General features: G+C 39.7%; 24 protein-coding genes across 36 annotated transcripts in view; 11 read left to right on the top strand and 13 right to left on the bottom strand.

Moving 5' to 3' along the window:
- The window catches only part of LOC135480994 (diaminopimelate epimerase-like), a 3752-nt gene extending 1928 nt beyond the window's left edge, over window positions 1–1824 (top strand). The window contains exon 2 of the mRNA XM_064760925.1: window positions 1749–1824. Within this exon, the coding sequence (XP_064616995.1) occupies window positions 1749–1824 (76 nt within the window). The remainder of the gene's footprint in view (window positions 1–1748) is intronic.
- Window positions 1825–6550: 4726 nt separating this feature from the next.
- Window positions 6551–14405, top strand: LOC135480729 (whey acidic protein-like). The gene is made up of 5 exons (XM_064760646.1): window positions 6551–7025; window positions 7472–7513; window positions 8547–8649; window positions 9238–9408; window positions 13712–14405. The coding sequence occupies exons 1-5, from the start codon at window positions 6990–6992 to the stop codon at window positions 14029–14031; spliced, it is 672 nt and encodes a 223-aa protein (XP_064616716.1). The 5' UTR covers window positions 6551–6989; the 3' UTR covers window positions 14032–14405.
- A 6432-nt stretch (window positions 14406–20837) lies between these two features.
- LOC135480993 (dopamine beta-hydroxylase-like) lies at window positions 20838–34890 on the bottom strand. Its single transcript, XM_064760923.1, has 13 exons — window positions 34818–34890; window positions 31760–32007; window positions 29530–29673; window positions 27652–27825; window positions 27043–27126; window positions 26514–26693; window positions 25604–25706; window positions 24983–25149; window positions 24222–24404; window positions 22978–23037; window positions 22566–22693; window positions 21799–21952; window positions 20838–20933 (listed from the first exon to the last, which is right to left on the bottom strand). The coding sequence occupies exons 1-13, from the start codon at window positions 34888–34890 to the stop codon at window positions 20865–20867; spliced, it is 1767 nt and encodes a 588-aa protein (XP_064616993.1). The 3' UTR covers window positions 20838–20864.
- Window positions 34891–39220: 4330 nt separating this feature from the next.
- Window positions 39221–50050, bottom strand: LOC135480764 (neurotrypsin-like). The gene is made up of 7 exons (XM_064760688.1): window positions 49869–50050; window positions 49153–49312; window positions 48248–48432; window positions 46133–46286; window positions 44097–44276; window positions 43308–43607; window positions 39221–39858 (listed from the first exon to the last, which is right to left on the bottom strand). The coding sequence occupies exons 1-5, from the start codon at window positions 49909–49911 to the stop codon at window positions 44129–44131; spliced, it is 690 nt and encodes a 229-aa protein (XP_064616758.1). The 5' UTR covers window positions 49912–50050; the 3' UTR covers window positions 39221–39858; window positions 43308–43607; window positions 44097–44128.
- A 9678-nt stretch (window positions 50051–59728) lies between these two features.
- LOC135480122 (antileukoproteinase-like) lies at window positions 59729–61587 on the bottom strand. The gene is made up of 3 exons (XM_064759886.1): window positions 61494–61587; window positions 60967–61066; window positions 59729–60152 (listed from the first exon to the last, which is right to left on the bottom strand). The coding sequence occupies exons 1-3, from the start codon at window positions 61533–61535 to the stop codon at window positions 59782–59784; spliced, it is 513 nt and encodes a 170-aa protein (XP_064615956.1). The 5' UTR covers window positions 61536–61587; the 3' UTR covers window positions 59729–59781.
- Window positions 61588–72906: 11319 nt separating this feature from the next.
- LOC135480517 (sodium- and chloride-dependent GABA transporter 1-like) lies at window positions 72907–89382 on the bottom strand. 3 transcript variants are annotated; one of them, XM_064760363.1, is made up of 14 exons: window positions 89219–89382; window positions 88624–88789; window positions 84262–84393; window positions 82634–82883; window positions 81727–81859; window positions 80682–80816; window positions 79930–80033; window positions 78646–78770; window positions 77330–77442; window positions 76936–77067; window positions 76219–76318; window positions 75540–75649; window positions 74464–74631; window positions 72907–73153 (listed from the first exon to the last, which is right to left on the bottom strand). In XM_064760363.1, the coding sequence occupies exons 2-14, from the start codon at window positions 88763–88765 to the stop codon at window positions 73025–73027; spliced, it is 1773 nt and encodes a 590-aa protein (XP_064616433.1). In that variant the 5' UTR covers window positions 88766–88789; window positions 89219–89382; the 3' UTR covers window positions 72907–73024. The 3 variants fall into 3 exon arrangements, with proteins under 3 accessions (XP_064616433.1, XP_064616435.1, XP_064616434.1); XM_064760365.1 differs by lacking the exons at window positions 82634–82883; window positions 89219–89382 and having other exon boundaries at window positions 72907–73151; window positions 88624–88776; XM_064760364.1 differs by lacking the exons at window positions 84262–84393; window positions 88624–88789; window positions 89219–89382 and having other exon boundaries at window positions 72907–73151; window positions 82634–83774.
- Window positions 89383–99994: 10612 nt separating this feature from the next.
- Window positions 99995–104024, top strand: LOC135480992 (whey acidic protein-like). The gene is made up of 4 exons (XM_064760922.1): window positions 99995–100027; window positions 101686–101736; window positions 102995–103094; window positions 103528–104024. The coding sequence occupies exons 1-4, from the start codon at window positions 99995–99997 to the stop codon at window positions 104022–104024; spliced, it is 681 nt and encodes a 226-aa protein (XP_064616992.1).
- An 82365-nt stretch (window positions 104025–186389) lies between these two features.
- Window positions 186390–187313, bottom strand: LOC135480991 (uncharacterized protein K02A2.6-like). Its single transcript, XM_064760921.1, has one exon. The coding sequence runs from the start codon at window positions 187311–187313 to the stop codon at window positions 186390–186392; it is 924 nt and encodes a 307-aa protein (XP_064616991.1).
- A 5126-nt stretch (window positions 187314–192439) lies between these two features.
- Window positions 192440–193477, top strand: LOC135480989 (uncharacterized). Its single transcript, XM_064760920.1, has one exon. The coding sequence runs from the start codon at window positions 192440–192442 to the stop codon at window positions 193475–193477; it is 1038 nt and encodes a 345-aa protein (XP_064616990.1).
- An 8848-nt stretch (window positions 193478–202325) lies between these two features.
- LOC135480568 (nuclear pore complex protein DDB_G0274915-like) lies at window positions 202326–214022 on the bottom strand. Of its 2 annotated transcripts, none has more exons than XM_064760434.1 (7): window positions 213808–214022; window positions 208201–210535; window positions 207141–207438; window positions 206456–206547; window positions 205850–205939; window positions 204817–205032; window positions 202326–203393 (listed from the first exon to the last, which is right to left on the bottom strand). In XM_064760434.1, exons 2-7 carry the CDS (start codon window positions 210511–210513, stop codon window positions 203346–203348), a joined length of 3057 nt encoding a protein of 1018 aa, XP_064616504.1. In that variant the 5' UTR covers window positions 210514–210535; window positions 213808–214022; the 3' UTR covers window positions 202326–203345. The 2 variants fall into 2 exon arrangements, with proteins under 2 accessions (XP_064616504.1, XP_064616503.1); XM_064760433.1 differs by lacking the exon at window positions 213808–214022 and adding an exon at window positions 211508–211555.
- A 1115-nt stretch (window positions 214023–215137) lies between these two features.
- Window positions 215138–235477, top strand: LOC135480988 (procollagen galactosyltransferase 1-like). Its single transcript, XM_064760919.1, has 14 exons — window positions 215138–215385; window positions 220884–220996; window positions 221885–222000; window positions 222689–222753; window positions 224029–224104; window positions 224752–224956; window positions 225716–225835; window positions 226549–226625; window positions 228793–228899; window positions 230420–230494; window positions 230996–231053; window positions 231785–231912; window positions 233140–233343; window positions 234888–235477. Exons 1-14 carry the CDS (start codon window positions 215138–215140, stop codon window positions 235138–235140), a joined length of 1845 nt encoding a protein of 614 aa, XP_064616989.1. The 3' UTR covers window positions 235141–235477.
- A 6059-nt stretch (window positions 235478–241536) lies between these two features.
- On the top strand, window positions 241537–259214 carry LOC135480987 (sodium/glucose cotransporter 4-like). The gene is made up of 16 exons (XM_064760918.1): window positions 241537–242255; window positions 243736–243838; window positions 244774–244845; window positions 246147–246251; window positions 247131–247190; window positions 247858–247962; window positions 249598–249703; window positions 251083–251163; window positions 251369–251577; window positions 252485–252620; window positions 253512–253619; window positions 253988–254138; window positions 256015–256183; window positions 256619–256831; window positions 257075–257174; window positions 258997–259214. The coding sequence occupies exons 2-16, from the start codon at window positions 243737–243739 to the stop codon at window positions 259212–259214; spliced, it is 1935 nt and encodes a 644-aa protein (XP_064616988.1). The 5' UTR covers window positions 241537–242255; window position 243736.
- A 5365-nt stretch (window positions 259215–264579) lies between these two features.
- Window positions 264580–279769, bottom strand: LOC135480531 (iron-sulfur cluster transfer protein NUBPL-like). Its single transcript, XM_064760385.1, has 10 exons — window positions 279688–279769; window positions 279130–279286; window positions 278348–278382; window positions 276315–276405; window positions 274960–274999; window positions 269721–269811; window positions 269234–269327; window positions 267438–267644; window positions 266849–266931; window positions 264580–265214 (listed from the first exon to the last, which is right to left on the bottom strand). The coding sequence occupies exons 2-10, from the start codon at window positions 279245–279247 to the stop codon at window positions 265152–265154; spliced, it is 822 nt and encodes a 273-aa protein (XP_064616455.1). The 5' UTR covers window positions 279248–279286; window positions 279688–279769; the 3' UTR covers window positions 264580–265151.
- A 63-nt stretch (window positions 279770–279832) lies between these two features.
- Window positions 279833–314393, top strand: LOC135480986 (roquin-1-like). The gene is given in 22 exon segments (XM_064760917.1): window positions 279833–279951; window positions 281837–282254; window positions 282815–283045; window positions 284156–284331; window positions 290094–290142; window positions 290145–290293; window positions 291089–291221; window positions 291985–292052; window positions 292055–292215; window positions 293288–293488; window positions 294792–295024; window positions 297543–297705; window positions 298436–298536; window positions 298813–298895; window positions 299391–299700; window positions 301151–301275; window positions 308238–308380; window positions 309043–309199; window positions 310238–310452; window positions 310984–311161; window positions 312393–312566; window positions 313668–314393. Coding segments are annotated over 21 exon segments (3501 nt in total). The 5' UTR covers window positions 279833–279951; window positions 281837–281908; the 3' UTR covers window positions 313773–314393.
- A 5542-nt stretch (window positions 314394–319935) lies between these two features.
- On the bottom strand, window positions 319936–349451 carry LOC135481101 (far upstream element-binding protein 1-like). Of its 5 annotated transcripts, none has more exons than XM_064761037.1 (20): window positions 349346–349451; window positions 347197–347275; window positions 344793–344837; window positions 342032–342068; window positions 340176–340366; window positions 338826–338897; window positions 337536–337593; window positions 336443–336611; window positions 335927–336025; window positions 335566–335634; window positions 333715–333786; window positions 333262–333364; window positions 332579–332679; window positions 331941–332154; window positions 331518–331687; window positions 330849–330937; window positions 330370–330479; window positions 329657–329851; window positions 324514–324701; window positions 319936–323206 (listed from the first exon to the last, which is right to left on the bottom strand). In XM_064761037.1, exons 1-19 carry the CDS (start codon window positions 349433–349435, stop codon window positions 324556–324558), a joined length of 2109 nt encoding a protein of 702 aa, XP_064617107.1. In that variant the 5' UTR covers window positions 349436–349451; the 3' UTR covers window positions 319936–323206; window positions 324514–324555. The 5 variants fall into 5 exon arrangements, with proteins under 5 accessions (XP_064617107.1, XP_064617104.1, XP_064617106.1 ...); XM_064761034.1 differs by lacking the exon at window positions 344793–344837 and adding an exon at window positions 344699–344770; XM_064761036.1 differs by lacking the exon at window positions 344793–344837 and adding an exon at window positions 344699–344770 and having other exon boundaries at window positions 333715–333765.
- Window positions 349452–349601: 150 nt separating this feature from the next.
- LOC135480472 (taurochenodeoxycholic 6 alpha-hydroxylase-like) lies at window positions 349602–383511 on the top strand. 2 transcript variants are annotated; one of them, XM_064760311.1, is made up of 11 exons: window positions 349602–349729; window positions 357832–357911; window positions 359642–359785; window positions 360648–360754; window positions 361520–361641; window positions 362978–363090; window positions 363415–363551; window positions 365182–365306; window positions 366030–366190; window positions 368174–368287; window positions 381788–383511. In XM_064760311.1, the coding sequence occupies exons 1-11, from the start codon at window positions 349694–349696 to the stop codon at window positions 382062–382064; spliced, it is 1416 nt and encodes a 471-aa protein (XP_064616381.1). In that variant the 5' UTR covers window positions 349602–349693; the 3' UTR covers window positions 382065–383511. The 2 variants fall into 2 exon arrangements, with proteins under 2 accessions (XP_064616381.1, XP_064616380.1); XM_064760310.1 differs by lacking the exon at window positions 349602–349729 and adding an exon at window positions 352581–352746.
- A 14087-nt stretch (window positions 383512–397598) lies between these two features.
- LOC135480985 (cholesterol 7-desaturase nvd-like) lies at window positions 397599–407937 on the bottom strand. Its single transcript, XM_064760916.1, has 6 exons — window positions 407472–407937; window positions 402129–402317; window positions 401597–401775; window positions 400151–400396; window positions 398839–399012; window positions 397599–398312 (listed from the first exon to the last, which is right to left on the bottom strand). Exons 1-6 carry the CDS (start codon window positions 407935–407937, stop codon window positions 398145–398147), a joined length of 1422 nt encoding a protein of 473 aa, XP_064616986.1. The 3' UTR covers window positions 397599–398144.
- Window positions 407938–409224: 1287 nt separating this feature from the next.
- On the top strand, window positions 409225–417319 carry LOC135480777 (uncharacterized protein C1orf131-like). The gene is made up of 6 exons (XM_064760701.1): window positions 409225–409313; window positions 410930–411037; window positions 412123–412559; window positions 413978–414157; window positions 415029–415109; window positions 416926–417319. Exons 2-6 carry the CDS (start codon window positions 410959–410961, stop codon window positions 416962–416964), a joined length of 816 nt encoding a protein of 271 aa, XP_064616771.1. The 5' UTR covers window positions 409225–409313; window positions 410930–410958; the 3' UTR covers window positions 416965–417319.
- Window positions 417320–419252: 1933 nt separating this feature from the next.
- Window positions 419253–427364, bottom strand: LOC135480757 (protein CutA homolog). Of its 2 annotated transcripts, none has more exons than XM_064760679.1 (7): window positions 427264–427364; window positions 425920–426074; window positions 424220–424279; window positions 423272–423317; window positions 420983–421032; window positions 419584–419626; window positions 419253–419371 (listed from the first exon to the last, which is right to left on the bottom strand). In XM_064760679.1, exons 1-7 carry the CDS (start codon window positions 427339–427341, stop codon window positions 419303–419305), a joined length of 501 nt encoding a protein of 166 aa, XP_064616749.1. In that variant the 5' UTR covers window positions 427342–427364; the 3' UTR covers window positions 419253–419302. The 2 variants fall into 2 exon arrangements, with proteins under 2 accessions (XP_064616749.1, XP_064616750.1); XM_064760680.1 differs by having other exon boundaries at window positions 427284–427359.
- A 2854-nt stretch (window positions 427365–430218) lies between these two features.
- Window positions 430219–444651, bottom strand: LOC135480324 (phosphatidylinositol polyphosphate 5-phosphatase type IV-like). Its single transcript, XM_064760144.1, is given in 13 exon segments — window positions 430219–432745; window positions 434049–434095; window positions 434728–434864; window positions 435065–435136; window positions 435138–435181; window positions 436376–436546; window positions 439478–439585; window positions 439992–440034; window positions 440036–440105; window positions 440659–440787; window positions 441091–441188; window positions 442093–442216; window positions 443342–444651. Coding segments are annotated over 13 exon segments (2373 nt in total). The 5' UTR covers window positions 444601–444651; the 3' UTR covers window positions 430219–432674.
- Window positions 444652–446684: 2033 nt separating this feature from the next.
- LOC135480984 (uncharacterized) lies at window positions 446685–459417 on the top strand. The gene is made up of 3 exons (XM_064760915.1): window positions 446685–447832; window positions 452106–452199; window positions 458048–459417. Exons 1-3 carry the CDS (start codon window positions 446685–446687, stop codon window positions 458381–458383), a joined length of 1578 nt encoding a protein of 525 aa, XP_064616985.1. The 3' UTR covers window positions 458384–459417.
- A 6318-nt stretch (window positions 459418–465735) lies between these two features.
- On the bottom strand, window positions 465736–484998 carry LOC135480153 (F-box only protein 38-like). 2 transcript variants are annotated; one of them, XM_064759920.1, is made up of 14 exons: window positions 484836–484998; window positions 482371–483319; window positions 481580–481715; window positions 481018–481148; window positions 479805–479978; window positions 478330–478483; window positions 474123–477336; window positions 472828–472930; window positions 471965–472131; window positions 470776–470930; window positions 468213–468316; window positions 467035–467163; window positions 466117–466299; window positions 465736–465945 (listed from the first exon to the last, which is right to left on the bottom strand). In XM_064759920.1, the coding sequence occupies exons 2-13, from the start codon at window positions 483236–483238 to the stop codon at window positions 466121–466123; spliced, it is 5514 nt and encodes a 1837-aa protein (XP_064615990.1). In that variant the 5' UTR covers window positions 483239–483319; window positions 484836–484998; the 3' UTR covers window positions 465736–465945; window positions 466117–466120. The 2 variants fall into 2 exon arrangements, with proteins under 2 accessions (XP_064615990.1, XP_064615989.1); XM_064759919.1 differs by having other exon boundaries at window positions 465736–466299.
- A 46780-nt stretch (window positions 484999–531778) lies between these two features.
- Window positions 531779–547186, top strand: LOC135480695 (uncharacterized). Its single transcript, XM_064760596.1, has 17 exons — window positions 531779–531863; window positions 533404–533702; window positions 533972–534126; window positions 534468–534699; window positions 535329–535434; window positions 536304–536400; window positions 537394–537489; window positions 538144–538194; window positions 539385–539469; window positions 539706–539765; window positions 541207–541383; window positions 542151–542289; window positions 543071–543179; window positions 544930–545002; window positions 545649–545795; window positions 546294–546436; window positions 546859–547186. Exons 1-17 carry the CDS (start codon window positions 531791–531793, stop codon window positions 547091–547093), a joined length of 2277 nt encoding a protein of 758 aa, XP_064616666.1. The 5' UTR covers window positions 531779–531790; the 3' UTR covers window positions 547094–547186.
- Window positions 547187–551103: 3917 nt separating this feature from the next.
- LOC135480225 (inter-alpha-trypsin inhibitor heavy chain H4-like) lies at window positions 551104–575574 on the bottom strand. Of its 3 annotated transcripts, XM_064760000.1 has the most exons (13): window positions 575441–575574; window positions 572140–572306; window positions 570590–570703; window positions 569413–569660; window positions 568423–568589; window positions 565092–565380; window positions 563316–564094; window positions 562261–562351; window positions 560665–560718; window positions 559900–559926; window positions 558341–558478; window positions 552199–552390; window positions 551105–551481 (listed from the first exon to the last, which is right to left on the bottom strand). In XM_064760000.1, exons 1-13 carry the CDS (start codon window positions 575504–575506, stop codon window positions 551357–551359), a joined length of 2457 nt encoding a protein of 818 aa, XP_064616070.1. In that variant the 5' UTR covers window positions 575507–575574; the 3' UTR covers window positions 551105–551356. The 3 variants fall into 3 exon arrangements, with proteins under 3 accessions (XP_064616071.1, XP_064616070.1, XP_064616072.1); XM_064760001.1 differs by lacking the exon at window positions 559900–559926 and having other exon boundaries at window positions 551104–551481; XM_064760002.1 differs by lacking the exons at window positions 559900–559926; window positions 560665–560718.
- Window positions 575575–576716: the final 1142 nt, after the last annotated feature.

The raw sequence follows: 576716 nt of genomic DNA, 5'->3' as shown, positions 1-576716 counted from the left end.
GGACTATTAATGCGTTTTCTGTTTAAACTTTAGACGCTTAACTAATCATGCTCAAAATAACACTTGTCTTGAAACCAGAACGGACTTAAAATGCAGAAACTGAGGGAATTTTACACCTGAAAATACAGCCGTGACCTCGAAGACGAATCTAGGTGTAACATATATTCACGAATCCGTTATAATTTCGCACTTTAGGCACTCTCTGTTTTCTTTGATAGTTTGTATTGTATATTGTTTTGGGAATTGGCCTAGCGATTACTGACGTATAACGTCCATTTTGGTTGGTATACGAATGTGTGTTCCAATGCCAAGATTCATCGACCATACTGGGCTTTCCAGGTCAGTAATCAGAAGATCATTTTCCGAAATAACGACCAGCACCAACGACCATGACAGACCAGAGATAGTAATTAAAGCAAGAAATTAGGAAGATTTTATGTACATGTAGTTTCTTATTTTAGTATTTTATAAGTAGACAAAGGTCTCTTTTACACCTTTTTATTCTCAAAACACAAGAAACCCGTTATGCCGCAGAGATTGTCGGAGTTACTACTAGCCCAGTTTGATGGATTACCGCATTTAATCAGGCAAGTAAACACAGAGGAAGCCAGCATGAGCTGGACTTGAACTCATAGCGACCGTATTATACACCAATGAGGTTTGTGAGAATGGCACTTGTTTCCACCTCGTTTGGCGCCTCGTACTGGAAGGATAGGTCTTGGGGAAACCGTTACGACATTGAGACCAGTGACGTTTAATAGCTTCCAAGTAACATCGCTGCATTTTTGCCAGATTCATTTTAAACCATGGTGGTATAGGGTTGCATGGTGCATGTTGCTACCATTTACGCATCTAAATGAACAATTTAAATAAAACCGTACCTAAGGTAAACTGACAAGAGGCTACATCTCACCATCTCACTATCACACCGTCGCCATTGTTCTGATTTTTATGCTGTACGTCTTTCATATTCAAACACCTCACTGACTCATTTTTTGTATTTATTTGACTGGTGATTTACAACGTACCAGTACTCAAGAGTTTTTCACTTATACGTCCAGCATTTATGGTGGGTGGAAAATGGATAGAGCCCTGGGGAAAGTCCACGACCATCCGAAGGTTGCTGAAAGGCCTTCCAGTGTACGACTGGAGAGGAAGCCAGCATGAGCTGAACTTAAACTCACAGCGATCAAATTGTTGACAGGCCTCTGGGTCTTTTAACTACACGCCAACCACTGGGCAGGTGCTCTCTTCCACATCCCCCCACCCCACCCCACCTAAAATCCACCCTCCCAACTCTTCGTTGCTAGCACCGTGTAAGTTGCTGCATTTACAATGAGCAGTCAGAATAAACCCTTGACCGAGGTAAATCGATAAGAGGTGTATTCCACTGTTTACTTGTGACCATTAGCCAACTATCACACTGTCGTCGCTGGTTTTACTCTCTATGCTGTACGTCTTTAATTCTATCGGTTTGATGTGACTGGGTGTGTGTGTCATGTCTGGTGTCTTCGGCATACATACATACATACATATAATGGAAAAGCTCATATTCAGCCTATGGCTAAGCAGTTCAATGGAGGAGAGTGCGATTACAAATGTAAGTTATAGAAAATGGCGTGACTCTTCAAAGGGAACTCCATTTGTGAGACAAAGATGATCGTGTAAGATATCAGGATACCGGTCCCTACAGAAAGTAGGGTCATTTCTATTATAAGATGCCTGAAGATGTTTTTCTTTGGTTCCAGGTGTGTTTCTCACTTCAAACACTTGCGACCGGCTCGGATAGCACAGTTGGTAGAGCGTCGGCTTCGGGACCAGTAGATCCAGGATCAATCCTTGATGGAGTCAGACCTAAGGCTTTAAAAGAGGAAGTTGTAACTTCCCCGCTTGGCGTTCAGCATGAAGGGGATAGTGCAACGACTGGTTGACCCGTATCAGTATAATTGCTCGGGCGGGGCGGCTTGCTTGCCTTCGGTAAGCCAGCATGAGCTGGACTTGTGTTACCATTTGTCAGCTATCACACTGTCTTCACGTGTTATATGTAAGGAATATAGCATTTGCTGCTTTGGTTTAGTCAGCATTGGTAGACAGGGCTTATGTGTTTATAGAAAATTATGATTGGTCGTTGGTTTATCAATTCCCTGAAAATCATTTAATTGGAATTTCATATTAACTCTTTATACAATGTCGAATTTAATCTTATCTTAAAGATGATGTTCTTAACTGTTACACATGTGACCTTAGTCAACTCATCTCTCTTTATTCGTTTATGTATGCAACACAAAGAAAATTTTGATTGGTCGTCGGTTTATCAAAGCACTGAAAAGGCTAGCGTACTGTATAGGACAATGCCATATATATTGTGAGTCCCCTTTCATGCAAAACATCTCTTTAAAATTAGACAAAGAGAACTTTCAACACTGCCCAATACCAATGGTTCAAAACCCGAATTATCTTCTAACAAACTGCATTTATTTATTATTTTTGAATTTCTGTTTACCTCATTCGGTTTAAGCAATGGTTCTGCGGGGTATACAACTTACCAGTGTTTAAGCATTTGCGTGAACGGTTAAAACAAAACCCTAAATGAGTTAAATTGCCAAGAGGCCGTATTTCACAGGTAATACGTGTTACCATTTACCAACTACCACACTGTCGTCACCGTATTGGTTTTACCCGCTGTGACGTGGTCTCATACATTATAGAAAACGCCTCAGGAGACTGGCTGCCTTGCAGATTGTCTCCCTTTGCAGACTATAGTTACAGGGATATTAGGTTGATCACTGTACATGCGGTAGCTGTTTACAACTTTATAGCGATGTAATGGCAGTAAGGAGCTGTCAATGGCCGCTCGTTGCCGTGCCGTCGTCTTTCGTTGCTACACAGTTGTCACAAGACACTTTGTGCCTGGTCGAATACGCATAGTGAATCACAACGTTATCATACAACGTTACAGCACAATGTCACCGCACAACGTCACCGCACAACCTCACCGCACAACGTTACCACACAACATTACCGTTACTGAAAACTATTTACTAAATGCTTTCATTTATTTTTTATTTTTGGATTTTTTGAAGACTGTTGAAAGGCATTCAGGTATTTGAATTCTATGGTGGGATTACTATGAGCCATACTGACTGACCGTATCTAGGACCTCTGACGTCACATCACCTTTTTTTGGATGTTAATCACCAGGCGGAAGGAATTTTTTTAGAACATTATTTCAGCAGTCCTTTAATCATGGGTAAAAAGGGTAACTGGAACAGTGTCGGGATTAGAGTTGGAAAAACTGCCTGTGACATCAGAGTTCTTAAACTTGGATAGTATTGTCCATAAAGCGCAAACGTTTGAACGCCTTTAATTCTCGCAACGTTACCACGTAGTACAATGCAACGGCTGTGCAGTACTACAGTATTTAGAACTCTGTGGTGCTGTGCCATTCTGCCAAGTGTACCACACGGTATAGTGCCATGTGATGAAAGTTTTGCTGGATGGCTCTTAAGCAATGAGAAAAATAACTTCTCCCGGTCGGGTTACGGTCATCAAGCGCAGAAACTCTCCGAATGTAAGTGAAAATAAGTTCCTAAATAATGTTGTACTGGACTCTTAAACTGAATTTTAAACTCCTACATTCTGTTTTGGGGATATGTTATCTTGGATGAGCCACATGACATGTGTAGGTTGTTACTATTTATGCATTTACATGAACAATTAGAATAAAATAAAAAGGCCGTTTTTCACCGGTTACGTGTGACCATTCACCATTTGTCACACTGCTGTCTGATTTTACTATCTATGCTGTGCGTCTTTAATTATACTGTAGACCCTAGTGGGATAACTGGGAACATCGGATTTGAATGGTTCTAGTCCACTGAAGTCAAATAAATGGCTACCAGCATCTAATATTTTTTCCCTGATTCTGCCTAAACCTGCAAGATGATACTAATTAAGCACGTACATGGACAGTCAATAAAGAAATGTAAATATTAATAGACGCCTGGATGTGTAAACTGACATAAGGCCAGATTTTATAGCGTATGTGTTATCATGTGTCAATTGTCAATGCATATACTATGGAAGGACAAGCTTTGGAAAACCCGTCAGTTACTTGCCAAGAATTCACCATTCATTTTTAAAATCAGCATTTTAATAGAACTTTGTCACTCAAAAACCATGAGGGCAAATGAGGAACCTCCTGTATTGTCAGCGGATTTTTTCTCGTATATTGTCATTGAATCACTTCCCTATACTCCCTGAATGTCAGGTAATCGGGTACGGATATAACAAAAAGGGTTATCTAACATACATTTTTGAAGAACATTTCTGAAATTGTCTTTTCCCGCATCTACTTCACATCCTGACAAATTCGGTGTTTTTCGTAAAACAAAGGCTTTTTGATGTAGCAACAGCATGGGCGAAGCTATTTCTTGTTTCCGTCTTGTTTGCGTTTTTGAAGCCCTCACGTTGTGTTGTGCACAACTTTACAGTAATGGACGGCTGAGCGTGACCTACTCACCAATTGTTGTCAGCGTCGTTTTGTTAGTTCGCGCGTAGGACATAATCAGGTGTTGTCAGCGGCTGTTTTCACAAGTGGGCGTTGCTCACGCGACGAGTGAGTAACCATGGTTGCATGGAAATTGACAGTGGGTCAGTGTCGCGATGGATATGTCACAGCGTCTAAAGATCACGGAAACTCGTAGTGTGAGCGATGGTCTTAATTAAACTATAATACAAAAAGCTCTCTTGTATTGTGCATCATTTTCTGTGAAATATGAAAGAAAACAAGGTAAATTTAAACATTGTTAGTTAACTGGAAAAGGTGAATAGGGGATATATTACTCCCACCCTCCAAAAACGGTGGAGGTGTTTAATCAATGTTTTAAACTACAGTGGCGCTAAATTTACAGGGGCGCAATGTAGACCTACATAGCATGCAAACACTGTAACCAATATGATAACACTATTAACATGAATTAACAGGCATTGCCAAAGGTCGGTGGTTTATTCCGTGAACTCTCATAAAACTGATCGCCTTTGTAGAAGTACAAATTTACTTATAAAAATTAAACACTCAAAAATTTATCTGTTATATTTAACAGAAAGTCTCCTGTCTGAGTGATGCTGGAATGTATTCTGTTATTATAACACGATATTATGTCATATTCAACATAGTACCCTGTTAGAATCTAACAGAATCGTGATGTTGAATTAACAGAATATGTTTGCAAAATCTAGCACAATAATCTACTGCGATAACAGAATACATTCTAGCATCACAAGGATGACAGACTTTCTGTTAAATTTAAAAGATTTATTTTTGAATAAATAAATAAATAAATAAATAAATAAATAAATAAATAAATAAATAAACAGGCACTAAAGAACTCTCCTATAAGTATGAATCCTAATATTTGCAGTTTTCGTGAAATTACGATGGACCGGTAAGTGTTGAAATGTGTGACTGAAATACATCTTTAGAAGAAAAATATCTAAAATCCTAACTCTGCTTCATAGCTATGTTTAATTCCGCCCTACCCAGGCCTAGGTGTGTTATATGCATCACGTTGAAAAAATTCGATACGTTTACTTGGACTAAATTTAAACGAAAAAAAAAAGAATTTATTAAAATTACTCTTCTTTTGCATCCCTTGCATCATTCTGGCATAAATGAAAACTTTTGACCATTTCTCTGTAATAATTTCTTTCGTACTGTCTTATTTTTACTTCTTTGGTGGTTTGCGTTGATCGTGTTTAATATATATATATATATATATATATATATATATATATATATATATATATATATATATATATATATATATATATATATATATATATATATATATATATATATATATATTTGCGTTGATCGTGTTTAATATATATATATATATATTAAACACGATCAACGCAAATATATATATAACAGCACAGAGGGTAAAACAAGAACAGTAGTGTGAAGAACGACAGTGTAAAACAAGAACGACAGTGTAAAACAAGAACGACAGTGCGATCGCTGGCAAATGGTCTCACCCATGAAACCCAGCCTCTTGTCAGTTTACCTCAGTTAACGTTTTATTCTGACTGTTCATGTAAATGCTTAAAAGGTAGCAACGTGGACGCCTTTTAGAACCATGCGTTAATCAGAATTAGGTTAAAATGCAGTGATGTTAATTGCAATATGTTAGACGTAACCTGGTCTAGAGTATCCTCCACTAAGAAAGACGGGGCCTCCGTGTCCCAGGTGGTTGGCACGCCATCACGGCGCAAAGACACACTGTGAGTTCAAGTCCAGCTCATGCTGGCTTCCTCTCCGGAATTCAGCAGCCTGCGGATGGTCGGCGGTTTCCTGAGGCGTCTGTCCGGTTTCCTCCCACCATAATGCTGTCCACTGTCGTGTAAGTGAAATATTCTTGAGTTCAGCGTAAAATGCAATCAAATAAATAAGTAAATAAATAAATAAATAAATAAATAAATAAAGAGAGGTGTTCAGGTCCATACGTCAAGTATTATTGGTATAAATAGCAAGTCATGTGTATCATGTGGCTGTATCTATATCATTGCGTTTTTGTTTTTTGCATAGTTCAGAATGGTTTTCACGTTGTTTGAAAATATGTGTTGCAAATATGTGAAGTTAAACACATCCTTCACACGAATTCCAAGAACTTCGTGCAGTTGGATAAATGTCACAGAATCTCAAATGGCTTTCATTGGCTCAAAATCAGGTCCACGTTGGGTGCTTTACATGCCTTCACCAAGCTTCCGGGGTGGAGGGAAATTAAAATGACGGAGGAACGTGACCGACTTGTCCGACTGGTACGAAATGCGGATGAGCGAAAATACCACGCATGCGCCTTTATTTGCACGACACTTAATAAATATCTCATCAGAGTAACGGTGGTAGGCTTTGTGGAAAACAACAGATTAGGGCACAAATCACTCGCTGTGGGCTGTGAAAACAGTACCGGTAGTTCCACTTCACCATGTTTTCCTTGGTTATTCCACTGTTGAGTTTGCTGGTAAGTTTCTATAGTCAATATTCAGATATACGTGTATTTCAACCCCCCCAAAAAAACTATTCGTTTCCACTGAAGAGGTCTAGTTCCACAGTGTTCTGTGTGTATGTACACTCAAAAAAAAAAATCTGGTAAATTTTTACAAGTGTCTGTTATGTTATTAAAGTCTATTATCTGAGTGATGTTGGGATGTATTCTGTTATTATAATTTAATACTGTGTAATATATAACATGTCATGCTCTTAGTCTAATACAAACTTTGTCTTCAATGAATAGAATATATGTGTTATATTTAAGAGATTAGTCTACTGTAATACCACGTATACATTCTAGCATCGCTCCTCGTGTTTCATACACAATAAAAATGACAAGCTAAAATAGCCTTGCAGTAGGTGATAGTGAAATCCGAATGTTGAAATCATCATGCAACATATCTGCTTATTCCCAAGGTCACGTGGTTTGGAGTTGTGAAAGCCCAGTATGGATGTGCGGTAAGTTTGGCATGTTTAAGGTTCTATAATCTATGGGAATATGCAATCGATTTTAGACCGCTGAATTTCGGCCTTTTATATCCACTGTTGTTTATTACACGGCCATAAAACGGTAACTGTATGACACCAAACAGTTCTGCACAATGCAGGATTTAGCTTAGAAAGGTAAAAAAAAAAAAATAAAAAAAAAATAAGCCAAACGGAAAAAAACAAACTCTGGACAGTATATACTCTGCCCCTCCATGGTCAGAATACCATAAGGCAGCTGTTGTATACTGTCGTTGTGAGCCACACCGTACCCTGCAGTTGCCCGGCTGTGCCACAAGCATCAACATATGTGTGGTACTGTGCAGTGACCTTCATGCTCAGAATACCGTAAGGCAGCTGTTGTATACCGTGCGGTTGTGAGCCACACCGTACCCTGCAGCTGCCCGGCTGTGCCACAAGTATCAACATGTGTGTGGTACTGTGCCTGTGGTGACCTTCATGCTCAGTATACCGTACGATAACGTGTACATCCCCGTATGGTGAAAATTTTGCTGTGTACAAGACGAAATACTGTTTAATACAAAACTTCCAGGACAAAAAACAATGTACAAAAAATTAGTTGATAGATCAGGAATCCAGTACGTTAAATCAGTATGTAACAAGTGCACACTCCTTACATCGCATGTGCCGCTCTGTACGCTCGCTGCAACGCACGTAGGCTTGTTTAGGCTTAACCTCACCACTTTTGTCCTCGCGCGGAACTACTTAATCAACACTCAACTATAAAATTGTTTCACGTACTGGTTATAGACTCATGCTGTGCAAACAGTTAGACAGAAAGAATGCATGTGTGGAAAGTGTTATTAGAAAGAAAGATTATGACAGAGCTTTTGGGGTTTTCTTACATCATTTCCTGCCTCATCGTGACCCCAGTGAACCCGGAGTTGTTCAAGATTTCTGTACAAATTTTGCTAGTGGCGGCAGTGATGTAAAGCGAACGTAGAGAGTAAGGAGTTCAATTCAAGTGATTTATTTTTCTCTGCAGGCAACTTTGTGTGTACAAGGACATTATTGTAAAGAAATCCCGACGCGGTGCTATCGTCCTCCGTGCCCTACACAGGCCGTGTGCGTACCCATTACGTCATCAAGTAAGAGAATTCTCTAATGCTATTGTGTTTCAGCTTTTATCTGCCTCAGTACTAATACCAGTGGCTTGGCAGATAAGCTCAGTAAGCTGGAACAGATTTTGCCAGTAGAATTTGTCATTTTCAAATTCAATTTTAATCAAGCCATCTGGAACTATCACTCATACTGCAATCGAATTTAAAGGATTACGGAGAATATATATATATATATATATATATATATATATATATATATATATATATATATATATATATATATATATATATATATATATAACAACACATATAAGTACAAAAAGCTACATCCAAAGGAATATCTTTGAGTGCGGGTTGCTTGCCTGACGTAAAATTAGTTGTGATTATTTTTATTAATATTTTCCTGATGATTGTTCAATTAAATTGAAGTAATTTCAAAAAATGAGCCCAAAACGTTCACCGTCATCAACGAAGTTAAAAGCAAACTTCGCAAAAGCAAAGCAAAGTCTAACTTTGTACTACGCTGACATTCCAAGGGGCTGGACGCGTGTTTACTTTTAGCGATAAATGACATTATCAGTCAACAATTGTTAATTACTCTGTATATGTCAACAGCCCGGGCACCACAAGTAAACAAACCGGGCAGGTGTCCTGGGTACCAAACCGGAATACAAGCCCGCCATTTCCCGTCATGCCCCGCGAGATGCTCGTCCGACAGCTCGTGTCCCGGAAGTCAGAAGTGCTGCTTCTACGGTTGTGGCATGCGCTGTGTGTCAGTGCAGACAAGTAAGTATATGTTGATTTATAGTTTCGAACGTCCGGGTAGGTCGCAAGGAGCAGGAGGTGAAAAATAACACCGAGCTAAATGAGCGAGATTTTTGAAGATTTATAAAATGTGCAGAGCCCAGGCGAAACACACGACCACAAATTGTTTTCCATAAACAGTTTCTTACTTAAAAACAATTTTTGTGGCAAATTCAAGGCTAAGCTCAGCTGGGTTAAATAATCTTTGTAATCCTTTTGAGAGTGTTGATGACTGGTTCAGCTGAGCAACTATGACATCTGAGTGAAAGTATGAATACGCTTATATGCATAGGCTCGAAGTGTTGGTCGATTGATTAATTATTTGATTGACTGATTGATTAATGGACTGGCTGACACACTTCTTTACACACACGTAAATTTTACATACGTTAACGGAATAAGCGGGAATATCTATGGTACTAGCTTGTGAGGAAGCAACTTGCACGCAGAATAACTGTTTTTGCTGCTATTCAACTTAGTGCTTTTTGCCGCTGGATCGTCATCATTACTGTTTCAGCAATACTTCACTATAGAAGATAGGTAATCCATGGTGTAACGATTATGTAGCGATACTGTTGCAATATTTTTGTTCGAACGGAATAAAAGTATGAAGCGAGGCATCGAATATGTCCTTTGGACTTTAACGGAGACGAGTTTAGTGTTTACAAACGTAGTCCAGGGTAGCTTAGGTCCATTTTATTTATTTTGTTGAAGAAAGTATCGAAAATGAGTTGACTAGCAATATACGCAAACTATACCTTTGATCAAAGGCCATGTAATTTCATCGCTATATTGCATTAACAAACTTTACCCTGTTGCACACAAATTTAATTTTGTCACTGTGTTATCACTCATGAAACTATGTAGGCCCGTGATCTTTGGTTTTTAGCCCCCGTGGAAAAGCCCGGCACGTGCCCTGGTTACCAAACACGCCATTTCCCGACATGCCCTGCGCAATGCTCCTCCGATAGCTCGTGCCCCGGAAGTCAGAAATGCTGTTTTTCAGGTTGTGGCATGCGCTGCGTAACGATACAATCTAGTAAGTGAGATTAGATGAAGATATAAAATACCTTTATCTGATATACTCCTCAAATTTGACAGGAGAAATAAAGTAAGGGACTTTGTCAAATGGGTAAATATACACGCCTTCAACTTGTATAAACTATGGCTGTTACTATTATGCCATACAATATGTATATGGCTATACAATTGGGAATGGGAAGTAATCATTTAGAAAATGTATATATATATATATATATATATATATATATATATATATATATATATATATATATATATATATATATATATATATATATATATGCGGTCGCTGTGAGTTCAAGTCCAGCTCATGTTGGCTTCCTACGTGGGAAGGTCTTTCAACAACCTGCCCGGTTTCCACCCCCATAATGCTGGCCACCGTCGTATAAGTGAAATATTCTTGAGTACGGCGTAAAACACCAATCAAATAATTAAATCAAATAAATACATCAAATATATATATATATATATATATATATATATATATATATATATATATATATATATATATATATATATATATATATATATATTAAGCAAATCGATTAATCTTTTGAAACAGCAGTTGTCAATCGTTAGAAGCCTTTCAAAAGTCATCTTAGGCCTAAATATGAACACTGCTTACACTCTAATTCCCGCTAAATGTATGACACCTTATTACAGACTATTGCTAATACCTGGAGTAAGTCCTAAAACTGGCCTCGGGCTAGTAAAGGTCGTGATGCTTCGTTTGTAGCCCCGACAATAAAACCTGGGACGTGTCCAGGTACCGGAATACAAGCCCGCCATTTCCCTACGTGCACTGCGCAGTGTTCCTCCGACAGCTCGTGTCCCGGAAGTCAGAAATGTTGCTTTTCCGGTTGTGGCATGCGCTGTGTATCATTGCAGTCAAGTAAGTAGGCCTAAGGGTCAAGCCACTATCGATTCTTTGGCAAACGGATATGTATAAACTTCACATACTGGTAGGAGTCTAGGCATTTTTACTCTGTTTAAGGTCTATAAAAATCTCAACAACTGTTTAGAAGAGAAACAGAGAGAAATAAAACATTGGTTTTTTTTTTAATTTCCCTCATCTGGGGATAAACCAAGTAATTTGAGAAAATTGGTTTTCCACAGTTCTTGCTGGCTGACAGTTTGTGAAAAATTAATATTCCAAAGTATTTGCCGGTTGTTTGTATTCTCCTGGTCAGCTGGGATAGATAACGGTAATTTGTATTTAAGGATAATGCAGTCCTCTTCAGTAAAAATTCCGCATAAAATATTTCGCACAACAACAAAAAATCAGAACTTTTTTGCAAAATGCTAATTTTTCTCCAATTTTCAACAAACTGTTTATTTAAGTTTATTAGTCGAACTAAGATCAATCCCACCAATTTCCAATATTCATTTTAGACTTGTCTGAGTGATTATCTAGGGATAAAATTTTGGAAATTTTAATATTCTTGTATTGATATCTTTAAAACTAGTGAAGATCTAAAAAGGCTTGTGGCACTGTTATTCAGCTACATGTGTTAAATATCAAAGCCTCATGCTGAAAAATGAGCCAGAAATAAGAGTAGGCTACTCCACTATGCGACTGTCTCCAAAACAGAAAGGGAAAAAAGGGCTTCGCGAGAAGCTCCAGCTACGAGAAAAATCGTTATTGATTCGTATGTAAATCAATTTTAATCAAGTCAAACTGTGAATGGATCAACCTACTTTTGTCAAAAAATCCTAGAAAACTGTTAACAGGTGACAATAAACATTTGCCAGGAACATGCAAAGCATGTATTCGCCTAAGTGGGTTACTCCCCTTTATAAGGGGGGACATAAGAAAACACGACTGCATTGGTTCATAACTATTGTCGAGTTTAAGATATTTACTCCCACCATACGATTGTAATATCCGAAGATTACATCTGTGTGTCCTTATGAATATGGTGAATAAAGGTAATACTAATACTAATTTGGAACTGGTTTCAATTTTTAGGTGAGAGGGAAAATAAGAAACTTGAGAATCAAAATCTGAAATAAGAAAGTGGTTCTAGTGTCTTTACTTACTGAATGTTTTAGGTTTTCACAAACTGCTACTTATTAATGATGCTTGCTGTACGTATACATAGTGTCCAGCTCAATAGCCGTTACACTGGATGATATGATTAACAACACCGAAGTCTCTTATCTACCTGTATCAGCTGTGTACATGGTAGATTTTATTGTTTGACTGCAATTTGTTGCGATAAGCACATTCTTTGGTTTGACTCGCCTTCAAACCTACTTATGTATGTGTATATGTATGTATATATGTATGTATGTATGTATGTATGTATGTATGTATGTATGTATGTATGTATGTATGTATGTATGTATGTATGTATGTATGTATGTATGTAAGGATAAAGTGTACAGTAAAACGCTCTTTGTGCGTGGTAAAATTATATTCTATAGAAGAAACATGACAAACTGAACTTGTTGCTTTAGCTTACTAATTTCACCGTATCATGATGATTTTTCAGAGCTTTTTTAATTTCAACATATCTTGCGACAGCTATATATACAGGCAGGTAGTTTAAGCCATGGTGATCAGTCCTATTTATAAATTACATAAAATATAAGAAAGTTCGAACTTGCCCAAGGGATTATCCACTCGGGGAGATTATCTCCCTATTTTTTGTCTGTTAAGTTCAGATTTAAATTTATGAATGAAGTACTGTTCTTTTACTCCTCTGGTTTGAGGGTTATTCACCGATAATTTAGAGAAGTGCATTGTGTGGAACTTGCACCCTCTGTGTAGGTTACCGGAACATGATGCGATATATTTGGTTACAAGTAAAATCTGTAAACTTGGCGTGTTAATTTGTTCCCTAAGTACCCTACATCGATTCCTCAATGAATACCTTGTATGTATGTATATATGAATGTGCCGAGCATAAGCACTTCGCATTATACTACAATATAGGTGTCTGATAAACGTACGGATGTAAGACATTATTAATTTGATTTAATATATGTTTTTCCTAAATTCTTCCCAAGAGGACACCAGCATTATTGTACTGTTCATGTATTTATTTGTTGCTTACATTGTAGTTATTTTGAAAAACATTACATATTGAAATATATTTGTCATATACGATGATTTTGTTTTAATGAATGTCGACTGTGGGGCTTCCGCTGAGAGAGTCAATGTGCTTTGAGCAAATCCGGAAAATGAACCCCGTAATCAGAACGACCAATCAAAACTTACACTTTTCATTTTTGCCTACAGCTCAGCCAACCAAACCCGGTTCCTGTCCACGAGCCCCTTACGGCGTGGTGACCCCGTGCGTTGTCGGATGCACTTCTGACCAATCTTGCTCCGGTAGCCTGAAATGCTGCTCGTGGGGGTGCAGCCGACGGTGCATGTCCCCCTCGGGTACAGTTACAAGCAAACCAGGGTATTGTCCGCGGCTATATATCACTGGGTTTTGCATCCGTTACGAAGACAACTGTCAGTCCGACACCCAGTGTCCAAGGTCGATGAAATGTTGTCGTAGTCTTTGTGGGAGAGCATGCTCTTTACCAACAAGGTTCCCAGCCATCGGTTAAAGTAGGACACCGGGAAGTGACACGTACACAATGTTTCTAAAACTGGATACGACTCCTTTTTCTTAGAAAACATCTGGCGCGAAGGTGTTCGTCAGATTCAAGCAATAGCAAATGTCACTTTTTATCTAAGGAATTCTCCTAAAACTGTTGCGAAAGTCCACTGTCATGCACTACATTATCATTTTCAGTTTAGTTCAAATTTGAATATAGTTAATACTTCTAAGAAAATCAATTATCTGTGTACGTTACATTTTAGCAAAAATTTCAAGTTACCAAAAGTCAGTTCCAGTTTCATTTTTTTTTTTGAAGACTGTCAACATCTTAATTCATCAAAGATTGAACATTGTTAAATAAAAGCTTTCATTAACCCAGAAAGAGACAGTTGCCATTTCGGAGGTACTGTCTTACTGGGCTGAAACAAAAACTAAACTTTGCGGTTTTTTTTAAACACACGAAGGATGTCTTCAGGACAGCATGGGGCAAAAAGATTTTCAATGATAACCCAATGGTAACAAAGAACAAACTGAATTGTACATTGTACAGGGAAATTTTTAGGCTTCCCTGCTGTAACTTGCTTGTGGAACCTTAGAGAAAATAAGCGGGCGACGGCGCTTGTGTCGCCGTTTTCACACTCTTTTAATTTTTCGCTGAAAGACAACCTGTCTTCCACCAATATGGTGATCACATGATGGAAAGTTGGTCAGTAACTTGCCAAAGGTCAGTGGTTTACACCGGGCTCTCCGGATTCCTCCATCCAAAAAACTTACCTCAAAACAACAATAAACTAAAGAAATGAATTCCATCATTCAAATAAAAAAAAACTAAAGCTAAAGTTTAGATTGTTTCATTATACAAAGAATAGCGTTGTATGAATGGGATAATTCGTGGAAAATGACAGTCTTTTACAATAATGCAATAAGCGTTAACTAGTATCTAGCATTATTGTATCCTGACCATTGGGGTTTCCGTGGCCTATTGCGCCAGCATGGCGTAGCGACCCAGGTGCCTCTCACCAATGCGGTCGCTGTGAGTTCAAGCCCAGGTCATGCTGTCTTTCTCTTTGGTCGTACGTCGAAAGATCTTCCAATGGCTTGCGGATTGTCGAGGATTTCCCGCGGGATCTGCCCGGTTTCCTCCCACCATAAAGCTTGTCGTCATTGTATAAGTGAAATATTTAATATTTGACAGATGTTAGCTTAATGTCACTAAACATCCGGCAAAAGTGGAAATGATAAAAAAAAACTGATTTCCGTACAAACTGCCAAATATGTATTTGACACATCCTAACTGCGCCGTTTGAAACCGACAGGTCAGCATGGGCTTTATAAAGGATTTGAAGTTCCCTCTCTGACCATTGCACTGTGGATGTGGTTCTCGTTTTTTCAATGTCCATAAGATTGCATATTTCAAGGAATATAGTTGACTCAGACTTCGACTTTTTATCAGAATGATCAGCTCTTCAATATCTTGTAAATATCTTGTAAAACACTAATTAACAACAACTCGCGCACAAGTCTTTGCCCCCTGTTTACAAAGGGGCCACGCTTCTGGTCACTCTGTGCAGGCGTCTTTGGCGACTAGGATGTAGAGGCTGCCTTTTTCCACTGTTGTGAGGGATAAGCTATGTCTGCGGTTGGAGATATGCCTTGGTTTGCCGTGTGGGACATTTGTCTTGGTTTGCCGTGTGGGACATTTGCTCTTCTGATATTTGACACAAAATCGGCAAAACCTCGTGGCTGCTGCTTAAAACAACAATCCTCAAAAATCGGAGACTGACTTTTGGTCTGTTCCACGCATTCCTAGAACAACACCAGCATATCCGGTATGAAGTTTCTCAAGCACTGGCTCTATCATCGACGAGGCATAACCACTCGATCATTGGCCTTCACTGATGGAGCAGTACACTTGTGATTTAAGCATCCGTCGAGAATTACCAGGAACTCGTAAACTGCCTCGTAAAGGAGCACGCTGCAGCGACCTAAGTCTTTCGCGGATGATTTTCCTTGATTTCTCTGACTTACTTTCAAAACGAGTGCTTTGTCACGGTAGTCCTGCTGAGGTTTAACAATGTCTGACATCTTCTGACTGATAGCAACTACGTCTTGCGGTGGCTTTAAGTTTGATACACAAGACCCGTTGTTCCTTTAGGTTGATATGATGGATATGCGCCATGCTGCACCACTATACGAGGTCTCCTGGATAACACATCGGCGTACCCGTGGATCTGCTCGGATCGATATTCGGATATATAGTTCTAATATATATTATATATGTTCTGGAACTATTGATGGAAAATGTGCATAGAAAAGAGGGGGGATATTAAGAAATGTAAAATAAGCCTCCAATATTAAATTTGTTCCCATATTTTGGCATACCTTTCTTTATTTTCCCTTAAAAGCATACTCTTCGTTTAATAGTACCTTTTCATGTATTCTTTAAGGTAACTTTGTGCAAACTTGCCCTGGCGTATGCATAACAATTGGCTGAACAGCCTTCATTCTGGACCACACAGGCAACAACAGCGAAATCTCGTATCTTCCTGTATCATCAGTGTACACGGTTGCTTTTATCATTCGATTGCAAATTGTTGTGACGCACATTCTGTGGTTTGACTCGCCTTCCAAAACCTACTTATGTATGTGTGTGCGCGTGCGTGCTAGTGCCTGTGTATGTATATAAATTTTATATATGTTTGTATATATATGCACTGGGGAACCACGTTTTGCTAGATATGGATGTAAGGCATCGTTAGTCTGAGTATTATTTTTGTGTGTTTTTCCCACATTATTTCAAAAGGAACTCAGCATTACTGTACTGTTTATTGATTTGTTACTCACATAGTTATTTGGAAACACATGTATGCTTTCGCATATACGATGATTTTGTTTTAATGAATGTCGACTGTGGGGCTTCAATACCCCACTCGGGTACAACTACTACCCTGAAATACTGCTCGTGGGGGTGCCACCGACTTTGCTTGTCCCCCTCGGTTACAACTACTAGCAAACCAGGGAATTTATTGATGGACAATGCCCCTTTTTACGAGAAACCTGTCAGTTCGATATCCACTGTCCGGAGTCGAAAAAATATTGTCCACTATTTGTGGTAAAACATGCCTTTATCCAACGATGTATCGGTTAAAGCAAGACACTCGGAAGTAATACAAATTCAATTTTTTGGAGCAAAATTCTCTGCGAACGTGTTCCTCAGATTCAAGCAACAGAAAATATCAGTCGAAGAACTTCTTATCCATAGGACTATCAAACGAATATAAGGACATTTGTTATCAGTTTCAGTTTAGTTCACATTTGAAGAACTCTTTAATCTGTATACGATAAGTTTTACCAAACAATTTCACTTTAGGTCAGTTGAAGCTTCATTGAGGCAATCAAGAACTTCATTTAAGAATATTCACTTATTTCACTTATACGACGGCGGCCAGCATTATGGTGGGAGGAAACTCAAAGAGAAAACATTAATAAAGAATATGGACTTGAGATATCCATAGCAGCGGCTTCCATTAACCATGTATCCCCTCGACATTTAAATGGTATTGACTTACTAAGCTAAAGAAAAGCTAGACTTCATGTTTTTCAAAAATTCACGAATTATGTCATAATGGGAAATGACGTCATACCAGGAACATACTTGGAACATACGAGATTTGCTTACTCAGTTCATGTTCTTACCCCAATAAAGTTGTTTTGACAGCTATCATCGTTGACGTCACCACAGCCGACTACCTAATGTCCGGACTGCCTGCTGGGGCCTTAGGGAATCTAATTTAAAACCATTTTTTCGCCCCCAGGAGAAAGTTGAAACGTGTTTATACATTTCTGTATGTTAGACCGTATCATCGTTCTGGCTCTGCCCGGTTTCCTCCCACCCTAATGCTGACCGCCGTCGTATAAACGAAATATTTTTGAGTACGGCGTTAAACACCAATCAAATAAATACATAAATAAATCCTAAAAGCCTTGGTCTCCCTGGATCTGGGGGATTCAAGGGTATTGGTTCATGTTAAATCCTAAAGCCTAGGCCTCGCCGGATCTCGAGGATCCTGGTGTATCGGTTCCTGTTAAATCCTAAAGCCTAGGATCTCGCTGGACCTCGAGGATTCTGGGGTATCTGTCCACATTAAACCCTAAAGCCGTGGCCTCGCTGGGTCTCGAGGATTCTGGGGTATTGGTTCATACTGAATCCTAAAGCCTAGGCTTCGCCGGATCTCGTGGATTCTTGGATATTGGTTCATGTTAAATCCTAAAGTCTCGGCCCGGCTTCATCTCGAGGATTCTGGGGGTATTGGTCCATGTTAAATCCTAAAGCCTTTGCCTCGCTGGATCCCGGGGGTTCTAGGGTATTGGTCCATGTTAAATCGTAAAGCCTTGGCCTCGCTGCATTTCAAGGATTCTGGGGATATTGGTCCATGTTAAATCCTAAAGCCTTTGCCTCGCTGGATCCTGGGGATTCTAGGGTATTGGTCCATGTTAAATCGTAAAGCCTTGGCCTGGCTGGATCTCGAGGATTCTGAGGTATTGGTTCATGTTAAATCGTAAAGCCTTGGCCTCGCTGGATCTTGAGGATTCTGGGGGTACTGATCACTATCCGAAGTGATAGGACTGACACGCATGAATGTATACTTGGGGTTTATCGTCATACTTAACATTTTTTCAGTAATATGACGACGAGGAGTGATTAGGTGTGTGTACATATCATGTGTCTTCTTGTGACAGGACGACATCATGTGGCCAAATTTGCTGTCACCGCTGAAGTATCATGCTGAAGACACCAGACATGACACCCTACCGAGTCACATTATACTGACGCGGGGTCAACCAGATCTAACCTTGGTCTAACCTCTCAGTGGTGGGCGCCAAGGGAGACAGCGGCAAGTACCATTTTGAAAGTCTTTGGTATGACTCGACCCGACTTTGGTCCTGATACTGACACGTGAACGCGAGTCTATCTGATAGCTTGCAAGTCTCGCTTATAACCTCGATTTCACCTGACATGAATTGACCGGGATTCTCAACTGTAGGGCCTGTCTTTTACCCCATCCGTAAAGGATGTCCTTGGTGCTGTTTTGTGGCGAAGACTCTCCATTCGCTCATGGTGTACAGCTACTATATGTGTTAAAAGGAAAGATGACATAAATAATAATTTAACATTTCTTATTTCGAAGAGCGATGGTAGCAAACGGCCACAGCCATTTCGGTTTGATGTAGTTACTCTTACGAGGCCATGGGATACGCCATGTTAGAAAAACCGGAAACACCATGTCGCGTCCCTGCGTTCTTGGGTTATTGACATAACCTGGGACTAAAAATTAAAAACATGGCGGCACCATTAACTTTTTACGCGATTTTGTTTACATTGAACTGGGATATCTCGGTTAAGCTAGAAGCATCACAAAAATAGAACGGTATGTTTTTAAACTTCCCGTGGGATACTTTATCGATACACATACATATATTTGGTTAAGTGTTTTATTTTCTTTGAAATGAGAAACGTACGAGTTGTGGGTTCAAACCCGGCCTTGGACAGCGATATTGTGGATAGTCCATCTCTTAGTTCAGTGGTTTATGCCAGCCTATCCACCCCACATATGGTACCAAAGTTCAGTGGTTTATGCCAGGCAATCCACCCCACATATGGTACCAAAGTTCAGGTGGTTTATGCCACGCTACCCACCCTACATATGGTACCAAAGTTCAGTGGTTTATGCCAGGCTATCCACCCCACAAATGGTACCAAAGTTCAGTGGTTTATGCCAGGCTATCCACCCCACATATGGTACCAAAGTTCAGTGGTTTACGCCAGGCCATCCACCCAACATGAAACCAACCACCACAGTACAAGTGAAAAATTCTTGAATACGTCGTTAAACAGCAATCAAAGAATTAATTAATTAATAATTAATTGTTATTATCATTGTTGACCACGTCATGGCTCAAACGACGCACTTAAAACTAAGATGGAGTCATTGGACTAAAACATTTAACACGCATCTGCAAAAAAGAAGCAACTGAATCGTTGCACTTTATTTATTTTAAAGTTATTTTGCATTAGTTTCGCCTGTGTCAACAGTCTTTCAGCAATCAATTAAAGGATAGATATTTTGAGTGATCTCCAATCTGTAAAATATACATATATCTATACGCTTCCTATCATAAGTTAAACAAATATAGGTGTACGACAAGCCGAAAAACTTCGTGTGAGGCTTTTGACAATAATTTGACAATATTTCCTTTCAAAGAATGGAAGATAAGTGTCAAAATCTTCATAGAGAGAATAAATTAGCACTTCGTTTCAATGTAGTAAAATAGAATAACCTCGATGCCATATTTCTTATCTCTCTTGAACAAAATATATAGGAACAGATGTTCCACTCACACTGCACTTTGATGCACTTTGTGTCCTCTTCGATTGTTATATTACTGCTACATTGTATACATTACACATTGTTTACTGACCTCTCCCACCCTTCTCTAGCCTACACGATCCAAATTTGTCAAAGTGGAATTTGTTGGAGTTTAAGAATGATCTTTGGATTTAAGTTCATCCCGCATTAGAAAACAATCGTGCCAAAATTTAAACTGGACCAACTTTTGGTCATTTACTTATCTAAGTATTTCGCCGATTCAGCTAACTACTGGTCAGTTCCATAGGCCTACATGAGATGGAAGAAATGCAAAGCCCAAATGACAAAATTAAAGTGGTATGCGTAACGCAGATCAGTCCATTCTCGGGAACGTGGTCTCAATGGGTGAAGACGTCACGAAGTGGGAATAACTCGCAGCACGTTTGAGGGCATCAGTGTAATCGCATCGCATCTAACACTTTTCTTCAGGGACCCAAAATGGTTCGGTGATTTTTGTCGGGGGTATACCTTCCCACTCCCCCTGGGAAAAGAAAAGCAACAAAACATTTTTTTTAATCACCTGTGTTTTTGTCTAATTATTTATTATTTATAATTTCTATATATAGCATTACAGAAGTTCCATTCTTTTAGTCTTTTCTTGTGGGCGCATCTCTTTTATAGCCTTTTAAATTACAAGTCTATGAGTCCATTCCGGACGCTCGACATTAATTAGTTAGATAATTCATTCATGATTTAATGAATTTTATTTGGTGCTGCAAGCCGTCCCCAATGCATTTCCGACGTAGTGCCGCGGTAGATCCAGCGAGAACCACATGTTAGTGGTAGTTCTCTGTTACTCTGTGCGTTCAAGAAATAATCTGTTAAAATTAACAGACGGTCTGCTATCTGAGTGCTAGAATACATTCTACCTAGACAAGGGATCAACATATTGCAGTAGATTATTATGTTAAATATAGACGAACAGAATATTATATATGCTGAATATGACACAATACTGTGTTGTAACAACAAAATACATTCTAGCATCACTCTGATATCACGCAGACTTTCTGTTAAAAATAACAGATTATTTTTTTGAGTGTACATCTCTGTAGGAAAGTCTCACATTGGAACTACTTTCAACAAACATGAATGCACTTACAATTCAACAATGTTAACAAAACGTTTAGAACACTCTCTCTTTAAAATCGTTGAAATTGCTCCAGCCCACAGTTTCACAGGCCATGTGCCTTTATTTTTCAGATACTTGCTTTTTGTTGAATAACGTCAGAATAAAGACATTTGACCTATTCTGATACAGGCGCCGAAATGTGGCTCTAAACGTTAGCGAAGCGGAAAACCAGTATGGTTTTGGCAACTGATTGTCCGCTCGTACGCATGCTTACTGGAAATCTCCTGCCAGACGACATGTTGCACTGCATGGAGAGAGGAGCGGAAGCGTAGAGAGAGTTTAACAAGTGCACGTTCAGTGGGGTCCATTTGATGGATTGATAGTTCTCACGGTCACCGTGACCTGGAGACGTCCTCTCCTCACTCCACCTGGCGGCAAAGGGAAACAACCATTATAAATCAGAGTAAGTGGCGCATGGCAACATACATTGTAAATGAAATCAGATAATTAAGAATATAGTACGATATACATAGATTAATTATTTCATTAGACAATAAAATCTCTCTGCGGGGTAAGTCCTTCATGCCTTAATTGTTTGATTTCCATACCGATATGGCTTAACCTATTTTATAGTATAAAACGACCTGTCTGACAGAGGACTTTCGTACATCAATGAAACCTGTTGATCGCTTCTCTTTGTATGATTCCGTCCTATTTTCGTACCTTATATACTTTCTTAGTTCTTTGGTAATTTGTGTTAAACGTCGTTTTGTGAATTGGTCTTGTGATTTTTGACGAGGAACATTCCTTTTTGGTTGACGGCTGGTATACCAATGTCTGTTTCGATTGCATAGACTAGCACTGTTTAACTGATCTCGACTAAAACCCACCTACTTGTTTATTTCCCATATGCAAATAACAAATCCGGATGCCAGAATTTGATCAAATGAGATAATCCCCGCGAATGCTCTTTATAAACATAGAAATAAAATTCTTTTCTAGATTTGAATTCTGACTTTACAAGATATTTTGTCCACTCACTTGTTAAGAAATCGGAAGAAACTGTGTAGAGCGTTGGTTGTGATGGAGCTTTTACAGACTTCGAGTTCTACAGCCGGGTAATAATGCACGTAATTTACACACATTTCGTCCGTAATTGCAAATCCACCCTGCAACAAAAATACCGTAGAGAGTTCAAATCCAGCTTCCGCTGTTGTGGTCTTACATAAGGGTGAGTGGCGTAGCTTCTCCTTGGCTTTGTTTGTTTTCATCCACTCAAAAATCTACTGGTAATCCTACAGTGAAATTATTTATATTTGGTAAAACAACGATTAATTCTTGGTTTTCAGTACAGATATATTTCCAGTAAAACTCAAGACGTGTAATTCACGTGTAATACTTGGTCGAATTAAAGAATGTATTAAATATGTGTAAGTTAAAGACTCAGTCTTACTATTGTAGCATTCTGTCTGTCAATGGTGTTGTCAACACAACTCGTGATGAGAGCGTCTCCCTGGAAGACAAGAAAACATAAGAATAGAGATGATTTCTTGACTGCGTAATTCCTCTGTGATTTAAATGTACTTTATTTGTTATTTATTAGATTCTTGTTTTACGATTTACTCAAGAATATTTCACTCATACGACGGCGGCCAGCCTTTTGGTCGGAGGAAACCGGGCAGAGCCCGGGAAAAACCCACGACCGTCCACAGGTTGATGACAGACCTTCCCACGTACGCCTTTGTGATTTACAAACATAGTAATGCGCTATTTGCTCACCAAAATAAAACAATAATAAATTTCTTATTTGAATAATCATTCAAACTTTGTGGAAGAAAAGTGTTGGTATTACCATGTAATACACTTTTGGCTGATTTTAATGGTCCTTCCGGACTTCAATGGCAGAATTACCTCCGATTTCTTATTTAATACCTTTAGTCAAGCTTCGTAGTTTACCGTTAAATCGTCAAGTACAACAAGAGCTCAAATCAATGACGTCATGAAATTTTTATGTTACGTCTTATGATCCCATGACCTGCACTCGTACATTTTACTACTCCACTACGAAAATAAACTTCATTCATTCAGACTATTAGAATTTTTAATAGATTCAAGTTTGACCAATGTTGGGAAGAAATTAAAGGCAAAGAACACACTTGCATGAAGTACATGTTAGATGAAATACCGTTATACCGGAAATAGTTTGGTGTATTATTTTAGAATATTTTTCAACCTAGTAAAACACATTTAAGACTGTGGATTTTACTGTGGCCTTTTCTGACCATATTGGGAGAAGTAATGTCAACTTTTCTTCATCTTTTTGTCACTTGACACTCATATAGATTGCTATATTTCATAATTCAATATGTATCTTCATTTAGAGCTATTCAACAAATGCACCTTAAAAGGAACGATTTCAAATCATAAATATTGCTGTGACGTCACTGATACTCTCTGGTTCCCAACAGAGCATAACAGAATCCTATGTTTTAATTGAATTTTAGTCCTCCAGAACAATTCTAAAAAAATAAATCAAACTATTTTCCTGGACAGTGTTTCATGGTATTTCATCTGATAAATACTTCATTTCAGTGTTTTCTTTGCCTTTTAGTTGAAGGTCTTCACAATTGCCCTTTTAGGATTTTCTATAACCCCAACTTCAACTTTAAAAAACCGCAATGTATAACGACTCTTTACCGGAAGTACACGAACGGGTTTTGGTAATAATCGGATTTCTTGGAAATGCGGACTGTAATGATTATCCCGGTTCAGCTCCGGCAATTCCTGGCCATGTCGGACATGTTTGGTGTATGCCTTCTTTCCGGTCAAGTGAGTGTGAAGCTGAGAAGCAAATATGTTGATCCCTTGTCTAGGTAGTCCCTGGAAATTCACATTGAAAAAAAAATAGCCCAAGGAAACAAATATTGAATCAATATATTGTTAACATTTATTTAAAAAAATTTAAACAATTTAAATTCCCCAGCCGTGGAGATTCAAAGTCCCTACGGAACAACTTAGTAGACACTAGCAAAACCGTGTTCGAGTCCCAATTATAGTCAATACAATACAAAAGTATACATGCAACAGTATAGTATTCAATATAAAATATATACATCACAGAAAAGAAAATCACAGCAGCAAGGAGGGTGTGATAAATGGTAAACTGTCACATGTAACCGGTGAAATACGGCCTCTTCTCGATTTACCTTAAGGTTATATTCTATCTGTTAAGGTAAATGCTTACATATTGGCAAGTCAAATGCTAGACTCGCACTTGGGCTTAAACAAGACCAAGTACAAAATTGCAGCAGTGTTAACGGGAGTTAATTGCACATCCATGGTCTAATGTTATTCAAAATATTGTGTTGTCATCACATTTAACAAAGTATCACATGAAAGCAACGCAAATCCCTCCATCTGAGTAAAAAAATTAATATACATCCGGGATAGGTACATACCACTCGAGTGCAGTCCGACACGCAGTATCCAGTGAGATGGAAGTGAGGCTGATCAGGTGGAATCGCCATTTTGTTGGTGTACTCTAATCCTAGCTCCATTATACCCGCGTCATACTTCCGGAGTGATGACGTCACGTAAAAACGAATACCTGATTGGTCAATCACGCCTATTTTAAAAGAAATACGATATATTTTTTAAAAAGCCCATCGATGCCACTTGTTGGCGTTTAACATAATCGGTCAAGGCGACACCAAGGTGTATGGCTCCATCTGTTCCGTCGTATCAGCGAAATAAAAAGCACGGTGTAAAGCGGTTTAATGATATAAATGGACTAACTTCAATAACAGAATGGAGATGAAAACACAAAATGTCTGTGACATCAAAAGATTTCCGTATCGGACGTTCCCAATGCTTATTACTAGGCTGGAAAATTTTTTTAAAAAATAAATAGAACTATTTTTATGGACAATCGTTTATGGTCTTTCATTTGAAATCACGTTAGTGTTTTTTTTTGCCTGTTAGCTTTTAAGATCCGTGCTGTGGCTGTTCTAAAATTTTCAGTAAAAGGTGATGTCATCATCAGATCTTTTGTTCATCGTTAGCACGCAGTGTTCGCTTACCAGTCTTCAAGCCAGGGTTATTGTAGTGCACTTCCAGGAGAACATACCGGGAGTAATTCTCTCCACCAATGGGCGATCCCGCTTCATCCGGGTATGGTAAGGCCTGAGAATGATGTTACAAGTAATATGATTGGGTTAGGCGGTATCATTAATATTCAATACATATGTAATTCCTTCGAACTCCCTATATTATTGGCTTTGCTGGCCTAATGGTTAGATTTATTTATTTATTTATTTGATTGGTGTTTTACGCCGTACTCAAGAATATTTCACTTATACGACGGCGGCCAGCATTGTGGTGGGTGGAAACCGGGCAGAGCCCTGGGGAAACCCACAACCATCCGCAGGTTGCTGGCAGACCTTCGAGCGTACGGCCAGAGACCTAGTGGTTAGAGCGTCGGCAGACCTGGGACGGGGCCGGTTCACATCAAAGACTGCTTTGCTTTGCGGTCAGCACTGAGATGAGTAAGGAAACAAGACTGGCTAGCACAACATTACTATAATGTGACTTGGCAAGGTGTCATGTCGGGTGTTTTGGCACGACGTAAAAACCAAAGCATACATACGTATTGTTGTCATAGGTCGGTATCTAGGCTATGTTGGCACTTCCACTGAATGTTAATATTCTATCGACCTTACTCTCTAGGAACTGGTGGTAATGAAAGAAGAAGTAACTGTGCTTGTATCGAAAATTTTTGTGTATAATTTAAAGCAACAGTACCGTTACAATTCCACACAGATGCATATAACTAGCGATATAAATGATATTTAACTATAAGATGATGGCCATTATGTCAGTTGGTTATCAACGATTGTTCAGTCAGGAAAAGTTTGAAAGTACACGTGTAGCCATATTGTCAGTATGTTCTGGTCGGGGGGCCTGCTGGATGGTTCCACAACAACTGTTTACCTTGGCACCCATTGCCCAAGCCCCGATGACTTTTCGACAGCTCTCCAGCCGCGGAGGTTTGCCTTCACCAAGTCCAGGTCCGTTAAAATTCGGGATCCTTGTTTTGGCACCAACCTCACAGTGAAACACCTCCATGTGATGAACCAGGTTTTCGTTCCCTTTTTGGATGATTCCTTCAAACTGGAACAAAAAGTGGACTGGCTCAGTCACCCATGAAACAAGTTTTAACTATCCCGTTTATTGGTGACACACAGGATAACTTGTATGAATAATATGTGGAAATATAATAAGCTAAATAAAGATAGATGGAATTTGCAGAAACATTTTGCAGAGATGACAGTAAAGCATGAATTAAAGTGGAAAGTGCAGACCCAAAAATGGCATATCCAGGCCCTCAATTAAATGTTAAGAAAACAGCAAAACACTTCGTCCTTTAAAAATACGGAGAAGACATTAACAAAATGTTTCATATCATTTCTACGAAAAATGGAGAGCAAAGGAATCAGAGAATAAAGACAAAGCCTCAAACCTGAATGATGTGATGCTTCTTTCTAAGGGGAGGTAACTTTGTCCTGTACCACCAGTAGGTTGTCTCTTTGCCTGGTACTCGTACCTGTTGAGTCCAGCAGATAATTCTTTGTTTTTATCGTTATCGTTAACAATCCCCTGTTGTTCTTGAAGCATTTATCTTTATTATAAAATATCACACAACAATTCTTACAATTGCTGATATATGCTACCGATAGTAGTTGGAAGGTACCTTTGTGGTAATGGTTGTTTATAACATCGACATGAAGGTCAATGATAAATCCACCAAAATGTGTTTTAACGTAAGAAAAGAAGTGTATAGCCAGAAATGATATGAATGGGAAAACACAAACATGTAGCCGGTGTATATTTGATGCTTGATCGTAAAAAATGTTGATTTTCGGGTTTCGTTCAATATATTTATTTATTTATTTGATTGGCGTTTTACTCCGTACTCAACAATATTTGACTTATACGACGGTGGCCAGCTTTGTGGTGGGAGGAAACCGGCGATCGCCCGCAGCTTGCTGCAAGACCTTCCCATTTACGGCCGTTCATGCAATATAAGAAACAGCCTTGTATTTTGTCAGAGACTATTTTAACCACCAACCTTTGGCGCCAGTATATCAAATGTCCACGTGTCACGTGGCAACAAAGGGGTCGGTATATCAGGTTTCAGAAGCTGCACGCGTTGAAGTCCCGGATGCAGTGACGTCACATTGACACCGGAAACGGATTTAGGATTTCCACGGCCGACGAAATAGATGATATGGGTGGTTCCATTCTGAGAAAGATCAAATATCTGACGATTTAAATTCCTAAACGCAGTACTGGAATATTTTTTGCCATGTTTTATTTCCTTCATTGACTGATGTTTAATGTCATAGTGCAGAAACGACATTAATACATATTGGTGGAGGAAAACCGGAATGCCAAGTGTAAACTACCGCCCTTTGTCAGGCACCTAGCAAACTTTTTAATTAAAAGATGCATTCTGACTAGCGAGATTGAATATAGAGCCTGGAAACCTCATTTGTCATTGACGAAGTAGTCGAACAATGCATTAGGTGAATGATTCAAAGACATGTACTAACCGATTTTCAAAAGGAAATGATATCGGTACCTACACATATGCATCATCCTATACAATTAGAGTTTTAGACTGCCTGAAGATGAATCCTGTACAAGGTGTTCGTCAATCACAGGAGTGTCGTTGTACCAAAAAAGACGGCTATGGGCAGAAAGCACAGCCGTAAGAATAACGATAGCAACGGCGATGACAATATGTCCTCATGAATCGATGATCGCATCATGAATTGGTCATGTATGGGCCTTCCTGGAGACGAATGTTCCACTAATGGCACAGCAATAAGGAAGACCTGTTCTCATCAATTTATCACGCTTCTCCTTTAATGAAAACACTGGAGGCCATTTGTCGAGAAAAACAAACGTGATATTGCACAGCGAGCACGCATGAGCGAGCATATGTTTCCGGATCCGTTTCCAGGCCGGATATTGCCCTAGCAGAAGCCGAGACGCCTGGCAAACAGTGGAACACTTGGCATGGCGAGCGTTATTGACTTTGTTCTCCGGGAATTCAAGTGTCTTGGATACGCCGGTTCTCTATAGATTTTAATATCTGACTAAAAACTGTACAACATTTTTACGAAAAAATCTTCTATTTTGGAAAACCTCTTTTGAGAAAAATGCTCCGAATGTGGGTAAATTTATCTGCCTTAGCAATAAAATTAAATTAACTCTTCGACACATGCAAGAAAAAGCTACGAAAACATATTTTCAGCTGTGACAAAGGGCTCTCTAGAAATCGGCCTGAACGTTTGCTTGTCTCTTTGTCGGTCTGTTCTTCGGTTTGCCAACTATCACACTGTTGTCGCTGCTCCAGTCTTACGATCTAGGCTGTAATCTTTTATATTGTATTCCTGCATAAACCAGGATTCACCTGATAGGGTGGCCCCTTTGTATTGTTTTAATGTGTTTAAATGTTATAACACTACTACATTCTGAGTAATTCTAGAGCACTGACGTCTAATGTACTGTATTTAACATCACTGCATATTTTGATTTTTTTTTTACATAATTCTGCTTCACCCATAGTGCTAGGAGGCGTGTACTATTTAACCATTTACACGAACAGTTAGAATAAAGCCCTGACTTTGGTAAATTGACAATAGGCCATACAGCAGATATTCCGAATTTGTGGATATTTTTCAAAAAATGATACTTACATAACTGCGATCTAAGTTATTGGTGGAGGAAACAGGTTGTACTCGATGAAAACCACCGCCCTGATATACCTCCTGGTGCAAAGCCGAATCGAAAGTTTAAACTGAGCATGTGACGACATTGATCAAGAACTCAGAAACTTCTGGTGGGTGCCAATAGTCTCCCTCTACAGGTAGTTTAATTTATACTTATTTCATTTATTTATTTCCCTTGTGCTTTTTTAATTAACAAAGTGGAATCTTACATCAAAGACGTATCCCCCGTCACAAGTCTCGAACTTCCGGCTAAACACGAGCTCTGTCTCGTGACCACGTGACCATGCGTCGGTCAGGTGATAGTCCTGCTTCCTGTCGATGTGTAAACGTCCTGTGCTGTCTGTATAAGCATCCTGAAAAAAGCCCACATATGTTTTCCGCCGAACAAACGATTGACAACGAAACTGTTATAAATGTGACAAACGTAATTGTTAACAAGACGGTATATTCTCAATCGTGATTATGAAATGACCATCAAAAATGATCAATTTTTTTACCCCCCCCCCCCCCCCCCCACCTTTTTCCGTCAAGAACAGAGAAAAAAATATGTGTAATTATATTATTTACTGGTTTCTTCCATTTTGACCCATTAGGAAATCCTCGCATTTAGGACACAATTATTCTGCAAGAACCTTGGTTCCATATAAATGTAATGTAATTTACGCCACAGATCTAGGCGTCAAAATAGACCTTCCAGGTCAAAAATCGCAAGGACAGTTCCTAAAAACAACGTTCAACACAAAAAACAGTACAACTGGAGGCAAAGACTTTATTTTCAATGTCGTAACAAAATCACTGTTCAAACCACAATATTGTAGAGCAATAAGGACGAAGTCCGACGGTAAGTAGATTTTTGGAATTTTTAAACTAAGCTGTTACTGTACTGAACTAGATATTTTCTATATTTCGCGGAGCGGCGTGTTGGTAACTTGCCGCATATATTATGCTGTTTGTACATTATGCAGGTTGTACATTATGTTGTTTGTACATCATACTGTTTGTACATCATGCTGTTTGTACATCATGCTGTTTGTACATTATGCTGTTTGTACATTATGCTGTTTGTGCATCATGCTGTTTGTACATTATGCTGTTTGTACATTATGTTGTTTGTGCATCATGCTGTTTGTACATTATGCAGTTTGTACATTATGTTGTTTGTACATCATACTGTTTGTACATCTTGCTGTTTGTACTTCATGCTGTTTGTACATTATGCTGTTTGTACATTATGCTGTTTGTGCATCATGCTGTTTGTACATTATGCTGTTTGTACATCTTGCTGTTTGTACATTTGCCATCAGAGTTGTTATAGACCTCATCCAGCTAGGATTATTCACGTTTCATGCATTTTCTTAACTGTAATCCATTCTTAGCCCATTTACCAACTGGTAACTGTAATCCATTCTTAGCCCATTTACCAACTGGTAACTGTAATCCATTCTTAGCCCATTTACCGACTGGTAACTCTAATCCATTCTTGGCCCATTTACGAACTAGTAACTGTAATCCATTTTACGATATGGTCAGTCATTATTCTGGAGAGTTTTATTTATTGTAAAATGAACCTCCTGTCTAGAAGTTTGGTTTTAAGACATATACTCCTATCTGTTAGTCATCAGTTTGATTACGCACAAACGATCCATGCGGTATAAATCCGTTTAAAAGAGTTTTATGTTACTGCATGTTAAATGTAATGACAACACGTCATTTTGAGTAATTCTAGATCGGAGACATCCAATAAACTGCATTTAACATCGCTGCATTTTGTTCTAATTCTGTTTAAGACATTGTGCTACATGTTGTGATGTTTAATTTGCTAATATGTAAGCATTTACATGAAGATGTTTTAAAAAAAAACTTCTTAAATATGGAAATAAAATATATTCGCGACTGCTGATAGTAAGATATATAAAGCGGATTGACCATTTTGATGACCCTGGTCCATGCAAACTACACATGATTCTTACACGTTCATCGTAGAATCCAAACAGAAGTGACCCTTTCAGAAAACATCTTGAATACACTTTCTCGTGACTTGTTTTTCCCGAAATGTCTCTGCTATCTAGGCAACAACGCCATCTACACGTAGCAATGTGATTTCAAGGATAGTTACAAAAGGTTAAATACAAATCGTTCATTTTCTGCTCATGAACTTCAGCAAATGAAAAAAGGTTGTATACGATTCAATATTCGGTTTTAAGTAGCCATGTTTCCTTACTCTAACTTCTGAATGTACTGAGCTCCAAGCGAGGCCGAAACAAGTATCATTTTCAAAGTCTTTGGTATGACCCGACCTGGGTTGATCCCTGGTCTCCCGACATTGTGGCGGACTCTCTAACCATATCATTTCTTGAATTTTATATTTTGTGAACCCAGAGTATTTAATTTTCAATCTTGTGGAGGGGGTAACTTGCTGAGTTTACTTCACAAACTCACCTGGAAGAAATGTGTTCCTCTTGAATTCGTCCACACGACAAGAACATCAGCGTTTGTGGACTCTCCATAATCCGAGAATCCCATCCCAAACCACTGGTCTGTGCCAACACGAACTGTTAGGTGGAAATTCACAGTTTCCCGGGGGTAATCCACGTCCCAGGCCAGGTGAAAGCGATGGGTATGGTCCAGATAAGTGCCGTACCTAAGTCCTCGGGACCTGGCTAATGCCGTCTTGTACAGCTGACAGACTGACAGACAGACGGACCACAAGATAACAGTTCCGTAACTCACCATGGCATCCGTGTGTTAGAATTGCTGATAAAGTAGGCTATACCCCGATCTTGATTTGCAACAATTTTGGTAATACAGGTAGCAGATTATTTTCTTATCCCACACCTATGAATGAATCTGTCTACTATGAAGATTAAATAACCGTTACCGTTGAAGAACTGCTATGCTTCTCTGAGTTCAAAACTGTGCTGGTTGTGCACCGCAATAAGAAAAAATAACCGACAGCTTTTGTCATCACGAAAGGCGAACTCTTCCGTAACCTTAATATCACAGCATTATTGTGAATCATAACTCTGAAACTATTTGTTCGGGAACAGAGATATTTAACCTGTGTTGACAGCAAGCAATTGCCAAACCTTCAACGCAAGTCAAAATTTGAATTCTGCGAGGAAAGATCACAGAAAGGGTCCTTTCTTCATGTCATTACAGCATTCTTGAATTCCGAATTCAATTACCTCGCAGTGTTCCTTAATGACCAATTGTTACCAATTAGGCGTAAAGAGGCAATTAAAACCAGGTTCGCAGGACTAATGAAAATGAAGCCCTTTGCTCTCTCTCTGGCGTCTCTCCGCTACCTTGTGGTTAGCACATTCGCGGTGAAAGCCCACAATTAAGACAAAAGCCTTAAGTGCCATATTTCAACGTCTTTACGTCAGTGACACGATGCTCAGAGAACGCTTCCAGCTTCGTAACTTCATAAGGGCCGTTCAAATATTTGTCAATAGTCCGAGTGGGTGGTGGAAAAATCGATCGTTGCCCCCTGGCCTTATGTGAAGACAGAGACGGGCTGTCAGAGAAGCGGACCAATCGTCGACATCGCTGCAAACGGAGCTCTACAATGCCTGCTCTCTTTGGTTCAGACAAGTGACGGTTTCGGCGAATGTAAAATAAAAGACAGCATATGTGGAGCATGCATGGCCCCTCGCATTGTTTTAATGTGATTGTATTTTGATTAATCATTGAGCCCAATGACGTCTACAAAATTCGAACTGCAAACGATCACTTCACTATTTTTACTTAAGGAGGCTTGTACGTTGCTACCTTTTAAGCATTTACATGAACACTTAAAACAAAAACTTGACTGAGGTAAATTGACAAGAGGCCGTATTTCACCCGGAATACATGTAACTATTTGCCAATTATCACACATAAGTCACTGTTCTGAGTTTACTTTCTATGCTGTTGTCTCTCCTGTATAAAGAAAACATGAGGCAAAAGAAAAGCATTTCATTTTTATTCTCGAAAATCATAAACGGAATAAAGGTATTAGATGCCTGTGTTGACATCATTACTGAGCTTAAACCAGTTAATAAGGGTCTGATTTTGTACAGCACTGGCATTTTCCAACTGTCCTGCAGGCTTAAAAACTACTCTTTGCATCTGTTCTTAACTTAAGGTATGGGTAGTCTTAAACTTTCACATGTAAATGTACACTGATAATTCCACGGCAAGTATTTTGTTACAGATTTAGTGAGAAAGAAGAGAAGTCGGGTATATATACGCTACTTTCGATAGGTTTTGATTTGCAAATATTTTCAACAACCATGACTGTTTGTATGAATTCGTCTTCATAGTTTCATATATATCTTAGTTCGTTGTTGGTTTGTGTTGTTCGTATGTTGGTTTTTGGTTAGCAGGTGGTATACGAATGTCTGATTTAACGCCAAGATTTAACCTCACTTTTAAACTTCAGCGAAGTCAGAAAATTTCGTGGCTGGTATTTTTACAATTTCGGACGTATATCACAATGTTGCCCAAGTTTTCGATACACTAGATCCTTTATTTGCTGTTTGTTTTTTTCGTTTAAAACCTTCAGTCACCTCTGATTGTTGCACGTGGAAATGAAGTTATACTGAGACCTAATCATCAGCATGAAATGGATGATAAAGTATAAGGAAAATAATGGGAATGTAACATTTGACCTTTGACAACTTTGGTGTCAAACAAGGCTGATTTGTGCTGATTTGTGTACAAATATGTACAGTGACATTGGTGCATTGATCAAATATAAGCGTCAAGTCCGACATTCATATACCATTCGTAGTTCGTAAAGAGCGTTCCAAGTCGATAATCGCAAGATCCATTTCCACAACAACGTTTAACCCTAACTCCCAAAGACAAAGGTATGTAAGAAATTATACAAATAAGAAATAAAGCCGGTAACACACAAGAGAGAAGCAGTCATCAGTTTTCAATGATGCCGGGCAGACAATGAATATACACTTCCAGAAAATAGGCATCGACTCCATTTTGCTGCAAATTTTCCCCCTCGTTTAACGCCACTCTCAACCACCCATGTATATCACGATGGTGTCTCCCTTTAGCACGGCGGAGTCGTCGCGGACATAATTCAAGTGCTGCCTCACTGGACTGCCATGCCACAAACACCAGACAGGACGGTCCATGTATTCACATTGATTTAGAAGTGTTCCCCGTCATATTTGTCTCGTACTAACACGAGGTGTTAAAAAGATTACCGAAGTATGACTCAAGACTTAAGCTCAGATCTATTACTAACGAGTTTACTTGAGTAGACTTCAGTGCGACGTGAAACAACCATCAAATCTGTCGTAAGTGAAACAGATCTGCACAAATACAAAATTCACGAATTAACTGTTCCAAATGTTGGTAGTGGTATAAAGTTTGTTTAACGGCTTTATTATTTATTTAATTGGTGTTTTACACCATACCCGAATATATTTCACAGAAACAACGGCGGTCGAAACCCACGACCATACGCAAGTTGTTGACAGACCTCCCCACTTACGACAGTACAGGCAGCCAGCATGAGCTGGATCTGAATTCACAACCACTGCAATGACGAGAAGCTCCTGGATCATTGCGCCGCACTAGCACGCTTGGCCACGGAGGCCCCGTTTAGCGGCTTTAAGCCTTGTTTCCACAACATACAAATATCAACCAAGCATGTGAATAAAAAATGTAAAACGTGAATATTATGACCTAATAGGTTGCATATACAGTGCTGTCGGATCCTAACCGAATATACTATCCCCTAAACGTGGCTGGGTCATGCGCTGACGGTACGACCATCATACAGGGACTCTGATCCACTCCCTATGGGCCATCCTGACATCCTGAAGATCGTACGCTCATGGCGGGCCCTTCATGGTACCACCATGGGCGTATTATCCTGATCAGAATTGGCCAGTATTCATACTGTGTTTGTTACGAATTTATTTACGGCAAATCCGTAAAAGAGAAGTATGTTTTCCTGCTCTTCCCGCAAAATTTGTCGGGGACTATTGTGCACGCATACACCGAGCATATGTAATACAATGTACATTTTAATTTATTTATTTATTTGATTGGTGTTTTACGCCGTACTCAAGAATATTTCAATAATACGACGGCTGCCAGCATTATGGTGGGAGGAAACCGGGCAAAGCCCGGGGGAAACCCACGACCATCCGCAGGTGGCTGAAGGCCTTCCCACTTACGGCCGGAGAGGAAGCCAGCAATGACTGGACTTGAACTGGTGCAATGTAGATTTTAAACTTACACGCTTGTACAGATTGGGAACACTCAGTAGCTGTAGTAAATAACCTACAGACACCTAAACAGTTACATTGTTGTAGACTTTTCACATTGAATCGCCCCAAGAACATACATATGTAGCAGTTAAGGTGACGTCATAAAATCATGCTCGGATTGACCGATGTAACATGGTGGCGCCATCATAAACGAATCCTGATCGGATTGTACGCCGATCATACGAATACAACAGAACATGATCCGGCCACTGTGAGCCCACCATACGCCGACCGCGGAGCCATGATGGGCGGAAGGTATTCGGCTGGAATGCGACTGTACTGTAAATGACTAACCTCGTAGTCTTTATCATACAGCTGTAAGATTGGTTCACTCTAAGTAAACTTTGCCCCGTATTTATTTATTTGATTGGTGTTTCATGCCGTGCTCAAGAGTATTTCACTTATACGACGGCGGCCAACATTGTGATGGGAGGAAATCGGGCATGGCCCAAGGCCATCCGCAGATTGCCGCCAGACTTTCTCACGTACGACTGAAAATGAAGCCGGCATAAGCTGTACATCAGCTTACAATGACCGCATTGGTGAGAGGTTCCTGGGTCAATGTGCTGCGCTACCATTGAAGACAATCGTCCGTTGAAGATAATTCATGTCTGTCAAAAGGTTTGAATATAAGCGTCAAGTCCGACATTCCCATACCATTCGTAGTCCGTAGAGGGCGTTCCAAGTCAATAATCGCAAGATTCATTTCCACAACAACGTTTAACACTAACTCCCAAAGACAAAGGTATGTAAGAAATTATACAAATAAGAAATAAAGCCGGTAACAAAGAAGAGAGAAGCGGTCATCAGTTTTCAATGATGGCGGGCAGACAATGAATATTCCAGGCATGAATTCCTTATCAAAGTTCAAATTCGTAGTCCGTGAATGCCAAGCATGTTTTCACGGAGCCTAATATTCACTCTACTGTTTAAGAAAATCTGTATGTTGAAAAAGAAATGTTTGTAACGTCAGCATTGCTTAACTTTCATACGCAACATTTCGAACACACTACACCTCAATTCGACGGTTGTGATGCAAACCGAAGGACATTTTCTAATTGCTGTTAAAATCACTGCACTTTTTGTATACGTAATTCTGCTTAAGCCATGGTGCTCGAGGATGTGTAGGATAGGTAGTTTTTAAACATTTTCCTCAACCGTTAGAAAGAAACTCTGAGATAAATTGACAAGAGGTTGTATTTCACCGGTTACTTTGTGACTATTTCTCAACTATTTCACTCTTGTCGCTGTGCTGGTTTTACTCTCTGTATATGCTGTAGTTGTGTACACATGCAGAGAGATACCTTCTCTTATAGTTAGATACGGCGCTGGCGAAATTATGAATGAGATGATCAGGAGAGTTTTACATGTACAGTGTCATCGTGTACCACTTAACGTGAATGTGACATTGCCAGCACAATAAGAGCTGTAGGAACGTTGATTCCTCACTATCAATGTAATCAGAGACGAACAGAGTATGATTTGTTCCCCCTTTTATCGCATATTGTTTTCCTGTTTCCTGCAAGTTAATGCCCTAGTGAGGTGGAGTCAAAAGAAAGCTGACAACGAACATGATACGGTTTGATTTCCGATCGGAAATCACAACCACAAGTCCTGAGTTGGCCAGGAACAAATTTGCGGCAGTCATTTTAGTTGGTGCTGTTAGACCGCGTCCTCACGTTGAGGGGTCGACCTGAAAATCGTATACGTCTCATACTGCACGGACATCTGGAGCCCGACCATACACTGCAAGCCTAGCCTCAAACATGGTACCAACGACCCGACCAATAAATGACTAGTCAAGTCCGTCTATTTCTATTAACTGGACATTGATTTAGTCCAGGCTACGTTCAAAAGGGCGTCAAATTGACGGACAAATCACCAGCGGCCATCTGAAGACATTCCAGCCGTGGAAACCGATGGCGTATTACGTGCGCGTCTGTTCTAACATCTCATTCTGTTCAATACCAGATAATTCTGGGACGGATTGAATAGATGTTTATTCTATTTCCGCACTATCTTTCAACTCATTTCAATGAAAAAGGGATGGACGCGTTTTCTGCAAGGTCCGCGGTCGTCTTGACAATATGCGGAGAATGTTATTAAGCTGGGCACGAAATGCCTATTTCATTGCGAAGACCGTTTAATTTGTCTGCATGGATCACTATTTGTGTGTCACGTTACACCGAATGAAGAATTAAACCCCGCTTCATTCGGCTGAAAGTTCAGACTGTAAAGAGAAGAATAAAATGGCCAACTTCCAATACTATACCTTTACCTAGATCACATGAACTTAATATACAATTAACTGCTGACATTGATCATATTGAAACCCATACACTCCTATACACGCAGTGTAGACGCACTGGTGACTGGGAGTTAGAACGTCCAAGTCATGCATATAAGAATACACGAATCAATAATTATTGCTTTAGCACCATAACCCGCAGTATTTCAGCCATATTGCTTGGAAACCAGATAAGATTGAAAGAATGATTATGACTTCACGTCACATCGGCAGTACTTCATCCAAAACTTTTGAGCGCCATATAAGAATTAATATATTGTTAGGGTTTTTACACCATATCGGCGGTATTTTAAAAGACGGAGACACCACATAAAAATGACTGAATGAATATTTCTTTAAGTCGCATCGGCATTATTTCGACCATATTTTTTCAATAACACATAAGAATGAACGAATGGTTATGGCTTTACACCACGTCGATAGTGTGTCAAATCGTGGGGACACCACTTAAAACTGAATGAAATTGTTATGACTTTACACCACTTTGATAGTGTGTCAAATCGTGGGGACACCACTTAAGACTGAATGAAATGGTTATGGCTTTACACCACTTCGATAGTGTGTCAAATCGTGGGGACACCACTTAAGACTGAATGAAATTGTTATGGCTTTACACCACGTCGATAGTGTGTCAAATCGTGGGGACACCACTTAAGACTGAATGAAATTGTTATGGCTTTACACCACTTCGATAGTGTGTCAAATCGTGGGGACACCACTTAAGACTGAATGGAATGGTTATGGCTTTACACCACTTTGATAGTGTGTCAAATCGTGAGTTACACCACTTAAGACTGAATGAAATGGTTATGGCTTTACACCACTTCGATAGTGTGTCATATCGTGGGGGACACCACTTAACAATGAAATAATGGTTATAGTTTTACAGTAACACCGTGGCGACATCACATGAGAATGATTCATGGCTCAGCGACACACCGACGATATTTCAGCAATATCCAGCCAACGCCTCTTGAGAGATAGAACAGAGTTCAAGATCGACAAGTTTGCCACTTCCTTTGCTTGCCTCTCAGCACAATTCCCACAGTTCAAGTACCGGTAGGTTCAGCATGAGTTGAGCTTGTCGCCTGATTTCTTCAGCATGACGCACCAGTCAGACAGCACTATAAGTACATGTGTGACAGAAGTGGCACTAGCCCTTGTACCTTTCCCATATTCGATGAATTTTTCTTCACACAGCCCTTGACAACCGCTAAGTAAGTAAAATAATCTTGAGTGGGTCAAAGGATATCAATCAAAGATAATTAAAAAATTGATGCTATTTAACATCCTAAAAAATCCGAAGTGATGTGAGGTCGAAACAGTTGATTTCACTGACAGTTCAACCCCGATATAATGACTCTTGAATCCTGTCATTAAATAATGGAAGCAATATTGAGGGTCTAGTGTATGACAAAACAAAAACAAAAAACACATAAGTATGTAAATCCTTTCAAATACACTTGCTGAAAATAAAATCAGGCGGATTTGCAGAAGAGCCAATGGTTAAACATTTCAATAGTTCGATCGTTTTTTGACATAGCTAGAGCCGAGAAAATTCTTAAACATAGATATCAGGGAATGAGGCGACACAAGTTTAGACGACATAATTCCAATGTGAGCTTCTTTCGGAAGTTGCGTGCCAATGATCAGCAGTTTTGAGTCAAATGCTGTCTCATTGGTCAGTGGATTCTTGGCTAGACACGTGATCATGTTACCAGTCATAGATTCGTGCGCTAGGATGTACCAGCGGTTGTATGTCCTGTAGTACCTTCCGTCTTCCACAGTTCGGCTGTAGGTCCGTCCCACCCCGTCAAGTCGCTGAGATCCGTTTAGCCACATGATCTCTGACGGCGGGTTGGTGATGTTTGTCTCACAGTGTAATACAAATGCTGACCCAGGTTTTGGTTCTACTTCGAGTGGGGCAATACGAACATCGGTCGGCCCAACTGAAACAATGAACAATACAGCGGTTTTATGGACAAGCGTATAATGTGTACAATGTCAAGAATGTGTACAATGTCAAGAATGTGTTCAATGTCACGAATGTGTACAATGTCAAGAATGTGTACAATGTGAAGAATATATATCAAGAATACGCACGATGTCAAGTCAATGGTCAGTTGGACTTAAAAGCAATGTTACAAAGGGAGGCATGTCTTGTAACGCCTATCTTCATTTAATCAATCTAGCGATGTCCAGTATCATCTTCCTGGGTTTACTGAGCCATATTAACCTTTCTAAGCCCTGCACTTTGCTTTATAAATATGTATGATTCAACGTCCAATCAGGTTCCATTTTACAATTGTCGACGGGCACCTTAGTTACTAACAGGAGATCAAAACAATATGGGATTAGAAAGTGATCGTATTGAAAACTATGCGGTGTAAATGGAATAAATTTATTTCACAGTAGACGTAGAAGAAGAACTAGCACAAAAAATAACTCCCTACACTTGTTAAATGTTATCCAGAGGACGGTCATGTTGAGGCAAAATAGAAATTAGTGGCGAAACAACAACAACAACATAGGCTATGTACATTGGTTGCCTGACCTCTGTCGCTATCACCGTTTGTTTCATTAAAACACAACACCGTTCACAGCACTGCTTATTGCTGTTGTACAAGGTTGTGTCAAGAAATGACTCTGATGAAACAAAGAAATACACACTTATGATGAAAGATCAGTGATTCTCTGAAAATGCCCTTGCGAAAGTATGCAGGCAGCAATGCCATTGGCTCTTGAAAGAATAGGCTTTCATATGCACGACTTAAAAGAAAGACTGATAACAAAGCCAATCTATAGCTCAGTATCAGTCTTAAAGTGGAAGACAGCACCTGACTAATGTTTATGTCTACTGAAAGACTACAATATAAAGTATCGTAAACCGGCATTAAATATTTTTTAACCCAGTAAAAGTTTAGTGAAACTTCTTGATACAGCTTCAGCGCGTCTCCATTAGCGAGAGCAAGGTGACCTCACGTTTACCGTAGCTCTGTAACGTGGAAGGTATTTCCCGCACAATAGACTAAGCAGTAGCCTATTTCAGATAAAAATGGTTGACTTCGGCGATGAAGGCTGATCTAGGCATTCGACTGTCGCTTCAGTTTTGTGGGGTGAAAGATGAAAGCAGTGTTGACCTAGTTATCGCGAAGGCCAGGGGAAGCACCTCGGTTTGAACAAGGCGTTTCAATAATTTTACTGTATTTTATATAAAAAAAAAAAAAAAAAAAACAGAAAAAAAAATTCTCTTGTAAGAAGAGACAGGCGAAAGAGTGAAATTTAAATTCTTCAGTTGTAATAAATTTAGACAAAAAATATATCAATATATCAAATATATTTAATTAAATAAGAATTGTCCGGTGAGATGCCGTCGCCTCATCAGTCTCATAAACATTCGATATCCCCAATGAATTTTACATTGACTTTGATATTTGTTATTTAGAAACTGGTTACCAAAGGCTAAAATTGAAGGACAAAAATGTATTTGGGAAGATGATGAATGCGGTTTAGGTCGAGATGGTATGCTACTGTATGATATAATTTGTGATACCGTCCTTGAATATCACACGCTTGGATTTAACGTCTGTTGGTCCGTAAATGATGCAGACCTGCCCCACAGCACTTTGGCCCTTCGGCTAAACATAACTAAATTGTTGTAAAAGATCTCAAAATGGCGTTTTGTGCAGTAGTTCTGTGTTATCATATGTCACTCCATGGAGTGAATAAGTAAATGCAACGTCACAACTTAGACCGCGCAACCTGATAGCAACGTGTCTGATTGGATAAAAGTCTCAAGATGGCTGCCTCGACTCACACCAGCAATTTGTGCGGTATTGTCATTTTATTCTACATCTTATTCGGTCAAATCCCAAAAAAATAATAAAGTATGATACTTTTGAGAAAGCTTGAGTATCCTACTTTGGACTGAATTACGTTTTAGCCAGGTGCTGTTTTGTCATTTAATTGCTGGTAGGAATATGTGTAAACGTGGAACAGTTTACTTCAGTAACAGTAACCTGCTATCATTATTCAAGACCACTTTTATGGTATTCTGGACTTCCATACATATTTACATACCAAACTGTAATGAGTTGTGCTCCTTGGAAAATAGAGTGGATGCGTTTTATGACGTTGATTGAGTCGCCACACAACATAGAGGAAATAACAATACTTCGAAGTGAGACATGTTGTACAAGCCATGAACAGAAGCCTTCGGTACACTGTAAAGCATTTGTCTCTGTGGCTTTGGAATTTCTCGTGATATGCCACAGAGGTGTCAAAGAAAAGGTGTACAGAAATCTTGAACAGCATCAAGGTCTTTAGGGTGGCAGTGATGAGACAGGAGGTGATGTCACAAAACGAAAACGGTGTCCTTGTCTGGATTGCGATTAATTCTTAATAAATGCGCATTCGTTTTATCTAAACTAAACCTAAAACCTAAATCCTGAAGCTATTTAATTAAAAATTATTGATTATAGTTCAGCACAGGGGCATGAGTGGTCATGTGACCAAATCTAAACGAGTTCACGTGAGTGGACACAGGCTCCAAACGGTCAAACTTGTCAAGTGGTGGCAGTGATAAAAAGCGAGCGTAAGCAAACACTAGGGCTACCAGCCGTATACAAAGGGAAGCAAATATTGTCACGGATTGAACTGTTGGTGGACAAAGCATCCCGTGAGGCCTGGTCCCTTTACATTGTCTTGGTGTATTAATATGTTAAATGGGATGACAACTCTTCTTTTTTAGTAGTTCTAGGTCAGTGATGTCTCATAAATTGCAATTAACATCACTGCATTTTTAGCTCTAATTCTACTCAAGCCATAGTGCTAGGGGACGTGTAAATTGCTGCTATTGGAGCATTTGCATGGGTAGTTAGAATAAAACCCCAATTTCTCTCCATGCCCTAGTCCTTGATATTCTTTGGTAGGATAAGTTTTATGATCTGTATTTTGCAGCTTTTACTCGGAGGTTAATATAAGACAAATATTAGGAGGTGAATTCTGGTTGTGGTGTCAGCACATCGTCACCAATTGTGCTTAGACGCCATGTTAACAATTTCCACTGGAACAGCACAGCCCATACGCTGGCAATTAAACCAATCAATCACAATGTGATATCGTCATCATACACTCCATACATCATATAAAATATAATTAAAGACGTACAGCATACAGAGCAAAACCATATAGCAGCGACGACAGTGTGATAATTGGCAAATGGTCACTCGATGAAATACTACCTTGTCAATTAGTTAAGGTTTTATTATAACTGTTCATGTAAATGCTTGATTTCTAGTAAATTGCACGCCTCTAGCACCATGCTGAATAACGTAAAAACTATATACAGTGATGTAAATTTTAATTTATTAATTTTCCAATCAGACCAGTTACTCACAAGCGACTTTTGGGCTGGCTTCGGTTTTGGCATACCACTGCGTATCACTGACAGCGGCACACGTGCATGGTTTCTGGCTAATCGCAGCGTCACTTCCTTTAAGGCTCGTGGACAAAGTCACGTGAGACCCTTTGCCCACACGCATTGGCCCATCCGTCCCGTTGCTCGGTCCAGGACATTGTAGCATGGCGGTGACGTCATGATCTCCCCCGTCGACGTCACAAGTTACTTGTCTTGTCTCGTCTTCTAGTATAATGTCGGACAGCCCGTAAATAACGGGAGGCGATGGCCCAGTAGAATCTGTGACATAAGCACAACCGAAAACTATTTATAAGTTACTTTATTCAACCGCCTAAACGTATTCAAAATATATTACGGGATGTGTAAGATATGTAATTCGTGACCCTTTAGATTTGGATCAAATATACTTACAACTCGTTTAATAAATTTCACACAATTCTATATGTGTATCTTCATATAGAATGAATATGCGCTCTGATTAGGTGAGAAAAGTGAGATCGGATGTAAACTTGAAGGTAGATGTGACTTTAACAGTCCATCATTTACGATGTCAATGCTTATTATGTACACTTGTTGAGAACATATGTACCAAAAATAGTACATGTTAACAGCTTCCTCAATTTAAAACCGTAAACGAAGAAAAGAGAAAAAGGGCTCACTCGCTGATTAAGGTCAGCCTACCAGTATCCAATAAACGCCCTGACAAAGAGAAGTAATAATCGGATGCGAAAACGCATTCTTATTGATCGGAATGTTTACACCACGTACCGTTAAAGCATTGCACTGACGTGGGGAGTTTGTCACCGCCCATTCGGTGATAATGCAGGCGCCATTTTGAAATGTTGCACTCCAGTAAAACTGGCCTCATGTCCACTGCATCCGCCGTCCAAACTCCAAACGCCCTTTATCCGACCCTTCCGACCGAACCATCCCTTCCCTGCAGCTCCCCTACACCAGAAAACAAGGTTAGCGATACAACACATCTCCTCAATCTTTATTGGACCTTTTCTTGAGGTCAAAAAAGAGGCTAATCATTTGTTAATCTTGACGGCATGATACTGATAAAATAAATGAAGAAATACACTTCAGGTTGAGAAATGGTTGTGGTAATAAAAACGCTGTTATATATGTATCTAAGTGTCCAAGCAGACACTTGTATACTAGCCATCAAGCAAGATGGACATTCCAGTTTGATAATCACACGGACAATTTCCAAAAAGTCGTTTAACACAAAACACCAAATATAACTTTAGACATCATGGAGAGTACGATCAGGGCAGAGTGATGCGCCACGAAAATATATAGCGTATGAAATTAGAACAGAATCACGCAGAGAGTCTCAGTAGTTTTCAATGATGTAGGAAAAAGGCAAGGAATGTCATACGTGAATGAGTGAAACCAGTATTCAGGTCATGCAGTAAAGCTGGCTGATCTCATAAAGTGGTGTAAAGAGATGGTATTACCTCAGCAAGGACCATGGCCCTCGACCAGAAAGCACATAATCTTTCCAATACAGAGACTTACCCAGAAATAGCCTTTGTTAATGCTGTTAATCCTTGCAATATATGTCATAAAGGCAAATACGCGTGACTTGATTTGTTTGATTTGATTGGTGTTTCACGGCGTATTCAAGAATATTTCATTTACATAGCGGCGACCAGCATAATTTATGGTGGGAGGAAATCGGGGAAAACCCACGAACAATCCGCACTTTGTTGACAGACCTTTCCAGGTACGACAAAGGAGACAAAGCCCGCATGAGCTGTACTGGAACTCATAGCGGCCGCATTGGTGAGAAGCTCCAGAGTTATTGTTCTGCGTTAGCACACTGGTCACTCGGCGTGGATGCCCCTTCACAAGCAGAATAGATAGTTATCGGATAAGCCGTTACAGAAAACGTTGTTGATCACGTGATCTGGCCATACGGTAAGGGCATAACGTATACATTTAAATGAGGTGTTTCATTTATTTATTTATTTATTTGATTGGTGTTTTACGCCGTACTCAAGGATATTTCACTTATACGACGGCGGGCAGCATTATGATGGGAGGAAATCAGGCAGAGCCCGGTGGGAAACCCACGACCATCCGCAGGTTGCTGTCAGACCTTCCCACTTACAAATGAGGAGTATAGGTGCAGTCGGACGTCCACAACTTACTCTGTTTTCTGCTTATGAAGCACAGGATTTGCAAAATAACTGTATCAGTGACACTCATCAGAACTGAACATAAACAAGGACTAAAGTACAACTGTCTACATGAAAGAGTGTGAAAAATTAGCTTTAAATGTGGTCTTCAGTTTTTTTAATTGTCTTTAAAGAGAAAAAGACACTTAAAAATAATATTTTGTTCTGTCGGTATTTGGGACTACCTCTTGGTATATTATTTCTTTGCGTTGTAAGGTAATAAATGAGGATGTAGCACATGTTTAATAAATATGTCTCCATTAGAACCGTCTCTTTTCAACCCGTATTGTGATTACATTTATATATTTTTACTCTACCCATATTATCATCATAATTCATTTTGAAAATACATGTGACATGAGGCATCAATTTTACATTCCAATAAATTTATTAGACATACATCACGCCCGTATTTAGAACTTTATTATACAAAGACTATATATACCATAAGGTGGTCCCAAATATCCACATTGTAAAAATATTTTAAATACCATTTTCTCCAGAAAGAAAAAAATCGAGAAAAAAAAGAGATTTAAAGCCATATATGGTAATAAGTTTTCACGCTCGTTCATATGATTTTGGCATAATTTTCATGTTATCGGTTCTTTTAAGTCTCACCATCGGTATCCCAACGATCTGCAGAAAACAGTCGCTTCCGCTCCCGTCCACATAGGGTGTACTGCATCCCACCAGCGGCCCAGGAGGTTGATCTCGACCCAACCCTCGTGATTGCCTGTGCTACCCAATGGGGAAATCCGCAAGCCAACATCGCCTGTGGGAGGGACATTTAGTTCGGGAGCTAGTACAGGTTTATCGGTCAGGTCACCTACGAAAGGTTTGAGTCATTGAGCATACAGAACCATGTGTGAAAACGCCAAAATGGTGATTCTTATGTGCGGCACCCGTGCACAGTCCTCTAGAGGTGGGGAACTAATTTCATCGGACACAACTGAGTACAAAGAAGAAACTTATTTTATACATTTCTCATGACAACCTGATCACTAAAAGCCAATTCTTAAGTTCCCAGCCCACGCACTACGCCACTTAAGGACGGCTTAATTAACGCTAATTATGACTTTTATCGGTCATGTTGCATACCAGGAAATTTTCTTTACCAAAAGATACCTTGAGATATGCTAATTATAAAATGGTAATCCTTAAGTTCCAACTCTATGCTAAAAACCATTTAAGAACGGGTCAAAGGTCAATATTTGAGCTAAATTACCTTAAAATCACAATTTGACCTTAAATGTTCTCAAATGTTTAAGCATGGAGTTGGAACTTAAGAATTACAATTTTGTAATTAGCATACCTCAAGGTATCTTTTGGTAAAAAAATTTCCTCGCATGTGACATGTAATAAGCGTTAATTAAGCCGTCCTTAAATGGATTAGTGCCTGGACTGGGACCTTCAGAATTAGCTTTTAGTGATAAGGTTGTCATAAGGAACGTATAGAATGAGTTACATCCTCGTACGCGATCATGACCGATAAAATTATCCATGGCGTATTTTCCATCCCACCCCTAGAGAGCTGTGCGCGGGTGCCGCACTTAGCGTTTACTTCACCTCAAAGTGGGTTACTGTTTTCTACTCATCGAAGAGTGTTAGCGTTTTTGTCACCTCAGTGTGAGTTAGCATTTCCTTCTCCTCAAAGTTGTTCGACGTTTCTTCACATCAAAGAATGTTAGCGTTTTCTTCACATCAAAGAGGTTTAACGTTTCCTTTACCTCTAAGTGGGTTAGTGTGGAAGGAACTTTAGCATTTTTATCACCTCAAAGAGAGTTAGCGTTTTTTTCCCCTCAAAGAAAGTTAGCGTTTGTTTTTTGGGGTTTTTTTCCACCTCAAAGAGGGTTGGCGTTTAATTCACCACTGGGAGAATTAGCGTTTTCTTCACCTCAATGGATGATTTTAATGCCCTTTCACAGTCATAATTCTGGGATGGACATCTCACTGAGTCACTGCAAAGAGTCACTGAAATGTATAGATTTCCTTGTTCGCATTCGAAGTTTGAACTCAGTGAATTATCTTGATGCATTATTGGCCCCCGAGGTTGGCCCCCAACCCCCATTCTACATCCCCACCCCACAAGTTTTGTTTTCACTTAAATGTTTAATAAATGTGATGACAACACAGCATTTTGGGGAATTCTGGACCAATGACAGGTAATGAATTATATTTAACCTCACGGTATTGAGTCATTTCTATATCGCTGAGAACTGTTAACTATTATAAGTTCAAATTATACTTCCTTTGCTTGAAACACTTGCTTTTAAATATGTCTTTTTGATTAGCTGTTGGCGAAAAAAATTATCTTGATTTATTTGTCTGGAATTGTGTATGATTTTTGAATTTTGTAGAAACTGCACATCAATCACTGAAAACCTGATTGCTTCTCAACTGCGTGAAACAGGATCCGCTCTCTAATGTGACGATTGCTTTGGACTGGCTATTATTCTACTGATTCTTGTTACATTAAATAAACTATTCTATACTTTGCTTTACTTGGTCCACCATCAACGGTGGAAACGGACCACTGTAATATAGAAGTGAAAAATTCTTGATGTCGGCGTGAAGCAACAATCAATCAAGTCAACATTGGAATCTCAATATGACCCCTTTCTTAGACACGGATCTTAGCTTCAGATACTTGGGATCTCCACAGGACGCTTTTCATCAAAATAGCATCTCAGAGATACACTTCCACATTCAAGGCTGAAAAGTCCACGCACTCACTGGTACTACAGACGACGCCTGCCTTTCCTCGGGTCTCCTCACACGCCCCGTACCCCAGGGGAGGGTAGACACACTGCTCTAGTCCCCTCTCCGATCCTTCGCACTCAACGTCACTTAGCTCTACAGGTAAATCCTGACGCAATTGCAAGAGGTTTTCATTGATCTCAAGAGGAATTGCAGGTTCTCTGCAAAGAGAAAAAGATCGGTTTTTATGTACCAAAAAGATCTAGATAAAATAACAAATTAGTCGCGTTAATTTACTTCATTTGGTAGGTATCAGTATGACATGTTCTCAGATAGGACGGAAAGAATAATTTTATGCCTTATGATTTTGTATACTGAACCGATATGGCTCAAATGTGGTAACGGATCAACAGCGTGTGCTTTACCGCTGATCTCAAAAATATTACGACATCGGTATCGTTTATAGATAGACGCAACGTATATATAGCTGACTTAAACTCGCAGCCGGTTCGGAGCGAGCTGGACTCGAGCCTGTATCTAATAACATTCGTTAAGGGTCAGCTGGCGACATGTGAGGAGAGCACAGATGTAGCTGAACAACAGGATAAAGGAAATACTTGCTATGGAGGTGATTAAAAAACCAGCTACGCGCAGTGTGAGTCTGGTGTGGTAAAACCCATGTGTTTTGTTGTGACTATATTTTATCATACACCGTGTCAGTTTGAAAAAACAGTGGGCTACTCTTTAATCCCATCTTTTCATGTGAAAAAAAAAACTGAGAAATAAACTTTGTTGCCACATTGACTTGAACATGTGTTTATTTCCCAATGTGTCAATGACATAAACAAATACTCCTTCAAAAAGATATTTTGGTCTGTTAAACGTTATATAAATCGGAAGTTCAACTCATCCTAAATTCACAAGGTTAAGAAAATACTGACCCATCAAATCCCATTTCTCTGCAGACGACAGTTGCCTCAGTTCCGCCCCAGGTGTCGCCACAAATGTTTGTCACAAGACCGGTGTCTGGTTGGTGCACTTCCACAAGTCCGCTTTTCTCCCCGCCTTGAGTATCTATTTGAATGGTCAGATTTTGGACCTCTGTGGAATACACACCTTTTGTCATTTACGTGAGTCATGCAGAACAAAAAATGCAAATGGTTAGCCTACACAAGTTAAAATAGCCTACGATATATGAAGGGTGATTTTTGAACCGCTCTAATTGTACTTTATTTTATGGAATCATAAGGTTATACCCATTTCATGGTTGTACGCATGTCTTGGTTGCAATATGATACTCTGGTGCTATACTACATGTAGGCCTAAAATAGGTGAATACATGCATCAGGTGTTGACGACCAGTAATAGGCCTATAACACAAATCTTGTACAGCCGTGTGGGCCTAAATGAGGACGTTTTGATTGGGAAACGTATTGGCAGGAAGACTGGTTATCATGAGGCCACAATAAGAATAATGTTCTTTCCAGAGATATTTTTTTTTGTTGTTTTCTCCTAAACAAAACGTTCATTAGTGTCGCTAAGCTGTCAGAAATGTGTGCGGTACTAAACTTTGAACCAGGTGGTTTTAAAGGCGAAATGGTTTCTAAATTCGAGATGCTTTTTCCCCTCTACCCCACTTTTTAAGACAGATTCACACCTGGTTGACAGTCGATGCCCACAAGAAAATGATCAGGCGCCATGCCACAGAGGTATTTCCGGCCAATGGAACCGCACTCGTCAGCGAGAGTTCTGTCCCTTGGCAACTGTCCAATCACGTGAACCGAACGCTCCAATCGGGGGCTTCGATGTTGATACACGTATGCAGGAGACGGTCTGATTGTACTCCTGAAGTAGGGCGAAAGATTAGAAATTATGATTACAGAATCGACGTTGATTTGCGGACAGTAGATATGAGAGATGTCCAGTTAAACTCTAAAACCCTGAATACATCGAATAAATCTACAGTACTTAAAAGTCAGCTTAGCCTGGGTTTGTCTACCTGACAGAATATTTCAGAATTATAAGAAAGACTAGCCAGGATCAATACTTATCGATTTCAACAAATCCGTCGCAATGTGTAATGTGTCAAATTGTGCCAGGTTTAAACAATGTAAACTTAATACTGCTACAAGATGATGAAATTTAAAAATTAATTTCAACTAAAAAAGCGCTCGCCTCACAACCACTTGTCGTTCGAGAAATAAGTCATGCATAGGCCTACAGTGGGATGGGAGCAGTTCTCGCTATGTATCCAAATATCCATATATATATATATATATATATATATATATGGCAATGAGCAACGTGGTATCAATATAGCATATTCATTCTGTGAAAAGGACAGACGTATATGATGTGTCTTTGCTATTTTAAAAAACAACAACCAATGGGTGCCGTTTTCTATTACTGCGCTGTTCACTTAGCTTAGGAGTAAGCTTCTACCCACACGTTGAATCCCAGCATACGGCATGCTACAGTTGCCTCCCTTTTCCCCCCATCGTCGAGCACAGACGGCGCCCCAGTGTCCATTGTAAAATAAATCGAACTTCCCCTTTGATCTCCAGTTTCCAAGTTCCACGCGGGCCTTGGTTGGGTTGATGCCAGTATCACCCATAGACAAGCCTGAGGAAAATTCAAACATATATGTTAAGGTATTAAAAAGTTTATGTTTTTCTCAATCAGAAACAACCAGGAAGTTCGATATGTGCTATATGGTGGAAGTCTATGAAAAATACCCTCCAAAAATGCAAATTGTTATAGAACCGTCATCATTATCTCTAAACTGTTACATACAACTAAAGATGATTCATATTTATACAATGTTCATTATACGAACTGATAAAAAGCTTTTTGCTCGTGTTAATCAACTTAATTTCCATAATGAACTGCTTTCAACTCACACGGTATTAATGGTTCATTTTCATAGCAGAGTTAATGAAAAGAAAGCAATCTTATAAAACTACATAATTCAGAATAACGTAGAATTCTGAAACAGAAACAAAAGTATGTAGGCCTAAGCATATGGAATATTCATTACCGTTATGTGATTTCATTATATTTTGCTTATCCTGTGATGCTAAACACATAGCCCTATAATACTTAAAACTGATAAATGGCAGCTATAAATACTGCAGTCATCTAAATTTCCATTGTAAATATGAATACCATAAACGACGAGGGCCTCTGTGGCTAAGTTGGTTAGCGCGCTAGCGCAGCGCAATGACCCTGTAGCCTCTCACCAATGTGGTCCCTGTGATGTCAAGTGTAGCTCATGCTAGCTTCCTCTCCAGCCGTATGTGGGAAGGTCTGCAGCAACCTGCGGGTGGTCGTGGGTTTCCCCCGGGCCCTGCCCGGTTTCCTGCCACCATAATGCTGGCCGCCTCGTATAAGTGAAATATTCTTCAGTATGGCGTAAAACAATAAAAAATAAATAAACAAATAAACGACCGTTGTAAATTGCACGTTTATAGCCATAATTGGTCTCTATCAGCAACATTACCATAAAATAGCATTGCCATAAATGACGGTTGCTGCAATTAGCCATACAGCAAATGGCCGTTATGAAATTTTATTTGATGATTCAAATTAGTAGGTGAACAGTAAATAATCTCACCTGTACATATTAAGATGAAGATGAACAACATCACGAAAGTCTGATTCATCATAATTCATCAAATATTCTGTAAATAAAGGTCGGTCTTCATTTTTATTAAGTACGATTTACAAATGCAAAGTTCAGTGTGTTGAGCGGTATCAACTATAACATATGTTGGTGTATACATTACACAGGTTAAACCCACATATACCTATTTATAGAGTGTTATATGGAGTGGTGGTCGACTAATGGTCAAATATAACAGGCGAAGTACGACTTTTTTGTCAATTTACCTGAGTTAGGATTTTATTCTAATTGTTCATGCGAATGCTTAAATAGTATCAGATATCACCTCTTCTAGCTGAATTAGGAAAAAAATATTATTTGTAAAAGAACAACTTTCCAGTTTTCAGACTGGTATGTGTTTACAAGTTCATTGTACTTACCCTGTATACAAAAAAAAAACAAACAAAAAAAAACTCTGTTATGCCGCTCTAGTATATGTACATACAGTACACTGTAGGCCTACACCAGCTGCATTTGGTATATAACTCCCTTCAAGCTGATGTCGGCATCACGCATACTGGCATATATGCATACAGAAACATACTCGCGTTTACACGACACCTAGCCTTTGCGGCAAATTGTAAGTAAAATGTCCCAATTATCCCCAATTATCCCCGTTTACAGTCGCTTTATGTTCAGTGCACACATATAGGGTATATTGTCATGGTATAAGCACAAAGGTGGCTGACATTTACGTGGGGTTATACCGACGCACACAGTCATAGGAAATGGGAAATGAACTTTTTGCGACTGCGCAGTAAAAGGACATCAACTCTTCTTGTATAGGAAGTAATAATTACGATTATACGGTCCTGGTCAAGTCGCTGTTTTCAGCTTACACGATTAGAATATTGATTTCACTCATTAGCCCAGAATATTCCTTGCGTCTTTAAAACATCATTGAAAACTGTTGACTGCTTCCCTTGCGCAAATACGTCTTACATTCTTACTTTACATTCTTTCTTAGTACTTTAATGGTTTGTGTTGAATGTTGTTTTGGGAAATGGGGTTGAGGTTATTGACCCTGAACGTCCATATTGCTTGACGGCTAATGTACGAATGTCTGTCTGTAAGTGAACAAATCTCAAATACTGTAAATGTCGGCATCCAACCATTCGTATTCCAGTCGTCAACTAAAATGCACGATCAAACTGAATAAGCGGAGGACCAATTTCTAAGAACAAAGAAAGTTCACAAAGTAAGGCATTATAGGGGGTAGGGGAAACCTGTATGAAATAGAAGCTTTGACGAGGTATTTCAATGTGAAACCATAAATTACTCACAAATTTGAAGAGGCATATATACATGCCATGTCTCGTTGCTTTTGGTATGTAGTCAAAGTTATAAGACGACTTTAGCCAACGCCAAAGACGATTTATATGTCAGTGGTGGGAGAGTTCGTCAGTAACTTGCCAAAGGCCGATGGTTAACGCCGGGAACTCCGGTTTCCTTCACATATAAAACAGATGCCCTCATATAAGTGGAACATTCTTGAGCATGGCATTCAAAAACAAACAGGTAAGCAAATAAATAAATTGATGTTAAATCTAGGATATAAACCAGCCAATATAATAAATGTTCAAGCTGTTTTGCTTTGAAATAAAGAAAAGTCTTGTATTTTGGTAGCGTATGAGACCGACATTTACCCCTTGTATTTTGGAGATACCACCACAGAAGTATGGATTTACTCTAAATACTCTAACCAATCGTATCATGCAATTAGTCGATTAATATGACAAAATATACTCACAGTGTAAACTGTTCCAATATAACTCTTGGAATTGGTTCAGTGAAGCAACAAAAATATAAGAATAGAAGCTCTAAAGTGTTTTCAGTTTGAAAACGGAAGAGTTAAATTTATACATAGAGTCAAATCAACAAATAACATTTCTGGATCAGTAGTTTCAACCAAGAGTAAGTTTCAAGGGGAATAACTCTTGATGCCTAAAACAGGTTTTAGGGTTTAAAAATATTAATAATAGTTATATGAGCTGGAATTTCTATATAACCGTAATCCTCCCTAATTGTTCAATACTATAATAATTACTCATAACACATATAATCTGAGTCTCTTCAGTATGACGTTAAATACACCATCCCTGACACAAAACAGGCATTCGTACAATAGCCATAAACTGAAACGGACGTTCTGTTTTTCTGCGGAAGGTCGGGATTGAACTCCATTGCTCTTGAATTCCATTTTCCAAACACTGAAGTGTCGGACATGCATAAAACATATATGAAGACTTACAGTTCAATGCCGTGGAGTGAAATTAGTGAGTGAGTGAGTGCTTGGGGTTTAATGTCGTACTCAACAATTTTTCAGTCATATGACGACGAAGGAATCATTAGGGTGCATGTACGTGCAATGTTGTTGCAGGACGGATTTCCACTGCTCTTTTATTTAGTGCTGCTTCACTGAGACGACTTACCGAAGGCAAGTAAGCCGCCCCGCCCGAGCCATTATACTGATACGGGTCAACCAGTCGTTGCACTATCCCCTTCATGCTGAACGCCAAGCGAGGAAGTTAAAACTTTCTCTTTTAAAGTGTTAGGTGTGACTCGATCAAGGATTGATCCTGGAAGATCCCGAAGCGGACGCTCTTCACCAGATGAAGAACAGAGATTTATTTACTTATTTGAGGTGATTGGTATTTTAAGCCGGACTCAGGAATATTTGTCAGGTTAGCATAGGTGCACAGTTTCGTGCACTGAACCTTTCCATGGCTGTGTTAGCGCGCTAGCACAGGGTAATGACCCAGGAGTCTCTCACCAATGCGGTCGCTTTGAGTTCAAGTTCAGCTAATGTTGTCTTCCTCTCCGACCGTAAGTGGGAAGGTCTGCCAGCAACCTGCGGATGGTTGTGGGTTTCCCGCAAATTTCGTCCCACCATAATGCTGACCGCAGCCGTATAAGTGAAATATTCTTGAGCACGGCGTAAAACTCCAATCAAATAAATAAATAAATAAACTAATTTTCGTCACTATAACGTAACTTGTTATGTCCAAAGCAAACTATAGATAATATAAGAGATGACCGCACTGAGAGTAAAATTAGATCATAGTTTGATAAATCAATGTGATAGTTACCGACTTTTTACTACTTTCTTGATACGACTTCTTGACAATTTACCTCAGATTGGGTTTTTTCTGAGTGTTGATGCAAATGTTTAAACAGCAGTAACTTACACAGCTACCTGCAGTGATGTTGATTGTAAATTATTAGGTGTAACTCGTCTAGAATTACTGAGATGTTCAAACACAACAATCGGGAGCCTCGCTTTCGAATAGTGGATAAGTCTCGTCTTCTGTGCACTATCCGGGTGATTTCCCCACGGCAAACTACGTTTTATTACATAAATAGATATCAGCTTGTACAGATTTAAATGCGTGGAAGTTCTTTCCGTGGACAAGCCAATCCATAAATATTCACTCTCCACGTGACATACTTTACCCAATGAAATAGGCCTAACCACGATTCTGTTTGGAATGTAATAAAACAGCATCTATTGTAAAATTGCAAAAGTGATGTAAAAAAATTAGCACATTTTGGTTATGTGTTAACTGGGGTGCATTGGGATCAAACGAGACACGCGTATTAAAGGAGAAGAAAACTTAAAACAATGATACTATAGGCTGAAAAGAGCACATTTTTTTCTATCTGGTGGTGCCTTTTGCATAATTTTGCGATTTTCCTCGCCATACACGTAAAGCCTGAAAACGGCAAAGCTGGCATAAATCGCTGAGTCCATCGCGTCCTCCATCTTGAACACCCCGTAACTTATGCTTGTGGTGTGTTGACTCTCAGCCAATGAGAGTTGTTAAAACTGCCGACTTGTTCGTGTAAACTCGGAACCTACGTCCAACATTCCGGTTTCCCAATCGTCAAGCGGAAAACGAACTGTACTGTTCGTTGCCTTCTGGGAAGAAGAGTTCTACCGGAAATGTACGAACTGCATTTCGGCGGTTTCCGACGGCAATTCTCCTCATAACAGAAGACTTCAGGGCTAGTTCTGAGGCAAAATGGAGTCGCCCACAACGGATGGGGCTGAATTTTTTTCTTATAATTTATCAAGTTGAGGTATATATTAGAATTGTTTTTATGGCATGTACCTGCGAGGAAATGTAGGTACAATGGTATACTCTTTTCAGTGGTATTTGTTTGATATTTAAATTTTCTTCTCCTGCAAGAAAGTGACTGTTGTTAGGTACTGTATTCAAACATTTTTTAAAACGTATAAAAGAGCACAAAATGCCTGCAAGAATACAATGAATAAATTCTACCAAAATAAATGCAAGTTTAGCTCCGTCACTTGCCAGAGAATTTAACTGGCAGCAGCTACCTGTTTAACTGCGCTACCCATTAATCAAGAGAGAAGAAAAGATCGTCAAAATTTAACATAGCACATTGAACATAAATATCCTACAAGGGATCAAACAGTAATCAGGTGCTGGTTGACCTGTATCAGTATAATGGCTTGAGTGAGGCGGCTTACTTGCCTTCAGAAAGTCGTCTCAGTGAAGCAGCACTAGATAAAAGATCGGTGGAAATGCTCGCTTCCTCTCCTCTCCTACGTGTGAAGGTCAGTCATAAACCTGCGGATGGTCGTGGGTTTCCCTGGGCTTTGCCCGGTTCCCTTGCACCATGAATGAAATATTCTTGTCTACGGCGTAAAGCATCAATCAAATAAATGAACATAATGACATATTCTTGAGCACGATGTAAAACAACAATCATATAAATAAAATAAATAAATAGATAAAATTTTTATAAAAATACATAAAGAGGACTGCCCCTGACTGGATTGCTGACAAATCTTTTCACTTGCAGCTATAAGCCCAGCTCATTGATTATATTTATTATATTTACTTATTTATTTGATTGGTGTTTTACTCAAGATTATCTCACTTATACGATGGCAGCCAGCACTATGGTAGGAAGAGCCTAGGGGAAACCCACAACCATCCGTGGTCTACTGGAAGACCTTCTCACTTACACGGCCGGAGAGGAAGCCGGCATGAGCTGGACTTGAACTCACAGCGACCACATTAGTGACAGGATCCTGTGTCACTGCGTCGCTCTGGCACGCTAGCCACGGAAGCACCATCTCCTTGATTATATTTATTTGTTTGGTGTCTTACACCCAACTCACGTCTACTTCACGTCTACGGCGGCGGCCAATATTATGGTGGGAGGAAACCAGATAAGACCAGGGGGAAACCCACGACCAAGGTTTATGCAGGAATACAATATACATGTATAAGTGTAGACATATATAAAGTATATAATGTACAAATTCTTGTGTAGGTTTACAGTATGGCTTGACCACCAAATTACGTACATTAATTTTAGCTTTACAGAGAAAATTAGTTTAAATACTGTACAAAATAATAAAATACTAACAGCATAGAGAGTAAAGCCAGCGGAGCCACGACAGTGTGATCAAATAGTCACACGTGACAAGTGAAATCCAGCCGCCTGTTAATTTACCTGACTTGGGATTTTATTTTATAGTAGCAAATTACATGCCTTATGGAAGACACATATCTTTTGTGAACTGCCAATAAACAAGCGTACACAATAACAAATGTAAACAATTTGAACTAAAACATTTACATGTGCAGTAAGTAGTATATCTTTATTAAAATAGATTTCAGCAGAAAATATTCAACTTTAGTGTGATGTATTTTTATTGAAATCTAAAATCTAGATCGTTATTCGATCGGCATGTGAAACATTGAGTACTGTATAAATATCTGATGAAGCCTGTCAAGGCGTATTGTGAAATGCATATAAAAAAACCTCCTGCCGCAGTAAAACTATCCAAACGTGGATTCGAACTGTCAGTTCTGAAAGTTCTGACTGTCATTGGTCACAGGTTAGTAGTTCTCCTCTAAAAATCCCTTCTTGATGGCGGATTATGTTCAGGGCAGCAAGGAGTCACTTGTACAGTTAAAAAGCTTTCAGTTTCCTCCGGCCGCCTCTCTGGTCTAGTGGTTACCCTGCGAGCGCAGTACAGTGGCCCTCTCACCAATAAGGCTGTTGTGAGTTCAAGCCCAGCTGATTCTGGCTTCCTCTACGGCCATACGTGGAAAGATCTGGTAGCAGCCTGCAGTTGGTCGTGGATTGTCCGCAGGCTCTGCACAGTTTCCTCCCACCACAGTGCTGGCCGCCGACGTGTAAGTGAAATATAGCTGAATATTTCGTAAATCACCAATAAAATAAATAATTTTTAAAAAATCAATTTTCTCCACACGCACTCTCTGACGTATAGGCCATACCCACAGAGAGATAGAGTACAAATCCAGAAAAAAAAAATCGTTTTTAGAAAATAGAACATGAGACTGAGTATGATAACAAGTGTGACATATTTATTTGGCTAGAGTGAAATCACAATTGCATAAAACCCCAGATTTGTTTCAACATGGGAATCAGTACTCTGTTGTGGCTCATGACAAAGACACATGTTGTCTAGGAGAAGATAACTCATTGATATAGCCCATTACTGAGTAGTATAACCCACTGAATTACATTACTGAGTTATCCTCCCTTAGACAACATCCAGATGGCGCTTGGTTAATGGACATAAATGAGTATTTATTGCTTCCCAGTGAAAAACACACGTAAATAAAGTGATAAATAAATATACGTTCAATACCACATTCATCCTTTCGCACTATAACTACAGTTGTGTTACCAAAAGAAAAAAGAAAGCAAGTTACGGTACAAAAATATTGTTCAGCTAATGGTAATTTTTACCAAATTAAACAACACATTTAGGTAGATAAGGCCTCTCTTTTTCCTAACCAAAACTCGTATTACGTACACAAAAACTGTTCAGTTCACGTTAGTTTTCACGAAATTGAAACTGCACAAATGAAAACATTAAAAAAGCACACACACACACACACACACACACACACACACACACACACACACACACACACACACACACACACACACACACACACGATGAGAAAGATGGACATCTTTCCATGGAACTTCATTTGTCTTGATTTGGCATATAAAACTCATTGTTTCGTTTGAAAGGCTGCTAGAAGCGGATGTGATATGAGACAAACTTTACCTTTAAACTTACCTACAAAGACATATATGATTACACAAGTTATGAAAAACTCTGATGAGATCGAAGACTGAAATATAACACCATAGGACGGGACTTTGATCTAAGGTGAGATGGATCAGCGATTTTGTTTAAAGAATCCACATATAACTGTACAAGGGGAATGTTAATGTGACTAACTAATTCCAATTTATCATTCTAACGCCTTATTTGGTATACAATGCAAATACAGTTTTTCATTATTCCCAAAATTCAATACCTTGCATTTCACATGACAAACCGGTGTCTCAGCCCCAAAATTAAAATGAAATTATGTTCAACGTTGTGATAAATGTTTCTTTGCCTTTCATTTCCCAGCCAACACACTGGAGAATGAGACAAATCGTCTCAAGCTTGACAATTTAAAACTTTTTTTCACAACTAAACTAACACTAAAGTTTGAAGTTATAATAGCTTCTCCTTAATGGCATATCTAGAACGGAAGTTGGACACTTCATATTGCGCGATTTTCACAACTTAACTATCCCTGATGGTGAAACACTTCATGTACTATGTTAACGGGGTCGAAAAGTGAAACAGTGCATTTTCTTTTGAGTTCCGTAACACAGCTTATACCAGTGGAAGACTTGAAGTTGCAACGTTACATAGACAGTGTAGAATGACCCTGATAGATTTTCCGGATTGTCTGTGGGTCTGAGTTTCTGTTTCAGTCCCAATCAGACCCTGGAAACCTAAACAACTGTAACTTCTTCGTTCGTCAGATATACCCTGTGACTGCTGTAGGCCAGGATCCGGAGTGTTTTTCGTGGGTATCTGTAGAGAAATTTACTGCGCCACCGGAGGCAGTATGTGTAAAGCACGCTTGCATCTGTTCCCACACAGTGTCGTACAACACTTCTGCATCGCCGGACATTCCGCGTCCACTAGGCACTGATCGACGACTTCCACATCTGGACAGTACAAACCCGTCCATATCCGCAAGGAGCTGATGTTCTCCTCAACGGGGCAGGACCCAGGGGTCCCGTCCAAAACTGGGGACTCATTAGCGACGGGCTCTACGTCTGGGGTCTTACAACATCCGTCGCAACACTTCTTGTCGTCTTGGCAGTCGTTGTCCACCGTACATTGGGGGACACCGCGCAGTGACAGACAGGCGGGGTTCTCTAAGCGATTGGGACACATACCCGTCTTCGTGGCTGGAATAATGAAAAAAAGACACAAAATTTAAATACAATAAAAAAAAACACATAACAACCGATTAGCTAAATTGTTTTGATGATAGTGTTAGTGGAAAAGATACAAGGACGATTGATGTGCCCACAATATTTGTTAAATAGTTTAATTTAAATTTATTTATCTCCGATTGCTCAAAAAGAAATATATTTTAACTAATTTCCCAATGCACTAATTAATGAGTATGGTGTACTCCTCAAACAGACTTACAATTTCGCTTATATTACATCCATATCTACTCGGCTAGTAGGGTTTTCAAACTCATGCTGATTGGTCAATTTTATATGAACCCTGAACGAGATATCGGTTAAGACAGGGGTTAGAATAAACTGTGGGCTTATAACTACATGTGCAACATGGTGCCGTTTTAGAAGTATTTAGTCATATTCTAATCACTGAGAGATGAAAGTTCGGTTAAGGAAAACTTTAATTCATTTTTTATCCAGATATTAATAGTCATTTTCCATGTGTTGCGATGTGACAAATCCTTAATTCCATGAATCTAGGCGTCGAAACAGTGAAAAATTCTTACGTATGACATTACACTATAATCAAATAAATAAATAAATCAATTATTAAACAAATAAGCCAATTAGTAGGCCTAATGTTTCCTCATAGATTTTCCGTGTTCCTGATCATTCAGACAATGCAAGAGATGAATCTAGACGTCCACCCAGGTATTCATATACCAGCCGTCAATCTAAATGGGCGTTCCGGGGACAGTATCCAAAACAATGATATTTTTGTTGATATGAAGTAATAGATACGATTACTTACAGACGGCGACACATTCCCCGTGGGGTGGAAGGCAGAAGCGCGGTGTACAGGGCTCTGATTGGACAGTTACACAAGTAGACCCGTCTTCACAGGCCATATCCTGAAATACAACACACATGACAAATATATAATCAACATATAATAATCCAACAATCCCATAATCCAACAGGTCATCTAGTCTAGCGAAAAAGCGGAATACTGATCGAAGTCTCTATTTCTGATGTAACACGAGAAGGGGACAGCTTTACCTAGTTAAGATCACAAACCACATACAGTGCTGACAAAACAATGTCGTTCTAAAGTTTAGTTAAAAAAAACACATATCTATATAAATTAAAATGCTTAGTGCCGATTTGTTTTTCATGTGCAGTTCCTGAAAATGAGAAAAGTATACTCAGATCGCATTGGCCTTTGGACAAATTTTTCACGTGCAATGTAATGATAAAATTATCACGATTGTGTTTCAAACACTTAAAATAATGAAACTTTTTGCAATAAGCTTATATTTTGTACACAAAATGACTTACCTCACACAAGATGGGCACACTTGTTCCATATGCCATTCCCATGTAAACGGCCTGAAATATTAAACATGGTTACTTAACTATCTTAGACAAGTCATCGTGTTTTTGAGAAATGGTTGGCTACAAACATTTAAAATATCTTATTCACTGATACCTGAAGGTACCCGAAAGTAGGACACAGCGAAATGTGCACACTCCAACTATTTTCATGAGGAAAAACTGTGCATCTAATAGACTAACAAAAAAAACTCATTTCTAAATGTTGTCAAGTGTCCTACCCTACAATATACCAGGATGTGGTTTTGCTAAGTCAAATAAAATTAATTATCATCAAAAAATCCGCTAAAGTGCACAAACTTTTTATATCGCCCCATAGATTAAGCCGTAACAATGATATATACATGTGCATGCTTTTATACTACTACGTATACGTAAATATAGAAAGACATCAACTTCATTAGTTATTTCTAACGATAAACTGCCTCCTTCCTAAATCTCTCTATATAATAAGTCTCTCTACTCAAATGATCATTATAGCTGTCTTCACACAGGTGAAATGATCAACTGACTTAATATTTATTGCAGAGCACCGAGAATCATGCAGTATAATCAAATGTCAAGCCTAATTAGAGCAGGTGGTCTCTCGTGTTCACTGAATCGAAACCGCTGCTGAATTCAGTGTTTTATACGAAATATAGTGCGCATCCGCTGAATGCTAAGCCAGCAGAAGAATAACGTAATACTCTCCCTGTGAATCTGTATTGTATCTTCGAAGAATTATCTACAGGTAACCGTATGTGTACTTCTAAATGAGCCGTTGTAATTTAGTTTACATTAATGGTGTTAATTCTCGAAAAGTAGATGTCATTGAGCTGTTACTTAACTGTTTATTTATTTAATTGTTGGTAGGTTTACGTAATTAGTTTTATGTTGTACCTGGGTCATCTCTCATTACTGTTGACGACTTGCATACCAATGAGGAGTTACGAGTTTGAAATATTTTATCGCCAAAAGTAGAAAAAAAAAAGTCCTTCAATGTCATTTGACCTGTCCAAAATGTTAGGCAACTTTTTGAATCAAATTTACTATTAATTTGGACAGTTAATGTCAACAACGGTTGCCTAGCATTTTTTACAAGTCGCATGCTACAGCAGGGGACTGCTTTGACCTTAAACGACAAAAGACCTCGAGCTCCAATCTCCCCTGTTGCATTATTAAAGTAAGTGCATCAAAAATAGCTCAAGTATATAGGCCCACTGAATAACTAGCCGCGCGTATGATCCACGGCCAACCTTTATATGTGCACATTCCGAAAATTCTGCATTGACTGTTTGTATTCATTTCAACCGAAATCATATTTAAAATAAAATTTATGAAGAGACAATTAAAGATAAGAACAAAACATGCTTACACAAAAGGCCACGTAGACTGTGATCAAACCCATCTTCAAGAAAGTTGTCAGATATGCTGAATCGGTAGAAATCTTTGTACGTTTCGGTTGACTGTGATTACTTCAGCATTTTCCGAGCTGTGCTTATATACAATTTGAAATTAATTTTTCTCTTCGGTTTGACGTCATGAAATTCGCTAAAGGCGTCTGGGTAGTAAATGATCGTTCTTCCGTGGCCTTGTACAGACTGGTACTAACCAACCAAGCCGCTGCGCGTAAACCACGTGATTGTAAAGTGCGTGTTTATCGAAAAATGAAAAAGTTTATGGCAGGATACAACGTCAGTATTCCTACGGCTTAGAAGAATGTTTACACCGATTAACGTGGGCAAGGGACTTTTTTAATCGAGTTGTTTACACTGAGTGTCCCTCCCCACGTGGTAAGGCACGGTGTACTGACAACTGTTGTAAACGAGTGCTGAGGAAAAATTTAACAGTGGTGAAAAAAAGACGTGTACATCGTTGAGACATTTTTGTTTGAATCAAGCATGTTTCATAGAAAGGGTGCATGGAAAGGGATACTGTACCTCTACTGTTCAACCAGAAAAGCAAACATGTCGCTGGCAGAGAAATTGAAAAGCTATAAAAACATTATAGTCAATAAATAAGCATTGTTTTGTTGGTTTCTTTTCGGTTTTATATTCATGCTTGTTCATCCGTTTCCTTCAGACATAACACGGCTATTCCAACAACTTAAATTCTATATATAAAAGATATTCAACTAGCACCGAGTTTATACCTGCAGATACCCGATATTCACTCAAGGTAGGCGCTCCTCAGGCAGTAAAGATTGAAGATTACCATGGGATATAGCGAATGTGTTTTATTGGTTTTCTTTGAAACATCGTCACTTTCAACATTTTTAAACATTTTTTTTTATTTGGTTGGTGTTTTACGGCGTACAACGGTGGCCAGCATTATGGTGGCAGGGAAAAAAACATTTTCTTCGTCATTTCACGATGGTCCTCTTGCAGTTGATCCAATGCCGACATATTACAACACGGCTTCAGTGAAGTACTTTGTCGAAGACACCAGGTGGATGCATAGTGTTACAAATCGTCAGAGGTCACCATGCCCTCTATCTTCGATGCTGATATTATGTCTTCTGGGGGCAAAAATCCTTACCAACATTGTGAAAAGCCCACACATGTAACTGCCCATTTGACTTCTAAATTAATCAAACTGCTTGTCGAACCAAATCAACGGTTACACCACACAGGCATATAACCTACAGTCTGCAGTTTTGTTGGTTTTCAAAGAATTTGGTTGTACACAGGTATATAATTAAAGATTTACATCGTAGAGAATAAAACTAGAGTAGCGAAGACGATGTGATAGACCCACAGCATAGAGAGTAAAACCAGACCAGCGACGACAATGCGATAGACGTACAGCTTGGAGCAGCCACGACAGTGTGACAGACGTACAGCATAGAGAGTAAAACGAGAGCAGTGACGACAATGTGATAGACGTACAGCATAGAGAGTAAACTAGAGCAGCAACGACAGTGTGATAGACGTACAGCATAGAGAGTAAAACCAGAGCAGCGACAACAGTGTAATAGACTTACAGCAAAGAGAGTAAAAGCAGACCAGCGAGAACAGTGTAATAGACGTACGACATAGAGAGTGAAACCAGAGCAGCGACGACAGTGTGATAGACGTGCAGCATAGGGAGTAAAACCAGAGGAGCGACAACAGTGTGGTAACTGGCAATTGGTCAAACGTAACCGGTGAAATACGGCCTCTTGTCAATTTGCCTCTTGTTAGATTTTATTCTAACTGTTCATGTAAATGCATAATAAGTGGCAATTTACACTTCCCCTAGCACCGTGGCTTAAGCTGAATTAGGTAAAAAGAAAAAGGTCATGTCAATTGCAATTTATTAGACGTCTCTGGTCTAGAATTACTTATAGTGCTGTGTTGTCGTTACAGTCACCTTAACATGCAATCACATTAAACAATCCAATGGGACTAACTCATGGAGCTGACTGTAACTACATTTGTGACAGTAGTGTTTTGTTTAAACTTACACATTTGAAAATACATCGGATACAGCTCTGTATGCAGTCGGCTACCCTCTCCCCATATAAAGCCTATAATTGCTTTAGCGGACGTTTGCTGTGCATATTTGTTTTTTACGAATATTAATGATATTCGATTAAATGATTATTTCATATTGATGATACTCTGTCAGAGACACAGTCATGCCCTATTCTTGCCAACTACATAGAATAAAACCAAATAGCCTGCCCATTCTTGCAGAATCAAATTGGTGATACAAAATAGGTCTTGGAGCTTTGCTTTAAAACAGTTTTTTCCCCATACATATCATTTATATTACCGTTGCATTGATTGTCGATTTACATCTGCGTTTTTATCAATCTCACATTTTTTTCGCCGGTTGATCTTGACTTGATCCTCACATAAAAAATTTCGTGTACAAACAACCCCATAAAAGAAAAAAAAGCAAGCAAGTAAATATCTGTACATGTACAAATGTAAAATCTGTTTGTCATGTTTCTGAATTTGCCGGTTTGCTTTCTATATTTACCGATTTTAAACATTTCAGATCAGTGAAAATTACAACTTTGAAACAATTGCAATTTGTGATCGCTGTATAAGGTGAAGTGAAAAAGCTCCCCTTCTCCCCATCACTTTTGATGCATTATCTATCGCCATAGCTTGATTCTGCTGAGAACAGCAGATTTTGAACAGGGATTATTTTTTCAGCCTGGGTTTTGTTATAAAGCAACGTATGGACGATATATCATTTCATTCATGCGTAAACACGTGTTATGGAGCCTCCGGCCACGTGATTTCATTGCACGCTTTCAACCAACATACAACATACAACGTCTGAGCTTAAAAGTAGAACAAATATGGCGAGTATCATTTCGTTACCTTGCTCTCTTTCTGTTTTTTTCCCCTTTAAATAGTTTCTGTTTTCAATTCCTCTGAGACCTTTCCAAAACTTTAATCTCTTTTTAAAAGCAAAATATTTGAAGGATGCTGACACTGTTCCACCACAGGACAAAACAAACTTTTATTGATCTGACGTATATATATATATATTTTAAGATCTTAATTTGAATTACAGTTTTAGGCAAAAGCCCGAAATCGCTTTGTGAAACATGCCCCTATTCTCCAAGAAGTTCTACTCACAAGATCTTCTCAAATAAAACAGCACGTATGGCTAACACCACAAGGTTTATCCCATCAAAAAAGTTTAATTCCTAATGTCTACATATACGTGTGAAAGCCATGGCTAAACCCAGAAGATTCAAACAACGAGGGTCTAAACTCGAATATTTGTAAGCCCTTTAAAGTACAACCCACTTCAGTGTCACCCTACTAATGTCTAACCCACAAAGGTCTAACCTCACGAAAGTCTAACCCACGAGGGTCTAAACCCAATGAAGACCTAGCCTCGAGAAGATCTAAACCACGCAAGTTTAACATCACTGGCCAACACACCACGGTTTAACCGACCAAAGCCTAATCCCAAGAAGGTCTAACCTACCAAAGGTCTAACAACACAACGATCTATTTACTAATTTATTTGGTGTTTTACGCCGCACTCAAAAATATTTCACTTATTCGACGGCGGCCAGCATTATGGTGGAAGGAAACATATGTGTCGTGGACGAAGCTTTAATCATAAGAACGCGAGTCAAAGTAAAATAGCTTGTAAAACATAGTAGTCGCAGTATATCTAGAAAGTAATCTTCGTCCTTTGCTGCTTGTCCACACATATAACATTATGATTGATTTAGGAAAATTATCATAACATTTTTGTATTTCTTCTGAGTAACTTTAAAATGTGACTATAAACATAATCTCACGGGGAACATAATTCAACAATACGCATGTCCAGTACGCTGGACAGAAAGTTAGTTCAAAGAGGGAATATCATCCATACCATTCCACTTAGTTAGTTATGGTGAAATTCATTTGGCAAGAGAGAAAGATTTTACTGTCGTGGTGTAATTTTATCGTCAAATTCGATATTCGAGGAAAATTGACAAGATGGCCGTATTTCACCGGTAACATGTACGTGTGATCATTTGCCAGCTGTAACACTGTCGTCGCTTCTGGTTTACGGCTGCCATACGAATGTCTGTTTTGACGCCAAGATTCTAGTTTTCCTTTTCGGAAAGGTGTCTATTCAAACCCATTCTAAAAGGTGCTAATCCACACCTTTTCTAAAATGATTTAATCCACCCTTTTCCTAAAAGGAGTTTATCCACACCTTTTCTTTTGGTGTTATTTCACACCCTTTTAAAAGGTGTAAACTTACAGCTGATAGGATGTGCGCCCTGGGACAAGCCATTTACAGCCGTTGTTGGTGTATACTGACACCATTTAGTTAAGAGTGCATGTAGTACACTTTTGATTTATATCCATGACTACGTGCTACCTTTTTTGACTTAATAAACTTTCTTAGTGGGCTTGTGTTTAAGGATGAATTGGAAATTGGTAGTGAGGATTATTTGGCTGCAATGGCTACCATTGCCCAATGGCATACAAATATCTGTTATGACGTCCATGGTTGAAGTCCCAAACTAACCGTAAGTGGCCTGGTATAGCTGAATGTGTCGTTATGTGCAAAAACAATACTGCTCAGTGGACGAATGCTTATTTTCGTAGTTTCCAAAGCTGTAACAGTGGAACATCATAAACTTAATACACAGTATATAATAATCTACAGATTATGTTCTGTGTCATGTTTTTGAATACTAGTACACAGCATGTGTTTTTGGCAAGCAGGTGTCAATTTTTACGAACCTCATGAACTCAATATTTAAAAACGAAAACCGGTGACTTTAAATTATATGCATCTAGGTTGCGTGCTTTTTAATTCAAATTTATCAATAAAAAACTTTGCATCTATTTTATATGTTTTTAAAACTTGATCAATAGATTTAATTAAAGTTGCTGTTCCAGCACTTTTTGGGCTGTTATATTAAAAAAAATAGAGTATCAAAAAACTGGTACTGACATATATGATAGCAGCTAAAAGAAAGCGAAATACCTGCTGCTAACAAGCGTGACCAGGGAGTACAATTACTTACATACTGATTTACATATCACGTGCCAAACGTGAAGAGATAAGTGTGTCAGTGTTTGCATTATAAATATTTCTGTGTCTTTTATTTGTAAGGTTTCACGCTGTATCGCGCGTGCGTGGTTTGTGTGACGGTTACAGGCATGGTCGGACTTTTCTGGCTGAATTTCTCACCTATGTCACTTTATAACAACAATTTGAAATGTAAGCAATTTGATTTATTTATTTGTTTGATTGGTGCTTTACGCCATACTCAAGAATATTTCACTTGTATGACAGCAGCTAGCATTATGGTGGGAGGAAACCCGGGATATAAACAATTTTAAGTCCAATATACTATTTAAGAAAGTATGGAATATTCCAAATCGAGTTGATAATTATGCAAAATGTGATTAGTATGACTTTGGATGAACATACACAACCGTTATCAGCTGTTCACGTCGGGACAATTTATAATAACAGCGATCGATATAGGAGTATCACGTGCCGGACGTGCGCATGGCGCTCACGTGAATTTGATCGTGATGCATTTTGTACTAAAACTCATCAGTAAGTTTCCATATATTTGTCTGACCAAATAATGACTAAAATTCGTTCGTGTATCGCTTTGTTTTCTCCACAAACAAAACTGTCCGCCATCGTAAAAGTGAAAATAAAGTATCTTCTTATACTGAGTGCCAAGAGAAGGAGAACTCTGTTGCGAAAGTCTTTTATCTGATCAAAATCAGGATTCTGCCCACTTTCGCGCAACTCTTTTTCGTAAAAGACGTTGTCTAGATTATGGCGCAATAATTAATTAATAATTAATTGGCACCTGGATTAAGGCGACCTCATTTAAGAGAAAAGTTACGAAAACTGATTTACAAAGTTTATGAAAGTGGCCCTTGCGTCAAAACTTTGTCTATGTATGACTTAGACGCTTAACCAGGAGCTATTTGTAGAGACTTGACATGCATAGTGCAGGATAAAGTCATCACGATAGATTTATGAAACACTTGGCATACATGTTTTTGATTAACGACAAACCAGCATAGTACAAGATTTAGATAAAGATTAAATCATGTGTCTGGAATCCTCCCATTCCTCCTTCCACCTTACTTTTCTCAAATTCTATACGTTCTTATTGTTCTTTGGTGGTTTGTGTTGAATGCTGCTTTGGAAAACAGCCTTACTATTCAGGAGATGGACGGTTCATTATAGTTTTAAACAACTTAACCTGCGACTGCTTTGTGGCCACAAGCACATTTTTTCCCACAAGTTTTCACACAAGTTTGTTTATGCGCTTCACAGACTTTACACAACGACATTCACGTTTGTTGGCTATCTAAGACTGAATCTGATCAAACCACAGAAGCAGCATTTCGTGTAGATTGGTAGGTTGAAAGCAATACTCTTCTATATTTAGTCCGAAAATGAACGAACCGTCTTCAAATTTGTAGAGCAATGAATTTATCCTAATCGGAGTATAAAAATTCATTTTTGACGAAAACGTTGACTGAATATAATTCGCATAAGAAACTGAATGCCCTTAATAGAGGTATTCTAAAGATTATATTTCATGATTTTACCTTTCTGTATTCATGCACTGACGGAGCCTGAAAACAGCATGTCTGCTTTTGTAGAAGAATTTTCGCTAAATCTAGAACTAATGATGGAATAAGCATTCATATTTATTATATCAACACGACGTTTCATAAACAGTTGCAATCAAGACGCAACCAATATTTGTATTCGAGTTGAAGTCCAGCTCATGCTGACTTCCTCTCCGGCCGAAAGTGGGAAGGTCTTGCAGCAACATGCGGATGGTCGTGGGTTTCCCCCGAGTACTGCCCGGTTTCCTCCCACCATAATGCTGGCCGCCGTCGTATAAGTGAAATATTCTTGAGTATGGCGTAAAACACCAATCAAATAAATAAATAAAATATTTGTATTCGTCATGGACTACTAGATTGAATTTTGAATTGGATGTCATGATGTCTTCCCTGCACCAAAAAACTTGAAAGCTGATGACAGTTGCCAGTCTTATTGTCTATGTGTATATTATTTCTTTCACATTCCTACGGAAACTGTTATAGTTTGCTCCGGAAGTAATCGTTTTAGAACGCTCCTTCAGTATTTCCAAGTGCTATATGATTGTCAGACTTGACCTTTAGATTCAATGACGCTCTATTTCTTTCTCTCTTCTTTCTTTACTTAATTCATTTTCAAACTCATTAATAGCCCATAGCTGTTGACACAGTTACAAGACTGGTGCAACGCCGATCCGCGCACGTGACCCATTAAGATGTCTTATTCTACAGCCGCTAACATCACGTGCTGTACCCTATATTTTTATGTTTGTTTTATTAGTTAATTTGCCTACATACGCACTTTCTTATTACATCAGTCGGCCATATATACAATATAGAATGAATTTTTCGCTGTAATCAAAAGGCTACATTTTTTTTTTACGTTAGGACGTAACTCACGTGTCGTTTTCAACTGCCTAACACGTGTCTATAGGCATTGATTGGGACCGCTACAAGGAACACGAGACTCTCAAGATAATGGAAGTAATAGCAGCCGTCAACCAAGATGAACGTTCCAGGCCAAATAATCGCAAGGTCAATTCCCTAAACGACGTTTAACACAAACTGCCAAAAAACAAGCAAGTATATAAAGTATATTCTAGACCATTAACATCTAATTAATTGCAATGAACAGTACTACATTTTAGGGGATCGAAATTATCTGAATTACTCTTATTATTATCAGCCATCTTTTTTTCACCGCTAGACCAAAACTTTCAAAACTTTAGACAGTGCTTACCTGTGGTCAGATGTATTGCATATCGATAATGTGGTCAACCTAAGTCAATGACTTGGCGACCATACTGGATTCATTAAAAAAACTTATAGAGTCTTTTTTCCCGAAACCACTATAGCAATTTGTTTAAAATTTAGCATAAACAATGCCTGGGAACTGGCAAAGAAAACCTCTTAGTAAGAAGTATTTCCGTATGTAAAGTAAACTTTAATTTGCCAATGAAAACATCGCAAAATTAGGTCAACTTTAAAAACTCTATAATTGGATAAAAAAAGCATTTTCTTCAGCTTCTTGATCTCAGGATTATGCATTTCGAAGAATTATTTCCGTTCAAGTTGCAGTTTGCACGTAATCTTCAAAATACTTTTCAAAAATGGTTAAAATTTTACCCTACACTTTCACAAAGGGGCTTTGTGTAAAACTGCATGAAACATTACTTCATTTTACCGTGGGGAAAAAGAGCCCATTGCGACAAGGTGTTCTATCTTTCTGTCTTTTGTCATCGGCTATAAGCAGAGACTCAAAGCCTATATCTCTCTGTATTCTTTTCCTTGTTACCAGGTTTATTATATGTGAAACTTTGCCGTGTTAAGTTCAAATTTAATTGATTCCTTGTTCATCTTGATCACTTTTTACTTTTTGTTTCATTCGTGTTTCTACTATCGACAATACAGTGTGTGTAGCACATGCAAAGCCGATTTATCAAGCAATTATATCTTTTACTTATTATGATTAAGCCATGTTGTTAAATTGGGCGTATAAGTTACTATGTAAGAATTTATATGAACTGAAATTGACAAGTGACCAGATTTCACCTGTAATGCACTACCATTTACCAACTATCAACTCTCTGGATAGCCTTTCAACAGAATGGAATATGAAATATGGGGTCAAAATTTACGTGTGGGACAGTCAGTCAGTTACTCAGGCTTCTTCTACCCGTGTAACTGAGCCCAGTTGTTCGAAAGTGTATTAGATAATACTGGCATTAAGTCATGGTTTTTGTGTGAAATCTTGTCAAATTTAGCAGCCAATGCAGTTACGGCTTTCTCATTCTATGTTGGAATATACACATGTGGTAATGACACGGCCTTTGGTTATATACTCGGTGTAAGCTTCAGGGCCCAGTTGTTTGAAAGTGTATTAGCTAATACCGGTATGAAGTCAGTTATTATATGTAAGATCTTAGCCAAACTCAGCAGTCAGTACAGTTACGAATCATGCACACGTGGCAATGACACGGCCGTTGGTTATGTACTCGGTGTAAGCTTCAGGGCCCAGTTGTTTGAAAGTGTATTAGCTAATACCGGTATGAAGTCAGTTATTATATGTAAGATCTTAGCCAAACTCAGCAGCCAGTACAGTTACGAATCATGCACACGTGGCAATGACACGGCCGTTGGTTATGTACTCGGTGTAAGCTTCAGGGCCAGTAGTTTGAAAGTGTATTAGCTAATACCGGTATGAAGTCAGTTATTATATTTAAGATCTTAGCCAAACTCAGCAGTCAGTACAGTTACGAATCATGCACACGTGGCAATGACATGGCCGTTGGTTATGTACTCGGTGTAAGCTTCAGGGCCCAGTTGTTTGAAAGTGTATTAGCTAATACCGGTATGAAGTCAGTTATTATATTTAAGATCTTAGCCAAACTCAGCAGCCAGTACAGTTACGAATCATGCACACGTGGCAATGACACGGCTGTACTCGGTGTAAACTTCAGGGCCCAGTTGTTTGAAAGTGTATTAGCTAACACTGGTATTTAGTCATTTTATATTTAAGATTTTAGCTAAACTCTGCGGCCAATGCAGCTCTTCAAATTCAAAGTAACACTTGGTTTAAAGTTAAGTCTCATATTAAACTTTCAGACATTTTTGACCATGGGCATTTGGACATTATTTTTTTTTTGGCATTGAGACCGCTGAGAACTCTGTCAACTGTCCCAGGCCAGCTAACGACTGAGACTCTGAACCCTCATATTTTTTCCATCGATGACCCTGACTGCCACTCTATAATGGCAATATAATAACCAATCAAATGTTTTTAATTTGTTTTTAGTTCTTATATTAATAAAGAAAAAGCAAAAGTGTCAAGATAATTAAAATTGTGGTTTTAAATGATCTGGCAAGTTAGTAAAACAGTGAGTGAGTATACAGTAAGTAAAATACACAGACATTCTGTCATTTTGTACAATGACCCCGCCATTTCGCGTTTCAGCTCACAGAAGGAAGCATTGATTTTGTTTCCGGTGCCCCATGGACAGCTATGTGTCCCATCTCCTCCCCGTACGGTATCCCTGTGCCCATTTTCCCAATGGTTGGACGTATCAGATGTCGTATTCTCTATAACAAGAAGTAAAAAGTGTAGTATATTAAAACTGATTGCAAAGATGTTAAACAGTAATACTGGTTACCAATGTATACCAGGACAGACAAAGCACAAAAACAAGACACAATAATACGTATAAGAGGCACAAAAGAGACGTATACGTCAAGAATTGTGTTATTTACGATAATCAATATTCACAAAGGTCATCAGCGACAGAACACCCCCTCTTGCTGCCGTGTTTTACATGTATGCACAGCGTGAGTAAATACATGCATTCCCTTTTGAGATACCTTCTTTAATATTTACCTTAATGCTGATTCCAACAAACAAGAGCCTAAGCTGTGAATATGTTACTGTAAAAATTACTTCTTAGGATATTACCCTTAACATTTACAATCATATATTCTACCTGTTACTGCTCGCCGACGCTGGGGGTCCATGTATAACACACGCTACGCTTGTACTTTTTACACGCGAGCTAAAAATGTGCCTCACGACCAAGGACAAGAAGAGCCCCATTCCAAGAACAACAGCAAAACCGGCCTCCCACATGGGAGTCATTCTTTCCTATGGCTTCAGGCATGACGTCATTAATTCTGGTGCTTAGCATGACGTCATTAATTCTGGTGCTTAGCATGACGTCATTAATTCTGGTGCTTAGCATGATGTCATTAATTGTGGCGCTTAGCGTCTGCGTTTCATACTGCTAAAGATCTGAGGAGGTCATGAGATGCTAAGCATACAGATAAGTGACGTCATGCGCTAAAGAGCGGCTACGCTCACGTAGAACTGTTCGCCGAAGCTAAAAAAAAGCCAATCTCATGGAGAGTAACTTAATTTGCCAGATATCTGGAGAGGTGTAATGACTTCCTCCGGATTCCGCCTGGTTTCCTCCACTTCTACAGAAAACCTTTTTTTATGTAAGAAATATGTTCTTCTGTGTAAATAAATAATTTATTTATTTGATTCGTGCTTTACGACGCACTCAAGAACATTTCACTAATACCACGACGATCAGCATTATGGTGGGAGGAAACTAGACAGAGACCGCGGGAAATCCACGACTATCCACACGTTTGGAGCTGAGAAGTATTAACTAATGTATCAATGATGGTTTCATAGGCATAGACATAGAAATGAAAGCACATTCTATACACTTGGTAATTGTAAATAAATGCCAGCCATTGTTATGCATTTAATTACACATTCCATCATGCTGAGCGTCAAGCGAGGGAAGTGTACGTTATAATCAAACATTCAGCGCACTGCGAGCGTGCCTCTTTTCATGATTAAAAAAAAAAAAACGAGAATGCGTATATGCTACCTCGAGTAAGCTCCCTTTTTCTTTCATCAGCCCGTATATCATGACTACAGGGACAGGTACTGAGCTACTCAGTGCCAAGATCCAGCCGAATACGTTTGTCCACTCAGGATATTCGTACTCGCCGTATTTGGGAGATCGAAACTTGACCATGGCGACAATTAGTGCTCCCTGGAATGAAACAAATCAAAACATTAATGTACTGTTGTATAGTAGCAGGTGCCAAATTAACATTTAATCCATAATGGTCGGTATCAATAAATCATTTATCGATCTCAATAAATGAATTATCGATATCGATAAATGCTTCTTTCTATCGATAATTCAGCCTTTTTAGCGGTTTGATAATTACTGGTTTGTTTGGGTTTTTTTGTTTTTTTGGCAAACTTTTTTTACGTGAAGTTTCAAAATTTTACAGAAATTGAGCGAAATCAATGGAATTCGCCAAAATCTTCATACTAGTACCTGTATCATTTGCTGCATTAAAAAAAAACGACCTCCGTAAGACGCCACAGATTCCGCTGCTTTCCTTTCCCGATGACTGATCCTGATACTTCGGACATCGGAACTACAGACATTTTCTCTTAGGCTCTGTTTAGTACCAACGTACAGGGAGCAGTCATTTCCATTTAAACTAAACTGGAAACACCATTATTATCTATAACGATAATCCATTTATCGCTTTCGATAATTCTCAGTCAATTGTTAAATTGGCCCCTCCATACTACAGAACAAGTTTGGAAATAATAAGTATCAGTTTTTTTTTTAAATTAAACGACGTGTTTGTGTTTAACGTAGTATGTCTGACTGATGTAAATCCAGGACATCGGGATCACGAAGTGTTCTTAGATTTAAGTCAAAAATTTCAATTCACTTTACACTTGAGTATCGGGTCCTTAACGAGGTCAAACTATTGCTTGGCACGGTATATCCAGGGTAAGTTATTGTGAAACAAATTTCACTTAAACTAACGGAAAGAACTTACCAAGTTTAATGATTAACAATTTGACTTCAGTCTAAGATCGCTTTGTGATCCCGTGGCCTGATGTTTGAGGTAGTTCATCACAAAAATTACTCACCAACATGCAAAAGGGCACCAGAAATCTCCAGGATATCTTCATAAAGCGTAGTTGCCAGTGGGAAGCGAACGTTCCCATTTCTTTTATGTTAGCTACAAATCTGTCTGCACCTTTGCAAAAAAAAAGAGATTTTGCGAGGATTTGTATCTAAGAATAAAAAATATCATGGATACGTGTCATGAACAATTATTTTTGTAATTAGTCGTCTGCACGGTTGGTATTTCCAACAGATTTCAATCAGCTAACACAGAATTATTTAGAAATGGCACGAAAACAATTTAATCTTATTTGAAGACCTCAGATTTGATTTGAAATTACGTTCACAGGTTTATAAAGACACATCTCTTCTGTTTGTCACTACATAAATGTCAGTACATACGGAAGTAATACCACTGTTCAGGCGTCCATTTTCGATTTATGTCCATATTTAAACGGCTCCATATGTCTCCTACATCCTATGTAATATGTATGTGTAAAATTTCATATTTAAATATGTATAGACACACTGACGTAATCAACTGAAGATATATAACTTCAAGTCTCCTTGGACATTATTAGCATCAAACAAGATATACAACTTTGATAGTCTCTATACATACTGATGAACATCAGTAACTTGTCTGAATGTCTAAATATCAATCATATCCAAAAAATAACGTTTCCTTGGTTACCGTCTTACCAAACACCCAGCCAATGACAATACTCTCGCAGGATACAACAGCGAGTATGGTGAAGAACGAGGCGTACCAGTCGATGATCTGGAAGATGTAAATACCGCCCTGCAAATAGCGAAATGACTATTTATTTACTCTGCCAGGTTTCCTCCCACCATAATGCTGGCCGCCGTCGTATAAGTGAAATATTCTTGAGTACGGCGTAAAACACCAATCAAATAAATAAATAAATCAAATATGATTCTATGCGTTGAAACAGACATAAGTATACCAGCCGTCAACCAATAAGGATGTTTCCTTTCAATAATCGCGAGGCCAATTTCCAAAACGACGCTTACCAAAGAACTAAGAAAGTATCTAAAGTACGAAACCTGGACGGAATCATACAAAGAGAAGCGATCAACAGTTTTCAAAGATGTAAGAAAGACACAAGGCATGCTCCAGGCGACTGATTGAAATCAGAATTCAAATCGTGTACCATGCTAGAATATCAGTTGTCGATAACAAAATATGTATCTCAGTTGAGCTTTGATTGCATCTGTTCATATATCCAAAGTGGCGAAAGTCTTTTATATGTTATTAGGTTGTTTTGGTGGAAGTGAAATATGGACTCAGTTTGTCTTCATTGTTAGAACTTGTGGCTTTTCAATACATTGTTAGAAGTAAAAAAAAAATCACGCCACGCATTAAAACGAAAATGATCAAATCTGTGAATAACGTACCCGAGTTATGAATGGTAAAGTCAAGAATATGGAGAACAGAAGCACCACAAAGACCAATAGAGGTTGCTTCTTTCCTAGACTCTTCGGATACATGTCTGTTAGTCCAGTAGTCACCGTCTTGATCATGGCAAACTGCGGAAACAACAACAACAAGGTTGTGACATTTCTCACCCCAACCCCTTCGGTACAATACCCTCGTAAGGTTCTTCAAACATCCAATTTCTCCTTTAATAGAGTACAAACTGAAGGTAGAAGAGAGGCATCACAATTTTTCACTTCAGATTAAACACTGCGGTAGATTGACAACTTACAATAATTTAACGATTTTCTTCAATACCGTTCTTTCAACGATTCGTGATTAATCGATAATTCCACAAAAACCTGTAATTCTTACCTGCGTATCCAATCCAAGGAAAAGCAAGAGCAGGAAAAAACAGGCTGCCCAGAGATGGGGCACAGGCATAGTGGCTATGACTTGAGGGTAGGTGATAAACGACAAACCAGGACCTAAACACAGATATATCTTTGTATTACTTCATCTGATACCTTTGATTTAAACGTGTTCATTTTCCTTCACATATACACAATAAGCCACAGGCTTATAGCGTGTGACATTCGTAGAAATTTCTACATCATTTTTTTCCTGAGTAACAACATATATTTTGCCATTATTATTGCCACACACACACACACACACACACACACACATACATACACACACACACACAGACACACACACACACACACACACACACACACACACACACACACACACACACACACACACACACACACACACACACACATATATATATATATATATATATATATATATATATATATATATATATGCATATGATATATCTGATAGTTTTACGTCCTACTTAAGGATATTTTCATAATAGTTAAACAGATTTCCGTTTTACACAAGGACATTTATGTTGTGCACCATGACATTTCCGTTGGAATTAAGGACATTTTAAAATAAAGGAGTAATTCGGAGTATTGAAGGCATAGTTGATTTCACCTACTCTCTTCTGTACCCTGATCCTGATCATCTTGATGATGGCACAAAATAGAGTAGCCGAAATATAGACCATCTATGCCTTCAATACTCCCAGTTACTTTCCTTCTATTTAAGCACAACTGACTTGTGGAACAACTGGTTTAAGGACATTTTCTGAAACGACTCTTTAGGTAGAATTATATGCCGCCCAAATATCTGGATGGCCAGATAAGCTATATGGAGGGTAGCCCATCAGTCAAGGTTCCTTTTCGTCTCATTATGCTTGTTTGACCATTAATTTGAAAATATATCTTTTGACACATGAACCATCAGTTATTTTAAGACGGCAAGAAACTTTTTACAAGGAGAATATAAAGAAGCTGAAAAGCTGATTTCTAAGATGTCGTAAGACAATGAGGTCATTTCAGACACATTTTTGTCAGGATATAAAATTATGCGCCTATAAACCTGAAATCAATTTGCTTGTAATCAACGTTCATCACAACATTAGACTGGGTTATTTTAAGTTATTAATAAACACCCTTTCTTGTTACATGTACATGCCTTTACTCGTGATATCATTGTCTTGAAAAACTTCGTTCCCGCAGTTTCTTTAAAATGCTTTTCACTGTAAGCGACTTAAAAACCCCTGTCACTAACTAAGTGGCACGTGCACGTCAGCGCGCGCAGACGTTCACACTTGCCTGTGGTGAAGACGTCAGACACGTTCTCTCCCGTTTGGTGAGCGATGCAGCCGACACCAGCGAATACCACAGCACCACACAACACCGAAGTGATGGTGTCGGCCAGAGCCACGATGATAGAATCCCTGAAAGGAGATTGATACAACAACACTAACTTTCTCAAGAAATATCGCAATTATATTCCGAACGTTCCACGGCTTGTCAGCATATACTTGCTTGGACTCGCTTGCGCAGAACATGCTTAGCCTTACATGGGCGTAACTGAAATGACATAAGCTCTGTAGGAAATAAGTTGACATGAAAATTACGTATTCATAACGTTAAAAGAGCTTCGAGCAAATGCAGTCTGATCCTTTACCTATACTCTGTTTCTTTTAAAATCAGTCATACCAGAATTGCCTTTAGTCAGCGACGCGTAACCAGCTCTAAACATGGATAACTTGAAAGTCTATATTCTGAAGAAACTGAAGCTAAAAAACTTTTTTGTAATTCAAAATGCCAGGTCATGCTGACTTCCTCTCCGGCCGTGCGTGAGAAGGTCTGCAGCAACCTGCTGATGATCGTGGTTTTCCCCTGTGCTCTGCCTGGTTTCCTCCCACCATAATGCTGGCTATCAGTGAAATATTGTGGGGAACGGCGTAAAACACCAATCAAATAAATAAGTAATCTAATTTATAATGTTAAACTGCTTCAGCTCGGTTTCGACGGCAAGAAATCTTTAACTCTGGTGACGTCCATATTATTTAAAAAAACAGTGGCATACTGGATATTGGGCGGAGTATAAATATGTCAAATATGTTTTGACGAAAAGCGACACTAGTTGCCTTAACTCCTATCGACTTTAATTTAAAGCCTCTTTTTGACTCTGCCATACTGGACATTGTTCACACGTTTTAGTGTGATATAACTTTCATAAATGAATTTTGTTTTATCCCTTGTGGTATATTATCTGACGGCAATATGGTTTTAGAATTCGGCGTTGGGAAATTCTGTTACAAAAACAATGTATTCACAGACAGTACTGTAAGCTGTGTTACTGTGTGGAGTTTGTGCAGCTATTAAAACAAATTACTCTCCAGGCCCATTGTCCAACATGTCACTTGTTTAATTGCAATAATATTGATGTACAGCATAACCATGAGTAGAGCTTGAATACGTGCCACTAACGAAAGGTAATTTTGGTAGCCAGTATGACTGATTTTACTGACGGCTGAATGCAAGCGAGTTGGTGAAAGAAATGGACTTTAACACCCCTAACATCGTTGGTATTACGCTTAGCCTTACCTGTACCAGTTATGATGGAAAGGGTTATAGCTGGAGAGGTTAATGAGTCCGCCCCAGCCAGGGCCCAGGGAATAAAACACCTGGAGAAACGCTTCCAGCCAGGTCTGTAAAAGCAAAGAGGAATGGTGTTGGAAAACACAGAAGATATTGCTCATGAGAGTACGGAGGGTGTGAGGTGAGGGAGAGGGGGGGGGGGTAGTATGCGGTATTACACGGTGTGAAAAGATATGTAACATGAAAGACTACAGCTTGGAGAGTAAACAAATAGTCACACGTACCCAGTGAATTCCTCAGCTAGGGTTCGATTACGGCAAATTACACGTACCCTTGCAGCAGGGCTTAAGCAGTATAAGGTAATGGTAATTACAATATGTTTGACGTCATATGGGTAAAGTTACTTAAATGCTGAGGTTAAAATGTTAAAAGCAACATTGAGTATTGTTTATCTCAATACTAAGGTCATCAATTAGGAACATCCTTTGCAGATGGGTACATACTGCTATGTGTATTAATTCACGAGTTCGGCACAGATACTTGAATGATATACTAGTATATGCACTTATACACCATTTCGGCACAGACACCTCAATTGTAAGCAGTGGATATATGTTTGTCATCTTTCAATAATTAAAAAACTTTGATAGCGTTTATGTAAATATTGTTTAACCCTTTTCATAATGTGTAACCATGGAAATCCTACACCAAGCGATTTACACAGGGCCTGAATTTAATTACCCTGGAGTGGGACGTACCTGAAATCTCATGACCTTATCCCATCTGGGGGTGATGTAATACATGAGACCGTCTGTGGAACCTTCCCGAGTCATGAGCCAGGCCAACAAGAGGACTAACAGGATGAACGGAGCAGTCGCTGTGATGTACACCGCCTGTAAATTCAACACAGAACACACGGCTTAGACTATACAATTCTGGACGGCTCACTTTCTCTGTCTTAAGTTTTTCAGTAATTCTGGACCAGTGGTGTTTAATAAATTACATTTAACATCAGTGCATTTTTTTTTACCTAATACTGCTTAAGCCATGGTGCTAGGGGCGTGTAATTTGCTTCTATTAAAGGGCATTTTACATGGTACGTGTAATCATTTTACCATTTATCTCACCGTCGTCCATGCCCTGGTCTTGCTCTCCATACTGTTAGTTTTGTTATATTAACTCCATTGGAGTCGACACCAACATGCTACAAATCTGGAGAAAGCAATTCCATTTACTACTGTCAATAACAGAAGCCATATTAATTCCAGAGGACTCAATACGAAGATTTCGAATTGGATATAGACCACAATTATAAACTTCCTGGTTCGCTTCCGAGCAAAATGTAGTTCATGTTAATTGAAGCACGCACTAATTTGGGAGATATTTGCATATTTCTTTGCAGATGTCTCCCCTTTAGTTGGTATCATCCAGTGTACATCCATGTTCTAGGGTCAAAATTCAGCCATCATCCCCCCTCCATATTTTACCAGCAAGACGACTTGCTCATTTAGTGGCTTCCCGGGAGGACTGGATCTAGGTGAAGAATCAATTCCAGGTAAGATTTATCATCTAAAGAGCCTGTGGTTTCCTTTAAATCCAGGAAAGGTGGACATATAACTTTTACAGCCTTTGATATATATGAACGTCAATCTGCTACCTTGGAAAAGTAGGAAGGCTAACTTGAAAAAGTGTGAAACATCGGGTTGGTAAAGTCAATTTATTGCAACAGCTACCTTTAACCGCACAACAGATATCACCACGACTGTTTTAGGTTCCCATTACTTCTTCAGCCATAACACTTACAATTCTGGATGATTCAATTCCTTTGAAGATGCACACGTAAACAAGAGCAAATGCCGCTATGGTGGCCAGAAGCAGATGCCATCTGATATGTCCAGGGTCTTCCAGGCCAGTCGAAATGTCCAAAACGTTGTACCTGAATTCGAAAAGGGAACAAAGATTAGGCAATGTTTAATGACTAAAAACTACCCAGGTAAATTCCCGACCCATTGAAGCATGATGCTGGTTGTCCAGAGAGAATCTTCAGTAGCACAGAAATGCCCGCTGCCATTTAGGTCCCCAGCGATATCGCTACAAAACAGATACAGGAAAGATAGATCACCGGATGATCATGGTAAAAGAACCATCGCCTCTGAAAGTGAACTCACCAACGCCGACTTCGGATGCCTGACCAGCCACCCGCTCAGGTATGCCGTAGGTATAACTGGGTTGACTTTCTTACCTTACACTTAGCTTTGGTGTTAAGCGCAACAGTAAGTGGCGTTTCAACAATGTCACGACAATTATAGTGGGTACTTATGACGTTTTACAAACGAACAACGCTACAAAGAACTAAAGTTATTGCTTTTTCAGTGTCCTTTGATAGTGTTTTTGCACGTTGAGAGTACTCGCTCTGTACCTATTAAAGAATGCTTTTGTTGTTGACTAGGAAGTATTTCTAAACGGCATTAGATGGAAGGGAAAATGCAAAGGCATGACAGAGAGTAAAATGCACATCATTTTGTATCCGAAGAAATAAAACAGAGAGAGAGGATTATGTTGGAAATGGAGATTGCGTAAGCTGCGTATATCTTAAAGGCCATTACATTGTTGAAATGCCACTTTCATGCTGTGTCTTACAACAGTCAATATCAGAAGCTAGGTGATATCTGTTTCTCTTCAGTTCCATCTTTCATGTATGAACCCTGACCTCCAAAACTCCTCTGTTGCTAAGTAACCGGACACATTTGAAGATGTTGCCGTGGAGGTTACATTTGTGGCATTGTCATCTGTTTCGGTAAACAAAGGAATGCAGGAAATGGTGTTCCATGAGTTGTCGCACGTCGTCCATGGCAAGATGGGCATGAAACACATTGCCACAAAATAAAGAACCCAGGCAAGAATAACCATATAGTATAGAAAGCCGATATACGCCAAAAGTGTGATGGATACTCCCAGACCTGCAAAAAGATAAATATATAAACCAATTAATGGATGGGAACAAAACGTTGACGGGGCAGGGGTGGAGGGATTTGCTCATCACAACGGCAAAAGAAAACATAAAACACAGTCATTTTCCGCTCGGTGGTTCCCAAACGTTTCCAGCAGAAGAATGCGACTGACATTAGTTCATTTCTACATAAAACAGTCAGAAAAAAAACATTTTTTCTCGACCACTGGAAGAGATTACAAAACCATGTGTAAAATGTTTTGGCTTAATATGAAACACACTCGTTGTCTTCCAAAGAAAACTGAACTTGAAGTTTAAAATCAATAACAAACGACCTGTCTTCGGTGACTTTATAACATGTGCATGATCAACTGGACTGAAGAAAAACTCTTACCAAACATTTCTTACCGAAATCCCGCACACAGCTATTCTAACAATGAAAAAATGTTACTTTGGTTACATGCCCATCCCATTAGAAATCAGAGTTTGACTTAAACTCAACATGACCGCCGATGATCGGCAATTAATGGCGTAATTAATTTGCTGAACGTAAACATCACAGTAATGATGACTAAGTGGGTCGGGGATCTAAGACATCTCTCACATTTTGAAGATCCTTTAAACAATGCAGGATTTAATGATTTGTATACACTGTTGCCACCATATGGTTGAAATATTGCCGACTTGGCGTTATCCATGATCTTTCATTCTTTCTGGAAACAACTGGCCCAGAACAAAAGGAATCTTCCATTTGTCCCATAATTCTCTAATTCGCCCACAAATCTTGTCTGCCCTATTAATTTTTTTTAATTTATCTAGGGATCTTTTGTTGCTCTCAAGAAGATAATTTAAAGTAATAAAAGAACCATAAAATAGGTTCCATTTAAATTATCTAATTCACCGGAGAACACTGCCGTGAGCTGCATAACGACGATAAAATTAATCAACTAAGGCTGCCGTATGTACTGTTAGAATTTTCCAATTCTCCAATTTGAACGAATTTTACGGTCTGTTTCAGAATAAAGTTTTAATCCAACAATACCACACAATAAGACCAAAAAGATCATGAAGAAAAAACACTACCGTTGGTTCCATTTTATGGTTCCAATTCAGAAAAATAAAGCAGCACTTGGTTCCATTATAAAGTTCTAATTCAACCAAATAACCCTGCCATCAGCATCTGTATACGGATCTAATTCCCAAGCCTATGTTCCATTACGAGATTTTTATTCACCAAAAAGCCGGTCGTCTGTCCCTTATATGTTTTTGCTTGATTGATTGATTGTTTTGATTGGTGTTTTACGCCCTACTCAAAAATATCTGATTGAATCTCCAAATAAATCTCCCTACCCTTGGAACGTTGTACGGATCAATTTCGTGATACCTACCTTTGAACAGAGGACACATGTTGAAGATGAGAAGAGGGCTGAGCTGGTAATATTGGCCGAACGATGTCTCCATCCACGTTACTGGGATCCCAATAACCACGGCGAACAAGATATAGGGAATGAGAAATGCTCCTGGAAGAGAACCGAACATTACATGAAAAACACGAAGGTCACGTGAGGAAAATTTATATACGAGTAAAGAAAACCAACAAACGCCAATTGCTACATGTGATATGTATTTTCATTATTTGGTAAATTAGCTATTATTTTTATAAATCTGAATGGTGTTTCGCCCCTTACTCGCTAATATTTATGCATAGTTGAAGAAAAATACAACTTTCGTGTTATAAATTTCAACTCTTTATGAGGACATACGCTTTATATAATGATCATTTAAATTTTGTCCAATTTGGATGTCTCCTTTTGTTACATTGCGATGAAAATGTGAACATCATGGCTGATTGCAGCTTGTCTTATTCTGCTGTGATAATGTGACCAAGAAATGCACACAGTGTGCTATTTGCTTGCAGTCATGTGGATCTCACTGTGTTTTTGATTGCTTTCTTAAGAGTCTTCTGAACCCAAAATAATATGGTACACGTGGAAAGAAATGGGAGACTAAGCTCCAAACAGTAAACTGTCAGTCTTGCAACAATTTGGTTTTGAATTACGCCTCGTAACTATGGACTCTTGTACCACAACATAAGTGTCTTAGATCTACAATTAGGCGCTTTAATTTGAAGTGCATTTTTGGGAGGTGCCAGTGTATGTTTAACCCGGTGGGCCTGGATCTGTGCGTCGAAACAGGTATTCGTGTACCAGTCGTCAACCATAATAGGCTTTCTGGGACAATGTCGCGAGACCAGTTTCCAAAACAACGTTCAACCCAAAGTACCTAAGAATGTCAAGTAAGAAATTAAGACGGATTCCAATGAAACCGGAAAGGCGCAATCTTCTCCAGTCAGTAATATATTTAGCATCGATCCAAATGGTGAACAAAATCAGTTTTTAACTTGGTTGAAAATTGCATTAAAGATGAAGTGATTGCAACTGTTGATACATTCAATGTGGCGATTTTATGAGATCACCTAGCCCCAGAGGTTAGATGGAATTAGACATAATTATAAAGGAGAGCCCAAGATATTCTAGATACATATAAATTCACGGTGGTGCACATAACCTCTGCACACCAATATAACGACAGATTAGAATAACTTTACACATTAAATCAAATGTTTCCCTTTTAAATACATTCCGGTTACAATTGATAAGATTTGGCGTTTATTCAAAAAGGTTATGTTTATTATAGCAACTTTGTGAAATATTTACACAATAATGCTGTTTCGTTTAATACAAATAGTTCAGTACATATGACATTGTGATGCTAAGTGCAATAAGCTGAGAAACATCAAAAGACTAAAGGTGTTTACTCTGTAAGCATATCTCTTTAAACGCTTGTACGTGTTTATCAGTTGTCACTTGTGTCAAAAGGTGTGAAATACATTTTTCGTGTGAAATCTCATTACTCATTATTACCACAGAACAATCTGTCGTCTCATTATTACCACAGAACAATCTGTCGTCTCATTATTACCACAGAACAATCTGTCGTCTGACGAGCATGGAGTAGTTTTATCATAATGGGTTTGTCATGTGTATAGTTACCTGCAGTGGGTAAACAATGCTGATGAACATATTAAAATTTCATACTTATACGCACAATATTACACTCGTGGCATTCGATTATACAAATGTACAGTTATTTATGTCAAAGGTATTTTCTAATATATCAGTCAAGAGTATACAGGCATCCTAAAATCTTGGTCACGACCGGTGCCTATATATGTGAAATGGATCGAGTCTCTCTCTCTCTCTCTCTCTCTCTCTCTCTCTCTCTCTCTCTCTCTCTCTCTCTCTCTCTTTTTGGAACTTTAATTTTTAAATTAAAATATAAACCAGAATAACGTGTCAGAGAATAGTTTATTTTGCGCAACGCACGCAGTATACAAATATTAAGCGTTCTACGCCATAATCAAAAGGTTTCGTGTAGGAAATAACCCAGTTTCAAAACTGCCATTGTATAGCCAACTATGAACCGGGTCAAACCGGCCCAGATTATAAAACATAATACACATCCACAGAGCACAATTATATCCAGCCACCTGCTGAGAGATCCCATTACTGTAACAGCAGCTATCACATTTGTTATTCATCCGCCAACAGGCCATGTAGATCCAGGCTAGGAAAACCTCTTCACAAGCTTTGACAAACGTAATCCAGGCTGCGGGATTACTTTTTTTCTGAGTTATGTAAGACTACAGCGTCTGAGCTCTGTTATTCTCGGGGTTATTGATTAGTGAAGTAGCACATCACATACTAGTCTTTGGGCCGACTCCAGCACGTGGCAGAGCTCAGGTCAGACAAGGTTGTTTTGAAGATTATATAGCCGCGCGCCAACGAATGCATTTACATCGCGTGATCCGCAAACAAAACAAAATCGATAACCCCCTTAAACTCGCAGTAATTCACGTTTTTCAATTTTTCAGTTCAATGGTTTGCACCTAAGATACAGCACACAAATTATTCAATCTATATTATGCACTTTCACAAATATGCCAGCCTTCTGTGTCTTCACTTGATTGGTAGATGTCATAGCAACCAGGTAAACATCCGAGGCGCTTAATGCGACATTTCACGCATTCGTCGTTAAAGTTGTTCCCCTTTTTATAACTATTTCACGTGTGCTACTGATATCTTCAAGAACATTGTCTTGTGTTACTTATACACGTGAAATATGAAAGTCTTACATTTAAATATTCGAGATAATTACGCATTTAGAAGGGTTATGGCTTTTTATTTTTTACGATGAACATGATATAGAGGTCATTCATGTATGTAAAGTTACAAAAAAAATCACGCCATAGAATTTGCTTTGTAAGGTGTGGACTTATACCCATAAGATGGCACTCTAACCTATTTATTTATTTATTTATTTATTTATTTATTAGATTGATGTTTTACGCCGTACTCAAGAATATTTCGCTCATACCACGGCGGCCAGCATTATGGTGAGAGGAAACCGGGCAGAGTTCGGGGGAAACGCAAGATCATCCGCAGGTTGCTGATAGACCTTCTCTAGTACGGCCAGTGAGGAAGCCAGCATGAGCTGAACTCATAGCGACCACATTGGTGAGAGGCTCCTGGGTCATTACGCGGCGCTAGCGCGCTAACCAAATGAGTCACGGAGGCCCCCTCTAACCTATTTAGTATGACTTTCGATCATCGCATGTCAGACGGATGTTTATATTTTATGCTCTTTCAGACGGATTCCAATGAAGTCGGAAATAATATTACTGTTGCACACATGTAAAACGCGGATTGGTGACATCACGTGTTATTGATTGACCTTCAGGTTTGCGGCTACTTTCACAAATCATAGCTGGTAGTCAGTGCGAAATCTAATCTATGCATCGAAACAGGCATTCGTATACCAACTGTAAACCAAATTAAACGTTCCAGTTCAATAATCGAAATTCCAATTCCTAAAACGACCTTTAACACAAACTTTGACACAAAGTATATGAAGTACGAAATTAGGACGGATTCATGCAGACAAAACCTTAATTAAGATTAAGACACAGCGAAACTCGCGTGCATTCTTTACATTTACGTGTCCACTTGTACACCTCCAGTAACCACCTTGTTAACAAAATATTTGACTACTTCAGTTGTTAAGCAATTTCCCGCGGAAAAACCATAACCATACACAGCTTTCTAATTTGGACACTAATTTTAGAGGTCTAATTTGGACTAACATTTTTTCTGATATTAAGAAACACGAACCTTATGCCCTACATGCCAACTTTTAGGGAATTTTAATCAACATTTAAGCTTTGAATTTGTCAGCAATATTCCTCATAATTGGTTATTTTTTTAGGGTGTGCTGTTATTTGCGCCTATAAGAGGTATCAAAATGCCATTATATTTTACCCTCACAGCCCCATAAGCACAGGGGGCCTGCTTTTCACTTTCCAGTTTTTTTATTTTGTTTGACAATAGCTCAGACTTTCCTTTGTCAGTTCTTTGCTGCATTGTACTGTTCCCTTTACACATGAACACTGTGAACTGTTCTGCCCTGCCCATATATTTGCGAGAAACAGAGCAGCGACGACAGTGTGATACCAGGTAAATGGTCACATGTAACCTGTGAAATATGGTCTTTTGTCACTTTACCTCATGGTTTTATTCACACTAAATAAATACAGCTGCAATGAAATTCGGATTAAATACACGTGTGTCCTGAAAGCATACGGCATCCGGATCGATATCGCAATATAGATTTACAAAAAAGTAGTCCCTCACCTCCGCCATTTCTCATCGCCAGGTAAGGAAACCGCCATAACACCCCCATGCCGACGGAATAACCCACAAGGGACAGAACGAACTCAACTGGTCGTTTCCAATGTCCACGCCTGACCCCCTGTTCGCTGTCGGTCTCACCCATGATGCCTCTAATCGTTGGTATAACCTGTAAAACGCCAGATGTTAATAAATCAGTGCCGAACTGCAAGTGCACATAAACCAAGGAATGAAACGGATGGTTAGAATTATTAGGACGTGTCAGGGTATATCATGCATTGTGATTACACTTAGTTACACTAATTTTTGACCTCATATATTCATTGGAAATTTTTCAGAACGTAAACTGCAGATTAGAGAGACTAAAGTCAGTACCGGTACATAACATAATTATTACGTGTATACGTAACTGCCATGGTGGACGCACACGTAACTACCATGGAAACCATATGCAAAACTACCTACGTGACCAGTATTGTAATTACATCACCGCGGTAGTCGGATACACGTAACGTTACTTTTTGTGTGTAAGACTCACTCCGAATCACCCCAAACACATGTGAAATCAAAATGCACATTGAGGTAGCTAAGTATTTACCCGTTGCTGTCTCAGAGTGGGAACACGGTGCGCTCTCTGCTGCTTGCCCTTCTTTTGTGGCCTTGGCTGTGACAATGTATAAGTCCTGTGAGTATAGGTATGGCTGGATATCGTCCTGGATCAGGTACCTTGCTGTAAGCTCTGACCTTCAGTTTGTTGCATTCAGAATCTCCTATAGGGTTCAACAATGGCACGTGCGCATAGGAGAGACCCAAGAATATTTAATAACCTATGGTGTAGCGGCTGCAAAGGTACTTGGCTTACGTACCGTAGATACGGGTATAATTTACTACTAGTGCTGCATATTTGCTAACTCAAACGTGTAAAACCTGGTTTTTACATTAAGCGACTGATTGGTCAATGTGGTTGCAGGTACAAATCCAGCTCTCGTTGGCTGGGCTGAGGCTTTAAGTCCTTCCCCCTAACCGCCGTGGAATAAGTGAAAGATTAATGAGTACGGTGTCAATCACTAATCAAGAATTGAAACAGTAAATAAATAAAGAAAAACTTACTTCTGTATTGTGTAATCCGGGTACCCCATCTAGCAGCTTGAAGAAACACTCTAAACGCGAAAAGTCTCTGAAATCTTAGTACGCTTCGCCGTCCACTACTTCCAAACCGGAAAGCAAAACCTTTGTGGGGTAAATATTCTGTATAAAAGACGCAGAGACGTTGACTGTTGGGCAGAATTACCGTGGTGATTCGCCTTTTAAAGATTAACGGCAAATACACTCTGTGTCCTCCAAGTGCATCATTTCCTATCTACTTGCAGACTTCTAAGAAAACACAAAACCGAATCGATACGACATATCACATTTTGTCAGGACAGCAATACAAATATCGTGTCTTGATAGCCGTTTGTTGATACACTTTGCCGTCAGAACCGGAGCTTGTTTCACAAAACCAATTCATCTTCTGCGCAAAACAAAATAGCTGAAGATGGGTAATGACTCTTGACATATATTGTACTGCAGCACCACGTGTAGTCAGCTATCAACATTTGATCAACTTGATGAATATCTTTATTTATTTTAATTTGGATTGCAGAGTCCAAAACAGTTTTGTGAAACATGCGTGTACTTTTTTTTATTATTATTACATGAGAATGGCACGTGCCGAGCTATTAACCACTTGAAATATTCGCTTTTCAGCTAAAGGGCAGTGCACGAAAGTCAACAAGGAAAGATGCTCTGTAGCAGAAAATCTCAATGCCTCCTTCCCTCAGTACCAATGTCCGTATTCCCAACAATCCATCCTCTTTGTTGACTACGTTTTAACTTCCACAACGGCCACTAGCAAGGAATGTTGATTTTTCAGTTTAATTATTCTGGGTTAAGATTTTATTCTCACTCCTCGTGTATCATTTTCAGCAACTTGCATCCCACCAGCCACCTGCTTAAGCAGAAATAGGTTTAATGTACGCGGTGGTGTCAACAGCTAAGTATTAGGCGTCACAGGTCTAGATTTACTAAAAAATTACGTTTAAGACACATTCCTGAACTTGACTGGTCTTCTCCAGAGCAGATACTAATCCCAAAAGAAGATCAACTACATGTATATTGAGACAGCGACCCAGCAGGTTGATAAGACTAACTTATCTTAGGCTCAAACTGTGTAATCTGTTGTTCCTTCTTGCTCTGGAGGCAAACTCTTAACATATCACCCAAACATCGCGACAGAACAATGGTAGATTCAGCTTTTTTTGCGAAAAAATACCCCACCCATTTAAGTTTTTTCCTTTGGTTGTTTTTTTAACACCTTAATTAAAAACATTTTTCTTACGTAGCGTCGGATGAAGCAAACCTTGCCACCTGACCAAGTACCTGTGAAACCGCAAAACGTAAAACAGCTGCCTCACTGGGTGCAGCTGGATTCGAGCCTGCGACCTCGCTGCTAAAGAGCTTACGGTTTGTAAGCAGCAGCGAACAAATTTAGTTATTCAAAATAATTGGGAATTTTACCAAATCAGATGTACCGTGTGAAACACGCTAACAACAAAAATATACCCTGGAAATTATGATTATGTCTGTCAGTCGATGAAACCATGGAAGACAAGAGGGAACAAATTACATTTTGAGCGTAGTCAGTGATAGTACCCTTTTGTGTTATTTGTTATTTGATTGATGTTTTACGCCTTACTCAAGAATATTTCACTTATACGACGGCGGCCAGCATTATGGTGGGAGGAAACCGGGCAGAGCCCGGGGGAAACCCACGACCATCCGCAGGTTGCTGCAGACCTTCCCACTTACGACCGGAGAGGAAGCCAGCATGAGCTAGACTTGCACTCACAGCGACCGCATTGGTGAGAGACTTCTGGGTCATTACGCTGTGCTAGCGCGGTAACCGGCTGAGCCACGGAGGCCCCACCCTTTTGTGTGCGAGTGTTCTTATGGTTATTATAAAAGGGCACACCACAGAAAGTAAACCTTGAGCAGCGACGACAGTACGATGTATATCAGGAGCCGTGGAACGTTTTAAAATTTGGTGTGGGTTTTGGGGTGGGGGGTGGGGAGTTGATGAGGCACCGGAAGAAGTATAATAGCCTATGAGGCGTGGGTCCAACTGATAACGGCATAAACCCACGGCTGCAGTACCTTCCCAAATACCACAGGCTCCTGGGTCATCGACTACGGAGGCCCAAGAGCATGGCTTTTAAATCCATCTACATAAATAGTTTAAGCATTATGTTACAGTCAATGCGTTCATATTTTTAACTCACTGGTGTAAACCTACATTTCCGTAAATGTGAAACTGGTGCCGTGAACCTTACCCAGACTGTCAAACAAACATGACTGACGTGATGGAAAATTTTCTGCTAAAATGGGCCAACTGTTCTGCTCTGTAAACGTCTAACAGTGTTATCTCTGTGATGGTGCAAATCAATATGGGCTGTATATATGCAGCAAATCTCCGGGTTACTTACCTTAAACTGGACTACTATAAATTGCATCCAAACTTCTAGTTCAACTTTGCCCTTTATTTTGAGAAATTTTAGTGCACAGTTTTCGTGGACTTTCTATTTTCGTGGGAATACAAAACATACACGAGTTTTGAAATTATGTGACACCTCTACTTCGTTGTTGTCGCTGCTACTAAGGATGGCTTTCTTTGTGTTCTTAAACGTAGGGGACATTTTGTAAAATGTGTATGAGTAATTATACTGTGCAATATTTAAGGTGTTCAGTTGCTACTGTGGAACGTCCATGATGGCAAGGGCGTGTACTTTGCTGCTTTTTGTGGCATGTACATGAACAATCCCTTACAGACTTATCTCATGAACAAACTGACAATTAAGAGACCATTTTACACCGGCTTCGTGTGACAATTTGCCAACTATCATTACACTGTCTTCGGTGCTCTGGTTTTACTCTCTTTGCTAAGACTTTTATATCCCTTTAACCAAAACACCATCCTCACCCTTCCGCTCTGTTAGGAGATACCAAAATATTTCAACTAAAATTCCTCACACATTTTAGAGTAGAATGGGATTTCTTTAAATAAAGTCCTACAATATACCTCAAGATGTTTTTTTTTCCAGATGTGCTTGAATAAAATAAGCTTTAATTGTTAAAAATATCGTAAAATGTGTACGACTTGAAATTTGTCGCCATTACGCATTGCGGGAAGACAGCAAATGTCTGATGTCATTGCGCTCTATCATTAATTATTTGTTCTATTCCATTACATTAGACAATATATTGTTATATTTTATTTTGTTATTGTTCGGTTATAATGGGATCTGTGTTTGTATCGTTTGTATTTTGACGGAAACAGATGGCCAGTTTGACAGCAGCCTGTACATGTGAGATAATTCATTTGCTATATAGGTTTGTTATCAACAAACCTGCATAAATGTCAGATTTTATGATAATTCCTGCATGATATTTTGATCTCTTTATTTTGATTGGAGTTTTACGCCGCAGGCAAGAATATTTCACCGAATCGACGACAACCAGCATTATGGTGGTGAAAAATCTGGACAGAGCCCGGGGGGGTACCCACGACCATGCACAGTGTGCCGCAAGATTTTCCCACATGCGACAGGTGGAAGCCAGCATGAGCTGGACTTGAATTCACAGCGATCGTATTGATGAAAAACTCTCAGGCCATTTTGCTGCTCCAGCACGTTAATAACCAAGCCAAGATATTCTTGCATATATGTGAAAACATTTGTCTGAATTGGACAAAATAGTTCGAAATAATCACGATGGTGGGAAAAATAATGTCATCAGTATACCATATTCCTTATGATTGTCGAATATAATTAAGAGAGAAAAAAAGAACAACGACGACAGTGCAATAGGTCAGTGTAATAAATGCTCACACGTAAGCAGTGAAATACGGCCTCTTGTCAGTTTACCTCAGTTAAGGTTTTATTCACTGTTCATGAAAATACACAAATAGTAGGAGATCAGACACCCCCTAGGACCATGGCTTAAGCAGAGTTAGGTAAAAAAAATGCATTGATGTTAATTGCAATATAGTACATATGATTGGTCTAGAATTACTCAAAATGCTGTGTTCTAATCACATTTTACATACAATAAGATTGAAATAAAATTCAGATATTAAGCCATCACAAATAAAAAAAACCTGAATTCGCCTCGAATATTATGTTGTGATTTATGCTAGGATATTTAACCGTGTGTTCCACCGCATATTTGGGGTCACCCAAGCGTACACGTCCATATGTTTTGTTTTTTTTTTCTTTCGTGTTTTTGTGAGAGATGAACTGGGGCAATAGATTTTCTTTTACTGAAATATAGGTCATACCCAAACCTTAACTCGTGTCACAGTCTTCTTTGTTGCGGTCGCACTGCCTCGAACACGCTTATCTCGTCGTATCTCAGTCTCTTACAAATGTTATATTTTCTCTCTCTTTTTTGTAATTTTAGTTACAGAATAAGCCTAAATATACAGATTTCGTTGACGCTCACATGGTTGAGGTGTAAATCAGTCCCTCAAACGCTAATATCCCAAACGTCAACCATGTTATCTACTATTCAAGTTTCCTGCATTATTGATATTTACTTTATTTATCTTAGCAAGTTATACATTTCTAGAAAATAGGATAATCTCAATTTGAGTAAACAAGAAAAACAATTAGCCTGTTCATGGGGTGCCACGATAACGCCGTAGAGGCGTTTTGCGTGACGAACTGTTACAACAAAAGTTAAACTGAAAAGAGACTGTATTTCACCGGTTACGTGTGATCATTAGTCAGCTGTTACACTGTCGTCGCTGCTCTGGTTTTACTCTCTATGCTGTACGTCTATCACACCGCCGTCACTCCTCTGGTTTTACTCTCTATGCTGTACGTCTATCACACCGCCGTCGCTGCTCTGGTCTTACTCTCTATGTTGTACGTCTATCACACTGTCGTCGCTGCTCTGGTCTTACTCTCTATGTTGTACGTCTATCACACTGTCGTCGCTGCTCTGGTCTTAGTCTCTATGCTGTACGTCTATCACACTGTCGTCGCTGCTCTGGTTTTACTCTCTATGCTGTACGTCTATCACACCGCCGTCACTCCTCTGGTTTTACTCTCTATGCTGTACGTCTATCACACTGTCGTCGCTACTCTGATTTTACTCTCTATGCTGTACGTCTATCACACCGCCGTCACTCCTCTGGTTTTACTCTCTATGCTGTACGTCTATCACACCGCCGTCGCTGCTCTGGTCTTACTCTCTATGCTGTACGTCTATCACAGTGTCGTCGCTGCTCTGGTCTTACTCTCTATGTTGTACGTCTATCACACTGTCGTCGCTGCTCTGGTCTTAGTCTCTATGCTGTACGTCTATCACACTGTCGTCGCTTCTCTGGTTTTACTCTCTATGCTGTACGTCTACCACACCGCCGTCACTCCTCTGGTTTTACTCTCTATGCTGTACGTCTATCACACCGCCGTCGCTGCTCTGGTCTTACTCTCTATGCTGTTCGTCTAGCACACTGTCGTCGCTGCTCTGGTCTTACTCTCTATGCTGTACGTCTATCACACCGCCGTCACTCCTCTGGTTTTACTCTCTATGCTGTACGTCTATCACACCGCCGTCGCTGCTCTGGTTTTACTCTGTATGCTGTACGTCTATCACACTGCCATCGCTGCTCTGGTTTTACTCTCTATGCTGTACGTCTACCACACTGTCGTCGCTTCTCTGGTTTTACTCTCTATGCTGTACGTCTATCACACCGCCGTCACTCCTCTGGTTTTACTCTCTATGCTGTACGTCTATCACACTGTCGTCGCTTCTCTGGTTTTACTCTCTACGCTGTACGTCTATCACACCCCCGTCACTCCTCTGGTTTTACTCTCTATGCTGTACGTCTATCATACTGTCGTCGCTTCTCTGGTTTTACTCTCTATGCTGTACGTCTATCACACCGCCGTCACTCCTCTGGTTTTACTCTTTATGCTGTACGTCTATCACACCGCCGTCGCTGCTCTGGTCTTACTCTCTATGCTGTACGTCTACCACACTGTCGTCGCTGCTCTGCTCTTACTCTCTATGCTGTACGTCTATCACACCGCCGTCACTCCTCTGGTTTTACTCTCTATGCTGTACGTCTATCACACCGCCGTCGCTGCTCTGGTCTTACTCTCTATGCTGTACGTCTACCACACTGTCGTCGCTGCTCTGGTCTTACTCTCTATGCTGTACGTTTATCACACCGCCGTCACTCCTCTGGTTTTACTCTCTATGCTGTACGTCTATCACACCGCCGTCGCTGCTCTGGTTTTACTCTCTATGCTGTACGTCTATCACACTGCCATCGCTGCTCTGGTTTTACTCTCTATGCTGTTCGTCTACCACACTGTCGTCGCTTCTCTGGTTTTACTCTCTATGCTGTACGTCTATCACACCGCCGTCACTCCTCTGGTTTTACTCTCTATGCTGTACGTCTATCACACTGTCGTCGCTTCTCTGGTTTTACTCTCTATGCTGTACGTCTATCACACCCCCGTCACTCCTCTGGTTTTACTCTCTATGCTGTACGTTTATCACACTGTCGTCGCTTCTCTGGTTTTACTCTCTATGCTGTACGTCTATCACACCGCCGTCACTCCTCTGGTTTTACTCTTTATGCTGTACGTCTATCACACCGCCGTCACTCCTCTGGTTTTACTCTCTATGCTGTACGTCTATCACACTTTCGTCGCTGCTCTGGTTTTAATCTCTATGCTGTACGTCTTTTATTATCAGTATGTCCAGGAATCTGTTTGTAGTTCATTTGGAATTCCAGTCTGTCAGTCGTTTTCCATATACATTGGACTGGCAATAAAAACTTGCCCGTAGGCCGTTTTCTTCTTCAGATGCCTCATTTGTAAATTGATAAATTTATAATCTAATTGCAAACATTGCATATGATCTGTAGCTTAGTCTTATAGAGTAATTCTAGACCACTGACGTACATCAGGGTTACACGTGGACATTGTAATACATTTGCCGTTGTAATACATTTTTATAAGCCTTAGTCTGTGAAATTTCACACTATAAGCCCGGGGATTTTTTTTTTTTTTTTTTTGACCATCAGCAAAATTGATTTGAACTGACACATACGCGTTGAAATAAAAACCGCTTACCCCAGAACAGATTTGTATTTGCCTGTCACGGTTTGCTATACGCTTAGGTTATATTTTTTTCTTTTATGATCCGTGACATCGTCAGTCATGTCCGGGCGTGCTTGTCTGAGACGTATACCGGAAATGATCAGATCTGTCACTCTGTCTGCACGTATCAGAAACGCACTGAAAATTCGGGGTACATTTTAGTCAAAACTGATTGGTCAGTTCAGTAACATATTGATCAATTAAATAATTTTATGTTTTTATTTATTTATTCGTCATGAAAAATTCGCTCATACGAGGTAGTCTGTTATATTAAAGAGGAAAGAACAGTACACCTCGCTTACAGCGTGTAGAATCTCTGGGCGCTCTGCTTCAATACGCAAGTGGACTTACACCGACATTTCTAAGACTGGAAGGAAACAGCAGCAAGAACATTGATTTATTTACTTATTTGATTTTAGTTTTTAAGCCGTACTTCAGAAAATTTCACTTATATGTACACGCCCTATGCAGGAATCTTCGATATATTGCCGTCCAAGTTAATATTGAAATTATCTCTGTTGTCGTAAAGTCTGCGAGAAAGGAAACCGTTTTGCTCTTTATACAAATATAGCTCCAGATAAGATGTACCATCTAGAGAGTCCGAGGTTTACTTTAAGTCCGGTGAAGGTGGGTACATATCTTTCACAGGCTTTGCTACACATGATCTTGTTAAAACAATAAACTCAAGGGAGGTCGCGAGTTCGAATCTATCTCTCGCTAATTAAGTCGCGGCTTGATGTTACGGCTTTAATCCAGTTTTCTTCACGCAGAAACTTAATTAGTCAAACACTATGGGTGAACCAGTATCAAGGGCGAAGCTAACACAGTCGTAAGGTAAATAGCAGACTGTAAGCTAGTTGTTGAATAATCCTTTTCCGTAAGTAAGTCGGAGGGTCCAAACTGCTGTACACACAAATGTTTTTCAGCTCACATGTATAATCATGCAGTAGGGAATAAGAAAACAGGCAATATTATTACAATGGGCAATAATATACGTTATGTATTGATAAATTTATAATCTAATTGCAAAATAATGGTTAATGTTATATGTGGTGTGTCACTTTCTGTCTCCTATAAAGCTGGTCTCTCTCTCTCTTTTTTTTTTTTTTTTTTTTTTTTGTCGTTATCTTCTTATATTACCTTCACGGGGTGGGGGGGGGTGGGGGGGGGGGGGGGGCTCCGTGGCCGAGATTGTTAGTGTGCCAGCGTAGCGCAATGAACCAGAAGCCTCTCACTAATGCAGTCGCTGTGAATTCAAGTCCAGCTCATGCTGGCTTCCTCTCCGGCTATACGTGGGAAGGCTTTGCAACAACCTGCGGATGGTCGAGGCTTTCCACCGGGCTCTGTCCAGTTTCATCTCACCATAATGTGGCCGCGGTCGTATAAGTGAAGTGTTCTTGAGTAGGGCGTAAAATACCAATCAAATAAATACAGAAATATGTTGCCTTCTCAGCGCAACGGGGTCGACATAATTATGTAAATACACACGTAATTATATCATTTTAACAGAGCGTGATGTTGTTTAACTTAATGGAGATGGTCTTTGGGAATTTAACTCTGGCCTTTGTTTCACCGGTTGACGGCCCGATCTATGATTTAAAATATTTCACCGGAAATCAGCTCTCGCCGGCTGCGGCTATAAGTCAGGGGGTATGTCAGATACCTGCCGAAGGTCGGTGGTTTGTTTTCGAGCAGTCATGTTTCCTAAACAAAAACACTGGACACAATCGTTTAAGGTCCAAGATTCGTGAGTACAGTGTTAAATACCGGTCAGAGAAAAACCAGTTTTTTTCCCTTCGTATAAGCAGATTAATCGAAATAAGGGTGCCTCTGTAGCCGACGAGGGTTAGCGCCAGCACGGTGTAATGACCCAGAGGCCTCTCATGCATACAATCGTTGTGAGGTCAAATCAATCTCATTCCGGCTTCCTCTCCGGCTTACGTGGGGAGATCTGCCAGTACCATATAATACTGGCTGCCGTCGTATAAGTGAAATATTCTTGAGTACGTCGTAAAAACACCAGCCAAATAAATAAATAAATAAATAAAACATTTTCTTTTCCTCCTTATGCATTTCGTGTTGTGACATTTTTTGTACTATTGGTAGTGTGTCAATGAACACAACAAAAAGAAAACATTTCTCCTTCCACCATACTGCTAGCTATGTCTTCTACAGTTGACGCCTACTAATTTACGGACAACAAATCACTAGTTCCGAGTGAACATATAGCTCTTATCGGCCACATTGCATACTATCTTTGTCTTAGTTTTACTCTGTCGTGTAGTTCTTTGTACCATACGCATGACCAAGACGGTCAAAACGTTCGCTCGCTGCAACTGTCAGGCTCATGAACGAAGATGTGTTCGAATCTAGATATCCCTGGTTTTGCGGCGTCAAATCAAGGGGTTTGTCAGGTACCTGCATGATGAAGAGCGTTGACACCATCACCAATAAGCTTGAAGTGAAAACTCTCCAGTAAGGTGTTAAGCACCAATGAATTAATAAATATACGTGTCACACAGTGACAAAACAGAAAACGATGACACATAGGTACGAGTGATAAAATTTTTGTTGTCGTCAGCCCTTTGTTGTCTTCCGGTTACAATCAACAGGGAGTGCCTGTTGATTAAACACAACGTCAGGTGCGGATATTCATACATAACTCAGACGAAAGAAAACTCATTTGTAATTGAAAACGTTTTAGATCCGTGTATTCGTTCTGTCAGAGACGGAAAACAGGTGTCACTTAAAAAACAAATAGTAAACATCTCACCAGGAACTAAATACTAATGTTTCGCATGACTGCTCGCTAAAATTGCATTCCATCCAAAACTACATTGTCTCGAGTGGCACGCAGACAGAGGTCAGGTTATAATTGATGCTGATGCTGTTTGGCGAACGGGGAAGAGGTAACAATCACGGACCCTAGAGAAAGCATCTTGTACCATCACGGGGCAGTTAGCTATGTCAACAGAACGTAAGACGAGCGCCTGGGGCCAAGCGACCAACGTCTCTGTATGCTCCATGTCAATGAATTCTGTAGATGCATAAAGCGATAACCGCGAGCAATGTTTGTATTAATATAAAACTTCACATTCGAAAACAGCAGTAACTCAGAAGTGAATAAGAGTTTTAGTTTATAGACAAGTTTCTCCATCAAAATGATTCGCGTTGTTACAACGCTGACTGCACTGGTAAGTACACTTGAATTGTTAGTTGTTATTTATTTCCTTGTGATCTGGTTATGTAACGAGGTACTGCAGTGACGATTTTGTGACGTCGTTGATGCGTGACGGTTTCAGTCAACGTCGCCGTTTTTAATACAAAAATTTGTCATGGTTATTTCCATGATACAAATGATATTCAACCTTTCTACAAATTTCTTAAATTTTACATTGAGAAAAAATGTTCTTCATTAAATTTATCTGCATGCTCATTTTTTACTACCGGGAAGTTCAAAAACCAGCAAGATACATTTATGTGCTTAAATTATACACATGATTCTGATCGTTGGCTTCAGATATTTTACAATTTTAATAAAAGTTTGAAGTTTGTCTCAAGTTCAAAAATAAGTTTTATCCGTGCATACGTTTTGCATATTCATTGACTTCCTTGGACCTGATTTCTGATTGCCTTGGTGCAAATCATGGATTGGAGTCGCCATATAAACTAGCTTATGTACGTATGTTTGCATGTAGACCAGATCTGTTATTGCCTTGGTGCAAATCATGGATTGGAGTCGCCATATAAACTAGCTTATATACGTATGTTTGTATGTAGATCAGATCTGTTATTGCCTTGGTGAAAATCATGGATTGGAGTCGCCATATAAACTAGGTTATATACGTATGCTTGTATGTAGATCAGATCTGTTATTGCCTTGGTGCAAATCATGGATTGGAGTCGCCATATAAACTAGTGTATGTATGTATGTTTGCATGTTGACCAGATCTGTTTTTACCGTAATTTTACTTATGCCCTACGAAGTGCACCATAAGAGGCTGAAGACTGAATAAAAACAGGTAGTCCAGTCGGTTGTACTCTATAAAGGTTATTGAATGAGTATACATTGGGTGTGTAATATTATGGATATTGACTCGGACTGGGAATCATTATTCTTAACCCAGTGTAGTAATGGCGCAAATCCCATCGTTGGTTCATTTTTTAAATATGTGGATGACCTCTAGCACACATTAAAGTGCAACACATCTGTTCGTCTGCTGATTTTTCATAGAATGGTCATAATTCTACAATTACATGTCGCCGGAATTTATACTCTTACCTTGTTTCCATACACTCTCCAGAATTGGTAGACAACAGTTATGATAGCACTGACAACAATTGATAGCAAAGCAATTATCTGAAACAACCAAAGTTGGCGTGCTACAAGTAATAATGACAAGATATGTTGTATTTCTTTCGTATTGTGACAGCAACGGATTCGTAACTGTTTTTGTTGTGACTGCTATTACATACAGGTTCTGTGTAGGTTTGAATTGTAGGTGTTGTCTGATGACTGCTTGTCTCTGGCAAATATTAGTGCATTATGTAGTTTGGTCTTTAGCAAAGGACTGACGTCTCAACAACCGGTTAAAGTCGCCTGAAAGATGAAGGTTGAGTGATCATTCCGGATATCTCAATGGAATACTGTTATATTTTTGTGCCTTGTGTACGTGGGTTCGAATCCCGCTCTGTCGAAAATCAAAAGGCCCACTCATGTTGTAGAATTCGTCACCACTCAAACCACACGCTCCCCATTGTGGAAAAAGTCTTAAAAAATAATCAGCTGCTCAAATAATAGTGTGAAGGTCGGTGGTTTGTGTTTTCTAATTCATCATTTTTGTTTTTCCAGATCGCATGTGTCAGAGTGGCGGAAGCTTCGAGTGTCCCGGTCCAGTGCGAGGTAAGAGAACTTATCAGGGCAAATTATCATTATATCCATGTGAAATTCTTAAACAAATAAAAAGTAAAGATTTTTGGATTTTTTCGGAAAATTTCGGAAAAACGTCTGACGAGAGGTAAAAATGGGCACTGGCGACATAGTGATATGATTGATGTACACCTATAACCAGTGAAGTGTTGAACTGTGCCACTTTAACTTCAGGCAAAGTTTTATTCTCGCAGTTCGAGATAACGTTTTTAATTACCGGATTCAAGACGATCTTTGGTACCATAGCTTGAACGAAATTTGACAAGAAAGAAAGAGTCAAATAGAAAATATTTTACTTTAAACTTTTTATGAATAAGACCATATCTCTGTTCTGTACACGTGACTGCGCAAAATGATATCATTCTTCCCAGAGCTCTATTCTGTAAAAGTCGCTAATTTTGATTTACGTATAGTTTTAATATGATTAAAGACTTACAGCATAGAGGGTAAAACCAGAGCAGCGACAACAGTGTGATTGATAGCTGGCAATTGGTCACACTCGAGGAATCTTTCTCCAGATGCATAGGTATCCACTGTCATTAGGCATGTGAAATTCAAAACATTAGGCATGTGAAATTCAAAACGAAAAGATTTCTACATAGGGAATAAAACTAGAGCAGCGAGGACAGTGTGATAATCTTTTTCACATTACATATATATGTACATACATAAACCAGGATTCTACTGGTGCACTATTAAAGCATGCCCGAGGCCTGATCACATGGCATTGTTTTTAGGTAAATGTTTACCAAATGTGATGACCACCCGACACATTTTTTTCACTTGATTCTGAGTCAGCCATGGCTTCACATTTGAAGCATTCACACGAACACTTAGAATAACACAATAGCTGGGGTAAACTGACAAAAGACTTGATTTCGCGGGATATATGGGACCATTTACCAGGAATCACATTCTTGCCGTTGCTCTAGTTTTATATTCTAAGCTCTATAGAGATGTGACAATAGAGCTGACCTTTATGGTGTTGAATCATAATCATAGACCACGTGGTAAGATTTTGCATGCTATATTCAATCTTGAGAAATCTACTTCATCACCTTCATAACCAGTGATTAACTCTACAATTGAGGCAGAGTTTCAGGGGAGACTACTCTGAGCATCCCGCAAATCACTACAGCGTCGACATATGGCCGTGTGTTGTCGTTGCAGCTACTGTCAATTGCCAATGTTGTAATGAGCTTTTATTGCTGTTTTTTTTTTACTTGCACAGAAATTGCATTGTGAGGAAGGGAGCATGTGTACGGTGATACGCTCTGAGCCGTGTAATAACCGATGGTGTCCGCCTCCAAGTGCCCAGTGCGTGCCAGTCTGTAAGTGTTTACCGCCTAATAAAGTGATGCTTCTCTCTCTCTCATATCCCTAAGTTATGCGAAGTTTGACGCAACACTGGAAACAGTCCGACAAAGACTTGCATCAATATACAGTAAGAAGTTGTGTGATAATTATACAAGCCTCTTGTGGAGTTTTAATGTTTCATATAAAAGCTAGACCAGATGATTTTAGTCCTCAGGTGATTCTCAGCTTTGATGTCTTTATATCAGATGTAGGGTCCACTGTATGGCTACGCTAGTTACAAAAAAATAAAAGGAAACGCGGTGTTACGGTCAAAACATTTAATTTAGTGAGAACAAAGTCTAAAAAAGATGAATAAAGGTATTTTGAAGTGCAGTTTTCAATGTTTCCATTGGAGTTTTCTTAAATTTCACATTTTCTTTGTTAAACATTCGTTTTGCTGATTTTCAGCCTCAAAAGATGGGATCTGCCCTAATCGACTTGAGAATCGCGATTGTCTCTCTCTGCAAGGCGTTCCGCTGTGCTGGACGGACGAAGACTGTCCGGACAGACAGAAGTGCTGCGACGGCTGTTGCAAGACGCCCGAGGCAGAAATGACGACGGAGGAGAGGATAGCAATTCTAAAGGCAGGAGCGTGTCCAGAGAACAAAATCGAGGATGCTTTCCGCAGATGGTGGACGGCGCTCTTCTGTGAGCCCAAGGAGGTCGTCGATGCCTGCCTCACGGACATGGACTGTCCCGGCAACGACAAATGCTGCTTGGCACTTTGCGGAAACGAGTGTTCGCCGGCCATACACATTGTGGCAGGGAGCCGAACTCAGCCTAAAAACGAAGAAGGCGTCATACCACAGGTTCCATTGGTGAACACCAACTCCTCTGTGCCCCTCGAGCCAGAGATAGAACCTACTCGACCTCCCCGTAGGTTTAGGCTCCATAAGCCCAGTTAAACATGGCGGCCTATCCTCTGCTAGAACACCAATGAGCTATATCCACAACCTCCTTGTCTTATCAAGGACATCAATATATCCACCACGGCTTTTGTGACGCATGAAAGATAACAATCTACCTACAAAGGCCGCAGGGACCTATGTACGAGAACATATCATATCCACATCCACAGTTTTCTGCTGGTCACCAGATATAGTAACCACATGCGGAATTAGATAAAATGCATAACACGTGGTGTTTTGCTGATATTTTTCCTGCATTAACACTGGATACTTAATTTATTACCCAAATGTAACATGTGTACAGTTAGTGTGTACCCATGAAGTAGGCCACCTTTCTGTAGATAAACAAAGTATGTACAGCTTAGGAGCAGTAGATTTGCTTTTCCACCTACCATTGAAATTAGGAAGGTTTTTTTTTAAAGATAAAATTTCCAAGTATTTACAGGAAATGGAAAAGATTGGAAAGACTCGTGAAGAATTTGTGATCGTGTTATTCACTGGATAAATGTTATCTATTTATTAAGTTAATTATCCATATTATATACTTACCTTGATTTAACACAACTTACACAATTTCTAAAGAAAGTATATGATTTTCTGAAATAAAATATGTAAAAAAAGTGGTCATTAAGTAATAATTTAATTAAGATAGAGAGCACATTGAGAGAGAAACCAGAGCGGCGACGAGTGTGATAGACGTATAGCATAGAGATAAAAACCAGAGCAGCGACGACAGTGTGATTGCTGGCAAATGGTCACACGTAACCGGTGAATGCAGTATTAATCTATCCTCAATGTTAACCGTAGAATAAATCAAAACTTTGTTCGTTATTATCTGACACACATTGTACATTATATCTGTTTGTTCACTAAATAATGTCAAATATACAGACTGTGTTTAATTCTACAAAAAATGTTTTTGTTGAGAAAATATTTAAATATTTTTACAGATATAATCCCAGCTGTTGCATGGAATATACGCACACAGAAGAGCAATTGAAAACAAAACGAGTGCTAATCTTAATCTAAGCGGGGGTTGGGAGCGGGGGTGGGGGGGTGCCTCCGTGGCTCAGTTGGTTAGCGCGCTACCGCAGCGTAATGACCCAGGATCCTCTAACCAATGCTGTCGCTGTGAGTTCAAGTCTAGCTCATGCTGGCTTCCTCTCCGGCCGTACGTGGGAAGGTCTGCCAGCAACCTACGGATTTTCGTGGGTTTCCTCTCACCACAATGCTGGCCGCTGTCGTATAAGTGAAATATTCTTCAGTATGGCGTAAAACACAAGTCAAATAAATAAATAAAATAAATAAATCTAAGCGTCAAAACAAACATTCGTCAACCAAAATGAACGTTCCAAGTCCGTTTCTTAATCCTGAAAATAAGAGCTCATGATTTTTGCATCTTTAATTATATGTTATGTTACGAATATCTACTATGCATAAAAATAGCCGAACACCGTTTAGTCCAAGTAATAAAGGCACACAGGCATCAACGGCTTTCAGTTGATACAAAGAGTTACTTCCCTTGTCCTTGACTTCCTTTGTCCTTAAATGATGATGATTTATTTCTCTATCAGCTCATGAGAATTATTGATTGATTGATTGATTGATTGATGGATTGATTGATATGAGTTTAAAATTGCACTCAAGAATACTGAGATACATATATGATGTTGTCGACAACTGATATTCTAGCATGGTACACGATTTGAACACTGATTTCACTCTGCCGCCTAGAGCACCACTTGTCTTTCCAGCATCATTGACCCCTTCTCTTTGTATAATTCCACCCTATTTTCTAACTTTATATACTTTCTTAGTTCTTTGGTAATCATTGTTAAGCGTCGTTTTGGGAATTGGCATTGGGATTATTGACCCGAAATATATATTCATCGTGTTGAATTAGATCGCCACGTTGGATACATGAGTAATTGCAATCAAAGCGCAACTGAGATACATATTTTGTTATCGACAACTGATATTCTAGCATGGTACACGGTTTGAATACTAATTTCACTCAGTCACCTGGTGTGAGTTAGGTGAGTGAGTGAGTGAACGAGTACTTAGTTTATAATGTCGTGCTTAACATTTTTTCGGTCAAGTGACGACGAAGAAGTTCTTAGAGTATATATAATGTGAGTCCTTGTTGAAGGACGGATTTCCACCGTTCTTTTGTCTAGTGCTGCTTCAAGTAAGCCGCCCCACCCGCTGTGGGTGTCCCAACACAGGATTGACACTGAATATACCGACCCCGAAGCGGACGCTCTACCAACTGAGCCATCGGGGCCGGTCACTCGCTTAGATTATATTTATTTATTTATTTGATTGGTGTTTTACGCCGTACTCAAGAATATTTCACTTATATGACGGCGGTCGGCATTATGGTGGGAGGAACCGAGTAGAGCCCGGGGGAAACTCACGACCATCCTCAGGTTTCTGGCTGACCTTCTCTCGTATGACCGCCTAGATTATACCTTGCATCTTTTCAACATCATTGAAAGCATCAATGTCGCACGCCTCTTTGTGAAACTGGGCACTTACTTTCCGAAATATCTTAATATTTTCTGTTCAATAAAAACTGGCTTAAACGATGAAATAATGTTCCCGTGTTCCGGCTGTTCCTCGGCGGGATCAAAGTACGCGGTGTAGCTGGAAGACTGGTGTAGCTGGAAGACTGGTAACAGCTATTAATTATCATTTACCTCCAATAACTTCTGAAACTCCTGGGTTGACATTAAGATATAAGGTGTTTCCCGTTAAACATTTTCACAAGCCAAAGCTTAAATTTTTTTCTGCTAATTACTTCAAAGTGCTGTCTTTTTTAGTTTCCCCGATTAATGGTATGCTGACACAAAAATGCAGAAAAGCATACAGAGAAGAAATTAAAAAACATAAATATATTTTCTTAAGCTCATACCCAAAATGAAGTCAATATGTTTTTTTATTTATCTGACTGGTGTTATATGGCGCACTCAAGAATATTCCGCCTATATGACGAAGGCCAGCATTATGGTGGAAGGAAACCGGGGACTAAGAGATAATGGAAGTATGAATAAAATCTAAATGCAATTATTAAAATCCGGATTAGCAAGCCGATGGTGAAACAAGCCATTCAATCGCCAACACCTGTTACTAGATACATACATTTACATTCATATCTGGAAATTATTCTGCTACGATTTTGAAATTTGTTTGGAGTGTCATTCCTAGGTTGAAGTGTTGACCCTTGTCAGAACGTTCATACATGCGTAATGATAAAATGTCTAGCTGTGTGAAATGTACATTGACCAGTTGCCCTATAGCTATTCACCGTGTATATTTGTGCCAAAGGAGGAGAAAGTAAAAGAGACGACCTTTCACGCTTTGTTCCACATCGTTGAGTCTAGTTTTTCTTTTATTCTAAAACTAATGGCTATCAGGTTATGTAGTGACCATCTTTGACTCCATTCATTCCTTGAAAATTCCTGTGTGCAAACGGCGTGACGTATTTTTACAGTCAGTTGCAAACTCAATTGTAGGGCCCACAATAGATTGTAAGTACGATCTCCTTGTGCAAACGGGTGCTGATATGCCTGTGGAAATGGATTCCAGTATATCATTGGTTTTTGTCCCAGGGCATGAACCAGACATTCCTGAGAAAATGGATCCCACTGTTTCTCTCTTTGGTAGAACGGTTGTCTCAAAATTCGAATATTGAATGGGACCTCCTAATCGTGCATCCGAATCAGCCATTCAAAGGCGAGGCTATACTTCATCGTCAGGAGGGCTTTCATGACGTTGACACTTTAGCAGCTAGGCTCCCAAAGTTCAACATTCTCCTTGAGTACCTTTTTGTGTGGCGCTGAGGTTTGTGCTGTTGTGCTTTTTACCCAACAAAGTGTGAAAGTAATGACGTCCTTATGTCTTCAGGGTGCGTGTAATTTACTACATGTATTTAAGCATTCACGTATGAAGCATTTAAGAATAAAATCCTAGCTGAGTATTAAAAAAAGATTTCACTACGAATGGATATAATTATGGACACGTGTGTGCATTAAAGTTAAATCAGAATTTCATGTATTTAAAATAGTACGAAATTTGAGATTAAAAACAAAAAGTCCCTTCGATATAATCTTAGTTTCAGAAGCATAACAAAACATATGTATAAAAACATAAAACATTCATATGTAGTAATCAACACATTCACATATAGTAACCAACACATTCATATATAGTAATTAAAATTTATTACAAAATTAAATACCAGAGGAAATGCATGAAACTGATTTGTTTCAAGATCAATTTGCTCTTGCCTGCTGGAGATGAAAAGTCTCCAATAGATAATCATATCCTAAGGTATTTATGTATGAGTGATTTAGACACTTGCGTTCCAATCACTAGAATACACAAGGTGTGAGTTCGCTCTCGACCTTGGCCACAGTAAGGGGTTAAACCAGGTTTTTTTGAGGTGCGTGAAGTCTATATACAATTTTGGTGGTCGAAACTGACCAGGTCTTTTTGGGTCAAACTGACCAAACCCTCTGACTGTGCGCCCGTCTTTTAACAGTCTGCCTTTTGAAAATTTCATAGTTCATATCACTGAATATATTACCTAAACTTGTGTCTCTATGTGTAACTGAAGATAAACAGGTAACTTTGAAAGAGTGTTATTATCAGAAAGTCCCAAAACTAATGCCTGATAGGGTTCCGTGGAGGAATACATAAGGCTTGCTTTGGTGAGCAATCTTGGTCAGTACATGTGTGTTGGAAATGGAAAACATTTGGCATGTACATGTATGTTGGCAAATTGGACTTGGGTAGATAAAAGCTCCTGTGCCATATTTAATGTGTTAATATGGTTGTGTATTAAATGTGATGACAGCACAGCATTTTGAGTAATTCCAGGCCTGTGACGTCTAATAAGTTGCAATTAACATCACTGCATTTTTTGTGTCTAATTCTGCGTAAGCCATGGTGCTAGAAGGTGTGTGAATTGGTGCTGTTTATGCATTTACATAAACTCCTGCGTGTGGATGTAATGAAGAAAACTGTTGCAATCCATCGGCACAGTTTCTGAAATAGTGACTCAACTATGACAATTAAGACGCAGTACGAAACGTAAAAATCGGCCCTGGACTGCAACAGTGAACACATTTACCTTTTGTTTTCTTTCAGCACTGAATTACTTGGTAATGTTATTGATAAATAATAAATTAAGAAATGGCATTTTAATGTTGCGAATCCCCATGTATGTTAATATAGTTTCCCACTTACATGAAGCTCAAAGGTAATTAAAAACGCCAAAATACTTACCCATGTGCCAGTTTTAGAAATGCTTAAATTCGGCTGAATAATGTAATACATTTCTCTAAAACTGCTATATTTTGTCATTTGTTGTCAGCTGACCGCTATGTCCAAAACACTGCAGACATATGTGTAACAGGCCTCAGACATATTTATCCCCCCCTTGCAATGTCTTCTGCGAAAGACGGTAGAATCACATATCAGCTTGTCGGGTGTGCTTTCTGAGAGCGTATCCTACATGTACCGAGATGGTCCATTACTTTAGGTTGTAAGCTGTACCCACATGTAGCTGTGCATGTTGGGGTGATCTCCCCTGGTTTTTGTCTGGTAATAGTAAGACTTTGTCCGATTCCCGTGTGGAGAATAAAGGATTCCTGAAACATTGAGACCTGTGTTTTTTCTGCTAATCAAATATGGCCGTTCTCACACTGGTGTCAGAAGTGGGATTGGCAGACATCTAATCAGGTTACCAGACTTACAACAGCAAAAACCACGGTTGAGTGACAACACCCAGAAGATGGCGGAGTCTGACGGCCAGAATAATGTTCCAAACAGGGAAGTAGAGGCCTTACGTCGTGAGATGGCAGACTTGCGGCTTGCTTTGGCTGCAGCGGTGCAGAGAAATGAACCTCGAGAACATAAAATTGTGTTACCGCCCCCAGTAAAACTTCCAATGTACGATGGGAAGGGTGACCCGACACTCTGGACAGAACGGCCTAAGCGGGCATTGTCAACTCAGCAACTTGAGGGGAGTGCAGGTGTTACCTTTCTGAGAGACTATCTTCATGGAACTGCTGAGGACGAAATTAGACAGCAGTCCCCGGACACACCAGCAAAGCTATTTGACATTTTAGTCAGTGTGTTTGAGACCGCATGCGAGAGTTCTATAATCGTACACAAATGGCAAACAAACACTAACGCAATACTCTCATGCTTTGGTATCAATTGTGGATAGAATGGAACTAGGCGCACAGGATAAGGAACAGAGGTTAAAAGAACAGTTTGTAGAGGGGATTAGAAATTCCTCTATTCAAAGGTATCTTAGGCGGCAATCTAGCCGTAAGAATCTGTCGCTCTTTGATCTAAGAAAAATGGCACTAGAGGAAGCCGATGAGCCTGTTGTAGGCAGAGCGCCTGTAAAAGAGGTGTCGGTTGAGGATGAGGTTCCGGTTTGGGCACAGGAATGGGTTGATTTGACAAAATCACTCGTAAATCAGGTAAACACCTTATCTCGACCTGGTACTCATAGTGTAGAAACGAACCATGTACAGGGCAACAATTTAAAGCAGGATAATAATGTATAAAACAACCACGGTTGCTTTTATTGCCATAAAGTCGGCCATGTTAAGAGGTACTGTAGAAAACGGCTGAGGGCTATGGAAAAACGTGAGTCTAGCACACAATCCACTGTAAATTTGGGTCAGCATTCTGTTACAAATACACCATGTGACGCCAGCTGGTGGGCACATGCCCTAAGGTAGGGCAGAAATAGGTGGGCACAGAGCAAACTGTTTAGTCGATACTGGATCGCAGGCAACTACTGTCACACAGGCATTTTATCGTGATTTTCTAAGCATGTTGCCCATGGAGAAAGTAATGAGTCTTAGGCTCACAGCAGCCAATGGTATGGAGTTGCCCTATATTGGTTACATGTCTACCTCTGTTAAAGTAGGGAACAATGTTTTGGATGATGTTGGTATCTTTGTACTTTGTACTAACACAACGTAACTGCCCAGTTATATTAGGCATGAATGCCCTTTGCCATGTATTTGAATTTCAGAGTGCTACAGTTCAGTCCACTACTGCTGAGCAACAGAAACCTGGGCGAGCTAGGATTGTACGCACCCCAGCTCATGAGGACATTCTAGTTCCTGCATCCAGCATAACTCATGCAAAGTGTACTGGTGTGCCACAAGGACAAGTGTGTATGGTAGAACCTTTAAAGGTTCCAGCAGGAGGAAACTTTTAGTATCCCCGACTTTGTCAGACCCTACGGATAGTGACACCTGGATTCCACAGCGAACCAAATTGGGTAGGACTGAGACCTATTCACTGGCCCAATCAATCGAAGTGACACTGAATGTGGACAGAATTACAGTTGACACCAAGACTCAGGACAGTTGTGTTTCAGTTGCTAGTGCTCAGCTTGAGGACTTCGATGGAAATTGGGAGGAATATCAAGCAGGTAAGGACCTTGTGGAGGAATATCAGGATGTCTTTTCCCCGGAACTACGAAAAACGCAAACTGTGAAGCACCGGATTCACACCACGGATGAAATTCCCGTTAGTGTACCTTATCGACGAATCCCTCCACATCAAGTAGCAGAGGTCAAATCACACCTCCAGGATCTACTAGACAAAGGGATCATCAGACACAGTAGTTCTGCATATGGGGCAGCGCCTGTACTTGTAAGAAAGAAAAATGGCGACTTAAGGCTGTGCATTGACTATTGCAAGAGTTAATAGCAAGACTGTGCTGGATGTGTATCCTATTCCGCGAATCCAAGAATCATTGGATGTGATGTTGGCGCCAGGTATTTCACAACGTCTGTGATAAATTCCGACCGTACCTGACTGGAGCCTATTTCACTATCTATACAGACAATAACCCTCTAACCTATCTGTTGTCCAAACCCAAAGTTACAGCTTTAGAACAACGATGGATGAATGAACTATCGAGTTTCAACTTTGAGTTCCGTTTTCGTTCCGGCAAAACGAAAGTAGGCGCGGACGCACTTTCCAGACGACCAGGGCTTGAGCCAGACGAGGAGAGTGCTGAGAACTACATGGTCTCCATTCTTGGGAATACCACAGTTCCAGACGAAATTAGGCAAGTGGCACTACAGACCATATCCGTTCAAGTCAACACTGTTACTGTCACCAAGGAAGACCCAGAAGTTAATACCTCGTTACCGACTTGGGACCCAGTGAGTATGGCGAAGTATTAGGCAGACGATCCTATCATTGGGAGAATGGTGCACTACAGAAAACTAGATCGCCGTCCTACAGTTTTCAGGGCGGTCCTTGAACTCACAGCGGCCGAGAGCCAATGTTGAAGTTGACTCCAATACTGAAGATTTTCCGATGACAGATTACCCAACGAGCATCATTTTGCAAACTCTTTCAGAGACACATGACGGAATGGATGTTCCTGACATTACAGCAGAGGACATGGGTAACCAGGACAAATCGGTGGAGCTAAGGAGGAGGACGCGAAGAACTGCGGGACTACACTAGAATCCACATCATCTTCCACGATCCGTAGTTTAGGTAGTTCCCATTAAGGCTTATCAGCCAGTAACAGTTAGAATCTGAATTCTATAGTTAAGGTTTTTTATTTACTCATGTTAGAGTTCCTTTTTTTTTTACATATCATGAGGACATGATATAATTTTGGGGGGAGGTATGTAATAGGCCTCAGACAAATTTATCTCCCCCTTGCAACGTCTTCTGCGAAAGACGGTAGAATCAGATATCAGCTTGTTGGGTGTGCTTTGTGAGAGCGTAGCCTACATGTCCCGAGATTGTCCATTACTTCAGGTTGTAAGCTATACCTAGATGTAGCTGTGCATGTAGGGGTGATCTCCTCTGGTTTTTGTCTGGTAATAGTAAGACTTTGTCCGATTCCCGTGTGGAGAATAAAGAATTCCTGAGACATTGAGACCTGTGGTTTTTCTGCTAATCAAATATGGCCGTTCTCACATATGCTTGACTTATGTTCCGTTGTTGTGGAATACGCTCTGGGTTACATATCTAACATGGATTACACATGTAGTTATATAAAATACAATTCTCTGTCTGAATCACCCGTTCGCAGTTATTCAGAGAAAAACGCATTTTTGTGTCACGAACGTGTACATATTTCATTGTAAGTTACAACTTACAAAAGGTCCGTAAGTCATTAAAAACATTTTCTTACTCACAAGTTGTATATTTTTAGAAAGCACAAGTATTGTAAATTCAAGTAGACCACTGTTGTAAAATAGCCAAGTTTGACCACTAGTGGTCAAAACTGACACCTGTCAGTTAAGCAAATTTGAGCTTGGCATCCGGCTCTATAGTCAAATACACTTATCCAGCATGGATGCCTGTTTCTAACAAAAAATGCCATCGGAAGTTTTTTTAACCACTTTCTAGCTACTCGGTTGGCCGACAATTCGGTATATTGGACAGTAATATACCAAAGGGTACAATTGTTAGATCATGTGAGTTGTGCGACAATTTCAATTAACTTCTAGCGTTTCAAGGTAATCCCGCCAGACAGAATATGGTCTGAATCTGTAGCACTCATAACTGTATCTGACTCCGCTTAAGTCGGGGGTACGGACTGTATATGCATCGTGTTAAAATAGATCGCCTCGTTGTATATATGAACAGTTGTCAGCAAAGTGCAACTGAGATAAATATTTGATTATGGTATAGTATTTACCCACTGACATCATTAATTTGCCCAGAACATTTCGTCTTTCGTCATTTGCGTCTTTCCAGTTTGACACCGTCTTAATTTCATATTTGATATACTATCTTCATTCATTGGTGGCTTGTGTTAAACAGTGTTTTGGGAATTGGCCTGGTTGTGATTATTGACGGAACGCCAGTTTCGGTTGACGATTGGTATACTAAAGTCTGTTTTGACGCCTAGATTCCCAATTCAAACTTGTATTATCATTCAGGTTTCAAGTTACTTCCAAAAGGTAATTTTATGAACAGTTGCAATCAAGACGCCATTGAGATACATGCCGTTGTACTCAACCCGAAAATTGTTCAAGGGGCACTCGTTTGAAATTATAAAAGGGAACGTCATGATTAGAATATCGACTGTTTCTCCTGATCCACTAAAAAATTGCCGACTGTTTGTCTCCTGTACGTGTACATGTTACCATCTTTTACTGAGTTTTTATCAATTTATATCCCACGTGCTCCATTTGAAGCTGGAGTGTAGACCACTCATTTTTATTGTGAAAATCTTGAATTTCAGATTATTTAGTAACTGACCTTGACTCAGTCGGTGATGTACATACTGTGAATGGACGACTTTGAGCCCAGACTATGGTCATCGGAGTGTGAAAGTCTGCATTGTGTCGCAGAATGTTCACAGCTAGAAAACAGGAGCACGGGTTTTGTATACCCCTATACCTGTATTTTTCCACGCCCCGGGGCTTAGCACCCTACAGTAGCCTATAAACGTGACCGCTAAGCCAGTGTGCGGAATATTCCGACAGTGGACAGTCATGTAGGTATTTACTTGATGTAATTTTGGTTTCCATGCGGTATTTTAAATAGATAAATGACTGTTACTGCTTTATTGACGACATTTCGGCAATATTTCAACCATATCGTAGCGACTGTATTTTGAAAGATTGAATGTTTCTCTCAGTTTGCCTGTATGTCCTATATTGCTGTCTTAACGCTGCTCTCGCTACTCTGATATTATTTTTTAGGCTGTACATCGTTAAGTATATCCGTGAGTTATATGCGCATTTGTCCTGTATTTGTTATCCCATTCGCATTATATGCCATTATATTGCATTGATAGAAGAATATTTATTCTTGATTTATCATGAATATCTTCATAACTCCGTGCAAGCTATCATGTCGGGGTGGCGATCGGATCCTGCTCGTGGAGAAAACATTCCTGAGGAGAGTTCCTTTGCACTCTCTTAATGTGATTGTATGTTAAATGTCATGACAACGCAGAACCTTTAGTAATTCTAGACCAGTTACATCTAATAAATTGTAACCAACATGATTGCAGCGACCTGCCCGTATATCGCAACGTTGGATGTATACTTATCTACTAGCATGGCACACGGTTTAATTACTATATTACTCATTCGCCTAGAACATACCTTGCGTCTGACTTGGACAGTAATATGGCGTGTACATAACTTGCCTTGTTACGTTTGTTAGACCCTGCGTGTTGTGCGACGATTTTAAACTTTTTGTTCACAAGTTATTACCGCAAAAACTTGTGTGTCAAGGTTATTTCTGCATCAAACGCTTTCACTCTGTTATAAAGTTTTTCTTAAGTTTTGCAATGAATGTAATTCCCTTGTAAGTAAACATGTAGGAAGCGTTCAGGATCCCTAGCGCTCTGCTTGATGATTGTGTCTAATTCCGTTTAACACGCGCCCAGGGGTTCTATCTTCATCCTCTTCAGTTGGATCTCCACGTTGGATACATGAACAGATGCGATCACAGCGCTACTGAGATACATATTTTGTTATCGACAACTGATATTCGTCCTATTTTCGTACTTCATATTTTTTTTGTTCTTTGGCGGTTTGTGTTATATATTTTTGAAACTAGCCATACGATTATTGACCTACAGTGTCTGCTTCATTCAGATATAGAGGGCCTCCGTTGCCCAGTTGGTTAGCTCGGTAATCACCCAGGAGCCTCTCACCATTGCGGGCGCTGTGAGTTCAAGTCCAGCTCATGCTGGCTTTCTCTTGTACGTGGGAAGGTCTGTCAGCAATCTATGGATGGTCGTGGGTTCCAGATTGCTCTGCCCGGTTTCCTCCCATCATAATGCTGGCTGCCGTCGTATAAGTGAAATATTCTTGAGTACGGCGTAAAACACCGATTAAATAAACAAATAAATCACTGAGATATATAGACCTGTAAAGGATGCCTCTTTAGAGATAAACTCTATTAGTATTGCTGACACACCTTGAATTTTAAATTATGTCGGATGGGGGTGGGGGTGGGGGGGGGGGAATAAGAAAAAAAACAGGTTGAGGGGAAAAGCACTTTAATTTTCATGACAGAAAGAAAATGTTGACAAAAAATATAGAACTCTTAAAGAATAATTAAAACCTTGAATAATGAGAAGAAAATACCCACAAACTAAGATATATGTATAAAATTATATAAAACGACCTGGTCGATATAGTTTTAATTCCTTGCGGCAAAAGACTGAAGGAAAACTGTTTAATAAAACAACTCCTATAAATTTCAACTGGTAAAATATAATTACGTGGCACTATGGGGCGACGTTTTTAGCTCATAAGAGACGAATGGTAAAAGGTAATGACATGACATTATGCTCCCGCTACTGGCAACAAATGTATAAGACGAGTGGTAAATATATTTATTTATTTATTTAATTGGTGGTTTAGGCCGCGCTCAAGGATATTTCACTTATCCGACTGCGACTATCATTATGGTAGGAGGAAACCGAACAGAGCCCGGGGGAAACTCACGACTATTTGCAGGCTGCTGGCAGATCTTCCTAATTAACACCGGAGAGGAAGCCATCATGAGCTTGATTTGAACTCACAGCGACTGCATTGGCCAGGGGCTTTGATGAAATCCGCGATGTCTTCATTTTACCTGAGATAGGGTTTTAGTCAGACTGTTAATGTTGATATAACACAAGATTTTCAGCACAGAGCGTGAAACCACATCAATGACGACGGTGTTATAGCTGGCAAATGTTCACAGGTAACTTGTGAAATCCGGGTTTTGTCAGTTTACCTAATTCACGGCTTTATTTCAACTTTCATTTATTTCATGAAAATTCTAAAATTAAACAACTCATATATCCCCCCAGCCTCAAGAGATAAGATATTATTCTCTCCGTCAAAAAAAAGCCTCAGTCTTAGCTGTTGAAAACTTGATTTCCCGATGGTCTAGAAATACACTGAAATACATGGAAGGGCAAATTAGGTATAGGTTCAGTCCAGTATGGTTCCTAATGGTGGCCATCTAGATCTGCGCCTTCCCCGCGACCTTTGTACCCCCGCCAACAAACGCGAACGGCGCGGATCCGTGTTTCTCAGCACATCCAGCGCTCCCCATGGCGGCACGAAGGGCACGGTGGGCACGGTTCCGTGTATTCCGCGAGGGCACAAATATCGCGGTGGACGCAGATTTCATGAAATCGAGACCAGGATCGCAAAGGTCAAGGCAAATATGGACACTGTCAGCCACCATGCTGGAAGAAGCCTGTATCTTGTATCCATTGTCTGAGTAATTTTAAACTGGTGATGTCCAATTAATTGCAGTTAACATCAGCTCAAGATACTGAGGTGGTGTTATTTGCTACCGATCACAAATGCTGACAAGAGACCGTTTGCCTGCTATGATAATGTCATTGCTGCTCTAGGTTTTCGCTGTATTCTGTATAAGTACACCATAGCCCGGGTCTTGGACAGGGAATTAACTGGTACGCTCCCACCGCTTTCATTATTCGTAGTGGCCTTGGTGGCGATAAGTGGTCGACGACCCACGGGTGGCTGTCTTTCATCGATATCATGCGCATCTTCATGTTCGTCAGTAACTTGCTTATGGTCAAAGGTTTACTAATTTTAGCCATCTTAAAAATGACCGCCGTCGTGAAAGTGACAAATTCTTGAGTGTGGCGTCTAACAACACCACCGTCTAACATCAAATATATTATGGTATTTCACACTGGTAAAAAGGTCTCCTTCATTTGTTTTTCAGCCAGTTCCAAACAAGAGAAGCTTTTCACCACAAGAGAAGCAGAAATATCCCGAGAAGTTACAAGTTTCCTAATGGCGGGTCCGGGAGAACAAAATTATCAGTCTGATTACAGACAGTACCTAGACGAGCGGGCAGTCTGGCTGAACAAACAAAAGAACGCTACCACTAGGTTTGTGGCCATAACAGATCGAGAAGACAAATCCAGTCTTACACATGAACAGTTGAAGGTATGCCTCCAAAATATTCAGATAAAAAATGAGTGAGTGAGTGAGTGCTTGGGGTTTAACGTCGTACTCAACAATTTTTCAGTCATATGACGACGAAGGACTCATTAGGGTGCATGTAAGTGTAATGTGCCTCCTTGTTGCAGGACGGATTTCCACCACTCTTTTATTTAGTGCTGCATCACTGAGACGACTTACCGAAGGCAAGTAAGCCGCCCCGCCCGAGCCATTATACTGATACGGGTCAACCAGTCGTTGCACTATCCCCTTCATGCTGAACGCCAAGCGAGGAAGTTACAAGTTCCTCTTTTAAAGTCTTAGGTGTGACTCGATCAAGGATTGATCCTGGATCTACCGGTCCCGAAGCGGACGCTCTACCAACTGTGCTATCCGGGCCGGTCAATATAAAAAATGAAACTCAGTCACTACCTTTTGTCATAAAGTATATATACTGTCACAAAAAATAACGCGCAATTGGAAATGGGATTACACATGCTGGTGATATCAGATGCCAAGATGACTGTCCATTTGTGGCTCAATGTCATCACTGAAGGAACTTCGGTGGATCAATTTACGATCACACATATTCTGACTTTCTTGGCGTGTCACTCGGTTGAAAATGAAGGGAAATAAAACTAATCATTCTTCTTTAAATTAAAGCAGATTTATCATTTAAAATTCACCTGTGCATTTCCTTTTTGGCACCTTATTCTCAGGTAATTTGAATGCGTATATAGTTTTCTAATGTAAGTAAATCCAGTCAAATGTTACATTAAATGCAAAGCAAGAATTACAATTTGAATGCTTCTTGAAGTCTACTGGCTGGAAGTTTGTTGAAATCAAGTCTTACAATTCAGGAAGCGTAATATAACAGTTCACGAATTCCAAAGGTACGGAGAATATATTTGTTATCTTCACTTTAGCAAAGGATGATATTTTGTGTCGGGCTTTAGGGATTCGTCGTTTACATATTGTTAGCCTTTTGAGATTTGGGTAACAAATCTCTTATTGTTGTCTGAAATGTGAAGTATTACATTTGGTGCTGTGATATGCTCTTAAAACCTCAAAGTGACTCTGCGAGAATGACCTATATAGTCTTTAATCAATAAATACCGCTTTGCTGTTTATGTTTTTTTTTGTCATGTGGGACACGCTATATAATTTAATTTAAATAAATAGTTATTCTTAACTTAAGCATTGAAACATGGGATTTAACAACATCCAGTTCCTACAAATAAAACAGAATCAGTACTCTCTGGTGTCATTACCAAAAGACAAGACGAAAACTCTTTCCTCCAAAACTGTCATTTTGTTTTTAATTTTTGAGACAGAAATTGGAAAAAGTAAAGTACATGAAGGATTGGAGAGGTGTCCCAATGTCCAAAGATGCTATAGATTGCGAAATCTATGAGACTATGTTGTGGGAGATCAAACCCAGGACTATCATCGAGCTGGGAACGATGACGGGCGGATCCGTTCTCTGGTTGGCTGATCATGTCCACATGTTTGGACTCGCCTGTCACGTGATCGCATTCGACCGGGACTTCTCTAGGCTTCACGAAAAAGCCCGACTTCGCGAAGGCGTGACCTATCTCCAAGGCGACTCCAACGAGATTGAGAAAACATTTACACCTAAACTGCTGCAGGTATGCATGAATCGGCTGTTTTCAAGATATAATTCTTTGAAATGGGCAATCAAGGCCAATTCCAGAAAAAAGTTCAAGAGTATTTTGAAATTCAAAGAATCTCTTCCATCGATATAGACCTGATCTTTGTCATATGATGCGGAATACTCCCCAGTACACTCAAAAAAGTAATGTCTCAATTCTATTGTCAAAGTCTGAGTGATGCTAGAATGTAGTTTTTAGGCGTAGGCGTAGGCGTGCACATAGTAATCACCTAGTAGCATTTGTTAGATCGCGTGTGTTGATATCCATCAACATCTTAAGTTATTACTGCAAAAAGTAGTGAGTGAGTAACATATCTTGCTCAACAATTTTTCAGTGATATGACGACGTAGGAATCCTTAAGGTGTATGTAATGTATCTCGTTATTGCAAGAGGTATTTCCACCGCTCTTTTATCTAGTGCTGCTTCACTGAGACGACTTAACGAAGGCAAATAAGCAGCCCCGCCCGAGCCATTATACTGATGCGGGTCAACCAGTCGTTGCACTATCCCCTTCATGCTGAAAGCCAAGCGAGGAAGTTACAAGTTCCTCTTTTAAAGTCGTAGGTGTGACACGACCTAGGAATGATCCTGGATCTACCGTTCCCGAAGCCGAAGCTCAAACAAGTGTGCTATCCGGGCCGGTCACAAAAACCAGCGTCAGGGCTTTTCATAAAACGCCTTCACTCGAAAGTTTCCTGAATTTTACAATTATTATAATTCCCGTGTTAGTAAATATGGACAAAACGTCCAGAACTTCTGTTTCATGATTGTGTCTATTTCCGCAAACTGAGATGCATATTATTTTATCGACAGTTTCAATTCTTATTTCACTCATTCACCCAGAGAATTCCTGGCGTCTTTCCAACATCAATGAAAACTGTTGACTGCTTCTCTTTGCATGATTCTGTCCTCATTTCGTAATTAATATAATTTCTTAGTTCTTTGGTTGGTTGTGTCAAAAGTCGTTTTTGGAATTGGCCTTGCGATCATTGGCCTTGAACGTCGATTTTTGTTGATTGTTGGTATATAAATGTGTGTTTCGAAGCATAGATTCGGAGATACTTAGTGCACCGGTAGAGCCAAACCCCTGCCAGAGCTGAATGAGACATATGAGGCCTCCGTGGCCTAGTGGTTAGCGTGTAGCTAAGCACAATGGCCCACAAAGCTCTCACCACTGTAAAATCAAGTCCAGTTCATGCTGGCTTCCTCTCTGGTCGTACGTGTGTATAGACTGGCAAGCGCATAAGGGTTGATCGTGGGTTTGGTCCGGGCTCTTTTCCTGCCACCAATAAACCATCAATCAAATAAATAAATATATCCATCACATGATTTCTTTACAGTCACTGCCCCATCCCTGGCTCATAATAGAGGATGCTCATGCCAACGTCAAGCACGTGCTGGAACACTTCAATCGTTACATGGTTTCAGGGGACTACTTCGCAGTGGAAGATGGACATCCGGAGATCAGTGACAATCCTATCAATATAATCCGGGCCGAAAACGACATAACCTGGGGATTTGTCAAGATGAATGTCATAAGGTCGTTCCTGGCAGAAAACACCCCAAGCCTGATGGTGGACACCTATTATACCGACCGATTCGGGTAGATATACAAACACAAAAATACAGCGCATGCGCCGCTTTCTATCTTTGCTTTACATCACTGGCACCACTTGACAAGCTTAACCTTTGGAACCTGCGTATTGCACGTAGGCTTCATTAGGCTTAGCCGCCACAACTGAGTATTCAGCATTTGTAATTAAAATGGTTCCAAATATAGGTTAGATATATAATGTTGAGCATTAGATATATACATTAGATAAAGAGACTGCATGTGTATAAAGTATTGTTAGAAACAATCATATGCTTGAGACAGAGTCTTTGTGTCTTCAGACATGATTTTCTGCCTCATCATTGTGACCCCAGTGAACTCGGCGTTGTTCAAAACTTTTTTTATAAAATTTGCTAGTGACAGTGATGTACCTTGGTGTTACCTTGAAAATATAATTAAGGCATACAGCATAGAGAGAAAAACGGAAGCAGCGATGACAATGTGAAAGCTAGCAAACTGTCCCATGTAACACACATACTATAAAATCTGCTCATTCTAACAATACTAATATAACACATGAGCCGTTTTCGTAATTATCAAAATCCTGGATTCTAAAGGATTCCAATGTCATGGCGGACTTCACAAACCCCGACGAAGCGACGCGAATCATTTCGGTCGGAAATAAATATCTAAATAGCTTCTAATTAAGGTAAGACCATAGAAACTCCAGCAACATATACCTGTTTCATATACTACTACTTCTAAGCCAACATTGAGTACATTTTTACACCAGAATTCTGTGACAATCGGTCACTGAGATTTGACTGTTGTTGTTGTAATCAATCGTCAACAACACATACCTTGGTCAAAAATAACCTCGTGAAACTTTTCTTACGTTTAATTTTCAACATTAAAATGTTAGACATGCTTAAGACATGTAGGAAGACTCACAGTTCCGTGTCCAAATAAATGTCTAGGTCTAATGTTCGATAGTGGTGATCGCTTGTCTCTGATTCCATCAGCCGATACCTGTGTTCCTCTGAATATTCATGCAGTATTGTGTTATTGTTTTAGAACTTAACAGCAGAGGTGCAGGTAAGCTGCAGACGACAGTTATTTATGAATATTTTTCGCCTTTTCGTGTTGTTGCTCTTATACAAATCATGTATTCCTTATGAAATACGCAGTACACTCAAGTAATCACAAATACACTTCCAATGTAACATGAGACAACCAGATTACTTTCAGGTAACACCAGTCAATCTGATATGAATAAGATTTTCCATCTGTTTTCGTCACAATATATACGGCATCAAACGCAGATTTGCTATAGCTGCGACATCTCACAAACAGTGAAAGTCGTCATACGCTCAGACCCCTAATTACAGATGAAAGACCCAAGTTTGCGTGTCTGTCAATGTTATGACGATCGGACCGCATATGTTTCACACTGCATGTCACCATTACTAATGTGACGTTACCATGACGTCATCTCTCTGTTTGTGTTCTGGAGCCATTCATAAAAATCTTACTAAGAGTTTAGCCACCTTACATTTTTGTTTTAAAACTTCATTTTCGTTGGGTGGCGTTCACCAATTTTTTCTCCTTGGTTGAATTGTGTAATGTTTGTTTATAATAAATCAGGTTATTGAATGAACACCAGCTGACATCGTTGTACTTTTGCGTGAAGGAAGCGTTATCTCTCAAGCTTGTTCACGCTTCGGTGACACGCAAACATAAAACTCGTCTTCATCAGGCGGTATTCATTCAATAACCCATAAATATTATCGACAAACAGAAAAGATAATATTGGCTGCTTGTTGTTATTTTGCAGATTCAACAATACATTCAACATGAACGGCTTTATACGTAAAATGTAAACACCAGCGAAGCAACAGACGAAAGGATTCAAAGCGACCGGTGAGGCGATTCAAAGCTGAAACTCCCGCGGCGATTTCATTTAACTGAATTAATTCTATAGTAATAATATGCTTTGGTAACTCTTGTTGTATTCCGATTTTGTAAAAATTATTCTTAGGTAAAACATTTTGGAAGTCTGAGGATGTGGGGCTTTTTTTCACACCGATGAAAAAATTAACATGACATCTGCCGAAAATAAAATATGTTGGATAGGATTACAGTAGTGCCCAGCTGTGAGTTATTTTTTATTATTATTTATTTTTATTTGATTGATGTTTTCTGTATACAATACACAAAAATATTTCAGTCAGTATAAGGATGCGCTTAGATCATCGAAGCTGGTCATTCTGGAAATATATCTCGTAATAGCACGTAGACATGTGGAAAAGAAAACCGATCTGCAGACAGATTTGATAAAATATGTGAACAAGCGGACTACGATGGCGCACAAGGCCAAACATATAAGCTATAGATTAAAACAATTTCTATGTTTATAATCCACGTGGTTTTGGAGATATAACTTCGAATGAGTCACAGATTATGAAAAAACAAACGGAAATACCAAGTTATATGTACAGAAAGAATGTCCAAATATGAGAAATAGCACACTTGAACAGTGCACTGTGCCAACACGTTGGAATAAATGTAGTGGGACGGACGGGCGGATGGAGGGAGGGTCGGACGGCACTAGTTTTAAGGTATTCTCGTAATATCTCCAGGTAGAAGAATTAGTAATGACCATGTCATCCAGCGCTGTAGGTATCCCGTTGACGTGATAGCAACGTGCTTGTTACGAAAAGAAGACTTTTTTCTACTGTTAACGTTTTTCTGTCTGTTTTGTGCGAGTTGCATCTGGTGAGGTGAGTCGTGGTTTCCCAGGGCTTTGCCCGGTTTAATTCATAATTCTGGCGGCCATCGTATAAGTGAAATATTCTTAAATACGGCGTAATACACATCAACTAAATAAATTAAAATGGGGTATGCTACAGTTGGCGACTCAGGCTACGGTCACAACCTCTTCGCGACATTAATGTTAGTTACATATAAATGGGTGGGTGTTTTTTATGTACGTGAGATACTTTTTCTTTTCTTGTATAGCAAACAAGTAGCTTAAATGCAATCGTCCTAGTTCAAGTGTGAAAGTCCACAAACAACAAAATATTTGATTTACTGGTGCGGCGTTCGGGGTACGAAATCTTCTGTTGTCTCTTGTTTAGTGAGTGAAGAAAGATGTGAGTGTTTGAATTTTGATACACCATGTTTGCAGCCCGAATGAGGCTGAGTTCTTATAGCTGTGAGGTCAAGCAAGGAATGAATGTTCCTCAAATCCATACGGACCTCTTCGGTGGCCCAATGGTTAGAGGGTCCGCCTCGAATTCGGGAGACCTGGTGTTATACTAAAGAGTTTAAAAATGGTACTTGTTGTTTCCTCGCTTTAGCGCTCAGCACTGAGAGTCTAGAGCAAGGAAACAGGACTGGTTGGTCGGGTGTAAGCATAATGTGACTGGGTGGGGTGTGATATCTGGTGTCTTCAGCATGATACTTCAGTGGCGACAGAACTTTAGCATGGACTCGCCCTGCCACAAGAACACACAATGTGTGTAAACACACCTAATGACTTCTCATCGTTATATGACGTTGATTGTTAAGTATGACGTTAAACCCCAAGCACTCATTCATTCATTCATTTAAAATCCATGCATCGCATTACATTCTTTAAATACAAGCTTCCGGTCCGCTAAGCCTGGTTAAGGATAGGGAAAGGGCTGGGATATATTCAACCTGTGTTATCAAAGATAGACAAACTGATCAGAATCGGATTTTAATAATTTAATTGCTAAGGAAACCACGCCGAATGCAACAAACAGGAAATAACAAACAGCAAGGAATATACAGGTGAATTCAATTATAAACACAATATAAAATGACTGATAAATTGCATTGAAGTAATGCTTGCATGATTTTTAAAATCAAAAATTATACTCTTCACAAAACATGCCCCAAAAAAATAAACCATTGCTATAATTCGAATGACCTACAAGTTACATTGTATGTACTATTTTGTTGATGAAAAGTTCTTGATGTGTTTCACTCAACAGTTCATGATAATCTAACTCCTTCTCGTGAATCTTTGTTGGAAGAACTTTCCATACGTCGTTAAAAATACTGGAGTGGATTCATCGAACGATGCGAAGGAATGTTGTGTGAAGTATGACTTATAACGCATAGTTTAAGTTGAAATATTTGCCTCGAGACCTTCTCAAATTCTTTATCTTTATATGTTTATAACAGAACTTATTGCAGTAATATAATTATCTTTACACCATCTTTTGCCTTTATATAAACCCCAAGTTTGTTTATACATTGCAAATAGCATCACTGCAGTTTTCTTTCATTTTTTTACACTTTTTCAGCCCTGTTGCCAGGAGACGTGTTAGTAGTTGCTATTACATCGAGAGCAAAGGTGGACATGCAACCTTAATCACATTCTTACCTTTTATAAGAATAAAAGTTTACTCAAATGATATTTTACAGCTAACAAAAACCTATGGCAAGGTATGTGTTAGATACTTCTCAGCACAAGTGTTTTGAAAGACAACAACTAGTATTAAAAATCACGATTTGCAAGCATATACGGGGAATGTGTCAGTTGTCTTCGTCATAATGTTGTACAAAATTACCTTACAGAACAACTGGCATCACGCTCTGTAAGCATATACTGGGCATGTGTCAGTTATCTTCGTCAAGAAGTGTACAAAACTGCATTATACAACAACTGGTATACAAAATCACGATTTGCAAGCATATACAGGGAATGTGTCAGTTGTCTTCGTCATACGATAGCGCATAATTGCTAATCAAAAAATTCTAAAAGATTTTTTGATTGAAAGGTTTAAAAGTGCTTTGTCGTGAGATTCCGTACTGAAAAGCTTTGTTGAAATACAGGTGTAATGTTCGCGCAGGAGAAGCGGCACGCACCGTAATTTCTTCCATTCTACTATTACATGTACGTTTATGGACGGCTGGAGATGGCACTTCGCACCAGTCAGACCTTTGCACTTACGACTAAAGGTTTTGTCCTCAACCAACGTCAAATGTAATTAAACGACTTCGGTATATTGGACAGTAACATACCAAAGGGTATGTTTGTTAGATAATGTGTGTTGTGTGACAATTTCAATTAACATCTAGGGTGCTATGTTAATCCCATCAAACGCCTTCACTTTTAAGTTGTCACGAGACATGAACACTGACTTCACCAATGCCCCTAGAACATACCTTACGTGTTTTCAACATCATTGAAAACTGTTGACTGCTTTTCTTTCTATGATTCCGTACTTTATGTACTTAGTTCTTTGATAATTTGTCTTGATGGCGGAAATTGGCCTGGGATTATTGATCTGGACCGTCAATCAGTTGAAGGCTGGTATACGAATGTCTGTTTCGACGCATAAATACACTATAAGTTTCGTAAGTTTTGCAATGAGTATAATTCTCTTGTAAGTAATATGGACAGAATCGTTAGCATTCATAACTGTCTGACTCCGCCTAAGGCGTTGGTAGGGACTGTGTATCCATCGTGTTAAAAAAAGATCGCCTCGTTGTACATAGGAACAGTTGTCAGCAAAGTGCAACTGAGATAAATATTTGGTTATGGTACAGTATTTGACCACTGACATCATTAATTTGCCTAGAATATTTCTTGCGTCTTTCCAGTTTGACACCGTCTTAATTTCATATTTGATATACTTTCTTAATTCGTTGGTGGCTTGTGTTAAACGTTGTTTTTGGAAGTGGTACTATGATTATTGACGGAACGCCAGTTTCGGTTGACGGTTGGTGTACTAAAGTCTGTTTTGACGCCTAGATTCCCAATTCAAACTTGTATTATCATTCAGGTTTCAAATTACTTCCAAAAGGTTCTTTTATGAACAGTTGCAATCAAGACGCCATTGAGATATCATATCGTTGTACTCAACCAGAAAATTGTTCAAGGGGCACTCGTTTGAAATTATAAAAGGGAACGTCATGATTAGAATGTCGACTGTTTCTCCTAAACCACTGAAAATTGCCGACTGTTTATCTCCTGTAGGTGTACATGTTACCATCTTTTATTGAGTTTTTATCAAATTATATCTCATGTGCTCCATCTGAAGCTGGAGGGTAGACTCACTAAATTTTCCATGATGTGTTTGTACATGTTAATTGTGCTAAAGGACTCAGTGCTAGAGGGTGGATGAGAAAGTAAAATAAAGTGAATGAGCTCGTCTGTGTTTGTTCCCAATCGTTGAATCTACTCATTTTTTATTGTTAAAATCTTGACCTGCAGGTTATTTAGTAATTGGTTTTGACTCAGTCGTTGGCCTTTAAACTGTTAGTGAACGACTTTAAGCCCAGACTCTGGTCATCGGAGCGTGCAACTTTACATTGTTTTACAGAATGTTGACCACTAATAAACATGAGCACGGGTTTTGTACCTGTATACCTGTATACTAGTGTTTTTCCATGCCCCAGGGGTATGAAAGTCTACATTGTTTTACAGAACTACGAATAGGACCGTACATAAGTATTTTTCCACGCCCGAGGCGAAGCAGCCTACATTAGCCTATAAACGTGACCCCTTAGACAGTGTGCGGAATATTCTGACAGTGGACAGTCATGTAGGTATTTATTTCATGTAATTGTGTTTTCCATGCCGTATTTTAAATATATGAATGACTTCTGTTTAATTAACGACACTTCGGCAATATTGCAACAATATGGTAGCGATTGTATTTTAAAAGTTTGAACATTCCTTTCTGTTTGCCTGTATGTCCTGTGTTGCTCTCTTGACGCTTTCATTTGTTGCTCTGATATTATTCTCTGTGCTGTACGTCGTTAATTATATTGATTTCTATCCGTGATTTATAACTGCATTTCTTCTATGTTTGTTATCCCATTCGCTTTTTATGCCAAGGGATAGTATTACCTTGTGCGTAATATTATATTCCTGATTTATCATGCAGAGCTTCATAACTCTGTGCAAGCTATCATGTCGGGGTCCTGCTCGTGGTCTAAAAATTGCTCGAGGCTTGTTCTCTTTGCACTCTTTTAATGTGATTGTATAATAAATGTGATGAAAACAACGAACTGTGAGTAATTCTAGACCAGTTACACCTAATAAATTGTAATCAACATCCTGCATATTTTGCATAATAATTATACCACGCTTTTCGTTCAAATAGCGACCTGCTCCTATATCGCAACGTTTGATGTATACTTATATACTAGCATGGCACACGAGTTAATTACTAATTTTCCTCATTAGCCTAGAACATACTTTGTGTCTTACTTGGACAGCAGTATTCAAAAGGGTCCTGTATACGGCGTGTACATAACTCGCCTTGGTGCATTTTTAGATCTTGCGTGTTGTGTGACGATTTGAATCAATGTCACAAGTCATTACTGCAAAAATTAGTTCTTCAAGGTTATTACATCAAACGCCTTCACTCCAAGTTTCTTACACGTTGGATACATGAACAGTTACGATCAAGGCGCTACTGAGATGCATATTTTGTTATCGACAAGTGATATTCAAGCATGGTACATGATTTAAATATTGATTTCACTTAGACGTCTAGAACATACCTTGTGTCTTCCGACAAGATTGAAAACTGTTGACTGCTTCTCTTTGCATGATTTCCTCCTATCTTCGTACTTCATACTTTCTTAGGTCTTTGTTGGTTTGTGTTATACGTCGTTTTGGGGACTGCCCTTGCCATTGTTGACCTTAAACGCCCTTATTTGTAGACGGTTGGTACACGAATGTCTGTTTCGTGCGATAGATTCCCAACATCACTAAGAACTGTTGACTGCTTCTCTTTGCATGACACTGTCATAATGTAGTCGCTGCTGTAGCTTTTCTCTAAGTGGTCGATGACTTACGCATGGATGTTACCCACTTGTCTTTTATCGATATCATTCGCGTCTTCATGCGCCACATGTGGGAAAATTCGTCAGTAACTTGCTCATGGTCAAAGGCTTACTCATTTTCGCCATCTTAAAAATGACCGCCGTCGTGGAAGTGAAAAATTCTTGAGTGTGGCGTCTAACAACGATCAAATATATTATGGTATTTCTCCTCCATTTGTTTTTCAGCCAGTTCCAAACAAGTGAAGCTTTTCACCACAAGAGAAGCAGAAATATCCCGAGAAGTTACAAGTTTCCTAATGGCGGGTCCGGGAGAACAAAATTATCAGTCTGATTACAGACAGTACCTAGACGAGCGGGCAGTCTGGCTGAACAAACAAAAGAACGCTACCACTAGGTTTGTGGCCATAACAGATCGAGAAGACAAATCCAGTCTTACACATGAACAGTTGAAGGTATGCCTCCAAAATATTCAGATAAAAAAAACTCAGTCACTACCTTTTGTCATAAAGTATAAATACTGTCACAAAAAACAACGTGCAATTGGAAGTGAGATTACACATGCTGGTGATACCAGATGCCGAGATGACTGTCCATTTGTGGGTTAGTGTCATCACTGAAGGAACTTCGGTGGATCAATTTACGATCAGACATATTCTGACTTTCTTGGCGTGTCACTCGGTTGAAAATGAAGGGAATAAAAATAATTATTCTATTATGAATTAAAGCTGATTTATCATTTAAAATTCACCTGTGCATTTCCTTTTTGGCACCTTATTCTCAGGTAATTTGAATGCGTATATAGTTTTCCTATGTAAATGAATTCAATCAAATGTTACATTAAATGCAAAGCAAGAATTACAATTTGAATGTTTCCCGATACATACTGGATTGAAGTTGGTTGAAATTAAGTCTTACAGTTCAGGAAGCATAATATAACGGTTCACGAATTCAATAAGTACGGAGAATATATTTGTGATCTTAACTGATATTTTGTGTCGGGATTTATGGATTCGTCGTTAGATATTGATGTTAGCCGTTTGAGATATGGGTAACAAATCTCATAATGTGGTCTAAAATGTGAAGTATTACATTTGGTGCTGTGATATGCTCTTAAAACCTCAAAGTTACACTCCGAGACGGGCATATATTGTCCGTAATCAATAAATACATAATTATTTCTTGACATGTGGGACACGCTATATAATTTAATTGAAATTAATAGTTATTCTTAACTTAAGCATTGAAACATGGGATTTAACAACATCCAATTCCTAGAAATAAAACAGAATCAGACTTTCTACTCTCTGGTGTCATTACCGAAAGACAAGATGAAAACTCTTTCCACCAAAACTGTCATTTTGTTTTCAATTTTTGTGACAGAAATTGGAAAAAGTAAAGTACATGAAGGATTGGAGAGGTGTCCCAATGTCCAAAGATGCTATAGATTGCGAAATCTATGAGACTATGTTGTGGGAGATCAAACCCAGGACTATCATCGAGCTGGGAACGATGACGGGCGGATCCGTTCTCTGGTTGGCTGATCATGTCCACATGTTTGGACTCGCCTGTCACGTGATCGCATTCGACCGGGACTTCTCTAGGCTTCACGAAAAAGCCCGACTTCGCGAAGGCGTGACCTATCTCCAAGGCGACTCCAACGAGATTGAGAAAACATTTACACCTAAACTGCTGCAGGTATGCATGAATCGGCTGTTTTCAAGCTATAATTCTTTGAAATGGGCAATCAAGGCCAATTCCAGAAAAAAGTTCAAGAGTATTTTGAAATTCAAAGAATCTCTTCCATCGATATAGACCTGATCTTTGTCATATGATGCGGAATACTCCCCAGTACACTCAAAAAAGTAATGTCTTAATTCTGTTGTCAAAGTCTGAGTGATGTTAGAATGTAGTCTTTAGGCGTAGGCGTAGGCGTACATATATTAATCGCCCAGTAGCATTTGTTAGATCGCGTGTGTTGATATCCATCAACATCTTAAGTTATTACTGCAAAAAGTAGTGAGTGAGTGAGTGCGTAGGGTTTAACATCGTGCTCAACAATTTTTCAGTCATATGACGATGAAGGAATCCTTAAGGTGTATGTAATGTGCCTCCTTGTTGCAGGAGGTATTTCCACCGCTCTTTTATCTAGTGCTGCTTCACTGAGACGACTTAACGAAGGCAAGTAAGCAGCCCCGCCAGAGCCATTATACTGATACGGGCCAACCAGTCGATGCTCTATCCCCTTCATGCTGAACGCCAAGCGAGGAAGTTACAAGTTCATCTTTTAAAGTCTTAGGTGTGACTAGATTGATCTTGGATCTACCGCTCCCGAAGCGGACGCTTAAACAACTGTGCTGTCCGGGCCGGTCACAAAAAGTAGTGTCGGGGTTCTTTCCATAAAACGATTATTATAATTCCCGTGTTAGTAAATATGGACAGAACGTCCTGAATTTCTGCTTCATAATTGTGTCTAATTCCGCAAACTGAGATGCATATTATTTTATCGACAGTTTCAATTCTCATTTCACTCATTCGCCCAGAGAATTTCTGACGTCTTACTAACATTAATGAAAACTGTTGACGGCTTCTCTTTGCATATCCTCATTTCGTACTTAATATAATTTCTTAGTTCTTTGGTTGGTTGTGTCAAAAGTCGTTTTTGGAATTGGCCTTGCGATCATTGACCTTGAACGTCCATTTTTGTTGATTGTTGGTGTATAAATGTCTGTTTCGATGCATAGATTCGGAGATGCTTAGACCACTGGTAGAGCCAAACCCCTGTCAGAGGTGAATGAGACATAAGAGGCTTCCGTGGCCTAGTGGTTAGCGTGTAGCTAAGCACAATGGCCCAGGAAGCTCTCACCACTGTAAGTTCAAGTCCAGTTCATGCTGGCTTCCTCTCTGGTCGTACGTGTGTATAGGTTGGCCAGCACATAGCGGGTGGTCGTGGGTTGCTTAGACCACTGGTAGAGCCAAACCCCTGTCAGAGCTGAATGAGACATACGAGGCTTCGTGGCCTAGTGATTAGCGTGTAGCTAAGCACAATGGTCTAGGAAGCTCTCACCACTGTAAGTTCAAGCCCAGCTCATGCTGGCTTCCTCTCTGGTCGTACGTGTGTATATAGCGGGTGGTCGTGGGTTTGCTCCGGGCTGTTTATTCTGATACCGACAAGCTGAAATATAAATATAAATAAAACCCCAATCAAATCAAATAAATATATCTATCACATGATTTCTTTACAGTCACTGCCCCATCCCTGGCTCATAATAGAGGATGCTCATGCCAACGTCAAGCACGTGCTGGAACACTTCAATCGTTACATGGTTTCAGGGGACTACTTCGCAGTGGAAGATGGGCATCCGGAGATCAGTGACAATCCTATCAATATAATCCGGGCCGAAAACGACATAACTTGGGGATTTGTCAAGATGAATGTCATAAGGTCGTTCCTGGCTGAAAACACCCCAAGCCTGATGGTGGACACCTATTATACCGACCGATTCGGGTAGATATACAAACACAAAAATACAGCGCATGCGCCGCTTTCTATCTTTGCTTTACATCAATGCCACCACTTGACAAGCTTAACCTTTAGAACCTGTGTGATGCACATAGGCGTCATTAGGCTTAGCCGCCACCACTGCACTGAACTGTGTATTCAGCATTCGTAAATAAAATGGTTCCAAATATTGGTTAGATATATAATGTTGAGCATTAGATATATACATTAGATAAAGAGACTGCATGTGTATAAAGTATTGTTAGAAACAATCATATGGTTGGGACATAGTTTTCGTCTTTTCAGACATGATTTGCTGCCTCATCATCGTGACCGCAGTGAGTTCGGCGTTGTTCAAAATTTCTGTATAAAATTTGCTAGTGACAGTGATGTAAAGCGAATGTAAAAAGCGGCGCATGCGCTGTAAGAAATATTATACATACACTGTACAGCAGAGAAGTTTATGGAGTTTAAGTTCGATATTTAGTCTTACCTGGCAAGTAATTAAGGCATACAGCATAGAGGGAAAAACGGAAACAGCGACGACAATGTGACAGCTGGCAAACGGTCCCCACGTAACCAGTGAAATACTGCGCTTTGTCACAGACATGGTCAGTCTTATGACCTTTAGAGACTAAGAATACAGGCTTTGCGCTTTTTTCTGTTTATCGCCAGTTAATCTCTATCGACTCCGAGGTAAGAAGTTTAATATTTTGGTAGCGTATGAGTGTGATATTTACCTCGAGTATTTGGAGACACCAATACTGAAATACGGATTTACTCTCAATACTCCAGTGATTAGTTTAATGCTGTTGTTCTATTTAATATACCAATGCATTCCGAGTCCCAGTATTGTTCCGGGATAACTCTTGGAGGAAAACTCAAGTCTTACGGCTTATTCCAGTAAATCGGCAATAGCAGCATAATAGAAGATCTGAAGATTTGTTTTTCAGATCAAACGCTAAACACTGAAATCCATTTACTCACATATATACAGTCAAATCATCAAATATTCCTTCAGAATCAGAAATACCATTTGCGAGAGAGAGTTTTAGGGGGAATAACTCTGAGCGGCTTGTTGACACAACTATAGACGATGAACAGTATTTAGCATTTGTGCTGGAATTTCTACCTAACCGTACTCCTTTTGTAGGCCTCCAGGACCATCTGTCAGACGCCATGATCGATGCCCTTTTATAGCATGTACACAAAGTAGGCGGGGCTAATCAGAAAAAATCTTACAGTTTGATTGGCCGACGTTCATTGAGCAGCGTTTGCCTCTTACTACGCCCCGCCTATAATTTTCTATGATGGCGAAACCAATAGGCTAAAATAGCGTAATTTTCCCCAGGCCAACATAAAGAAAACCCTCGTAATGTCTATCAAATATTAATTTGAACAACACAGATACTATAAATCTGCTCTTTCTAACGATACTAGTATAAGACATGAGCCGTTTTCGTAATTATCAAATTCCTAGATTCTAAAGCCTCCAATCCGAAATGCTGAATGTCATGGCGGAATTTACAAACCACGACGAAGTGACGGGTATCATTTCGGCCGGAAATAAATATCTAAATAGCTTCTAATTAAGGTAAGACCAAAGAAACTCCAGCAATATATACCTGTTTCATAAACTATTAGTTCTAAGCCATCATTGAGTACATTTTTACACCAGAATTCTGTGACAATCGGTTACTGAAATTTGACTGTTGTTGTTGTAATCAATCGTCAACAGCACATACCTTTGTCAAAAATAGCCCCGTGAAACTTTTCTTACGTTTAATTTTCAATATTAAAATGTTAGACATGCTTAAGACATGTAGGAAGACTCACAGTTCAGTGTCCAAATAAATCTCTGTGTCTAATGTTCGATAGTGGTGATCGCTTGTCTCTGATTCGATCAGCCGATACCTGTGTTCCTCTGAATATTCATGCTGTATTGTGTTATTGTTTTAGAACTTAACAGCAGAGGTGCAGGTAAGCTGCAGACGACAGTTATTTATGAATATTTTTCGCTTTTTCGTGTTCTGGCTCTTATACAAATCATGTATTCCTTATGAAATACGCAGTACAGTCAAGTAATCACAAATACACTTCCAATGTAACATGAGACAATCAGATTACTTTCAGGTAACACCAGTCAATCTGATATGAATAAGAGATTATCCATGTGTTTTCGTCACAATATATACGGCATCAAACGCAGATATGCTGTGGTTGCCACAACGTACAAACAGTGAAAGTCGTCATGCGCTCTGACCCCTAATTATAGATGAAAGGCCCAAGTTTGCGTGTCTGTCAACGTTATGGCGATCGGACCGCATATGTTTCACACTGCATGTCACCATTACTAATGTGACGTTACAATAACGTCATCTCTCTGTGTTCTGGAGCCATTCGTAAATATCTCACTAAGAGTTTAGCCACCTTACATTTTTGTTTTAAAACTTCATTTTCGTTGGGTGGCGTTCACCAATTTTTTCTCCTTGGTTGAATTGTGTAATGTTTGTTTATAATAAAACAGGTTATTGAATGAACACCAGCTGATATCGTTGTACTTTTGCGTGAAGGAAGCGTTATCTCTCAAGCTTGTTCACGCTTCGGTGACACGCAAACATAAGAGTCGTCTTCATCAGGCGGTATTCATTCAATAACCCATAAATATTATCGACAAACAGAAAAGATAATATTGGCTGCTTGTTGTTATTTTGCAGATTCAACAATACATTCAACATGAACGGCTTTATACGTAAAATGTAAACACCAGCGAAGTAACAGACGAAAGGATTCAAAGCGACCAATGAAGTGATTCAAAGCTGACACTCCCGCGGCGATTTCATTTAACTGAATTAATCATATAGTAACAATATGCTTTGGTAACTCTTGTTGTATTCCGATTTTGTAAAAATTATTCTTAGGTTAAACATTTTGGAAGTCTGAGGATGTGGGGCTTTTTTTCACACCGATGAAAAAATTAACATGACATCTGCCGAAAATAAAACATGTTGGATAGGATTACAGTAGTGCCCAGCTGTGAGTTATTTTTTATTATTTATTTTTATTTGATTGATGTTTTCCGTATACAATACACAAAAATATTTCAGTCAGTATAAGGATGCGCTTAGCAGATCATCCTGGAAGTATATCTCGTAATAACACGTAGACATGTGGAAAAGAAAACCGATCTGCAGACGGATTTGATAAAATATGTGAACAAGCGGACTACGATGGCACACAAGGCCAAACATATAAGCTATAGATTAAAACAATGTTTATGTTAATAATCCACGCGGTCATCGAGATATAACTTCGAATGAGGCTGAGTTCTTATAGCTGTGAGGTCAAGCAAGGAATGAATGTTCCTCAAATCCATACGGACCGCTTCGTTGGCCCAATGGTTAGGGTGTCCGCCTCGAAGTCGGGAGACGTGGGTTTATACTAAAAGTTTTAAAAATGGTACTTGCTGCTGCCTCGCTTTACCACTCAGCACTGAGATGTTAGAGCGAGGAAACAGGAATGATTTGTCAGGTGTAAGCATAATGTGACTGGGTGGGGTGTGATGTTTGTGTCTTCGGCATGATACTTTAGTGGCGACAGAACTTTGGCATAGACTCGCCCTGCCACAAGAAGACACAATGTATGTAAACACTTAATGACTCCTCGTCGTCATATGATGTTAATTGTTAAGTATGACGTTAAACCCCAAGCACTCATTCATTCATTCATTCAAATCCATACATCACACCACATTCCTTAAATATGGAACACAAGCTTCATGGCTGTGATATAATCAATCTGTGTTATCAAAGATAAACAAACTGATCAGAATCTGATTGTCATAATTTAATTGCTAAGGAAACCACGCCGAATGCAACAAACAGGAAACAACAAACAGCACGGAATATACAGGTGAGTTCAATTATATACACAATATAAAACGACTGATAAATTACATTGAAGTAATACTTGCATGATTTTTAAAATCAAAAATTATACTCTTCACAAAACATGCAAAAAAAATAAACAATTGATATAATTCGAATGATACACAAGTTACATTGTATGTACTATGTTTTATGAAAATGTTTTGATGTGTTTCACTCAACAGTTCATGATAATCTAGCTCCTGGTCGTGAATCTTTGTTGGAAGAACTTTCCATACGTCGTTAAAAATACTGGAGTGGATTCATCGAACGATGCGAAGGAATGTCATGTGAAGTATGAATTATAACGCATGGTTTAAGTTGAAATATTTGCCTCGAGATCTTCTCAAATCCTTTATATTTATTTGTTCATAACAGGACTTATTGCAGTAGTATAATTATCTTTACACCATCTTTTCCCTTCATATAAACCCCAACTTTATACATTGTAATTAGCATCACTGCAGTTTTCTTTCATTTTTTAACTTTTTCAGCCATGTTGCCAGGAGACGTGTTAGTAGTTGCTATTACATCGAGAGCAACAGTGGACATGCAGCCTTAATCACATTCTTACCTTTTATAAGAATAGAAGTTTAACCAAATGATATTTTACAGCTAACAAAAGCCTATGGCAAAGTATGTGTTAGATACTTCTCAGCAAAAGTGTTCTGAAAGGACGGAGCATGCGTCTTTAGTTGTTTTCGTCACAATGTTATCTGCATGTAAATAATTGCATATACACGTACAACAGTTGGTTTTAAAACTCGTGAGTTATCGAATGAGCGTGTGTCAGTGGTCTTCGTCATAAAGTTGTACAAAAATTACATTACAGAACAGCTGGTATCACGCTCTGTAAGCATATACTGGGCATGTTTCAGAGGTCTTCGTCATAAGGTCGCGCATAATTGCTAGTCAAAAAATTCTATAAGTTTTTTTAATTGAAAGGATTAAAAGTATTTTGCCGTGAGATTCCGTGCTGAAAAGATTTGTTCAAATACAGGTGTAATGTTCGCCCAGGAGAAGCGGAACCCACCATAATTTCTTCCATTCCACTTTTACATGTACGTTTATGGACGGCTGGACATTGCACTTTGCAGCAGTCAGACCTCTACACTGACACCAAAAGGTTTTGTCTTCAAACAACGTCAAAAGTTATTAAACGACTTCGGTATATTGGACAGGAAAATACCAAAGGGTACATTTGTTATGTGTGTTGTGTGACAATTTCAATTAACTTCTAGGGTGTGAAGGTAATCTCATCAAACGCCTTCACTTTTAAGTTGTCACAAGACATGAACACTGACTTCACTAATGTCCCTAGAACATACCTTACGTCTTTTCTACATCATTGAAAACTGTTGAATGCTTCTTTTTGCATGAATCCGTACATTTTCTTAGTTTTTTGATAGTTTGTGTTGATGTCGCTTTGGGAATTGGCTTGCGATTATTGATCTGCAACGTCAATCTTAGTTGACGGCTGGCATACGAATGTCTGATTCACTATAAGTTTCTTAACTTACAGTACAACGAGTACAATTCTTTTGTAAGTAATATGAACAGAATCTCCAGCATTCATAACTGTGTCAAATTCCGCTGATGCAGGGTTTAGGGACTGTATATGCAATGTGTAAAAAATAGATCGCCTCGCTGTATGTATGAACAGCTGCCAGCACTTAACTTTCCATGAGATAATGCTATATCTTAACTGTGCTAAAGGACTCTGGAGGGGAAGGAAGAAAAATAAAGTGAATGAGTTCGTGTGTGTTTTTTCCCAACCGTTGAATCCACTCATTGTTTTTTGTAAAAAGTTTGAATTCTAGGTTATTTAGTAACTGGCCTTGCCTCAGTCTCTGGTGTATTAAGTGTCAGTGAACGACTTAGGGCCTAGACTATTTTTTTGTAGCTATTTACTCGTATACCCGTATTTTTCCACTCCCCGGCGCGTAGCAGCCTACAGTAAACGTAACCAGTATTTTTCCATGCCCCGGGGGGTATGAAAGTCTACATTGTTTTACAGAATGTTGACTATTAATAAACATGAGCACGGGTTTTGTACCTGTATACCCGTATACCAGTATTTTTCCATGCCCCGGGGGGTATGAAAGTCTACATTGTTTAACAGAACTACGTATAGGACCGTACATAAGTATTTTTCCACGCCCGAGGCGATGCAGCCTACATTAGCCTATAAACGTGACCCCTTAGACAGTGTGCGGAATATTCTCACAGTGGACAGTCATGTAGGTATTTATTTCATGTAATTGTGTTTTCCTTGCCGTATTTTAAATACATAAATGACTACTGTTTAATTAACGACACTTCGGCAATATTGCAACCATATCGTAGCGATTGTATTTTGAAAGTTTGAATATTTCTCTCTGTTTGCCTGTATGTCCTGTGTCGCTCTCTTGACGCTTTCATTTGTTGCTCTGATATTATTCTCTATGCTGTACGTCGTTAATTATATTGATTTCTATCCGTGATTTATAATTGCATTTCTTCTATGTTTGTTATCCCATTCGCTTTTTATGCCAAGGGATAGTATTACCTTGTGCGTAATACTATATTCCTGATTTATCATGCAGAGCTTCATAACTCTGTGCAAGCTATCATGTCGGGGTCCTGCTCGTGGTCTAAAAATTGCCCGAGGCTTGTTCTCTTTGCACTCTTTTAATGTGATTGTATAATAAATGTGATGACAACCACGAACTGTGAGTAATTCTAGACCAGTTACATCTAAATAATTGTAATCAACATCACTGTATATTTTGCATAATAATTATACTACGCTTTTCGTTCAAATAGCGACCTGCCTATATATCGCAACGTTGGATGTATACTTATATACTAGCATGGCACAAGAGTTAAATACTAATTGTACTCATTAGCTTAGAACATACTTTGCGTCTTACTTGGACAGCATTATTGAAAAGGGTCCTGTATATGACGTGTACATAACTCGCCTTGGAGCAGTTGTTGGATTATGCGTACTGCAAAAATTAGTGCTTGAAGGTTATTCCATTAAACGCCTTCACTCCAAGTTTCTTAACATGTTGGATACATGAACAGTTACGATTAACGCGCTACTGAGATGCATATTTTCTTATCGACAGGTGATATTCTTGATTTCACTCAGACGCCAAAACATACCTTGTGTCTTCCAACAAGATTGAAAACTGTTGACTGCTTCTTTTTACATGATTCTGTCTTAATGTAGTCGCTGCTGTAGCTTTTCTCTCCATGCTGTATGTCTTACGTACACCATAGCCCAAGTCTTGGACAGGGAATTAACTTATACGTTCCCACCGCCCTCATTATTCGTGGTGGCCTTGGTGGCGAAAAGTGGTCGACGACTTACGCATAGATGTTTCCCATTTGTCTTTCATCGATATCATGGGCGTCTTCATGCGCCACATATGGGAAAATTCGTCAGTAACTTGCTCACGTTCAAAGGCTTACTCATTTTCTCCATCTTAAAAATGATGACCGTCGTGAAAGTGAAAAAGTCTTGAATGTGGCGTCTAACAACGATCAAATATAATATGCTATCTCACACTGGTAAAACTGTCTGCTCCATTTGTTTTACAGCCAGTTTCAAACAAGAGAAGCTTTTCACTACAAGAGGAGCAGAAATATCCCGAGAAATTACAAGTAGCCTAATGGCGGGTCCGGGAGAACAAAATTATGAATGTGATTACGGACAGTACCTGGATGAGCGGACAGTCTGGCTGAACAGGCAAAAGAATGCTAACACTAGGTTTGTGGCCATAACAGATCGAGAAGACAAATCCAGTCTTACACATGAACAGTTGAAGGTATGCCTCCAAAATATTCAGATAAAAAATAAAACTCAGTCACTACCTTTTGTCATAAAGTATATATACTGTCACAAAAAATAACACGCAATTGGAAGTGAGATTACACATGCTGGTGATACCAGATGCCGAGATGACTGTCCATTTGTGGCTTAGTGTCATCACTGAAGGAACTTCGGTGGATCAATTTACGATCACACATATTCTGACTTTCTTGGCGTGTCACTCGGTTGAAAATGAAGGGAATAAAACTAATTATTCTATTATGAATTAAAGCTGATTTATCATTTAAAATTCACCTGTGTATTTCCTTTTTGGCACCTTATTCTTTGCAGGTAATTTGCATGCGTATATAGTTTTCTGATGTAAATAAATCCAATCAAATGTTACATTATATGCAAAGCAAGAATTACAATTTGAATGCTTCTTGAAGTCTACTGGCTGGAAGTTTGTTGAAATCAAGTCTTACAATTCAGGAAGAGTAATATAACAGTTCACGAATTCCAAAGGTACGGAGAATATATTTGTTATCTTCACTTTAGCAAAGGATGATATTTTGTGTCGGGATTTAGGGATTCGTCGTTTACATATTGTTAGCCGTTTGAGATTTGGGTAACAAATCTCTTACTGTTGTCTGAAATGTGAAGTATTACATTTGGTGCTGTGATATGCTCTTAAAACCTCAAAGTGACTCTCGGGGCCTCCGTGGCTCAGTTGGTTAGCGCGCTAGCGCAGCGTAATGACCCAGGAGTCTCTCACCAATGCAGTCGCTGTGAGTTCAAGTCCAGTTCATGCTGGCCTTCTCTCCGGCCGTGTGTGGGAAGGTCTGTCAGCAACCTGCGGATGGTCGTGGGTTTCCCCCGGGCTGTGCCCGGTTTCCACCCACCATAATGCTGGCCGCCGTCGTATAAGTGAAATATTCTTGAGTACGGCGTAAAACACCAATCAAATAAATAAATAAATAAATCAAAGTGACTCTCCGAGAATGACCTATATAGTCTTTAATCAATAAATACCGCTTTGCTGTTTATATTTTTTTTTGCCATGTGGGACACGCTGTATAATTTAATTGAAATTAAATTAAGCATTGAAACATGGGATTTTACAACATCCAGTTCCTAGAAATAAAACAGAATCAGACTTTCTACTCTCTGGTGTCATTACCAAAAGACAAGACGAAAACTCTTTCCTCCAAAACCTTCATTTTGTTCTCAATTTTTGTGACAGAAATTGGAAAAAGTAAAGTACATGAAGGATTGGAGAGGTGTCCCAATGTCCAAAGATGCTATAGATTGCGAAATCTATGAGACTATGTTGTGGGAGATCAAACCCAGGACTATCATCGAGCTGGGAACGATGATGGGCGGATCCGTTCTCTGGTTGGCTGATCATGTCCACATGTTTGGACTCGCCTGTCACGTGATCGCATTCGACCGGGACTTCTCTAGGCTTCACGAAAAAGCCCGACTTCGCGAAGGCGTGACCTATCTCCAAGGCGACTCCAACGAGATTGAGAAAACCTTTACACCTAAACTGCTGCAGGTATGCATGAATCGGCTGTTTTCAAGCTATAGTTCTTTGAATGGGCAATCAAGGCCAATTCCAGAAAAAGAGTTCAAGAGTATTTTAGAATTTAAAGAATCTCTTCCATCGATATATACCTGATCTTTGTCATATGATCCGGAATACTCCCCAGTACACCCAAAAGAGTAATGTCTTAATTCTGTTGTCAAAGTCTGAGTGATGCTAGAATGTAGTTTTTAGGCGTAGGGGTAGGCGTGCACATAGTAATCACCTAGTATGATTTGTTAGATCGCGTGTGTTGATATCCATCAACATCTTAAGTTATTACTGCAAAAAGTAGTGAGTGAGTAACATATAGTGCTCAACAATTTTTCAGTCATATGACGATGAAGGAATCCTTAAGGTGTATGTAATGTATCTCGTTATTGCAAGAGGTATTTCCACAGCTCTTTTATCTAGTGCTGCTTCATTGGGACGACTTAACGAAGGCAAATAAGCAGCCCCGCCCGAGCCATTATACTGATGCGGGTCAACCAGTCGTTGCACTATCCCCTTCATGCTGAACGCCAAGCGAGGAAGTTACAAGTTCCCCTTTTAAAGTCTTAGGTGTGACTCGACCTAGGATTGATCCTGGATCTACAGCTCCCGAAGCCGACGCTCAAACAAGTGTGCTATCCGGACCGGTCACAAAAAGCAGCCTCAAGGCTTTTTCATAAAACGCCTTCACTCTAAAGTTCCCTAAATTTTACAATTATTATAATTCCCGTGTTAGTAAATAGGGACAAAACGTCCAGAACTTCTGTTTCATGATTGTGTCTATTTCCGCAAACTGAGATGCATATTATTTTATCGACAATTTCAATTCTTATTTCACTCATTTGCCCAGAGAATTCCTGGCGTCTTTCCAACATTAATGAAAACTGTTGACGGCTTCTCTTTGCATATCCTCATTTCGTACTTAATATAATTTCTTAGTTCTTTGGTTCGTTGTGTCAAAAGTCGTTTTTGGAATTGGCCTTGCGATCATTGACCTTGAACGTCCATTTTTGTTGAGAGCTTGTCAGAGCTGAATGAGACATATGAGGCTTCCGTGGTTAGCGTGTAGCTAAGCACAATGGCCCAGGAAGCTCTCACCACTGTAAGTTGAAGTCCAGTTCATGCTGGCTTCCTCGCAGCATGAACGTGATCGTGGGTTTGCCCCGGGCTCTTTTCCTGCCACCAATAAACCATCAATCAAATAAATAAATATATCTATCACATGATTTCTTTACAGTCATTACCCCATGCCTGGCTCATAATAGAGGATGCTCATGCCAACGTCAAGCACGTGCTGGAACACTTCAATCGTTACATGGTTTCAGGGGACTACTTCGCAGTGGAAGATGGGCATCCGGAGATTTGTAACAATCCTATCAATATAATCCGGGCCGAAAACGACATAACTTGTGGTTTTGTCAAAATGAATGTCATAAGGTCGTTTCTGGCTGAAAACACCCCAAGCCTGATGGTGGACACCTATTATACCGACCGATTCGGGTAGATATACAAAGACAAAAATACAATGCATGCGCCGCTTTATACGTTCGCTTTACATAACTGCCACCACTTAGGAGCCTTCCACTGCGCAGAACTATTTATTCAGCCTTCGTTTATAAAATGGTTTCAAATATTGGTTAGAATAATATTGTGCATACATTCGATAAAGATAATGCATGTGTATAAAGTATTAGAAACAATCATATGGTCAAGTTTTTGTGTTTTCTGACATGACTTGCTACCTCATCATCGTGACCCCAGTGAGTTCGGCGTTGTTCAAAATTTCTGTATAAAATTTGCTAGTTTGTGTGATGTAAAGCGGATGTAGACAGCGGCGCATGCGCTGTAAGGATTATTATACATACATTGTACAGCCTAAGAGTTTATGGAGTTTAAGTTCGATGTTACCTGGCAAAGGTATACAGAGTAGAGACAAAAACAGGAGTAGCGACGACAATGTGACCGCTGGCAAACGGTCCCACCTAACCGGTGAAATACGGCGTCTTGTCGTAGACATAGTCATATATATGGCATCAAACGCAAACTTGCTATAGCTGCGACGTTGCACAAACAGTTAAAGCCGTCATACGCGCAAACCCTTAATTATAGATGAAAGGCCCGTGTTCACAAATATGATAGAGCGATAGACAGAAATGGGCACCATTAGACGTGGTGTTACAAAGCGATTTCGGGCTTTAGTCTAGAATTGTAATGCAGATTAGACTGTGAAATGTACGGATCAAATTGACACAGTGTTTACCCCTGATCCTGTGCTGTGATGGTACAGTTTCAGCCAAGTTTAAGCATCCATCTTCCATTATCATCGTTTGCAAAGAAAATTAAAGTTTTGATTCTAGCCCCTGCTTGTCACAACCGATCTCCAAATCCGTGACAGAAATAAATTCACACAAGCCACTACTACTTCATGGCGACCAGACGAAATCCCTATTAAAGTCTTTATGGCGTTATGTTGGGTATTTTACTGGGATATAATGTCTCTCGCAGGCTTTTGTATTTATTTATGTATTTATTTGATTTATGTTTTACGTTGTACTCAAGAGTATTTTACTCATACGATTGTCATCATTATGGTGAGAGGACACCTTGCAGAGCCTAGGGGAAAACCCACGACCATCCGCAGGTTCGTTGGTGTATTCATAAAAACCATTCATAAAAACCTTACAAAGTGTTTAGCTACCTTACATTTTTTGTTTCAGGACTTCATTTTCGTCGGTTAACGTTCACTATATTTTGCTCCTTGGCTGAATTGTGAAATTTTGCTGTTTAATCAATGAGATTATCAGAGAACACCAGCTGATATCTTTGTAGTTGTGCCTAGAGGAAACGTTATCTCTCAAGCTTGTTCACGCTTTGTTTTAGAACTTAGCAGCAAAGGTACAGGTAAGCTGCAGACGACAGTTATTTATGAATATTTTTCGCTTTTTCGTGTTCTGGCTCTTATACAAATCATGTATTCCTTATGAAATACGCAGTACAGTCAAGTAATCACAAATACACTTCCAATGTAACATGAGACAATCAGATTACTTTCAGGTAACACCAGTCAATCTGATATGAATAAGAGATTATCCATGTGTTTACGTCACAATATATATGGCATCAAACGCAAATATGCTGTGGTTGCCACAACGCACAAACAGTGAAAGTCGTCATGCGCTCAGACCCCTAATTATAGATGAAAGGCCCAAGTTTGCGTGTCTGTCAACGTTATGGCGATCGGACCGCATATGTTTCACACTGCATGTCACCATTACTAATGTGACGTTACAATAACGTCATCTCTCTGTGTTCTGGAGCCATTCGTAAAAATCTCACTAAGAGTTTAGCCACCTTACATTTTTGTTTTAAAACTTCATTTTCGTTGGGTGGCGTTCACCAATTTTTTCTCCTTGGTTGAATTGTGTAATGTTTGTTTATAATAAATCAGGTTATTGAATGAACACCAGCTGATATCGTTCTACTTTTGCGTGAAGGAAGCGTTATCTCTCAAGCTTGTTCACGCTTCGGTGACACGCAAACATAAAAGTCGTCTTCATCAGGCGGTATTCATTCAATAACCCATAAATATTATCGACAAACAGAAAAGATAATATTGGCTGCTTGTTGTTATTTTGCAGATTCAACAATACATTCAACATGAACGGCTTTATACGTAAAATGTAAACACCAGCGAAGCAACAGACGAAAGAATTCAAAGCCACCGGTGAAGTGATTCAAAGCTGACACTCCCGCGGCGATTTCATTTAACTAAATTAATCATATAGTAACAATATGTTTTGGTAACTCTTGCTGTATTCCGATTTTGTAAAAATCATTCTAAGTTAAAACATTTTCGAAGTGGGGATGTGGGGTTTTCTTTCAGAACGATGAAAAAATTAACATGACATCTGCCGAAAATAAAACATGTTATATAGCAATACAGTAGTGCCCAGCTGTGAGTTATTTTTTATTATTATTTATTTGATTGATGTTTTCTGTATACAATACACAAAAATATTTCAGTAAGTATAAGGATGCGCTTAGATCATCGAAGCTGGTCATTCTGGAAATATATCTCGTAATAGCACGTAGACATGTGGAAAAGAAAACCGATCTGAAGACGGATTTGATAAAATATGTGAAAAAGCGGACTACGATGGCACACAAGGCCAAACATATAAGCTATAGGTTAAAACAATTTTTATGTGAATAATCCACGCGGTCATGGAGATATAACTTCGAATGAGGCTGAGTTCTTATAGCTGTGAGGTCAAGCAAGGAACGAATGTTCCTCAAATCCATAAGAACCGCTTTGTTGGCCCAATGGTTAGGGTGTCCGCCTCGAAGTCGGGAGACTTGGGTTTATACTAAAAGTTTTAAAAATGGTACTTGTTGCTGCCTCGCTTTACCACTCAGCACTAAGATGTTAGAGCGAGGAAACAGGAATGGTTGGTCAGGTGTAAGCATAATGTGACTGGGTGGGGTGTGATGTTTGTGTCTTCGGCATGATACTTCAGTGGCGACAGAACTTTGGCATAGACTCGCCCTGCCACAAGAACACACAATGTATGTACACACACCTAATGACTCCTCGTCGTCATATGATGTTAATTGTTAAGTATGACGTTAAACCCCAAGCACTCATTCATTCATTCATTCATTCATTCAAATCCATACATCACACCACATTCCTTAAATATGGAACACAAGCTTCCTGGCTGTGATATAATCAACCTGTGTTATCAAAGATAAACAAACTGATCAGAATGTGATTGTCATAATTTAATTGCTAAGGAAACCACGCCGAATGCAACAAACAGGAAATAACAAACAGCACGGAATATACAGGTGAGTTCAATTATATACACAATATAAAACGACTGATAAATTACATTGAAGTAATACTTGCATGATTTTTAAAATCAAAAATTATACTCATCACAAAACATGCAAAAAAAATAAACAATTGATATAATTCGAATGATACACAAGTTACATTGTATGTACTATGTTTTATGAAAATGTTTTGATGTGTTTCACTCAACAGTTCATGATAATCTAACTCCTGGTTGTGAATCTTTGTTGGAAGAACTTTCCATACGTCGTTAAAAATACTGCAGTGGATTCATCGAACGATGCGAAGGAATGTCATGTGAAGTATGAATTATAACGCATGGTTTAAGTTGAAATATTTGCTTCGAGATCTTCTCAAATCCTTTATCTTTATTTGTTCATAACAGGACTTATTGCTGTAGTAAAATTATGCTTACACCATCCTTTCCTTTTATGTAAACCCCAAGTTTGTTTATACATTGCAATTAGCATCATTGCATTTTTCTTTCATTTTTTAACTTTTTCAGCCATGTTGCCAGGAGACGTGTTAGTAGTTGCTATTGCATCGAGAACAAAGGTGGACATGCAGCCTTAATCACATTCTTACCTTTTATAAGAATAAAAGTTTAACCAAATGATATTTTACAGCTAACAAATGCCTATGGCAAAGTATGTGTTAGATACTTCTCAGCAAAAGTGTTTTGAAAGGACGGAGCATGCGTCAGTTGTTTTCGTCACAATGTTATCTGCATGTGAATAATTGCATATACACGTGCAACAGTTGGTTTTAAAAGACGTGAGTTATATAATGAGCGTGTGTCAGTGGTCTTGGTCACAGTGTTGTACAAAATTACATTACAGAACAGCTGGTATCACGCTCTGTAAGCATATACTGGGCATGTGTCAGTGGTCTTCGTGATAAGGTTGTACAACATTACATTATAGAACAGCTGGTATCACGCTCTGTAAGCATATACTGGGTATGTGTCAGTGGTCTTCGTCATAATGTTGTACAAAATTACATTACAGAACAGCTGGTATCGCGCTCTTGTAAGCATATACTGGGCATGTGTCAGTGGTCTTCGTGATAAGGTTGTACAACATTACATTATAGAACAGCTGGTATCACGCTCTGTAAGCATATACTGGGCATGTGTCAGTTGTCTTCGTCATAATGTTGTACAAAATTACAGTACAGAACAGCTGGTATCACGCTCTGTAAGCATAGACTGGGCATGTGTCAGCTGTCTTCGTCATAAGGCTGTACAAAATTACATTACAGAACAACTGGTATCACGATCTGTAAGCATATACTGGGCATGTGTCAGTTGTCTTCGTCATAATGTTGTACAAAATTACATTACAGAACAGCTGGTATCAGGCTCTGTAAGCATAGACTGGGCATGTGTCAGCTGTCTTCGTCATAAGGCTGTACAAAATTACATTACAGAACAACTGGTATCACGATCTGTAAGCATATACTGGGCATGTGTCAGTTTTCTTCGCCCTACGGTCATGCATAATTGCTTATCAAAAAATTCTAAAAGTTTTTTAATTCAAAGGTTTAAAAGTGTTTTGCCGTGAGATTCCGAGCCGAAAAGCTTTGTTTTAAATACAGGTATAACAAAACATTGTAACAATTGAGATCCGTCTGATCGACTTTACTACAATACTTAATCATTAACATTTATACTCTTGCCTGCTACAATGTGGGGAATATTTCATGAAAACGCCGTGATCTGGTGACATAATCTCTAAAACGTGTACAGTCAAGTGTATAATACATATCACAACACATCATCACGTCATTTATTAACACAAACAAATCAACATATCTGGCTGTCAACTAATAAAGGACCGTTTTCAGCCGCAACGTGGAACGCCACGGCGGTCTCAAGCACGCCAAGTTGACGCCAGTGACGACATTCTTAAGCGTGGTTGTCGGCCTCCGACGTCGAATTGACAGCGGCACTGCTGGAGGCGTTTCGGCTGGGATTGCCAAACACAACCGGTTCAACCGTGTAATTCTTGAATTCGTTTTCTCCAAATAAAGGCGGCTGAATCGCTAGGCGCGAGAAGTTGTTCTCCTCGTTCACCAGCGGTGGCTGAATCGCTAAGCGCGTGATATTGCTATCTTCGTTCTCATTCACCAAGGGTGGCTGAATCGCTAAGCGCGTGATGTTGTTATCTTTGCTCACGTTCACCAGCGGTGGCTGAATTGCTAAGCGTGTGACGTTCCTGGGGCCATCTTCCCCGAGTAGGGGGGGCTCAATCATCAGCCTCGTAACATTTTCGACATCTCCCTCGTTTACTAGTGGAGGTTCAATCTGCAACCTGGTAAAGTTGCCTCCGTCTCCTTCATTTCCAAGCGGAGGTTCAATCACCAACCGCGTAGCGTTTCCGGCCTGCTTTTCGTTTTCCCCTGCAGCGGATCCTGCGCCTTCAGCAGCTGCAGTTGTATTTCCACCTTCACTTACTGGAGTTGTTGTCTCAGTGGTTTCTACAACAGCTTCTCCAGGCGTCGTCGATGCTGTCGTCGTCGTCGCCACTGTAGTCGTCGTTGTTGTCTTTGTTTCGGACTGCGGAGAAGAGTTCCCATCAGGCTCCGTACATTCTTTGCCGCACAGACCTGGACAGCATTTATCTGTCCCCGGACACTGAGTATCGTCCTGACAGTCGTCAATGAAACCACGATCCGGGCAGAACAAGTCTGTCCACCAATAAACGGCGTTGTACTGGATGGTAGGAGGGCAAACCCCTGTTTTCTCGTCTGAGGTGGGACGTTCAGGGTTCAGGGCAGCGGCCTCCTCGCAGCACCCTCGGCAACATTTCGTCTCTCCAGGGCACTCCTCGTCAAGCAGGCAAAGAGGAGCTCCTCGGAGGAGAAGACATTCAGGGTTCCTCACTGATTCCGGACACGATCCTCTCTTTGTGGCTAAAAAACAGAGATGGAATGCATTTGCTTAATACATTTCATTTAGCATCACTGCATTTTTCTTTCATTTTTAAAAACTTTTTCAGCCATGTTGCCAGGAGACGTGTTAGTACTTGCTCTTACATCGAGAGCAGTACCAGCACAATGAAGGCAGTGTGACTGTTGGCATATGGTCACACGTAACTGATGAAATCTCGCCTCGGTTTACCAGTCTAAGCATTCACATGAACATCTAAGATAAAGCCCAAACTGAGGTAAACTGACAAGAGGCCGGATTTCCCTTTTTACATCTGCCAGTTTTCACACAGTCTTCGCTACTCAGTTTTTACTCTCACTGATATCGTTTATTATGTTTGTGTGTGTTCTTAAGACCTTGTTGGCAAAATGCGGTCAACGGCAGTTGTACGAACATCTATATGGTTTCGTATGAAGTCCCTTGGAGACAATTTGCCTAATTCTACCAATATAACATTAACATACATCTTTCACACGTGAGAAGTTTCCCAGATATTTGCCAAATGCTGCTGGTTTGATCCAGGCACTCCCACTTTCCCCACCAACAAAACTGACCGCGGTCGTATGAGTTTTGAACCCCACATTAATAAATAAAAGCAGCATTATATGTGTGCACGTTATTACCATGACAAAATTTCGACAACATCATCTGAGGAAGATTTTGGTAAAGATGGTCAGGAACTGTGTCCAAAATGCCGCCATTACTTGACCAGAAAGTTGCGTGTGCGTTGGTTAGGAACACATACGCCTTAACCCAAAAATAAACCTTATTACACACACGGTCTTAAAGCTCACAGAGTGAAAGATTCTGTAAAATCATATGTTCTGAGATATAAAAGACTGCAGCGTAGAGATTAAACCAGAACAACGACATCAGTGTGATGGGTGGCAAATGTTCACATGCATTACCGGTCAATTTACTTTGTCAGTGTATCTCATTTCGGATTTTATTCCAACTGTTCATGTATACGGTTTAACTGTAGCAATGTACGCAGCCCCTAAGGACATGGCTGAAGAAATACCAATCGTATAGTTCATAATCATTTAAAACAACATGAAAAGTTCCCATGTCTTTCGTCTGAAGCTTTGAGCACGGATTATCTCCCTTATGTCAATCTAGTAGCAATCCCATCAAATATAATTAAACACGTACATTATAGAGTAAAACCAAAGTAGCGACGACAGTGGGATAACCGGCAGATTGGCACACGTAGCTGGTGAAATGCGGCCTCTTGTCAATTTACCTGAGTCATATAAATGCATAAATGGTAGCCATTTACACGTCCTCTAGCACCATTGTTTAAGCTGAATTAGATGGAAAATTGTAATGATGTTAACTGCAATTTATAAGACGTCATTTGTCTAGAATTACTCAAAATGCTCTGTTAAAGTCCTTTCAGTGAAATGCAAATATTAGCGCTAGTGTAGAGTTTCTTCCGTTAACATATTTTTAAGTAGCACTTTAATAGATAGGCTGATTTTACGGAAACTTCTTCATCCCTTGAAATACGTTTCCAGCTTGCATAACAGCCATTCTAATGTTAAAGAATATCATTGATTTGTTGTTGTTAATGCTTTCAAACGCCCGCACAAGAATGTTTCATTCATACGTTGACGGTTAGTTGTATATGGGTGTAGAAAATTGGAGTCGAAACATTCGTCTACCAGCCGTCAATCAACAAGGACGTTCCAGGTCAATAATCGCAAGACCAATTCCCAAACGACGTATAACACAAACCACCAAAGAACTAAGAAAGTATATGAAGTACGAAATTAGGACGGAATCATGCAAAGAGAAGCAGTCAACAGTTTTCAATAAAGTTTGAAAGACGCAAGATATGTTCTAGGTGACTGGGTGAAATCCGTATTCAAATCGTGTATCTTGCTAGAATATCAGTTGTCGATAAAGACAAATTTGTGTCCGATGTAAACAACAAAACGTTGACAAGATAGGGTCACCTTTAGAGTTCCAAGCGTTCTTGATGCAAAATAAGTGGTTTTCAACCAATAAAAAAAACTGCTTAAACGACCCATGAAGCGCTAACCTTAACAGTGAAAATGTATTATTAAAAACACTTGTATGATCTTTTATAATTAATTTGATTTGCATTGAAAGGCACTCAAAGTTAACAGACGAGATATACCGACGTGACACGTGAGTCAGGTTTACAGCTGATTGAGCCGTCATTGATACAAACCAATAGACGAGTTTCGAGTTCGAACTCTTATCTTGCTAAAGGTAAAAAATATCCTATTGCATCATATGACCGGTCAAAAATGTTAGGCAACTATTTTCGGTTAGATGTACTACAAAAGCATTACAATAGCTTTTTGGAGTGGACAGTCGATGGAGAAGATTAAGCGCCTGAGCGATTGTGAAGGAAAGTGGCTTCATTTGTTCCTCCGGAACATGGTGAGCTAGGTGATCAGTAAATTAAGGTCAACACCAGTTGCCTAACATTTTTGCCATGTCACATTATACAGAATGGCTTTTAGTACCTTTAGTGATAAAATTTATTTACCTATTTATTTGATTGGTGTTTTACGCCGTACTCAAGAATATTTCACTTATACGAAGGCGGTGAACATTATGGCGGGAGGAAAACCGGGCAGAGCCCGGAGGAAACCCATGACCATCCGCAGGTTGCTGGCAGACCTTCCCACTTACGGCCAGCATGAACTCACAGCTACCGCATTGGTGAGAGACTTCTGGGTCATTACGCTGCGCTAGCGCGCTAACCGAATGAGCCACGGAAGCCCCCTTTAGTGATAAAAGAGTTCTCAATTGTGCAATCTCATTTCATACTGGATCATTTAAGAATGCTAAAACGTTAAAAAAGACCCAAACAGATGAAACAAAAAAGAGAGTTACGCCATGTATTAGGTAAATGTTCTAAAATGTTAATACAGAATATTCGCTGATTGGCTGATAGTAGAGATAGGATTTCCTGGGTTAAAACCTCCAGCCTTGGTCACGCTTGAATGAATGTACCATACCTAAATTTCATCTTAGTCTAGGCATATCGTGGACTTGCCTATCTCTCACACCAGCCAATAAGAATGGATTCTGTATCCCTTTAATTACATGTGGATAACTGCACGTATTATACTTACATATAGGTTTGCAGATTCCTTCCAGTTGGTCGTTCACTACGCATATAGAGTCGTCTCGACAACTCACGCCCTGTAAAAGTAATTAATAAAAACAAATGAGAATTTTCTTTGTGATATGAAATTATACATAAATAATAACTGGAAATATTGACACATCAGTAAACAGGGAGTTTTACATCCGACTATTTCAAGGATCTATGGGGAGTTGAAACAAACATTGGTATACGAGCCGTCAATCAAAATGAACGATCCAGGTCAATAATCAGAAGGTGTAGGCACTTATTCACAAAACGACGTGTATAACAAATCACAACAGAACTATGAGAGCATACATATACGTGTGTGTATGTGTGTGTGTGTGTGTGTGTGTGTGTGTGTGTGTGTGTGTAAGGACACATTTGACTTATACGACGGCGGTCAGCATTATGGTGGGTGGAAATCGGGTAGAGCCCGGGGGAAAACCCACGACCATCCGCAGGTTGCTGATAAACCTTCCCACGTACGGCCGGAGAGGAAGCCAGCCTGAGCTGGAGTTGAACTCACAGCGACCGCGCGCTAACCAACTTATCCACGGAAGCCCCCTTCTAGTAGTACGATAAAAGGGATGTTTCTATGGCATCGCCATCAACACATTTGTTTATTTGTTTATTGGTGTACACTGTCACCACTTGTACAGCATTGTGTCATTTAGAGTGTTTTCTTTATTATGTACACTGTCACCACCTGTACAGCATTGTGTCATTTAGTGTACTGTGTAATTGTGTACACTGTCGCCACCTGTGCAGCATTGTGTCATTTACTGTACTGTGTAATTGTGTACACTGTTGCCACCTGTGCACCATTGTGTCATTTAGTGTATTATGTAGTTGTGTATACTGTTGCCACATGTACAGTATTGTGTCATTTTGTGTACTGTGTAACTGTTTATACTGTCCCCACCTGTATAACATTGTCATTTAGTGTACTGTGTAATTGTGTATGCTTTCGCCACCTGTGCACCATTTTGTCATTTACTGTACTGTGTAATTGTGTACACTGCCACCACCAATACAGCATTGTGTCATTTAGTGTACTGTGTAATTGTGTACACTGTCCCCACCTGTATAGCATTGTGTCATTTAATATACTGTGTAATTGTGTATGCTGTCGCCAGCTGTACAGCATTGTGTCATTTAGTGCACTGTGTAATTGTGTATGCTGTATTTTGTCATTATGTATTTATTTATATTACTGGTGTTTTACGTCGTACTTAAGAGTATTTGGCTTACACGACGGCGTCCAGCATTACGGTGGGAGGAAACCGGGCAGAACCCGAGGGGAATCCACAACGGTGGGTTACTGGCAGACCTTCCCAGGTACGGCCAGAGTGGAAGCCAGCCTGAGCTGGACTCACAGCGACCCTATTGATGGGAGGCTGCTAGATCCTTGCACCGTGCAGGCGTACTAACCCCTCGCCTTTGGAGGCCCTCATTGTGTTATTAAGTGTACTGTGTATTTTGGTACACTGTCATCACTTGCACAGCATTGTCTCATTAAGTGTGCTGTGTATTTTGGTACACTGCCTTCACTTGTACAGCATTGTCTCATTAAGTGTACTGTGTATTTTTGGTACATTGTCATCACTTGTACAGCGTTGTGTCATTATGTGTGTCATTTTTGTGTACACTCTCATTATTTATAACCGCATGGTATAAGCGGTTAAAGATGTCATATCAGTGAAGTGCAGGCGACGGTGTTGCCGACACGCCCCAGGCTATAAAATGAATCATTATGAAGATGGGCACATTAGGCAGAAAGATATTGTAAGCGTTCTGACTGAAACAAACTCTTAACAAAAAGAAATATCCAGGTTACAGAAAAAAAACAAAAGACAAAACAAAAATTTTAAATAACCGCACGGTTAAAAATAAATAAAAATAGAAAGTTGGAGATCAGCAAAATATTTGGTTTAAAAATTATGTCTTCATAGACCAAATGCTGCGACGTTTATGACTGGTTGATTTAGTCGGTCAATTGTTAATTAGAGTAAGATGTTTTAATTTGTTTGTGCTAGAAGGGTTTGTTGTTGTATTTCAGATATAAAAAGAAATACTAACTCTGCAGATAACTGCATGTAAAAAATTTATTCACATCTGAGGTTTTCATCTTTCAGGTAAAAAAAAATTACAGACAATAAAAAACAAATGTAATCTCAGCTGACCTATAGTTGGACAAAACTGGTAAATCTGAACAACACACACAAGCATTTTCTCTAACTGCAGCGAGGCACTTTTCTAAGACAGGCCAATGAAGTATCAGTAAGAGATGATGACTTGTAACATAGTTTACACATCTAGGGTCATGTGCTGAAGCATGCACTTAATACACCCACGGGGAAATTGTCCTGCTGAACGAAATACATCCATACGCTCGTAATTAAATTCACGGCGATAGGCCGATAAGGCTTTTTCATAGGGCTGGAACATTTTTTTTTATAAAATCGGGGAACCCCCCCTTTGTGGCTAAAATTCGCGTATATGCGTGACCATGCGATCTCACTTGGCATGCCGATGTGTCACTGTCTTTAGTTTGTTTAACGTTGCTTTCATTATTCTGTGAGTAGTGATAGTGCTGTCTCAGTGAAACGCCATGCCCAAGCCATTACCCATGACGTCTCGCCCATTCACATTATACTGACACCGAGTCTATATCCTTACGCTAAGCATTATGCCAACAAAGCACCCATATTTCCGATTTTAATGTAGGCTACCGTCATGATCCGACTTGGGGTTGGTTTTAGACAATGTTTTCTGTCTAAATACACACTCCCTATCTAAGGTTGAGTAAAAATACCGGTCATTGAAGTAAATCGAAGGAACTATGCCATGTCTGGTTGTACCAGGATAATAAAAGACTCAGTGCCCAATGACTCACAGATGAAAGACGGTGACCAAAGACTGACTGACGAAAGACCAATGACTTACAGACTAATGACTCATTAATTTACCAAGGACTGATTGAACAAATGAAACACTTGATCAATGCTTGGTCGATGACTTATTCATGAATGATTTAATGACTGACTCACTAATGACTCATTTGTAAATGATTCAGTGACTCACTGACTAATGACTTACCACACATTGAAGCGGGAGGACTGAATGATTGACTTGGTGAAAAATGTACTGCCTGAAAATAATAATAATAAAAATGATTGACCTGCTGAAAAATGAACCTGCCTGAAATAATAATAATAATAATAATAATAATAATAATAATAATAATAATATAATAACAACAACAACAACAACAACAACAATATTGAATCATTCACCTGAAAGGTGTACTGCCTGAAAATAATGACAATATTAATACAGAGAAATCAGTTTACAACAGGGCCAGTTGTTCAAAAGTTTATTAAGTTTAACAAAATGTTTAAATCTTAATATCAGCCTCATCCCAAGACTTTAGTCTGGACTAAAGTTAATACAGGGAATAAGTTCTAATGCACTTTTGAAAAACTGGGCCCAGGAATAACATGTTGTATTCTTATAACTAAATACTTCATACTGCTCATGTGAACACTTAGTGTAACGTTAAGTCATATAATCCTGATCACCTAGGGCGTGACGATAGTTAGTGGTACACATAGCATTGAACTAACATGCATGTAGACTGTATATAGGTACAGATTTTCTTCGAACCAATGATTATGATAGATGCATATTAAACGGTATTTTCCTGGATAATTAGGTTGGGAAGATCTTGACTCAGCTATTCTCTCGTGTATAAACATAGCAGGCATTTGTCTTAACGACAAATATTTGTATAAATATGTATGTATGAATAAAGAAAAGTAGGCGAAGGTGAGAGTTTGTACCTGTTGACTTCTACAGAGACGTGACAAATGATCACTTATTAAAAGAGTGTATTCAAAGACTGATGGTTAAATGATTGATTGATTGACTGGACTTGATTGGATTGATTTTAGCGATGTGTTAGTAAAAGCGTTAAGAAGTAATGATTGTCTTTAGCTGGTGAAATGTACGAGCTCATGTTGCGAAACAGGAAGAAGTTTAGTTAGGGACCATGTGATATGACATTTAGCCAATTCAGTGTTCCTGAAACTTTTAATAACAGTTAAAGTAGTTAGCGCGGTAACAGTACAAGGTATTGAGGGAGTTGGATTTGTCAAAAGTGAACGTAATTTCAGACCGGAAACATCCGGACAGACGCCTGCTTGGAGGTTAACACAAAACTCTGTTCACAATTGACATAATGCTGTACCTATTGTCAGTTGTCTGGCATACTGTGATTTCCGATTGTTATATATTTTACCTCGCCGCCGGATCCCCACTTCCCAGGCGAGTCGAGAACCCAGATGTGTACGCTTTTTGAAATCAGGTGTTTGTTCTTACCCAGCAATAAGATCAGTGACGACTGTGCGATCGCTGCAAATGAAATATGGCAAAATGGTCACAGGTAACAGGTGAAATATGGCAAATGGTTCACACGTAACCGGTGAAATATGGCTTCTGTCAAGTTATCTCAGTCAACGTTTTTATTCTAACTGTTCATGTAAATGCTTAAATACAGTAGCAAATTACACGCCACCTGGCAATGTGGCTTACGCAGAATTAGGTAAAAAAATATATGCAATGATGTTAACTGCAATATACAAAAATGGTCTAGAAATACTCCAAGCCATTAGACGTCACCGATCTAGAATTACTCAAAATCATTAGACGCCACTGATCTAGAATTACTCCAAATCATTAGACGTCACTGTACTAGAAATAGTCAAAATCATTAGGCCTCAATGGTCTCGAATTACTCAAAGTCATTAGACGTCACTCGTGCCAACACATTTCATATATAAGCACATCAATTATAATATAATTAAGACGCACAGCATGGAGAGTAAGACCAGAGCAGCGACGACGGAGGATGGCTGGCAAATAGTCTCCCGTAACCGGTGAAATATGGCAAATGGTCACACGTAACCGGTGAAATATGGCCTTCTGTCAGGTTACCTTCTGTTCATGTAAATGAACAGTGTAGGCTTCTCGACTAATGTTATATACTTTCATATCATGTATATTATATATATATATCCTTATATATTTTGCCGTAATGACCAAGGAGTCTCTCACCAATGCTGTCGATGTGAGTTCAAGTCCAGCTCATGCTGGCGTCCTCTCCGGCCGTACGTGGGAAGGTCTTCCAGCAACCTGCGGATGGTCGTGGGTTTCCCACGGGCTGTGCCCGGTTTCCACCCTCCATAATGTTAGCCGCCGTCGTATTAGTGAAATATTCTTGAGTACGGCGTAAAACACCAATCAAATAAATAAATAACTATATATTTTGCAAAACTGTACACAGATATGACCACAGAGATCTAACATGAAAGTATGAAGGCTTATTACACTGTTTATACTATTTAACAACATCTGCAATTTCACTGTGTTATGTTTCAAATGGGGCATTATTAATTTAGAGCCGAGATATAGTACATCAGGTATGTAAACTAAAAGTAAGAATTGTGCAGTATTGAACTATATAATAAAATGATTTATTAATTTATTTTTATTACTTATTTAGTTAATATAGTTTTTTTATCCGATATAATAGGATGATTGCATGTAATATACTGATATATACTGTAATATATATATATATATATATATATATATATATATATATATATATATATATATATATATATATATATATATATTACAATATAAATCAGTATATTACATGCAATCATCCTATTATATAGGATAAAAAACACTATATTAATTAAATAAGTAATAAAAATAAATAAATAAATATTATATATTCAACTAAATAGAGATAATTTATAACAGACATTAAAAGTTAGTACTTACCAGCAGGCAAAGGGTTATTAGTGACATCAGCATATTGCTGCTTGAGGTAAAAAAAAATGCGTTTCGAGGACGTATATCATCTGTGGCACGTTGATAAAAGTGTGAAATGGTTTTGCCGGGCTCCGCATTTTCTTAAATACCTGGTCTCTTTTTAAAAATCATCTTCCTCCAGCAGAGCTCCCCATCTGTTGGCTGCGTGCCGAGACTTTTTAATATTTTTCAAATATGCATCACTTGGATCCATCGCAGAAAACTTTTTAAATTCTTTTTAAATTGTTCTGGATAGTTTTTAATTTTTTTTTTTTGAAGTTCATCATCAGAACGCTTTCATACGAATGTTTTCATCCAGGCCACCCTGTGGCTTAAGCACGTCATAAGTTTACAAGTCATGGTTCACAGAATATCTGCTTTTACCTGCTCGTTCAAGTGGGACGGTATAGAACATAAGCAGCTGTGTTGTCTCAAAACTGTACCTCCGGCGAACTTAGAGACAAAGGTTTGCCGGTGAGAAACAATGTAATATACATGCATGATTGTGTAAGCAGTTCGTCACAGCTCCCTAATTAACCTTCGCAAACTCAGATTTATCATTCATTTCTACCTAATTCTGCCTGTGGCCTTATGCTGTAGGAGGTGTTCAAGCTGTTACTTTTTAAGCATTTACGTTAACAGTTTGTCTAAAACAGTTATAAGTAAAATATGCTGACAAGAGGCTGTATTTCACAGGTTACGTGTGACCAGTTGCCAACTATCACACTGTTGTCGCTGTTGTAGCCCTGTTACGCTTCACCTTCTTTTCTTCATGGAAAAGTAAAACGTAATGATAGATGCCCTGTTACGTTTATTACATTTTTAATAGAATCGGACCGCTTCGGTGGCCTAATGGTCAGAGCGTTCGCCTCGATGTCGGGGGATCAGGGATCAAACACGGGTCGGGTTATATGGGACTTGTTGCTGCCCGCTTGGCTCTTAGGACTAAGAGGTTAAAGCAAGGAAACAAGAATGGTTGGCCCGGTGTCAGTTTAATGTGACTGGGTGAGGTGTCATGTCTGGTGTCTTTGGCATGATACTTCAGTGGCTGTGGCCTCGTTCTGCCACTAAAGGATACAGTATATGTACACGCTCGAACTGATTTTTCGATGTCATATGACTGAAAAATTGTTAAGTACGGAGAAAAACCCCAAGTATATGTACATTAATAGAATAATATCCATTATTTCACTGCATGTAAGATTTGATGGTGTGACATGATTTATAGATCTTCGCATGGTTCTTTTCAGTCTGTTTGGCAATCGTGTAAACACATTCATGATAAAGACAATGCTACTGCGATTACGTGTCACATACAACTTCTTTGGAAATGTGATATAGAAATTTAATCTTACTTCTTGGCTTGATCTATCGACGATGCGGCGCTATATCATAATCATTTATTCATTCATCATATTTAATAGCAAAAGTGACCCAGAATTTCATTATATTTTGCTGTACCTCGAGCTCTGCCCGGTTTCCTTCCACCTGGTTTCCTTCCACCCGGTTTCCTTCCACCCGGTTTCCTTATAATGCTGGCCGCCGTCGTATAATTGAAATATTCTTGGGTACGCCAAACACCAATCAAATAAATAAATAAATCATTATGTTTAGTGGCGAAAGTTCCAAAGAATTCTAATGACCCTCACCTTTTCCTTTATATTTACCTTTTATTGGCAACCCTTACATGAAATGAATCAGAGGAACGTGAACGTTAGTTGGAGTCGTCTGATGCATTCTTGCCTCGCCTGATTTGTGTCATTTGGCTTTCGGTTGACCGTCTGGTAGCGGAGCTATGACAAAGTATCTAAAACCCAAAGAACTATCGTCGGATCATAACGTTGACGTAAGAGAAATCTCATTGGCTTATTGGTTTAAATTGTTTATATTTGGGAAGCAGAGAGTATAGGAAACGTTTGAGTACGAATCATGCTGTGAAGAGCCAATCATTTTTTAATGACGTCACGTGTATGGTGTTGTATTCGAAACATTTTTACTGCTTTGCTAGATGACTGTCCGCTAGACGCCAATAAACGTACATGTCACGTGTGTGACTAAACAACAGGTTTCTCACTGTTACCGCTGATGTAGTTTAAATCACTTTGCTATTTTTATTTTACAGTATCTATATATATATAGCATGAAAAAGCGATTATTCCTGCTAATTCAGTCTGGGTTAACTCTGGAGAATACATGGGTCTTTGGTGACTACCTATCTTTAAACAATTGCTCTTTGTTCGAGCAATGGTGACGAGGGTCTTTCTTTACACTGCGTTTAAGTGGTGCTAAGTGGCAAGCTCAGTGCATTGTCATAAACAGAATAATACTCTGATTTTTTAAAAAAAATTGTGTACAAAAAATACTGCTGTGTTTATTTTTTAAGAATTAATCTATAGCATTTTATGTATTTGTTTACAAATTTTCCTGCTCTCAAATAATGTAATATCTGGATCACTCTAGAAGCTAATCCGTTAAATGTGTAAGAGTAGTGACAGAAGATACAGACTTGTGTTGTTATTTCAACAGAATGCTTTTCTTGTTATAACCCCTTATTGTGTTATCCACAGCATGCATAGTTATCCGTTGTTATAACATAATCTACTCAACTATATGAGTTTGTAAGTTCCTAACAATCTATGATGTATTCTCAATGTATATTTCTATGAATGAGAATGATGAGTTGTGACGAATCAGTGACGTGTAGTGCGTGACATCAAAACAGTAAACCCGTTTCATTGGCTGACACGGCGACAACGTCATCCAAATGATCTAAAATTAGATCGGGGTGGTATCTCAGGGTGACTTAAAACTGTGTAATACAGTTTATAGATATATCTGTTGATCTACCTTGAAAATACATCCGTTAAAATCCAAATTTTTAAAACAGTCCAAGGGCATTCATGACATTGCTACATTTCAAATCCACATCCGGGTGAATACACGAGATTACTGTCAGAGAAATGTTCGTGATGTGTTCAATGTTTAAACTAAGGCAAAAGTTCATTAGTTAAGTTCTTTTTATATTTTTATCCATCCATGCCGCTCAGCCAACTAATCAACGACTCCAATTTGACCTTTTCATCACTCAGTTATTTCCTCTTTCCTAAACAAAGCGTGATGTTGTATAGACGAGGGGAGATATTTTCTTCAGACCTACTATACCTAGGTTGACTTTCCGTTTTCTAAACATTCAGTCATTTTCTAAATAAAACACGATGTGAAGAGAACCGTCACGCAACAGTGAACTTTAAATAACCTCAGTAATCAAGCTCACTGACAATAACACAGCACTTTAAACATGCTAAACAACCCCTGTACCGAAGCCACCTGATAGAATTGTCTTACAGCTTATATGTTTTTCGAAATAAAAATAAATTGACCGTTACTAACATAAAAATGCTATAGGTTCAAACCCTAGTTTGGTCAGACGAATAACTTCCTTATGTTAATCATTATAGCCTTGATCTTGGCATTTAAAAGGCAAATAGCACGATAAATCTGGGCGTCAAAGCAGACATTTCGATCCCAGCCGTCAACTAAATGGACGTCCCAGGCCAATAATCGCAAGGCCAATTCTCAAAAGGAATTTTAACAAAACGACTAAGGAACTAAGGAAGTACATTAAAGTATGAAATAGAGACGGATTCATGCAAAGAGAAGCAGTCAACAGTTTTCTGTGATGATATAATTAAGACGTATAGCATAGAGAGAAATACAAGAGCGCCGACGACAATATGATGGATGTGGTTGGCAAATGGTTACACTTAACCTATGAAATACGGCCTGTTGTCAGTTTACCTCAATTAAGGCTTTATTCTAACTGTTCATTTAAATACATAAATTACACTCCCACTAGCAGCAAGGCTTGAGTAGAATTAGACAAAAAAAATGCAGTGATGTTAATTGCAATTTATTAGGCGTCACTGGTCTAGAATTACTCAAAAAGAATATAAATATACGCATAAAATTAATGAAAGCTTGGCCTAAAAGGCGACTATAAACCTATATAATTTTTCGGTTTGAACATGGGCAAACAGAATTTAGCCTTGACGTGTAAACCATAATTTTTGGGGGGGTTGGTGCCTGCTATGACCCAACGTGTGTGGTGTCCCCAAGGCCTCGATCCTTTGCAATGTTTTCATGTTATTCCTTATTAAATGTTATGACAACATTGTATTTTGAGTAAGTCCAGTAAATTGCATGTAACATCACTGCATCCTTTTCTTTTACACAATTCTTTAAACACATGTGAATACTGTATATTAGAAATATATGTGATTTTCGAATTTTATCTGATTTTTTTAGTATGGTAGCTTATTATACAATCGTCGGTTTACTATTCGTTTTGATTTTGGATCTTCATCATTCTCAAGACGAAAGACAACTGTTTCCTGGTTCCAAAACGCTCTCACCACGATATGGATAAAACTATATGGCATTGAACCTTAAATATTCATTCATTCATTCTTTAATATCATGTAGCATTTATTGGAATGGAGAGTTTAGCATTTCACCCAGCTTCGTCATTATTGAATACAGAAACTCAGAAATGGCCTCTTAGAAGTTTTACTACAATCAAGAAATTAGATTGTAAGGTAAATAATATATGAACTAAGGTTGGATAGGTAGATTAGTGTAGTAGACGATTATCCACTCGCCACCATGACCAATCAGACAATGGGGTCGATTCAAGATCCCGCTACTTCAATCAGTCATGAATGCAAGTCAGGGATTTCTGAGCCTCTTGCCAATTTACCTCCGTTAGGGTTTATTCCAACAAAATACCAAAGAAGAAAGTGACTCAATGATCTTTACGTTAGCATATTACGTCGTTATCTGAAGGGTATTGTGCGAAGGGAAATTATTTTAGTCTTTTTGAGCGCTTAATTGACGTCCGAATCAGTGTTTCACCTGTATCCCAAATGTCTCCGTCTCATTGTTAATGAGATCCATCTCTCGAACTTCATGTGTGTGTGTGTGTGTGTGAGGGGGGGGGGGGGGGGGGGGGCAGATAAAAACCGGTGCAATTAAAGGAACCTCGTTATGTTGTTTGCAAGCGGCCTGCGGTGAGCTTCCCTTGTCGATTAGACGATTCTACTTCTCATTTGTTACAGCCTTCTTATTATGATTTTCTGTACAATGGACCCCATTCCGGAAACTTTAGCGTACGATCAAGAGAAATCCTCGATGACGTGGGTATTGACCTGACCAAGCTGGAAAAAGTTACTCCTTTTCCGTACTCCCCTCGGCTCCTCCAAGTACCTAATGCTTGCATGGCGTTACGTGAGTAAACCCACAAATCTGACCAACCTTACCTTATCTGCTTATCCTTTAAAGACTATGTTTCTAACAACTGCTCTGCTTTTTAAAACTATTTTCAGATGCATCAAAGTGCCTAGAGACAGGGAAGTGTGGTATTGGGATTTCAGTACCGGATATAAAATTATGCCAATCATTTAGAGTGTCTAATAAATTGTCGGTCTTCACATGTGAGTTGTTAGCAATGCTTTAAGCAATTACTTCTAGCAAACTGTATCTCCTGTGATTTGGAGCTATTGTGGTTGATAACCTCATTGTACATTCAGGGGATAGAGATTTGTTTGGCATGTGTACCAACCCACGTGGGAATAGCGGGTAGTGAAGAAGCGGACAAGGCTGCCAAACAAGCGCTCCTGCTGAATAATATATCTGTCTCTTACACGTTATCATGTCGAGAGATGCTCAATGAAGTTAAGTCACATTTCTACTCGCTTTGGCAGAGTGGGATATAACGAATAATAGTCGTTTCCATTTTCAATTTCAGCCTTCTCTTTCCAGTGGTTATGTAAGCCTGTCTCCAAGACGACACGATGTCTTATTTTTCAGATTAATGTCTGGTGCCTTACCTCTTAACTTATGCCTTTTCAAAACCAACAGGCTGGTGTGATTTTTGTGATGCAGATCAGTCCGAAGTACATTTTCTTTTAAGATGTCCCAGATATAATGTAGTCAGAACTCTAGCAAAGCTATCACATTATGGTATTTTTCAGCACACATTACATGCAGTTCTGTGACCTCCACGAAACAGAGTTAAAGTTTTCAATGAAGTGGCCAATTTTACTGTTAATTCAAGGCGATTTTGAGTCGCCCCAACCCTCATCCCGTTTATTTGAGTGCTATCTCTAGTAACGTAGTATAGATTTACTCTTGCAATTAAGTGTGGAGTGCATCATCCCTTTTCAGGGCTTGGAAAACCCCAAATTCATAATTTCACTCACTCCATCTCATTGGCTAATGCAACTGTGACGTCATTTGACAGAATTAAAATGGAGCATGTAGTCATATAAAATACGACAGTTCCAGTATAACGGAAAACCACAATATTTTTATATGGAAGTATATCTGCGCATATACCTCTGACCGATCCTTTATTCGAAATACCGAACTACCGATTATCCTTAAGCTCTGAGGTGTGGTGGGCGCGGTATCGTCTCTAGAATGTTCTATAGTCCCATTGTTTTAATATTTTTGTATATTAAATGTGGTGACATGGCAGAATTTGGAGTAATTCTTCTAAACCAGTGGCGTTTAATAAATTATTTTTCTTTACCTATTTCTGATTAAGCAGTTATGCTAGGGACATGTAAACTGTAACTGTTTAAGCATTTACATGAACAGTTAGAATATAACCCTAATTGAAGTAAATTAGCGCGAGGCCGGAGATATTAAACCGTCGTCGCCTCGCTGGTTTTAATTATACCATACTTACATATAATTTTGCGCTGTAGTTTTTTATATTGTATTCCTCCGTAAACCAGGATTCTGCTTGTGGACTAAGAATCCCTGAGGCCGGGTCTCTGTGCATTGTTTTCATGTAATGGCGGAACGGGGAGGGAGGTGGGGGATTACGAGTGGTTGGAGTGTTAGCCCAGAAAAATGACTCAGGACCATCTTAGAAATGCATGCTGTCGCTGTGAGCTCAAGACCAGCTCCTGGGTCATTACGCAGCGATGACGTGCCACGTGCCACCTCGGCCACGGAAGCACTAGAAACATTGTATGGCCGCTGTTTAATTAATCATCTTATTGCAATTGTCTGAGCATATTACAGAGTTTAATGTGCAATTGTGAGGTCCCAGCACGGATATCCTCCATTTTGAAGGGTGGCTTTGTTAGAATCCAAATTTATGTCTTTACACGCATTTGTACGACACCTTACGGCATGTAGGCCTACCCAAAGAAAACCTGTGCTGAATTCTATGGTGAACAATGTGCTCTGCGTACCGGGCACAAGATCTTTGCTAGGCTCTGTAGCTACACAATAAGAAATAGAACTTTGATCTTCACGCCTGCATACTTCACGGTACGTTGCATCTTCAGACCATCTGTCATGCTAACGCCACACCGAACGTCTGCTGAGAAAGAGGCTATCAGTAATATGAACAGTTGATGTTGTCACATATCAGATGACCTTTTACTCTCAGAAATGTTTCATCGTGTGTTAAGCTTTGTATATTTAAGTTCACAGTGTTCGTCTCTAAGGTGCACGAGATGCGGACTGGATTTAGGCCTAAATCTAGCATTTGGCAGAGAATTTGCCAACGCCCTCCGCAATCTCTCACTGTGTATTGGTGGAGTCAAGGTGGCAAAAAGCGGTCGTGTGACCGTTTTGCGCAATCTTCCACCAATATGGTTTGCCTGTATCTAGGCCACATGTGGGAAAGCCCGTCAGTAAGCTGTCAAAAACACTTTTCAATCAAAGAATCAGTATGTCCCTGAAAAACGTTTACATTATTAAATACAGTCAAATATTGTATACAAATACAGAGATTTATAATATCATGTATAGAATAAAATCTGGACCGAGTTTTATCAAGAAAAACTGGGTGACCTCCGTGGCCTAGTGGTTAGCGTCCTATTGCAGTGGTATGAACCAAACATCTCTCACCAAATCGGTCGCACATCCGGCACATGCTGGCAACGACAACGCTGACCACCAACGTACATGTATAAGTATTGCCTAAAGCATGAGTCAAATAAATAAATATCAAGAGAGACAGTAAACTGTTTCGAATAATGCCGATATCAGTACCTTAAGTTTATACCATGTTGATGCAGTTGCTAAATTGTCGTTAATCAAAACTATGTATCGCCGATGCGCTTTTATTACAACTGTTCATACATCCACTGGATGTATGTCTCCCCTAAGGCATATCTCCCTTACAGCATATTTCCACTACAGCATATCTCCCCTACAGCATGTCTCCCCTACAGCATGCCTTCCATACAGTACATCTTCCCTGCAGCATATCTCCCCATACAGCATGTCTCCCTTACAGGACATCTCCCCTGTAGCATATCTCCCCTTCAGCATGTCTGCCTACAGCATATCTTCTCCTACAGCACGTCTCCGCTACAGCATATCTCCCTCTACAGCTTATTTCCCCTACAGCATATCTCTCCTACAGCCCAGCGTCAAGCGGAATATGATACAAGTCAGATTTATATTAACTGCTTTATATAAAGATTTACACACAACTGAGATGCAAACTGACAAGTGTGCGGATTCCACCAGTTACCTGTGACCATTTCCCAACTGTCAGTCTGTCGTCACCGCTCTAGTTTTGCTCTCTATGTTATAGTCTTTTATGTTGTATTCCTGCAAAGGCCGGGATTCTTCTGGTGTACCAAGCTTCCCGAGGTCTGGTCCAATTGCTTTGTTTTAATCATCACTGCATTTTTATGTAAATATGCTTAAGTCTTGGTGCTAAGGGGTGTGTACTGCGCCACACTTAAGCCTATACGTGAATAGTTCGAATAAAAGCATAACTCCATAAGGTAAACTGACAAGTGGCCGGAGTTCACCGGTCATACGTGTGGCCATTTACTAGCTGTGACGCGGTGGTCAGTGTTCTGGTTTTACTCTTGGTATGTTGTCTCAGATTATCACTAATACAACTTCATTTGCAAAGGTTCGGCATTAGTCTAGCCGACTATCTTTGCGCGGGACTATAAAGAGTATTTCACTTTAAGTGCCCACTGGAATCATTATGAAACGGAACAGTGACCTCATTGACCTTTGCGTTCTTCATGGTGCCTGTACAAAATTTGCTACAAGTAACAGCCAGATTTCACCGCTTACATATGACCATTTGCCAGCTATCACACTGTCATCGCTGCTCTTGTTTTACTCTCTATGCTGAACCTCTATCACACTGTCGTCGCTGCTCTGGTTTTACTCTCTGTGCTGTACATTTGTCACACTGTCGACGCTGCTCTGATTTTACTCTCTATTCTGTATGCCTATCACACTGTCGTCGCTGCTCTGGCTTTACTCTCTATGCTGTACGTCTATCATCGCTGCTCTGGTATTATTCTCTATGCTGTACGTCTATCACAACCGTCGTCACTGCTCTGGTTTTTCTCTCTATGCAGCACGTCTCATTTGGATATTTATTGGATTGGTGTTTTAGGCCGTACTCAAGAATATTTCACATATAGGACGGCGGCCAGGCATTATGGTTGAGGAAACCGGGCACAGCCCGGGGAAATCCACGACCATCCGCAGGTTGCTGGCAGACCTTCCCACTTACGGCCGGAGAGGAAAACAGTATAAGCTGGACTTGAAGTAACAGGACCGCATTGGTGAGAGGCCCTAGCGCGCTAACCAACTGAGCCACGGAGGCCCCGTTTATCAACACTGTCGCCGTTGCGTTCCATGCTGCAGTTTTTCGTACTTATCGAGACAGTCGCGTATCACAGAGATTTCATTAAAATAAAGCATGGCAAAAAAATTAGCAATTAAAATGGAGTAAAATGAAAACTACATGTATAAAATACAATTTTCTTTAAAAATCGTACATGATATGCGATAAAGTATATTTCCTTTTAAATATGAAGGTTACTTTATTACTACTAATCTATCCAACAGGGATTTTATTGTGTCATTTACTAATCGTTCTGTGCAATACAATATGTTTTTATACACATAAACATTATTTTTTAACCGTTCATGTGGCCAGCGGATATTGCTGTTTTCTTCTATGCACGGTCTATATAAATAAAAGTGTATGTCACGCTAACCCGATCAAATTTAAAAAGATATAAACATCATTATACAACGAAACGTATGCATGTTTGCGTCGCAACAGACATTCGTATACCTGCCGTCAACCAACATGAGCGTCAATAATCACAAGGCCAGTTCCTAAAATGACGTTTAACCAAAGAACTAAGAGCGTATATACAGTATGGAATTTCGAAGGTTGGAAAGGCACAAGGTTTGTTCTAGGCGAATGAGAGAAATCAGTATTCAAATCGTGCACCATGCTTGTATATAAGGAGTCCATGATAAAATACGTATCTCAGTTTCGCTTCGATTGCAGCAGTTTGTATATCCAACGTTGTAGCCTAATTCAACACGATGAATATAAGAGCTCTAGCCCCCAGGTTAAGTGGAATTAGACACAATAACGAAACAGAGCGCCAGAGATTCTGAACGCTCTGTTCATGTTTACTTACAAGAGAATTATAGTCTTTTCAAAACTTAAGAAACTTATAGTGAAGACGTTTGACCGATAACCCTGAGACAATAGTCTTTGCAGTAATAAGGATTTAAATCAATGTCACATAAGACACAAGATCTAACAGATGCTTTCACAACATGAACTGTATTTATTTTGGCATAATCAGACTAAATGTAATGAAGCTAAAGAAAGAGAGTTAAATACTTTCAAACGTATAGTGATGAACGTTATTAGCCATATTGCCGCCGTCTAGGCACTCTAATGTCATCAAACGTTCTTCCCAGTCAAAACACATGGTGAGCATTGGAAAACAGTGAATAAAAGATTACTCTAATATTTAGTTCTTTATTTATTTATTTGATTGGTATTTTACAGCGTACTCAAGAATATTTCACTTATACGACGGCACCCAGCATTATGGCGGGAGGAAACCGGGCAGAGCCCGGGGGAAACCCACGACCATCCGCACGTTGCAGCACACATTCCCACGCACGACCGGAGCGGACGCCAGCACGAAATGGACTTGAACTCACACCGACCACATTGGTGATCTGGCAGGTTAACCACTTCGGCCACGAAGATCCCCGAATTCTTTAGCTATTTTGTACAGTGTGTTTCTGGACAAATATAAAGGAAACGATTTATTTAGTTACTTATTTATTTACTTAGTTAATCGGTGTTTCACGCGGTACTCATTATACTCATTATAAATATTTATAATGAACCAAGGTGATGTGACACAAGAGCACACTGTCACTAACAGTATCGTCCATAAAACGCATAATTCAAACATCTTTCCGGGCCTCCGTGGCTCAGTCGGTTAGCCTCTCACCTCTCACCAATGCGGTCGCTGTGAGTTCAAGTCCAGCTCATGCTGGCTTCCTCTCCGGCCGTAAGTGAGAAGGTCTGCGGATGGTCGTGGGTTTCATCCGGGCTCTGCCCGGTTTCCTCCAACCATAATGCTGGCCGCCGTCGAATAAGTGAAATATTCTTGAGTACGGCGTAAAACACCAATCAAATAAATAAATAAATAAATCAAACATCTGTCTATATTTAACTTCTTTAAAACAATCTAAAAACATATACATTATTCTTGCGCGTAGTTTTCAAATGTCCGCTTGATGAACTTATCTTTATTTTTAGTTTTCTTTTTTTTTAAAGAATTTGAACGTAAATATATTCAGCAGATTTAAGGTTAACACTCCTTTTTTAGCATGTCATAACAGTTTTTCTTCCTGACAACTAGTTATTACAGTTTGTTACAGGCAATGAACATACCAATATTTTCAGAGGAAGAAGTTGTGGATGGACGTCACGCTCAGTGGACCAATCAGCGCCCAGCAAACTGCGACCTGGCGCTTCAGTTGCAACTTAGTTTTAAACATCCGAGCCAGTCATTGTCAAACAATGTTTAATATCAGAATTACCATTTGAATTCTAAAGATGCCTGAAGGCATGTCGAAACTACGTGTGGTTTGGCATGAAACATGCCATTAATGCACGACTGGTGTTGCTTAAAGGCTGATTTGCTTAAAGGCTGATTTTTTTGTGCACTTGAACGTACTGGTCGTCCTTCTGTCTTATATGTACATTTAATCGTCTAACCCATTTCTAACAAATGTGTATTGAAATAGGTATTTTTTTTTTTTTAACAATTCTGTTTTTGTTATTACCTTAAGGCCTATATACCCAAGCGTTGTTAGGAACAGGTAGTATAAAACTCTGAAGAAAAGCAAGTATGAGTGGCCATTTTTGTCCGTCATGTGTGACCAGATCATCACACTGGCATCGCTGCTTCACAAATAAGTGTGACCATATGCTATTATCACAATTAATTAATTTATTTGTTTACTTATTTGATTGATGTTTTTCGCCAAGAAGAATATTTCACTTATACGACGGCGGCCAGAATTATGATGCAAGCCTGGACGCAACACACGACCATCCGCAGATTGCTGGGGGAACTTTCCAGGTTCGGCCGGAGAGGAAGACAGCATCAGCTGGACGAAATCACAACGACCACATTGGTTAGAGGCTCTTGGGTCATTGCGCTGCGCTGGCGCGCTATCCCCTCGGCCACGGAGGCCCCTCCACAATTTATTACTACAAAAGTTAGAGAGCAGTAGTGTTTATCAAACGCATTTAATCTTCAAATTCTTAAATTTCACAGTGAGTCTAACTCTCTTGTAAGCAAAGTTGGACGGAGTGTCCTGTGTATCTGGTGATATGCTTATTCTGGGGCTAGGGTTAGCCATCACGTTGAATATATAATTTAGAAGATTAATACAATCATGTTTAAATAGTTTCTACATTCTAAAAGATGTTTATAATGACGAGTTAACCCTATAGTGCATACCATAAAGCGACGATGTCAGGTCTCAAATGAACGTCACTTTGTTGACGTAACGTCGAATCTCTAGAATTGCGTTTTGATTTGTATACGACTGGTACGAGCTAAATTTATTTATACGACTCGTACGAGCATTAACTGAAAACTGGAAATAATTTGAATATTTCACGATGTAAACTTTTGTAGTCAGATTACATTTATTAAACGTTGCCTGGTCGCTGTGAGTTTAGCTCCAGGTCATTTTAGCCGGATTTCTCTTCCGGCGTACTTGGGTAGGTTTGACAGCAGCCTCCGCATGGTCGTGGGTTTCCTGCGGGCTCTGCTCGATTTCCTCCCACTATAATGCTGACCGCCGTCGTATAAGTGTAATGTTCTTGAGTACGGCGTAAACATAAAATGAAATAAATAAATATCATACGCTTTCTACTTTTTAGCATCAAGCAGACCTGAAAGTATAGATAATTTGTTTTCATAAAGACATTTTGGAAATTTTCAAGGTCTGAAACGCCAAAGCCGTTAAATATGTTTTTGATGTATTCATGGTGGCAATGATAAAGAGCGGGAAAGAGGGGGGAGAGGGGAAGAGGGGTTATATGAATCACAAATACACTTGTCGAATGAAAAAGATAACAGAGCACCTGTTAAAAACTGGCTGACCTCTGCAAAAGCACTATATACTTGTGCTAGATTTTGTAATTGCATCTCGCTGAACCATTACTGATAAAAATCAACAGCTGCGTCAACGAAAGCTTTGAAATATAGGCCTACATGTAAATGGTTGATATCGCTGATGATGAAAAGACAGATCGCCCAGTGTGCAAAGCAAAGCCAATTAACGGAGACACGTATAATATGAATGGGGGCCTCCGTGACTCAGTTGGTTAGCGCACTAGCGTAGTGACCCAAAAACCAATGGGGTCGATGTGAGTTCATCTCAGCTCATGCTGGCTTCCTCTCTGGCCGTACGTGGGAAGGCCTACAAGCAACCTGATGGTGGTGGGTTTCGCCCGGGCTGTGCCCGTTTCCTCCACCATAATGCTGCCGCCGTCGTATAAGTGAAATATTTTTGAGTATGGCGTAAAACAGCAATCAAATAAATAAATATAATATAAATGTTAAAAAGGAAGGTTGGGCAATTTTTTGTTCCTGATAAATGTTATCTAACGATTTCATTTGGCACACAGAAACTATGCTTACAAACGTTTTCTACAGACAGTATGGAAAACGATAATGAAAAACCAGATGACAGTAATTCGCTATGAACACGTACTGAATAATTTAATTAGTGAGTGGGGGCATCCGTTGCCTAATATTTAGCATGCTAACGCAGCACAATGACCCAGACGCCTCTCACTAAGGCAGGGGGCCTCCATGGCCTAGTGGTTAGCGTGCTAGCGCAGCACAACGACCCAGAAGCCTCTCACTAAGGCAGGGGCCTCCCTAGCCTAGTGGTTAAACGTGCCAGCGGGGCACAACGACCCAGAAGGTCTGCAAAAGCCTGCGGATGGTCGAGGGTTTCCCCTGCCACTCGGCCTGATTTCCTCCCACCATAATGTTGGCGGGCGTGCTCTAAGTGAAGTATTCTTGAATACGGCGTAAAACAGCAATCAAATAAATAAATAAATTAAAAATTTATTCAAAACTTTGTCTGGAAATATATATGCCTAAAATACAAATATCTTTTGAAGACTTACACTTATCAAAATAGAAACAAATAGGAGAGTGCACATTCCGCGATTGTTACAAAAACGTTTACTTGTGTCAAAGTTGCATTTACTGACTGAAACAGACACACGAGCATTGCAAAAAAAGTTGGCTAACTGCTAGCGTCAACGAAAGCCAGGAAGTACGCAAGGAAAATGACTTATCACGACAAAACGAAAACTGCTGATGAAGAAACAGGTAAGCTGGTGCATAAGACATGATAAAAGTACCCTTTAATGAAAACATGGCCTGTGTTCGACGAATGGCCACAGCTGACCAATCACATTGCTCGCATTAATTAACTGCCGGATTAACATCAAATATACTGAGTAAGACAGGCTCATTAACCCAACGCGCATACGTACTAGTATTTTGCGCGATGAACCGTGACAACAATTCAATGATATCGTGCGGCTTATAAGAAGAGCACACATAGGTGCACCATGTGTTCTTCCCAACGTTTAATTTACTCTTATAGTAAATGCATTATTTTTTTAAAGGAGATGAAGATAGAGGATGTAATAAGTGACTTTTGTATTATCCGCAGACGTATTTATTTATTTATTTATTTGATTGGTGTTTTACGCCGTACTCAAGAATATTTCACTTATACGACGGCGGCTAGCATTATGGTGGGTGGAAATCGGGCAGAGCCCGGGGGAAACCCACGACCATCCGCAAGTTGCTGGCAGACTTTCCCACGTACGGCCGGAGAGGAAGCCAGCATGAGCTGGCCTTGAACTCACAGCGACCGCATTGGTGAGAGACTCCTGGGTCATTACGCTCCGCTAGCGCGCTAACCGACTCCGCAGACGTAAGCATGCATACTAAGATCATGGTGGTCCCCTTCTTCGGTTGTTGCTTACGGTGGCATTGTGGGATTCTTGCCAATACAGACGTAGGTTTTTAATTATTTATCGTATTTTTTCACTTGGCGGCCTCCGTGGCCGAGGTGGTTAGCGTGCCAAAGCGGCACAATGAAGAGCCTCTCACCAGTGCGGTCGCTGCGAGTTCAAGTTCAGGTCTATAAAATTAGTCGACAGAGATTGGGGTTAAAGTCTACAGACCCGATGGAGTTAGCACGCCAACGCGGCGTAATGATCCAGAAGCCTCTCACCAATGCGGTCCCTGTGAGTTCAAGTCCAGCTCATGCTGGTTTCCTGCCCGGTCGTATGTAGGAAGGCCTGTTAGCAACCTGTGGATGGTCGTGGGTTTCCACCCACACCAATCAAATAAATAAATAAAATATTTTTTCACTTAAAATATTTGATTATTCGTCACAGAATATGACAATATTTATTCCCATCTAGGTAAATAAGTATGTGTCGGCTTAAATAAGCGCTGACTATAGTTATTTATTTATTTGCTTAGTTGGTGTTTTACGCCGTACTCAAGAATACTTAACTTATACGACGGCGGTCAGCATTATGGTGGGAGGGAACCGGGCAGGGCCCGCGGGAAACCCACGGACTATCCACAGTTTGCTAACAGACCTTCCCACTTACGATCGGAGAGGATGCCAGCTTGAAGTGGACTTGAACTCACAGGGACCGCATTGGTGAGAGGCTCCTGGGTCATTGTACCGCGTTGGCGTGCTAACTCCATCGGGTTTCTAGACTTAAGCCTAATCTCTATCGACAAAATTTATTAAACTGGTATTCACCTTTCCGCTTCGTTCAGTCGCGGTGATTTCCCAACACCAACATGTTACGATAGTACGGTCGTTTCCATTGGTCATTCTGCACTATGTTACGTAGCCATTCTTATTAGACTTGTGAGCTCTCTCAGCAGAGGTAGTAGCCATAACAGTTGTCTACTAGCCTCTGCATGAGGAGTGTATCCATATATGGTTATAAGATTATGTTATTACTCTTTTGTTAACTGGTTGTTTTCAGTGGGGTTTTTGAGCAATGTGTTGACTGATTTATTTGTTGACTGACTGAATTTCTGACTGATAGATGGATTACTTTAATAATCGACTTTGCAACTGACTGATTGAGCGATTGACTCACAGACTGTCTAGCTGACTAATCAGTTGATTTATTCTTTGACTGATTTGATTTAATTTGGCGGTCTTTTTCTGTCTTCAGATCAAACAGTGCTAAATAATTCCAGAGCAGCTTATACCAGACAGAAAACAAGTGCCTGGAGACTTCTCTGTACAGATTTAAATACATGTGTCTCATAACTCAGACACTGTTCTTTAAAACTCAAATAATGTAATTTTGTTTTAAGAAAATTTATTAAAAAAAATTTCAATTTTAAAAGAGTGTGTCTTTTCACATAAAGACTGTTCTGAGGAATGTATATAGAAGTGTAGGCCTATGTGCGATTACAGAGTTACATTGCATCAGTTATTAACAGAGTTATCGCCCTTCCATAGGACATCGGCAAGGCGAACCCGAAACTTTTGCCCTATTCCCCTGATTACACTGCTTTACCGTAGTTTCTTTCAAAATGTGTTTCCTCAACTACAATTTTGTCAAAATGACCAAGAAAACATGCTTATCTATCACGGTGTACAATACCACTATATACACTAGTCGGCGTGTCGGCCTGTCCATCCCGTAGGTCCGTATTCAGTATTTGTGAACGCTTATCCTCATAACCTTCTTATCCTGTTGAGGTTGATATACGGATGTGTGCTTTCTCTGTTGATTTTACGTGATATAACCCTTTTGTACACAGAGAATTATGACCATTCATCATTTGCCCACTCTCCCAATCAAACAGAAAATAAGTGCCCTCATCGGTCAAACTGCAAACAGGAGATAGCTAGGTCTCAATAAAATCAACGTCCATTACCAAATGGAATTCCACCACGAAGTTAGTATGTTGTTATTCGCTATCAACAATGACCCATTCACCCGTTTGCAAAGAACACCAAGTCACGTGACGGATGCGTGTCCTGTATCATATTTCCATTATGTTTATTATATAAATCGTAATTAATCGGGTATTTGATGAGTTGAGGGCGATACCTAATCCATTTCTTTCCATCGTTCACATATAGATATATATATTATTCATAAATTAATGATATATGTCATCAATTTCCACCCACTTACTTTGATATTTAGGCTTACGTGCACGGAAGAAAAAAGATAAAGAATAATTCTGATTGGCTCTGATATTTGAAGGCTATCGGGTGTTCTCCGTTATCCCGTTTTCAGAATAAGACATATGTCACTAAGTACAACTTAATTTAGTCATCCGTTAAACTTTCACATTTTTGTTTAACATAAACACCAAGCTTTGTTCTGTTTAATACAGTTACGTATAATTCTACATAGCCTCGGGGCTTGTGGTTATGTGAGAACCAGAGGTACTGTACCTACCTGCATACAAAAGACTAGAACTCTGATGGTTGGTACACGTAGTCATAGGTAACCAGTGAAATCCAGCCTCTTGTAGATTTACATCAGTTATAAGGTTTTATTCTATAAATGTTCAGTGACATGTAAATTGCTAAATAATAGCAACTTATACGCCCGCTTTTCACCTTAGCTAACCCAGAGTTAGGTAGAAAAAAAATGTCCGTGGTGTTAATAGCAATTTATTAGACATGACAGATTCAGAATTATTTAATATGCTACATGTATATATATGCTCTCATCACATTTGATAAACAACAATAGGACAATAACACGGTAAGCTGATATGACGTATCAAGATATTACCTCTGAGGAGAGTACAATGACATGGTGCACCAAGATATCAGCTATGTGTACAGTACGTTGGCATGACGTATCAAGATATTACCTCTGAGGAGAGTACGATGACATGGTGCACCAAGATATCAGCTATGTGTACAGTACGCTGGCATGACGTATCAAGATATTACCTTTAAGCAGAGTACAATGACACGGTGCATCAAGATATCAGCTCCGTGTACAGTAGGCCTACACTGGCATGACGTATCAAGATATTACCTTTAAGTAGAGTACAATGACACGGTGCACCAAGATATCAGCTATGTGTACAGTACGCTGGCATGACGTATCAAGATATTACCTTTAAGTAGAGTACAATGACACGGTGCATCAAGATATCAGCTATGTGTACAGTACGCTGGCATGACGTATCAAGATATTACCTTTAAGTAGAGTACAATGACACGGTGCACCAAGATATCAGCTATGTGTACAGTACGCTGGCATGACGTATCAAGATATTACCTCTGAGGAGAGTACGATGACATGGTGCACCAAGATATCAGCTATGTGTACAGTACGCTGGCATGACGTATCAAGATATTACCTTTAAGTAGAGTACAATGACACGGTGCATCAAGATATCAGCTACGTGTACAGTACGCTAGCATCAAGGCGTCAAAATGTACAGTCGTATACCAATCATGCACCACAATGGATGTTCCAGTGCCACCCTAACCTGAAGATATCGCATAAATGTACGGTATCAGTCATTTCTCACACAGAGGAGTATATCCGGACCTTCTCGTCACACCAACATAATACAACTTTACTGGATTCCACTAAGGCATATATCTCCATACAAAGTTCCTTTCATTTCGATGTCCAAAACCTGTACCAGAAAACTCACTTAACGGAGGCAGTGCAACAAGTACAGCCATTCTGTAAAAAGCGCTCTTAAGCAATTGCCAAAAAATCATTCGTCAATTGTATATGGATTCTTAAAAACTCCAAAATATCTGACTGAAGAACTAGACGCTCATATACATGTACACAGACAATACAAGGGCATCTCTACTTGAGATTTCTCTACCCTCTATACTACTATTCCTCAAACAGACTTAATAGATAGAATTTCATCACTAACTGCATCGGTGTTTAACAAAACTGGTCACCGCTACGTTAACGTCAAAGGCAACAAAGCCTTCTGCAGTTCCACTACATGGGTATATTTCGTTGACAGGATATTTTTTTGTCCATCGAGTTGCTGGAATTTTTCACTTATAACATTTACCGTACTTGAAATTCGGGGTAATCATATATCAGGAGTGTATAGGTATTCCGATGGGTACAAATTGTGACCCCCTTTTGTTCGACAAATGCCTGTTCCTTGTTTGCATACGACTAGCTGCAGAAACTATTAAGGAGTTCTCCTCACCAGGTCCGATCTTCCTCCTTCACTAAGCAGTATACTGGTGATCTAGCAGCTTTAAACAGTCAGTATATAGAATACATACCAGACATTTACCCACCTTCGCTGATTTCAAAGGAAACCGCAGACTCTCCAGATTCTAAATCTTTTCAAGACCTAAATTTGTACAAGAGCCAAAGCGGTTACCTCTCTAGCAGACTTTTCGATAAAGGGGATAGTTTCAAATCTGACATCATAATTTACCCTTACTTGGACAACAATATACCGCAGGGTCCTGCATATGGCGTGTACGTATCGCACCTTGTAGCGTTTTTTCTATCCTGTGTTTTGTGTGACGATTTCAATCAGCGTCACAAGTTATTACTGTGAAAATTAATGTGTCGAGGTTATTCCATCAAACACCTTCTTTCTCAATTTCTTAAGTTTTACACTTTACCAGTAAATATGCACAGAGCGTCCAGTATCTCGGGCACTCTGCTTTACGGTTGTGTCTAAATTCCGCTTAACCCGGGGGTGGGTTTTTTTTATTCATCGTGTTGTATTAGATCGCCACATTGGCTATATGAGCAATTGCAATCAAAGCGCAACTGAGATTCATATTTTATTATTTGAATTTTTTAACTTTTATTTTAATACTGATTTCACTTACTCACCTACAGCATCCAACATCATTGATAACTGTTAGCTGCTTTTCCCCGTCCTAATTTCCTCCTTAATATACTGTTTCAGTTCTTTGGTTCATTGTGTTAGGCGTCATTTTGGGAATTGGCGATTATTGACGTGTAATGTACGTATTGGTTGACGGCTGGTATGTGATGTTTGATTCGACGCATAGATTTGTGTTACATACTTGTAGTGTAGGCTAACTTTACTCCTAAGGATATCCGCATAGGGGTACAGTAGGCCCACGTGTACAGTAGGCCAATATATAGCGTCTCAGAATATCACTTGCGTTTAAAGTAGGCCAACATGAGGTCTCAGGATATCACTTACGTGAAAACAAGGCCAACATAAAGTCTCAAGATATCACATAAATGTCGGAATCTCGTATTATTGTAGGTACAGTAGGTAGCTTTACTAAAAAAGGTATCACATAAATTAACACATGTAGTAGGGTATCATGACTCCAGAGGATATCGCACGTATATATAGTCAGTTACAAACAAATATGACATTTCAGGATATCGCATAAATGTAAAATGGACTAACCTGACGTCTTTGGATATCAGGTACATGCAAAATAGGCTAACGTGGCCTCTCTTGATATAACATACATGAACAGGACGTCTCGTGATATCAAATGCATGTACGTGCAATATTGCTAACATGGTGTCTCGTGAAATCAAATGCATGTACGGTGCAATATGCTAACATGACGTCTCGTGATATCAAAAATATTTATTTATTTATTTGAAGGGTGTTTTACGCCGTGGTCAAGAATATTTCACTTATATGACGGCGGCCAGCATTCTGGTGGGAGGAAACCAGGCAGAGTCCGAGGGAAACCCACGACCATCCGCAGGTGGCCTGCAAACCCTTCCCACGTACGGTAGGAGAGGAAACCAGCGCTGGACTGAACTCACAGCGACCACATCACGGGTCACCTCGTGATATCACATACATGGGAGTGTACAACAGGCTAACATGGTGCCTCGTGATGTCACATGCATACACAACAGGATTAAGATGACGTCTCTGACATCACATGCATGTACAAGAGGATAACATGACGTATCATGATATCACATTCCTGTACAACAGGATAACATGACGCCTCATGACATCACATGCATGTAAAACAGGATAACATGACGCCTCATGACATCACATGCATATAAAACAGGATAACATGACATCTCATGATATCACATGCACATATAACAGGATAACATGATGCCTCGTGATATCCACAGGCATGTACAATAAGCTAATATGACAACCCATGACATTTACTTTTGTGTACAATATGCTATTCATGATATTGTGAACATCATTTTCCGTCTCCACAGAAATACGGACACCATTTTAGTCTTCAGCCTCGCCACGATATGGCTGAAATATCGCCCATGTGGCGTTAAGCAAACTCATTCATTCCAATCTTCAGCAGAAACACCAGTTATCCCTCCAGAACAGCCATGAACATTAGCTTTGTCCTCAGCTTGTCTCCAAGCAAAGAGTCCATTCTAGGACTCAACCCGGAACTACAAAAGCACTCTCTTGATCAAACACAACACATATATACAGATGCATCCTTGTCGAACTTTAATACACCAGTTCACACTAGCACTTTGCTCACAGGTGAAACAAAACTGTGATATCCACATCATTAGCAAACCGTCCATCACTTCTAAATGTAACAGATCTGCGACTATCACCTATAGCGCCTGTTATAGTCGTCTTAGAAAGATTAGGTGTTAAAGGATTAACTCGTCTTTTAATAATCCTTTCTAATAATAATAGAAATAACGGATGTTGAGTGTTATACAATTAAGGTGAAAAGAAGTAGAACCTTAACATTAAAAACGAAAAATTGTTGCAATATACTTAAAATACATACATGTAAATGTATATTTAATGCACTTCGTAAGCCCAATAGTACTATAAAAAGACCGTGGTATAATCTATAGGCCTTTATATTTTTGTCGACCAGAATAAAATCGGAGATTTATCCCAATCCAGTTTTACGCATGTGTCCAAATATAAACCGAGTCTGACGCATTCATCCTCTGCAGGAAAGATGCACTAAACGCTCTTTAATCTTCCATTGACCTTGCCCATTGTTTTGGGGGACGAATATCAGGTAGCCTAATTAGGTATGGGCATCGATAATTATTCACTCTCTTCACGTTCTGTGCAGCCACAAAGCAACCACAGTCTGATGAAACTTCTTTTACAGATACAGATGAATAGTACCTATGTTTAGCACCAAACTCCTTTTACCAGATTTATTCGCACGATGTAGCAAAACCTCGGATGAATATAGAAGTTACAAAAACGTCCCCAAAAAGATGACTCGCAAGTTTTCTGTTTGTGTTAGTGCAGACTGTGTAGAGCTCGACTGGTTTGCATGCGGTTGTTAATGAAGACTTATTTCCTGGGCGGAATGGAAATAAATAATCAATAGTGTTAGAGGTTAAATCAATTAACTGACTGTTGTTCGATCTGGGGGCTATTTTGTTAGGCACGTTTCTTTCTTCTTTATCTACCCATTGCCGAAACAGGATCTGTTGTACCATCACCATGAAGTATATCCTCATCTTTATTGCCATTTACGTGAGTACATCGTAGTTATGGGCCTATTTGATACTAATTGAAACTAACACCGTTTTATGATTGACTGATTGGTTGATTGATTATTTAACGCCTTCCTTAAGGCGCTTCCATTTACACGATAGCGGTTAGAAATTTTTGATAGAAGAAATCAGGGTGTAGCTTCATTTTATGTTTATACACAACTAAGACACAGAAAAACAAATGAAGGTTTATATTGAGCTTTGCGAGGCTTTCATTCCTCAAAGTTTGAAATAAACTGATTTCAGAGAGCAATTTTAACTTGTGTAAAATTTACAACAATGATTTTGTGTTAACATGAATGTTAAGGATTTACCTGCAACTTTTCTTTATTAAAACCTTGAATCAATGTATTTTTTCGTAACGCTATCCGTTTAAATCGTTTTGATTGACGATAGTTGGTGCTGAAAATAAGCTACTTTTCACAGAATGGTCTGTAGGAAAGAGAAAACGGTTCTTCCCAGCGAAGCTAATAGCCTCTTGTATATATTTAGAAAGCTTCCGTGTTTCGGTTAAATTTATAATTCGTACTGAAAAGAAAAAATTAAACGATCGAAAACAACTTTACCTGAAACGTTTCTCTTTGAAAAGAAAGCGTACACATTATATAAAAAAAAACGAACAATAAATGACTCTTAACAATAGAGTTTTATTTTGTCTAAATGCCTGGGATCTTGTTTCTCCATTCCATGTGAACCCCGATCCCATTCCTTGAGGCACTAGGGGCGAGCAGTGAGGTCGCACTGTAATAGATCTCTGATTGCATGGTGTACCCCGCTATATGCTTAAACCATCAGTCTTGTTTCAATCTTCAGTTTCAATTTCGGGGGATAATAGACAAGAGGCTATATCTGTAGGCTTTATTCATCATTTGTAACTGTCATTTGCCACGAAGTATAGGCCTATGTTTGTATCTCAGTAACAAAGATATCTTGACCATCAACCGCTTCCCAGATAAGTTCTTTACACTCATTTTTCAATCTATATTCCTCACTTTCTCTTAATTTCCTTCGCATAATGAGCTCAGTACATTAATAAATGCACAGTACTTGTTGAACTTCAGATTTATCAATAGATGAAATCTAGGGGAAACATCGCAATTCCACAAACCGTCGGACTAAACCCCGGGGCGAGAGCTGGATTCGAACTCTCGATGTTTCTGGTTATGCACAAAATAGTAGAGTTCGGTATATATCTTAAACAATAGTGTTAGTGTTTTATTCAACTTAACATTAAAATGGTGTTGATTTGATTTGCTGACCACAAATTCTATAAATTCAATAAATACAGAATGACTGCCTTATATCCTTTGACCATGTTAAGTTGAACATATTAAAGTGCAATTTTGGTGTCGTGTGTTTCCTGCGTGCTCTGTCCATTTTCCTCCCACCATAATGCTGACCATCGTAAGAAAACTATTCCTGAGTACGACACAAAACACCAGTCGAAAAAAAAAATAAATCCACCTTTGTTGATTGATGGACATTTATAGGGCTGACGTTAACAAACAAATAACCTACACTTCCGGTCAACAATATTTTCACACAAAAAAACCGGAAACACAAGAAAGCAGATGTACAGAATGCATCCATATACTTATGACATCTTGTCCATTGACGTCAGATTGACGTTATTCTCAAGGGCGACAACTCATTAATACGCTTGTAATTAGGAAAAGGGAAAAACGGCACGTGCGACATACCAGTTAGTATATCAGAATGAGATATCAGAATAATATTATTAATATATGCATTTGATAGATGGTTAATATAATACTGTACTCATTATTCTGTTACTTATTAATTAATATTTTCTAGTAGCTATAACTATTCATAATGAAAGATGATGCATCGCTGAATGTGAGAGGCAGTTGTCGAATCTGTAATGCTATCTATTCGACATGGCTCTTGTATATACTAGTATCTTGCAATAGATGGCTCGGGGTACCCAAATTAAAGTTGCCGTTCTAAGTTGTTATTTTTAATTTCTGTTTTACTTTTTGGGGGGATGGGCAGGGGGTAGATTCTTTTTTTAATTTTCTTGCTGCTGTTACCGATTACTATTTACGGAACACACAAAAAACACTTGTGAACACAAACTCGTGTTCTTTCCAACACAAATCTTGTGTCAGTCATATTTGTACAACTCTGTCTTGTGTTGAATTAACACACGATCTTGTTTGTGTCTTATTATTTTGTAACACAAACATGTGTACTTCACATTTATTTAACATATGTGTGTTTGTGTTGGGGTAACACATTTCTATGCTGAGTGAAACAACATAAGTTGTTGTGTTAGATTTCAACACAAATGTTTTTGTGTGTATTCTTCATGTTTGTTTGGTCTGTCAGCAACCTGTGGATGGTCGTGGGTTTTCACCGGGTTCTGCCTGGTTCCACCCACCATAATGCTGGCCACCGTCGTATAAGTGAAATATTCTTGAGTACGGCGTAAAACAACAATCAAATAAATAAATAAATAAATTCATGTTTATTTATTTTTTTTCCAGCAGCACTAAGCAGCTCTCACGGAGTTTTCATTGTAGTGATATGAGAATGAAGGGTGCCGACAACGAAATCAAGAACGTAACCTCCATAGTAACAACAAAAAACCGTTCACAGTATTTCATATTCCTGTTTTATCTGGTCTTACATTGTCGTTCTATGGCGACCACTTAGCTTCTATGGCGACCACTTAGCTTCCATGCCGACTGCTTAGCTTCCACCAATACATATTATATAAGCTTGCTCCGCTGGAGAAAAACTGTGCGTCACAAGTGGGAAAGCTCGTGAGTTACCTGCCAAAGGTCTATGGTTTACAACTGTGTCCTCCGTCCGTGAATTGGCCGCCATCATGCTATTTTTAAGGGCCTTGGTAAAAGCATTTTTGACAATAATGAAATCCTAATTTGTGTCTTTTTTTTCCTTCTTAAAGGGTGTTTATGGCCAGCGCCAAATGCAGCCTATGCTGGAGTTTACAGAGGCCATGGAACAATGTGGGGTAAGTATGTGTTACTCCTAAAGAGTATCCGAAACATTTTACAAAGCAGAGTTTAAGCGTTAAACCCCTGACTGGTTGCTGCCAGACCTTCCCACGTGCGTACAAAATTGAATCCACACGATTACAAGATAATTCTGATAATACTGCAATAAATACTAAGATTATTTTCCTCGGTTTATTTACAAAGTTTGTGTTTAAAAAAAAAAATGAATGCAATACAACAAATCACGGATGCCATACATATTCAGTCTTTAATACCACGTACGCTAAATCACCCCCGTATTTCCGATGGTAGCAGTGGCCGACCGGAAACTTGACTAGTTGAGCCGATTTCGGTGTAATGCGACTGGCTGGGGTGTCATGTCTGGTGTCTTCGGTATGATATATCAGTGCCAGCGGCACTTTGGTGCCACAGTAAGACACAGTATATGTACACGCACATAATGAGTCCTCGTCGTCACATAACTGAAAAATTGTTAACTACGAGCTTAAACGCCAAGCATTCTTTTCATTCATTCTTAATCTCTTAAATTAAGGAAAATCTTAATCTTCTTAATCTCTTAAATTAAGGAAATAGGCTACAAAACCATTCCATTTCACTTATACCTCAGAAACGTAATCGGGGAGTTATTTAATATGGCGTTTTCTGGAGAACGTTTTGTGGCATTATTATCTGTATACAGGCAGCAATGTAGAATTGGCTGCTGATTACTGTACCGTTTGCTTTCCACATGACATTTTAGTTTATTCAGGCTTGACTAAGGAAAGATATTGAATTTAAGACAACGTGTTTTCTTGTTTTGAAAGGAGAGATGTTAAGTCTCAAGAACGCCACCAATTCCAGAACGTACTTTTGTACAATTCAACACTGAGTGATTTTCACCACCCTCATGCACGTAACCTCCATTATATTTATCTATCTGATTGGTGTTTTACGCCGTACCCAAGAATGTTTCACTTATACGACGGCGGCCAGCATTATAGTGGGAGAAAATCGGGGCAGAGCCCGGGGGAAATCTGTAATACTTTTATGTTACCGTCTTTTGACGTAAGAAAGTATAAATAAATAAAGGACTCGAAACAGCGTCTCCTTTCAGACATTCACTCTATTCTACTCGGTTCATCACCTTGAGCAGTCCCGCAGTATGTTACTTTCGTATTATTATCCAATCGCAATGCTGCAACGTCATGAATATTAATATAGGGGAGCTGATCACGTGATGTAAACATACACATGTGCTATGATGTAAACAAATACACGTGGCATACTATGACAATATCACATCCCCCTTCTTTTGAAGAAAAACTAGTGGTATTACATTCTTTAACAAACTTCGCTTCGAAAGGATTTCCCAAGTATACTTTTCAAATGCAACAAATTTCAATTTAAAACAAAATAGAATACACTGCAAACTGTAAGTATTTGTAGAGTCGGTTTGATACTTAAAACTTGAGTTGGAGTAAACTGTCAAATGATATCCAGGGTTCACCAGGTTTTAAAGCTAAACACAAATTTATCCATCCATTAAACTTTCATAAGAATGTCAAGATCACACAACTCGGAACAATTTAACATAGCAAATAAAATTATCATAGCACTTTGAATCATACAAATCCATGAATCTGAGTGATGGAAAAACTGAACCTATCTGTAAATGCATCACTCATTTCAATGCCGTGGAATGATAGAATCCAATGAACTGAACAGAATGCACACATTAATCACTGATTCACAAATTCACTGTTGGAGCTGGAATTCTGACTGAGATCTAAAACTGAGAGCAAAACAAACTGTGCTCACAATAACACACACAGACTTCCACTTTATCCAGTTATGAAATCAGATAAAGTCTTGGGCTTAATACGTCGACCATAACGTGAGAACTGTGAAGTTGGAGATGTGTCAGGTGGTTTCGGAGTCTCAGGAGGAGTTGGGTTTTCCAGCAGCGGAGGTGTCGAACCTGTTGATTTGTTGTTCGGACTGTTGGCTAGCGGGGCTGGTTTGGACGGAATGATGTGACGACGGTTCCGTTGATAATTTCCACCACCAGATGTGGAGACAATATATGATCGTGGTATCTCGGCTACTTTTCTCACTATCGCTGGTTTCCATTTCCCATTGGGTTGTTGCATGTAGACATCCTCTCTTTCCTTTAATGGTTTTTGAGACTGGGTGTTACGGTTGTAGTATATCTTACTGTTCATCCGTTTATGTGAAAGTCGCCTTTGTACATCTTTTACGTTTTGTACAGATGGACCGAGCCGTTTCTGTTGGACTGGGAGGTTGTCTCGAAGGCGACGACTCATTAGGAGTTGAACTGGTGTAGCGGTTAAATCAGTGGGTGTATTTCTGTAGACTAACAATCCCATGTACGGGTCAGAACCATCGGTCTGGGCTTTCTTCATGATCTGTTTTGCTATACCAACATACTTTTCAGCAAGTCCGTTAGATTGGTGATGGTAGGGGCTGTTCATGGTGTGCTTGAAACCCCATTCTGCAGCGAATCTTTTGAATTCTGCAGATGTGTATTGGCTTCCATTGTCAGATATCAGTTCTTCACATACGCCGTGCCGGGCAAAGATTGATTTCATGTGATTGATGACACTGTTGGCGGTGATATTAGGTAACAGGCTGATCTCAGAATAGTGACTATAATAATCAGCCACAATGAGATAATTATGGTTGTGCCACTCAAACAGGTCTGTGGCTAACAATTTCCATGGCCCGTTTGGTATCGGCGGTGACATCATCGGTTCCTTCGGTAGGGAGGATCTGTGTTCAAGACATGTGCTACATCTGTTCACATAGTCCTCAATTTGTGAACACATGTGCGGTCAGTAGAGAAATTCTCTAGCACGTCGTTTGCAAAGTTCCATGCCGAAATGTCCTGCATGTATAAGTTGCAGCATGCCGGCATGCAATTATGCTGGAATCACAATTTTGTCACTTTTGAAAACTATGCCGTTCAAAACAGTCAGTTCGTCTCGCACATGCCAGAATTCTCTCATATCAGCGTCTACTTGTTGTTTAGTCTGTGGCCAGCCTCTGTGAATGACAGATTTAAGTTTGATGAGAGTTTGATCCTTCTGTGTTTCCGATTTGATTTTTTCCAGCTTTTGATCAGTTACTGGGATCCGTTCAAATACTGCATGAATGTGCTCTTCCAGAGTTGGATCTTCATGTGCGTCATGTCCAGATTTGTAATTTCTCGACAGTGTGTCCGCAATCGGAATTTTCTTTCCGGGGCGAAAAACTACGTTCAAATCGTAGAGCTGTAAGCGCAGCATCATGCGCTGTAGTCTGGGTGGTGCTGAAGCCAGTGGTTTGCGCATGATTATCTCAAGGGGCTTGTGATCACTGTGCACTGTCACTTGTTTTCCCTAGATATAAGAATGAAACTTCTCACACCCAAACTGAATTGCCAACATTTCTTTTTCTATCTGTGCATAGCTTTGCTGTGTCGGCGTAAGTGCTTGTGAGGCGCAGGCAACTGGTTTGCCTTCTTGAAGAATGACGCGTCTACTTGGAGGGTGACGTCCTTGGTGACGTCATAGTACGCTAACACCGGTCCTGGTGTTCGCGTTATGATGGATTTCACCTGTTCAAATGCTTTGTCACAATTTGCGTCCCATAGCTATTCCACATCTTCTTTTAAGAGTTCTCTTATTGGAGCTGTGGCTGTGGCAAGTCCTGGGGCAAACTTGGTGAGGTAATTGATCATACCCATCACCGTTTCCAGTTCCTTTTTCGAGGTAGGGGTCGGTATCTGTTCAATCGCTTTAATCTTGCCTGGGTCAGGTTTCAGACCTTCCGACGTGAGAGTGTGTCCGTAGAACTTTGTCTCTGTGACCACAATTTCCATTTTTGCAGAATTCAGGTGAAGGTTTTTGTCACGGCATCTCTGAAGTAGTTCTCTGAGTCGCTCGTCGTGCAGTTCTCTGGTTGGTGCGTAGACCAGAATGTCATCAACCAAGACCTCAACCCCGTTGAGACCTTTCAGAGCTTCATGTGCTTTCTTTTGAAATATTTCCTGGACTGATACAAGACCAAAAGGTAAGCGTGTAAATGCCCACCTGCCAAAGGGAGAGTTAAATGTTGTGAGTTTACTACTTTCATCATCTAGCTGGATCTGCCAGTACCCGGATTTTGCATCGAGCCGACTGAAGTACTTCGCACCTGGCAGTTTATGTGTTATGTCCTCCAATGTAGGAAGTTGATAGTGCTCGCGCATTATGTTTTCGTTCAAATCCTTCGGGTCGATACATATCCGCAGTGTGTTGTCTTTTTTCACCATTGAGCTTACCCATTTTGTGGGCTCGTCAATGGCCATGATAACGCCCACTGACTCCATACGTTTTAGTTCATTTTTGACACGATCCCTTAATGCTACGGGGACACGCCGTGGTGCGTGCACAACTGCTAGTGTGTTGTCTTTTTTCTTTTGTCTAATTTTGGCTTTTCCTGGAAGACAACCAAGCTCTGTGAAGATATCCTTGTTCTCCTTGACCACTGATTCTTTCTCAAAAACTGATTTGTGATTGGTTGATCAATTGTCATAACCACTTTCACCAGGTGTAGCACTTACAGGCGTTGAAACCTAGGAGGGGTTTCGCTGGACTATTCACAACTACAAACTCTAAGTTCTGAATAATGTTTCTGTACTTGCATGGTACCATGCATTTACCTGTGACTTTGAGTTGATTACCACCATATCCTGACAACTTGGGGAGAAAGCGTGTTTGTAGAGGTAATTCGCTTGACAGTAGTCTTTTTGTATGTTTCTGTGGGAATGCAGTTTACCTGTGCTCCAGTATCCAGTTTACACCTGAGAGTTTTGCCTGTGTTTCCTATTTCAATGTTTGCATAAGCTTCATTTCCGTTGTTTTCAGTTTTGTTAACTGTACCAAAAACACCACATTGTTTTCAGTGTCAGTATCTGTGTTATGATTATCTTCACAAACAGCATGGGCTGATTTAGACCTACACATTCTCCTGAAATGACTTTTGATGCCACATTTCATACAATTTTTTTTCCCATTGCTGGGCAAGTTTCTGACTTCTTATGTTCATATTTTACATCGTGGACTTCATCGGGAGTTTTGTTCAACACTTTCAATTGTTCACGTGATATTTCATGAGCCCTGGCAATTTTTGTTACTTTTTCTAGAGTCAGATCATCTTCTAAGAGGAGTTTTTCCTAGAATTGCAGATGAATTTGAGCCCATAAGAATCCTGTCTTTAATCATGTCGTCTAGATCATGAAACTTCAGTCACGGCCAATGAGTTTTAACTGAGTGACCCATTCGTCTATCGATTCTGACTGACATTGACCTGGTGATAAAATAACTTACATTGTACTGACGTGTTTTTTTTTTTCGCGTTGCAGTAGCACTCGAAAAGTTCGAACAGTTTCTCTGGCTTCTTGGAATCTTCCTCTGAAAGTTCACCACAAGAACGCCATGCTCTGCATATGTCTCTATCATTACCGCTGTCGAAATCCATGGAAGACATCTGTTTCACTTTTGCTGCCATCTCGAGGGTTCTTCTGAACGTCTGACACCATGTAATACTTTTATGTTACCGTCTTTTGACGTAAGAAAGTATAAATAAATAAAGGATTCGAATCAGCGTCTCCTTTCAGACATTCACTCTATTCCACTCGGTTCATCACCTTGAGCAGTCCCGCAGTATGTTACTTTCGTATTATTATCCAATCGCTATGCTGCATCGTCATGAATATTAATATAGGGGAGCTGGTCATGTGATGTAAACATACACATGTGCTATGATGTAAACAAATGCACGTGGCAAATTATGACAATATCACCACGGCCATCCGCAGGTTTCTGACAGACCTTCCCACTTACCACCGGAGAGGAAGCCAGCATGAGTTGGACTTCAACTCACAGCGACCGCATTGGTGAGAGGCTCCTGGGTCATTACGCTGCGCTAGCGCGCTAACCATCTCCGTTATAATGGTTGACGTCTAAGAATAAAGAATACATTCCATATACCGCAAATCAGTACAGCATTACAGCAGCGAATTAGATTGACTGGAATTGGAATACATGTAGTTCTGTATGAATGATGATTTTTCTGGTTCCAGGACTTGAGATGTAACATATCACAAACATGTGACTTCCGGAATGCCACGTGCTTAGGACGACCTTGTTTAAAAGTGGCCTGCGTGCCGATTGGTAAGTAGTCCACTTTTATAGGTCACACGAGCGCATTGATTTTCCTTAATATGTATGTAGTAAAGTTTGTCAACTTCAACGTCAATAACATATATCAACTAACCCATGTCATACCACGACATGCTGCTTGCACTTTTTTCTAGAAAATTTAACCTTGCATGATCAGCATTTTTTTAACTGTGCTTGCAGGAAGTGAAGTCATAGTATTTTGTTACCTTGGTAACCTCCAAGGGTGTAGGACCAATGCGGTCGCTGTGAGTTCAAGTCCAGCTCATGCTGGCTTCCTCTCTGGCCGTAACTCGGAAGGTCTGTCAGCAACTTGTGGATGGTCGTGGGTTTCCGCCGGACCCTGCCCGGTTTCCTCCCATCATAATGCTGGCCGCCGTCGTATAAGTTAAATATTCTTCAGTACGGCGTAAAACACATGTGCATGTGTAACCTTTATAGGTCATATTATAAACACCTTCGCTACCTCACCCCGCGGACTATTTGTTAATATATATTTGATTGTTACTTAACGACATACATAATTAAGAGTTTTTCACATACATGGCGATCAGTCTCATGGGTTGTGGAAACCAGAGTGCACGTGATAAACCACCAAAGAGCGGGATATCTAAGAATTCCTTGTCAAAGACTGCGTCTGAACCATTATATTTTAGATTAAGAGGTTAACCTAAACTAAAACAGACATCCATACGCAGACCTAACCATGTCAAAGACTGGAATTCATACAGTTCATTTAGGGTTGAATGCCACCAGTGAAAGAATAACAAGTAATACATATTTATGTATTTGATTGATGTTTTACGCCATACTGAAGAATACGACGTCGCCAGCTTTACGGCGGACGGAAACCGGGCAGAGCCCGGGGGAAACCCATAACCATCCGCAGGTTGCTGAAGCACAATCCCACGTACGAACAGAGAGTAAGCCAGCTTGAAAAAGTAATACTGATATCAAAACACCAACCCAAGATGTTACAGAAAAAAATATTATCACTTGTATGTCGCTTTGTAATTTATTCTCTTGTGGGGGCTTCCGTGGCTCAGTTGGTTAGCGCGCTAGCATAGCGTTATGACCCATGGTCGTGGGTTTTCCCCGGGCTCTGCCCGGTTTCACCCCACCATAATGCTGACCGCCGTCGTATAAGTGAAATATTCTTGAGTACGGCGCAAAACACCAATGAAATAAATAAATAAATAAATATTCTCTTGTGCACAATTATCCCACCATTCATGGTGCCTTGTTGACAATAACCGGCCGGCGAAGTTTGAGTGGGCGTTGGCACAATCTAACGTTCGTTGAAGACCATTTGTCTTCCATCAGAATGTTGTGCATGTCTGGGACCCAACACCTTGGAAAGTTTATCTGAAACATGTCAAAGGTCGGTTTTCCTCCACGCATAAAACTTATCACCATCGTATAAATGAATAATTCTTGATTCACAAATCTTTAAGTTAAATTAATAGAATATGTGCGTTATATTTAACAGAGTATTCTGTTGTAATAGAAAACATTCTAGCATCACTTAACAGACTTTCTGTTAAAATTAACAGATGATTTTTTTGAGTGTATGGCTTTAAATAACATTATTCTCTTATATCTGTCACTGTATGTGTTATCCAGTGAGAAAAGAAGGACGATGCCCTCCGCCACCAAGCACGGCCATCGGTATGGACTGTGACGCTTTGGCAGAGTTCCTACCTAACTGTTACCAAGACAACCACTGCAGCGGCACCCAAAAGTGTTGCCCAGGGAGGTGTCGGTTTAAGGAATGCCAAAACACCATCTTCAAAAAGAAACCAGCTATCGTGCGTTTAGGAACATCCACCAGAAAGAAGCAAAATACATCTCCTGCTCCGGTTCTACTTCTAGCCGGGGGCGGCAAAGCGAACGAGTTGTACATCAACAAGGCTATCTCTCGCGCCAACCACCGATTTTCCAAACCTGGAACTTGTCCCCCTACAAAATCTAGCTGGGTTAACAGCGTTTGCTCTTTCCTAACAAGTATGATAACAACCTGTAAAACGGACAGAGACTGCTTAGGAGACCGGAAGTGCTGCCCAGGCCGTTGTGAACTTCAGGAATGCACAATGCCCGATGAGAACGCTGCCAACACTAAAACCAAACCTAACGCCACGGTGACGGGGTCTGCAGGCCCACCTGTGCCCACCAATAAACCCAATGTTACAATCGTAGCTATTGCAGGGACCAAGCCACCCTCTAATGTGATCCCGCCAGTTGTCATATCCAAACCAAGCAGCCGGAAACCCGGCACCTGCCCGCCTGAGGATCAACACTGGCAGTTCCTCTGTCCTTATCTTAGGGCAAAAATCAATGACTGCAAGATCGACGCCACATGTCCGGAAGTAAAGAAATGCTGTCCCGGAAGGTGTAATCTCAACGAATGCAAGACCCCACTTTTGTCCAGAGAAAGCAGTAGACCCTTGTTCGTACAGGATGCCCCAGACCCTGTAACGGACCGGCCGGACCGCGTGCGTGTGCCCCCCAAATTGGCATCATGTCCCGCGGTCACCTTAATGCCCACGCAAACACCGGGTTCCCAACTCAACATCATGAACATGTTAGTCTGTAGCTTTGTGTATTCTTCAAACCCAACCTGCAAGCAACACACTAACTGCACGGGTCAAACCATGTGCTGCAAAACACGCTGTGGCGATTTCCGCTGCCTGGCCCCCGTGTTGTCATGAGGTAAACCCAGAAAAAATGACACAAACATAAAACCGACGGCTGTGGCACATATGCGAACAAAGATAATTTATAAAAGAAGAGGGGGATTTTATTTCATTCTTACTGGAAAGTTTTCAAAGTATAAATTACTTGGTGTGAATCAAGCATAATTGAGGATCGATTGCAAATTGATGTGGTTGGGAATTGAGGAACCCTTACAAATTGATATCTTTGCAAACTGTTTCACATTTTCTACATGGCAGACTGCTATCCATCACCTGATATGCAAATAACAGTTTCATTTGATTGTGTCCAAAGAAATCGGTTCAGAACATCGTGAACCTTATTTCGTATTTCAAACTATTCATTTATAAACGAGGCATTAATCCAACGGATTCAGACTAAAACAGTTTTGTAATTGTGTTTTCATTTGTACGTTACATTGGCCTGGGAATTGCAAATGCAGTGCAATTTGTTCCATTGACCATTCCTTATATCCAGCTAAGTCATTTTTAAAACAAGAAGTAGTGAATATAAAAATTGCCAGGGCCTGTCGATTGTGACGTTGTTTAGTATTGTACATCGTGACTATATTTTGTCGCCCGACATGACATGCAGATGAACAATAAATCTGGAACAATTCATTTGCATACACATGACATTTATTGACTCTTTGGACATCCGGTCTCTGTGCATCATTATTTCGTTTTTTTGGTCAGAAATTGTCACAAAAGGTGAGATTATCATTTAAAAAAATAGCCGAAAAAATGATAATGAAAAATGAAAACTGTTCCACCGACGGCACCAAATTTTCCAAAATATTCTGACGGGGAACAAGTAATCCGGTGTAAATGTCATTATGCATCACACTGGATGTACGAGTGTATTCTCCCTTGCATTTTAATCTTAACCTTTTAACATTATAAAAGACGACGATTGCTCTTGGTGCTTGAATAAACATAACTGCTATTTTATAACACATTTTGCGAGGTTTATCTGTTACTTTCATGAAGGTTATACAATATTGTCCTTCTACTTCATGAACATGAGTGCAAATCAATGATGTGAACTGAATGCTAATTAATTTTTCAGGCCCTGTAGGAAATTTATGAAAATATTACGATGAGCTATATACATATAAATATATAAGCATATATTGTGTCGTCTTGTGAGTCCATGCTGTCTAATCTCTCAGTGCTGAGCGAGGCACCAGCGAGGCAACAAGTACCATTTTGTAAGTCTAACCATTAGGTCACCGAAGAGGTTCATCTGGCCTCTGGGCTACATATACATGTATATATAAATATTACGGTTGTCTGCTTTCCTTCATGACGACATAGTGAGGAGAATGGAGCTCTACTGACATAAAACGTAAGACTCAAATTTATCTCCCTTCTGGTCTACTGAGGATATACGGGCGGTATTTAACACACTGCTGAAGAATGAATGAATGAATGCTTGGGGTTTAACGTTGTACAATACTTCGGTCATATATACGAGGACGAGAGGCATTAGGTGTGTGTACATACGCTGTGTCATACTCGTGGCAGGGCGAGTCCCTGCCGCCATTGAAGTATCAAGCTGAAGACACTGGACACGACATCCCACTCAGTCCCATTGTGCTGACACCGGGCCAGCCAGTCCTGTTTTAAGGCTACATATTTTTGCATATATAATGGTTGTCTACTTTGACACAGTGATGAGAACGGAACTCGACATTTCTCTCTGGCCACTGCAGATACCTGTGGTTGGGATTTAACACAGTGCTGAAGAACATTCAGTTATAGGACACTGGTAAATTTTTATCCATCGGTGAAGTCAACCAGTGTGCCCACGTTACGCAAGTCCTGTGGACAGCTTATTGGAACCAAGGATCAGAGCGCTGAGGAGGCGCGGAAATTGCAAGGGTTGCCAGTTAACACTTTCCCCGTTCTAACGAATGAGACAAGCATCTTAGCTACTTGAACTAAAAGAGTAAACGATCCGTCACTCTGAAATCGAGTTTATATTGATTTATTTATTTGAATTATATTTCACTTATACGACGGAGGGCAGCATTATGGTGGAGGGAAACCGAGCAGAGCCCGGAAAATTCCCACGACCATCCGCAGGTTTCTGGAAGACCTGCGGCCAGAGAGGAAGTCAGCATGAACCAAAGTTGAACTCAAAACGACCACAATGATAAGAGGCTCCTACACCATTCCCCCGCGCTGGCGTTCTAACCACCTCGGCCAAAGAGGGCCCCCGAAATCGAATTTACAGGTATTCCAGCAAAATTGCAACATGTGTATCCACTCACAACTAGCACAGATTTTGACTCAAAGATTTTCTCAGTGGTGAATGATAAGACATCTTTGTGACTGTCGTCATACAACTTTGGATAACAACTTGCCGTTTTTCAGTGCGGATTTCACATCGTTACATCGACTAACAATAATACCAACAAAAAAGCCAACACATAAGAGGCGTGTCACACATTTTAATATCAAATCAAATCAAAGGGATCAAATATACAAATACTAATAATAATACTGATATCGTTTTGGAGAATGAGTTTTGTATAGTATTCTTATATAAGGAGTAGGGCCTAATTAAAGTGTACCTTGTCACAACCAAATCTGCATATATCGGATGTGTGGTGCTACAGTGTATCCTTCATGTATGTATACGTGAAAGTGCAAATATTCAACACTTTAAACAAATGATGAAATCTTTTAAAACGAAAAAGACACGCAAAAATATAAAGCTGACATCAGCTGAGAAATCGTCCTATTCTAATTCGTAATATTTCATTATCTATCAAGGCTCAAACAATAAAAAATAAATATAAAGAAATAGACAAAGTTCTATGGAGGGCCTTTGGGGCCACGTACGACACGAGGGCACCGTGTTTCAGCTACAAATTTTTTTTCATCATATCGTATATCTACATTCAAACTAGCCTATATGCACATGCTGGGCTACACTTATTAAGACGTGTAGTATTAAGACGTGTAGCATTATATTATAAACCAGTCATTTTTAGATCTTTAAAGGTGATCTGACGTCAACGAATCTAGCCCAAACAAAGCGAAACAAAATCCCATATGTTCACTCTAAAGTGTCATGGTTTATTTGTCATTTATTCAAAACAAAATCTTTAAGATGATGCTGTCTTTAAGATGTCAATTTTGTGTTTTCACTGTCTTTTCTTTAAATAATCGTGCTGCAAAATAGAATTCAGCAAGGCAGCAACTGTAGCTGAAGTCTCTTTTCACATGCTGACAGGATGCTGGATTGTGGCACTTTCATCATAGAGCGCATGTGACAAAAACTAAGCTACTGGGGTAAAAAAAAAACTTACGTTGTGTGGTGAATCGATTTGTAATTTTGTACTCCAAGAGTTGCTTCCCTTCACGAGTCTGCAGAAATTTATACAATATATCTCCTAAAGTTTGACATGTAAAAAAACACTTTTAGAAGCAAATAAAGGCCTTAAAATGATACTTTACATGCCCACACTGATAAGGAATTGATTAAATTTCACACCAAAAAACTACAGTGGCCCTATAAAGTAGACAAATCAATCAAAATCAAATAAAATGTGTTATGAAAAAGGTCAAATTGTAGGTGAAATACAGCATTTAGTTCTTAGGGTATACAGTGAATATCTCCAAGTTGTTAATGTAACTGAAAGTCAGCCATAAAAGCACTAAGCGATATTTGGGAAAATAATATATTATCATATCAACTTGTTTCTATATGACATACAATTATCATTTACAAATCACCACAATGTTCTTATTTATGAACATAAAACAATTCGGCAAAAATAATAGTATCAACAAAAAAATTGAAAAAAAAACCCCCCAAAAAAACAATTATCACAGCTCTTGACTTTTAACTTTCAAAAAGCACTGTCAAACTCCAGAAAAGCCATGTGAAATTAAGCTTGTGTGAGGACTATACATACATGACCATCTTATCTTATATAAACAGGAAGATTATTCATAGTGAGATAAGGCATTTATCAATGGTGACATTTCCAATATTAAAGCAAAACAAAAACATGCAGTGAAGTTTCTCAACATTAGGCCAAAAGCACAAAACCAGCTTAAAGAATACTACATTTTCAACATGTTTATTAATTTGTTTTTTTGTTTTGTTTTGTTTTTTGCTGACATGAAAGTGACATATCAGGATTTTCTTCATAATTATACATCTGACATTTTGCTGTTACATGCCTGAAATACTCACTTTTCATCTTATGACTGATGCATTATTAAAACAAAATTAGCAAAATCAATTAAAAAAAAAAACATATTGCAAACTTGAAGATCTGGACTCTTTTGAATATTTCAGTTTATATCACGGAAATGAAAGTGTTTTCTTTTTCCTCGACAAATAATATATAATAAGTGTGTACTTTGTTTCTAGTACTGACTAGTCAAATCTGACAAGTTAAACTGAAACAAAACAGAAACAAAAGATTGAAATTTCATTAATATGGAGAAGTATGGCCTGAATTTGATGTACATATACATTTAGGTCGCACCATTTTAAACTGTTGTTTTACAAGCAAAAATGAATCTTTTTTTCAATGATGTCTGAATATGTAAAAATAAAAGCAAAACTTACAAACCATCTACTGTGTGAGAAATGTGGACTATCCCAAGAGCTTTTTTTCATGTTAAAGACATATTTCCAAGATGTGAAAGCCACGGAAAAACACGAAAAATTATACAAACATCAAGATCGGAACAAAATAAAAGTGGGTTTTCACTTATATTTCTATTCCACATATATGGATTTTTTAGTATCGGCTTGCTCTTAAAACATAAAATAAACTTTCCTCGGCCTTGTATTATAATAACCATTTTTGACACCCTTGATTTATTTGATTGCTGAATAATTTTCCACTTACATGATGAAAGTTATTTTTTGGGTAGCGGAAACAAGAGTGCCTGAGGTAATACCAGGTGCCAATCTATGGCAAGTAACTAACAAACTTTCCCAGGTGTGACGCACACGCCAAACTGGTGGAAAACAAGAGGTCTTCAACAATGGTTAGACTGTATAAATGGCTAAACCCGCTTCATCCACCCTTGTTGTCACCTAGGCTTCAACGACAGTGAAAGCTGGAGTATCCACAAATTACCCGGCAAAGACTGGGCTTGAACTCCTACCTTGTATGTTCTAGCTGTTGAGAGGCAATCACCTTAACTACTGGGCCACAGCCCCATTAACACTTGCATAATAGTTTCACAAAAGCTTCATGACATAATGTGACGAGTAAAGAGTTTCAGCAATTCCTGTTACCTTTGCCACCTTAGTTACGCACTCATCCAAATTCTTCACCAGACTTACACATCACTGGATCAGGTCCACTTGACATGCCTCCTCAATCCCACAATGAATTACTTACATGTATCATGATCTAATCCCTGATCTTTCCATGCGTCACCAAACAGGACGGTTTTGCTTCAGGCTACATTGAATGTGCCACGAAATCTCTGGCATGACTGTGTGTCAGTAATCCAGTTCAATTGCACCAGAAAAAGTTTCAGCAAACAGTTTGTGGCATCACTGGTTACATTAACATTTCACGGTAACATAGCACAATGTCAGACATCAGTTCTTTCTTTCACCAAAACCACTGCTTACATCAGCAATCATGGAAAATGGGGGTCACATTCATACCAGTTCTTTTGTTTTCAATGAACAGTTCATGGAACCACTGATCGCACCACATTTTTCAAGCAAAATACTGGACTTCGTGTCACATCAGTTCTTTGTTTCACCAGAGACCTGAACTATTTTTAGTTTACATGTGACAGGTTGCATCAATTTTCCAGCATAACATTTTTGGCATTACTGGTTGAATCAGTTTTTGAAGCAAAACATGTGTCACATTGGTTCAGTTTCAGCACATGTTCGGTTAGATTGGTTTTTCTAGCTTAAAACTGGACCATGTGTGACACAGGTACAGTTCCATCACAAAGTTGGTTGAATCCGTTATCCATTGGTTGATTCGGCTGACACTTTCAGTTTGGCTGACACTTTCAGTTTGGCTGACACGACACTTTGTTGGAACGGTTTTCCAGCAAATCACTGGATCATGTGTCCACATCGGGTCACAGTTTCATACAGCTCAATGCATCAATTTTCCAGTACAACACTGAACCTGCGTCAAATCAGTTTGTTGTTTATTAGACATTTTCTGGCTGGTTGCATGGGTTTTCTAGCACACTACTGGTTCACGTGTCACAGTTTCACCACACAGTTGGTTGGTTCAGTTTTCCAGTAAAACACTGGACCATATACCACATCGATTCACACCTCCACCGCAGATGAGTGGTTCAGTTTTTCCGGAAAAAACATTGGCCCGTGTGTCATACTGGTTCAGTTACACTGCACAGTTGGTTGGTTCAGTTTTTCTGGAAAAACATTGGCCCGTGTGTCATACTGGTTCATTTACACTGCACAGTTTGTTGGTTCAGTCTTTCCGGAAAAACATTGGCCTATGTGTCATACTGGTTCAGTTACACTGCACAGTCGGATGGTTCAGTTTTTCCGGAAAAACATTGGACCATGTGTCATACTGGTTCAGTTACACTGCACAGTTGGTTGGTTCAGTTTTTCCAGAAAAACATTGGACCATGTGTCATACTGGTTCAGTTACAATGCACAGTTGGTTGGTTCAGTTTTCCAGTAAAACACTGGACCAGGTGTCACATCAGTTCAGAGTTTTACCACACAGTTGGTTGGTTCAGTTTTCCAGTAACACACTAGACCATATGTCACATTGGTTCACAGTTCACATAGCACTGTTGGTTGATTCAGTTTTGGAGCAATTTTCCAGCAAAACACTGGACAATGTGTCATACTGGTTCAGTTACACTGCACAGTTGGTTGGTTCAGTTTTCCAGCAAAACACTGGACCATGTGTCAGATCAGTTCTCTATTTCACCACACAGTTCATGGCATCACACCACAACATAGACCATGGGCCAAATCAGTTCTCTGTTTCACCACACAGTTCATGGCATCACACCACAACATAGACCATGGGTCAAATCAGTTCTCTCTTTCACCACACAGTTCATGGCATCACACCACAACCTAGACCATGGGCCAAATCAGTTCTCTCTTTCACCACACAGTTCATGGCATCACATCACAACCTAGACCATGGGTCAAATCAGTTCTCTCTTTCACCACACAGTTCATGGCATCACAATACAACCTAGACCATGGGCCAAATCAGTTCTCTGTTTCACCAAACAGTTCATGGCATCACACCACAACATAGACCATGGGCCAAATCAGTTCTCTCTTTCACCACACAGTTCATGGCATCACACCACAACATAGACCATGGGCCAAATCAGTTCTCTGTTTCACCACACAGTTCATGGCATCACACCACAACATAGACCATGGGTCAAATCAGTTCTCTCTCTCACCACACAGTTCATGGCATCACATCACAACCTAGACCATGGGCCAAATCAGTTCTCTCTTTCACCAAACAGTTCATGGCATCACACCACAACCTAGACCATGGGCCAAATCAGTTCTCTGTTTCACCACACAGTTCATGGCATCACATTACAACCTAGACCATGGGCCAAATCAGTTCTCTCTTTCACCAAACAGTTCATGGCATCACACCACAACATAGACCATGGGCCAAATCAGTTCTCTCTTTCACCACACAGTTCATGGCATCACATCACAACCTAGACCATGGGCCAAATCAGTTCTCTCTTTCACCAAACAGTTCATGGCATCACACCACAACATAGACCATGGGCCAAATCAGTTCTCTGTTTCATCGAACAGTTCATGGCATCACACCACAACCTAGACCATGGGCCAAATCAGTTCTCTCTTTCACCACACAGTTCATGCCATCACACCACAACATAGACCATGGGCCAAATCAGTTCTCTCTTTCACCAAACAGTTCATGGCATCACTACACAACCTAGACCATGGGCCAGATCAGTTCTCTGCTCCACCACAGTTCATGGCATCACACCACAACCTAGACCATGGGCCAAATCAGTTCTCTGCTTCACCAAACAGTTCACGGCATCACACCAAAACCTAGACCATGTTTGGTCTCAGTTGATGACCATCAGTTCATGGCATCACACCACAACGTGGACCATGGGCCAAATCAGTTCTCTGTTTCACCAAACAGTTCATGGCATCACACAACCTAGACCATGGGCCAAATCAGTTCTCTCTTTCACCACACAGTTCATGACATCACACCACAACCTAGACCATGGGCCAAATCAGTTCTCTCTCTCACCACACAGTTCATGGCATCACATCACAACCTAGACCATGGGCCAAATCAGTTCTCTCTTTCACCAAACAGTTCATGGCATCACACCACAACATAGACCATGGGCCAAATCAGTTCTCTCTTTCACTGAACAGTTCATGGCATCACACCACAACATAGACCATGGGCCAAATCAGTTCTCTGTTTCACCAAACAGTTCATGGCATCACAATACAACCTAGACCATGGGACAAATCAGTTCTCTGTTTCACCGAACAGTTCATTGCATTATTGGTATATCTTCATCTTTACAGCATATAAACCGTTTTGCACTGAATATTCTTCCACTTTTATTTTCATAGGTTTCACCTTTTTTTAGTGTCAAAGGAAACCAGTATGCTGTATGATAAGGAGTCATTTTCCATCCACAAATAAAGCACACCTACAAGTCCACTCATAATATCTGCTCAAATCATCGTTACATGAAAGTATCACATTTTCTGTTCATCACAAATTAAAGCAAAACACTGAGAGTTTTGATTACAAATATGACAATTCTAATCCAAAATTTTTGGAATACTGTCTGAACATATCACAGCTACTTGTACAATACTGTAATTGCAAATTTGGTGTTACCTGACACCATCGTGTTTGCAACAAAATGACACTGCCAAATTGAGCAAAATACTACAGGCCATCACTGTGACACCGAATAAAGCTATAAATGCTTTAATGCAAAGCATGCAATATCAATATAAGACATCAATGTTTAATATGGACATCCACATGGTACTAATTACAACAAATTATTATCACAGTTTTGTGTGAAAGACTGTGTGAATGTTGATACAAACATGGTGTCACCATAAGATTTTAACAGTTCACGTGAAGGTGTTATTAATAATCTAATGTATAAAACTGAAGGCAAACAAAGTTCTCTTCTTGAGTGTTCTATATTATGACACTTACTATTCATTATTTACAGAATATCAACACTCTTTTTCCACAAGGACATTTGCTACATGTACATGTATATTACAGCACACTTTCTCTTGAGTACATTCACTACATGAATATTACAGTGGATACATGTAGCACACTTCCTCATTGGCATACATGCTGTATTTCAACATACATGTATCAACACACTTCCTCAAATAAATGCATTACAGCATTATCAGCACACTTCCTGGCGAGCAAACTTTCTCTATTACTGCATACTTGTATGGGCACACTTTCTGATGTACATGTATGTATGCTTAGGGTTTAATGTTGTATTTAACAATTTTTCAGTCCTATGACGATGAGGAGTAATTAGGTGGCACATTTTGTGATGAGCACACTTTCATTATTACAGCATACTTGTATCGGCACACTTTGTGCTGAGCACACTTTTACAATTACAGCATATATGTATGAACACACTTTTACAATTACAGCATTCATGTATCAGCACACTTTGAAATGAGCAAACTTTCTCACCATACATGTATCAGCTTGCACATTTCCTCATCACTGTAACAGATGGATCCCCATCCATTCATTTACAGCACATTTATATTAATCACCAAAAACTTGTATCCATTTTCCAAGCCAACGAAGTCTGGTCATCATGCTTTGGCTAAAGAATGTCTACAAATGGGACATGTGGCATTTACCTGAAAACAGAAAACAAAAAAAAAAGCTTGAATAATTACCAAGTTCAACATGACATGACAGTTCAATTTTTAGAGAGTTAACGATTTTTTCCTATGCTTTCCAGGCCTTAATTTTCATCATTTTCTTTTAATGATAATCAAAATCAGAAATCAGCAGAATATAGTTCAAGTCTAGCAGGTTTCCTCCCACTATATGCCTTCCGTTCAATATTCTTGTATGTCTGTATGCATGCTTGGGGCTTGAAGTCGTACTTAACAATTTCTCAGTCATACCATCACCAGGAGGCATTAAGTGAGTATAGATATATTGTGTCTTCTTATGGCAGGGCAAGTCCATGCCGCCAAAGTGCTGCCATCACTGAAGCATCATGCCAAAGACACCAGACATGAAACCGCACACCTCTCACAGTAGGCCAACCAGTCCAGTTTCCATGCTCTAACCTCTCAGTGCTGAGCACCAAGTGAGGCAGCAGCAAGAACCAGTCTTTGGTATCGCCTGACCCGGGCTTCGTCCCGAGGACTCCCGACTTTGACAGACTTTTGGCACTCTAACCATTAATCCACTGAAGCAGTCAAAAAATTCTTGAGCATGGCATAGAACACTAATTATATAAAACCGGCCCCGATAGCACAGCTGGTAGAGCATCCGCTTCGGGAGCGGTAGATCCAGAGTCAATCCTGGAGGCACATTACATGCACTCTAAGGATTCCTTCGTCGTCATATGACTGATAAATTGATAAAATTAAATTAAACCCCAAGCACACACTCACTCACTAATTATATAAATGAACACAAATCTTGTACTATAATATTGTTCCAAGGGAAGATTTTAATACACACATTAAACACTGAAAAGATTTACAAGTTTCTGTGTTGATAACTTTAACGATGTGAAAAAATGTATATTCTTTGGTTACAAAAATTGATGTAAGTTTGGATGAAACTTTTTTTTTTACGGCAAGCCAAAAAGATTCTGGTAGGTTTGCCTTAGAGGAGTCATGAGAAGAACCAGAGCGCTGGATTCCCACTTACAGACCTGTGACTCTGTTTGACAAAGTGTACCTGAGAGATACATGCATGTGGCTACCACGCCAACATAATACCTACAGTATTGGTTGCCATGATTACTTCCACATAACACTACTGTAAAAGCCCTCAACTTTCACCCATGATTAGGTTACACATTTTGTCTGTCTCAGCAGAGTTTTAATGATCTTCCAAAGGCATTCTGAGGGTTGGTTGTAATGTACAATGATACACTACTGGAAAATGTACAAAATATCATATTTTATGGCATTTATTTGTCTTTAAAAATGGACTTTTGCAGGCTAAATTTTCGGTCATTTACCGTACATGCTTTTTCGTGAAACAAGCCCCAGCTTTCAGCATTCTGAAGTTAACTGAAGGAAGAGAGGGGCTTACCAGTAGCCATTTGTCGATGCAGGCCATGTGGAATTCGTGTTTACAGGTGAGAGTCCTTAGCCAGTCAGGTGTCTCGTATGTTGTCAGACATATACGACACTCTTCCTTCTCATCACACAAACCCCGAAACTCGCGTGTCGGGATTTCTGCTATTTCTTCCTCGCTAATGCCTCTCTTTTTCACCTCACCCAGTTGCTCGGACAAATTCCACAGGGACTGAGAAAAAAACATCAAAATATTTGTTCATTTCACTGGAGTCACTACATCTTATAAATAATAATATCATCAAAATTAATTTCAGTTTTACTGTATGGTGCAGGAACAAGCACACATTTGTATGCATGTATGTGTCCCATGACAATTAATTTATACAAGAGCAGTCGGCATCATGGTGGGAGGAAACCGGGCAGAGCACGGGGAAAACCCACGACCATCCACAGGTTGCTGTTAGACCTTCTCATCAATACCTGGAGAGGAAGCCACAGCGACCGCATTGGTGAGAGGCTCCTGAGTCATTGCGCTGTGCCTTGGCCACAGAGGCCCTATCCATGTCATAAGATACCCGCAGGGTGTCAAAAATTTGACTGATCAACCAATAGACAAATGATTGTCAATGTAATGGGTGGAGATAGTTACCCTCATTCCTCAACCTTTTCACACATGAAAGAGCTATTTTCAATGCAATTTATGCACACTTTTCAGTTGACATTAAAACTTTCTGGATTGGCCAATTTCAGGGCTGAATAAAAAGTGTAATTTTCTCAGTCTACACACAATAATGCCTTCAGAATATGCTTGAAGAAACACCCTGCAAACATGCAAACAGGTTGAAGAATTACAGTACTGAATAAACCAACAGCCTGTGGTAAAAAATTGACAAACTAAAGAAACTTCTGAACCAGTTCAGCGTGATTGGAATATCTTTGGTACATGTAAATGATGCAGGCTGGTATCGCCTCAGCGAAGAGTCCTTAGCAAAACTTACATCTACAGCATTACTGGTGAAGATGTCAGTTACTACATGCCACATTACCTCATAGTCATCTAAATCCACAGCATGATGCAATGTTTCCAGCTGTAGACTGTCCTCTATCAGGAGTAGTAGCTGGAACATCTGATGGTTCTGTCAAAAACAACAGACAACAGGCTCAAGTACATGCTAGTCTACATAAGTGTCATCTGCTATTGGCTGCTTTATTATCAAGGTGCCAAGAACAGAAACAGCAGGGAAATATGACAGAATTGCTGCTGTTAGAACACTACCATACTTCACCGGGCAAAATACTTAATGTAAATCAAACTCTTTTTTTACACAAAGAGAGGAACAATGGTTAAACACTGCTAAAATGGAGGCAACTCTTTATAACCACAACAGGTTCCCACATTCAGCTAAGCGCTGAATTTGCACTTCAGCTGGTTAAGCCCCTTTCAAAAAACGTTTTTTAAGTGCAAAATGATTTAGCCACACAGTTGGGCCAGGCCTACTTTGACAAATGTAATCCTGAAATTAGCTGTATGTATTCTTATCTATATACCACCCCATGTTAAAATTGATCCCACCATGCCAAGAAACAAAGGGATGTAACTCTGTTCAAATGCCATCCTAACCTCAAACGCGCACATCAGTAACTACACTCACCACTAAACGTTGAATGGGGCTTCTTTCCTGGGAGCCTTCTCGTCTTGATGTGGCACCTCCTGAATTGACTTCTTCCATGCTTGCCTGAGCAGCTAAAGAAAAAAAAACAAAAAAACAATAGATTATTGGTGTCTTACGATTCCATTCTGTCCATTTATGAAATAAATTTTTAAAATAATGCCAGTCGTAATCAATACTCAGTTATGGCCCCTGATGAAGATCAGCACTCATAGTGCCATCTGGATGTTGTCTATAGAGGGATAACAGTAGTATAACTCAATGGACTACATCACTGAGCAGTGGGTTACAGCAGTGAGTTATCTTCCCTTAGATGACATCCAGATGGCGCTACGTCTATTTTGGTCATGGGTGATAAATGAGTATTGTGTTTTGAAGAGATGATTACAAACCATTTTAAAGTGTTTTATCTATTTGGAGATGTATGCTGTCGTCACGAGTATTTCAGCTTACAATAGGGTGGAAGGAAACTAAGCACAGCCCCAGGGGGAACTCACAACCATCCGTATATGACTGGAGAAGAAGCTGTACTTGAACTCGCAGAGACAGCATTGGTGCGAGGCTCTTGGATCATTATGCTGCTGCGCTAGCAAACTAACCACTATGCCACGAAGGCCTCTTTTTGAACAGAAAATCTGTATGCAAAATAGGTTGCCTTGAGACTTACCTAATGTCGACTGCACAATGTTGGAAAAAAAGATAAGACGTTGCAGTGGATCGGGTGAGCGGGGTAGTGGAGCTGTAGCACCTTCTGTTGCCCCAGATGTGGTCCCCCCTGTGGCCCCTGCAGTGGGTCCCCTTGTTGCACCACCTATGACCCCAGCAGTTGCGCCACCTGTGGCCCCCTGTGGGACCCCAGATGTGGGCACCCCTGTTTCACCACCCATGGCCCCCTCACTTTCCTCAGCATTGGTATCCCCTTCTGCAGCAACGTTGTCATTGGCATCTCTCCTTACAACATGGAGCTAAAGAAAACAAAAAGGAGATGTTTTTAAACTTTCCCATTTAAACTTGAGTACATTTCTTTCACTATTCACATTTCACATTAGTGTTAATAAACTTGTATGTATTATTGGCTTAGGCATCGACACATCCATCTATCCATCTGTTCGAGTGCAAAGGGTGATATAGCAAATTACTGCTACTAGAACTAAATGTATCTGTTTAGGTAGCTACCTGGCTAAGATTTGGTAGTACATGTACAAGTATATAGAAACTTTCTACCCCTTAAACAAACAAAAGCGTGGTATTTTTTTTTTTTTTTTATATTTTATCGTTTTCCTACACTTCCTGTAATTAAAAAGAACTTTGTTCTTGCTTATTGTTGAATGAGAGAATTTTATGACAATAGAAAACATTCAAATGTAGAGAACCCATTTCATTGGACAAGTTGTCCTTGCAGTCCAGATATATTTGCCAATTCAAATCTATTTGTTATTTGTTTTTTGTCAACAAATTTTGAAAACTTAAGTTTATACAGTAGCAGAGCCCAGCATAAACCACCAACTTTTACAAAGTTAATGAAGTTTTTCATCAGTGATATACAGATTCGCAAGTCATATTACTGGAAGACAAGAAGTTTTCAATGAAAGTTTTCTTATTGTTGGCATGGCCCATGATCAACGACACAGCAGAAATTCCCTGTCCAAAACCAAGACTGAAACAAGAGCCACATACCATTCCCCAATATTTTGCATAAGTTGGGCATTACTAGCCCTAGAGCCTACCCGAAGAACAGCACTGAAGGGCTGTGCATCAAACTGTCTCGGCTCCATGTCATCAAGGAAACGGCGTGCAGGCATCGCTGTCTCAGCCAATGACATCGACCGATATGGCACTGATCGAAAGTCTGGGGACGGTCTGACAAATGACCCGTTAGGTAAACTTTCCTCGGCAGACAGTGGATGTGGCGGTTCCAAATGAGTTATCGTTGCCATGTTTGCAACAGACTGTTCTTCAGATCTTTCCTGCACCAGAGAGGACTGAGCAGCTGGCAGCCCACTGTACATTCTGGTCACTGATGGTGCGGAAGGTCTTGGAGATGTAGGATGAGGAAGGTCCATAGGCATCAACCCATCACTGGTGGAAAGTGGCTGTTGCTGTTGCGATTGTCGAGCTGATGGTGGCCTTGAAAGCAGATGCCAGATTGTTTCGGTTCCTTCAGAAGGTACACCTTCGTTGCGAGCTGATGAATCAGGATGTTGTGATCCAGACGGCGGTGTTTGAAGAGATGCTAGGTGTCCTACAGGTGGTTGCTGAGACAGTCGACGTCCAGATGTTGAACGGGGAGGTAGAGTTCTCATGGTTGAGTGCACATGTGGAGGTGTTGTCCCCCTGGACATTGGCCCTGGGACCATCCTTGTACGCCGTGTTTCCAAAGGTGACGATCTGCCAGATGGTGGTTGATTCCTTGAAGCTGAAGTTTCAGTTTGCATAGGTGTTAACACTGATGGCAACTGAACACTGAACTGTGAGGAACCAAAAGAAACTGCATCTGATGAAGCAGACGACGGTCGGGATCCGGACAGTGACCTTTGTCCAACTGGCAAACCAGCAGACGCTCGCAAAGATGGCAGAAGTGAAGATGAACTGGACGCGTTTGGTAATGGCCACTCATCCATTTGAGATCTTTGCATCCTTTGCAGACGTCGAGAAATTGGGCGAGGAATTGCACTTGGAGAACGCATCAGTGGCGACGGAGTTCTTCTTGTCAGAGATATAGATGAGGAACGGCCTGTGGCACTTCCAGGTCTTGGTCTCACATTACTGGAGAAAGACATCGTGTGAGACTGCCTTGGAACTGGCAATACGCTGCTGCCAGGTAGCCTGTTCAAGATAGCACCATCATTTCCATCATGGGACATGCTGCTCTCCACAGTTTCCTGCTGGTTACTTTCATTTACACTTCGTGCAGGTTGAGATGAAGAGACTTCTTCCCCCTGATTACCTCTCACATATCCTTGATCTGGAGTTGAAATAGCCTCCTCGAAAAGTGAACGGTCATAGCCAGTGGAGTTCGAGTTGCCAGCAACTCCCCGACTGAGTGAACCTGGCACGGCCGAGTTCAAACTTGATGTAGAATTGATAACAGGAGGCCTCCTTGTACGATCAGCAGCATTACCCCTTTGTGACACAGTTTCATTGTGTCGCGCAGTTGCTACAGGACCAGCTCCGGGCCTACCAAACACTGATGCCTGCTGCTCAACGGGAGCCACTTGGCTTGAAGACATCCCTCTCCCCAAACCAGAGTGTGACATTTCTTCAGAAGGGAAGTAACCTTCGGCTCCTCGATTAACAGTTATAGGCCTTACGGTGCTCACTGCTCCACCTTCTGTGCCAAGAGATCCTAGGGAACTTGTAACACCCCTTCCACGCCCAAGCCCATGGGCTCCAATGGGAATACGCTTTTCACTTCCTGAGATTGTCCTCTTAACCCCTAATGCCTGACCATTTTCATCTCTAAGAACTGCATCACTTCCCCCTGGCAGTTTTCGAGAACTTGATGCTGCCACTGGTGCTGCTCCCATTGTTCTTCTTATAGCATTGGATGCTACACTAGCTCTTGATGGTTTTTGATTACTTGTCGTTGATGTTGTTGATGAGTGAGCTGGGGAAAAGTTGGATCCTGAAACCCTTCTGGTGCTTGTTGCTGTAGCATTTGTACCTGAGGGTTTTGTGGTGGTCAAAGAAGATGTTCCATTTCGCTTTCCTCCTGTGTGATTTCTAGAATTTGTTGTTTTAGGACAGGTTCTGGAAGGTTTCCTGTTAACTGATGCACTTAAGCCATTGGCTGCGGTAAGATTTTTGGCATTTTGTGGTGTTGAAGCCTGAGCTGCTGAGGCATTTTCGGCATTTGATGCAGCATTGTTACCCGAAGGATTTCTAGTAGGTGGAGCCACTGTACCATGGGCGCCTGGAGAATTTTTGGCATTTGATGGTGTTGTAGCATGAACTGCTGGTGTAGATCCGTCCTCTGAAGAAGTCATTCCAGCATTTGGTGCTGCAGTTCCATCACTTGAATTCTCATTTGTGTCAGACATGCTTTGGGTCTGTGGACCTCACCTGAAGTAAAACAGTTGTAATAGCTAGGATTAAAATGCTATTGTTCCTGGTGACATAGATGAAACACTGAATGCTGGATCCTAGTCCATTTCATCATTTTGTAACTGGCCTACCAAGTTTGGCAGGAATGTTTTCGCTATTAAATAGGGTAAATAGGTTAAATGTCATCAAACAGGGCCATGATTTGATGTCTACGGCAAATACTAGAACAAAAATACATGGTAATATTATTTATATTTAACAACTTTAAAAACACCTTTTGCAAACATGAAACAGGATTAAAAACAGGAGAGAAACCAGTTCAGCATATCAGCAACATATAGCAGTAGCACAGGTGACTTCAAGGGTGTTGGGTGTTTGTGAGAGTAGTTCAAGCTAGAAATCAACTTAAATTTTAAAACAGTGAAATTCACTGACTGATTTAGGTTTCAGCTACTGTTGCTGGAAATTCTTTTAGACTAAAGATTGGCTATGGATTACTGAGGTAAATTGACGAGGGCCTGGTTTTAATCTCTAAGCTGTATGTCTATTATAATATGTTTTCAGTTAATCACAGGCTTCAATCCCGAAGTACTTATTTCGTATGGAAGAAGTCTTCAATATGAAGACATTTTGAGTGGAGCTATGAAACCATGCGCCATAAGTGGCATATAATAATTGACAGGGTCATAGCCAATCAGCCATCATAATCTCAAGTATGTTATACATAAAAATGTCGACAATTTTAGGAGACAAAAGAGGTGAACCTGACAACAGTGCAGGAGAGCCATATAAAATTTGGTTCAGTCATTCTATTGAGCTATACCAGATCATACATGTATTTTGAAACATTGATGGCACAGTGAGCTTTTAAGGTACTTTAGACCTTTCTGTCTTTCTTCTCATTTTTCAAAATTAGAATGACCATGTTGTTTAAGAACAATTCAAAAAAATAACACCCACGACCCATTCTGCTCAAAAAAAATTATTTACCTCTGGATGTATTACTTGCAAGGCAATGTGGTTAAGAGTGCGATTGTCATCTTGCTACACGAAAATGTCAGGAAAATGACAGGGTGCCATCAACATATTCATTCAGTTCAGACTGTTAATGTCACCTATTCCCTTTCTTAAGGTTGAGGGGAAGGTCTGTTTATCTGAATATATATTTATTTATATTTATATTATATTTATATTTATATTTTATAATTATATTTATCTGAAGATACATGAATATGATTTCCATAGTTTTATTACAATTCCAGATGAATACAAATCAGAAGACACATAAAACCTTTAAAAAAGTCGGCTGATAAACAAAAGACCTGCACCAACAATAATGTCAGAATAAGGTACTCCACGAGTAGTGCTCATGAAGTGAAAAACATCCCTGTCAAATAGTTCCTGTCAGCTGAAAAGAAAAGACAACAATGGACCAAATGTATGCAATATGCATAAATAATGTATCCCATGAAATGGTTAAAAAGCCAGCCTTTTTTTTCTGTGATGTTGCATAACCAAGATACCACAATTCAAGGCATAAAGCAAACTTGCTCACACGGAGAAAATCAAAAGCCCTATGATGTTATCCTTGGCATGTCCCATGGCATGGTAAATATTCCAGATTATTAGCTGATCTATCAAGCACGTCAGAGCAAAATTGCTTTGGCTGTATAATTCTAATTCCACCTCTCTTCCACAACAACTAAAGCTTAAAGTATTTGTTATCTTTTCACCTGATGAGAAGCCAAATGGGTAGCAGAGTGTTAAGACCACAACGGTCTGCATCAAGCAGTGGAGGCTTAGTCAATGGGCATATGCATGGTGGTAGCCATTACACATCCTTACCACACATTGTCAAAAGTCAAAATGAACACGACATTTTCGGACAATCCCAAATTGAAAGTTGGGTGCCTTTATACATGGAGAAAGATCCAGAATTTGAAGTGACATGCTTTTAAATACGTCTTTTACAGCAATAAGCATATATGAAATAGAATGAAATTGGACAATCAGAAGAGCTGTCTTACCTTGTCTTGTCTTCTCCGGTCCTTTGTTTAGAAATATGGACTAGAGCATGCCAAAATCAAAGATGGCAATCTATTCTAGTAGGGGTCTTATATTCTTACTGCTATTTGTCTTTATTTTACAGCTGCAAGTAGAATGGAGATTATTGTATTTCTGGTGAAATATGTATGGTCCCTCCATTGATTTTTCAAATCTGCCATTGATTTCAATTATGCCCCTTTGTTTTCTGCATAAATCTGGATAGAGGTGCCATTTATAGATTACTCTCCATTTTGACAGCTTACTTCTCAGGGAAGGGGGTACCTAGTTTACCAGCCATGGAAGTCAATGTGTGAATACTGTTTCTTTAATGTTTACTGTACGCGCCTTTGAGTTCATGGACCATACACTAACTATATTTAGTCCCACCAAAGGAAGAAATGGTCGGAATTAAATCTAGGCACTGAGAGGACGATTTAAATATCTTACAGTCATGCCTATAAATGGTGGTCATACCACTCTTACAACACTCAGATTTTTGTTTATTTGATAACCTAGTAGGAAACAAACACCAGAGAGCTTCTCTGTATGGCTAGGAATAGGCTAATACTTGGTATGGAGAAGATGGTCGCCCGTTATCCATCGGATCTCCAAATTTAGTACAGTAAAGTACAGTTCAAAATACAGAAGCTGAAACGAATGCCATAAAGTTTCATCTGTATTTCAAACTGTTTGGCGGTCCCACAGCAGGCCAACAGTACATGAAGCTTGTTTGTCTAAGCTGAAAAAAGAGGCTGGACTTAAATGAGAAGGTGAAAAGTCTATGTTGTTATCACATTGTAGAGAGATGTCAGTTCATTATCGAATCTCCTTTTTATAATGAACGCCTGAGAAGTGAATCAGCCACCAACATGGGCACCAACCTTGTGTTAACAATCCCCCTTGAATGAATCATGGCGGTAGAATATACCTCTGTGAATGAATGAACAAGCAGAGATCAGTTTTAATGTGACCATAAACTGATGTAAAAGTTTACCATGGACATAACTTGAAGATGCCGCCTCCTATAAAACGTCTAATTTATTAGGCTTATCAGTCCATGTATCAAACCAGAATACATGTATAGGCCTAATGATAGTTGTGTTACGCCAAGTAAATTTAAATTATTCATTTGTATCATCAGTGCAAACATTGGAATTACTGACGTTATGCGCTGATTTTTTAACAGAGTCGGGTAAGCTGAATCAATCAGGGTAGACGTGTGACCATTTTTAACCCACACTGACCTTCAAATTTCAATATCGACTATGTTGTTGTTGACATGTATACTCCCACTCCCAGACACGCAAGCAGCTCTTCGGCCGTTTGTAGCAAAAACAAAAAGTAGCGACCTGTTTTTTAGCTATTTTTCATTTAAACATTGATCAAATAGGATGCACAGCTTGTCCTGGGAAACCCCATGGCTTCTCTTTGGAGCGTTTTCAACGCACAATCTTCAGCACAATTGATTAAAGTTCCAGTCGCAAGCCAAGCCTTTGCCAAGCAACCCGTCACAGAAGAGTTGATCACGGGCGATAACTCCTTTGGAGTTGGCAATAACGCGGGAAGTTTAAATTCGTACGATTTGCATATCCACAATTTCAAGTCACGTTCTCAAATTCTTAACATGTGATGATGAAGCTTTCATTTACTGTTTGTCTCGCCATGGAAGTATAAATAAATGTATTTAACATCTTCGTACTTTTAGGTATATTTTTTATAAATGACCAAAGTTATGGATTTCTTCCTTTTTTTTCTTTTGTATTATTGAAAACTGAATTCAAGAAGATATTAAAAGAACACAACGGCTCGAACCACGTAATGCATTTCAGATTTTTTTTTTTTAATGCATGCTTCCTTTGTCTATTGACTTTCGGGAAATTAGTCAATGGTGGCATGAAACAAGCATTTCAGTATTAGTTCTATATATACAACGCAGACATTTTCACACACTTCCATGTTAAAGTTTGTTCAAAGCGTCTATTAACCCGCTTTCAGCTCTACCCATATGATGTCTACAATAGGCCTACGTATGATTCTAAACCTTTAATTATTCCATTTTAAGTATATTCCATTTTATATATTATATCTAAAGCTTTCTGTTGTCATCCAAGAAAGTATCTACAGGAAATTAAGATGGCTGATGTGCCACGTATTGCTTGCGGGTCACGACCTCTCAGCTGGCTAAGTAAATTTTAGTGACTACATGTTTATGTACTTCCCGAACATTCCGTTGGTCGTGTGAACTTACCAACGCGACTTTCACAGATTGCTACCATATGTGAAGGGACTATCTGTTCTTAACATGACGGTTTTATATCTCAAATGTTGTAATAACGGATCACAATTATATTTTTGAGGATTAATTAGTACTAAATGTGTTAGTTTTATGATATCTGCTCGATTGTTTGTTTTTTATTTTCATAAATGCCCATAGGTTTTGTTTTGCTTTTCAACAAAATTTGTCACTTTTAACTTGACCCCTAAAAAGTTTCAAGGGATGTGGACCAATCGTCTCTCGGCTACATGTCCAGCTCTTCATCCTGCCGGCAGGTGGCACTTCGGACTTATTTCAAGATGGCAGCCTCCATGGCACGGGTGACGTTTGACTTAAGTTGGCCTAACTTTCTGCTCATTTTAGCGTGTTTTGTGTGTCAGATTTTGCCACTGTGCGGACAGATACGTTATGCAGACACGGAAACTATTCCCGAAAGGAAGCCAACGGTTTTTGTTGTTTTGCTAGTGAGAAATAAAGCCCATGCACTGCCGTATTTCTTCGGGTACATGGAAAATCTGGATTACCCCAAAGAACGAATAGCGTGGTGGTGAGTGCTAAATTCCTAAGTCCATGTTTGCTTCTCAGTTTTATATAAGAAATTGCGATGTAAGTTATTCTTTAATACAGCGTTGAACTAAACTATTCTAAATCAAGTGTTAAATTATGAAATGCTAATTACCTAAAAATTCATTGCATCCCTCAAAAGAATGTAAATTGTATTGCTTTAATAATGAGTTCTAATAATTTTATTTACCTGCTTATTTTTTGGTTTCCACTGCTTTGGTGAACTTGGAGTCAGATGACAAAAATTATAGTACTCCATGGTAAACTATTGATATATAGTCAAGTGTTTGACAGCTGTATTGATTTGTGAGGCGAGATGGGGCGGAGGGTGGGTGTCAGGGGGCGGTTGAGATTGTTGTCCATTGTTAGTGAGCCTGCAGTGAAAACTCAAAGCAGATTTCCAGGCGAGGATATTGTATCCTGCCTACTTTTGTACAGGAAGATGTGATTGATCAAGCGCCAACAACCTTTTAGTGTAAGCAACCATGATTGTATATATGCAACAGCCTTCACGCTGTTAGGGTCTTCAAACAAGACAAGATTTGATCCCGTTCACAACTCTGATCTGAGCTTTGTAGCTTTTGAGCGCAATGTATAGGAGAGACCATTGGAACACAAGGAATATAGCCTACATATATATCTACTATACTGCAGTCTAGCTTCTTAGATGCTAGGTGCTAATAGCAGATTCTGCAGAGAATTTGTTGATCTCAAACCCTCTGCCAAATGATGCAAATAGCAACCTGAGGTTAACAGATTCGACAGCATAGTACATTGCTGATTCTGCTAGTGCTGATCTTAGTTTACAAACTCCCACATTCCACTGCTTTTTGTCGGCCATGTGTTGACAACTTCAACAATCAGACCCTGTGGCAGTTCCACAACAAGGATAGAATTATCATACCTAAGTCATTATCTGCCTCTTTGGCTGAAAGAAGCTCCACTTCGGAGTGGTAGATCCAGGGTCAATCCTGGGTCGAGTCACACCTTAGACCTTAAAAGGAGAAGTTGTAACTTCCTCGCTTGGCGTTCAGCATGAAGGGGATAATGCAACGACTGGTTGACCCGTATCCGTATAATGGGTTGGGCGGGGCGGCTTACTTGCCTTCTGTAAGGCGTCTCAGTGAAGCAGTACTAGATAAAAAGAGCGGTGGAAATCCGTCCTACAACAAGGAGGCACATTACATGCACTCGAAGGATTCCTTCGTCGTCATAAGACTGAAAAATTGTTAAGTACGACATTAAACCCCAAACACTCATTCACTCGCTCAGTTTGAAACATATTGTGTTTTTTTTTTTCACCTGATAAAATCAAATAACCTGATTATCACCTGTCACAACCTTTGTAAGACCAAGGATTTGTCCATATTTTGATGACTGGAACAATGTGAAAATTTGACCTGAACTAAACAACCCTGCATGTAACTAATTCCGACATCGACATGGATCTCTTGTTATGCGTTTTAATGGTGTTATTCTCATGATTTAAATTAAATCTCATTTTGGAAGAAACCTCAATATAAATGTAATTTACATGAATAATTAAGCACCTTAAAATTGTTACTTGTTGTATTTTGTCGTGTTTTTTTTTTTTGCAAGAGTCCTAAATTAAAGTGTGATAAGTCTATTGAATGGAAGTGAAATCCTCAAACACGTCTTTAGGGATTCTGCCTCAGGGAAATGTGATTTAATACTGTAACTTGTGCGGAACTGTTAACTTTCAGAGTAGTCTAAGCCACGTCTCACTTCTTTGTTGATTTTTCTCCATGAGTGTGTGAGGACATCTGCATGATGTGTGATTTAATATAGAAAGAAATTCTTCTGCATGGTTATTTAAAAGTTGTTAATGACTTAGAATGTAATTGCAAAACTTTGTCATAGCCCAGAGTAAAGATGGCTTATTGGGGACAGCGGTCATCATTAGTGTCCGAAAACTCTCAGATTGCTCAGTGAAGGAGAAAGAAAAAAACACTTAGAAGCAGTCATATATCACTAATATACATCCGTTACATCGATACGAGATTTCTCATCCAAGATGCATTCTTTCAGAAATCAGCAGCACCTGTGTCAGATCAACCATTATCATATTAGTTAGAACCTATCAGGAACCATTTTAGCTCCCGAAAACAGTAGAGCTCCCAAACTTGTTATTCAAGCTGTATCAAAACAAATACCTAAAATGTCACAAAATATGATTTTTGTGCTGAATCTTACAATTTTCCAGTAGAGTATCATCCCATGTTCCAAGCAAACCTTAAATCACCTTTCTAGAAAGAGTAGATCTCTCAGTATCAGGAAAAATGGGGCCAGTTAGTCATGTACAAAATTATGGTCATTTAGGGTAAGTAAACTGAAAAAAAAAATTGCGAAGTGTACCAATAAAGAGGTTAGTCTTCTACAAATTGTTTTTTGATTCACATGTTTAAAAGGTGTCAGAAAACATCATTTTTAGTTGCATTTTATATCGGGTGACATTGTCTGTTAAAGCTTTAAAGAAGGGCAGAACCTTCCATTTTCTTTTCAGATATGGTGTTTAACGCCATACTCGAGAATATTTCACTTATACAACAGCGGCCAGCATTATGGTGGGAGGAGATGATCATGGAGGGTGATCGTTCTCTCCAGGCTCAGCTTGCTTTCATTCACTTGCTTTTTCATTCATCCATATATATGTGATTGTAATATTCCTCACTAAGCTGTTGCACCCCAGTGATAGAAAAGTTAGTTTGTTAATAATTAATGATTAAAACACTAAATTTTGCCATAACCTAGAATAGCTATTTAGTCATTCATCGTTATCTCCAGTATATGCAACAAGCTGCACGAACATGCACTCTTCTGCATTCTTGGTGGGAGTTAAATTCGATGAGGTTTCCTCCCACCATAATGCTGGCCACCGTCGTATAGGTGTATGCCCCTGAATATGGTGTAAAACACCAATCAGGTAAATAAATAAATTCAGTGAGCTTGCAGCTTAGTCAGAATTAAAATTCTGTAGTTAAACAAGAAAGTCAGTACATCCACCATCTCATGAGGGAGTAGTGTGTGTTAAGCCTTAATGGGAACCTGTCAATGGTGGTTTTTGATGTATGCATATAACTGCTTATATAATGCACTAATTGACCTGACCCTCTTGATCTGCATGTACATGTATAATTATGAGGGAGCCTTGTGTTTGGATGAGGGTCTGGTGATTGGGGGATGGTGGGAGATTAGAGAATTAGAGGTTAGAGATTGACCACATTTGTCTGCACTATGTCCACAGCTGGCCCAGTTGACACCCCCTGCGCCCCTCCCCCTTCCCCAGGTGGCGCACAGGATATTAGACCACATTATGTACTTCCTGCCTGACACTCTGGGCTGTTCTTTATGTATCAGGAATCCCCCTGGGGAAAATTGACTACTGAATTATGAACACTTGTGCATTTGTTCAGGTATCTATGTGAACATCTGGATTATAAACTGAAAATGTTTTAATCAAGATCAGAATAGGTCCGCTCTGAATTGCCTTCTTTGTTACTCGACAGTGGGCATGATAGTGTTTGAGGCATGAATCTTGGAGAAATTGGACCTCGCCTATCAAAGCATGCAGTGTGTAGATTATATGATGATAGTAATTAATATTTATTCGACAGCAAAATTTAAAAACGCGATACACCAGAGTAGTAGAAATGTTGAGAGATCTAAAATGCAGTTTGTTCAACAGATTCGCTTGTCGGTTGTATTTTGACCACAATTTTTAAATTACCTACAAATGTATTTTTAAAAATACGTAACGTTTTTCCAGGGCTCTCTGAATAAGTTTATAAAATTAAAATCTTGTCTTAAACTAGGTCTTCAACCAGCTTTGATGTTACCGGTATTTTAACTCGGAAACTTTGCCATACGCAGTTTTGTCAGATGTCCCACATAACCACAGCTTACTTGTATAACCACCTTTAAGGGACGTGTGGCCCTATTGGACATGCAAAGCAAAAGTTGCACTGTGGTAGAACAAAGTAGAACACCTGAATACATGTGTTATTCAGGAAAACTTATTCAGTGCATGAGATTAAAATAATGTCTTAATAACCTATCTTTTATGGATTATTTCCCTTGTTGGTCGATATTTTGTTAGGTATTGGAATTGAACTGACAGCCATGGCCTTACTGCCATTCATACACCACAAAGGGAAAGTTGAGGAAATGGCTGCCATGGCCATAGAGAAAAATTGCCATTCATACACCGCAAGAGGAAAGCTGAGGAAACGGCCACCATGGCCTTAGGGAAAGATAGCCATTCATACACCACAAGAGGAAAGCTGAGGAAACGGCCACCATGGCCTTAGGGAAAGATAGCCATTCATACACCGCAAGAGGAAAGCTGAGGAAATGGCCACCATGGCCTTAGGGAAAGATAGCCATTGATACACTGCATGAGGAAAGTTGAGGAAACGGCCGCCATGGCCCTAGGGAAAGATAGTCATTTATACACTGCAAGAGGAAAGCTGAGGAAACGGCCACCATGGCCTTAGGGAAAGATAGCCATTCATACACCGCAAGAGGAAAGCTGAGAAAATGGCTGCCATGGCCTTAGGGAAAAATAGCCATTTATACACCACAAGAGGAAAGCTGAGAAAATGGCTGCCGTGGCCATATGGAAAGATAGCCAGTGATACACCGCAAGAGTAAAGCTGAGGAAAAGACTGCCATGGCCATATGGAAAGATAGCCAGTGATACACCGCAAGAGGAAAGCTGAGGAAATGGCCACCATGGCCTTAGGGAAAGATAGCCATTGATACTCTGCATGAGGAAAGTTGAGGAAACGGCCGCCATGGCCCTAGGGAAAGATAGCCTTTTTACACCACGAAAAGGAAAGCTGAGAAAAAATTCTGTGTACTTTTTTATGTTAGGCCACCTTCTAAACTCCATGTTGAGAAATAAACGTATCCTTAAAAAGTAGAAAGCCCTTTGATGGTGGTGTGGAAATCCTCACCATTAATGCATGTGTAATGTAAATAGGTAAGTTTTCTTTTGTAGATTAGCAGTTTTTGTGAGCATTTGATATATGTACATACATGTACCAAGAAAGTATTAGCTTTGTTAACATGTTCTGAATTTCCCAGTGTCAAATGAAACGGGTAAATACAGCTTACTGCAATTCTTCAACCTTTTCACATTTTTGCAAAGTGTTTATTTAAGCCTATTCTGAAGACATTCTTCTCTGTTGACTGTCAAAATTACACTTTTGGTGAAGCCCTGAAACAGGCCAGTCCGACCAGTGTAGCTTTGTCTCCAAAATCAAATTATAAATTGCGCTGAAAATTGCTCTTTCTCATACGAAAAGGTTGAGGAATTAAGGTTCAGGAACATATGAACAGTGTAAATGTACTCGTATCTTTATCACAAGCTCATGTATTTCATTTTTAAAGGTCAGGATTAAAGAATTTGTAAATAATCAGTGGTGTTTATTATAAATCACTTATGTGTTCTCTTTGCAGGATTCGTAGTGACCATAATTCTGACAACACATCAGCCGTACTGCGAGAGTGGGTAAGGGGGATTGGCCACCAGTATCATTCTATTGACATTGAAATTAACGACACCCAAGCAGGTGATTGATATGTTTGCTTTTTGTATAGTTATATGCTGTCATTTTAGGAAGAGAGTGGTTAGAATGTATTGACTGTCCCTGGGGCTGGGCCCCTTAACATCATTTTAACGTGATAAATGTATGTTAAATCTGTTGACAGTGTCGCGTTTTGAGGAATTCTAAATCGGTGATGTTGAATGAATTGCAAGTAACATCAGGGTTTTTTTTTTTCTGTTTTCGTTCCTGATGCTTGAAGGAAATACCCTAATTCCTCAACCTTTTTGCAGATGAAAGAGCTGCTTTCAGTGCAATTTATTCTCATTTTTAATTTGATTTTTGAAACAAAACTACATTGCTTATATTGGCCATTTCAGGATTTCTCTTAAAGTATGATTTTATCATTCAACACAGAATAATGCCTTCCGCGTATGCTTGAATAAACATGTGAAAAGGTCGAAGAATTACAGTAGATGAAAAGACTGGTCAACCTGGTGTCAGTATACTGTGATTTGATGAGGCATCATGTCTTGTGTCTTTAGCATGGTGTTTCATTGAGGCAGCACTATGTAATCATGTACATGTAAATGCACTGTACTAATATGTCTCAGCTTGGACTAGTCTGCTGCATTTTCACTATAATACTGTAATGGATGAAAGATTTCACTATGTGAGTCACACAAGGATTCCAACTCGGGTCTGTGCAGCTAAAGTCCAGCCCTCTACCAACTGAGCTAAAGGGGAAATTCCTGGTAGCTACTGCTAGTATAAGCACTGGAAAGCTGCTCCCGTTACAATACATTGGGAGATTCACCTATAGAAACACAATGTACTAGTATACTTATTCCTTTGTTCCATTTATTATTCACGGATTCCTTTGTTCAACTTTTTTTCCTTGTTCCATCTCACCAGATTATGAAGGGGAAAGAGGCCCATGTCACTGGACCACAGAGCGTTTCACCCATGTGATGGCAACAAGACAGGCAGGATTGGATGCAGCCCGCAAACACTGGGCGGACTTCGCTTTTGTAAGTTGTTAAGCTGTTGTTTGTTTCAAAGTCGCTTTTAGAAAGATACATATTGGGCCATCCTTAAAAAAAACAAACGTATGTTTCAGGCACATGTTATTTAACGTGACCCTATCTGGGAAATTTGTGTAGATCGTGTGTTTTTTTTTTTTAAGGCAACCTTTACTTTTAAAGGCTACACATGTAGTCAATACTCTGTAAACGGGGAAGTGGAGAGAGCTGTTTCATTGGCTTTGGTTTTTCTGAAGGATGACCATGGAGGCTTTTGTGACATCTTCAGTATGACTGTTAAATGTACATGTGCTGTAATGCTTCGAATTTTTGGGACATTTGGTCACCTTTTTTTAGCCAATATACATGTAACTTTACCAGGAATCCAATTTCTATTTTCTCACATGCTTAGTCTATCTAATGAACAACATATACATGTCTTTACTTTTCGGAACAAAATCAGAGGTAAGTGTACTATTTGGCTTTAACCACTACAATTATCTGTCCTAAAAATTAGAAGAATTACGGTATGTCCAGTGTAATGGCATACTCAAAATACAGCAAAGAAACACCCTGTGCCTGTCATTTACTAGGTGCTGGAACATGAGTCTCTTTTTGTGCAGGAAGACTGTGAAGAGGCAATAAATTATAAAATTCTACAAAATAGTGAGTTCTTTTTTGTTTTTTGTTTTCTCAGATGTTGGATTCAGATGTTCTCATTGAGAACCCAAAGACTTTATCGATGCTGATAGATCAGCGGAAGTGAGTAGACAATGTTCTGTGCTGATGTTACTTGTAGAACAAGATGGAAAGTAGTTACTCTAATTCTGCAACCTTTCCAAACACCTTTAGCCAATATTTTGAAAGAACTACATGGTGTGGAGAAATATTTGCACAGTTTTATGAACCTTGCATCTTCATTGACACAAACAGATCATTTTTTGGTGTCATTTTCATAATAATTGTATGCATAAATTCCACTGAAAAAAATATCGCAGAGGTTGGTAACGGTTAAAGACCTGCAATGTCTGTTGCTTTACTTCATACTTTTACCGAACCTGTGGATGGTCATGGGTTTCCCCCAGGCTCTGCCCAGTTTCCTCCCACCATAATGCTGGCCGCCGTCGTATAAGTGAAATATTCTTCAGTACGGCTTAAAACACCAATCAAATAAATAAATAAATCATACTTTTACTGTTAGCAATAGAGCTTGTTTTGGAGTAGCATGAAGATAGAGATGATCTGGCCATGTGTTGCTGACCCTTACTTACATGTTCTGTTGTATGTATGTACATTTGTATATGTGTAAAACTAGACAAAATCATAACTTGTTAGTTGGACCTGTCCCATGAGGAACCGCGCACCTACATGTAAGTAATTATGTCCGTCTATATACGTCAGACTTAGGTGGACTTGGGGTTTCCCCTGGCCTCTGCCCAGTTTCCTCCCACCATATTGCTGGCCACTGTTGTATTAGTGAAATTTTCTTGAGTACAGCGTAAAACACCAATCATATAAATAAATGAATAACTGTTAATGTGTCCTCTACTCATAAACCAGATAGCTGTGATACGTATAAAATAAAATATGTTACTTCTGGAGTAAGGCATTTATCACCGTTCAGAAAACAAAAATAATAGAATGCATGATGTAAGCAGCAGCATATTAACTTGTGACTTACATGTAACTGTGTTGAAGAGCTATGATATTAATGAAAGACCGATAGACCCTTGAAATCTCCAGTCTTTCAATTCTTTAATGAATTGTAATGTCCATGCTTGCCACCTTACATGAAATATAAACTTACAGCGTTTGTAGTTTTAAGACAAGTGATATGTCAGAAAGTTGACATATCAAAATTTGGCAGTTAAAGATAGCATTAATTCTTATTAGATTATAACATTATTCTTGAGCTTGTGACTTCCTGCTCATTGATTCAGTGTATATTGCAAGCAGAATTATCTCCCTTTTTTGTGTGTTCTGATGGACTGACAGATATAGTTTATCAACCAATTAGACTGTTACTTATCATTTCAGAACTATCGTAGCCCCGATGTTAAACAGCAGTTTGGAGTCAACATATGCCAACTTTTGGGGAGGAATGAGAGAAAATGTATGTGTTCTGAAGAAGAATATTTTGACATACTTTGATTTTGGAAGGAATAGTTTTGTGACATATAAAGGCAAACTTTTATGACACAGTTCTATCTGGTTTTGTAAAGAAATTCTGTTGTGGAATACTGTTGAATGTTACGTTGTACAGAAATTCTGTAGTAGCATAGTGCTCTGTCTGACTTTGTAAGGAGATTATTTTATGGCAGGCAGTTCTAGCCATTTTGCTCTAAGGATTGTTTTATAACCTACTGTTCTATCCGATTTTATAAAGTGATTTTTCTGTGACAAACATTTCTATTTGAATTCATAAAGAGATTATTTTATGGCATGTCGTTCTGCCTGTTGTTTTTAAAGGAATTAGTGTATGGAATTCTCTTCTATCTGGTTTGTGAAGGGATTATTTTGTGATATGCCCTTCTACCTGTTTGTGAAGGGATTATTTTTTGACATGCTCTTCTACCTGTTTATAAAGGAATTGTTTTATGATATGCTCTTCTACCTGTTTGTAAAGGCATTATTTTTGGCATGCTCTTCTACCTGTTTGTAAAGGGATCATTTTATGGTATGTTCATCTGTCTGGTTTGTGAATGGATTATTTTATGATATGCTCTTTAATCGCATGCTTTTCCATCTTATTTTACCCAGGGATATTACCAGCGAGTCCGTCAGTATTTCACCGTTCTCTACCGTCACCGTGGAGGTCTATTCGAGGTTCCCATGGTTCACTCTGCCCTGCTTATTAATTTGCGACACCAGGGGTCAGAAAAATTAGCATATGACCCTGCGCCACCTGGATACGAAGGCCCCTATGATGATATCATCAGATTTGCATTTTCAGCAAAAGCAGCAGGTAGTTATTGAATTTTTTATCAAGAAACAAAATGTATGTATATTGAAGGAATTTTATAAAGGATATCTTACATTCAATAAGACTGCACTGTCAAACTGGTGAGAAGTTTAGGCTTGAATTCGTAGAATGTTACTGGGTGTTGCCCCCTGTAAGAGCTCGCTTGATGGATACCTCCGTTTTACCTTTTGTCAACTTTGTACTTAAGAATGCAACTTTTTTACTTCTTTTAGATACTGCTTTGTGTTTTGAGTATTAAGTCAAGACTAGATGTGGAAATTTTACGCAGGCTTTGTTTCTGGTTTCTTCAAATCTCAGACCAAATCAAATATCTTGTACTTAAGATAATCTTGTTTGTGGCTTGATATATGTAAGTATTTATTTTTGTATGTCTGGGTTTTTACATCATACGTGACAATTTTTCTGTGATATGAACTCAAAGAAGTCATTCGGTGTGTGTATAAAGTGCATATTCTTGTGGCAGGGCATGTCCATACTGCCAAAGTGCTGCCGCCACTGAAGTATCATGCCGAAGACACCAGATATGACACCCAACCCAGTCACATTATACTGATTCCTGGCTCTTACCTCTCAGATTTGAATGCCAAGTGAGGCAGCAATAAATACCATTTTTAAAGTCTTCAATGTAACTTATCCTGGGTTTGATCTCCTGTCTTCGAGGCAGATACTCTAAAGTGTAAGCCCAACAGAAGTATATATATACAATACATGAGCCAGTGAGTTACGAGTAATTTGTTTCAGGTATCAAAATGCATCTTCTAAACACGGACTATTTTGGTCATGTGATGATTCCACTTCAACCAGGAACCACACTGCAGGACGAAATAGAAGGCTTCACTCACGTCAAAGCTGAGGCTATGGGTGAGTTCTGATGCATTTGTACTACCAGTGTTAATGATTAAAGGACCGTGAAAATTCAGCTCTCGGGGTGTATGCAGTGGCTTTGTGTCAGAAGATTTGTCAGGTTTACTCCAAGCACTGTGGTTTTCCCCAAACACTGTGGTTTCCCCCACCATAATTGTAAAAGTGAAATATTCTTAAACTCCAGCCATACAATCCTTAAATGTAATTAAGTGAATTAAATTTAAAGCATTTAAATAGTTATAATTAAGAATAAATGATCATTAGGTGATTCCTCTCCGATCCTACTTGAGAAGACCTGCAGCAACCTGCGGATGGTTGTGGGTTTCCCCCGGGCTCTGCCCGGTTTCCTCCCACCATAATGCTGGCTGCTGTTGTATAAGTGAAATATTCTTGAGTACGGCGTAAAACACCAATCAAATAAACAAATAAATAAATCATAAGGTGATGGGTTCCATTCCACAAGGCCTTTCGTGGAATCGGCACCTGGTGTTTGGAATTGCTGGGAAATGAATAGGTTTTACATGTAGGCTTCCACAACCATTATCAGGTGAGTGGGAAAAGTTAAAAAAGCCATTGCCATTTTCTTGATTGCACATCTTTGAAAGTTAACAGAACCTATAAAGATCTTGCCAGCCATAAAGTTCTTTAACAGTAATAAGACTGGTTCCCAGGATGAATAATAACATTTTCTTTATTTTTAACTCCCACAGTGAATGGCGACCCTCTGATCCATTCCCCTCACATCTACGTGGAAGATATTCCCGCGGACAAACTGGGTTTTGACCAGGTCTGGTACTTGTAATCTTTGTCTTCTTCAGTATGTCATAGAAATTCCCCCAATGACTGTCTTCACCTCATCTTGGTTGAAAGAAGACATCATCATTATCGTGTAATGGAAATTCAATATATTGGGGTTTAACATTGGGCAAAGATAATAGAAAGCACTACTTGTTCAGGTTCACATTGCTCATGACTGAATTAGCCTTATTACTATCTGGATGTTGTCTGAAGGGGAGATAATTCAGTAATATAGCCCATTAAATTATGCCACTGAGTTATCTTACCTTACTATAGATAATCTCCAGATGGCACTATGCCTAATTGAGCCAAGAGCAGTGTACATGTACAATGTGACTGGTTTAACAGGAGCTTCACAGCTGACGTTGGAAACAAGTCTAGTTGAGCTGTGACAAAGGCGGGGTATTAATTTGTGGAAGTGATAGGGAGGCTTGAAGATTTCCTGACAAGTCACACCCATGTTTTTTGTCCATGAAGTAAATGGAAGAAGGTATGAAGCCGCAGTTGTTGCAAATCTGTAAATTCCGAAACTGTCCCAAAGCATGATCCCATTGGACAGGCATGCTAACCACCGCCTCTCCAGTTGTCCGAAGTTTACCAGCTATGCTGTATCGACTAATGCACGATACTCAGAACGGTGTGGTCCGTTCACAGGCCCGTAAATAAATGTAACAAATCAGCATACAAATGTATTTCAGCGATGAAGATCTGTTTGATAAGTATCTTAGGTGAAGCTCCTGTTAAATACAGTGGAAAGTTTTCTAACCCGCATGCACGTGTTGTTTTGTCACGATGAAAACTGTCCTCCCATTTCAGAAGAGCTCTATTTTCACACCATTTCAGGCAGGTAACCATCAGTTATACACAGTAGACATACTCCGGGCAAGGTTTCCGAAACTACCACGTGTTCAAACCTCTATCTGGTGTTGTTGTGACAGCTGATTGACGTGCTTGTACATCAGTAAAATCTTATGTAAATGGCTTGTATCTTGACCAAACTGTACAGGTATATTTTCCTCTGAAGGAACTCATTGCTGAATTGCGTATTTCTGTTTAAAATGAGATTACCTCATGCTAAGGCAAGTGTAAAAGTGTTTCCTTTATATCACTTTTGACAATTTACAAGTAGGTCAGTACTTATGTCAACGATCTTCTGTGTTAAATTTTTTTGGTTTTAACTTTTTAACACAAAGGGCTTTGCAGTTAAAATGTACGTATGACACCCCACCCTGTTCCTGTAAAGCTGGACCATAACAATCTTTAGACAGTGTTAAATTCCGTTTTCATAACATGGCGGTCATAATAGCATGATCATAATAATGAGGAAGTTAGAATGGCAAGTTTGCAACAAGAACACCAAGGACGGCAGAAAATAGTTTAACCCAACAAGTTTTCGTGATATAATTTTCTAGTTAAGGTGGCTTCTCTGCATACTGTTGACATCTTTATGCTAGATACCTAGGTTCTCAAAGTCAGTCAAAGACCAGCAGTATTTCCTTAGTGTGGCAGCACAAAGTAAATTCACCATTAAATTCACCATTAAATTCAGAAGGGAATCCTGTATATCCATTGATGATTGCAAGTGGTGGGGCCTCCATGGCTCAGTCGGTTAGCGCACTAGCACAGCGTAATGACCCAGGAGTCTCTCACCAATGCGGTCGCTGTGAGTTCAAGTCCAGCTCATGCTGGCTTCCTCTCCGGCCGTACGTGGGAAGGTCTGACAGCAACCTGCAGATGGTCGTGGGTATCCCCCGGGCTGTGCCCGGTTTCCTCCCACCATAACGCTGGCCGCTGTCGTATGAGTACAGCGTAAAACACCAATCAAATAAATAAATAAATAAATTGCAAGTGGTCGATTGTTCGGGTGGTTGATGTTTTGCTGTCATTACAGTAGTCATGGATGAAATTTGAAATCGCTTAGGACATCTTAAAGAATCCCACACCCAGCAACCTTTTAATTTGTCATTCACAAATTTAGCAAACATTATCAATTTAAAGGTGGAAATTATCATACAAGGAAATTAGTGAGCAAGTCTTGAAAAAATGCCTGAAAAGATGTTCAAAGTATGTTCTTACATGTATGTTGATGAAAACTACATTGGTGAGTGTTTGTTTAAATGTGGTGGTATTAGAGTTTTATTGCATTTGTGTTTCAGGTTTACATGATTAATTTGAAGCGGCGACCTGAGAGACGAGATCGTATGTTACGGACGCTGAAAGTGATGGGGATTGAGGCTCATTTGATGGACGCTGTAGATGGGAAGTAAGTCCACATCTTACATCAACTCCACATCTTACATCAAGTCCACATTTTACATCAAGTCCACATCTTACATCAAGTCCACACCTTACATCAAGTCCACATCTCACATCAAGTCCACATCTGACATCAAGTCCACACCGTACATCAAGTCCACATCTCACATCAGGTCCACATCTTACATCAAGTCCACATCTTACATCAAGTCCACATTTTACATCAAGTCCACATCTTACATCAAGTCCACATCTTACATCAAGTCTACATTTGATATCAGTTCTACATTTTACATTATATCCATGTCTGATATCAATTCTACATCTGACATTAAGTCCACATCTTACACTTTTGAAGTCAGTATATGTTGTCAAGTTCCCATCTTACACTATCTGTGTCAATATCTGTTGTCATGTTCACATTTTACACTATGTATATCAATATCTGTTGTAAAGTTCTCATCTTACACTATCTCTGGTCAGGCTCACATCTTACACTATCTAAGTCAATATCTGTGGTCAAGTTCACATCTTACACTACCTAAGCCAATATCTGTGGTCAGGTTCACATCTTACACTATCTAAGTCAATATCTGTGGTCAAGTTCTCATCTTACACTATCTAAGTCAATCTCTGTGGTCAAGTTCACATCTTACACTATCTAAGTCAATATCTGTGGTCAAGTTTACATCTTACACTATCTAAGCCAATATCTGTGGTCAGGTTCACATCTTACACTATCTAAGTCAATATCTGTGGTCAGGTTCACATCTTACACTATCTAAGTCAATATCTGTGGTCAAGTTTACATCTTACTCTAAGTCAGTATCTGTGGTCAAGTTCACATCTTACACTATCTAAGCCAATATCTGTGGTCAGGTTCACATCTTACACTATCTAAGTCAATATCTGTGGTCAAGTTTACATCTTACTCTAAGTCAGTATCTGTGGTCAGATTCACATCTTACACTATCTAAGTCAATATCTGTGGTCAAGTTCACATCTTACACTATCTAAGTCAATATCTGTGATCAAGTTGACATGAAATCTACATCTTACATTAAGCACTCATCTTAGATCAAGTCCACGCATGATGTCATGTCCACATCATACATTATGTCTGATGTCAGTGTCATTGTATTGCTTTTCTGTATAAAATATAAGCCTTTATTCATCTCTGTGTGTCATTGTCCAAATGTCTATTAGATTTTGCCCCTAGGGATCTTTTACGACTTCAAAATTTCATGCATTTTTGTCTGTGTCCATCATTTTATATCCCTTTCAAAAATGAGTTTCCCCGTTTGTAAAGTTGCCAGAAATTGGTATTTTTTTTTTAAATATTGCTACATAATGCTTAAGGTTTCATTCATTCATTCTTTCAGTGAAGATAAAAGTTTCCTTAAGTGGTAAGATGTACCTTTTGATTATGATGATCACTGATGATGTAGAAAACAAAATAAAGTACAAAATAACAAAGCCGCACTTTCAGTTTAACAGAAATCTCACATTGTGATCTTCTTATTACAGGCAAATAAACGAAACATTCATCGAAGAGCAGGGTATATCCATGTTACCAGGCTATGCAGATCCTTACCATAAGAGGTATGAAATGACTGAGGCCCTGGCATCAGGATCAGTATAATTGTCTCAGACTGATCTCAATTTTAAGCTCTCTCTGCTTAAATAATACCCTGTTTGTGTCATAAGCAGATGTTAAGTTCTCTGAACACTGGCTGATCTGATATACATTCAATACTAACCAGGATAAATGTTCTGAGAGATCACAGGTTCAAATCCAGCTTATGCAGGTTGTCAGTGGCTTTACGTTAGGATGTTTCTCTGGTATCTGACAAGGTACGATGGTTACCCCCAGGCTGTAGCCCATCAGTGAATTTAAAGTAAGAGTAAAATAAGAGTAATTTTAGAGTAAAATAAACAAATCTCTACATGTACATAGGTGTGTTAATTTTTTTATTTATACAATGTATCAGTGTTTAACCTTGAAGTTAACCAAATCATGAAGTAGCCTCGGATTGTAGTTGTATTCTCAGAAGTATTTTAGGTGTGTAATCCATACAATTTCTGGACTTTTTCTTTCCCCAGACCCATGACAATGGGTGAGATTGGATGCTTTCTGAGTCATTACAATATCTGGATGGATGTGAGTACAAACAACATTTATCTTATTGTGAATGGACGGGGCCTCCATGGCTCAGTTAGTTAGCGCGCTAGAGCAGCGTAATGCCCCAGGAGTCTCATGCTGGCTTCCTCTCTGGTCGTACGTGGGAAGGTCTGTCAGCTACATGCAGATGGTCGTGGGTTTCCCAAGGGCTGTGCCTGGTTTCCTCCCACCATAACGCGGGCCGCCGTCGTATAAGTGAAATATTCTGAGTACGGCGTAAAACACCAATCAAATAAATAAATAAATAAATTATTGTGAATGGTCTGGAAATGTATAAAAAAAAAAAACAAGTAGTTTTGTGGGTTTAGCCCTTGTGATTGAGGTCTCTGTTTTACAGTCACCAAACACTCAAGATTTTAATGAAATGCCAGCCACAGACTTTTGAGTTTCAAGATTGCGCTGCCTTTATGTTCTAAGGGCCTAGGCGAAATTAATGTCGACAGCACTTGCTGGGCAGTTTAGATAGTGTTCAAATGTGGTTAACGTGCCAATGCGAGGCAGTGATCCAGGAGTCTCTCATCAATGCGGTCACTCATGCTGGCGTCCTCACAAGTAGTGCTTATCACACAGCCTAGTAACAAATGAAAACGGTTTGGAGTCAACACTTGTACGACTTAATCTTCGGCAATTAAGATGGGTGGTCTTAGTGTAAATAAGTAAACGCTACCTGTAGTCAAAGCAGCATATCAGGGCTTTTTTATTTCATTCAGGTCATAAAAAATGGTTACAATCGTATCGCAGTGTTTGAAGATGACGTCAGATTTGAGGCATATTTCCGAACACGACTTTTCAACATGCTGCTAGAGGTCGAGAAGGCTTTACCCGAATGGGACCTTATGTAAGTATGTGTATGTATGTGTGCTGGTAAATTCACATCATGTGTAAATTGGGGTTTAGAGGTAAGAACTCTCACCTCAATAGCACTACAGGGTAGCCCTAAGCCATAATCATTCATTCATTCACAAGCAGGAGAAAGTGGCCCTAAGGCACCACACCAGGGTACCTAATTTCTGGACTGACCACTGGGGCCTTAGGGAAACTGTAGTTTACCTTAAAGCCATTTTGGGGGCCTCCGTGGCGCAGTTGGTTAGCGCGCTAGGGCAGCGTAATGACCCAGGAGCCTCTGACCAATGCGGTCGCTGTGAGTTCAAGTTCAGCTCATGCTGGCTTCCTCTCTGGCCGTAAATGGGAAGGTCTGCCAGCAACCTGCGGATGGTTGTGGGTATCCCCCGGGCTGTGCCCGGTTTCCACCCACCATAATGCTGGCCGCCGTTGTATAAGTGAAATATTCTTGAGTGCGGCGTAAAACGCTAATCAAATAAAATAAATAAAATAAAGCCATTTTTATACCCCATGTAGAAAGCTGAGAATCTTTTTTTGTACTTTTATAGTTAGGCCACATTAAATATTCCATGTTAAGAAACACAAAAAAAACAAGTTTTTCTTTCATTTTTTAAGTAGTAACAAACCATTCATCCATTCACAAGCTGGAGATCTTTTTTGGGGCCGTAATGATTCGTTTATTCACAGGCAGTAGATTCAGATTCTGTTCTGGGTTGGATGATGCCCTAGACTTCAAAACAGGACCTTGGTGGCTAGAAACTACCGATAACATTGTATTGTGTGGTCTTACATGAAGTTTTTGGACCACTTTACATATCTTAGTGTGTGTCGCTGTGAGTTCAAGTCCAGCTCATGCTGGTTTCCTCTCCCAGCCGTACATGGGAAGGTCTGCCAGCTGATGGTTGAGTAGGGCGTAAAACACCAATCAAATAAACAGATAAATATCCTAGTATGTTAACCGATGATTAGATTTCTGACTGTTCATGAAGACCGCATGTCTTCCACCAATATGGTGTGTATATCTCTGTCAGTCTATGGCACACGTGCGAAGGTATATCAGTCTCCACCCTTAAAATAAATCACCGTGGGGAAAATGAAAAATTCTTAAGTATGGCATTAAACAGCCATCGATCAATCAATAAATAAATCAAACAATCAATCCAGTCTATGCTTTTGAATCTTGTGTTATAAATGTATGTATACATGGATTTTCGCTCTACAGCTATTTAGGTCGTAAGAGGCTGTACAATGAGGAAGAACTCTTTGTGGATGGCACAGACACTGTCGTGTACCCGCTGTATTCCTACTGGACGCTCAGTTACCTGCTGACCAATCGTGGGGCTCAAAAGCTGCTTGACCAAAAGCCTCTGACCAAACTTCTTCCTGTTGATGAGTATTTGCCCATCATGTTTGACCAACACCCCACGTAAGTAGTTTGTTTGGATTTGTCTGCCAGTAACCTGCGGGTGGTCGTGGGTTTTCCCCGGGCTCTTTCTGGCTGCCGTCGTATAAGTGAAATATTCTTGAGTACAGCATAAAACACCAATCAAATAAATAAATAAACTGATTGGATTTGATTTATTTGAGGAGACCTGGCTCACCAGTGTGATAACAACACTTCCCAAAATTGACACCGGACTAGCTCACATGGTGCCAAGGGGGGTTAACATGCCAGCATGGCACAGTGACCCAGGAACCTCTCTTCAATGCTGGCTTTCTCCGGCTGTGCATGGAAACGTCTGTCAGCAACCTACAGATGTTTGTGGGTTTCCCCTTGTGCTCTGCCTGATTTCCTCCCACCATAACGCTGGCCGTCTTTGTACAAGTGAAATATTTTTGAGTACAGTGTAAAACATCAGTCAAATAAATAAAATAAATAATGTGTAAATAAGCCAGTTCTCTGGGGGTAAGTTGGCTGTTCTGTCAAACACACTCAGGCGATTATTTTCATAATTCTTTACTAGAATCTAAATGCATTCCCGTAGATTCTGGAATCCACTAGAATCTAGGTCAGATCGGATGCCACAAAGTATGCAGTTACTCCAAGTTTTAATGGTGGCATTTCCGACAGTTTGTTAGAAGCTCACTCATTGGTCCACAGGAGAGACACAGCCAATGGGATAGCCTGTATCATAGCAACATTCACTACCAGCACATGTTCTTATCTGCTCTTCTGTCACTTTTACAGGCATGCTGAAGTTCAATCAAACTAAAGACCAATGAACTCACACTTTGTTTACCCACAACTTCCCTTTTCACCAGAGTTTGTTTTCACATTTAAACTCCTTAATTACCTTCCCTGCTGTTAAAGTTTAGCTTGGCCCACGGGCCAGCTTGTATTACAACCCCTCCTGTATATCATTGTTTGTGAGTTAACTGATGCTAAAGAATTTACTTGCAATGTGGGATAAAACCAACAGTTTGGCGATTCATTTCAAAATTACTTTACAGTTTATTTTGATCTCCATTCGTCAGGATAGAGGTTCTAGTGATTGTATGTTTTTGAAAGTTATCATGGTGAAAAACAACAACAACGCTCAATAGCGTGTAAAAATTTGAACAAAACATGCATTACGGTGATGTTTATGGTCATACATCCACTTATTGAGAGGGGGCATGGTTATGAATTGAAAATTTCAGAACAGTTGGTCATTTTGAAAATTATTTTTGTGACTTTCTTACAGGAATCCAAGCCGATTCCCGTAAATTTGACGACAATCGGATTCTTGTCGAAAGTAACACCCTGACACTTCCTTAGACAGCAGGCAAACTTAACATTGGCCGGAAAGAGAAACTAAATTTAAATTGAAAAGTTGATGAGATCTAATCCTAGTCACAAATAAAGTTAGCCCAAAAATTAGACTTTGAAATCATGAATTTTTTTCTACAATGAACAGAAGTCTGCAAACAGTAGTAGGTTGGGAACTAAAATTTTCATGGGAATGTTTTTATTTTTGTTTCTCATTTCAGGGACGATTGGAAAAAGCAGTTCCATCCCCGCGATTTGGTTGGTCTTTCTGCAGCCCCCCTGCTTGTGTACCCCACACATTACACGGGTGAAGATAATTATATTTCTGACACCGAAGACTCTGTTGTTGTTGATAAAGGGGATAATGATCCTGATGACATCGATGACAAAGAGAAAACAGAGGATTTCATGCCGGATTCGTCTTCAACTTCAGCCACTATGGACTCATTGACTGATGTCAAGGATGAACTCTGACAACAACACTAATTGTTTAGTTAATTCTATTTTTTTTTTTAATGTAAAGTTACTGTTTTGTAAGTTTGTTGAAATATATTTGACATGTCAACCGCATGTTTTAGCCTGCTTAATTAAGAAACAATGTTATTATTTCACAATCTTACAAAAAAAAAAACCCACAAGAAATGTCATAAGCTTTTGTAACATGAATTCTGCCATAGATGCCAATTGTTAACATCCATAATACTCATGTATAGTAAATATTGTTACTAAAACTATAAGCGATATTTTCAAGATTGACTAAGTTTGTTACCCTTACATATGTTTCGCACATTTTATTTAGAGTAGTAAAGTTTGTAGTGAAGTTTGTTGTTACATGTAGTTGCCTGCAGATTTCTGTATTAGATTTGCATGTGATATTTAAAAATCATGAACTGGGAAGATCTATAATATGATATCAGTAGATTTTAAAATTCCCCTTAAGTGAATTGTTCATTTGAATTGGCAAAAGATGTTCAGCGAAACTAACTCTACATGTGTGTGTGTGTTATGTTTATGTTGTCTGATTCGTCGCCACATTTTGTCTCAAAAGTCAGTTGCACTTCAAGCAATTTAAAAAGTGACAAGATTTTTGACTTATTTACAGTTATACACATAGCTGTATGCAACTAACTTTTAACTGTAGATGATCTAATAAAATTGTGTTGTTTTTAGTATCTATGTTTTCTAACTGTGCTAGATAGCAGTTTTACTAACCAGTTTTAATAACGTTTATATTTACCATTGGTATTTTCTGAGATTTATTGCTAATTTCAACCAGATCTGCATACATTTTAATTCTTAAGCATTGATTGACCAAAATCAAGATACTTGATTTATATTGATTTTTATAAAGATTATTTTACATGTATAGGATACAGAGAAAGAGCAACTGACTGAAGTTTAGATTATGATAATGTCTTCGTTAAACATTGACACTGAAGTTAAATTAAATATTGTTCTTGTAGACTTACGAATCTCATTATTTGTACCTGTTCAGTCACATGGAAAATATCTTATTTTCCATTATATTTTAAATGTTTTTATCAACCTATATTATTTCATTATAATAAATCATAAAGAAAAAATTTGTTCATCTTAGAAGTCTGACCTTACCAATATTTTTTGATGGTTAATAAAGCTTAATAGTAATTTATTTATAGATACAAAAGCTGAGAGAATCCTGAAAAAAATCTAAAGGAACTGACCCATCCCCACTATCAAATCCCCACCCCTCCTAAGAACCAAGGCCATAGCATAGTTTTACTAAACCACTTACTGTATAATATATCTGTACCAAGCATACACTTTCAATGACTTATATGTATGGAGAAAAAAATGTATACATATACCATGAGGAAAAGAGAACTTCTTTACATACATGTTCCTTTACAGAAATTTTAACCAACATATATTCCCATTGTAGAAAATATTTCCTCATTTTATCAACAAAAGTGCAGCTTTGAGTTAAGGTATTGTAATTTTATATATCTTTGTTTTTCCATCTGTTGATCTATGTGTTAGTATAGTTGCACTTATGTGTACAACATTAGGGATAGCGTGTTTACATTATTGGGACTGATCAAAATAACTTTGTGGTTGGTGGGACATGAAAGGACATTCCCGAATTCAACAAATCCTTATTTGGTTTATGAAATACATGTGTTTTGTGACATGCAGATGTCTCTAGATGATAATTAACGAAGTTCATTTCTTCATCGGTCATTTTTGCATGGAGATAACTGTCCTTGAGAATGAATAGTGGCAAATAATAAAACTTCGTTCCTGAATTGGACCAAGTTTTAACCATCACTGTAGCTAGCATAGGCCATAAACTTGATTCTACAATGACCATTCAACATATTGTCATGAAAATTATATTCAGCTTTTTCCATCATACATGTACCTTTATGGGCAAAATACCCTTGAAAGTCCTGGAATTTTTGATGCTTTGATTTTCAAGGTCACACATTTAAGGAATTTGAATCTTGATTTTCAAGGTCACACATTTAAGGAATTTGAATCTTGATTTTCAAGGTCACACATTTAAGGAATTTGAATCTTGCTTTTCAAGACCTGGGAACATTAAAACATTAGTACACTGTTTTTCTTAACTGAAATTTATTGATGTTCTGCCCTAGAGATGAATGAACAGTTTTTGCAGGTCATAATTTTTAATAATGAACTTTAAAAGGAAAAACAAATTGATCACGGTTTACATGTGTGTTATGGGCTAATACCAGATTATCAACTAATGAAATTTCATGGTGTTTTATGTCTTGCATAATTTTTAGGGGCACACAATATTTTGTTTGTGCATTGTGGCTTGCTCATAACCTGTGTGTTCATTGTGTGCATTGGGCCATTACATGTATTATGCAAATAAGGTAGACAGTCTATACTTATTTCATATTGGTGCTTTAGGTCTTCCATACAGAAGCATTCTTCATAACATTTTAACCGCAGTTTTACGTGATTTGGAGTACATTATTACACCATTTAAGACATTTTTTCCTTCTGAAGGGCAAGTTTTCATTGCCAAGAAAATTGTCAAGGGTAACAATCATGCCTCGAAACACAGCTGCAGTTTGGTCCAAAATATCGTCAGAGATTCTGATGTTCTGTGATTGAAAAATATAGCTGTTCAGAATTTTTGATTCCATATGGTGGACAAATGCTATAACTCTCCCAATTTAATGTTTTGGGTTTAGGTTCTACGTCCCACAAACTATACAGGAGCTACCCTCAATGACCTGAAATTTCGCCCACAAAAGTGCATTTTTAGAGGCAAATAAATGTCACAAAGTATTATTTCTGGCGCTTAAACTTTAAATTTTCAATTAGAATATCATCCCATGTTCCAAGAAAACCTCAAAACAGCTTTCTAGAATCAATAGAACTCTCAGAATCAGGAAAAATGGGCAAGTTAGTCATAGACAGAATTTAAGATCGTTTAGGGTATTTATTTGTAAAACTACATTATCTTAGTTTGTAAAATTTCCATGTCCAGATTTGTGCAGGCTTTAGAGCATAGTACTTTCAGCTCTACAGGATTACCTCCCTTTGATATACTTTACAATGGATTATTATACTATAAATTAATTGATTCATTGAATGTAAATCATCATTTTTGTTGGTTTTTTCTTTTTGTTCAGCATAAAACGTCCTAAAACATTGTAGGTCGGTATTATTTGAAAGGTGTCCCTGTTGTTATTTTGGGAGTCTTTTTGCAGATTTCATATGAAACTTGTTCATCACTGTGTTATTTAGAAATTCATTTAATTGTCATGTACAAACATTGAATGTTAAACCCTGTTTTTGATGCTTGTATTTCTAATCGTGCCAAAGATGTAACTAACTGTTCTAAATGTAACCATGTCATTTTATGAAATAAACATTTTTCAGAAGTTGAAAGTTGAAAGTTTATAGATACTGTCATTGTGCAAGTCCAGTATACCAGTCCTCTCTGGAAGGGTTGCTTTCAATTTGTACTCTCGAAAAAATAATTTGTTAAATTTAACACAAGCTGTTGTCTGAGATTGTATTAGTATTGCATCGAATTATTTTTTTAAATGTATCACACATAGTCTATTAATTCAACATGACTGTATTAGACCAACAGGATATTTTGGTGACACACACATTGTTGTTATAATAACAGAATACATTCTAGTATCATTTGGACAACAGACTTTCTGCTAAAATTAACAGATTATTTTTGTGAAAGTGAGGGCGGGGTTAGGGTGGGGGAGTTGAGGTTGGTGCTTGATTAAGCTTTTTTTTTTTAGCTCCTGTATAGTGGTCGCTTTTTGCATGGATTAAAGGTGGAGCTTTTTATTTAGCTCCTGTATAGTGGTCGCTATTTGCATGGATTAAAGGTGGAGCTTTTTATTTAGCTCCTGTATAGTGGTCGCTTTTTGCATGGATTAAAGGTGGAGCTTTTTATTTAGCTCCTGTATAGTGGTAGCTTTTTGCATGGATTAAAGGTGGAGCTTTTTATTTAGCTCCTGTATAGTGGTTGCTATTTGCATGGATTAAAGGTGGAGCTATTTATTTAGTTCCTGTATAGTGGTTGCTTTTTGCATGGATTAAAGGTGGAGTTTTTTATTTAGCTCCTGTATAGTGGTCGCTATTTGCATGGATTAAAGGTGGAGCTTTTTATTTAGTTCCTGTATAGTGGTTGCTTTTTGCATGGATTAAAGGTGGAGCTTTTTATTTAGCTCCTGTATAGTGGTCGCTTTTTGCATGGATTAAAGGTGGAGCTTTTTATTAAGCTCCTGTATAGTGGTAGCTTTTTGCATGGATTAAAGGTGGAGCTTTTTATTTAGCTCCAGTATAGTGGTCGCTTTTTGCATGGATTAAAGGTGGAGCTTTTTATTTAGTTCCTGTATAGTGGTCGCTTTTTGCATGGATTAAAGGTGGAGCCTTTTATTTAGCTCCTGTATAGTTGTCGCTTTTTGCATGGATTAAAGGTGGAGTTTTTTTATTTAGCTCCTGTATAGTGGTCGCTTTTTGCATGGATTAAAGGTGGAGCTTTTTATTTAGCTCCAGTATAGTGGTCCCTTTTTGCATGGATTAAAGGTGGAGCTTTTTATTTAGCTCCTGTATAGTGGTCGCTTTTTGCATGGATTAAAGGTGGAGCTTTTTATTTAGTTCCTGTATAGTGGTCGTTTTTTGCATGGATTAAAGGTGGAGCTTTTATTTTGCTCATGTATAGTGGTCGCTTTTTGCGTGGATTAAAGATGGAGCTTTTTTTATTTAGCTCCTGTATAGTGGTCGCTTTTTGCATGGATTAAAGGTGGAGCTTTTTATTTAGCTCCTGTATAGTGGTCGCTTTTTGCATGGATTAAAGGTGGAGCTTTTTATTTAGCTCCTGTATAGTGGTAGCTTTTTGCATGGATTAAAGGTGGAGCTTTTTATTTAGCTCCTGTATAGTGGTCGCTTTTTGCATGGATTAAAGGTGGAGTTTTTTTATTTAGCTCCTGTATAGTGGTCGCTTTTTAGTTCCTGAATAATTGTTTCTCATACAAAGATTGAAAGTTGAGCTTGTTTTTTTAGCTCCGTAGTCTAAGGGATGATGTGTAAATGCACATACTCGGATGGAAGGTAGAGCTTTTTCAGAAAAAAAATTCTTGTGGATTGACATTTATTATTTACTTGAGAAGGGTGTTTCGCTCTACTCAAGAATGGCTCGCTTTGGCGACGTCAGCATGGCGATCACTCCCTCTCGAGCTGTACCTGACGAACAGCCTACTCCTCACAGCGTACGTGCCGCTCTCTACACACTACGCTCACTTTGCATCACTGCCACCACTAGACAAGCTTGACCTTTGGAGCCTGTGCTATTCACGTAGTATGCTTGTAGAGGCTTAGCCTCATCACTGACGTCCTCGCGCGGACCTGTAAGCAAAATTCATCAATAAAATTGTTTCATCCAGGCCCATTCAGTTAGAATCACGTTGTGCATACTTCACAACACTGTCACAATATTCACTGAAGTTGCTTCCGGTTTCACAAATAAGACAGCTGCTCTACTCTAAATTGTTTGCTTCTCTGAGCTTCTCTGACATTTTTGGCTTCTTCTGTCGAATTTATTTCGAAGATTAAAAAAAAAGATATTTTTTCGGGGGGTCTCTCTGCAACCTGCGGATCGTCGTGGGTCTCCTCCGGGCTTTGCCCGGTTTCCACCCACCATAATGCTGACCGCCGTCGTATAAGTGAAATTTTCTTGAGTACGGCGTAAAACACCAGTCAGATAAATAAATAAATATATCTTTTTCGGGGGAGCGTGAGGCTCAGCCTGATGTAATGGCCTTCGGTTTCATGGGTGGTGGAAAAGAGGCTATTAAAAGGTTGGTAAGTCACCGACCTTTGGCAAGTTACTGACGAACTTTTCCACGTGTGACATACAAAAGCGCACATCAGTGGTGGAAAATAATTAAGCGATCTTCAAAGAACTTTAAACTACACGTACATATAGGCTTTTTAGAGTGTCACACAAGTTTGAACCCTCACCTTGTGTCATAGCGATATTTTTACACTGCAAATTATTGTCATTAAATGGTCCAGCCCCTTTGAGTGTAAACACACTCGAGAAATATATCACGTCTAGTATCAAACCGCACATAGGTACTTTAATATAGGCCTATTAACAGGGTAAATTTCGCCGTATATTTACATGCGAAAAGTAACATGATAGCGTAATGTCTCTGTTTCACTGTAAATACCGAGCCCGCTGTGTCTATAGGATAGACGTCTTATGTATACTAGAAAACGTGCCGTTTATTGCATGCTGGGAAATAGGTCAAATTTTAATACATATGCGTTCTCGAAAAGCAGGCCATGGACGATATAGACATGGACGGACGCATAAAACTCAGTTTCAACGGCTTAAAAACTGTGGAGAACGAGAGCTATTTGTAGCCAGTGCATCGTGACATGTATCTAGGTCTAACTCCTAGATTCAGCTTTGAAAAGTAGGCCTAAGTTACATACACACAGAGATGGGCCTATACTACGTGGCGGCTAGAGTACAAACAACATCGTTTTGATGATAATTCACGATCCAATGTAAGAATGTTACTGAAATCCGTGTACTGAAGGAATTTCCGTGGACTGAAAGAATTCCCTTGGACTGAAGGAATTTCTTTGTACTGAGGGAATTTCCTTGACTGAAGGAATTTGCTTGTTCTGAAGGAATTTCCTTGACTGGAAGAATTCCCCTGGGCTAACAATTTCCTCGTACTGAAAGAATCTTGTGGACTGAAGGAATCACCTTGTACTGAAGAATCTCCTGTGACTGAAAGAATTTCCTCGACTGAATGAATTCCTGTGGACTGAAGGAATCGCCGTGTACTGAAGAATCCCCGCGGACAGAAGGAATTTCCCTGAACTGAAGAAATTTCCCTGAACTGAAGAAATTTCCCTGGACTGAAGAAATTTGGGTGGTTTGAAGTTTTATCTGGCCTACGTCCCCTCTGGAACGAAATCTGAATTTTAGTGTTCGGAAGGTATTACCGTGATCACAGCTGTGTTTCTGCTGGCTCTTAGTCATTTCGAGCTGTACTACATGTCGTTGCAAAAGAAGAGTTGAGGTAAAAGGAGTTGTTGCATGCTACATGTTCTTTAAGATGTCAGATTTAAAGAGGCTGCAGATGAAATTGTGGCACAGAATCCATATTCTCTTACCTAACAAAGATTTGTTCTGTTTTTACCAAGACTAGCTCAAATCATAATAGCCTTTCTGTCAGTGTCAGACACGTTAACATTTGCACAGGCGAGGCTGATATTTTCGATTGCTATAGCACCTTTAAGTGGTGTTATTGAGGATATATACATATACCTCCATTAATCCAGTTGTGCTTCAAGGAAAGCCATACATATGCCTCCAACAATTCAGTTGTGCCTAGAGGTTAAACCATGCATATACCTTCATCAATTCAGATGTACCTGGAGGAAACCATACATATACGTCCATCAATTCATTTGTGCCTCAAGGTAAAACCATGCATATACCTCCATCAATTCATTTGTGCCTGGAGGAAACCATACATATACGTCCATCAGTTCAGTTGTGCCTCAAGGCATGAAGATGCTGATCTGTCCACCTGCTTAACTGACACCATTCCTCTGATACCGACATTACATTTCTGCCAGCTTGGTGAAGACTTTTGCAGGTGAAAACTCCTAATAACACCTCAGAATAACTAATCTTGCTTTAAGAAATTTTTGTTAGCCAACAATTAACGTTGCATGCATTCCCACTTCTTTACTCACCGGAGGTAATGAACAAAGCAACGTTACAGTTCATGTCAGGATCAAACAGCATTCTACATCCAAAGGTGATCATTCCCATTTTAATGTGTGTAGGGGCTATAGAAGCATAAGCATTTCAAACTGGTTTTGTCCAGTTTTTCAGACAGAACTTCAGGGAATATGGGGTCCATGTCGTCCATCTTTTTGCATACGCGAGTCATAGGCAGAAAACCAAATGAGTTACTAACGAAAAAATTCTTTGAAGAAATAATAAACTATACAACAACATGTGGAAAGAAGATTTTCAAATCCATGGAAAACCCTTGTTGCCTAATAGAACAAGTTTTCTACCAATATAGATAACGTTTTCCGTAAACCAAGGAGTCTGGCAATCGAGATCACGAGATCTTAGACTAAAGTTAAAATTTCAAATGACTTTAAACTTGTTATTTCTTACGTAACAAGGTCAAAATATTGCTTGACAACGTAAATTCTGGACAAACTCAGCTAAAATAATGGAATGGAACATTCCACATTTAATGACTGAAATTTTAACTTAAGTCTAAGGTCGTTTCCTAATACCGGGGCCTGGAATTTTTCCGAGTAAAATAACTTTTTCCAGGACAACGTCTGGAATCCAAGATTCCCATAAATCTCAAGCTTCTTCAAAACCTTAACAGTATAGCTGTTTAGGTATCTATAACAACATTTTAAGCAATGTGGAACGCTGTTTCTAAAAATCAAACATTTTTTTCGAAAACACATGGAACAAACTGTCTTTTGGTTTCCACAAGGTTAAGTCAAGGTCAAAATTTCCAGGATGGACCAGTGCTCATCTCCTCGCCCAATCTACACTCTCCACTGGGGGGATAGTTTGACGATAGGCCTCTACTTCTTGGTTGTCCTTATCGTAGGCGCATGGGTGAGTATGGCTGTCAGGGAATGTGTGTACAAAGATATGTATTTAAATATATATTTTTGATTGATGACAACTTATAAACTAGTATTGTAAACGATTTGGAGATAGATTAAAATGACGAGCCTATAAAACATTTCTTGCATCTTCTGGACGTTCTTGAAAACTTTTCTCTGGATATAGGGATTTCGCATAATATATGGGCCTACAATACTCCTATTGTCCTCTGGGGTTTTGAACGTTGTTTGGAAAAATTCGTCTTGCAATTATTGACACGGAACATCTATTTTAGTATATTAATGTTTGCTACGACACGTATGGTTTAAAAATAGCGTGTGAATGTCTACAGGGTGATATAATAATATGTTTCACGGCATATATGGTGCAGTCCTGCTACATGTCATGGAAAAAGTCATGGTGAACTCGGAAAGATATGCTTAATCTTAGCGTCAAGTCTGACATTCTACTCGTAAACCATATAGGAAGGCCCCAAGTCGATAACTACGAGACCCATTTCCAAAATAACTTAAAACCCCAATTCCCAAAGAAATATGTAAGAAATATTTATGTAAATAGTAAAGTAAAGCCGGTAACATGAATGAGAGAAACAGTCATCAGTTTCCATTGATGCAGGACAGTCGATATTCTAGACAATTCAAATTTCAAACTCGCAGTCCGTAAACAATGTCCATGTCAGTTGCAAATATAAGACATAAAGCTTGCTGGCAGACCTTCCCACTTACGGCATGCTCATGTAATAAAGACAAATGTTTATAGGGTTCGTAGCTGGGGATATTTGAGAAAAGAACCAAAACAGAAAATAAACTTGTTGATAGACAGACAGATAAACAATAAACGACTACAAAAACATAACCTTGCCACGTCCTCTCGACTGTCTGAATATTTGGACACTTTTAAAGAATTTCTTTCTGTTTCATAAGGCTACATTCAAAGCTGCGAAGGGAAATGCCCGTGGATACTTCTTGGCTGGGAAAAACATGACGTGGATTCCGGTGACGTATTCATGATGTTTATGTTTTATGATTAACTTTTCAACCGAGGAACAAAGAAGACAGATACACCATCATTGTCCACCGTACTAGTTAGCACCGTTAAAGTTAACTTTTGTAAATTTTTTAAACAGACCTATCAGCAAATTACCTTCATGAACATGAAGTTAGTTCATATAGTTATTTTAAGTAAAGATTGGTTTGAGAAATTGTTTAAATCGTGAAAGTGTGACCGCACACATATCTCAACCAGTTATCTGAAGAGGCCGTGTTTCATAGTTTAACTTCCATTTTGCAACATGTAAATGGTTCTTTTGGATCAATCGATTTATCGATATTCACCAGATTTTAATTCTTCTCTGACCACAGACTTATTTAAACAGTCACTCCCTTTAATATTACATGACACCGTTGTACTTAGCTTGACATAGTTTGAACTCAGTCATTTCATAGATATTTTCTAAAGAATGGTGAAAATTGTTTGATTCATGAATGTGTGACCAGATACACGTGGCTCAACATGACTGGACACTGTTTTTAACACCACTGATGATATGGAAACCAGGTTTGTGCATAGGTGTCAATCCAGCTATTAAGCACAAATTTATCAATATTCTCCATGTTTAAATCCCACCCTGACAACTGAGTTATTAAGCTATTCCAGCATTAACTCTACTCTGACCACTGAGTCATCAAGCTATTCCAGCATTAACTCTACTCTGACCACTGAGTCATCAAGCTATTCCAGCATTAACTCTACTCTGACCACTGAGTCATCAAGCTATTCCATCGTTAACTCTACTCTGACCACTGAGTCATCAAGCTATTCCATCATTAACCTACTCTGACCACTGAGTCATCAAGCTATTCCATCATTAACTCTACTCTAACCACTGAGTCATCAAGCTATTCCAGCATTAACTCTACTCTGACCACTGAGTCATCAAGCTATTCCATCATTAACTCTACTCTGACCACTGAGTCATCAAGCTATTCCAGCATTAACTCTACTCTGACCACTGAGTCATCAAGCTATTCCAGCATTAACTCTACTCTGACTACTGAGTCATCAAGCTATTCAATCATCAACTCTACTCTGACCACTGAGTCATCAAGCTATTCCAGCATTAACTCTACTCTGACCACTGAGTCATCAAGCTATTCCAGCATTAACTCTACTCTGACCACTGAGTCATCAAGCTATTCCATCATTAACTCTACTCTGACCACTGAGTTACGAAACTATTCCATCATTTACTATACTCTGACCACGTAACGTACTTACTATTTTTGTCCTGTTCCAGATCGGGGCCTCCATCTACGCCAGTAACATCGGGGCTCCATTGTTCATTGGTCTAGCGGGAACAGCGGCAGCCTCGGGCATAGGCGGGATGATCTTTGAGTGGCATGTAATACAACATTAAATGACAAAACAGTCATAGCATTTCGTATATCAACAATTAAGAAAAAAGGAAGTTTCTACATCTGTAAATGAAATTATATGTCATATGGACATAATAGGAAAACGAATTCCAAGGGTTACGCATGAAATCACGTATTTCGCTGATAAAGAAAAATAAAAAAAAAACAAAAACAAAAAAACACAAATTTCAGGGCCTAAGCATGGAATCGCGTATTTCGCTAATAAAAAATATTTATTTCACTGTCCTTACGCCATACGTTTAAAGAAAAAGAATTCCATGCTGTATCAGTGAACTTCATAATTTCAGAATTTAAAAAAAAAGATTTCCATTCTCCAACAATAGAATCTCATATTTAATTATCAGAAAACGGAATTCCAGTGTCTATCCATGGAATTTCATATTTCAAAAATGCAAATAGTAGGCTACTACACGTCTTTTCTGCAGGAAAGGAACGAAATTTCACCGTTAGCTTATATAATCCCAAATTCTTAATGTACATGGGAAGATCATACTTCATCAGCAGGAAATAGATTTTCGGTCTCTAAAAATGTTACAGGTAATTAATATTTCGCTGATATACGAATCAGAAATGTTAGTTTTTGACCATGCAACACCATGCGATATGCAAATAGTAGAAAATCATTATTTCATCGGTAATAGTGGAATCCTAGTTTCTGTACCGTTGGAAATATAATCTCCATGGATTAAGGACATTGTAGCAATGCGAAATTTAATCCAGTGTTGAATTTATTTGTAAAGAAACATATTTCACTTCATGTGTAGGATAGATCGATTTGTAATAATCATCAAATTAAGTGATCGTCAAGCTGACGGGGTTTTTTTGTGCTTTTGTCGAATTTCTAGGCAATTCCATTTATCCTGGCCTTAGGGTGGATCTTTGTTCCCGTATTCATCGCTTCTGGGGTAAGCATTTAGAGTTAAGTTAATCCCAGGCCACATCTATAGGGAGATTTTCGAGTTAAGACATAGTGGTGACGTCCTTTTGTCTTTAGTGTCGTCGCTTTACAAAGTGATGGAGAAAATCAGTGCATTTTAACATGGGCGCGATTATATACGACAATTAATAATAGCCATAATCGATGAATTTTATTACTTGAAATAATTATTGTAGAGGGTTTGCTAGGTAAGTCAGATAGAGATAATATGTTTTTTGGATAATTTTCATTATCATGCGACTGGGGCAGGAAACAATGGCCAGGAAAAATGTGAATATTTTGTATATACAGGTAATTGCTTTCCAAAGATTGTGGATGGGAATGGTAACCTATACGATGATTATGAAATGGGATTGTACCCAATTTACTTTGTACGCTTTTTATTCGGCTATCACCAGGAGAGATAAAACCCTGAAACCGTTTGACTTACCGTTTGATTACTACTAGAGCAAGAACAATGTTATCCTGGAAAGGTAAATTAGTCTAGTTGGAAATACAACCTCCAGAGTTTAGAATATAGTGCATCGATGCTTAAATAAAATCGTGGAATCATGATTAACTTTCTTTGCAAAATTTAAAGAGACGATTAACAGAGTAAAAATACCTAGAATTTTATCCTTTTTTTCAATTTTTAGGTATATACAATGCCTGAATACCTGAAGAAAAGATACGGAGGCAAGCGGCTGAGAATCTACCTGTCGGTTTTGTCCCTGGTTGTCTATATCATCACCAAAATATCGGTGAGTTTTATCTGTGGTGTCTGTTTGTGTGCGTGATCACCAAGATATCGGTGAGTTTTGTTTGTAGTGTCTGGTTGTGAGCGTGATCACCAAGATATCAGTGAGTTTTGTCTATATTATCTAATTGTGTGCGTTATGACCAAGATATCGGTGAACTTTGTCTGCGGTTGTATGCGTGATCATCAAGATATCGGTGAGTTTTGTGTGTGGTTTCTGGGTGTGTGCGTGATCGCCTAGATATCGGTGAGTTTTGTCTGTTTGTGTGCGTGATCACCAAGATATCGGTGGGTTTTGTTTGTAGTGTCTGTTTGTGTGCGTGATCACCAAGATATCAGTGGGGTTTGTGTGTGGTGTCTGGTTGTGTGCGTGATAACCTAGATATCGGTGAGCTTTGTCTGTGGTGCCTGGTTGTATGTATGATCACCAAGATTTCGGTGAGTTTTGTGCATGGTTTCTGGGTGTGTGCGTGATCGCCTAGATATCGGTGAGCTTTGTCTGTGGTGCCTGGTTGTATGTATGATCACCAAGATTTCGGTGAGTTTTGTGCATGGTTTCTGGGTGTGTGCGTGATCGCCTAGATATCGGTGAGTTTTGTTTGTAGTGTCTGGTTGTGTGCGTGATCACCAAGATTTCGGTGAGCTTTGTCTGTGGTGCCTGGTTGTATGTATGATCACCAAGATATCGTTGAGTTTTGTGCATGGTTTCTGGGTGTGTGCGTGATCGCCTAGATATCGGTGAGTTTTGCCTGTTGTGTCTTGTTGTATGCATGATCACCAAGATATCAGTGGGGTTTGTGTGTGGTGTCTGGTTGTGTGCGTGATCACCTAGATTTCGGTGAGTTTTGTCTGTTGTGTCTTGTTGTATGCATGATCACCAAGATATCAGTGGGGTTTGTGTGTGGTGTCCGGTTGTGTGCGTGATCACCTAGATATCAGTGGGGTTTGTGTGTGGTGTCTGTTTGTGTGCGTGATCACCTAGATTTCGGTGAGTTTTGTCTGTTGTGTCTTGTTGTATGCATGATCACCAAGATATCAGTGGGGTTTGTCTGTGGTGTATGTTTGTATGCGTGATCGCCTAGATATCAGTGGGGTTTGTGTGTGGTGTCTGTTTGTGTGCGTGATCACCTAGATATCGGTGAGTTTTGTCTGTTGTTTCTGTTTGTGTGCGTGATCACCAAGATATCAGTGGGGTTTGTCTGTGGTGTCTGGTTATGCCCGTGATCAACCATTTTTAACCATACATTTGGTGCTTTGACTTGGCATTGTAATATATTGAAGCTTTCATGGTAACTGCATATTTATTTATTTATTTATTTATTTATTTATTTATTTATTTATTTATTTGATTGGTTTTTTACGCCGTACTCAGGAATATTTCACTTATACGACGGCGGCCAGCATTATGGTGGGAGGAAACCGGGCAGAGCCCGGAGGAAACCCACGACCATCCGCAGGTTGCTGGCAAACTTTCCAACCTACGACCAGCCCAAATAAACCAGTCATATAACTCTATGCTCACGACAATGACTGATCCTTTGGAGTTAAATTACTATCTTCAGGTATGTTTTCTAAATTAACGTTTATAGCGTCCCAAGTAACAATAAGAAATTTGCTTACCATCTGTTTTGTTCTACAGATAGAGATGTACGCAGGCGCTGTGTTTGTGCAGATGTTGTTTGGATGGAGCATGTATTTATCAGGATCCATCATTCTCATATTCTCAGCCGCCTTTACGATGACAGGTTAGGCGATTAGGTGCTAATGATTTCCCGGTCGGCCATTGCCTCAATAACAGAAACCTTTCCCATTTCATAACACGTTATTAATATACATTACGCAAAATCTGATCGCTCCATGAGGAAAATGATATACAGACATGAGGGAAATTGGAAAGTTACCATTATACTCTTTTCGGAGACATGGGTCCAACAGTTGGTACAGTCGGACGCGTCTTTAATTAAAGGGATACAGAATCGACGCTGGTTAGCTGACAGTGTAGATAGGGTTTCCTGGGTCACGCGTGAATAAGTGTAGTACTATACCTAAAACTCAGCTTAGACAAGACATAGCGTTACACTATAATGATTTGTGTACGACAGTTCAATTCATTTCTATCCTGGAAATGTATTTTTGTCTTTGGCCAGTATTAGAACTATAAAAAACGACTGTCAGCGTCGAGATTGGAGGGTGAGGACTATTACCGTCTAGATACTATGAAGCATTTTACATCACCGTAACCAGCGGTTTCTAAGCTATCCTAAATTCAGGACCTGCAAGATCAACGACAACACTGGGGGTACCCATAGCAAAAAGACTACAGCATACGGAGCAAAAAAAAAAAAAACAGAGCAACGACAACAGTGTGATAGTTAGAGAATAGTCGGTCACGCGATACCTGTGAAATACGGCCTCTTTTCACGGCCTGTTATGAATTTACTTCCGTTAGGGTTTTATTCTAACTGTTCATGTGTGATGTTTAAAGAATAGTAAGTTACACGCCCCCTTGCACAATGGCTCTATCAAGGTAGAAATATTTCTTACTTTAGAACGTCTTCGACTTTGCAATTAACGTCAATATGTTAAAAAGTAACTATGTTAATTGTAATATATTAGACGTCACTGGTTCAGAATTACTCAAAATGCTGTGAAATCATTATATTTAATATACAGTCGCATTGAAGTAGGCCTATTACAAAAACGTTCTAAAATACGAAATATTTCCTCCCATATAGAGACAAAGGATCACAAATTTGTTACGTAAGTAACGTCATAAACATAAAAGATTATATCACAGAGAGTAAAAAGAAAAGGATCGACGACAGTGTGATAGAAATACGACTTCCTTTCAGTTTACTTCGGTCGGGTTTTTCCCCTAAATATTCATGTAAATGCTTTAAAAAAGTAACAGTGTCATTCGAGAACAATTTCACACGAAACAAACGAGGTTCCAAGTTGGTTGAGACCAAGGTCTGATTTTTTTTTTTTTTTTTTTTACATACACTACTCTAAAAACGGTATGATTGATATTTAGCCTTCTTGAAGGAAAAAATGGTTGATTTCATAGTGAATAACACTTTGTATAGAACTCTAACTCAATGGCTGTTTATACACTATTTCACAGGTGGCCTCACTGCGGTACTGTACACAGACACTCTCCAGGCAGTGGTTCTTACCGGCGGAGCGATCGTCCTTTTAGCTAGGAGTAAGATAGTTCGTATGCCCGACGATATTTTATAACACTTTTATACACTTACAAGTAAAGATGCATGCTTTGTTATAAAACATAAAACAGTCACCATAAGCAAAGGAGAAGAATAATTTATTGTCGTTTATTAAGATGTCAATATTCCGATAAGAATGTAGAGTTATTTATTTTAGGTTCATTTTTATTTCTTTTCGGACTGCAGGTCTGATGGAAGTTGGTGGATATAACGCCTTGCTCCATAAATATATGAGGGCTGTACCAAACACGACGTTGCATAGCAACAGCACGTGCGGCTACCCACGTCCGGATTCCTTGAGCCTGCTCCGTGACCCCGTGAACTCTGATTATCCCTGGCCAGGAACTCTGATTATTAACTGTGCAGCGGACGTCTGGTTCTGGTGCGCGGATCAGGTAACGTCATGTAATGGCGCTGAAACATGACGTCACATTTACATTATTTTCCCCATATGGTCACTCTACATCAAGTCCGCTGATGAATATCTTGAAATATAAGCGTCAGACATTTGCATTCCACTAGAAAGTGAAAGGACGGTCCAAATTAATGTTATAATGAGCGAAGGTATACTTCATTCATTACCGTTAACACCACTGAACTAATTTGTTGCGCAATAGCTGTAACGGCCGACAGTTAGTCCCATTCCCGCATTTTGTTTGTGCAACGTAAAGTTTTTTGTACGTTTTCGCTTTTTTGCTTATCTGATTCCGAAATTTGTCAAAACAGATGCGCCGAATTCAACCAGAAGTATAGAGCCAGTTGTGTTACAGATAGTTATTCACAACCACATGGCTTGGTGATAATGGACAGATCGAAGACTGATGTACCCTAAAGACTGAAACACATAAAAAGGCATATATCAGAAGAACATTGGTATTTGTTGATTATTCCGATCCCAATAATGAATTCCCTCCCGATGGTCCAAGCCGGATTGACTAATGCTCTGTAATACTGAATGAACAATATGTTTACAAGTTTCCGGCCACAAATCGCCATGCTAAACACAGTAACGAACTGAAAAAATGCGTGAAATAGATCAGCTGTGAGCCGAACTATTTTAGGCGAGAAAGGCTCTCCATTTGTATACGAGAAATTTAGGTATAAAGTACTCAGTGATGGTTCGCGATGGTTATAGCAGAGAAGCCTCTTGTCCAAGGTAAAAAGCAGAGGACACACACTATTAAAAACGAAAGACCCTTAACGTTCTATATACATCCCCCTAAAGCTGTGGCGATTGACGAAATAGGCCCAACTTCTGTAAAACTCATTTATATATATGTTTCCTTATCCACTCTCATTCAGATCATGGTACAGCGCTCCCTGTCGGCCAAAAATCTCAGCCATGCCAAAGGGGGGTCAATCTTGGCCGGCTATCTCAAGATTCTCCCATTCTTTCTTTTTATCCTGCCGGGTATGGCCTCCAGAGTCCTTTTCACAGGTAGGCCCAAACTGGCGTTTTATCAGACATTTGTAAACCTATCATTGACCATAACGAACGTTTCAGATCAATAATCGCAAGACTAATGTCTTAAGCAATATTCAGCACAAACCACCAAAGAACAAAGAAAGAATATAAAATCAAGGATTGCAACACAGAGCAAAACCAGAGCAGCGAAGACAGTGTGATAGCTGGCAAATGGTCACACGTAACTGGTGAAATACGGCTACAGTACAGAGAGCAGCGAAGACAGAGTGATAGCTGGCAAATGGTCACACGTAACCGATGAGATCTGACCTCTTGTCAGTTCACCTCACTTAATCACCATAAGTGTAATATGTAATATAATTAAAGACGCAAAGCACTGAGAGAAAAACTAGAGCAGCGACGACATTTATGATAGCTGGCAAATGGTCACACAAGGTCGTTAATCGAAAGATGAATTTCCAAAATGGTGGTCAATTTAAAAGTCAGTTATCAGTAATTGAAAAACTGAATAAATGATTACTGCTTAAGGCCACTTTACCGATACTGGAGCCATATTGTGAGGATTGCCGGGAAGAAGCAAAATAATTTTGTTATCACCTATGTTTAATGATTACTGCGGATAGTCTTGGGTTTTTCCTAGGGCTTTGAAGGGTTTCCTCCCACCCTAATGCTGGCCGCCATCGTATAAGTGAAATGTCTTTGTAGAACATCAATCAAATAAATAATCAAAATCTGTATTTATTTTGAGATTTGATTGCAACTATTCATATGTGCAATGTAGCGACTATATTCAACACGATGCATATACAACACATGCCCCCGAGTTTATCCAAGATGGATAGCTCTACTCTCCGCTTAAGGTTCCTTTACTTTGGCAGCAATAGTATTGTCTTTATTTGCCAGATGAAGTAGCATGTGTGGATCCGGCAGCTTGTGAGTGTATATGTGGAAACCCGGCTGGATGTTCGAACATTGCATATCCGGTACTTGTGCTGAAAATTCTGCAGCCAGGTGAGTAAAGCGGCAGCTGAGTAAAGCGGCAGAGTTATTGTTTTATAATAAATTGACGGGTTTTTAACCCAATATGTTAACCTACAAATATAACTATATTTAGTTTAAAAGAGCCTAACTAGCCCCAGTTCATATAATGCAACTTGCAAACGCTTTATTCTAAAACGGAAATAAAATAGCCTTGTACACATCAAAGTTTCAGGGGCAACCAGGGCAACAGATTGCGTATACGTAACAGTTTTGGCACGTCGCTTGACATTTGCAACATTGTTATGGGATAGTGCATATGAACTGGCAAATGTTACTGGTTTATTGTATACAATTCTGAAAGCAGGAAAAGTGCACAACACTTTCATTTTCGCTTTCAGGTATTCGTGGTTTGATGTTGGCGGCGTTGTTTGCAGCTTGCATGAGCACTCTGACGTCAGTCTTCAACAGCGCCAGTAGTATTTTTACCATGGATCTCTGGACGCGGTGTAGAAAGAACGCCAGCGAGTGGGAATTGTTGATTGTTGGCAGGTAAGGTGGTGCATGTAGAAAGAACGCCAGTGGCTGAGAACTGTTGATTGTGAACAGGTAAGGTGTTACATGTAGAAAGGACGGCATAGGCTGAGAACTGTTGATTGTGGACAGGTAAGGTGTTACATGTAGAAAGGACCCCAGAGGCTGAGAATTGTTGATTGTGGACAGGTAAGGGGATACGTGTAGAAAGGGTGCCAGAAGCTGAGAATTGTTGATTGTGGACAGGTAAGGTGATGCATGTAGAAAGGACGCCAGAGGTTGAGAACTGTTGATTGTGGACAGGTAAGGTGTTACATGTAGAAAGGACCCCAGAGGCTGAGAATTGTTGATTGTGGACAGGTAAGGGGATACATGTAGAAAGGATGCCAGAAGCTGAGAATTGTTGATTGTGGACAGGTAAGGTGATGCATGTAGAAAGGACGCCAGAGGTTGAGAACTGTTGACTGTGGACAGGTAAGGTGTTACATGTAGAAAGGACGCCAGAGGCTGAGAATTGCTGATTGTTGGTAGGTTAGGCGATACATGTAGAAAGGATGCCAGAAGCTGAGAATTGTTAATTGTTGGTAGGTTAGGTGTTACATGTAGAAAGGACGCCAGGGGCTGAGAATTGTTGATTGTTTACAGGTAAGGTGATGCATGTAGAAAAGACACCAGAGGTCGAGAATTGCCGATTGTGGACAGGTAAGGGGATACATGTAGAAAGGATGCCAGAAGCTGAGAATTGTTGATTGTTGGTAGGTTAGGCGATACATGTAGAAAGTATGCGAATGAATAAACATTGGTGACTGTTGACAGGTAAGCTGGTAGTATAAAAGGACGCCAGGGGTTGAGAATTGTCGATTGTTGGCAGGTAAAATGATACATGTAGAAATAAAGGCGTAGGCACAGATGTCCGTATACCAATCGTCAACAATAAAGTACATTCCTGGTCAATTACCGTACGATCACTTTCCAAAAATACGTTTAATACAAATGACCAAAGAAGTAAAAAAAAGTGTATGGAGTAAGAAATTATGAATGATTCATGCAAAGTGTGTACACAGCACCTAATCCCTGGTTATGAAGGCCAAGAGTATTAGAGATTCTCGACACTCCAACCACATTTACTTATGGTAAGAGAACTGTACTTACTGTAAAATTTAAGAATCTTGGAATGAAGGATTTTAATTTAATATCCTTGATATAAATATTGGCAGCGAGTGGGAATTGTTGATTGTTAGCGGGTAAGATTATAAATGTTGAAAGAAGGCCAACGAATGGGGATTGTTGCTTGTTGGCGGGTAAGGGTATACATCTAGAAAGAAGACCAGCGAGTGAGAGTTGTTGATTGTTGATAGGTCAGTTGAACCAAGTAGAAAGAACACCAGCGAGCGGGTAAAATGAAATTGTTGATTGTTGGCGGGTAAAGTTATACGTGTTGACAGAATGCCAGCGAGAAGTGTTGATTGTGGACAGGTAAGGTTCTGCATGTAGAAAGGATGGCAGCGAGTGGAAACTGTTGGTTGTGGACAGCTAGGTAACGTTCTACATGTGGAAAGAAAGCCAGCGAGTGGAAATTGTTGACTATTAGGGGGTGAAATATTCTTCTGATAACAAAAGCCAATCAAAAGCACCCTAAGCTGAGTAGTTTGGATTGGTTCTGTGATTAGTGTGATTCTGTGATTGTTCTATTGAAAGGCCTCTTTAATAGCTTAGAGATGCCACACATTATTTGGAAATTGTTTTATTCAAAACAAAATATAAGCCTGTTAGTACAATGTCTCATAAATATAGCCTACTGATACAATATCTTATAATTTTTGTGAATTTCCAGTTTTTGTTAAGTTGACGACATGCTCCCAAAAATTGAAAACATGTATGGCCATTTATACAGGATTGTCGTTTTGGCATTGGTTGGGTGCGCCATCTTGTGGATTCCCATCATGCAAGCTGCCCAAGGGGGAGAACTGTGGCAGTACTGGCAAATGCTCATGTCTTGTGTGGGTCCACCGTGGGGTACTGTCTTCATCTTAGGCTTCTTCTGGAAACGCGCCACCGAACCGGTAAGCAAAATTGACACTTTCAGTGCATTAAAATTGTCTCTGTGTAAGAGTATATAATCTGCATAATAATGGTTCACTGTGCTTTCAAAAATTTTACTGTTGTGAAAAGTGGAAAAAAGGCAGCTTCACGTAGAGATTTCCACTTCTGATATGACGAGATTGCTATGGTTACCGTAACATGAAATTGTAAACGTCCATATGGAATCCAGCCGTCCTTTGGGTATCGTTTTACCGGTTGACGATCCGAAAGGTGATTTGGATACTTCGTTCACCGTAAGACCGCTTTTAGCACAGTAAATGACGCAAAAAAATGACCGCTAAGATCCAAATTGGTGCTAAGGGCCAGTCTTTACAAGCCAAAAAACCGAAGACTGTTGGATTACTTGCCACATACGCATAAATGTCTCGCATTTATTTTATTACCTAACCGCACAGGGAGCATTTTACGGGATGATCGCTGGTCAGCTGGTTGGTGTGACCCGCCTGGCGTTGTCCGTGGTTTACCCTTCCCCCGCCTGTGACGTCACAGATGACAGACCGTTTGTTGTCAGAGTTCACTTCTTGTATGTGGCCGCCACAGAGATCGCCGTCACCGCCACACTAATTCTCATCATCAGCCTTTTTACTCCAGCTCGACCTCCGGAAAAGGTAACCCTTAATTGAAGGATTTTATTTATTATGTTATACTTATATTTTACTTATTAAATTTTATATTTTTGCACACATAACTTATAGGCTAAAGCCGTAGAATTACAAAGCGAATCATTGATCAGCCCCCAAGCTTCGCAACTCAGGTCGTACAACCCGTGCAAATTCATATATACATGGATATTCTGCTAAAAAAAACATATGGCAATGTCAACCGTATGCTTTGCTTGTCCATTTTGTCAGTTACATCGGGTCACTTGGTGGACGCGTCACTCACGCCAGATGCCAGTTGACGATGACGAGACAGATGACATGTCAGAGAAGAACAGCAGAATTAAGAATGGTATGTGGAGATTTTATGTATGTCGCATTGAAGCCATCCCAGTGAGCACGAAGGGATTATTGTCGAAGAGATTGTTGTTCCCCCCCCCCCCCCCCCCCCCTCCCACCATCTCCACCTTTCCATCGCCCCGTCTGTTCGTCGGGAGGGACACCGTACTCACAACAGACAAGTATTGTAGGCCTATCAGATAGGAATTTTAGTATATGCCTTCAGTTGACTTGGAACTAAATTTCTCTCAAAGCTGGAGTCACTTAAAGTCGGTTATATTTTCTTTTCTATGACAGTCTCCCCTAAAATGTTAATTTGGACGACATGCTCGCAAAGAAAGTTTTCCTATTTAAACTGTGATCATTTTGATTAAATTTCGGTATTATGTCGGAAAACATATGGCTATTTTAACCGTATTTTTTGCTTGCCCATTTTGTCGGTTAGATCGGGTCACATTATATGTCTTTAGTTCACGTGGAACTAAATTCCTCTCTAAGCCGAGGTTGTTTCAATTCGATTAAATTTTTTGTTTTCAATGGCAGTCTCCTCTAAAAAGTTTAATGTTGACATGCTCGCAAAAGAAAACTCATCCTATTTGGTGGAAATACATTCCTACTTAAACTAGGGTCATTTTGATTAAATTTCTATGGCAACAAGCACAACGCTAAAGCGTTAATTTGGACGACGTGCTCCCAATAGAAGACCAACCGCACTAAGCAGGAACTGCAAATTTAGTCATCTTCGCCAGCCTTGTGATATAGATCCGATATTCAACTCAATATTTGAGGTGTCATACATTGGCTCGAGAAGAAGAAACTTCATTTCGACTAAATTTCTGATTTCCATGGTAACCAACTTTAAAATGTTACTTGGGATAACGTTCTCACATCAGCATGAATACTACAACTGATCGGAAGATCAAATTTGGTATACCAGTTCAAGTTCGGGCTAAACTAGATGTTTTTCCCTTTATATAATATCGAATGGTTCGTCATTCGGATTGTTCTTACATCAAAGTTGCTTTTGTGTTGGTGTTTTGTCACTAGTTTAAATATGTTAACCATATAATTCTAACCAGGTCACCTTATTACACAACACTTTTTACACAAGGCAAGCATGCATCAACCAAAGACTTCTCAAGTTCAAAATACAAGGCAGAGGATTATGGGGATATGTGTGGCGAGTCCTGACGTCAAAATTCACTTTTGTGGCAAGACTCGAGAGAATCAAAGGTTTATTGATGCATGCATGCAAGTTATGCGGGATTCGCAATTCATGAAAGACAATCTATATCATTTTTACATGGCTCCTGTTCATTAGCACATCTTATTTCCGGCAGCCTCTTGGAAAGCTAGTCGTACATGCATGAAAGATGACTATGCTAGAGCTCTCCGTTTGGGCCCGCTGAAATCACTCGGCTCACATCTTTAAGAATATTTGTTCTTGATGGGTACTATGCCACAGATGTTTTCCGTACGACAGCGTTGCTGTTTGTTATATATCTGAATGTTATCACTCTCGCGCATAGACCTATTCTGTAAGACAGATCTGAAACTAGAGACCACGTGATCGCCTCTGTAACAAACGGCGTGGGTGAAGAAAAGGGTCCTCGCAACGTTATTGCATAGGAAAATGCCTATTTCTGAATCGCTGTCAGCGATCTTGTATTCATTGGATTTATATAATTTTCAGCTTCTCACTGGTCGTTAGCGAAGTGGCTTACATAATGTGAACTAGTTTTAACATGTTCTCGCCACGATGTGATTGGAATACTGCCACTGAGGCGTTAAATATTGATCATTCATTTATTAATTCTTGTTTCCGTTTAATTCAGATTCCACGGCTCGAGAGAAACCAAGATGGCGGAGCGCTTTGGAGAAGTGTTGTGGTCTATCGGGTGTAAAATCAGCCAAGCTCACGGCAGAAGAAATGGCGGCTCAAATAAAAAGGCTGACGAGTATTCGTGAGAAACGACAATCCCGGATACTACTAGATATCAACGCTGTAATCTTACTTGCCGTGGCTGTGTTTCTCATTGGCTTCTATCATTAGGGATATGATCTGGACCGGCTAGAAATTAGTCTGAGGATGAGTCCATTGTTTTTAGTTCATGGCTTCAACGTTCGGCCAGTCAGTATCGAATAGATCACACCTGAAATTGTCTTTTCGTCCAAAGCATGTGGGAAATAAATTATGCTGACAGAACAGAGGTGAGTCAGTTAAATGTCATCAGTTTTCAGCCACTCAAATTTCAGGGTGTGACAGTTTGAAAATGACACCAAAAGAGCGTAGAGCGATATTAAAGAAAAACATGGATAGCCTATTTGCATCCATATGCGACTTTCGCTCTGCTTTAAGACATCTCGCGCGTGCTCTGTGAAGTGTGTCTCCTTACTGTGTTCAAATCTTTCAGGCCGTAATCGTACATTAAGAGTTACGTTGAAGCAACGGACCGATGGTCAGGCTAACCAGCTAATGGCGATGTAGGCGTTTCATCAAATACCGTGCATAACACAAATGCTAAAGTGTTATTTCCTGTCCGAATGCCCGTTCGCCCCATTTTTTTCCTTCTTTTTTTTTTTTTTTTTTTTTTTTTCGGAAGGGTGGTCATGTGTTGTTAGGCCACACCAACATCCATTTTTTAACGATGATTTTGTGATCAGAGACGCATGTCGGTTTCGTAAGCACCATTTATCTTGTAACCACAAAAATGCTTGTGAACTTTTTTCCGAAAGGGACGACCAATATTCGGTCTTGACAGGAACGATTCAAGGCAGTTTTCAACGAAGTGTTTTCTCTGGGGAATATATAGCCTTAAGACAGTGTAGTACATAATACTACTTCATATAATAGAGTTAACCTGCCAAAAAGGCCTAATATGAACTCAAATATACGTAATATGAACACATTTATATAATATGTGGATATGTACATGTGTGTCAATCACTTGCTGTATTCAAACACTGGAAAGTTCGAAAGATATTTGACTGGTGTTACATGGCGTACTCAAGAATATTTCACTTCTACCATCGTCTCGTAAATTAGCTCACGATATAGGGCAACGCTTTCAATGGAATTTGTGTACCAATTAAAAGCCAGGAGTTTCATGTCACGAGTCCTAAACAAATGTTTGAAAAGTAAATCCATGACTTCTTATCGTGGAATCGTGGAATAGTAGAAATGCACGTTAAAGGATTTTACATGATAATATACAAATTTAAGGTAGGTCTCTACAGCACAATTCCCCCCCCCCCCAAAAAAAAAACAATGTATATTCAGTATATACCTTTATACTTACATAATAATTCATATATAATATATAATATATAATTCATATATAATTCACCAGTATATACATGTATTCATATAAACAGTTCTTGTAAATAAAAGTCCTTTTTTCACGGTGATCATCTTGCCCAGTTCATTCTTTACAACCACACGCGTCCAATCGCCTCGTACCCACCTTTAACGTCATTTCATTTTTAAACTCTGAGGTGTTCTGACGTGAACAAGACGCAAAATGTCATCCCTGAGGTAAATCTATTGAAACAATTCAATCCCTTTCGTATCACAAGGCACGGGCCTCTGTAAATAGTCTCTTCAACTCGCCGCTGTCGTGGAGAATAGGTATTTCTTTTTCTCCTCCCACGTACTTCCCTTTGATGAAAAGTTGTGGGACCTGCACAATATAAACAGAGGAAATAAATACATGTTTGGGCGTCTGGAATGCCTTGTAACAGGTGAAAATATTGGTGAATGAACCCATGAACGTTTGGAAGTCTTTAACTCGATTCAATTTGGTGAAAAACATCACGAATCTTAAGGTAATTTTGCTTGATTTCTTTACTTGTTTGATCGTTGATAAACGCCATACTCAAGACGTATACCCTCATATCGTCTACAATGGCAAGATATGTAAATTACCTCCTGTAAAACACAATGATCTCTATCACACGGTCATTACAAGTTTAGCCAATGTCAGATGAAATATGCTGAAAACTATACGTGACAAAGGCTTCAAAGGCTTTGATAGGGGCATTTAAGGAAACTAGATGCCGACATTTGGACTTTTGGACTTAAGAACATACGTAGGGCTAAATAGGCACAATATCAGGTGAAATTAAAACTATACCTGTGAGGTGAAACTAAAACAAGGCCTTATACTTTACTCCTATTGGAGATGTTAAACAACGGAAATTTTTCGTGCGACTCTGTCGAGTTTGTCAAAATTTGCATTAATTTAGTAGATATTGACCATTGTTCAGAAAAACAATTAAGCGATCTCAGTCTTTACGTGATACTTTCTTTGACACGATATGGCTGAAACGTTGCCAATGAGGCGTTAGGTCATAAACATCCATTCATTCTTGACAGTTGAACCTTTTACTGTTCTATGCCAATTTAACAGCAGCTACCATTAGTTTTGTACATGCACACTTCTGCAACGTGTCATTGTGGTGTCAGAATAAATTTTTTCGCCCATAATGTTGTATTAAAACACGTGTCGTGATCAGAAAGTTTCCATAAAAGAAAAACCATAACACATCAAACCTAGCTAGTTCAGTAAGCTAGATGATCTCCCTTCTTGTTTAACATTCTGACATTCGGTCTACCGACTGAATGAATGTTAAATATATAGAAAAAAATGGATATAGTACATTTAACGCAGTTGAACCATTGCGATTTGAACAGGTCACAAACATTATATTTATATTTTTCGTTAACTGATCGGTGTTTTACGCCGTACCCAAGAATATTTCATTCATACAACGGCGGCCAGCAATACGGTGGGAGGAAACCGGACAGATTTCTGCATGACAGACATTTCCACGTACAGCCGGAGGGGAAGCCAGCACCCAGATTATGAGAGTGATAATAGAGAACTTACCGATCTGTTGTCTGTCAGACACAAAATCTGGAAATAATTCTGTATTTGAGTACAATCTTGACGATTTTCAATTTCCACGACTTCAAAGGCCGAGTCCTTGCAGACTGTATCCATCCAAGATTGCTTTGACTCGTTTACAGTCGGGAGAGTACGATTTCGAAAATAAAATAACTTTCCTTTGCCGGATTTTAGCATCCACAAAATCAGGCGCACAGGCCATGGCTGTTTAACTGATGGAACTGGTAATGGTGAGATAACGGCAAACTGGTTGTTTCAAGCCAGGATAGTTGTTTGGGGCAAAGTGAAACTAGCTTCCCCGTTGCCACGCACGCTAAAGACCACTTTTATCCTCCGCCGCTGAAGAGTTGGGCATGAAGAGTTACTGCCCTTCTTCAAGATCCCAAACAGCTACCCTAACAAGAGATTACTGTATTTCACTTACAGTTCGGTTTTATTCAAGAGACGTATTTTGCTCCAACCTTATTTATTCACATTTTGCGAAGTTTTATTAACTTCTTAAGTTAAAAGTTAGCATCAAAAAAATTATTTTAAGAACTGTAGGTGCTTCTGAAAGCGTCATTTTACAGGCCAAATTTTACGTGAAATACAGTATACAGGTATTGTAAAGCTATGAAATGGCTGTCCCAGTGACAAATGCCAGAAAGTCGATTGCCAAACAGGTTAAAAAGTAGGAAATGCGTTAATAAAAACATTATTTCCATTATCGGTAATGTGGGTGGAACATTTAAGATCACCGCAGTCACTGTGCAGCTGTGATATTGAGCATTTGTATAAAAAAGAAAAAAAAAATTTAGGCCCATGGCAAGTCAGCAAAAGCAATAAAATATTTATTGATTTATTTGATTCGTGTTTCATGCAGGCTCAGGCGCAGACTTAAGGGTTAAGACTTAAGGGTGATCTGCCCTGTGCTCAGAGTTATTGGTACCATCGATCTTTGCAAGCTTAATAAGCTTGATGATCTCTCCGTTTCAATCTAACTCTTCGGCATTCGTACAGAATAATGTTGAAGAAACAGGCCGATCTTCAGCCTATATAGAGTTGAATTCAAATACACAACCTCATTGGCTGTAGGCTGTTTGTAGCAGGAGTTGAAAATTATTTGTTCTGACATCCCATTTCACAGAATGCACTATATAGTTTATTATACATGTACCCCAAAATTATGTACAAGCTAGGATGGTATTTTAAAACCGTTGAACCTGTATGATGATGGTGAAGCAATTTAGCCAGCAGTCATTCAGTTGTGTAATTTGCCAACAAGCAGAAGTTAGGATTAAGAAATGATCACACCTTCAGAATTATTCTTCTATTATAGGATACTGTTTATAGATTGTGTAAATATATATTTATTTATTTATATCTTTATTTGATTCGTGTTCTACGCCGTACTCAAGAGTATTTTAGTTATATGACGACAACCAGCATTATGATGGGAGGAAACTGGGCTCTCTGCCCAAGGGAACCTATGACCAGTCCATCCGCAGGTTGCTGGCAGACCTTTCCACATAAGGCGGAGAGTAAGCCAGCATGAAGTGGACTTGAACTCACAGCAACCGCATCGGTGAAAGGCTCCTGGGTCATTGCGCTGAATTGCATGTTAAACCCCTACAAATATATTAAATTGTGTAAATATAGATATTGTGCAAATATATAAATTATTTAAAAATATAAATTGTGAAAAAAAATAAATTGTGTTAATATACAAACTGTGTAAATGTATAGATTGTGTAAATATATAAATTAAAAAGAGAAACAAATGAAAGATGGAAGTAAATGAATATATGTTTACTAAAATATCTTACATCACTTGTTAACAATGCAGGCTTCAATTAACGATTAATAAATGCATATGACAAATCAGACTTGTTAGTTGGCCAGCAACAATGAAACTCCCCAGGACTCACATTTAATTATCACTTTTGGTAGATGACCTAAAATTTTCATTCATGACAAAGTTACTGGTGTTCCTTGATTGTGTGAGTTTTGTTTATCTTGAAAGGTGTTTGATCGAAGGTAGGATGGTATACCACTGGAGAAACACCAAAGGTTCAGCACCAAAGATACCAAAAGTAATATTTTAGGAAATTTATATGCCTCACAAAACTTTTGTCCAGAAGTTTTATGGAATTTGATGTTAGGAATTGAACTAGAACAGCAAAATTAGCTTCATCAGTATGTTTAAAGTATACATTTGGTTGTATACAAACAATATGTACATATATGTAAATTACAGATTCGCGGCTTGTCATACACACTTTTGAGTCACGTATTTAACTAGGTATCGGAACAGTTCAAAGAGTACAATGAAGATCATAAGTTTGTATGATTTAGCAAACTAGCACCGAGACTAATACAAATCCTCCACATGCATGTAATTTACAAATGACAAAAATATTTTTTCCTATTTGCTAAGACTTAAAAACATGAGATTTCTACTAAAACATGACAAGGTGAGCCACAACTTTCAGTCAAAAAACAATGTCAGTTAAAGTACTGTTTCCATCATTATTTAAAAAGATTTTTCTCGCAAGAAAACTATTGTAGAACTACACCAAATTTCAGGCAGCAACCTTGTAACATATCAAAATTCTGTCAACATTATACAAAGTTCACCAAACCATATCATTTACTATTTAATACATAATAAATGCTCCTTAATGATACATAGCCTTAGTATGTGCAAAAAGGCTAAGAACAATTTATCCAGCAAACAAAGGACCAGCTAATACTAGTACACCTACATGGACTTAACGCTTCAGATAATTTCTGTCCTATAGCTGCCCTATAGTATACCAAGAGGAAATATCCCCCTTGATTCATACAAACCCTTATCACCACTCCTACAGTTGACTCTTCATTTATCCCAATACTTAATGAATTTTATAATGTACGCGTCCATCAGCTTTGAGAGCTGATGTACAGAATCATTACATAGAAAGAACTTAATAATTATCAGTAGTCAGCATTCTTTTGTACCGGTGCTGCAGTACAAGACTCCTGTCACACCCTTTCCCTCCAAAATCTGGCACTCAAGGTCAATATATGGCACTCAAGGTCACTAGAGCTTATTCAATGATGGATCACTGCAAAGGGGGAGGTAACCGCTTGATAGTCTCATCTGCTATACTTCTGTACGCCATAGCCTGAAGATTAAATCACACAGTTTCTTTTAAGGAAAAAAACAACAACAAAAAAATAAGGGTGGAAACCAAAAAACAAGAGATTAAAAGTAGCACACAAAAATGAAATCCAAAATTATTTGTATGAAGTAAGAAAAAAAAAATTTGCAATTAACATCTCCAAACTGTTTTCACTGGGTTTTTTTGAATGCCGACATTGTCTAAAGATTTGTTCAACAAAAACTGATACATGTTTACTGTCCAACCACAAAACGAACGCTTGAAATCTAGTAAACCAAGTGGAGACAATGTACTCCTTGTAAATTGCTCATGCTTTCATTGCTACAGTTGTGCTGATGCTCTGACCGACAATCCCAAATAAGACATATGGATATCCAGATCACACTGGCATGAGAAAAGTGATCTTAAACAAACAGACTGCACAAACAGCCATACCATGATATGACCACTGTTGACGGCTTATTGTCTCCATGAACTGTCACAGGGAAAGAATACAGAAATTGCCTGCCCAAGACCAGGTTTGAAATCGCATGATGTACAACATACAAGGAAAACCGCTGCACCGAATTACCTCCCCTCACTCACTCTCTCGTTTAAAAGGCGCGTTTTTAGGAGAAAGCTGTGACTAGGTGCGACCTCAGAAAATGGATAATGACAAATTTTGGAGCTAAAGTGGTATAAGGTAATTGAAGACTTAGCTTTATGGCAGATTTTAATTTTGTAAACTTATTTTGAAAAGCCTAAGATAAATATTTAAATTTAATATAAATATTTTATAAATTTATTCGGAAATAATTTTTAAAATCCTGGCTCTAATTAATTACAATAGGCTCTTAAGCTGAAATTCATGGACTTGATTTAAGATCTTGAGACATTTCTACCACTCTTAAAGGTTGTTATCATGTACTTTCACATGCTGTTATTAGAAAATAATTTACCTGTCATCACATAGCCTACATAGGTTATCACATGCTTTAACAGGCAGGGTCCCACTTCTTGTAGCTTCACGTCTCAAACACTAATCTCGCGCTATATCATAGTCACTGTCGTGTAACAAGGGAGGTAACTCAGAGCAAGCCTCCTGAAAGGTAAACACATTAACTACTCCTCCACAGCCAAATCCAGTTGACTACAAGTCAGGATTGTTAGCAGCTACAACAGAACCATCTTCATTTTATCAGGCACATCGCATATAGCTATAGTTCCTGCCTTGATATTATAAGCTCAATTGGTTAGCGCGCTAGCGCAGTGTAATGACCCATGAGTCTCTCACCAATGCGGTAGCTGTGAGCTCAAGTCCGGCTTATGCTGGCTTCCTCTGCGGCCGTACGTGGGAAGTTTTGGCTGCAACCTGCGCATGGTCGTGGGTTTTCCTCGTGCTCTGCCCGGTTTCCTCCCACCATAATGCTGGCCGCCGTCGTATAAGTGAAATATTCTTGAGTACGGCGTAAAACACCAATCAAATAAAAAAATAAATTGATATTATAAAAGAGTAGTGACATACTCATTGTCTGGCCTAACTGATGTGATTGTAGAGAGACTGAAATTGTGAGTGAGTGAGTGAGTGCTTGGGATTTAACGTCATACTTAACAATTTTTCAGTCATATGATGACGACTGAAATTGTGGCTCACTAACCTGTGGACTGTCTGGATCAGACACCACTATCGGCTTCCCACTGTCAGACGTCTGTCTGATGCTTAAGTGGAGGGGCACATCACCTAGAAACACAGAGACAAGAGTTAATGTGACTTTCGTGAATATGTTTGTGCTGTACACACTGATGGAAAAGGCAAACAGGAAGTGTAGCAAAGAGTAATTCAATTTCACATAATGTCCTTGTCCTTCACCGGCTGAGACTTATTTATTTATTTATTGATTGGTGTTTTACGCTGTACTCAAGAATATTTCACTTATACGATGGCGACCAGCATTATGAAGGGAGGAAACCAGGCACAGCCTGGGGAAAACCCACGACTATTCGCAGGTTGCTGGAAGACCTTCCCACGTTCTGCCGGAAAGGAAGCCAGAATGAGCTGGACTTGAACAACAGGCAGAGAGGCATGAACAATAGCAGTATGCCATGCTACTATAGCTCACCCATGCCCATGTCCTTAGCAACGCGATGGCCCCACCCCTTCCACAAATCCAAGGCTATGTAGACAGGCATACAAATAGGCCTGAACAATGTTACAACAAAACAGCACACAACATAAATCACAAATACCTAATACATCCATGCCCATGTCCTTAGCCACACGATGACCTCCACCATGCCCAAATATATGTTCTTGATGACCACAGTTTGGGCAGATGTATACACTCATGTTCTGAACAAGGCCCAAGACGGGGACCTCAACTTTACGGAACATCTCTGCCCCTTTCCGCGCATCCAGAAGAGCAATGTCCTGAGGGGTCGTCACTATAACAGCTCCTGAAAAAAAAAAAACGTAACAATTTTCCATTAAAAAGGTTGCTATAACGGAATTTCACCTAAAGTTAAGTTTACCTAAAGCTTTGAGTATTTTTTCAAAGTACATGATTACACATAACAATCATGGCCTCCTAGATTTCTCCTGTGTACACTTATTTAAACTTTCGCCACTTTCTTTGCACCCTGTGCATGATAGGATACAAGGTGCAGTGAATGTTGATTTACACATTATACAAGTGTGTTGCGAAGACCTGTTTAATACAGGTCATACTTTTATTGCTGTCCATAACTAGGACATTTTTCTGTCAGAGAATTAGTTTTGGAAGACATTTATTAACTAAAAAGACATTTTAAAGATTATGAGGTTTAAAATGTCTGATAGTTTTTAATTTTTTCCCAGATCATAGAAAAGAGACGAGAGTAATCAGAAGCTGGCATATTTCCCCGGTCTACACCTGTAAACTGAATGCCTTTCTGTACGTGGATTTTCATTCACCTCTGTTCAGGACTATGCCAGTTAAGCCTACTAAAACCATTAAAAAACCCCTCAGCATTGTCTGTGGCTTTCAGCATGCCCCCAACACATCTTTGAAGCTTCATGAAAATTCCACTTAATGGAGTTCTGTTGAAAAGGGCTCATCTCATCCATGCCCAAATTGAAATTTAAAAAGACAGACCAATCTTGGACAGACATCATGACATTATAATATGGCGCTAGTATAATAAAGCTGGCTCCTTCTTCTCCAGCAGTACATGAGAAGATCTGGCAGCAACCTGCAGATGGACAGGCTCTCATTGGTTTTCCTCCCATCATGACGCTGGCCATGCTCATAAAAGTGAAATGTTCTTGAGTTCCAATTAAGTAAATGACAAAAATAAATCTCCTGATCATTTCCTGAGAAATTTCCAATAAATAGGTTTTGGCTACTGTAACAGGGCTCAATTCATATTCCATTACCAGAAATCTCCTGTTGTGTTCTTTGAGTTGGGATTTGACACTATACATATAGTACAGTTTGATGAACAAATGGAAATGTTGTACCTCTATATGACATACATTCACACAGTATGCACAGTGTAACTTGAAAATGTGAAAAATTACAGATGTCTCTCTTCTTGGCATTTTTCAAGTAACAACTCCACCAATTACCTCCCTTTAGTAGTTCTAAATCAACTCAGTCAGATTTTTATCCCACATGATATTTGGGTCATGTGAGTAACAGTGATTTGATCTCTTTTATTACCAGTACCCTATTTCTTCTAATTACTGGCATGCCTTGTCTGCTCCTTTTAGCCAGTGCACATGTAATTGTAACAGGAGTACATGGAATTCAGCAGGAGTACATGAAATTGTAGCAGGAGTACATGTAATTGTAGCAGGAGTACATGTACTTGCAGCAGGAGTACATGTAATTGTAACAGGAGTATTCAGTTACCTTTTTCTCGCATGGTTTGACCATCTAATGAATAACATACTCACATCTTTACTTTTCCAAAAAGCTCGGAAAGAAATGTAATATTCTGCTTTCCGCACTACTAATATCTGTCCCAAAAATTAGAGGAAATAGGGTAGTTTTGTATCTCCTTACCTGAAATAGGGATGTTTTGAGACAGAGTCAGCTGGGCGTCGCCCGTTCCCGGTGGCATGTCAATCACTAGGTAATCTAGAGGACCCCAGGCCACCTACAACACAAGTGACAGGTGTAATTTGAAAATGTTCAACTTGTTCACATTTGTTTATATCAGGACTTGTACTCACACCCCTCATGTCCAACACTCTAACAACTGAGTTAAATGGAAATTACCATTAAACTACTGCTGGAATAAGCACTGCAAACTCGCTCCCATTAATTATATATTTATTTATTATTTATACGATATTGTTTTTGCTTATTGTCTTAAGAATTAACATCTGTGATGTACAGCTCACCTGGCTGTCAACCCATTACTCTCACCACTGCCACACTGTCACAGTAGCCTCTTACCTATTAGAACAGCTTACCTGTCGCAGTAGCATCTTACAAATCTGAATAACTTACCCGACACAGTAGCCTCTTACCCATTCAAATAGCTTACCTGTCGAAGTAACCTTTGTATTGCTGACATCACCATCAGACCTCGCCAGACAATAGGAGACTTCTCATCCACCATAAACCCCATAGACATGCTGAAAGCCACAAAGAATACCTACATGTGAGGGAAATATGTCTACAGGTATTATAGACCACAAACCCCCACAGTCATGCTGAAAGCCACAAACAATGCTTACATGTGAGGGAAATATGCCTACAGGTATTACAGACCACAAAGCCCATAGTCGTGATGAAAGCAACAGACAATGCTGATATGTGAAGGAAATACGTCTACAGGTATTACATACCACAAACCCCCACAGTCATGCTGAAAGCCACAAACAATGCTTACATGTGAGGGAAATATGCCTACAGGTATTACAGACCACAAAGCCCATAGTCGTGATGAAAGCAACAGACAATGCTGATATGTGAAGGAAATACGTCTACAGGTATTACATACCACAAAGCCCATAGTCATGCTGAAAGCCACAAACAATGCTTACATGTGAGGGAAATATGTCTACAGGTATTACAAACCACAAAGCCCATAGTCGTGATGAAAGCCACAAACAATGCTGATATGTGAAGGAAAGATGCCTACAGGTATTACATACCACAAACCCCATAGTCATGCTAAAAGCCACAAACAATGCTCACGTGTGAGGGAAATATGCCTACAGGTATTACAGACCACAAACCCCATAGTCATGCTAAAAGCCACAAACAATGCTCACATGTGAGGGAAATACGTCTACAGGTATTACAGACCACAATCCCCATAGTCATGCTGAAAGCCACAAACAATGCTGATATGTGAAGGAAATATGTCTACAGGTAATACAGGCCACAAACCCCATAGTCATGCTGAAAGCCACAAACAATGCTTACATGTGAGAGAAATACGTCTACACGTATTACAGACCACAAACCCCATAGTCATGCTAAAAGCCACAAACAATGCTCACATGTGAGGGAAATACGTCTACTGGTATTACATACCACAAACCCCATAGTCGTGATGAAAGCAACAGACAATGCTGATATGTGAAGGAAATATGCCTACAGGTATTACATACCACAAACCCCATTGAAATGCTGAAAGCCACAAACAATGCTGATATGTGAAGGAAATATGCCTACAGGTATTACAAACCACAAACCCCATAGTCATGCTGAAAGCCACAAACAATGCTTACATGTGAGGGAAATATGTTTACAGGTATTACAGGCCACAAACCCCATAGAAATGCTGAAAGCCATAAACAATGCTTACATGTGAGGGAAATATGTTTACAGGTATTACAGGCCACAAATCCCATAGAAATGCTGAAAGCCACAAACAATGCTGATATGTGAAGGAAATATGCCTACAGGTATTACATACCACAAACCCCATAGTCATGCTAAAAGCCACAAACAATGCTCACATGTGAGGGAAATACGTCTACAGGTATTACATACCACAAACCCCATAGTCATGCTGAAAGCCACATACAATGCTTACATGTGGGGCAAAAACGTCTACAGGTATTACAGACCACAAACCCCATAGAAATGCTGAAAGCCACAAACAATGCTTACATGTGAGGGAAATATGTTTACAGGTATTACAGGCCACAAATCCCATAGAAATGCTGAAAGCCACAAACAATGCTGATATGTGAAGGAAATATGCCTACAGGTATTACATACCACAAACCCCATAGTCATGCTGAAAGCCACAAACAATGCTTACATGTGAGGGAAATATGTTTACAGGTATTACAGGCCACAAATCCCATAGAAATGCTGAAAGCAACAGACAATGCTGATATGTGAAGGAAATATGCCTACAGGTATTACATACCACAAACCCCATAGTCATGCTGAAAGCCACAAACAATGCTTACATGTGAGGGAAATACGTTTACAGGTATTAAAGGCCACAAATCCCATAGAAATGCTGAAAGCAACAGACAATGCTGATATGTGAAGGAAATATGTCTACAGGTAATACAGGCCACAAACCCCATAGTCATGCTGAAAGCCACAAACAATGCTTACATGTGAGAGAAATATGTCTACACGTATTACAGACCACAAACCCCATAGTCGTGCGAAAAGCCACAAACAATGCTCACATGTGAGGGAAATACGTCTACAGGTATTACATACCACAAACCCCATAGTCATACTAAAAGCCACAAACAATGCTTACATGTGGGGCAAAAACGTCTTCAGGTATTACAGACCACAAACCCCATAGAAATGCTGAAAGCCACAAACAATGCTTACATGTGAAGGAAATATGCCTACAGGTATTACATACCACAAACCCCATAGTCATGCTAAAAGCCACAAACAATGCTTCCATGTGAGGGAAATATGTCTACAGGTATTACAAACCACAAACCCTATAGTCTTGCTGAAAGCAACAAACAATGCTTACATGTGAGGGAAATAAGTCTACAGGTATTACATACCACAAACCCCATAGTCATGCTGAAAGCCACAAACAATGCTTCCATGTGAGGGAAATACGTTTACAGGTATTACAGGCCACAAATCCCATAGAAATGCTGAAAGCAACAGACAATGCTGATATGTGAAGGAAATATGCCTACAGGTATTACATACCACAAACCCCATAGTCATGCTGAAAGCCACAAACAATGCTTACATGTGAGGGAAATACGTCTACAGGTATTACAGGCCACAAATCCCATAGAAATGCTGAAAGCAACAGACAATGCTGGTATGTGAAGGAAATATGCCTACAGGTATTACAGACCACAAACCCCATAGTCATGCTGAAAGCCACAAACAATGCTTACATGTGAGGGAAATATGCCTACAGGTATTACATACCACAAACCCCATAGTCATGCTGAAAGCCACAAACAATGCTTCCATGTGAGGGAAATACGTTTACAGGTATTACAGGCCAGAAATCCCATAGAAATGCTGAAAGCAACAGACAATGCTGATATGTGAAGGAAATATGCCTACAGGTATTACATACCACAAACCCTATAGTCATGCTGAAAGCCACAAACAATGCTTACATGTGAGGGAAATACGTTTACAGGTATTACAGGCCACAAATCCCATAGAAATGCTGAAAGCAACAGACAATGCTGGTATGTGAAGGAAATATGCCTACAGGTATTACAGACCACAAACCCCATAGTCATGCTGAAAGCCACAAACAATGCTTCCATGTGAGGGAAATATGTCTACAGGTATTACAAACCACAAACCCTATAGTCTTGCTGAAAGCAACAAACAATGCTTACATGTGAGGGAAATATGCCTACAGGTATTACAGACCACAAACCCCATAGTCATGCTGAAAGCCACAAACAATGCTGATATGTGAAGGAAATATGTCTACAGGTAACACACACCACAAACCCCATAGTCATGCTGAAAGCCACAAACAATGCTTACATGTGAGGCAAAAATGTCTACAGGTATTACAAACGACAAACCCCATAGTCAAGCTGAAAATCCCAAACAATGCTTACATGTGAGGGAAATACGTTTACAGGCATTACAGACCACAAACCCCATAGTCATGCTGAAAGCAACAGACAATCGGGTGCAGTCAAACTCAAACAGTTCAATGTGAATCTCTGTGGCAACAAATTACGATTTCATATCTATCACCGAATCCTGGCTGCATGCTCAGATATCTGACTCCGAAATCTTGAAAGGGAGCTACAAAACATTCAGAAAAGACCGTCACACCTGTCTTACTGCTACTAGTCATACACAGAAAGAGGGAGGTGTTCTGAAACAAATTTATTTCCAAAAAGTGAATGTTTTCCTGGGATCCGTGTATATTCTGCCATGGTCAACATCAGAAACGTGGTCTGAACTAGATTTGTCACTTTCACGATTATATAATGCCACTGACCCAGATCAAGATGTTGAGATTCTAAAGGGTGACTTTAATCGTGCAGATATCCAGTGGCGGTCAACAAACAATGGGCTGAAGCCTTACGGTTGGACCAGATCGTATTTTAGCTGAATACGCTTTAACTCAGTTCAATAACAACATGTTCTGCAATGGCAAGGTGTCAGATTATGTGTGTGCCCAGGGGACGAAGTGTGACGTTTCACACTGTGGTGTTCAGTTTGACAGCTTGAGTTAAACGTGGACAAGTGTTGTGTCATATCATTCAGGAATAAGACCAACAAAATTATATCCAATTATAGCATAGACGGACATGCACTTGAAAGAGTCGAGAGTGTGAAAGATCTTGGGATAACATTAGCCAGTAATCTGAATTTCAGAGTACATGTCACCAATACCGTTAGAAAAGGTTATTAAATGCTTGTTTTTCTCAAGAGATCATGCATTTCTTTTACAAAAACCAAGTAACTTATATCCTTGTACAGATCTTTAGTTCCCTTCAACTTAGAGCATGGGTCGATTATATGGTCCCCCACCCAAAAGTATCTCTCAGACTAAATAGAGTCGTTGACTTGCCTTACCTAGTAGAGTAGGTCAATTTTAATTTTCCTGCCTTGGCCTTACGATACATGGCAACTTTCCGGCCTGAGTCAACTAGAATTAACGTTTGAAAACTTTTCCCTCGAGCCATGAATTTCTATAATGACCTGAGTTCTAATCATTCCATAGAAATTTTTTCTTCACAACAATCTTTTAGAAGGTCAGTTCACTGGATTCTTTTTTAACGCTTTTTCTGTGATTAACATATTTCATGACCTTAACTTCTGATTATAACAATTTACAATTCCTATTTCTTTATGAAATTTCAACAAGAATAGTTTTATATATTCACCTATGTTTACACGTAGGCTTATAACATTTCTGTAACAAGAATTACATCATATGTTTACCTGTGTTTACACTATCTTTGCTCAAAAATTGTATTTTATATTTACCTAGCTCTACATGTGTATTATACGCTTCTGTTACTCTGTATGTATCCCTGTTATCACACCTGTACGTGGGCTAATGGCCTGATGGCTCTGAATATTAATAAACCACTTAATAAATATGTATACAGGTATCATATGCCATAGACATGCCCCACAGACATGCTGCAAACCAGCTGAAGTAGAAAAAGGGAAGGAAAGCATCTCTATATTTTGTCAAACTACCCCAAAATTACAACTACGACAAATATATTATAACGTAGAAGATGTCAAGCGCTTATATAATAGAAATTATTACATTGACGTTGTGCCTAAATTAAGATATGCTAAGGACAATGAAAACACCTACCTACCACTTAATTCCATAATTCACTAATGGTTTCATCAACTGCTCTGTGAACATGAAACAAAAATTCAACAAAACTTAAATTAATTAAAAAATTTTTGCCCCAAGTAACTCAAAGGGATCTCTGTCAAACATAAAGTTAACCAGTTTGCTTGAGCAGTCTTAGTTATTTATTTATTCATTTGGTTGGTGTTTTACGCCATACTCAAGAATATTTCGCTTATATGGCAGGGCCAGCATTATGGTGGGTGGAAACCAGGCAGAGCCTGGGAAAAACATACGACCATCCGCAGGTTGCTGTCAGACCTTCCCACGTACGGCCGGAGAGGGAGCCAGCATGAGCTAGGCTTGAGCTCACAGCGACCACATTGGTGAGAGACTCCTGGGTCATTAGACTGCGCTAGTGAGCTAACCAACTGTGCCAAGGAGGCCCCCGATTTCATAAGGGGAATTCAGCAGTAAAATGAAATCTTATTCATCCGACTGGGTTTTTACACTGTGCTCAAACAACAGCCTTCTAAGGTTCCACCATCAGTTTTAGGGATGAACAAAACCGGAGAGCCTGGAGCTCACTATTTTAACTACAGTTTGGTATGTAAAGATGCACTTTCAGAAGTACACAAAGGCCTTAAAGTAATACTTTTGACTGAAATTAAGCAATTTTCACAAACAACTCTTTAACTTATAAGTTGAATGAATCAATCAGAAAAAAGGAAAATACATCACACCAAGTCCCTGAAAACATAGGAAGCAGGGATTCCTTGTCACATAGTGCTTTTTTATTTATTTATTTGGTGTTTTAGGCTGTACTCAAGAATATAGCACTTATAGCATTATTGTTGGAGGATATCGAGCAGAGCCCATAGGAATCCCATGACCATCCACAAGTTGCTGGCAGACCTTCCCACCTACAGTGTGAGCCAATATCACTGACGTTGTATTTCCCACTTTCTACGTTCCCGTTACATCACTACCACCACTAGCAAAGTTGTACAGAGATCTTGAACAACACCAAGGTCACTGGGATAATGCGCTTCCATTCTGTTTACCACAAGTATGTACAACATTTTGATTCTAAACTTTACAATATTATTTATGAATGCTGATTATACAGTTCTCCACGAGGACACCAGTGGTGAGGCTAATCCTGAACAAACCTATGTGTGTTGCACAAGCCCCAAAGGTCAAGCATGTCTAGTGGTGGCAGTGGCATGATAAAGCATGCACTGTGAGGAGTATGTTCCTGTACTGGAATTGAACAAACACCTTCAAAACAGTCACTGAAAGACAAGCATTGAACCCACCAACCCCACAAAGTGTTTTTTTACAAAGATATAACTGAACAATATCCAATCTACCTACGTTCTGTAAGTTCCACCCCTCCCCCCAGGTTCATCATTTTGGGTATGGAGGGGCCATAGATGTCTGCATCCAGCAAACCCACACTGCGAGACTGAGAGCAAGACAAAAAGGAGAGAAGAACAGTTTTTCTTTTCAATTTCCAATGTAAGGCAATACCAATTTTAACTCTTGCTTTTTCGGTAGAATATTTTTTTTTTTTTTTTTGATTGGTGGCCAGCATTATGGTGGGTGGAAACCGGGCACAGCCCGGGGGAAACCCACAATCATCCGCAGGTTGCTGGTAGACCTTCCCACGTACGGCCGGAGAGGAAGCCAGCATGAGCTGGACTTGAACTCAGAGCGACCGCATTGGTGAGAGACTCCTGGGTCATTACGCTGCGCTAGCGCGCTAACCAACTGAGCCACGGAGGCCCCTTTCGGTAGAATAAATCTTATTTCTATGTCAGAGGAGTTATAAGAATAAAAATAAAACTTGAAAATCAACTAATCAGTGGAAAGTGTCGAATATCCTGGTCATATTTACATGGTCACAAAGCCCTGAAAAACATGAACATCATAAGAGAATCAAGATAAGACAAAATAAAATGGTGAACTTTCAGTTTTATTTTTATTCTAATTTTGGATTTTTTCACTGTTGGCTCACCCGTAAAACACAAAATGAAATTGTGTTCCTTCACAAATATGTATGTATGCTTGGTGTTTGATGTCGTGCTTAACAATTTTTCAGTTATATGATGATGAGGAGTGATTAGGTGGGGGTACATACACTGTGTCTTCTTGTGGAAGGGTGATTCCATGCCACCAAAGTGCTGCCACCACTGAAGTATCATGCCGATGAAACCACACATGACACCCCACCCAATCACATTATACTGACCCCAGGACAACCTGTCATGTTGCCTTGCTTTAACCTCTCAGTGCTGAGCGCCGAGCAAGCCAGCTACAAGTACCATTTTTGGTAGTCTTTGGTATGACTCAACCCAGGTTTGATCCTGAGGTCTCCCGACAATTCCCTTCAATAATATGAAATTTTTCCAAGATATGTAGCATAGAGACACATATCATAAATTTTACCTAAAATGCTACTACATGTATCACCATCTGACTGTAAACCATAAAGTCACCACATCTCTTTTTAACATTATATTGCAGTTTTATAATGCCATTTAGAATCCAGAATTTTTTTTTTTTTTTTTTGGCCACTATTCGCTGGGTGAATAAGCACTTCAACTTATGTATTTACAAATTTGGTCAATACAGCTCTGACTGTCGGCTTCTGTCATGCACTTTATAGGTGAATTAGATTTCCTTTCAATGAATTTTCCTCCCCCAAAACCTGATTGACATGGCTTAAGTTACTACTGCAATTCTTCTAATTTCTAGGGTCTCCTGCCGTAAGTGGGAAGGTCTGCCAGCAACCTGCGGATGGTCGTGGGTTTCCCCCGGGCTGTGCCCGGTTTCCACCCACCATAATGCTGGCCGCCGTCGTATAAGTGAAATATTCTTGAGTACGGCGTAAAACACCAATCAAATAAATCAAATAAATCTAATTTCTAGGGCAGATTATAGTACTGCTAAAAGCTCTCTCAGATTTTCAGAAAAGTGAAGATATGTTTAGGTTGTTCATTAGGTGGACAATAATCCATGTGAGAACAGAGAAACTGTATACACTGTGCATGTATTCCTGTTGTATCCAGATGTCCTAAAAAATATTATTTATCTGATTAGTGTTTTATGCCATACTCAAGACTATTTCACTTATACGATGGCAGCCAGCATTATGTTGGGTGGAAATCGGGCAGAGCCCGGGGGAAACCCTTGACCATCCGCAGGCTGCTAGAAGACCTTCCCACGTATGGCCAGACAGGAAGTCAGCACAAGCTGGACTTGAACTCACAGTGACCACATTGATGAGACACTCCTGGGTCATTTGGCTGTGCTAGCGTGCTAACCAACTATGCCACGGAGCCCCCCCCCCCGACAAATTAAAACAATTACAGTAATCAAATACAGTGTTCTACAACTCCACTTACAGTATCACTTGCAGCAATCCCTAATGCCAGATTAACTGAAAAAAGAATAGAAATTCATGTCAGCATACGTGAAATTAATAATTGCCGCACAGGAGACAAAAAAATCCTGTGGTTAACAACAATTATGTCTTCCTCCCTAAACCCTTTGTTGTTGGAGTGTTTTGTGATGGATTATGTAACTGGGTTGTCAATAGTAAGATAGAATTATCTGTCTACAATCACTGGGTGGTTTTATGTTATTACATACAACATACATGATGATTTACGTATTTATTTGACCAATGTTTTACGCTGTGCCCAAGAATATTTTACTCATGCGACAACAGCCAGCACTATACTGGGAGAATGTGAGAAAAAAATATCATCTACAGGTTAACTGCTGGCAGACCTGCATGTATGAAGAAGTCAGCATGACCTGAACTGCATTGGTGAGCAGTTCTTGGGCCAATGTGCGGCACAATCAATAAGCTATCTTATGGGAAAATAACAGAACTGCCATTTCACTCACACTGCTGCATAATTTAGGATGTCTCAAGATTCAATCTAGTAGGAATCCTGTCCACCATTAATATTAACACTTTAAATCACGCTTAGCTTTTTGGGTGAGCTGGGGGAATCTCAGTATTCCCTGTCCAAGGTGGGTTTTGAACTTGCATGTCATATGGTCCAATGATTGAAAGGGTATGTCACAATCTTTAACCACTAGACCATGCCCCTATACCAGTTAATATATAAACTCCAAGGCAATGGTACGCCTTTAATACATGAAATAATAACATCACCTGCAGTGGTTGACTTTCCAACCCCACCCTTCCCAGAAGCCACCACAATCACATGTTTAACACCAGCCACAGGTAACTTCTTTGGAAGTCCTTTGGACATCTGTTCTTTTTGTCTCATTGTGAATTTCGGGTTCCCTTCAAACTGGGATTTAGAGCCCTGGTGAAACGGAAATTGTTCATTATAAAAAATTACAGATTAGATCTTCCATGTTTACGAGACATTTTTTTAAGACATTAGTCCTGCATTGTCATCTTAAATTAGCCTACTCTTGAACAGCCTGCAAATATTTCATCTTGACAGACGCGCTAGAACTAAATACAGTAAACGTCCCCAAATACATATGGAGTACAAATGGAAGTCTCACTTTGCACAATGAACAAAACCTATACTTCAGCAACTGTTTTAAAACCATTTAATGTGTAAAGCAAGACAGTGCTCTACAGGGTGCTCTCCCCTTGTCAGCTGTCAAACACAAATTCAGTGCGACTATTTTCAATTTTGCAAGGAATAAATGGTGCATTGTTTTGACTAATAGAGCCAACACACAAATTTCTTACATTTGAATTTCCATCAGATGATAAAAACCGAGACAAAGAAACTACAGGGCTACTTTTACAATTCGCAAAAGCGCACAACACTCTTCTCATGGAGGCAGACATCTTGAGAATGGGGAGATAACCCTATTTCGGCTTCTTCCCGGAAATGCTGATGGCAACCATGGACGTTAGCTGAAACAATCCAACTTATTTTGCAGCAGCTTCGATTATTTAGAAGTTGACTGGCCAGAAGTTAAATGCACCGAAAGGTGTTTGAAAGTACCGGTAAGTTAACCAAAACACAGAGCTATGTTGGTGTGTGCTGTCATTAAGTTTTTGAGCGCGGTACCAAATGGCTGCAACAACAACACAGGTCGCACATTGTTAATTCCACGTGAAATAAAGGCCACGTGAAATAAAGGAATTTTCAAAAAGTCACTCACATGACCCATTTAGAATTGTCTGATATTTTCCCAGAGCGAATGTTAAATATGGGATTTGTAAAGTTGAGACTGTTGTTACGTCGTAGAGTGACGTTAGTTCATTGAAGAATCTGCCTGCACAATGAACATTTGAGAAACGGGTCAGTTACCAACATAAGTTCAGTCACAAGCTCCAAACTTTACAATAGCCTAAAACATATTTGATGGCGAAGTTCAAAATATTGTATTGCTTGATAGCTAAAATGACATGGTTGACTGGATGAATTTGCATGGAATTACCCATTTATCTGTGTCTTGCATGCTGCGTAAAATACAAATCACGAAAATAAGTAAATTTACCCTTGAGCAAGCTTGTGATTGTGAACACTTCTGCAGGCTCACGTAGCGATCCTGCAGGCTCACGTATCGATCCTACAGGCTCTGGTATCGATCCTGCAGGCTCTTGTATCGGTCCTACAGGCTCGGTCATAGTACTATATGTGACTGCATACATAAAGAATGACAAGTTCTGAAAAAAAACTTCAATTGTTGTGCAAATAAAGCATTTCTCCATTAGTTTTACGCTCATGTGTACTTTGTGGTGTCCTGGGAGCCTGCTATGGTTTTCTCATGATGGTGTCACTGTTTTCTGACTAATCTATTCATGATGCTGGGACATATTACAAGATAACGATGTCATTGTTCAGAGAATTCAGTAATTGATGTGCCAGCTGTTATGTTAAATGCTGTCTACTGTATGAATATTTTCCAACCAACTATTGGTGGCGTGATACTCACAGGACAGATGAGTGTAAAATGGTGAAATGCTTTATTTCTAAAATTATGAAAACTTTGTTCCAACATTGTCTTTATGTATGTATACATCAAATGAACATACTGTAATTCTGCTACCTTTTCACATGTTGGCAAGGTGTTTATTTAGACATATTCTAAAGGCTTTTTTGTTTGTAGAATGACAAAATGTACTTTTTGTGAAGCCCTGAAATTGGCCAATCCAACCAATGTGGTTTTGTCACTAAAATCAAATTAGAAATGTGCACAAATTGCCCTGAAATTTGCTCTTTCATATATGTGAAAAGGTTGAAGAATGGGATAAAGACAGAAGTCCGAAGTGGGGCACATTATGTCATTTCAGTGACCCAGAACATTCTACTACAGCGTCAACAGAGCGACGTGATAGTCGGTAGACCAAATACATCACAGATGAAACCGCAAAACGCAATGTTTTATGTCAAGCAGCAAAAGACTTATGATGTGCAAGCCCTAATTTGCACTACTGCCACCTGTGTGGGAGGAAAATCTGTCGGCACACAATTATGGTATATTAGGATGATTGAGCCTTTTAGGTCAAGGGCCTTTGACACCTTTTAGACCTCTTTGATTGCTAATACAACATTCTTTGTGGTCATATTTTAGATGCTCATCATCTCATTATTTAACTTACCCTCATTCCTCAACCTTTTCCCATATAAAAGAAGAACTTTCAGTGCAATTTATGGTCATTTTTCATTTGATTTTGGAGACAAAACTACATTTGTTGAATTGGCCCATTTCATGACTTCAAATGACTTCAAAACATATAATTTTATCACTCCGCACAGGATAATACCTTCAGTATATGCCTAAAAAAACACCCTGCAAACGTGCGAGAAGGTTAAGGTCCATTTTAAAGTGATGTTGGGTACAAGTATATTGTTATTATGCTTGAACTTTGATTCATTTTCCAGTTGGCTTCAGCACTCTCCTGAAGTGGTGTACTCTATTATTTATCACATTGATAAACTGTAAGTGCTGTCATCATGCCTATCCAGCCACCACAGTGGACAGAGTTCCTCTCCTGTCCCGTTTGCTACAAGAAGTTTAATGACTCCGTGGAGCTACCAATAAGCCTTGGCTGCGGGCACACCGTCTGCAAAGTCTGTCTCTCAAAGCTACATCAGAAGAAATGTCCATTTGACCAGACCCTAATTTCTCGCTCCATTGAAGAGCTCCCGGTGAATTTGGCACTCCTCCAATTAGCGGGCGCCACAATTCCTGAACAGGACATCATCAGTATCAGCAGCATATCAGAAAACTTCAAGTATTATGACTCTGCGAGAAGATGTGTAGGGGATCTGGCTGCACATCTCAAGTGTTTGGCTACAGGTAAGTTTTAGTGATTATGTGGAAGAAATATTCATAAATTTTGTCTCGGTTGACCATGTATGCCAGTCATCGTCTTCAACTTTGAGTCACCGATAGGCCATAATAATTAAAAGTTTTGTTTTACAATCAAAATGAGTCTTTTTGTTCAATGTCAGAGGAAGGTATGAAAATGGAGATATAACTGAAAATCATTTCCTTTGTGGGAAATGCTGACTTTCCAGCAGTTGCTTAGTACTATTATTATGTGACTGAAAAACCTTGAAAAGACATAAATTCATAAAAACCAATTAAATAAAACAAACTACAAAGGTGGAGATTCAGTTTTATCGTTAAAAAGAAAAAAAAAACAGAAAGAAAACAACAACATAATAAAAATTGGTGTTGCCTTATTTTCAAATTGTATGAAAACCCTAGTAGATTGTGTATTTGAAAACATCCAGTTGTTAAATGGTGTTATACACCTTTTTGGTCGATGGAATACTCATGCCTGTAAGGTTTGCATCGCATAATTTAAAAAAATAATATATTGGAGAAAAATGTTCTTGTTGCTGCTGTTGCAGGAATAGGCCAGCTAAACAGCTTACTGAGTCGCCCAATGCAGCGTAAGCTCGTGACCTTGATCAATTGTCAGCTTGTAGAGGAGGAAGGTCGCTCGCGCGCCATGAGATCTGCACGGTCGTTGGGAGAGCGCTCTGTTACTGAGCTTATCCTTCAGCACCAGAACCCTACTCAGCTCTCCACCAACCTCTGGGCGGCCATTAGAGCAAGAGGATGTCAGTTCCTAGGGCCAGGTAACCATAGCAACAAACGCCCCAAAAGTTACACACTTGAGTGAAATTTATGAGGGCTTCCAGTTTAACAGCCACTAAACATCCAGAACTGAAAAAAAAAGTGTCTCGGAACAAAAGTATTTGATGGTTGCTGAAAGTTTCAAATTGAGGGAAATGGAATAAGCAAGTTTCGGGAAGAAAGAAGAATGATTTAATGTTTAAAGCCAATTATAGTATATGGTTATATCAGTCATAAGGGAATTAATCAAGAATTATGAAAGTGATATTATGTGGCAGGGATTTGGGCGTGTTAAGAATTTAATACCTTAATTCTCTGTTTGATTTCTTCCTTTCTGTGTAAATGTATATGTCCACGGTTATTTGAAATTTTTATATAATTTAACGTTTATTTTTTAATTTTAAAGGAGAAGAAAATTTAAATATCAAACAAATACCATTTGAAAGAGTATGGATTTCCTCGCATGTGCATGCCATAAAAAAATTCTAATATATACCTCAAGTTGATAAATAATAAATAAAGTCAGCGCCAAAATCCTGAAGTCTTCTGTGTTAGGAGCAGAATTTCCGGTGGAAACCACCGACGTACAGTTCGGGTATTTCCGGTAGAGCCCGAACTCTTCGCTTAATGATCGGGAAACTGGAATCTTGGACGTAGGATCCGAATTTACACTAACAAGTCTGCAGTTTTAACGACTCTCATTGGCTGAGAGGCAACACACCCCCAGCATAAATCAGAGAGTCTTCACCACTTTTCTTTATCTGTATATTTATTGTTATGATTTGCTCTTGAAATATACATGTATAAAGGCGAAATTAATAAAATAAGAATAGTATACCCTGATTCAACAAGCTTTTCGCACATGAATAAAAAACTTCAAGTGCAATTTATTGGAATTGGAGACACACTGCATGGTTGGATTGGCCAATTTCAGGGCTTCACAAAAAGTATAATTTTATCAAACTGCCTATAGTAATGCCCTCAAAATTTGCTCGAAGAAACACCTTACAAATGTGCTAAAAGGTTGAAGAATTACAGTATGCCAAATTATTTTAATAATACATGTATTTATCATCTAATCTGTGATTGAGTCCCGTTGTCTGTTACTACAGCTATGCAGGAGGAAGTCCTCAAATTGATCCTCCTAGCCTTGGAGGATGGCTCTCCTTTATCCAGGAAAGTCCTCGTTCTCTTTGTGGTTCAGCGGTTGGAGAGCCAGTACCCACAAGCCTCGAAAACTGCCATTGGTCATGTGGTTCAGCTCCTCTACAGGGCATCCTGCTTCAAGGTTAGGCCATACTAATTTAAATTGTTTTCTTACAGACAGAATAATTTTTTTTTAAAAATGTCAGTGGAGGTATGAAAATAAAATTGAAACTTGATAATTATCTAATGTGTGGGAAATGTGGACTATAACAGGAAATATTCCTGTTGAAGAAGTATTTACATGATAAGAAAGCCTTCGAAAGAAACAGAGAAAAGATATAAAACCTATCAAGATCAGAGTGAAGTAAAAAGGTGATTTTCAGTTTCATTTTTATTCCATTTTTAGATTTTTTTAGTGTCAGTTCGCCATAAAACACAAACTAAAACTCATGTCACCTTAGATCTCTCTCCCAAAAGCTGGCCATGGATGGGGAATTTCTACATTCCCTGCCCTCAGTTCTCTCTCCCAAAAGTTGGCCATGGATGGGGAATTTCTACATTCTCTGCCTTCAGTTCTCTCTCCCAAAAGCTGGCCATGGATGAGGAATTTCTACATTCTCTGCCCTCAGATCTCTCTCCCAAAAGCTGGCCATGGATGGGGAATTTCTACATTCTCTACCCTCAGTTCTCTCCCCCAAAAGCTGGCCATGGATGGAGAATTCCTACATTCTCTGCCCTCAGTTCTCTCCCCCAAAAGCTGGCCATGGATGGAGAATTTCTACATTCTCTACCCTCGGTTCTCTCCCCCAAAAGCTGGCCATGGATGGGGAATTCCTACATTCTCTGCCCTCAGTTCTCTCCCCTAAAAGCTGGCCATGGATGGAGAATTTCTACATTCTCTACCCTCGGTTCTCTCCCCCAAAAGCTGGCCATGGATGGAGAATTCCTACGTTCTCTGCCCTCAGTTTTCTCCCCCAAAAGCTGGCCATGGATGGAGAATTTCTACATTCTCTACCCTCGGTTCTCTCCCCCAAAAGCTGGCCATGGATGGAGAATTCCTACATTCTCTGCCCTCAGTTTTCTCCCCCAAAAGCTGGCCATGGATGGAGAATTTCTACATTCTCTACCCTCGGTTCTCTCCCCCAAAAGCTGGCCATGGATGGGGAATTTCTACATTCTCTACCCTCAGTTCTCTCTCCCAAAAGCTGGCCATGGATGGAGAATTTCTACATTCTCTGCCCTCAGTTCTCTCCCCCAAAAGCTGGCCATGGATGGAGAATTCCTACGTTCTCTGCCCTCAGTTCTCTCTCCCAAAAGCTGGCCATGGATGGAGAATTCCTACGTTCTCTGCCCTCAGTTTTCTCCCCCAAAAGCTGGCCATGGATGGAGAATTCCTACGTTCTCTGCCCTTAGTTCTCTCTCCCAAAAGCTGGCCATGGATGGAGAATTCCTACGTTCTCTGCCCTTAGTTCTCTCTCCCAAAAGTTGGCCATGGATGGGGAATTTCTACATTCTCTACCCTCAGTTCTCTCTCCCAAAAGCTGGCCATGGATGGAGAATTCCTACGTTCTCTGCCCTTAGTTCTCTCTCCCAAAAGCTGGCCATGGATGGGGAATTTCTACATTCTCTGCCCTTAGTTCTCTCTCCCAAAAGCTGGCCATGGATGGAGAATTCCTACGTTCTCTGCCCTTAGTTCTCTCCCCCAAAAGTTGGCCATGGATGGAGAATTCCTACGTTCTCTGCCCTTAGTTCTCTCTCCCAAAAGTTGGCCATGGATGGAGAATTCCTACATTCTCTGCCCTCAGTTTTCTCCCCCAAAAGCTGGCCATGGATGGAGAATTTCTACATTCTCTACCCTCGGTTCTCTCTCCCAAAAGTTGGCCATGGATGGGGAATTTCTACATTCTCTGCCCTCAGTTCTTTCTCCCAAAAGTTGGCCATGGATGGGGAATTTCTACATTCTCTGCCCTCAGTTCTCTCCCCCAAAAGTTGGCCATGGATGGAGAATTCCTACATTCTCTGCCCTCAGTTTTCTCCCCCAAAAGTTGGCCATGGATGGGGAATTTCTACATTCTCTGCCCTCAGATCTCTCCCCCAAAAGCTGGCCATGGATGGAGAATTTCTACATTCTCTACCCTCAGTTCTCTCTCCCAAAAGCTGACCATGGATGGGGAATTCCTACATTCTCTGCCCTCAGTTTTCTCTCCCAAAAGCTGGCCATGGATGAGGAATTGCTACATTCTCTACCCTCGGTTCTCTCTCCCAAAAGCTGACCATGGATGGGGAATTTTTACATTCTCTGCTCTCAGTTCTCTCTCCCAAAAGCTGGCCATGGATGGGGAATTGCTACATTCTCTACCCTCAGTTCTCTCTCCCAAAAGCTGGCCATGGATGGGAATTGCTACATTCTCTGCCCTCAATTCTCTCTCCCAAAAGCTGGCCATGGATGGGGAATTTCCACATTCTCTGCTCTCAGTTCTCTCTCCCAAAAGCTGACCATGGATGGGGAATTTCCACATTCTCTGCCCTCAATTCTCTCTCCCAAAAGCTGGCCATGGATGGGGAATTTCTACATTCTCTACCCTCAGTTCTCTCTCCCAAAAGCTGGCCATGGATGGGGAATTGCTACATTCTATGCCCTCACTGCTTGTACGGGCTTTGTGGTGACACTAAGCGATCAACAACAATTATGCGACCATTTGTGCAGTCAAATGTTCATTAAAGACCTCTTGTCTTCCACTTCTTCCTACTTCAAGCTAGCACCATCACACAGGGGAAACATTGGGCTACAGTCAGGCTTTCATGTAGCAATGACGCGAGGTTCTACTTCACACTGGCTCCATCACACAGAGGAGACATTGGGCTACAGTCAGGCTTTCATGTAGCAATGACGCGAGGTTCTACTTCACACTGGCTCCATCACACAGAGGAGACATTGGGCTACAATCAGGTTTTCATGTAGCAATGATGCGAGGTCATACTTCACACTAGCACCATCACACAGAGGAGACATTGGGTTACAATCAGGTTTTCATGTAGCAGTGACACGTGGTTCTACTTCACACTAGCACCATCACACAGGGGAGACATTGGGCTACAATCAGGTTTTCATGTAGCAATGACGCGAGGTTCTACTTCACACTAGCACCATCACACAGGGGAGACATTGGCGCCCCTACAATCAGTTTTCATGTAGCAATGATGCGAGGTTCTACTACACACTAGTACCGTGACACAGGGGAAACATTGGGCTACAATCAGGTTTTCATGTAGCAATGACGCGAGGTTCTACTTCACACTAGCACCATCACACAGGGGAAACATTGGGCTACAATCAGGTTTTCATGTAGCAATGATGCGAGGTTCTGCTACACACTAGTACCGTCACACAGGGGAAACATTGGGCTACAATCAGGTTTTCATGTAGCAATGCCGCGAGGTTCTACTTCACACTAGCACCATCACACAGGGGAAACATTGGGCTACAATCAGGTTTTCATGTAGCAATGATGCGAGGTTCTGCTACACACTAGTACCGTGACACAGGGGAAACATTGGGCTACAATCAGGTTTTCATGTAGCAATGACGCGAGGTTCTACTTCACACTAGCACCATCACACAGAGGAGACATTGGGCTACAATCAGGTTTTCCTGTAGCAATGATGCGAGGTCCTACTTCACACTAGTACCATCACACAGAGGAGACATTGGGCTACAATCAGGTTTTCCTGTAGCAATGATGCGAGGTCCTACTTCACACTAGCACCATCACACAGAGGAGACATTGGGCTACAATCAGGTTTTCATGTAGCAATGACGCGAGGTCCTACTTCACACTAGTACCATCACACAGGGGAAACATTGGGCTACAATCAGGTTTTCCTGTAGCAATGATGCGAGGTCCTACTTCACACTAGCACCATCACACAGAGGAGACATTGGGCTACAATCAGGTTTTCATGTAGCAATGATGCGAGGTCCTACTTCACACTAGCACCATCACACAGAGGAGACATTGGGCTACAATCAGGTTTTCATGTAGCAATGACGCGAGGTTCTACTTCACACTAGCACCATCACAGAGGGTAGACATTGGGTTACAATCAGGTTTTCATGTAGCAATGATGAGATGTCCTACTTCACACTAGCACCATCACACAGAGGAGACATTGGGCTACAATCAGGTTTTCATGTAGCAATGACGCGAGGTTCTACTTCACACTAGCACCGTCACACAGAGGAGACATTGGGCTACAATCAGGTTTTCATGTAGCAATGATATGAGGTTCTACTTCACACTAGCACCATCACACAGGGGAAACATTGGGCTACAATCAGGTTTTCATGTAGCAATGACGCGAGGTTCTACTTCACACTAGCACCATCTCACAGAGGAGACATTGGGTTACAATCAGGTTTTCATATAGCAATGACGCGAGGTTCTACTTCACACTAGCACCGTCACACAGAGGAGACATTGGGTTACAATCAGGTTTTCATATAGCAATGACGCAAGGTTCTACTTCACTCTAGCACCGTCACACAGAGGAGACATTGGGCTACAATCAGGTTTTCATGTAGCAGTGATACAAGGTTGTACTTCACATTAGCACCATCACACCGGGGAGACACTGGGCTACAATTAAGTTTTCATGTAGCAATGATGCGAGGTCCTACTTCACACTAGCACCATCACACAGAGGAGACATTGGGCTACAATCGGGTTTTCCTGTAGCAATGACGCGAGGTTCTACTTCACACTAGCACCATTGCACAGGGGAGACATTGGGCTACAATCAGGTTTTCCTGTAGCAATGATGCGAGGTCCTACTTCACACTAGCACCATCACACAGAGGAGACATTGGGCTACAATCAGGTTTTCATGTAGCAATGATGCGAGGTCCTACTTCACACTAGCACCATCACACAGAGGAGGCATTGGGCTACAATCAGGTTTTCCTGTAGCAATGACACGAGGTTCTACTTCACACTAGCACCATCACACAGGGGAGACATTGGCGCCCCTACAATCAGGTTTTCATGTAGCAATGATGCGAGGTTCTACTACACACTAGTACCGTGACACAGGGGAAACATTGGGCTACAATCAGGTTTTCATGTAGCAATGACGCGAGGTTCTACTTCACACTAGCACCATCACACAGGGGAAACATTGGGCTACAATCAGGTTTTCATGTAGCAATGACGCGAGGTTCTACTTCACACTAGCACCATCGCACAGAGGAGACATTGGGCTACAATCAGGTTTTCCAGTAACAATAATGCGAGGTCCTACTTCACACTAGCACCATCACACAGAGGAGACATTGGGCTACAATCAGGTTTTCCTGTAGCAATGATGTGAGGTTCTACTTCACACTAGCACCATCACACAGGGGAGACATTGGGCTACAATCAGGTTTTCATGTAGTAGTGACAAGAGATCCTACTTCACACTAGCACCATCACACCGGGGGAGACATTGGGCTACAATCAGGTCTTTATGTAGCAATGATGCGAGGTCATACTTCAGGCCAGCAGCATCACACAGGATCAGAAAATTTGCTACCTCCCTATGTTGTCATTTAGAGGGACATGTTCATGTGTTGGGAAGGATTTACCAAGTATATTTATGAGTAATGAGTTCTTTGGGAAAAAACTCCACCTTGAGAGACATCTCTGCTTTGTAAAGAATACAGTGACACTCCCTCTACTCTTCTGCCATGTAAAGCACAAGTCAAAAAAAAAATTAGAAATTAGGTATTAAGTACTTTAACATGCTTGTAAAATTTAGAAATTGTTTTCTTGAAAAGCCTTTTATGTAGAACACATTTTAGTTTTTTAATTTGTGAATAATGTGGACCTGTTAATGGCAATGGATCTGTTTTTTTTTTTCTGCCAGGTAACCAAGCGAGAGGAAGAATCTTCATTAATGCAGCTGAAAGAAGACTTCGGACATACGAGTTGCTCCGACGTGAGCACGACTCACAGGTGGTGCAGATTGCTACGGAGGCGGGGTTACGCATCGCGCCAGAGCAATGGTCGTCTCTGTTGTATGGAGACGCCGCCCATAAATCTCATATGCAGTCCATCATTGACAAGGTAAGGACACATATCTTTATTCTTTAACCTTTCTGATTACGAAAGAGCACTTTATCAGTGTACACAGAATAATAGAATAAGAGAATGAATAAAAAGTTAAAGAATCACAGTAGATTTAGCAATAGGGTGTCTCCGTGTCTTTGAACACCCTATTCCAAAGAAATGCATATGGGAGAGGGAGGGAAAATAGGAAATGAGACACCCTGGTTTCAAAATTTGATTAAATCTGTGGCTGTACGTGCAACTTAGCAGACATGCGAGATAATGCTTCCATACATTTAAAAATTGCTCGTTCATTTTGGTGATATTTGTTTGATTCCTTTTTGGAGGGCGGTGGTTTTAAATGCCCTGTAACATGTTTTCAACACAATATGGCTGTCATACTGCTAATGTAGTATGACTCATTCTTTCATTCTCTTGGGACACCTGGATTTTGTCATTAAAACCACACTTAAAGTTTTATAAATTCGTCACAGAATTAAACTGTTTACTGATTTAGAATGGTGAATTCTCCTGTTGCATGCCGATGATTATAATGTAAAAATACACCTGGATTTTGTCATTAAAACCCACACTTAAAGTTTTACAAATTCGTCACTATATTAAACTGTTTACTGATTTAGAATGGTGAATTCTCCTATTGCATGCCGATGATTATAATGTAAAGCGCATAGAGTCTCCATCAAGTGAATTGGCAGTGACGGTTCAATCCCAAGCTGAGTCAGGCAGAAGGTTGGAATTTTACCACTCAGATTTGATTTGCTGTTTCTCAGGTGTGAGTTATGTGTGTTTTAGTTGCAGACACCTCAGTCATTTGCACAAAGTGTTAATGAGCTGGTCATCGCCCTACAGAGGACCGGTGACCTGGGTAACTTAGCACGTCTCTGTCCCCACCTCGAGCTCCTGGCCAACGTAGACCCTTCCCCAGGTATGTGACCTTAGCTGTTAGAAAATAGGACCTAAAACTTTGTTATAACCACAGGATTCAAGATACACATGTTTTAAGCAGTAACAGATCATTTTTACCTAGACATGCATGAACGTTGAATTCTGTTTGTATCAAATATACATTTGACATTAATGTGGATTAAATAGTCAGAATTTGCACAGATATTTGTAAGTATAAATATCCTGTGCACTACTTGTGTTACCTTGTACTCTTCATATCAAATTTTTAGTTTTGTCCACTATTTTTTCACCTGAACATACATTAGCTCCCACCTGTGGAAATCTGAAGGCAATTCTTCATTCTTTATTGCCATCTTTAAATACATATATGTATGACCTGCCAGTCAGGAAAACATTTGGTCAGTGCTTTGCAACTTTACTATTTGGTATCACATCTTATATCTTGCCACCTTCACCTGCACGCCTGGAGGAGGTTTTGTATACTCCAGGTTTTGTCCACTTCACTGTTTTTAGTATCAGATATTTTATGTTTGCCACCTGTAGATGCACCACCTCCCACCTGGGAGAACATGAAGGTGCAGTTGAATCACACTTTGTCAGCTTTTCTGTTTTTTTCTCAGCTTCAGTGTTTCGTATCACATGTTTTATTCTGCCCACCTGCAGATGCACCAACTCCCACCTGGGAGAACATGAAGGTGCAGTTGAATCACACTTTGTCAGCTTTTTCTGTTTTTTCTCGGCTTCAGTGTTTCCTATCACATGTTTTATTCTGCCATCTGCAGATGCACCACCTCCCACCTGGGAAAACCTGGAGGCAGTGCTCAAGGCAGTGCGGACAAGTTGTGCAGGGCCCTTGTGGACTTCCTCCACTTCCACAGTCAGAAGAAGCCAGAACTACCAGCACTCCACAGCACTAAGTACAAGACCAGTCTGTGCCGGGACTTCGCCCAGAAGAGCTCCTGCCCCAGGGGAGCTAACTGTACTTTTGCCCACTCACAGGAGGAGCTGGAAAGGTAATTGTTCTAAATTTTTAGACAGTGTTTAACTGAAAGGTCGAGTAAGTAGTTAGGTTCAGATGTGAGTTTTTCCAGTTTTGTAGAATGCAACCATATGGAACATCGGTGTATGTTTTTCATTTGGGTCCAGTTCATGTGTTTGAACTCACTGGAATGAGTTTGGGTTTAGTGGAATATGTTTAGATTACAGTGAATGTGTAAACACATTAATTCTGTAAACACCAATCATGTTTGAGAATTGTTAGAAGAATTACTGTAGTCACATAGAGAAACTTAATTGTTTTTCAATTCACAGTGGGGTGTTGTCACATGTGTCCTGCAGTCCAACCCCAGTCTTCATTCACTGATGGATGAAATTGAAAAGAAGCAATTACGTGTATGGTTTTTAGTAACAATAAAATGTGGACCGCCTCTCTGTCCTACAAGCACACAGCTACCACCCAGTGGCCATGTCAAATACAAACCTGTGAGCAGTTTTTACCATGCATTGAGCATTGATTGCTGTCATCCTCGATAAGGAGACAGGGCCCGTACGAGAAAAGGACCTATACTTGTATTAAACAATCATTGACGGACGCCTTTCTTCACGGGTGAATCTCACACTACATAGTCCAGACATTAAAACAAAATTTTGTTCGTGGTGCATACATGTGTATGTGAACTAAAAACATGATTGCGTTGAAAGCTTTCACCAGTCGAAAAGTAATCGCTGTTTGACGTGTGTAGATAGCAGAGTAGTTGGAAAAAGGCTGCGACTTTTTATGTGCACTAGAAGTTATTTCTGGGCTGTACTGTGTATGGTTATTTTTAGAAAATGTGGATAAAGAAGTGTTTGAAAATGTTCTTAAATCATTAGTGATTACGCAAAAGTTTTTCGGTTTATGAAGTTTTATTATTTTGTGTGTGCTGATCAAAAATATTTTTCTTCATTGTAGGGCAGGAAATATTTAGCAGATAACTATCTACATACTGAACACCCATTACCCCCCCCCCCCCCCCCCCGACCCCCCCCCCCCCCCCACAAATAAATTGGAAATCATTATTGACTGGAGCTTGTTGTCTCTTTCAGAGCAAGAGGTCGTAACAAAAAGAGTGGTGTTAAGCCAGGGCTGTTAATCCCTCCGGCCCTGCCAAGCCAGATGTCAGTCCAAGATGGGGGAGAGCTCAGAGAGGCCACCAGGAGTCCTAACATCATGAGGTCCGTCAGGGGCTTTGGGGCGACAAGAAGCGAGAGTCAGGATCTCACCGTAGACGGGGAGATTGACAGCGGGTGGGTTCGGATAGGCTGTTAATCTGATGAATTTTGGTTAACTAGACAGTGAATATGATGAATGCGGTGAATATGATGAATGAAGTGAATATGGTGAGTGTAGCAGATATGATGAATACAGAGACTGTGATGAATCTAGTGATGAAATGATGAATGCAGTGACTAATACAGTGAAAGCGATGAATACAGCGAATATGAGAAATACAGTGTACATGATAAATGCAGTGGATATGATTTTACATGTATTCTAGGAATTTGAAGCAGGAGCCGTATTAATATTTTTATGAGCGATCAAAAATTGGGTGAATTAAAATGCATCCTTTCCTAACTACGTGTATATGTACGTTTCTGTGATAGGAAGAGGTTTTTTTTTTAAAAAGTAAAAAAAAAAATAGGTAAATAGGTGTTCTCCTCTCAACAATGGATAACTATATGTGTACACTATATGAATCAGTGTTCTGGGGTTTTTTTCCCAAAGTCTATCATATTGAGTTCACAGTAACAAGTTACAGATCAGCTTCGATTTTGGGGTCATTCCATCCACTTTTGAATATGTCCATTTTTTTGGACATTTCCAGTCTTTTTTTATCAAAATGGTTCATTCTATTGAATTGGAACTTGGTACTCTTCCTCACCATTGTTATTCACAGAACAGGTGTGAGTTCTGGGCTATTTTGTTTGTTTTTATCAAAATATGGGCATTTCTGAGCTGATGAAGACGTACACGTAGTAATTATTCCAACGTCTAATACTGGTGCCTCTCACCAATGCAGTTGCTGCGAGTTCAAGTCCAGCTCATGCTGGTTTCCTCTCTGACCGTACGTGGGAAGGTCTGTCAGCAACCTGTGGATGGTCGTGGGTTTCCCCCAGGCTCTTCTCGGTTTCCACCCACCATAATGCTGACCGCCGTCGTATAAGTGAAATATTCTTGAGTACGGTGTAAAACACCAATCAAATAAATAAATGAATCTAATACTGGTAGTGGACACCCATTGTTTTTGCTATTCTTCAACCTTTTCACGTGTCTGCAAGGTGTTTATTCTAGCATATAGCTGAAGGCATTATTCTGTGTAGACTAATAAAATTACACTTTTTGTTAAGCCCAGAAATTGATCAATCCACCTAATGTACCAGTATTTACGAAATCCTGGTTTTCCCATAACAGTTAGATGGTAAAAAAAAGTCACGTTTTGGTGAAGTACATTTTACGGCAAAATGCATGATTATGTACAGTACGTGTGCTCACAGTAGACAGTGTCCTTGCTGATCTACATGTATCAGTATTGTATGTTGTTTTGTACAGCCCTGCCGAACCCATGCTGACCCACAGTGTAGCATCAACGGCCTCTCCCCTGCCCCCCATGATCGCCCCGCCCTCCGTGATGAGCTCGCGGGTGGGGCTGCCCATGTACACAGGGGGGATGCCGTATCGTAACCCCACAGGGCCCCCGAGGGATGAGTACGTCCCGGCTAACCTACAAACGCAGACTGTACCCAGTGTGTCACGCTACAACCACCATCCATACATGGCAGAAGGTAAGTGTGGTACGGGAGAACACGGAAAACTGTAAACATCCCTCTTGTTAATGCCAGAATAAACATTTTGGGCTGTTCAAGGTTCAGCTGATTTCTTTTGTTTTAACCCATCATACTATTTTATTTATTTATTTGATTGGTGTTTTACGTTGTACTCATGAATATTTTACTTATACAGCGGTGGCCAGCATTATGGTGGGAGGAAAGCGGGCAGAGCCCGGACGACTACTGGACTATCACTTTACAGCATGGTAGGTCTACTGGACTATCGCTTTAGGGCATAGTAGGTCTACTGGACTGTCACTTTAGTGCATGGTAAGTCTACTGGAGTATCGCTTTAGGGCATGGTAGGTCTACTGGACTCTCGCTTTAGGGCATGGTAGGTCTACTGGACTATCCCTTTAGGGCATGGTAGGTCTACTGGACTATCGCTTTACGGCATGGTAAGTCTACAGGACTATCGTTTTAGGGCATCGTAGGTCTACTGGACTATCACTTTATGGCATGGTAGGTCTACTGGACTATCACTTTTATAGCATGGTAGGTCTACTGGACTATCACTTTTGTGGCATGGTAGGCCTACTGGACTATCGCTTTACGGCATGGTAGGTCTACTCGACTCTCGCTTTAGGGCATGGTAGGTCTACTGGACTATCCCTTTAGGGCATGGTAAGTCTATAGGACTATCGCTTAAGGGCATGGTAGGTCTACTGGAGTATCCCTTTAGGGCATGGTAGGTCTACTGGACTCTCACTTTAGGGCATGGTAGGTCTACTGGACTATCACTTTTATAGCATGGTAGGTCTATAGGACTATCGCTTTACGGCATGGTAGATCTACTGGACTATTGCTTTAGGGCATGGTAGGTCTACTGGACTATCGCTTTACGGCATGGTAGGTCTACTGGACTATCACTTTAGGGCATGGTAGGTCTATAGGGCATGGTAGGTCTACTAGACTCTCGCTTTAGGGCATGGTAGGTCTACTGGACTATCCCTTTAGGGCATGGTAGGTCTATAGGACTATCGCTTTACGGCATGGTAGGTCTACTGGACTATCCCTTTAGGGCATGGTAGGTCTACTGGACTATCCCTTTAGGGCATGGTAGGTCCACTGGACTATCGCCTTAGGGCATGGTAGGTCTACTGGACTATCACTTTTATGGCATGGTAGGTCTACAGGACTAACGCTTTACGTCATGGTAGGTCTACTGGAGTATCGCTTTACGGCATGGTAGGTCTACTGGACTCTCCCTTTAGGGCATGGTAGGTCTATAGGACTACCGCTTTATGGCATGGTAGGTCTACTGGAGTATCCCTTTAGGGCATGGTAGGTCTACTGGACTATCCCTTTAGGGCTTGGTAGGTCTATAGGACTATCGCTTTACGGCATGGTAGGTCTACTGGACTATCGCTTTAGGGCATGGTAGGTCTACTGGACTATCCCTTTAGGGCATGGTAGGTCTACAGGACTATCCCTTTAGGGCATGGTAGGTCTATAGGACTATCGCTTTATGGCATGGTAGGTCTACTGGACTATCCCTTTAGGGCATGGTAGGTCTACTGGACTATCCCTTTAGGGCATGGTAGGTCTACTGGACTATCCCTTTACGGCATGGTAGGTCTATAGGACTATTGCTTTACTGCATGGTAGGTCTACTCGACTCTTGCTTTAGTGCATGGTAGGTCTACTGGACTATCCCTTTAGGGCATGGTAGGTCTACAGGACTATCGCTTTAGGGCATGGTAAGTTTATAGGACGCTCGCTTTAGTGCATGGTAGGTCTACTGGACTATCCCTTTAGGGCATGGTAGGTCTATAGGACAATCGCTTTAGGGCATGGTAGGTGTACTGGACTATCCCTTTAGGGCATGGTAGGTCTACTGGACTATCCCTTTAGGGCATGGTAGATCTACTGGACTATCCCTTTAGGGCATGGTAGGTCTATAGGACTATCGCTTTATGGCATGGTAGGTCTACTTGACTCTCGCTTTAGTGCATGGTAGGTCTACTGGACTATCCCTTTAGGGCATGGTAGGTCTATAGGACTATCGCTTTATGGCATGGTAGGTCTACTGGACTATCCCTTTAGGGCATGGTAGGTCTACTGGACTATCCCTTTAGGGCATGGTAGGTCTATAGGACTATCGCTTTAGGGCATGGTAAGTCTACTGGACTATCACTTTACGGCATGGTAGGTCTACTGGACTATCACTTTTATAGCATGGTAGGTCTACTGGATTCACGCTTTACGCCATGGTAGGTCTACTGGACTATCCCTTTAGGGCATGGTAGATCTACTGGACTGTCGCTTTACGGCATGGTAGGTCTACTGGATTCTCGCTTTACACCATGGTCAGATTTATATTTAGGTCAGTAGGTCATCTATTTCTGCAATGTTGAGAAACTCAAAGCTGCCCAAGAACATAATTCAATAGAACAGTCTAATCCTGTTCAATTAAGTTTTTGTATTCTATTGAAATATGTCGTTATGTTAAAATTGAAATGGTATATTTCAGGGGTCTACTACCCACAGCATGGTGTTTCAACGTTTCCTGCCAGCTTTACCACTGACGTACCTGGTCAGTACCCCGGAGGGGTCGGCTACCATACACCCCCATCCAGTCACAACCTTCACAATGCTACTCATTACATGGGGTGTCTACGAGTCTCGCTACCCCAGCCAGAACCCCTATGAGAACTGGCCCCCAAGCATGCCCTATTACATGGGTCCGGAGACCCAGTACCCACACAGCTTGCCCCCAGATACGCCCACACGCCTCACATGGTGTACCCAGAACAGGTGAGGGTCAGAGACAGTACCTGCTTCGTAACGAGACAGGCACAAATTTTTTAGAACCATGGTGTATGAATGTTTCAATCGTATTCGTACAAGCTATCCAAATTTCTCAACCTTTTGGCACATGGAGAGCAACTTTCAGTGCTATTAATGCACATTTTTAATTTGATTTTGGAGACAAAACTACATCAGTTCTGTTGGCTATTTTCATGGCTTCACAAAAAGTATAATTGTGTTTGTCTGCACAGAATAATGACTTCAGAATATGCTTGAATTAACACCTTGCAAACATGCGAAATTGTTGAAGAATTTGACACAGTAGGTTAGTGTGGGGAGAAAAGCTTTTGAAACATTGGGAAAAGTAACTGACTTTAAATTAAATTATTACATTTATTGATATTTTTTATCTTAATGTATTAATAATAATGGTTACAGACACTATTAAATCTGATATAATCTGCGCAGTCACTCCGCACCCCAGCACACATCATAATATTTAGTGCATGCTCCATGTTAAAAATACTTTAACAATATTAATATTTATCTATTTGGCTGATGTTTAATGATGTTCTCAAAGAATGTTTCACTTATACAGTGGCTTTCATTTTATAGGTGGAGAAAACTGGGGTATAATGTATTGAGGACAACTCCTGTTAAGGGCATAGGAAACACCAAGACCCTGTTGTTCAAAAGTGCATTAGCTGCTACACCTGGTATTAACTTTTGAACTGGGTGTTTCTTATGCTTAAAAAGTCAAGGTCATGGGAAGGATGAAACCTGAATTTTAATAACATTAGATTTGTATTAAAACAAGACTGGTATTAAGATTTAAGCCTGGATTAACTGTTAACACAATTTCGAACAACTAAGAAATAAGAGAAAAGAGATGTGTAAACACCTATGCATTTCCTCCAACTGTTCAGGGGACTTTGTGCACACCATGGTCGACAGCTTGTGTTGCCATTTGCACAATCTGTTTATTCTTGAAGATAATTTGAGGGGGTCCTCCGTGGCCGAGGCGAGTGACACGCCGGCACGGCACAATGACCCAGGAGCCTCTGTGGCCGAGGGGGTTAGCACACCGGCATGGCACAATGACCCAGCAGCCTCTGTGGCTGAGCCTCCGTGGCCGAGGGGGTTTGCACGCCAGCACAGCGCAATGACCCAGGAGCCTCTCACCAGTGTTGTCGCTGTGAGTCCAGCTTAGGCCGTATGTGGGAAGGTCTTCCAACAACCTGTGGATGGTCGTGGGTTTCCTCTGGGCTCGGCCCAGTTTCCTCCCATCACAATGCTGGCCAGCGTCATATAATTGAAATATTCTTGAGTACAGGGTCAAACACCGATCAAATGAATAAATAGATTGAAGACTGTTTGGCTTGTACCAGTATGGTGGGCATATCTGTACATCACAGGTACGGGTATGCTTGCCAGTTATTTGTTACAGTTTGGAATGGTGGCTTACCAAGTTGCGTCCATCGGTATAATATTGACTGTCATCTTATGATTATAAAAATTCCTGAATATAGTGTTGAATAGTTATCAAATAAATGAATATTTGCTCTTGCAGCCTGGCCGTGAGAGTTTAGACGATCTCCATCATCGCAGGAAAAAGATCCTGGTCCACCTTAATCGTGCTCCTACTCCTCTCCCCCCTACCCCCTCAGAGCCTCCCTGTGGGGTGGGGCCACCGCCAACACCCTCAACTGCCCCCCAGGGCATCAATCCCCCTGGATTATACAGACTCAAATCTGTGCCGATGTCAGATTCAGGGATTACGCTACCCTCCCTTGAGAGACGTCCACCGTCATCCCATGAACTGGCAAAGTCTGTCACCGACACGTACAACGCATCCAGGTCCCTGTCAACACTTAGTCTGAGTGAGTGGGTTTGTTTTGTGGATGGGGCCAATTTGCCCGTAATTCTTCAGTCTTTTCATGTAAAAGAAGTGAGCTCCTTCCAGGATATAGCCTAAATACTGCTGATGCATGGTGAAGCCATGTTCATTCTCTATTTTACATGAGGGGCTTCCGTGGCCGAGGAGGTTAGCACGCCATGACCCAGAAGCCTCTCAACAGTGGGGTCACTGTGAGTTGAAGTCATGCTGGCTTCCTCTCTAGCCACAAATGGGAAGGTCTGAAAGCAACCTGTGGACGGTCCTTGGTTTCCTCAGGGTTCAGCCCGGTTTCCTCTCACCAAAATGCTGGCCATCGTTGTATAAGTGAAATATTCTTGAGCATAGCGTAAAACACCAATCAAATAAGTAAGTCAATGAGGAATGGAGGCTCTCTGTTCCCTAGAGTTAGCATTCCAGCCCAGCACAATGATCCAGGGGCCTCTCATCGATGTAGTTGTTGTGAGTTCAGGTCCTTCTCATGCTGACTTACTCTCTGGTCTTACGGTAACGCTGTAACACCAGCAACCATTATAGATGAGTGTCTTAAATCGTCCAATGTTCATCAGTTTTGCATTTGCTAAAGACCACCTGTTTTCTACCAATAAGACATTCAAATATGTGCATTGTATGTCCGGGTGAGAAAGCTTGTCAGTAATTCGACAGATGTCAGTACTTTTCTTCCTGCCCTAAAATTATGTGAGTGAAAGGTCCTGAGTGTGACATTAAACAACAGTCAATTCAGTCTAAATTTCAAAATTTCAAGTATTCTTTGTTGTGGCCTGAGGATGGCAAGTGTGGTCTTGCATGAATTCCTGTGGAGATCATTTGCCTTGCACTGCTATCACAGCGTGAATGAATGATTATGGATTTCCAGTAATTATTGCAGTCATCTCATAGCGACACTAGCATGAAATACAGTTGGAAAACGTTCATGCGACATTTGGAACAGCTCTTCCCAAAGGAAAGGCCCCAGGGTCATGAAGCGACCTTAGACTTAAGTCAGAATTGCAGTCATTAAGTTTGGGGTGATCTTTTCCATTATTTTAGGTGAAATTGATTGTACAATAACTTTACCAGAATTTACATTGTCAGGCAGTATTTTGACCTGAGAAATAACAATTTTGAAGTGATTTGAAAGTTTGACTTAAGTCAGAGATCGCTTCATGATCGCCGGGGCTATTGGATTACTGTGAGCACTTTGGTTTCTTTCACCTTTAAATCTGACCTTTGTCATATGAGTGAAACTGTCTTGATTTTGACATGGAACCCAATCAATTAAATAAATAAATATATAAAGGTTCCTGTATTTTTTTGTCTGTGTGGCAACATTTGTCTCTTGCTCGTTAGGCTTGTACTTTTCCTGTGAGATGACACGCAGCATGAATCTGTCAATCATTCATTCAGTCAATCCTTCATTTACTGAATCATTTCAGGTTCTCAAGGAAGTTGTCCTAGGGAGGGCATGGTCTATACTCCATGGTCGACAGGAGAGTCCTACACGCCCACCTCTGACATTCTGGTTGACACTTCCACCAGAGGGTCCGCTGCGTACACTGAGGTAGTTGGAATCAGTGAGAGCAATCACTCACATAATTAGGAGAGGGAATTAAGGGGAGGGGATTGGGGAGGGGCCTTGCAAAGTGCCAGATAATAGTGCAGACAGTTTGTGGACAACTCCATACTGACTCTTGCATGTTTCTTTGTCTAGAACTTTCTAAATGTTAATTTTTTGTTTTGTTTAGTGAGGGCTGTTATCCAGAAAAGAAAAGGGAGGAGAAAGGGGAGGGACAAGTGGAGGAGAAATGGGAGGGGCTTGGCGAGGTGCCAGACGATAGTGCAGACAGCTTGTGGACTATTCCATGCTGACATTTGCGTATATCTTTACATAGAGTTTTTTTGTCTGTTTTTTCTTTATTGTGTTTTATATACATGTATGTATGGATGAAGTGAGATAAGTTTAAAAAGCATATCTTTCTGTTTTTGTGGTGTTCGTCATTAAACCTAGATATAGCAGTTCAAATTAAGCAAACTCATGCATACTGAGAAAATTGAAGGTACTGCCAATTTATCAGTTTTAGCCAATCAGGTGCAAGTTATTTCTATCCCTTTAGAACGCAGCTTTTCCCTATGACGTCACCTAAACCGTTTTACGTTTTAAGCGTATGAGCTGGGATACAAGTTACGCAGCATCATTATTTTGCTTTCTCTGACGTGGTGTATCTCTATATGAAAGAATTCCATATTAAAATCGTATTAATACATATACCGAGCACTTTACAACAAAATGGCTGTGGCCCATTTAGGTCTGTTTCAAACTTTCTTCTGAAATAAGTAAGGTTGAAGTATTTGGTGTCTTTTCTTTTATATATATATATGTATATATATATATATATGTATATACATGGGTCTATCACCAGATGTTGCACATAATACATGTATATGTACATATCATGACAATAGGCTACCAATTACCTTAGCTTTGCATGCATTTTCATCGCCATGCAAAGCTCTAAATACATTAGAATAGGGGAAACAGCTTGGCAAGGTCATTCAAATGACCTTGACACTATCTGACTTTATCATTGACTGTTAATAGTATCAAAGAGTTATATTTTTTCCTTGAATTGAAGATCAGTTTGTTATTTCCTATTTCAATTTGATGTTTCATGTTCAGTGATGTCATACTGCACCAGTTGGATTTAAGAAAAAAAAACATTTTCTACAGGGTTTGAGAGAAATGTTTCTTTTGTCACACAATGCCTATGTTACATTTATCTACCTATATTTTATTAGAAAATTGTAAAGTTCACATGCACAAGATATTATACATGCATAAACTCATTTTTAACCTCATATAGGTTATTTTCATAGTGCTATATTTGTGGATCTTTCCCCCATAATTACTGACTATTTTGTACACTGTACTCAGTGAAGTAATTGATTTTGTTGACTGTTTTCTGCTTTTACTTGTCCTAATATTTAAAATATGATTGTATGTTTTATCACCATGGAAATAACTAGCCTCAAAAATTCTAAAAGAATTCAAAAGGACCAAAAAAAAAAAAATAATAAATGAATAAAAATTACGCATTGAACATGATCTGTACATTTTCTCACAGAGAAACCAAAAAAATCATCAGTAGTCACCATTCCCAACAACAACACAATCCTCCCATCATGTATATATTCTTGTGGAACGGACTCCATATCATATGGGAAAGGCAAATTTCATGTTCGAATTTGTTGTTACCTCACATTTCATTGAGACACACTCATATTCTTGTCACGGAACAGGTTTTTCTTTTTTTGTTTTGTTTTGGTTTCTTTTCTCCAGTAAGGAAGTTCAGTTTGTGATTTCTGGCAAGTTTGACTGAAGCCGATCAATTCTCACATCCAAGTTTAGTAGAATTACAACATTATCAGTTGTGTAACATCATTTTCTAAACATTTTAAGGTTTACAAGCTTCCGTCATCTCATGAAGCACAGGTGTTTATTGTGTACAGTTCATCATGTTACTTTCAAGGTCATGTGACCCATTTGAATGAAGAACCATAATCTGTCAGGCTAAACTGCTAGTTCTTTTTAGCTCACCTGTACAAAGTTAGGAGAGGTATTGTGAGAGGGGTGAAAAGTGTTGGCATCGGTGTCCAGTTAAGCTTTTATTTTTAGCTCCTGTATAATAGCTCACATACATGGATTGAAGGTTAAGCTTGTTTTAGCTCCTGTATAATGGACTCTCATACATGGATTGAAGGTTAAGCTTTTTTTGAGCTACCTATTGTAGAGTATGGTGTGTAAATCTGTACTCAGATGGAAGGTTAAGAGTTTTGTTCTAGCTCTGGTGTATTGGGCTCTCATATATGGATTAAGAGGTAAGCTTTTTTTTTTTAGCTCGCTTGTCTAAAGTACGTATAATGGGCACTCAAATATGGATTGAAGGTTGAGCTTTATTTTTAAGCTGAAAACTTACATTGACAAGATACAGGTTGTCATCGTATAAAGGAAATATTCATAAAACACCAAATAAATATATTCGCCAGACCAATGAACTATTCAGCACTCTCTTATATCCATTTTCAGTTGTGTGAGTGTATTTGTATGAATTCATGGGCATGAATATGTGCAGAAATGATATTGTAAATGTATGCTGTTATATTTTTTATAGATATATATTATATGTATACATGCATTACATGTTAAATGTAGTACCTTAATTCTTCAACCTTTTTAACCACCTCTGCAAGCAATATTTTGAAACATTCTGAGGGAACTATTATATTTATTTATTTATTTGATTTCTGTTTTACGCCGTACTCAAGAATATTTCACTTATATAATGACTGCCAGCATTATGGTGGGAGGAAACTGGGCACAGCCCGGAGAAACCCACGACCATCCACAGGTTGCTAGAAGACCTTCCCACATACAGCCCTAAAGGAAGCCAGCATGAGCTGGACTTGAACTCTTTAGTGACTCAAGAAAATCATGTTGAGTATCATTTTTGTAATAATTGTATGTATAAATTCCACTGAAAAGAAGTGACATAGAGGTTGAAAAGGTTGAAGATTTACATTATGTACTATTTCGTGGTTGTTATTGCTTAAATGTACATGTACATATGTGTCAGGATGTATTGATGAGAACAAAGGAACTTTTGTAAATTGTTTCTCAATATAAGTGGCAGTGAAGATTGAAGGTTTAGGTTTTGTTTCGTATTTTAGAGAATTGCATGAAATCAGGTACATGTGGATGAAAAGTGAGTGGTATGGTGAGAAATTATCTCACTGATGAGATGTTTGGTTGTGAAATTTCAAAAGATGACAAGCAGTTATGTATGTCCTTTGTCATTGTCATTGCTGACGTCATGTGGTATTACACTTTGTATCTATTTGAATGTTGTTTTATGCCTTTCCCTAGAATATTTCACTTTATATGACTGTAATCAGGTTTACTGATGGAGGTCTCCAGGCTTTTTCTGGGAGAGACCAGGCTGCACCTTGAGGAAACCACTACACTCATTGATGAAACCAGGCTGCTCAAAGGAAACTAGGCTGCTCATGGGAAAACCAGGCTGCTGAAGAGAAAACCAGGCCTGTTCAGGGGAAATCAGGTTATCCGTGTGTAATCCACGCCAGTCATGGAGGAAATCAGACTGCCCATCGGAAAACAAGCTAATCATAAGGCTTATAAAGAAAATCAAGCTGTTCATGGGGAATCCAGGAGGGTACCAGATCGCTCGATGAGGAAATAGGCCCATTCATAGAGGAAATCAGGCTGCTCATGGGGATTTCCGGCTGAACATGTAAGAAAAATCTGCTCTTGGCAAACATAAGCCTGCTCTTAGAGAAAATCAGGCTGCTCATGGTGGAAACCAGTCTGCTCATGGAGGAAACCAGTCTTGTTATGGGGAAAACAGGCCATTCCTAAAGAAAACCAAGCTGGTCATGAAGGAAACTAAGCTGTCCATGATGAAAGCACTGCAAACTCCTACTTCTGATGCACAGTCAGCTGTAAGGCTTTGGCAAACAATCTGGGTTAAAGCTGTGATGTGATTGGTCAAGGGCTAGCGATTTGAAAATGAGACCAATCTGTCATCTACAATGCATATGCCCTTGTGGAAATGTAGACAAAAGCATGTTTACAGAATGTAAGGGATCATGAAAGTTACAGGTACTTATCTTAAATGACTTAAACTTTCATCCATAAGTTGCTCATTTTTCCAGATTCTGAGAGTTTTATTGATTTTAGAAAGATGTTTTGGGGTTTGTTTGGAAGGTATGGTGATATCTACCTGGGAAAATGTAAAATTTAGCACCTGATGTAATATTTCATGACATTTATTTGCCTCCAAAAATGCTCTTTTGTTGTCAAGATTTTGGATCATATGGGGTACATGTACTTTAAAAATTAGCATTGCCCCAATCTCAGAAAATATGGATCTACACAGACATCACTCACTGTATAGTTTATTTTAGGAGAAGTTGTTTCTATCGAGCATTTCCTTGGGACATGGACCAGGACATTGCAGCATTTGCTACTCCTTCATGAGCATACTCCTCGCAGCTCATGTGCTGCTCTCTACGCTCCCTGTACATCACAGCCACCACCAGACAAGTTTGACCTTTGAAGCCTGTGCAGCACGTGTGAGCTTGTTTAGAGCCTCATTACTGATTTCTGTGCGCAGAGCTATAATCAACATTCTTTAATATAATTGTTTCTGGATGTCAAAGATATAGGTTGAGACACCATTTTCTTTTTTGTAACATCAGCTTCTGCCTCATCACCTTGACCTCAGTGACCCTGGTAGCATTCAAGATGCCTGTTCAGAATTCGTTAGTGGTGGCAGTGATGTACAGTTAACCTAAAAAAGAGGAGCTGTAAGGGGTATGCTTTATGAGATTTATTAGAGAAGACATTTACATAAATACTTGCAGTAACAATAAAATTACTAAACAGAAATGTATAGGGAGTGTGAATAAGCAGGATTTAAGCCCTGATTGGAAAGGTACAGTATGTAATCTGAAATTAGTGATTATCATTGGATTTATTCAGTGTGTGGTTTGCCGTGTATTTGAGAATGTCTTACCTGTATGCCGATAATCAGGTATATTTATGTCGGAGGAAACTGAGGGGAAGCAGCAGAGAAACTACTATACAACTCGCTATAAGCATCTGAAAAATCTCCCAACATAAAACTGAAGACCATTCACAAGCAACTTGTAAAGTTAGTGGCCTCATTTGCGGATAGTTAGTGGTCTTGAGTGTGACACATTAAATCACTCTCCCAAAAAGAGTCACGGCAAAAGGACTTTATGCACAGAGTGGATAGTGAGTCCGTGGTACTGAGATCAGCTGCAAAGCCTGTCAGGATGGAGGTTGTGAATGAAACGAAAAAAAACATAAAATTGAAGAATATTTGTCTGACTTCACTCAAGTAACACTAAGCTTCCTGGGATGTGAAAGAAGCTTAACACAATATTATCTCAGTCCTTTCGTGTTAAAAGATCCAGTTTGTTATATGCAAATGTAAGCATTGAAATTTTTCATCTCACTCTCTCCATGTTTTCTTAATTGTTGTATCACAGCTTTGCAGTTGATTTTTAGATTGACCTGTCAAGTCATAAAAGCAAACCTTGCGTTTACTGTAAGTTTACTGTAAATCAAAACATTATAGAGAACTTTTTTTGTTATTAAATGTATGTTGTTATTCTCTTGCAAAGATCTTGCTCACCAAGCTTTCACAGTTGTGAAAAATCTTGAGAAAATTATGTTTGTTTGGCATGGAGTTTTCGTGTCTTTTTTCATGAAGGATACATAGAAACTATTTGACCGAATTGTCAGTAGATAATGATGTGTGTCTAAAAATGTAAGAAAGGCGAAAGGAAAGAAAAATGAGACTGGTGAGAAGTAGATCTGTGTAAGAGGAGGGGCTAATATGGGTGTTATCTATTTCATGTGGTTACCATGGTTACTGTGATGTCTAAGTTGCAATGTTAAAGCAGTCGAATCAAGCTGAGAAGATCCAGATCAAGAGCAATTTCATTGGTCGATTCAATCACATGGGCAGATGCAGGTACTCGCATTCTCACAAAGTGTATGCAAATAAGATGTAATCTACCTTTTGATTGGATGATACATGTATGTCTGATATGTATGTTTTCATTGATTGGTGGAAATGTCCAATGTTATGTTATTAGATAAGTAATGTATATATATATATTGTATATATTTATAATTTATTTGTATTTAAAAGGTTAGATATGTATATTCTCAGAAATACAGTCATATTTTATAATAGTGTAGGCCTAACTTAATCGGCAGCTTCAGTATTTTTTGGCCTAGGCTGCACTGTTCATTGTTACATAACATCGTAGTCCCAAATGATGACCCGAACTATGCAAGAATGAACAATGAATGGCAGACTTAGGTGAGAATTACTTTAAGCAAGTCAATGAACAGGACATAGCTGTATAGTTGTAGTCTATCTGTCCTCTCGCCACTTAATCACTTAATCACCATCCACATTTTTTCTGAGCTAGGGCCCAAGCTCAGTGAGTATGTTATTCATATGACCTTCTGATTCAACATCTACAACGACCTTGGTACTTGAACACAATCTTGTTTCAAGGTCATACCTGGAATGAGAGTTATCATTCATATATATTTGGTTCTGGGTTTTCATATTTTAGGCTATCCAAACTTCATTGTCTTTACCTGGATTTTTATGTATCATTCATTGGAGTAAAACAGTTTGCTTAGAATGTTTTCTGTTCGCATTTTCTATCTTGTATGAAGTTGTGATGTAGTCATTGTAGATATTTGTCCAGTAGCCATCAAAAAGGCTTTCTTGCACTCAGTCTGCACTGTGTGGAAGTTGATGCCAAAGGCTGCGCTTTCCTTGAGATTTTGATACTTTGACTTGAAAACATAGGCCTATTTTTCTTTTCTCAACTCAAAATCACTCCCCAGTATTTGAAATGTTTTGTCTCCTGTTCATTTTGATGTTAATTGTTTTCCAGAAGTACCCTGAAATGGAAACAGAAGAAGAGTTTAACCTGTACAAGGAACTGTCCGATCAGATGAGAGATGTCAATGTGGAGAGTCCCAGCCCTGTGATGTCCACAGCCTTGTCCAGTAGTCCCTCAGCCACATCCACAGAGAGGTAAGCTCTATCCTGTGTGAGAGGCTCTCACAGAACGTGAAGAGTCCCAGCTCTATCATGTCCACAGCCTTGTCCAGTAGTCCCTCAGCCACATCCACAGAGAGTAAGCTCTATCATGTGTGAGGGGCTCTCACAGAATGTGAAGAGTCCCAGCCCTGTCACTTCCACAGCCTTATCTAGTAGTCCCTCAGCCACATCCACAGAGAGGTAAGCTCTATCCTGTGTGAGAGGCTCTCACAGCACATGAAGGGTCCCAGCCCTGTCATTTCTACAGCCTTGTCCAGTAGTCCCTCAGCCACCTCCACAGAGAAGTAAGCTCTATCCCATGTGAGAGGCTCTCACAGAACGTGAAGAGTCCCAGCTCTATCATGTCCACAGCCTTATCCAGTAGTCCCTCAGCCACATCCACAGAGAGGTAAGCTCTATCATGTGTGAGGGGCTCTCCCAGAGCGTGAAGAGTCCCAACCCTGTCATGTCCACAGGCTTGTTCATCAGTCCCTCAACCACATCCATGGAGAGGTAAGCTCTATCCTGTGTAAGGGGCTCTCACAGAACATGAAGAGTCCCAGCCCTGTCATGTTCACAACCTTATTCAGCTGTCCCTCAGCCACATGTAGTTTGGCTTTAAATTAAACAGTCATATTCAGTTGTTCTTATTTCAGGAGTATTCATGGGTGTGCCAAGTCCTCAGCGTCTTCTTTGGACGACGCTTACTTCATCCCGTTTGACCCACCAATCGTGTCCAAATATGGTCCTATATCGAGAACATCCAAAGCCAAACTGAAGAGTTCTGACCCTGTTTTAGTTACAGCAAAAAGTGTGAGTAAAACGTGGTTGTACAGCATTTACTTGGTTGTGTCTAGGTGCTTAGGTTATAGAACTTGTGTACTGGTACTCAAGCCTGACTCAAGCTTCCTGTAACCTTTGTTGAATCCGAGTGTGAAGTAGGGTTTGAACCTGAATTTAAGCACAAGATAATACTGAGAAAAGTTTTACAACTTTCAGCTCTGTTTTAGTTATATGTACATGTACATGTAAGGATTCCCTTGCCTCTAGGGGTTGAGGCAACTTTGTATGGTCATTTAAGATGGTTCTACAAGACCATATGAAAAACAAGAGCATGAAGAGTAAAACGGGGCGTGCTTGGCTGAGGTGGTTAACACATCAGTGTGGCACAGTGACCTAGGAGCCTCAGCAACCTGCGAATGGCCTTGGGTTTCTCTGGGGCTCTGCACAGTTTCTTCCCTCCATAATGCTGGCCACCATCGTCTGAGTGAAATATTCTTGAGTACGGCATAAAACACCAATCAAATAAATAAATAATGAGGAGTAAAACTAAATGTAGACCAGTTTCATCAGTATTATGGTGGGCAAATGAACACATGAAGCAGGTGAAATCGACCTCTTCTCAGTCTATCTCAGCAAGGGCTGAGTAAATGTAGATGGCTTCTACCTAGTTTACACAAGTTTCCCCCATTCATGATTACACATGACTGTTGTATGAGTGAAATATTCTTGAGTATGTTTAATTAAAGCGTTCATGTTTTACTGTAAGTGTTGCGAGGTGTGGTTGGGACGGAAGGGCGATATCATACCAGACAAATATTTTAACATCAAAAGAAATGTTTTAAAATGTACATTTTGTCTCTAAGAATCCACTTTTTTGGACAGAATGAGATTTGTGTAGATAGAAAGATGAAATCCTACTGGAGCGAAAGGTTTTCAGCAGCAAATCTGTAATTCTATTTATTTAACTCATAAAAATGCACTTTTTTATGGATGAAATTTGAGGTCATTTACCAAATATCATTTAATATCAATCAATCACTCAAGCAATCCATCAATCTTTCTGAGCAGGATTCGTACATGGTTACTGCGGTGACAGCTGTCACCCCCACCACACGCCCATACCCGGTCTCCGTGCAGACACCATCCAGGTTTGCTGTAGAGAGTGTGCCCAGTCAGCTGTGTCCTAACGCAGAGCCGTTCACCAGCAGGGTGGCCATGCCCCAAATGCCACGACCCCAGGGGGAAACCAACAATAAGTCTCAGCCTTACACCCTCTGGGAAAGGTAAGGTGATATTTACCTGCGTTAGGCAGATCTCGGTCTGCCTGTGGGTCAAATTTTTGGACTCCATGCTTTTAATAGAGACCCATTCTGTGAAATTTCAGATGTTTTATACTACAATAAAAGGTCTGTTTCCAAAACGATATCAGTTTTTTTAAGATGTCCAAGCTAGTTAGAATTTGCACCTGTTTTTGGCAATGAAGAATTATCTTTTCAGAATTAGGATTACATTTTCCAAGCTGCTTTCTTTCATGTGAACAAGGCAGAAGTACAGGATTAAATACATATAATCTTCATGGCCAAGTGGTTAGCATGCTAGCGCCACACAATGACTCGGGGAGCCTGTCACCAGTTTAGTTACTACCTCATGCTGGCTTGTGCTCCAGTGGTGTGAGGGAAGGTCTGCAGCAACCTGCCTGGTTTCGTAACACCATTGCTGGCTGCATTAAGTGAAATGTTAAGGCACATGTGTGATGTGAAGCACCAATCAGATAAATAAACAGATGCCTGTAAACATGTACCACCTTGTTACAGTCGAGACATGATGTACCCTCCTCCCTCAGTGGGCAACCCCACGGTACAGGACAGGCTGAAGCATGAATTGGCCATGGTGGAGCACCAGATACACATCAGAGAAAACTCAACCAGGAAACTGAGCGACAAGGAGAGGCTACAGTGTGAGCTACAGGCCATAGAGAAACACATATCACTGGTGAGTAGACAAGGGAAACATGTATATCACTGACTTGACAGGTGAGTGGAATAGAGAAAAACGTATCGCTGGTGAGCAGACGAGTCACGTGCATGTATATAGCTGGTGAGAAGAATGCAGAAACATATCACTGGTGAGTAGACAAGGGAAACATGTATAGCACTGACTTGACAGGTGAGTGGAATAGAGAAAAACGTATCGCTGGTGAGCAGATGAGTCACGTGCATGTATATAGCTGGTGAGAAGAATGCAAAAACATATCACTGGTGAGTAGACTGTATTACTGGTGAGTGGAATAGAAAAACCTTTTGTTGGTGAGTGGAACAGGGAAACACGTAGCACTGGCAAGTGAAATAGAGGGGTATACATGTAAATCTCAGGTGAGTAGACAAGGGAAACATGTTACTGGTGAGTAGATTTGGGCAAGGTATATCACTGAGTGGAATGGAAAAGAATGGAGAAACATAAATCACTAGTGAGTGTAATAGAGAAACATAAATAACCGATGAGGGGAATAGAGAAACTTAAATCACCGATAAGTGGAATGAAGAAACGTAATCACTGAGTGCACTGGAGAAATATAAATCACCAGTGAATGGAATGGGAAACACAAATCACAGGCGAGTGCAATAGAGAAACATAAATCACTGGTGAGTGGAATAGAGAAACATAAATCACCGATGAGTGGAATGAAGAAACGTAATCACTGAGTGCACTGGAGAAATATAAATCACCTGTGAATGGAATGGGAAACATAAATCACAGTTGAGTGCAATACAGAAACATAAATCACTGGTGAGTGGAATGAAGAAACGTAAATCACTGAGTGCACTGGAGAAATATAAATCACTGGTGAATGGAATGGGAAACAAATCACAGGCAAGTGGAATAGAGAAACATAAATCACCGATGAGTGGAATGAAGAAACATAATCACTGAGTGCACTGGAGAAATATAAATCACCTGTGAATGGAATGGGAAACACAAATCACAGGTGAGTGCAATAGAGAAACATAAATCACTGGTGAGTGCATTAAAGAAATGCATAGAGCGGTTAATGTGGAAGCTGAGCTGGAAACATGTCCAACTGATGTCAACTAATCTTACATCAGTGGTAGGATATGTGAATCATTTACATTACCACAAAGTGCAAGATCAATTCTGTCCTTGGATAGGGAATTTGAAGAAAGGTGATGTTTAAATGAATAAAGAAAATTGTCTTGTTTTCCAGCAAACGGGTAAACCTCCCAATGCTTCTCTGGAAACATCCACAAACCACACAAGAAGGCCTGCCTCTAGTAGTACAAGGGTTTGGCCAGCAAACAAGAAAATATTCACTAAATCTGGGCCCGTCCTTGACCCGGATATTGACCTCAATGCAGCCTTGACCCCTGAAGAGGAGCAGGTGAGTCAAATCTGATCTTTAGCTTCATGTACCAAGTACAGGGAAGACTGTGTGGGAAAGCAATGTTAAAATAAATGTAAGGGGTGGTTTTGCACTCATGTAAACCGCAGTAACATAAAGGGGATGTCCCATGGTTGATGCACTGTGTGCATATTAATTACTGTAAATTACAAAATTCACGGCAATGTGTATTTTGTATTAGAATCAGTGTTAAGGTAAATGTTAGGAATGGTATCTCGAAATGTACTGCATGTATTGAAATGAGGTGTAGCATACATTTAAAGTACAGTGACACATTGATGCCCTCTGGGCAGTTCAGCTACCATAAAATTCACAACAGTACGGAGCTGAAGTTTTGCATTCATGTAGTTCTATTTGGTAACCTTGCTACCAAATCTCGCAAGGGCCCTGCACTGATTCTGATAACCCCTTCTCTCTTTTTTTTCTCTCTATCTCTCCTGCCTTCTTGTTTCCCTTTGTTTTGTGGGATTTCTCCTCCACTCTTGGTATTTTGCAAGGTTTCCTCAGCATTCTGTTTGGTTCACTTTGGTTTTTATGGGATTTCTCCTTTTCTCGGTTTGGTTTACCTTGATTTTGTGGGGTTTCTCCTGTACACTTTTTGGTTTCACTTGTTTTTTTGTGGGATTTTTTCTTGTGCACTCTAGTTTCCCTTGGTTTTAGTGGGCTTTCTCTTGCACTCTTTCTGGTTTCTCCTCCACTCTTACGCATTGTTATTTAAATGAAATGTTTTTAACTGGAGGCAAAACACCAGTAAAAGAAGTAAAACTTGCATGTAAGTTAAGAGAAGTAAAAATAAGTTAATAAAAATCTGATTATATCCTCAAACCAACTGAGCAGATAACTTATGATGCAGCTGATAAGCAATGACTATGATGGTAGCTGCCTTTGTAATGTATGTGTCTGGCAGCAACCTGCGGATGGTCGTGGGTTTCCCCCGGGCTTCACCCAGTTTCCTCCCACCATAATGCTGGCCGCCATCGTATAAGTGAAATATTTTTGAGTATGGCATAAAACACCACTCAAATAGATAAATAAATGCTGTATGTTCATCCTTTTTTCTGTCTTTTTGTTTTTTCGTAGGAGCTCAACGACTTACATCTGCTTGTGCAAACCAGTAAGAAGGACAATGGCTGTGCAGAAAACCAGACTGGTACATTTACCAGCAAAGAGACGCAAGAGCACTGATGACACTGGAGTACATAGAAACAAAACCTTTGTTGAAGAGTTGATGTATTAAAACATGGGAAAATGTGAAGTGTACATTGAAACAATGGGAGTTAATATGTCAGTTGTTAAATGATTTATGCTTGACACAAGTATAACCTATGATATTAATATTTTTTGGCTTTTAATTTGTGTCAGTGGAATTTACAAATTTTGCTGTGTGGCACATAATCTGTGTGTATGCCGTCAAATAGTGCTTTTTGTGTCATTCATATGAGTGTTTGGCATTTCTTATGCAACTCTCAGCCGTACTTTAACACTGGTCGTGTTCGTCAAATAAGTGTGACAGAAATGACCAGTGTTGTTAGTTTTTTTTTTATCCCCAGTGACATGTACACAACTATATTGTGTGACTCTTATTACCAGCATGTATCATGCAACCAAATTAGATTGTATTTGTAGTCATTAGGTTTTACTTACAGGCTAGAAAAGCATAATTAAGCTTTATCTGTCACATACTGTAAATGACCTTACAACAAATCTTGTTATGCTATATACCACATTTGTTGTTAATTACCACTTACGGATGTACCATTGCCGGGGTATTCATACCACATATGTTGCCTCAGTACCATTTATATTGCATTATAACCATGTGTTCTCCTTTTTAATACTACTTGTATTGTATGACTTGTGTTGTACTGGTACTATACCACTTATGTTATACTGTATCGTACGATTTATGTTGTACCGCCCCACTCACTGGCCGCAAATTTCTTCAGAGAAAGATGCATACCACAATTTCAGAAGGAAAAAAAAAAACATGTATTATTGGTGTTTGGTATAGAAATTAGTTCATAGTTTTCATATAATTTTATACTTAAATATACTGTTTTCTTTAATCACTTTTTAAGGCCATCTATGTTCTTTATATTGAAGCCAGGTTCCTATTGGCAGTGTAATAGATCATAGCTAGGTTCCTATGACAGTATCTACATGTACTTGGCAGAGTAATAGATCATGGGTTGGTGCTTATTACAGCATCTACATGTACTTGGCAGTGTAGTCGATCAGAGCTAGGTTCTTATTTCAGCATCTAAATGTACTTGCAGTGTAATAGATCATGGCGAGGTTCTTGGTACAGCATCTGCATGTACTTGGCAGTGTAATGGATCACAGCTACGTTTTAATTACAGCATGTACTGGGTAGTGTAATAGATTATAGCATAGGTTCTCATTGCAGCATCTACAATACATGTACTTGGCAGTGTAATAGATCATAACTAGGTTCTTATAACAAAACTCCAGCAACCTACATGTACAAATGGTTGTGGGTTTCCCGCCGGCCGCCGTCATACAAGTCAAATGTTGCGTATGGCCTAAAACACCAGTCAATCAGTAAAACATTACAGTGCCTACTGGGCAGTGTAATAGGTAGTCTGTTGGTTCTAATTGCAGCACCTATTGTACATGGTTGCATAGATTATGGCTTACAGCCTCCACAGCTATTGTGTTGTGTTATACTGTATGTTAAAACCATTTTAAGTAAAATACATTTTGGGGAGTCTGATAAATAGAAGCCAGGATCTAATGACAGCACATATTGGGTATTGTAATAAGCTTGCATCAAGGCAAGGACGTAAGGCCAGAAACTTGTGGAGTAAGGTAACACTGGAGATTAAAACCATTTTAAGTAAAACACCAATTGGGTAGTCTGATAAATAGAAGCCAGGATCTAATGACAGCACATATTGGGTAGTGTAATAAGCTTGCATCAAGGCAAGGATCTAAGGCCAGAAGCTTGTTTAGTAAGGTAACACTGAAGATTAAAACCATTTAAAGTACAACACCTATGAGGTAGTTTAGAACATATTGGGTAGTGAAGTACGCCCCTTCATAAAGGCATGAAGGTAAAATCTTCCAACTCCATGATTAATACAAGGACCACATGAACTGTGAAACCAGGTTCTAATTGTATAGTAAGGCACAGTAGTTAAAAGATGTGATTCTTCGCATATTATTTCCAGTAATGTTTCACGAACTTATGAAGACTTATTACAGGTCAGTTGGTACCAAGTTGTGTGATTCACTGTTACAACTTACGGAGGCTCTCTACCTATCAGCTGGTGAAAAGTTATGTAATTTACTGTTATTCACATACGAGTTCCAGCAATTTTTCACAAACTTACTACAGCTTATTACAGATTAGTTGGTGAAAAGTTGTGATATACTGTTATTCACATATGAGTTCCGGCAATTTTTCACAAACTTATTACAGATTAGTTGGTGAAAAGTTGATATAGGGGCCTACTGTTATTCACATACGAGTTCCAGCAATTTTTCACAAACTTACTACAGCTTATTACAGATTAGTTGGTGAAAAGTTGTGATATACTGTTATTCACATACGAGTTCCAGCAATTTTTCACAAACTTATTACAGCTTATTACAGATTAGTTGGTGAAAAGTTGATATAGGGGCCTACTGTTATTCACATACGAGTTCCAGCAATTTTTCACAAACTTACTACAGCTTATTACAGATTAGTTGGTGAAAAGTTGTGATATACTGTTATTCACATACGAGTTCCAGCAATTTTTCACAAACTTACTACAGCTTATTACAGATTAGTTGGTGAAAAGTTGTGATATACTGTTATTCACATACGAGTTCCAGCAATTTTTCACAAACTTACTACAGCTTATTACAGATTAGTTGGTGAAAAGTTGTGATATACTGTTATTCACATACGAGTTCCAGCAATTTTTCACAAACTTACTACAGCTTATTACAGATTAGTTGGTGAAAAGTTGTGATATACTGTTATTCACATACGAGTTCCAGCAATTTTTCACAAACTTACTACAGCTTATTACAGATTAGTTGGTGAAAAGTTGTGATATACTGTTATTCACATACAAGTTCCAGTAATTTTTCACAAACTTATGAAGGCTTATTACAAATCAGTTGGTGAAAAATTATGTAATTTACTGTTATTCACATGAAATTTCCAGTAATTTTTCAAGCATTTACTGAGGTTTGTTATAGATTAGTTGGTGAAAAGGTATCATTAGGTGAAAAGAAAATCCTTTACCAGTGGTTTTTTTCACCAACTTACTGCAGCTTTCGGTGACTTACTATAGTCACATTGTTGTAGTACATCTATGATTTATCTGTCAGTCATATGCTCTGGAGCACAGCGCAAAACACCAATCAAATAATTCTGACGTACATATTACATGTGCTGTGTTGTGTTCTGTGCACTTTTAAATGTTGCATTTAGCTGTTCTGTATCATCAAACTGGTTCATCATCTGGTTTTTGACAAATTGTACATGTGGAACTAGTATGATTGTCCATCTGAAATTTGGTTGCCACAGTTTAAAGTAAATTTAAAGCGATAATTCATACTGTTTTCTTGCAAAAGAGCACTGTCCAACTGGTAGAGCCTGTGGTGACTAAATTATCTAAAACATTCGTGCTAAAAGACAACAGATAATGCTGCTGTTCAAATCCAGCACATGCCAGTTTAGTTGTTGCTTTGGATCTTGTAGGAGTGTCACATAAATACCTATGTTTATATACTGTGGTATAACTCCATCGGCTTTTCCTGGTCTTCATAAACCACTCAACTCTAATAGCCTCAACCTATGTGTAGGGTGGACCCCCCGTTTCCCCTACACCACAAACCTGGCCACTTAAATATCTGGGGGTATGGAATAAAACCCCAATCAAATAAAAAGGCCTACCATTCCAAAATTTAATGTATCAGAGGTGGGTCTATAGAATGTGCTAATGAGCTTTTCCAAGAAAGGGCAAAGGTTTTTAAGACAGGATATGAAATTTGATATCGTTTCTTTTCACACTATTCCCCCTACCCCCAAGAATTCTGTATTTTGTAACAAAAAGTCCTATTTAGAGGTGATCTGATTACAATGTAATATTACACTTAAATTCAACAGAATAAAGTTTGTGGAGGCATATATGCGTTTCTTTAAAATTTTCTTGACCGACGACTTCGTATTACTGGTATCCCCATGTTGGGAAGAGTTTAAATTTCCATGTTCCATTTTCAGCCGACTCAAAGCCACTTTTACGAGTTTGTCTGGCGGCGGAAGCTCTAACCATTAGGCCTTGGAAGCGGTTACAGCAGAAGCTCTAACCATTAGGCCTTGGAAGCGGTTACAGCAGACGCTCCAACCATTAGGCCTTGGAAGCGGTTACAGCTGACGCTCTAACCATTAGGCCTTTGAAGCGGTTACAGCAGACGCTCTAACCATTAGGCCTTGGAAGCGGTTACAGCAGACGCTCTAACCATTAGGCCTTGGAAGCGGTTACAGCAGACGCTCTAACCATTAGGCCACTGATGCAGTCAAAAGAAAACGTAAGATAGATGAATCACTAAGTCCAAGTACACCGAATGTTGGTTGAAAATTATTTGGACACGCTATATTCATGGCTACTCAACCTTCAGTCGGAGACAAGCAAGTTTGTCTCAATGGTGGGACACGAGTAGCCGACCCAGTACACCATTCCACTTATCTCGAGCTGCTTAAATCCGCGTCATAGCATCTTCCCACGCGTAAAATGCCTCCACGCCCTGACCTACCGTCATGTTTTCAGCCGCCATGTATTTAAAATGGGTGAATACAGGTTTGGGAACGCATCCAAATGCGAACTTAAGTACTTTTTTTTTTCTAACGGTTTTCTTTGCATTATCTTTGCAGCGGAATTTTTAATTTTATGCAATATCTTAAATTAAATCAATATGTCCAGAAATTTGACGATTCAAGTATTCACGTGACCCTGTTAAACTACGAGGCAAATGGCGGTCGTGTTTTAGAACACACAAGTAGGTCAGTATTTCTCGACCAACAGCCAGTGTACTCGTACAAGAACGTACACCAAGATGGCCCGTCGATAGTATCCTTTATGTTTATCCCTGGAGCCCCACATCAATGCGGTCGCTGGGAGTCCAGCCCATGCTGGCTCCCCAGTTTGATGGAAGACCTTCTCACGTACAGCCATGGTTTTTCTGTGGGCGCAGTTTCCTCCCACCTATATAGTTAAAGTGAAATATCCTGGAGTACTGCGTAAAATTCAAATCAAATAGATCTGCATGTTGAACAGCATGCAAGCTAGGAAGATCACATTCTCCTTAAACTTACAGGTGTCCGCAGCACTACACCAGGTACAAAAACCTTACGACTTTCTTGAATCCACTTAAATATAGGGCCACACTTACAACAGCCGAGATTGGATTAGATGTTCCATGCACACCAACAATATGAACAGGGATTGTGGAAATTGGCCAGCTTGGACAGGTGGATTTGTACCTAGCATTAGCCCAGCGGTTTAAAGCTGCATTTAAATGCATCCCAATTCAATAAATTTTCGCATATTACAGCCTGCCCCAATTCTTTTCATTTTTGGGACATATTTATTTTGTTGAAAGTTGAATATTACTTTACTTGCTTTTAGGAAAAGTTACGTTTTATATAGGATATGAGAGGAATATATATTTTTTGGATGAAGTCATTTGCGTCAAGTTCCCGTGTATACATATAACTACTTGAAAATATTCAGTCTTCAAAATTGTGTAGTTTGTTTTCAAATTGCATCTTCAGTTATATTCACTGGTCTTATGTGTTGAAGATTTAGGGGTAGATGATAGCAGGACGTTAGCTTTAATCTTGACAGTTCCTATCATTTGTATCAGAAAATGAACTTCGATAGCTCACTTTTGAATAACTGGCCTTTCATGTAACTTTTTCAATTCAGTTTCCCATTTTACACAATTCTAATCCAGTCTTTGTTCCACCTTCAGGTGTTTAACTAGAAAGAATTCTGAGTTGTGGCCTTTTGCCAAGATAGGCATAGCGCCACCTGGATGTCTACGGGAGGATAACTGGATGCACTTCACCGAGCAGCAGGCCATATCAGTTATCTTCCCCAAAAGATGGCACTTTGCCTATCTTGGTCATGGGCCATAACTGAGGATTTGTTTTAAAATTGGTTTCCAAGACCCTTGTAGAACTTCGGCAGCGTTTTCTGCGGATGCTATATCGCTCAGCGCAGCCGCGGCATATGGAAATCTAAAGGGAGGTAACTCACTGCGCTTGAACTAGGAATGTTACTTTCATATTAAAGACAATTTTCAATCCAGGAGTGAACGCCAGACAGAAAAACAAGGGGAGAAATGTGCAAGGTTTAGCCAAGTCTCTTTATACAATATACCTCTCAAAATACAGGACGCAAAAAAGGAAATAAGAAAAAATTTAAAACAAAACTATGTGTTGGATTTTTAAAATACCATAAGTGAAAGTTCAGTTTTCATATCAATTGGCAGTCAACGGGTTAGGCCATATTCAAACATACACATCAATTCATGGGGTAAAATTTGTGAGGGTATCAATAGTCTATACCACTGGGCATCATATTGGCAATATAAACAAATAAATCACCCGTCCCCGAACCCTGAAGAAATGTCAGTTCTGTTTGCTTTTTTATAAAGTCCATGTTTTCCTGCCAAACCACAGATTATGCACTGTAGACTGCAGGTACCACACATAATGTCCCTGGGGGGCAAGTCTTTGGCGCAATTCCACAGTTCCGAGTCAGCTGCCCGGGGCATCAAGGGTGCAGAAAACACTCGGTATACAAAACAGTTGACAAAAAAGTCCATGGGCACACACGGAGAGTCACATTTTAAACAGCTTGCAGCTATAGTATGTATATATGAAATTGTACAATGTCCAAAGTTTAGTTCAATTCATATATCAGTTCAAGTGTATGTCACTTTCATTTTGAGGACATCACAAAAAAAAAATTAACTGTTAGAATCCCCATACTGCACCCTCGCGGCATGAAACTTTGCCCCGACAAGGAGAAACCGGCACATACAAGTGGCTATGTTGGGCATGTGCAATGGTCATCAATATTCAATAGAAAGCAATGGCAAGTTGAAAATGGTCATCTAAACGCAATGACGAATGGATGTATATAAGCAGCATCACATATTTAAGTGGCGAGTTTCTTTTCTTGCATGATATGGCATAAGAATTGCAATCAAAAACACCTGGTTAGGGCTTTAGCATGCATATTATGGCAAAGAAAAAAACAACATGGACCATATTTAGCGAATGCAGGCGTGTTCAATACATTTACCAGGAAGATTCAATAAAAAAATACTACTCATTTAAAGACACCATTTTCCCCTTACCCAATAATTCAACCCGCATTTGACTGCAAGTTCTGAAATACAATGCACATCAGGATTTCAAATTTGGCAACAAAACCATGGCAAAAAATATGCAAAAGCAAAATTTCATCATGACTATGTTCAAGGTTAATCTTTGAGACAAACGACTATGTTATAAAGTGGACATATCAAGGCATAATTTTCATGACGATATGATCAATGCAAATTAAAAATGGGCATGTCAATAAAAAGTGTAACCGTTGATGAAACTGAAACAATCAGTGTGAGCATGTATTTCCATAAGAGCAATTCAGAGTTACGGCTTTTCAACTATTGATACTGCCATTCCTACCACCTGCCTAAGGGGGGACCTCCAACAAATGGAACAGCCGCACGCAACCGACAGAGGGAGGCGAAAAGAACAGCCGCCTGAACGAGTGCACACCGGTGTCTGCAATAGACTGGTTATTCAAAATGACAACAAGAAAACATGGTAGAACAAAGATATCAACAGGGTTCTTTAATAGCAATAAAACAGTTGAGTGTTTCCTCACGTTTCAAGCAGTTGTACCCAGAATGTACTAGGGTCAATATCTATGAATACGACAAAGAAAAGAAGCATGTTAAATCTTTTGCAAAAAATAAAAACCTACAGTTATTGTACGAGGCTACCATATTCGACAAGTTTAAACTGGTGAAGAGACACGAACTCACGTGCGCTTACCTGTTATAGGTCAATATGTCACAGCACGACAAACCCCTACACGCATCCACACATCTGACTACAGTGGTCACGGTCACCGATAAGATATATATATATGTATATATACACATATACCACAACATAAAGTGGAGCAGTCCGCGTGGCCATTAACATAGCTCCAGTAGAATATTAATTATTGTCAAAAAAAAAATACTGATTGACTCTACAAGCAATGGTTGAAACTGTCAAAAAAAAAAAACAAAAAAAAAACAAACATTCGCTAGAATATCGTAACATGTTCTGCATACAAAGTCAAATATATCAAGACGATCTACTGCAAGTGTTGTAGTGAAATATAAACGGTCCACCTCACCTTAGCTATTGCTGGCCACAAGTGATGCGGTCAAAACATACAAACGACACAAACATATGTAATTAATATTATTGATACAGTAAATGTGAAGAGCAGTTTCTTTCTCATCGGTAAGTAGAAGATGGTCAATACAAAGGCAACTTTACGATGTGACAATTTTAATAGAAACAGGCATGTATGTGTAGCTTACGATGTGGCATTTGAAACAATTTGACTCGACTGTATACGTCACATTACTGTAAAAGACATGTTAATAGTATACTCACACTGTACACAGTAAACCGAATAATACAAGTTTTTCTCAGACCTAAATACACAACTTAATTACAATTTTCAAAAAGGAAACAAATAAAACAATTTCATTTCAAGCGTTTTATCATTTCAAAAATGAGGCTATCAGCTGTTTATCCCTTGTATGTTATAATACATATCTATGTTATATTATGAGAAATGCAATACAAGGTATCAATTTTCATACAAACATGGCAACTGGGTTGGGAGTACGGAATGTCAAAATGAGAAAAGATGCAAAAATGTTAATACTGTAGTCACTGCTACTCTATACAGTGAGGCATTTATTAATTTAACTTATGTAACTGTCATTTATTCCACAAAAAAAAAAAGGCAACAAAAATAATTAAACCAGTTGTCTAAACCATTATTAAATATCAATGCAGTAGTTTTTCATCATATCTCTATTAATATTACATGTTTGAAAAAATTGTCATCAGTCATATGAGCTTTTGTGCAGAGGTCCGTAATTGCTCTAGAAAGGTCCACATTTGGAGTCTCTGCAGAAGAAATTCTCCCACCTAAAGTAAGCTATGTACAAAAAAGCAACACAAAACTGGTTATACTCTCAATGCACCAAATACAATATACGCGAGTAACATTTTGGGGGATATATGTAGGTAAAAACAAGAAAAAAATATGAACGACATGAAAACAAATATGGGAAACGATCCGTAAAAAAAAAAAAAATCCAATTCGAACCTTCAAACCTTTTTCTGCAGGCGCTGTAAACGGAGTCGACAAAACTTCAGTGGCCGTGTCGTATATATTTATAGAAACCCACTTGGCAAGCAACAAGTCAAAAGGAGTAAGTACTAAGTGAAGAATACAGAGTAAATCAAACATTCAATCTGAGGTGGGGCTCTTATCCAGTCTTCGTGGACAAACCTACATGGAAAAGACAAAAACAGACAATGGCTGGCATCACCAGGGGCAGAGAACTCCTGTGTGTGGGGGGAAAAAAGCAAAAACACACAAAGGCAAGAGAACTATCTCAATTGATATGGGTGTCCCCAAAGTCACTGCAGTGCAATCAATTTCATTGCACGATGTTTAAGGACGAAAAGATTTGCTTATTTATTTGACTGGTGTTTTATTCCGCACTCAAGAATATTTCACTTTCAGGACGGCCAGCATTGAGGCAGGAGGAAGTCGGGCTCTGAAACCCGCAACATCTGCAGGTTGCTGAAAGACCTTTCCACATACGGACAGAGCGGTACGAAGAGAATACACTTTGAGACAAATTTTAGTTTTTCAACTCCCATTACAACAGATAGTTCTCAATGAAGTTTGGACTGATGTACAAAAGTTTTCCGTATGCCAATTTTACATAAAGTCCAGATAACCCCTGTAACAGACTTAACACGTTTAAGCGCAGAGAATATGTGCACCATGAACAATTCTAGACTTATTTGGTTGATGATAAACAAGAACTTGAAATCATGAAAGATGTCTACACCAGGCCAACTATAAACAAAACCCTTTCAAAGCAGTTGTTACCCAGACAGCTCATGAAAATAGCATCCTCCAAAAGCAGATTGTATACATTCATGGCCAGCAAACAGCTTGATGAGAATAGCTGGGCCTGAAAAAGTAGGTCAAGGGTCATTGCACTCACCACTATCTGACCTGGTGCAGGAATGAAAGTATTGAAGATAAAATGCTCAACAAGTGGCATAACAAAGTGGCTATGGACATGTTTAATCCAATTTACAGTGTCTCATGGGGATTACACTTAACTTTCATACTTACCTGCTGCTTGAATGGAGCTCATTTGCCTAATGCAAAATGGACATCCGTTAGAATTTAAACCACGGCACAACAGTGCCCCCCCCCCCAACATAGCTTGCCAGGTTTTCTTTTTGCTTAACTTTCCATCCAAAAGGCCTTCATCAACTCCCTCCAAGGTTGATGTTCTTAAATTACTTATTCCCATTCTTAAACACTGATTCAGTAGTCAATTTGGATAATGAAATTTTTCTTTATGAAAATGACAGCCCATGGTTAAGAACTGTTGCCAATATCTCCAACCTGTATTCAAAATTTTTTCTCTTTACACAAAACAGCCAGTCTGACAAGCTATATTAATGACGGCATCTAAATATTCCTGGGCTGGCATCCTCCACATCTTGCTCCTGACAACCTACAAATAAAAAACACTGGAACCACCCCGCAACAAGACTTGTTATATTTACCTCAGCTAGCCTAACTGTCTACAACTTCCCTAACGGGGGGCCTCACTGCTGTGGAAGCTGCCCCTGCTGAGCCCCGCCCTGATTGGCCTGCTGCAGAATCATGCTGGCCTGCATGTGCATGCCCTGCTGACGATAATACTCGACCCAGGCAGCAGAATAGTCAGGCTGTCCAGTCTGCGGGTTGATAGCTGAAACAGAGAGACACTATTTTAGTAATCACAGTACACAGATTTTGGGAAACGCTGCTCAGTTATGAACCATGAAGAACACAGGCAAAGCGCCATCTGGATTTGCCTAATGGTAGGTAACTCATTGTTCTTACACAGTAATCACAGAGTTATCCTCCCTTAGACATCATCCGGACACAGACCCCTATTACAACTTCCGTTTTTCAGTAGGGACAATTGTAGTTCTGTGAATTTTAGGGTATAAAGTCTTTTTTTGCTCTCAGGCGTCCATTTTTGGTGCACAGGTGCATGCTTGGTAATGCTGGAAACTGTCTACACTTTGAGGAGGTATGAGCTTTATTGATGAAAGTTTGAAATTCTGGGTGAGAGGACACAAGGTGTGAGGTAGTGATGAGGCTGCAAGTGACGTCCCCTTGGCGTTGCTAGGCACACCTCCCAGCTGCCGGCATGGAAAGGTCCAGATTTTGACGGTCAACCTATGTCAAGATTTTTATGGCTTCTTTCTCACAGGCTGGGCCAGGTATGCACCAAAGCTTATTGGCCACGGAATGTTTGGGACTGAGCTACAGCGCTAGACGTTAACACTGTCGCTTATGGAAAATTAATGGGGGTCCGAGGCCTGTACTGACGAAGTCACCAAAATGTGAAAAATGTCACTATGCGCTTAGATTTCAAAAGTATGGCCTTGCCTCCTACAAAGACCCCGTCACACATCGATGGAAGAAGAAACACATCAGAAGACTTGTTTATATGGCCAGACAGGGGCTGTCACATTTAGATCCCAAGCTTGATTGTTCACATGTTTGCCACAACACACGCTGTGTAAATGTGGACCACATAAGCTTGGAACCACATTGTGTTAACAATAACGGGCAGCGCAGCTGCAACGTAGGGCGCTGTCTCGGCCATGGGCAGTATGCAAGGTGCACGCTGCATTTAAGACTGAGCAGGTTGGTTTCCCCTCATTAAAAATAATAAATAACAGATGTGTTTCAGATTTTGCTCAATTTCTGTTATCATTTTTTAATTTCTTTCATAAGTGACAACAGCAGTGACAAATTATATACAGTGTTGTCCAGTTGTCCCTTGGCATAGTCACTTTTCTCTTCTGGATTTGAAAGCCGGTACTCAATGTGCTCTCAGAGTTTTCTGGCTGTATTGCGGAGTGATCTTCCCCTAACCGTCTGTCGCTTCTTATAAACCTTGTGGTACTGGTTCACCCTTTCAATCTGTTGTACTGTTTTCTCGCTCCTAGGTGAAATACTGGCGCCGACGGCTTGGAGTTTGGCAGCCGTGGACTTGTCCTGGCCATTGTTAAGTCTATGGATTGTGGACGCTGCCCTTCCCTCCTTATTTCTGCTGTAGTTTACATTCTTGGGCAAGGAGACGCTGAGTGATCTGTTGACAGCTTTGCACTTTTGAGTGCTGGTGTTCATCCGGAGACTGGTGACGGCTGTCTCGCTCAACACCATGTGCAGTACTTCGGTCAATAGTTTCCTGTCGTTGTCATCCATGTTGAAAGGACAGAGTTTACTGGTGGATAAAAACAGGGATCTCTCCCACCAGCTGCAGGTTTCCCCTCCTAAGCATACCACACTGTTCCTGCAGCATTTGGAACAGTCCCCACCGTAACACCTGACCGTTGCATCCACAACCCTGGGTAGGTAAGTTTTTATTTTCCTTATGTCACCAATGTGCTCAGACATAAGTTGAGAAAATATCAAGCTACACCTGGCCTTAACATCCTGACTTAACACCTTCCGTGCTTTCTTCCTGGCTTCCCTCATTCAGCCCTGTCCTTCGAACATTGCATCGCTGAACTTAGCCTGGTTACATTTCTTGAACTGGGATCTACCAAGGTGCGTGGGGTCTGCTAACCGTTCGACCTCCCACAGAGGCTCGACCAGTCGGATGCCGTCCTCCACTCCCTTGGCTGACCTGGAGTTGCCGTCCATGGCTACGTGCTTGGCTAAAACACCTTGCCTCGCCAATCCCTCGCCAATCTCGTTCCCCATATTATACTCGGACTAGGGGGCATGTGGGTTTGTGTTCGCTGTGCACTCCTCGTGTCCTCCAGGGCACTTTACTTGGAAGCCTTTTCCTCTCAGCCAGGACCCAGTCCAACACAATTTATTCTTCAGTGCTGCGGAGACAATGTATTGCTTGTCTGTTGATGTCTCCACTGCCAGGGAAATGGCTTGTGAAGCATTCTGGCCCGGTTTCTTGGGACTGGTTATTGTAATGCTGTTGTAGCGAGTGTCTGTGGCCAGTTCTATTGTGCTGTCATCCTCTCCTCTTTGCCTTTTGTATGCCTTTACCTCTTCCACCTTATTTGCCATATCCTCTCTGTTCAGCTTTGCGATTGCAGATGCGACATGGTTTGCAGTGCGATGCATGTTCCTACGAGTGGCAGGCCATCGCTGCAAATAGGAGTTTGGCTCGGGTGTTCCCCATTGGTGTGTCCTGGAGGCCTACTTGAAGAGCTCGGTTCACCACCTTTTTGGCCAGGTCTGTTGCATTCTACCTCTTTGTAGAATTTGTGGAAGCCAGATACATAGTCACAGTCACAGCACTTAAAACTGAACGCCCAGGCTAAACCCCACTTTTTCTCTGCAGCTATCTCTAACCTGGGCAGTGGACAGTGGTCCATGGTCTCACTGTGCTCAAGCATAACTTTGTTCCATATACACACCATTTTCTGTATATCTGTGAGTCGCATTCCTTCAGCAGCCCATTCCCGCTCATGTGTATCTCTGTCTGATCCAGCCGTGGAATCTACCTTGCACCGTCTTGGCCGCTGTATTCTCTTTGTGTCAGGCTGGTGTGTTCTTACAGCCTCCTGATTGGGCTGGAAGTTTGTGTCCATCAAGGAACACCCAGGCAGAGGATTCAGCATGTCTGTAACTGCTGACAGGTTATTTGAGTGATCCTGGGCCTTTCCAGCTTGAAATCTAGACTGTTTCCTCTTTCTGTCTCCCTTCATGGTGTTTTGGGGTAGATTGTTTGCCTTGTTAACTATCAGACTGACCAATATAGGTGTACTTGGTGGGTGCCTGATTGGAAATGTTAAATTCATATTTTTCCTCTCTGTTTATATGTTGTAGATGCCAATGTGACACCCTTTGATGTGACTGTGCAGAGAAATAACCTGCTGTGAGACAACAGCAATGGTGCAGGGAGGTTTTTGCATGGTGAGCTGGTCAGCCAATCAGCAGTCATGGGGGAGGAGGGGGGAGGGGGGGGGGTGCCTGGCTGGGTGGTCTTTTAAAGGGTTTCATCATGCTATTCAGTGGGGAACTGGGATACTAGTCTTTTCTTAAGTCCTGTCCACTGAAAAAGTGCCTGTGAGTAGGTCTTCATCACCTTGAGGCATTATTCTTGCTTTGATTTTGGTCACAAATGATTGTTCCGAAATTGTGACAATCCGCTTTGATACCCCCTACCACACTGTCAGTCAATTTTTTTTCACATAGTTGCTGAAGAAAATGTCTTATATTTTGACATTTAATTGTCAGATAAATTGCCTATATTTTGATGTATGCTTTGACACTTTTGGCTTGTAACTTTGATATTTAAAGCTGCTCTGAGTAGAAAAGTCTTCTTAAAAATGTATATTTCTCTAAATGGTAGTGATGAGGCTGCGAGTGACGTCCCCTTGGCATAGCTAGGCACGCCTCCCAGCTGCCGGCATGGAAAGGTCCAGATTTTGACGGGCAACCTATGTCAAGATTTTTATGGCTTCTTTCTCACAGGCTGGGCCAGGTATGCACCAAAGCTTATTGGCCATGGAATGTTTGGGACTGAGCTACAGCGCTAGACGTTAACATTGTCGCTTATGGAAAATTAATGGGGGTCCGAGGCCTGTACCAGATGGTGCTATGGCCATCTTGGTCATGGGCCGTAACTCCAGACTGTTTCCCACTGGGATGTATTACGTCCGTGCTCAAGCAGTAGGTCATTATTGACAATGAGAGTCAACATCTCACGTGCATGCTAACAGCCAGGGTCACAGCTGGAGTGCTCAAGGCAAGTCACTTCACTAACAAGTCACTTCACTAACAAGTCATTTTCCACATGCGATACAGATCTTTCAGAAGCCTAAGGTATATACCATACTGGTGAATTTATCACAGATGAATCACAGTTTACTAATGCAGCACTTTACATATGGGGTTGGGCTTGAGTATTAAAACGGATTTGAGGCCCTAAAAGGTAAATATTGACCGCCTCTTAAATAATATCTTAAATGTGTCCGTTATTCCAATGTCAAATATCAACACCCTGTTGTCTAGAGCACAACCACAGGTGTTACTTCAAGTGATATTTCAGTCAAAAGAGAAACCAGCCAGTAATATTAAAATCTGAAGGATACCCTACGGAATATTGCTAGCATCACTGTTACAAAAAATTTACGATGAAAAAAAACACTAACCACCACAAGTGATAAGTGATCAAAATCCTTAGCTGTCTCCGTAGAAATTTCCTGATGTAATGTGATAATACACATGACGTGTAGTGAGGCAGATAATGAAAGTATGACACTGTTTGTAGCTATACATCAGCGATGGGTGACATCAAATGTTCTTGCATGATGTCACAAAGCAAAATTAGAGTGAGTGAGTGAGTGAGTGCTTGGGGTTTAACATTGTACTTAGCGATTTTTCAGTCATATGAAGATATGGACTGCATGTAGTGTGCCTCCTTGTGGCAGGACGGATTTCCACCGCTCTTTTATCTAGTGCTGCTTCAGAGATGCCTTACAGAGGCAAAATTTGAAACTTTTGTTTCCGTATTCTCCGAAGAAACCAGCAGCGGCAGCTTTACTAGAATTTAACAACTTAAAAAGTTAACAATTTTCAAAAAATTTAAAAAGCCAATCTTGATCCTTAACATTTAAGCTTACTATTAGGACTCAAAGTCTTGACACAAAAGTAGCTCTTTTACGAGTGATGTACCTGGACTGGGGTATGAATGTTGCTGCTGCTGCTGTTGCTGGGGAGCTTGCTGGGCCTGCTGTGGCTGTTGTTGTGGTTGCTGGGGAGCTTGTTGCTGCTGGTTCTGGCCGTACTGCCCATACTGCTGACCGTACTGGTTGTAGTACTGCGAGTAGTAGGCTGCCCAGGCTGCAGCGTTCTCAGCCACTTGTTTACCTGACGAGGGGGAGGCAGATCAAGATTGGAAAATGATGCTGTAAAATGTAGGCTTTGCAAATATGTTTGTATATTTAGGTAAGGGTTTTGTCAAAGAAAGCAGCGTTCTCAGCCACTTGTTTACCTGACGAGGGGGAGGCAGATCAAGATTGGAAAATGATGCTGTATAATGTAGGCTTTGCAAATATGTTTGTATATTTAGGTAAGGGTTTTGTCAAAGAAAGCCTCGAATTTACAAGTTTAGCTTTCAAACACAAGATTATCTCTAGTTAAGAAAAACTCCACCCAAAACTTTTGAATATATTTAGCACTCTCACAAACACAGACTAATGTCCACTTCGTAAACTGACCAAAACAGCCTAAAGATTCATCAGTCCCACTGCTTACAATGCCAGTTGAATTTTTATTGGGGGATTTTAAATACTGAATCCATAGTGTTTTCCTTTTGCTCTACTCGATGAGCCTTTTCCTCTGAGCAGTAACGTCGATTCTTATACTGGTTTGAACAGTGCACTTACTTGGGTCACTCGGTCCACCCTGCTGTCCCTGATACTGCTGATAGGGCTGGTACTGATTCTGCTGCCAGCCTCCCTGACCGCCGTAGCTTTGGGGAGATGGTGGCTGTTGTCTGCAGGGAGGGGAGATAACATAGGGAGGTAGTGTGAAATTAGGTCAGCATAAATTCTGCTCAAGAGGCCGAGTACATTAGTCTTTACTATTCAGACAAACGAGTTTGCAGTGTTTTTTTTTTTTTTATCCTGTGATGCATTTTTCACAATTTAGCCAAAAATACTTAACTGGGGACTTCTATTCGGACTTTTACTGTGGGTATTATTTGTAAACATTCACCAAAAATGGGCCATAAACAATTACAGGCAAAAGAATTACTATTTGCAATGTACAAGACAATTTTAGATTCCAAAGTGAACAGCGCATTTGCATTTTGCTGGTGAAACCTTCATTTTGTTAGTTCAGAGCACCATTAAAACAAACTTACGGTTGCCCGTACTGATCGTAACCACCACCGCCTGGGCCCTGTGGCCCTGGTCCCCCGGGCCCTCCTGGTGGTCCTCCAGGACCTGCAGGCTGAAACAAGGAAGAAACACTCTGGTCAGAATCATGTATCAAACCACAGGACATGAACGACAGATTTTAATTTTGTCCAGCCAAAGATAAATTTTACAATTTTATAAGCCAACTGGAAGAAAATTTAAAATGCCTTAATATACACGTACTGTATTGTCACAACATGTACAATGCTTTGGCGAACCAATATGTATATTTTATTTTAGGTGAAAAACACACGCTTCATTTAAGATCTGCAAATCTCAATGGCTCATTTATTTATTTATTGGAGTTTTACGGCAAACTCAAAAATATTTTGCTGATACGAAGGCGGCCAGCATTATGGTGGGTGCAAACCGGGCCGAGTCTAGGGGAAACACACAACCATCTGCAGGTTACTGACAGACCTTTCTACGCACGGCTGGGTCAATGGCATGATGTCATGACAACCTACGTACTACACAGACCTAGGCGAGTTGCCACGTTGGTTCACTCCTCAAAAACTAATCTCACATTACAAGATCGGTAAAAAACTAAACTCACATTACAAGATCGGTAATTCAGAAGAGGCCTATTGCGCAATGAAAAGCTGTACACTTACATCATTGGGTGAAAGTCCCGCCTTCTCGCAGATGAGCTGAATTGCATGCTGGATTTGTTGTGGTGATCCACGCACAGTGAATATTTTTTGATTTGGATTGGGGGGAGGGGCCCGCTGAAGTTCAACATGGCCTCCAGATAATCGGTTGATTTCTTTGATCGTTTCTCCACCTAAAAAGCAACATAACAGAATTAATGCCAAGATTTTCTGTCTTAACTGCCTAATTTTTTATTCACATATCTAATTCTATGTTAATGGTGCAGCCATACACAGCCGAGTCCTGCACTATGTTTAGTTCATAGCTTAGTTCAGGATTTAACAATATCACAAAGTTAATTCACTTTCACGAACCAATCATTCACCAAAGAACACCTGTTACATTCTAGGATCAAAATCAGCTTTGAGTCCAAGCAGATCTCTTACCTTTTCCTATAACCAACCCGCACTTGTCAGCAGGAACAGGATAGTTTGTCTCCTCTGGGAAGTTTGGGCCACCGCCAAAGGGGCCACCGCGGCCCATGCCTCGCCCTGGGCCTGATGGGCCACCTGGACCTCCCATGAACGGTCCTCCGCGGCCACGCCCTCTACCACGCCCCATTCCCCGACCCATACCAGGGCCACCCTGAAACTGGAAATCCTGGAGCAAAAAAAAATTGAGGTTTAGACCAAAAGCATTTAAGATGGTCAGTTGAAAGGGATTGAAATAAGGGCATTTTCAGAACTGAAATCATCAAATTTCAGTGTTGGCCACAATTTAACCACCAATGATTTATTCCTAGCAGACAAACTGTGTCTTACATAGGCCAAGAACTGCCTAGTTCAGATCTAAAATTCCAACCGCAGGTTTCACGGACCATGCAACATTTATGCAACCAACTGATGCAATAAACAGCAACATCCACAGAAGATACTTCTTCAATTTTGGGCCTTGATCACAAGGAGTCTCAATTTCACACTTATAAACTACTTAAACACTGAAGCAAAAACAGTCCATGAAACAGGATTTTGACAGAGTAAATTTTACATCCACCATCTGTGCACAGTAAAGGGAGATTACTCACATTAGCACTGTTCACAAGTTCCTGTATCATATCTGCAGCTAGCTGTATCTTATCCGGCGACCCCATTATTGAGCAAATTCGTTCAGACGACTGTCCATCATCTGAAATACATCGCAAAATAATTACAGAACAACTTTTCCTTATATGGGAAAATCAATGTCTATGAAAATGCAAAGTCAAAAGTATTTTTACTGAACAATATCAAACCTAGTAATTCATTATCACTTCTCGTACCAAATCATCACAGACTAGAACTGTAGAAACACTTATCTGCATGTCTGATAACCTTCCATTAAACCTTAGCATAATTCAAATGACTTGTCCACATACAGAACGACCGAGCAGATAGACTGAATGTAGACATTTCATCAGACCTAGTTAGCGATAAGTCCATAAGTAACAATTAGCAGATATTAATCAATTTTAAAAAAGAATGGAAGCTGCCATTTTTATCTACATTCCACATTCTCATCTATGTTGGTGTTGTTATAGGGATTACTATCAAACCTCATTCACTGGGTAACAAACCCTGATGGAGTCAGCGATGCCCTACAGTTTTCTGTCGCACTAGTCGACACCCAGGCTGCATGGACAGGTAGCCAAGGCTCTAATAAGTGCAGTGTTGGATACAAGTTTTCAATGATGACGATGCCTGATATCAGCAATGTTAATACTCATCTTACCGGGTTTAAACTGTACTTTGGCATTGGTTTCCGCCTGGATCTTCTTTATCATATCGCCTCCCTTTCCGATAACGACACCCACCAAGTGACGAGGAACAGTCATCTGAAACGACATTACATTATTATTTGCCTTTTATTTATCATACCTAAAACGCAAGTGGTCACAGATAGCAGCCAAACTATCAAAAGCTGTTGTTTGCGACAAGGAAGATCTTCAATGGTTGTTCCTTTTAAATGAGAGTGTTCAAAATACTTCAACTACAGATTTCTCATCCGTTTGTATACAGTAAGATTTAGTTTAAACAGCGAGTCTAAGAGTGCATAGGGAAATCCAGCATGAAGCTATTTTATTTTCTGTAAACATACTGTTCCATGAAGATCGCACACACACACACAACAGTAGCAGTGTAAAATTTGTTCTCAAGTGAAGATCAAACTGATCAGAACTCTTACCTCGAATCCCCCTCCTCGTGGGCCCCGGTCATTCATACCGTAGTCATTGGACTGAAACATACCACCAAAGCCCTGTTGAGAGCCAGGCAGGAAGGTAGTCACTTAGTCAAAAATAGGTTTTTTTGCAGTGCACCATGGTATTGCCATGCTTGTTAATGATCACGAGAGGAAATAGTTAACATATGTATGATAAATGACCTAAAGCTTCGACCTAGGACTCGGAAAGTGTATCCCAGGATTCACTGAGCTGATTGTGTTTTTACTGACGGGGTGCTGCAGGAGAACATCAGTGGTGCTAAGGGGATTATATGGACAGTTCCCGAATGTAACAAGCTCACTTCACTGAGCAGTCAATCCATGCTGCTGTTATCCTCAGCTTTCATCATAATGAATTTAGTAAATAAAGGTTTACTTCACTAAAGGTGCACCTTGATTGTTTATGATCATCTTACGATAAGAAGGAATTTGGGAGAAAACTCTCTGGAGATCGATGAGCGTGACCACCCAGTACCTTTGCACATGTGGAGTAGCATGTTAAATATCCGTTAATGTGCACGCAGAGTTCTTCATGCACAAAGCTATAATAGAACTTAGCACCCGACTAATCCTTACTTGCCAGTTACCAGCAGATGATCGCCCATCGCGTTTAAAGCGACAACTTACAATTACAGGGCTCGAAATCTCCATGTGTTTTATACTTGCTGATGGCGTGATTTTTGCCGAAAAAAGGCAAAAAAAAAAAAAAAACAAAGATCTTACTTGTTGCTAGCGACACCTGAGCATATTTAATTACTGGTAATCATAAAACAAACACTTCATTTTGATATATAGCCAGTCAGTGTTGAGCAAACTTCTAATATGTCAACATTATGCCCAGTATGCCGAATTTTAACTCAATGCTAAAGAAAAATGGGTTGTAGTGTATCGTCGTAGTTTTCCCGATTTAAAACCATGGGAAAGGTAATTCTTCTGCAATAGGACAGTTCCAATTGTAACGAAGCAAAAGGTGCATGTTTGCTAACATATTGAATTGGAATTACATGGACACGGGAGGCTGACGACATTATTTTAGCAGAAATACATTTGTACACATATCCATTGCATAATTCGTTCACCAGATAACGGTGTGAGATGACCCTTCCACGTAGGCTTAACCCGAATAATCAGTTCGCCTGCAGTCTACAATGTGCATTCTGTTTGGCGTGGTCATGCTTTGAGACACAGTGATTAGAATTTAAAGATTTGTAATAGACATCACCTGTCTTGATACTTGATACAATTTCATTTACAGGTATATTCAGAGATGTACAGGTAGGCCTACACATTTTGACTGTCAGTAATTTGATCCAACGTGGCGAGGATTAGCTACCAGAGATGCTAAGTGCCATGCACGATAATGAAACAGGCAGGGGGCTAATCACACTCTTGTGTCATCTTGCTGCCAACTCAGATTGCATAAAAATAAACGACAGTAACTTGTGTGCAAAACTTTAGGCCATTTACCTTATGCATGACCCGACCCATGTTTGACCTTAGGTGGACACTTACCATCTGGCCACTAAAGGTATCGAAATACTTATGGAATACATTTAGGGCAGACCAGGCAATGACCATTTTCAGGTAGCAAATGTTGACAAGGGACATAATTGAAACGATCACAATCAATTATTTATTTGACTGGTGTTTTACGTCTTACTCAAGCAATACTTTGCTTGTAAGACGGTGGCCAGCATTATGGTGGGATGAAACCTAGCACAGCCTGGTGGAAACCCGTAACCATCTACAGGTCGCCGGCAGGCCTTCACACAAAATGGCCCGAGAGATCACAATCAAGTATTGACAATCACTTACCCCACCACCACCACCACCTCCAGATGTCTGGTCAGAATTGATCAAGCCCATCACCATTTCTCTGGCGTGCTGGAAAACAAAGTTTATGATATTTGTATTTGATCAAGGAAGGGGGGGGGGGGGGGTATTTTAGTGCACATGTAGACTAAAGCCGAGTATCTGAGAGAACAAGAGGGGAACAAATTGCAAGAAGAACTATTTTACAACTGTGAACAATTTCTTCAGGGTTGCGCAAGGCATTTACAGCAAACTTACACGCACTGCATAATGTAGCAAATATACAGTATGACTAGTGTGATACAGTATGACTAGTGTGATACAAAAAAAAAAGAGCTTCTGCCTCCGTAAAAAGTCTGCTTACGTCGACCATCTGTGGGTCACCAGTGATTCGCAGAGGTTTGTCATGCATCGAGGGGATGTTGCTGTCCTGAATCATGACCATCTTAACGCATGCACGCTCCTGGATACAAAGGAAAAAAAAGAGAAAACAAAGCATTAATGCTTGAGACACTTTTCTGAGAATAACAATTTCAATAAAAATTACCAAGAACCAAGCAGAAATTTGTCTGGAATCACATTTTAACACTTTTCAAAGTCACTGGAAAACATTTCCAAACAATCTTTGTTTGCATTTATATACTAGTGAAGTATAAACAATGGATTTTAAATTCAATATTGCTATTTAAAATCAACTTTGTGAGTAACAAGAAATGCACACAGCAGTCAATCCACGTACAATTTGCACAAAATAGTTAAATTTCTTTTTTACCCTTAGCAAAACACTGAATCTCCTTGAACTCCAGTAAATGCAACTTCAAAATCATCTCTACCATTACTGCACAAGGAGTTTTCAGGGGTCACACGAATTCAGACTGACCTGTAGCTGTTTAATGGTCTCTCCTCCCTTGCCGATGACCAGGCCTACTTTGTTCCCTGGAACCAGGATTTCTGCCACTTTCTGTCCATCTGGTATTGACGACCTATCCAGAGACACTGAAGCACTTTTCCCTTTGTCGATTATTTTCTGTATCGCATTCTTTGCAGCCCTGTAATACAAGGAATGAATGATAAAAGGGTAATACAAGGAATGAGAGCGGGGTAATACAAGGAAGGAATGAATGATAACGGGATAATACAAGGAATGATAACGGGGTTATACAAGGAATGATAACAGGGTAATACAAGGAATGAATGATAAGGGGGTAATACAAGGAATGAATGATAACGGGGTAATACAAGGAATGATAACGGGGTAATACAAGGAATGATAACGGGGTAATACAAGGAATGATAACGGGGTAATACAAGGAATGAATGATAATGGCTTAACACAAGGAAGTGCCTTTCACAATGTTGTCTTTATCACGAACCTTGGATATTCTTCTTGCAAGTTGCTTTAGTAAGTTCAGAACATATTCATGAACAAAACCGGTATTCCGTTTTTGCTTTACGCTTTTGAAGTGTTCTCTTAAATATCATCCTTACAAATATTTGGTTTAAGGGATTTGGCAAACTGGATAGGCCATTTAGAAAACCATGCTGTTGGCCAAATACCCAACAAAGCTATCTAACCAAGCCGCAATTTCTTTAACCTAGTAAAATGCTTTTGAATATTGTATTCTATGGTGGCCTTTTCGGACCCCAATTCTACCAGTGACGTCACATAAGGTTTTTGCTACTTCACACAGACCGTTACATTTTATCATTCAAAATGCACATACATATAGATCTAAGAATGCATTCACCAACTCGACCTTAAAACAAATTATTTCAGGCAAAAAGTATAGATGTGACAATTGATTCCTTCTGGGTCACAAACCACTGTAGAATTAATCTTTTAACACAATTTTACTCAGGAAAATTTCTCAAAAATTTCCTGGACAGTTCTTACTTGTCTTTCATCTGATATATACTTAATTTTAGAGTGGTCTTTGCCTTTTAAGGACAAATTCCAAAATTTATCTACTCACATGATAGCTTGAACACTCCCTGTTAATGTGCATGGCCTCTCGTCCAGGCCTCCACTGTCTGAAAAACAGATAGCAAAAGATCAAAGTTTGAATCCGTCTGCTGAGAACCACCCTTATCATTTAGACGCTGCTGTCTAAACGCTAAAATGAACGACCAAAAATGTATTTGGGGAGATGAATGCGAATTGGGCCAAGATGGTACGCTACTGTCTGACCTAATTTGCGATACAGTCATTGAATATTACACGGCCTGTAAATCAAATGATTTTACGTCTGGTGGTGGTCTGTAAATGATACAGCTTGGCCCCACAAAGCTTTGTGAAATGCCCTTAGGCTACATGTGACTAAATCGTCACTTCATGAAGTGAATGGGTGAAGACTATGTCACAGTTTAGGCTGGGCAAACTCGCAGCAACGTGCTTGATTGGATTTTCATGCATGACTAGCTCCATAGCTACCATCACCCTGATACAGAGTGTGACCTGAGCTGAAGAAGTTGTAGGCCTGAGTCTGCCGCAATCGTCTACACGTGGTTATCAAATTCTCTCCAACGCTACCATCTCAGGAAGCCATTTCCAGTTACCCTTCAACAGAATCTTCAAGTTTCTCCACAAAATAAATCGTTCACTTCTGACTTTTTTTTATCAGTTTGGCTTAAAATCATTCCAGCCTTCGCAAAACTTATGTTCGAATTTTAGAGCTCGAACTGACATGGAGATGTGCTGGCAGGAAATGTGCATGTATTGGTCAATTACTGTCACATGCCTCACTCTGATTGAAAGATTTATTTCCCACCCATTCCATTGCCATGGACTTGCCCGAAATCATAACGCAAACTAGATCATTTCAAATTTTCAAACAGGAGAGAGCGATTGTTACCCCCCCACCCCCATTATTTCATAATGGTATTTTAGAACAGAAACAAAACGTAGATAATGCATAGCAGACGGGAGTTGTCCACTGTTTGCGAATGAGGGGCTGCAGGGTGATTTGAACATGGCAAACTACATTTTTCTTGAACATTCTCAAGATGGCTGCCTCAACTCACACCAGCCATTTGTGCAGTATTGTCATTTTGTTCTACATGTTATTACAGTATGTGAAATCTCCTTAAAATAATAGAATATGATACTTTTAAAAAGCTTTAGTATTCTGCTTTCGACTGAATATGCAATAGTCAGGCATTGTCTGGTCCTCTAATGAAGAGGTGATATTCTAGTTCAATGCATTCTATCAAGTTTGACAATGTGAAAAAAAAAAAAAAAAAAAAAACTGACAGTCAAGACTTACCAGGAGCAATCTGTACTTTACAGTCTGTTTCCGTCTGTAAACGGGTTATCTGTTCCCCGCCTTTCCCAATTACTGCAACAAAACCATGGGAATATTTGTTATTTTTGAGCTGATTTTTTCAGGGCTCTTCATAATAATAAACAAGTCTGACACTGACACTTCAAACGCCTCTTCTCCAGCCACAACAATACAAATACTTTGGCTCCCCCCTCCCTCCTCGATGGGTGACACTCCCAGAGGATTTGTGCCAGACAAAGATAAACGAAAAATAGCAAGTTACAATTTTGATCTGTCAAACCTGTTAATGTGCTGAATATAAGGTATTATATGATTGTTATCTCGCCCATGATTAAGTTGCATAATTTTCCCCACCCTGAGAGTTCTACTGACCTTGGGTGTGTTTTGAGGTTTGTTTGGGAAAGCAGGATGATAGTGATATGAAAACATACAAGTTTAGGCACACAAAGTCACATTCCATTGCATTTATTTGCCTTTATAAGCACACATTTTTGGGCGAAATTTTAGGTCTTCTACTGCAGACAATGTTTAGCACTTAGACAACACAAATAACAAGCTATGGTAAAGACCACTGTTTCACTGGGACATCAATACTAGAACTCTGTGTAAACAGCATGGGCTGAGTTCATAGATTTAGAACAGCCCTTTTTCGTGGGAAAAGTTTAGGATTAATGGGTGAATTTTCAAATCCAATTTACCATACCACTAGCTAGGCTTTTTTGGAGGGGTGCTACACCCTGCCTCTATAATGTGCACCTTGCCCTTTTTTCTGTCTTAAACACTATAATGATAGGCAGTGAAAATTGCCAGCCTGTTGCTCTTTTGAATAATACACCTTTGCATCCTGCCCCTTTCGGGGTCATTTTACTAGGGTGGCTGATATAGTCCAGTTTTGACCAAGCTTCGTGGACCCAGAGAACTTTGTGCTCCCGCATAAGACACAGATCAATAAGTGCACGAAGGTCATGGATACGTTAGAACCAGATGGCCACGATCAGTGACCACAGTTAACGGATACAGTATTAACTTTAAGGCATGCTACTCTGACGTGGGGTGCATTTCTGTATAACTTTCACACCGAGCATGAGAATGTTTCTCTCAAGAACAATTCACTTATATGACGGCAGCCTGCATTATGGTGGGAGGAAACCGGACTGTGCCCAAGGGAAACCCACGACCAACCGCAGATTAATGGCTGACCTTTCCATGTACAGCCGCAGAGGAAACCGGCTTGAGCAGGACTTAAACTTACAGCCACCTCAATGATGAAAGGTTCCCGGATAATTGAGCCGTGCCACTGAGGTGGCTGTCTATGGTTAAATGTAGACTTACCAAGCCCGACCATTCTGTCTGGGATGCTGTACTCTTCTGTGGTGACAAAGCCGAGCCCTGAGTGATTAGGCTTGGGCTGTGGGGAGAGAGAGGATGCGGGCCCTACCCCCAACTGCTGGTTGATTCGTGCTGCAGCCTCCTGTGCAACTTGTGCGGCCTGAGCGGCGTGTGCAGAGCGGAAATCCATACCACTGCCAAGGCGAGAAATAACTATTTAGTATATTGAAGAGAATACACTATAAAACACTGAAAAAAGTACACCATGAACTGAAGAAAATATGCTGTAACACATTCAAGAAAACAACAGCCAGCCTGATAAGGCCATGATAAGCTGATTTTCTGTTTCTTAGGATTGGCCTAGATCCTTGCATCAGTTTTTTTTTTTTTTGAAGTAAAAAAAAATTAAAAAAACCCACAGCGGTTGTTTCTGTCGCGAGTACGTATTAAGTACGTATTCTCTAACTGGCTGTCAACAGTTGTTTCCCTTTGAGGACCAGGACTGCTATAACCTGATCACCAAGAAAATTTTTCTACCTTGTACATGTATTTAATCTAGCATTCATGATTTGCAGCACACCGTTCGCAATAGCTCTAAAATGATGTGGCAGCAGGTGTAAAGCATATGGTGTCACTGGAAGTATAACTGTGCATAAGAACAGAGTTGAGAGCCTTAAACATTATAGCCGACCTCATCTCCGTCCTCAAGGGCATGATTTATGAAAACATTAGAAAGTCCCGACTGCCATGTTTTGGGAATTTTTCAAACTTTAATCCATCAGATTCCTCCAGCTCCAGAAAATGCAGATGTCAAGCACGCTCATGTCTTATATCATGACAAGCATAATAAAAAATACTGATTATATATATTGATTACCCGAGTTTAGCCGATGAACATACACTCAACTAGTTCTTTTAGGCAGATACTTTCATCCGACAACCATAGCCACTAGTGGCTTATCAAGTTTTTTTTTTTTGTCCACAACTAAAAATTAAAAAAAAAAAGTGCCAGGTCAAAGAACAAGGCATTCAGAGAATACCTGCAGCTCGCCTGATTGAGCAGTAAAATGGCATAACATTCAAGCCATGTGAGAAGTTCCAATATTGATCTCTAAACCCCCCAAAAAGTAGAATGACCGACACTGTCATAAACTTATCCTCTAATTATATAGTGCCAAAATCTTGCCATTAAATCAAGACGACCAAAATTAATCTACTGTAACAACTACGAGCAGTGACTTCATGTGACCGAGTTGTAAATCATCAGGGTGGTAAAAGACCCTGTGGGGGAGTCAGTGCACAACTTTGCCACAGAGGTCATCTATATGCAAATCGCGAACTGCATTTGGCATTCCATGTAGTATGGGGGCAATTGCATTTCTGTGAATAACTGAGCAAAACGTTAAGCCATGAGATAATATAACTGCCTTGGTCTTTGATATGCAAATCGCTACCTATGACTGGCTATCTGTGTACTATGGGTGGCCACTGCAACCCTATGATTGGCTAAACTGGACACTGACACCGTCCCAAATAGCATTTGACGCTATCTCACTATACCTCCATTACATTGTAAGGCAAGCTAAAAATCAACTCTGAACTAACACATGTATACCACTGTCATACACACATACTATGGTCAATGGTACAGACCATTTTAGCTCCAATTCTTGAAAGGTTATATTTACTGTAAACAACTGTCAAGGGAAGAAAATCTTGCAACAGATCATGTGATATCTTGACAAGAACTGTGCCTTATTCATGGCAAACAAATAAGCAGTAAAATCATTTAATCTGAAAAAGGATCAAGAAAAAAAAATATCTGGGGGGGGGGGGGGGGGTGCCACTTCAATACTTACCCACCGTCTGCCATTGCTCTCAATTGGGCGCCAATAGCTGCAAAACAATTGGTTCAAATTACAAATTATTTACCGAAATTTTCCGAAAGCTGAAATCGTCGTCAAAATCCTTTTTACTGTTGATTTGTTAGAATGAAATATACAATTACATGCATGAAAATGTAAACTGAAAAAAAAAAAAAAAATTACTGGGTAAAACTGCAAATACTGAAACCAATATACATGTATCGAGCAGCATTTTCCGTTGGTATACGGCAAAGCGAAAAGAGAAAAATTTTTTCTGCTTCTGCAGCCTGTTCTCTTCACAGTTTCTAGTTTCACTAGAATATAGAAGTTTTTATGTGTAAATGAGGGTCACAACTGCACCACAAAATAAAAAAAAATTTGAAAATTTACAGAAAGCAGCAAGACAACATCTGTGATATTCCTGCTACTTTCAGCCTGTCAACTGGTTAGTACACAAATACTACAAACATGTTAGGATGAACAAAAGATACACATTCCTCTAGTGAGGACAGTAAAAGCCAACTATTTTTGCTCCTGTCAGTGAGCTTTACATTGTAAAATACTGTAACATCTCTGAAAATTAGAGACTGGATATGGATTAGATTTTAAACACTACATGGAGAAGTATTTCCCAGCGTTTCCTGAAATAGTTTATGTAAATGAACTTCACAGAAATTCATTTCCTTTGTCCGAAACCCACATCTTGAATAGATTTGTTGCTAACTAAAATTTGGTCAATGGTTTAGTTTTCAAAAATAGTTAAGGTAACTATGGCCTATGCATTTTGTCCAACTTTCTTTTTACCCCCATGCCCATGAATCACAGTTCAGCATGACAATTCCCAACCATGAACAATTCCAACCCTAAACGGACCTTCCCAATCTAACAGAATTCCCACACAGATGGTTTCACAATACTGGTGAATCAAGATCGACAAGCAGAGATAACATGTACAACAGAGCAGAACAACTGAGCTGAGACAACCTGGGACACCGACGATCTGTTTTTATGGAGTTATCACATGCATACCTTTATCAGGCAAAGCATAACACGCCAAGTTTCCCGACCTTTCACAGAACATGCGCACAACAGAATTAAGGGTTGACTGAAAGCACAGTTATCTCCCCTTGGTTTGAAATTCTTTACGTTGTCTTGGACATTCTATATTTCTGATAAGTTAGCTACTGAAAGCAGTTTCAGGCTATACATGTACCATGCCAAACAAAATATTTCCAAACCAAGGGGAGACAACCCCTTTCTGAACAGCTCTACAGGAATGACAATTACACATCACTAAGAAAATCACATCAAGAACATGCTTAGAAAAGAAAATGGTTTCACTCCACAGAATTTCAGCAGAACAGTGGTAGATGTTAGTGTTACAAACTACCAAATGGAATATCAAAGAAATATATAAATAAGATCAAAGAACGAGAGGGAAAGGCGCACGAGGGGAATAACTACGCTAGTCAGGCGCGGATCATGGGAAACAGGCAAGCAACAAACATTTCAGGATTTGTTCAAATCTAATTCGGCGTCTCCAAACCTTTCTCCTTCCCCCTTTTATTGATCGTCCGATGAAACACGGAGAATTGCCCAAACTTTTTAATATTCATAAAGCAATTCCACTTAAAAATTGCGTTGTACTGAATTTCATAGAACTGTAGTATTTGTTTTTTCCCCTTTTTTCTTTTACTGTCGGTGCATGTTTTTAAATTCTTGGATGGTAAAGTCATTTGGCTTCGAAAACAAAATGTCAATGATAATAAAAAAATCAAGAAAAAAAAATTGCAAATCAGTGCATTTCCTGGTCAAAATTACTCAAACAAGCATCATACCATTGCAGACAAAGAAATTCAAAGAACGACAGTTCACAACATGCGTATTTTTCAGAAAAGTTACAAACTTGGGTGCTACACATCAAACACTAGCTACCACTGTCGAAGTGAAAAACATAGTTTGGATCAGATCAAATCAAAATGCTTTGATACACAAAAAAAGGACAGTTCAACCATGGCATTTATATCTCTAGCGACATAAGAGTAATTCTAGCAATAAGAATGCTACATATCAAAACATATGTATGGCATATTCAATTCAGTTCAAATTAGGTTAAGATGTGACAAAAAAAAAAAAAAAAAGTTTCAATGCAATCAATTCTGACCGTTCATAAGTTAGATATTCAATCAATGCAAAAAAATTTCAGCAAAAAAGTAAAAATATATTCTGCATGTCATAGAAAAGTATGGTTCACATTTTAAAGCAACCAAGACATTTCATCAACATGTTCAGTAAAGAGAAAAAAGAAAAAACATTCACAATGTATTTCATCAATTCTGATCAACTGAGAAGCAATCAATTCACATTTAATCAAATCGAGAGTTATACAAGAGAAAACATCCATTAGCAAACTGTTGTTTACATGTATATCAATCGACCCTTCAAACAAAATTTCAGTCATCTAAGAAGCATCCAATAAAATGTTGTTCAATTTTTTCTTTAAAACGCAGTCAAATCACATTTCATCCAATTTTCTAGCTACATGTATGACAAACTTCAAATTCAAAGCATTTCAATGGACATTGCAACCATCGGAGACTAAAAAGAGGGGAAAAAAATGGTCGTCGATCAAAAAGGAGAGTTTGAAGTGTTGAGACTTACAGGAATCTACATGTTTGCTGCCTGCCTGCACCATATACTCTGCCTCACCATCATTAGATCCCCCCGTGTTATCTATAAGTAAAGAAACACTCACGATCAGTTAATGAGGCAGCTGGCTTCTTCGCTTCAGGACCATCAACTGAAAGTGAAACCACATCGACGACTTACATTTAACCCCCAACAAGACTGAATAAATCGTGACGTCTCATGAGATCCAAGCCTATAAGAGCTTACGTAGTGTCAGTTTTACTGTTACACTGCTGTGATAGAATCGTTTTCAGCCTTCTGTGGCCGAACACTAAGCAGTCAGGTTAAAATTAAGCTCCAAGACTCTGCCTTCATAAACCTACTCGTCACTCATACCATGAAAGGAACATTCAGCAACATCGATTGCAAGCTTTTGCTGTCCAGGCTTTCTCAGCTGTCAACTGTTTGGTGTCACGCAAGCCAAAAGACATGGCCAAGTCTGACCGTATTTAAATGTGGAGAAAACACAAAAAAAATGATGAAGTTCAGACGAAACAATGCAAATAGTTAGTTGTTAAATGTTGTAAATGTGTTAAAAATTTTTCAGTTTTTCCTTTAAAGAGAAACACACTTGGAGATAATCTTGTATGGTGGATAGTTGGGACCACCTCATGGTATATATTGTCTTTGCATAATAATGTTACGAGAATGTAACATAAGTTTGATAACTATGATTGCAATAGAATTTGGTCTTTTCAGCTAATAAATGTGTTTCACCTGGATTTTTTTTATATTTTTAATACATATTCAGAAATATCATAATTCAGATTAAATGCATGTGTTTCGATATGAACAAAAAATTTACATTCAAATAAATTTATTAAACTTGCAAAGATGATAAATACCAAGAAGTGGTCCCACCACACAAAAATATTTTCAAATAAATCGAAAAAATATTAAACACCATATTTGCGAATAAGTTTTCACGCTCTTACAACTGATTTTGGCATCATTGTTATGCTTTCTTCTCTATTCATTACAGATTGGTATCACTTTAAATTAAGAGGCATTAAAGACTTATAAGACAAAATACAGTGTACAGGCCAACAAAAGATTAGCAACATATTCGAATGTTGTAAATACTGTATTTTCTCTTACACACACTGAAAACAAGGTGGTGCTTTTTACCTTTGCCCATTTTGTCCAGTATTGCTTTCAAGTAAGCTGACTTCACGGCGAATGTCTTCCAACAATGTAGAATTTCAGACTTCTTACATTTATTGCTTTCAAATTCAAAGTTCCTCAACAATGAAAGGAACTATAGTCTGTAATATCTTTACGACCTCAGCTTAACAATGTTTTGGCACATAGAGCTCTTTATAAGTTCCTTCTATCAATGAACTAGAAACTTACAGTTCCTGTGACAATCCCTGCTGTGGTAAGTCTGCTTGCCAGCAGTATAGTATTTCCAAAGACGAACATAAAATAATCGCTTTGCTCAGATCTTTGGGTAAAACCTGTCCTTTTTTTTTTTTTTTTTTTTTTTTTTTTTTTAGGGTAGTCCAATGCCTTCCATGCACAAACTTAACTGGTTAGCAATATTTCTTAACATGTCACAATTTATGTTGAATCTTAAGTCCAGTCGGTCTTACCTTTCCTTGGAACCCTTTTCACTTGCAAGGAGGTGTAATGAAAGAAAGAACATGTAAAACACACCCATACTCCTTTCTAGGCTTATCAGAAGTACGCCAAACCCTACCCATTTTTTGTTCTGGCACACTGTCAATAGAAAGTGGAACTTGCCACCCTGCCCCCTTTTCTGAAGAAAGTATGTTTGCACCCTGCCCCTTTTGATTTCTAGCTAGGAATCTGAAAACGTCATACGAACAATACTAGCCAACTAGTAGGGTAGAACTTCACGTAACATTACCAGACTTGCTAACCCATTTCAATAAGCTGAATTGGCGTTTCCAGAAACTCACAAGTTCAAGCAGGTTTAGCTGGTTAAAAGATGTACTATTACGATCGCTACTAACTGTGCCGTAGAGCAGGCACAAGACACATGCAAGATCTATATTCAGTCTAGCAACTACTGCCTATTAGGCATGTTTGTTGGCGAAAAGCCCCACTCTGTCTTGTCCACACCTACATGAACTGGAGACTCAGGAAATGCTGATTCAGCTTGTAGTCCTGTCCAGTTCCCAATATAAATATACAGAGTTATTCCTAATTTAAAGTTCTACATTGCTGTGTTATGTCACAGGACCCATTTCTTTTTCAGAAAGGTATTAATCCTAGCCCAGATTTCTGAATTCTTCTTAAACTTTATGTTTTCATCATCCACCTGTGGCAGATCATGGATAAAAGGTTTTGAAATGATCAAACCAAATTCAGAACTAATGATTCAGAGGCTATCCTGTCTTTTTACCGTCAGTCAAGCTAACCATGTCTGTCACTGGTGTTTTATGGTACATCTTGGAGACAACACGAAATGAGATGGGGTGGATACATTAAATAATCCCCATACTTACAAGGGTCATTTTCAAATGGTCTCTTTATACCTTGGGACTGGGCATCTCCTGAGCCGGGTTGATTAATTTTAGCAGCAATCTGAAAAAGTGAAAAAGACACATTTATAAGATGTGTTTATTTCTGTTTATGTAATACTGTACTCCCATGCTGCCAAAAAAGAAAGCTAGAAACCAACTGCAGTCACCTCGAGTCAAACTGTCAGGATTTGTAAAGTCATGCTTGCTGTTTCATGATAGAGTGACATAAGGCAACGTTTACACTTGGGCTGAGAAGTAGTTTAGGTGTTAAGTACACATGAGCAACCTAAGGGTGGACATACCCTAATTTCACTGCAGAGTAAGCCTTTCAAAATGGCACAATATGTGAGGGGTAGGCCACTGACCAATACAGCATGCAACATTGTGTTTACAACATTCAGTCAAACTATAATGATTTCCTAACATGTAGTAGCCACCTGTAAGTCTGATTTCAGCAGCGCAGCCACAGGAGTCAGTATCATGTATTACTACACAGGATCATTACTGATGAACTTTAAGGCATCAGTTTTCTTTGCATAAATTGTAAGAAGAACATGTTTCACACAAGCTACAGTTGTACATCAGGCTGCCCATTACAACACAACAGAGCAGCCGTGGTTAAATTAGCACCCAGCCATGCACAAGTGGCCTTTAAAGTTTTCTATGGCCTAATAAGCCACTTTCTCATATTTTATGGCCACCATTTTTTTTATCAGAAATGTCGAGAGATGTCGCAGAACCCAGGAGCTGGGCGCTAATTTGCACTCAACAGCCTATGCTTAAACCTAGCACTGGCATACTTACTACATTAAAAATATGTATCACTGAAATTCCCCGTTGAAAATCACGTCCCCATCCACAGGAACTTATAGTACAAACAATGGGGAAACTGAAAATTCCAAGGAGAAAGTGTTACTTTGAAATCTTGGTGTTTCAATGGCCGTAAAAAGCTGCAACCTCAAACTTCAAAGGTCACTGTGCGCAGCTGGGCGCTAATTTGACCACGGGTGTTCTGTTGCAGCATGCATCCTGAAATGCGAATGTCACTTATAAAGCAACCACATTTCAAAAAAGAACACTAGCTATTGTAAAGGATGGTGGACCACTGCACCACTCTAGTTGATGTACTGGAACATGGTTTTTAGACACCTTTGAGACAGATGAACATGGTAAGGGTTGAATGTGCCTGTGTAAAATGCCTTTGTCACGTGAACTACAACTGAAAAGGGTTTCCTCCATATGGGGCCAGCCCCAGTGAAGTAAATTGTGACGTAGAAAATTAGGCCTACACGTAAATATAACCCTAAGCAGTTACTGCGAATAGAAATGGGATTTGTAATTTCAATGAAACTGATATTACATGCTGCCACTAGGATAAAACATAGGCAACTGAGTGAAAATTAGCACCAAAGCCCCAGGTATTGCATGTTTTTGCAGCATTTTAACTGGTAAAATGGTAGCAAACTGAAAAACGAATATTACTTATTGCAGCTAGAATTACACATTTGAAACTGAACACAACACGCAGAATAGCACAACTTTAAGCCCTGCTTCACAAAAAAAAATTGAAAACCATTATCAGTTAACTATAGCAAACCATGTGCTTATTTCCAAGAAATAAAGTGCTTTTTTTATTTCTGAACTTGTTAAAATTCTGTACGCCTACAATACGTAGGCCCTATTGCTTTTCAGAGGGCATCTAGACACAGTACTGCTTGTAGGTCGATGAAAGATACAGGAAGTTAAAATTTTCGTTCAGATAGTCCTTTACGACGCCGGCCGGTAGTACAGCTGGCATGTCTTTTTTCGCATTGTTCATGATCAAGCCTAACCGAAGGCAATTATCACCGTTTAAACAGCTCGTTTCCAAAAATGCTTAAGAAAAACAAACCTTGCATACGTTCAAAACAACACTTAAAACGGTAATGTGGTGTTCAGACGGTGTACCCTGCAAAGGTATGAAGAACCATTAGAAAAGATAATGTACTCTTCCCTAGACAACAAAACGAAGAACAACCATGTGCGTTTCGCCGCACCTCGGAAACGACTCAAAAAACGCGCTAATATTCACGTTTTAAGACCACAAAATAGACTCATTCTGTTCATTAACATAAACCACACAGTAAACTACCTGTCTGGCTCTAGCTACAGCATCCGCAAAAGCAGCTTGTGGATCAAATGTACCGTTGTTTGTTGGAGGCTGTACATCTGAAAAATCCATGCTGTAGAAAGACGATAAAATGGCGGCAGGAAATGCAACTGTGGGAGGAATGCGCTGATTTACGCGCTTCTGATTGGAAGAAAATCGAAAGCGAGGCTGGTGCCGTGTGCAAACCGCGCGAACACGTGAGTGAACCAATGACAGTGATTTGCCCTGACGAGGTGAACGGAACCTCTTCGAAGCACAGGGGAAACAGTGAAACTGAATTGGTTACAGCTTCAAGGAAGTGTTCAATGACTGCAGCCTTTTGTCGAATCTATGACGTCAGAGGTCGCTGTTCTTTTAGATAAGCAGGTGAACAGTAGGGGGCGATTGATCAAAATACGGAAAAACTTATAGCGTGCATCTACTTTTAGCACAGTCCTCCTGTATTTCACAGTCAAATGAACCACTGCTATTTTTGGACCACAGAACGGCACTAAATCATTCTTGGGCTTCATGAAGGGTTATTTATTAATGTACAAACATGTTTGGAGGTTTATGATCAACCAGCTGCCACATTTGGATAACTTTGTAATAACTTTATATAACACATCATTTTCCCCGAACGCAGATTAAAGTGCATGTAGGCCTACGTCCACCAGTAGCATTGTTATACTGTATAAAACGTATATAGGTTATGTTGATAGAGGAGTTACATGACCCACTTCTGGTAGCCATATTGGAGTATAATAGCAATAGCAGCCCATGTTAACAGGACTCCAATATGGCTACCTGGCTATTGTTCTACCACAGTGATGATGTCACGTGACACCCCTCTATACAGACCCAGTTTTCACTGCTACTTGGTGTACTATGTACTAAATTTGTCAATGTCAAGTCCAAAAAAATTTAAATATAAACATCACCAATCATCAACATATGCTGCTACTGACATGACTTAGTGCATGGCGCTTGTACATTGTTCAACATCTTTTATTAATATACTGGGTACGTCTATCAAATTAAATAAGCCGCATTGGCAATTTAGGAATCTCGCAAGTTCGCACAAGTTTAGGCAAGGGCAGAGAGGCATCTCTTACACAAAAGCTAAAAGATGTAATTTCACGGTTGCTGATAAAGGTACCTTTGTGCTGACAGATTCTTCTGTGCAAGATGTATATGTAATCAACCTAAAAACTACATGTATGTCATGTGCCCTACTTCCTCAGTATCCTCATATGAAAGACCAAATTTCAGTGTAATTTATGCACATTTTTAATTTGATTTGGGAGACAAAACTACAGCAGTTGAGTTGGCCAATTTCAGAGTTTCACAAAAAGGATAATTTTATCAGTCTACTCACAATAATCTCTTCAGAATACGCCTGAGTAAACACCTTACAAACATGCGAAAAGGTTGGAGAATTACTATATGTACTGTAATATATCTTTGAGCAACAACATAAATACTTTATGGGATTGAGTTTCTTGTCTGGCCCAAACCTGCATGAACTCTGGAGACCTCGTATATGTTGATTCAGCTTATTCAACCTAGCATGACCACCATTGTTTAAAATATTTGGCAGAAGTAAGGTAATTGTGCTTTTTTCTTTTTTTTTTCACCCTTATAATTTTCAGCGCCTGCTGGGTGGCTGGTAACAGGCATACGGGACAAAAATGTTTCTATTAACTCAAAAACACAGTAAAACAGGTGTTCATAACATTACAGTGCTTGCTGCATCATCAAGGATATATTTATATTTAACGATAAAACACAGTGTTGCTGATTTTATGACGCTGCAGAATGTTGGGTGATGTAGAACAAAAGAGAATGAAGAATGGCTATTGCTCCTGTGTGCCCAAAAAAAAGTATAGTACGAAATGGTGACATAGTTGTACTTTTTATTCTTATAGTTAAGGGTTTAACTTGTCTCTGGCACATGTAGTCTGAAGGCCCATCATTTTAATTAGCAGGTATGTTGTTAAAAATGCATCAGTGTTCTCCCTGCACCGAAGCCTGCCATAAATTAATCTGTAGGTAACAGATTTAATGTGAAAAAATGTATTACAGTAAAACAAAATAAATTGCAATGAGCAGTATTACCTCCCTGGTTTGCTACCAAATGAAAGCATTTCAAACTGTTGACAAAGGCTGGCTATTAGGCACAGATATTTTTAAGGGCTTCGTGCAGATTAAATAGTGTGGTAAATGACTTAAAATTCTGACAGGAAAAAGAATCAAAGGCCAGTGAAATACATCAAAGGCCAGTGACATACATCAAAGGCCAGTGACACATCAAAGCCCAGTGACACGCATCAAAGGCCAGTGACACACGTCAAAGTGACAAACATCAAAGGCCAGTGACACGCATCAAAGGCCAGTGACATGCATCAAAGGCCAGTGACACACATCAAATTGACAAACATCAAAGGCCAGTGACACATCAAAGGCCAGTGAAATACATCAAAGGCCAGTGGCGCACATCAAAGGCCAGTGGCGCACATCAAAGGCCAGTGACATACATCAAAGGCCAGTGACACATCAAAGCCCAGTGACATGCATCAAAGGGCAGTGACACGCATCAAAGGCCAGTGACATAAAACAAAGGCCATTAATGCCTTATTCTTTGCTTCCTGTTAAGAATGTTTTAGAAAATAGCACATGTTGGGGAACAAGTTTCATTTCTCAATATCATTTCAGTTATGAGCTTTGATGCAGAGGGTAAAATGGCATGTGTGCAGTCACTAGGAATCTAGGTGATTGGCCAAAGGAATTGGGCTATATTTCATGTTCTGATACAGTAGCACCGAAGCGTGCTAGAATGACACAATGACCCAGAAGCCTTTCACCAGTTCAGTCATTGTGAGCTGAAGTCCAGCTTATGCAGGTTTCCTCTTTGGCTGTACATGGGAAAGTCTGGCATCAACTTGCGGATAGTCCTGGGTTTCCTCCAGGCTTGGTTTCCTCCCACCATAATGCAGGTTGCCGTCATTTAAGTGAAACTTTCTTGAAATACTGCGTAAAACACCAATCAGATAAATAAATAAATCTAATACAATACCCTAGAACCGTTGTTCTGCTGATCCATTGAAAAAGTTTCATTTAAATGGCCACAAAACTGATTAATAAGAAAGGAACAACTTTGAAATGATGTTATTTACAACACTGTGTGCACAAGTATGGCAATATTCTTTATACCCTTACAGAACTTATGAAAAAACTGGAGAAATCACAGGATGGAACTCTTCGATTTCTTCACAGCATTACACCGTGAAGCCAATTTGTTTCTCACCTGGAACTTTGTTTTTTACTATGGAAGTATATTGTTCATCACCTGGCAGTTGTACAGACTTGTCATCAATCCTTTGACACATCCTATTTTGAAACAGGTTTGTCCTATCCTATACTGTAATTATTTAACAGCTGTACAGACTTGTCATCGATCATTTGACATGTCCTATTTTGAAACAGGTTTGTCCTATCCTATACTGTAATTATTTAACAGCTGTACAGACTTGTCATCGATCATTTGACATGTCCTATTTTGAAACAGGTTTGTCCTATCCTATACTGTAATTATTTAACAGCTGTACAGACTTGTCATCGATCATTTGACATGTCCTATTTTGAAACAGGTTCATCCTATACTATGCTGTAATTGTTTAGTAGCTGTACAGACTTGTCATCGATCATTTGACATGTCCTATTTTGAAACAGGTTCATCCTATACTATGCTGTAATTATTTAACAGCCGTACAGATTTATCATCAGTCCTTTGACACATCCTATTTTGAAACAGGTTCATTTTATCCTATTCTGTAATTGTTTAGTAGCTGTACAGACTTGTCATCAATCCTTTAACACGTCCTCTTTTGAAACAAGTTCCTCCTATCCTATACTGAAATTATTTAAACAGCTGTGCAGACTTGTCATCAGTCATTTGACATGCCCTATTTTGAAACAGGTTGTCCTGTTCTATACTGTAATTGTTTAGTAGCTGTACAGACTTGTCACCAATCAGTTGACATGCCCTGTTTGGACACTACCAGGTTTGTTTAATTCAAATTAAACATTGTGGAAATTGGGAAGGCATTTTCCTCTTAATTGACAGGTACACAGGCTGTAGCATTAAAATGGAAAATATATATTGGGCTAAAAAAAAACTTCTGCCTTCACTCAAATCCAGTTGTGCATATTCTGATAAGGACATACTGTGAATGGCTTCAATATGGTTACTTGGTGTTATTTCAATGTCAGCTTCACAAGTAATGACAAACTGTAAGCCCTAACTCGTCGTAATGCCTTCACAAGTAATGACCAACTGTGGACCCTAGCTCTTTGTAATGCCTTCACAAGTAATGACAAACTGTGAACCCTTACTCTTCATAATGCTTTCACAAATAATCACAAACTGTGAACCCTAACTCTTCGTAATGCCTTCACAAGTAATGACAAACTGTAAACCCTAACTCTTCGTAATTCCTTCACAAGTCGTGACAAACTGTAAACCCTAACTCTTCGTAATGCCTTAACAAGTAATGACAAACTGTAAACCCTAACTCTTCGTAATGCCTTAGCAAATAATGACAAACTGTGAACCCTAACTCTTCTCAGTAGCTTCACAAGTAATGACCAACTGTGGACCCTGGCTCTTCATAATACCTTCACAAGTAATGACAAACTGTGAACTCTAACTCTTCTCAATGGCTTCACAAGTAATGACCAGCTGTGGACCCTAGCTCTTCATAATAGCTTCACAATTAAGGACAAACTGTGAACCCTAACTCTTCATAACAGCTTCACAAGTAATGACAAACTGTGAACCCTAACTCTTCATAATAGCTTCACAAGTAATGACAAACTGTGAATCCTAACTCTTCTCAGTAGCTTCACAAGTAATGACCAACTGTGGACCCTGGCTCTTCATAATACCTTCACAAGTAATGACAAACTGTGAATCCTAACTCTTCTCAGTGGCTTCACAAGTAATGACCAACTGTGGACCATAACTCTTCATAATAGCTTCGCAAGTAAAGACAAACTGTAGATCCTAGCTCTTCATAATAGCTTTACAAGTAATGATAAACTGTGAACACTAACTCTTCATAATACCTTCACAAGTAATGGCACAAACTGTGAACCCTAGCTCTTCATGATAGCTTCACAAGTAATGACAAACTGTGAGCGTCAGCTCTTCATAACAGCCTCGCAAGTAATGACAAACTGTGAACCCTAACTCTTCATAATAGCTTGGCAAGTAATGACAAACTGTGAACCCTAATTCTTCATAATAGCTTCACAAGTAATGACAAACTGTGAACCCTAACTGTTCATAATAGCTTCACAAGTAATGACAAACTGTTGACCCTAACTTTTCATAATACCTTCACAAGTAATGACAAACTGTGAACTCTAGCTCTTGATAATAGTTTCACAAGTAATGACCAGCTGTGAATCCTCGATAGCTTCAGAAGTAATGACAAACTGTGAATGCTAACTCTTCATAATACCTTCACAAGGAAGGACAAACTGTGAACCCTAGCTCTTCATAAGTTCACAAGTAATGACAAACTGTGAACCCTAGCCCTTCATAATAGCTTTGAAGGAATGACAAACTGTGAACCCTAACTCTTCATAATAGCTTCGCAAGTAATGACAAACTTTGAACCCTAGCTCTTCATAATAGCTTCACAAGTAATGACAAACTGTGAACCCTAACTCTTCATAATAGCTTCACAAATAATGACACACTATGAACCCTAACTCTTTATAATAGTTTCACAAGTAATGACCAGCTGTGAATCCTAACTCTTCACAATGGCTTCACAAGTAATGACCAGCTGTGAATCCTAACTCTTCATAATGGCTTCACAAGTAATGACCAACTGTGAACCCTAACTCTTCATAACAGCTTCACAAGTAATGATAAACTGTGAACCCTAACTCTTCATAACAGCTTCACAAGTAATGACCAACTGTGAACCCTAACTCTTCATAACAGCTTCACAAGGAAGGACAAACTGTGAACCCTAACTCTTCATAATAACTTCACAAGTAAGGACAAACTGTGGACCCTTACTCTTCATAATAACTTCACAAATAATGATAAACTGTAAACCCTAACTCTTCATAACAGCTTCACAAGTAATGACCAACTGTGAACCCTAACTCTTCATAACAGCTTCACAAGGAAGGACAAACTGTGAACCCTAACTCTTCATAATAACTTCACAAGTAAGGACAAACTGTGGACCCTTACTCTTCATAATAACTTCACAAGTAATGACAAACTGTGGACCCTAACTCTTCATAACAGCTTCACAAGTAATGACAAACTGTGAACCCTAACTCTTCATAATAACTTCACAAGTAATGACAAACTGTGGACCCTAACTCTTCATAACAGCTTCACAAGTAATGACAAACTGTGAACCCTAACTCTTCATAATAGCTTCTCAAGTAAGGACAAACCTGTGAACCCTAACTGTTCATAATAGCTTCACATGTAATGACCAACTGTGAACCCTAACTCTTCATAACAGCTTCACAAGGAAGGACAAACTGTGAACCCTAACTCTTCATAATAATTTCACCAGTAATGACAAACTGTGAACCCTAACTCTTCATAATAACTTCACAAGTAATGACAAACTGTAAACCCTAACTCTTCATAACAGCTTCGCAAGTAATGACAAACTGTGGACCCTTACTCTTCATAATAACTTCACAAGTAATGACAAACTGTGGACCCTAACTCTTCATAACAGCTTCACAAGTAATGATAAACTGTGAACCCTAACTCTTCATAATAACTTCACAAGTAATGACAAACTGTGGACCCTAACTCTTCATAACAGCTTCACAAGTAATGACAAACTGTGAACCCTAACTCTTCATAATAGCTTCTCAAGTAGGGACAAACCTGTGAACCCTAACTCTTCATAATAGCTTCACATGTAATGACCAACTGTGAACCCTAACTCTTCATAACAGCTTCACAAGGAAGGACAAACTGTGAACCCTAACTCTTCATAATAATTTCACCAGTAATGACAAACTGTGAACCCTAACTCTTCATAATAACTTCACAAGTAATGACAAACTGTAAACCCTAACTCTTCATAACAGCTTCGCAAGTAATGACAAACTGTGAACCCTAACTCTTCATAATAGCTTTGCAAGTAAGGACAAACCTGTGAACCCTAACTCTTCATAATAGCTTCACATGTAATGACCAACTGTGAACCCTAACTCTTCATAACAGCTTCACAAGGAAGGACAAACTGTGAACCCTAACTCTTCATAATAATTTCACCAGTAATGACAAACTGTGAACCCTAACTCTTCATAATAACTTCCCAAGTAATGACAAACTGTAAACCCTAACTCTTCATAACAGCTTCGCAAGTAATGACAAACTGTGAACCCTAACTCTTCATAATAGCTTTGCAAGTAAGGACAAACCTGTGAACCCTAACTGTTCATAATAGCTTCACAAGTAATGACAAACTGTGAAACCTAACTCTTCATAATAGCCTCACAAGTAATGACAAACTGTGAACCCTAACTCTTCATAATAGCTTCTCAAGTAAGGACAAACCTGTGAACCCTAACTCTTCATATTAGCTTCACCAGTAATGACAAACTGTGAACCCTAACTCTTCATAATAACTTCACAAGTAATGACAAACTGTGAACCCTAACTCTTCATAACAGCTTCACAAGTAATGATAAACTGTGAACCCTAACTCTTCATAATAACTTCACAAGTAATGACAAACTGTGGACCTTAACTCTTCATAATAACTGCACAAGTAATGACAAACTGTGAACCCTAACTCTTCATAACAGCTTCACAAGGAAGGACAAACTGTGAACCCTAACTCTTCATAATACCTTCACCAGTAATGACCAGCTGTTGACCCTAACTCTTCATTTAGCACGAACAGACTGTGAACCGTGTCATTTTTGAAGCTGATTTAAGGTGTAGGATTCACACTTTGCTAGTTGTTCAAGTTAGGGTACATCATATATAGAGCTGAGTGAAGCATTAGGGTTGTCAGGGAACACCAGAAAACAAAAAACCACACTTTCAGCATAGTACATATATACTGTGAGTGAAATGCTCGCAAGTCAGGTAAAATTTTGAACAGCTGTGACTGTAGTCCATGAAGTCCTATCACCTTCTGCTCGATAATTTGATGGCCCATGTCAAATGGTGTGAAAAACTCGACTGCCTGACCCATAGGCCTATTAATAAGCAAGGTGTAAAAAATTTGAATGACAATCTGACTGGCAGACAGGCAGGTGCACACACAAACACAGGCAGACACACAAACAGGCAGACACTCACACACAGACAGACAGAGCAATGTAAGAGCTTATAATATTAAAGCTTTAAATCTTAAGGGGTGCACGCTTAAAACAAGGTGTAAACTGGCTGAAATAAACATTAATCTATGGTTGTGTTTCAGTTACCTCACAAACCATTTCGTCCCATTCTAGGAAATTTCTACGAAATAGCCCGAGAAGAAGCAATATCTCCATACGAAAGGTGAGCACACTTAATATTAGATTATAAAAGTTCACTTAATTGTGACGGCCTCTCAAACCATGCTGTGTAGTTGTATTTATTTGCTTCATTGGTTTACCATATTCATAACACTATTCTTATTTTTGTTTTACGAGCAAGCTGGCACCAAAAAATCGCCCCCCCCCCGCCCTCCCAGACAAAATGGAATGAAAATAAAATTAAACATCCACCTTTTGTGTCAAATATTGATGTTTTTATGATTTTCCTGTTTTTGAAGGCTTTCCAATCATTTAAATAAGTGGCCTAATGTGGCTTCACAAGAAGTATTATTTTATCAGTCTACACAGAGTAATGTCTTCAGATTATGCTTGAATAAACACCTTGCAAATATGTGAAAAGGTTGAAGGATTACAGTATGTCTCTTACTGTCTGTTGATGTTATGGTGTGTACATGTCTTGTGCTCTGATCATCCAACATGTCATTGCTGTCCAGACAGCTATTAAACATATGCCTATTGGTGAGTGGGTGAGTGCTTGGGGTTGAATAATTTTTCAGTCATATGACGACAAAGGAGTCCTTAGGGTGCATGTACGTGTAAGGTGCCTCCCCTGTTGCAGGACGGATTTCCACTGCTCTTTTATCTAGTGATGCTTCACTGAGATGACTTACCAAAGGCAAGTAAGGCGCCCCGCCCGAGCTATTATACTGATATGGGTCAACCGGTCGCTGCACTATCCCCTTAATGTTGAACGTCCAGTGAGGAAGCTACAACCTGCTCTTTTAAAGTCTTAGGTGTGACCTGACCCAAGATTTACCATTCCGAAAGTGGATGCTCTACCAACTATGCTATTGGTGCCAGTATATGCCTATTGGGATAGCCGGACCAACCCTGCTTGAAAGATTTTATTGTGGTTTTGGTAGCATTGTTTTATTTTCTTTATTTTTTATTATTTCCTCAGGGGCCATCATGGCCAAGGGGATTAGCACCCCAGCAAGGTGCAATGACCCAGGAGCCTCCCACTGATGCAGTGGCTCTGAGTTCAAATCCAGCTCATGCTGGCTCCTTTTCAGCCAACTGTGGGAAGGTCCTCCAGCAACCTGCGAATGGTCGTGGGTTTACCCGGGCCTTTGCTTGATTTCCTCCCACCAAGGTCGCCATCATATACGTGAAATATTTTTGAATGCAAAAAATATTTGGCATAAAACACCAATCAAATAAATAAATAAATTTATTCTCTCAATGTTAGCTTGTTTAAGATCCTTTTTTTTCCCCATAAGGTGGAACCAATTATATATTGTGTTTTAGGGGTAAGCCGTCACTAAGAAAAACGCAAAAATTGAATAAAAATAAAACTGAAAATCCACCTTTTTATTTTGTCTGATCTTCATATTTTCATGAATTTCCTGTTGTTTTTTTGGATGATGTATTCATACATCTTCAACAGGAACAAATTCCGAGATAATTCAGATTTTCCACAAATTAGATGATTTTGAAGGGTTTTCGTAACTTATGATAAAAAGATTTATTCTGCCCACCAAACAGTGATTTAAATTGTTGTTGTCTTGGCTAGTTGGTTCCCTACCAACCTACTCTATTTTTTTTAATTGGATTTTGGAAATTCAGTTACTGTGCCAAGCATTGTTGGTTTTCTCTCAACACTGTCGTCCACCCACAAAGCTGCCCATTGTAACTGAAACAATACACATATGACCTTGAACTTCAGTCAGATAAACCATGAAATATTTACAGATGGATCAGGGAGTACCAGTCCTCCATTATTGCCTACCATGGTATGATGGGAAGTGTTCGGATCATGGTGGCTGACCCAGACTTCATGAAGCACATTTTAGTCACAAACGTCAGAAACTACCCGAAGCCCAAGTTCTTATTTGCGTAAGTTGGTCTTCATTACTGTGCTCTTTATAAATGTACATGCTTAGTTATCTGAATTATAAGGTATTGAATAAATATGGACTAATGTGATCAAGTTCTATTTTTGTGTGGAAACAGGGAAAGAACTTGTTTGGCTGGTACTGAAAATTATCGTGTCAAATGTCTTGGATCATGACATTGTCATCCAAGTGTCTTGGAGTCATGAAATGAAATCATGATTGGTTGGATGGAGGTGTCCACTTTGGTGTACAGAATACATCCATGACTGTTGAGCCACAAACAAAAGCCATTAACAGGTTACAACGTAGGTGTAAGATTTGATGTGATGAATGCATTATGATGCCATTTGGTGTCAGATTTGGTGTCCTGAATTTTGTGATATTTGGGACTGTAAAGCCACAAGGAGATGCCGTGTTTGGATGGGGTGTCCAGTTTGGTGTCCTGACTGAATTTGATGACATTCATACTATATTCAGCCATAGGGTGACACCATGTTTAGGTGAGGTGTCAGGTTTGGTGTCCTGAATATGATAACATCAGGAAACACTACCATGTCTTTGTCACACCAGATGCTAATAGTCAATCAGTCTGGCTGCTCCATAATTCAATCCTGATCGTGCGAAAATTTTAAATGCACTACATGTACAAATTGCATGATTGGGCTCTGAAAATGCTGTCTTTCATGTTCTTAAAAGGTAAAAAAAATAACCTGATTTGGAGGCTGTCATTGGTGTGCTGTGTATGACATAAGCTTCTGCAGAATTGCCATGAATTTATATTTTCTGATCGTCATCATACAATCCTAATTAAATGCAATATATGACACATGTAAGTTTATCCACTGTGCTTGTGTGCGATACAGCCGTCTGCAGGAGGTGATTGGTAACGGTCTGGTGACTTCCGAAGGTCAGCTACATGCCTCTCACAGAAAGTTGTGTAATGGTTCCTTCAAACCTAGCATCCTGCAGAGTAAGTACACGTATTGTAGTACTTTTCCTGGCCCAGTTTTAATGCATGTACACAGTTTTACGATGTGTATTTGGGAGGAAAAAATGTCAATGTGGAACTCGTAAGACTCTTTCCTGTTTGTATCAAGACGACCCAAAGCTGTAAACTCATTCTTTCTTTCCTTTATTACATCACAATCACATATATGGTGTACACACGCGCTGTAGTGTCACAGAAGAAAACAATGCGCTCTACTGTCTTGTGGACTGTCTGTTTAGCTTATCTTTGAGTCTCCAGTTGAATTTAACACATTTGCAAGTCTGAATTAGAGTCTAGGGTTTTATTTGTTATATAGCATCATCCTTGCTAGCACATTACATTGATTGATTAACCTCTAAAGCAATGCGACCGCTTTTGAGTTCAAGTCCAGCTTATGCTGGCTTTCTGTCCGATCGTACATAGGAAGGCCTGGTAGCAACCTGCAGAGGGTCATGAGTTTCCCTCGGGCTCTGTCCAGTTTCCTGCCGCCACATTGCTGGCTGGTACTGTGTAAGTGAAATATTCTTGAGTACAACGTAAAATGCCAGATATATAAATAAATAAATATTTGAAGGCTTTGTTACTTTGTCATTTGTGTCCTCTAGCCATAAAAATGGCTACCATGGAGTCAATCAAACATTATTTGGTTCAGCATGAAGACTAGTCCAATGAAAGGAAATGAGAGTGACCGGGATTTACTGTGACAGTGCTTAAACTGATGCAAAATGGATACTGTTTTGACGACAGATTTCGTCCCTATTGTGGAGAAGTACTGTCAGCAGTTGTGTGAGAAATGGATGGAGCAAGTGGCCGCTGATCCTGAGGCAGAGTACATCACGCTGGCGCCCACAGACGGCTTCACGTGCATGGTGAGTAAAACTACACCAGACTGGTGAACTCTTCTCAGGGTTCTGCGGACGGTCAGGTGTTGATCTAATAGTTTGGGCACTTTTTTGATTCACAAAGCTATCACTCACCAATATCGCCTCAAAGTCGCGATCATACCCAGGTTCGGGGTAAGACATGCCACTGCCTTGCTTAACGCGCACTTTTCTAACCATCTTATTAGGACTATTGTTTAGCTGTCATTTTTATCAGATTTTACAAGTTTTTATTGTGTTTGAGAATGACACTGAGCAAGTCTGACCAGTCATGTAGCTGTAGAGGTATTTCTCCATATTTCCCATCTACAAATATTTGGATGAATCAGTGAAGTGAGCTCTTTATTTCTTCTGGAGGTTGGTGAAATACCAGGCAGGATGTAGTGATATCCTGTTTCCTCAGATTGGTTCCCTCAAAACTTTGCCCCACTGTCTTAAAGCTGTGCATGCTTTCCTTGAAACTTTGCCCCATTGTCTTAAAGCTGTGCATGCTTTCCTTAAAACTTTGCCCCATTGTCTTAAAGCTGTGCATGCTTTCCTTAAAACTTTGCCCCATTGTCTTAAAGCTGTGCATGCTTTCCTTAAAACTTTGCCCCATTGTCTTAAAGCTGTGCATGCTTTCCTTAAAACTTTGCCTCGTTGGCTTAAAACACTGCGTGGTTTCGTCAAAACTTTGCCTCATTGGCTTAAAACAATGCATGGTTTCGTCAAAACTTTGCCTCATTGGCTTAAAACACTGCATGGTTTCGTCAAAACTTTGCCTCACTGGCTTAAAACCTTGCATTGTTTCGTCAAAGCTTTGCCTCCTTGGCTTGAAACTGAGCATGGTTTTCTCAAAACTTTGCCTCCTTGGCTTAAAACACTGCATGGTTTCGTCAAAACTTTGCCTCATTGGCTTAAAACTGTGCATGTTTTCTTCAAAACTTCGTCTCACTGGCTTAAAACTCTGCATTGTTTCGTCAAAGCTTTGCCTCCTTGGCTTAAAACACTGCATGGTTTCGTCAAAACTTTGCCTCCTTGGCTTAAAACTGTGCATGTTTTCTTCAAAACTTCGTCTCACTGGCTTAAAACTCTGCATTGTTTCTTCAAAACTTTGCCTCATGAGCTTAAAACTTTGAATGGTTTCTTCAAAACTTTGCCTCCTTGGCTTAAAACACTGCATGCTTTCCTGAAAGCCTTACCTAATATACTTTAAAGCAGTGCCTGATTTCTTCAAAACTTTACATCATTTCATCCAAGCTTTGCATGGTTTTCTCCAGGTTCTAAAATTTCAGACAAATGAATTTGACTCCTGAAAAACTACATGACACGTTTTTGTTTCCAGTCATTAGATGCTATTGGAGAATGTGGGTTTGGTTACAAGTTTAACAGCCTGGTTAGGCCAGATGCAGGAGATGTGATGTCCTTTCAGAGAATGCTTGGAGTGTTCGGATTCAGGTAATTTACAGCATATTTCACACATGACTGAGCTACTCATTTTGCCTATTCTGAGAATTTTATTGAAGTTACACAGGTGTTTTGAGGTTTGATTGGAAGTACATTTAATGTTTTATAATATTTATTTGACTTCAAAAACATTGTCAGATTTTAGTTCAATTACAGTAAATACAGATTTTCAATTCTTTTTCAGTTTCTAATATAGAAATATGGGGCTCTGAGTTTGAGGGATTCAAAGTTTATACTGTTAAATTTTTGAGATTTTAAGGTCTTGTGTTTGCATTTGCTCGTTATGCAGGTATTTATTTTTCTTGAAATTTTCAGCTGGAAACTTTTAATTCCATTCTTCACCAAACTACCTACAAAAGAGAAGCGTCAGTGGGATCAGGATTTGGCTGTCGTTGATTCATGCGTAACCACGGTAATTGCTGAAAAGAAGAAATCCTTGTCAGAGATCACAGGTAAGTCAAATCCTACATGTATGTGTCCACATTGAAAATATTTTTGAAGCAACTTGAAGCTGTTTCATGAGAATGGTGGGACTCATTTTTCAGAAAAGGAAATGTAAATGTTTGCTGTTTTTTTGTGTGTGTGTGTGTGTGTTTTTTTTTACTTCTGACCTGTTTATAAGTAATGTGACTACGTAAAACTAAAACTGGATTGGTTTGAACTTGATGAGTAAACAGAATCATGCACATTGAAAAAATCTAGAGCGCTGCCAGCATGGCGACTTCCATGGCATCTACTCACCACGATATGGCTGAAATATTGTCGATGTGGCATTAAGCCATAATCATTCGTTCATTCATTCCCATGGCATCTCCCATGACCCAGTAGGATTTCCAGGTTAAAAGATGAATTATGGAGCTACCAAGCTGTTTGGATGTTACCTCTTGATGTTACCGGCCCCCATAGCACAGTTGGTAGAGCGTCAGCTTCAGGAAGCAGTAGATCCAGGATCAATCCTGGGTTGGGTCACACATAAGGCTTTAAAAGAGGAAGTTGTAGCTTTCTCGCTTGCTGTTCAGCATGAAGGAGATAGTGCAACGATACTGTATCAGTATAATGGCTCGGGTGGAACGCCTTACTTACTTTCGGTAAATCATCTCAGCATTAGATAAAATAGTGGTGGAAATCTATCCTGCAACACAGAGGCACTTCACATGCACCCTGGGGACTCCTTCGTCATCATATGACTGAATAGTTGTTAAGCACGACATTAAAGCACTCACTCATTCCTCTTGATGTTGTGTAGATGATGAACACATTCATGACCTCTTGACCTCCCCTTGATGTTGTACAGATGATGAACACATTCATGACCTCTTGACCTCCTCTTGATGTTGTATAGATGATGAACACATTCATGACATCTTGACCTCCCCTTGATGTTGTGTGGATGATGAATGCATTCATGACCTCTTGACCTCCCCTTGATGTTGTACAGATGATGAACGCATTCATGACCTCTTGACCTCCCCTTGATGTTGTGTGGATGATGAACACATTCATGACCTCTTGACCTCCTCTTGATGTTGTGTAGATGATGAACACATTCATGACCTCTTGACCTCCCCTTGATGTTGTACAGATGATGAACACATTCATGACCTCTTGACCTCCCCTTGATGTTGTACAGATGATGAACACATTCATGACCTCTTGACGTCCTCTTGATGTTGTGTGGATGATAAACACATTCATGACCTCTTGACCTCCCCTTGATGTTGTACAGATGATGAACACATTCATGACCTCTTGACCTCCTTTTGATGTTCTGTAGATGATGAACACATTCATGACCTCTTGATGTTGTGTGGATGATGAACACATTCATGACCTTGACCTCCCCTTGATGTTGTACAGATGATAAACACATTCATGACCTCTTGACCTCTCCTTGATGTACAGATGACGAACACGTTCATGACCTCTTGACCTCCCCTTGATGTTGTACAGATGATGAACACGTTCATGACCTCTTGGCCTCCCTTGATGTTGTACAGATGATGAACACATTCTTGATCTCCCCTTGATGTTGTACAGATGAACGCATTCATGACCTTTTGACCTCCCCTTGATGTTGTACAGATGATGAACACGTTCATGACCTCTTGACCTCTCTCTTGCTGGCAAAGGATGAAGATTCGGGCGAGGGCTTGAGTGAAAAAGAAATCCGTGATCATGTGATGACATTCATGGTGGCTGGGCATGAGGTAAGTTCTAGCCTTAAAACTGGAACTTGAAAAGGTGACAAGTAAGTTTTTGTGGTTTGTGTACTAGCGCAGGGTAATAACTCAGGAGCTGAGGGTTCTAGACCAGCTAATGCTGGCTTTCTCTCAGATCTTTCGCGGGATGCTCTGCCAGGAAGCTGTAGACGGTCGTTGGATCCCCCCAGGCTCTTCCCTGTTTTCTCGGTACCATCATAATGCTGTTCGCAGTTGTATAAATGAAATATTCTTGAGCCTGGCTTAAAACCCCAATCAAATAAATAAATGAATCAAAGAAAAGTTTTGATTCTCCATTCTCCAGGTTAGCCTCTACAAATGTTTTTTTTTTCTTTGCCCTATCTCTACAAATCTCTGTCAGTGTTGGTGATACGTGGCTCAGCTCTCCAGAGTTACAGGCCCTTACCTGAAATCTGTCTGACCAATCAAGGTGCTCTCTATGCCTCAGCTGCATCTGAACTTTGTGATTATTGAAAAGCTGTTTCCTATTAAAGCTTCTATTGCTGTACTCTATGTTATATGAGTGAAATACTCTTGAGGGCTGCAAAAATCTCCAATCACAGCTTCAGTCCAAAAATATGTAAAAGATGAATTCATTTGTGTATTATATTGGAATGAACTAAACAGATAACAGAATTATTTTACACTAACGGCCTTGCTGAGAAATTCTTAAACATGTATCATTAAATGCGAACCTTTCATCCTTTCCAGACTACAAGTTCAGGGTTACTATGGTGTTTGTTGTCCCTGGGAAGACACCCTGAGATTCAGGACAAACTCCGAGCAGAAGTGTCTGCCATTGATGGCCCTCTTACATGGGACACACTTGATCGCTTGAAGTATCTTACTGCGGTTGTCAAGGAGACGCTAAGGTAATTATTCACAGGACATCTATTAATGGGAGTAAGATGAGCTATGAGTGAATAAAATTCCTGTTGGATATGATCTTAACGAAAAAAAATCAAGTTGTTTGGTACTGTAAATGCCTTTTTATTTGTGGGCATAAACTTTTGTTTATTTGTGATCAAATATTCGCGTTACTCACTCGGGCAGACGACGAAGGATTAAGTGTGATATAAATAAATCCCACTGTTGAATTCTCATGCATCACCAGTGTGAGTGAAACTTTGAGTGAAAGATTTGAGTAAATTTCTCAGAAGTCATTATTATCAAAAGAAAGTTTGAAGTACAGAAACCCCCAAATAATGTATCGGGCACGTCAGAAAGGTGATCTGACTGGAATGCAAGTACAGTCGATAAAAAAACGTCTCTTATCGTATGTATACCAGATCACGTACACACGTCCAGTACAAATTATCAATTTGTGTGTCTCTAACCGCGGTAATAAATCAACAACAACAACGTCACAATGTGGCAATATGTAGACAGAGCTAAGCCTCCTTAAAAGAAAGCAAGATTAACTGACGATCAATTAAGCTGGATTTGTGAAAGCCGGAATACATTCTAATTAGGTTTTTCTAATTAACGTGTTTCAAAAAGTATTAGAACTGTAGTGCTTGTTAACGAATTTATGACTGTAGTGCATGCTACATTAATAAATTACTTACATTACATGGGTTTTATATTGGAAGGCGCCTATTTTCACAGAAATGTGTTCGCCACGAAATCTGCAAATGCTAGTACCACGTGAATAAAAAGACATTTACAGTATGTTAGTAGACTTTGAAGAAATTAAGAATGAAGGGTTAATGTTTTCTCCACCCATAAGCCTGTTTGCCACTTTTATGTACTGTAAACTTTCGCACGTTTGCAAGATGTTTATTCAAGCATTCATGTATTTTGAAGGCATTATTATATGTAGGCCGATAAAATTATACTTATTGTTAAGACCTGAAACTGGCTAACCGACCAGTATAGTTTTGTCTCTGAAGTCGAACTGAAATGGTTCAAAAGTTGCACTGAATGTTGCTCTGTTATATGAGAAATGGTTGTGGAAATGAGATGGAATAAGTAAAACATTCTTGAGTACGGCAGTAAGCAGTAATCTTGTACATGTATGAGGTAAATGTAAGGAATGTAGAGCAACTACCTAATTCAACAACAACCGGGGGCCTCCGTGGCTCAGTTAGTTAGCCTGCTAGCGTAGTGTAATGACCCAGGAGCCACTCACCAATGCGGTCGCCGTGAGTTCAAGTCCAGCTCAGGCTGGCTTCCTCTCCAGCTGTAATTGGGACGGTCTTCCAGCAACCTGTGGATGGTCAGGGGTTTCCCCAGGGCTCTGTCCTCTGTCCTCCCACCAGAATGCTGGCCGGCGTCGGATAAGTGAAATATTCTTGAGTACGGCATAAAATATCAATAAATAAATAAATATATAAATAAATAAAAAAATGATTCTAGGACCTTTTGGTGTGTTTGCAAGGTGTTTATTCAAGCATATACTGAAAGCATTATTTTGTGTTGAGTAGTAAAACTGTACTTTCTGTGAATCCCTGAAATTGATTAATCCATCCTTTGTAGCCCCAAAACCAAGTTAAAATGTGCCTGAATTGCACTGAAAATGGATCTTTCATATGCGAAAAGGTTGAGGAATTAGAATGTCTACAAGCGTATTGAAATTCATCGTTGGCTCAAAAACAAAAAAGCATGATGCTTTTTGCTCTATCTGAGTTAACAGTTTCATTTGAGACCCCATGCCTTCCGCCAGTTCACTAAAGGGTGACGTTCTGTGTGTTACGTGTAAGAATGCTTGTTAGTTATTTGCCAGAGGTCGATGGTTTACTCCAGGATTTCCTATGAACCACTATGGTATGAGAGAGATATCCTTGAGTATAGCATTATCCATTAGTCAATCAGTCAATTAATCTAATGGAAAGTGGAAATTCCTTTCCTTTCAGACTTTATCCTCCCGTGAGTTTGACTTTCCGTAAGGCCAAGTCTGATGACCAGTATAAGGGCATGTTTATCCCCAAGGACATGGTGGTGAATCTGGCCATAGGTGCCTTACACAGGTCAGTGCTGGACTTAAATAACAGTGGTTATCTCCCCTGACTGTGACCAGGGTTGGTTGTTCAAAAGTGTATTAAAAGTTAAGCCAGTCTCAAATACCGATCATGGTCTAATACAAACCTAATGGACTTTTTTTCAGACTAAGGTTAATACTGGTCTTAACTCCTAATACACTTTGGGCCCTGGGCACTGCATATTTTACCAAAAGTTTAATATTTTTCTAGAGACAAGTTTTGCTTGGATCTGATTAATTTATCTATCTTAAGGGCCACTTTTAGAGTGTTTTGTGGAGTTTGAATAATTTCTTATCAGACAAAAACATACCTATCTTTAGATAAAATACAGTATTCAGACTTACACCTGGTATTAACTTTAGTCCAGACTAAAGTGTCATTCATTTTGTATTAAGATAGGACTGGTATTAAGATTTTAGTCTGCCTTAACTTTTATTCACTTTTGAACAGCTTGGTCCCAAAAACTAAGACAGCATAGAGCTTATGCCAAAACTATCAAATAAATCGAAGGGGGCCTCTATGGCCTCCTCAGTTAGCGCACTAGCGCAGTGTAATGACCCAGGAGCCTCTCACAAATGTGATCGCTGTGAGTTCAAGTCCAGGTCATGCTGACTTCCTCTCCAACCGTATGTGGGAAGGTCTGCCAGCAACCTGTGGATGGATTTCCTCCGGGCTCTTCCCAGTTTCCTCCTACCATAATGCTGGGCGTCGTTGTATAAGTGAAATAGTTTTGAGTTAAACACCAGTCAAATAAATAAATAAATCAAATAGATGATATTGCAAAGGGAAGGTTGAATATCATAAATATTTTACTCGTGGAAGGTGGTAGTGATAACCCACTCAGTGCTTCTGGTAAAAAGGTGGAAATGATAACCCACGTGACACTTCTGGTAAAAAGGTGGAATTGATAACCCTCATAACACTTCTTATTAAAGGTGGAAATGATAACCCACATGACGCGTCTCGTGAAAGGTGGGAATGATAACCCACATGACGCGTCTCGTGAAAGGTGGAAATGATAACCCCTATGACGCGTCTCGTGAAAGGTGGGAATGCTAACCCTTATGACGCTTCTAGTGAAAGGTGGGAATGATAATCCTTATGATGCTTCTAGTGAAAGGTGGGAATGATAACCCTTATGACGCTTCTAGTGAAAGGTGGAAATGATAACCCTTATGACGCTTCTAGTGAAAGGTGGGAATGATAACCCTTATGACGCGTCTCGTGAAAGGTGGGAATGATAACCCTTATGACGCTTCTAGTGAAAGGTGGGAATGCTAACCCTTATGACGCTTCTAGTGAAAGGTGGGAATGATAACCCTCATGACGCTTGTCGTGAAAGGTGGGAATGATAACCCTTATGACGCGTCTTGTGAAAGGTGGGAATGATAATCCTTATGATGCTTCTAGTGAAAGGTGGGAATGATAACCCATATGACGCTTCTAGTGAAAGGTGGAAATGATAACCCTTATGACGCTTCTAGTGAAAGGTGGGAATGATAATCCTTATGATGCTTCTAGTGAAAGGTGGGAATGATAACCCTTATGACGCTTCTAGTGAAAGGTGGGAATGATAACCCTTATGACGCTTCTAGTGAAAGGTGGGAATGATAACCCTTATGACGCGTCTTGTGAAAGGTGGGAATGCTAACCCTTATGACGCTTCTAGTGAAAGGTGGGAATGCTAACCCTTATGACGCTTCTAGTGAAAGGTGGGAATGATAACCCTTATGATGCTTCTAGTGAAAGGTGGGAATGCTAACCCTTATGACGCTTCTAGTGAAAGGTGGAAATGATAACCCACATAACGCTTCTCGTGAAAGGTGGGAATGATAACCCTTATAACGCTTCTAGTGAAAGGTGGAAATGATAACCCACATGATGCTTGTCATGAAACATGGAAATGATAACCTACATGACGCTTTTTGTGAAAAGTGGGAATGATAACCCACTAGCGTCTTGTGGGTCATTGTTTTCACCTCCCACTGTAAAAATGTGTATGATATTCAACTTTCACTGTGCAGTATTCTATATATTGTTTATATTTTGACAATATCATGATTTTGTGTATTTGAACACATTTTATAAATGATTTTAGCTAGACCTGTGTATTTAGAGTGATGATGTACATCACGTCTTGTATCAGGCAGGAATGTTAAAGTAACTGATCTTGTAATACGAGATCATTCCGCTGTCATAAAACAAAAGGTTCCTTTTTTATGTCAGAGGATGTACTAACAAAAGTGATATCTTACTGAGCCAGAGCTTGGAATTACCCATGTGTGAAGATAATGTTAAAAGGTCCTGATTTATGGAGGCAAATCTCATGACTGCTTCCAGTGATGGTTTAAACTTGGCCAAAAAAAAAATAGACTAAAGCAGAGCTTACACACATGGAGTCATATGCATTGTGAAGTATTTTGCTTTTCACCCTAGAATTAAATGCATTGAAATGTTTGAAGTCTAGGTTTGGGTGTTCTAACCATATTGATGATAAATAGCATAATTTCAAACAATTGTTTATTTATTTATTTCATTGGTGTTTTACGCCGTACTTAAGAATATTTCACTTATACGAAGGCAGCCAGCATTATGGTGGGTGGAAACAGGGCAGAGCCTGTGGAAACCCAGGACCATCCGCAGGTTGCTGGCAGACCTTCCCACGTACGACCAGAGAGGAAGCCAGTATGAGGTGAACTTGAACTCACAGCGACTGCATTGGTGAGAGACTCCTGGGTCATTACGCTGCGCTAGCGCGCTAACCGACTGAGCCACGGAGTAATTTCAAAACTCAAGAAACAGTTCAAGAAAGTACATGTACATGTATTTCTAATTTGGGGTTTTATCGAAACCTTTTTATGGAAAGTGTACATTCAAACTTAGCTTTTCATGTGTCATCAGTCCATATGGAACTTTCAGTCTTTAATTTTTTGCACTAGTTATGATATCATAATTAGGGTTTAATCTTGTGTCTGTGGGTAAAATGCTGATTTTTTAAAAAATAATTACAGTTGTGTGTATATGTGTCTTAGGGGCCTCCGTGGCTCAGTCGGTTAGCGCGCTAGCGCAGCGTAATGACCCAGGAGCCTCTCACCAATGCGGTCGCTGCGAATTCAAGTCCAGCTCATGCTGGCTTCCTCTCTGGCCGTAAGTGGGAAGGTCTGTCAGCAACCTGCGGATGGTCGTGGGTTTCCCCCGGGCTGTGCCCGGTTTCCACCCACCATAATGCTGACCGCCGTCGTATAAGTGAAATATTCTTGAGTACGGCGTAAAACACCAATCAAAAAAAAAAAAACAAAAATATGTGTCTTATTTTGTGCAGAAATCGGAAGTACTGGGAAGATCCACTAGAGTTCAAACCTGAGCGTTTCCTCAGCGAGTCGGGAATCATGCCATACACATTCCTGCCATTCATTGCAGGCCCCAGAATGTGTATAGGCTACAAGTTTGCCCTCATGGAAATGAAGGTGACTTTGGCGATTCTGCTCAGAAAACTGGAATTTCGTCCAGTGCCGGGAATTACGTACAAGAAAAAACAACGAATCACAATGCGGCCGAATCCATCATTGGAACTGAGAGTGTCTAGAGTTAAGAATTAAGCTAAAAACGAAGCTGCTGTTTAAAAATTCTGCTCATTTAATGAACTAGTCTTTCATTGAAAGTAAATATATGATGATCCCATATTTATGATCCCATGTTTTATGATGGACAGAGGCTGTCAGACATAAATCTAGTTACTGTAAATCTTCAACCTTTTCAACAATTAAGCTATAAAAGCATTTTTTGCTGTGGAATTCATGGGATAAAAATGATTTGTTTGTGTCATTAAAGATGCAAGCTTCATAAAACCCATGCAGGCTTCATAAAACCCATGCAAGCTTCACATAAAACCCATGCAAGTTTCATAAAACCCATGCAAGCTTCATAAAACCCATGCAAGCTTCACATAAAACCCATGCAAGCGTCATATAAAACTGTGCTAATTATTTCTCTACACTCGATAGTTCTTTCAGAATGTTTCAAAATATTGGTTGCATTGGCGGTTGAAAAGGTTGAAGAACTGGAGTACAGTATATACAAATACGTTTGTCCTTGGTTGTAATTTTAATGTCTGAGATTTTGTTATATGCACCTAGTGAGGCAAAGTGTCAGATATGTTTTTCTAGTTTTATCCACCTTTAAACCAGTTAAGCTTCATTCCCAAGAAGTTGCTTTCACCACTGATGGAACTCTTTTATTATGTGAATGTTGTGAAAACAAACTTACTTTAGTCTTTTTTAAGGATCATTTGTTCACACATAAATTCTGCAGGATAGAATACGTGTACAATTTATTGTTATTTTATGCATACATATATATATATATACATATATAGTAAACTGGTAATTAGTTTCATGGAAAGATCCATCTTTTAAAGCAACTTGATAAAGAAAAGTGGGTATTATTTTGAGAGGTTTGAAGTATTTAGCATGTTAAATAATTTTTTCTTTGACTGAATTGGTCCTGTTTTTACATTGAAATAAATGTATGTATATGTATGTATGCTGTCTGAAGGTAAAGAAGTATATATGGTTGTTTGTGTATACATATAGGTACATGTAGACATACTGTAGCTCTTCAAACTTTTTGCATGTTTGCTAGGCGTTTATTCAAGCATATTTGGAAGGAATTGGTCAACCCGGCCAATTTAGTTTTGTCTCAAAAATCATAAATTGCTCTGAAAGCTAATCTTCCATATGCGGGTTGATGAATTAGGGTATGTCTACATTACAGATTAGTGTTTCTAACAGTTTTTACTTAAACTTACAGTTCAAGATACCAGTACATAATTACACTGTACATTTGAAATCTACACATGCATGTGCATTTATTAGAGTTTTGTTAACCATATATGCAAATTTTTTTTATCATTTTAAGTAAAGTAGTTTATTTATCTATACAAGATAAAACATATGTGATGTTATTGTTGCACTAGTTTATAGAGAACTTGGAAATTATTTAAATGTACTAGAAAACCAGAAATACACCATTATAAATGTTCTTACTTTTTTGCTTATTGTTTGATACCGTACTTGGTTTCAGAGGCATTTAGAAGTTGGTAAGGAAATTCACTGTAGTTTCGTTTCTTGTAACCAGTCATCCGTATTCACCTACTGTAAAATCACTTAGACCCACCAACACATTTGCCTTTGATCAGTGACACTCAACGACACAAGGTCTACATGTGGATATATTGGAAGTCCATATTCTTGTGAAGAAAATAATTTAGAACATTTCTATCTAATTCATAATGGTAAAAGTCGTTTATTTCGATAAGCTCAGTTTCGACGACATGAACTTATTGCCTCGGCAAAAGCAAGTGGCGTGCTGGACTGTGGGCATGGAGACTAATTGTTTTAAAGTGGTTGCACCAAAAAGCGGTTAGAACAACCTCCATGAAGTAATATAGTGTACCCTAGTGTCTCCGTTAATAGACCTGAAATAAAATTCATTTATTAAGGTTGTATTATCCTAAAAACTATTTGGAATAGATATAGAAGTGTCAGAAACCACCAAACTGACCTGGAACCTCACTGAGCCCAAATGCTGCCAAGCCCTGTTAATCCACCAAACTGACCAGGAACCCCACTGAGTCCAAATGCTGCCAAGCCCTGTTAATCCACCAAACTGACCTGGAACCCCACTGAGCCCAAATGCTGCCAAGCCCTGTTAATCCACCAAACTGACCAGGAACCCCACTGAGCCCAAATGCTGCCAAGCCCTGTTAATCCACCAAACTGACCTGGAACCCCACTGAGCCCAAATGCTGCCAAGCCCTGTTAATCCACCAAACTGACCTGGAACCCCACTGAGCCCAAATGCTGCCAAGCCCTGTTAATCCACCAAACTGACATGGAACCCCACTAAAGCCCAAATGCTGCCAAGCCCTGTTAATCCACCAAACTGACCAGGAACCCCACTGAGCCTAAATGCTGCCAAGCCCTGTTAATCCACCAAACTGACCAGGAACCCCACTGAGCCTAAATGCTGCCAAGCCCTGTTAACCCACCAAACTGACCAGGAACCCCACTGAGCCTAAATGCTGCCAAGCCCTGTTAATCCACCAAACTGACCAGGAACCCCACCGAGCCCAAATGCTGCCAAGCCCTGTTAATCCACCAAACTGACGAGAAACCCCACCGAGCCTAAATACTGTCAAGCCCTGTTACATATATACCGATTAATGTTCAGGTATTCACTTCTTTGTCATGTTTATGGCATTTGTAACTCCCAAGTGTTATATTTAAAACCACTGACAGATTGACAAACTTTATTTACAGAGGGTTGATAAACTCGGTGAACTAACATGTGATCTTCCCCGAGGCCCCCTCATTCACACATCCACTCGCTCACATTTCAATTTTATCCATAAATTAAGGTTAACGTTGAAAATAGGCAGTGATACGTGTAAGTACAGAGTAGTATTCAGCATAAAGGACCTGCTATGGCAAGGCGGGGGAATCGGCCCCAGTGCAAGAAACTGTGCACCGCAAGAAGCGAAAATGACTATAGCTGTGAGTGACAGCTGCTGACACTCGTGAGGCTACTTGATTTTCAGTTCTTTTTTACTCCTCCTTTCTCTTTAAAATTTAGCACTGATTTTCAAAAGGAAACAAGAAATATCACGAATATTTATTTATTCTGATCGGTGTTTTACTCTGAATTAAGTCACGTAGACTCACACGCCTTTTCTGAACCCTTGATTACGTCATATGAAATCAGCCGACATTTTCAAACCCGAAAGGCCTTTCGAAATTTGGGGTTAAAGGTTGTAGAGGATAGGATTGATCATGCTGTTGACGTAACCGAGCCACGTGACCAAGCTCACAATGAAGTTGGAGACGGTACATGTCTTACAGAACACGCGCTAATCAGGAACTCAACAAATATGGCAACCAACAGAAAATAAATGTACCGCTTATGGTAGTCAATACAGTGCTTTTCCGTTTTTCTCTCTTGATGTTGAGAACTGAAATTCGCCCTACCTTGTCTGACTTCTAACCGCACGACATGCACAATGGGCGTTGTAGTGAACGACTTCCGATTCGCCGATCTCTGGCGAGCTGTCACTGGATTTCGTACTACCATTAGGTCGAAACAAAAAGTGAGTATCCGGTTGAAAATGAGATTTATGATGGGTAAAGAAGTTAGAGTTGTGTTTAATAGCCGTCGACAAGCTGTTACCTGTCTACTGAGATTGCCTCACGGGCATTGATTTCTCCTTAGCTACGGTTGTTGATGTGACGGTATTGGATTGGCTGGTATGAGGTATCTTAGATCCGTTAACGCTTCCTGTTTTAACCCTTTCCTTGGCAACACGGTAAATTTTTAAAATCAGGGCAATTATAAAGATAAGTAGAATCCAAAACGCTCCGAATGTGACAAATCCAGGTTCTTGGCTAACGTTACAGTAACCCCGAGTGCCTGGGGCTCTGCTTACTGCCGAACTTCCCTAACGAGAGGAACCGAAATGCAAAATGAAACACACCAGACTACCGTAATCATCAGTAGAACTCTACGGGTGGACCTGTTCCTTGTGTAGTCAATTTGAGGGACAGACCAGAACTGGTCGAATGCTATTGCAAGTAGGTGCAGCATGGACCCCGCGCAACACAGAATGTCAACGGACGTCCACATGTCGCACACCGAAGTCTGGAGTCGCCATCGGACGGTGATCTGGTCCTCCATAAAGGCAGCACCCAACCGGCAAAGATTAAGTCCGTAAAGGCCGACGACAGAATCAAATAATTCGACGTCGTGGCTCTCAGGTTCTTTTCAAATGGAATCGCTGAAATGACAAAAATGTTTGCAAGAATCGTTCCCAGGACGATGACACCGAGAACGGCAAACATGAAAATCATGGACACGAGGTTGTATGAGTCCAACTCGTCCGCCTCGTGAAATTTCTCTGTTGTGACGTCATTTCTGGAGAGTAAGGCGCTGGGAGATACAGTCGTGCTCACGTTTGTCAGGCATATGGCCTTTGACCGTAGCACGTTTGTTGTACATTTGCTCGTTCACTGTAGCACGTTTGTCATGTTTTTCGTGTCTTTGGCCGTTGGACCGTATAATTATACATGAAGCTGTGCCCTACACAGTTTTCTGTCTATTAGGTTAAAATCGCTTATGAAAAATCATGGCCTTTTTACCTCAAATGAATTTGTTTGCTTTGTGATTCAGCTTAAATTGTGTGAAATCTCAAGTATTAAAATCACAGTGTTTAAGAAATCGCACAGTGTAATGAAATCACACAAAAGCACAGAAGGGGATATAAATCACCCAATGTAATGAAATCATACAGTGTACAATAACAACACAATGTGTTGAAATCCCATTGTCAAGAAATCCCAATGTGTAAATAAATCACACAGTGTAATGAAACAACGCGGCGTAATGAATGCCGCTCTGTGATCAACTGTCCTGTAAGAAGTACATTCGCCGACACAAGTGGCTGTTGATGTTGCTCTGCTGTGACAAATTAACAATAAAAAAACCACCTTGCTCAGATCCCTTTTAAAGGATTCATGAAGCGTCATTGTTAAATTGTTATTGTTTATTAATACAGAAATATAAAAAAAACGCAGTACAAATTGTATATCATTTTGGGGACATATTCGCTGTAATTACAATGTCCGCTCATGAGTAAAGAAGGTCAAGAGACGAATCGGGTTCACTTTATAGGAACGTGACCCCAATCAGATGTAGGACCTAAACACAGTCTTCCCCACTCTCTCCACTATTTTTCCACTAAAAGTTGTTTTGATGGCGTTCACAGACTGTACGTTACTTAACTTGATTATTCACTGTCGGGTTTACGTCTAAGATCTGATAATAATCTTTCAGTGAATCATTGATACATGGTCTTGGGTTTCCCCTGGGCTCTGCCCGGTTTCCTACCACCGTAATGTTGGCCGCCGGTGTATTAGTGAGATTCTCGAGTACGGCGTAAAACGCCAATCAAATAAAAAGAAATAAATAAGTCACTGGTACTCTTTTAGATGAATACTGAAAGGTTTATTGGCATCCATATATACATGTACATTTTAGAACGTCACAAACAAAATTAAAACGAAAAAAACAAAACATGTTTTGTTTACCTTGTAAAGCTGCACTGAACATGTACACTCAACAAAAGCATAAAATACTACGTTTTTTCTGTTCCCTGTTTTTACGCCACCATAACTGATGGATTATTGTCCTAAAATGTGAAAATCTGGTGAAACTTGAAGCCCCAATTGAAAATGAATACTTGCCCTAATTCGCGTCGGTAAGTCGTGTCAGTGAACCAGCATTAGATAAAAGAGAAGTGGAAATCCCTTCTGCAAAAAAGATGCACATTACATGCATCCTAAGGATTCCTTCGTCGCCATACGATTGAAAAATTTTTAAGTGCGACGTTAAACCCCAAAACATGCACTCATTCACTGATTCACATTCCTTTAGAACCATTCGTAAGTTCCACGCACGTTTTCATTATAACTTGTCTTATACAAAATGATTCAATTTTCCTATACATAACAAAAAAATTTAAAAATTAGATTAAAATAATAAATATAAAACATTTATCCCGATTTACGCTGGAATACAATATAAAAGGTTACAGCATATAGCAGGTAAAACCAGAGCAGCGATGACACGAGAATGTTGCCGAACAGTCACTGTTTCTTCAACCTTTGAAAGTCAAATTTATCCGCCTTGGTGTTTTTATAATAACAAAAATTTGTGTTTTGGTGAGTTTGCCCACATCAGGGCTTCACAGATAAGATAATGTTTTCAGTTCGGGCAGAGAAATACCGTCGAAATGTGCTTAAAACAACACAAGGTGAACATGGGAAAGGTTGAAGAAATAAGGTAAACTCTTCTAAATTTACCAGTTCGGGTTTTATTCTCTGCATTCGTGTAACCCAACGGGTTCTTTGTCTGTACACAGCGCAACGTTAGATCCCCGGCCTCATTATATCTTAACTATTAGTATTTTAAAATATTTATATGTCAACCAATACCATAAATATCGCACCTGCTAGTTAGCTGAAAAATAGAGAAAAATAATGACCCATCACAGAACCCGGATGGACCAATGGAAAATCAAGATAGGTTTATGAATATTCAAGAGATATATTAAGTGTATACAGACATGTTGAGGCCTCCGTGGCCGAAGTGCTTAGTGTGCCAGCGCGGCGCAATGACCCATGCAGAAGCCTCTCACTAATTCGGTCGCTGTGAATTCAAGTCCAGCTCATGCTAATTTCCTATACCGCCATTCATGGGAAGGTCTTGCAGAAACCTGCGGATGGTCGTGTGTTCCCCCTGTGCTCGATGTCCTCCCACCATAATGCTGGCCGCCGTCTTTTTAATGAAATATTCTTGAATACGGTGTAAAACATCAATCAAATAAATATATTTTGTCCAAAAGAAAAAAAGGCAATCTTAATTTTTAAAGTGTACAGAGTGTTACAAAGGTCATCATGTAGTCTTGGAAAATACTTATTTACAAAAGCCTTCGTTCTGCAACCCACAAGCCTACTACAGGCCTCTATTTAATTTATTTATTTATTTGATTGGTGTTTTACGCCGTACTCGATAATATTTCAATTAAACGACGGTGGCCAGCACTATGGTGGGAGCAAATCGGACAGTTCCCAGAGGAAACCCACCACAATCCGCAGGCTGCTTGCAGACGGTTTCTATTTCAGTGTTTGTCCCTGTCTCTCTGGATACAACAGAAAATTTTCAGCGCGGAACAAGTCGCTCAATCTGTATGTTCTTTTATGACTATTGGCCGGACAGGGGACATTCTGAACCATACTGAATTTCGGCGAGGTTTCACTGCTTCTGTTGATTTATTTATTTCATGAGAGTTTTACGCCGTACTCAAGAATATTTCAAAGACGGCTACCAGTATTATGGTGGGAGGAAACCGGACAGAGCCCAGGGAAACACACGACTATCCGCAGATTGCTGAAAGACCAACCCACGTACGGCCGAAGAGGAGGCCGGCACGAGATGGATTTGAACTCACAGCGACCACATTCACAGCTTTTATAAAGTTGCACACGTTTATGTTCTAGTACATCTACCACATACAGTATGGTTGTTTTCCTTAAGGGTAATGCTTGGTATTTTCCACCCTTTACTTATTTGTTTGGTGCTTCAATTTTTCATTATCCGATAGCAGTTAGGTTACTTTGAGTGAGGCCTCCACCCGTTAACCAGTCTGTTATGATGTGGCAATGAAGTATTAAGCTATAAGGGTTTTCAGTTACACTATATGTGGGAAGCTTTCGTTGCCTATAATGGTCATAGTGTTCGCGGTTAGGTTGAGAGATCTGTGATCAAACCGGGGCCAGGTTACGCATACTAAAGACTTTAAAAATAGTACTTTTTGTTTCCTTGCTTGGCGTTCCGCACTGAGAAGTCAGTGGAAGCAAACAGGTTGGGCTGGTGTCACTATATGACTGGGTGGGATGTCATGTCTGGTGTCATCGACATACGTCAGCACTTTGATGACATTCTACCACTAAAGCACCTTTTTTCTGTGAGTGAATGAGTGCTTGGGGTTTAATAATGTTTCAGTCATATGATGACCAAGGACTCCTTACAGTGCACGTGATGTGCCTCCTTGTAGGAGGACGGATTTCCACCGCTCTTTTATCTAGTGCTGCTTCAATGAGAAGCCTTACCGAAGGCAAGTAAGCCGCTTGAAGCAAGCTTAAATCCACAGTACTACCTCAAACAGCATTATTACCTAAACCCACAATGTTATACCCAAACCCAGCCTTCATACCATTGAAACTTTAACTACTCTATATTGCACGTGCTACACATTTTGTATTAACCATACAATATGCCCGAGCCATTATAGTGATATGGGTCAACCAGTCGTTTCACTATCCCCTACATGCTGAACGCCAATCGAGGAAGTTACAACTTCTTTTAAGGTCTTAGGTGTGACTCGACCCAGAACCTTTTTTCAGTGGAAACTATGCATGCCATTATCATGAAAATGACGATAAGAAAGGTTTGTTTGTTTCACAGAAGATGCAATCTTCATAAAGCTGTTCAAATGTATTAATACCGCATGGTTCGGCCAGAATGTTTCAAAATATTGGTTTCAGAGGCGGTTGAAGAATTAGGGTAATTGTGGAGGCGTCCAACAATTAACCAGCCTGTTAGGTCATAATTTGGCGTAAAGCTGGCGTTTGGCGTATATGGTTTTGACTTAAATTACAACGGATTTGATCCTGGAACGTCTCAGCACATTTCCGAGGGTTATAAACGGTTCTACTACCTATTGCCTATTTACTTTGAAAGCCTGTGGAACGGCGTTTATAGGCAATGCGCCTGTTCGCCAATCCATTTTCGTTCATGCGAAATAATATTGTTTAAACAAAGCCTCTCATAATATAGGATGTATTTATTACATTGGTATTTTACATTAGGCTGAAGAATTTTCACATATATGACGGTGGTTGACAAGGATTGTACACAGATGAAATCAGAGTGCCAAAAGTAAACCACTGCCATTCACGAAGCACCTTATAAACTTGACGTATGCCAATGTATATATGCTTGAGGATTTACGATGTACAATTTTTCAGCCATATGACGAGGCGAGTCTTCCATGCCGCCACTGAAGTATCATGCCGAAAACACCAGACAGGGCACCCAAACCGGTCACAGTGCTGAGAGCCAAGCGATGCAGCAACACGTACCATTTTTTGCTCTTTGGTATGATCGGCCCCGGTTTTGATTCAGGTTGTCCTGACTTCGAGGCGGACGCTCTTACCATTAAGTCATCGAAGCGGTACAACAAGTCTGACGTAAATTTCATTGAAATTTTTTCAAAAAAATGCATTGAAACGTTTGAAGTCTAGGTTTGGGTGTTCTAACCATATTGATGATAAATAGCATAATTTCAAACAATTATTTATTTATTTATTCCGTTGGTGTTTTACGCCGTACTCAAGAATATTTCACTTATACGAAGGCAGCCGGCATTATGGTGGGTGGAAACAGGGCAGAGCCTGTGGAAACCCAGGACCATCCGCAGGTTGCTGGCAGACCTTCCCACGTACAACCAGAGAGGAAGCCAGTATGAGGTGAACTTGAACTCACAGCGACTGCATTGGTGAGAGACTCCTGGGTCATTACGCTGCGCTAGCGCGCTAACCGACTGAGCCACGGAGTAATTTCAAAACTCAAGAAACAGTTCAAGAAAGTACATGTACATGTATTTCTAATTTGGGGTTTTATCGAAACCTTTTTATCGAAAGTGTACATTCAAACTTAGCTTTTCATGTGTCATCAGTCCATATGGAACTTTCAGTCTTTAATTTTTTGCACCAGTTATGATATCATAATTATGATTTAATCTTGTGTCTGTGAGTAAAATCCTGATTTTTTTAAAAATAATTACAGTTGTGTATATGTGTCTTTTATTTTCTGCAGAAATCCGAAGCACTGGGAAGATCCACTAGAGTTCAAACCTGAGCGTTTCCTCAGCGAGTCTGGAATCATGCCATACACATTCCTGCCATTCATTGCAGGCCCCAGAATGTGTATAGGCTACAAGTTTGCCCTCATGGAAATGAAGGTGACTTTGGCGATTCTGCTCAGAAAACTGGAATTTCGTCCAGTGCCGGGAATTACGTACAAGAAAAAACAACGACTCACAATGCGGCCGAATCCATCATTGGAGCTGAGAGTGTCTAGAGTTAAGAATTAAGCTAAAAACGAAGCTGCTGTTTAAAAATTCTGCTCATTTAATGAACTAGTCTTTCATTGAAAGTAAATATATGATGATCCCATATTTATGATCCCATGTTTTATGATGGACAGAGGCTGTCAGACATAAATCTAGTTACTGTAAATCTTCAACCTTTTCAACAATTAAGCTATAAAAGCATTTTTTGCTGTGGAATTCATGGGATAAAAATGATTTGTTTGTGTCATTAAAGATGCAAGCTTCATAAAACCCATGTAAGCTTCATAAAACTCATGCAAGCTTCACATAAAACCCATGCAAGTTTCATAAAACCCATGCAAGCTTCATAAAACCCATGCAAGCTTCACATAAAACCCATGTAAGCATCATGAAACCCATGCAAGCGTCATATAAAACTGTGCTAATTATTTCTCTACACCCGATAGTTATTTCAGAATGTTTCAAAATATTGGTTGCATTGGCGGTTGAAAAGGTTGAAGAACTGGAGTACAGTATATACAAATACGTTTGTCCTTGGTTGTAATTTTAATGCCTGAGATTTTGTTATATGCACCTAGTGAGGCAAAGTGTCCGATATGTTTTTCTAGTTTTATCCACCTTTAAACCAGTTAAGCTTCATTCCCAAGAAGTTGCTTTCACCACTAATGGAACTCCTTTATTATGTGAATGTTGTGAAAACAAACTTACTTTAGTCTTTTTTAAGGATCATTTGTTCACACATAAATTCTGCAGGATAGAATACGTGTACAATTTATTGTTATTTTATGCATACATATATATATATATATATACATATATTTTAAACTGGTAATTAGTTTCATGGAAAGATCCATCTTTTAAAGCAACTTGATAAAGAAAAGTGGGTATTATTTTGAGAGGTTTGAAGTATTTAGCATGTTAAATAATTTTTTATTTGACTGAATGGGTACTGTTTTTACATTGAAATAAATGTATGTATATGTATGTATGCTGTCTGAAGGTAAATAAGTATATATGGTTGTTTGTGTATACATATAGGTACATGTAGACATACTGTAGCTCTTCAAACTTTTTGCATGTTTGCTAGGCGTTTATTCAAGCATATTTGGAAGGAATTGGTCAACCCGGCCAATTTAGTTTTGTCTCAAAAATCATAAATTGCTCTGAAAGCTAATCTTCCATATGCGGGTTGATGAATTAGGGTATGTCTACATTACAGATTAGTGTTTCTAACAGTTTTTACTTAAACTTACAGTTCAAGATACCAGTACATAATTACACTGTACATTTGAAATCTACACATGCCTGTGCATTTATTAGAGTTTTGTTAATCATATATGCAAATTTTTTTTATCATTTTAAGTAAATTAGTTTATTTATCTATACAAGATAAAACATATGTGATGTTATTGTTGCACTAGTTTATAGAGAACTTGGTAATTATTTAAATGTACTAGAAAACCAGAAATACACCATTATAAATGTTGTTACTTTATTACTTATTGTTTGATACCGTACTTGCTTTCAGAGGCATTTAGAAGTTGGTAAGGAAATTCACTGTAGTTTCGTTTCTTGTAACCAGTCATCTGTGTTCACCTACTGTAAAATCACTTAGACCCACCAACACATTTGCCTTTGATCAGTGACACTCAACGACACAAGGTCTACATGTGGATATATTGGAAGTCCATATTCTTGTGAAGAAAATAATTTAGAACATTTCTATCTAATTCATAATGGTAAAAGTCGTTTATTTCGATAAGCTCAGTTTCGACGACATGAACTTATTGCCTCGGCAAAACCAAGTGGTGTGCTGGACGGTGGGCACGGAGACTAGTTGTTTTACGGTGGTTGCACCAAAAAGCGGTTAGAACAAACTCCATGAAGTAATATAGTGTACCCTAGTGTCTCCGTTAATAGACCTGAAATAAAATTCATTTATTAAGGTTGTATTATCCTAAAAACTATTTGGAATAGATATAGAAGTGTCAGAAACCACCAAACTGACCTGGAACCCCAGTGATCCCAAAAGCTGCCAAGCCCTGTTAATCCACCAAATTGACCTGGAACCCCAGTGATCCCATATGCTGCCAAGCCCTGTTAATCCACCAAACTGACCAGGGACCCCAGTGATCCCATATGCTGCCAAGCCCTGTTAATCCACCAAACTGACCTGGAACCCCAGTGATCCCATATGCTGCCAAGCCCTGTTAATCCACCAAATTGACCTGGAACCCCAGTGATCCCATATGCTGCCAAGCCCTGTTAATCCACCAAACTGACCTGGAACCCCACTGAGCCCATCTGCTGCCAAGCCCTGTTAATCCACCAAACTGACCAGGAACCCCACTGAGCCCAACTGATGCCAAGCCCTGTTAATCCACCAAATTGACCTGGGACCTCACTGAGCCCAAATGCTGCCAAGCCCTGTTAATCCACCAAACTGACCTGGAACCCCACTGAACCTATATGCTGCCAAGCCCTGTTAATCCACCAAACTGACCAGGGACCCCACTGAGCCCAAATGCAGCCAAGCCCTGTTAATCCACCAAACTGACCTGGAACACCACTGAGGCCAAATGCTGCCAAGCTCTGTTAACCCACCAAACTGACAAGGGACCCCACTGAGCCCAAATGCAGCCAAGCCCTGTTAATCCACCAAACTGACCTGGAACACCACTGAGGCCAAATGCTGCCAAGCTCTGTTAACCCACCAAATTGACCTGGAGCCCCACCTAGCCCAAAAACTGCCAAGCCCTGTTAATCCACCAAACTGACCTATAACCCCACTAAAACCCAAATGCAGCCAAGCCATGTTAATCCACCAAATTGACCTGGAGCCCCACCTAGCCCAAATGCTACCAAGCCCTGTTTATCCACCAAACTGACCTATAACCCCACTAAAACCCAAATGCAGCCAAGCCATGTTAATCCACCAAACTGACCTGGAACCCCACTAAAGCCCAAATGCAGCCAAGCCCTGTTAATCCACCAAATTGACCTGGAACCCCAGTGATCCCATATGCTGCCAAGCCCTGTTAATCCACCAAACTGACCAGGGACCCCAGTGATCCCATATGCTGCCAAGCCCTGTTAATCCACCAAACTGACCTGGAACCCCACTGAGCCCAAATGCTACCAAGCCCTGTTTATCCACCAAACTGACCTATAACCCCACTAAAACCCAAATGCTGTCAAGCTCTGTTAATCCACCAAACTGACCAGGAACCCCACTGAGCCCAAATGCTGCCAAGCTCTGTTAATCCACCAAACTGACCTGGAACCCCACTAAAGCCCAAATGCAGCCAAGCCATGTTAATCCACCAAACTGACCAGGGACCCCACTAAAACCCAAATGCTGTCAAGCTCTGTTAATCCACTACATTGACCGGGAACCCCACTGAGCCCAAATGCTGCCAAGCCCTGTTAATCCACCAAACTGACCAGGGACCCCAACAAAGCCCAAATGCTGCCAAGCCCTGTTAATCCACCAAACTGACCTGGAACCCCACTAAAGCCCAAATGCAGCCAAGCCATGTTAATCCACCAAACTGACCAGGGACCCCACCAAAGCCCAAATGCTGCCAAGCCCTGTTAATCCACCAAATTGACCTGGAACCCCACCGAGCCCAACTGCTGCCAAGCCCTGTCAATCCTCCAAACGTGGGACTACTAGTAATATAACGGTTATATTAGTGCCAGCCCAAACTGACGAGAAACCCCACCGAGCCTAAATACTGAGGCCCCCTCATTCACACATCCACTCGCTCACATTTCAATTTTATCCATAAATTAAGGTTAACGTTGAAAATAGGCAGTGATACGTGTAAGTACAGAGTAGTATTCAGGATAAAGGACCTGCTATGGCAAGGCGGGGAATCGGCCCCAGTGCAAGAAACTGTGCACCGCAAGAAGCGAAGATGACTATAGCTGTGAGTGACAGCTGCTGACACTCGTGAGGCTACTTGATTTTCTGTTCTTTTTTACTCCTCCTTTTTAAAATTTAGCACTGATTTTGAAAAGGAAACAAGAAATATCTTGCATATTTATTTATTCTGATCGGTGTTTTACTCTGAATTAAGTCACGTAGACTCACACGCCTTTTCTGAACCCTTGATTACGACATACGAAGTCAGCCGACATTTTCAAACCCATAACCCCTCGTACAGTGTCCTACCTTTTTCAGCCCTTGACCTCTGGTAGAGAAGTTTGTGGAAGGCCTTGCGAAATTTGGGGTTAAAGGTTGTAGAGGATAGGATTGATCATGCTGTTGACGTAACCGAGCCACGTGACCAAGCTCACAATAAAGTTGGAGACTGTACATGTCTTACAGAACACGCGCTAATCAGGAACTCAACAAATATGGCAACCAACAGAAAATAAATGTACCGCTTATGATAGTCAATACAGTGCTTTTCCGTTTTTCTCTCTTGATGTTGAGAACTGAAATTCGCCCTACCTTGTCTGACTTCTAACCCCACGACATGCACAATGGGCGTAGGTCCGTTGTAGTGAACGACTTCAGATACACCGATCTCTGGCGAGCTGTCACTGGATTTCGTACTACCATTAGGTCGAAACAAAAAGTGAGTATCCGGTTGAAAATGAGATTTATGATGGGTGAAGAAGTTAGAGTTGTGTTTAATAGCCGTCGACAAGCTGTTACCTGTCTATTGAGATTGCCTCACGGGCATTGATTTCTCCTTAGCTACAGTTGTTGATGTGACGGTATTGGATTGGCTGGTATGAGGTATCTTAGATCCGTTAACGCTTCCTTTTTTAACCCTTTCCTTGGCAACACGGTAAATTTTTAAAATCAGGGTAATTATAAAGATAAGTAGAATCCAGAACGCTCCGAATGTGGCAAATCCAGGTTCTTGGCTAACGTTACAGTAACCCCGAGTGCCTGGGGCTCTGCTTACTGCCGAACTTCCCTAACAAGAGAGGAACCGAAATGCAAAATGAAACACACCAGACTACCGTAATCATCAGTAGAACTCTACGGGTGGACCTGTTCCTTGTGTAGTCAATTTGAGGGACAGACCAGAACTGGTCGAATGCTATTGCAAGTAGGTGCAGCATGGACCCCGCGCAACACAGAATATCAACGGACGTCCACATGTCGCACACCGAAGTCTGGAGTCGCCATCGGACGGTGATCTGGTCCTCCATACCTAAAGGCAGCACCCAACCGGCAAACATTAAGTCCGTAAAGGCCGACGACAGAATCAAATAATTCGACGTCGTGGCTCTCAGGTTCTTTTCAAATGGAATCGCTGAAATGACAAAAATGTTTGCAAGAATCGTTCCCAGGACGATGACACCGAGAACGGCAAACATGAAAATCATGGACACGAGGTTGTATGAGTCCAACTCGTCCGCCTCGTGAAATTTCTCTGTTGTGACGTCATTTCTGGAGAGTAAGGCGCTGGGAGATACAGTCGTGCTCACGTTTGTCAGGCATATGGCCTTTGACCGTAGCACGTTTGTTGTACATTTGCTCGTTCACTGTAGCACGTTTGTCATGTTTTTCATGTCTTTGGCCGTTGGACCGTATAATTATACATGAAGCTGTGCCCTACACAGTTTTCTGTCTATTAGGTTAAAATCGCTTATGAAAAATCATGGCCTTTTTACCTCAAATGAATTTGTTTGCTTTGTGATTCAGCTTAAATTGTGTGAAATCTCAAGTATTAAAATCACAGTGTTTAAGAAATCGCACAGTGTAATGAAATCACACAAAAGCACAGAAGGGGATATAAATCACCCAGTGTAATGAAATCATACAGTGTACAATAACAACACAATGTGTTGAAATCCCATTGTCAAGAAATCCCAATGTGTAAATAAATCACACAGTGTAATGAAACAACGCGGCGTAATGAATGCCGCTCTGTGATAAACTGTCCTGTAAGAAGTACATTCACTGACACAAGTGGCTGTTGATGTTGCACTGCTGTGACAAATTAACAATAAAAAAACCTCCTTGCTCAGACCCCTTTTAAAGGATTCATGAAGTGTCATTGTTAAATTGTTATTGTTTATTAATACAGAAATATAAAAAAAAACGCAGTACAAATTACATATCATTTTGGGGACATATTCGCTGTAATTACGATGTCCGCTCATGAGTAAAGAAGGTCAAGAGACGAATCGGGTACACTTTATAGGAACGTGACCCCAATCAGATGTAGGGCCTAAACACAGTCTTCCCCACTCCCTCCACTGTTTTTCCACTAAAAGTTGTTTTGATGGCGTTCACAGACTGTACGTTACTTACCTTGATTATTCACTGTCGGGTTTACGGCTGAGATCTTATAATAATCTTTCACTGAGTCATTGATAGATGGTCTTGGGTTTCCCCTGGGCTCTGCCCGGTTTCCTACCACCGTAATGTTGGCCGCCTGTGTATTAGTGAGATTCTCGAGTACGGCGTAAAACGCCAATCAAATAAAAAGAAATAAATAAGTCACTGGTACTCTTTTAGATGAATAATGAAAGGTTTATTGGCATCCATATATACATGTACATTTTAGAACGTCACAAACGAAATAAAAACGAAAAAAAGAAAACATGTTTTGTTTACCTTGTAAAGCTGCACTGTACATGTACACTCAACAAAAGCATAAAATACTACGTTTTTTCTGTTCCCTGTTTTTACGCCACCATAACTGATGGATTATTGTCCTAAAATGTGAAAATCTGGTGAAACTTGAAGCCCCAATTGAAAATGAATACTTGCCCTAATTCGCGTCGGTAAGTCGTGTCAGTGAACCAGCATTAGATAAAAGAGAAGTGGAAATCCCTTCTGCAAAAAAGATGCACATTACATGCATCCTAAGGATTCCTTCGTCGCCATACGATTGAAAACTTGTTAAGTGCGACGTTAAACCCCAAAACATGCACTCATTCACTGATTCACATTCCTTTAGAACCATTCGTAAGTTCCACGCACGTTTTCATTATAACTTGTCTTATACAAAATGATTCAATTTTCCTATACATAACAAAAAAATTTTAAAATTAGATTAAAATAATAAATATAAAACATTTATCCCGATTTACGCTGGAATACAATATAAAAGGTTACAGCATATAGCAGGTAAAACCAGAGCAGCGATGACACGAGAATGTTGCCGAACAGTCACACGTACGGGATGAAGTACCCTGTTTCTTCAACCTTTGAAAGTCAAATTTATCCGCCTTAGTGTTTTTATAATAACAAAAATTTGTGTTTTGGTGAGTTTGCCCACATCAGGGCTTCACAGATAAGATGTTTTCAGTTCGGGCAGAGAAATACCGTCGAAATGTGCTTAAAACAACACAAGGCGAAAATGGGAAAGGTTGAAGAAATATGGTACACTCTTCTAAATTTAACAGTTCGGGTTTTATTCTCTGCATTCGTATAAGTGCACTTTAAGGGTTCTTTGGCTGTAGACAGCGCAACGTTAGGTCCCCGGCCTCATTATATCTTAATTATTAGTATTTCAAAATATTTATATATCAACCAATACCATAAATATCGCACCTGCTAGTTAGCTGAAAAATAGAGAAAAAATAATGACCCATCACAGAACTCGGATGGACCAATGAAAAATAAAGATAGGTTTATGAATATTCAAGAGATATATTAAGTGTATACAGACATGTTGAGGCCTCCGTGGCCGAAGTGCTTAGTGTGCCAGCGCGGCGCAATGACCCATGCAGAAGCCTCTCACTAATTCGGTCGCTGTGAATTCAAGTCCAGCTCATGCTAATTTCCTATACCGCCATTCATGGGAAGGTCTGGCAAAAACCTGCGGATGGTCGTGTGTTCCCCCTGTGCTCGATGTCCTCCCACCATAATGCTGGCCGCCGTCTTTTTAATGAAATATTCTTGAATACGGTGTAAAACATCAATCAAACAAATATATTTTGTCCAAAAGAAAAAAAGGCAATCTTAATTTTTAAAGTGTACAGAGTGTTACAAAGGTCATCATGTAGTCTTGGAAAATACTTATTTACAAAAGCCTTCGTTCTGCAACCCACAAGCCTACTACAGGCCTCTATTTAATTTATTTATTTATTTGATTGGTGTTTTACGCCATACTCGATAATATTTCATTTAAACGACGGTGGCCAGCATTATGGTGGGAGGAAATCGGACAGTTCCCAGAGGAAACCCACCACAATCCGCAGGCTGCTTGCAGACGGTTTCTATTTCAGTGTTTGTCCCTGTCTCTCTGGATACAATAGAAAATTTTCAGCGCGGAACAAGTCGCTCAATCTGTATGTTCTTTTATGACTATTGGCCGGACAGGGGACATTCTGAACCATACTGAATTTCGGCGAGGTTTCACTGCTTCTGTAGATTTATTTATTTCATGAGAGTTTTACGCCGTACTCAAGAATATTTCAAAGACGGCTACCAGTATTATGGTGGGAGGAAACCGGACAGAGCCCAGGGAAACACACGACTATCCGCAGATTGCTGAAAGACCAACCCACGTACGGCCGAAGAGGAGGCCGGCATGAGATGGATTTGAACTCACAGCGACCACATTCACAGCTTTTATAAAGTTGCACACGTTTATGTTCTAGTACATCTACCAGATACGGTATGGTTGTTTTCCTTAAGGGTAATGCTTGGTATTCTCCACCCTTTACTTATTTGTTTGGTGCTTCAATTTTTCATTATCCGATAGCAGTTAGGTTACATTGAGTGAGGCCTCCACCCGTTAACCAGTCTGTTATGATGTGGCAATGAAGTATTAAGCTATAAGGGTTTTCAGTTACACTATATGTGGGAAGCTTTCGTTGCCTATAATGGTCATAGTGTTCGCGGTTAGGTTGAGAGATCTGTGATCAAACCGGGGCCAGGTTACGCATACTAAAGACTTTAAAAATAGTACTTTTTGTTTCCTTGCTTGGCGTTCCGCACTGAGAAGTCAGTGGAAGCAAACAGGTTGGGCTGGTGTCACTATATGACTGGGTGGGATGTCATGTCTGGTGTCATCGACATACGTCAGCACTTTGATGACATTCTACCACTAAAGCACCTTTTTTCTGTGAGTGAATGAGTGCTTGGGGTTTAATAATGTTTCAGTCATATGATGACCAAGGACTCCTTACAGTGCACGTGATGTGCCTCCTTGTAGGAGGACGGATTTCCACCGCTCTTTTATCTAGTGCTGCTTCAATGAGAAGCCTTACCGAAGGCAAGTAAGCCGCTTGAAGCAAGCTTAAATCCACAGTACTACCTCAAACAGCATTATTACCTAAACCCACAATGTTATACCCAAACCAAGCCTTCATACCATTGAAACTTTAACTACTCTATATTGCACGTGCTACACATTTTGTATTAACCATACAATATGCCCGAGCCATTATAGTGATATGGGTCAACCAGTCGTTTCACTATCCCCTACATGCTGAACGCCAATCGAGGAAGTTACAACTTCTTCTTTTAAGGTCTTAGGTGTGACTCGACCCAGAACCTTTTTTCAGTGGAAACTATGCATGCCATTATCATGAAAATGACGATAAGAAAGGTTTGTTTGTTTCACAAACGATGCAATCTTCATAAATTCTGGTTCGGTCAGAATGTTTCAAAATATTGGTTTCAGAGGCGGTTGAAGAATTAGGGTAATTGTGGAGGCCTCCAACAATTAACCAGCCTGTTATGTCATAATTTGGCGTAAAGCTATATATGGTTTTGACTTAAATTACAACGGATTTAATCCTGGAACGTCTCAGCACATTTCCGAGGGTTATAAACGGTTCTACTACCTATTGCCTATTTACTGTGAAAGCCTGTGGAGCGGCGTTTACAGGCAATGCGCCTGTTCGCCAATCCATTTTCGTTCATGCGAAATAATATTGTTTAAACAAAGCCTCTCATAATAGGATGTATTTATTACATTGGTAGTTTACATTAGGCTGAAGAATTTTCACATATATGACGGTGGTTGACAAGGATTGTGCACAGATGAAATCAGAGTGCCGAAAGTAAACCACTGCCATTCACGAAGCACCTTATAAACTTGACGTATGCCAATGTATATATGCTTGAGGATTTACGATGTACAATTTTTCAGCCATATGACGAGGCGAGTCTTCCATGCCGCCACTGAAGTATCATGCCGAAAACACCAGACAGGGCACCCAAACCGGTCACAGTGCTGAGAGCCAAGCGATGCAGCAACACGTACCATTTTTTGCTCTTTGGTATGATCGGCCCCGGTTTGATTCAGGTTGTCCTGACTTCGAGGCGGACGCTCTAACCATTAAGTCATCGAAGCGGTACAACAAGGCTGACGTAAATTTCAGCCATAGCATCAAGAACTGGATTCGAACATGTAACGTTCTTATTCAAGGGACTGCTTGGTGGTTACAGAGAACCAGCTAACAGCCCTCGTACAATAAGCCACGTTCGCACTCCACTACACTCCCCACAACAGAGCCTCCGTGATCAAAGTAATACTCAGCCACGGACGGTGGCCTTTGAAGTTTTAGGTTGCTGCTGCTTTTTACGACCAATAAAACGGCGAAAGTGATTTATGTTATAATGACATTAGGGACAAATCTTGCGGCACTTTTCAAATCTTTATTCCATTTTCAAGAAATAGTTTGAAATGCAGATAATCGGATATATTAATTTAAATCCCTATTTAACTTGCATTGTTCACAAATCCTTGCATTGCTGAAAAATGCTAGCACTTGAGGCCTCAGGCTTTACTTGTATGTTGTGAAAAAAAAATTACTGCACCTCAAGACCCCCTCCCTCCCCCCCCCCCCAACATAGCAGGGTTCTACCTTAGTTATGACATCTAATGTTACAGGAATTTATTATTTCATTCTATATATAAATATTTATAGGATAGGCGTTTGTTGTCAACTATTCCAAATTCACATATAACTTAAAAATAAAATGCCCTAGCTAAATGAATACTTTTAGAGAAGAAAAAGAATATTTCTCAAATTCATACACTAGACTGATTAATGATAAATATATAGGTGCCCAAAAGGGGTGATTAACAATTGAAAAAAGTTGTTAAATATATAAATTTGTCCATTAACAGCTTTGACAATATTACATTCTACCCATTGAGCACCCGTCCCCTTTTACTCCCTTGAATGATTTTCTGTTGAGTATTAAACAAATATTACACTCCTCTTGGGGGGAAAAATGAACATTTTTCTACAGTAAGAATACCTTTTAACACTTCTCCATAGTAGAAAGTCATATTTTTAACTCCATGACTGGAAAATGTTAAAATGCTACATGACCTCCAGCTACAGTATGTGTTAAATGGTGAAATTTAATATAGTTAGAATTTCTTGTATGTGTACAAGTGTACATAAAAATAACAATCAATTTGTTATGTATTAATTTGCAACAATTATACTACAACGTATGTATATATGACATTTTTTGTAATAATAAGGATTTATTATATGCACTTGTCCATATGTAAGTATCTGTTCATACACTAATTAGCAGTTTAAGAGATGATTGTACTGAAAATAAATTGCACTGTGCAATACATGTACAGACTGGTACCAGTACGACAACTACAGTTATCTTGGCCCTTAAAACATTTGAACCTCATAATATGTTGTATTTTTACTAACAGCTTTTAATTATGTGGTCATGAAAATTAGAGTGCATGTAAAAGGCCAGATTTATCCGAATTTTTTTTTCACCACTGCAAAACACATGCACTAATTCCTCAACCTTTTTACACATGAAAGAGCAACTTTCAGTGCGACCTATGCACCCTTTCACACAGATTTCTGAGATAAATCTACACGGGCTAGGTTGGCCAATTCCAGGGCTTCTGAAAAAGTATAGTTTTATCAGTCTACACAGAACAATGCCCTCTGAACATTCTTGAATAAACACCTTGAAAACATGTGAAAAGTTTGAAGAATTACAGGTTGCATAAATTGTGACAAAAAGATATAATCAGTCTACATTACAAGTGTACCATTACCAGCTTGTAAGTAAGCCATCAAAAACAAACATTCTTTAAAATAAACAACTTAGTATGAACAACTTTTTCCACACTGACAGAAAATAAACCAGCTTTTTGGATAATGTAAATATTCCATTAAAAACTTATATTTCCAACGTTTAACCAAATTCAAATTTCACCAGAGACCTTTGCCGCATAACAATGATCAGGCGCGATGAATTATCAACATTTTAATAAATATTATCAGTTATAACAATGATTAAAATCTGTACTAATTGACAGCCACATTCACAAGTGGTGTAAACTAGAAAGCAAAATTCACCATATAAGATGCACACATTTTGCATTGGTACTGGTGAAAAGTAAGTAAAACTTCATATGTGATAGCTGGTCACAAACAACTGTTTAATATATGGCCTCCTGTCGGTTTACCTCAGACGGCCTGCACAACCCTTCAAGGGCTGTTTACCTTCACACAATCTGGATGTATCCATCTTACATTTCACAAGACCCGAATCAACGGTCTTTAAACTTGAATATCTTACACTGTTAATAAATACCAAACAATTTGAAATGAATAACATCATTTGGGGACAGGGGTCAATCACCTTTACTTTTAACCTTGAAAAATACTGGTATATACAGTAGTTACTACTGTATATAGGGCGTATATAACACCGGGATATTGCGATTAATAAGATTACTAACATACGTCAAGATTTCAAGATTCCAGGCAATATGAATCATTTTACAAGGGTGACAAAAAAAGAAAAGAAAAGAAATATAGTACTAAGAAATAAAACTGTAAACTAAAATATTTCATTAAAAGACTTTACAATTAAACAAGTAACAATGGAAGCTTACAAGTACCAGTTTACACGTGCTGGTTCAAAAACTGATAAGGATACAATAATTTGTACATATTTCATATAATCATCTATTTTTTTTGTTCGAAGTGAGAGTTAATACCTGCACTTCAGCAGCTGAAAATGCATTAAAAAGAAAAAAAAAAACAATGGATGAAAAATTTTACTGCACTTAATAAGTTGTAGCACCCTTAAAAATACCAAAGCTAGTCTAAAATGAAGTGCACATACGCTAGGAGAGACCATGGATAGAACACTTGAGCACTTCGAAGGCTTACCTTTATTCACCTGATCCCATGACATCAGATTTAATGTTAAACCTCTATAAAATAATGTAGTTGAGCAAGACTGAAAATTTCAAAATTAAAAAAAATTAAAATATTTTCCATGTCCCATAAATGAAAGGCTTTGATTAACACAAACATTTTACTTTTATTTTATATATATATATATATATATATATATATAAACTTTTAAACTTAAGTTTATGTGTAAATGTACATCAAAAGGCTGATAAATTTCAGCAGTCATGGCAGGATTCAGGGGAGATGCACGCAGTGTTACCAGGCACAGGGTATGGTCAAAAATGGACAGGATGTTTGACAGAGGTATCATATACTTTTGGGCACTGTTGGCATGAAATTCATTTGATCACTGATCAATACTTGATCAATTTAACCCCAAAATATGTGATGATGCAATTTTATCAACATTTTCTACAATACAGTATCTAAACCATCTGTCTAGTTTGCAACTGATTAAAGTCCAGAGCAAATTATAAAATTTCAATTATTTAGGAGTCGGCAGGAATTTTCAGTTCTACAACCATTGATGAATAGATCGTCATTTTCCAATTCTGATGAATACATCATAATTATCCAATTCTGATCAATTGATCAACATTGTGATTCTAGAATAAGTCATGAATATACCACCACTTTCCAGTTCAGATGAATCGATTAAAGTTTTGATCAACTTGCTTTCTTTCAACACCAAAGTCAAAGAGAGAGGGAGACAGAAAAAATGTTCTCTAGTCATTCTTAGAAAACTAGTATATGTATCAAATACCTGTATGCACTACCTGTATGTATTTTTTATTTTTTTTTTTGGTACCGATTTCCTCCTCTACACGTGAGAAATTATATGATTTTACGCCCTGGAGTCATCATGTCACAGCTTCCGTAATATCAAAATGTTTACAACATACATTTTATATCAAATTTATTGAAATGTGGTAAAGAATCAGAATTTCCCAAATAACATGTTTCCCACGGGCTGAGATATCTAGCACGTCTTGCTGTCAACCTAAAATTGAATACCCTGATACAGGTATGCCTTGAGCGGAAAGAGACAAGCGTATTGATAAAGCAGTTTTTTAAATTCCACATCGCAAATCCAAAATGGCCCTCCATGTGAGTGGAACAAATACCATTAACGCTACATATACTGAAGGTAGAGATACCAGTTCATCCTGATTCCTTTCTCAATGTTGTCGGAAAGATTAAACAGGCTAACTGAGTCCTGGGCTGGAGTGTATTCACCACTACAGCATTCTCTTAGTTTGAGCAAAATCCAAGATGGCTGCCAAGTATGTGAAATGTTTAAAGCACAGGTGGGTTACAAAAAAGAATATCTGTTTGATCATTTTGAGCCTGGGGAAATAAAAATCAATACTTATATACAATAAGCATTAGGACATATACCCAAGTTGTCCCACCTCTGTCTTTTTGATATTTAATACATATAACATTTTTAACAGTTTTTTTTTCTTCCAATAGCTTTCCTACTACATACAATATTTTAAAATGCTAAATCATTAAGATAATACAGCACAGTATTATGCATATATATATAACTATTGAGCAAATATTATCAGTCAAAGAGAGAAAAGAAACAAATTCAGAGATAATTTTGAAAAGCATTGAGCTCTTTACCCATTGAACAGAATGAAAAAGTTAAAAAAAAAAACTTTGAATACAAAAGAAATGCAATAGAATTTTTCTGTCCAGGATAACAAACCTTAAATAAAAAAACATTGACCATTCATAAACTTAAGTTTTACACGCTGACTATATATATATTGATAAATATAACAAATTTTAGGCTTCTTGTCATAATCCTGGTCATGAAACACGTGTAAATAAAAAAAATCTGCATTCAAACAGTATGTAATACATTACATCACACAAAATAACATAAAAAATCAAAGACAATAAAAATTGAAATAAACAAGGAAATGTTATAGATCATGTGCTTTATAATACAATATTTCCAAAAATTTTTTTTTTTTTTTTTTTAAATTTTTGCAAAAACCTATCAAAACACTGACATACATATACAATTCCATTTTACCATTTTTTCCCAATAGCATCCCTTGCTGAGCTAATTAGATACATATTTCTCAGCTAATTCGGTGAGCTAGGGCTTCAACTGTTACATTCTGTAAAAATATATTTGCACTAGTACAAAACGTAACTACATTGTATTCCACATGTGGCTAATTTGTTAAGTTCTGAACAGCAGACATATCAATAAATCAATATGAAGCAACACGTACCACAAGTTATTTCCCAGAGTGAAAAAAAGATACCTTGAGAACTTATTTTATTAACGACCTCAATTCAATTAATAAATTCGACCTCACCAAATACCTGTACCATAAATACACATCTTAATAAATTCTAAATTATGTTGATGACTGAATACAAAACTGAAAAAAATAAACTGTAGTACAAAGTAACACGTGAAAGAAGTCTTGAATACTTCCAGGTTTAGAACGGAGGCAGAATGACACAGTGGGCACGAACAAAGCCATTTCTGACTTAAGTCAAAATTTAAAAACCTCTTCAACATTTTGGTACTGGAAATAGAAATTGGACACATTTGTCTTAAGATAACTTTGATCGCATCGAACACAATATTAATTTCTATAACTCAATAACAAGCTTGAAGATCGTATTTCAAAGTTTGAGTAAAGTCAGAAATGGCTCTGTGGAATCGGAACTTGGTTGGTTTTCTTAATACGAAGGTATCAACTTGGGTCAAATTATGATTATCCAGAAAAGAGTTGATTTGATATAACCATTTATAGAAATTTTTGCATGGCGTATATGTAGTCTCATGGGCTTGCCAACAGGAATAGCTGAGGTAAACCTTTCTGTTCAGTAATGAGGATTTGTATTTGTTGCTGGTGTCCTCTAATTTGTTCAGAGACATTCTGTTTAAATTCAGACTTATTCAAATCACTCTTTCTGTCATTGCCATTTTCTTTTTCTTCACCACTCAAGGGTTTCTTTCTGGAACTTGAATCGGGGACTATTTTCAGAGTAGAACTGTTGATACCACCGCCTGTGACGGGCAATGAGCGTATCCTCTTTGGACTTGACGAACAACGGCTTTGCCTCATAACATTTGTTGTTCCATATCATGATGTCTCGCTCCACCTGCAAAACATCCACACTCACCATTATGTTACAGTGACCTCATCTGGACATGTCAAAGGTCACAGTACAAAAAAGTTGTCTAGAGTTTCATCCCTTGGTTGACCCAACATCCAGCAGACTATTTGTTCTTGTTTATCCTTCAACATGACATATAATCAGCTTACAGAAAGAAAAATATTACATAATATGCTTGTTTATTTTTCTGCTATTCTTTTTGTCATTCTCAACATTACTTCACTCAACATCACAGCAGCACATCATTGAAGCAAGCCAGTCCGCATGCTGTCACACCTGCTGAAGGCACCAGACATGGTACCCCAATATTACCCCAATCTCAGTACTTAGCCTATATCCCTTTTTGCCGAACTCCAAACCCACGAGAAGTATCAAAGCTAACAATCTTAAGTCACAGGAATAACCCAGATTTAAACCCCTCTCTCCGCCAATATGAAAATATAAATTTTCTAATGTTCAGAATCTCTCAGACTTTCAAATCACGACCTCAACAATGTAAAAGTTACAGTACCTGGAGTGCTTCCCCCAACATAAAGAATTTAGCGATGATAATGGGCATCTTCCAGTGGACATAGATATTATGGACGAGACGTTGCATCATGGGCCCCTCGGGGGTGAGGGACTGCAGAAAGGCGCCCTTACCCAGCAGATTGTCGAACTTCAGGTACACGATTCCAGGGCCAATCTAACAGAACACAAGGATTTGTAACGTTTGTACAAAATGTTTAATTTACTTCAGGTGTTAAACCTTGCGTTCAGCCCCGTTTCATTGGTTGCATGACAAAGATACACCAACACTGTATTCAACTGGGACCACTTGAACAAAAGTGCATAAGTTAGATTTTAAGTCGTATCTTTCTTCATTACTTCCCGACAACTCCAGATTATAGTGTTGTAAGGCCATGTGCGGTATTTCAACTAAAGTTTGATATGTAAAAATTCACTTTAAAATGATACTTTTGATGCTAACACTTAGGTTTCTATGAGAACAAAATTAGTCAAAGTTCACAAAAATTTTCATGTGGCCATGTAAGGTAGATGAATCAATCATTATCAATCAATTTAAGAAGAAGTCTACAAAAAAAATAAATTTTTATTAAGTCTTGAGAAATTTCGCCAAGGGCCACAAAATTTATAGCAACGTCGTACTCAAGAATATTTCACTTATACAACGGCAACCAGCATTATGGTGGGAGGAAACCAGGCAGAGCCTGGGGGAAACTAAAAACTTTTAAATTATTTGGGTAGAGGAAACTGGAGAGCCTAAAAAAAAACACAGACATTTGGAGAGTTGCCAGCCAATTAACTCTCCCACATGAGACACACTGATGTCATACTGGAGGAATGAAAGTGGTCTCTCAGATTCCCAGCATGCAAGACTACACGAGACAGCATGGTCGACCGCTAATTGATGCTAAACCAAGGCCCTGAGAATGAATGGATGAACGAATGCTTGGCATTTAACGGCATACTCAGCAATTTTTCAGTCACATGACGACGAGGAATCATTAGGTTTGTGTACATACATTGTGTCTTCTTAAAGCATGACTTCACCCGGGTTTGATCCCGGGGACTTCGAGGCAAACTCTCTAATCATTAAGCAACCGAAGAGGTCTCAAGGCCCTAAGAAGAATGCAACTAGCGCAACCTTCAAAAAATTCCTTGTTCAAGAATCTCATGTGACCTAGCATCTGAAAGGCAATCCCATAAACTATTCAGCAATCGCCTATTCAACCAGAAGGAAATAATTTCTTACCAAAAAAAGAGTAAATAATAAAAACACATTGTGTTGTATGCTTCCTGAATCAGAATACTTGCACTACCTGCTGACCATCGACGGAGAGATCCACAGGCGGGAGGCGTTTGCCGAACATCTTGATGCTGTGAGTGAGTTTGATCTGGCCAATGTGGGCGTTTGGGGCGGGCAGTGCCTCCCAGCAGGCAGTCCACTCGTGTTTGGCAAACTCCCACAGCTTGCTGTACATGAAGCGCAGGTCGATGCCGGCCATCATGATTGGACCGTGGACTTGACCCAAGTGATACACATCTGCTCCATTCTCGGGAATTTCCTGTCATCAACAATCGTGTATTTCTTCGCTTGATTATTTATTTGATTCGTATTTTACACCATAATCGAGAACATTTCACACATGACATATACGACAGCAACCAGCATTACGGCGAGACGGGAACAGACGGAGCCTAGTGAAAATCCCGACCATTCCCAGGTTGTTGAAAGACCTTCCCATGCACAGCAATAGAAGAAGAAAAATTGTGTAAATGGCTGAATTCAGCACATTTTCATGTACAGATCTCTTTTTATGAAGCTTTGTACATAAAACTGCACTTTCAAAAGCTTATGTAAAGGTGTTAATCTCAAGTTTTTCTGCTCAACATTCCAAAAACTTCACACTAAATGGCCAGTGACTTGAAAAATTATAAACTTTAGGTTCCTAAAATAAGTCATTCACTTGTTTTTGAAAGATCAAAATAAAACTGATGCCTCCACGTTGAGCCAGGCCCAGGGATCACGAAGCGAACCAGCCTTAAAAGTCAAAAGTTTAAATCACTTCAAAATTGTTATTTCCTCTGTAACAAGGTCAAAATATTGCTTGATAACATAAATTATAGGTAAGTTACTGTAAAACAAAACTCATCTAAAATAACGTAAAGGGACATACCAAATTTAATGATTAAAATTTTGACTTCAGTGTAACATTGCTTCGTGATCCAGAGGCCTGGCTATCATAAAAACGGCTTTGTATTAAGCGAATACTCATAATTTCAGTTTTTTATTTTGTTTCACAATGTCTATAAATGGAATCTAATATATTTCCCACTATTACATTGTAGTGGCCAGGGGCCTCCCTGGCTCAGTTGGTTAGCACGCTAGCACAGCTGAATGACCCAGGAGTCTCTCACCAATGCAGCTGCTGTGAGTTCAAGTCCCACTCATGCTGGCTTCCTCTCCAGCCGTAAGTGGGAAGGTCTACCACCAACCTGCGGAAGGTCGGGGGTTTCTCCCCGGCTCTGCCCAGTTTCCACCCACAATAAATTGCATTGGCCAGGATGACTTAGTTTTACGTTACATTACAATGTCTATAAATGGAATATAAAATGTATTTTCCAACTTGTATTGGAGAACTTCAATTTATGTCCAGGTCATCTCTTCTTAAGAATTTCGAAATCTTGAAGATTTTGATCTCTGTTAGCTAGAGCTTACAGAACAACTTTTTTTATCTGTGCGCCAACTGTTAAAATGATCCCACCTCGATATGAGCATTGATATGATGCTCGCTGCGCCCTCGAAATTTCCACTCTCCATTCTGGATCTCTTCAATCTCCGGGATCTTCCATGTTGGATCCAGACCTTCTGCGTGGTGCCAGAGGTAAATCCACCCGTTCAGCTCTGTCACTGGCCACGACTTCACCTTGGCTATATCTGGGACTGAGAGGCAAATTAAAATCTAAACAATTAGTTTTTGACTGTTGATTAAGAATTCACTACTACAACCAGGCCACGGGATCGTGAAGCAATCTTATACTTAGGTCAAAATTCCAAATCACTTCAGAATTGTTATTTGTTATGCAACAAGGTCAAAATATTGCTTGACAGCATAAATCCTGGGTATGTTTATAATCAAGGATTTTCCTAGGTTGCAAGAACCATGTTCCACAGAAGCTGTCTGCGTCACACACGACGTGTAGATCTGCACGTATCTAGCACAAAATAAACACAATTATCTTTACCTTGACAATGCAGTTCTTGTTACATGCTTTTATGCAGGTTAAAGCACTTACTGCTGTCAGTGTAAGGGATTTTCGTGCACTTTCCATCTGCACCTCGGAACTGCCACCCATGAAAGGGGCACTCTAGGCAATCGCCCACCACTCGGCCCCCAGCCGCCAGGTTTGCACCCATGTGAGGACAGTAGGCATCTATAGCATGGGCCTCGCCATTGTCGTCTCGAAAAACAGCTAGGTTCAAACCTGAAAATGAAAGTTAATCCCAGTAACAAAACACATGTATGTCATTCACATGAAAGGTGTGTAATCATATCCAGGCCTCAGAATGATCAATCAACATTTACCATCACACACAAGTGGCAGTGTTGCTGCCACTGAAGTATCATGCCGTGCTGCCGAAGACACCAGACATGACACCCAACCCAGTCATATTACTATACTGACAATGGGTCAAACAGTCCTGTTTCCTCGTTTAAACTTGTCAATGCTGATCACCAGGCAAGGCTACAAGTACCATTTTTAAAGTCTTTGGTACATTTACATGATGTATGACCCAGCCTGGGTTTTGATCTTAGATATTCCAACTTTAAGGGGGACTCTCTAACCATTAACAGGCCATGGAAGCTATCAATATGGGTTTGGCGGGTTTCAGTTGGAGAGGTAGGGTACCTCACGTGAAGAATAATATTACTAGTTTATGGAGTGAGTGAGTGAGTGATTGGAGTTTAACGCTGTACTTAACAATTTTTCAGTCATATGACGATGAAGGAATCTTTAGGGTGCATGTATGTGTAATGTGCCTCCTTGTTGCAGGACGGATTTCATCGCTCTTTTATCTAGTGCTGCTTCACTGAGACGACTTACCGAAGGTAAGTAAGCCACCCCGCCCAAGCCATTATACTGATACAGGTCAACCAGTCGTTGCACTATCCCATTCATGCTGAACGCCAAGCAAGGAAGTTACAACTTCCTCTTTTAAAGTCTTAGGTGTGACTCGACCCAGATTAGTTTATGGAAGTTGTGCAGGAATAACTGTACCTTGAAAGGTGGTACACGACAAAGCTTTATTTAAAACAGGTATTTTTTTTTCAGATATGGTGTCAAACCGTTTTTCTGTAATGTTTAGCCACGAATCTGTGTCTAAACATCAAAATAACTCACTCAAACTTCGTCAGCTTTCAATCTGCAACACTCCACCCATTAGCATATAAAATAGGGCAGCTGCAATACTCACGGCCACAGATATGTATGTATAGCATTTTAATTTTGGCATCTTTTTAACAGCCTAATTATAGAGAGCTCTGTAAACCAAATTATACAGGCAAACTTACGTATAAATTTTTTTAGCAATTCCATAAAGACATTTCTGTCAATATTTAAATCGCTTAGTTTTAAGTAATGGAAGTTGCAATTTTAACACATTTGTCTTAAGATAACATTCATGAGGCAGTCAAAATTTTAATTTACAGGGCTAAAAAATAGGCTCTAAAATCATATTTCAAATTTTGACTGAAGTCAAAAGTGGCTTTGTGGAATTGGCCCCTGTTCTTTGTCCCCTCATTGCGTATGCTTAGGGAGATTTTTTCTTTTTTTCATACTTTGATGTTAAATTTGTCAGCCATTATTCCCTTAATTTGGGCCTTTTTTAGTGGTTTGCTGTTATTTGAACACCTGTGAAAGATTTCAGAACGTCTTTGCATTTACCTTTGCAGTACCCTGGTACTGTATCTATATAGTAGAACACAACAGGACAGTTAACCGAGGCAGACAACCGGTGCATATGCACCGACACATGCGTCAACCCTACTTGTCTCTGTGACCTGAATGTCTGGATCACTGGGTGATCCTACTGACAGCATTACATATATATATATGGCCTACTTGTTGATTAATTATGAGCAGGAATCCTCAGGGGTTGGGGTTATCATATCTTAAGTTAGGCCTACATTGATCCCACCCTGAGGGAACAATAGTATGGAAAGCGGATAGAATGTATACTAGCTGACTCATATCCTTAAAAAGCATTTGTTTCAAGTACCAGTAAACCAGGCGTAAAGTGTGATTTATTTTTTTCACCTTTTTCAATCACAGTAGAAATGCTTCAGTATTGCTCAGAGGGGCCTCCGTGGCTCAGTTGGTTAGCGCACTAGCACAGCGTAATGACCCTCACCTAATGAGTCTCTCACCAATGCAGTTACTGTGAGTTCAAGTCCAGCTCACATTGGCTTCCTCTCCGGCAATAAGTGGGAAGGTCTGCCACCAACCTGCAGATGGTCGCGAGTTTCCCGTGGGCTGTGCCCGGTTTCCACCCACCATAATGCTGGCTGCCGTCGTATAAGTGAAATATTCTTGAGTACGGAGTAAAACAAAAATCAAATAAATAAATCAGTATTGCTCAGCATGGCCTTGTGTTTACAAATACATGTATATACAACTGACACACCCCTTCACACAAAACTTTTTTAAAAGGTCCACGTGCGTTACATACCAAACCATGTAGCACACATTTAGTATGTATCTGCAATGAACTATAAAAAATATACCCACAAGGGGGTGGGGTAATGTCTAAAGTCTGTATGTGCATCCGCGATTGGTAGACTTTGGTGTAAAAAGTACACAATATGAAAATGGGCATTTACTGGCCATAAAGAAATCTTTTACTTTCAAGTTAACCGACTGTAAGTGGAATGTTAGAGTACCTGTACACCTGTAAATATAATTTTTTTTTACTGTTTCAGTCACAGTAAAAAATACTGGAGTATTGCTCACCAATGTTCATGTATATCTACATATGTATGTATACAACTAACTACATCTGAGATTTGCTTAATTCTTCCCAAGCAACCTGCAGATGGCCGTGGGTTTCCCCCGTGCTTTGCTCGGTTTCCACCCACAATAATGCTGGCCGCCGTCATATAAGTGAAATATTCTTGAGTACGGCGTAAAACACCAATAAAATAAATAAATATATTCTTCCCAGCTTAGCTTCAGAAATAATTCAGTTAATGTGGAAGCCACCCCACTCTTCTAAAATTTGGGACCCCTGGTCAGCTCATTTTAGCAAATGTACACTACAGATGCAGCAAAATACAGTACGTTAATATGTGTACACTGAACTTGTACAAAAACATATATGCATACACAAATTGCACCTGTTGCACATAAATTAAATATACATGACTCCCAGTTCTCCCAAATCAAAGCACAACTACTGCGTCAAACAACTGTGCGTTCATTATAAGCTGTCTCACAGAACCTTCCTTATGTCAGCCATCCAATAAAGTCCACCCATACATTGCCTTATTCAAGGCAATGAGATGCCAGACCTCAGTCAAGAAAATAAAGCAGGGTTTAGGGATTACTTTGTCCACCTACATGTACCAAACTAAAATTTGTCTTCGTGCTTTTAACTGCTTGCGCAGGTGATTGACACAACCACTTCTTATTTTTTAGAACTTATATCATCGTAGATTCAACTTCACCTATTGATGAGCAGTGGCATGTTTGCTGTATTTCACAGGGACTGGGAGGAGATTGTATCTGGGATAACAAGGGAGACCAGTCATGACCACTGTTGTTGTTGCACATATAAGAAGTGTCGACCAGAAGTAGTGCTCCTAAATCCAAGCTCAGCCACTGCATCAAACATCTGTGTAATTATATCTCCGTCTCCAATTATTTATTTATTTATTTATTTGATTGGTGTTTTATGCCGTACTCAAGAATATTTCACTTATACAACGGCGGCCAGCATTATGGGGGGAGGAAACCGGGCAGAGCCCGGGGAAAACCCACGACCATCAGTAGGTTGTTGCCAGACCTTCCCACATATGGCCGAAGAGGAGGCCTTCTCCAATTAACACATACCCACATGTACTAAACGCATGTCCTACTTCCACTTGTAATGTAAGTACATATATATTATATAAATGTAATTCAGGAAAGACCACTAAATGAAATAATCTATTCAAGCACTAAAAACACACTTATGGTACATGTACATCCTTTCAGAACACTAACTGTTAAGGCAGTACTTATAGCAAAGCATATTCAGATGTATAGCCAAAGATTATAAAGTTAACTCACTTAGTCTAATTCTAGAGTTCCTCTGATTTCAAAAAGGTGTTTAACAATATTGTATTTTTTAGTAAGATATATAGATATTCTGTTGGCAAAATTAAGCCTTAGCACTAATCAACATCTTATAACCTGTATTTGCCTCCAAAAATGCACTTTTTCTGGCAGCCTTTTAGGACATAACATAGTATCCTATATATTCTCAGTTCGTACACACTTAGTGACCTCATGCCAATGTGTACACACAACTGTGCAGACAAAGTTCATTGTCTTCTACATAGCTTAATATTCCGTTATCGGCTAACTATGACCTTGTGTCACTGTCACCTCCAAGGTACATGTACCTGGACGCTAATAGTGTTGCAGTGCATAAAACCGGTTTAAATTTGATCAATACCAATGTTTCATAAAACAGTGACCTTTCGGAACTTTCCCAAGATATCTTCCATTATTTATGTGCAACGTCCACAGGCCTATAAAATCCATAGGTATATAATGATATTGCATGTGGATGTCTCAAAGATGTAAAGATATACATATATAAATGATCCTGTTCACCAAGCAATTATGATCTACTTTGAACAATATATTTAGACTTGGGAATGTCATCCATATCAGAGTGGGTCAAATTTCATAATATACAGAGCAGGATCTACCTTGTCGGGGATTTGAATCAGGGATCCTTGAGGCCAAAGCCTGCCCTCTATCCACAAACCAAAGGAAATTCCCCTTGGCCCAGTTGTGGATAGCCACTGCATTCTACCTGGATGCATATTCGAGACTGCAACCTTTTTCAGGCACTTTTCTCACCTACGGTAGTCGATAATAGATAACATGGGAAGGTATAGAAAAATAAACCACACTGAATAGGCCTGATAATAACAGAACATTGTATTGTTACACAACACATACCCGTGTTTGTGTATTATGGACATCAATAACCTCATAAAATGGAGGCGGAATGGAGTGGAAGTAAAGCCGTGAATATCTAGTTAAATCAGATGGAGGTATATGAATGCAGTGTTTCTTTATTATGACTGAGACTACAAGTCAATGAAGTCCTATCTCCTTTTGTTCAACTGCACTGGGCCTGCAGATCGCTGGAACATTAATCTTTGCTATACCCTGGCATGGCAAATGGTTTTACTTATTTTTATTTGATTGGTGTTTAAAACCGTACTCGACAATATTTCACATTATATGACAGCCGCCAGCATTAAAGTGGAGGCAGAGCCCGGGGGAAACCCACGGCCATCTGCAGGTTGCTGGAAGACGTTCCCACGCACGGCCGGAGAGGGTATGTAAATGAAGTGTACTTACCAAGAAGTCCAATATTGATGGCTTCTGATTTGTTCAATCTGTGTGATTCAATCAAACCAAACCAGCCGTTCGGATAGACGGGAGGGATTTCTCCCACCATTCGCCTTTTCTGAACCATATTAGCCAAGTCTCTATTGCTGAATCTGCCATCAGGCAAATAACCCACATCTTCCTGTAGTCGCACTCTGTTCAAAGGGACGAAGAAGAGCCTGTATGCCTCTCTTAAGAGGAAGAAGCCACCGATCACGCTTGCCAAATAAACAGTGGCACATAAAAGTGAAATATCTGACAGTCTGCTAAACAAGTTTCCGTTCAAGTCGTCTGCCAAATGCGTCAAGCGGAACCAAATGCTGCCGACTTCAAACATTGGCACGTGCAGAAGTTTTTCTGTGACAGCCGCTGAAACAACAACAACGCAGACCACGCTGACGAAAATCCAGAACACAGACCGTTTATCCGCAGCCATAATAATGTCCCGACCCTAACAAATGATGGTCTATCAGTGACACATTGATCCGACTGCAGTGGAAAGGCTGACACAGTCAACTGTTAGGCCAGTCAATTGTTATTTCGCAAGCCTCTCGCCGATGGTATAGCGTCACGTAGGCACCCTGGACCGATCGAGGGCTGTTTTCGCAGTGGGAAATTCAATGTCATTTGACAAATTAGCTTCCGTGGTTACAAAAACAACTTCCCCTGTTATGTAAGTCAAATGCTCTTCAGCTCTTCTGTGGACACATTGGGTCGAACCGGCGGACAAAGTGTAGAGAAGTACACTGAAAGGATGAAATCATCTGTTCCACTTTCTGTCTGCCGCAGCCGGCAAAGCAAAGGCTGCAGGTTTCAGTTGTCGGGTAACCAACATTGTTCCCAAAGCCCTCCTTATACCATCGAGCCAATCAAGTAAGTCCACTTCACTCGTACATTTCAAATGGCACTGCTGATTCCATAATCAAAGTAGAGCAAACAATGAACGAGTTCCTGGCGCTTGAAATGAAATCGTCTAGGAACTGCACTAGGATTGACGTTACTACAAGATGTCTCATGTAGACCATTTACTTGATGAGAGAAAATATAAAAGCTAAACTAACACAAAAAGCAAAGAAGATCGCTAACGGGAAGTTTGAAATACACAAACAAAACAAATGATAAATAACAATTTTTTAAATTACTTTTTTTCGTTGATGTTGACTCTCCTCCCCTGGCAACCCAAAACATCAATCCTTTTTTCCTTTTGTAACTTTTTTGGTTTTCAAAAATGGTAACAATGACTTTGAAATATATTTGAAAAAACATCAGTTAAAATGTTTCTGAAAAATATTTCTGAAAAATGTTTCAGAGAAATGTTTCTGAAAAATGTTTCAGATCATTTCATGATGTATGTTTATGTCAAACGATACATAAATATAGCCAAATCCCTTCTGAGACGCATTTCCAAATATAAGTGTATCATCCAGAAGTTGCGTGCCCTAAGTCGGCTCCATGAGACATGGCCAAGGTAAAGAAAATAAATCGGGGTCTACAGATAAGTTTTTTTCACCTCCCAAAATATACTTTTTCCTTGTCCTTTTTACATCTTGTGCAGGTAATCCACACGACGACTTATTTTTTTAGAACTTACATCAGCGGAAATTCAGACTTAACTCTACACGTGCAGCAGAGGTGATGTTGATCAGCAGAGGTATTTTTGATGTCTTAGGAGAAGATTGTATCAGAGATTATAAGGGAGACAACTGATGGCCATTGACATGTGCTGTTGTTGTTGTACATACAAGAAGCGTCGACCGACAGCCCACCGGGGGCAGATTTCTCTGCTTAGGCCAATAATACATGTATCTACAGGTAAATGGAATGAAATTTAGATGTATCTGTTGTAGAATGGTATTTCCGATATAATATAGGAGAAAATTACCAGTAATGACGTTAACTGGATTTCTTATAGTCACGGAAATTGGTCACTCACTGCACATGTCATACGCTACACTACATCACTAATTACTGACAAAGGGTACTTGTGAAATAAGGTATGTATAGACAGGATAAGTCAATCAACGCACGAAGGTTTTATATCCTACAGTCCATATGAGTTATATCCCCCAAAAAGCCGTCACCAGGCCGTCGGCAGTTTGGCTAGTCCGTCTTTTAGCCGGTCCCATAACTAAGTACTGTTCCAATTAGATACTTAGCCGCCATCTGTATGCCGGACGACGTGCGCATCGATCATCACATTGTATCTCATTCAGTATGTGGCCAAGCTCTTGGCAGCATATGTATTCGATACTAATGAATGTCCATATAAACTTATTACATGTTTTTTTCGACAAGCTAAGTCATTTATGCACTTTTTGCAACCATTGATGCTGGGTTTTATCGGATATTTCCTCAGAAGATCTCGGTCGAATTCGAAAATAAGATCTGTTTTGAGTTACTCACGGCATGACACCATGTCTACATGACTGACCTCAATTGGTAGGTCAGTCATGTTGTGAAATTGACATATAAAATTTAAAATGACAAGAAATTGAAGCTTTGACAGCGAGTTGATGTGCTGTGGCACAAAATGTCAAACATGGACATACATATGAATCACGAAAACAATAGCTGCACCTGTAAAATGACACTTTGACATATGGGTAGGGCACAAAATCAAGATACCATGGAATTACCACTTGAATATGCCATGGAATGAGATAAAAATTGTCCAAAAGACAACAAAGTTATGTGCGTATGTAGTTCCTCTGACTTTTACCCATGACGCATAAGGTTTGGCTTGTAGTAGGGCTTTGTTCTCATATTCATGTTTTACTATGTATGTCTTCTCTAGACCTTTTCCAATATTGAAAGTTCACAGCCGATTTCTTGGCTATTAGATGCTGTGTATCTATAACAACTTGTTACATAGGACTATATTAGAGTTACAGCGTGTACTTTTTGGTTGAGGTGAGTAGGTACAATGTATATTGAGCGATGTATTGAGCACCAAATTTATCACAAATAACTGTTCAGGGAGGAAACTGATAGACTTGGCTGTGTTAACAGTTTGTTGATAACAGAGGACAGCCAGGCTTTAGAATGAAATGTGTTCTCAGTCTGTTGAAAAAAGTGATGGGTCCGTCTAATGTAAAAAGGGTACCTCCAAAATGTAAGCATATTGTGAACAAGTGTTTTTTTAAGTACACATGTACACAAATAATGGGGATTTGTGTTTTCATGATTACTTGTATCCAAGTATTGCGTCTTGATGGATTCAGAGTACTGTTTTTTTTTAATTCTGACATCATCATAGCGCAGTATCACGATCTAGATGGACTAGGAGCCAACCAGCTAACTACAGCTATAGTTATCACTTATTTCTACATTTTCAGAGCTTTTAGTAGCACCTGCATGGACATGTATGTAATTTGAAATTCCGGTTATGTGGTACAGTACAAAAAATGTCCCTACCTTTAATTTTTTAGATGATACAGCAGCTCTTACTGTGAACAGTATGGCAGATTTGGCTGTGGAGAAGAGCAGTGAAGAAAGTCTGAACAGCACCAGTATTCTTGAGAGACTTCAACAATATGGTAGGCTTTCTTTAAAGTTGAACAATATGGTATAGTGCTGGAATTTAACCTACTGAGATAGTGACCCTGAGGGCAAGTGACCTTTTAAAAACTGGTTGCCCTCATAAAAGTTGACTTGCTAGAAAAGTAAGTAACTAAAAAATGCTTGCCCATTTAAATGGTTCCTAATTCCACATTTAGCCAAAGATCGAAGTACGCAGCATAATGGTGGAGGAAACTGGGCAAGTGGGCAAACTCTGGTGTAAACGACAATGGTTTTTCAATATTATAATGTGTAGACATGATAGACTTTGAATCAAAATAGATGTAAGTACAAGTCATTAAAACTGGGCATATGTGGGAAGGTCTGCAGCAACCTGCAGATGGTTGTGGATTTCACCCGGGCTCTGTCTGGTTTCCTGCCTCAATAACGCTGTCCGTCTTCGTATAAGTGAAATATTATCGAATAGGGCGTAAAACACCTAAATTTTGTCAGTTTAGTGAAGTAGACATTATAATTTATGGCAAGGTTTTGTTTAACAATATGCACATGTTGTGCTAGCATAAAGAGATTTATAATACATGAATTGTTGTGAACGTGAGACTTCTGCTCATTGCAGAGCGGAATCATGCCCTAAACTTCAAAAAGACTATATGAGAGATTTTCTATCTTGTGAATTGAACATGTCTTGAATTATTAAAGTGGTTTTGAATGATGTACATGTAGGCTTAAACATAAGTATTTCAATATTAATTATGTTAAAAAGCAGCGATTTTATGTACGTTTAAGCAATAAGCACTTAGCACAAACTTTCAGTTCAACCAGATGAGGCACACATTTGTTACATATATGTTCAGTCATTCTGTGATGTCTTAATGTTACATTTGCTTCTGCCAAGAAAGGAATTGTGTATTTTGCATGAACATTGCTGAGTGATCAAGGGGCCTTCTACATCCATGTATTTTAATGCTCATTAAGTTTAATGCATAAGTTTGTACAGGTACTGTATTGATTTGTATTGCATACAATTGGTTTGTTCTATGAAATAAAATATAGTTTATGGAAAAATGTTAATATCATTATCACCAACTTTTTCTATGTTTAGGTGAAAGCTGGCTTGATGATGATGAGTACCAGGAGTTTGTTCGTAAAAAACAGTCAAGATCAAAAACTTCTCAGCAATCCTCACACCACAGATATGCAGGTGAACAGAATGGGGCCACGAAAACAGAAAAAGTTTTCAGCAGACGACAAAAGAAGAAACTGAAACAGAAAGTGAATGTAATTTCAGAAGGGTCTGCAGCAGAAAACAGCGATGACATTTTGGAGAAAAAGTTCCCAGTTAAACGGAAACGAAAAAACAAGCATTTAGAGGAGCTACAATCTGAACTGGAATTGAACAGAAATTTGTCCAAAACCAAGGAGATTAGGAAAGGTGTTACTATGAACCAGAGACTGAGCCACGCTGATGTGATAAAACCTGTTGGATCAGACGGAAAAATATTTGTGTTTGAAGATCCTGCGAAAAGAAAACAGAAAAAGGTTTGTGCTGAAAGGCCATAGCCCCAGGCTTAAGTCTGAACATCAGATGTGATTTGGTTCTCATGTTCAAATGTGTCACCTTCTACATGTTGTGGAGAGGGTCATGGGGACACAGCTGCTTTGTTCAAAAATGTACATCTTAAGGCACTGAGCCTCTCACCGATGGATGGATGGTCATGGGGTTCCCCGCGGTCTCAGACCAGTTGCTTCCCACCATAATGCTGACAGCAATTATATAAGTGAAATATTCTTAAGTGTAGCGTAAAACACAAATCAAATAAATAAATCGTTTATGTACAGGGACACATATAATTCAAACCCTGCCTCGGATAGGCAGCTTTCAAGATTTCTTCTTTGCTTCCATTGTTCTAATGGCCTTGGTGGCAATAAGTGATGGACGCAATTGTGTGGCCGTTTTCGGGGGTCCAAATTTTTGGTTGTTAACTCATTTTTATGAGCTCAAAAAAAAAAACGATGACTTCAAAGTGAGCACAGCTTAATACAAAGATGACTCTATCATGCGAATGTTCATGTAGATAGTTTCAGACATAGTAGTGCTTGTTTGTGGTATTTTAACCACTTCCATATTGTTTTTCTATGATATAAATGGAATGTAATACATTTGACACATTTCAGTCATAATTTGATGACCTCAAGTTTTGTTTAGATCAGGACTCTCACAAGGTCAACATATAAAACATTTTGACCCATGTGTTCAGATGATCTTACATAAACTTGCCACCATTCATGATCAGTGTCTCCATTCGTATGAAAGGATGTCTTGCAGCAACCTGCAGATGGTTGTGGGATTTTGTCGTATGCTCCGCCCTGTTTCCTCCCACCGTAATGCTGGCCATCAACAGCTAACATTATAAGTGAAGCATAAACACCAATAAAATAAATATATCATGATCGGTACACTTGTCACACATCTTGAGACCACTTCAGTGGCCTAATGGTTAGAGCGTCCAACTCGAAGTCGAAAGTCAGGTCATACCAATTCAAAGACGTCTAAAAATGGCATTTATTGACGACTCGTTCAGCGCTCCGCATTGAGAGGGTAGAGCCAGAAAACAGGAGTGGTTGGCCTGATGTCAGTGAAATATGACCGGATGGGGTGTCATGTCTGGTGTCTTCGGCTTGATGCTTTAGTGGCAGCAGCACTTTGGTGGAATGGACTCGTGCTGCTACAAGAAGACATAGTATGTTTACACACACCTGCTAATCCTCATGAATCAAAGAATGGTTAAGTTTGACGTTAAACCAAAAGCATACATGCATACGTACACTTTGAGCTCTCTTGAAGGATGAGCTTTGATTAATTTCTTATCAGGAAAGCGTAAGTATTGCTATCATAAGTATGATTTCAAGGCTTCTTTTTACCTTTAGGTGAAATGCTATAATCATATTTTTTGCAGAAATTAGTTATCTCCCCTGTTTTGGAAGAGCCCTCATCTTTGACCCCTGAAGTTCCTGCTCAGCCAGAGGTCAATCTCCATCAAGCACGACACGACGTCAAAATGTTTGGAATCACAGGATTTCAAGGTCAACAGAAAGAGACAGCTGTCACAGATATGCTGATTAAGTTAGGTGCCAAGGTAAGTCAGTCATAACTTAGCTTTCATGACCTACAAACGACAATAGTTGGAGCATCTGCCTAAAAGTCAGGAGACCTGGGATCAAACCCGATTCGGGTTACACCTAAGACTTAAAAAAATGGTACTTGCAGTTGCCTCGCTTGACGTTCAGCACTGAGAAATTAAGAGCCAGGAAACAGGACTGTGGCCCGGTGTCAATATTATGTGACTGGGTAGGGTGTCATGTCTGGTGGCTTCAGTATAATACTTCAGTGGCAGCAGCACATCTGCAGCATGGACTCGTCCTGTCACAAGAAGTATACTGCCAAAGTATATGTGCAAACATCTAATGACTCCTTGTCATCATGTGAAAAAAAAGTATGATGCAAAACCCTAAATATGCATACAATCATACTCGCTATGCTGTGAGTCTATTATTAATGACTTTTTTTGTTGCTTGTACTTGCCTGTTTGTTAGTGTGTTTTCTGGTGGCTCAACTCTGCAGGATCTCTGCAACACTTACAGCAGATGTTCTGGCATAGGCCTGGTAATGTTTCACTTTTCATGGGCCTTATTGCTTTACTGTATTTTCATCCATCTGCTGTACTCTGCATATTTTTAAAACTACTTGATGAGTAGAACTGAATTAGTCTGTACATCTAGTTCACAGTATGTTTGTGAAGTAAACTCAGTCTCGATTCTAAATTGGTTAGTTAAATGTATTAATACTCATTTTAGCTTCACAAAAAACTCATTTTGTAAAAGCTTGTGTAAAATTGTGACTTATGTAAATCCCTTTATTAAGAGAATGACATCTTAATGATTTATCAGTATTGATAAAACTATTGAATATAAATTGATGTTTTTCTGTGTTTTGCTTGTTTTGAACAGCCTCCGAAACGGTCCTTTTGCAGCATTAAAGAATTTATGGAAACAAAACAGAAAATTGGAACCCCAGCAATGAACCAAAAAGTAGGTTTGAGGTGGTGTTACACCAATTACATTGCACATGTAAATCATCATGGCAAAGTTGATATTTCCATCAAGTTTTGATTGCCCAATACATGAATTCTAAAAATTTCATGATCTACATAATTGTAGATCAAGGGTCAACTTTATGTCAGGTCACACCTAAGACCTTAAAACAGGAAGTTGTAACTTTCTCGCTTGGCGTTCAGCATGAAGGGGATAGTGCAACTACTGGTTGACCCCTATCAGTATAATGGCTTGGGCGGGGAGGCTTACTTGCCTTCGGTAAGGCATCTCAGTGAAGCAGCACTAGATAAAAGAGTGGTCGATTAATCTGACCTGCAACAAGGAAGCAAATTACGCGTACATGCACTCTAAGGACTTCTTCGTCGTCATATGACTGCTATGGCATCAACTCGACAATGGAATCAGAAAAAAAAATATAAAATTTGTAAAGTGTTGTGGTGGTAAAGACGTCATTGTGGGGAGTTTGTGCACAAAATTGAGGCAGTGGTCTTTGATATGCAAATTGTGAACTGCATGCAGCAATCCGTGAATAATGGGCTGAACAAATGTTGAGCTATGGTAGTAAAAAAACTTCATTGTGGGGTTGTTCGAGTACCAGCTCGCTGGAGTGGTCTGATATGCAAATTGCTTCCCATGATTGGCTATCTGTGTACTAAGGGTGGTCACTGCAGCCCTTTGATTGGCTGAGCAAATACTCAGCTGACAACAGTCACTGTCTGTGTGGATGGTTTTAACATTCCGTCACAGTGTAGGAATGCACATGCATCGGCCAGTGTCATAGGCTCCTAGTACTAATACAGATGTGGAAAGATTTCTACAGATACTATGTATACCAGATAAATTGTTATACACCAAAGTAAATTCTTACACTCTACAAATTTGCCCCACAAAGGTACTGTACAAAAAAAACTTATCCAGAAGAGATTGCAAAAGAAACTGTAGCCCTACAAGAAAGGCTTGTAGAGATCTGTGTTTACAGGAGAACGGAATGAAGTCAATCTGAATCTTTGTCCACAAAACAGGAAAATGGTAAAATCACCAGAGGAAGCCAATACTTTTCTTGTTCTCCTACATGTAGGTTGGCATGTGCATAAAAACTGTAGCCCTACATGAAACTGTAGCCCTACATGAAACTGTAGCCCTGCAAGAAACTTTTCTTGATTACAAAAATGGTAAATTTGGCTAAGTCTATAAATATCATAAGCGATAAAGTCACAGAGCCCCTGTATACAAGAAATTGTTGTCCTGCATTGAGGGTTAATTTATAGAGAACGTTTAAAGTTAATATAGAGAACAAACAAAATAAAACTTTCTATTGCTGTTTTTTTTTTTTTTTTTTTGGAGATCCGTGTATGATTGCCAACATACACGAGCTAAAAAAAGAGCTTAACCTGCCAGCCGAGAATGTGCATTTACACACCCTACCTTAAACTGGGGAGCTAAGAAAAAAATTAAGCCTAATCTTCAATCTATGCATGATAGCCCAATATACAAGAGGTAAAAAAAAGATTAATCTGCCATCCAGCAATATGGATGGCAGATTAAACACCATGCTTTAGACTAGAGAGCTAAACAAAAAAGCTTAACCTTCATCCTTGTACGAGAGCCCAGACACCAACGGCGAGGGCGAGCAGACACTCCCGATCCACCCTTCACAATACCTCGCCTTACTTCGTACAGGCGAGCTAAAATTTGTTAAGTACTCACTCACTCAACTTCTACAACAACAACAACAGTGCTTGTTGCAGCTAAAATATTTTCTTTCTCCTTTTTTTTTTTTTTTTTTTTGCAGGGTGGCGTGAATAATTTAAAGGGAAACAAGAGAAGGTAGGAAGCATTTGTTTTACAAAGAATATTATTGGAATGTGTAGCTGTTATAAGGTATACCAGCATGTTGCCTGATATTTCTTTCAGATTAATATTTTCATGAGCCTGAGATTGAAAGGAAATATTCTTCTTTAAGATGGTGAATGCGGTAGCTTGTCCAAAACATATTAACCAATCAGAACCCTGGAATATTTTCTGAACCGTAATAATTGTTATATTCTGTCATATTAAACACTGTTGTGTTACAACCTCCAACATGTCCACGGCTTGGCGTGTTACATGTATTGTAGACAATATTGTGTAACATACCCTGTGTTAAATCATCTAGTTTATATTCATCAATAGAAAAATTACGCAAACCACAGTATTCTCTTTTCAAGGGCATTTCTGGAAGCTGGACATGGCTGTTCATTAGTAAGGTGCACAACTTCTAACCTCTGGTTCTTGAGGTGTGGGAAGAATCCTGGCCTGAGAGGGTTTTTAGATTCATGTTACATGTTTTCATTTGACAAACTGGAGGTTTGTCTTCATGCAAACTGCAGGGTGTTGACTACCAAGTCTGGAATTACCAACAAAGTAAAAACTACTTCAGCAATACCTGGCTTCACCAACAAGTGAACCATAAATATTCTCGTATTTAAAATCCAGTCTCCATCATTGAACTAGTGAGAAATAATGGGACAAAAAATACATGATGGTATAACTCCTAGCTTTGGGAGATTACTTTCCCCATCGTCAGGTAAAGTGGCAACTGCCAGTGGGTAGACTACAATCTGTTTTTGAACAAAGTGTTTTTAGTTGCATTGTTTCGCACTAGTTTAGTACTCCATTAACAAATTTGGTCAAATCTGGCCAGCATTCACCTTCCTGCTTCGTTTGGTCACAGTAACATTTCAGGTACAACGTACGATGATGCTGTCATTTCCGTTCGTTATTCTGGACTATATTATTTAGCCATTTGTATCAGATTTGTGATCAAATTTCAACAGAGGTAGTAGACAGAAGGTGACGGGCTTCTGCGGGAGGAGAACGGTCAGGTCACTTTTGGCTTAAACTGACTCATACTTGCAATTTATATTTCAGGCGAAAACGAAAAGATGGGATTGGTTTCTTAGACGGTCAGATAGGTTCTTACAGAAGTGGTGTCCAGATATTAAAGAGGGATGACATTCAGAGGGTAAAGAAGTACAAGGTCAAGAAATGATTAGACGATGTACAAATTTGTGACACACAAATAAATGTGAAACATAATTCATTAAATATTTGAGACGCATAAACAGCGACTTGGTTTATATTGTGTAGATTATCAGACCACTCCGGAATCAGGTGTCACATGGATGTGTATTGGGTGCTGATGTGGGCTCATTTCTCAAATTCTGGTGAGATTGCTGCAGCTTAAAACCCTGAGGAGTGTTAATTCTTGGGGAAAGGTCGAGGAGAAAGGTTTTCTTGGATAGACTGGTTTCATTTTCTCCTAAACCTGTACACTGTCATACATACATGCGTTCTTGTAAGTGGAATATTCTTGAGAGCGTCAGTCAATCAAATCAGATCAGATCAAACCTTTCAAATGATTCACGATGTGTTGCTAGATATTTCACTGAAGGTTCTCAGTGGATGAGCCATTTAATGTATAAGCCTGTGATGTTTGCCGGTATGGGGTCCAAGTTTAATGTCTCAGAAGATGCCCTGATGGTTTCACACAGTTTCCTTGATGGTTTCACCAAGATTCCTTTGTGGTTTCACCAAGATTCCTTGATGGTTTCACTAAGATTCCTTGATGGTTTCTCCAAGTTTCCTCTGTGTTTGGTTTTCTTTATCAACCCTGTTGACACTTGAAGTAAACAGTATCCATGGAATAAATTTCCGATTAAATCACAAGGTTAACCTTCACATTGCATGACAGAGTCATTTCACTTCAAAGGCAAACACTGGCCCCGACAGCTAAGCTGGTAGAGCGTCAGCTTCGGGGGTGGTAGATCCAAGGTCAATCCTGGGTCGGGTGACACTTAAGCCATTAAAAGAGGAAGTTGTAGCTTCCTGGCTTGGCGTTCAGTGTTAAGAGGTTAGTGCATCAACTGGTTAACCCGCATCAGCAAAATGGCTCGCGCGGGGTGGTTTACTTGGCTTCGGTAAGTCGTCTCAGTGAAGCAGTACTAGATCAAAGAGCAGTGGAAATGCAACAAGGAGGCACATTACATGCACTCGAAGGATTTCGTTGTAATGTGACTGAAAAATTGTTAAGTACGACATTAAACCCTAAGCCAGCACTCACTCACTCAAAGGCAAACACTTGTACATACTTATATTTTTTAATTTATTTTTTTTATTGCACACAGCAATCATTTCCCTGTTTTCTCAGGAACAATCTCTCCAATCCACTTCAGATACTGGGGATTACCCTTGTCAATCTGCAATGATGAAAGGAAAACAAAACAACAAAAAAGTCATTCTGTTCCTTATTTGATTACTTTATTCGTTTTATTTACTGGAGTTTTAAGGAAATGTGGAGGTTAAATGTAGGGGGGAATTCCACTCACATTCCACTAATTAGTAAACGCGTGTAACAGGATCAGTTTTTATCATGCTTACATACATGATAATGTGAAATGTCTGCACTTACCGGAGATGAAATCACTTCCGGACAGTCGTATGGATGGTTTTCTCTGAAAACAAAAGTTATTTAATTTTGTTCAGCAATAATCTATTAACCGTCCATCTTAAATGCGCAGCAAAACAGTTCAGCCAATGATGTAGCAGCCTCGAATATATGTGTCCATGGCTCCACTGCTGCTTTAAGTTTACCCTAAATGACCTAAAATTTCGTCCATGACTTAGATGCTCATTTTTCCAGATTCTGGGAGTTCTAATGATTTCAGAAAGGTACCTTGAGACGTGTTTGAAACATAGGATGATATCTTACTAGGAAAATGTAAATTTTCCCACCAGAAGAACTATCTCACAACATTTATTTGCCTCCAAAAATGCTATTTTGTGGTCAAATTTTAGGTCATTTTGGGTAATAGGAGACCAGTCAGGTACATGGTGAAATATGGTTGTTTAATACTCCAACTGTGGGAACCTCCGTGGGCGAGTGGTTAGTTTGGCTAGTGCAGCACAACGACCCACAAGCCTCTCGGCAATTCGGTGGCTGTGAGTTTAGGTCCAGCTCATGCTGGCTTCCTCTCCAGCATGTCCAGTAGTAAGTGGGAAGGTCTTCCGGCAACCTGCAGATGGTCGTGGGTTTCCCCCAGGCTCTGTCCGGTTTCCTCCCACCATAATGCTGGCCATTGTTGTATAAGTGAAATATTCCTGAGTACGGTGTAAAACTCTAATAAAATAAACATATAAATATATAAATACTACAAATCAAGACATATTCTTGAGTGTGACGTTAAACCCTAATGAAATACTCAATAAATATTATCCCTGGTATTCACACGTTGAGACTGGGCTTCATCATAATGTCGCAAATGCACTGTTATCTAATATTCTTATCTTCTCAAAAACACATGGACCGGCCCTGCTAGCGCAGTCAGTAGAGCCTCCGTTTCGGGAGCGGTCAATCCTGGGTTGAGTCACACCTAAGACTTTAAAAGAGGAAGTTGTAGCTTCCTTGCTTGGCGTTCAGCATGAAGGGTATAGTGCAACGTCTGGTTGACCCGTATCTATATAATGGCTCGGGCGGGGTAGCTTACTTGCCTTCGGTAAGGCGTTTCGGTGAAGCAGCACTAGATAAAAGAGTGGTGGAAATCCGGCCTGGAACAAGGAGGCACATCACACGTACATGCAACCTAAGGATTCCTTCGTTGTCATACGACTGAAAAATTGTTAAGTATGACGTTAAACCCCAAGCACTCACTCACTCACTCGCTCACTCAAAAATACATGTAACATCTCAACAAAATTGAAGGAGTATGACATGTAAAGTCGTATCACTGAATGATATATCTACACATAAGGATCAGCGCTGTATATCATAATGGTATTAAACATTTTTAGTTTTTTTTCTCTTTGCTTACCGCACATACTGTGAGATGTCATCCATCCGTGATGTTCTTGTTTTTATCATCTGGTTATGGAAAAAAAAAAAAAAGACTTATGATTTTAGCCTATGCTGAGCTGACCAGTGCTTGGCTTTTGCTTTTATATATTGAGCACAAGGCAAGAACCAAGCCTGAAAAGTTAACGGGAAGGACAACAGTGGACGGAATGTATCAATCCATCTCACTTAATCCCACATAAAGTTGAAAAATAACTTATTAACAAGCACCTTGGAAAAAAATGTCTGTGACTGTTTAGGTCTGTTTTCAGACCTCTTCCCAAATATATATTTATTTATTTCATTGGATTATGGTTGGAAGGCATCTTCCTAAATAGTATCCTTTGTTGTCTTTTCTTTTATCACACATGATTATAGGCCTATCCTGACTTATGACTAAACTGGGGTGACCTGCTTGTTTCGTTCCAGGGTTCATCACACATGATTATAGGCCTATCCTGACTTATGACTAAACTGGGGTGACCTACTTGTTTCGCTCCAGGGTTCATCACATATGATTATAGGCCTATCCTGACTTATGACTAAACTGGGGTGACCTGCTTGTTTCGTTCCAGGTCCATCACACATGATTATAGGCCTATCCTGACTTATGACTAAACTGGGGTGACCTGCTTGTTTCGTTCCAGGGTTCATCACACATGATTATAGGCCTATCCTGACTTATGACTAAACTGGGGTGACCTGCTTGTTTCGTTCCAGGTTTCATCACACATGATTATAGGCCTATCCTGACTTATGACTAAACTGGGGTGACCTGCTTGTTTTGTTCCAGGGTTCATCACACATGATTATAGGCCTATCCTGACTTATGACTAAACTGGGGTGACCTACTTGTTTCGTTCCAGGGTCCATCACACATGATTATAGGCCTATCCTGGCTTATGACTAAACTGGGGTGACCTGCTTGTTTCGTTCCAGGTTCATCACACACGATTATAGGCCTATCCTGACTTATGACTAAACTGGGGTGACCTGCTTGTTTCGTTCCAGGTTCATTACACATGATTATAGGCCTATCCTGACTTATGACTAAACTGGGGTGACCTACTTGTTTCGTTCCAGGTTCATTACACATGATTATAGGCCTATCCTGACTTATGACTAAACTGGGGTGACCTGCTTGTTTCTTTCCAGGGTTCATCACACATGATTATAGGCCTATCCTGACTTATGACTAAACTGGGGTGACCTACTTGTTTCGTTCCAGGGTTCATCACACATGATTATAGGCCTATCCTGACTTATGACTAAACTGGGGTGACCTGCTTGTTTCTTTCCAGGGTTCATCACACATGATTATAGGCCTATCCTGACTTATGACTAAACTGGGGTGACCTACTTGTTTCGTTCCAGGTTTCATCACACATGATTATAGGCCTATCCTGACTTATGACTAAACTGGGGTGACCTACTTGTTTTGTTCCAGGTTTATCATACTGGTTGAAGTCTATACTGTAAGAGTAAGATACAGAATACAAGAAGATGTACCTTCTTATACATGTATATATAAAACAAGTTGTTCTTGCACCAGGAATTAAAATTACGAGCACCCAATTTCACTTAAAACTGAGCATTTTTCAGTTTTGTGAAATTTGATTACTTTATTCCACCTTCAGTTCAGCATTTTTCCACGCACATTTTGCTTGATTGTGATTGATTTAGCCACCTAATCCGACCAATTAAGAGTCTGTAAAAAGCCTGATTAATTTCTTGTTAAAAAAAAGTGTTGCCATCATTTTCCGGCTACTGGCATTTTTACATACCAAACTTTGGGTAAAATAACAAAGTTTCAGATCAGAAAAACTTCACACTTGACATCAAAGACATCATTTTTCAGCCTTTTTGTACCTCTGGAAGTGCACTGGTACATGCCAAATTTTAAGTGAAATACGGTAATAGCTAGGTCTAATTACTCCATGAATGTGTACTCCAAAAATGTGTACTCCATGAATGTGTACTCCATGGATGTGTACTCCATGAATGTGTACTCCATGAATGTGTACTCCATGGATGTACACTCCATGAATGTGTACTCCATGAATGTGTACTCCATGGATGTGTACTCCATGAATGTGTACTCCATGGATGTGTACTCCATGGATGTGTACTCCATGGATGTACACTCCATGGATGTACACTCCATGAATGTGTACTCCATGAATGTACACTCCATGAATGTGTATTCCATGAATGTACACTCCATAAATGTGTACTCCATGAATGTGTACTCCATATGTAGGCTACCTACCAGCAGTAATTCAGTGTCTTCATTAATCTTGCCCTCCCATTCATACCTGTCCAAAACACGTACAGTAAAACATCCATGACATTACTGAGATGATACTAACGCGACATAGTTAAGCAAATACACCTCTCCCTCATCACAACACTATCTTGTTGTCTTGGGGGACAAATCTGCCTACCGTGTGGTATGTGCAGCTAAGACTATGAGATTTGTTAGCTGCTAATTGTCTCTGACATACAGTGTAAGCCTATATATTATACAGAAATGAACAGTACGCAATAATGGGCATTCACTGTGAGCCAAATCAATAAACTGTCATTGTTTTCATTGAGCAATTACATGATAACCTAGCTTCCGATTGCGGAGAATTAACAAATTTCGTTACTGAAACTATCAGAAGTATGAGCAGATGTTTGCAACAACAACTTTCTGAAAAAAAATTAGGGAACTCCAACTATTCTGTCACAATTCATGAACTCTCAGAGTATGACAGTCTCCAGTTAACTTTATGCAAGACCACATAGAACAAGGCACCGAGAACAAATGGACGCTGGGAAATTTCAAAAGTTTCCTTATTGAAAATGGGATGGAACCCAATTGTTATGTGATTTAGTGATTGATTTATTTATTTATTTGATTGGTGTTTTACGCCGTACTCAAGAATATTTCACTTATACGACAGCGGCCAGCATTATGGTGGGTGGAAACCGGGCAGAGCCCGGGGGAAACCCACGACCATCCGCAAGTTGCTGGCAGACCTTCCCACATACGGCCGGAGAGGAAGCCAACATGAGCTGAACTCACAGTGACCGCATTGGTGAGAGGCTCCTGGGTCATTACGCTGCGCTAGCGCGCTAACCGACCGAGCCACGGAGGCCCCGATTTAGTGATTGAAAGCCATGCACTTTGAAGACACCACCCACCTCTGAGAGCAAGCACATGAAAACTTACACTGATGTAATCTGTGGTATAATGTTGACACAAGCCGCCAGTTTCTTTGATACAAGCCCACTACAATAATAAACCAAAGAAAACAAACTCATTAATTCAGATATGTGCGCATATTCCCTCACAGAGCACAGACATTTTGTAAAAATGTGTACCCTAATTCTTTGACCTTTTCAACCATCACTGCGACCAATACTTTGACCAATACACTCTGAGAGCACTATGGAGTGTAGAGAGATGATTGGACAATTTTATTGAAGCTTGTATAGTGAGTGACACAAACAAATCATTTTTTGCGTCATTTTTATAATAACCGTACACATAAATTCCATTGAAAAAAGTGTTTTAGAGTTCGACATGGTTGAAGATTTAGAGTATGTGTATATATCTCTCCAAAATACATGTAACTCACAATTCTGATATTATCTCTTTGTTCTAAGTCATTTTTAATAATGTTTCAATCATGTCAAAAATTTGAATTCCTGACCACTTCTGTTGAAAAGAGAATGAAAAAAAAAGTGAAAGTGTTTCATACTAGTACATGTAAACAGTTTAAATAATCATCCATATGATGATTTAATTAACATAAATGTTACGTTACAATAACATTTCAGTCCTCTCAGAAGTTTGAATTCGTGAAAATTTCATTTGAAAAAGAAGGAAAATTCCGTAAAAGTTTTCATAAATAGTCTTCAGTGATCTTTCACATGATGATTTAACACAAATGTTAAACGAATGTTAAATGTTTTCTTTTTTCTAACACACGATAATAAAACACAATGTTACAGGTATCAATGAAATGAAACAAATTCTGTTAATCTGGACTAGAGCGATAAATATGCTAGCGTATTGCATAGAAAAAAATACACTGTATCAGCAAAAGAAAAAACATCCAGGAAAATGACTGACTGATTGATGGATTGTGCAGTACTCCAGAATCTTTCACTTATTCATATGCGGGATGGTGGTCAGTTTTTAATGGGTGGAGAAAAATTTAGCGCACAGAATAACCCACAATTTTCAAACATGTGATAGCCAGATTTTCAACAAACTCAGTACATACACAGGCCTTCCACCAAGGCACTGCGAAAATGTAAGACATAACACGAAAAAGCAGAAATTAAAAGTGGGAAAAATGGTACAGGTGGGAGGTCTATCTGAAATGCAGAAGAGGTGGGGGGCCTGTATGAAAATGTAGGACAGGTGTGAGGCCTGTCTGAAAAGTACAACAGGTGGGAAGTATGTCTGAAGTGTAGAACAAGTGGGAGGCCTGTCTGAAAATGTAGGACAGGTGGGAGGCCTGTCTGAAAAGTAGAACATTTCGGAGGCCTGTCTGAAATGTAGAACAAGTGGGAGGCCTGTCTGAAATGTATAACAAGTCGGAGGCCTGTCTGAAATCTAGGACAAATGGGAGACCTGTCTGACAAGGTAGAACAGGTGGGGACCTGTCTGATAATGTAGAACAGTGGAGAGGCCTGTTTGAAAAATAGAGAAGGTGGGAGGCCTGTCTGAAAAGCCAGTGCAAATGGTACAGGCGAAAGGCTTGTCTGAGTGATTGAAATGTGTACAATAGAGGAGACTATACCCTCCCCCCCACCACAAAAAAAGGAGAAAAAAAAAAAAAAGAAAGTGACAACAAGTGACAAGAAAAACAACAAAATCAGTAGACACTGGTACTGTTGCTTATTGCAATGCAGATGTACCCTGCTAGTTTCTTGGCTGTCTCTGTATCAGGTACCGTGACAAATGCCATGGAGAACACACCAGCTGGGGTGACTTCTCCTGAAGCCATTGTTGTCAAGAGTCGACGTGCTAGGGTGCTGAGCAGGGGCATGAACTGCCAGCTGAGACACAACACCTGTGCAAAAACAGAAGGACATCATTAAGGCCTGAGTAATGATAAATACCTGGGCTCATTTTTAAAAAACTGTTGCAACACTGCATAAAGCGCATTTGCCACTGTGATGCATCTCTTCACTGCATGTTGTCTAGACCAAAGCTAAGCTGGATGTTCCTACAGTAATGCCCAGCTTCAGTCATTTTAGGGAATTGGTGGATAGCAAAAGAAAGGTAGGGTTTCGAGCCATGTGAAATTGGCCTTGTGAATGTGTATATGACTGAAGCTGGGCTTTAGAGTAGGAATGTCCAGCTTAGCTTTGGGCTTTATGTTGTCATTGAAGATATGCCAGGCGCAGTTTGGGATTGCTTTGTAAACCTGGCCCCTGCTATCATTCATCTACAAGCACATATTTACATATGACGGCTAGTTTCAAATACGTAACACTGATTCGAGTGATGGAGCAATGATTTACTTATTTAATGATTGGTGTTTTATGCCGTACTCAAGAACATTTCACTTATACAATGGCGGCCAGCATTATGGTGGAAGAAAACTGGGCAGTGCACGCGGGAAACCCAGGACCATCCGCAGCGAAGCAATGAGAATTACATGTTTGCAACTAGTGTGACAGATTTACAGTAAGGAAAATTTAGCGTGGTTTACACACGCATTAAAACTTCCTTAGGTTTCATTCATGTGGCAGAATGACGCCAATTCATCAGAGTCAGCACATTCTTTGGTCACGTGAAATAGGCTACTGGAGGTCAAAACAAAGCGAATTTAATCCATGTAAGATAGGCACTGAAAACGTTTTGGCATCCAAAAAATGAAACTTACGGCTTTTATGTAAGAAATTCTCTCTAGAAAGGCTATCAGAATCTTTCTATCCTTCAAATATGATAGTTTTAGTGTCATGTTGGAGTACTTTGAACTTTTGAAATGGGAAAAAAATCAGCATTTCTCCCATTCAGCTCCGTGTTATTTGTCGCCTCCTGCTCTCTGCCAGGAACCCGGGTGCTCGAAACAATGAACATAGGAATGCTAAAGTCTTTACAACAGCTTTTGCCGTTGGAAAATAAAAATACCGGCAGCCGCAAGTGTTTTCAATCGCTGTCAATCAGTGTCACTGTCTTAGTGACCATTGCAAACTAAATTTCTACTTTACAAGCGTACACAAAAAGGGTGTCAAAAGTAAACAAGACATTACCACTATAGAAATCAACGCACACGTGTATCTGTTACTGAGTCTGTCTGTCATCAACAAGCAAAGCACAACGCAGGACATGTGATAACGCCACCGTCAACAACAACGTGCGCGCCACAACAGAATGTGGCTGCATCTCTTCAGGATTTTTTTTCTTCTGGAAGCGGAGTATCCCCCTCCCCTCCACAACCGCCCCCCCCCCCCCTTTGATGAATTCTTTCCTTGAATAAATAAATTGCTTGCTTTATCATATGTTTGTTTGTGAAAAATTTATCTTTTATTCTCTTCTCAGAATATTGGATGTTCTCAACAGGGGTTGCATGACCTATTGGTGGTAGCCATATTGGAGTACTATAGCTATACATACCAGCCCATGTCAACGGGACTCCAGTATGGCTACCTGGCTATTATTCTGCCAAGATGATGACATCACATGAAACCCCTCTATACCGTAGTACGTGTAGGACGGCTGGTGGAGTTTGTGTTTGTGTTCCGCTTCTTTCATGTTCAAGCTGAAGACCTGGGCCCAATTGTTCAGTACTCGTTTAAAACTTAATACCAGATTTAACTTGAAGTCAAGTCTTCAATTTTGTACTTAGCCTAACAAAATTTTGTGTAATAATATATTTAATATGACCTAAAATTGCTGCCGTTATACTTTGACTTTAGAGATCGAGCTGCATTGGCTAACAATTTGAATAGAAAATATGACTTTATACCTGTATTAGCTAATACACTTTCAAACAACCGGATCCTGGCCGTTTCAAGTCTGACTTGGCTCATTATAACACGTATAGCGTGTCAGTATAATATCACTGGATGCATGGGGTGTCATGCCTTTGGCATTGCATTCCTCCAAGGCAGCACTACAACTAAAGCTTCGATTCTAATTGAGCGTTCGCTTTGGGACCGGTCGATCCAGGATCTATCCTTGATCGAGTCAAACCTAAGACTTTAAAAGAGGAAGTTGTAACTTCCTCGCTTGGCGTTCAGCATGAAGGGGATAGTGCAACGACTGGTTGACCCGTATCAGTATAATGGCTTGTGCGGGGCGGCTTACTTGCCTTCGGTAAGTCGTCTCAGTGAGGGGTGGAAATCCGTCCTGCAACAAGGAGGCACATTACACATACATGCACCCTAAGGATTCCTTCGTCGTCATATGACTGAAAAATTGATGAGTACGACGTTAAACCCCAAGCACTCACTCACTCACTCGATTCTAATTGGAGTTGTGTTACATACAGGACGAGTGTATGGTTAAAGTATGTAGGAAACCAGGCAAACAATACAACTTGTCAAAGATCTGCCTGTCAGTGTGAGAAATGGATTCAAACATAACACCTTAATGATGATTTGACAACGAAATGTTATTTCGCTTTTATAATTAGCACACTGTCACTGTGATCTTAAATATCTGAATGTACCTCCATTCAAACTCATAATCCATTTGTTGAGAGGCTATAGTGATAGCAAATAACACTATATATGTAAAAAACAATAGTAAACTCACACAAAAAACAAAAGACAACATGCTTGCTATACTGATGTATAACTGCTGCCATTTACTAGATTTTATTTAAAACTATGCAAAATCCCTGTCAAACAATGTCTAAAAGGGACTTCTTTACGGTACTCCTGACTGGCACATTTTAACATGTACAAGTAAGAATGAGAGCCATTTCATAACAAATTCATCACATTTTTTTCTTAAATTTCTCATTAATCAGTAAAACAAAACAGATATATGTTTATGATTATGCGAAAACACTAATATTTGTTGCCAGCCTAGCCTAGCCAATCGTGTGACATTATTCACCATTGTTGTCACATGATTGGTCCTTACAGGCTGGCAAGACCTGTGTTTCTTCACATAATAGTTAGCCCCTAAACAACACACTTTGATTATCACAGAAAGATTCCACACAAATACGGATGTACATGACTGATTTGTCGAACACTAGCATTATAGTTTTAATGATATCTTACACAATACCACGGGTGAAGCTGACCAGTGCAAAATTACTGATTACTAGTGTATATCTTACACAGCATATGCCATTATCAACGTACCGAGCCAAGACTATAATCTGTAAATAGCATGTGACACGCTAACCATGTGCAGGCTTAAAGCCTCAAAATGTTGATTTACCTGTTCAGTTACACAAAATCATATTGTGAACATATAAGTTACCAGTAGGCCTATATATACGAAGAAAATTGCACAGCAAAAGGTTGAATATCGTTACCATATTGTTCTCGTGAAAGGTGGAAATGACACAGCATTTCATGGGTTATCTTCCCCCTCTCATTCAAACGGCAATGGTATTCAACCTTCACTATGTAAAATCTTCTATTTATTGTTGGACCGGCCCCGATAGCTCAGTTTGTAGAATGTCCGCTTCGGGGGCGGTAGATCTAGGTTCATTCCTGGGTCGGGTCACACCTAAGACCTTGAAAGAGGAGGTTGTCGCTTCTTCGCTTGCCGTTTAGCATTAAAGGGGAAGTGCAATGACTGGTTGACCCGAATCAGTATCATGGCACAGATGTGGCGGCTCATTTGCCTCTGGTTAGTCGTCAACGAAGCAGCACTAGATAAAAGAGCGGTGGAAATTGGTCCTGCAACAAGGAGGCACATTACATACACTCTAAGGACTCCTTCGTCATCAAATGACTGAAAAATTGTTAAGTACGACGTTAAACCCCAAGCACGCACTCACTCTATTTATTGATGAACTTTTAATGCCCTACTGGAGCATCTTTCAATTATCTAACATCTCAGGAAATACTAAAATACTACTTAATCTTTTGAAAGGATTTCTTTGCTGCCATTTCCTTTAAACATCATTGTAAACCATTTCTTATTTCTCCTGATTTTATCACATTCTTGTGAACAACACTTAACCAAAACTTAACATTAACCCTCAAATTAACATATCTTGCTTCCTGTTTTTAATGTTAGGAAGAAATCAGGCGGAGCCCAGGGGAAATCCATGACTATCCATTACCTGAGATTTCCATATTCCGCTGGACAGCAAGGCAGGACGAACTGCACTAGCACGCTAAACACTGGGCTAGAGAGGACCCCTGTTCAATATTTGAGCAATTACAAACAGCTGTCAATTTCTTGAGCTGTAAAATTACTGGTTCCTTACTTAGCCATATACCCTGTTACAGCACAAACATTTGTAAGCATAATAACCCAAGGAATAAAAAAGAAAAATGATGAAAACGCTCAAACAGTAACAAAAACAATGGGCTGATCAGAGGTAACGGTCATCAAACATAACATTCCATTGACAGAACTAATTATGTTATTAGCTCCACTGACAGATTGACAGTACCAGCTATTATCTTGACCTTTTCACACAATCGCAAAACTGTACATCGTTGTATTTTTTATACGATTGCAAAACTATACATCTTTGCATTTTCACGCAACCGCAAAAATGCACATCTTTGCAATTTAATACAATAGCAAAACTGTACATCTTTGATTTTTCACACAATTGCAAAACTATACATTTATCATTTTTGCACAATTCCATAACTATGTATTTGTGTATTTTTCACAACATTGGAAAACTATACATTTTTGTATTTTTACACAATCGCAACACTGTACATTTTGAGCTTTTCACACAATTCTGACAGTTTCCACATTTTCTGGGGAAAACACAATAATCACAAAGATGAATTTTTTATGTGTAGCATGTTCAATTTTGCAGAATCCCAGTTTTTGTCACAAGTTTGATTGCAATGATGGCACCATAATGAATCAGAATGGCTAATCATGAACTTCATCAAAGTTCAATATTAGATTCAGTTTGCCACCAGTTTCAGACTTATTTTAAATCAGACTTTCCAAAAACCATGCACCTGACATGGTATTCATTTTAAGGAAAGTTTCTGATTTTCCACAAAGATGAAATTGTTATATTTTTTTTGTTGTCCTTATGCAAGTAACAAGAAATTTGGATTTCATTTTGTTGAATAAGTATCAAAGTCTGAGAGCTTCTAAACTTCAAGTAAAGAGCCATAACCCGTAACTTTAACAACAGCTATGAAGTTACATGTACAGTGTAATGATCAAACACCATGACTGATCGGCATTAAAGAAAATAGCAATGTGAGGGAATTTGTCAGATCATGAAAGATCATGCAACACTGTCCAGAAAAATAGTTTGATTTATCTTTTTAGGATTTTTAGATAAAAAAATTTCACCACCAGATTCTAAGGTGGCATGTTGGGACCCATACAGAAGGTACTCATGACATCACATCTGTATTTTTTTTGCTTTATGTTTGGAGATTTTCTTTTTTGGAGGATTCTTTAGTTAAAGGAGTTAAATATTCAGTGTGAATTGTTTTGAGCCGTGGTATTAGCTCTGGTGCATAAGGTTTCTTTCCTTTCATTTTAATATTCCAACTTAATTTCTACTGAAACTGGAATAATTCCACCACACAAGTCTACCTATTTAAGCTTGGAAGCTGCCATTATGCCAGCAAAAACATGAATTTTCTTGCACACGTCCATGCATCATCGTTTAGCCAATTCGATGCCCAGAATACCAAAAATTTTTCGTAACTTTATCTCAAACTCAGTACACTTGGCACACAAGACATTTTGTTAAGCACCCATGTCTATCAGTTGTGAGGGTTTTGGTTGACTTAATAAACAAAAAAATTATTATTTTATTCACTAGTATAGGAAAGTTTTCAATCTTACCATGTGGAACTCATTTTTAAGATCTGGCAAAACTGTAAAATACATTTCTTGTACCTGACAACAAATTACTTGCTTCTTGCTTCAGGGGTAACTCAAAGAATGTGACTAAAAAAAACAAAGTGTGGATAACAGGAAGAGGGAAAAGTGGGACAAAAATCTAAGAGTGTCTTGGACACAAAATATGCGAGTACTTGAGCATAGACACTGATGTTCAAACTGTCTACTGTAATTCTTCAACCTTGTTGCATGTTTGCAAGGTGTGTATTCAAGCATATTATGAAGGCATTCTGTGTAGACTGATAAAATCATACTTTTTATGAAGCCATCAAAGTGGCCAATTCCAGAAATGTGGTTATGTTTCCAAAACCTAATTATAAATGTGCATAAATTGCACTGAAAGTTGCTCTTTCATATGCAAAAAGGTTGTTGAATGAGGGCACACATGTACATGTACCAAGCGTCTTAAACAAGAGTTGGCTGGCATGGTAACAGAATTTGTCCTAGTTGATTCATTGGAGGTTGGGTGAGTGTTGCAGTTTCTGACACAAAGAAATTAAACAGGATATATTGTGAAATAAAAACGTTTTACATAAAACTGCAGTAAGGTTGCCCACAAGGTCCTGTCAAACACAGCCTTCTAGGAATAATGAATACAGTAGTCCTAAATAAACACTCATTGATACTATGGTTACTGGAGACTACAAATGGTGCTGGATTTCTTGGAAAGGGCTGCTCTGTGTAAGGCTCGTCTTCTGTTCGCTGCACATAAATAGAGAAGAAAATTTAATCACACAATGAGCAGAGAACAGAAAGATTACAAATTTATATCTATAGATGTAAACTGGAGTTGTTCCACAATGTTTCTGTTTTATTTCAAGGCCTCCAGATTCAACCTCAACAAAAACCCTAACTGAGGCAGACCAGACGTGTGTACATTTAAAAAAACGAATTTTAATTATAAACGTATGGACAGGGTGGGCCAGGTCAGGGCTAGGTGGCCCTCCTCAATCCTCGGTGGCCCTTATCAGATCGGGTGGCCCTAAACAGAGCTGAGTGGCCCTCATCAGTGCTAGGTGGCCCTCATCAGTGCTAGGTGGTCCTCATCAGTCCTGGGTGGCCCTCATCAGAGCTGGGTGGCCCTCATTGGAGCTGAGTGGCCCTCAACAGAGCTGAGTGGCCCTCATCAGTGCTGGGTGGCCCTCATCAGAGCTGAGTGGCCCTCATCAGAGCAAAGTGGCCAACATCACAGCAGAGTGGCCAACATCATAGCAGAGTGGCCTACATCAGGTTAGGATGGGCCACATCAGGGCAAAGTATGCTTTATCAGGGCAGTGTAGGTCACATCAAGACAGGGTGGATCAGATCAGGTCAGGATGGGTCACATCGAGGCAGGGTGGGTCACCTCAAGACAGGGTGGGGGTGACATCGAGACAGGGTGGGTCACATCAAGACAGGGTGGGTCACATCAAGGCAGGGTAAGTCACATCAGAGCAATATGAGTCAGATCGGGTCAGGGTGGGTCATATCAAGACAGGGTGGGCCACATCAAGGCAGGGTGGGTCACATCAGAGCAATGTGAGTCCGACCAGGTCAGGGTGTGTCACATCAAGGCAGGGTGGGACACATCAGATAAATGCAAGTCATATCAGGGGAGGGTGGGCCACATCAACATCAGGGAAGTGTGAAACACGCAATGCGAGACAGACCGGGGAGGGTGGGTCAGATCAGGGGAGATCAGGGTCAGATCACATTGAGGCAGGCTGCGTCACATCAGAACAATGTGGGTAAGATCAGGTCAGGGCGGGTCAGATAAGAGGAGGGTAGGCCATATCAGGGCAGAGTTTGCCACATCAGTGCAGGGTGGGCAGTACCAACGCGGGGTGGACCACATCAAGTGAGTGTGGGTCACATCAGGGGATATATAAGGGCTAGGTGGACATCCAGCAATGACTTATTGATCTGATTGTGTAATCACACTGTTCAAAACACACCACACAGCTCAGTAAGCAAACACACAAGACAAGGGATAACAACATGATTTGACTGTAGGGTGTTACCTTACCTTCTACATAGACAGATCTGTCAAACTGACCCGCTGCCAGTGGTATGCTGAAACACAGAGAAACAAACAAGTTAGTACTGACCTTAATTTACTCATCTTAAATCTTAAATACTGTTTACATGCACATCTGGATTGACAATGGATCAAAGGCAGATCTCTTGTCCTGAACAAAAAATTTCAATTATTCAATTTAAAATATTTTGTTTCTTTTTCATTTTGTGCTGAGGAATTTTTAAGTTTCGTGTTGTCCTGTCAGGTTTAAGGGTGGCCAAAGCAATCAGAGTGTCCAGGGCAAACCACCAACCTTCAACCTTCAGGTACCTGACAATCGTGTTGATATTTTACACTCCATAACAAAGGTCTAAATCGCCTTTCAAAATTTTACTTAAGCCAAAAATATCTTTGTGTAATTGGAAGTGCAACAGTTATTGGTCTGTGGGAAACTGCATTGGCCTGCTGTTAATATACGGGAAAAGGCGTCCAATATTCACATGGATTTCCAGATGGATAATCCTAGGCAATAGAGGCTGTTAACTTTGTTAACTTGAGAGAAAGCAAAAGCATCTTGTGAAAGTGAAAGCAAAAGTGCCTTGTTGTGAAAGTGAAAGTGAAAATGAAACAAAAGTACCTTGTAGGCAGCATTAAAGTTTCAATTCATTAAGTCACTTAAAGCACTCACTTGTCCCGTCCTGGTCGTAAGGCTGTTTCAAACAGCCCGAACACAGGCCTGTGATCCGACGCACGTATGGTCATGACAGCATCATACAATACACAGCTGATAGAGTTCTTCTTCTTGGAGCGGAATAACACTCGATCCTTTATTAGAAAGAAGAAAAAAATGGTTGTAATTAAACTTGCACGATATTTTGTTTTCCTGTGTAAGGGTATTTTACATAATTTTATCCGTTTTAACCAAAGAATTGCCAGGGGGTGAGATAAATCTAATCCAATTGGGTTCAGTTGGCACTGTGTTTGAAGTTGTATCAAAAATGAAGAGAACAAACTCCATAACTCACTGTGTATGATGGAATCCTCAGTTTATGTGATGTGTCGTATTTGTCACTGTTGATGTCAAACTTGTAGGTGGGGCTGAAAGCCAATGCGCCCTTCTTGAAAGCCTAAGAAAATCTGCCCTGAAAGAGGAGGAATAACAAAAAAAGACATTATATATCAATTACAATAACACACATACTATTAAAATGGAACACAAATACTCATAAGAGGTCATCTCACTGGCTCAGTCTCAAATGTGTTAGGCTCTATGCAGCCAACTGACTTTTGACCAGTGAAGTAAATGGCTTGAACCCACCTCTTAATCACTTGATCTGCTTTAAATCAGATGAATCCATCTCTTAATCACTTGTTTGGCATTAAGTCAGGTGAATCCACCTCTTAATCACTTGATCAGCTTGAAGTCATGTGCAACCATCTCTTAATCACTTGGTCGGCTTAAAGTCAGGTGAGTCCATCTCTTAATCACTTGGTTGGCTTTAAGCCAGGTGAATTTATCTCTTAATCACTTGGTCGGCTTTAAGCCAGGTGAATCTATCTCTTAATCACTTGGTCGGCTTTAAATTAGATGAATCCATCTCTTGATCACTTAGTCGGCTTTAAGAATAAAGGCTTGTCAGGTACCTGACAAAGTGTTGTTAATTACACATGTCCACCTGGTTTCTTCCAATTATGACCCAACAACCATTATAAAAGTGAAAGGTAACACCTGACTAATGTCCACTGAAAGACTACCATTCATGGTATCTTAAACCTGCATTACATATTTTTTTGATTTGTTTTAACCCAGTAAAAGTTTAGTGAAACTTCATCTTGAAAACAGTTTTAGCACGTCTCCATTATCGCGAGTCTACATTACTCTAGCTCTTTAGTATCCAAGGTATTTTCCACATAATAGTCTACGCAGCAGCCAATGGCAGATAAAAGTCCTGGACTTTGGTGATGAAGGCTCAAGTGATAAATAGCTTTCTTGGAAACTGGACATACTGGAAGAATATTTCTTCCACTCCTTGAACTGTTGGGTAGGTGTACTATATCACTTACATTCAAAACTCTTTAAAGTTTTTTTTAATTTAAAGCGACCCTGTTTTAAACAGCCTACAGATGCACAGCCGGGGTATTGCTGGTTCAGGTCATAGCTGTCGATTGGGTTCTGTTTGTGATTTTAACCCCTATTAAATGTTTTCAAAATTACAATAGGATTGTTGCACAACTAGATTCATGCTCAATTCTGAAATAAACCCAAGCACCACTGAGGCTGGTCTAGGCTGATGTATATGGTTGTATATACCATTAACAGCTTCAGTAAATCTTACCATCATTAATGCAGTTAGTTAGCTGATCAGATGCAATAAGTTTCTCATAATTTGGGTACACTTGGGACGTTCCGAACTCTAGAATATCCTCCACATGATCTCGTTTCCTTGAGATGCGGAAGTTCAAATCCCCGCACCAGAATACTGCGTCAAACTTCTTGGTGATGTCAACTGGAGAAAGGAAAAAATCGTGAATATTTTAATGCGTCAGATACATATCATAAATGTGGGTGTGTACATGGACTATTATATACTCTGCAATTCTTCAAGCTTTTCTCAGGTTTGCAGGGTGTTTATTCAAAGATATTCTCAAGGCAACAATCTGTGTTGACTGATAAAATATACTTTATGTGAAGCCCTGAAATTGGCTGATCCAGCCAATGTAGTTTTGTCTCTAAAATCAAATTAAAAAATGTGCACAAAATGCACTGTAAGTTGGTCATTCATATGTGAAAGATTGAGGAATTAGGCTAATTGCATAGCTGCAAGAATTACAGTACACTTACTGCATAATATTAACAAAGGCCAAGTTAAAGCTGTGTTTTTTTTTCTTTAATTTTTCGATCTATAAAGTGAAATGCTTTCAAACATCAGGTTCTATGGTGCTTTGGTGAGGCCCATTCATATTTTTTGCCTGAAATTTTTTGTTTCAAGGTCCATTCTGTGAATGAATTTATATCAGGAATCTTTGTGTGTTAAGTGGCAAAAACCTGACCCTTATGTCATTGGTTTCAATATGCTACAGCACTGGAAGTTTTCTTTCTATTTTAAGTCCAATTCAACTATTATGGCATGTATTATGCCTTTAGCAATGCTAATCCAATTTACTGAATGCAACAAATCTTGAAAGCACATGCTAATCCAAGGACAAAGTCAAATATGTTTCATTATTGTCAGAAGTGTAGCAGAATTATCAGGACCATGCATTATACCTTGGACAAAGTCAATTGGTTCATTAATGTCAGTGTGACAGAATTATCAGATCGTGCATTATACCAAGGACAAAGTCAGATTGGTTCATTAATGTCAGTTTGGCAGAATTATCAGATCACGCATAATACCAAGGACAAAGTCAGATTGGTTCATTAATGTCTGTGTAACAGAATTATCAGACCGTGCATTATACAAGGACAAAGTCAGATTGGTTCATTAATGTCAGTGTGGCAGAATTATCAGACCATGCATTATACCAAGGACAAAGTCAATTGGTTCATTTATGTCAGTGTGGCAGAATTGTCAGACCGTGCATTATACCAAGGACAAAGTCAATTGTTCATTAATGTCAATGTGACAGAATTATCAGACCGTGCATTATACCAAGGACAAAGTCAGATTGGTTCATTAATGTCAGTGTGGCAGAATTATCAGACCATGCATTATACCAAGGACAAAGTCAGATTGGTTCATTAATGTCAGTGTGGCAGAATTATCAGACCATGCACCCTAATTCTTCAACCTTTGCGCATATGAAAGAGCAACTTTCAGTGGAATTAATGCACATTTATAATTATATTTGAATTGGCCAATTTCAGGGCTTCACAAAAAGTATAACTTTATCAGTCTATACAGAATACCTTCAGAATATGCTGGCAAACATGTGAAATTACAGTGCCAGGCGATGGGCAACGTCAGATAAAAAGGTGTGTTATTTATCATAGAACATTTTGTCACATGTGATAAAGATGCTTATGTTAAAATTTGTCACAGAATGCACAAGGCCCATTATCACCAATGAGTGACTTTTTTTTATACCTAATTGTGTGTTTCAAAGTCACTTCAGTCACTTGAACAACGCCCAATGTCACCAATGAGTGACTTTATTTATACCTAAGTTGTGGGTTTCACAGTCACTTCAGTCACTTGCACAAGGCCCAATATCACCAATGAGTGACCTTCATTTTATACCTAAGTTGTGCGTTTCACAGTCACTTCAGTCACTTGAACAACGCCCAATGTCACCAATGAGTGACTTTATTTTATACCTAAGTTGTGGGTTTCACAGTCACTTCAGTCACTTGCACAAGGCCCAATATCACCAATGAGTGACTTTATTTTATACCTAAGTTGTGGGTTTCACAGTCACTTCAGTCACTTGCACAAGGCCCAATATCACCAAATAGTGACTTTCTTTTATACCCAAGTTGTGGGTTTCACAGTCACTTCAGTCACTTGCACAAGCCCCAATATCACCAATGAGTGACTTTATTTATACCTAAGTTGTGCGTTTCACAGTCACTTCAGTCACTTGCACAAGGCCCAATATCACCAATGAGTGACTTTATTTTACACCTAACTTGTGGGTTTCACAGTCACTTCAGTCACTTGCACAAGGCCCAATATCACCAATGAGTGACTTTATTTTACACCTAAGTTGTGCGTTTCACGGTCACTTCAGTCACTTCAGTCACTTGCACAAGGCCCAATATCACCAATGAGTGACTTCATTTTATACCTAAGTTGCGCGTTTCACGGTCATTTCAGTCACTTGCACAAGGCCCAATATCACCAATGAGTGACTTTATATTACACCTAACTTGTGCGTTTCACGGTCACTTCAGTCACTTGCACAAGGCCCAATATCACCAATGAGTGACTTTATTTTACACCTAAGTTGTGGGTTTCACGGTCATTTCAGTCACTTGCACAAGGCCCAATATCACCAATGAGTGACTTTATTTTACACCTAACTTGTGCGTTTCACGGTCACTTCAGTCATTTGCACAAGGCCCAATATCACCAATGAGTGACTTCATTTTATACCTAGTTGCACGTTTCACGGTCACTTCTGTCACTTGCACAAGGCCCAATATCACCAATGAGTGACTTTATTTTACACCTAACTTGTGCGTTTCACGGTCACTTCAGTCACTTGCACAAGGCCCAATATCACCAATGAGTGACTTCATTTTATACCTAAGTTGCGCGTTTCACGGTCACTTCAGTCACTTGCACAAGGCCCAATATCACCAATGAGTGACTTTATTGTACACCTAACTTGTGCTTTTCTCAGTCTCTTCATATACTCTTTTTCTTATGAACTTCCAAAACTCTTCTCAGAAACATTCTTCAATGAGAAACAAAGACACTGTCAAGCATACCTACCTTGGCTGGCAGAGTTTGGAGATGAAGATGCAGACTTTTTTGAAAGCTTTAATTCTCGAATTATCTTTTTATAATCTACAATCCTGTCTTTCATCCTCGAGTCATCACCTGCAAATGAAGTAAAGAGATGACTAAATTCATCAAATTTTTGAGGTGTAAAAGGAGAAGCTGTGTGCACACCTCTCATGGTCCGGTGGCATTCAGGCCAAATTGAAAAGAAAAACACCTTTACCATAAAACTAGGCCAATCTGAATGAACACAGTTTGAGCTCCCCTTTCTTTAAATTGGTCCTCAAATTGGATTTTCAAATGAATTAATTATAAAATGTAACCCATGATTAAGAAGACTGTGTGCCCATCAACAACAACAACAGTTCACATAAGCTGACAAAACTGCATAACATCTTCAGTTCTTCACTCCCCCAATGATTAAGAAATGGTGGGGACATCTGTTTGGCAAAGACAAAAACTTCTTCTTCGAGCTCTCTACTAATGTGCTCCAAACGTGACTTACATGTAAAATGCGAGTTAATGAACAGAAGACTTGTTCCAAAAAAACGTAAATGAAATTGCCACAGCTCCTTTCGTTTTTACCATGGTGACAGCTCTAGTACTGACAACATCGGAACTCTGGAACTATGCACAGAAAAAAATAAAGCAGTGTTACACAAAGGGTACACAGTTATTTTGTATTTCACAAGCATAGTTAGTGGGTCAATGTCGCTTTAAAAATTACATGTACATGTAGTTTGGTTATAGACAAAATGTGTCTCCATGCATGCACCAGGCAGGTGCAGATGTATACAGTATTTACACTGCTGCCTCACTGGAATATCAAGCCAAAGACACCACAGAAGACATCACACTTTAATCGACACCAATTTTATTTTGTGTTTTACTGTTGAGTGCATACTAAAAAAATGAAATTAAAAATCCCTCTGTTTATTTTATCTGATCTTTATGTTTTTGATGATTTTCCTCTTTTTCAAGACTTTCATATTCCAGATATATTTCTTTATCAGAAACAATTGCTGAAAAAAACCCAAATTTCCCCAAAAATTAGATGATTTTTCAGTTTTACTTACATATTTATGTCTTTCTCCGACATTGAACAAAAGGACTCATTCCGCCCATGAAACAAAAATTTAAACTGAATTGAATACTTAGAATAATTATTACACTGACCTGAGCAGAACCAGATGAGATCCCGCCGTATGAAGACAGCCAGATGCAGAGCACCATGGGTAGCTGAGTGAAATAAAACATGGGAGGGGCCGAGTGTTTCCTGCATCCGAATTTCCCACTCCTTCCTGTGAAAAGGAAAGATCAAAATATACTTCATAACAAGCATATAAATCTACACTTTATTTATTTATTCAACCGGTTTCTAAACACCGTTAGCACTATTCCCCTGTTCTCCTCATTGACTTCAACAAACATATTACCAACTATCAGTTGACCACTTACTTGTTAGCACTATTCTCCTCCGCTCCTCAATGACTTCAACAAGCATATTACCAAGTATCAGATGACCACTTACTTGCTAGCACTATTCTCCTCTGCTCCTCAATGACTTCAACAAGCATATTACCAAGTATCAGTTGACCACTTACTTGTTAGCACTATTCTCCTGTGTCCCTATGACATAAATATCCTGTACAAAATCAGAGCTATCGGGTAGAAGAAAGTCGTCTATAGGAAGAGAACAGTCCTGAAAAATAACGAAAAACAAATTTTTTTAGTATGCACTCAACAGTAAAACACAAAATAAAATTGGTGTCGATTAAAGTGTGATGTCTTCTGTGGTGTCTTTGGCTTGATATTCCAGTGAGGCAGCAGTGTAAATACTGTATACATCTGCACCTGCCTGGTGCATGCATGGAGACAGATAAATTTGTGTTCGTGAGAATGACATACAACAGAAAATTCAATTCATTTATCTAATTTATTGATTATTAATATGATAGGTGTTTTTATGCCGTTCTCAAGAATATATGAATTACTTAATGTACTCATCTTGTAAAGCAAGGATGTACCCAGGAATTTGGCATGTTTGGAGGCCTTTATTTGACTTTTTCAAAACAATTAATCAAATACTGTACCATGGCAAAAAGTAGGTACTATTTAGAGTAAGCAGACCACTTGAATTTTAAAAATTTGGAAATGTTGTATCTCAGTTGATTTATTCACAGCTAATCAATCTGGAAGGCAAAAACATCAAAATGTTAAGTACAGAAAAGGATGCTCTGACCATGCAAGTGTCCGCATGGAGAGGAGAACAGCAAAAATCGAAAACCTGTTGATGTCTTTCCCATCCTAAACAAGTAACGTATATTATTTTTTTTTCACATAAGGTGATAAAAGTAGCATTTCAGTGCATTGTAAATGTTGAAAGATATTTGAAAAGCATATTTGTATTTTTAAGGTTATTTCTCACCTTCCAGCAACCTACGGATGGTCGTGAGTTCCCCCAGGGCTGTGCCCGATTTCCTCCCACCATAATGTTGATTGCCTTCGTATGAGTAAAATATTCTTGAGTATGGCGTAAAAAACCAATCAAATAAATAAATAAATAAATTTCTCACCAGAAATTTTCATTCTTGTGTTGGCCTTACCTTCATTTCTGCCATATTCCACGACCCCACGAAGATATGGAGCTTGCGGTCAGGAAAATACCTGTCTAGTTCTTCAGCACCTAACAAGGCGGAGTTATTGTTAATACTGCCCAGTAAGTAACTCCTTGGAAAAATGGAAATAAAATAAATTTGATCATATTATTAATTCATTATGCTCCTATTAGATTAATACACAGACTGCCAACTACATGTCCTTGGTTTGATTTTAACAAAGACTTCCTATTCTCTCCTAAACATAGATTTAGCCAGAATCTGACATTATGGTGTCTCATTTCCAATTGGCCACATATTCCCTAACTCTACCATGTTCATTTTGTGCGAATATGGTGTCTCAAAGACAACGTTATTTTATTTATTTATTTATTTGATTGGTCTTTTACGCCGTGCTCAAGGATATTTCACTTATACGACGGCGGCCAGCATTACGGTTGGAGGAAACCAGGCAGAGCCCGGGGGAAATCCACGACCAGGTTGCTGGCATACCTTCCCACGTACGGCCGGAGAAGAAGCCAGCATGAGCTGGACTTGAACTCACAGCGACCGCATTGGTGAGAGACTCCTGGGTCATTACGCTGCGCTAGCACGCTAACCGACTGAGCCACGGAGGCCCCGTCTCAAAGACAATGAGTCACCTCCCTGGCTAACCCTATACTCTAGAAATGTTGACAAGTTTACATGTACGTCCCAGGCCCAGTTGTTCAATAGCGTATTCATATTAATTTTAGTCTGGACTAAAATGCCCTTACTGTTGTATAAAGCCAAGACCGGTACATGTATTAAGACTGAAGTCTAGTTTAATTTTTAATACCTCTTTGAACAACCGGCCCCTGTCCTGCAGAATTATCGTCATAGATTTAATAAAAATTATGGATTAAAAGGATAATTATTAACATTTTTTGGAACATCAAATAGTTTGGTTATATATATATATATATATATATATATATATATATATATATATATATATATATATATATCGCGGCACAAGTCAGTTTACACCCTGCAAAGACAATCTTTAAACAGCCAAAAGCAAACAGAATAAACAGGCTACTGGGAGCAGGGCAAGGTTTTGTGTTCATGCCCTGTGAACTTTCCTCCCACCATAATGGTGGCCGCTTTTGTATAGTGAAATATTCTTGAGTATGGTGTGAAACACAAATCAAATAAATCAAATTGAATAAATAAATAACATTGTCCTTCAGTTATATATATATTTATGTACATGTACCTTGTTTTGGCCTCTTTGGTAGTTATCAAAGGAAGTGCACTAGTAGAAGTTTCTGAATGGCCAATAGTATCACTGCCTTTACTCCCTCTTAGCTGTCCCATTGCATGCCCCAAAAATTTCTGCATCTGGAATCCGGAGTCTGTTCTGTTGGCAGTTCTGAGCGCTCTGGAGGAATAGTCCGCTGAGAGTGGCGGTGGGGGGTGTTTAGGTGACAAAGGGGTGAGTCTACCAGTCCTCGCAGACAAACCACCCCACAAACTACTACTGGCTTGTCTAGTATCTCTTTCTAAGGTATTTTTCTCCAAAATTTTATGATACTCATTTGACACACCTTGTAACTCCAACTCTGAGGCAGTGTCCATATGCTGTGCACTGCTTGAATCAACTGAGTCAAAATGTTCATTCGTGGCTGTTGTGTTACCACTGGTAATCGTTCTTTTTTCAGGTGCCACGGATGACGTTAATGTCTTCTTTTGCTGAACAAAACTGTGGGTGTCTGGTTTTTGATTGTTTAAGATGACAATGTCAGAGTTGGGTAAATCGCTACCAAGCACAGTCTTATCTGCTTTGATGAATCTTTTTTGATCAAGACTAGCATCATTCAATCTAGTACTGCCCACTCTTTCTACAGAAGTGTCTCTGTCTTGTTGGTCTTTTTGTGGAGAGTCCGGTGGGGTTTTTCTTGGAGTCATAGGTGGACGAGGTGAAAATGGGCTATTTTTCAGTGATTCGACTGAACTTGATCGTGAGGGTGTCATTTTCAAGGCTCTCAGTTTGTACAGAGGTGTACTGGATGGATCGCTGGCTTCAGTCGCCGAAGTTCTAGAATTAATTTTGCCTGAACTAAAATCCTCTGCAGCATGACTTCGGGGATTGCTTAGTGACAACCGAGGTTTTATCGCAGGTGCGACATCGGATGACTGCTTCCAAACTGAAGACAGTGCTTCATTTTCTTGCCTTCTTAAGTCATCACTTAAGTGTTCTGAGATACCACCCTTGCTAAAAGCTGAAACCTCATGATTCTGGTCAAGTCCATTAATATCAACATCAGGTTGCAGTGACACCAGAGACCCATAATTACTTTCTACATCTGATAGGCCTGCTTGTGCACGACGTTTTTTCTCAGCGAGTTTTGCGAGGGCTCCTTTTTTCTTTTTCCGCCCACTTCTTGGTGTAGAAAATGGTGAGGTTTGAGTAACGATAGAAATTTCCGCAGGCCTCTCCTCTCCGTCAACATCTCCAGTATTTTCTGATGTCATCTTTGTTTCTGGTCCGTCATGATATCATCAATATCTACACACTTGTATGAAAAGTGTATAACAAACCTATTGACAAAAAAAAATGGAAATCAGTGATGTACTTACACTTGCTTATATATGTATATACCCCAATTTCTCCACCTTTCCACAAATGAAGTTTGATTGGCCAGTGTTAGAGCTTCAGAAAAAGTGTAATTTTATCAGTCAGTGGGTAATAATGCCTTCTGAATATGCATGAATAGAAACCTTGCAAACATGCAAGAAGGTCGAGTCAGTGAATGCTAGGGGTTTAACGTTCTACTTAACAATTTTTCAGTCATATGACGACGAGCGAAAAGGTTGAAGAATTACACTGTACCTTACAATGACACATACATTACATGTCTCAAAGTGATACATTTAACTGAATAGGTTAAACATCAAACTCAAAACCCAGAACACTGGATCAGTTTCGTGGAATGAGGAACCGAAGTGTTTGGACTTTGGACTAAACAACTTTTCCAGGTCACTATGCCATATTAGTCTATGATAAAAGGCTTGTACTGAATGCAAGACTTGGCCAATGTACAGTCAAGAACTTTACACCAAGTCTCACGAACAATGAAAGAGGATCATAGAACTGAATAAGTCTGAATCAGTAAAGTAAACTCAATACATGTATATGCTGATTTTCACACAGGCCAAAAAAGACAAGCATGACCTCTAAAAAGGATAATATACCTGTGCTCATTTATTTATTTATTTCAGTCTTTGATATGACCTGCTCAGGTTTGATATCAGTTCTCTCGACATCGAGGTGAAAGTGCTAACTATTAATCAGAGCACCAAAGCGGTTCCCTGGTGATGTTCTAGGAGAACGGATGTACTGACGGCCTCAACATTCCTATATAACTGCATAAGCTTTCTAAAGGTAGTGCACTCTGGACTGGGGCCATCCTTAGGAGAGCAAAATTTTGGCAAACCTAAATGTCAGACTTTAGTGTAATCTCGTAATGATGCAGGGATCTTCTAATACAGGGGTAGGCGTAGACCGCAGCAATATACTTAAAATAGTATTTGCTTTAGTGGTATCGTACTTTTGTAATCGATCCATTTATTTGGTTCGAATAAAATCAATGCCTTGGAGGAAAGAAAACAATTCGAGAACATGACATGGGCATTTTGCTTGCGATAAGATATCAATCTGTTGTTTGGTCTGTCACAGGTACCTCATATCAGCTACCAAATAGCAACTCCCACGGCAACGAGTCAAGTCACGAAGCGAATTTTACAACAACCGCAACATCAAACTTTGCGGTTTAAACGGAAAAGTGGCAAAATAACTTACTCCCAAAATAGGGACGCGGACCGGGAACTTCAGTCTTTACATTAATGACACCAACTTACCTCGAAAAATAAAATGATAGATAAAACATAAACAAATATCATATCACCAACGACGCTCTTCTGTCACCCACAAATACCGCCATGGAATTTGTATGACGCATGCGTAATTGAACGTCATTTCCGAGGAACTGAGGCTCCAAACCACATCTTGGATTAAACAAAGAATTATATTAAATCCATAAGAAACATCTAAAAAATCATAGCATCTAACGTATATATAGATAAAATATTATTATATACTCTTAATCCATAGATAATCTTTGCTATTTACCACTGGAGCGTTTGTAAAAATTCATGTCACCGGTTCACCGTGCAAAGCCCCATTTACGGTGAGCAGTTTAATGTTTTGGTATTCACCCCTTGTTATATTGTCGTTCCTTGTAATTTAACGGAAAACAGTACAAAAGATGCAAGAAGAGTATTTGCAATACCTTTTTAGTTGTTGTATAACCGATTTGGTGACTGGGAAGTAATTATATACATTAAATCTAGTATTATTATAAGTTGTGTGTTCACTCCGGAGGGGGGCAGACCTGTTATATGGAACAGCTGAATTCATGCCAAGCACTTGCCAACGAGCGTTGTTTAAACATGGCTGTCAATCTGATGTTTGCCGTGAATGTGATAAGTGGTTTTCAATTATCTTATTGTTTGGGCGAAAGGTGTGAAGTAATGACTTCAGTGTAAATAATTAAATAATGTCTGACGACACGGTAGATGCCTCGCAAGAGGACGAACATGTACAAACGTTACACGATGTCAACTTGGAAAGGGAAGGTGTTCGTAAACTGTTGGATTTTGACGAGACACTTGTTCGCGAGGTCGCACTGCGTAAATGGAGTCACATTGCCGTCGGCGATAGTAATGTATCCCCCAGGGCTAAAAATAACGCCACAGCGGTGCCGCCTACAAAGACTATGAAACAAAGAAGTGTTACGGAGAGTGCCATTCATTCCGATAGTTTTGTTACAGGGTGGTTTCCAGAGAAGACTCGACCATTGCGTAAAATTCGAAAGGAGCACTCTTCAAGAACGAGGGATGGAGTGTCTAAAGACAGTGTACAGAGAGATAGATTCGTATGGCGAGATTCAAAATCAAAAGACCTCTCAGATAAATATGTGTTCAAGCATTACCGAGACACAAGAAAGTACATGGAACAATATAGAAGGGAACATTCATGCGGCGCAACAATTCACATAACGAAAAGGGTGCTATCTCCAAAGGCATCAGATAGTCTAAAGTGTTTTCCAAGGAACGTACAAGTGTATCAAGTGTACAGTCCAAGTAACATTAGAAAAAGCGAACTGGCAGTAGAATCAGTGGAACAGCAAGGCCACCAATCCAACAGAGGAGTAAAAACTGGATCAGTTACCGATACTCCCGTTTGCAATGACACTGGTTTGTCACATCATGACTCACAGAAAAATGGGCCCACAAAGGAAGGAAAGAGTGCAAAGTCGCATCGCAGTGCTTCTCAGCAGTCAGAAATTTCTGATCCAAGTGTTGTTTTCAAATACAAACTGGCTCCCCGTTATGTACAGAATATGTTGGAACATCACCAGCATCTACAGAAACAAAAACTGAGGTCAAACACTCAAAGACAGCATGGATCTAAACACTCCAATGGACACATACAAAATGGCAATGTATCACCAGACTGGGATGATGGAACAGAGATCCGAGGAAGGCAGTGCTCTGCTAAGCAAAGCCTGTCTTCACATTCGGGAGTAAAGGCCAATCTTGCTACGACACAAGTCACCATTTCTCCACTTCCATCGGTGCCAATTATTGTCAGTCAGCCTTCGAACCAAACTCCTATTAGTACCTTGGCTGAGAAAGTTGTTGTGTAAGTCTTTTTTTTTTTTGAAGTTATATCCATGTATATTATATCTTTGGACTGGTTGGAACCAAATGTTGTTTAACTTTTTCAGTACAAATACATGTATATGTATGCACTCTATAAATGGTATATATATAAGTAAAAAATACCTTACACATAATATCATGTACTACATCATATTACTCCAGTTGAAGATAAAAATGAAAAAATGTAATTTTTTAATTTTTGGACACCTGGTCTGCACTTTTTAGCCAGTTCACAAGTAATTGAAACAGGAATACACATTTTGTCTTTTATCACATGCAGGCATGAGGATTTCAGAATTGCTGGGAAACACTTTTTAGGTTCTGTGTACTTTTGACGTAGGAAACAGTAGGAAACTTTTTTCCAGTTCCCCACAATTTTTGCTGTGGGAACTGATTTACTTCTAATCATTTAGTATCAGTGGCATTTCATCAAATAAATTTTGATGTTTGGTGTTTTTTGCAGATTTAATTTTTATATACTTTGTAAAGTAAAAATTACCATAATCCCTTAATCCCAGGGCTTCCTCTGGGTCAGTATTTTTTTTAGCCAGTCACTTTAGCCACTCATCAGATTTTGTAGCCAATACAATTTTTCTTTAGCCACACTTTCTTAGTGGCCTTGACTTAATCTTTGTGATCTTCAACTGACTGAATGGGAGCAGTATCTATTACTCTTGGTGGTCTCCATCTGTAATTCCTTTTATCTGTCTTGGTGTAGCTGCTAGAATCAGTCTGGTCTCTTCCAGCTATATCTGGAATTTATCCCATGCCACATTAAGAACAATTGCCCTCCCTCAAAATAATGGCAGAGTGTTTTTGTTTTTTGAAAAAAATCAAACTTTTTTGTGATGACGTTCACCAACCCATTATTTTCGTTAGAAAAGAGAAGAACAACAAAATATGGCCATGTGCAATGCCAGTCTTCACACTGTTGCAATTTTCACCTCTTCATTAGCCAGTATATATTCTCGAGTAAGCAATTTTGTCGCCAAAAACTTTCACCATTTCCCTGATTTTATCGCCAATCCAAATATTTATTTGTAATTGGCGACAAATGGCGAGTGCCAGCGGAAGCCCTGCAACCCCCTTGTTTAAAATTTATGAACTGTCACTGAATGATTTGTGGTATCTGACAGAAAACTATGGAAAGACAAAGGGAGAGAACTGTGTACTCTAAACATTGTCAGTAAGAGTTATGTCCCCTACTCAAAGAGTACAATGCAGCATGTGTTAAATTATCCCCAAAAGACTCCAACTCCTTTTCTTACATTGGCCTAGCGTCATTGCAGTCTTGACACTAACAGTATTAATTTCGTACTCATATTCTCTTTGTTGTCAACCTAAAGACTTACTTTCCGCACCCACCGCACCGCCACCGTATGCCCCTGCTCGATTTAGAATAGATTTATTATAGCCGTGAAGGAACGTGTATTGTGGAAGCCTTCATGGCTTATTATAGCCAAAGTGAGTAGGGGCATATGGTGGTGGTGTGGTGTGTGGGGAAAGCAGGTCTTTAAGTTTGTGTCTTTTATTTGCACGAGACCGGTTCGATAACAAAGAGACTCGTCGCAACAAAGTACAAGCACCTAGTGACGTCTTGGCTACAACTCAAATCTTCTGACAATTAGCTCCATTCAATATTTAGTAAGTAGTACTGAGTGTATAGCCAAGCCATTTTTTGTGGGAAGCGGAGTTTCTGTTCTGTCATTTTTAACCAGGGAACCGACATGGAAACGAAACGATTGTTTCCATGAGATCCTCTTGCCTGAGATCGTTGGCTCATGTAATGAACAACACATACATGTACATGTCTGTCTTTACTTTTCCAAACTACTGAGAGACAAATGTAGCTCTGTGCTTTCATCACTGCTACTATTTGTCCTAAAATTTGAAGAATTTGCAACAGCATAAATGTTTTGCTCTATAATTTCTTACAGCCTTTAACACTTAATTTTGATTTACATTTTCTATGTACATGTATTGTAGAAATTCAAGAGAGTTGATATTGCATCTGAATGATCAGGCAATAGTTTCAATTCACATGTAGTGGATTTTAGATGGTGTGTTTACTTGTAGCTGTGTAGTTCAGGACTGGGGTTGCAGGTATTGTGAAAAGGAATGTTATCTTTTAACTCTATTTATTGATTATTATTATTATTTATTTTTTTTTGTTTCACTAATTACTAAATATTTATGATTATCAGCCGCTGGAAACGGATATTAAGGTAGGAAATCTGCTGCTACTCAGCTGTGTACATGTAAACAGTTTCATACCTCACCTGCAAGCTTGAATGCATCAAAGGGGCAGGTGTTGGGAATGACAAATAATTTCTTTTACTCACTGTTGCTGCATGTCCTTCATACATCTATTAGCTGGAATGGAGCACATTCACGCAACCTGTTTCCTTTAGGCTAATCATTATTTTACATACCAAATCACAGGATGTGATGTATTTTTCTGTGGATGTATACATACATTGTGTATGCATCATCATGACCATTTAAATGCCGCATAAACTCTTTCTTCTGGAATGTACATTCATGTATGCATGAAAATCTAGACTACCCATATATATTCTGTCCTGCATGATGTTGCCTCTCAGGCTAAACATGTATGACACATGTTCTCTATATCTGTGTTGCACCTTCAAACTGGGTAATGTATTCATTGTTTCTTTGTATAAATAATATGGGGCTAAATGGATGAAATGCTGATTTTTGCACATTTCTAAAGTTTTATGTACTACATGTAAAGGTCACTGAAGCTACCATATTTGAAGGCTCAGTGGGATTATTTATTTATTTGATTGGTGTTTTACACCATGCTGAAGAATATTTCTCTTATACGACAACAACCAGCATTATGATGGGAGGAAACCTGGCAAAGCCTGGGGCAAACCCACAACCATCTGCAGGTTGCTGCAAGACCTTCCCACATAAAGCTAAAGGGCAAGCCAGGTCTTATTCGGATTACTTTTCTACACAGTTTCTCACCTAAAGGCTTTATTTCCCAATTTTATGGTAAAGTCTTGTTCAGGGCTTACCTGGCCTGGATATTATTGGCTTTGTTTACACCTCCAGTACTCTCCTCACATGACCACAAATAGTGCTGTTGATTGGCCCAGGACAGCTACTGTAGGACATCACTGCAAAACTGTGAATTGACACCCAGAACCCCAACCATCCCACTCTCAATCCCACCCCACATAGATATTCCAAGTTGTGATTATAACACCATGCGTGGGGAATATTGCTTTCGTCACCTTCAGTGTTCTTAGTCTCAGAAAACACGATTTATAAACCACATTTGGTCCATTTTTCAGAATCTCCTTTTGATTGGTTATGACATCTGTTGATTTTGTAATTATGTGATTTGATTTTATTGATATTTGATGCCATAGTCAAGAATATTTCTGAAATGCCGATTTTTGCACAATTCTAAAGTTTTACGAACTACATGTACAGGGGACTGAAGTTACCATATCTGAAGGCTCAGTGGGATTATTTATTTATTGGATTGGTGTCTAACACCATACTGAAGAATATTTCCCTGATGTGACGCCTGCCAGCATTATGGTGAGAGGAAACCAGGCAAATCCTGGGGGAAACCCACAACCATGCACATGTTGCTGACAGACCTTCCCACGGCCATGTACATGTTGCTGGCAGACCTTCCCACGTAAATGTACATGTTGCTGGCAGACCTTCCCATGGCCATGTACATGTTTCTGGCAGACCTTCCCATGGCCATGTACATGTTGCTGGCAGACCTTCCCATGGCCATGTACATGTTGCTGGCAGACCTTCCTACGTACATGTACGACCAGAAAGGAAATTGGACTCACAGTGACTTCAGTAGTGAAAGGCTCCTGAGTCATTGTGCTGAGCTTGCACACTAATAACTCAGCCACAGAGGCCTTTGTTGATTTTATAACACTTTTTCGTGTACTTGTACTGTAAACCATATCAGTTATAATGTAAATGATTTTATACTCATGTTTACTTACATTTAATGCTTCAGACTACTCTGATTGTCAAACTTGAATACAGTACAAGAGTGTTATTTCAATCAGACATTATTTCATGCATGTTCCTGAGAAAGGGGGCTTTTACAGGGTTTAGTGATTGTAAAATGTGGCTTGTTTAAGATGAATGTATCTGTACCACGTTAGACATCAAACATCTCAGAGAAAAGAATTTATCATTGTTTTTGTGATTTTTAAAAGCATTTAAATTGGCTTTTTTTTTCTCAGGAACCAGAATCAGAAAGGAAACATACCCATTCTTCCCAGAGGTAACCAGAAGACCCTGGATAATTTATCAAGCCTTTCAACAGGTGACAACCAGGTGAGTGAAAGACAACAGAACTCACCTCAATATTAGATCAACGTTTGTAGTTCAAGACGCAGTTTAAATCTTCAATATTACATGTCTTTTACTTTGCTTTTTTTTACCTATGAATAATGCTAGCTGCCTGGTCAGTTTTAGCCTCATGATTGACAGCATCCAGGTAAACCTTTTAACAGATTATTCCCTTTGAAAAACTTAAAAATTGGTTGAAAGGTTTGAAGAGCTGCTTCGAAAATTCTCCCAGAACTGAAACTGAATGATCTTTATTATGAAAAAGGCAGGATATTAGGTCCTTGCCTATTTTTGAGAAGCTTTTCCATTCATTTCATTGATATAAAGTGAACTACGTCAAGAATCCTATCAGCCACTTGAATCAAGGCTAGGCTATCCCTTTAAAAAAAGGAGTTGGGACTCCTTACCTTGTAAAATAAGGTAGATCGGTAGAGAATTTTGTTTTTTGTCATTCTGGCTCATGAAAAAGGTAAGAATTTGAAAGGTATTATTATTGAGAGAAAAGCGACGAAAAAAAATCAAATTTCATCAAAAACTCAGTAAAATCATTAGACTGTGGTCCTTTCTTGGAGGGTCAGTCAGGTTACCCAAATATATTTTTAATGATAGTTTAATTTGGATAAGTATATCTGAAAATTTAAAATTTGAAGACCCTAATGACATGTACATTGTGCATTCATATACATGTATGCATTGTTATGTTGAAAAATATTTAATTATCTGATAACTGGTTGTGGGCAGAGTTTGTGATGATGTCATGACAGTAACTATATTTTGTATGTGTAATATGTTACATTGTATGCTTGATGACTGCATGTAGGCGGAGTTTAGTTCGGGTAGTGAGGTCAGTCTGAGTCAGCTGTCTACGAAATGTCAGACGGAGAAAACTTCGGTGAAACAGCAAGAAGAGGAGGAGCCTACCCTGTCTTTTGTCATCAGCTCACACCCTCTTTCAGAACATCCATGCTCAGTTAAGCAAAAACCAACAAGAAAAAAATCTGCCCACAAAAATAAAACCCTTAAAGACGGCGATGTGGAAAATTGTGAAGTGTTTAATTTGGACAAGGAAAGACAGAGAGATGTGCGCCCAATGCTGGTGAAGTTCATGAACAAAGAAGGAACTTTGCGACAGGCAATGGTTGAACTAAAGGGAAGCAATCCTGAAATGGTTGGACTAAAGGGAGATAATCCTGAACATGATTTGGCATATGAGTATTTGGGCTTCAGTGTACCTACTGAGACAGAAGATGCCAAAGAGAGGCTTTCACAAACTAGATCAGAGCGGCAAGTGAAATCAGCAAAGATGTCAGACAGAGGAAAGAGATTAGTCAAGAGCGCTCAGCCGGAACAGATGCGAAAAAAGAGTCTAAACGGTGGAAAGGGTTTATTGAAACATGGCTCCAAGTCATGTCACTTGTCCCAGCCAAAGCCACCACCTGTGCCATTCTTCAAATTCTGGGGTGGGAGTCTTCCTCCTGAGGCAAGATGTCATGCTAAGCAAGAGACCAAAGGTAGAAAAGGTTGTTCAAAAGAAAAACAGGGGACTTCTTCGTCAGATGTTGAAATTTGTTTCGATGATCTTAAAGGGATTAGTGCCAATGGAACGTGTAGGAAAAAAAGTGCCCGAAAAAGTGCCCGAGGGAAGACAGGACCACCAATAGCCAGCGGGGTAGTGTTTTACGATACAAGTGATATCCATGGTGTACATGTACCTCTGACACCTACCAGCATCACTCCCTGTGTGTATGTGTTGTGTTGGTTTTTCAGCACCCGAACTTAACACACGAATAAGCGAACAAAAATTTTTTTGTTCTTTTTGGAAAATGTGACATTTACATGTATACCTCTGGCCTTTTTATGCGGAAGATTTTACCATGAAACAAATCGGAATGCACCTGAAAGTTTGCCAGGCTCTAATATTCATGTACAATTTTGATGTGAATTCTTGCTGTCTTAAACTTAGAAAAAGCTATTGCTCTTGAGTTCAAATCTAGCTGTCGCCTTATATAGGTAGCTGTAAAGCTATTGTGGTTTCCCTGAGGATGATGCGTGATTCCAGCTCCTTTTAAATCCTGATCGCAGTGTAAGGGAAATATATATATGTCAGTTCAGCAAACATGAAACAAATGAATTAAAGAGATAAGTTATAAAGAAGAGATGATTTTTGTTTGATGTCGCACTCAAGAATTTTCACCTTATAGGAAGGCTGTCAGTTTTTATGAGTAGAGGAGTGCCCCATCAACCTTAGACAAGTTACCGATGAACTTTGCCATGTGTAACATACAGATGTGCACACTATATTGGTGGAAGACATGTGGTCTTTCAACAACCGTTTTTTGTCACCATGGTCCTAGGAACAGTGAAAGCAGGGGGAAGCTACAAATTCCCTAACGCTAGGATTGAACCTCCTGTGTCCTAGCCAGTGAAATAAAATTTTAATCAGTGACAATCAGACCGATGGTCAGGTTTGGCACATGTACACCACATTTAGATAAACTGTCATACAAGAATTCATGTACATGTGTTTGTAATTACAGCCGAAGCAATTTCCAAAGGACACACATATACATGTATATAAAATATGCATGTATATGATTAATATAACCATATTTGATACCACACATACACGTACTTGAATTAAATTATGGCAGTTCAAGTAAAATCTCGAAATCATGTTACATATTAATACACAGATTTATCATCACTATATTCATTTGTTTGTGTGAAATATTGTGGCTAATGTTTTTTATTAACCACTTGTTTACTGCGGTGGGTGAGTTTTACAACAGTAAATAACTTCGAAAGTGTTGATGTTTTAATAAACTAAATTTTGTTGTGCTAATCAATAATTTGAGATTTTTAAAAGGGTTTTCTGAGGCCAGCTGTCATTACAGTAGTAGCAGTTGTCAGCTTGTCATTGGTTTCTTAGAATTCATAAGTAGTCTTTTAATTTTAGGACGGTTTCAATAAGTTTATGCTATAATTTTATGATCAACAGAATGTGGATATTCTGTGAATACAGTTTTTGTAAAATAAAACGAAAAAAAAAATGTTAAACTGTATTTCATATCAGGCCCAATAGTTTCAGGCTTTGTCAGCCTCAGTACTAGCTGCTGACCGATAGTCCGGCTACCTAAATCAAAGTGTCCAGGTATTGATTGTTTGGCTGTGAGACTCCGGAAAGTCATTTTGTCAAGTACCTAAATAGAACTGCAGGACTTTTCTCTACGCTTTGTGCGTTTCGCCCATGGGGCCGAGCGCCATTGTATAAAGGAATTATTCTTGAGCATGCTGCAAAACAGGAATTATAAGCAAAAAAATATGTGTATGTGTAAATGAATGTCTATGCAGTAGCGTGAAGTGCTTATTTCGTTTTCTGTTTTTTCAGATGTGGTTTGATTCCAGAGGTCGTGCCTATGTCAGTTTGGCAACGCGATATGAACCTGTCAGAAAATGACAGCGGCTTAACTCACATTCACAGTGAATATGCTTTTTATTATTGATCAGTGTTTGTGTTGTTCAGTTGCACTGTATTCCATGTTGTTGTAGTTGTGTTGCTCAGTTGCACAGAACTTTATCATGTTGCAGTTGTCTTGTATTTGGTGTCATTGGTGTACCGGTAACTCCTTTTTGTTGTTTATAGTAGTGGCCAACTTTTTTTTCCATCTTCCAGATTTGAATAGGAATTTGAATCAAAGTTTGCTGTAAGATAAGAAATATTTCGCTTTCAATACATGTAAATGTAGTAAAGGTTGTGCATTGAAATAGCTAAAATTTGGAAAATAAAGTCAACTACAAAAGTATTTGTTCTATATTTCATGTATTGGATTTGAGATAGAATTAATTTCTTTACAATGTTAAAGAGATGTTAATGAAAAGTAATGTCCTTCGCTTTTAGGTGATTTTTAAAAATTGGATAATTGATTCCTCTGACCATTAGTGCAGCTAACCCTTGGCTACTACACTTTCACTTTCATATTTATGTACCACCTATGTTTTGTTAGCACATTATTTGCATAGTGCAGAGCAACAGCTGTGGAGGATATCCCAGGAGCCTGCCACTTAGTTACCCCAGGGTGTGCTAGTGGTGTGTCACTGTGAATCTCTGGCATGATGCTACTGTATGCGTAGTGTACACTGGCTACTGTAGACATATTGCATGTTGGACGATTTTCACAAAGCCGCTTCTGAATTGAGTCAAAATTTGAAACCAGAATTTAAGAGATGATTTTGAGAACATAGGAATTTGGAAAAATTTTGACCCACTTACAAATGTTGTGTTAAAACAAATGTGCGAAAATTTCAATGGCCTGTGCCAAAAACAGTGTGATGAGTTTTTTTAATTGTGACTTTAATTTTGAAAAAAAATAATGGCTTTGTGGATTTTTTTGCACTATTTCTCACTGGTAACTATACTAACATTGATTAAGTCACATTACAATCAAAATGTTACAGATGTTTATAGGAAGCTTAGAAACTTTAATGAGCTGCAGGATGTATGTTTTTTGAAAACAATCCTGTCTGCAAACATCAGTAGTTGACAATGACAAAACATTAAAGATAAGTAAAAGGATAAATAACACAGGCTTGAATCATGAACAACACACACTGCTGTTTTCAAGTCACAGTTTGATAATTGTGAGAAATCCAGTATTCCATGCTATAGTTCATTCAGTGAGTGTTAATTTAAGGCAAAGTAAAATGTCAGCATTTAATCATTGGAAATGATGTGTTATTTTCATGTTAAACTTTAAGCAGAACAGAAATGATATGAGCAACTTTATGAACAGTTTTTACCTGCTTTTGGTTGGTTAATTAATATGGACTAAAATTTTACCCTTACAGTCAAAGGGAAAGATGAAATCTTTGAATCTTAACTTTAATTTGCTGAATATACATGAAACTAATATGGATTTGCTTTTAGCTGTGATAAAAAAAAAAAAAAAATGTGTCAAAATATTTATGTCGTCTTGCTCTCATGCCCATCACGCCCATTGTTAGGTTAATGACCATGGTTGAAAGATGACATAAAATGTTTGACCTGTAGACAGAGCAATTTGCATATATTTAGCTGCGTATTGCAGCTAATAACATAATAATACCTTATCCTAAAAACTCTTAAAAACACTTCATTCAATGCACAGTATTAAAATGTGTTTGTTGTGAGGCAGATTTGAAAAATAAATATCTTTGGCAGCAAGCAGTTTCAGAGTTGTCTTTTATATCTCATTGCATTCAGTTAGTTCGTCACTGTCAATCATCAAACATCTTTCCTTGTCTTTTTACACATGTATACCAATGATGGTGTTGAATTTATGTCTTACTGCACCCATTCCGGAATGCTGGATGAAATAGTCACTAGTATGTGTATATATATATGTGTCTGTGTATAGGTGCACATTTGTTTGTAGGTGTTACTGCTTATATGTACATGTATATTATGCTCCATTTATCATTGTCCTTGCTCATGTACATGCATCTACACATATATCTGCATGAAGATTTTGGTTGAAATTTTTTTCCAGGTCAATAATTTCAGTATAGAGAATATTATATTTGTATTGTTTTCTTCTTTTTTTTTTCTTAAAAGGCAATTAAGTGAAGATTAGATATTCAAAAATCTTTTCACATATACTTGTATGGGATCATATTTCTGATAAAGTTTGTGAACAATTGCTCCAAAATTCGTCCGTTTCATGTGAAAAATGAAATATTAAGACCACGGAGGTCAAAATGTTTCCTCTGCAGCAGATTTACAGGCACGTTTACAAATCCATTTAGTGGAATACACGTATGTGACAAAATGTACATTTTTTCTTGTTTTGAATTGTAGTTAGTACTCACAGGGGATGTTGATGAGCTGCCATGGAAGCAAAAAGTGGGGATCCTCAAGGTGATATCAGAGCAGGGCAAAAACGTACAACATGCCCATCTGCCGAGACTCCCCACAAGGGCCTCTTCCCTGACTCTCCCAGACATCAGAGAAGGCGTTTCATTGGACAGTGATGGAGGCCAGTCTACAGGTCAAAGGTCAAGTCCAGGACGGAGGAGGACATCAATGGTTTCTGTTTGCGACTCTGTGAATAGCCAATCAGGTCGCAGTTCAGTGGTCAGTGGAATTTTCTCCAAGACTTCATTGTTCACCAGCATTTTCCTTGGCAAAAAATAACGGAGGGTCATTATCAGCGAGATCACCGGGTGACAGTGGCAGTACCTCTGGACATGGACTGCACGGAGATCATTCACCGGTGGCAGGGTCAGAACTGGACGACATTCCTGGCCACGCAGGTGGGAGAACGAAAGGACATGTCCATGGAGAAACAAGCGACAACCTCCTGAACAGTCCACCAGCTGAACTGTGCGTTAAACCTCTGCAGCCAAAAACAAAGTTGGAATTCAGCTTTCTGCCAGAGATATCCAGGACTGAGAAATTTTTGGTGCAAAACGATCCGTAGAATGACCTAATACTGTTTGCAGTATTTATTGTCGGACTTTCAATCCAATCGAGGTATAATCCATGTGCATTATAGTTTTTTTGTTTATATTTTTATTTACATGTGAAATGGTGGTTTAATAGAAGTAATATAAACGTTTATAAATTTGAGAAGTTAGAGTTTGCTAAATCTTGTACTTGTCTACATCTAGGTAAAAATAAGGCATTGTAAATTGCTATGGTATACTTCCACTCTGAACTACACTATTTTTTTTTGGTATTCAGGTGTGTTAAGTGGAAATTCTTTTTTTGTTGTTTGGTCATACTTCATTAAAGACTGTATGTATTCAGAAATCAAGATATACATTTACTGGTACATGTACATATCGATAATAATTTGTAACATTTACCTACACATTTTTATATGGCATGTAGTTTGGACATTTTCAGCCATGTTTACTTATATACATGTGTACACTATGCATCAGTTTATTATGCTGGAAGATCTTAAAAATCCTGGAGTTACAGACAAAGCATTAACAGTTTGATACCCATGAATATTAATGTGATGATTTGTGATATACTACAGAAGTATTGAAATTTTCAATCAAAGAAAACATAACCAGACAAAGTACCATACCAAAAATGACTATTTATCAAAGTTTTACTTTTTCTTATGTTGAAATATATGCATATATTGGTGTAAAACACAGTAATTTTAATGTTTGAAGATCTGGGTCAGTTTGTCTAAAACAACTCAATTAGGCAAAGAGATATCATTTGTTTAGCAGATTACACGAGTGTGTCTCCACGCACAACGTCCATGGATACAAGCCGAGTCGGCATTTCATGAATTGCATGCAGGATAAGATGAGACAGGGAGGGAGATCTCACAAACTATCGTGCCCAAAAGGCATGATTTTATAGCATTTGCTAATAGCATTGTTGGGCCGGCAGACCCAGCTATGCGAGATGTGTGGTCAGTCTAGCAAGTACACGAACCGCCTTTTATCTGTTTCATTTTGTGTGAGGCCCTCACCCTATCTCGTCTATATCTGCATAATCTTGTGAGACACCTGAAGTGCTGACTCGGCTTATTGGGGGATTTTGTTGTGGACTCATTTGATTTTTGAGGAGCATCAGGGAGTTTAGACCAATCAATGACCAGCCCACACAATGGCTGCTCCCATAACTTTCCATGTCTTGGTGGAACTGGATCGCATATATCCTGCATGTGATGTGGCTCTGTATGGGATTGTAAACATCACATGCAGGATATATGCGATCCAGTTCCACCAAGACATGGAAAGTTATGGGAGCAGCCATTGTGTGGGCTGGTCATTGATTGATCAAAACTCCCTGGTGTATAAATTGATAAACAACTTCGCTGTATGATGTACATGTATCATAGTATTTTTAGCTAATGGCTGTATGTTACGAATCTTTAATATCCATATACACTTCTTACTTGCCATATAACTGAATATAAATTCTAGTCAAAATGGTGTTTATGTTTCCAGAAAAGACCAGTGTGTGTAGTTTTAATAGTGTATGTTGTTCTTTTGACTTAGTTTTAACCTTTTCATAGACCAAATTTAAGAGTGGATTATTCTCTGATGTTTTCACGAGAAAGTTGTTTTGTTATGTATGCATGAAACACTGAGCCATGCTCTTGCAGTACAAGCATTTGAGTCAGTATATGTACATTGTGCTTTGAAACAATATTTTGTGTACTAGTGCAGCACAATTACCCAAGAGCCTCTCAACAAAGCTTTCACTCTGATTTAGAGGTCTCGCTCATGCTGGCTTTCTCTCTCCAGTCGAACATGGGAAGGTCTGTCAGTGGATTGTTGTTTGTTTCATGAAAGCTCAGCACAGTTTCCTTCCACCATAATACTGGTCGCCATTGCATACAAAGTACAGCATAAAACTCTCATCAAATAAACTATATTTGAATACCACAGACAATGTGTAATACTAAAAATGTAATTCTGTAGCCTTCAAAAATTGTAATAGAAAAAGCTCAGGTTCTGTATTCCATAGGTATACCTTGTGGGCATCAATCTACATGTGAATGTGCTGGATCAGATGCTTTCTGGTATCCAAATCCTCGAAAACAAATTTACATACACAACATCAGTCATAGCCTGAATTGGATGTGCATGTTTGTATGGCTAATGGTACTAACTGGTTTATCTTGATGAGAAATTGGCATGTTATTGTTCAGATATGGACATAATAAAAATATATGGTGTTTACATTCAAAAAAGGTGTTGTGTTCAGTGTTTATATTCAGTTGTACTCAGAGGTTATCTTCAGTCGTCAATGATCTATACTGGACTGGATCACGAAAAAGTACATATAAATATATATTAACTGACGGCCAAAAGAAACTTTACGACTCCGTGAGTTGAACTGAACCAGTCTTTTCAGCTAATTAATACCAAATTATTGGAAAACATTGTACGATGCATATTCCCTTGTGCGACAAGCGTCATATACGCCCACACGAATTTGTTTTGAGGCAACAAAGAAAGTTGAAAAATCACGTGACCCATGGATGGCCTCAACTGCACATGTAATAAGTGTATATAAACGCTACACACAGTGTGCTGGACTTGCACGCTGACTTAAAACCACTAAGGTATATGCCTCGATTGACTCCAGAGCGCGAGAGGGCCATGGGTATGGTATCCACGGGAGCCACCCATGCCCACATTGTAAGGACCTTCGGCTGCTCTCGTGCCACTGTGTCAAACTTGATACAACCAAGAACAGGCAGGCCTAGGGGAACTACGCCGAGAGTTACCTGTGCACCTTACACCTGAGGAACCGCTTCCTGACAGTGACGTCATCGTCAATCAATGACTTGGGTCACCGGGTCAGTTGGCAGCGACGTGATTGGCAACGTGTTTTCACGGATGAAAGCCGCTTCTGCCGATGGCAGACAGCGAGTTTACCGTCGAAGAGGCAAACGAACGGCTGCATCATGCGTCCAGGAGGTGGTACAGTTTGGTGGCGACAGCGTGATGGTGTGGGGTGGGATTTGTGGAGACGAACGGACACCACTGGCCATCATTTATGGGAACATAACAGCTCAGCGTTACGTGGATGAAATTCTACGTCCTGTTGTCCTGCCATTCCTTTAACAGCACCCACGTGGTGTCCAGTAGCAACATGACAGCGCCAGACCTCATACAGCTCTGTTTGTGCAGAACTTCCTGGGCGCCAACGACGTCACCGTCTTGCCGTGGCCTGCACGTTCCCCAGATATGTACAGCATAGAACAATTTTGGGATACCATGGGTCGTCGAGTAAGACAACGGGCACACTTTGCAGCCAACCGAATGGCAACGAATCCCACGTCATCTCATCAGACGACTGACTTTTTCTGTGCGTTGGAGGGTTTTTTGCATGCATTGAAGAAAGGAGTGGCCACGCGATATTGACTGATTTTAAAAATAATCAACTTTTTGTATACCCTGCTGTTGTTAACCAAGATGGAATGGCTATTTTTGTACCCCTGCTCTGTTTGTTCACGGGTAAAATGATTTGAGGGCTGCTTTGTCCGTTCTTACTCAAGACTTTCAGTATGTAAATTCATTGGTCTTTTCAATGTATTAAACTTTAGTCATCCTGTTTTTTGCTTTGGCAAAATAAATTGATTTGAACTCTGTGTAAAGTTTCTTTTGGCCGTCAGTTTATGTATGTATGTATGTATGTATGTATTTATGTTTGTGATCTGCTTTTTTTTTCTAGTGCATTATACTTGTACACACTCGTTGACTGCAGAAAACAAGGCCACTCCTATCGGAAAAAAAAAAGAGATGCCCCAAATTGCCTCCCTTGAGGACACTCTTCCATTTATTTATGTATTTTAGGAGCAAGCTGTGGTTAGATGGGACCATTGAAAATGACTAATGGCAAGTTTCGAAGTTAAAGTGGCATAAGCTATGTTTGGGAGACCTATCTTCATGTCAGATTTTAATTTTTTAAAATAATTTGGAAAGAATAAATATTAAATATTTATCAATCATTTCAAAATTTAAAACTCCCCCCATTCAAATACAGCTAAAGCGTATTGCAGACAGCTTCTGCAAACTCCAGTAATTACGTGTATGTTATACTTACAATGGCTGATATCATGTTTTTTTTTTTCATTCGGTTGCCTGGTAAGCAGTAGCAGCTGTCCAGACAAAGCCTACATAATACATACGTCAATAGGCTACATCCCACTTCACATCACTTCACACTCATAGCTGCTATCATATAGCAAGGGAGGTAACTCAGAGGAGGCCTATTAAAATGAGCAGAGACAGCAGGCTCATATATTTCTGGGGAACACTGGCTACGTCCTACATCTTCAAATGTTCCAAGAGAAACTAGGTGAAAATATTAAAATCATATGAAATAGGAGAGCGAACAGCATGGTTCAAAACTTCAAAGTATTTACCTTGAATAATACCATTTGTGCCTGCAGAAAGCCTGTTCTACCACGAGACCAAAGTGAAAATCCAGTTGGCCTGGTTAGAGAGTAGTTTATTTAATTGGCTGATTTTACATCATACTCAAGAATGTTTCAATTATATGAGGTCGGCCATGGTGGGAGGAATGCAGACAACCTTGCTTGGTAAATACTCCCAGACAGCCAATACAGCCTACACTGGTACAAACTGGCTACTTTCGTCTGTTTGGAGATGTTCTTGTTGAGTTCGTGACCAGAGCAGCCCAATCAAGCATATACTTACCCGAATTCTTCTACTTTTTGGGACAGACATTAGTAGTGCTGAAAACATATTACATCTCTGTCTCAGTTTTTTGGACAAGTAATCTTATGAGTCTGTTGTTCATTAGATGGGTTAACCATGTGAAAAGAAACTAAATATTCCTGTTACAGTTACATATGTATATTGGCTAAAATGAGCAGATCAGGTGTCGCAAAAATTAGATTAGGGTAAATATACTTTCTGCACTTACTTTCTGTATTACTGCCGAGTTTTGGGAATGGAACGAATGCTGTCCTACTGGCAAAATGGGTGTTTGCCATGGTTTAGAGGTTAGAGGCACTTGCCTGTCAATCAGCTAGGACACGTGAGATGCGGGTTCAAAACCGCCTTGCGCAGGCAATTCGGAGATTACCCCACTCTCGCTGCTTGGTGACAATAAGCAGTCAAAGACGCTTGTGTGGTCATTGGTGGAGTGTAATGAAACAGTTCATTGAAAGCCACTTGTCCTCAAGCAATATGTGAATGAGTGAGTGCTTGGGATTTAGTGCTGTACTTAACAATTTTTCAGTAATCTGACGACGAAGGAATCCTTAGGGTGTATGTAATGTGCCTCCTTGTTGCAGGATGGATTTCCACTGCTCTTTTATCTAGTGCTGCTTCACGGAGATGCCTTACCGAATGCAAGTAAGCTCCCCCGAGCCATTATACGGATACAGGTCAACCTATCCCCTTCAGGCTGAACGCCAAGCCAGGAAGTTACAACTTCCTCTTTTAAGGTCTTAGGTGCGACTCGACCCAGGATTGACCCTGGATCTACCGCTCCCGAAGTGGACGCTCTAGAGGCTGGTCAAACAATATGTGTGCTCACATATGCCTCGCATGTGGGGAAATTCACCCGTAACTTTCCAAAGATTGATGGTTTATATCAGGCACAAATATATCGAGTCCGGAATTAAGCACCATTTATGCATCAAGGAAATAAATACATGCCAAATGTTCAGGGCACAGAAAAAAGGGAATATCAGTGTTTAGTTAAAATATTCATTTTTGGTATTGCTTGACCAATGACCATGGTAATATTTGTGAATTGTTCTTTAAGACAAAATGTTTGACATGCAAAATATAGAACTATCTCTATAGCTCTTCCTGGTTGGCTAAAGGTAACTTGAAAGTGTTGTCGCTAATAGATTAATCAGTCAAGCAATCTAAATTAGGGAAAGGGCAGAAAACTTTCTTTTTACACTGAATGAAATTTTTGCAAGGAAATAATTTTGGCATCAATGTTGCCACTGCCTTCACATACAGTTGCTTCAAATTTTGGAACATTGCTTATCGTCGTGTTCATGAAACAAAGGTTTAGTCACCATCCTCACCAGCTGTGCAAAAAACATAAAAACAAAACTTTCCGTATCTAACATGTAATCTTCACTCATTACCTGAGCACATACAGCAAAACATAAAACACATCTGAATAATTCCTTCTAAAAAAAAAAAAAAAAAAAAAAAAAAAAAAATCAAACATCATTCTGTCATTTGTAATTAAATAAAATATGATTAATAAACTAAATTACAAAGTCATAAAGTAGTCCTTGATATCACAGCAACAAGCACCATATTAAATTTGTAACAAACCTGATTGGTGCACAGATACATTCACTCTTCAACACATAGGCTCACAAACTGGAAGGAAAAACTACACTGATTGGCTGATTTTTACCCACAAGAAAAATAAATAAATAAACCCACAAAAAACGCACTGACTGATTAGACACAAAACAGATCAACTGTTCATGCAGAGACCCCACGATCGCACATGTGCATGTTGTTGTTGGTATAAACTCCATTTATGGAGCTCTGTGTATTAGGTTGTAACAAATTAATGCAGTCCATCAAGGTTGATCTGGTGTTAACAGTTGTTGTTGGATATGATCGCAGGGAAGTGACACCAGAAACATATAATAAGCTGTGACACACAGTCTTATCGTGATGACACAAACAAGTGTGTGCAAGTGTTCAAAAATACATATCCTATGTTGGGACTCCCCTTCATGTCACATTTGTTGAAATATAAACAATCAGAGAGAGATGACACCGCATGTTAAACACTCACACAGTTGATCAGAAATACAAATCCAGTGTAGGCGTCCCATTCATCTCCCGCCCTCACACAGCTGATCAAAAAACAAATCCGGTGTAGGCATCCCCTTCACGTTGAACCCTCACACTGCTGATCAGAAATACATATCCGGTGTAGGCATCCCCTTGACTTTGAAACCCTCACACAGCCGATCAGAAATACAAATCCGGTGTAGGCGTCCCGTTCACGTTGAACCCTCACACAGCTGATCAGAAATACATATCCGGTGTAGGTATCCCCTTCACGTTGAACCCTCACACAGCTGATCAGAAATACATATCCGGTGTAGGCATCCCCTTCACGTTGAACCCTCACACAGCTGATCAGAAATACATATCCGGTGTAGGCATCCCCTTGACTTTGAAACCCTCACACAGCCGATCAGAAATACAAATCCGGTGTAGGCGTCCCGTTCACGTTGAACCCTCACACAGCTGATCAGAAATACATATCTGGTGTAGGCATCCCCTTGACTTTGAAACCCTCACACAGCCAATCAGAAGTACAAATCCGGTGTAGGCGTCCCGTTCACGCTGAACCCTCACACTGCTGATCAGAAATACATATCCGGTGTAGGCATCCCCTTCACTGAAACCCTCACACAGTTGATCAGAAATACATATCCGGTGTAGGCATCCCATTCATGTCACTTGTGTTAATGTACACAATCACAGATTGGTGATACAGTGGAACTTTCGCCTCTCGCAGTTCAACGACTTGCTCAGAGATCATCTTCATTACATCTGTGATGGTCTTGTGACCTTTGGCCTTTCGGCAATACAATCCCTCTGCAAGGAGATAACATATTGTACAGAATTACAAACAATGACTGTTTAAAACAAAACAACCATAGTATTTCATCCAAAGTTTGGTATATACTTTCAAAATCACATATAGGCTGTAAAAATGATACTTTTTAATGCCAACAATTACTCTTCAAAAACAAAAATACCTATCAGGTGAATGCATCAAGGAAAATGTGTCACTTGAAACATGCTGATGAGTTACATTACTGTAATGTAATTTTTTAAGCAGAAGTTCATAAATTAAACAACATTTTTCTGTTTTATTAAAACAATAACGTCATTAACCTTATTGACTATAAAACTGCCGCTAGACACCCATAGCAGGAACATTATTTCTTAAATATATGGTAATTAACATGCACCAAGAACCTCTATGATGGAAGATCCCCCTCGTGTTACTGTGCTCTACATACACGCCTAAGCTCAATACCTGCAGTACTTTTTAAGGCACCACCTCTAACATTTACTTTAACACTGCTATCCCTGTTATTGAACACCCGACACTGAATAAACGGTTCACCCAGAAGACCACTGGAAGGGTGAGGCCAGCCTTTTTCAGAGATCATCTACATACAGTACAATGTATACTTTGTACAGCAAGCTAAATACCAGGGTGACTGTCTCCAGCTTGAGGAATATAGTTTACCCAGGACAGCACTGAAGGGGTAGTTATAACATTTGTCAAGGATCATCCATTCACTGTATCGTGTTACATACCTTTGTGATCTGCAGCTGATAGATTTGAGCCCCTGACATCAGAACTGCTGATATCAGGGCATTCAGAGAGCAACCGTAACCAGGGAATATCTGTCATCAAATCCCAGGTGCTATCATCAGCATTTCTACCTGCTCACCAAAATAAAAAAAAAAACAAAAGTTTGTCACTTTCATGTGGAATAAATGCTTACTGCCATGTGTTTCTCTGTAGCTAATAGTCATTATGCGCCAAAATTTTTTTTGTCATTTTTGTGTCAAATTTTCATCTTTGGAGACAAAGTTTTGCACTTTTGCTGCATGATTGATGTTTGGTGTGTACCAAATAATTTATTTCATAAATATGGGCTGATGTGTTTCTATTTTTGCATGGACAAAGCATTAGCTCTCAAGCTCTGGGCCAAGCAAAACAGAACATCCACATCTGCCCAGGTTCATTCAATATAAACCTATTAATATGTCACAGTGACGCATGACAGCCATGACACCTCAGCCAGTCACAGTATAAGAAACCAGGCCAATCTGGCCTTGCATGGCCTGTACCGTCAGCAAAGCATCATGCAAAAATGTAATTGACCATCTCGAGAATGAACCTGGGATTCAAAACTGTGATCATGAAGCTTTCTTAGACTTAAGCCAAAATATTAATCACAAACTTTGTTATGTTCCTTTCCATTCTGTAGCTGAATTTTGTTGCATAATAACTTATCCAGAATTTACACTGTCATGCAATATTTTGACCTTGTTACAACAGAAATAACAAGTTTAAGATGATTTGAAATTTTGACTTAAGTCTTAAGATCACTTCATGACCTTGAGGTCAGGACCTTGAAGCACAGTTTTTTTTTTTTTTTTTTTTTTTTTTTGATTGGTGTTTTACGCCGTACTCAAGAATATTTCACTTATACGACGGCGGCCAGCATTATGGTGGGTGGAAACCGGGCACAGCCCGGGGGAAACCCACGACCATCCGCAGGTTGCTGCCAGACCTTCTCACGTACGGCCGCCAGCATGAGCTGGACTCACAGCGACCGCATTGGTGAGAGACTCCTGGGTCATTACGCTGCGCTAGCGCTTTAACCGACTGAGCCACGGAGGCCCCTGAAGCACAGTTAAGACTTTGATCTTTTGACAACTTGGTGATCCTGGCTCTCACACATGTATTACTAAGTTTGTTGCACCTTGCATGTTATAGATTCTTCGTCCCCAGGGGTATCTAGTGTTTCCCTGTCGATTTCGCTTCCCATTGGCCAGTGGGAAATCCCACGGAGGATAGGTTAGGTCACTGAAAAAAAATGAAAATAAACGCTCAATGAGTTAGGATGAACAAAAAAGCAAGATTAGCGGCTCCATTACTCTCAAGGTTCTTAAGGACAGACTAACTGATCCTGTGTTAGAGGCCACCCACCAGAAACTGCCACACTAGCTGATCTTGCCACACCTTTCCACCTCAACCTTGCGCTCTCCCCCCCTCCCCCACCCACCCATCCGGGCCCTCACACACGGCCCTGGTACAGACTAACTGATCCTGTGTTAGAGGCCACCCACCAGAAACTGTCACACTAGCTGATCTTGCCACACCTTTCCACCTCAACCTTGAGCTCTTCCCACTCCCCCACCCACCCATCCGGGCCCTCACACACGGCCCTGATACAGACTAACTGATCCTGTGTTAGATACCACCCACCAGAAACTGTCACACTAGCTGATATTGCCACACCTTTCCACCTCAACCTTGCGCTCTCCCCACCTCCCCCACCCACCCATCCGGGCCCTCACACACGGCCCTGATACAGACTAACTGATCCTGTGTTAGATACCACCCACCAGAAACTGCCACACTAGCTGATATTGCCACACCTTTCCACCTCAACCTTGCGCTCTCCCCACCTCCCCCACCCACCCATCCGGGCCCTCACACACGGCCCTGATACAGACTAACTGATCCTGTGTTAGAGGTCACCCACCAGAAACTGCCACACTAGCTGATCTGGCCACACCTTTCCACCTCAACCTTGCGCTCTCCCCACCTCCCCCACCCACCCATCCGGGCCCTCACACACGGCCCTGATACAGACTAACTGATCCTGTGTTAGAGGCCACCCACCAGAAACTGCCACACTAGCTGATATTGCCACACCTTTCCACCTCAACCTTGCGCTCTCCCCACCTCCCCCACCCACCCATCCGGGCCCTCACACACGGCCCTGATACAGACTAACTGATCCTGTGTTAGATACCACCCACCAGAAACTGCCACACTAGCTGATATTGCCACACCTTTCCACCTCAACCTTGCGCTCTCCCCACCTCCCCCACCCACCCATCCGGGCCCTCACACACGGCCCTGATACAGACTAACTGATCCTGTGTTAGAGGCCACCCACCAGAAACTGCCACACTAGCTGATCTGGCCACACCTTTCCACCTCAACCTTGCGCTCTCCCCACCTCCCCCACCCACCCATCCGGGCCCTCACACACGGCCCTGATACAGACTAACTGATTGAACAGTGTCACCCTACAGAACCGTTGATACTGAGGAGCTGATCCCTCTCCCCTCAGTAATACTGACAAGCTGATCCCCCTCCCCTCATTAATACTGACAAGCTGATCCCTCTCCCGTCATTAATACTGACAAGCTGATCCCTCTCCCCTCATTAATACTGACAAGCTGATCCCTCTCCCCTCATTAATACTGACAAGCTGATCCCCCTCCCCTCATTAATACTGACAAGCTGATCCCTCTCCCCTCAGTAATACTGACAAGCTGATCCCTCTCCCCTCAGTAATACTGACAAGCTGATCCCTCTCCCCTCAGTAATACTGACAAGCTGATCCCCCTCCCCTCATTAATACTGACAAGATGATCCCTCTCCCCTCATTAATACTGACAAGCTGATCCCTCTCCCCTCATTAATACTGACAAGCTGATCCCTCTCCCCTCATTAATACTGACAAGCTGATCCCTCTCCCCTCATTAATACTGACAAGCTGATCCCTCTCCCCTCAGTAATACTGACAAGCTGATCCCCCTCCCCTCAGTAATACTGACAAGCTGATCCCCCTCCCCTCAGTAATAATGACAAGCAGATCCCCCTCCCCTCATTAATACTGACAAGCTGATCCCTCTCCCCTCATTAATACTGACAAGCTGATCCCTCTCCCCTCATTAATACTGACAAGCTGATCCCTCTCCCCTCATTAATACTGACAAGCTGATCCCCCTCCCCTCAGTAATACTGACAAGCTGATCCCTCTCCCCTCAGTAATATTGACAAGCTGATCCCTCTCCCCTCAGTAATACTGACAAGCTGATCCCCCTCCCCTCAGTAATACTGACAAGCTGATCCCTCTCCCCTCAGTAATACTGACAAGCTGATCCCTCTCCCCTCATTAATACTGACAAGCTGATCCCTCTCCCCTCAGTAATACTGACAAGCTGACCCCCCTCCCCTCAGTAATACTGACAAGCTGATCCCTCTCCCCTCAGTAATACTGACAAGCTGATCCCTCTCCCCTCATTAATACTGACAAGCTGATCCCTCTCCCCTCAGTAATACTGACAAGCTGATCCCTCTCCCCTCAGTAATACTGACAAGCTGATCCCTCTCCCCTCAGTAATACTGACAAGCTGATCCCTCTCCCCTCAGTAATACTGACAAGCTGATCCCCCTCCCCTCATTAATACTGACTAGTTGACCCCCCTCCTCCCACCCACCCCAACCCCCCGGCTAATACTGACTAGCTGATCCTGTGTAGGAGATCATCCCAGTCGCCGACCCTGGTTCTGTTGTACATCGTGCTGGCTGGGGTGGGGCTGTTGTCCTTCACCAGGCACATGTGGTAGTCTAACCCTGACGTCCTGAATAGATATCTCTCCAGGGGCTCCATGTGCAGCTATAAAACAGACACAGACAGAGGATTGGCCACACATGTGTGAAAGACATCTAAACAATGATCACTCAACTCAGGATAACTGCTAGATTTATAAACTACCTAAAACACAAGGACGTATTCCAGGTCGTGTTGATATTTCTAGACAATAGGACTGCAAATTATATTTGTCTTAGAAAGGTGTTTCAGGTTTGTTTGGACGTCCTACTATGATGACACCCTACTGGAAAGTTTCAGAAAAAAGTAATATTTTATGATATTTTATTTGCCTTTAACATACATTTGGATGAAATTTTAGGTATTTATTATTAGTTAACTATGCATGTACTGACTGGTGTTCTTATTCGGCTGGTTGTGATTTACATCATACTCACTTTCAAAAGAATTAATAGTATATTTCAAGGGCTCACGTTTATAAGGCAAGTTCTGAGTAAATGGACTAAGGGGAGTTCAGAGTAAATGGACTATGGTAAGTTCTGAGTAAATGGACTAAGGGGAGTTCAGAGTAAATGGACTACGGTAAGTTCTGAGTAAATGGACTAATGGGAGTTCTGAGTAAATGGACTAAGGGGAGTTCAGAGTAAATGGACTACGGTAAGTTCTGAGTAAATGGACTAAGGGGAGTTCAGAGTAAATGGACTACGGTAAGTTCTGAGTAAATGGACTAAGGGGAGTTCAGAGTAAATGGACTACGGTAAGTTCTGAGTAAATGGACTAAGGGGAGTTCAGAGTAAATGGACTACGGTAAGTTCTGAGTAAATGGACTAAGGGGAGTTCAGAGTAAATGGACTACGGTAAGTTCTGAGTAAATGGACTAAGGGGAGTTCAGAGTAAATGGACTACGGTAAGTTCTGAGTAAATGGACTAAGGGGAGTTCAGAGTAAATTGACTACGGTAAGTTCTGAGTAAATGGACTAAGGGGAGTTCAGAGTAAATGGACTAAGGTAAGTTCTGAGTAAATGGACTAAGGCAAGTTCTGAGTAAAAGGGCTGATGAATATCTATGACAGCGGGCCATGTGTAATGAAGAACAATTACCTCTTTCAGTGGCCGTATAAAAATAGTCCGACTTTCACAGCTAGGCTGCTTGCAGACTTCTGTCACGAGGTGTCTCTCGTCTAGTTTCTTACACTGGGCGAATGTGACTCGAGACAATTTTGGAGCTCTGTTAATGTTAATTTTCTTCAACACGCGACACGACGTTCCTGTAAAATAAAATTCCAGACATGTTAAGGATGTCTGTCTGTCACCATGAACTACCTCAATGTAGCCAATAACCACAGATACATGGCAGAGGTACGCTGAACATTTCATTACGGCCATGGTAACTTTTCTCAAGAATATAACATACATGTACAGTATGCAGTTACACAACACTGTGGTATCAATCATACTGTTTTAACTTTACATACTACACAGGGATCAACATGTTCAGTCATTCACTCACTTTAAAGAGCTCAAAAGAATGATGATGACCTCAAATTAAAAAGTCAAAAGATGACTTCGATTCATGCAAATATTCATGATTTCCAACGCATAAATGGCTACTTGTAATTTACCCTTTTTCAAGGTGTTCTACAGTGTCTTGTACATGGTATCTAGTACATTTCATACCTTTAAATCTTATTTTAGGATTTCAATATTTGGGATGATCATTATTCATTTCCATTCTACAACAAAGAAAACTTCTAGAAATCTTTCCTCAATATTCAAGAAATACATATATATACATAAGAAAAAGTCAAATTGCTTATTTTACTGGGTACTCAAGAATATTTCATTTCAACAATGGCGGCCAGCAATATGGTGTGAAAAAAAACTGGGTAGAACCTGGAGGAAACCAACTGCTCATTGAATGTAGACAGTATAAGTACCAAGAATTTATACTTAATCTGACTTACCCTGGATGGTTGCTAATGATGGACAGTCTTGTAGAAAAACATCAGTAACTCCAACACAGTGTAAGGTTAAAGTCACCAAACTTCTGGAACGAATTGTAAGAACCTGGAATATAGAGTATTTTCATTTCATAAGTACATGTATTAGATTGGTGTTTTCATGTCACAATTTAGAGTTTATCTCTTAAAGTGCCATTCCCGTGCACACACATTTCATTGTAGTATGTAGTACAATTCAGTGCAAATAACAAAATGTTCAGTCATTTCTGTACAAATTCTTGGTGTGACGTCATGTTACCCCATTTGACACTACTCCGACTTCACAAAACTCCAGATGATGTCTCCTGCTCAGAAAACTGAGTCATCCGTGAATAAGCTTTTGTGTGATTGAAGACACTGCACATTACCCCACTCCAGGAAAAATGATGTCTCTCTAAAAAAATGATGTGACTCAAGGAATTTGTCTGGAAATGGCCAAAAATTTTGTTTCTGTAAGCACATAGTATTAGCAGGATTATTTGAAGATCTGAAAAAATTCACGCATAGTACACACATGTATATGAATGAAGGCAAGATGTGCTGGACAGGACACCTCCCTTCTTCCATTCATCAACAGAGTGATTGAGTGCTTGGGGTTTAACGTTGGCTTTAACAATTTTTCTGTTATATGACAACGAAAGAGTCCTTAGGGTGCATGTACATGTAATGTGCCTCCTTGTTGCAGGATGGATTCCCACTGCTCTTTTATCTAGTGCTGCTTAACTCAGTTGCCTTACCGAAGGCAAGAAAGCTGCTCAGCCCAAGCCAACATACTGACATGGGGTCAACTAGTCGTTGCACTATCCCCTTAATGCTGAACCAAACCAGGATTGACCCTGGATCTACCGCCCCCAAAGCGGAAGCTCTACCAACTAAGCCATAGGGCTGGTCATTTCATTTATCAACAGAAGAATCTTGGCTGAAATGTCTTTTTAATATGCAACGATAATAGGTTTATGAGTAGAGGAAGCATAAAGACACAGAGCACAGTTGAGCATGGTTTGGTCATTTTAATGCATCGCATACAACAGTCACATCAGAGCTGACAGCTGCCGCCAGTCATATTCGACTTACCCACACTGAGACTGAATCTAGTCAGACAAGGTTAAATGCTCAAGGAGGTCGTTTAAAAAAGTTGCCTCAAAATCTTAAAAAAAAGTGTTAGGCGTAGGTCAACTTTGTTGATCCAGTTGCTTAGAACCGCTAGTCAACCTACAACCCGTTGTTAACCTCTGACACAGATATACCTTGTACCTTACCTGAACATGGTCATCTTCAATGACAGGATCACTGGTGCTAGTCGCCTGGTCGCACGTGTTGGGTTTTCTCAGCGGTCGTTTCACGGTCTGACTGCACTGACTTGGAGCAGGCTGACCTGACACAAGGTTGGTGCCATTAATTCCATCATCTCCTTTCCCAACCGTGGGCTTGTCCATTGAAGTCGAGGATGAAGTCCCAAAATATATACTGGAGGCTCTCCGCGCTGACGGAGACCGCCCCATGTCTTCATTTTCCTTGGCTTTTTTTGTCGTTTCTCTGATTTCTTCGCTGACAGCTTGGCAAGACTGGGACACTTTCCCACTGGAATGTTTCACGAAGCTTCGCTTTTTCCCTTTCAAGCTTTTGCCCTTGTTCACTTTGCTCGTGCTCGACCCACAGTTGGTCAACTGTGAGTTTCTTCCCTTTGGCAAGTCATTTATTCTAGTAGAAGATGGAGATTTGGGCTGTGGGCTGCTGTTAAACTCTGACAAATCATATCCCGAGGTTTGTGAAGACTGGCCTTGTTCAAAATTTTGTGACAATCCGGAAGACCTGGCCGTGCAATCCAGACTGCCTTCCTTGGACAACTTCAGAGTTCCATTTTCTATCATAATACTACTGTTGCCACTTTGAGCTTCAAATTCCGACTCTGTCAACACAAATGCACTGCACGTATCACCACTTATCGTTACTTTTTTCACAGGCTCAACAATTTCATTGTCATATGGTGGCTGGTTCTCTGCTGTTTGAAGGTCTGCCTCATTTTTTGCCAGGATACAAGAACTTTGACCTGCTGGCAAATTTTGACCTTGAGTTTCCTGCACACTAGCAAATGGCCCTACCCCATCATCTTTACAGCCATCCCATGATCCTGGACAAAGTTTCTCGGGCTCTGGAGTACAGGAAACAAGCCCTTCTGTGAACGACCAAGAACTGCTGGTCGAGTCCATGTCAAAGTCAATCCCCATACCACCTGTATCAAACGTTTCATCTGACATCTGCTTAAGGCATGCAGAAGCAGGCTTCTCATTTTCCTGAGAAATTTCAAAGCATTGTTCAAGATCCTTCAGAACCTTGTCTTCAGACCTCTTCCCTTTGCCTTTTCCCTTTCCCTTGTATTTACTTTTCCCTTTGACAGCAGATCTGCGATATTCTTCATGCAGTTGACTAACACCAGCTGAGGAGGAGCTGGAAGAGCTGTGAATTATCTTATGAGGACCTTGACTAGAAGATGAAGCTACAGCGGGTACATCAATAACAGCTTCAACAAGGGATCCACCCATCACATCTTCAATAGAAGGCCCATCCATTACAGTTTCAACAGGGGACCCATCCATTACAGCTTTAACAGGGGATTCATCCATTACAGCTTTAACAGGAGACCTATCCACCACATCTTCAACTGGGGACTCATCCATTACAGCTTCAACAGGGGATTTATCCATTACACCTTCAACAGGAGACCTATCCACCACATCTTCAACTGGGGACTCATCCATTACAGATTCAACAGGGGATTCATCCATTACAGCTTCAACAGGAGACCCATCCACCACATCTTCAACAGGGGACCCGTCTATTACAGCCGCAAAAGGGGACCCATCCAATACAGCTTCATCAGGGGACAAATCCCCTTTACTTTCAATATGAGTCTTATCCTCAGTTTTCCGGCATTTGCGCTTGGGTGGGCCATTCTCCTCATCACGCCTATCCACCAATGTCGAACTGGTTGATGAACTGGTTGTTGGAAACTCGAAACCTTCAGTACTGTCGGCCATCCTTATCATCGAAGGCTCTGCACTAGCTCTAGGAACTCTTCCTTTGTTGACTGCCTTGGCACTGCTAGCATTCTGTCTTTGCTGCATCACCATCAGTTCTTTTTGCTGAGAATTTGGGTTTGTTTGAGAAGCATGCATTCTCTGAGAGGTAGACATCATGGGCTGTTCCAAGGAAGTTGTTTGGGTTGGCTGGAGGTCAACACAGTTTTTTGGTTCCAGATGACATGTATCTGGTTTGGAGACTATGTTCAGCATGCAATTTGAATCTAAATAAGTAGGTATGGAAGTTGATTGAGAAGGTCTGAAGTTTGTTTCTAAAGGTGATGAATGTGAGCTTGAAGGTGTGAAATTGGTGTTGGAAGTTGTGTAACTAACTTGCTGTTGATAGTTTGTGTTTAAAGGTGTGGAATTTGTTCCTGAAGACGTACAATTTGTGGCAAAAGTTGTAGCATCTGCACACACAGACGAAGAGCCCTTGGGCATGCTGTCCTGGTTTTGATTCTTATCTGAGGTCATCGGGTGTTCAGGTCTTGCACTGATTGCAGCATTTCTGTCCCACATTTCTGTGGGATTGCAAGTCCAAGGGTCAGTTCCCATAGAATTTGGCGCTGGCTGAGGCAGGTTCACACAGAGGGGCTTGTTAGGTCTACTATGAGCCCCGAGCCCTTGAAATGTTGTTCTTGGAGGCCCTTGGCCCTCCAAAGGTGTGCCATTAGGCTTGGTCAGGTAGACCCCTAACTGCTGTACTGGGCTACCTTCTGGCTTACAAACGACACAGCTGCAGCCGGGTTCAGTAGTTGTCCCAGCTGGGGTTGAACATACATCGCTCTTAGAAGGTGTAGAAGCTGTGGGTACATCGTCACATTCCTTCTCGTCAGTTTTCTGGGTTGTAGCTGGATTTTGTTCATTCCTTGTAGCACCTGGTGGTTTAACATTAGTTTCTTCAGCACATAAACTAGAAGAGGTACCCTGAGACTGTTCAGTCGTGGAATTAGAATCATTTTGGATCAGCCCTGAAATCGATGATTGTCCTTGATCATCTTCAGCTGGAAGCTGTGCTGAAGAACTCGAGCAGTTTGGGGAGCCATCATTAGATCCATCACTTCCATCATTAGGAATTTCTTTACGTTCTTGTCCATTGATGTCCATCGGATCTCCTGCTGCTTGATTGGAGGAACCTGGCTTAGAGCTGTCTCCCCTACTTTCATTGGATGGTCCTGCCCTTGCACCTATGTCATCCTCATCACCATTGGTTGCTTCTCCACTGTTGTTCTGGGAGTCCCGTATCGCCGGCTCGCCATCATTGTTGTTGTTCACTGGGATAGGGTCATCTTCATCATCAGGAATACCATCGTCGTTATTGCCTGGTTCGTTGCTTGTGTTGGAGACCAGGGCTGAAGACACCCCTAAACCTGTGCCCGCGCTAAGACCCACCCTAAACGGGAGAAGAGTAAATTAATCATTGATTACAATGGAATGAGTATTTCAAGGCAATATCAAACATAACACATTCAAAGACACATGTCACATTATCGAAAATATTTATTCTCTGCTTAACGAACAATAACATGCATGAGTGCTATTCATTTCATTTATTTATCACCAGGTACTTGACAAACCTCATGACTTACAGCCACAGGTGAGATAGCAACAGCTGGATTCAAACTGGTAACCACACTGGGCATATTGGTCAAGAGCCTGAAAGTCGGAATATTTCTGGTTAATATTTCTGTCTCTGGTCATTGCTGGAGTTCACCACACCATTTGTGATGTCTCACCACAATCTCATCTTAGTGAGAAACCATAGGTTCAAGAAACCGTTTGTGAGAGAAACCATATCGCACTCCAGCCGCTCACCACACCAACTGTGAGAAAGGACACTTTAGACATCTGAGTTCCAATGTTAAAACCTGAGTGAAAAATTTCTGGAATACAACAGAAAATACCAATCACACAAATACATAAATCACATAAATCAAACAAATACATAAATCACCCACTTCAGTGCTTTTTAGTCACATGGCAGTGCAGGGGTTGAAATATTAAGTCTGAGCTCACAAGTCGATGGTCTATTTGATACCCAATGTGGCTCCTTCAACCTTGGGATATGCAATTAACTTGAAATCATCAAATTCATTTATTTATTTGAGTTTTATGGCATACTTACAAATACTTATCTTATATGAAAGCAGTCAGCATTATGGCGGGAGCAAACCCACAGCCATCTGCAGGTTGCTGGTAGTTCTTCTCGAGCATCATCAAACGTTCTAGGAGCCCGCACAGAAATTTAGGAACATTTGTCTCCAAAAATGCATTTGTTTCAACCTTTGTAATGCTTTCTTCTTTATCCCTTCAACCTGACAGAATCTGTCATGATGAGTACAAGTTCTTCCACTATGAACACGAAAGTATTTAAATGACCACTCACCTGGCACACCCCTTCGGAGGTTCGCTGAACATGGCCTCCAGGTGTAAACTCTCCAGGACGGGCAGCATGGTGATGAAGCGTGAGAAATCAGGAAGACGAATGGCATGGCAACGCCGCAAAGTAAGCTCCCTTAGCCGACACCAGCTGCCAGGTGCTGAAGAAAAAAAAAAAAGTTTTAGGTGTATTAATGTGAAAGGTTAATTAACAGGAATATTGTTCAAGGAACGTACCCCTGCATAAAAACTGCATTTACTGGTCTGTTGCAAAAATTAAAGTTCCGAGTTATTGCAAATTAACAGTCAAAGAACATTATATGATGGTGGCCAGCATTATGGTGGGTAGAAACCAGGCATAGCCCGGGGGAAACCCACAACTATCCGCAGGCTGCTGGCAGACCTTCACACATACGGCACAGAAAATAACACAGAGATAACATTCTTCCAATATTTCCAAATGTGCGGTTATGTCATCGGTCACATTTTTGTCAAGATTTTACAGGGATATATCATTTACATATAGCTGCAGTCATTTAAGAACCGCCATGATCATGCAGGACAAAACCATTTTTAAGGTTCTTAAAACAATGCCTTCTTATTCAGAGCTTTCCACGTTACACATTTTTATGAATCATTATTTTTTTGATGATGCAATATGAATGAAAACAATTTATTTCAAGTTCAATTCATGTTGTGACGTCACCCTACTCAGAAACCGTGATTTCTCCCTCAGGAAAGTACGGCAGCCGTACCATTCGTTACACAGTTACTCAGTGATAGGATATGCAAATATATGGTGTCAATAATCCTCATATTGGGTTTGTACGTGGGAAGGTCTGCAAGCAACCTGTGGATGGTCGCGAGTTTCCCCCGGGCTCTGTCGGTTTCCTCCCACCATAATGCTGGCCGCTGTCGTATAAGTGAAATATTCTTGAGCATGGCATAAAACACCAATCAAATAAATAAATAAATCATATTGGGCTCAGTCTTCTTGTCCAATGAAAAGCCGAGTAGTTTGTCTGATGCAGGATAAATTTGTGCATCCCAGCACTGAGTAGCCATGTAACAAATTCATCCTGCAAAGACCCATCAATTCAGTGCAGAAGACCGATGTATATGTGAGTCACTTCAGCAATGTTACAATTGTAGTCACAACCCAACGAAGGAAGATAACCTACTCAGCAGACACATTTCATGCCATCTGCAAGATTCGAAAAATATATTTCTACTCCACGAGAAAAAGGGGAGTATTTTGTCTGATGTGGGATAATGTCCTAAATTAGTCTGGAAATGTCACTGTACATAGAGAATCAGAACTAGCCCCAGGTTATCTGAGCTCCTTGTATCCTTGCGCTGCTTAACACAGAAATCCTTTATTATGTAACACTAATGCAACCATTTAAGTGAGAGAAAGACCTCATGACTGTACATTCTTTTCTTATCCAGGAGTGCACTCGGCCTTTCTCCTCACCATCTCACCTTGGATGAACCAGGTCGTAGGGTAATGAAGATGTGGACAGTTGTAGATCTCCAGCCTTCTCACTGTATGGAACACCTCACCTGCAGCCTTCATGCCAATGTCTGTTATCATTGCAGGGTTCTCTGTGATGTCAGCTAGTCCGTGCAACATAAGTTCCTCATTGGTCCATTTACCTGCCAGTCAAATACAGCCTCGGGACTGTCAGTTTTCCTCAGAGTTTTAATTTAAACGTTCCCAAAAACACTTAAATAGTGGTAAATTACAGGTACAGGTACACACCCCCTAAGACCATGGCTTCGGAAGAATTAGGTGAAAACAAATATGCATGACTGTTAGTTGCAACACATCACTGTCTAAAAATTACTCAAAATGCTGCACTGTCATCGCATTTAACATACAATAACATTCACATAGTGCAAACTGACTACATGTACATTAAATACTGAATGACCAATCAATGGGACTATGCGAATGACCGATAGCCCGGTGGTGTGATTTTTTTGGTTTAACTGGTTGGTGTGAAACACTGTATTTTTCACTCAAATTCATTCACACCATAGGGTGCATTTTCATGGGTGGAAAAAACCAAAGTGCCCAGTGTAAAGGACTTTGGCAGATACAGTATATGACTTAAGACTTTGCCAGGGGCCTCCATGGTTCAGTTGGTTAGCGTGCTAGCGCAGCATAATGACCTAGGAGTCTCTCACCAATGTGGTCGCTCTGAGTCCAGCTCATGCTGGCTTCCTCTCTGGGAAACATGGGAAAGTTTGCAGCAACCTGCGGATGGTCGAGGGTTTCCCCCCGCCGCCTCTGCCTGGTTTTCTGCCACCATAATGCTGGCTGTCGTTGTAAGTGAAATATTCTTGAGCACGGTGTCAAACACCAATCCATTAAATAAATAAGTAAAAAATAAGTAAAACCTCAAAAAAGTGCATTTTCAGGGAAATAAAATACAACTTTTGGTGCTGAAACTTGCACACATGTACTTACTTACACATAAATAGGATATAATCTTACCTTATAACAATAATAATAATAATAAAACTTATTTTCTGAGGGAGATCAATTAGTTACAGAACCAGTCTTCTTTGAGTTCCTCAAGTCATGCTAGAGAGAACCCAACAAGCATCAAACAGCTTTCTAAGATGAACTGAACTTTCAAAATCAGGACCACAACCCAACCCACTGTGATACAATGGAGTATATACTAACCAGACTCTGGGAAAGAATCCACAAAACCCAGTACCAGTGAGTCTAAATGAGGGAAAATCGATTCCGCCATGTTTAGCGCAGAGAAAAAACTGTCTTTGGTCAGAGATGGTTGGATGGAGAGTTCTTCTAATCTGAAAACAAAAATATGCATAAATGTACTAAATCCGTACATTTCCTTGTAAATGTACATGTAACTGCATGTAGATAAAATGTAATAATTTTCTTTAAACAGTATTTCTTCTGTTTCCTGAACTTTGCAATGGTTCAGCCAAAAAGGGGAGTGGTTCTATCAATGTACTTCATGTATGATGTCACTTTATTCAACATTTATTCTGATACTATTCACACCTTCTTTACTGAAGAATGCTCCACACACAAGTTAGAGCACCAGAATGTGGAAGGCTCTCTAATTTAAATGCACGACATGGTGATGTTATGCCTGTAGACAATGGAAAAAACGTTTTCACCAGAAAAGAGGGTCTAAATTAGTCTTTTTCCATAAAAATGAGACAAGGAATACAGGAGAGAAAAGCAAAAGCTGAAACAATCTACACATCGTTACCTGAAGGCACATGTCATAGCTAAGAAACCTAAGTCCACCTCCAGAGCATGTTTACAGGCCCCTAAGGTGATAGCTTGTAACCCACGGAAGCCACCCATCCTCCAGCTATCCTCCACCAAGTGCTGGATAAGGCCTCCTACAACAACAATAACAATTACTCTATCGCATTTCCACCTGTTCATGAAAACATAAAAAAGTTGCAGATTTCCAATTTCACAGATCAACCTGTAAACGGAGTAATACTAATCAGGTCCCCATAAACTAAAAACTTTTTTTTTTGTGTACATGTATGCACGCAATATAAAACAAACACAAATTTACAATAGCTGTGAAATTCAGCAGAAAGACAGATACCTACGCCTCAACATACACAGTTTGTTAAAACCCATCTCAACTTGACCCGACTGTCGAGACCTTAGCGCTCATGCACGCTAAATAATGGTGCCAAGCAACTCGAGTTGTACTGCAGTTGTTACATGTATGCTGATTCAATCCAAAGTCATATGGCCATCACGGAACAGGACTACCTGTGAACAGCCAGCTGAGCTGAGAGGAGTCCTGTGTTGATGCCAAGCTTTACACTCTGGCCCCTCATTAACTAAATGGCCCATGTCAAATGACACAGGCCATCGAATGATCGACACACAGTGCAATAAAAAAAACAAAACAATAATTAAAGCCATGTACACACAGAATATAATAAAATTAAAGAACAACAACATACATTGTGCATTTCACAAAAATTTGATTGTCGCAATGTTATTATTCCTGATATATTTTCACATGCCTACCTAAAAATGGCACTCGAATGAGGACCAATCGAGTGAGAGATCTGGCAGCAGCTAACCCAGTCATCAGTGGTACATACTTCAGTGCATTCGTGGGTCCAGCACAGTTCGACATGACAAACGTTTGGAGCATGGGGGCACCAAAATCTTTGAATGGGTGCTGGTTCAGTTTGACCCAGTGCAGGTGAATATGCTTGACGAAGTCCATCCGCGGTAACTCAGGAAGGACGACACCTTTAAGGTTGAGGGAGGTAATACGAGGGTTGACCGGGAGGACGATACGATTCATAGGTGGAATGGGGATCGCCCGGTCGCGATTTTTGAAAGTGCCCAGAACCTCAACCTGTGGCAAGTAAGTCAGGATAGCTTCGAGGAGAAAAATGCTGGAGATCTCGATTCCGCGGAGGTCTGTTATGAGTGAGAGGGCGTCAATCACCCCAGGGATACTCAGCTGCTTCGACCCACGGGTACGTCGTTTAGAGATGCTGACCGGGTGGAAGCCGTAGATGTAACGTAACTCTGAGCAGCGGGACAGCAGATGACTGAGACTGACATCTGTTAGGCTGCCAGTCAGATATGCGTATAACTGTCCTTCTGTGAAATCTATGGCCTTGCACACTCGCAGATGCATCGAGACGGCTTCGTGAAGCTTCTTCTTTAAATGATCCAGTTTGAGGACGTCTCGCAAAGGGAGGTAACCAAGTATGTGGCAGATAACTTCAAGAGAGAGCTTTTCCAAATAATCCACTCCCATATTTTCAACTTGCTCAACAAACATTAATACTTCATCAATCTCTGCTTTGCATTCTGGGATGGTTGCAAAATTTGCCGCTTCTGACACCACGGCATGGAATCGTTTTACGGTTGCCATGGTTGGAGATGTTGCCCACTGCTACTGCTCTCTATGATCTGCCTTTATCTACATCTTTCATAACAGGTGCAGTAGTACCAGCTGCAACATAAAAAAAATAAATAAATAAATAAAATTCACATCAAATTGTCCAATGTCATACTAAATCAGTACTGTAAAACTTAATAAAAAATTTAATAAAAACTGAAAGATTATCGCAAAGAGCATAAAGTAAAACCAAAGCAGCAACGACAAAGTGATACTAACACTGGCAAGCTTGGCCTCTAGACAGTTTATGTGAGTTAAGGTTTTATTCCAAATGTTCATGTAGATGCTTAAGAGCTACATGCTGCAACTTAAACTCCCCCTACCCTACATGTGCATTAAGCTCAATAGGGACTTAAAAGAGTGACTTCACCAAATCATATATAATGTAACAAAGAAAATATCTTTAAACCTTTCATTTTCTGAAGTTAACATATTCAACTGACTGGCTTTTCTTAGGCCATTCTCAAGAATATTTCACTCCTATGACAATGCATCATCCATTACACAATGGATATGGTAAAACAGAACAGGTTTCTGTTTGTCTCATCAGGTATACCACATTTATAAACCCCCTAAAGCTCTAATATCCACACTAACTCAGATTTGAACTTTCAGCTTGGCAGACAGGGGTCTGACAAGGAGATACCTCAGTAGGATATGAAACTGTACCCCAAAAAGTAAGAAATCTGCCACGTCAGCTTGAACATAAGGCTAACCCCCACCCCCATCTCTGCTTGACACCGTCCTATAAATGATCTCTAAGTCACATCTACATGTACAAATGATCTCTAAGTCACATCTACATGTACACATGATCTCCAAGTCACATTTACATGTACAAATGATCTCTAAGTCACATCTACATGTACAAATGATCTCTAAGCCATCAAAAATGTAGTATGTCAATTTTAACGTAAGTATGGATGTATTTATGTCATGCTCAACAATTTTAAAGTCAAACATGTATGACAACGAGGAATCATTAGGTGTGTGTACATATACTGTACCTTCTTGTCACATACGTGCTGCCACCACCGAAGCATCATGCAAAAGACACCAGACATGACACCCCACCCAGTAACATTATACTGACACCAGGCGAATCAGTTCTGTTTCTTTGCTCTAACCTCTCAGTGCTGAGCACCAAGTTAGGCAGCAACAAGTACCACTTTTGAAAGTCTTTTGTATGACCGGACACAGGTTTGATCCCAGGTCTCTTGTCTTCAAGGCGGATTCTCTAGCCATTGCATACCTCATACTGATGTCACACTATTCCACCTTCATTTATATTACGACAAAATTTGTAAAAAGTATATTGCTTAGATAGTTGCACTGTACACCTGTTTTGAGACTCCCTATTACATGCATTAACAATTAAGTCTTGCTGGTGTTTTGTTTCTTTTCTTACAAAGATTACCTGTAAAGCAAAACAACTGACTGTCTGAAAATATCTTTCACCTTTCCACAATGGCTTGGTTATAAATACTGAACACTGATCACCTTATAATATTGCCTGACCCATTAAGTCTCAGCTATTTTTGTGTAACCCATCCCGGGTTTTATCACTCACCAATTGGGCGATTTGTGGTCGGATTAGATCGGAACAACGCATATCCTATATCATACAGAGGCTTGCTGAAGAATATTGCCAGACCAAGAATGGTGAAGCTGTTGAAAAATATCTTTCTTGAACGCTCTGTTTTCAAAAACTTCATGTTGCTGTGAAAACGTACTCCTTTCTGTGGAAAAACGAAGAAAAAAATAATAACCTCAAGAAATACAAATATACATACAATTACAAATCCAAGCATACATTTGGCTGAAGAAAGGAAAGGACCCCTTGCAACTCGACATAAAATCGCCCCACTTCAGTGCAAAGATGAACTGTAATTTTTTTCATGCAGAAAAATAAGGAAAACTTATTTGAATATGTACAAGAATAAGTACAATGACTAAAGAATATGTGTAAGAGTAATTGAAGTGATGTGATTTACACTTTTCATCAGAAGGCAGATTTTTTTATTTGAAGGCGCTTCCCCGAGGGAATTCTCTTCACAATATAAATATGATTTTTGTATCAGTTCATGCAATCATATTTTTAGAACTCAAAAAAAAAGGCAAAAAAAAAATTGGAAATTCACTGGACTTCTACATTCACTACAATATTTCACATCTAACACACTGTCGGCATTTATATCCACTGCTAACATGCGTGCAATAAAGCCTTTGTGCTGAACAGGAATACAAGTTTGATTCCTATCACTGGAGAGATGGGGGGATAAATTGAAAAACACAGGAAATTTTCTTTAAATTTCTTTACATTTTGCCAAGCTACATATCAGATAAGTTTAAATATATTATTGTAAATCTAAATAGCTTATATATGGTATTCTTCCAATGAAAGCTCAATTCTACTATCAGATAATTACATGGGGGGGGGGGAGGAGGAGGGGGGCACCCGTTTATCAGTTGAGCTTTGTAATAAATGTCTTTTAAAGACACTGTCATATATTCTCGGTATAGTTTGGGACACAAGACTTTTTTAAAATACCAAAATTAGACAGAAAAGGATATCATATTTCTGCATTTAATGGTATTCAGTAGGGTGATGGATAGCAACAAGCATTTTTGAAGTGGGGAGACTTGAGATCAAACCTGGGTCAGGTCATACCAAAGACTTTAAAAATGGTACATGTGTTTGTTGCCTCCTCACTTGGAGCTCAGCACTGAGAGGTTAAAACAAGGAAACATGACCGGTTGGCTTGTGCGGGCGAGCTGAGAGGTTAAAGCCAATGTTGACGCCTGATTTGGACTGCAGCCATCGTTTACAAAGGACTTATCGGCCATATCATGAAACGGGGTATGGCTTACGACTGGCTGCTTCTGCGGCTATCATACTCCGTCAGCCCAGTACAAAGAGAGGAGTTGAAATAGCCACAAGGATGACTAGTAGTATGGTAGGTTAGAGCAACCATACCAACTATACGATTTTACATGTTCAGCCACGTTTAGTGTTCAGAGGTATGCCCAAGGATTGTACTCCGGATATGAATAAATCATCGAGTGTTCTTTCAAATCCTCAATTCATCATACTTACTTTAAGATTTTCAAAGAGACATTTTAAGGCTTAAACAACCGTCGTTTTTGTTGCATCGTTTATCAAGCAGTTGTCTTTCCTCGTTCACCTTCGTTTGTCCAGAAGAGCTCTTTGAAGAAGGGAGATAATCGTGTCAGTATTCAGTTACAGATTTATGGTGTTCTGGGATTAATATATTATTCCCATTGGTAATTAAGTCATAGTCATGCAGATTAAAATCTCAGACTGTACTGACAGGCTGTTTCATCGACCACACTTCCTGTACGGAAAGGTTAAGTGGCAAACAACTGAAAAAAAAATCAGACGTCTTAATATTATAACAACGTTTATGAGATATAGGCCTACAGTGCCTGGGAAAAAACAACCGACCTTTGTCAAGTTACTGATGAAGTTTCCTACATCACTGTGACATAGACATATGTTATATTGGTGTAAATCACACGTGTATACACAACTTGGCCTTATTTTTTTTAGCCCTGCATCCTATCAGCCATTATGGAAAATGGAAGCGGATATGCATATGGTGGGATATTATGCCTAGCCTTCTTTGGAGTAGGCCTAGATGTTTTCAAGGCGAGCTCACTATTGACAATTTTCACATACACTTTATAAGCCCCTGTGTAGCAACTTGAAAGCTAAATAACTTTGTTTTCTTTAGAACTTTATTAATTAGGCATAATGACCGACATTTGTTACTAAAACCTGGGACTTATATAACATGCTTCGTGCGTCGTTCCTACCAAAATTACCCAACATGCATGTGAAGGTCGCATGACCGTATTGCGTGATCGTTCGCTCGGCTCTGGCTTTGAGTCAATACTTTGATCAGGAACAAGGTGAAGGTCGGTGGTTTCCTGAACGAGCTCTGTCTGGTTTTACGAATTACCGCTGTGGTCGTGAAATATTCTTAAGAATGACACGCAAACGAAAATCTTGTAAAGGTAGTCCGATGATAGTTAGGTAGGACTAAAGGTGCATTTTTTTTTATTAATGACATCTTGAGATCATTTGAATAATGTAACAGACAACAGCATAGAGCATAATACCAGAGCAGGGACGACAGTGTGACAGAGGTACGGCATAGAGAGTAACACCAGAGCAGCGACGAGAGTGTGATAGACGTACAGCATAGAGTAATACCAGAGCAGCGACAACAGTGTGATAGACGTACAGCATACAGAGTAATACCAGAGCAGCGACGACAGTTTGATAGATGTACAGCATACAGAGTAATACCAGAGCAGCGACGACAGTGTGATAGACGTACAGCATAGAGAGTAATACCAGAGCAGCGACGACAGTGTGATAGAGGTACAGCATAGAGAGTAAAACAGAGAGAGCAGCGACGACACTGTGATAGACGTACAGCATACAGAGTAATACCAGAACAGCGACGACAGTTTGATAGACGTACAGCATACAGCATACCAGAGCAGCCACAACAGTGTGATAGACGTACAGCATAGAGAGTAATACCAGGGCAGCAACCGGTGAAATCCAGCCGGTTGTTTACCCCAGTTACCGTTTTTACCAGATAGGCCTAAGTGTTAATGTTTGGGCCTACAGATGCTTAAATAGCAGCAATTTACAAGCCCCTAGCGCCATGACTTCAGCAGAGTTAGGTAAAACAACAAATGCAGGATGTTAACTGCAATTTATTGCAGGTCAGTGGACTAGAATTCCTCAAAGTGCTGTGTTGCCATCACATCTAAAGGAGAAGAAAAACATAAAAATGATGCCAAAATCAGATGAAAGAGCGTCAGAACGTATTTGCAAATATAGTCTTTAACTTTTTTATGGATTTGTATTTTTAAGAGAAAAGGGTATTTGAAAATATTTTTGTATGGTGGGTATTTGGGACAAACTTTCGGTATTTATCGTTGTTGTATAATAATGTTCTAAATAAGGATGTGATGCTTGTGTAATAAATTTATTTGAATGTAAATTTGTTCTTAATATAGAAACATATGCATTTAACCTAAATGATGATAATATTTATGAACATATTAAAGGTATAAATATGCTACAAATTAAGGTTTAATACATTTGTTAGCTGAAAAGAACTAATTCTAGTTCAAAATTTTTTTATTAAACCTGTTACATCCTCATTTATGGCTTTATCAAACAAAGACTCTAAATACCAAAAGGTGGTCCTTAAGGCAAAATCGGAAAAAAATATTGAAGACCATATTTAGGAATAACTTTTCGCACTGTTTCATCTGAGCTTCATGTCATTTTTATGTTTTCCTCACATTTAATATATAGTCATATGAAAATAGCGTATTAAAGAAACATGGCCTCTGGGTGCTTATAATGTCGTGCATGTAAAAAAATCGCACATAATAGTAATAGTGACGTACAAAAATATGTACAATAAAAATGTGAAAAAAGTGTGAAACTGTATTCTGGTTTAAGCAGGAACGCAATTTAAAAGACTACAGTGAAGGGAGTAAATCCAGAGCAGTGACCGGCCCGGATAGCACAGTTGGTAGAGTGTCCGCTTCGGGACCGGTAGATCCAGGATCAATCCTTGATCGAGTCACACCTAAGACTTTACAAGAGGAAGTTGTAACGTCCTCGCTTGGCATTCAGCAATGAAGGGGATAGTGCAACGACTGGTTGACCCGTATCAGTATAATGGCTCGGGCGGGGCGGCTTGCTTGCCTTCGGTAAGTCGTCTCAGTGAGGCAGCACTAAATAAAAGAGCGGTGGAAATCCGTCCTGCAACAAGGAGGCACATTACACGTACATGCACCCTAATGATTCCTTCGTCGTCATATAACTGAAAAATTGTTGAGAACGACGTTAAATCCCAAGCACGCACGCACGCAGAGCAGTGACGACAGTGTGATGGTTGGCAAATGGTCACATATAACCATTCAGTGAATGGCAAAAACAGAGAATGTGTATATACCAAGATCTAATTAAATATTTTGGTTCTGCAGAAGTCTTTTTCTATACCTGATCGATGGCCTTTCGATCAGCCGGTATAAATTAACTTTATTGCCCCGCCCATGCTTTATTTTCTACAATATTTGCTATGATACCATAGCATATTGGCACGATTTTTATATGAAAGGACATGGTTGACGATAAATTACATCGTGCTTGACTACTAAAAAATCCTTCATGGCTCTAGAGTGTATTTAAAAGTGTTGTCAGCTTTCGGAGCACTGCTTTCACCTCACGGTATCCTCAAAGGGTATATTGGACAGTTTGAAATTCTGGTGTATATACCGCATATTTGAAACTGCACGGTACTTTGTGATTCATGACAGCATTCGCAGCGCACACAGTGAGTTTGTGGCGCAGACACGAAAATGCCGCATATAATACCCGTTTTTTAAAATTTTTTTCTTAATTTTTGACATTTCTGAGCATTCGCGTCCTGGACGTTACGAACGCCATACCGCAAGGTTACGCTCTGCTGTATATAAGGGTAAAGGGCCTGCTGGCCGCCGTCGTATAAGTGAAATATTCTTGAGTGCGGCGTAAAACACCAATCAAGTAAATCATGTAAGCAAAGGGCCAGCAACAGTTGGTTTGGACGAAGGCAGAGAAACAAACAAAATACAAAAATCGTTGTCTAGCTTCTTTCGAACTTTATCCTTTTTCTCTTTCTAAAGCCGCTGAATTAAAACAAAAATTCCTGATTTAATGATATATTTGACTAAGTATGTTTTATGCACTACAGATATCATACATAATACGGAATCACAATAGCCTGCAGGATTTGGACATTAAACCAATAATGGCGGATCCCGAGAGCCCGAGATTACACCGGACTGTTGTCATTGATAAGGATTCCACGCCGAATGTGAAGATGACGGTTTCCTCCACTGCTCCGACAAGAGTGACGTAGATGTCGTCAGACATGTCGATATTCGTGACCCTTTTGGGGGACATAGGCATCCATTTCTCCATCTCGCCATAGAAAAATACGTTTGAAGATCTGGTCAACACAGACAAAAAAACATTTGAGGAAAAAGTTTTTTACACTGTCAAGGAACGTTTATAGTTATATGTACCGTGGCTGCCACAAGACGTGTGGTAAGGAGGGTGGGGGTCTAGGAAATTCTAAGTAAGCAAGTGTAATTCCAAAACCAAGATGGAACATGTAAAATAAACGACGTGCTGGTGCCAAATAAGTATTTCTTTCCCGTTAACAAGCATTTCTCATCTTAAATTAAGTCGTAATAAGTTAAAGAAATGCGATGCTTCTGTAATGGTGGCACATTAGTCCTGACCTAATAGCTTTATCCTGCAGAGACTTTTCCATTATATAATATCAATGCTCACCGGGTCATAGATATCGCAGATCTTTCTTAAATTTTAAACATATATATCAGCCTATGTAATTTTATTATATTTTTTTATTTATTTATTTGATTGGTGTTTTACGCCGTACTGAAGAATATTTCACTTATACGACGGCGGCCAGCATTATGGTGGGTGGAAACCGCGCACAGCCCGGGGGATACCCATCCGCAGGTTGCTGCAGACCAATTTTATTATATGTTATCATATGTTAATTATAGACTTTCTTCAGCGGCACAAATTTCCCGGTCATGTCAGGTTATTGGCAGTTATACGGTTTTATTCTTGCCCTTTTATGAAATAAGGAAAATTATTAATCTTCAGATTTTGCTCACCGGAAGTTGATGACGGGAGAGGTATGCCAGAGACACGGGTCGCTCGGGGAACAGTCGCTGATGGTGACCGGCGCTTCTTTGGAGAAGTTAGCCGCGGTTCCGAAAGTCGGCCAAGTGTGCTTGAATATAACACTCGGAGGGAACTGAAAGACAGAAAAAAATATGAGAACTCAGTAATTCTGCGGAACCCTGTGTTAAGCCATTTGTGTATAGTTTGTGTATAGTAAATAAATAAAATCACTAGTTTTGTTCTCGTCGCAAGTTGGCACATGAAGGTTGGGATTATATACGAATAGTCCACGGCCCAAGGCCCAAAATTTCACATATTGGCACCACCTAGGGTGTCCAAATCTCCTTGCTATTTTTAAGTTCGTACATATCTTTAGTTCATATTTCTATATGATAGCCCTCACAGATGGGTAGTTTTGTATGGGTTATACCCTCTTTAATATACATACTCATTGTTCAGTGTGCCAACTCATACATTGCCAACAGTCATACAATAACAGCACTATTTGAACCCCCAATCAACTCAGGAACAGGGTTTTTACCTTCGGGAATACCTCCTTAAACTATTTCAAGCTAATCGTCTCAAACAAAATGGCAAATTTGCTGATGAAAAATGACATTTTAGCCATAAAGTTTATGCTTTGTAACATTTTAGGGCATTGCAACTGTTGATTTTTTTCAAGTCCAAGCGGTCAGTTCCAAATGGCACACACTCTTTCCACGACCCCAAACACCAAAGAGAACCGCAAGACTTTTGATTCTTCCAGAGGAATATTCACACTCACATTTTTCTGTCCGCCGGTGCCATGGATGTTTAATCAACATCTTGCTCCTTAATTTGATGTCTTAATTACATGGTGGCTTTAATTACGGAACCCTGGGTGTTGGCAGTGAATGGTTCATTGTTTGGTCAAGCTGTCTGGATAAAGGAAATTCCCTTCTCATCCAAAAAACAAATTACTGATTCATCCAACTGACTCATAAAACATGATGCTTTGTGACACTTTGACCTTGATGTTAAACCTGTCAAGCCTAGCACTATTTGATTAAGAAGGAGAACATGCCTTATAAGAAGAATTTTTCATTTCATTGTACGTTTTAATTAACTCCTACAGCGTGTTCCTGTTTCTGCCCTACCCTACTTCTGGAGGAATAAATGAATGATTATGGATTAACACCGCTATTTCTGGAGGGAGACTCCTCTTTGTGTACAATCTAAAGCTTCTAATACATGACTTGATTTATTTATTTGATTGGTGTTTTACGCCGTACTCAAGAATATTTCACTTATACCACGGAGGCCAGCATTATGGTGGGAGGAAACCAGACAGAGCCCGGACGAAACCCGTCCATCCCGCAGCTTGCTGATAGACCTTTCTAGGTACAGCCGGAGAGGAGGCCAGCATGAGCTGGACTTGAATTTACAGCGACCGCAATGGTGAGAGACTCTTGGGTCATTAGGCTGCGCTAGCGCGCTAACCGACCGAGCCACGGAGGCCCCAATTTATCAGTGTGGTTTCTTATAGTGGATAGACAGGTATCGGTGCAAAAAATTGGATTTTGCAGTTATATTAAGGTTTAAACTGATGCATTTTGAACCACACATTTATGAGCAGAGACCTGAGAAGGGCTGCACGTACAACAATGAGTACATGTTAAGGCAGGATAAGCTGGGTGAGAAGGCAAGGAAACCACCTCGGGAGAGGCATTGCTTGAAGAAAAATATTGTGACTTTGCATTATTTTTTCGGGGCACAGTCAGATTTATTACGAAAATATCTTCCCAAAATCTGAACGAAAGGGTCTGTTATCATAAGGTCCTGCTATGCTCGGTAAATTCCCTGTAGTCGGTACATCGAGCTAGGCCATATGCTTACACCCATGCCTGACGAGGACCAGCAGGGCCGCTAAAACACGACGCTTGTGTCCACGAACATCGCCCAGACCGAACGCCAAACTAAAAGACACATCAGCCCTTTAAACACGGGACAGAGCTGATACTGTTTGGTTGAGGTATCAGACGTTTTTGTTTGTATTTTCTCAGTGTCACATCGTTTGATACTGATGGTACGAGAGAGCTCCTAGGTTTTGTGACGTTACTGTAGATATGCTCGTGGGTATAACATGGCAAAATGGCGTCACCAAATGAGTGGCTGGGCACTGACGATTGTTTGCTATTTACTTTGTTGGTAAGCGGTGTAGAATTTTATAAATATTTTTAGAACATTTTTGGAATACTACTTTATTAATTAATTAAGCTTTAGTGGCTGACTTTATGTTCACTTTAACGTTTTCCATTTGATACATACGGGTCGTGATTTATTGTGATGTGTTAGCATGATAATCACCAGGCCACTGGGGGCCCGTAGGAAACACAGTATGGGGGTGCTACTTCAATAGCTGATAATCATTTACCTCTACACCAAACCAAGCATCGGCTGGTGTCAGTTGATAGGAGTTCGTCTGATTGGGAGCCAAAATCGTTCCAAAAATGAAACCTTCAATTTCAGAAAACGTTGACCAAACTTCTCCGTCAGGCCCGCTGCCGTCTTTGAAAGCATGCTGTGAAACAAAGTGGAGAGGTAAAAATAATCAGGAAACATTAGGTAAGCAAAGTTTTTACTGCCATATAAGAAAAACTGATTTGTAACGCAATAATAACCATGTTATATACATGGTTTGATATTTAGCGTCATAGGTATTTATGTATATATATATATATATATACATATATCCCGAAAATGAGTGTTATGTTATGAAATCAGTTTCCTGGCGTAATCTAATAGATGTTATGTACAGGAGATTGAAACTAACGATTGATTAGCTCAAATTTGTATTTGTCAACCGAAATCAATGGTCTTTATTGAATATCGCTGCGTCTGAGTCTATGGTTACCGCAAAGGTAACACTATTGGCTTAAAGAAAGAAATATAGAACAGTAGAAAATGAGATAAAATGTGAGCAAAAGGGGCCATTCGTGGCCAAGATGGTTATAGCGTGCAAGCGCAGCGCAATGGCCCAGAAGCCCTTCACCAACGGGATCGCTTTCAATTCAAGTTCAGCTGATGTTAGCTTCCTCTCCTGCCGTACGTGGGAAGGTCTGTCAGCAACTTGCGGACGATCGTGGGTTTCCACTAGGCTCTGCCCGCTTTGCTTTCACCATAACGCTGGCCGCCGGCGAATAAGTGTAATATGCTTTAGCATGCGGCGAAAATTGCCAGTCAAATACATTAATAACTAATTGTGTGAAATGATACCAATACATTGGTTTTGGACAATAACAGAAGGATGTTCAGGGTATACATTCAATGTATGAGATCCAGGTCAAATTTCAAGAAAGACAAGGTAATATCAGCAAAAACTTGACGTTACAAACTGAGACAACCTTATGTTTTTTATGCAGGAGACAAACTTCCGGGAAGGTGATTGGCGCATTGTTTATTGTAGGTATTCACTGGTTTGTAAACTTCGAAGTCAACAATTCAGTACACAAGCTCTACCTGTAAGATGTTACTGTCGATAGACCTAGCTGGCAAAGACGGTTTGAGAATGAGACCATCGGCATTGCAACACCTGAAATCCGAAAAAACATCCAAGTTTCACAAAGTTAAGGGGGACCACTGGATAACAGGAAATACACGAGCACGGAATACACAATTTATTCGTTAAAAAATATGTTGTTCATTTACCCAAATTACCGGAAAGGACCAGGTACTAAAGAAATAGGGGCCTCCGTGGCTCAGTTGGTTAGCGCGCTAGCGCAGCTGAATGAAAAAGGAGTCTCTCACCAATGCGGTCGCTGCGAGTTCAAATCCAGCTCATGCTGGCTTTCTCTCCGACCGTAAGTGGGAAGGTCTGTCAGCAACCTGCGGATGGTCGGGCTGTGCCCGGTTTCCTCCCACCATAATGCTGGCCGCCTTCGTATAAGTGAAATATTCTTGAGTACGGCGTAAAACAACAATCAAATAAATAAATAAATAAACAAAAGAAATATGTTGTAATAAATCCTAAGCGGTTCAGTGAAAAGACCTGGAAGGCAGCAAATGTCATATTGTATGACACAGTTTAGGGAGACCCTACATATGTATTAGCTGACTCAGGTACAAACGACACTGAACTGTGTTCTCGTCGACAAAGTCTAATCATTCCTTCCTGCACCAAATTAGCCAATATAAATGTCATGAGAAGTTGCGCGAAACTTTGCAGGTGTCTTTCTCTCCGGTCGTACATGGGAATGTCTGTCAACAACCTGCACATGATCGTGGGTTTTCCCCTGGCTCTGCCAGGTTTCCTCCCACCATAGTGCTGGCCAAATAATGAAATATTCTTGTGTATGGCGTAAAACACCAATGAAAGGTATTTTTATATTATTTCTGTAATAAACAATCAAAGAAACCAAGAGATGTGTGGAGAGATGTATCTCTATTAATATGACTGATGTCATTTATGTTTGTATAGAATAATGCACTGATGATAGTTTAGTCCTGTAAATGTCAGATGTAAAAAGTTTACATATGCCGTCATCAATCTAGTTCTCGATGCCACCATGAAAAGAAATTCTGACTTCAAAATGTTCTTCAAACCCTAATACAAGTCAGCCTCAATGCAGAAAAGTAGACACCAGAAAGAGTTACGATGTCAACACACAAAGAGTTACGATGTCAACACACAAAGAGTTACGATGTCAACACACAAAGAGTTACGATGTCAACACAAAAAGAGTTACGATGTCAATACTAATCTTCCACAAGGTTGTCACCATTTCTGGGGCATAAACTGTGCATGATATCAAACTGTAAAACAGGAACATCAAACTAATATTCACATCCATTCATGGAAACAAACATTCGTATACTGTCAAACAATGCTGGCTTTCGTCAATAATCGCAAAGAAAATTCCCTAAGAACTAAGAAAGAATATGAAGTACGAAATAATGACGGAATCATGCAATGAGAAGCAGTCAACAGTTTTCAATGATGTTCGAAAGGCGTAAGCAATCGGTATCAAAATCGTGTACCTGCTAGAATATAAGCTGTTAATGGAAGCATGTATCTCAAATGCGATTTGATAGCAACTGTTCATATATCCTTTATTTATAGTAATAAAGGGTAAAGTAGTATAGGGTAAATGGAATCTATGCGTGGACAAAGTCATTCGTATACCAGTCGTCAACAAATAAGGTCGTTTCAGGTCAATAATGGAAAGGCCAACGCGTAACACGAACAACAAGAAGTAAGAAAGTATATAAAGTACGAAAATAGGACGGAATCATGCAAAGAGAAGTAGTCAACAGTTTTCAAAGATGTTGGAAAGATGTAAGGTATGTTCTAGGCGGCTGAGTAAAACACGGAACCTTTTCCGTCTTTTATACAAGAATATGTTTAAAACGCTCAAAAGCTCACCTCATTAAAAGGCCCACGTTAGTTTTGCCCACCTTATCACTGGGTCCCACGGGTCCTGTGCTCAGAGTAGCGATTAAGGCTTCCAGGGCCGGGTGCGTAGCGTTGGAATCTGTGAGACAGAGGAGAGAGAAATGACAGCCAGAATACATCCAGCGGCAAATTTTTGCAAGTGACACTAGTTTCTATTACTTTCTTTTTACATTTTTTTTTATTTCATAAACTGAAATTTTGGGACGATGTTTATGTCATTTCCACCGTGTAGCAACTGTTGTCGTTTTTTCAAAATGTAATATATATTACATGACTTAGAAAGGAGATACTTTTTGATTGGTTTCGTTGCTAATTTTTAAAGAATTTAACGCTGTCGAAAAAGAATCTGAAGATATCGTTATTTATTTATTTGATTGGTGTTTTACGTTGTACTAAAGAATATTCCACTTATACGACAGCGGCCAGCATTATGGTGGGAGGAAACCGGGCATAGCCTCGCCGAAACCCACGACCATCCGCTGGAAGACCTTCCCACGTACGGCCGGAAAAGAAGCCAGCATAAGCTGGACTTGAACTCACAGCGACCGCATTGGTGAGAGGCTCCTGGGTCATTACGCTGCGCTAGTCCGGAAATTAAATAGCCTGCTGTGATGGCTGCAACAATGATACCTTTCAAAACAACTTTGTTTGGAGGAGAGCCCCAATTGGAGGTACCAAGCTGGTTCCGTGTTCCCAAAATGTTCAACGATGACGTCATTTCCGAATATTAGCAGCATTACGGTGGGTGGAAACCGGGCAGAGCCCGGTGGAAACCCACGACCATCCGCAGGTTGCTGAGGAGCTGCCCACGTAGGGAGCCAGCATGAGCTATTCTATTTTTATATTTGGCATAAACGAAAAGCCATACGCTCGTTTTGTAGTACTTTTTCATTTATCTTTTAATACTTACGATAAAAACTTCCTGGTTGAAATGGAGATGTCCAGAAGTTGTCTTTGAAGGGAGCTAATCCCAGTGCGTCAGCGAGAATTGACGAGATTCCGATTTTCCATTGGTCGTTGCCAGGTATGTAGTCGCCGCTGACGCGGCACTGGGAAATTGACGGAAAAAAGATCATTGAGATTATAATGTACATATGATAGCGCTGTTAGTCGTTTATGCATATGAAACAGCGTTGTAGAACACCTGATGTCTTTAATGGTTTACAAATCGAAATATTTCCCTCATTTAGCCAAAATGTCTCCGTGCAGTGCCACGCCATTTTATAACTTGTGGTACAGCGTAGTAGCTACATGACGTATGAACGCATACATGTAGGATGGTGCAGCTGTACCAGTGTAGACAGAAAGCTCCGCACAACATCGCAAACTTGTTTGAAAGGCATTTAGAAGCTCAGTTGAATAACATGATAACAGATATACACGGGTCTCAACTTCTATTCAGTCGGTGAAAGACGTTTCGGTGTATAAGGGCCTCTAAAGCCGTAGGGCCAGTACGGCCACTTTAGCCCAAAAAGAGAGAGAAAAAAAAACCTAGGGAAAAAAAAGTGAGAAAAAAAAATCAAAAGTAAAGTCGAACCAATTGAATGACGACCAACAAAATGACGATCCAGGCACATACATGTGCACCGCAGACCGTTAAGCACATAAAAGTACACTGGAACTATGTGAAGAATAAAACCCCCATAAAACGATTTCAGGCCATTTCAGGCCATCTCCAGCCGTCCAGCATCCCTTATTTTATTTCTTTCTTGATTTATTTCATTTCAAGAATATTTCACTTATACGACGGCGGCCAGAATTATGGTGGGTGGAAACCGGGCACAGCCCGGGGGAAACCCACTACCATCCGCAAGTAGCTGTCAGACCTTCCCACTAACGGCCGGAGAGGAAGCCAGCATGAGCTGGACTCACAGCGACCGCATTGGTGAGGGGCTCCTGGGTCATTACGCTGCGCTAGCGCGCTAACCGACTAAATAGAAGTGGTGATCCATATGTATCTTATGTTAACGCCAAACAATTCATGACTGTGCTTTTGTGTAATTCTTGATTAGTGACGTCTAATACATTGTAAGTAACATGGGATGCAGTATGTATGAAGTCTTACCTTGCGCCTGAGTATGTTTACGTGACGTACTTGTCAGATACGTTCTTTGTTTTTATGTGATTTGCCTAGATCTTCGCCAATTGATTGGTTGACGTTCTTACGTGAGTGACTACTGAGATTTCCAGGGCCTGTAATCCATGTCTGGTATTGGGCATGCAGTACTGAATCTTGAGATCGTTCTCAGCGGCACCTTTGCCCATTTGCATCAGCCAATCACGACCCACGTGGACCGATTTTAAGGTGGCGTTCAGTCCTCCAAATTCGATGTCTAACCAGTCCTGAAAAGCAAGGGAATTCTGATGCTACTGAATGATTTATTTGATTATTGTTTGACGCTGCACTCAACAGAAACAGTTGCCGATTGACTGGAAAATCCCCTGAGATTTGACATGCGTCACACTGGTGAAAGGTAAATGGCCTATAGTGAACTTCATGCAATCTATCACGTATTGCCACAAAGGGCCCTACAACCAAGGGGAAACTAGAAAATTCGATTCCCAACAATGGGATCGAATCCATGCCCCGTATGGCCCATGGATTGAAATGAAAACCACATTAACCACTCGGCCATGACCCCTAAAAAGTAAATGCATCTTAACATTACTGAAGAAAAAATATTTCAAAAGCCGTTTTGGAGCTGGAAAAACTGTATAAACAATAATCGTAAAATTATATGGTTGATAACTTCATGGTTACAAAAAAAAGACATAGCTGGGAATCGAACTAAATCCTCACTCACTTGTTCATAAGTTATTAATCCCCACCTCTTTGCTGCGTGTAGAAATTCAGGCCAGAAAGTCTGCACAAAAAATAATTCAACAGTTCAGTGAGAAATTATTTTCACATTAATCGATGTTGACGTCACATATGATTTGTTACTTTTCGAACATTTTATCTTATGAATCAATTATTTCGTAGCGTATAACCTGTGAAGCTGTCTCTATTTGACCGACCGTTCTGTGATAAAATAATATTTATTTATTTATATATTCATTTGATTGCTGTTTTACGCCGTACTCAAGAATATTTCACTTACACGACGACGGCCAGCATTATGGTGGGAGGAAACCTCACAGGAAACCCGCGACCGTCAGCAGGTTGCAGGCCAGACCTTCCCACGAACGGAATAAAATAAGAGAATGACAGTTCAAAAGCTAGGTGGATCCAATATATGTTATTTCTTCTGCATCATTTTATAAACACCTTTGTATGTATATATATGTATGTTTCGTACATACTTAACAATTTTTCAGTCATATATAACGAAGAGGAGTCATTAGGTGTGTGTACGTATATGCGTCTTCCTGTGGCAGAGTGAGTCCACCCCCGCCAAAGCGCTGCTGCAACTAAAGTTTCATGTCGAAGACACCAGGCATGATACCTTACCCTGTCACATTATAATGAAACCGGACAAACCAGTCCCGTTTCCTCGCTCTAGCCTCTCCGTGCTGAGTGCCAAGCCAATCAGCGACAAGTACCATTTTTAAAGTATTTCGTCCTACGCGAGTTTGATCCCAGGCACACGTTTCGAGGCACACGCTACCGAGTGAGTGCGCGAGTGCTTGGGGTTTAACGTCATGCTCAACAATTTTTCAGTCATATGACGACGAAGGAATCCTTTGGGGTGTATGTAATGTGCCTCCTTGTGCAGGACGGGTGTCCACCGATATTTTATCTACTGCTGCTTCACTCAGACGGCTTACCGAAGGCAAGTAATCTGCCCAGCCCGAGCAATTATACTGATACGGGTCAACCAGTTGTTGCACTATCCCCTTCATAAACATGTGCGAATCACCGCTGTGTAAACCTAATTCTATAAAAAGTCACATGAAAATAATCTTGTATATTTTTGTCCTGCATAACTGGTTGGGTATAGGTACTTCAGAAATACAGGGTTCAAGCCGTAATACGTACCGTATCGTTTGGAATGGCTCTTAAAGTATCAATAATAAAGTCATATTTTCCCCCGTTTTGTTTTGCGTAGGTTGTGTTCACAGACCTAGAGGAGAAAAGCGAAAATGAAAATGAAATGTTTTGACGCAATCTTAGAATCATGTGTAAACAGATAAAACAGTAAAAACGCCTACTCCACTCATAGCTAAAACTAACGTCAGTATGTGAATTATCCAACTTTGTAATGTTATAATTACAACATAGTTATGGTTTTCTGTTCTTGTTTGCAATATGATACACTTTCTGTGTTAAGTCTTGTGATCACGACGTAGTGCACGAAAACAGCGACGTTTAATACAGATTAGGCTACGTCACTTATGGTGTAAAACAACAGCAACAACAAAAAACTGACTTTTCCGTGTATATAATACTTACCACCACTTATTCTGTGCAATGACTGGCCACCCTGTTTTATTGAACACGTATCTATAAAAAAGTAAACCAAATACCAAATTACTGATGGTGGTAGCACCATGTATACTATAGGCCTATATTGACTAAATATAGCCACTATTAAACTGAAGAGGGCTGAGGTGCAATATTTTTGTATCCCGAGTGGTAGAGTATATATGATGAGGGTTATCGGTGGTTCAGAAGTTCAAAGCCAAGGAATGCAAGACCACTTGCCCTTTGACGTTTAGGTAAAATCTTTCATATCATCCAGATTCCTCAGCAATGGCCTTCACTTCTCGCTTTCAAAGCAGTTTGAATGGCATTGAGAAACAACACTTGTTCTGTTGTACCCAAGGACCAAGAAAGGCAAAGCGCCATCTGGATGTTGTCTAAGGAAAGATAACTCGGTTGAATAGCATTATCATTTATTTCTGTTATTTCTTGGTCGTTATAACTCGGTACTGTTTCTCCTTGACACGGTTATCTCCAGTCTCACAAAAAGGAGAGCTAGTAGCCATAAACTCAGAACAGGGAACGACAAGTGGATCTAACTTTGGTGAAACTTTGGTTTTATCGCTTCATAAATATGACGACTGTATCATTAAAATAATCCTACCTATCGGTACTGGCGAGAAGCTAATTTGTAGTTTTAGAGTCTTATTTTTCTAAGACATCGATTATAGAAACTGCACAGAAAAGCAGAATTTTCAACCTGGTATAAATGTTCTTATTTAAAAAATGCTCAAGGTGTGCCATCTTGAACGCAAAAAGGTCTGAGGTTGGACATTTGCCTTGTCAATGATCCGTTTGACAACAAGGTTCTTCGAAGGTTATACGCACTTCACAATAGTATGTTTACCTTACAAATGCGTAAAACACAATTAAAACAAAATGAGAAACTTATCTGCAATAGTTCACACATATTGTCGTGATGTGTTAAAGACGATGCGTACACGTTCCTTTCCGGCAACCCACACCCCATCTCCCCCCCCCCCGCCACACACACACACACATTCACAGGGAAACTCACTCCATTCCGTCAGGGAAGATACCAAACATTGGTTCCCAAGTGGCAACTCCACCATACCAGCCTTTTTGGTACCACCAGTTGTCGTACTGAATATATCTGTAAACACAGAACTTGTTAGGTGGAAGCTAAGGGTAATCTATGATAACAAGATACACTTTATCTAGAAAGAAGGCTACCCATTAATTTCATTACTTCCAACGGATGTTTGGTTTGGAGGTGTCTTTGTCAGGCTTTTTTTTAAAGGTTGGTGCTTTCGCATGTTATGATGCCTTGTTTGAGTCCATGAAATTTAGTTAGCATTTTTGTCATTAACATAAGCTATATTAGCCAAAACAACTGGTCTTTTTTGTCATTAACATATGCTATATTAACCAAAGTAACTGGTCTTTTTTGGTCAGTTACGTATCCCATTTCCCTATGTGGGCATTTCATAATCAGAATAAAATACCATGACTTTTAGCAATATTCGGAAATAATATTAATTTGTTCACAATAAAAGTTTATCATTAACGTAATGGTTCACAGTTAAACCCAGGAAGATCTATGGAATAATACACTTGCTTATACGTTAAGACTAAGTCTTTGTCACTTGCATTGATAAAAAAAACATTGAGAGATTCTAGCCTCAGAGTTACGGATTTACCTGTATGGAATCTTCTGCTCCAAGGAATAAGCTTTTATATCAAGGATGATATCTTGGTAGGTCTTGTTGATGTTATCTTTAAAGTAATACGCACCTGAAAAAGATTGTTAACAGTATACAGCTTCAATCTAGGCGTAGACTTTTATACCGCAGCCGTCAACCAGAATTGAAACTGCGGGTCAATGATCGTAAGACCAATTTCCAAAACAACTTTCAACACAAGTGTTGAACTCAGTCACCGACTAAATGCCTAAACGCGAAACAGCTTTCGGCACTTGCTTTTCATAAAGTTTAAACATACCATACATGCAATAAAGACTTCTAGATATCTTAAAACAAACTCACCATAACTTGAAAATATCTCATTTTTTACATACTGCGCAGTATGTAGAAACAAAATCAAAATATCAACTGTACATTGACTAATACGGTGTAGTCCATAGAAAAGGTTGTCCAGGACCAAAACACTCTTACATGTGTTACAACGAGGAATTGAAAAAAAAACCTGTTACCATCATCGGTCCAGAATCCTAGGTAGTTCACAATAAGATCAGCGTCTCTAAAAGATCGATCTTTTCCGTAGTAAAATCTCATTAGTTCGCCCCATTCCTTCATTGCCTAAGATTAAAAAGCAAAAACACCGAGTAACATGTTTGACTGGTTGACTGATTGATTGATTTCTTGATATTTTGATTGGTTTTTTCCCATCTATCCATATTTTCGTATTACCAGGTCCAACTATGCAGAAAAAAACTTCGACTTCGAAGCAGATATGGATGTTCCAGGTGAATAATCCACAAGGCCAATTCTCAAAAGAACTAATAAAGTAAGAAATCACGACGGAATCATGGAAAGAGAAGCAGTCAACAGTTTTCAGTGATGTTGGAAAGGCGCAAGATATGTTCTAGGAGAACATACCCAGAGAGGCAATCTTGTTAGTGTGCAAAGGCGGCGCCATGGCCCAGGAGCTTCTCACCAATGTGGTCGCTGTGAATTGAAGCCCAGTTTTTGCTGGCTTCCTCTCCGGCCATACGCGGGAAGGTCTCTCATGACCATACTGTAAAACATACTTGTACTTAGGTAGTCTTATCTTTATCTATTTTTTTGCACCTATTCTTACCTCGTTTATTCCCTTGTCAGAGTAGTACACTATGAAAGATGACTCGTACATTGCTGGAATATCGTCGACGCCTCCCATAATGCCCCAGCTGATCACGTCACCGTCGTGGTACATGGACGCCGCCATGAACTCGCTGAACGATGAGATGATGATGACATTGTGATCATGGTCGAACAACAACAACGGTCCGCCGATGACGCCGTCCCTAATGTAAGCTGTGGTGTTTGTCCATCTGTGAATAGAAAAGTTCGTTGTACAGGCCTAAGGAATATAAACATCATCCATATGTCAGGACAACGGACCTCAACAGAGCCAATCTAACTGACCAGTGCGGCTGGATCCGGCTACCCTGCTGACGATGCCGCTCATTATTTACGCCAATAGGAGAGTTTCGAGTTCGAACTCCTTTGTCGGTGAGAGTAAAAACAGTCCTCCTATATAATGTGACTTGTGAAAATTGTCATGCAAAAGAATTAGACCATAACACACATAAAAAACAAAGGTACAGAATTAATTTTATAGGTTTGTTCACAGTCAATGTAGCGTTGTATGAAACAATATAACAGACTTACTGTCCGAGTATAAAAGAATTTCCCAAGAAGCTTCCACCGTAAGAAAGATAACCGATGTCACCTGGGTCTCCGCTGATCTTAAAGGAAGGGAACGCTGAGGACACAGTAGTCACGTTACCGGAAGTTGTACCAGTTGTAGGCTTTTTGTAATACTGATGGAAAAGGAATGCAAAAGTAAGTGTGCAGGGTTAATATGGGAAAAATCAGTTTAAACCACTGTCACTGTTGGAAATAAAGAAAAAAAGAAAAGAAAAATGAAAAGAAATGATGAACTTTACTACCACAATGGAAGACATTCTAAAGTGGACATTGTAATCCTTTATATACAGAATGGGATTCTGTTAGCATATACTGAAATCAGGTACAATACGTTTACAAAATTGTCGTTATCTTAGCCTACGAGTATTGTTTTTATTCACATTAGAATTATTATTGGTTTCATCGGAAAAATAAAAGCATCAAGACATTGTAGAAATTATTCTGCAGGTATTTCCTCGAAATTATTTTGTAGTCAATTCTCTTGCATCCAAATGGAACCGTTACCTCGTCAAAGTGGATAAGGAGGATAAATATTCTGATGTTTGATTGACTGACTGATGTTTAACGTCATACTCAAGAATTTCAGACTCTGAGAATGAACAAGGTTAAACACGGTATCTTACCAGAATGTACGGGACTTTAGATGTTTCTGAGGCCAGATTTTAACCTTTGAACTAATATCTGACAGTTAGCATACCTGTGAAAAAAAGACGGCATTGATGTTTGCAAAGGTTTTAATAGAGGCCGTGATCTCGTTGTTTCCTGCTTTATACAGAAAGTCCGTGCTTTGCCAGTCTCCTAACTTTCCGTTCACCCCACTTGATGCGGACGTCTGGACAAGCTTCAAGCTTCCATCTTCCGAAGAGTACTTTTTCCCGTCGGCATAAAAGTAGGTGGCTGCACTGGGCAGCCATGTTTTCCCTCCGACAGAGATAGTATAGGATCCGTCAGTGTTAACGCTTGGTACAAACGAGGAGGATGGTCTAGCTTTCCATGCTGGAGCTAGCACATACAAGAACAATAGTTTATGACAAACTTATACAAAACAGGGTTATTGCGGGTTTACTTGATTTGGTTTTATGATGATCCTCGATGATATCATTGGAAATCTGTATTTAGCCGATCTATTTGGTTAAATTTAAATATTTGGAGGAAAACTTGAACATTCCTAGTCAGAGAATTCGTTTGTTTGAAACTGAGAATCTATCTTACCTCCAAAAACAACTGAAACGAGAATCAGTGTGATCACCGCCCTTGGCCAGTAGTATGCAGGCATGTTAGTAATGAGACACTGTTTGCCCCACTTGTCCTTTAAAATCGGCAGCTTATAGTGAAGACAATCAGGTGGGCAATTCTAGTCCGACATTCAATGAGTTACGTAGAGTTATGTAGCCTGTCGGATTGAACGTCTGTTAGAGAGCTGACCCTGGCCTCTTGTTGGATCAGGCCGATAAAGGCTGTTCGACATATCTGGTTAAATTTGATACGTGTGTACGTCATTTTGATCGACTGTCTGCCTTCATCAGTTCACTGATAACTATATCAGAACACCGGCTGTGGTATATGATTATCCGAAGATGCAATTTAATTTAAGAATGGTTTTGAGCTTAGTCTTCAGTGTGGAACAGATTGGGCCAAGTGAATGTTTGTAACAGTCGTTCAGCAATACAGCGATGCTGTTATACCAAGATTAACAGTCCGCTTTTGGCAGCTAAAAAGCATATAATTGTCAAGTTATCTTCTAAGTCTAGGTTGAATGAACGGGATTAAAATGAAACTGTTATATCATCAGTTTGCGCTTGGATGTAGAATAAAACTGATAGGCGATTCTCTTATGTACTTTACCGAATGCCTTTACGCATATAAATATATGACACAGTTCGAAATTATATCATCAAATGAATAAAATATGATAGTTTTAAAATATACATCATTGAATGATTGACACCACTAGATGGCTACACTGTTGGGAAAACAGGGAAACAAAAGACTGGTGGGAAGTGAAGGTAAGGGGTGGGTCCTGCTTGATCTGGTGACGATTTTATGCATTATTGCTATCTGTGCCGTTGACACAATTCCACGACAAGTGAGCATAGCCCTCTCACCAATGTGTGTTAAGTCCTGTTCATGCTGGAAAGTCTGACGCGGGCTTCCCGCCATAATAATACTGGCTGCCGTGGTATAAATGAAATTTTCTTGAGTACAGCGAAAAACACCAACCAAATAAATAAATACATAAATAAATTAATAAACTCCCATAACGCATATGCCGCTCATCTTATTTGCTTCCCTGCCATTTGCTTCACCCCATCGTGGACCACTTTGCACTAAAAAGTGGGGTTTCAACTGAACATAATCGGGAATTGCGACTGGTCTGTGAAACGACGAAGTCTACGATTGATTGATGGATTTTCGCACTGCATGCTCGGGAATTGTTCACGTATTTGACAGGGGTCAGGTTTATGAGTTATGACTGGTGTTTTACGTCGTACTCAAGAATATTTCACTTATACGAAGGTGGCCATCATTATGGTAGAGGTATACCGGACAGAGCCAGGGGTAACCCAAGACCAACTGCAGGTTGCTGGCAGAGGAAGCCAGTATGAGAGGGCTCATATCGACCACGTGGTTTGAGGCCTCGCTAACCACTTGGCTACGGAGAAGGTCTATGAGGTAAGGTCTATGAGTGGAATAAACCAGTGTCTTTTAGTACCTGACAAACCACCTCACCTAATGCCGAATCCGAAACAGCGAAAGCCAACGTTCAAATTGACGTCAAACACCGAGCATACAACCATCATTGTCATTTATTCATATATCACAAGGTCATTTATTCATATACCTTATCTTTCCTGATCTCAGGGAGTCAGCCTTTAAAAATGGCGTGTATAAAAGAGATTAAAGAGCTCATTTGAAATGGCAGAAATTGCTGGCTTTGACAAACTATTTATATAATGTGTTGCACTTTATTTGTAACAAGTATTTGAAGGAAAAGAGACAGGAAATAGAGTTGAAAGAATAACTTGCGAAAGTTTTTAGTCTCTACACGTTGTTTTTCACTGTATTTTAAACATTTTGGTCGTACATATATGTCCACTTTGGAGACACGGTGCATATTGTAACAATATATGCGGCAAGATTATAGGAGGATGTGGGAAGCCACTGGCTTGTCGAAGAAGGGTTTTGGAAGGGGGTGTTTATTCCTTTGGAGACAGGTTCCACCAGTGTGTTTTCTTTTTGGCATTTCCGCATAAAACTATAATCTCCGATTCATTTGCCCTTTTCACCGAAAGATTCTCGTGTAAACAAACATAAACAAACGATTAGTAGTTTTGTTTTTATATGTAGTTATGATTAATACTTTTTATTCAGACATTTACATTAAGGCTAATCACAACTGATCCACACTAAAGCTTAAGTTGATGGTTTCTTCTACTGGCCCCATCAGAGTGAGGTAGACGTCGTCAGGTGTCGATATTGGTGACCCTTTTTGGGGACAGAGTCACCCATTTTTTCAACTCTCCTAACAGTTACATATTTGAAGTTCTGAAAAAAAGAAACAATATGTGGCATGTTTGAAAGATGTTTTCACATGGAGTCTTGCTTGTAATCTAACACTGTCTTACGTCAAGTTCATTCATTTAGGTGTTGTGTTTAAATGTTAAACACCTTATAATATAGCATTACACCTTGCAACAGTCATTAATCAGCTTAACAATTTAAGACATTGCCCCTCACATATTACAGAACTTTTATCATCTTAAAGTAAAACATATTTTAACATTTTAACGCTTTAAAATTTAAGTGCATGCGTATTCAGGAAAAATTTCATTTAAACTACAGTTATCACGTTTGCAAGTGGAAGAATCCGGGCAGCCAGGAATAAACCACAGCCATTTTCTAGTTGCTTGACAAATCTTTTGATTTAGAGCTGCAGCTGAAGCTGATGTAAAGAACGATTGTAAATTTAATTAAAGACCTACAGCATAGAGAGGAAAACTAGAGCAGCGACAGTGTGATAGTTCGCATATGGTCACACGTAACAGGTGAAGTACGGCCTCTTAACAATTTACCCCAGTTAAGGTTTTATTCTGACTGTTCATGTAAATGCATAAATGGTAGCACAGTACACGCTCTCTAGCACCATGTCTTAAGCCATGTGAGTGAGTGAGTGCTTGGGGTTTAACGTTGTACTTTTTTTTTCAGTCATATGACTTGTATGCATGTAATGTGCCTCCGTGTTGCAGGACGGATTTCCACCGCTCTTGTATCCAGTGCTGCTTCACTGAGACGCCTTGCCTAAGGCTAGCAAGGCTCCCTGCCGAACCATTATACTAATACGGGTCAACCAGTCATTGCACTACCCCCTTCATGCTGAACGCCAAGTGAGGAAGTTACAACTGCCTCTTTTAGAATGTGACTTGATCCAGGATTGACCATGGATCTCTCGAGGCGGACGCTCTACCAACTTACGCTGCGCTAGCGCGCTAACCCACTGAGCGTGGCTCAGAACGCCCCACAACCGCCCCCCCCCCCACTTTTACTTTAATATCTTTAACTAATAGTAAAATACTTCGAGCTGCAATGACTTTCTTTCCAGCAATGTATTTTTTTTGAATGCAGAACAAGATCGTGTGCTTTAACAAGCTTGTTCTGCCGTTCATATGGGAAAATGCACCAGTTAATAATTACGGTTTACACAGGGCACTTTGGTATTCCCCTCCACGAATTAATGTGACTTTCCTCGTTTAAGTTAAATATTCTTAAGTATAGAGATAATATAAAATTCTACAGCATAGACAGCATAACCAGAGCAACTACTACATTGTGACAGCTGGCAAATCTTCACACGTAACCAGTGAAGCACGGCCTCTTTTCAACTTATCTCTTTCAGCTCCCCTATAGCACCACAATTTAGGCATAATTAGGAGAAAAAAACGACAGATGTACCCGATGTTAAATCACAGTTTATTAGAGGTCACTGGCCAGAATAGTGTTTACTTATCACATTTAATAACAGTCACATAAAAACAGTACAAAGAAAGCTGGACCGGTTTCCTGAAGCTTTCTTAGTTGCCCTTAGCTAAGTTCGCTTTATATCTCTACAACATACGTTATTATGGTAGTTAAGGCTTTACCTAGCTAAGTGAGTTTCATGAAACCGGCCCCTGGACTCAGAGCTGTTTCGTTCACCAGCAGAATGGATGAATAAATAAATCAATGAATCAGTTACGGGCAGGTTCTCTGTAGTTGTTAATTAGGGGGCTCAGTTGGTTAGCCCGCTAGCGCAGCGTAATGACCCAGAAGCCTTTCACCAATGCGGTCACTGTGAGTTCAAGTCCAGCTCATGCTGCCTTCCTCTCCTGCCGTAAGTGGGAAGGTCTGACAGCAACCTGCGGATGGTCGTGGGTTCCCCCTGGCTCTACCCGGTTTCCTCCCACCATGATGCTGGACGTCGGCGTATAAGTGAAATATTCTTGAGTACGGCGTAAAACACCAATCAAATAAATAAATAATTGTAATGGTTAATTAAAATAAATGACACGAAATATCTTACGTAGTGACGGTTGGAATTTCAGGAGCCTGCAATCTGTGCTAGCGCGCTAACCAACTGGGCCACGGAGACCACCTGGCCTAAAATAACAAATTAATTGATTGATTGATTGATTCGACTAATTTGTAAGTTGTTTTAAGTGACTGATTGATCAGCTAGTTGGTTGTTTTATTGGTCGATGAATTTTCACAGCTGGTTTCTTTGAGTAGTTGCAGAATTCAAAAGCTAGCCTTTGATTGTTTTGTTTTTCGAATGATTTGCTGAATTGGTTAAGTGGCTACATTTCGTGATTAATCAGCTGGTTATTTAGTTGGCTGATTGATTGATTGATTAACTTTCCGTTTACAAAACATTACCTTATTTTTTCCCTGGTTTGAATAGAACACTATGCATGGAGACTAAACAACAACATTTGTCAATATGTTAAAAGGTGGTAAACCTATCCAGTCACACACAATTCGATGAACAATTTCGTTCATTTTGTATCAATCTGTGTAACACATGAAACTTTACATGGGCTTGTGTATAGTTCGAAGACTAAATCTTACAACGACTCACAGAAACAGAACTGTTGCCACAGCATTCAGGAAATGAGTACGATACATTATACAAGATATACTATCTTTTGAAATGTGCATGCCATGCAAATGTGAAATTACTCCCCTTATTGCAATTAGATATTCTTCACTGTAACGGGAGTGACGTGCTAGTATCAGGTAGTGGGCAGATCGGAATCCTCTAAAATCTAAACGTTTCAGTTGTAGAAATTTACGGCATATTTTGACATTGTTATTCAGGAAATACTTCAGGCAGTGTAGAATGTGTTAAAGCTCTAAATACTACAGGGGCCACTGTAACAAAACTTCATGAGAGATATTTGTCGTGTCTGTCTCGAAAACGACGGTGGCTGTAGACTGTAGTGCTGTAAGGCGACTTGATTTAAATGGACATCAGTTACGATCCTTTTGAAAGTAAAACCGGAAGTACAAAACGACAGGCTTACTGTCCAGTACTGTACGGGTCACCCAGAAAGAGATCATCGTAGGAAAGAAAGCCAGCCTGGTTTGGTTCCCCTGTGATTCTGAACAAAGGAAATGTAGAGAGCACGGTGGTGATGGCCCATGACGTCGTCCCATGAGTAGGGTTTTTCTACTTCTGTTCAGTCAAGTAACTGCAATTCGAGGCAGAAAACACTGTCGTGTTGGCACGAGACTACGTTCCATGCAGCAAGGATGTTATACTTCCGATAAATAATAGGGCTGCGTTTTACGATATGCAAGTTAGACGGTAACGGTGGCAACTGAAGTCGTTCGCATGAGTATATATTTCTAACTGAAAACAGAGCGATTAAGTAAATTCAAGAATACCTGTGTCCTGTAAGTTATAAATGAGAATCTTACCCATCAACGAACAAAAGTCATACCAGGAACGATAGCTAGGCACGCAAAGTTGTTCGTAAGATGACTTCTTTTAATTTTAAATTAATCTTTTAAATAAAAAAAGCAATTTCTTTTTCTTTCTTTATTTTTTTTATTTGATTGTAGTTAAACGCCGTTCTCAAGCAGATTTCACTTATACGATGACGGCCAGTTTTGATTAAATACGAATGCTCGGCGTAAACTGCCGACTTTTGGCAAGCTTCTGACGAACATTCCGACATGTAACTTACATATGCACACCATACTGGCAAACATGCAGTCTTCAACAAACGTTAGACTGCGCAATTGGCCAATTTAGTTCTTGTCAATTAAGTTAGGTAGTTGCAATCCTACCCTGTGAAAAATGCACTGCGTCTATGTTGGTGAATGTTTCCACCAATGCTGTTATCTCGTTGTTTCCCGCGTGATACAAGAAGTCCGTGCTTTCCCATTCTCCTAGGTTGTTGACACCGGTCGAGACTGTTGCCTGGGCAAACTTCAAGCTTCCGCCTGCAGACGAGTACTTTGCCCCTTCCGCGTAAAAGTAGGTGGGTGTTGGTGTACTGAAACACCACACACTTTTCCGTTTACGGATATGCTGTAGGTGCCATATTTTTTGACGTTTGGTGAAAACGTATAAGACTTATCACTTTTTTCGTTGGGTGCTGAAATAATGAAAGCAATGTCTCCTTGAACCATACGTTAAGTGTCTGGTCCATGTTAAACAAAAGGCTGTAAAAATTGATACAAAGACCCCGAAAATGATGGAGACAAAAACACTAAAGCTTCCTGTCAGAGGATCACGGGAGTGAACCACCAACTCCTGAAAACAACTTAAGAAATTAAGAATTCATCATTTGAGTTTGCCATCAAGGCCATGAGAGGTCAAAGAATATCGAAAATTCCCTACTCGACGATGGGGTTAAACCAGCACCTGGTTCGCTTTGAAAGACACACATGTCGGCCACGCTTCCCATTATCCACCCATTAAACAGTTGCGATCGTCCAGTCGACCCGCCGAATCAAAATAAGACGTGTTATTTTTCATGCTATTATAGCATTCGATAAATCGCATAGTCTGTACGCAGTTTTAGAAATAGGCTTACTTTTTTATATTCCGCATCGCGTGAACGCGGTTATAGCGTTTGTTAGTAATGTTTGTGTGATGTTGTCTATATGACAATACCATTACCATTTCTAATGAATGATATTCGACACAATATACGTACATTTCAATTAACACAAGGAACAAAGCTTACCTGCAAAAGTGACAGACGTAAGAACTGCTCTTATCAATAAGGTCGAAAGCAAGTCGTGTCAAAAATGATGTATTTTCCACACAAATCTTTTACAACATGCCAAACAATTGGAATACTCGTGACAAAAGTGACATAAAAAATACACAAATATTATACTGATACGTTAACCGACTGGCAGGACACAGGACTGGTCAATGTAAACTAGCCTACTTTAATAGATACGTGATTTTGATCCACTTTTTATATCTATGCCAATTTAGGCCTACTGATAAATCGAACGAAAGATATCCATTGTTCGAGTTAATTTGAGGACTCATGTAATCTGAACGAATCGATTTGTTCTTTTGTTGTGTGACTTTGGAGTGAATCCCTGGAAAGACTGATCTATTACTTATCACGTGTTTTTTTAACAAAGGACAATATGAGAAATGCAAAATGTTATTTATTATATAACACATAAGTTATACAATACCCAAGATTTTATTAATGACGTTATGCAATACATTTCCATGTTATTCATTATGTGATTGAGAAGATGTGCGATGACAATAACGTTATTTACTGTATGATACCAGTACTACACAGAGAGGTACGTCTCTGTGCGGTACACAGTAGTTTGAATGGGTATACTCTCTCCAGTTTGATTGGCTACAAGAGCGATAGTATTAAATATCGACAACGCGATACTGAGCAGTTAACGGGAAAGCATTTCTCACCCTGTTGTTGAATGCAATGGTCGAACTTTGACTCACTGGGATGGTGTTTTAGAATTTTCCACTTTCAAAAGAGCAGTCAGGTTTATGGGTAGATGAAGCCGAAGTGCCCGGAATAAACCATCGACACTTTAAAGTATCGATTTAAAGTACAATTCGAAAATGTACTGTTTTCTTCGGTATAATAAAACATGTATTGCTTGCTGTAGGGTGGGACATTCGACCTCGTTGAATATCACTTCTATCGAATTGACAATTCCTTATGCCCCACCCCACAGTATGCACTATCTGTATATCATGTAATACAGGGATGCAACACACAATGATATTACCACTGTTTTTATCTTGCTCTCAGTGCTGTAGTGTTATATTGAATGCGATTGATAACATTAAAACTTTTGAACACACCCTCAGTACTAAAGCGTGTAGGAAAATTCAAATTACACATTTTTATGATATGAAATCATATTCAGTATAAAATATTTGACTTTATAAGCCCACTCATGCTTAACTTTTGTATTTTGGCATGATTTATAAGCGAAATGCAATAGTTCACGATGAATGACAAAGGAAAATCCAGTTAACAAAGTTTATTTAAAAGTGTTATCTGCTGCTCTTCTTTTCCCCCACTCTGTAGTTTTTTCTCTTTAACCACAATGAATTTGGTAGTCATTACTATACAGGCATGGGGGTCTTCGTGGCCGAGGGTATCAGCAGGCCAGCGTGGCGCAGTGACCCAGGAACCTTACCAAGGCGGTCGCTGAGAGCTCAAGTCCAGTTCATGCCTGCTTCTTCTCCGGCCGCACGTGGGAAGGTGTGGCAGGAGACTGTGGATGGTCGTCGGTATTCCGGGCTCTGTCCGGTTTCCTCAACCACAATGCTGGCCGACGTCGTATAAGTGAAATATTCGTGAGTACGATGTAAAACACCAATCAAATAAATAAATAAATGTACAGACACATTAAACTTAAACTGGGATTGAAAAAATACATGTACAGATATAACACAATATTAACCTTTAACACTGCCGTCAGGAGAGAGGTCATTTTACATGTATTTGTGTGCAGTTCTTCACCAACTTCACAGGTATAATAAATGCAATCTGAGCCGCGTGGTGCGTAACAGTGTTTATCATGGCCTGAAAAAGTTACAACTTGGATTGCTTGGGCATCCGTGGCTTGTCAGTTAGTGGAAGTTAAATAGACACTTGTAGCATTACTTTTGATCATATTACGACGGTTTTTCCTCATACTGACCCACTTTACCAAATATTCATCGTGCTGCCTCAGTGGAACATTATACTAAAGACACCAGGTGTCCAATTACACAGCAAAGACACCTGGCCGACCAACATACAACTTACTTTCTTCTCCTGAGAATGAAGTAAGTTAATGCCAGCTGACAGCTAATCTGTTAAGGGTTGGACACCCTTGGATTGGACATAGATTCATAGAACTACAGAACTGGTGGCATTAGCTCTACCCTCCAGGGCATCCACGTGGTGCGTTTGACATAGCTGCAGAATTCTTCCGTTATTTACTCAAATAAATATCATGATTAGAAGTAAGAAATCGAGCAATGACAAAAGCTGCAGAATAACAATTAACTAACAGGACGAATAAATACAGCAAGAGTGAGAGGACTTCTTGTATTCACTAATTCCAGGTAGAAGATACTCCCTTGCTATTTTGAGATAAGAGATATTAAACCTGAATTCTTATATTTTTGAAGCCCATGACCATTTGTTGGAAACAGAATTAGGAAACAACACTGATGACTTGCAATTAGTTATATTTCATTTCATTTTTCATTTTCAAAGCAGGCATCTTTGTTGAAACATGGAGGTTTGATCCGTAGTAACCGAATTGATTATATATTAGAGATAAACTGTCTTTGGTACGAGTTGCCTTCAGAGTCACTGTAATGAATATGGACACCTACAAACCCCAGAATCTTTATTTTACAAACAAATATAAATAAGCATCACACCGGTCTGCATGATTTAGCCAAAACGCCAATAACTGCGGTTCTCGTCAGCCCGAGATTACACGAGATTGTTGCAATGGATGACGGGTCCAGGCTAAAACTAAAGTTGACGGTTTCTTCTACTGCTCCGACCAAAGTGACGTAAACGTCTTCAGAGATTTCAATATTGGTGACCCTTTTGGGGGACATGGGCACCCACTTTGTTAGTTCTCCAAAAAGGTACACCGACGTCCATCTGAAATAAAAGGACAGACCCCAGGATTCAGTAAGTTTATTCTAACTTTCATTATAACTGTTTCCTAGTATTGAACATCCGAGACGAGGAATGTTCCATAGAAAGGTTTGTACAAAAAACAGCATCTGATGTTTTTCACAGTGTAAACGACATATATCTTCTTTGTCCAAGTAACTAGCTGCGATTTACATACTTTATTGCATTTTCTTATGTTTCTTATGTTCGTCATGGCACGGTTACATTTGATTAGGCACAAATTGTTTAACTATCGTCACTGATTATATGTGACAAGACACCAATTATCACGCCGTCGTCAATGATAGTGTTTCTTTGGATACCCATTATCATAGTCGGGTTTTGTTATTACTGAGATTTGTTGATTGAATTCACTGAACGTAAACGTCAAATCCGACAAAAAAGGGGCGTTGCATGCTGGCAAAATACCAGGGAAATTTATCAAATTGCCTTACCCTACTTTGAGCACTGGCAAAGTGTGCCAAAGACATGGATCTGTCTGGACGCATCCACTGATTGAGAGAGGTGCATTCTGGGAAAAGTTAGCCACGTCCGAAGCAGTTGGCCACGTGTGTTTGAATATAACGGTCCACGGGAGCTTGTTCATGGAGAAATTACAGGAATAAATTACGATACGACCTTGATCAAGTCACAGTGTATTAATGGGAAATATTTTTCCGGGTTTTGGCGACTGGGGTCCAAGCTGGATTGACCATACGTCTTTTGCAAATGCAAATGCGCTAAGTATGTTATCAATTTGCTCATAAATTGCCATCGCAAAAGGCTTATGAACGAAATTCTTTCTTCTGGAGAGGTTTCCCTATTAATATAATTTTTAAATAGAACTGTAATGGATATGTTCGTAAAATGCAATCCCAGTGAAAATGGAAATAATCTATTCCCAAACCATGTAAAATGTGAAGCACCACCATTCATTTACTCTTTCATATATAACGATATAGTTATCAGTAATAGGTAGTTCTTTAAATAGGAATCATTTCGTTGCTACGATAAAAAAAAACTTGTGCAGTTAATGCTCTTCATTAAACTATAAAAAAGATCTATCCAAACAAGCAAAAATGTTGCTCTGGTTAATCTTTTACTGTGGTTAATTAAAAGAAAGGAAAATTCTAAAAATCAGTTATTATTGTAGAAACGAAAATAATTGTGGAAACTCTTCCAGAAAAAACAACAACAAATGGTTTCTTTCTCTTCGATAATTCTACATTTTTGACGGATACCTACGTTTGTTCCAAAGCCAGCATCTGCTGGTGTCATTTGAAACGGTCGACTTTGATTCGGAGCAAAAATTGTGCCAAACGTATAACCCTGAACGTCCGACACGGTTGACCAGACATCTCCATCCGGTCCGCTGTCGTCTCCAAACGCATGCTGGGGACAAAATATCCGTGAGTACATGTAGCAAGTTCAGCTCACTGACTGGATATTGTGTTTTGTTTCGATAATGATGTTTGTTAAATTTCAACAATCAACAAAGTAAATGTAATTGGAAGCATCACGCAGACTGTCGCAGAAGTAATTTAAAAACAGGCGTCAAATACATGTAAATCAACATCAACGATAGAACGATAAATTCGCTTTCAGTAAAATTCACGCTGAGAAGCGAGAACCAGTGAATACATTTTGAAAACAGCAGTTCTGCAATGCACATTGATGAAGTCGTGTTGCGTTAAGAACAAGAATAAATACGTCAGTAACAGAGGTGCGACAGCTGATACTCACAGCCGTACTGTTGCTTTTTGCCGGTTATTAATGTTCAAAGTTCTACAGGATATCGGAACTACGATATCTGATGGCTAGATACATTCTGACTACTTTTCCAGAAAAAATTTCTCACCTAAAAGCTATATTTTACATGTGTTTTTTAAATGCCTGTCTTTTCGGGTTTTAAATTCGCTTAGTTTTTACTTCCAACACTCCAGTCACATGATCAAGGAGTGTGGTGTTGAGTGGCTCAAAGCGGGTATGACATCACTGCAAAATCATGAATAGTCAAATAAATAAATATTGCGAGTGCACCCTACCTGTATCATGTTTTTGTCGATGGAAATGGCTGGTCTTGATGGTTTGAGGATGAGGCCATCTGTATTACAACACCTGTAATGTTATAAATGTACACAATGCGGTTCCTTCACATGAACACCTATACTACTATCGGTCAATAACGCCACTCTTTGGAACACGAACAAACTGTCGGCATACTAAAAAGCTAGAGGTGGCTCAGGTAAGACAACCAAGACCAAAGCCCACGCATTGAATAGAAATTGTTGTCATAGACTTTCATGAAGAATTAAAATAAATGTAAAATAATACCGCAAGTTTAACAGGATTTATGTCTACGACAAGGCGGCTGTTTTCCAAACCCAAATAAACGTCCCCCAAACAAAGAATATCGGTGTTTCTTGTAAAGACGATTATTGGCCTGTAACGTCCTTAAAGTTGACGGCTCCTATACGAATATCTGATTCGACGCACAGATTTACACGGGATGGACAAACTGAAGCTCAGTTAGCACGTATGATACCCACCTCATGAGTAATCCGACGTCCGTCAAGCCGACCATATCACTGTTTCCCATAGGGCCTGTGCTCAGAGTTGACACAATAGCCTCTAACACTGGGTTGGTTGCATTTTCGTCTAATAGAATAAAGAAACACTCAAATAAAATATACTACCAAAAGGAATGTGCTTTAATCAATGACAAGGCCTAACTTAGAAATGACCAAGTATGATGAACTACTTAAAGATAAACTATCAGGCATGTTCTCTCAGAAAATACGATCAAATAAAAGTCACTGCTCCATTTTAACTCTCTTTAATTACATTGTATAATTATATTAAATGTGTTTTCCGCAAAGGAAAAACCCATCAGTCAGAAACGACAAAATGTCACAAACTACTTAAACTTAAAAATGTTCTCTGACAAGAATTAAAAATCACGAACTTTAAGAACCTCTAGTGTTTAGGCAATAAATGGCTGTTACCGGTATATTTATTCCATCTAATGCAAGTATTAACGCCAACAACTGTCCACTGATGATGTTTCTCTATATCAATTATACAATTACCATGGAAAACAAGAAGCGAATGTAGAGACAAAATTAAATATATATGACTTAATGATGAGTATACAATATTAAAAGCAATACTAAGATGTTACACAGAGTACATAACAATAGTCCGCCGCGCCTACAGAGTACCGTGAACTTCATAACTGTACAAATTAACATGATTATGAGCTTTGTGGCACTGACATCAACTATAACCTCACAAAACCATTAGTAAACCAAAGCCGATCGCGAAGCACACGACCTCACTGGTAAAGGGCTGGCCAGTCTGAGCGAGCACTTTATCCAGCGCACCCTACGGCATATTATGCATACTGTAGATATTCCCGGGCTCGACCGCCGTGGTCCAGAAGTTGTCCTTGAAAGGTGCCAGTCCCAGAGCATTGGCAAACATGGATGTGATCCCGATTTGCCAGTTCAACTGATTCTCTTCTCGGCTTGGTCGGTAATCGTGGCTCACACGAGCCTGTGGATTATAGAATAACATTTATTTGTTTATTACTTTGATTTAATCTTAATGCAGGTAAAATGCAGTATTCTAGAAATGACAAAGGAGCTCTTAAGCAACCCGCAGCAGGCTCTGTCATCCTACCATAATAATGGCGGTCGCCGCATAAACGAAATATTCTTGAGTGTTGAGTAACGAAATAATGAATTAAATATAAAAGATGATTATATGAAATAGGAATATCCTCAGTATTTAATAGACACATTGATAAGTTGATAAGTTGTACATATTTTTAATGAGTATATAGTTGGAGACGAAATAAATGGAAAGAGTCAAATAAACGGAATGCATGTGAAACCACACGTTTGGTTTGGCTAAGACAATGCTTTGGTGTGGAGCATGTTCACTTTTCAACAAAATCCTTTATTTTTACAAAGTAAATTACAACAAACTGGAATTCTTCTTTTAAGAATTGCTTTTCTTTCAAGCATCGCAGCCCTGGTTAAGTAAAGAATCTGATTGGTTAGGAATGATACCTTACCTGTGTCACGACAGGAATTTCCAGAGACTGTAGTCCATGTCTAGGGTTGGACATGCAGTACTGAACTGTCAAGTCATTCTTAGCCGCACCTTCACCCATTTGCATCAACCATTCACGGCCCAAGCTGATCGATGAGAGCAAGGCCTTCATTCCAAGAAACTGAACGTTTAGAAAATCCTGCAACAAAGCGAAATTTTACATTCAACAGTTTTATTGCTAATCTTTTGCTTTGTCTACTCACGGATCTATAGTGATAAATGTTGTTTCACAGGTGCGAAATGGACACTCCTGGTTACTTATCACAAAAAAAAAAAACAATTTCCAAACCAACTTTCACCACAAACTGTTAAAGAATTAAGAATGTATATAAAAGAAGACATTACGACAGAGAAGTATAAAGAGGAGCAGTCAACATTTTTCAGCGATGCCGCGAAGACACAAGGAGCATTGTAAGCGCGTAGATTTTATCAATACCCAAATCGTGTACTATCCTGTGCTCAACTTTTGAAAGTGTATAAGCTAACACTGGTATTAAATCATGTTTGATGTTGAAATTGTTAGTCAAACTCAGCAGCTATTGGAGTTCTCCAATATCAATAGTATAACAGCAGCAGTTTTAGCTCATATTTAATATACTGGTACACAATTTATTTAGGCTAAGTAAAAACTTTGGAAAAAACTTTCTCATGGACTGTACGGCGTTTGTGAGAAAGATGCATTTCGTGGAAAAGATTAACCTATACACTGAAGACGATAATATAGCTATAGATATCTCTGTATAAGCCTTTACTGACCTGTTCATATGTAACCAAACCCCACTGTTTGGGACCAAGAAGGAACTCCGTCCAGAATGTCTGCGTATAAAGGCAAGCAGAGTATTTAAGATGTTGGCTGAAATATTACTAGGCATTTCGTAACTTCAAAAAGCGACAGAATACTGAAAGTTTTTGTTTTACGCAGCTGAATCTAACATGACCTTGGTCGATCCGAACTTCAAAATAACCAACCTGTTTCGATCAGCTAAAAAGTTCTCTGTTTTTCGGTTTGGAATGTCGGTAATAGGGTCCATCGGTATGAAGTGTACATAAATTATATAACTCGACTCCTTTGAACATTGTTGGTTGAAAATGATGCGTACTCTCACTTACCGTGTCGTTAGGAAGAGCCATTTGTTCCTCAATGATGAAGCCATATTTCCCACCATTTTGCTTCGCGTATGTTGTGTTTACTGACCTGAAAAATATTATATCATTTTCCAGCAAATGCGTTCAAGGGCATTACGGAAAACTAAAATGTCTTTTTTCATAGTTCACGTTAGGTAATGTGTTGCACATTATTATTTTCAGTAACAACAGGTGAATAATGTTTGATAGAAGGCCTAATCTCGTAGAATATTTTATTTCTTCGCGTAACCGACATGGTGTCCAACGGACAGTTTGGCTACACACACGAGTGTAATCCCCTGTTATTGTTAGATCAATTTTCTTGTGCTCCATTGGGCTGCCTTTTTCGTGTTTTTTTTCTGCTTGTTGGGTGGTATCATGTTATAGGACAGGCTTCAAAGCTTCCTTTTAAGCTTAGATTAGTGTGTTATTCGGGAAATGGAGGCGGACTCAAAAGTAGTGAACTCCTATTCCATCGGTCTCTAGCTGGGTGGATTTGACAAGAATTAGATGTTTGTCAATTTTCCTAAAAAAATCATTGGTCAAACCGATCAGGAACTTGACAATAGAGACCTTTAGCTAGAAATTACAAACTTGTAAGTTGGTCGACGTGGTTAGCACACCAGCGCGGCACAATGACCCAGGAGATTCTCACTAATGCGGTTGTTGTGAGTTTCAAGTCCAGCTCATTCTGGCTTCCTCTCCGACTATACGAGGGAAGGTCTTCCAGCAACCCGCGGATTTCCTCATATCACTATCAGTGAAGTTTTCCTGAGTACGGCATCCTCTTTACCTTGGAAACCACTAGATTTACGGCGTAAAACACCAATCCAATAAAAACTCATTTATTTATTGGATTGGTGTTTTACGCCGTACTCAAGAATATTTCAGATATTCAACGGGGGTCAGCATTATGGTGGGAGAGCGCGGGGGATACTCATGACAATCAGTAGGATACTTGCAATCAAATAAATAAATAAATAAAAAAATAAATAAATAGATCAGCAGCGTAATATGTATGTTGTTACTCTATCCTGAATATTGTGCCTGTTCCGTTATAGGACTGTAGGCTGGACACTATAGACGATCTGGGAAGTGGTCTTAGATGGATGCCTTTCATGGGGATTTATTCCTTTACCATCGTTATTGTAGACCCTGTTGTAGGGCAAAGCATCGTCGAGCTGATCCCATAGCTTGATGTAGTTTCGCATCAGTAAATTACGTTTTTCAATTATTTGGCGGGGTGTGTTGGTTCTAAAGAATTTTATCACTTTTCTCAATCCACAAACTTCACCGTCGTATGTATAAGATATATTCATCAGAAAAGCGTGAATATGCAATTACAAAAGTTTGCAATTCATATGCACTTAGAATAAAAAAAAAGTGCATAATCTATATTTTAAACACGAGAATAAATGAAAGATTAGGCTTCCGATATCCAGAATTTGTAATACGGTAGTCTACAACCGGCGGCATTGTATGATATGTGCTGTACGTGTACACCTAACAGTTACATATCATGATGTAACAAAGTTCATGGATATCAAAAAAGGCTTACGTAGCAGTTTCATGAACTACACTCTTTCTTTTTAACATTTTTTTTGTTCATCAAGGGAGATAACAATCATTCATAGACAGGTCACTTTTGGGTGATGCGTCTATATACAGAGTAATACCTACCACCATTTGTTGTGGGCGATTACTGGCCAGCCTGTTTGGTTATGAACGTACCTGAAAGAGAACGAGAATATTTATCAATCGAATTCTTCCCGAGCCAAATCATTCCTACAGTATCAACTTATAAAAAATGTTAGGCAGTCTTTGTTGACATTAATTTACCGATCACTTCTCTCACCGTGTTCGTGGACGCACAACTACGAGTGATCACACTTACTATAACAGGGGCGTCTGAAAAATGTTTTTTAGAGTAAACGACCGATGGAGAAAACTGGGTGCCGAATTGGGAGCTCACAAAAGGGAAGAGGTGTCATTTATGCGTGTAGAACACGATTGGGCAGGTGATCGATAGATCAATGTCAACAAATATCGCAAAACACTTTTTCCAAGTCACATGATACACAAGGACTATTTCTGTCTTTGGCTACAAAAGAGTTCGCACTCAAAACTCCCGTACTTTAATATTTTACGTCATGACAGTGTGATGCAAGTATATGAATCATATGTTTTATATCCATGCGATAGGTCTGTTACACAATAAAATCCTAATGTATAAACACAATTCTAGTCGTCGGTAATACGCTCTTTGTAGTAGATGAACACAATGAAGCTAAAAACGCGCAGTGATTACAGGTAAAGAAATAATCAGAAAAATACTTACTGCAGTCCGTCAGGGAAGACCTCGGGTCTGGCTTCCCAGTCAACTATGCCTCCGAGATCACCCTTGTAGTACCACCAGTTATCGTACTGTATGTACCTGAAAATAAAGCTTGTATGTTTCAATACGTGTACCATTAACCGCTCTGTTAATGCTTGTTGGGCCTTGTGACGATTAACGTTCGACGACGCTTGTGTGAGCGTTGGCGCAGTCTGACATTTGTTGAAGATCCACCTGTCTCTGAACAATATGGCGTTCATATCTGAACGTCACATATGGGAATGTTCGTCAGTAACATGTCAAAGATCATAAACGTTAAAGAACAATCAAATTAATAAATAAATCAATAAAGTTACCACTGATTTCTTCCTTCCAGATAAACGTGTTTTATATAACAATCAATAGACAGACTTGTTTGACATTTTTTCCGGAATATTCATGATACTATAGCAGGTAGAAGAATACCGTTACATTTCAAACTTTAGGGATTTGAAGGCAAATCTTGATATAAAATTTTGATTATGGTAATGAGAGCTATGGCTACTTTAGACGTATGTGACGCCCTTACACAGGCAACTGACTGGCTAATGATGGTTATTTCACTGGTAATGTCCATTCAAACCATTTATACAAAACATTTTACCTGTATGGTATGTTTTCCTTGTCGGCATAAGCTTTCAGGTCTATAAGGATCTCTTGATATGTTTTATTGTGATTCGGATTCACATAGTAGTAAGCCCCTGAAAATTAGAGTGTTAGAGGGTTAAAAGTGTTAACAATTGTTACGAACCCCGGTGTCGGTGTCTGACCTACAATTTCTCCTTTGTGTACATACGTTATAGCCTGCAATGTAATTCAGTGGAGCGTTGTCGAGACCTCGGTGTTTATGAGTTTCATATCATTGTAAATTGGGTATACATTCTGGAAACATGTATCGGTATTGTAAACAGACCATCTAGAATTTTCTTTACGTCAGTCTTTAAATATGAGCGACGGAGTTGTGAAGCTCGCAGTCATTTACTCAAGTCTACGTGAGAGCAGTCCTTTACTCAAGTCCACTTGAGAGCAATCGTATTTACTGTTATCCACTGTGACGGATTTTATCTGGTTTGGAGATATCGGCTATCACGTCATTCGACATTCGTCATTTGTACTACATTTTCTGTACGTAGCACTTTGTGGGCTTGTGTTTCGCCATTTGCTAATTTCTTGAGACGTTATTTTTGAGCTTGTATTGCTCATTGTCTGCTTGTGCGATTACATACATTTCTTCCTAGTTTACCATGAAAGTGACTTTGCGTATATTTCCGAGGAGTGAACCATACACGCCAGCTCGGCATCTAGGACGATAATGTCAACCCGTCCGACCTGAGAAGTTATACCTTCACAGGCAGTTGGGGATCAACCATCGTCAGGGTGTCGTGTATGCCCAATACAACTTGTCACTTATCGGACTGTCATCCTTAGATTGGTGAATTCCTATTAACTGTGGATTCTGTATTTACATGGACTGACTCGGTTTTGGAAGTCAAAATACTCCATCCGGATTTGGGCGCTTTCTTCAGTAAGACACTACATATTTTTGTAATTATTTGTATTGTGTTGTATATTACTGTCAGTTGTATTGTTTGTTTACCTTGTTCAGATATATGTATTGAACTTATTCAAGAGTCATCGTGTTTCTGTGTTTGATCTTGTGTAAGGCTTATCGCTAATCCGAGAGTTAAAAAAGCCAGTTGTTTTTCATCATTACTGTCCGATATTGGTACCCTTACACAATGAAGGTTTAGAACTCATATAAGCAGTTTTCATTTTTCGCGGGTTTCTAGGTTTTCTCGTATATACATGTACTTACCTAAATGCCTTCGCGTTTCATACTTTCGAATGCTGTTTTGTGTATGAAATTACACACCATCGAAATTGAAAATAAAAATTTGAAAACCAGAAACTGGCGACAATACCGTACATTTCAGACATATCTTAACTACACGGTAATTTTCTTTCAGTAACCTATCCCAGTGCTGAGCCTGCGAAACTGCAGATAGATGGTTTGGTACCCACTCCGACCCCCTCCCCCAACACCGTTCTACGATTCCGATCATGTAAAAACCCAGAGAACGGAATAAAATGTCGAAACTGGCAATCTAACATCACAAAATCTACTGTATTTCCATACGTCGCAGCCAAGACCAAGGAAACAAATCGTTATACTTTTAGAGTTAATTCTGACATCATACCACACCGATGCGTTGCCTGAGGCAGTAATAACACAACACATAAGTGCCGTGACGTCCTTCGAAACACATCCGGAAGACTCGACCTTGACACCAGACTTTCTAAGTTGAGATTAACTATGTACTTGTATTAGACTACAGCATTATGGTGGAAGCAAACTGGTCGGAGCCCGATTTCCACGACTAGCCGCTGGCTGCTGTTACGGTGAAGTTAACTTCGAGGCCGCTGTTCCTTAACGTACACATTTTAATACATCAGCAATATCTTTGACTAAAATATATTACATTGCGTGAAACAATACACAAGCGGGTCCATACAATGCACAAGCGGGTCCATACAATGCACAAGCGGGTCCATACAATGCACAAGCGGGTCCATACAATGCACAAGCGGGTCCATACAATACACAAGCGGGTCCATACAATACACAAGCGGGCCCATACACTGAAGTAGTATTTCGGCATTGGGAACGGTCTAATGCCGAGGAGGCAATATTGCGATATGGCAGAGTAATACGCCTGGAAGGCTTACAAATTCATGTAAGCAGATAGACATGTAATGATTAATAAAGTGTTTACCTGCGTCTGTCCAGTACCCGAGATAGTTTACAATAAGATCGGAATCTCTGTACGAAAGATCTCTATCGTAATAAAACTTCATCAGTTTCCCCCAGTCATCCATCGCCTGAAATTCCGAAACGTAATATGATCAGCTGTAGTAACTGGAAGAAAAAATATCTTTGAACACGAGCCACTTTCCTAATTTGTTTTCTGGATACATTTTTAGGTATTGCTTGCCTATGTAGACCCTTTGAAATTAACCTACGGTTAGAAGGTTTCAAGTACATGATGAAAACAACTGCAAATGAACTTTTTCACTAACATTTTCTGATTTTACAGATCTTTTTTTTTTACACATCTTTTCGTGTAATAATTTCCCAAACATATGCAATTATAAAGTATCTTGAACAATAGATTGTCGTTGTTGTTTCAAAATTAGATTTCCATTAATAAGTTATTCTTTTGGTAGATACCTGTACACATAAACCACATTTGTTCAGAGTAGTTTGCTCAATTATTGAACGTCACAGCCGCGTTCAAAAATTGAGCAGCACTGTATAATTTATGTATTTATTTGATTCGTTTTTACGCCGTGCTTAAGAATATTTCACTTATACGAAGAAGGTCAACATTATTGTTTGAGGAAACCACAGTCATTAGCAGGTATCTGGCAGACCTTCCAACACAAGACTAGAGAGGAAGCCATCATGGGCTGGACTTGAAATCACAGCGACCGCATTGGTGAGCGGCCAGCACTGTTAAAGGGTTCAAAATTTACGCCATAGTGCAGCCTCCTTAAAAACCTTGAAAACAACACTCCAAGCATTCACAGTGGTTTGGTGGTTCTATTATGATTAACGAAGGCATACGAATGTCTGTTTCGACCTGACCTGTGTGTCTTTAGCCAACCTTGAAACAGTCCAAGGCATGGATCAGTGTTACCAGTTACCTGATTTATTCCCTTGTCAGAGTAGTAAACAATAAACGACATCTCGTACATTGCCGGGATATCGTCGACACCTCCCATGATGCCCCAGCTAATGACGTCACCATCGTGGTACAGCGACGCGGCCATAAACTCGCTGAACGACGAGATGATGAGGACATTCCCATCGTGGTCAAACAACAACAGCGGTCCGCCGATGACACCGTCGTTTATTACTGCTGTACTCTTCGTCCATCTTAAAACAATAATACCATGAATGCACGCGCGTTCTAACGTTTTGTTTTATACAATGACTATTTTGAAATTATAGTATTCTTATAATATATATGACAGTCAATTGACCAAAATAATTATGGTTGACAAAGAGAATAAATGAAAAATGTGGAAATATAAAATCGTATGCAATGTGCTCGCAAGGCATTCCCAAGACATGATCTCTTTGCTTAGTTTTCATGTTATTGTTTAGTAAATGTGGTGACAACAGTGCAATAATTTTTAGACTGGTGAAAGTGGCGATAAGCCATAATCATTCGATCATTCTCGACCGGTGACGTTTAGTATATTGCTATTAACATGACTGCATTTTTTTTCTAAACCAAATTCTACTCAAGACAAGTTGCTACGGGGCGTGCCATTTTATATCATTTAATCATTTAAATGAACAGTTAAAATAAAACGCTAACTGAGGTAATCTAACAAGAGGCCGGGTTTCACCGGTTACTAAATTCATTGTGTGACTATTTGTCGACTATCACACTTTCGTCACTGCTCTGATTTTACATTTCCTCTTGGTAAAGCTTTTATATTGCCAACTATCCTGTCGGCTCTGTAGGGTTTGCACGACTCATATATCTGACCTCCATCATGTAAGTGAAATAATCTTAAGCAAGTGGATAAGTACTGACCAAATGAATAAATACACACATAAACTTACTTGCCAGTGAAGTACAAATAGCCCAGATGTTGTCCGCCATAAGACAGATAACCGAGCTGTCCCGGCTTTCCGATGATTTGGAAAGAAGGAAACGCGGACGACACAGACGTATTGTTGCCATTAGGTGGCCCCGATGCAGTACCGGTAGTATGGTTTCTATATTTCTAACAAATGAAACAGAATAATATTGTGTTTGATCGTTTTTAACGCATTACTCATGAGTATTTCATGTATTTGATGGTTGTCATTCCAAAATAAAAACTACTGACCTTTGGTAGGTAAATGACGAACTTACATGTATACATGTTATATTTGCAAAAACTGATTCACTTTCTTACATGTACAGTACAGCAGTAGTTTACAGTGAATGTCAGACTGCGGCCACATGAACGTCATCGACTCTTTATTTGTCACCAACATTGAGAGTTAGAGCGGTCAAATCTAAAAATTCCCCGCTAAAGGCTAAGTTTGAACCCACAACTTTGTATGTCCTTAACCTATTAACCTTACGTTTCTTGGTATAATTCATTTAAGTACAGTTTATAAGTTAATGGGGAAAATGTGACTAATTTTGCGATTCGATTCACATGAAAATTTGAAATTCCCTAGAAGTCTTCTGAAAATTATACTTTCTGAGTCGTCGTAAGGTTAAATTTTTCGATCCAAAACTAACGCCACACACAGGAATTCATGCATGACGAAGATTTGTCATTTGGTTGGAGGAAACCGGAATTCCCTTCACCAGGTTCCTTGCAAAAATTTCTCGACTCCACAGACGATCCCGCGAGAAATGGATATATATTCGAGAAGAAAGCTTCAATCAGCCTGCGTGTGCCCTCACCTGGGTGAAAAAGAAGGCATCAGTCTTCGCTATGGTTTTGATAGACGCCGTAATCTCGTTGTTTCCCGCATAATACAAAAAGTCCGTGCTTTCCCACTCTCCCAACTTGTTCACACCAGTTGAAATTGTTTTCTGGGCGAGCTTCAAGCTTCCGTCTGCTGTCGAGTACTTTGTCCCGTCCGCATAAAAATACGTGGGTCCACTAGGAAGCCATGTTTTCCCGTTCACTTCAATGTTGTACGTGCCGTCGTTGTTGACGTTCAGACTAAATTCAGAAGATCTCGTGCCTTATGCAGGGGATGTTAGAAATGATTTTTTTTCATTAGTAGACAACAAGTGAGATAGAATGTTAGAAATGTTACAACATGCGTGTTTTCTCAATGCTTGTATTTATACATTACAGAAGGATGGCGTCATTACTTTTTTTTTCTAACTGGTTTATTCAGTAATTTTTCACTTACTCGCCAGAGGTCGCCTTTATAGCTGGAGAAAACCGTGTTTGACACCTCATTGGTTGGGCTGGTCGGCTTGGGCTGCAACGGGGGTTTAGCCGACGTCATAAATGATGACAAAAGCACCAGGTGACGTCATGAATAACGACTAGCTTTATTTTATAGATTTGGCAATGAAGAAGTAGAACTGGTTAGAGTTCTTGCAGCTTACCGCAGACAATACAATAATTTCTGATTCTTCCGCCTACTGGCATGTCTACCCCAAGTCCGAATGTGTATTTCAGATGACCGTTTTTCACCAACTATGTGTATGATTTAATCAAAGAGACTATAGCGGAAATGTTTATCGGTCTCACACCTGGATAATTTGTATTGTTAAAATGATGCTATAGTTTGAAACAGTTATATGCGACCCGCTTTATAAATTTTTGTGAAAGGTAGTTAAAAAGTAGTAGCAAAATTCAGGTGGATTTGCACTGATCGATTTTTCGCCAAAAATCTCCGGGAAAGCCTTTTTAAGCTAAATTTTCCTCTTGCATAAGAACCATTATAGTAGCTGTCACAGTAAATGGAAATGCCTCCCAGAAATGAAACAGAGTGAATATTTTGAGCAGCGTAAGGCGTGAAACACGTCAAAGTGACGTTAACCCATTATCATTCATTCAATCCCTATAAGTCCGCTTTTGCTTATACACTACTTAGTAGTGGGGAGGTGAATAGGCCCAAACGGCGTTTCAGGGTTCTCGCGGGTTCTTGCGAGTTCACGCTTGTATCGGCGAGGAAGGTGGGGCGAGACATTTTTACGCTAGGTGTCAACGGCGCTGACGAGTCGACAGACAAATGTGTATTCGATCGAGCAACCACCATAAAATAACGTCTTTTATCTACGTTACTTTTCCAAGAGCCCCAACCTGTCTCGTCCGATATTTGCGTGAACTCGCGAAACCCCAGAAAAGCCGATCGGGTTTACACAAGCAAGCTTACCCGCAACAACCAGCGCAAGAAAACCAACAGTTATCAGTGAGGTGGTCAGTGGTTTAGATGCCATGTTGGCCACGTAACTATCTACACACTAAACTCCTTGTCCACGACGACCTGGATGATTTACAGTTACTGTAGTACTGCGAGGTTATCCATAGTGTCTCGTTATCAACAGCTATCATGAAGCTGCGGCAGAAGAGCGCAGTTGATAACGAGACGATCTGATACAGATTTTAATGGCTGAATTTAATGTTATGATTTAGAGTGGGTCACTGGTTCAATTCCAGCCTCCGTCAGGGAATTTTTCAGATCCTCTTGTCGCCACTGATTTCAGTGCCATCAAAGGCAAAGAAAACAGTAGCATGAAGTATATGTCAGATGAAAGGCCATTGAACACTCTAAATAAAAGTAGTTTAATTTATTATTTCAGCCTGGTAATTTGGATTTTAAGCTTTGAATTCTGACCTTTCTGACCAGTGGCGTCACACAAGGTTTTTGCCACGTAACAAACAGGTTGCTAGATTTCAACATTTCAAAATGCAGATACATACAGATCTATAAAAGCTTTCGTCGAATAAACCTTTAAACGAGCCATATCAAGCCAAAAATATGGATGTGACGTCAGTGATATCCTCAATCAATCAAACCAGAATCTGATATTTTAAAACCAGTTTACTTGGTTGTAAAATTCTAAAAAAAAAAAAAAAAACAATAATAAATAAATCGATTCATGTAATTGTCGTTACTGTTTATTGGACTTTCATCTCATATATACTTAATTTTGGCATTTCTTTTGCCTTGAATGGAAATAATAACGTGCATTACTCATGGAGCGTATGGAGTATATTTTTTTTATGTTTATTCATGTACCGGTACTAGGTTGTTTTGAAATGGGACTTGCGATCATCAAATGATGTTTCTTTAGGAGATGACTTGACTTACACCGATATTGCATAAAAAAGAGTTGGCATTGCAGGTGAAACTTTTTTCGTTGCTTCTGGGAATTTATTACTTACTAATGACTGATGCTTTTCTCCGGGTATTCCGGTTTTCTCTGGGTATTCCGGTTTTCTCTGGGTATTCCGGTTTTCTCTGGGTATTCCGGTATTCTCCACCCACAATAGCTGACCGCCTTCATATAAGTAAAATACCCAAGAGTAGAACATTAAACACAAATCAATGTATTAATAAATCAATGGATCAATCAATTAGATCAAATTGCCATTTTCGTCTGAGGGGTTCTTAGCATAGATAAACAATACGTAAATGAAATGCAAACATTACACGTTTTACGTATTTGGTAAATATTTCAGACATGAATAATTCTGCACGTTACTTCAAAATATAAAGGAAAATATAGAGGTAGAATTATTACTGTAATTATCACCATTCATTTCATCATTTATTCATTCTCAACCAGTACTGTATATGTTTTATTTATTTATTTATTTATTTGATTAGTGTTTTACGCCATACTCGTGCTATTTCACTTATACGATGGCGGCCAGCGTTATTGTGGAAGGAAACCGGGCACAGTACAGGGGAAACCCACGACCATCCGCAGGTTGCTGAGAGACCTTCCCACGTACGGAAGGAGAGGAAGCCAGAATGAAAACTGGACTTGAACTCATAGCGACCGGATTGGTGGGCGGGGTTTTGTCATTGCGCCGTATCATGCAGTCAACACTTCATATTTAGGTCATCATTTAGCTATTCAAAATTCGCCACGTGTGACCTCAGTGATAAGCGAAAATCATGCCAGTAGATAAAACATATTTCTCGGCTTTGCTTGATATAAATGACCTGAATTTGTGGATGTCCATCATGGCGGCCTACTTTAAGTGGACAGGTCTGGTATTAGCGGTTGTTTTAGCCGCCGTAAGCGCAGGTATGTTGTTCTTTGCGGGTGCAGAAAAGGGTAATCATTTGCATGTATCGGTGATCATTTGACGCTGGTATACGCATTACGTCAGGGGCATTTCAAGTCTAGTGACGCTTGTCAGCTTTTGAATTCTGCTAGTACAAATCGCTAAGCGTCCGTTTTTTCAGCTTAGCTTTAGCTGAATTTATTATGTACCAAAACGCAACCAAGAGTCGAGTCAAACTGGCAAAGTGTTACTGCGACAAATCCGTAGCCTTCAGAGTAGATACAGTCAGTCGCCTTGCAGTGTATTGTCCAACATTCATATACGAGTCGTCGTCCGATAGACGATCATCGAGTTGATTACCTGTATGATGACATATCGTGTAAATCATTAAAAGAGCTAAGGCATTAAAAATCAACATAATGCAAAATATTAAGTCAGTAGTGCTGCATAGCCATCGTTCGATAAACTTAATAAACGTGCTCTGAATCCAACAGAAGAAATACAAACACACATTCGCGTCACAAACAGTAACATTCAAACATTCACTGTACACAATTTTGAATTTGTGTGATTAAATGTTGAGAAATACTTTATTTGACGGCTAGCTTCATACAAAGTAGAGTTTGCGTATACATTTCTTCTATCAACTAAAGTGGGCGTGACAAACTTTGAACGGACTTGTATCTAACAAGTCACGTGATTGTCTGACGGCTTCAACCTCTTAACTAAAAATATAAACGGTGTACTTCAGTAGAAATGAGCTACCTGTCTGTAAGGCCGTTCTCCACGTCACGTTTCAGAAACACAAAACTATAATGCAGTTGTGCCATCATTCAAAATTAATTATAAAGTCATTTAATGAGCCAGTGAATAGCGCATGTAGGGCGATCTGAAGATCACTTGTCTCCATTGAATGTTCAGTTGCCTAGGACATTCCGTGCATCTTTCCGTCGTTATTTGGAATCTGACGCCTCCGTGACAGATGTCGTTAGCACGGTTAGCACGCAATGACCCTGAAGCCTCACCAATGCGGTCGCTGTGAGTTCAAGTCCAACTCATCCTGGCTTCCTCTCCAGCCGTAAGTGGGAAGGTCTGTCGGCAATCTGTGGATGGTCGTGGGTTTCCCCCGGGCTCTAACCAGATTCTCTTTACATAAATCCACTTTATTTTCTTATACTTCATAGACTTAGTTCTTTGGTTGTGTTGAACGTTGTTTTGGAAAGCGGTCTAGTCCAGCAAGGTGTGTTTCTCCAATACTTCTACAGTACTGATTGCATTATGCTGCTTAAACAGAGAATTTTTTAAAAATAATTTTGTGAAACCGGTCTTTGACAAATAATAAATTCTCATTTGTGAAATAACTTCTCACTGTTTCAGCTCCGGCTTTAAGTCGGCATGTTTGTGAGGTAAATATCCAATGACGTTGACTTACTCAGAGCACACAAGTTTTCTCCACTCCCAAACATGACCAATGTCATATAAGTGAAAATTTCCTCACAACAGCGTTTAAAAGAAATGAAAATTTATTAATAAATAAATCCTTTCATCTTGTTCTTTCAGCCCCGGCAAAGAAGGCCACAGCTCGTGGATTTGTCATCAGCATTGTCACTGACGGAACATACAGTCTCCAAGTGAACGATAAAACATGGCTTCCCAGCGGCCCCAGCTATTTCTATGCAGATGGGACAAAGTACTCGTCAGGGGATGGGAGCTTGAAGCTTGTCCAGACGTCCTCCTCTAGTGGTACTGACAAGCTGGGACAATGGCAAGATACACAGTTTCTCTATCATGCCGGGGAAAACGTGGTCACGGCGTCCATAAGAACGTACCAAACTCTCAACGCTGTTATTTTTACTCAGGTAGGCCTACATCATGTTATCACCTTTCTATTTTCCTGCACCCTATTTCTTCGGTCTTTTTGACAACACAGTATTTTGACAAATAAGTCAACATCCATACATTTTTACACGGGGTAGTGCAACTTGCTATTCTATATGCAATTATACTTAAAAAGAGCTGTTTTGCGTACATGCTTCCTATTAAAATAAAATATTTTGCTCCTTATCACCATCTTAACATTTAAACTTCACTTTTAAAAACGTCTGTTTCCTCTGTCTTTTCTATGCAGAAATATGGCAACCCTACTTCCGGTACAACTTCCGGTAATCGGGATTCTGTGGCGTCTGCTTTCCCCTCATTCAAAATCACAGGAGAGAAGAATGAGCTGGGTTACGTGTCATTTGGCGGGAGCATGACAGGGGATACCTCTATGAAAATGGGCCAGTGAGTTTTGAATGAATGAAAATTAAACCACTCAATGCTGCAATATCACTGGCAAAACTGACCTTACCGCGCCAAGGTACATCACTCTGTTGTCGTGACGTCGTATCTTAAAACATGCGCATTGGGTTATTCCTGGTTTCCTCTGCCCATAAACATATAAGGAAAACATTTTTGAGGAAACCTTAAATGCCGGACCAAAGGGGTAAATAAATGCAATTATCTCAGATTCTACATATACAACAATCCCAGAGTTAACAATTCACTCAATCAGTTGTATTAATTCTGCTCTTAACCGAAACTGCTCCTCTTCTTTCTAAAGTGTTCGTTCTTCACATTACCAGGTGGACCAACACAACTGCATCAATAAACTACGGCATTGTTGGCGGCCCGCTGTTGTTGTTTGACCATGACCAAAACGTCCTCTTTATTTCCCCGTTCAACGAGTTCATGGCAGCGTCCGTTTACAAGGAGGATGACGTCATCAGCTGGGGCATCATGGGAGGCGTCAATGATATCCCCGCGATGTACGAGTCGTCTTTCATTGTGTACTACTCCAACCAAGGGATAAATCAGGTAACGTTACCAAAGCAACAATTCCGTACACGTGCTAAATGCATTCAGTGGCATGCCTCAAGCTCACTTGTAGCACACTTGTAGCAGGCGTGTGACATTCCCTTAGCATTCATCTATCACTGGTGTATTGTTCCAGGACAATTCCTCAGCCTTTTGACTAAACACTTTGTGTGACTGATACTACACACAACAGTCTACTGATGCTGTTCATGTTACACACTAAATCCAGAATTTATTTATTTACTTAGTTGGTTTTTTACGCCGTACACAAAATATTTCACTTGTTCGACGGCGACCAGCATTGTGGTGGGTGAAAACCGGGCAGAATCTGCGGAAAACCAATAACCATCCGCAAGCTGCTGGAAAATCTTGCCACGTAGGAATGGAGAGGAAGCCAGCACGAGCTGGACTTGAACTCATGGCGACCGAATGGTGACAGGCTCCTAGGCCATTGCGCTGCTCTAACACGCTAACCACCAGGCCACGTCTCCCCCCCCCCCTAAATTCAGAAAAAAATCCAAGAACAACAACAACCAATATCCCCAGAACAACTTGCTTGATTTGAGGACAAATGCATCAACTGAAACTGGGTGATATACATGTATTTACACAAACGCTTTTGATTTCAGGGAATTGCCGAGTGGGGAGCTTTGATGAGATACTACTACGGGCGTGATCTGTCCTACAGGAATGCTGATTTAACGAACAATTACCTAGGATTCTGGACAGACAATGGTATAAAAGACTTACAGCACAGGGAGTAAAGCCAGAGCAGCAATGACTGTGATAATTGACATATGATAACACGTAACCCGTGAAATCCGACCTCTTTTCAATTTAACTCGGTTAAGGTTTCATTCTAAAATGTTCATGTAAATGCATAAATAGTAGCAAAACACATGCCCCTCCAGCACCTTGGCTTAAGCAGATGTAGGTATATACAATATAATGACGCTTACTGCAAGACATCAGTGATAGGGCACTTACAATAATAGCCAGCTAGACTCGTCACTTGAGATGTCATTTCCGCAATAAGAAAGTGATCGGTTATTGAGAGGCTTTTACCTTGACATTCTGTCCTACATCTGGTTTAATTCAACGAGGCGATTAGCACCTAAACTGACACAACAATCTAAAATACACTACTGACATATGTATACTAATATTAACTGTGCGCTGTCTGCGCTATCTGACCACTGTCTTGTTTTACAAAGATGTTATACATGTACCATAATTGCATATATACGACAATGGTACGGTAACTGTGACGTACAAAATATCGTGCGACAAATGTTCGATAAAAAATATCGTACACCGTTTTGTGAAACTAGGCCCTGGATTCTGCGTGCCCACCACGTGACCAAATTGACATCGGGACATCACGTGTCTTTTATGACACTAAATCATGTGTAATATGTCCAATAGGCCCACAATAATAACATAAATGAAACGCAAATATGAAATAAAAATAAAAAAAAAAGCAATGTGTAATTATATAATAAACAGTAAACGTCATAGATACAGCGGTAAATATGGTAAATGCCCCATTCCCGCGTGACGAGTAACACATGGTTTTGTAGAACTGTATCGATTTTTGTTTCCAGGGGCCTACTATTATTACCTTACCGAGAAAAACAAGACGTACGAAGACACTATTATCGACGTAAAAACTTATGCGGATGAAATGAATATTCCTTACAGGTAGGACATGCTGATACATTATGGGCTTTCTATTTCACGACTTGAAATTGCTTTTGTATAATTAGCTTTGGAAGTTGATAGAGGTCACATTTCGTTATCACCTCAATATTTTTAATACAGTTATCTCCTTTTCTTCATTATGGACTACCTATTCGACGACTTGATATTGATTTTGCATAATTAGCTATAAAATATAATTAAAGACGTACAGCACAGAGAGTAAGACCAGAGCAGCGATGACAGTGTGATAGCTGGCAAATGGTCACACGTAATACGGCCTTTTGTCAGTTTACCTCAGTAAGGGTTTTATTCTAACTGTTGATGTAAATGCTTGAATAGTAGCAATTTACACGCCCCTAGCAGCAAGGCAGAATTGGGTAAAAAAATATGGCAAGATTTTAACTGCAATTTATTAGGCGACACTGGTCTAAAATTACTCAAAATGTTGTGTTGGAATCACATTTTTTATTATCGGCTTCTGTAGCAACTGAAGCATTTCTTAAGACTGCAGCACATACACCCGGTCCAGTTTAAAAGCAGGGCGCAAAAAGATCTAGCCATAGCTGGTTAACCCCAGACCGAAAAAGCTACAGGTTCAAATCCAGCTCTCGCTAGTCCAGTTTCGGCATTAAATCAGAGGGTTTGTCAAATAACTGTCGAAGGGCAGCGATTTTTGATCCCCGGTAAAAGTCTTATAAGTGTACAGAAAACTTCTGCACAGCGAGCAAAACCAGATCAGTGGATAATTGGTAAATGGTCACGCGTATTACCGGTGAAATCCGGTTATCGATTTGCCCCCGCTACAGGGTTTATTCAAACTGTTCGTGTACAATTCTTGAACACGGCATCAAACACCAATTTCATGAATAAATAAATAATAGTAATTAAAAAGATTTACCTCCGCCGTACAAATAAATATTCTTGATTACAGCGTGAAAGACCAATTGAATAATTAAATTAAGCCATCAATGTCGAGAGTGTTTCGTTTTCCAGATATGTCCAGTATGACTCTTGGTGGTACCCAAAAGGAGATCTAGGGGGCGTCCTCACATGGGTGCCCATGCCAAGTGTCTTCCCCAGCGGCATGCAGTGAGTTGTTCTGGACTTGCAGGAGAACAACACAAGCCTAGGGAGTTATGATTATGCCGGAACACCGGTGTTGACAGTTTATAAGGACAAATAACGTAACAATAACGGCAAACAGTTGGCTAGGTTAGGTTGGCGACACCGGTTCTTAATCGCAAGCACCCCTACTATAAACTTATACTCTTATTCTTGGGGCTTGTAAGTTTGTTTAAGATTACAGCACAGAGAGTAAAACGAGAACAGCGACGACAGTGTGATAATCGGCAAATGGTCACACGGAACCGGTGAACTACCTACAATTTTACTCTTGTCAATTTATCTCAGTTAGGGTTTTATTCTAACTGTTCATACAAATGTTGACATAGTAGTCAATCAAATAAATAAATCCTAACCTCATGGCTTATGCAGAATTAGGTCAAAAATGCAGTGATGATATTAACCATTCATTAGACGCCACTGGCCTGGAATTACATAAAATGAAGTGTTTTCACATGCTTGGCTATTTCAGATTGCTTATATGAGGAAATTAATCTACAATACCTTCGTGAAATGCATTTTGTTTTGTAGTGACAAACCGTTTATGAAACCCCATGATGAAATGTATCTTTTATTATGGAAACAAACCCTTCGTATGTTGTATGTTGTTTTTATCTTCAGGTACGTGTATAATAAAACCGGATGGCCCGTCTCGGCTCATAACCGCTGGTGGTACGTATTCATCAGACCATGACGTACTGCTATGTCTACTGTATTCTAACTCTCGGCGGGGCCTCCGTGGCTCAGTTGGTTAGCGCGCTTGCGCAGCCTAATGATCTAGTAGCTTCTCAGCAATGCGGGCTCTGCCCGGTTTCCTCCCACCACAATGCTGGCCGCTGTCGTATAAGTGAAACATTCTTGAGCACGGCGTAAAACACCAATCAAATAAATAAATATATAAATAATTCTCCGCTTTCACGCCTTTTGTGGGGCCTTGGTGACAATACGCCCTCGATGACACTGGTATTGCCAGTCTATAGTTAACCTTCGTTTAAAGCCAGCGGCATATCTGTACGTCATCAGTGGCAAATTAAGTTTATCAGGAACTTGCCAAAGGTTGGTGGTTTTCTCCGGGCACTCAGGATTGCCCCACCCATAAAACTGACCGTTATCATATAAGTGAACAATTTTTGAGCACTTCCTCTCCCGCCGTAAGTGGGAAGGTCTGCCTGCAACCTGTGGATGGTCGTGGGTTTCCCCCGGGCTCTGCCCGGTTTCCACCCACCATAATGCTGGCCGCCGTCGTATAAGTGAAATATTCTTGAGTACGGCGTAAAACACCAATCAAAAAAAAAAAAAATTTGAGCATGTCGTCAAACAATAAGATAAATAAATAAATAAATAAATAAATAAACTATGATGTCGATGCCTTGAATCAAGGTGTATTTCTCACTCGAATGCGATTTAGGCCAGGAGGTTGTTCACAATAAACAAGGTGGTTTTCAGCAATATGAGGTTTCCTCCGGGCTCTGTCCGGTTTCCTTCGGGCTCCATCACGTTTCTTCCTCCCACATACGTGACGGCCATGATATACGTGAAATATCTGTGATAACAGCGTTAAACCCAATGGAAGTAGGAATTTACTAGATGAAATTTTTATATAATCTCTTTTCTGTTTTTTCCATACCATAAGATAAAAAACTATTAAACTTTTTTTTTTTCTTTTTAAATTAAATGCTTTCTGATTTCCCACATAAAACAATCACACGGAGTAAATCACAAAATAAGAAGAAACGAAACAAAATATGTGTTTATATAAATGAAAGGAACATTTACGCTTTACCGATGGGATGTTAAATTCGGCCGTATATTTCTTTGTCAGTCAGTAATTTGGCAAGTTTACATTTCGTTATTTTCTTTAGGTCCGCCAAGACAACATACGCCAAGCAAAATGGCGGGAATTATGACTTCATTGTGGAAGAGACAAAGGCCATTCCAACGGATAAGGTGAATGTATATTGCACAGGAACAATTTTGCTTACCTTTTGCCATTATCTACGTTACTATTTTATCAATAGAATAAAATTAAAATTGCAGACAAAATTAACCATTCCAAATGACGTCTATGATGTAATTTTAAAGGTAATGTCTAACACCGTGACAATATCCGCATGTGAGGAGCGAAAGAGGCACGATATAGTTCATTCTTCCCCAAGAATCACATTCTCCATTTTATATTGTAGAATTTTTGGACTGACTTGCTGAGGGAGTCCAGGAAATGGGGCCTTATTACTTATGAACAGGTAAGTTAAGAACTGAGAGCGAGATCAAACCTAACAGAAGATTAAATTCATTAATATGTGTTCATTACTATGCTTTTCTGTTGCTAAGCAATAAATTATTTCAACAATTATTGAACTCAAGTGTTACTGGTAGAGTGTGAACAAGGAAACAAAAAAAAAAAAAGCTTAAGTTCTTATTAACTGAGCATTTATTCCGACAGTTTAGGTATACGATATGCAGTGTGTTTGTCACATTCTTTAGTTGTTCTTGATTTATTAGTTGATATTTTAAAGTTGCGTTCACACTATCCGATTTGTCGTTTTATGGCAAATCTTTTCCATATGCGATGCGATTTGTCCTATGCCACAATCGCATGAAATAGCCCATGTCCTATTTTCATTTGAATGGTCGATTTCGACAATCGCAAAAAGTTGACGAGGCTTAAAACGTGGGGATGGAGCACTGGGGAATAGACTAGAATGAATGAATGCTTGGGATTTAACGTCGTATTTATCAATTTTTCGGTCATATGACGACGAGAAATCATTAAGTGTATATATGTATATATATGGTGTCTTCTTGTGGTAGGGCGAGTGTATGCCGCCAATATGGTGCCGGCACTGAAGTATCATGAAGAAACATACCCCACCCAGTCACATTATACTGACACTGGGCCAACCAGTCCTGTTTCCTTGCTCTAACTTCTCAGTTGAGCCGGGATTTGATTTCGGGTGTCCTGATTTCGGATGCTCTCTTACCATTAGGCCACCGAAGTGGTCCGCGCGAACTAGAATTCCTGAAGCCACACTATTGGAGGGGCATGGAGAAAGACGTTCACCTTGATATCATAACAGTGATATGGCTTGAAAACAGAAAATCAGAAGAGCTACACACACTAAAATTAATTAGTATTAGTTATTACTAATAATATAATAATTAATTATATTAATTATTAATATAATTAATTAATTAATTATATAATTATATATATAATATATATATAATTATTATATAATTATATTAATTAATATAATTAATTAAGTAATAATAATCATTACTACATTTAAAGAGATGGGCTTCATATTATAAACATATCGCATGTTTTAACGTGTTTATCGGATTGATACATTCATAAAACACATTTATTAGCCACAAAGAATGTGTTTATTCAATATGTTAACCAAATTGTCCACCACATTACTATTTAACCATTTCATATGTTTAACTTTAATGAACTAATGTGATTAGTTACTAGACAGTTTTTATAAATAAATACCAAAACGTGTTTATTAAGTGTAACAGAAGTATCTTTATTTTCACATTTAGAAAGTAAACAGTTATTTTTAGTGCTTACAGTTTTATGTTAATATTGAAATAACCCTCGAAATAGTTTGAATATAATTTTGCCGAAGATGTTGGAAATCAAAATCTATGTAATGAGGACATTCGTCGTATGTGCAGGATTGGTTAGATCAAGAATTCGCCGGCCTCAATGCCACGGTGACGTCCATCAGCTTGGGACGTGATTGGTTGATGCAAATGGGCGAAGGTGCGGCTAAGAATGACTTGACAATTCAGTACTGTATGTCCAATCCCAGGCATATTCTTCAGAGTCTTGAAATATCAGTGGTCACCCAGGTATGTCTATTTGCCAATCAGCTTGAGTCATATAATCTCGTTAGACCTTTCTGTTTCATACACAAATAAACTTGGAGACTTTAAATTGCGACTCCATTCCATGGAATGATTTTCGCCAAGGCAATTAGATGTGTTTCAGGGATTTAGGCTGATCTTATCAAGAATGGTCAATCCAGAGAGAAACATTGTCACAATAATGTGTCCAAAGATCTGTGGATCCTACATAAATAATTCCCCACGGCTTTAAAAACTAGATTTGCATTTTTCGGAGAACAAAATACGGTCAACAATTACAACGTCTGCAAGGTCAGAAACGAATATTTGTCTTTGAACAGTGTACTGCGGACTCTGTTTATATCGCATGGCATGTTTTTATTTTTACAGTGTAGCTACTGGGCGTGTCGAAAAGATCAGAGATATATTGAAGAATAAACTTCCAAAATAACATTGTTTCGTTTTTTAAAGATAATATTCAGTTACTTGTATCAGTGTGACAGAATGTTTAACAATGATGTCTTTTTATGCGAAATGCACGTGTAAATCCGTTTCATTGATAATATTACATTAATAATAAATAATTAATAATTTATATTCATCTGAAATCCACTCAATCTTTCAGTTGAATTAAACAAAATAACCCGGTCAGGTTTATTCGCCAATCCAAAATGCCCATCATTGGATCAAAGATTAATTAGTAGCAGGTGAAATGTACAAGTGTCAGTATAAGTCTCAAGCGGTGACCTCCCCTGTCACGTCTTCACCCCTAGGCCCGTGTTAGCACGGACTACCACCCAGGCCTGACAAATTGGAACATCGGGATCTCCTCCATTTTTGCTGACGCTCTGGGTGTAGCACCATTCAAGGACAACTTCTGGACAACCGTGGTAGAGCCCGGGAACAAATATTGTAAGTGTTAGTTTAATTCTTAAAAATGTATGCTTGAATCTAAGAATTGTCACTTTTCTACGTTTTTTTTTTACAAATTATTGGCTTTCAATTTGGAATTTTACTTGTTTTTGAATGAACCTCACATTTAATTTTGATTTGGTCAGATCGCGAAAATATATACATAGGTCTACTTATTTGAGTGTTGTGTGCCTTGTACCATGGTTGTACTGCCTTACATATATTTCAAGTAAGTTGGTTAGCACGCTAGCGCAGCGTAATGAGCCGCTTACCAATGAGGTCGCTGTGAGTTCAAGTTCAGCTCATGCTGGCTTCCTCTCCGACCGTACGTAGGAAGGTCTTCCAGCAACCTGTGGATGGTCGTGGGTTTTTCCCGGGCTCTGCCCGGTTTCCTCCCTTCATAATGCTGGCCACAGGTAAAGAAGATTAGGCCACAGCTTAACAAATTAAGGCCACCATTTAACAAGATTAGGTCACAACTCTTTAAAGTTTAGGTCACAGGCTAATTAGTTTAGGCTACAGCCTATACGAGAGTAAACAACCTTCCGGCAAGTGAATGGCAAGTATCTTGGGCAAGAACGATTTAGGGCTTCAATGACCTACTTTTACACATTTACTGCTTTCGAGTCTGAACTCACGAAAAGCGTCAGTGGTCAAAGAAATGAATCAAAGATTAGACATTGTGGGATGACTTTTTTCCAACCTAGCAGAGTTAGTGTCTCAATATTCGATATGTTGTGGAGAAATTATTTGAGAAATGACGAGCATGAACCATTTTCAGTGTCGAACGAAACCCACCCTGCCCTGGAGGCTGTCGTCGCCACCCTAAGCACAGGTCCCGTGGGGCCGAGTGACATGATCGGCAAGACTGACGTGGATCTTCTCATGAGGTTTGTAGACATATAGACTGACTACTCACTGTGATGCTGAAGCTCATTGTGGTAAAGCCCATCAGAGTATCGTGGTGAGCCCACCAGGGAATTATGGTGAAGCCTATCAGAGTACCGTGATAAAACCCGGTAGAGAATCGTGACAAACCCCACCAGGGTATCGTGATAAAGTTCACCAAAGTATCGTGATAAAGCCCATCAGAGTATCGTGATAAAGTCCACCAGAGTATCGTGATAAAGCCTATCAGAGTATCGTGATAAAGCGTATCAGAGTATCGTGATAAAGTCCACCAGAGTATCGTGGTAAAGTCCATCAGAGTATCGTGACAAAGCCCATCAGAGTATCGCGTTAAAGCGATTCGGAGTATCGTGATAAAACCTATCAGAATATCGTGAAATAGTCCACCAGAGTGTCGTGGTAAAGCCTACCACAGTATCGTGATAAAGTCCACCAGAGTATCGTGATAAAGCACATCAGAGTATCGTGATAAAGCGAGTCAGAGTATCGTAATAAATATAAGCGTCATATCCGACATTCATATACCATTCGTAGTCCGAAAAAGACGTTCCAAGTCGATAATCGCAAGATCCATTTCCAAAACAACGTTTAACACTAGCTCCCCAAAACAAAGGTATCTAAGAAATTATACAAATAAGAAATAAAGCCGGTAACACACAAGGGAGAAGCGGTCATCAGTTTTCAATGATGCCGGGCAGACAGTGGATATTCCAGGCTTGAATTCCATATCAAAGTTCAAATTCGTAGCCCGTGAATGAGTTCCAGGTCAAATAACAATTAAACTAGTATCTCAGTCGCGCTTTGATTGCAACTTTTCATAAAGGCATCATGCTGATGTAATGAGCATGGCTACCTCTACGGCCCCTAGCCCCAGGTTAAGCGGTATTAGATACAGTTCGAAAATGACGAGCGTTACAGGCCCTAGCCGATCAGATTGTGATTCAAAAGTAACAGACGATTACGTCTTTCCCGTTAATATGTAAATCCCATGAGAGTGTCGTGATAAAGCATATCAGAGTGTCGTAATAAAGCCCATCATATGTAGCGCATGTCGTTCTTCACATCAATTCATGCTTCACATTCGTGTTTGACATCTCGCGCTGAAAATTCCTCTGTCTCATCGTACACGTGCGTTAAGTTTTCACACTGTGTGCCTGGTGTGAGATGAAAACAGTGGGTTGAACGTGTTCCAAGGTTATGATGTTTGAAAGATGTTTCGTACATAAAATTCAATGAAATGGTTAGTAGAACTACCACAGACACAAACAATCTTTGAGGATTTTGTCTTTAAACCTGTATGTTTAACTTAGTCGATATTGTAAGTAATATAAAGGTTGGAAAAAAGTGACCATTTTGTCATCTTTCTTGTTTGATGCCTGTCGCTGATTGAGGTGGGGGAGGGGTGTCTCTCACGCTGCACATTGACTCAGGAAATTCCCAACAATGTGGTCACGATGAGTCCAGCCCATGCAAGCTTCCTCTCCGGTGGTATGTGGGTATTGGAAGAGGGGTGGGGAATGTCTGTCAACAGTCTGCAGATGGTCGTGGGTGTCCTCCTGGTTATGCCCGGCTTCCTCCACCGAGAGAAAATTTACAAGGAACAGACTGTCTAGCCAAATTACATCTGCATGGTTATGAGAAGTGGGTTCTCTCTCTTTATTCAGTGCAGCTTAGAGAACCGCATGGCGAATAATATATTGCATGTGTAATCTGTATTGATTTTATCATTAGATGTTGTAACGCCGACGGCCTAATCCTGAAGCCTTCGAGGCCGGCCCGTTCCATTGACAAAAGTATTATGGAGGTAAGCAAGGAATTTGTGCTTTGCACATTGTATGAAGAATGTTCGTTAACTTGGTATTTAAAAAAAATGACCGTAACTGTTAATGGTCGCATGAAGAAGGACTGAACGAAAATGTTGTTTTGAACATATATTTCTTTATTTATTCAACTGAAATGTCTGATATTTCATTTTGAACAGGAATCCTCCTTAGCCCAGCGGTTAGCATGATAGCGCATCACAATGATCCAATAGTCTCTCACCAATGTGGTCGCTCTGAGTTCAAATCCAGCTCATACTGCTCTCCTCTCCGATCATATGTGAGATGGTCTGCCAGCAACATGGCGTATTCCCATAAGCTCTGCCATGTGTCTTCCCACAATAATGCTGGTTCCCGTAGTATAAGTGAAATATTCTTGAATCTATGAGCACGGCGTAAAACACCAATCAAATTGATAGATAAATACACTTATTTTGAGCAAAAGGCAAGATGACAAAATTTGACCTCTGTTTATCCTCCGTATTTGTGGTTGTCATAACCAACATTATAAACGACGAAGGATTCCTGACCTAATACATTTAACAAGAGCTTTTGACAGGTAGAAACCCATGCAGGGTATACGGGGATTTGTCCCGGGAGACAATTCATACCTTTGTATTTTAATAACAGAAAGCCTTTCAAGACGGAAAAGGACCTGTAGGGGAGGTTTGGTCGACCACGTCCCAGATTTTCAATTATAATTTCGGAACAATTCTGGTGCCATCCCAAGACGACGCTTACCAGCTGACACCGTCCGATGCTGGGTTTGGCGATGACGTAAGTATGCTGATCGCCTTTGAGTTTAATCGCTGTAACAATATTTCACTCCAATATTAACACTCCAGACAAAACATTAGTTTCTGCTGAAAGTAGAGACAAAAGTAGTTTTGCCAACACCAACCCTCCAGAATACCTGGTAATGACACCTTGAGAATGGAGTAACTTTAGTGCATCCAAAGGTGATGGTCAACGGTAATGGATTGGCATTCCAGTTCATAACAATTCATAAGCGCATTTTTTACCAAGATTTCTTACTTAAATATAATTAAAGGCGTATAGTACAGAGAGCAAAACCAGAGCAGCGACGACAGTATGATAGCTGGCCAATTGTCACAGAACCATGCATAAAATACATTTGGGGAATTATTTCTCAAGATTTCACCATTTTTAATTTGAATCACTAATGCGTTCTGAAATGGATTCACTCAAGTTGATTGGTCATGAACAGTAAACTGTTTTGATCAAAATGCTCAAAAGTTTTGTCTGTCCTTACAGTTCCCACCAAGTGTCATATTTAAGCACACGTGGCCCACACCAGGGGGAGTGGCTAACTTTTCCCAGAGTGCACCTCTTACCATCAGTGGCTGTGCTCTGACCGACCCCTGCCTCTGGCATACTTCTCCCATCATCTATTTCGGGTAACAAATCTCAGCCACTGTTTCTGGCTGAGTTTTTTCGTTTTCGTGCAATAACGTCTCTAAGTATTGGGCAATTTCATATGGTTCTTTCTGTTGAATTGAAATTTTGTACATGAATTCACCATACAAACTTACAGATCGAGTTTGACTTTTAGGCCGTTTTACACAGAAATTGCAGCGGCTACGTCACGGATTTCGACAGAGCAATTATTCTGACGGTTGGGGGCATATATTGTAAAAACGGAATACTTATTTAATCAGGGTTTCACATTCATAAAACCTAAGCCTCGCACTTGCACGTAACTCAGCAACGGGCATGTACCGCTGCGGAACTACATGTACATGTAGCTGAAGATGCATTCGAACTCTGAAGCGAGAGAGACTAGACCTAACATTGTTCATCATTCTTTTCTGTTTAACAGGTCACAAGTGTATCTTCTTGGAGAGCTGTCAAAGTGGGTGCCCATGTCTCCTCAGAGGGTCACCAACATCGAGATCGCTGAGGACGTCTACGTCACGCTGGTTGGCGCGGTGGACGAAACGGTGGAGTTCAGCTTCGGTGAGGATTTCTCCAAAGTCAACACGGTCTCGTGTAATCTCGGACCTTCGGGATCCGCTATTGTTGCACACGTGGCGAAATCGTGCAGACCTTTGTAAAGTCGCCTCAGTGACACCTAAATATTGTATATTTAGGTGTGAATAAACTGTGCAGCATACGAGGATTAAGGATTTTGTACATCGAAATAAAGTAACCTGTGTGCATTTATTTGATTGTTCTTTGCCTTTCTTAAGGCGGTTTCTGTTTTGTTATTTACGCCGAATCAGAAACAAAGTAAAGTCTGGATTAAATTTAACATTTCACGACCTCTGGCGTCCATTAGAAGCGACTATTAGAATATTACTGCTCATGGTACCCTAGGACGCATATATACATGTATCAAGCCTTTTAAGTCGTTGCTCCGTCAGGCTATTTTAAATTTGTACACTGATTCAGTACACTGATGCAGAAAAACGTACGCACCACAATTTAAGTTGTTTCCTGTTCCGAGTTTGGATTTTGAGCATTTGCGATTTACAATGTTGCTTGATAAATATGGGCCGAGGATTTCTCGTCTGTCAATTATAGGACCATTCATCAGTAGTGTTTTAGACTTTTACAATATGTAGGTCACCAGTCAAGATATGTGGCTTTACATGCAGAATTAAGCTCAATGTTTTTTCCTAAAGGACATGTTGTCTTAATGAATCATTAACAGGCCTCGATGATTTGCTTCATAGATTACCTTTGAGAGAGACTTTAGTCTTGTTATCTGGCGACAAGATTTGATGTTTTCCGTTCTAGAATGATTTGTGAAATAGACTTCAGTCTTGTCATACATAAAAGTCAGGCGACATAGTTTGATGTTTCCGTCTCAGAATGGTTTGTGGATAGACTTCAGTCTTACCATGCATAAAAGTCTGGCGACAAGATTTGATGTTTCCGCCTCAGATTGGTTTGTGGATAGATTTCAGTCCTACCATATATAAAAGTTTGACTGATCACGCGTGTCAACCACTGCGCAAATCACGTTGTTTATTTTCTTATATCCGACAATTTCAGAGACGTGTTCACACACGTTTTTTGCAAGAGGCTGGCATACTTTAAAGACGCAGTTAAGTGTGAACGGAGCAGGCAGTGATCCGGTGGTTAATGGAGTTCTAACCTGGCCTTGGGCAGGGAATTTGCTGTTTGGATGTACTGAGCTCGTCTGCTTTGAAACAGCTGTTTACAGACTTTTCTTTGTCTTATTTAATTTCTTTTCAAATTCCCTCCATTAACACAGGTTTCCTTGTATACGGCTATATAAAAAAGACATCTTAGAAAGCCTCCGGCATACGTATTTTCTACACACCATGACTTTCCGTTAAAACAAACCGAATCTGTTTCTCTTTTCTATCCGAATATCTACCGATTCAACTCTGTATTACGTTCTCTGAAGTTGGACATAAAGTGTAATCAATTTTCTGCAATCTGATCTTGTTATTTTTGATGAATGATATTAGCGGTAAAATTAGCAAAATACCATAGTACACTGTTTGCATACGATACTGATTAAATTAACGTCCTGAATTAACTTTCTTAGTTCTTTGATGGTGTGTGTTGAACGTAGTTAAGAAAATTGATCTAAGGAAAAGAGGGATGGAAACTTACGCAAACGTTGATTTACAGAGTTACCAATCTTTCAGTCTGGAATTTTGCGAAGCCATGGGAATGCACCATGTTAGAGACACCTATAGCACGGTGTCGCATCATTCGGGGACTCTTTCTTAGAGGACAACGGCATATTCCATCTCGTTTCGTATTGTGTCGCTTATGCGCCATTTGAATCAGCGTTACATAATTCAAAGATAATTATAATTTTTATTCAATGCATAATCATAAGACATAAATCCCAACAATGGAGAAAACATCACGAAAGGAAGCTAATAATCGACCATAACACACAGTCTTCTCCGTTAAGCGCACTGACACTGACACGGCAATTTCCTCATGCTTCTATAATAGGTCCAATAGACCCATAAAAATTCCGTTATATGGTCTTTATTATTCAAGCGTATGCTATTGTAATTTGAGCTACGAATAATCATAACTATGCCGAGAATAACGTGAGTATGATGATAAAATGACACATTCTGTTTGATGTTAACAAATTCATCAATATCGACTGCACATTCTGGGTTGGGTAGCGCTGAGAAGGCTCTTTCTTACAGGGTGTTACTATTATATGGTTTAAGCGCCACCACCAGTCTCCTGAATATTTCCATCTGGTGGTTATGGTGTTTACAAGACAACCGAAAATGGGGATAAATCTGTGGAGGTAGTTTCCTTGGTAAGAGAGCGTCTGCCTTGAAGTCGAGACCCTGGGGATCAAACCCGGTTTGGGTCATACCAAGAAATAGTGAATGGCGTTCAGCACTGAGAGGTTATAGAAAGGAAACGTTACTGGTTGGCCCAGTGTCAATATAATGTGACTGGGTGTGGTGTCATGGCTGGTGTCTTCGGCATGATACTTTAGTGGAGGAAGCACTTTGTCGGCATGGATCCGCCTTGCTACAAAAACACACAATATTTATGTGCACACAGCTAATGACTCATCATCGTCATATTTGTGGAAAATTGTTCAGTGCGACGTGGAACCCCTTGCACTTATTTATTCATTCAACATTCGTCAGGTAAGACAACGACAACAGAAGAGCTGTTGAACTGAACTGTGAAGGAGCATAAGTCTCACACACACAAAAACGTTTCATCCACATCTCTGCAGTATTCAGGCGAATCAACAAGGATGGCATGAAAGGTTGCGCTGGGTTACCGGACTACATATATTCTACGAATCAAACAGTCTTCGTCTCAGATTCGGATCAATGATGACATGAATGGCGGATGAGTGATGTTGACATGTAAACCTTACTCTGGAGGCGACATACGAAGGTTAAATTGATATCAGCTAGGATATTACTCCAACACGATGGTGATTGGCTAAACAATTGAGTGGTTGGAAAATGGCGAACTGTTTCCGAAAAGTACACTGTTTACAACGGTTAATCTGATTGCCTGAGACTACATATGTGGAATTGTGTTTCTTCCATTTCTTCTCTTGAATTTACGGAGGATGTTTAACACCTGCTAAGCCAACATCATTCTGTTAAGAACGGGTGATCATTTATATAAATTTCATAAGGCAAGGCTCACTTCATGAGGCTTAAATAACAGTAAGTTCACAACGCAAAGATCTATGCATCGAAATAAATCTTATATACTAGCCGTCAAGCATGATAATGGATGGTCTGGATTAATGATCAATTTGCAATTTGTTTTAAAACCCAAACTACCAAAGAACTAAATTCTATCTTTTATATCGTGAACTGAGCAATTCCGAACTCCTAATTGGTTAAATATCCAGGACTTTTGCCAACTCTAGGGATTCCGTAATTCTGTAGCACGTGCTGCCGTCACTTTGCTTGTATGGTGACGGTCACAACGTTCTCGGGAATCCCGTCCTTCTCGAACTGTACTTTGTTATCTGCCATTAACTCTAGGTTTTCCAGCCGAAGCAGAGATCCTGAAATTGTATGATGTAAAAATAGTGTCACAATCAAGGCCAAAGTTTACAAATTCATTACGCATGCGCTGCCCCTAAAAAGAATGTAAAGAAGTGGTACACAGCATTGTGGCAAAAAAAAATGCACATCCATATGCACAGATTGCCAGTGTGTCACAAGAGCACGAAATGTGCACCACAGATGGCACACGTCTTTGTGCGCATGCAGATTTGTGCACAGTGGTTTTTAGAGAATTGGCTGTATTATTTTCGCTTTCTTCACGCTGGACCCCTGGAAAGAATAGTGTTGCATTTTCATGATGATCTGGTATATCAGAAATTTCACTGTATTCCTTCAGAGTATTTCTTTATTTACTTGATTGATGTTTGACGTCGACTCAAGAATATTTCACTTATAGACGGTGGTCAGCATTCTAGTGGAGAAAACCGGGCTGGAAAATCCCACGACCATCCGCAGGTTGCTGGGAGATCTTCCCATAAAGTCAGCATGAGTTGGACTTGACCTCACAGCGGCCACATTGGTCATTATGCTGCACTGGCACGCTAACCACGAGAAAACGAAGGCCCACGGTATATACCTCTTATAGCAATACATATACATACCAATAACTCCTGCTGAATCGGGCGACAGATTCTGTATGTTGTTGACGGACACTGTAATGAAAGGACTGGATAGAGATCGCCTCGTCTGAATACCATACTTGTGGAACACCAGACTCACGTTGCTTGGGGTCACCAGTTCAATCGTGTCACCACCGTGATTGTGACGTCATCAGTACTGAGAGAACTCATCTGCCACCAGCGGTACGTGATGTTACTAATACGGGACTAACGTCACCGCCACCGTCAAGACGTCACTTCCGTTCAGGCGTACTGACACCGATTCAAATTTCCGGTGATCTCCGAATTTTTCAGTTTGTAAAATCCCTGTTACAACTAAATCTGTGGGAAGAAAATATGCAGAACAAAGACATTATGGAAGTATTGATTTCGCAAAATGTCCTCTAACGATTTGGGCCGTCGGAACAATAGGCATGACAAAGTTTTGTTAAAAATGTACGAATGCGACCCAAAACTCCACCTTGCTAAGTGACGTATATCGCTGCCGCCTTGTACCAGGTTTCAAGTTAGAGTGACGAACCGTTTCGAAAAATAGTTTCTAAAACTGTTTTCTGACACACCACAACAACGACTAATAATACAAATTTAAGTTTTTTATGTGTTCCGGGCTCTTGTATTCTGAAAGTTAAGTAGCCGCAGAAAACTGTACAAAATCTTACTTAGTAAGGAATCGCAGCGGAACTGATAAATCAGTTCAAATTCTACCGAGCGATAGATTTAGCACACGTCCTCATCTACAGTTACAAGTCTTAATCTTTTTAGAAATAAAAAGCAATCCGTACCGACAATACGAGCTTATGTATCTGTAAGTTTCTGACGACGTAATCCGGCAGCCTATAGCATGAGACAACAGGAAGCTGACATGATATTTTCACTCAGTCATACAAATATTTACATTGAATACATTGTAAATTTTAGTTTGGACTGGTTCATGGTATGCGCCCAAATCTATTGGTTGGGCGTTTACAGCGGAAACAATGTTTGACCCATTCTGACCGGTAAACAAGAGGTTCAGTACTACAGAAAGAGCAGTCTTACCATTCTCTGTATCGTTTAGGAGCAGGATGTCGGACTCGTTCACATAAGTTGAGGCAATGTCCAAACACAGGGAGAATCCAGTATCGTCTGGGGTCGTGGCATTTACTTCCGGATTAAGCTCTGTCGTGACATTAACTTCCAGATTTAGTTCTTTGGTAACATTTACTTCAATGCTTAGTCCTGGCGGGATGTCTGAAACAAAAAAAAAAAAAAGAATATTTCCAGCGCTGACAAAACATTGATGTTGATGATAGTATGATTATTTTTTTCGCATTAACTTTAACGCGAATTTCGAACAGGTATACTGTTGTTGCATATTTGCTCGAAATACTATGAGCCTATGTGTGCTATAGAGCTCCTAGCAAACTGAGAGAAAAGTTTGGGCCAACTGACTCAAAAATGTGGGTCATAGAGTAGAGCTAATTCGACAGAGAAAACTTAGTCATATGATCGGCTCAGATGAGTCATGGAAGTCATCTGGTGACTTACTTGGTTAGTTGGAAAACTCACAAGAATCGTTACTGACAGTTTGGCTTAAACTTTTCTATCAGTGCTCCATCAGTCATACCACGCTATTCTCTTTCTAAAGAGGTCTAAAAGTGTGTTTACTTCCGTGTGAACAGCTTTAAATTAATTCATAACGTGTGCCTACAAGTTGGATAAAACCCTTTTAAGACTTTCTTGATTTTTCCCCAACTTGTTTGGCGTTCGAATCGCCATGGATTATACAGAGCCGGGAGTATCGTTTGGTTGCAGTAACGCTATATTTGATAAAGTCATACCATTAGTACATGTTTTAGTGCGACGAAACCAACATTAGTATACCAGCCGTCAGCCAATAAGAATTCTCCAGGTCAATAATCGCAAGGTCAAATCCCAAAACGATGTGTAACACAAACCATCAAAGAACTAAGAAACTCTAGAAACTATGAAATTAGGCCCGAATCACTAAGCCTGGTTTGCAGGAATTAGCAGGAAAGCAGGACAGCACTATGCTACAGGCTTAGCGGTTTGCAGGAATTAGCAGGAAAGCAGGACAACACTATGCTACAGGCTTAGTGGTTTGCAGGAATTAGTTGGAAAGCACTATGCTACAGGCTTAGCGGTTTGCAGGAATTAGCAGGAAAGCACGACAGCACTATAATACAGGCTTAGAGGTTTGCAGGAAATAGCAGGAAGCAGGACAGCCCTGAGCCACAGGCTTAGCGGTTTGCAGGAATTAGCAGGAAAGCACGACAGCACTATGCTACAGGCTTAGCGGTTTGCAGGAAGTAGCATGAAAGCAGGACAACACTATGCTACAGGCTTAGTGGTTTGCAGGAATTAGTTGGAAAGCACTATGCTACAGGCTTAGCGGTTTGCAGGAATTAGCAGGAAAGCACGACAGCACTATAATACAGGCTTAGCGGTTTGCAGGAATTAGCAGGAAAGCACTATGCCACAGACTCGGCGGTTTGCAGGAATTTGTAAGATATTTTAGAGACAAAAAAAAAAACGTGTATGTTTATGGCATAAGCATGGTGTTTCATGAACATCTGCAATCAAAGATAACTACATTAGCTTTTGTCCTGGAAATTTTTCACCGACTACGACTTCGAAATTTAAAATTGATGTCAAGCTTTGAATATTGATAGTCTCCTTTTTTATAGTCTTTATTTTGTAATCTTTCGGACCACAATACGCCCTGACTTATACTGTGACCCATTTGGTGAATACAACAACTTGACAGATGAATAACTGCACGTGTGTATATATATACAATGTAATCGGACTAGTGAGTTACATGTGCAAGAGATAGTACTTTTGGTGGGAGCGTGCAGTGATAAATAGGCTACATATCAACAGTTCAAAATGGACGATATAATATAGACATGTGCGTGAATAAATAGGAACGACAGATATGTAAGAATAATAATTTAAAAAATTTCCTAAAATTATACAGCTAAATATGCAAATAGGATTACAGATGTTTTCGTCTCTTGGAGTAAAGCCTGAGACTGATGATATAAATACACACTGGTTAATTAAATCCTCGGCTCTCATTAATCAAGCGACCTACATGTTTCATAATAATTTCATTAGATTTTGCCGGAAATTTGCTGTCCCCAAAAGGTAACGTAACAGGTGTAATAACACCAGTATAACCCGACGCCGTAACACCATCCATTAGTTTTACCTTCTGTGCATCATACAGGTGACATTTTTAACAGGTAATGTTCAGCATTTTCATACTTGTGGCCCACAAGCACATTTTGGAGAATCGGAAAGGAAGTTGTCAAATAGATCGCCGACAGGGGTCCAAGAATCAAACTCTTGGGTACTCCTGCTTGCAGTGTGCTTATTTTTGATTGCTGGCCATTGATGACAACCCGTTGAGTTCTGTTTGTGAGATAATCCTCACCCCGGTTTAATAAATTGCCTCGAATACCAACACTTTTAAGTTTGTATAATAAACCTTTATGCCAGACTTTGTCAAAAGCCTTTGAAATATCAAAAAAGACATCTAGTTTGGAGAAATATAGTATATTAAATATATTTAAAAGGCCACTATATTAAATATATTTAATATAGTGGCCTTTGTGCTTGTGTTATACTCGTATGAACCATCATCAGCTATTAGTGGCGGAAAAGTAACAGTGTGACCAGGTTTACCCTTTAAAAATGAATTAGCTATTTTCCACCATCCTTTTTCACTTACATTGCCGGCTTGAATTTTTTCGACATTTTTGGAATGGTGAGAAAGTTTCGGGGATTTAATACGTGAATTAACTTTATTTCTTTGAGTTTTAAATGTACGTATATTATGGCAAGTTTTAAAACGTCTTGATCGTTTAAACAAACGGTATCTTATTCGAATTTCGTGTTTGATTTGTGGTGTTATCCAGCTTTTGTCTTTATATTTGACTGTAATTGTTTTGTTAGGAATTGTACTCTTTGCAGCATGCAATATATTGCTCTCAATTTTTTCGATAATACTCTCAATACAGTCCTTTCAAGAATACTGTCCCAGGCAGAGGACTTCAAGAAATCGCGATATTCATTCCAGTCAGCCAGATTATATTTCCAGATTGTTCTACTGTAACTCTTTTCGAAGACTGTATTGCAATGAAAACGAACGTAAGTTGGACAGTGGTCGCTACAGAAATTTGAAAGCACACCGGAGCCAATAATTTTGTCGGGTTTATTACAAATTATAGGGTCCAGAATGGTGTTTGACTGAGGTCTTTTAGCTGTGTGAATTAAATGACTCAATCCCAAACGAGAAATAATATCTCGCCACTTAAATTTTGATAGGTCTAGAGGGTTCTCGTTAAAGTCTCCTAAAATAATGATTGTTTTGTTTGGATTATGGTCTAAAACGCGTTTAATATTTTCCTCTAACACTTCCCACTTCTCCATTGGTAAATTAGGAGGACTGTATATGACACAGGGAAGGGTATTGAGTTTATCATGGACTTCAACCCATACTATTTCTAGTAGGTCACACTCAAGGTCAGTGCGTCGAGCTGCGGTCAAATGGTTGGCAACATGAACACAGGCTCCGCGCCATGCTTGATTACGATTTCCACATCCCCGCACTTCAAAATTAACCAGTTAAGTAAAGGTACATAACACATCCAGTAGACAATTTTCAGTTTGTTGACAACTAAAAGTCGGTGGGACACCAAGATAGTTATAAACGTAGCAGTAAGAATTTCTAACAGGTAGTTAAACAGATTATATTTCACAAAGCCTGATGAAGTAAACGTCCGACCAAATAACCCAATAGTCATACGGTAGCTCGTTAGATCATTACCCATGGTCTAAAATAAATAAAGACATTCCTGTACAAAACATCTGTGCGACTATTTTAGTTAATATGAATGTAGCCCGTGCATAAAAGTGTGTGAAAGGCGTATGATAAGATGGAAACCAAATAATATACAATAGAAGCCAAAACACTAGGAGCAGATGCATTGGACGAAAGCAAGGCGTGTTAGAGGTTTAAATTCCTTAAAGTGGTTTTGGAATAGCTACAATAATTATGGAAAGTTACAAAGAATCTTTGTACATATATTCAAATAGGTTCAGGTTTCTTATGGAGAGTACATATAGCTCCACGTTAAACTATGTATATTTATAGTTAACACTTATATTTATGGGCGTGGGAAGGTCCGACAGCAACCTGCGGATGGTCGTGGGTTTCCCCCGGGCTCTGCACGGTTTCCACCTACCATAATGCTGGTCGCCGTCGTATAAGTGAAATATTCTTGAGTACGGCGTAAAACACCAATCAAATAAACAAACAAATATATTTATAGGCACGTGGTACATGTAATTGTGCAAGGTTAGGATTATTATAGATTTCAGAGGCTGTGGAATTTGTCAATACTGGTCTGGTGAACAAGTTTGGATACAATGGCTTACATGTCCCAGGTGAAAGGTAGGTAATGCTGACTGGTCAAAGCACAGGTCCGTGCACTTATTCAATGCTGGTAGAAACTCGCTGATTACTATGGAACATGGTGTATTTTGTTTGGATTATTGTAGAGATAGAAAGAATGACGCTCAGAAAGGCTCGTGCTTTGGAGAAAAGCGAGTGCAAGGAGGTCTATCTAGGTGGGAGGTCACTCAGTGGAAGGTCATGCTCTGCTATTAGATTTAGTTTTCCACCTTGACAAGCTCGTGCATTCTGGATAAGCAGCCACAGCTGATCAACACACTGGGTTTTCACACTGACATTACACTATGTCTACGGAAAGAAATGTAAAGAAGGGGGAGGGGGGAGGGGGTGGGGTGCGACACTCCATGACAAACAGAGTTTAGATTGTAGATCATAAAGTTTATAGGGATATATAACCGGACTGCAAAAATCAGAGTCGCTGAGACTGTTAAAAAGTGTTACAGACTTTCTATGTTAGGCTCTCTTGTCAGCTGAACTCTAGCGCCACCTTCGGTGACATGGTAGACAATATTGCCATCAAATGTCCGGGCAGAATGGATTTTCCCCTCCCTTCTCTCCTCTAATAGTAACTTGTACATCTGGTACCTGCGCTTTGAGAGATTCTCATTTATGTAAACGTGTTGGAGGTCTGTGACGTGTTTCAGTTGCTGTCTGCTTCTAATAAATTCAGAATGTTTCCTATCGTCTGTACTTTCATTTGGGCGGATTGACAACCCAATCACGCGAAATGAGTCCCGTCTTCTGTATTGTTCAGCCTTGTCGTGTAGGAATATGTTCTCGGCCTTCAGTTCCTTGATTTCTTTTGACGAGTCTTCTAGCTTTGAACTGAGGTGTGATAAGTCTGCTTTCAAATCTTGTATATTATTTTCATAGCCGGATAGGATAAGGTCTTTTTCCGGAAGTTGTCTGCGTAGGCTATCAATTTTGGTGGATATCAAGTCTGTCTCAGTTTTACTTGTTTTCAAAACTTCAAGTAGCGACTGGACAGTAGCGTCAACTATGTATTTTATCACGGCTCTCAGCTGACCACTAATCTGCGGGGAGAGCAAGCTCTCAGTAAATAAACCAGTCTTACCAGCCTTGATTACGGCAGGAAGGTCGGGTAGGGATCCGCGTCGCTTTAGTTCAGGGTTAATAGCAACTGAATCAGCAGGACTGTTCGATCTTGTGGTCGTAGTAAACACAGTGTCCAGTGAGTGACCGCTCTCCGGCTCAACGGCAATACTGACTGCAGGCTGGCTCGAGCTCTGCCCGCGAGCGTGCAGTCCGTGCACTCTGGTCGGGGAAGGTTGACTGGCCATGGTTTGACCATTAGATCACTTCGCAATTTCTTCACCTTGAAGCGCATTACTTGCGACAGGGCTTGGTCAGTAAGTTTATTGGGGTGCTGCATGGGTTACACACTGTTCAGTTCACATTTTGATGATCGTATGCCCCGCCAAACCACTCGTTTGAGGGGAGAACAGTTTTTACACGTCTTCACTTGATTGATAGTGATGCATGATAGTCTCCTTTTCATCACTGAAACTGCCTGATGACTTGTTATTGGCTATATTTACCATTTATGTTTTTCTAAATGATCTATTTGCAACTCAACGCTTAGACTAATTGGTCAATCAATGGCGGATTTAGGTCTGAACTCGTTCATCAGTCAGCCATAAAACACAAAATCGAGCCTTTTGTGTAAATGTTACTAACCTGATCTGGGTTTTGCAGGAGGCGGAGTGGTTAGACTTTCCGTCAAAATCGGCTGGAGTGTCGCTGCTGGTGGCGGTTGTATCTGATAATTTGGCCTGATGATTGACGGATGCATCCTGCGTCTAAAAGATAGTGGTCCTGGGGAGTATAAGAATCAGCGTTTGAATTGAATTAGCAATATCCCATCTATCACCGTGCAAGGATTCAAGGATTCTTTCATCAAATCAAATCTTTCAAGAGAGGTGTCATCATCTAAAATTCACACTCCTAACCAAAATGTAAAACAAACCAATTAAAACAAGTAAGATCAGTTGTTAAACATTCGTTTTATGTATCACATTATGTAAGCTATGGCCTTTGATTACCGACTAAAAGCCTCGATACGCATGACCACATCAAAACTTGACAATTGCTACAGTATATGACAATACAAGTTACAGTGTGTTTGTTACTACCATACATGGTCTAAAAATGGTAGACTGATTGTTACAATTGTAAGACGCACGCAGATTGTCTCCTACTCATAGTTAACCACTGTCTTCAGGGAAACCTGCGGATGGTTGACGGGTTTCTTCCTGGCGCTGCTCGGTTCCCTCACACCATAATGTTGACCGCCGTCGTATAGATGAAATATTCTTGAGAAATATCAGATAAATAAATAAAACATTTTTTATACAGGGTTGATACATGGAAAGCTACAATATAAGCTACTATCGCTTAAAGGCAAAGAAAACACTAAAATGGTGTATGTTTAACATGAAGAACCAATTAAAACTACCCAGTAAAATTGTTGATTTTTTTTTAGAATTTGTTCAACTTAGTAAAATGCATATGTATATTTTGTTCTATGGTGGCCTTTTATGACCATATTGAGACCAGTGACGTCACGCAAAGTTTTTGTCACTTAAAACACATAAGACTGCTGCATTTCATCAGTCAAAATGCATATACATATAGGTCTATGAATGCATTCGCCAATTAGATCTGTAACAAATTATTTGAGGTAAAAACAATGAGTGACGTCATTGATACCTCTGGGTCACAATAGCCTAAAAGGGTGTGACGTCACTGATACCTCTGTGTCACAATAGACTAAAATGGTGTGACGTCACTGATACCTCTGGGTCACAATAGACTAAAATGGTGTGACGTCACTGATACCTCTGGGTCACAACAGACTAAAATGGTGTGGCGTCACTGATACCTCTGGGTCACAATAGACTAAAATGGTGTGACGTCACTGATACCTCTGGGTCACAACAGACTAAAATGGTGTGACGTCACTGATACCTCTGGGTCACAATAGACTAAAATGGTATGACGTCACTGATACCTCTGGGTCACAACGGACTACCGTGGGATTGGTTGCAGTAACACCACTTTACTCGCTTAAAAAATAAATCCAACTATTTTCATGTACAGTTTTCAATGGTCGTTCGTCTGATATATACTTCGCTTTAGTGTTGTCTTTGCCTCTAAGGTTTAATGCACGTATCAAGTAATACTGCCTCGAAGCCAGAGATAACACGGTAAGTGCGTTGTTGCACGTATATACTAACCACTGCTCTTTTTTATGGCCGGGAATCCTAAATAAAACAAAACAAAGATTACCAAAAGTTAGTGCAAAACAAGGACAAGATGCTCACTGTTGGTTTATTGCAAGGTTATGTATGTATGTGTGTAGGTATGTATGTATGCTTGGAGCTAAATGTCGTACTTAACAAAATGTGCGTCTTAGCTACTTAGCTAAATGTGCGTCTATGAGCTGTATTAATCAACAAATTCCATATTACATTAAACGGTTTCATACTAACCTTTTAAATTTTCAACGAGCAACGACTTCATATATATATCTGCGGTTTTAATCTGCGGTTATATCTAATTCCTAACGAAAAGCCAAGCAAGTCTTTGTTAATCCATGAAGATTGCTGTTCTTATATAAACAATACTCTCATATCAGGAAGCAGACGGCTGTTAGATAGTTTGTATTAATTGGTCACACATAACCGAAAAAATTTCGTCTCAGGGTTTTATTCTAACTGTTTATGCGAATTTAAAATAGCTCCCTAACACCATGACTTAACCAAAATTAGGCCAAAAAATGCAGTGATGTTAATTGCAATTAATTAGATGTTGCTGGCCTATAATTACTCACAAGGCTATGTTGTCATCATATTTAGTAATGAATCACATTACACAACACACTGGTCTTAGTCGCCCAGCCAGGGAAATTCGTGGGTTTTAAAGTATGACCCGACTCAGCACAGAAATTGGCTGGTCGAGATTTGTTGAGTCATCAATATCAAGATGAATTAAGCGTTTACCTTGTGAACGACGTAAGGAAGTGTTGAGCGAGCTGGGTACACTGCTAGATGACTCTACAAAAATGTAAGTCAATACAAACTGTACAGTTGAATGAACAAGCGAATATTGCTTTACGCCATATTAAAATTATAACAGTCATCATACTGTTTTATTTATTTATTTTATTGGTGTTTTACGCCGTACTCAAGAATATTTCTCTTATACGACGGCGACCAGCATTATGGTGGAAGGAAACCCGGCAAAAACCGGCCATTCGCAGGTTGCTGGCAGATCTCCCTTCATACGGTTGGAGTAATGCTGTTTTGAATTCACTCCTCAAGCCACGTGCTTTCTCGAATAAGGTGTCAGCGCGATATCAATTATTCGGTTGTCAAATAGAAAGTTTAAGCGAATATTGTTCCACGACATTTTGTTGTTTCTTCAATGACGAGTCACTAAGACGTTATTCGTTCTTCGAATCTCATGACATTTAACTCTCATATATTTTTCGTTATTCACTTTCATATTCACTCGTTCTTGGACAAGCAGTATCTAGAGTTCTCCGCGCTCACTGCTTGTGGGCCCTACATGACAAACCATCGGTGACATTCGTGAGGCCGTTCACACGGAAAACGTTCGTTGAAGGTCATATGGTGAGCAACATGGGGAATTTGGTCAGTAACTTGTGTTATGTGCACAACTGCCGTTAGCTTCTAAATTTAGCTTGCCACTGTTTACATATGCTGAGTCCAGGGCCTGCTGTCTGCCTCTACCTTAGAGTGTTCCAGGATACGCTCAGTTCGGGGACTGTTTGTTTACAACAAGTGTTCAAGAATTTTCTTATTCTAGAAAATTCTATATAAGACCTATGAAAGCAGGTCAAAAGGGGAGAGAGGAGAATTATTGAGAGTTTTGGATGCTTTCGCTGTGTGTTACTTTAGTAGGCCTTTTGTGCTGAATTTTGGTGTCTTTATAGCCTCTGGCTTTGTTATATCATATCTCCACCGAGCACTTGTTCAGTCTGAACTTGTATATTTAATTTGTGCTCTTGTGTACACAGTGCTTATTAGTAGGCCTACACGGGCAGTGTCTGTGGAATTTTGTGTACATTTCGTCATACACTCAGCTATACCGTGGATTTTCCCTCTTATTTGTGGATTTATGCCGGTATGGTTTTCAGCATTGTGGGATATATGCGTGCGTTTTGACTTGACACCGTTGTACATGTAAGTACTTTAGTATTTGTATAGATACTGCTATCTTTTCTTGTTAAACTTAAGTACTTTGGTATTTGTATAAGACTTGTTATCTGTTTTTGTTAAACCTAATAAATTGTTGTAAAATAAAATCTGCTGGTTTTGGTTACTTTTTGTGCGGCTAAACTGTCGTGTATTTTGAACAAGCCATCTCTTTATAATACAGACAGTTTGGGTCGTAACACTTGCCAAAGGTTGGTGATTCACTCCGGCACTTCGGCACTTCAGCACTCCGGCTTTTTCCACCCATAAAACTGACCCCCATTGTGTAAGTAAAAACTTCTTGGTGTAACAATCAAATAAATAGATTTAGTGCACATCACATAAAATGGCATATAACATATTTAAGTTAAGACTTACCTTTGACAGCAGTTGGACCGAAAGATACTTTCGTATCAAGATTCTTAGGCTTGGTTGCAACCATGGACGTGTACGGTGTCACGAATTGGTACTGAAACATTGCAAATTTGAAAATAAACGTTTTGGTAGTTTACGATAGGTCGCGGGTTCAAATCCAGTATGAGTCGTTTACATTCTTGCACTACTGTTTTGTGTTCTTTTGTAAAGATTATATCTGTCTCCCTGTAGCACATCAGTGCCCTTGCCTACGTATTCTTAACGCTGGTTTAGGGGAACGCCCCATTGAAAATACTATAAACTCTCCGGACGTGCGTAAGAAGGTCTGCCGGCAACATTCGGATGGTCGTGGGTTTCCAACGGGCTCTGCCAGGTTTCCTCCCACAATAATGCTGTCGCAAAAGTGAAATATTCTTGTGTACAGTGTAAAACACCAATCAAATTAATAAGTAAATAAACAAGCTGAGTGAGAGGAAGGAACACCGATTTGCAATTGTAGCCCACAACACAGTAGAACTGGCTTTCCACAAATCTTAACCTGAAGCAAGTAACCGAGGTAATCACCTTTCCGGGTTGACAATTGGAGCAAAATGGAAGCCATTCTCTTGCTCCCGCAAGCCAAGTGCCTAGGTACCAAGATGACTTATGTCAAAGCCCTTTGCTCTTGGAAATGGACTCCGCACAGTTCTGCGCTTATGTTGTGAGAAGCCATTTGGATTTGACACATACAGCTATGTTTTCTTTTAATTATCTGATTCTGATGGCATTAAACGACGTATTCAACATTCTACTTTGTCTATGCCACGACTAACCAACCAGCTGAGTTCCTATTTATAAAGCAATTTAGGAAATTTTCAGAAATTGCAAGTTCTTAGAAAGCCAAATTCGGAAAAGGAAAAAGTGCAAGCTGGGGTTTCTTCCTTGCTTGTTCTGCAATAAAGAATCAGTGCAATAATTTAAAACTTTTTACAGCATTTCATTTTAATTGCAGCCGTGTTTTTGACTTCAATCTTAAGACATTTGATAAATAAACTTTTTTAGAGTATTCTACGACTTACCTTCAAAGCTAGTCTCAAGGCATCTGCTTTAGCCTTCACCGATGCTGGAGCTTTAGGGTTGTCAGTTTCCACCACTTTCTCCACCAGTTGACGGATCGTTAGATACACCCAGAGTCGTTCTATGAAGGTAGTTGGTCGTGGAGTCGGTGGGGTGGGGCTGAGAGTTGGCGGTGGGGGTAGAGGGGGGCATGGCCAGGGGCGTGGGTGATACCAGGAATCACGGAGAGGGCGTGGAAGCCACGGAGGAAGACAGTAACGGCGTCTCTTAAGCAAAGGGCTTGACGCATCATTACCCTGGACGACGACACTGAGCTCTCTTGGCCCCTGGGCTTGCGCATTGTATCTTCCTGAGACGACAATTTCGGAACCTCGGAAAAAGGTGCTGAACGAAGTCTGGGTCAGGCTAGTGTCGTTCACAAAATCGCTGATGTACTTGATGACCAATTCTGACAACAAAGGACTCGAGATCTCGTTGTAAAAACCCGACAGTTGCAGCGCCGCGTCCGCATCCTCAAAGATCTTCCTCGCTACGCCTTGGTTTTGAGCAGAAAGCTTTCGCAGAAGGTCGAAATCTGCCCCGTTTCCGAAGGCCAAGGAGTAGATGGACTGTCCAGCTTGACGCGCACCGCTGACGTTCTCCAGTATTTTCTCCGACCTTGTCTCCCCGGACGTCGCTTGGCCGTCCGTCAAGAACAGTAGGAGCGACGGATTTGACGGATTTGTCGCGTGAGGAGAGAGCGTGCGCAGTCCCGCCAGAAGAGCAGCGTTGATGTTTGTGCCTGTGTGAAGAAAATCAGAAACATCTAATGTTAAATCGTAATGAATTTTTGCTTTCCAAGAGTGACACCACCGTATTTTTTTTTTTTTTTTGATTGTTGTTTTACGCCGCACTCAAGAATATTTCACTTATACGACGGCGGCCAGCATTATGGTGGGTGGAAACCGGGCAGAACCCGGGGGAAACCCACGACCATCCGCAGGTTGCTGGCAGACCTTCCCACGTACGGCCGGAGAGGAAGCCAGCATAGGCTGGTCTTGAACTCATAGCAACCGCATTGGTGAGAGGCTTCTGGGTCACAACACTGCGCTAGCGCGCTAACCGACTGAGCCACGGAGGCCCCCCACCGTATTTAACCCAACCATTAATGTGGTGCTTCAGTAGAAAAGACTACAGCATAGAGAATGACATCAGAGCAGCAATGACGGTGTCATATTTGATAAATGGTGAAAACTGGCCTTTTGTCAATTTACCTTTAATCCCTTTGAACTTGATTTTTTTTAAGCAACTAGCACGAGAATGTGGGTTTCTCCTACTGCTGCTCTATAGCTATCGACAAGTCGTGGCGTAACCTATTGTTGTTTTACATTTGCTAAATGTCATTGAACTGAATTTTAGGAAGAGTAGCTAGACCTTAAGTTTAACAGTAATACATTTCATTTACCTGTGATAGACAAAATACACAAGTACAACTGTATAGATTAATGGCCTAACATTTTCTGCTAATTCTCACTTACCTCACTGAAAACTTGCATTTAGAACAAATTGTTAATGATGTCTCTCTTATGTTCGTATTCACTTATTTATTTGATTGGTGTTTTAGGCTGTATACTCAACAATATTTCATCTATGGTGAGACGAAACCGGGCGGAAACCCACGACCTACCACAGGTTGCTGACTAAGCCTTCCCTCTATAAAGCCCAGCTAACCAGTCACGATTAGTTTGAACTATTGCTTTCTCTTATCTTTTGAGCTCCATTGTTAACTCTGACTGTACCTCCACTCGCTCCGATTGTCCTGGCGAACTGCTTGGCTTTGGCGACGTTCTCCTCTGTCGCGCGAATCAGTTTGCCTGAGCCCCAGTACTCGACTCCGCTGCTGAACAGAAGGATGCTGAACCCGTCAATAGGTCGGAGTTCCCCGAGAATAAAGAGAAGAGCTTCCTGGAGCTGAAGGTTTTTCCGTCCGCTCATGGAGCCGCTTGTGTCCAGAACGAACACAATCCGCTTTCCCATTGGCGGTAGATCTTCCGGCGCAAAGAAATGGACGAAGTACCCGTCAGATACCTGATAACGACAATATAGTAACTAGCTTGGTGCACAACTTAGATACTGATACTAAGTCATATGCCTACAACTTTCCCCGTCGTCTTTGTGTCATCATGGAAAAATGTTGACGCATGCTTTACTTTGTATGAATCCATTCAAATTTCTTAATTTCTATACTAAATTAGCTCTTTGGTTCTTTGTGACGAACGTTGTTTTGAGAATTGGCCTTGACGTGTTGGCTGGTCATTGGGGTGTGCGGTGCGGTATACCAGTCATTTATGAAATAGTTTATGGAATATAATTATAGAAGTACAGCACAGAGAGTAAAGCCACAGCAGGGGCGACAGTGTGGCAGCTGGCAAATGGTCACACGTAAGGGGTGAAATACGGCCTATTGTCTATTTACCTCGGTCAGGATTTTATTCTAACTGTTCCACGTAAATGCATAAAATACTAGCAATGTCCATGCCCCACTAACACCATGGTTTAAGCAGAATTAGGTAAAAAAAATTGCAATTACTAAAAATACTGCGTTGTCATCACAATTAACATCCAATCACATTGAAACAATGCAAAGGGGCCAGGCTTTAGGGATGCTTAGTCCACCAGCAGAATCCTTGTTTATGCAGGAATACAACACAATTATTAACATACAGCGCAGAGAGTAAAACAAGAGCAAAAACGACTGTGATAGTTGGTAAATGGTCACACGTAACCGGAGAAACACAACCTATTGTCCATTTACCTCAGTCTGGGTTTTATTCTAACTGTTCATGTTAATGCATAAATAGTAGCAATTTACACGCCCGCTATGGTGTAAGCAGCATGGTGTAAGCAGAAATAGGTAAAAAAAATTGCAGTGATGTTAAACTGCAATTTATTGGACCTCACTGGTTTAGAATTACCCAGAATGCTGTGCTTTCATCACATTAAACATACAATCACATAAAAAAATAATAAAGAGACCTTGGGGATGATTAGTCCACCAGCAGAATCCTTGCATATACAGGAATACAACATAATTCAAACACAGAGAGTAAAACAACATAGAGGTAAAGTACAGAGAGAAAACCAGAGCAGTGAGGACAGTGTGATTGCTGGCAAATGGCCACACATAAGCGGTTAAATGCGGCCATGAAGATATTACAGACTAACATGATCGTATATTACAGATCGATATTACAGACTAACATGATGACGAATGATGGCAACATTTGACTTATGTTGCCATCGCACATGTAGTTACAATCAACATGGTCTCTTGGTTCGCGATGCATGACGAGAAAAACGGGACCTTTTGAAATTTTTGAGGCGCTGCAAGTCTTGTATTCATCCACAAGGCTCAATATTTCTTGAGACACATATGACTGAAAACTGTTAAGTGCGACGTTAAAGCCCAAGCACTCATTCCCTCAAACACTTTTTTTAGACTTCTTTATATGTCCAGTATGGCGCATAAATATGTGAAGTGGGGTGACGTTATACGGACAATCATGTAGCGCAATTGGTGTGGTACATGTGAGCCAAGACCAACTGAGATTTGCTGTTTTCAAAAACACCGACGGCTGTTTTCAGAAAAGAAAAATAGCCAGAAGTAGAAAGTCGAAACAACAAGCTTCCAGCTTTCAGATTAGATTTTTTTTTTTTTTTTTTTTTTTTTTGATTGTTGTTTTACGCCGTACTCAAGAATATTTCACTTATACGACGGCGGCCAGCATTATGGTGGGTGGAAACCGGGCAGAACCCGGGGGAAACCCACGACCATCCGCAGGTTGCTGGCAGACCTTCCCACGTACGGCCGGAGAGGAAGCCAGCATAGGCTGGTCTTGAACTCACAGCGACCGCATTGGTGAGAGGCTTCTGGGTCACTACGCTGCGCTAGCGCGCTAACCGACTGAGCCACGGAGGCCCCTTCAGATTAGAAGCCTGATAAATAAATAAATCATGATCATGGAGCCTGGTTTTCAATTCAACCGTAATTCAGTTCCAAATAATGACATACCAAAAGCTCTCCCGTGAGTTGTGACGAACGTTGTTTTGAGAATTGGCCTTGACGTGTTGGCTGGTCATTGGGGTGTGCGGTGCGGTATACCAGTCATTTATGAAATAGTTTATGGAATATAATTATAGAAGTACAGCACAGAGAGTAAAGCCACAGCAGGGGCGACAGTGTGGCAGCTGGCAAATGGTCACACGTAAGGGGTGAAATACGGCCTATTGTCTATTTACCTCGGTCAGGATTTTATTCTAACTGTTCCACGTAAATGCATAAAATACTAGCAATGTCCATGCCCCACTAACACCATGGTTTAAGCAGAATTAGGTAAAAAAAATTGCAATTACTAAAAATACTGCGTTGTCATCACAATTAACATCCAATCACATTGAAACAATGCAAAGGGGCCAGGCTTTAGGGATGCTTAGTCCACCAGCAGAATCCTTGTTTATGCAGGAATACAACACAATTATTAACATACAGCGCAGAGAGTAAAACAAGAGCAAAAACGACTGTGATAGTTGGTAAATGGTCACACGTAACCGGAGAAACACAACCTATTGTCCATTTACCTCAGTCTGGGTTTTATTCTAACTGTTCATGTTAATGCATAAATAGTAGCAATTTACACGCCCGCTATGGTGTAAGCAGCATGGTGTAAGCAGAAATAGGTAAAAAAAATTGCAGTGATGTTAAACTGCAATTTATTGGACCTCACTGGTTTAGAATTACCCAGAAAAGTACTCAAGAATATTTCACTTATACGACGGCGGCCAGCATTATGGTGGGTGGAAACCGGGCAGAACCCGGGGGAAACCCACGACCATCCGCAGGTTGCTGGCAGACCTTCCCACGTACGGCCGGAGAGGAAGCCAGCATAGGCTGGTCTTGAACTCACAGCGACCGCATTGGTGAGAGGCTTCTGGGTCACTACGCTGCGCTAGCGCGCTAACCGACTGAGCCACGGAGGCCCCTTCAGATTAGAAGCCTGATAAATAAATAAATCATGATCATGGAGCCTGGTTTTCAATTCAACCGTAATTCAGTTCCAAATAATGACATACCAAAAGCTCTCCCTCAAAGTCTGGTGATCGCTGTACATCATAGTTGACGATAAACTGGCCGGCTACCCCACGGTCCGAGTATTCCTGTTGCTGCTCGGCGGTAGGTGAGAACGTCACCTGAGCTGAGCTTGGGGACAGGCTGTCTATACGTGCAAACTTGTTGGTGTCTGAAAGAAAAACGAAAAGAACGACGTATTTAGGACACACTTAGTATTGAGAGAGAAAAACGAAGAGAACGACGTATTTAGGACAAATTTATTAGTGTGAGAGACAAAGGAAAAGAACAACACATATAGGAGAAACTTGTTAGAGAGAGAAACAAAAAATAAACATAAAAAACGATATGGGGAAAAGGCAACTTATTCTGGTGAACTAAATGCTTGATCAGTTGACTGATTGGTTCATTGATTGACTAATGCTTTAGGCCGCGCTCCTTTAGATTTTCACTTAATATAATGACGCTAAGTTTCATGAACGGTGGAGTGACTTAAGTAAATCGCAACCGTTTGGCAGGAAACCAAAGAACTTTACAATATGTGAAGCGTATAGATCTCCACCTGCGTGAAGCGTCTTGAAACAGATGCTATAACGGTGAAAAGCATGCAAGTGACGAATGACCGTACCTACGGCACGGTTTGCCACCAAGCCCGTAAAAACAGTATAGATAAGGCGCAGAATTTCCGTCATAACTCTGTGACAATGCATGAAATACTGACAAACAGATACTTCAGTTATGATGACCCAAAGTATGTGTATATTGATCCATTATTCACTTCCGTACAGTAGTCCATATAACTGTGATGGTGCATTTATGCCAGAAACATGTTCATATTTTAGTATTTCTAGTCCCGCAACAAACAACATGAACTGCCATAGAACGATTCAACTTGAATGCGCTGAAACATATAAAAATTACCAGCACCGTGCAGGATTTGAACCCTCACCTCTTGTGTACTTTAAAAGATTAAAAATAACTGGAAAGTAACTTACCTGTAATGACATTTGAGGAAAGTTTGTCGTCTCGGATTTCCGGTGCGCTCAATTGGGTTATTTCCCTTGTTTCGTTTATGAACACGTGCACTTGGAGATCCGGTACGATCTGTCCCGGATTGATGTAGATCACGTGCTCGTAGAGACCCAGTCGACGCTGAAGCAACTCCTGATAGGTCAAGTTGAACGTCACGTGACTATGCGCTGCCACGTTCACCGTAATGAGAAACTCGTTAGTTTCACGTGCGCTTGAAACAGAAAAAAATGATGCTAAGGTGGTCAGAGGTCGTAATCAGTTTATTACCTCTAATACTCCATTTAAAAATCTTTGGGTTAAAGGGCATTTGTTTCATTATCTGCCAGCGAACTGATGGTTGTGGGTTTCCTCAGTTTCCTCTCGCCGAAATGCTGAACGCCGTCGCATAAGTAAAATATTTTAGAATACGACATAAAACACCAATTAAATAGATAAATAAACAACTTTGTTTTCTTGACCAAAATCCACAAATGCAACCATGCAGATTTTAACAGCGCGGCAATCGGTGAGAGAGTGTTTTACATCATATTTAATAACTATTAATTCTGGCCAGTCTTTATCACGTTATCAGGTTATCCATTAAATGCCCCTAAGTGGTTCGTCACTTCTTTAGCTGAATGAAATCGCTGACGTGGCCAATACGTATAAGTCTTTAGCACAAATCGGAACGAAATGTATCTTCCTCTTAAGACTGAATAAATTGCTGAACTCAAAATATTTCCAGCACCTAAAGTTCAACGTTCGAACAGTCAGTAGTGAATTGACAAGTAACAATTATGTTGCTACGTATAAAAGTGCAAGATTTAGTCAGTTTCAAATTTTGACATCCTGTGAAGCAATGCATCTCTCTTAATGCTTTATCATGAAACCATATACCAAGAGTCCAAATCACACTTCAGACCGTAAAATGAAATCTGAAGGACAAAGTTTCAACAACAAATTTAGCATCATAATATCTTTAAATTATATTCATAATTGAAAATTAAAATTTTCGATGGCATCAATTTATGCAGGTTAAACTAGTATTGTTCAATCTACAAATTTAGCCTAGAACATTTGTTATGGTTTGACCATTTATTATACGACAGCTAGCTTCAGAAGAGCACGTGTAATCGTGTGATTAAACCTAGTTCTGTTTACCTGGTCGCCGCGACCTTCCCTGCCGACTCGCCCCTCTCTACGGCGTCGTTGAACTCCTTATTGGCAGCCGACTTCTCCTTAACAGTACCGGGATAAACAACGCCATCTATCGTCCTGAAGAAAAAACAAAACACAACAACGTGCTATTATACAACACCTTTGTAAACCATTTGCTGATGATCGTGGTTTTATTGGAATTATGTAGTAAACTATCAGTTTTGTATTTCTATTGGATCAAACACAAATTCATATTTAATTTTTATCTGATTTGCGTTTAAGGTCCTATTCAACAAAATTTTATTCATCAAACGAGGACCAGGTTCATGGATAGAGGAAAACAGTGTATATACCACCAACCATTGTGGCAGATCTGGCCATCCAAAACTGTGGCCTGGCAACAGATGGATTCGAGCCTGCGACCTCATGGTCAGATTAGGATTAGTTCCTGTGGTAATATGTAATATGGTCTGATAATTGACAGCCACGTACATCGTAGTAAACAGTCGTAAGAAATGAGTAGAAATACATGTTTATCAACAAACTTCCGAGGGCATCCATTGGAGATGCAATTTTGAGTCGAGTTTCTTCGACATGCACACCTTTCGAAAAATTCGCCGACGGTGTAAAGGTAGCTTTACTAAAGACACAATACCGGAGATTTGTGACAAAAACACAACACCAACATATTAGTAATCGGATGTTTGTGCATTTATCAAAATGAGGTCAAGTTACTGTCTTCCAGCCGATATCACACTTGGATCTGTACTATTTATAGTCTTAATAAAATAATTAAAAAAACTTTATAAAAAAGCTTTTTAAATTTTAGTAGCTTTAAACGGTAACACGTGTACACAAAAGGCTGATATTTTCTGGAAGATCAGTATTAGGATTTTTCGACAGCCAAACTTCGACTGTATTTGTCTTCGATTCGTAACTAAATATCGCCAGGGTATAGCCTCTTTACAGGCGTTTATGCATGAATGTGTCTGGTGACAAGGTATGTTCTGTGCCAATAAGAAAAATCAGTAAATAAATCATGTACAATGCCAGTATATAAGTTGTCGAAAATAAAATATACATCGCTTTGATTGCAACTGTTCATGTATTCAACGCAGCGAGCTAATTCAACACGATGAATATACACTCCTAGCCCTGAAAAGGATCTGGCAAATGTTACCGTTTATTTATTTATTTGATTGGTGTTTATACGACGGTGACCAGTAATATGGTGGGAGGAAACCGGGCAGAACCCGGGGGAACAAATGTTACAGTCAGATATATACATGTACAGAACATATGCAGGAGCCTTCGGTATATTGCAATCCAATTGAGGGTAATTCACAGTGTCAAAATTGAAACTATTCCTCTTGTGGTAAAATAGAGAAAACCGTTTTGGTCGTTGTAAACAGACATTTCAGCGGAAAGAAGTTAAATTTAGAAATTCCTTTGCTTTTTACGTATTGCAGCAGGCCTGTCTTAGTGTCAGCATATGTACATGTAACAAATACTCCATCGTACCATTGCGTGTTTGTTTCTCGTGACCCACTTACATAGAGTACCCGGATATAAATGCGTCATCCGGCAAGCGGACTTCAAAGGTGGCATCCTGAGCTATATCAGCTGTGTTTGACACCCGGCTGGTCACGCGTGTCTCGGAGAACCGATGTCTGATGTCAGAGCGGATGTGAAGGCTGTCAATCGTAATCTGACCCGTATCCTGAAGATAAAAGTAAAGAAATTAAAACAAAAAAGACAAGATAAGGAAATGTAACTGAAACATTGATTAAATATTTTCCGTTAAATTACCCATGAAATGAACATGCGTATTGATTGAATTATTTAACGGTGTTTTACATATGAAAACATTTTAAACATATTTGTATATAATGAGGTAAATACATATCTTATATAAGATTTATATCTCTTCTTCTGTTTGCTGATTACAATTATTTATTTAACTAGTGGCTAATTGTTCAAAACTGTATAATACGTTAGGTCAGATTTACAATCTTAATACCAGTAACCTTTAGCAGGGTTTTTGTCCAGAATAAAATTAACATTTAACTCTTTTAAACGGCTGACTCCTAATGACAACACATAACTGGGTTATAGTCATTAAAGTGTATTTAAACCTCGAAATTTAAACTAGAGGACGCGTTTCGGTTACGTTTAACTATTTGTCAGCCATCACACTGTCGTCGCTACTGTAGTTTTGCTCTTTATGCATTACGTCTTTAATTATATTTAAAGTGTTCTTTGTTCAGATAATGTTACTTGTTCATGTCACGGAGTTTCTGAGAATACAGTGTAGTAACCAAATTACATCAGGGGATTTTGGTCAAAGAATGATTTGATCATGGCATACATATTGTTCGTAGAGTGGCCCTTCATGGGAGATTTAGTTCCCTGAACAATGCAACGTTTATCTGAGCACAGAGGTATTACACATTCATCAGAAAATAAAACGCAAAATATATTTGATCCCGCCAAAACTTTCTTTCCCACGTGTCAGCTGAAGTGGGTTTGTTTTAAATCATTTTCTTGGTTTTCTTCAATCCGAATGCATTTTGTCAGCTCAGAAATCCATCTGTCTAAGAACATGATGCTCAAGGACAGAAGGCAGTAACGTCAGCTATGTGGTCATCATAACCTACCGAGGAACGGACAGTGGCCCAGATAGTTGACAACAATGTACATGTCTGTTCCAGTCTATTTCAAGCCGGAACTGCTCGTATCACTATGTAGGTCACGCACGACTCTGACAAATGTTTGCGGCGGCCTTTGTTTGTTAACTAGGCACTTCCTTGTAAACATATCGTCAGCGCTCTATCAGTTAAGTCTAAAAGTGGCGCATGACAGTTTTCTGTATGGAGGAATACGACGCGGGGAAAAGCAGTTAAAATCCGGACAGGATTTGTTCAACGTGTCCTATTCTATTCATTTGAATCCTTTACGATTAGAAATCATATGTGGACAATGCAGTGATTTTGTTTTCATGTCTTTCAACCTCCAGCACATTCGAAAACCGTGTTCATCAAAGGGAATTTGCCCACGTTTACTGTTACTGATGACTTGGTCTTAGCAAGCGATCGACAACGCTCGTATGATAGTTTACACAGTCTTCCACCAATACGGTGTGCATATGTGTGCGTCAGTTGCTCAGTGACTTGCCAAAGGCCGGTGGTTTGACAGTTAGATAGAAAGATTAATAAATATGAAATAACCAAATTTGACCTAACCATAACATTAAAGGTAACAATAGTGTTCAAAACATATTAATAAGAGAAAATAGTTAGCCAAACAGTGGTATACCTTTACATTTACGCCATAAACTTACCAAGGCCGCATTCTGCCTGGCTGTGGTCTGTATACGTGCCAAGTCTATAGTTTCTGAAAGACAGGCTAATAACGTGAATTCGTGTCAACCGCCGCCATATGTACGTCTATGTCAACATCCTATTGCACCGTTTTGACGTGATATCCTGTTCCATTTAAAGCCTTTGTGACAGTTACTTATCCGTTAATGTCACGATTTATCCATTCAAATAAGCAAATCAGTGCAAATGGTTTAGAGGCACTCTTACATGTTTACCGGCTTCTTACACTTAATATTAACACAAAGTCACGATTACCTTGTTATTTGTGTGTTAAATGCATTTTTTTGGGGCAAAAATCTTTTTTCGAACATCTTTTTGAAAATAATAAAAGTTTTTTCGCAGGGTTTTCATCGTATACGGGTTTCATTGTGTGCGGGATTTTCATCGTATACGGGACATGAATCTCCAGGTCGCCAATACTCAGGTTGAGCGGGATTGCTTTGGGGAAGCCCTACACCATATTTTGATGATCCTCTCAAGGTTTACCTTGCCTTTGAAAAATGCAATCCTCTTAAACCATCCTAGATAAATTTGATTTGTGGTGGCCTGTTTGGAAAAGGTTCATCGAGGCCCATTCACTCTCTACGACAGCAGGTCTTGCAGCAACTATTCCAGCTGCACTGAGGAGAAATGTGAAGTTCCTCAATTTTAAAGCGTATTTCTGAGCAGGTAGTTCTTGTTTAAATGCACCATTGAGATCATCTGCTCTTTTTAACATTCACTTTCTTATTTTGATTAAATTCTTGCTTGAAGAGAAACATGTGTTGTTTAGCAACCTTAAAGGAGAAGAAAACATAAAAATGATGCCAAAATCAAATGAAAGAGCGTCAAAATCTATTTGCAAATATGATCTTTAATATTTTTGGGGGATTTTTGTGTAAAGAAAAGTGTATTTGAAAATATTTTTGTATGGTAGGTATTTGGGGCCAACTTTTGGTATTCATCGTTGTTGTAGGATAATGTTCTAAATCAGGGTGTGATGCTTGTCTAATAAATTTACTTGAATGTACATTTGTTGTTTATATCGGAACATATGCATTTAACCTAAATTATGACATTTATGTCCTATTCTATTCATTTCAATCCTTTACGATTAGAAATCATATGTCCACAATGCAGTGATTTTGTTTTCATGTCTTTCAACCTCCAGCACATTCGAAAACCGTGTTCATCAAAGGAAACTTGCCCACTTTTACTGTTACTGATGACTTGGTCTCAGCAAGCGATCGACAACGCTCGTATGATAGTTTACAAAGTCTTCCACCAATACGGTGTGCATATGTGTGCGTCAGTTGCTCAGTGACTTGCAAAAGACCGGTGGTTTGACAGTTAGATAGAAAGATTAATAAATATGAAGTCACCAGATTTGACTTACCCAAAATATTAAAGGTGACAATAGTGTTCAAAACATATTAATAAGAGAAAATAGTTAGCCAAACAGTGGTATACCCTTACATTTACGCCATAAACTTACCAAGGCCGCATGTGAAGTCTGGATGGCTACGGACAGCAATACCAGCAAGAACACAGTTGTCAGCATCGTTCTGCCTGGCTGTGGTCTCAATACGTGCAAAGTCTGTAGTTACTGAAAGACAGACTAATAACGTGAATTCGTGTCAACCGCCGGCATATGTACGTCTATGTCAACATCCTATTGCACCGTAACAGGCCAATCGCGTTAGCGTAAAGCAGGGCTTGTTTACATATACGACGGATTTTGACGTGATATCCTGTTTGGTTTGGAGCCGCTAGAAGTACACGCCAATTAAAGCCTTTGAGACAGTTACTTATCCGTTAATGTCACGATTTATCCATTCAAATAAGCAAATCAGAGCAAATGGTTTAGAGGCTTGTTGCGTTTTTTAAAACGGCTTCTGCGAAGGTATTATTTTGGTGAACGAACTGCCTAAGGCTCTTTGTTTGTCGAAGAGAGGAGAGTTTCGAGCTTGAGCTCTTTTGTCCCTAAAAGTAAAATAGGTCCTACTGTACCACGTGACCTCTCAATTGTTAGGCAACTACCTTTGATTACATGTACTGTATTACTCAGGAGCCTGAATAAAGTTTAACAAATTAATATAGACGAACTACGGAAAAAATGAAGAGGTTAACATTTATGTTTGTGGATGGGGAGGGGGAGGGGGAGGGGCTTTGTGCCCGAGGGGGATAGCGCGCCAGCGCGTCGCAATCATCTACTTTTTGGCTTAAGGCGAACTCACTGCCTGTTGCTGTGAGTTCAAATCCAGTTCATGCTGGCTTAGTCTCCGGCTGTATAAATAAATAAATAACATTTGTAAACATAAGAACTTTCTGAGGAAAGAGGTGTATTTTGTGTCAACGGAACAAGACGAGATCCGTAAATTAAAGTAAAAGAAAGCCAGGGTTCATCATATAGAAAACTGAAAAGTATTTCATTTATTTTCCAGGTTTTTTTAAGAGTGTTGAAAGGCCATCAGATATTGGAATACTATGGTGGGGTTTTATTAACCACACTTATAGTTTCCAGGAAGTCTGACGTGAGTGATTTATGGTTTCCCAATGTGTATGATCAACATTATAAAGCGATCTTATTATCAGTTGTCGGATAAACATGACTGAGTTAAAATTAAACATTGATTACGTTTACTACCTGTTGTACAGAGATATTTATCAAGATTTAAATGTAAAATATTTGTTTTGTTTTTTCAGTTTACATAGCGTGACTAATCGTGAAAACTAGGTGACGATGAAACCTCACCTCCCTCCCAATGAAT

This window comes from Liolophura sinensis, chromosome 13, assembly GCF_032854445.1.
Source record: "Liolophura sinensis isolate JHLJ2023 chromosome 13, CUHK_Ljap_v2, whole genome shotgun sequence".
NCBI lineage: Eukaryota > Metazoa > Mollusca > Polyplacophora > Chitonida > Chitonidae > Liolophura > Liolophura sinensis.
The sequence above is the reverse complement of the archived record's forward strand: the minus strand, read 5'-3'. Positions and strand labels throughout refer to the sequence as shown.

Coding starts and splice junctions, on each gene's coding strand:
- LOC135480992 (XM_064760922.1), top strand. CDS start 99,995: ATGATTCGCGTTGTTACAACGCTGACTGCACTG. Junction 101,737..102,994: donor GTGTCCCGGTCCAGTGCGAG/GTAAGAGAACTT, acceptor TTACTTGCACAG/AAATTGCATTGTGAGGAAGG. Junction 103,095..103,527: donor TGCCCAGTGCGTGCCAGTCT/GTAAGTGTTTAC, acceptor GCTGATTTTCAG/CCTCAAAAGATGGGATCTGC.
- LOC135480991 (XM_064760921.1), bottom strand. CDS start 187,313: ATGTCACCGCCGATACCAAACGGGCCATGGAAATTGTTAGCCACAGAC.
- LOC135480568 (XM_064760434.1), bottom strand. CDS start 210,513: ATGTCTGACACAAATGAGAATTCAAGTGATGGAACTGCAGCACCAAAT. Junction 207,439..208,200: donor CCTTCAGTGCTGTTCTTCGG/GTAGGCTCTAGG, acceptor TGTTTTCTTTAG/CTCCATGTTGTAAGGAGAGA. Junction 205,940..206,455: donor GCCCCATTCAACGTTTAGTG/GTGAGTGTAGTT, acceptor TGTTTTTGACAG/AACCATCAGATGTTCCAGCT.
- LOC135480757 (XM_064760679.1), bottom strand. CDS start 427,341: ATGTCCTGCGTTGTGCTTTGCTTGTTGATGACAGACAGACTCAGTAAC. Junction 426,075..427,263: donor GTGCGTTGATTTCTATAGTG/GTAATGTCTTGT, acceptor GTTTTTGCACAG/GTGTTGTGTCTCAGCTGGCA. Junction 419,627..420,982: donor GACATCTCACAGTATGTGCG/GTAAGCAAAGAG, acceptor TTTTGTTTTCAG/AGAAAACCATCCATACGACT.
- LOC135480984 (XM_064760915.1), top strand. CDS start 446,685: ATGTCTGACGACACGGTAGATGCCTCGCAAGAGGACGAACATGTACAA. Junction 447,833..452,105: donor TTGGCTGAGAAAGTTGTTGT/GTAAGTCTTTTT, acceptor TTTTTTTCTCAG/GAACCAGAATCAGAAAGGAA. Junction 452,200..458,047: donor TTTCAACAGGTGACAACCAG/GTGAGTGAAAGA, acceptor TTTGAATTGTAG/TTAGTACTCACAGGGGATGT.
- LOC135480695 (XM_064760596.1), top strand. CDS start 531,791: ATGTCCATCATGGCGGCCTACTTTAAGTGGACAGGTCTGGTATTAGCG. Junction 539,766..541,206: donor GCCTTATTACTTATGAACAG/GTAAGTTAAGAA, acceptor TCGTATGTGCAG/GATTGGTTAGATCAAGAATT. Junction 545,003..545,648: donor TTGACAAAAGTATTATGGAG/GTAAGCAAGGAA, acceptor TTTTAATAACAG/AAAGCCTTTCAAGACGGAAA.
- LOC135480988 (XM_064760919.1), top strand. CDS start 215,138: ATGGCAGCCTCCATGGCACGGGTGACGTTTGACTTAAGTTGGCCTAAC. Junction 222,001..222,688: donor ACTGGGCGGACTTCGCTTTT/GTAAGTTGTTAA, acceptor TTGTTTTCTCAG/ATGTTGGATTCAGATGTTCT. Junction 224,957..225,715: donor ATTTTCAGCAAAAGCAGCAG/GTAGTTATTGAA, acceptor AATTTGTTTCAG/GTATCAAAATGCATCTTCTA.
- LOC135480987 (XM_064760918.1), top strand. CDS start 243,737: ATGGACCAGTGCTCATCTCCTCGCCCAATCTACACTCTCCACTGGGGG. Junction 247,191..247,857: donor CCGTATTCATCGCTTCTGGG/GTAAGCATTTAG, acceptor TTCAATTTTTAG/GTATATACAATGCCTGAATA. Junction 247,963..249,597: donor ATATCATCACCAAAATATCG/GTGAGTTTTATC, acceptor TTTGTTCTACAG/ATAGAGATGTACGCAGGCGC.
- LOC135480531 (XM_064760385.1), bottom strand. CDS start 279,247: ATGAGACAAAAAGAACAGATGTCCAAAGGACTTCCAAAGAAGTTACCT. Junction 276,406..278,347: donor GGATTGCTGCAAGTGATACT/GTAAGTGGAGTT, acceptor TCTTGCTCTCAG/TCTCGCAGTGTGGGTTTGCT. Junction 269,812..274,959: donor GTGAATTATGGAATTAAGTG/GTAGGTAGGTGT, acceptor TGTGGCTTTCAG/CATGTCTATGGGGTTTATGG.
- LOC135480122 (XM_064759886.1), bottom strand. CDS start 61,535: ATGGGAATGGCATATGGAACAAGTGTGCCCATCTTGTGTGAG. Junction 61,067..61,493: donor GTGTGCCCATCTTGTGTGAG/GTAAGTCATTTT, acceptor GTTGTATTTCAG/GATATGGCCTGTGAAGACGG. Junction 60,153..60,966: donor CGGGGAATGTGTCGCCGTCT/GTAAGTAATCGT, acceptor TCATTATTCCAG/CCACGAAGACGGGTATGTGT.
- LOC135481101 (XM_064761034.1), bottom strand. CDS start 349,435: ATGGATTTTTCAGATGTACAGCCTCCAACAAACAACGGTACATTTGAT. Junction 332,680..333,261: donor CAAAGTACAGTTTAAACCCG/GTAAGATGAGTA, acceptor GATGTATTTCAG/ATGATGGACAGTCGTCTGAA. Junction 330,480..330,848: donor TACGATCAGTACGGGCAACC/GTAAGTTTGTTT, acceptor CCCTCCCTGCAG/ACAACAGCCACCATCTCCCC.
- LOC135480472 (XM_064760310.1), top strand. CDS start 352,594: ATGGAACTCTTCGATTTCTTCACAGCATTACACCGTGAAGCCAATTTG. Junction 357,912..359,641: donor GCAATATCTCCATACGAAAG/GTGAGCACACTT, acceptor AAATATTTACAG/ATGGATCAGGGAGTACCAGT. Junction 359,786..360,647: donor AAGCCCAAGTTCTTATTTGC/GTAAGTTGGTCT, acceptor TGTGCGATACAG/CCGTCTGCAGGAGGTGATTG.
- LOC135480985 (XM_064760916.1), bottom strand. CDS start 407,937: ATGGCTGCGGATAAACGGTCTGTGTTCTGGATTTTCGTCAGCGTGGTC. Junction 401,776..402,128: donor AATCCCTTACACTGACAGCA/GTAAGTGCTTTA, acceptor TTTGCCTCTCAG/TCCCAGATATAGCCAAGGTG. Junction 400,397..401,596: donor ATATCAATGCTCATATCGAG/GTGGGATCATTT, acceptor TGTTGATGACAG/GAAATTCCCGAGAATGGAGC.
- LOC135480993 (XM_064760923.1), bottom strand. CDS start 34,890: ATGATCCAGGAGCTTCTCGTCATTGCAGTGGTTGTGAATTCAGATCCA. Junction 23,038..24,221: donor AACCCGTTCGTGTACTTCCG/GTAAAGAGTCGT, acceptor CTTGTCTTCCAG/GGAGACGCTCTCATCACGAG. Junction 22,694..22,977: donor ACAGACAGAATGCTACAATA/GTAAGACTGAGT, acceptor TTTTTGTTGCAG/GGTGGATTTGCAATTACGGA.
- LOC135480764 (XM_064760688.1), bottom strand. CDS start 49,911: ATGGCGCCTGATCATTTTCTTGTGGGCATCGACTGTCAACCAG. Junction 49,313..49,868: donor GGGCATCGACTGTCAACCAG/GTGTGAATCTGT, acceptor TGTATTCCACAG/AGGTCCAAAATCTGACCATT. Junction 44,277..46,132: donor AGATCGTTGGGATACCGATG/GTGAGACTTAAA, acceptor TTTCTGGTGTAG/GGGAGCTGCAGGGAAGGGAT.
- LOC135480777 (XM_064760701.1), top strand. CDS start 410,959: ATGGCAGATTTGGCTGTGGAGAAGAGCAGTGAAGAAAGTCTGAACAGC. Junction 411,038..412,122: donor TGAGAGACTTCAACAATATG/GTAGGCTTTCTT, acceptor TTCTATGTTTAG/GTGAAAGCTGGCTTGATGAT. Junction 412,560..413,977: donor CGAAAAGAAAACAGAAAAAG/GTTTGTGCTGAA, acceptor TATTTTTTGCAG/AAATTAGTTATCTCCCCTGT.
- LOC135480729 (XM_064760646.1), top strand. CDS start 6,990: ATGTTTTCCTTGGTTATTCCACTGTTGAGTTTGCTG. Junction 7,026..7,471: donor TTCCACTGTTGAGTTTGCTG/GTAAGTTTCTAT, acceptor CTTATTCCCAAG/GTCACGTGGTTTGGAGTTGT. Junction 9,409..13,711: donor CTGTGTGTCAGTGCAGACAA/GTAAGTATATGT, acceptor TTTTGCCTACAG/CTCAGCCAACCAAACCCGGT.
- LOC135480153 (XM_064759919.1), bottom strand. CDS start 483,238: ATGGCAACCGTAAAACGATTCCATGCCGTGGTGTCAGAAGCGGCAAAT. Junction 470,931..471,964: donor TTATACGGCCACTGAAAGAG/GTAATTGTTCTT, acceptor TCTGTTTTATAG/CTGCACATGGAGCCCCTGGA. Junction 467,164..468,212: donor AAGAATCTATAACATGCAAG/GTGCAACAAACT, acceptor TTTGGTGAGCAG/GTAGAAATGCTGATGATAGC.
- LOC135480517 (XM_064760363.1), bottom strand. CDS start 88,765: ATGGGTGAGACCGACAGCGAACAGGGGGTCAGGCGTGGACATTGGAAA. Junction 82,884..84,261: donor CATGTGTCCTCTGTTCAAAG/GTAGGTATCACG, acceptor ATCTTTTTGCAG/GTCTGGGAGTATCCATCACA. Junction 76,319..76,935: donor CTTTACCATTCATAACTCGG/GTACGTTATTCA, acceptor CGCTATTTGCAG/GGCGGTATTTACATCTTCCA.
- LOC135480989 (XM_064760920.1), top strand. CDS start 192,440: ATGGACTGTGACGCTTTGGCAGAGTTCCTACCTAACTGTTACCAAGAC.
- LOC135480225 (XM_064760000.1), bottom strand. CDS start 575,506: ATGCTGACAACTGTGTTCTTGCTGGTATTGCTGTCCGTAGCCATCCAG. Junction 564,095..565,091: donor GACAATCGGAGCGAGTGGAG/GTACAGTCAGAG, acceptor TTCTTCACACAG/GCACAAACATCAACGCTGCT. Junction 560,719..562,260: donor CGGTCCAACTGCTGTCAAAG/GTAAGTCTTAAC, acceptor ACATTTTTGTAG/AGTCATCTAGCAGTGTACCC.